This window comes from Rissa tridactyla, chromosome 6 (genome assembly GCF_028500815.1).
Source record: "Rissa tridactyla isolate bRisTri1 chromosome 6, bRisTri1.patW.cur.20221130, whole genome shotgun sequence".
Lineage (NCBI taxonomy): Eukaryota > Metazoa > Chordata > Aves > Charadriiformes > Laridae > Rissa > Rissa tridactyla.
Window position 1 is genome coordinate 49,197,545 of NC_071471.1, and position 531,969 is coordinate 49,729,513.

A 531,969-nucleotide genomic window follows, 5' to 3' on the forward strand; every position below is an offset into this window, starting at 1 on the left:
ATAGGATTTTTTTTTTTTTTTTTTTAGATCAAAAGATGTGACAGGCCACAAAATGTGCAGTGAAGAAATAAAAACATACCCCATACGCACCCAGAAACACCACTACATACCACATTCCCCAGACAAAGGTGTCTTTAGCACAAGTCCAGAAAATTGACAGTCCAAACTGCACATATACTTCAAGACAGACAGCTGTCTGCCAGGGACGAAAGTCTGTCTTCTTCTCTCATGATGAATTACAATGGAGGACAGCAGTCATTGCAAGTTCAGCGAAAAGGGAGGCTGTGTGTGATGTACTGCTCAACTGAGGGCCATTAGAGGGACTGAGAAAGAGCTGGAGCTGGCAGGTTGCCCAGGGCTTGTGCCTCCAGCCTGTGGTTTTGCTTTACCTAGTCCCCTGCTGCAATGCTGGCCAGAAGTAGCCTGACAACTGTTCTAGGTATGGGGCTTCTCTGGTACATGAGGAGCCTTGTGGCTGTATTTAAGACAGAATTATTGTCATAGAATGGTTTGGGGTGGAAGGGACATTAAAAGGTCAACTAGTCCAACCCCCCTGCAATAAGCAGGGACATTTTCCACTAGATCAGGTTGCTCAGAGCCCCATCCAACCTGACGTTGAATGTTTCCAGGGATGGGGCATCTACCATGTCCCTGGGCAACTTGTTCCAGTGTCTCACCATCCTCATCATGAAAAATTTCTTCCTTATGTTTAGTCTAAATCTACCCTCTTTTGGTTTAAAGCCATTACCCCTTGTTCTATTGCAACAGGCCCTGCTAAAAAGTTTGTCCCCATCTTTCCTGTAGGCCCCCTTTAAGTACTGAAAAGTTTATAAGGTCTCTGCGGAGCCTTCTCTTCTCCAGGCTGAACAACCCCAACTCTCTCAGCCTCTCCTCACAGGACAGGTATTCCATTCCTCTGATCATTTTTGTGGCCCTAATTATCTCCCATTGCTAGACAGATTTAAAACCCCCAAAAGACTGAGGTTCTCAGAACCACATGTTTTTAAAACCATGTAATTTTAAAATCCCTAATGAGGGAGAATCTGAAACTCAGGAGGCCCTAAGTCCAATTCAGAGACAAATTTGAGCGCTTGTGACAGAGACTGATGAGTTACATCCGTTCATGGAAAGAAAAACAATTTTACGATCACGCAATTGAATTGTTTCTAATTAATTCATGATCTATATTTCATACTGCTGAAGCAGGGTCTGAGACACACTAGAAAAAAATCCTTCATGTGGCACATCCTAATGGTGGCAAGGGTGCTGAGTCACTGATTCCATTATTAACAAGTTTTCTTGAGTTTGTAACTCATCTCTTAATTTCACTCTCTTGTTCCTGGACACACATAATTAGTTAGTGCTGTTAGTACAGCATCAGGGAGCAGCAAGGGTCAGTTGCCCCCTGCAGCTCAGGAGCTGAGGGGCTGGCAGCAAGGGAGCAGGGCAGGACAGACCCCGAGACCAGGGCCAGGTTTAACCAAAAGTCAAGCTCACCAGGCAAGTTTGTGGTGACGAGGCAGGTCTGAGGTCAAGCCAGGCAGTCAATCCGCAAGTCAGGGTCTGTACCAAGCACAGTGATGAGCAGGCAGGTCCATTGCAATGAGGCAGAGCCAAAGTCAAGGTCAAGCTGGAAAGTTAACCTGTGGGCTGTGGTCTGGATAAACAGGGCCCAGGTATGGGCATGGCTGCAGCTGAGCTAGAAACCACCACTCCTACTACACAGCCTAGGGGTGAACTGAAATGGGGTTCCTGGGCAGAGGGGAGGCCCCAGGTGAGGCTGCTCAGGGCCATTAATACCTATATGCCCTGATATATAGATGCACTGTGTTTTCAAGTTTTCTTTATAAATAAATGCCATGAAGAGTGCCATGCATTTGCCTGCCACATAGAGCAGGACTTTGATGTTACACAAATAATAACCTGCTCCTACAAACCCTTGTATATGTCATTGAGATCTTATTACAGCCTGGCTAAGAGGATGCTGGGTGTTTGCACTGATGAGGCTATTTCAGTATGATAAGCTGCACTAAGTGGGCTCAGTTTTGCATCAGTGGAGTGTATTTGCATATTGCATTGCCAGGGAAAAGAAAACCTTCCATATTGCAAGGGTTTGCCATACACAAAAATGCTGCTGCAAATATCTGACTATGTGAGCAGTTAGGATGAAGGCAATACTTGACGCAAAAGTGCTCTGTTGGTGCTAGCAAGGCTGAATTAAAGGGCCTGTGACATTTCCAGTTTCTTGGATGCTCACTGGAAAACTCATCCATGTGCTTTCAGGACTTTTTGCAATATCCGTTGCCTTTTGATTTATAAAATTGTTCACGGAAAAAGAGTGGCAAATGTTTTTGGCTATGAGAATTCAAATAGTCAAATAGTCTTTTGGAATAATCATTATTAGAACCAACCTTGCGTCCAGCCAAATATTCCCATTCTCTTTCACTTCAGTCCTTGATATATGCTTTCCTGTTGAAAGGCAGCCTGGAAGAGTTGTCCATATTTCCATTCTATACAACACTTTTTTTCTATCAGCTGCTGATTTCCGATTTTTTTTTCATTTCATATTTTTTCCATTTCATACGTTTCAAAAACTGACAGAAGAAGCCAACACCGTATCTTATCTTTTCCATTCTATGTTGCATTTTGCAGTTGTATCTTAAAATTCTTCTGTAAGTCCAACACAGTCTTATTCCTAAATTAATATATCTATTTCAGGCCAGGATGTGGAAAAACTGGCACCACATTTAAAAATCTGAGAAGGCAACTTTAATATTAAAAAACCAAATTACTTCATATCTATATAAAACTATAGACACATGCCCATACATGCATATACACAAATACTTTTAGTGTAGTGTTATGTTATAATGTGTTTATATATAGGCTGTTAAAATAATGTAAATGAACGAAACAAAGCAGATTACCAGTAAAAGTGCAGTAACAAGATTAAGACAAAAATTATAATCCCCAAGGAAGTTGAGAAGAGAGTCATAACATGACCAATTTCATTCTCCTCCTACAACATTTGTGTTCGCTAATTTACCTACAAAAGAGATTTGGGGGAGGGGGGGGAGAGTTCCTAAGGCTCCAAGATTGTTTCTCCAACTAGATTCAGGCTGGGTCTTGTTTGATTGAAGTGGAAATGCACCTTTTGCAACAAGTGCTGAGTCTGAACAAGAGACTCACCGCGCTCAAACAGCAGCTCCAACAGAGATACCAATGCGGGAAAATCCTTTAGGGATATGTTGTGCCCTGGAATTTAAGCAGAACCTCCAGTAGACACTGATAGCTCAGTACAACTGCTCATCTCTCTGTAGGCCACCTGCACCACTGCAAATGGTGCTAACAGTATGGACCTTCTTCAGAGAAGCACAAGGGGCGTAGCAGGGCAGTGCTGGTGCAGAACAAAGCATTACCTTCAGGCAAGTCAGTGGGAAGGAATTAATAAACAAAGTTACCCTTAAAGTGAGAATGCAACAGTAACAAAAATGAAAGTGATTGTAAACTGTGTTAATACATGGATCATTCACGTAGTAAATAGAACAGAAGAGGAGGCAGACAAAACATTGCTTTGGTGAATGGAGTAGAAAAACCTGTCAGCAGTAGATGTCAAATATATCCTTTGTAGATTCACTGAGGTATTTTGCAATGAAACAATCAAAACAATCAAAACAAATATGCAGAATCTAATTATGGGACAAGAATCTTCTTGTAGTTTGGTGCTAGGAGTTCCCTGGCAGCTTGCTTTGCAACACCCAGTTTTTCTGCTGTGCTGGAACTGGTTGAGAGTGCAGATCCAAAGTCAGACCCCAGCCCAGCTGCTAGGTGAGTTTATGTAGCACTGCGAGTACTGGAGCAGCTCTGTACTCTTGCTACGTGGATGCAGTGAAATCGCTTGCCTGCTTAAACTGTGCACGTAAAAAAACCCACCAACCCAAATGCTTTCTGTTTGTTGTTTTTGTTTAGGTGGGATTTTTTTTGGTCGTTTTTTTGGGGTTTTTGGTTTAGTTTTTGTTTTTTGTTGTTTGGTTTTGTTTTTTAATTCTCGTTCAACTATAACAATGTGTTTAATTTCTGGCTGTTCAGCTTCTGCAGTTTAATATTTATGACTCTGCACCTTGGACTTCCCAGGTGGTCATCCATCTCACACTGTGCTTAGGGCCTGAGTCTCCTCCATCCCATATCAACCAGAATGTTCACCAGCACCAGCAGGTGCTGAGTAGCCTCATGATTTCCTAAGATTCCATAGGGTTGGAAAACCCATTTGCTGGACCACCAAGCAACAAGGAGCAGTTATATCTGGCAAGCCCAAATCCAAAAGGGAAGATTCTGGGTTTTAAAGCCATCAGGGACCATTCCACGTCACATAGCAACTTTCCAGCATTCCTCCATGCTTCAGCAAGAGCAAACACAGTGAGATGAGGGCTTCTAAGGGCCCTGAGAGCAACCCCCCGCCTGGCTGTTTGGCTGCCTGGGCTCAGGGCTGACTTGGAGCTAGCACAACTGAGAGCGTCCTACCTCCTTTGCTGGCCTTCGACACAGCGCTGCAGGGAGGCCTCAGCCAGGGTTGATACCACTCCCCGTGGGACCTCCTTTTAAGCTAAGCCCTTTCCATTTGGCCCCCATCTGAGATAAATCTCCTGCTGTGCCACAGCCATGCCTGTCCCTGGCTTTGGGCCCACTGCTCTGGACCTAGACCCTGACCTGCAGCGGACTCCCAGCCTGAGCTGAGACCTGCCTTATCACCATGAACCTGCCTGGTGCTCACTGGGCTGTGCCTGATCCTTGTTACCCTCACTGGACCGGCCCTGCTTGCCTCACCTAGGGGCTGTGGGGCTCGTGAGGCTTCTGCCCTGCCTGTTGTGTCACTGTGCTCAGCTCCCAGCCCACCTTCCCTTGCAGAGAGCCAGCTCTTGCTGCTCCCTGACAGGCTGTTCCTCTCAAAATCTCCATAGCTTTTAAAGACTGGTCATCTCAGAAAAATTGTTAACCCATTTTCCTTCACAGAAGAACAGAAATGGTGGAATCAGCCAGGAATCAAACCTATCACTTATACTACTGAACCATGGAAGGAGAAAAATTAGGAGTCTCATATTGTTTCCCCTGTCTCAGCAGCAACAAAGCAGGACTAAAAACTTTGGGAACTCTTTTTCTTAGTCCTCTAGCCTTTCTATACCAAAATATAGTACAGAGATATCCTGGGAATAAATGCAATTAATTCATAAAGTAGAAGAAAACAACTTGTGTAAGCAGTGGCTCTTAAAACTCTTGGAGTCCAATGGATCTTTCAGCTACATGCCCTTCCCTGCTGCACCCTAACCAACCTCAGCTGCAACCTGTATCACAGTGGCACCACAAAGAATATCACTGCACCAGCAAGTGTCATGAGACTAAAAACACATTTAAAAAATCCTCTTTGAACAGTAAGTCAGAGGGGGTCCAAGGAATCTGTGGGCAGCATGTCAGGATGCTCTTGTCTTCTTCCCCTGCTTTCCTCTCAGGCCTTCCTCCCCCCTGCCCCAGCTGATTTTGCTGGAGGCTGGGGCCCTCCTCCTGGAAGAAGTCTTCTTGTGCCTGTTGCTAAACTCCTGCAGCAACTGCTCAGCCCTTTTCCTACCACTGTGTTGTGATGCAGTCATGATTTTACCACAAAAGTGGTGTTCACCTGCCATGAACCCCGAAGAGTTCAACACTGATTAGGAAGGAAGGCTGGCTGGCTGGCTGGCTGGCTGGCTGGCTGGCAGCATGACTGACTAAGCCTGGTTTCCTTAGGAACCCAGCCGAAAAGAGCGAGAAAGTAAGAGCATGTGTGTTCTGGTAGGCAGTGAATAATCCATTAAAACTCTTAATTAAAAATTTAAACATGTGTCTGCTAATTACATCACCCTTCTCCTGCCCTCAAAAAGCAGCAAATGAGCATGGTTGCACACCTGCCTGTGTGTTTATTTCCTTAGGATGCTGCTCACTTGCTCAGCAACCCAAATACCAGCTCAGGTAGCAGCTGCCATTGTAAAAACATTCTGGGGAAGAATGATGACAAATATTTTCTTTTTGGTAATGAGTGGCAAAACTGTTCACAGAAATCCTGCTCACTGTTGCTGCATGCCCTGAATTGGTTGATGTTTTTCATATATCAATCCTGATACTCTTAGTTTTCATTTCTCAGACAGGGCTATTTAATGCCAGCAATGCATGCTCTGCTGACCAGCCACCTGAAGACCTGTGAAAAGAGATGGGGTAAATGGTTTAAAAAGTAGACTGTGAGGATACTAAGTGAACACGGACATTGTCTGTAAACACAAACACTGCAGAGAAAGGCTCTAGATCCTCCGGAGATTCTCAGTCCTGCAGGGATAGTGTGGCCCTCCACATTTCAAGCACACATGGGGTGAGGAGCCTCAGCATGGCAAAAGGACAGCTCAGATTAGCTGTTGTCCGTGCAAATGAGCACTCACAGCAAATGAAACTCGCTTCTCCCTCCAAAAGTTACCCTGCAGTGAATCTCCTCTGGTATATGTAGCCTCCTCAGCTGCTCTGAGTTGGCTGGGTTGCAGCCACTTGACATCGGGCCACAGCCTCTGAGTTGGGAAGGCTGTTTTATTCACTGCCTAGAGGAGTAGGATCATGTTCAACATTGCTGTTGTTACTTATTACAGTCATTAATTTGGCAGGAATTGACCAAATTTTGGCAGGTAGCGTATGTCTCTGTACATTAGCATAACTGTGCTGAGCTATAGTGGGTACACTGGGTGAAAAACCAATTCCCTGATTTTTGGCTCCTGTCAAAACAGGCAGAGGCCAGAGCAGGAGGGCATGTGTGTCCGCTGGCACATATATGGTTGCTCTCACCAGATGTTCATCCAATATGTGCTCCTCGAGACCTGCCTTTGCGCAGTGGTCCTACCACAGCCTGCTGAACCTCTTGGGAAAGGGTCCAGCTGTGGGCTTGTTTCCCTGGGGGGCACCTAGAGCCAACTCCACCTAGAAAAGCCTCAACAGACAGTGAGAAACTCTGAAGCCCTAAACCCCGACACTGCGCATCACGAACAGAGCACTCCCTCAAGGCTGTGAATGACCTTATGAGATTATCTTTAAAGTGATATTTTTATGCATTCACTGACTGTTTTAAAGCCTCACAGATGATTTCTTGAGACAACATACTGGAGAAGGCTTCATTGTCCTGGGTGGTACACACGAGGAGGTGACTGCCCTACTGCCGAGTTTCCCCATTTTGAGGTCACCTCCATCAAAAGTGGCTGGAGTCGGGTGACTCAGCTCAGGGGCTGCCAGAATCACTGAATGATTTTTCATGTGAGGTGAAGGATCTGTTATTGCAGGGTAGAGAAATTAACTGGCCCTTCCTTTGAAAAAAGAAAAAAAAAGTTTTTTTAAAAAATCTGAGGTATATGTAGAGTTTAGGATGCCATATGGCAAACCCAGCGGCATATGAAATCCCAAGCAAGGCCATGAGGTTAATTGGCTCTGATCAGAAATATTGGGCCTGGCAGGCCTGGGCTCGCATCATAGAAGAGGGAACCTAGATCTGAAATTCAAAAATTGGCCTGTCTTTACAGGGTGTCAGCTCCCAGTCCCAGAGCTTGGTCACGCCTTGAAATCCTGAGCTCATCTCTGCTCCCTTTGCCTTTTCCTAACTTGCCAGGAGGGTGGCATGAGCATCTGTGTGGGTTCCTGGCAGGACCCTGCTGTACTGCACTGTCCTGCTGCACTGCACTGCCCTGCTGCACGGGGGCCGTGGGAAGTGTGCCGGGAGGAGAGGGTGCTTCTCGGTGAGGTGGCTGTTAGACGTGGACTCATCTGCTCCAGTAAATGACCCAGGTGACTCTCATGGGTAACGTTCACTCTGCTGACCAGGTGCCAGGCTGAGCTCTCTGCACTGTTTTTGCCCACCAGGAAGACTGTAGTGGCAGAGCCGTTGAGGACGGGCTGATGCACTTACACGTATGTACTCGCCAGCCCAGACTGGATGGCACAGAGTGAAGCAGTGTGGTGGGGTGAGCTGGGGCACGTAGTCACGGGGTCTGGGTTTCTGTGGGTCAGTGTCACTACCCTTTGTGCTGCAGTGGTGGAGGAGAAACACCCATGGCTTACACCAAAACCTGTTCAAGCTGAGAGTGGGAGGGTGTGTCTGCAGCTGGGCTCCCCAGACAAAGCTCAATTACTTTCCATTTATGTAGAGAATGGGTGCATTTAATCCAGAAACGGTAGCAACCAAGAAGTCATTTCACTAAGTAGCAAGATCATCCACCACTCGGGAGCAGCTAGAACTATTTACAAAATGTTTTCACACTTCAGCAAGGAAGAGGCTGCATATTTCTGACTGTGGAGCAGAAGGCAATCCTATAATAATGCCTCATCTTTACCAATCATTCCAAATTATTCACATGAAAGATCCTGCTTTCTCTCTTGGACTTTAATGAAGCTCCTGTTGAACCAATTATTCACTAGCTATTCATGTATTGTCAGAAAGGAAATCGCAGAAGCTTTGTCATTAGGAATAAGATTTGATTGGCAAGGCACATGGCTTTGGGGTGGGTTTTCTTCTTCCCCTTTTTTGCTCTAAAGCCATAGCTTTTAACTGGCAATTTCCACTGCTATAATCTGATGGAAAGTGATAAAACGCATCAGACTGCAGTACTCAAATGAGAAAACACTCCAGATTAGTAGGAATATAATTATGTTTTTCATGACATTGATTTTTTATTTTCTAACTGATAAAAGTAAACAACTGAGTGGGGGGGGGAGTGCCGAAAAACAACATTTAGACTTTAGTGAGATAATTAACTCAGCAATTAAACATATTTTGTATTCAGCATTTGTCCTCCATAGCACACAGCATATGTGACGTTTGTCCTTTATTCAAATTCTTGCTTCTTGCAATCTTCTTTGTCAGCAGGAGTGGCAGCCGGCGAGAGTCCTGTATGAAGGCCCACTTCTATGGTGCTTTACTTTTAAAGATGAATATTCACAGCTATTTTTTGGAAGGGAAGAGGCAGCCAAGAAGAATCATTAAGCTGAGCTAAATGAGCAGAATAGAGAGGCAAGAGATCTGTGCAACAGGCATTTCTGTCTGTTTTCTTTTTGCCAGTAGTGGTTGGAGGGGAAGTAAATGAAACCCCTCATGATCCTTGGGGCTCAACTTTATCCAGTGCTACACGAGGCTGCTATGCCAAACGCCATGCGCTCCAATCCCATTCGATATTACAGTATAGGGATGGGCTAGGACAATGGCAGGATATATCCAAGGAAAATTAAGAACAAGAAATAACTCCAATTAAAGCAAAAAGGCTAGGCCTTTGGTAGGGCTGCCTGCTGGTTCAACAGAGTTGATTTCTCACTACAGCGTGAAACACGGGAAGAGGCATAAGAAAAAATGGATTATTAGAAACCTCACTGGCCTTTTTAGCACAGAGTAGTTCTTCCATCATCCATTCAGCAAAGACTGAGTGAGTCTTCAGGGAAGCTGATTGTCTCAGACGGTATGGACTACAATACAGGAGAGATGTCCTCCCCATCACTGCCCCATCTTCATCTCTTTCAGAAAAATGAGGTCATTAGGAAAAGGTTACAAGGCTAGGATAAATAAAACATGCAGGATCAAGAGGGACAAGCAAAGACCGTGTCAGGCAGAGGTGTGCAGATATGTCATACAAAGGATGACACAGTACTTCTGCATGTCAACCCAAACTGCAGAGCTGTAGCTGATATTGTGCAAGTTAATGCCCAAGCACACGACAGTTTATCTTTTTCCTTTGAGACAACGACATGTGAGCCTTCTTTTTAGGGCAGACCTCTGAACCTCAGGGAAACTCAAATACCTTCCCACTCTGATACTCCCATCGCCCAATTTAAGCTGCTGCTGCTGTGGGGTAGAAGGACTAACTTCTGAGCTGGCGTAAATTTCTACAGCAAACATACTATGACAAGTCATTCCAAATTAATTTCTTCGTTTCCCAAGCTGAATTTGACAGGTTATATGCTAAAATCTTGTTTCTTGCTTTGTCCCAAAACACTGTGGTGGATAATAAACATCAAGCCTCAAGAGGCTGTTTTACTGCTAATTTTAGGCAATTAAATGTATCATATATGTATTCATGATACATATGATACATATGATACACTGTGTATCTGGAGCACAACCTTCCCCAAATCCAGGGTGTTTATCTTGTGAAATCTGTGGCCATTTATGGAACGCAAAAGTTGCACTGATAAAGGCTTTTCACTCTCAGACATAAAATGTGTTTGTTATTGTACTGACCTTGGGAGATGAATAGAAAAGTGCTTTGTCCTTACCCTGCAAGACAGCCACAGCAGCTGGCTACGCTTTAGGACAGGCCAGACTAAAATAGGTCTGTCCATGTGATAGACTGATAGAAGAACCCTGGAAATACTGTAAGATACTTGAGTGCCATTAATAGCCCCCCCAATAGATGATATCCCTGAAAATGTACCCTGAAGTTGGATCAGTGATTTAATTTATAATTCCCTGACCCACAGATATTAACAACAGTCCAATTTTGGGCAAAACCTATTGTGATTAATTACTGCTTCACCCCTTAAAAAATTCCAAACCTACTCTTTTTATGAAGCTAACTGGGACAGGAGGTCTGTTTGTGGGGAAATACTTCAGGAGAGAGATAAATCCTACGGAAACAAACAGTTGTGTAGGAAGTCCAAACAACAGATGAGCAATGGGATTTTGTGCAATATCTACCACAAGTATTAATATGAAGAGATTAGCAGAATCATCATTAATTTGCAATCCAAATAATTTTAAGGAACTGAGATCAAGGTAATTTAAACATGAGTCATTTTGCTGATGGTTGTACATTTTGCTGCTTTATTTGCCTGTTTGCTATTTGTTTTCCCTCCTCTTGCCTTTCTGTGAAAAGTGCATGCCAACAAAGGGAAAAAGCCAGGGCAGAGCAGTCCCCGCCTCTGCTCCTGCTTTACATGGCTAACAGCCCGGGAACAGGTAGGTCCCATCCTACCTTCTCTCTGGAGCCAGCAGAGGTGCCTGCAGAGCATTTCGGGAGGTGTTGCCCAGCTCCCTGCTCTAACTTGTCCTCTGGAGGCACGCTCTTCAGGGGCTACACAGGGAGCCTGGAGACCATGGCCTTCTAATCACATTTGGTACTCCCCGTCACGTAACAACAGCCAGCAAACAGACAGGGGAAGTGGGAATGTGACTATTCCCAAGGACCCAAAAAGTAGGTAAGACCAAAATAGAGCAATTTTTAAGTATAGAGAAGTGTTACTTCTGGTATGAATAACAAAAATAATATGTGGAATGAGCGATGATTTTCAAGCTGAATCTATTTCTTGATATATTCTCTCATATGCCGCTATTATTCAACTGTAATGCTTCTTTTAGGGCAATATTTTACACCAATGTTAACATCTCCATGGCACCGTAGACAGGGAGGCCTTCCAAGCACACAATTTCTCTCACACTCAGTTTAGGAGCTCTTCCATTTTTCTATGCGTTTACGCTGTGCCACTGACTTGAGATGTTTGACCCAGAATAACGATAATGCTTTGCTTTGCTTCATTCCAGCCTTTACTCAATCTCCTTCACAAACACCACTAGGGAGTAACAGGGCCTCGGGAGGCAGAAAGCCCAGCCAAAGCTTGCCTGGGAGTACCTGGCAAAGCCAGGACTAGAAGACAGACGTACTCAGTCCTTCTCTCATTTGAGAAGCAGCTCAGGTCGACATGGCTCTGAACTTTGGAGATGATCTGCCTGCTAAGCTATAGCACATTTATGATTTGCAGGTTTCTAGTCCGACTTGGCTTCATTTTTTAACTTTTCATTTTCTTTTTAGGGAACCAAACTGTTCGCTGGGTTTGGCAGCTGACGACTATTAACTGTCACACTCCAATAACCAAGGGATAGTTAGAACAGCATTAAATATTTGCACTGTGCAGCAAGGCTATACTTCATCTCAGTACACACGAATCCCATGCTCTTTTCACACTGGAAGAAAACCCACCTTATTGCTATTCAAATCTATCTGTCTGTCTCTCTTCCCATACTGTCATCACGCATGCAAGGCCTGTCAGTGCCATTGACACAAAAAACCCCTCTTGCTTTACGCCAACACCATGACACCTGAAAAAAAAAAAAAAGACACAAAAGAGTTACTGTTTTTACAAATTTTGTTTATTTGGCCTTTGTTTGCTTATAAGGTCACTTATTCCATGTCTTTATAAAAGTATTTCTCCTGCCCTGCAAGAGCACGTGTTCTTTCTCACAGGAAGACATTATAGATAATTCCATGTGAAAAGTGGGGTTTGGTAACTGAGGTTTGTCCATTTTGTACGTCCCTGGTTAAATTGCGAAGCTTTGTTTTGAGCACAGTTTTTTTCCCCTCATCATCTTAACTGCCATTTTGAGCCTAATCTTTTAGGAAATATCCCACATAGGCACTCCTTGTGGTCTGCTTTTAAAAAGCAGAATTTATTTTGGCCTCTGCAGGAAGCATTTAAAGCACATAATGAATAATGTTTGACACAGGAGTCAGTTAGCAGTCATTTTAGATTAACAACACTGCTCAGAAAAAAACCTTGCAGGGGATTAGAGCGAGGGAAAGATGCTTAGGCAATAACCTCTGAGCCAGTTGGTTGCTGAACTATTCACAATAGACATAACTATCTCCCAAGGTCTTAAGTGTGAGAATTATCTCCGGGAAGAGAACAATGAGTTAGTGAGATATAAAACAATAGGCTCATGCTCCAACACAAGCAGTTAGCACCACACATGTTCTCTTCTCATTTAATCTGCGAGACTTTCAGACAGTAGCAGTTGGTGCCCAAATTAAGACTTCCTCTCTCCCTTTGATCTTATGTAAAAAACTAATGAATTGTATAATCTCCAACACCTCTGAAATCCCGCTGGTTAAAGCGAAACTATCCCTACCTTTCCGTTGCCTGTCTCAATTCACTAAATGGGAGCTATATTTAACAGCAGGCCAATCACATGATCGCTGAAAAGGAACAGCACAAGGATCTGTAATCCTAATGCTCCGGAGCTGTGATTGCTATAAATCCTTTGCAGAAGATTTCCTTTAAATCCCAAACATGTCATCACACTTTTAATTAACATTTCTTTATGAAAACTGTGGATAAGACCCTTTAAATTAAAGATTGTTCCCAGACTTGTCATCTTAAAACACTGTGCATTTCTATTGTCATTTTCATGTAGCATTTTTACTTCACTTTTTAAGTAAAGCTTTTTTTTTCTTTCCTTTCCCCTCCTTTGCCTTCTCTGCCTTAACCCTCAAACACGTAGTAACAGCTAGCACTATTTTTAAGGGTAAATAAATAGCTTTAAATTAGTTCATGTACAAAAGGGAAAATTCAAATAATCGAGACCAGCAATGAGCACAGGCAGAGACGTGGCTGACGCTGCCCTACTTGAATTCTTACCACCTTCACCTCTTGAGTTTACCATCTTTACAAAAAGAGATTGAGAAAGGAAAGTGATCTGCGCAAAATAACCAAGTGGATCACTTGCAACCTTTATCTCCCGATTCCCAGCTCTTAATTCTTCTCAGGTCTTTCACATGTGGCTTTCTGAATACCGGGCCTATTTCCCTGCTTGTTGATCTCAGCAGTGTTGCTACCCACTTATGTGGTACCAAAACAAGCCTAAAAAGCATGATGCCGGGCACAGGAGATGCAGTCCTGTTTCCAGCAAAAGGGAAGAGTTTTTATCTGAGTAAGGGTGATAAGCTTTGGCCCGTGGCTAGTGGGAAATGGATTTCCAGTGTTTGTTTCCCTGAAAGTACCCCAGGTGAGAACGCTGGGTTTGAATGATGGCTCAAGCTTAGTGACAGACTCACTTCAGTCATCCCATCTGGGATTTGAGACGGTGGCACATGTCCCTGGCAGACAACTCTTTCAAGGATGTTTTTCAGGAAGCCCAGTTTTCTAACATGCCTCTATGTGGAATAAGATGGTGCAGGACCAAAGAGAGAGGAAGAATATTTGTGAGAGAGAATATTAAGGCTGGCACCCTTATCCATTATATAGATTAAAACCCCCTTCATCAGTGAGAAGCAGGGAAGAAACACAGATCCTGAAAAGAACCCAGCATGAAATTGTCAGGCAATTTGACAGCACAAATTCAAATTATTTAGCTTGATTTGGCAATACACTTCTAAGTATCCATATATCATCCAAGAATATCCATTGACAGATATTGGAGAAATAATGAATGGCTAAATAGAGCAGGTCAGACTCTGATGTCCTTCCATGAATTTGGTAGTAGTTTATTCCTCAGCTGTTCCCATTGGCTTCAAATTATGCTTTGTAGCTGACCCTCAGAGCCAAATGTCAGGAGCCCAAGCTCACCAAGCACGTCAGAACAGAACCTCTGACTTGACACTCTTGCATTCTGCATTGAAAACAAGGAATAGCTGAAAGGAAGACAGAGAGAAAGAAAGAAAGGAGGAGGGAAGGAAGGAGGGAAGGAGGGAAGGAGGGAAGGGAGGGAGGGAGGGAGGGAAGGGAAGGAAGGGAAGGAAGAAAGAAAAAGACCCCCCCTATGTTATGACTACCTTCCTTTATGTGTCCTCCCTTCCTTTACAGTAGTTAGTCAGTCTTGACAGTAGTTAGTTTGGTAGTTTCACTGGTACAGTAAAGAATGTTTACATATTTATATTCTGTTTTAAATGGACTATAATTATCTGGCCAGGACATTTACAAAGTTGTTTCAAAAGGAATGGAGAGTGTCATGAATGCAAAGCAAAGGGAACAGCATATTTAACCACAACAGCATTGGGATTTTCCTTACTGATTGCCAAATTCATGCAGTAAGCGTGATGTGGCATATATGACCATAAATTAAAAGCATGGAATGCAACACATCCTTCTTCGGCCTGTCAGCTTTTCTTGATTAAAATATATCACATGGATACATCAAGTTAAAGAATTAAAAATTAAAATATATCACATGGATACCTCAAGTTAAAGAATTAAAAATTAACCATGAGATGTAAAAAATAACATTCTTCTGATCAACACATAAAGCCTGAAGACTACGCACACTGTAGCCTCTTCCAGTTTTGTTTGCAGCTCCATTTTCACTCCAATATATTAATTCCTTATCCCCTCTCCTATGCTACAACATGAGAAATGTAAAGTCCTAAGCTCTTTCGAGAGTAGCACCGTGAAGAAAGCAGACAAGTCTTACTTGGACAAAGCTGTTCATGAGCAGGTCCACAGATAGACAAGGCCTGTACACGCAACCTTTTTCAGATAGAAACTGTGAGCCCAAGCGGAACAGGTTGCCCAGGGAAGTTGTGGATGCCCCGTCCCTGGAGTGTTCAAGGCCAGGCTGGATGGGGCTTTGGGCAGCCTGGTCTAGTGGGAGGTGTCCCTGCCCATGGCAGGGGGTTGGAACTAGATGGTCTTTAAGGTCCCTTCCAACCCGAACCATTCTGTGATTCTAGGATTCTAAGAACAGACGGTACTTACGATGCAGTGATCTGTGCTTGCGATGGTGGAGTTCCATGGCCCCATGAGGATTTTCAGAAGTGGCTGGTTTGAAGCTCCTTGATGTACTTGCAGGGATCCCACCAGGTGATCTCATAAGATGACAGAGCCTATTCTCCAATGTATCCAGCTGGATACTGGGTCAAACAAGTGAATCGGGATCATAGGCTTGATTTCTCCCCACGGTCTTTGCAATACACAAACTGTAACAACAACGTTCAACCTCTGCGTGTCCCTTGTTCCATGCTATGCAGTAAAGTGCGAGGCCCTCACTGACTTAACGTTCTTTGATGAACCCTAGCCATTAATTTTTCATCTCTCCTGTTATACAAACACCAAACTGATGTTCCTTCCCTTCCTTACTGCTGAGATCACCCTTGAACACCCACCTGGACACTGGAAGTCACGTAGGAAACGTTGAGATCTAACAGGTACTGTGGGTTAAGCACCCATTTCCTGTTCCCATTTCAGTATGATACGCGGAGGAAAACCGGGCACATACCAATACAAACCCAGGAGTATCTGTATGACAATTTTTTATTTATCAGTATCAAATTACATAGCAAAGTAATGAATGCAGTGTCAGATCACTTCTTTGAATACTGTAAATACAAACAAAATCCACCATATTGCTTAATTATCCAAAGTAAATTAAAAGTTTAAAAATGTGCGTTTCAGAGATTCCGTTTGGCATATCCTGTCAATATATCCTGCATAAATATTTCTGTACCTCATTATCACTATGTGTACCTTAATTAAACACAGCCTCTAGAAAGCTCACGTGGAGGAGATAGGATCTGTATGTTCATGTTCATCATCAACTCACGCATCTGCCCTGAAATCACTGAAAGTACCTATCTGCTAACTCACCTGACAGATGAATGTGACTGTACGTGGAGTGGCCAGACCCTGCTCTCACGCAGCGCCAGATCCAAAACTACTAGCATCGGTGGAAAACAACCGAATGCATGACATCAGCGTTAGATCAGGTCCTTAAATTACTGACAAAACAGCTACTCACTTTCATGGAAGCTGGGCTGGGTCTGATGGCCAGATCTTGTACGCTCACATATGTAAGGAAATTCTTGTGACTTTTACACCACTCTTTACACTAGTGTGACTCCACTATAAAGAACAATTCCCAGTCCCAGTTTATAACGTTAAGTGACAAATAAAGTCAGGTCTGTTGATTTCACGCAAGTTGAGTAGGATTTGGCCACAGCTGGATACAAACTAGATAATTCAACAGAAGAATTTTAATGGTGTTAATCAGCAGTGTCATTTACATGGGACTTCTTCCTTATAAACGGTGTAAATAGAACAATTTTTCCTGATGGATGAGAGAATAAGCTTCACTTAGCACTGTTTCCAAAAGTTAAGACTACTGCGACACTGTAGTGGTATGGAAAGGAAAACACCATAGAAATATATATTTTGTTTAGAATACAATGAACAGAAGTACAGAAGCGTTGATGCAGGTAATTGGAAAGGTGAGGAAAGGGAAGGAGGAAAAATGTAGGCTGCAATCCCACGGCAACATGGGAGTTACTCTTGATCCCTCCAATTCACCAGTATCAGTGGAAGTCAGGCTTCTCTGGGAAGGTGCAACCTGAACGTTTGATAATTACGCTGGCTGCGTAATGTCCAGCCCGGATGCACTCGGTCACTGGCCGGTCATAGACGAGCTGTGAGAGGAAGCCTGTGGAACAAAGTGGGAGAGAAAGAGAAGGAAGAAAACGGTTAGATTTGCGTTTTGAGTGTCCCAGTTTGCCACAGGGCAAAGCACTGAAATACTGGCCTAACCGTATGTACGCAGGTACCCTGGTGTCGTGGTTTGGGCTGCTTTGGGCTACTTTAAATTTAGTATTGAGCTTGAGTGACCTGCTGAGTTGGAATGCTGCTGCTGTTGTTTCTACCTGACGTCTCCATGTGGTAGCCTCAGGTAAATTAAAGATTATCAAGACTGATCTTTACTAGTGCTCTCAAAATTATTTTACTAGAATTCTTGCCCTCTTTTTTCCCACAGAGAGACCCTGATTCCTCAAATACCATTTTAAAAAGACAGAAGCAGCTTTCCCTGCTGAAGAGAGCTCCTTCTGTTCATACTGGCTGCAGCCACAGCTCCACACAACTGTCGCTCTGCAAGCTTTTCCCAAAAAAAAGAGAAAGGCACATAACAAATAACTGTTGTCTATATTCACAGTTGCAGGTGTTCACAACGAAAAGCAGGTGAGCAGCTTTTACCTGCTAAGGAAAGTTAGATAGCATCTGTTGCCCTTGATCATGGGAAATTTAATCCCAGACTTCAGAACGAGCAGGCACCTCAGCACGTTCCCGTGCCCACATGAACAGCAAAGCGTACGGAGAGCCAGGCCCCGCTCCGCGTCAGGGCACTTGGTGAACTGCTTTAGCCAACAAAGCCCTAGCGCGCATGGCTTCCAAAACCAGCAATCACTGGGAGCTGAGCGTTTTGAAAACCAGAGCACCTCCTTAAATGAATATAAGCAGAGAGCCCCAGAAAGGAGATTATTTACAGGTACTCGGAAAAGTTAAGTACAAGTGGCACCAGAAATTTTATGGATTGAGTCCCTCAGTTCTGAAACATTTTGTCTTGGTTGAAACTATTGTGACCGAAAGCATGACAGAACTTACAGCAGAGGTGAAATATGTATTTAAAAATTGGAAGAGATTTTCTCCTCTGTCATTCTAGAGGCAATATTTTCTTCACTTTTATCCTGTTTTTAATATGTTTCAGATCTATCTCTCTTCCTCATCCAATCACAGAAGGAAAGCGAGGCTTGCCCAAGAAAATCAAAATTCGAGCACGCTGAAACACGCTCTTTTGAAAGCTTTCATCCACCATTTCAAGTTCCTGCGTCATGCTCTGACAGGCCTTGGGCCTTGACAATACAAATCCAGTCTTGAAACCACGTCTCTCGTAAGTACTATGGAGCTCATAGGTACCAATTTCTGACACATTACACATTTTGATTCAAAGGTGATACGTTTGGCTAACTTGCTTTCAAACAGATTTTCTCCATTCAGCTTGGTTACTATTGGAACAAAGACTCTACGTTACATTGTGACGCTCTCATTTAACCTGTGCTCCTATTCTAAATAGTTCCTTTTGTGGCACATTAGAGAATATTTTATAAGGTGATGAAAATATTTTATCCTATGCAATAATGTCTGCTCCTTGAAGATCAAAAATCATGTAAAACATGAAAAATAAGGTTAGCTTAACAAAAGATAACACTGGTGAGGAAAAGACCCCGTTTTCATGAATTACCAAGGAAATCTTGGCTTCTCGGTCATGACCGATAGTGAAAAGAAGCCTAGTTGATGCACGGTTTTCTCTAAACTGCACCAAATGGGACAAGAGTTTGAAACTACTAAATCTACAACTCAAATACTTTTCATTGGAACAGGGAGGCCATAGAAAGTAGGCATTTTGGCTGACAACTAGGAGAAAACTTGTACGTTTCTGACATCAATACTTTCCTAGAGAGCTACATATTAGCTGGAATTTCACAGTTATTGACTGATACTAGCTGGGAAAAAATGACTGCTTCACCAACAAAAGTTAAGTCCATAAGGACCAGTGGAGAAGACAGGATTTTTCAGTGTTACAGAGACAAGAATCTGAAACAGGAAGAAATTGTGCTGTGAGAGCTATCACTGATGGCAGCAAGGGGATGCCAGACAACGCAACTGTGGCAGGATGGTCCAGCTGCAATAGTCGGGTAACAGTTGAGAAATTCAAACAGCATGCCTGGCAGAAATCAGACCGTTTCTGAATAACAAGACGAAAATGGTCTGCTCTCCATTAAATTAACATGCATTTTTAAGAGAAACTTTCTTGGATACGCGGAGAATGTCAATCATTAAATTTAAACTGCCTGGGAGGCAGGAGCTTGCCAGTGTGCTTCTGGGTGGTTCAAACCTGAGAGCAAGTTGTAACCGTATGTAGAACGAGGCTGCTCAGACAGTCCATTTCTGACGCAGTAAGTACCGAAGATGCACTGGGCAGGCCTCCAAAGGCAAACACGAGGCTAGGTTTTGTACAGAGCATGAATTCAGAGAGGGGTTTACACAAGAAAGAACAACTGTCCTCTACGTTTACGACCCAGGCATCAAACATATATGAAGATGAGAAAATCCAAGGAACGAAGGACCACAAAACATTAATTACTTTTCAATATCAACTAGACTGAGACTGTCACCATCTCCCAGGCTCACTCCAGTTTCAAGCTAGCACGTGTCTTTTGTCTTCAGTGAAGCTACTTCTTATTTATTCTGATCTAAGTGAAAGCAGAATCAGGTGAAAGAACATCCTGTTCTAATTGAGGATAGAAATGAGAGATCTCTGTGATTTCAGAGTGGTGGAGAAATGACATTAAGTACAGCTGTCATATATGAGATATGTAGAAACTGCAGTGGGGAGTTTGCCCTCAAACCATTCTCTCGTCTGTTGAGTTTCTCTTAAAAGGTATGTGTTTCATAGATGAAATAGAAATAGCAGTATCTGACACAATATCGCATCGAATGACAATACAAACACACATATCACAAACACAGAAGTACATCACACACTAAGACTAGGCAGTTGGCAAAGCAGACCCCGAGGGAACACCAGAAAGCACTGTTTGAGCAGAGAAACAAAGAGCTCTATCAGGTTGGCTGCCTTAGCTGCAGAATGTTCTTTTTAGTTAATGCAGTAAAAGGCAACATGATCAGAATATAATTCAGAGTTTGCCTCCTCCAGCGTATAAGGTGGTGTGATGCAAACCCGTGAGTCATACTCTCAAGGCATGGATTCGGATCTTCGAGTTCCAGCCGAAGAATTTACTGCCCCATCTGTTTTTTACCATCCTTCTTTGCCGCTTGCATAACCTGATACTCTGTCAAAATGAGTCAGATTAGTTTAAACAGAAAGCTGTTGAATAGTCGATCTTTGCTAACCCAGCTGATTTAAACTGAAGTGGGTTAGTGAGTACTCAAACAGCTCTACCAGCGAGCAGGGCGGTGGAGGGAAGACGATAAGCAGGTGAGGGCTATAATCTCTTTAAGGTGCCATGTCTGGAAATGCAAGAAGATAAGTGAACATGGCTTCAGACTTACTTCACGCTCCTCCTACAATTTCACAGACAGAAAGGGCAGGATTGAACTCTGATCCCGTATCACAGGCCTGGGATCACAGAACTAGATCATCCCAGCACCTACTAAAGTAGCTCAGCAACTATTTTAACTTCTGCCATGGCCTGAACTAGTTCCTGATTATCATCGGAATGGAGTGCAGAAAGCAGTAGTATATTTTTGGCTGCGCAAGACAACCTCGCTTCAAATACTCTACCAAAACAACTTCAGGCAATATTGTCTACCATCTTCTAATTGCAGCTACTCTGCACTAGCATTTCCACACTGCGGAAGCTGTAGATGGTGTTAATGCAAGGTGTACCACTCTCTTCACGCTAGAACACAAAGGCAAGGACCAAACTCAAGGCTCTCCCACTTTTCTGCCTCCTGCCCTGACATCCAAAGTGTTTATGGAGTAAGAGAAATGGCAGTTGCAGGATGTCTCAGTAAGCTTTCAGAGTAGACTGGGATGCCTTTTGTCCCTCACAGGCATGGACAGCCAAGAAACCACCTTGTACCTACTCACGGTAAGAACTTATTTGGAACTGTGTCCAATTCGTCCCGCTTATTCAGAGTCTTCCTAGAAAGCAAAGACAACTCCGCTTTAAAAGCTGCTTTAAACCTTAGAGTGGTACAGAACGTATTTGCATTCCCAGATGATGGCAGTGATTATAACACATCAATAGCTATTTTTGGCCCATAATTATTTAATTTCTGCTCAGTAGAGAAAAGCATCTCTGAAATCACTTTGCTCTGAAAAGTGTGCCTGACATAATTGAGAGTAAATCTTTATTATCTCCAGCTTCCTTACTACATGTGCTCAAAGACAACGTCTATAATCGTTAGGTCTGCAAACAGAGTGAGGGACAGAAAAGTTAAGTTGCTTTCATCCTTTTTGTGCTCACCACCACACGAAAAATTCTGTAAGCCAAGTGCCAGAAGTGGTGCTTGAGCCTCAAAATCCAGACCCAAACCAAGGCCCTCACTGAAACGGGCTCAAATCTCTTTGGGGATGTCAACGTAAGTCTGAAAAGACACAGCAAGGCAGTCACCGACTGACACAAAAGGTGTTGTCTTTACTTTGTTACTTCTAAGAGCTGAGTAGCACTTAAAAATCATTAAAGGAGAACCAAGTTCATCTCCTTGTGGCCAGCAAAACAGACATTTCAGAGGCAATTTCACTGAAATTAGTGATTTCTTTGAAAGTTTTGTTTTCAGATTATCAGTGGTAATTCTGAATGAACGCCCAGCGCTAGTGCAGTTGGATAGGAATGTGGGAGTCCAATAGCAGAGATTTTAAAACAGTTCTGGTCTGCTTCAGTAATGGTTTAACAACACTTAAAAACAGCTCATATTGAAGCCAAATGTTTCATTTCAAATTGTACACTTGACAATTAATTTTAATGACTGTTAATTACTAATGCTGGCTGGAAATCCGTTTATAGACTCCGACACCCAGCTCCCCCACTACTCGTCTTTCTGCAGTCTCTCTCACACTTCCAACCTTTACAAAATGCCCAAGGCAAAATTAATACATTTTTTTAAATGCAAGATAGAAAAGCAGAAAAAAAGCAATTATCAAATGCATTAATTATAAACAATTACAAGCTGACCCTGAGTCACAGCCCCCCCAAATCTTTTTGCTATGTGATGTTGCCAGCCAATCCTCCTCTTCCAGCTGAACCCTGAAGCACCTAATATAAGCAGTGCTAGCCAGGCCACTCACCGCCAAAATTGTCCCAGCCACACAAAGGATCATGAACAGCTGAGCTGCCTCCTCTCTTTTTTTTTATTTTATTTAAAGTTTCTACAGCTTAATTTATGAACTGCCTTTTTAAAAATGGTTTTACTCCACTAAGGGGGACAGTTGCAAGTACCTTTTTACGCTCTCGTTTTATACAGCATTGATCACAGTTGCTCGAAAGCTCATCTATTTTTATGTGATCCCACTAGCTTTCCAAGCCAGCAGTGTGGGAAGATGCAGTTTTCAAGAAACATTACCCTAGCAGTTCAAAGGCTTGTAGCTGATATGACTGAGGCTTTTTCGGATGTCTTTTAGCGCTGTTGGAGTGGGTTAATGTTGTGGTAACACGAGCCCGGTCAGTTGTAATCAGGTGGTTAGAAACGCCGCTGCCAAGAGCCAACCAGCCAACCTAGATTTTTGTAAAAGATGTTGGCATCAGATGATTCTGCAATATAGTCACTGAACGACCGTACGTCAACATGCTGAGGTTTCTCCTTTTTTAATTTTGTGGCAGATGGTGGATATTACAGCCAAGAACTGTGGTAAGCCAGAGGCCCTGCCCATTGCTATCAAACCGAATGTTGGCTATTCTAAATGGAAACGTTTTTGATTAAGGGTGGGATTTGGCTTCTGTTTTCATGTATTTTGGCACTGTGGTCTGACACATTAGACTTACAGTATATAAGACAAATTAAATGCATGCGTCTTCAAATACATTATACTTCTTTCAATCTTCACACACCTTAGCTCTTTCTCTCTCAAAATACAGTGTAAGAATTATTCCACACATGCACATATATGGTATTAACTGCAGATGTATACACGTACAAACAAGTGCACACAGTAAACAAGTCTTTCCCTCTCTTTTAAAATGAGATGGTTTTGTGCTTCCACAGAACTGTAGTGCCAGGCTAATTACAAGTGAGAGAAAAAAGGTTACCAACCCTTTCAGAAGAACAGTCATTTAGGATGTATATCTAACAAGTGGCAACCTTGAAATCTCACCCTCCCTGAAAAGAACATTGGAAATGCCTTCCTGCCTATACCACTGGAGGAAAGTTTTAATAAAACCTAATTAAACTACAAAAATCCCGAGTGGCTAACTGATTTTAGGGGCTAAATTTCTGGCAATTCTAATTATCCTCTTGTGGCTTCACTTAGTGTTTCACAACCATGACAGATGACAATGAAAAACTGCAGTTAAATTCATCCTCCCTGACACCATGCTAAGCACTGGCTTCTCCCTCTCCAAGTAAAATCAATACCATGTTTGAGTAAACACATTTACAACTTTATTAGGATGTCTCGCTTGTTCTGTAACAGCTACTTGAAGCTGTGGTAACAAATCGACTCAACTCAGTTAAACCTAGAGAGCTGAGTAAGAGGCTCATCGATAAGGTTGTTATAAAAATAAACTGCAGGAGATCAGAAAGCTGGAACAAACAGCCTGGTAAATGTCAATATTTTTACTTCCAGAGAATGACAAAACCATGAGATCACGAATAAAATGTTTCTGAAGTCTATATTTACTTTATTTATAAAATGGTCACGCGCTAAAGGCATTTCACTGTCTATGTACAACCCTCTTACACAAACTTCTTATTTTCTAATCACCAGCATGAATACTAAACCAAGCATGTTTTCAAGAAAAGCAGCCAGTATTGGTATTGCTGTCCCTACCCCTCTTGTTTTCTTTATATTTACATTTGGACTGTACTGAATTTCTCTAAGGATCACTCAGAGGGGTGTACGTCTTCCTTAGTCTGAGGTTATACAGTCATTTATGGCCACATGCAAATAATACAACTTTGCATTTACTAGACAACAATGAATAAGTGGAAGGAGTGTTTTCAGTCCAGCAGCCTTTTCCTGGAATGGAGAGGAGGTGTTGAATACACAAAGCAAAAAAGAGTTCAGACCCTAATGCTTCAAACCATTACATGTGGAAAAAGTTAATGAAAGATTCCTGCAAAAATGTAACAATAAAAAAACCCTACAGAAAATGCCACTAAATCCCTGTTATTCCATTAGGAATCAGTTACTCAAGGCTGAATAATTTTATTGCATTGCGTATATGTTTACCATTGTTTGGACCTACTGGTCCAGCACACTGCAGCTCGCAGAATAAGGTGTCATCCTCCTTCCCAAGGCCTGTATAGATGCTTGCGCCCATCAGCAACTGTCTCTCTCTAAGGAAAATTAGCAGTCTTCTTTCTTTGATGTCGCTGTGCAAGTAGGAACAGTGGTTATAACTCCATAGCGGTTTGGTCCTGAAGGCTGTGCAATGGATGGAGAAAACTTAGATCCTGGTTTGAAGCCTACTGAGCCTGATGGGAGTTTTCTATCACTGGCGTATGCCTTGCCTGAATACTGTCCTCCCTTTGAGGGGGGGAACAGCCCAAAGCTGGAGGAGGAGCTTAAGTGTTTTATACTGTGACACCCTCCGCATTAATCATCCTCAGTGGACTCTATTTATAACCTGTTGCATATCACCTCTATTAAACTCCCCAGCACATCTTATTGTCCAAGAAAAGAATCATTTCAGTCTACAATATGCTCCAAGAAAGATGTGATGGAGGAAACTGATAACAAAGTTATAACTTCATGGTTTGGTCCTATTTTTCATTTTTAAATCCACATGAAGAAGTTTGGGAAATTCCTTCTTGGATCAGAATCTGGTGGCTTTGGGCTTGTCTCCAACAGTCAGGATCAGGGGAAAACATTTGATTTAAAAAAACCCCACACCTCCAAGCCTACAAGGAATATTCAAGGCGCTGTATATGCCAAAGCAAATACAGGTATTTTCATTGGAAACATCTTCTCTAACTATCTGAAAAAGACTACTTTCCAAGCTGATGTTTCTCTTTGTTTTTCCTAAAAACATTACCTAGAAAGTTTCCTAGAAGTGTTCTTCAGAAGCTAAAATTCTCCTTAGCCATTTTTGAGACAGCAGAATGAAATATGCTTTCTTTTATTAGTACCTGAGGAAATTTTCTGAGCTTCAAAACAGATCTGTTGTATTGATATTAAATGGTGCAGATTACTACATCTACCACTTGGTATAAGAGAAAGAGGATGTCACTAATTTAATGTAGAAATAATGAAGTTCTAAGTATAACAAAATGGAATACTATGTATTATCCTCTATTCAGTTTTTAACATTGTTTGGAAGCATAATGCTTCTGTCATATATTCAAGTACAAAAAAGGGCTACGTGAATGTAACTCCATAGTTGAGATTCACATGCACCAAAGGCAGGAGATGAAGTTGTGTTTGCAGAGCGACCATCTCTCAGGAAGGTTTTATTTGGAGGAATACTTCCACCCAGTCCAGCCAGCAGTATGCAGAGAATCAGAAAGCAACACCCAATGCAGTGGGAATACGGCAGCGAGACAGCCTATCAATTTCTTGACTGTTGTGGGTTGAAATAGCCTACCCTAGTGTTACATTCACAGTGCTCCTATTCTGATACAGTGACATTTAATATCTTTTGCCTGTTTAAATATCTGGTACAGCCATGGATTGATACTAATCATTTACTGATCACCAATAACAGTAACGTCCCTTTAAGCAGTCGGAGATGAGCGCCAAACTGACCTACAAGCCCTGCTTTCAACTGGGACCACATTGTTTCTTTTGTTTCTTTTTTTATTGCAACCGTGTCATCTTCCCACCCCAAGTACGAGCCCATTTCAGTGTGGGGGCAGTGAGCAAATTATGGGAGGCCTTACCACCCTGCGAGTGAGCGAGGATCCTGATAGCTAATACCTCCAGCTGGGAAGCACCTCTGTGGTCATCGTGTCAGTCTCCACAGCACCACACCGAGTCATACCAGATGTGAAATAGATAACGTATTTCAGTGTATTTCTATATTTCATTCTGTGGTGTTGTATCTCCTGTGAATACAGCATCAGCTTAATCTGACACATCGTTTCTTAGGGGACTACATCCTGCCCTGGTTCCCAGGGGAACGTTCTTGATGATCCAATCTGACTAGTGCCTCTGTCTCTACTCAGAATACATTAAAATAACACAAAAATATTACCAACAGTCTGCGAGCAAGGTAATAATAACTCATTAAAGTAATTTCTAACCTTCCACATGAACATTTTCTTTATCATTACATGATTTTCTAACACATGACACATTAACATAAAATGAAATGTTATGAGGATAGGGATAGTAGGCATGACAAAGTATTTTAAACAGTGATGATTTGCTTTGAGGCGTTAAGCCGATCTGTAATTGTCCCATAGCTATTACAGCCAAAATTGGAACTTTATAATTGGTTTTGAAAATCTATTTTTAACACAGTAGGTTTGTTTTTTAAAAGGTACGCAACCTATTCAACATTTATTTCTCACAAAGCCTGTCCAGAATGTCACTGGATTTATGGTGAGGTAAATTAGGCCTTTTAAAACCCCATTTTGCAAAATATTAATCCTCTTGCTGTGTACTGAGGCTCCCTTAACACTGAGGGTGTCACTGCCAGGAAGAGACACACACCGGCTAGAAGGATCAGGTCCTACTTCAGTCTAATTCAAAACTTCTGAGGGTTTTTAATTCCATACACTGATCCTTTTAAATGGATCTCTCACTTCTACATGTTATTTAAAAAATGACAGCAAATATACTAATGTTTTGCCTTACATTGATTCTACTACATATTTTTCTGGATTGCATTTAAATTGTACAGGTGAAAATGTGAATTATCATATTTAAGTTACTACATTTTGATAAAAAATATATATGTAATAAAATTAAGATGAACAGTTAGAAACCATGAGAAGGGTAGCAATTAAAGGAAAACCATTAAACCAGATTGGATCACAACTAAATTATACTTGGATGACACTTGCTACCAGTTTTAAGTGTAATGCCAGTACAGACGAGTGTAATATTTCCAAAGAAATAATTTTGAATGGAAATTGGTAAAAAGTGAAGGGAATTAAAAAGACAACGGGAATATTCCATGTTTTTCCTGAATGATATCTATTTTTATGTTTTTGTTTAAGTAGCTGCAATTTAAACTGTGGCAAATTTCTAAATTGTGCCAGTACTAATGTTGGAATTACCAGCAACTGGCTACACTATCGATCAGAATAATGATGTGCCTCTAGCTGAGACTGAGAAAAATCAACTAGCAACATGTAATCTGGTAATTTTCTAGTTTGTAGAAGGTCAGTTGCAGAGATAACGTGGCCATCTAATAGCCTAGGTTTAGAGGGGATGCTTATCTGAGAGTTAAGAATGCCATCAGAACACACGGGCGGTAAGTCATGAACATGTTGACAAGTTATCCGCTACCAAGCAAAGATTGATGCCCTATCTGCAGCTCAGCTATTACACTCGTGTATGCTGTTTATAAAACAGGAGTATTAAAGATGGGCAAAACAGGCTGTCAGTCAAAATGCCGATGACATTAAGAAGGTATTTTTATTTCAAAGCTTCCTATCTCATCAGCCATGATCTCAGTAACAACAGGATTGCTCAGAGGCAATTAGCCACCCATGTTGTATAAATGAAGACTAAGAGAGCGCCGATTTCCGTTATAACATTTATCTTTACTTCAAAGAAAAGACAGAACAATTCAAAGTAGTATCCCCTTGTCTCTTTGCTTGTGAAAATAAATTTTGTAGCAAAAATCAGCCATAACAAGTTACATGCACATACATATTCAATTGATATCACAAAAAAAAAATACCCCTCACTCCTAGCTGGCAAATAAAATTGCATCTCAGAGCTGTGGTGTTATCAGAATCCGTACTTCACAGCAGCGATATTTTATCCACTCTCTATCAAATGTGATTAAAAAATGATGACAACTTCCCAAGATATCTTAAACAAGTATAAAAACCTTATACAAATTAAAGACCACTGTAAGAGGGTTAAGTAGCTTCTGATATCATACTCCCGCTGTTCAGTAAAGAATCTGTTCCTAGTTCCTTGAACTCCTGTTTCAACAAATCTAGAATGTTCTAGGGGTGGCAAGTACTGGAGGGAGGGCAGCTATTACAACAGAGATGCATACAGAGATGAAAATACAACAAATAAGAGGAATACTTCATTTCTCCACAATGTTTTTAGTGAAAACAGATTCTTCCACAATCTTAAAGAACCCTATAAATCCATTAAGGAACTTTCTTTTTAATATAGTCACAAGCCCACTCATAATTTAGTATTCTGACAAACCATTCAAACCACCTGTCTCTGCTGAAGGCATTATCAGATGTTTTTGGCATGTTTAGCACTCCTGGTATAGCCATATAGCAACTATCCATAAGAACTCATTTCATTTCTCACATGTGCACATGCCTCCATCCACACAATTCCTTCACTTGAAATACATAAGGGACTTATTAGACAAAGTCATGAATACAGTCTGTCTTTGCCCTGTATCAAATTTATTGTGAGAAGATGGAATTCCCATTGTATACGTTTCATTTTTTAATTCAGTCAGCTTCTTCTCTTCAGCCACCAACCTGCCCTCCGAGGCTGACTGAGGCTGGATTTTCAGAGGAGCAGGAAATGGCACCTGGGAACCTAATTCCTGTAGGATTAGAACTCAGAGGACCATAGCACAATTTAGGTTGGAAGGGACCTCTGGAGGTCACTTGCTCTGGCCCTTGGCTTAAAGCAGGGCCAACTCAGATCAGATGATTCTTGATTCCTTTCATAAACAACGGATTCTCCAGAACAACAACATAAGAATTATTATACTGGATTTCATTCTGTTTCCATTTTTATTAATAGCATACTTGTTTAAATCCACTGGCTTCAGTCAAGGTATTCCAAAGTTATACTAGTGTTTTTGCAAAACAGAAACAGACTTCTTTTTAAAAAAGGTTTCTGAATCAAACTTTTGCTAGTAGAGGAGTAATAATGAGCAATTATTGTGTGCGCTATGGGTTCTTTGCAGACCTATATATTTCTTGTGCTTTTAAAAAAAAAAATGTATATATGTGTATAATATATTTAAAGAATGTTTCACATTAAGGATAATATTTTAACATTTCAATAATGTAGAAGTATATAACAAATATTACTGAGCTCTGAAATGAAAGCTGATGTCACTCTATAGAAAATAACTTGCATTTAGGCTCATGAAAACAGGCTAAAATTTGTACAATGCGATGACCTGTACAAACTCTTAGGAGTCCAAGGTCTTTATCTAATTGGTAAAGGCATTTAGATTAAGATGGAAAAATAATGTTTAGAATTAACCTCTATATTAAAGATGAGGGAATGGCTTTATTGAGCCAGTTTGGCAACAGAAACTAAAGGAGGGAAATATCTCCACTAAGCCCTGTGGTCTCTAAAGAAAAGATAAGGATGCCAAGAGGCACACTGACGCAAGGACACGTATTAAAGACAAGAATTCCTCTTCTGTTGCTGTCCCTGTCTCTATCAGAGTAGTTCTCTGAGAGCTGAGGCAGTAGTTGCCCATCTCCTAAGGTTCATGCTAGGTTTCACAAGAGAGAGAGAGAACTGCTTATACCGTAAGCTTGTGCACCAAAAAAAATCTGAACGTCGCTTTCAAACTATAACTAGCAGCTTTATGAGATTCCGCGGTACATGAAAGCTGCCAATGGGAGTTTTAAACTGACAGGTGGTTTGAGCCGTTGACCTCAGCTTTAATACCGACAGAGGCAAATTGCTATCAGCTCGTATTTGGCACCGTACAATGCTTAATGAAGAGCTCCTTCTATCTCAGGATTTCTTCTCCTTGAGAATGCCATAACATCTTTATAGCATAGTGATAAGTAATATACACTTGCTGTGATCATTCTGTCACTGCTTCGTCACGCTACTTTAAAATGATTTGTGGTTACATTTCATACTGTAGTACTTTTCATGCAGTATATGACTAAATCATAGTAGATTACTAAGTCAATATATTTATATTGACAGAACCTGAAGTAACATTGATTTTACACCTTCTCCTATTCATTTATTGTGAACTCTCCGTCCAGTTCCACTGAGTAGACAGATTTTAGGGGAGAGATTTTGCAGGGGACAATGGCAGTAACTATCAGAAAATATGCTTATTTTTTTCATTAGTTACGGTGGCAATGACAAAGGGGAGTCCCAACAGAAGGCAGACCTTCTCTGGCTAAAGACAGTGGGATGGCATAAAGGAAAGCATACGATGGTAAACCTGTCCATATTTCAATCTGTTTATTGCCGTTAAATATACTTTAATTATCATTACTGCCAAGTTCAAGCTGGGGTTGACTAGTAATAAATAAATAAATAAATAAATAAATGTTAATTTAACGAGTAAGAGAATGTTCCCCAAACTTGCAAACGAAGGCTGTAATTCCATTAAGAGGACGCCTGTGACATAAGCCATGTCAGCAAAGCTCAAGTGATTTGTCAATGCCATCAGAACTTGGAGGTGGAACTGCAACTTTAATTTATGGGTATTTCAGGGATTTATAACTGAAAATCTGTGTATCCCTAAAATCCACAAGAGGTGCTGAGATGCTACAAAATAAATCATTATTGCTTAAACTTCTAAAATGTAGCAGTGTTGCTGGAAAGCAATACAGGCAGAACTCTGTTAAAGTGTTTTTAGCATAAAGATACTTGCAGCGATTTTAAAACTCAGTTTCTCATTCATGCATTGCACCAGCCTGAGTGGCAGATGACTTGATGCCTGCAGTAAGAGGCAAGAAATTCAGAGATATTCCTGGTGCCAACTTAATAAAAACACATTTCAACTGAAGAATGCAGTTTATTTCTTGTTGCTAGCTGTCGGAGTGAGCTAGTTCTCCTTGGAGGCCAGCAGCTTCATGCTCAGAAATTCTGAACTCATGAATCAACTCACAGAGTTACAAGTGCCCAGAAACTTTGTGTCTTTAAAGTTTTTCATGACTTTAAGGTTTCAAGACCTTCAGTAGTTAGACAGGTTCTAGAAATACACACACCGCGCACACCCCACCCCCCCACCCCCCGACAGATTTCTTATTTTCCACTTCCACATGGAGAAACACACGAGGAGTGATTTGCCAAGTTGGCATAATTATCGAGAAGGAATTTCCTTACAATCTGTGAGTTATACCTCTGGAAGAGAGTGCCTCCATGAAAGACCTTTCAAAATATGATAGAGTCTAACAAACCTGACCTCCTAATGTAAAATAAATCCTGCTTGATGGGGTTAGTTCTCATTATATCCCACATTCCCCTCTCAGCCAAGACATTTGCTCCAACAAAACCACTGTTTGTTCATGTTAATATACCAGTCCCAGAGAAGTACGGGAAGCTTTGCCATGGGACTCTTGTTCTCTGCTGTTTGAATAATGGAAGTACGTTTCCAGGAGAGTGTATTATAACACTGAGTGAATTTTTGAGTTAAGGGATGAATTTTGAAACATTTTACTACAAGGACACTAAAATAAAAATATTATATGTGCTGTTGTCTAGGTAGTAACAACTTGATTAAAAACCTCAATCAAAGAAAGAAGCTGGAAAAAAACTGAAGAGAATATAACCTTCCCATTATAAAAATTCTGTCAGGACAATAACACTGCATCTGGCTCAATGCTAGAATCAAGAGAAGATACATATGTTGAGTAGCGTTACCAACATTACTGCACAGGGCTTTCTGGTAAGGAGACAATAAAGAACTTTTCCTGTTGCAAATATGTACTTTGAAAACACATGAAAAGTGTGATATAGATAAAATACAGACATTTCCCCCAAATGAAACACAGACCAAATCAAAGCCTATCCAGTCCAGTATCCTATTTCCTACATATGGGAAGGAAAATGAAATGAATCCATGAAGAAGACGACCACAGTATGTAAGACTAGAATCATCTGTGTATCTAGACTGTTATGACTCCCAAATCTCCCATCTGGACTAAACTCAGGAAAATCTGTTCTCTGAGGAGAATAAATGACCAATTTATTATTTATGGAGTGGCAAAGGAGAACTAAGATATCTCAGAAGCTAATGGAAGAACCATAGATATGCTAAAGCTCATGTTGCTTCGCAAGTCATAGCAGAAAAAAATATGGCTGAACAAGAACCTAAGCTCACACACCGATCCTCGGGTACACATCTCACGGCAATGACATTTCAGACAGATGGGCAACTGCTGAGCCAGCTTCCATTACAGAGGGACAAACAGCTGTGGTCCTTTCTTTCCTGGGCAGCAAGAGAGACCTGGACACTGCCGCGCTACCACTGGACTGCACTGCATTGCACTTGTGCTTCATACAAAAAACATCTGATGCCTCAGTGCTATTTGTGGAGGAACTGAGGAAAATAATACACGTCCATAAACAGTCATACAGGACCTTTGTTAAGATTACCCCAAATACATTGAAGCTTGTTGTATCCAGACATGTTACCTCAACAGACTTAGAACGACAAAGGGGAGTTGATCTTTTAGAAGAACTATTTTCTTTCCTTCCTTCCCAACAGAGTTCAGCACTTCCCACATCATTTTTCTCCTTGGAGAAAGGAATCTCACGACTGATCCAAGACCAGCCTGACAGAATGTGCCTGAACTCCTTCCACTGCCGGTGGAAGGCAGCAGTTTGGAATAGTCTGATGTGGCTTATATCAGCCTTTCCATTCAGGATGTTCTGAATAATTACTAAAGTCAACGTTTTAGCCCTTCTACAGAAAAACAGCAGCTATGGCAGTACTGGGGAAAAGGATACAACTTAAAGAGGAAGGGTTATGAGAGACCAGGCAGGTCTTAAAGCCTGATTATGTAGTTGCAATAGTCTTCCTGCAGCTAAACTATGAAAAAACACAAGTAGGATTATTAAAAAAGTGCTGATTTCAGTGCCTAAAATCTGAAGACATGAGAATAAATACAACCTGAGATTAACATGGCAAACAGATGAAAAGCTGCTCCCTGCTGAGGCAAAGCTTGGTTGGTGTCTGCTGTATTGCCCACCTGGGCCCTACCTGGTATTATTTTATTTTCAGGATCTAAAACAAAATTGGCAAGATCTTTTCTCTTTTTTTTTTTTTTTTCACAAGGACAGCAGCTTACTGGCACAGCTGATACACAGAGCACATGTATACTAGGACAAGCACTTAAAGATCTTATTTACATTATAGTCACTGTTACTTACTGGTTCAAATTTAGTCTTGTTTGTGATTTAGGAACAATAGAGATTGACAAGTGTGCACTAAAAGGTGTATGAATAATATGACCTAATGTGTTTCCCTTTATTTCTGCCCTTTTTGATTCATGAAAGCACCAAAGCAATGAGTAATAACATTCCTGGTTTCAGCCAGATTTAAGCATACGCTGAAAATTTATCATTGGTTTAAGTGATGTATTAAATAAGGACGGAATTACTCACATGCTTAAGATTAAGCTTATGTTGAATACTTTCTCTGTCTTGAAGCAGGACACAATCCTGAAGCTTTAATTTGGTAACACACTGCTTGTTATTCCCTTCATAGCTACAAGATTGAGCCCTGCATTTCTATTTATAAAGTCTCTTTGGTAATGTTTCTAGTAAATTAGTGACTAAGAACTCCTTACAGCTACCACGTACTGGATATGAGAGCCTTCAGGATGCAATAGTGCATCACAGAACTACATGTATGAAGGTTACAATGAATGACAGAACTTTTGGATTAGATTGGTTTTTGGCTTATATTGAATCATTTTTTAAAACAGGCATAGACAAAACATCCTCTTTTTTCCTTAGAGCTTGTGCCAAAAAAAATAGTAAGTTTGCAAATGGATGTTAAGCAATGCCAGATATTTTCTGGGTTTGTTTTAACAAATTAACCCTTTGTGTTCTTTTCCGATGTCCAAATAATTGTATTGGAAGCAGATGTTCCACCAAAATTGACATGATCAGAAGACATTATGCTCACTTATTAACATACTGTTTAATATTCACTACAACCTGTTTTAAAGAACAACAATGTGTTAACATTTAAGCCAGGAGGGATTTCTGTACACTATATAGTACTTGATGCAGCTTGTTTATGCAACAGCCTGACAGATACAATTAATCTCATGAAAAAGACCAGAGTACAGCATAACAGCATATTATTTTTAAAGTAATAGAACACACTTTCCCTTTGAAAATCAGAACTTAATTAAATCATATAACTTCCGGGTGCAGAGAAAAGCTCTAAAAGAATGGAGCTCATTCTGAAGGACAGCTGAATGAAAAAATGGTAGACTTGATACAGAGAGAATAACAGAATAATCTCCAAACAAGAGAAAGAAGTAAGAAATACCTCCAACAAATGCATCTCCAGCTCCATTGGTATCCACAATTTCACTCTGATCACTCACCAACACAGGGAAGGTAGTCACTTCATTTTCTATAGTGGAAGGGGAGAATAAAATGTGAGTTACTTGCAAATATGACTCTGAAAAGCACAAAAAACAATGAAAATCAAAACAATTCAAAACCTGAGCTCTGACATTTAGCACGACAATTTGGATAAAAACAGACTTGGTTTATAATTCTGTCTGTATTTACTGCGTAGGGATACAGGAAAACATTCGATCAAGCTATTTGTTGTGGACATTTTCATTAATTGCTTCCAGCTTAATTTCTTTTCTTTATATCCTAATATTAAGGGCAAGAGAAAAAAAGTAAATCAGGAGGAACAACACAAAACACGTGGGCATATGGACAAGACTAAGAAAAATCGATCCTGCCAAAACCAGTGCTTCCTATTAGTTGCAGAGAGGTGATGTAGCCTCCAGAATGGCCAGTCCAAGCTTCCAAAAGTTCGACAGAAATTGCTGCATTGTAAAAACCAAAATGCACATGAGCTAACTGAAATAAAGCTGTGAAATAAAAAGCAGGAACTAGTGTAAATCAAAGTGCTCTCAAATGACATCTTTTTAAAAAACACACATATGTAAGAAGCCTTGCAACTTGCCATCTGACTAGATTTGCTTTCAAGATTTCAATGACTTCACCCTCTTCCTTAGTATTTCTTTTTTAAAAAAAACCAAAACATTTCCTTCTCTGCAGCTCCCTGCCCTCTACTGGCACTCGTTAAACCTATTGCAATAGGTGGATACCCAGCACCTTCACCTCCAATTCACTGCCATGCCACAGTTCAACATAATTACACCACTTAGGTATGATAACTTTAGAGTTCTAGGGTTATAAATTTAATATATGCCACTAATTAATCAGCTATGGCTTTCCAGGTGGTAATGTCATAATGACGTGATAAAAATATAATTACCACCTTGTCACAATACCTTGTTAAAGTGTAAATTACCCCTGTAACAGAGCCAATGGAAGTTCTGCCTCTGGTAGTCAGTATGCATTAAACTGTCTCAGAGCAAACAGATTGTCCTTTGGCAGACAGCAGGAATTAAAAAAAGGGGAGGGGGAAGAAAAGCCTGTCAACCAGTGAAAATGAAAACCATCGGAGCTGTTTTCTTTTAATTTTTGGTAAAAATAGAAATAAAAAGGGAAATAGATCCTCCAGCAGCTTACTGCTGGAGATGAGTAGTTTCTTCACTGTCCAGCAACAGAGCAGATCACAAAACCCACCCTTACACTGACGCAGACAGTAGCAAACAAGGAAGCCTAGTTTGGGAGGCACATAAAGAATTCACAGTCTCAAATCAGGCAAGTCTGTGTGTGCTGCAGAGGTACCAGAAGGATCCTGGTTTCTGTGAAATGCAGTGTATCAGCTCTACTGCTCTTCACCATCTGCTACTAAGTGAACCAGGCAGATATAATGATGCTGCCTCCAGAGGGAACTGTTGGCTGGCCCACCAGGAGGGGAGGGGAGGGGAGCATTAGCAACAACCATCCATGAGAGGCAAAGGAAAAAGGGTAATGAAAAACATAAGATGAATATTCCAATTAAAGAACAGGTTTCAGTCAGTTCCCAGTGCATCCGACTCTATCCTGTTAAGAAAGCTATTTAGAAAAGTGCTTCAGTGCTGTGCTGTGCTCTTAAGATAGTCTTCTAGAGCAATGTTTTTTAGTAATTTTAACAGGATTCATTTGAAATCAAGAAAGAGAGGTCTTACATTAAACTCTGCCAGCTGAGCAAAGTGTATTCATCCATTTCATAGGAAGGTATATGTGATTTGCTCTAGATAATACTAAAACAATGAACTAAGTGACAACTCTGTTGAAGACACATTGTAATAAACTAGCCTGCTCCCTTCCCAAGTGTGCATGGGCACACACAGATGTTTTATGTTAAATACACAGTAGGCGCTGGCGTATGCATACAAATGTATGTGTTTGGGCACAGACATTATATTTCAAATGCTGTAAATGGGGCTTGGCATCAAAGAAGACTCCATTCAAGCAAACTAACACAACTGAAAGTTCTCACCACCATCTTTCTCCTTTCTTTTCCTCCTGCATCCTGATTCCTTCCCTCAGCTCCCTCTAGTACTTGCGGGTAAGTATCGCACTATGAGCTCTTACTCTATTCTTTCTGCAGTAGATGCAATTCTAAGTAATGGAAACTAAAACCCCAAACACATCAAGGAATTCAGCTGGTACGAGAACAATCTTTTTTTGTTCTGATCGCAGTCTTCCATCCCTACCTGGGTCATACATTCTGTCTCTACAACTTTATGTATTTTCAAGAGGAACAATAATCTCATATTTCGAAGTACTGAAGTTTCAGAAGCAGCTAGCATGGCTTTGCAGCACATACTACTTTATAAAGGTATTACCATCTGCACATATCCAATAGACAAATTGTCTTTCCTTGACCTTAGGAGAACTTCTACTAGCATAGTAGAGTCTACTAAACTATAGTTAACAATAAGATATATTGAAAGATACAACGAAATAATAGTGAGGTGTGGGTGGCTTTTTTTTTTCCCGTTCACAAAAAATGAAGTCAGTTAAAATTAAAGTTGCCATTAATTTATCTTGCTATGACTGTGCAATACCATAAAAATAGCTAGCATCTCTCAGTGATCCGTGTTTTGTAACAACTAGGCACAACAGGGTGAATTAAGACAGCAGAAGTCTCCATCCTGAATATCCTTGCTATTGTGACTTTAATGTTGCTTTAACTTCAGTTCTGTGTGTGATCTATTATGTTATAAAACTCCCAAATCCATCACAGCAAACATAGAGACACCTTGGCTAAGTGCACTGGTCATCAGTGGCCTTGCTTTTCAAAGTCAGTTCTGATTTCATTTATCATTCTGAGAGCTTATGAAATAAAGAATAATTACGTAAGTGTTTTGAAGTCCAAGTACTGCTCCTCTGGGCATAAAATCCAGTGTTCTATTTTTAAGCAGCAAATATCTTCTATGGTAAAAACCCTGGAATACAGCACATTCCACTTGGATATCATTTCCTAGAAGACCAGAATTGTGAGTTCAAATTGCAATGAAGTGTCTATAATTAGGGAAGTTTTAGTAATAAGCATTAATGAAATTTAAAATTTGGGGATTCGGCGCTCTCAATGATTTTACATTAGTGAGGAACTCAACTCTTTTAGTATGCTATAGAAATAATAAAAATCAACCATTAATGTGGTGATTTCATAGGCTGAAGACAATATTCACAGATAAATCAGAACAAATCAGCTCATTGGTAAATTTAGTTATTGTTAATTTGTTGCATTATGTACATAAAGATGCAAAATCTATCTTTATTTTCCTCAGGCAAATATATGCACTAGCACATCTAGCTGAAGATATTTTTGTAGGTAAAACAGTCTGGAGAGATAATAATTGGAGAGCCATAATAATTGAAAAAACAGTGCTCCTTCCACTCTAATACATTTAAGCTCCCAAATGAACACAAGCCCGTTTCATGACGTTAACTGAAACAATCGAACTCGGATGGTAGCTGCAAATACTACAGGTCTGTCTTTAAACCAAATTAGAATCACAGACTACGCGTCTACTCTTAGTACAGTAATAAACACCAGCAAGCAATCATTACATCCAATTAGGCTGAGTACTTTCCTTAACTGGGTCATTTACCAGTCTCTCTTGCTCTTAAAAGTAGATTAAATGTGTAAACTTACATTTAATTACCTGTAACAGAACTCTTATGGGCAACATGTTGGAGTGTCCTTAATTTTGTATTAAAATAAAATAAAAGGAAGAAGGGAACCCTAAAATATATACAAAAACGTCTAGCTATTTCCTCAAATAAGCTTTTGATCCATGGGCTGGCAGTGGTAGTACAGATGCTTACAAGATGGAGACACATTCATGTTTCTTTTGTGAGCTTTAACTTGTAAAAAAAAGGAACAACTGTGAAACAGAATTCTGTCCCATCTCCTCCCCACCTTCATCCTCTCTAATTTTCTTTAGATCAGGGGCCAAAAACAGATAAAAAGAAAGCAGGAAAAAAAAAAAAAGAGACAGGAAGAACTTAACAGAACATAGAAACCTGAACTCAAAACCTATAAATGTCTCTGGGCAGCTATAAGGTAAGAAGTAATGAGAAAAGTATTTGGAACTGGCCCATGTCAGTCAGGATGATTCTGAGCTCTTACCTCTCTCCAGAAGGGAAAACCCAGAAGGCTACAGGCTCTATGTCTCTGCACCTTTTTCAGCACATTAATACATCTTTACCAATTGTTGGTATAACAACATTTTCTCCTGTTTTTTTTCTACAGTAAAAAATGCTGTTGTTGTACTTCACACAAAGATACTGCACTTGATAACGTAAATCAAATAGATACAGCAGTTCTCCCACCGTATGGGCACAGCACTGCCCAAAGTTACAAGGCCAGGCGCCGCCGGGCACTGTGCGCTCAAGCCCCGGTTAGAAATCCTTTAAGACTTCCAGTGATGATGGATTTCAAACCTGGCAGTGCTGATTCAACCTGTCATTTCAAAGCAAACAGAACGAGATCCTGCATTTTCAGGCTGGGACTTTCAGATAGCTGTACCGGATGAAGACTCCAGGCCCCCTGGCACTTTCTGTGTGCATGTTAAGTTTGCCCCATTTTGCATGCCAACATCTCCTCTCCTCCTCCACCTAGGTCTGTGCATTGTTTGGCCTGCTGCTGGAGCTATGTAGGGCTCGTCAGAAAAATAAGGAATTTATTTCTTGCAAGTCAATGGAGTTAAGCAGTATAACGAGCAAGATGCAAGTCAGCCACATGCTTTGGGCTCTTTCTAATCTAATATTTTAATGGTACACAACAAATGATGCTGTATGCTAATGAATTCAACGTGTAACTGAGAAAACTTTATAACTAGTAATACAGAAGAAGTTAAGCCTATAACAAACAATGCTACCCTAAACAACTTGTGGAGTACTTCTCATTTATGCCTCTGCTATGATACAATTAATTAATACAAATACTAATTTATTTCCATAATAAAAGACCCAAATAGCGTAATTAGGCTAAAATTCTCCTCACAGCTTGCTAAGCAAAAGTAAATCCTTACAGCTCTGTTGGCCAGGATGCAAAGAACTGTCCCTCAGAGGCAGCTAGTTAATTTTCAGTAGAAAAAGAGGAGGAATACGATGCCAAAGACTTTGACTCTTCTGTGGCTCTACCCATGGTCCTATAGATATCTGTAGGGGAAATGAGAGTGTGCAGACCCCATTTTCCCTCTCTCCTAGGAGGTAAAGTCAATCCAAAGATGTCCAATGAGACTCTCCTTCCCTTTATAGCTCTCCCCAGACATACACATCATCCCATTATCTAGTCAAGAGTATTTTTATTCAGAAGGCATATTCATAGCATCTAACTAAAGTGTGATTCATAGGATTAGAGTTAATAGGGGAAGAAGGTTCCTCCAAAGGAACTCATACACTCATACACATCAGCTATTAGCAATGATGTAAAATTAAACACTATTTTTGCACCCAGAGTACATCCTCTGAACCTACATCTGATTCTGTCTGTACTCCTGTTAATTCAACGCCTCACCTTTGAAATAACTCTTGATTTATACCAGCATAAGATCAGACTCAGAACTCTGTACCTAGTTACAACAATTGTAAAAAATGTAAGAGCATCAACTAATGACTTGTGAATGGCTTCTATATGGCCAAATGTGTTTTGTTTACTTTATAGAAGGTGTGGGAGCCACTTAATGTCAGCATTTTCTATATCATCACTGCCAGTGCCATGGGTTGAAGCTCTACTTTATTTCTCATAGTAAAGAATTCTTGTTTGCACAAGTAACCAAAACACTACGACTGTGTGCAAAAGATGGGGAAGCAAGAGGTCAACAGAAAATACTAGTTTTGCTTCAGTTTGGTGCTAATATAACTTTTCTTTTTTTTTAAATATATGCATACATATATGGAAAAACTGCCCTAAAGAGCAAGCTGCTGAATTTTTCTGGCATGTGTCACAATGTTTAAGGTTTAGAATGGCAATGAACTCTGTTGAAAAAGCCTTTCCGAGCACACAAGAGTATTGCCATTTGCCCGCTAGGCACAGATTTCAGAGGGAGCTGAAACTGCGCCCACTGAACTGCCAGAAAATGCACTCCTCTAACTCGGCGCGGCTGCCGAAGACATAAGGTAGTGTTCAGAGATAAATCCTGTTCCTGTGATCTCCCTCTGCACCAGGAAAGGGGTTGAGGACTCAGGAAAGGCAAAGGGTGTGAAGCCAATAGGCACCAAAATTAAGAGAAGCTCAAAGCTTTTGCAGATGTTTCACTGATTCAACACAATGACCATCCTGGAATTACGGTGAAGAGTTCAGATCAAAATCAGTCCTGAAGATGGAGGAGATGGGTTACAACAAACGAAGCCCGTGAATTGCATGGTCCCGGTGTCTATGGAGAACACAGGGCATTGATCCCCTTTGCGTAACGCCAGATTTACACCAGTGGAGCCCTACTGCCCTGAGCCCAGCCACACCAGCCAAACAGAACCGGATCTGGCCCTGGATACTAACAAATGTAGAACCCTCTTCCTGCACTGTAAATCCTACGTGATTTGGTTTGTCCACTGTACAACATATTTGACCCTTACAAGTGAAAAACTAAACCAATCCCCCTGCAACCTATTAGTTTTTGAGCTATATATGGGAATGGGAAATTCAGACAAATCTATTTCTATCCATAAATAGGTAGCTCAAGAATCGAAAACAAACCGTAAGTGATCACAGTTGGAATTTCAATGTATAATGTAAAGAATACATCACATATGTATGTCCAATTACACTGACAGATATGCCCTAGCTCACTCTTCAACCTTCTGAAACTTGGCTATGGGGATCGTGCAAAAATGAAGCATCTTTCAGCTCACAAAGTAGAGCGTGCACTTCCCTCACTGTTTGCACTGACCCACACACTACCAGGAGTGCACGTATTTTTGTACTCCATTTCATGGTATTCTACAGACACATTTTAAATCACTGCCTAGCTGGACCATCCAAACACTGTCTTATGTGAGAATTTTCTGACAAATATTGACATATAATAAGGTCAGAGCAATTCTACGCAAAAGCTTATCAGGGCATTGGCTGAAAAAAAAAAAAAGGGTGAAAAACACATTATAATTTGATTTTGAGCAGGACAAAAACTGTATTATGCCTCACATTTTTTATACATTAAGCATATTGCCCTAGCGGGGCAACACACCTGTCAAAACTTGCAAGCTTTCTTAGCTATACCTCAGTTTCAGAGTGGTGAACACAGAAATCACATCATTTAAATAAATGCCACGTTACATGACAGCTTTGTTTATGCTACTTGATAATCTGAGAAGCATGGGTCGTCAGTGGAGGCAGAAATGGGCCCAAGGCATTTCTGTTTTACTTGAGCATCAGTAAGACTGAAAAGAGAAGGAGTGAGCATTAGGTCACTACAGAGCAGTTCTGAAGGAGCTTTTTCTTCTGGGAGAATTTATATTTAGTTTCATAAATACAATCAGTCCATCAGAATGAAAGAGACAGCCTTCCCTAGAAACATCACTAAAAATAAGTTAATGGTATACATATATATATATATATTTCTCCTTAAAAAAAAAAAATCAATTGAATGTTGGACATTACTGAAGTAGGTATACTATAGAAATTCTGCAGGATTGTCTTTAAATACCCAAATTACATGTAGAAATTTTAATTTTTCATCCTTTTAACTCAGAGATCAGATCTATAATTTTTACAATTGTTTTTTTCTTCTCATGCTGTATTTGCAAATTCTGTTGCCTTTAATGATGATCTCCCTAGACTACGTATTTATTTTTGAAGAATGAAACATGCTTGCTGAATGAATTTTCTCAGCTTTTGCAGGTTTTAATCTATTAGAAGATGCCACTGCAGCGGAGGCCGAAATTTGTTCTGACCTCAATGAGAAATCATTCTGCTCTTAAAACGCCAGTTAAAAACAGAGCAACTCTACTATTTTTAGTGGAATTCTTTAAGTGTTATGTCGGTCTTTCTAGAAAGAGAATTTGGCCCAAAATGAAGTTTATTTTCCCCCTACATTAGTTGCAGCTCATTTCTTAGATAACTAAATATCCCAAACTATGATCTCTGTGGTATCACTTAATTGGCTTAAACGTAATACCTAACCATTGCTTTAAGCAGGATGGTTAATCTACCACCTCTTAAAATAATTTCACATACATTTTAACGTAAATTATGCAAACCTGAATTTATACAATATCGACTACATGGTGAACTAAACTAATTTGGATACAGTTATTATAATAGCAGTTTTGACAAACATTTTCTGGCAAGAGCTCTTGAATCAGATGTTTGTGTAACAAGCCTTTTTAAGCATGGCAGTAGGATATTGGCACTCATAAAGGTAATACAGCATGTTTTACAATGCATGCACTACTGTCATTTAAAGTAAGCCCCAATGCTATAAGAACAGGCTGCTTGACAAAACCAAAATAACTAACCTAGCAGACAAATTAAAAATTTCCAGCCTCTATCTCTGCGGAACCTTGTCAAACTCCTGCCATCGCCTGTCACTCAGTTACTTTTCTTTAAAGTTTTATTTCTGTACTATTAAATTGCTGATTCATTCAGTTTTAAGCTATTTCAACCTAAAAAACCAAAACAATGCATTGATCTTCATCTTATAGGCAATAAAACATATTAAAAATCATCAAATTTTAATTGACGTGTAGCCAAGTTCAACTTATGATCCTTTAAACCTAATTTGTAGTCTTGTTATTGTCAAAGTGAACACCAAGATATATATTAGAAGGAGAAACCCCTCCCCAAAAAATGTTCCTGCTGTAAAGAGTTTCCAATCTGAAAAACCAATTTGTTAAGCAAGCAAATAGATAGGTAAAAATAAAATGTGGACACTGCTGATATAATTAAGTTATGAAAAGTTAGGAAGAAAGGCAAGAAGCAGATACTGCTTTAAAAACCAGTTAGATACACAGGAAAAAAGCTCTGGTTAGCCTACAGAGTGGGATCATTTGAACTGTAACTAAAAATCTGGAAAAAAATTGGAAAATGCTTGTTATTTGTCCCTTTTAGAATAATTTCAGTAAAAAACATATAGTCAATGGTTATTTAGTCATGCTGCCTTCTTTTTTGCCATCTTTTCCTACAGGAAACAAATCCAGATTAGAAAAATAAAATGAAGACTTTCAATTTAACATTTTGGAGGAAAAACCTTCCTTTTTTTATGGAAACAACATTAACTTCTGTAACTCTCAACTTGACAAATTTATACCTGTACCAAGCTTTTACTCATCTTTGCTGCTTACTGTCTTTCCATTCACCCTCTCTCCCTGCATCCTTCTCTGTTGGTTGTTGATTCCTATTGATTACAGAAGCGAGTGAAGGGGGCTGCTGGTGACCTGGAGGCTGATTATAGCCAATGATCCCACCACAATCTGGATTTCTATGCCAACAACAACTTAGAAGGCTTCATTCTTTTTCCATATAAATACAAATCTGACCCGATAGCTGCTACTCGGTGGCAGCAGAGGCGGGAGCAGAGGGCGCCAGGAAGGAACAAATCTGCTCGGGAGCAGACTAACGTTTGGAGCAGGTTTTTCTGCTGAATGCACTTGTCAAACTCACCCTTTGAGCCTGTATTGTTTTACTCATCCAGTCTCTTATTTCCTTTTTCTGATTTTATTCTTCAACGCCTGTACATTTTGCGCATTCAGGCTGAAATTGGAAGAGCGGTGCTTTCCTTCTGTAGCTCCAACCTTTTACGAGGAGGCTTCCAATTCCCTGTTAACTAAAATCAGGGAATCCACCAGTAACCCCAGTCTCCAAGGAGAGAAGGGCTGTCACTCCCTACCAATTTACCTGATTCCAGCACAGGGCGTGCTCCAACCCTAGCCTATAACTAGCAGTTTGGCTTGGCCTTGAAGAACTAAACCTCGTTTCTCTTTATCATCTTTTCCTAACATATATTAATTTCTGTATTCATTTCCCTGTGCCATTTGAGATCTCATCTTCTAGACCAGTGTGGTGACTGCCCCAGAAGCCAACACACAATACATATCCAGTGTGAACATCTAACACGCTTTGCTTTGTTTCTCCAAACATCTGTTTTGGTTGCACACACAAAGATGACTTAATGGTTTCTGTATTCTTTCACAACTCTCCCTTGATTTTTAAAACGTTTAAACTGTCTAGTTATGCAGGAAATCCAAAAACAACCTTTAGGTTTTTTATATTTGTTTTTAGCCAAATATAAAAATGTCAATGCAAAAAGCAGATACTTCTATTCCACGATGAAGCAGAGATTAAAAGAAAATTGCATTTTTACCACTCTACTAACTACAGTGTTTAGCTGCTCACAAATGGATTTTCATATTTTTGTAGTAATTTACTTTGTGCAATAGGAATTGTAATCTAATCCACCACAACTGCACAATTTTTTACCAACTTGCTGTTGATAAATAATGCAAGTATTAGGTTATTAAATTTTTTACAATTAAGTGACTAAGAAAGCTGTTTATTGCCTTCCGTTATACCCTCTGTTAATAAGATCGTTGTTGCAGATGTTCATGTATGCTGCATTGATGTTTAATGGTGCATGATGCTCTAGGTGGTTCCCATAACCTTGCTTTGTCTACTATAAGCTGACTCAATTGATATGATAATAGAGAAAAGAGGTCTGAAACAAGCTGGGCTGTACTGGCACAATTTGCATAACCTTTAAATTTGCCATCATTTGATAGCCAACTGCTCCTAAAAATTCTTATTCAGTTGTCAGCAACAACAATATACTGTACAAACAGCATTCTGCAATTGGACAGGTGGGGAGGAAGGAGAGGGCATGCACAGTTTACTGCACTTTTATATTCTGTCAGGAAATGTACTTATTATCGAATTTATAAAGCCAACAATTTGGAGTAGAGTTCTGCAGTTTCATTCGTGATCAATTGCTATTAGCCACAATGCATGGCCTGGCATCTTTTCAGGTTCACAGTACAATATCACAGTGTCAGATTACAAGGGACATAAATATTTGGTCCCATAGACTCCTCTCTGATTTAGTTTTGACTGCTAATCACTGGGGCAGGCAGAGGACTCTGGACGGATTAGGAGGGCGGTGGGGGGCTCAGGGTAGCAGGCTACAGCAAACAGAACCAAACCTAAGCAGCCTTCCCAACTTTAAATCTGGTTTTGGACGACTCTATGTATTCTTTTTAAACAAACACTAGGATCATATCATTCAGTAGGTATAGCCAAAACCTAACAATATAAAAATATTTCATGTTTACTGTATACACTAAATATGCTGTCTGTATATACTTTAAGTCAGGTCTGCTTACTTTACTGCCTTTATTATTCATAACAAAGAAAACAGCTATGGTGAAAGTAAACCAGAGCCTACTTTCATTCAAACACGATCAACTACATAAACATTATTTTTGTGGTATCCAGAGGTTTATATCTAAACTGCCACTTCATATTCCACATCATGCTCAGGTGTGTCAAGGCCAGGACATTGGTATACGAGTAACATGCATGGCCTACTTTTCAGATACGGCATTTAGACCACTTCCACTTTCCTTTATCTGTAATATCTACTGTGGACAAATTAATCATAAAATCTCACAATTCCACTTTTAGACAATTAACTATTTTTGAGAGATCCAATTAACCTCCCTCTCCCGCCCTCCCCAGTGTTAACTCTAGATGTTTTGTTGTCTTACACAAGTGAATCCCAATCCCCAAAGTCAAGCAAAGCAGGACTCATTCAACCCTCCCCTTTGTCCACTTTTTCCACTAGCCAGGATCTCTGCTCTGTCCCTCCTGCAGCTAAGGATTTGTCTTCCATTCAGCCACCTATTTCCCACAACTTCTATTGCCTGCAACTGGATGCTGCAACAGCAGAGAAACTTCTAATCAAAGGGTCAGTTCCTGCCGTTAATTTTTGTGCAGGGTCACCATACATACCCACATTTTACTCTCCTTCCATTCTGTGCAATTATTTTATAGTGACTATCTGAGCTGGTGCAGATTAGAGGCTTGAAAACCTAAGTTCCATCATTTATGGCAAAAGCATGACATGGATAGCTACAATTTAAACTTTCCTACAATGTTCATTCAACTGTAATCACAAGATGGGAAATAAAATCTGTAAATTAAAGATGATAGGCTATCAGAGTCTGTAGGGCAGCTTCTGAGTAGAGATTCTGCTGTCAAACTCCTCTGTGATGATTTGTTTTGAAGTGAACTGCTGCCTAATAAAAAAAAGGTTAAAACTGCCAAAATAATGGAAAAAAAAGATCCACAGAAGATATTCTGCCTAGGTGCCAGTGGTCAAAGGGTCCAGTTCTTTATGTGCCTCATTTGTAACAGACAAGAAAGAAGATACCTTAAGGTAAAATGTGTTATCAAATCTTTCAGCATGCATAAAGTTCGCTTTTTGTATAACCTCTAGGTAGAGTACAAAAATTGAATCGGAGGTTGCAGACAAGGTACAACACGCAAAAAGACACATGGATCAGTATAAACCATTAATATTCATGAATGTTTTAAGTTCTCCATGGCCATAATCGATATCCAATGAAGTTAATGAGATCTTTCCATTGATTTCAAAAGACACTGGGTTGAGCCCCAGAGACAATAATATCACATTCTCTGCAAGCACTCCAGCTGATAACACATACTTTGATAAGTTGCTACCCTCCCATTCAGAATCTCAGCAATGAACAAAAGATACATTATCTTACTCCAAACTGGTTTTGCAAAATGAGCAATATACCATTATAAAACTCAATACGGAGCATTTAATATCTTTAATTGAAGAGCAGTCAGGGCCACAGGAGTTACTTGTGATGTTAACACCAGTATGAGATCCATGTTATTTGTTTAAGAAGGAAATGAAAAAAAAAAAAAGCCTTAATGTGTTATCCTCCCAAAAGGTTGAGGTTTTGTTTTGTTTTAACTTTGAGCCTCTAGAAAGTAGTGCTTCAAACTCTTATGTCTTCTAACACATCTAAGCCCATCCAATAGATTTAATCACTGATAAGCAGAGTTATAAGTTCAAACTGGCCTTGACCTTGGGCAGTATGACATTATCTGAAAACCATTAATGGTCTGAAACTAAAGGAAAAGCTCATTAATAAAAGCAAAACTGTATAAAGGTACAAAGGTAAAAAAAAGAAAAAGAAAAAAAAGGAAGTTTTATTAGAAGTATTGATCATGACCTAGGGCACTATCGACATTGATCTTCCCACATCTCCACAGGAAAAAAAAAGTTAGGCCAGCAAATTATTGATCTATTATGAAACCTGCTGAACAAGCCATACACTTAATTTCTTACAATGAAAAAAAAAATCACACCAAATTAGGGTAAAGAGAAAATATATTTCTTAAAAATCATTGGTTAAAAAATTACTATCTGATTGATTTCATAAAATAGCCACCCTGTTAGTATGATTTGAACCTAAGTGTTGGGAGGGGAGAATCCTATGCACTGTAAACCTTTAAAGCACGGGTTTCAGATTTCAACTCGTTAAAGCATATGCTTTGAAGAAGAAATGGGTAGCATCCAATACTGAATATTGCAGCAACACAGAATGCAAGTATAGAAAAGGAAAATGCTGAATTTTTAAGCTTAAAGCATAAATTTAATAAAAAGTTTATAGGATAATTATTTTATGTGAAACAGAATACTGTAGTTTTGTATTTTCTTCAGTTTGTTCAAAAAGTCAGAAAGATATATTTAGACTGACATAACATTGTAGCTGCAAAAATAGCTGTTGAAGAACTAAAAGTCATCAGAATTTCATGTCTGGTGTACATGCAGAGGGGTAGGCGTCATTTTCAGAAAACAGGGGATAACCTTGACAAAGTTGCATCAATTCTATGTAGACGTGAAAAGCACAAATTAAATTTGGAGGCTGTCATTAGTTCCAGTGCTTCTGTTCCAGTTCCAGTGATTCTGCTGCCTCCTCATTCTTTTAATATAGTCCTATGATAAAATTGGTGGTTTTCAGCATATGAGATGTCAAAAAGATCGTTTCCCCTCTGACTGTATATTCATGGCTCTGTCCCCTTACTCTTTGCTTTGCAGACATAATTCTATATTACCAGCTGATCCTGGAGCAACTTTTCTTCCAACTTTGGAACTACTAGATGGAAATTCAAAATAAAACATGTTTTATGTCTTGGAGTGAGGCTCCACAGCAACTTCAGCCGCTCTAGTTTGCAGATGCTATAGCCTCATCCTTGTTTCCTGCTGCCACCAGTGCTGCGTTCTCTGCTCCCATGCTGGCACCAGAACTCATCTGGACCCTGCAACAAGCTGCTTCAGAGAGCTCAAGACCTTACCAGGGCAGGTTTGTGCCAGTTGGTGCAGACTGATGAACTGGTTCCCGGTGCAGGCAGAGAAGTGCTGGCAGTATAGGGGAAAAGTAGGGGATGGAAATATGTGTCCTAGGAGGAGCCAGTGATTTCTGACTTTCCTATCAGTTTAAAAATGCCAGGGAGCCAAGTCTCAGTCTCTCGTGCTCTGAGGACTACGTAGCCACAGAATGAGTAAGCTGAACCCTCATTCCTTCCATGACTGCCCAGAACAGCAGGGGCTTGCCTTGGTAACCAGAAGGCTTAATTACTGCAATTCTTTCTTCTCAGAATTTCTGGTAGATTGTTCTGTTGCTTCATGGTTTGAGCAAAAAAAATAATATCGTGCCGATGTGACTTCTTCTATATGAACCACCTCACAACTTACTCAGGTCACCTTGAAGTATTACAGCCATGTAGCAAGAGGCATCAGAAATTTACGATAAATTAATCCCATGTGGATGCTCTAATTGAAGAATAATATCATATAGGGAAGGCCTCATTTCTCAAAAAAAAAAAAAAAAATTAAGCTAGAGTGTACTAAGCTACTTTCTTTCCTGAACAAAATTGTCCATTTGAGACTTAATGGTACCTGAATCGATATCTTACTGTAAATTCATTCAACTTTGCTCTACAGAGTCAACCAAGACAGGGCTCCAGTGGTTTAAAAGATTAAATCCCCCTGCCTAGGTCCAGTCTTGATGTTAACTGTGCCTATGTGTTACAGGTAGCACCTCCAGGCTCTACATACCATTTCTGAGAGGAGCTCTTCAGTGTACTCTGCGCCATCTTCTTGTGATACATTTAGACTCATTTGGGATAGTAAAAACAAAATTTGAGTGTGAAAAATTGCAAAAGTGTCTCACACTAATGGGCTATAAAATGTCAATCTATGTAAAAAAGGCGCAGATAAAAAGTCTAGGTTTAAATACACAGTGATGGGCTCTAAACTACCTATTACCACACCATAAAGAACATTTGAAGTTACAACAGGTAATTCTACGAAAATGTCAGAACAATCATCAGTGGCAGCAAGAAAAGCAAACAAAATGTTAGGAATTATTAAGAGAGGAATACAGAACAAAGGAGACAACAGAATTAAACCACTTTGTAAACTACTCAGGCACTTGAACATTCGGGTCTCTCATTCACAAAGCGTATGGCAGACATGAAAAAAGGCGTAGTAGAGGGTGGGCCAGGGTGTCAGAATTACAGAGCAAACAAAGAACAAATAAACAGAATAGGAAGAGTCTGGAAAAAAGACTAGAGAAAGGGAGATAAGCAAGAGTTCTGCAAAATCAAAAGTAACAAGATATTGTATATGGAATGATTACGGACTGGCCGTGCAATACAAGCAGCAGGAGATAGCCGGTGACATTCTTAAGCGGCTGAATCCAAATAAATAAGAGGAGGCATTTCTTTACATAACACAGAGTCTGTGACACTCTCTATCACAAGACATTATGTATGGTAAAACCCTATTTTGGACTATTAAGCACAAAGACAACGTCTCTAGTGCAGAAATTGCCAAGCTACAGATTGCTGGAAGCTAGGAGAGTGTAACATGGAAGTACCACTATAGAATTGTTCTGGTTTTATCCTCTTTTACAGGTACCCGCTACTGTACACTTTTGCAGATACCAGGTTAGTCCGACCTTTGGTCTGCCTTAGTCTTGCTCCCACTCTTTCAGTGTTGCCTCTCCAGCATCAGATAATTTCTACCACCTAAGCAGTGGATTTGTATATTAACAGTTATGCCTCCAAGAATGTTTTTTAGAAATATCGTACAAAACTTGACTTCATAAATCCACATGTTTGTGTTTGAGAAACAAATGTAGGAACTCTTCTGTGCAAGAGGAAATGCTGCCTCATCCTAAGGAATGGGATGGGGGCCCATACTTACTGCCCTTCAACAAACATGCATTTTTCACAGCTTAAAGGGGTAATTTTTCCTTGGAATGCCAGAATGTAAATTCATTGTAGCACCTGAAATTCAGGCTAGGTTTAATAAGAGGCACAGTTTTGCCTTGAAAATTCCTTACTACCAGTGATTATACACAAAAATGTGATTTACCAGCTTCACTCGATTTCTGAGCTAAACTGGTGCATTAACATGTTAGACTAGAAAATATACCCTTTTTTAAATCAATGTGAAATTACTGAAACACATACACATCACATACATCCATCTATATATTTTTACATATATGTATATACATTATTTGAGATGCAATAGTTGATACACTTTTAAGTCCAGCTAAGATACTGGTAACCAGGAACTTAGGTTTTAATAATGTGTTTCAGCTGTCTAATAAAATGCTCAGACCTCCTCTCCCACACAGCATGAAATCATGAATGGTCTCAGTTACAAAAAGGTATTACCAGCTTTGCTATTCATTAATCCCTATCAACAAATCTTCATTATTAATTTAGGTTTTGTGGTTTTCTAAGTCACAACTAAACTAAAAATAATTCTATTGGGCTTTCTAGCTCATTTTTTTATGCCATTAATGGAATAACATTTCCCTTTTTTCCAAAATCCATTTTTGTTTTTTTAAACTTTTCTTTCCATTTGTGAATATAAATGGATAGGGAAGATTGAAAGTGTGTAATCCTGTGAAAAAGAGTACACACTGTAATATAACCCAACTACTGTTTCCCTAGGTCCAAGACACTACATTTGTTTGTGCAAACACACAGGAAGGCTGACTGATAAAAAGAGCTGCTCAAGGTTTTCCTGTCTGGAAGGCTACGCATGAAAGCTTGCGAGAAGTAAGGAAAAAAATTACACTTTTTCTTGCTTCTTAGAGGAGAAGACACAATACTCAGTATCTTACAGAGAAAGGAGCTGCAGACAGGCCCACCACAAAGCGTCAACAGTGTCAATAGTAATAAATACTTCTATGTTTTATAGATAGGCTTACAAGGTAACATGCTGGTCTATGATTGCAACACAACGTGACAAAGAAAACCTCCTGACCTCTGTTTAAAGTCGTATGCTTGAACATCAGTCCTTTTATTCCCCCCAAAAGCATACCGCATCATGCCATTATGATTTAAGAATGGCTCTTAAAATCTCCCTCGTTTCCACAATTTTGACAACCCTTCTAAAACAAGCAGTTTAAAAACTCTCCTTCTAAAATATTTAAGATCTCACATGTTCTTACAAAGTAAAAGAAGCTTCATCATTCATAAAACCATACTATCCATACCTTTGTTGTTATTTTCATTTAGATGAGGTTTGGGTTCTATCCAAACATATAAACTTTTAATTTATGAACATATCTGCATATATTACCTTAAGAATGGTTGCAGTGGGTGACACCAATATGCATTTAGCTCAGTATCCTGTTTCAGGTAACAGGTAGAGGCAATGCCTAGTATTATTTCAACATCAAAAGCTTGGTAGGCAGGCTTTAAAATTTAGTAACGTTGCAAGTTTTGTTGTAACATATTAATTTGGCTATATTACACATGATGTTTAACTTATGGAATAGACTAAATAACAAGTAATAATAACAAGTAGAAATTCACAAAACTATTTCAATATGTACTATGTGGTAGGTGCGCTAAGAAATTTTGAAGGGGAATGTTTCTCATTCTACCACATTTGCGAGCACTGCTAATGCATTTCCTGAAATATTCTCAAGTAACGTATCCCACAAACTGAAGAAGATGTAAGTGGTTACTAAGCCCTAACTAAGGTGGCTTTAATGCTTGAATCCTTAAAAAAATCCATTTTCTGCCATATTCTAACAAATGAGGTTATTACAAATGTGCCCTTAACAGAGGTGGTCTTGCAAACACTGGGGGGAAAAAAGAATGGAAAATTCTACGTTCACGCCTGAACATGCCAGATTTCATCATTCATAACTTGAAAAATGCTGAAGTGATTTTCTTTAAATTTGGATTGTTTTTCTTTCCTCTACTAAAGCTATAAAACAAGCCAAGTTTAAAGTTTGTAGCTTCAGCTGTTTTTGAATTATGCAAATATTTCAATATAAAAGTATGTTTTTCCATTGCTGAACTGATTTTGCTCAGACTTTCCAGAGATTTCCCTTTGGGCCAAGACCAGTCATAAAATGTATCTGACTAAAAGTAATTTGTTTAAAAATGTTATGAGCAACTCTGTAAAAGGGATAGCTTTCACAGCATTTGATTCTGACAAATGTTATAGCACACATATAGATATAATATATAGGTTCTTGCCAGAGCTTGCGATTTTTGGTGCGTTTCTTTAAAAGCTCCAGCTGCTGAAATCAGGAGATTGCACGTGTTCATTAACTCTCCTCCCTTTCCCAGCATATGTATTTTTTTGTGGTTATGGAAAAAAGTATTGAAACATGAAGTGAATGTATCCCATAAATTCAAGAACCCTCAGTCAAATCCAGAATCTCAGGCCTGGGAAGAGGGATATGATGGAATAAAGCTGTGGTAGTGGGATCGGAGTCTTGATAGCCAAGGAATTCCCAGTATGGAGGAGGAGCATCCACACAAGGAATCAAACCAATACCGTTCCTCAAATAAACTTTTCTGGTAAGCAAGTCCATAGACCCTATCTTCAGTTACCAGTACCTTTCCCAAGCCATAATCCTCTGTACTGAAAGGTTTCGTCACAGGTGTCTCTCACAGGCTATGTTTTTTCAAGAGAGTTTTATCAAAATTCAGTCATGTTGGGGACCGATGCTAGAGAAAATTACGAGGTTTCTGTCAATGCTAACTCTTAGGGTCACTGAGAAGATCCAATGCCTTCAAGTTCTTCAGTAAATAGATAAAAATTGACTTCATCAAAAAATGCACCTCAGGTTGCCCAGAGAGGTGGCAGATGCCCCATCCCTGGAAACATTCAAGGTCAGGGTGGACAGGGCTCTGAGCAACCTGATCTAGCGGAAGATGTCCCTGCTCATTGCAGGGGGGTTGGACTAGATGACCTTTAAAGGTCCCTTCAACCCAAACCATTCTGTGATTTCATGACATGAAAACTTCAGACAACGATCATTTGCACATGCTCTGTGGAGTCTTATTAGAAGCTGACAATTTAGTCAACATCTCATCTGCCATAGCTCCTGCGTGCCAATCCTAAACACTCCTTTCCTTCCCTATAAAACACACTGATCACACTCAGCTTGAATTTGAGCTTGCCTCTTCTTTGCAATTATTCTTACTGACAGAGAACAGGAAGGAAAGGGAGAGAAAAGGGGCCTTGGGGCCGGAGTACTGTGACAGAGGAGATATGAACAGACAGTAGAAAGACCCAATGCGCTTCATGATAAAGAGACAGAAATTTTTCCTCTGAAAACACAAATAATTCAGACAGCCACAGAAAGTGGACTGACAAATGGGAATGGCTTAGATTGGGATGCAGTTAGTGCTTCTCACCGTTTTCATGATCTGCTCCAGTTACATGGACCTCTAAGTTGCCTGGCAATCCGTGCCTGCAGCTCGTGGTCCATTTGAGATGAGCCACCAGTGTTTTTGGTGGGCATTAAAACAATGTTGTGTAAACTGCATCAATTCATAGGACGACTAAACATCTTTGCAGTCCGTCTGGGCCAGAATTTTGGAGGAAGCAGACGTTTTCGCTGTCTCAATCTAAGCTCTCTCCCTCATCTGAAAGAGCTATATTCTCAGAACATTTTGGTCAATCTGTCTTTCCTTTTGGTAACAAACTGTGCCTCTCTGCCCTACGCTCTACTCCTCAAATACCTGTTGATACTTCCGTTCTCTGGAATGTCCAGGAATCAACAACTCTTGCTACAGTGCTCTCCACATGCAACAATTAGCTGTATCTGGCCTTCTTCATCCCACAAAAAAACATAAAAATCCACATCTAATTTCCGTAATGTACAGGATGTATAATTCTGTGCCCTTTCACGAATGAGCTGGAAACCTGCAACAACCCCTTTTATCCATCTTTTTCCTTTCCTTCCAGCCAGAGCTGTATCAAAGTGTATCCCCTCATTATTTCCATTACCTGATCCCCCATTCAACTGCACACAACTCACGGAAGAGGTGCACTCCTCCTCTCGTAACCCAGCCCCTCTCAGCCTGGCCCCACGGCTGCCTTGTCCTGGACAGCATGCAGAGGCTTTGAGAGAGGAAACGGAGCTCTCTCTGTTAAGGATGCTCTTACAGCCTCAGCGTTGCCCATCTCACCCTGCCATGTGTGGGCAGGGGGAAGAGAAAGAAGGGGGTGGTGCCCATTCAGCTCTGTCTCTTCACAGAATGCGGCCCGATCCAAGGCATTCACTTCTACTCCCAAGGCTCACAGTAACGCTGCTCCGCACTGCTGCCAGAGAGCAGAGACCTTTCCATGGGGAAAATGGGGAAGGGGAGGAGGAACAAAAGGTAGAAAACCAACAAAGGCCAAATGCACCTTGGAGTCTTTTACTCTCACACCTGTAAGCTCCAGCTCCATCCCGCGCTCCTTCAGACATAAACTAAGACCAGTGGAATATGCGATCTGCCCAACAGCTGATGAAGGGTGGTTAAAGGCAGTATTAGAAAGGGAAGAAAGAGTAGAGTCCTTTGCCTCGATAGTGATCCCCTCCGGTTGAGTCGCTACTGACAGAAATGTCTTCCAACTAACAAACACGTTGTTCGTATTAACCTAGACAAAATATAAAGCAGAAGGTACCAACAAGCATATCCAAATCCATAGCTGACTTTGCAAATACTATTTTAATCTATGCACAAACTCGTTGAGACACTATTGTTTCCTCAGAAAGGCAGGATAAACAACTACACACAGACTGCTTTTTTAAAAAATGTACTCCTGTGCATTAGAAAAAGGAAATGATTTTTATACTGGTAACTACTCCTAAAAGCAGTAATTCTTCCAAAGATCATTTAGAAACTTTTTACACTTTCCACTGCAGGTTTCAAAGCGCAACTCGACCTAATTAGTGTTGAAATAAGTGTGTTAACAGTACTCTATGCCAGTCTGTGCTATCATCACATGCTAAATTAAGGGACACATTTTCCTTTTTTCATTATTATTTTAATGTGGGGAGGTGGGAAAAAGATGATCCACACCAAAGGAAGGGAAAAGGGGGAAAACAATAACAAATTGGTATCTCTTTCGAGAATTGCCCCACAGGCCAAACATTTTTATGTTCTTAATCATTATTAAATGACTTAACATGACACACAGAGCCTGGCGAATGATTGCATCCTGACATGAGAACGAATTACAAATGAAATGAAAGATCAAGCTGTATTAGAGGACTGCCTCTGGGAAATGAAAATCTTTAATTCTCTTTTATTATTGACATTTATTTGGCTGCCATGAATAACAACATAGCAAAGAGATTCAGCTATGCTTGTGCACTGAATAGCTTATCCCACGGCTCAAAACTGCCTTAACATTTATCATGTTTGCTTTTGTAGCTGACACCATTGCATACACTCTCTATCCATCTTGCATTTATCATGCATATAAAGTGCATTCTCTAATTTAAGTTCATTTCATAGCGAACAAACAGCTAAGATTAGCAAGTGTCAGTCCTCAAATAAGCTCCCAGTTGTAAAAATATCAAAGAAAGGATTAATGGATTTGTTAACAACTCCAGTTTGAAGAATAAAATAAGTACACAGTGAAAATTAAATAAGAGCACAGGAGGGTTACATATAAGATTTAGGTTTACTACCGTTATTACTACCTCATGTTTAAAAACATTTTTATACTGCTATTTTTCAGCCAACTGTACAACATTCAAGAGGAGTGCCTCCATATGGGCCATTCACGTAATGCAGTAACTTTCTGGAAGCAACACTTCCATCATTATTCAGTGAGATACACATACCCAGCTCTCAATGACTGCTTTCTATTTCCTTTAAACCAGTTTGTAGCTAACAAAATAGGGGAAGAAGCAAACTATTGGAGAAATCATTCCAACTGCTGCTGAGAATGATCTATATAGCAGTGACATACCTACTTAGTGCCGAGCCCTGCAGCCACAGTCTGAAGCCAATTCTGATTTTGAGGCAAACATCATATGAGTAAGCACCAGTCCCTCAGGTGCAGAGCTTCCTCAACTTCACTTGATTTCCAAAGGAGGAATTCAGCCCTGCCTAATAACTTACCTTGTGAAGGCATGAACGACTAAAATGGCTTGCCACAGCTCATGTTTTTAATAGCTTTATTTAGTCTAGAAGCATAGGTGGACAGAATTAAAGAGACTGTCAAAAGGTAGGCAGTCACGTTTATAATGCTTAAATCTGTGCGTTGTACATCATCAATTTAGACAGCACAAACTACTTGCATCCCTGCTAGAACACCTTTTTCCCACGTACTCCTTTGAGAACAGAAGAGCAGACAGCTGAGAAAAGCTAAAGTGAGACTTTCTGCTCAAAGCAAAAAAGCCTGGAAATTCACTTAGTACTGGATTTCACTTCCTCCTCTTCACAAATGTTTAAATATACTATACTGTTGCACAGCTGTTCTCAGCAGGCATAGTGTGTTCTTGTTTGCAGCAAAGATGGCTACACAGATAAAATCTCAAGTCATAAAAATCTGAGTAAAACCAACTGGATCAATATTTTAGATCTATGTTATAAAAAAAGAACATAAGATGTTCAGAACTAAATTCTCAGGCATTCCTGTGAAATATTAACTTCTCAAATTCAGAATCTTAAAACAATTAAAAGCATAACAGATGAGAAACATGGAGTAACATCAAAAGGCAAACGCTCCCACTACCCTCTAACAGTTATAATTGGTAAAACCACAACTTGCAATTGATTAACTAGAATATTTACTGTGAGTGACAACGGAGATTTGAAAAATATACCTGTAGCCATTACGGTGTCATCTTTCCCCTGGGTAAAGACTACGATTCGTTGCCTTTTCGTGTTCACCTTTGGCAGGGCTTGTGTCTTCCGGGCTATCTCTTTAATGTCTTCAGTCTATTAAGAGAGAGAAGGAAAATTCTTGTTACCAGCGTACTAGAGCGGTGAGAGATTAGAACTTTATTAGCAGATCAAAGATTTATTTTCTTATGGCTAGGTATAAAATAGTCTTTATTGTCAGCAGAGGAAGATTTTCAAAGGAGGAATATTTCATTCTCCTAAGGGTTTACGTAGTACTATGAGACCATTGTTTTTAATCTTGATAATGATAGTTCAGCTATTCCAATTGCTGCAAAACTGTAAAGCTAACAAAGGAATTACAGAGCATTTCCTAATGAGCAATTAGCGGGTTTCTTTGCTGCTGACTGGATTCTAACCTTACCTATCATAAAATTAAAAATAAAATTGGTAAGAGAATACTTTGTATAAACTCTGAGCCTGATTTTCATCCAATTTAGCCAGGTTTTACAGTACTATAATCCCTCCGATTTCAGCAAGATTACAAATGCTGTTTCTCTAACTTCCCAAGAGCAGCTGACCTCGGGCAGTAACCCAGCGTGCCCCTTAGAGGCTGCGAGCCCAGGTGAACATGCCCTGCGCTCCCTGGCCGCTTGCATAAAAGCGAGGTGCAGGCAAGCAACAGGTGAAAGCTATAGTCAGTGGGGCACAGCATATCCCCGATTTTCTGAAGTAAAGGCTCAGCTGCAAAAATTTCAGGGATCTTGGCTTTAAAGGGACTTTGTCTGTACACCATAGAACATGTAGGAACAGAGACACTGGCATACTGAACTGGATCTCTCATCCATCCTGTCTCTTTGACAGCAACAAGTTTGAAATGTTTAATTTGATACAAGAAAATCTAATGGCACAACTTGTCTTTAGAATATTATACTTCCTATTCTCATAGTTGCCCTGTGATCTGAAACACAAGGATTTCAATTTCTAATTTACTTAGTTTTCAACCTACCCTAAATATAGGTATTCCTGTTATTTGTATATGCATCAGATCCTTTTAAGTGGGAAGCTTTTGTTCTTAGATTTCTCTCAAGTCAGTAAGTTCTACAAATTAACTTTGGTCTATGTAAACCTATTTCTTGCCATCATTTGTACTTTTTCTTTTTTTCTTTTATTTTTTTGACATTAGGAAAAGGAAGAAAGACTATAATTATTCCCTGTGCTACTTACTATTCCCACTTTATTCATAACGCCATACTTTTTTCCTCAGTTTGCTCTTGCATACAAGCAAATGTAGTGAAACATAGCTGATTTAGTGAGGGCCTAGCGCTGAATATATGGAAACAGAACAATATGTTCTGCATTGTTTTGTGTCATGTTTGTTATGAATCCCAACTCGTTTTTTAAACACAATTACATAATGAATAGAATTCATTTATAAAGCTGACCAGAGGGGTTTCAAGTCATTTACCAGAGTGCTTACAATTAATTTATATTATTAATAAATTGATTTTTACCTTTCAAAATCAGCATATAGTGTTATTCTGAAACCCAGTTACAGTACATGCCATTTTGACTGCAGCTGCTGATTTTAACAAGAGATTGGCTGTTTTTCACCAGCAGGTCAGTTAAACACTTCAAGACCTATAATCTGCATACCATTCACTCCTGGTTACTTGCTGATTTTTGATAATCTTCTTGATCTTCAAGCACTTCGCCTTTCTTACGGAGAGAGAATGTGCCTTGGCTATATATTTACCAGTATCTATTTATGTGAAAATAACCTAGCTCTTTTGCAATACTTTTAGCTTCCCTTTAATTTCTCCCCCAACTCCGTAGTCAGTGAGCCCATTGACTTATACACATTTGCCAAACACGAAAATAATTTGCCCTTACTAACTGGTCTCTTTACCTCTTTTTAAAATTCTCTCATTCTTTTCATTTCCATGTACTGCCTTCTTATTTGTGTTATTTCTTCCTTCCTCCTCCTTAGACTGTTAATATAGCTTTTAGAAGGCAATGTCTTCCACCAGAGAAGAAAGGGAAGAACCTTGAACCCCTCTGTGTGGACTGAGGACAGTGAACAGGGGTCATCTTACCCCTAATTCTCCAAAGGCGAGGAGTCCCTTAAAGATGCCAGAGAAAAAACCTGAAATTGCTGCTCTTCTGTTTTGAAATGTCTTTTTAAGAGACTTGTGAATAGCTGGTATCAGCTGGTGGCACAAGCTGTTGAATAGGGGATGGATGGAGAATTACAGCCCTCCAGCTTGGTAATACGTAGGCTTCCCAAGGTTCACCTGAATTCTGAACTATTTCAGGCCTTGATAATTAAGAGATCCATGAACTAGAAAATGCAATAAAGCATTCTGGAGATCAAAGGAAACCGGGGAGAGGTGTTTAGTTTTTGTTAAGTAGGAAGTGGCTACTTGTGACTTTATTAAGCACATTTACAGTGAAGAAAAGCAGGCACAGAAATCAAAGAGCTTGAAGATATTTGTGTTATGTATTTACGTGCACTTCAGATTTTAAAAGGAAAATGAGGAAGTTATAACAGGAGAAAACGGCACGATCAAGAGATGATTTCGTCAGTTTAAGGAAGAATAAAGATGAATTTATATGAGGGTATGAGGGAAAGAGGACCCTGAGGAAAAAGATTAGTGAAGAATGGTGGTAAAGGATGAAATAAAAGAGATGGTGAAAGAAAGCAAAAAGCACGTTATGTTTTCAGGAAGAATTAAATATATAATAAGCGTGTAACAATAGAAGGAAGGTATTTAGGGGAAAGGCGGCAATTTTTTAAAAAGCTGACATTTCAAAACAGGATGGTTTGGAAATGTGTCTGATTGTGCAGAATTCAAAAGTAACTGAATAGCATCTTTCATGAGAATTAACTTTGCCATTTTTATTTAAAATCACTTTCTATATTAGAATTCTTCACAGGAAAAGAATAAAATAGAGCTTATATAGTGGAGGAGCTGCAACCTCAGTGTTGAGGAAGCTTTAACTTTTCCACGCTACATCTCCGCCTTAGCATCGTTTTGTATTTTGATGGTACGAGTATGACATTTTATAATATGTGAATATTTACAGCTTATGACTGCAGAGGTACTGTGCCCCTCATTTCATTGTCAGGCAAACATCACGAAATGTTGTCATCTCCTATTTCTGTTCAGAATATACACAGTATTTTCAAATAGCTGTAATGAATAATATTTGTTTTGCAATGACTCGTACTTGCATGCTTATCAAGAGTTTCTTATACATCCTGTATCTACAGACATGGGTGATGGTAGGACTGTACTGGTTTGTGGTCCTAAAGCCTCTATAACGTGTCCTAAATTCACAGGATACTCACACATATCCAGTTATACACTAGAATCTGATTTAACAAAGCTGACACACAAATCTCACAATAATTTGCCTATTGATGCTGCACCTGAAAAACCTTGCATGCAGCATTCATTGGTATATAGGCATGTAAAGAAAGTACATCAGATATCCCAGGATCAGAGAGAGGTATGTGAAAAATTGCATAGAGTTAAAACTGCCAGTCAAACTATGTCTGCTGATCTTTGCCTCTAAACAGATACACAATAGCTGGGACTATCCTATCCCTGACGTAAACAGGCATAAATCCATTGATAATAGTGGGCCTGTGCAGTGGACCTTGTTAACTTGAAGACTTAAATTTGGTCCAGGGTACCAGAACTTTCCACTCTGGTTCCCCAACCAATACAGACTTAGGAGGAGACCTCTGCCTCCAACAAGACAAATTATTTTGCGTGGCAGCTGCTACTAACCCCTTAGATGCATACTGTTCTACTCACTTCATTTTACTTCTGGGTTGACAGACAGAACTGAACCCTAAGTTTTATGTTAAAGGAGAATGATGTTTTCCTAATTCCTACATAGAATAAACAGCAAGATACCATTTTGTAAAAACAAAAGCTCATAAACCTTTGTCCTGGCAATTCTGTTATTTGAAATGTATTACAAACATCCAGTTAAAATATACTGACAACTATTCTACCACTTCAAGGGGAACCAAGTCCAAGAGCTTCCCTGGGATAAAAATTGTGACTATTATAATGCATTATTGAGATGAGTGCAACATACAATTAGGATGAAACACTGCCTTCAGAGACAGTGAATTTACTATTTATTTAATAGGTTTAAAATGTCTTAGAACATGAAATTCACAAAAAAAGAAAACACTGATGCAGCCCAGGAAGAGACTGCATCAGAAGTAATGTTCTACTTTTGGTTGTCACAGGTAAGTGTTGGTCAGGAGACAAAATGAAGGAAATAACGGTCTTCAAATATCATGACCGATTTTACAAAAATACCTTGGATTTCAGCAAAGCACAACGGAAAAGTAACTCTTGGTAAGGTGAAGCATAAAAATAAAAATTCCTTTGAAGGTGGTTTCTCTTACAAAGAAATAAACAGGTTTGTGTCATGGAACTGTTTTGTCCTACCTATGACAAGATTTTCTTTCTTCAGAAAAGGTGTATTTTTTATGAAGTTGACTTGATTGGACTTCTTTTTTGCAAAAATTGTTTCAGATACACTTAATCAATATTTAAAAGATGCATTTAATCCACATAAACTTGAATTTACTGGAAGGTAGAAAAGGAGACTATTAAAAAAAAAACAGCCAAAAAAAAAGCTAGTCACAACTGGTTCTTCATGCTGGAAGATTTCTGATGATTTTTTAAAAAAATAAAATTCCAGGCTGCAATTCAAATTCAGCTACCAGCAACTTTTCATCACTTCTATGATAAATATCCCCTTGATTTTTGCTCTGGTCACTCCAGTCCTTTACTTGACTTTCCCTTGTTTTGCCAGTTCTCTATTCTCAATATAAATTGTAGAATCAGTTCTACAAGCTTTGGAGAGTTGTTGGATTTTTTTCTTGTTTTTAATTGAAAGGCTTATGAAGCTCTTAAAGTTTTTCCTAAGATACTTTCTTAGTAGTGTGGGGTTTTTTTGCCTCCACAGCACAATGGGAAAACAAGACTGTGGACACTTACCAAGTTTTACACGTCTGTCAGTATACTTGATAGGTGAGTTGTTGCCAAGCAAGGGGGTAATAAGAGATAAGATCATAATCATTGTGCACTTTACTGATATGCTGTAATCAAATGTGGCAGATTTAGGATGTTCAGAAGGAACCGTGCTAGAATCTCTAAGCAAGCACTAATGGAAAGGTTAATATGATGGTAGTTAGCAGACACCGGCAAAAGCAGTTTGTCACTAGAACTGAATTTAAACCAGGCACATTCAAAGTCTTTAGCTCAAGGGGGCAATAAAAATATAGAATGGATAGACTTAATACACTACTTCCTTTCTTTTTTATTGTCTAGCTACCAGAGGGTACCAATAATTTGTTATGCTTCACATTATATTTGGAGGCATCTGTGAAATTCATTCATTTGATAGGATAAACTCAAAGTGTATTTTTATGCTAACAATACCGATTATACAAATGAAAATTGACAGTGATAAAAAGTCTTGGTTTCTACAAAGCAGCCACATGAATTTGGGAAACATAAAATGAAATGGGACAGCCCACAGTTTTAATATCTAAAACACTGGTGGCATTGATGTACCTGCTGGTGTACGGTTCTAAAGAAATCTAAATTGTGGAACAAAAGCTGTCAGTCTTTCCTTCTTTTTTTATAGGCAACCATCCACACACAAAAGTGGCACGTTCTTAAAGCGATGCGGTTTGAATTGCGCGGCTTCTATTATTTATGCAAAATGGGTGTTGAGCAGTCAAACTCCTATCTATTCTTTTACGCTGCAAACAAATCAATTAAGGTGGGTCTTATTCCAGTGGAAAAAACATGTAAAGGGATTTATGTGTGTTCAGTTCTGCAATTTAGATTTCAGTAAGATCACTTACTATCTGCAAAATTAGCACAACCGTTGTCACAGTAATTATAGTATTTAAAACCTGCCTATTTGAATTCAGCGTTAGAGACCAATGGCTGATAGCTCTCCAGATTAAGTTATCTGAATTTAGCCAATGGGAGATACTATTCAAATAAATACCTCAAGAAGATGAAATCAAAAGCTCTGAAAATCACTGTAAAATCAACAGTGTTTACTGCAAGAAAGTAGAGGATCATACATTTTTAGAGCACAGATGGAAAACACCAACTCGAATATGTTTTGAAACACAAATTCCGCACAACCCCTTCTAAACGAAGCTGTTTGTAGAAGCATGGTTTACATTAATCAGTACCTAACAATTTTATATACCACCTTTCTAAAATTCATTTGCATAATGATAATCTGCATATGGCAGGGTTTAAGTTATTTAAGCGGTGTTATATTTCACTATTTAGTCTTGCTTCACCACTGCTTTAGCAGTGAATCCTTCTGGAGTGTAATGCAGCTAATGAGGTAGCTTTTTAACTGAACAAACTGACAGGTCCCATATCTGCAGAGGCAGCTTGAAACCGTGCCCAACCTCTCGGCTTCCCAAGAGGCTTTTCAAAATTCAATAAATAACATCTGTAGGCGATGTTGGGTGCAGACCTAGCAGAGTGCGTCATAACACTGAGCTGGCAGAACAAAGAAACCATGACGACTGCCAAGTTTCCATGGCAACCGCTGCGAGGCTTGGAGAGTATAATAGCACATCAATCATTGTCCAAAAGAACTTCATTATCAGCAAGAAAAAAAACCTTTAGGATCTGTTTAGTGTGCAATTGTGGGTTAACTCACCTCAAAGCCTTGCTCTCTAGCAAAAGTGGCAGCTTCCTGAAATAATAAAAAAAGAACAGTTAATTATAAAGTGCTAGATAATGAAGAAATAACACATTCTGAAACTCATTCAGCCAGTTTCCCTTTTACACGATTATCTCAATATACCCACATACAGTTGTTCAATTCTGATAGTCGCACCAAAAGCTTCCCCCTCCTTCCCTCAAGCCCAACAACAGCACAATGTCAACACACTTCACAACTTCAAATAAAGAAGGTACAACATGTTTTTTCCAGGCGAGGAAAGTTACTTTTGGAGATAGGACTTTGACTAGGAAACCACTACTTCAAACCCAGACAAACACCCTTCGGACATATTTTTGATTGAAACTGTATCGTATCTCCATTTATGTATGGCACTTCATGGGATACAGGTTATCAAGCCATTTTAAAAAATCATTTATCATCTACAGTGCTTTAAAAAAAAAAACAGGATCACAAAATGTGCTCAAACCCTTGTGGTGGAATCAGATGAGCATTTTAAAATACTCTGATGTCTTAATCACTGCTTTAGGCAATTTAACTATGTTCTTTTCCTGAAAGAACAGAGGAAACATCAGGGTATCAGAATGTCCTCATTTCTTATTTATATTAATGGGAGCAATTAAAATCTGTTTTGAAATAAAAGCAAGGAGACAGAAGACAATAGCAATGTTTTTCCCTTACTCCCTTTCTACCTTAACATTGCAAATATTGCAGCAAACCCTCTAAGTCTTTTATGTTTTAACTTGCATTCTTCCAGATGAGCTTTGCCAAGTGATATTAATAGAGGGATAAGTCTTGAGCCAAAATGGTGAGTTGATCCAACTAAACAAAAATAACTACTGTACCAACCCATTTAAGCCCAGCGTCCCTAGGACAGTTTTCAGTGCTGCAGAAAATAGCTACTTGTGGACCTAGATGATCTGCCAATTTGGGGGCAATATAAGAATTTGAAGTGGGTACAATTGATTATAACAACAGTAAGTTGAGGTTAATAAAATGTGATAAGCTGAAAAGCACAACTCCTCAGGCTGCTTCACTGCAGAAACATAAGGCTGACCGGGTTAGCCTTAGCTGATGTTGACAGAAAAACTGAATCATGGTCCTGACAATTGGGTGCGGGCAAGGTTAGCCACTTTGACAATTTACTTACAATTGAATTCCTTCTTGTACATCACACAGTCAATGACATTTGCTAGCCTGGCTGTCAAGAAGGAGTGTGGGGTTCAGAGATATCATGCAGTGTTTTCCTAAACCAGCATGTGATTAACAAAGCCTATGCTCGTATGAAAAAAGGAGCCTGCAAGCTTCCACTCTGAAGTGACGCACTTACAATGGATGGCAACACAATCAAGAAAGCCTCAAATGGGGACGAGACACAGGAAAAAAAAAAAAATAAAAAAGAGAAACAAGGGAGTGATAAGGGGGCAGAGAATAAGAAAACGGAATAAAAATTAAGTACTCTAGCCAAATTACTTCTTTAACCTCAGGATTTTGGTCGTGCAATTGAAATCGGAAGTTACACTGATCTGTCCTAAGGGGATTTCTTTAATGTCCCAATGCAGCAGGACATTAACATCTGTGTTAAACTATTGTTTGGCCAGGAAACTGGACACCAGTACATTCTTACATCTGTGAAATAAAAACTATTCCAGTTAAGTAGTGTTTCCTTATGTGGGAGACTTTGAGAGAATTCATCTTAATTTTCTGTACTGGGGCACCCATGCATAGCACATGTGGTTCAAAAGACCTGGCCCTTCCACAAGAAAGGATAAATGATTGCACATTTGTTAAAAAGTATCTCATCTTTGGATTTTCCTGTTAAGAGCGTCATCTTTTAGCCTGGTCTGCTGCCCGGCTACATGAATAATGGTAGCTAGCATACAATCATACATTTTCCTGCAGTTGACCTCTAATCTAAGGGTGTCTGAACGCCCCAAAGAACAACAGCAATCTTAATTTTCTTCTCTTCTATCAACCGAACTCAGAATAGCTCCTGAGCGGCTTCTTTCAGCAAGGACTGTGCCCACAGCCCCTGAAGAATCAGCCTCTCTCCGAATTACAGCCCTTTAAGAATTAAGGCCCTTCCAGTAAAAAAAAAAAAAAAAAAAAAAAAAAAAAAAGATAATAAAGCTCAAAACACACGTTTGGGGACTACAGTTTGGTGTTTGCAAAATGGTGAGAAATGTGAAGCAGGCCCTGAATGCCAGGGACAGTTCAAAGTAAATTAACCAGATAAAAGCGATGAGAACCTTTTAGTATCTATTCACAATAACAGTGAGAACAGGAAACAAGCAGACCCCATCTGTGCAGCCCTAGGGCACCTCATACAGCGCGCCGCGGCTCTAATAAAGTAGTCAGGTTAAAATCTAAGTGGCTGTAACATGTGGAGACTGCTAGGGTTACAACGGCCAGCCAGGGCGTTCCCCGATGCAGGTGATAATCAGTATGATAATCACTATATTTACAGGCTTTCCATTTTATATCTGACATTGGAAATCACGAAGAAGGAGGGATTAAGGAAATAAACAACCTACACAGAAGCTTTACCGCTCCCCGGAGAATGCAGCATTTTCATTCATGCGTGACAGGCGACAACAGCAAAGCAAAACAGCCACAGAACAGAATTTTCTTAGGAGGCTTCATTTCACATCAGGAGTTCTTTCGGTTTTGATAAACTTTAGACATTATTCCTTCATTACTCCAACTCAGCATTTTCAGAGCCATTTTCCATTATTGTCTATAACAGAACATCTCATTTCATAAAATCCTCTCCCCCACCTTTTTACTCTTTCATACTAAAAACTCACACTCCTTTTTCCATATAATCCTTTTACTAACCGCGACAGCAAATTTATTGCTGTACCGCCTAAAGTAGAAATGGGATTTGTTATCAATTATGAAACATTATTTGGCTCACGCAGTTTGGCAAAAAAAAAAAAATCCTAAGTAGTCACGCTGAAAAAAACCTGTGTACAGCATTACTTAATGGGAGTAACACAATGTCACCAAAGTTAACACACACCCTCTCTCTGCACAATAGCGAGCAGTTTACACAGGAAAGCGAGATAAATTAAAGAGATAACAATAAAAAAAGACAACTTCCGTTAGTACTGGCCTTGCTGTTATGTTAGAACTCGCTTGCTAGCTGAAAACTACTTCCATTCTTGCATGTATTTTATTGCTGTTGGAGTCCCAGCATTTAGTAAATAGAGCTGTCTATAATCTACACTGGGGCTAATTGTAACAGGACTTGTTAAAATTCTGAGCCCTTTTATCACCAGCAATACAAACTATTTGTTTATAAGTAAACAGAAACATACCCTCCAAACACAGAATTCATTAGCATCTGCATTCCTAGGAGTGTTCGTTAGCCCCCCGTGTTAGAAGACTTTTAGGATTATAGAGTTAAGATAGCTTAACTTCAATAATTGCACGTTCAATTTGCCATAACACACAGCAGGCACACTATATATCAAATATACTCGACACATCCCAATTTTTTTTTTGTTGGTACCAAGGTTTTATGACAACTTGATCATATCATAGCCAAAATGGTAACAACACGCACACTGGGTTAAATTTAATTAATGTGGGCCAACATAAAACTCATGCAGTTGCAATGAACAGCATTTACAACCATGTATTGCTAAAATTAGCTGACAAAGACTGTTTCAAAAGCACCACCAACAGTATTATCTACAATATGCATTTTAACCTTTATACAGAGAAAAGGAGCACTGTAAACTAAATTTGCATTTCATTGGTGAAATCAACATTATCTCATAAAGAAATGATAAAACAGCAGGACAGCAATGATACCCTTGCACACTGAATGCATTTCCCATAATTACAACAAGAAAGCAAATGCAGGGGACACTGAAGCTAATCCCTCCCCTGCCATCCTTCTTGGTAGAAGACACATCTTACAGAATAACCCAAACTCACATATTATAGTACTACCCTGTGCAGCTCGCTCTAATTCTCTGTTTTTCCTTGGGGAAAAATAAATAAATTGGATTTAACTTTTTTTAATTGGGGGATTACTGGCAGGTTTTTGAGGGACTTTCTATTGCAATAACTGAAAACTTCCTGATTCACCCAAAACAAGGCCTATTCACATTTTCAGGAGTATCATCCTCTTCCTCTGCGTAACAAATCTGTGATTTAGTGGGTTCAGCCCGGCTGATGAATCAATGTAATTTTAAGCCCGCACACACACAGAGCGCATGTGTAACTGCAGAGGAAGATCTTTGCAGTATATCAGAGTGTATAATGACAAAAAAAAATAAAAAAGCAAACTTGAGTGGACTCACCCAATACAAAACAGTAAATGACTATGAGGACCATCCGCTTAGTATTTGCATTTGATGGAACCATTCCTACTGGTACCAACCATGTTTGGTTATAACTTGAACAGTACTTCCCCCACTATACCTTATAAGACCTTTTTAACTGCTAAAATCTTCTAAAAATCAATCTTAAAATATTTTCTTCCTTAACTTCAGGCTACTGCCGTTGTACGACTGTCTTCTACGAAGTATGAATTGTTAGCTTTCTTTCATTTACATTGTTTCCTTGAACACATTAAAGGTTACGATTATCTCAGGCAGATAATTCCCTTTTTCCCGAGTACAATAATTTAGTACTATCAATCCCACTCAGGAGTTCATCTCTAAACCTGGTACAACTTTGTGTTCTTTGTATCCTTCCTTGCTTTTCTACAGCTTGCCTTGTTTGCTGCAACGCAGTGTTAGTTGCAGAAATTTTCTCTAACATTAAAACCCTGTTATTTAAATGAAACGGGTGACAACAAAGTAAAATAAGCAAATGGAAGGGAATATAGGGAAGACTCATGCAAGTGATGCACACTGATATCTGCATCTTCATTCTGTAGAAGACTGACTCAAATAATCAAACTTGTATTATATTGACAATCTTCTTTCTTAGAGATAGCTGCTAAAGACTTGTATTTCTGAAAGATGTTTTATTCAAGGACCATATACTTGTTAAGCTTTCTAAAATAATAAAAAATAACCAAACAAAATTTCACGTAGTATTTGTCTCACTACACTAGAGAGACACGGAAGTCTCCTGCTTTATTATAATGTAATTACAAACACTTGCACTTCAGCTTTCCTTAGGTAGCCATGTTTGTCCTTCCTATCTCCCTGTCCTTCTGTCATCTTTCCTTGACCTCAACAAAGAGCTTTCTTATAAAATTCTCTGCTTTCAAAACTATCCCCTTAGTTTTATATACTCCATACGTACTGAGAACCTTCGATTTCAGCAGTATCTTTTGTGCCCAGTAATTCTGAATACAGGCCCTTAAAAGACATCTTTTGTTAAAATCTCCCTCTTTTTTTTGTCAGAAGGTAAGTCACGAAGAATACTTCTGTCAAGATTACCACGTGCTGTCCTTTTGGTTTTTCCTTCATAAAACACTCGCCACAGGGCAGGAGCTAAGCTAGTTTTTAAGGAGGGGGGCCAGTGAGCTGTGCCATGCCGTGTTTTCCACTCTTCCAGCTCCAGGCAAGTTTACACTAAATATGACCCTGGAAACATGGCTTAAGGCACAGACAGGACAATGGCTTTTCAGTTGCTGCCTTTGAATTATAACAAAGGTGTCATACGTACACCCACTAACTGCACAACACAGTTGGTGGGGTGTTCTTGTATCAAATCCGGGTATCTAATGCAGCCCATAAAGGTGCAGTAATGTGATCTGTCTTTATACCGCTCCTTCCTGTGTACGCTACACAAAGCCAAGCCGAGTTGTACCTGATTTTATTGCCCATCCCAATTTTGAGTAAGAAAATAATAGATGCATATATATACACATATATAATGACAGATACACACTTCTTAACACGCTGAATTAAGTGCATGCAAGAACTAAAATTGCTTTCCTGCTATGCACATAGGGGTGATGTCCAAGCTGTGGTAATGATAACCATGACCTACCCAAGGAGTCAGAGGCAGCTACTGCTGAAGACTATCTGATAATCACTTGAAAACATAATTTCAACAAATGACCACTATCATTCTCTTATTTAAAATGAATGGATGGAAAGTCTATAGGACATAGTTCCGGCTGCATCACTAACCTTTAGTGCCAACCATACATTTATTGTGGTTAGTGGTAAGATACAAACGTTCCTCTTCAATTCAGTGCTAAATAGTTATCAACAGTTACTCAAAACACTGTGGATTGTCCCACACAGCCTTTTATGTCATTGTAATCTGATTTAGATAAGCGTTACTTTCAGGTCAACTATTACAACACCGCACTCTGTAAAAGCAATACAAGCTCATATGCCTTTATTAAAAAATGGCCATTTATAAAGGCATTCAGGGCTCAGGAGGCGAATGCGATGTTATCCTTTTTTAACTTTTTTTATTTCCCCCAGAGACAGTTGCTTTAATATGGGTCATATGAGAGTTTGAGAAACAGGAGTCAAAAGAACCTCCCAGCATATTTTCTGAAACAAACGTCTATCTGGTGAAATTTTGCTACAGCTGATAAAATCTGAGCTATACTTGGGGATGTGTTACATGGATGTAATGCTTCCAAATTATTTTGTTTGACAAGTACAAAGACTAATCTTTGATTTGGTCAGTGGTGTACACCTGCTCACGTTTCAGAGAAGATCGATAAAAGCTGGTCACAGAATGGACAGACCCCGCACACAGCTTGAGAATCGACACTGAAAATCAGCAGTATCTGAGCAAGTACCTACCCCTCGCTGGTTATTACTGAAGAAAGCACAGCTGGCATCAATTGGATGGGCAGATTATCATAAAGGAACACTGAGGTGTTTTTTTCCCTCTTTAGTTTTCCCATGAGCAGTGCCAGACTCCAAAATTGCTTTTCTTCATAAAGGATAGCAAGAGTTCATATCATATCCTAAAATATTATTTCAGCTTGCTCCAGTAAAGATACTGGTAAATATATCTACACTACTTTCACTCAATAGGTGAAAATATAAAATAATAATAATCAGTTAAAGTGAATAATCAGAACAAGTATAAATACCATATGGTGTTAAAGTTGTAACGTTCAGAGGGGGTTCTGGCAGAGTACCAGAGGGTTTTGCCTGAAAAAGCCTGGTGTGAAAAGAATTGAGAAAGAAACGTATTTCCTGTCCTGCTTGGGTTCACCCTCTAACATCCATATTACGTACAATTCATTAATATTCAAGTTATTTATTCTCCTATTCAGGTTATTACCAGAACTATAGTTCCCGCTAGAATCTTCTAAAGAAAAAATCACCCTGAGTCAGAGCTTAATGCCATTACAGGGTCTGCAACAGCTGCAGCAGTGATATGCCTCTGAGCCATTTTGAAATTTTATGATGGATAAGGCACTATTAGTTATATCTCTGTGTTACATCCTTACCTAAAGAACTCAACTGCCTATGACTCTGTGTGTGTCTCTCTCCTCACGTATCATAAGCATCAAATCAGTGAACTATACTTCCTTACACCACCTCTCTATACAAACGTGTCTGTCTCTATCTTAAGAATAGATGCATCATGATCAGAAAAGAGGGAGAAGAAAAAAAGACCCCTTCCTTAATCACCACTGAATCAGGAGAACAAAATAAAAACGAAAATAAATATATTAAAATTAATTTAAGAGCTAGGAGTTTTATACACACATAAAAAATAAAAGATGTGCAGGGTCTTTTGAAGTCTTTAATACTGTTCATTGCATGCTCTTAGTGTTAACTTTCTGGCTGAAAGATGACAAACAGAAATAAAAGATTGCATCGTTTTCAACAAGGCCTTCTATGATTGCAACCACTCAGATTAGCCTGAAATCACTGACAAGATATTCTCCTCTCGCAATTTCAGGTGAAGAGAATAATCAGATATTGGGCTAAAAGTGCCGGAATCCAGCAGGACTTGTCTCTAGTCCAGCTAAAAGGTTAACACCTTTTTAGCAGTGAAATTCAGTTGTTTTATATACTTTGTTTGGTATGATGTCACGCACCGACATTTAGAATTGTAAGTAAGGCTTATGGTATTGGGAACCCTGTAAAGAGTAATCATCGCGTTACTCTCTTCATGTGCAAGGCTTGCACTGCTTGTTAACTTCAGCAAGAAAATAAAATTGCTCACTGCAACCTCTAGCAATAACACTTTTTAACTGATCTTAATATTACCCATTTTACCTGTCCAATTAAGTTTGAACCCAGTTGACTTAAAGATTCTTACTGGAGTTTGTTGGGCTATTTAATGCTAATTTGACGATGAATTTGTCCGTGTCCAAGATATGACTATTCAAGATATGTTTTTTTCTTGTATTTTCAGTTTTAGCTACTTTATGGAAGGAAACCCTAGCTCTCAGTCTGTACTAGTGACTCTCCCTCACAACATGGTCATTGCATGGAAAAACAAAATTTCAATCTGACCACAGTTAGGTCACTGTGGTCCTGACTGAAGAACATAAGCTGTAATTCCAGATGTGACTAAGGCACTATTTATCATCTTGGACAAGCTACTAATTTCTTGCAACAATTTTTTTAAAATATATAAAAGTTAGAATTCACCTGCTTCTGACTAGCGAGTGTTTGAGGACGAGTGTTTTTTTGATATGTTTGTTCCTTTTCTAAGAGAAGCCAACCTGAGCATGAGATGGGCTAAGACAGAGCAGAGACTGAAAGAAAAGTCAAGTAATGAAATGAGAGGGATCACAAATTCCAATGTATTTTTTAAAAGTATTACAAAATCACAGAGTGGTTGAGATTGGAGGGGGCCTCTGAAGATCATCTATTTCAACCCCACTCCTCAAGCAGGGTCAGCTAGAGCAGGCTGCCCAGGACTATCGGGTTTTGAATATCTCCAAGGATGGAGACTCCATAGCCTCTCTGGGAAACCTGTCCCAGCATTTGACCACCCTCACAGTAAAGGTTTATTCTTATGCTTAAGTGAGAATTTCCTGTAGCTGAATTTGTGCCTGTTGCCTCTTGTCCTGTCACTGGACACGGCTGCGAAGAGCCTGGCTCCATCTTATTTACTACCTCTCGTTAGGTATTATATGCATTGAGAAGATCACCCTGAACCTCTTCTTCTTGAGGGTCTCAGTCTCCTCTTCTCATATGACAGATGCTCCGAACCCTCAGTCACCTCTGTGGCCCTTCGCTGGTATCAATCCAGTAAGCCCATGTCTTTCTTGCGCTGGAGAGCCCAGAACTGGACCCGGCACTCCAGATGCATCTCACCGCTTCTGAGTCGAGGGGAAGGATCACCACCCCTCCACCTGCTAGCAGTGCTCTTCCTAACGCAGCCCAGTCTTTAAAATTTGATATTATACTTTGCATTAAGATAGTAGCTACTGACTCCAAGCATGGGATAAAATCCACGCCAGGGCTAGGCAGACAGGGAAAGACTTTGTCAAAGACTTATTGGTAGATGGCAGAAAAGTCAGATGAGTGCTAGGATGGAAAAGAAATAGCTAAAGAAACCAAGCAACCAACCACAGCCATGCAGCAGGTGAGGACAGTCAGGGACTACAAATGCATCAGAACAAGCTGTTCTGACAAACAAGCAGTATCTCTCAAACCGGGAAACACCCTCCCATCCAGCTTCTGCTGGCCAAAGGACTGCTAGCATCAGTACAGCACACCAAAGATGAAGAAAACATCCAAGTCCATTAATGTCTTGACCACTGAACTTCACCTAACTATTTCATGTGGGTTATAATATGCTTGGCAGCAGACATTCAAATTACCTATAACCAATTGCTTCATGCAGTCAAATAATTCTCATTTCATTATAATTGCTTTTTCCTTTAAAAATTAGGTAAAATATTAGAAAAAAAAATCATGACTATCCTACTGGTTGGTTTTGTTACTATGCTTTCAAACATGAAAGTGAAATTTTTTCAAGAAGTGAGGTTCAGAATTCCTATGACAGAAAGCAAACTATAAACTTCCTCAACACTTCTTTCTACTTTTAAGACACCATATTCTCATAAAAAAAAAAGGAAAATGATAAAGAGTAAGATGCAAAAAAGAATATAAAATGTGTAAATATGTATGAATTCCTACAGAAAAAAATTCTAAATTCCATATGATTAGGTAAAATTACATTCCTGAATCAAAGATCACTAATCTTTCACCTAATACATAACAGCGTAATTATGACAATAACTTATTTGTTAAAAGTGCATAGTTTAGCAATACATTATTTCATGAATAACTGTATGCAAGCCCCTTTCTTTCATTGTGATCATTTGCTCTATGATGCACTGGATATGTAGCAGCAACACTGGTAAGTAAAGTAAAATAAGTCTACGCTGGTTTTGTCTGTCAGGCATTTGCCTTCCCTGTTAAATCAACTTTATGTACACATGCACACACAATTTTCCTAAATGCATATACAGCTCATGACAAAACAAAGGTGACCTCCCTCTCTGAAACCTTCTGTATTTAAGTCTTCTGCATGCATCCATTCTCCAAACCGCTCCCGATTAAACCAATCGTCTTCACAAGCACTGATGTATCTTTTTGTTACTATGAAGTAATTCTACCTTCTTAATATAGTTGCAATGAATTATTATCTATTCTTTATAAAAAATATCATTTGATACATTCACTAACCATAAGATATTAAAGTGCAAATATATTTTTCTTACAGTGTAATGACTGAGGCTGTTGTACAATTTGCTATGTACTATTGTTCTTCAGTTCATAAATTCACACAGATAACTTTTAGAGCCAAGTTGGAAAGTAAAATTTGGACTCCATCCACACAGAAGATTTGGTTTACATTTGAATAAAAGAAAACTTTTGAGATTCAACTGTGCTCTTTTTACAAGATAAGTTCTCCAAATCTCTGCTAAGCAAGGACACTCTCCTAGTGGCACCAGTTGTATATTCTAAAGGATCATAAAAATGTATCATAGTTTTCAAGCAATAACATTATATGAATTTTGTACGTAAGCATACGAAAACCTTACCATCCCTGATTCCAGCATATGCACATTCTCCACATACTCCTAGACATTTTTTAATCCTCAGCGATGCTTCAGAACAGTCACCACTTTAGCCTCTAATTCTGCATCTTTAAAATGCTACATCTATTTTAGGACTTGTCTCACAACTATTTCTTAATTACTGAGATAACAGATTGATGTTACATTTTAATAGACATTTATATATTTGTTAACCATTACTATATGCTTACGATACGTTAGCATATTGCAAATGAACCTGAAATTGCACCTGATATATTTCTTATTTTATTACACGACAAATGTAAGACTGCAAATTATTCTGAAGCTGAAATTAGTAGTCGTAGTAATAGTCGTAGTAATTCAGTTTTGGACAGGTTATTTTTAGTTAAGTACTTGCTCAAGCCCTTCACTACAGATTTCTCACACCTCCTGAGTGCTCAGAAGTGTAAATAATCTTTTTTTTTTCCCCTCTGCCTGTAGCATTATATTTATGTTTAAATATAACAGAAGTTATTTCAATCTATTTAGTTTGCCTCACACTTTCCAACACAATGAATTCCTGTGATTTCTTCCAAGATGCTGTGTCTCTTCCATTTTATGCAAAATTTGAAAAGAGCTGTAGGGTCAAAGCAGCGCTGTTCTTTTGTTCAGATTACGTTCTGATTTGGGCTCTTGAAGATTTACTTCTTTCTCTTATATTACTAATAAATTTTTTGGCCAAATACCAGACAACAAATGAATGGGAACATTCTAAAACAGTAGTGCTATGCTTTCAGAGCAAAAGTAGTGGTAATAACAGCACACCAGATGCTGCATTGGAAGCTTTTTCAAAAGACAGCTATTTAGGGATTTAGGGAAATGAAGAAAAAAATAGGCTAGGACCTCTGAAAAGTGGCACAAATTTGTAGAATCTCCTTGGTTTGCGTTTTGTTTTTCCTAAAAGAGCTAGGAGGAATGTAGTGCTCATATAACATAGCAAAATCTAATTATGTTAAAAAGCCCAAGCTACAACAGACATTCAGCACTAGCAGACATGTATACATCTTCCTAATTCCTTGTCTCTTGTCAGATTTTTATATCATACACTCTCCTCTTCCAGCCAAGTTAATCAACTATCCTGAATTATGCTTCAAAAAGCCACATATGACATCTACCATGCCATGTTTTGAAAATCACCACGCTCTAAAAGCCATTTTGATCTTAGGTTTAGACTATGAAAACAAACAGTTTATTTGGAGTCTGGCTGGCTTACATGGCGAGCAGTGAACAGTTTGCAGAGGATACCGTGCTAAAAGTGTCACTTTTTAAAAATAATATTGAAGCAGTTCTTTACAAACATGGCACTTGTCCAAAGCACATATGGAACATTAAATATAACCATAAAATTTTATGCACCAGATTTGACCAAGGTCTTGAGCTCTAATTTATATTTTCTCCGTTTTGCTGGAAGACTAGCTGCATTTGATAAAGCTACTTCATAAGGACTCTGTTCTCCTAACATTTACACATCACACATCTGGACTTGGAAAGGGATTCTGAGTAAAAGAGCCAACTAATGCAGATCTTGTTTACATTATGTGCAATTACTCTTGTGTCATGAATCTCCCTGGGATACCAGAATGTGCTGAAGACACCCAAAGAATATGCACTTCAAATAGAAGTGCAAAAGCCTGGATGTTTCGGTCCCTATCGATGAGCTCGGTACACATCAACATGTGAGAAAATTAATGGTATTTGTATTTTCTAATAATATTGCATTTCATTTTTATTAATTATTTGTATGTAATTAGAGCTGCCCTCGGTATCTGAAGATCTCTGTTTGGACTGTTTTTCTCTCACAACTCGCTCACTGCAGCCAAGGGAACTAAGTGATGGCAGTTGCAACACTCAATTCAGTTACATAAACACATCTTCCTTGCCAGATTCCCCTGCGGTGTTCCCATTTCATGAAATAAGTCTCTAGCATTTAGTAATGTACTGTACCAGCAAGTTCCTTTTCATGTGACAAAAAATTAGGTCCTCTGCTCCTGGCAGCAGAGCAGCATGTGTGTGAGCATCACACTCATGGAATCCACCCCACACCAGGTGGCTGCACCAGCAAGAGGACAGAGAAGAAACACAATACTCGAGTAGCTACACAACAAGAACTGGATGTCAGATTTTAGTAGAAGAAAGACATGCTTCATCCAGAAATTGAGGCAGATTTATTCCTAAGTCTGCTGCAGTGACAACAAATGTGACTGTACATTATACTTTCAACCATATACAAGATGCATGTGCTTCCACATTGAGTGTATTTGCCAGTAATGACAAAAGCCACTCTGGCCAGATTATTCCTGTAGGTGTAAATGGAGTTATTCTTCTTAACATCACAGCTAGAACAAACACACTCTCGACTGGGAAAGCAGTATGTGGTATAAAAGTGGAGAGACATAGATAGAGTGACCTAATCTATCACGCAGCCCGTCAGCTGCAGAGAGAGGGGGCTTTCTGGACAAAGTTTCCCACCATACCTGCCCGGCAGCGTGAAGCTGGTTGGTCGTACTCCAGTGACTTGCTGGACCTTACCCTTACCACGCATAGGTAGCTGTTGAAGGCTATCTGGTGAATTATACAGGGACTAGTACCTGTATGTCTGCGCAAAGGTCAGAGACAATATAAGTCTTTGAGCATGTTTATATCAGGCAGTGGAGCATCACAGACATCTCAGAACTACCCAAGCCGGTAATTCATGCAGAGTCACACAGCTTAAGCTACTCCTGAAGCACAGCACTCGCACCAGCAAATTGAATTGCCTAGTTTCGCAGGTTACATGTCCAGGGTCAGTTCAAATGTCTCTGGTTGAAGAGTATACCTATGCTTTTAAAGGATTATTCACAAATTCCATTTGCTACCTAGATAAACATAAAAATACTGAAGGTTTTTTATCTGAGAAAGAAATAAAGGAGAATGGAGAGAATCCAAATAAGAACCGAAGCAGTTAGTATTACTTATTAATGGTTACTAATTATAACACAATGAAGAGGGTTTTTTTGATCCTTTTACACAACTTGCAGTCAACATGGAAGCCGTGAAAAAAAGTTTCCTTCTTTCTAATTTAAGGCTTCATTTTCCTTTGGGGGCCTCTGATCATATTTAGAGAGTCTAAATGGTGGCATTGCTACATAAAACTGGAACCTGAACCACTCAGTCTCCACCTCCAGTTCAAGAACTTTGGGAGGTTGGACCAAACTTCCCAGCTGAAGTAATTTCCTAACTCTTCCCTACAACTCCTACAGATAAACTTAACACCTAGCAGCACCATGTCCGCTCCCCTACCCAGCAAAGTGAGATTCTTTCTTTGTGGGAAGAATTCTGACACTGCACAATGCAAGAAGAAGAGATCAACCGTTACATGAATGTGGTTCAGTTTTACTTTTGCATCTTCACACGGAATTGCTAATGGCTGGCTCCACGTGTTGACATGTTTGTTCATGTGCCCTGCTCCTCTTTAGCTAAACATATTTTCAAATTAAGTTAAACAGGAACATGCCACTCCTGTTCCAGCACAAGACTGTCCACAAATGGACACCATACAAATCTCAGTTAAAGCTGTTGTGCTTAAAATAATGTGCTCAGTTTAAATTAGTTTTTCTGTGTAGACAAGTCTTTATTAAAGAAGCATAACTGAAATGGTGGATTAAATCTGCAGCAGACTACTTTTAGTAATTTTGCTTTTCAGTAAAGTCTCTTCTAACACTTGAGAAAACTGTACTTTTAGAAGACTTGAACATCTGAATTTGTGAAAATATTTACTTCATAGCCAGCTATGGTATGTGGGTTTCAAGGTATCAGTGTTTTCAAGCCAGCCAGGTGCAGGGACAAGGAGAAGCGACATCCGGGCACTTGACCCAAGCTGGCCAACAGGACTATTTCACACCATGAACGTCACATTCAATATAAATTAGAAAGTTTGCTGAGGAGTTCTTTCTCTCCTTGATGGCTGCGATCCTGAGAACTTCAGGTTATCTCACACTGTCTACATGTGAGAAAACATGACTCAGCTATAAGAAGGAGAAGTCTAGATCTGTGGTAAAAGAGTTTTCACCTCTTATTTGCCCACTGTCCTGAGTCACTTTGGGACTTTGCCCCAGTGGTTAATGCTGATTTGGGAAATCAAGTACTTGGCTTCTCAATTCTATTGGTGTTAGTGAGCTGCACCCCAAGGTATACAAGGTCATTACCTAAATTCTTCATAAATTTGCCATTTCTAAAGCAGAAGTAGCGAACAGGCCACCACTTTTTGTGGTGCTACTTTGTATAATGTTAATAAACTGTAAATAGTCAAAAAAGATGGCTTTGTTTATGAGTTCACACTTAAAATCAGAGAAAACACCTTCCTGAACACCACACATTATTGTCCTGGAATATTGCATGTAAGTACGAATATTTCACAGAAAACTAAAGGTTAAGTATACACTAGTGGAGTCTCTGCTGATAGAAGGCAGTGAAGCTTTTCTTTCAGCTTAGTGGCAAAGGATTTACAATACTAGGGATGCTAGCGACCCGAGATCCACTTGCACCATAAAATGTTCTGTAAATCAATGTGTTACTGTTTGTTTAGAGAAGTGTGTGACACTCTCAACTTCTACTTTCAGTACTTGTGCAGAAAATAATCACAGTTCAGGTGGCATATGGGTATTTTGTATTTCAGAACTAGCAAAGAAATCTGGTGACATGGTCATTGCTATGGTAACTATACTTTTGTAGTGAACGCTGAAGTAAATAGGTACATAAAACATGTATAAGTTGTCACTATGTAAGTTACTGCTGCCCTGGAGCTGCAATAATTTGCTTCCTTTAAAATCGTTAAGTCTAGTCATAAATACTTGGTATCTCACAATGTCCCACTATTTCAATAAGATGACAAGGCTCCTCTTACATAATATAGTGCAAACGCAGGAGCAGATTGATTTATCAAGAAAGGAACTTTTTGGAGAAGTAATTTATTGGCCTGTAAGTAGCAAAGTATGAACAGGCTTCTGGTCTGCATGAAGAAGGTTGCCAACACTGAAACTTGATGGCACGAATCCCATAACTGGAGTGCAGCTATCCAGGGCTACAGGCTGTTCAAAAGGGACAGGCGACAAAGGAGGGCCGGAGGGGTTGCCCTCTTGTCCTGGTTTCATCTGGGATAGAATTACTTTTATTTCTAGTGGTTGCTGTGTTTCAGATTTGGTATGAAAGGCACGTCAATAATGCATATTGTTTTAGTTGTTGTTAGATTATGTTTATACTAATTCAGTGACTTTTTTCAGCTTCTCATAGAAGCTGAGAAGGAGCACAGCAATTCCACAGCAATGGAATGGCCAATGGAATACGCCATACCATAGACATCACGATCAGTATATAATTGGGAGCTGTTGGGGCAGGAACCTGTGATCACTGCTAAAGACGGGTTGGGCAACCAATTCACCAGGTGGTGAGAATGACTTGTGTTGTACATTCTTTTACCATTATTATGATTATTTTCCTTTTTCTGCTATTGTTCTATTAAAGTGTCTTTATCTCAGCCCACAAGGCTTTTTCGTTTTTTTCCTTTCCCCTCTTTTTCTCCCTCTTCTCCCTACCCTTCTGGGGGGAAAGGGGGAGAACTGCATGAGTTGCTGCATGGTCCTAGCTGCCATCTGGGGTTAAATCCATGACACCTCTACATCAAGAAATGGATAGAGCGTGAAGAGCTGTTTCTGAAGAATAGCCATGAGCAGGTTGAAAGACTATAGGTAAGAACAAGAGACCAAGGCAACAGAGGGAACCTTGTGGTTGGTGTTTACTACAGACTGCCCAATCAAGGGGAGCCTATTGACAAAGCCTTCTTACTCCAGCTATAGGAGGCATCACACTCGCAGGCTCTCCTCCTGCTGGGGGCCTTCAACCACCCCGACATCTGCTGGAAAAGTAGCATGGCGAGCTGTAGGCAATCCAGGAGACTCCTGCAGTGCATTGAGGGTAACTTCTTAAGCCAGGTAACAGACATCCCCACCAGAGGGGATGCGATACTGGACCTGTTGGTCACCAACACAAGTGAGCTAATCGGTGACGTCAAGACTGGAGGCAGCCTGGGCTGCAGTGATCACACACTGGTGGAGTTTGCAGTCCTGAGGGATTTGGGATAAGCAAAGAGTAAAGTCAGGACCCTGATTTTTAGGAAAGCAAAATTCCAGCTCTTCGAGGGGTTAGTCAATAGGACCCTCTGGGAAACTGCCCTCAGGCATAAGGGAGAACAGAGCTGGCAAGGATGCTTCCCTTAGAGCGCAAGAGCTTTTGATTCCCAGGTGTAAGAAACCAGGAAAAGAGGGCAAGAGACCAGCATGGCTGAGTCACGACCTGATGGTCAAACTAAAGGGCAAGAAAGAGATGCACAGGCAGTGGAAGCAGGGACAAGTATCCTGGGAAGAGTATAAAAACACTGGCTGGTTGTGTAGGGATGGGGTCAGGAAGGCCAAGGCGCAGCTGTAGCTGAACTTGGCAAGGAAGGCAAAGAGTAATAATAAGGGCTTCTACAGGTATGACAAGCAGAAAAAGAAAGTCAAAGAAAGTGCACCCCCCTGATGAGCAAGACTGGCATACTGGTAACAATGGACAAGGAGAAAACCCAGGTATTCAACTTTTTTGCCCTGGTCTTCACTGGCAACCTCTCTCCCCACACCTCTCGAGAGGATGGACCACAAGGCAGGGACTGGAGGAGAAAAGTCCCTCCCACTGTAAGAGAAGATCAGGTTCATGATCACCTGAGGAACCTGAATATACAGAAGTCCATGGGACCTGATGAGATGCACCCCTGACTCCTGAGGAAACTGGCTGATATAGTTGCCCAGCCACTCTCCATGATACTTGAAAAGTCATGGCAGTCAGGTGAAGTTCCCAGTGACTGGAAAAAGGGAAACACTGCACCCTTTTTTAGAAGGGGTAGAAAGGAGGACCCTGGGAAGTACCAACCTGTCAGCCTCACCTCTGTGCCTGGGAAGATCATGGAACAGATCCTCCTAGAAGCTATGCTAAGGCACATGGAGGACAGGGAGGTGATTCAAGACAGCCGGCATGGCTTCACCAAGGGCAAGTCCTGCCTGGCCAAGCTAGGGGCCCTCTATGATGGAGAGACTACAACAGTGGACAAAGGAAGAGCTACGGATGTCGTCTATCTGGTTTCTGTAAGGCCTTTGATATGGTCCCCCCAACCTCCTGCCCTCTAAGTTGGAGAGATATGGATTTGATGGATGGACTGTTAGGTGATGAGGAATTGGTTGGATGGTTGCATCCAGAGGGTAGTGGTCAATGGCTCAACGTCCAGATAGAGATCAGTGACAAGTGGTCTCTCTCTGGGGTCTGGTATTGGTATTGGAACTGGTACCGTTAAATATATTCATCAGTGACATGGACAGTGGGATCGAGTGCACCCTCAGCAAGTTTGCAGATGACACCCAGCTGAGTGGTGCTATTGACATGCCTGAGGGATAGGATGCCATCCAGAGGGACCTGGACAAGCTCAAGAAGTGGGCCCATGTGAATGTGATGAGGTTTGACAAGGACAATTGCCAAGGTCCTGCACATGGGTTGTGTCAAATCCTGGTATCAACACAGGCTGGAGGATGAAGGGGTTGAGAGCAGCTATGCTGGGAAGGACTTGGGGGTACTGGTGGATGAAAAGCTGGACATGAGCCAGGAATGTATGCTCACAGCCCAGAAAGGCAACTGTATCCTGGGCTGCATCAAAAGAAGCATGGCCAGCATGTCGAGAGAGGTGATTCTGCCCTTCTACTCTGCTCTGGTGAGACCCTACCTGGAGTACTGCGTCCAGCTCTGGGGTCCCCAACAGAAGGAGGCCATGGACCTGTTGTAGCAAATACAGAGGAGGGCCACAAAGATGATCAGAGGGATGGAACACCTCTCCTGTGAGGAAAGGCTGAGAGAGTTGGGGTTGTTCAGCCCAGAGAAGAGAAGGCTCCGGGGAGACCTTATTGCATGCAGCCTTTCAGTACTTAAAGAGGACTTAGAAGAAAGATGGGGACAAACGTTTTAGTAGAGCCTGTTGTGATAGGACAAGGGGTAATGGTTTTAAACTGAAAGAGGGTAGGTTTAGACTAGATATAAGGAAGATGTTTTTTATGATGAGGGTAGTGAGACACTGGAACAGGTTGCCCAGAAAGGTGGTAGATGCCCCATCCTTGGAAATATTCAAGGTCAGGTTGAACAGGGCTCTGAACAACCTGATCTAGTTGAAGATGTCCCCTGCTCATTGCAGAAGGGTTGGACTAGGCGGTCGTTGGATCCAACCTAAACTATTCTATGATAAGAAAACCAGGCCCTGATGCACCGAGGCAAGGTTGAGCCATCGTGGAAAGTTTGAAAGGCTAAGGAAATTTCTCCATCTCTGGGAAATACAGAGACATTTTCAGGCAGAGTGCTCCATCTGATTTTCTCCAGTCTTCCCCTTACTCTTTGTCTCCTCCTCTCCTCAAATAACTCACCAATGGCTGAGATGTGGAATCAGAAAAGGACAGGCTGGACCTTGCCCTACTTTAGCAAACAGAAGAAAGAAGTTTTGGTCTCCTTTAATGCTCTGCTCTTTATCATAAAGAATGTTTGGCTTAAAGAGGTCTTCCTTTTGTCCCAGTTGAGAAATATAACACAATTGTTAGGTCCTTCATACACAAACTTGTTTTGGAACTGTTAAGAGCAAGCTTAACACGTAGCTTAACATAAGCTTCTCATACATAGTGATGATGAACTGATACTCAGAGAAAGAAAGCACAGTTGTCTTCCAATTTAGATAGCGACTGTAATCCTGCTGAGCAGATAACCAAAGGGACTGGTCTACCCACAGCAGAAAATGAAGGCAGGCACTGATGGGTCAAGTGGATCCCTTGGGATTATTTCCCTGGGTTAGATTACATGTATGGCTTGGAAGTCTTATGTTTCTGAAAGAAAGGAGATAGTGTTTTGTGACAGCTGCATTATATCATCATATCAAATGGATTAGGATGGCGTGAGACTGGAAGGCCTACACAGTTAGCACTGATAAGGGAGGTACAGCTGAATGAGTCTTTCATAGAATGTATACTAGAGTATGTCCAGTGACTGGACAAACATCAACAGATATCTTTTTAAACTAGAGAATCCAGCTGTTGCAAGAAAAAAAAAAAAGTGGTAATTATATTTTATGTATGAGGAGAAAGAATCCACCTTAATGTATCATTGATGTTCTGGTCATGTCTCTAACACCAATGTTAAGTTATTTTTTTCACTTAAAGCAGAGATTTGACCTCTGTTTACTGTGAGAAATATTGTATCAAGACCTCGCATGCTTTGAACGTACTGGGAGTGTCCAAGAACTAGCAACTAGGTCTTTTACCACAGATACCAACATTGGCTGTATCCCAAAGCATTTAACAAACATGTCATATGTAATTATCATTTGACATTTGACATTCAGGCCATATGTAAAGATGGACATTTAAACAAACGATTGATGATTGTTTTATCTAATTATACCTAGAGGTACTACAGCAGTGCAGGTATCTCTAGTACGGGATTTCTAAAATGCTAGTTATCTGTCAGTCTTTGCCTAATGATTTTATAGATTGTAACAATTTAGCAGCGGAGAAGAAGCTCAAGGTCTGTGTTTTGGCTTCTTACTTCTAGATTGACTGTCTCAAATTCCATCCCTGTTTAAAAATTATGCAGCCACACCTCCTTGGGCCTTTTCTTTAAAATATCTCCCATGTACCTGCTGCCTTAGCCCCACTGTGCAGAGGGAACCTGAGACAAGTCTGACAAGGGGGAGAACAGGGAGGAAGACCTCCCTCTTCCTCTGGCAGTAAATTTGTGGATCAACTCAGGCTGTAACGTGCACGTTCACATTAATGTAACTCTGCAAATCACCACCTTAAGGGTCTGATTCGTCAGTAATGCTCTCATTTCATTATGCTGCTCTGCTGATAGAAAAGATACACAAGTATAGGTTAACAGGTTGGTGCACTGTGGATGTTTTTCTTATGCTCTGTTATATTTGTAAATCCGTTCTTAGGAGTCAACACCAATACAAAATGATTTAAGGCTGATACTACTGTAAAGAGACAGAACTTTTGCATAGCTGTGTAATCCTTGGGTTTCTTGTTTGGAGTCCATGTATGACACTTTAAAAAAGCCCTAATAATAGTAATCCACGACTAAAATTTACATCAGGTCAATGTAGAGTTAAAATCAGGGTAAGAAGCAATAACTTCAGTATTAAGAACTGCAAGTATGCTGTAAGAATTCTGAAATTCCTAAGCATGAATATGAAGTCAGGAAACTCAGGGTTAAGTTCATATTGAAAAAAATCCAATCACGTTGAGATAAAAGATAGACAAGCAAGTTACTCATACATTAACTCCCACCTGTCATGATAGTATGAACAAAAACATACATGAAAAAAGTCCAAAGTCCTGAAAACATAATTCCCAGCTAATCCAGCACCACAAACACTAAAATATTTAAGTCGTAACAATGGTTATTAGATAGTTTCTCTACAGGGTATCCTATCATTACTATTCTCAATAGTAGGACTGAGAAGACACCTCCCTGAGACACAGCTCTTTCATGGCTCTCTTGTGCTGACAAAGGACCAAGTTAACAAAGAGCAACCTACTTCTCACAAATCTAGCAACACGCAATCCCTGCTGCCATGTTAAAGGTTAGTGCGACAACACAAGGAATCCCAACCTCCTTTCCCTTTGCTCTCCCTGCATAAGATTTAAGCATAATACAGTAAATAATGAGTATGCATTCTTAGCCCACAATCTTTCACTCTGTTCTGCTAGAATTCAACAGTTGTTTTAAAACATGGGGAATGCTATTAAAAGTTGCTGGAAGTACTCATGCAGAAAGCTGAAAAGATTGACAGTGAATTTTTTTTACTTATATAGCGAAGACTAATTTGTATTTTACGCTGTTTCAGCAGTCTTTGGCTGTTTTCTTCAAAATCACTGGCTCAGTGGCACCATATGGAGCATGTTGAACTTAAGATACCACAAATGTGTCCAAGATATATCTCACTCCAGTGTGTTAAAACATTCCACCCTGCAGCTGTCATTATAGGAATATAATTCATACCCTAAAGTTTAAAGAAAAACAGTGTAGCTTACTATGCTTACAAAAATACAAGATTTTTTTGGTTCCAAGTAACGGTCAGTAAATGAAGAACAGTTAATCTTAAATACTGCTTTCTTAAATATTTAAAACTTTAACTGATCATGAGCTGCTTTAATTCTGCATGATATTTAAGACTGAAAACAAACAAACAAACTAAAGGCAAAAGAATTACTAAAAAAAAATATCCATAGTGAAAGGACTTAGATACCTAGACTTAGCATAACCCATCATTACATTTTTCTTTTCCATTGATTGCATTTATTTTAAAAATTGATATACGACATTATGGGACTAAAAAGTTAGCTACATTTTTGGTAATGGCACTGTGCAAGTGTATGATCACTGTTATGACATTTCACCTCTGTCTGGTCATTACTTCTCAAGTCTTTTGTTCGTTATCTCTTTAAAATGTAAATTTCTCAGGACAGGACATGCCTCCTACTCTGTTTTGTACAGCGTATAGTACTCCAGACACCTTCTATAATGCTAACTGCTGTAATAAAAAGGGTAGGAGATAGGCGAGAAAAAAGAACACATGACGGTTTCTTAGAAAAGCTGTCTTGGGATGGACACATTACTCAAATGGTCAATTCGCAAGCTAGTAATGCAAGTTGCCTTAGAAAGGGATCCACAAAATCATTTTAACATGCCAACCCATCATATATTCTGTATATGACATGTTTCAGAGGAAAACTATTTTAGAGAATTTAAAATTTTTATTGATACAATTTTTCATATGCTTTTGTCTGTAAAGTCAGGAAGTTGTATGAGGCTCAGGGGAAAATTTTTTAGAATCCTTCTAAGGTTATCCCATAATAGCTTATTGATAAATGGTAAACTGGTATGTCAGGCTTAATATCCTGGAGGCCTTCAAGGGCAGGCAGTACGTTCTGTGTATCTTGCTGGTAAGCTGGGCATCTCCCTTCTACAATATTGTCAATCTTCCATTTACAGCCATCTAAGGACCAAAGATATTGATGCAGGCCTGAACATTGCATGCCTTATGTCTCTAGCCAGTACAGTATCAGCCAGCATTTCATATTTGCAGGGAGATTACTGGGAGCAGCAACATGGAAAGGGTTTTCAAGGGGTGGTTTATTACAGAAAGGTGGCTGGTTGGGGTAGTTCAGAGCACAGAAGCTGGTTGTGCTGAGAGAGAACAGTAACTACACTCATTAACAAGCACTACTGAAGACCTTGCTATAATTTCCACATAGCTGAGACAGGCAACAGAAGATCCAAGAAGTGATTGTAAAATGTGGAACTAAAACAGGAAAACATTGCACATTTTTACCAAACTTGCACCCCATGCTATTGCTGGGTACGATGTGTTTGATTCCAGAAAAACGGAATGCAAGAAATATACAAGAAAAAAAAAAAGTAGTTAAGGAAATGTTACGAAAAGGTAAGCATCATAACTTGTTATGATCTTGATTTAAATTAGTAATGTGGTTTGGACAGATTAGTATAGACAAAATTAGTTACATTTCAAACAGTCTGTAGGATGAGTTGGATATACTACAAATCTACTCTCGGGAGTTTTATCTACATGAAGTATAATTTTTCTTATTCATTATCCTGAACAAGGATTTATTGCAGGAGGTCTTATTAACAGATGAACAAAACAGTAGCACTGAAAATATCTGTTCAATTCTAATTAAAAAAAAAAAAAATCATTAGAAAACTTTCTGCATGCTGTATAAATTCTAAAATGAGAGTGTTCTGCATCTGGCTCATGTTTTCTTGAAAGAAATATCTTTGTTCAAGGACTACAGGACTGGCCATAATGGATCAGATCGGGAACCTATCAAGGCCAGGACTCTGTCTTTGGAAAATTGTTACAAAGAAAACTGAAGGAAACTGAAAGTTTACAGAACAGTCTGGCTTCCATTAAACTCTCATTAGAAAGAGTTGGCTTTTACCCTGAAAAATAAGTGTTAAAGGACATTAACTGTGGATAGCCATATTGTATAATTATACAATACTCCCCATCCACCTAACACTCAAAATCATTACTGTATCATTGAACGTATAGATTTTGAAATAGAAAAATTTGGGGGTTTGCTTTGTGTTTCATTACATGAGATACTATTCTAAAAACTGAATAACAGCCACAAGAAAGAATATCTGTATAATCTACTCCTGAATTATGCATCTGTTGGGTTTGATAACATTCCTCGTTAACCCATTACATATTCTTCTCTCACTCTAGAACTATTCAAATGCCCTCCAAACTAACCAACTTCTATTAATTTACGTTGCAGTATATACAGTGCACTCTCAGGTTCCAAATAACAAGAAAGAGAAACTCTCCTTTAAGAATAGTAGAGATGAAGGTTGGTTAAAAATAGACAGTTGTTGTTTAACTTCCTACAAAAACAACTTCAGTGGAAGAGGTGCAAAATGAATAGGTATGCTTTGAATAAAGTCTGTTACAAGGAATACCTCTCCCTAAAATAGTTTATATCTTTACCATAAATGAAAAGATAACTTTGGGATGACTTATGTTGTCACTTCCACGCCAGCTTAAAAATTATCCCAAGAACACAGCTGAAGATGATGTTAACACACTAAACACTTTGATCTCAGTTTTAGCTTGCTCTGCCTGTCCTGGGACACAAAATTGTTCTTTGAAACATGAAGGAAACTCATCTGAAAGTAGAGTTAATATGGACTCCTGAAACTTATGGTTTCCATGGTGTGCTGTAAATAACGGGTCCACCTCCCACCAGTGCTACCCTTTAGTATCCTCATATGTGTGTCCACCCACCTCTCAAATAATATATGATCAGAGACGGGCTACAATTGGCCAGCATAAGGCTGCGTATTTCTTCAGTTCTTTTCACCACTTTAGATTCTAGAAAAAACGAACTTGGTTCCAGATGATGAGTGTTCTTTTTTGAGCACTTAGATTCAGTAGTTTGACTCATTATCGTAATTCGCATACACCAAGATGCAGCTACATCCAAATCTGGCATTTACTTTGATGTTCAAATCAAATGCATAGTGTTTGGCAACTATACGTGCAGAATTTAAATTGACTGATCCATTTATCTGAAACTGGTATGTGTCCAAGACCACTCACAGATGTATCTACTGGTCTAGTAGAAATTCCACCGAGAAGAAAAAGACACATTAATCACAGCTGCTCCAAAATGACATATATATTAAATATTGTGTGTGTTAAGACCATCCGCATAGGTCATACATGTGTCAACAAAAGTTAAGAAAAAACTTCAGGTGAACTGATGGTGAAAGATACCTGCAATTCCATGAAATCTCAGGTATTTTTCTAGTTGGAGGAAGGTCCTCCTTTCAGAGCAATCAGAACTGCCCCAACAACACAATTTATGGCTAAAACTTCATTCCACATGAGAATTCCGGTTCTTTTAAAAAAGAAAGAACGTTGCACAACCTGGAGAGGTCAATAGCCTGACTAGACAAGATAAAAATGCCCTGGTCTCTCAGAGGAATTGGAAAGCAGAAAGACATGTTGTTAAAAGAGATCCTGAAGAGGACCTCATTCTGTGAGGTCTCATACCTGCCAGGAACCGAAGATACTGCTAATAGCTTGGCCTCTCAGAATTACAAAAATAGTATCCTTCAGAAGGACAGCCACAGAGAAAGAGAAATAAGCATGCTGTTGACTGGCACCTGCAGACTGGCTTAGACTCAAAGGACAGTATCATCAAAATGAAAGAGCAGAATTTCTCAATAAAAGCAGTGAGTTTCACCTGAATCAAGATCCATCAATCTTCAGCATCACAAAAAATTAACTCCAGAAATTGTTGGGACATCCTCAAGTAGCCTATTCAACTATCAGGGCTGTACCTTGATAAAAGCAGGACAGCTTGAGAAGTATCACTAAGGACAGATTAGTTGGGAATCCTAAGGATCTTCCATTGGAATATGTACCGCTTTCCCATTGCTTTCAAGTGACTTTCTCAAATGCTAAAGGTTTTTGCTTACTGACAAGGACAGCCCATGGCTTTACGGCGGGAAGAACCAGCTGGCTCCAAGCTCTACGGCTCGGGCCAGAGGCAGGTGCTGATGGCTGCTTCCTATGCAAGGTTGGCGAGTCCTTAGCTGTGGCTGGGAAGAAGAAACTTTCTGCTTGTGAGACTGCTGCCTCTGAATGAAATAACTTGAGGATGACAAATACAATTGCTTGTTGAATTTCATATTTAGAGTAGAGCGTCCCCCTCTACACAGCCGAAAATGTCACCTGGAAGCAGACAGATTTATATATTTCAAAATTTCTACCATCCCAGCCATTAGACTGCTACATTCCTTTCTTTTAGAGGAAAGCTCCTTCACCTGGAAACTACTTTAGCATGGAAAGCAAACTGGCTCATACATACATGTTTCCCTAACGTGACTGCACACATTGCTGGTTTTGACATAGAATATGAGGTGTCACATGAGGGTCTGAGGACTTAATAAGCAACATTTTGACATTGTTACTTATCATGTATGTGTTGGCAGTACTTCTAGTAAAGTAAAGGTTTAGTGGATCTTTTCTGTGGAGAATTAAAAAAAGAAGTGTAATGACTAGGACAGGTAAGTTCTATTAGCTTAGAATAAAAACCTATAACAAAGCAATTTCTCCACATTGCTTCCCCAGGAGGTCAGTATTTAAACAAATGCTATTGTAAATCAGAATATGACCGCTAATCCTCAAAATATAGCTTAAGGAGACACTTTCATGTGGCTGCAAAATTATCAGTCAAAGGCTGGTGTAAATGGGATGGCTTACACTTATAAATAAGGAAAGGTTGTAGAGATCAGTTAATACCTTTGGGAAAACCATGGATGCTTTTATGTACCTTTCAGGTATTTTAGGTACGCTGCAAACATGTTTTTTTCTACTCCTTTTCCAAGCTCCTTTCCTAACTTTTTGACAATTATTTGGAAAATTATTTAGAAATTAATAAAATACTTTTGCAACCCTTACATATATTTATGACCCATTGCATATGCTTCATAATATAGTGTACGTTTAACTTTACTTTTATTGGCATTCATAGGAGGGACCCATTATGTTTTAATTTTATAATTAGTAAATTTCATCAATGGGAAAGCCCAGTATTATTAATTCTAAGGTCTTAACTCTAAATTCTAATTAAAAATTAAAATATAGATTTTAATCAGTAACACTTTAGCATAAGTCAGTTCTAAATACCTTCAAAGCATATCTCAATGCGTAAAGCAAAAATCTTTTTGCGTTGTTTACTTATACATAGCACCTTTTCACTAGTCTTAAAGAAACATCAGTGGGTTACGTTTATTCCTATCAAAGCTACAAACAGTAGGAATCCCAGTAACAGAAGATTATATAACTAGTTGGAAAGAGAGGGCTCAAATGTCTCATTTTGCTCTTCTTTGTTGAAGAAAGTCAGAAAAATGAAACCACTTAGATTTGTAATCAGATGTGAAACTCTCTTGATGGAATAAAAATATTATTTGAGCTATATAAGCAGGGTAAAGGAAGGTGTTGATAGAGAAAGATAACAGGAGAAAAGAAACAAGGTTGAAACTGCAGTTTTGAAAAGATGTTGCTATGTAATAATACAGAAAAATATGTTGATGTAATAAAGATATTGCCAATTCTATTCGAAACCCTCAAAACTAGGTTTTTAAGATTACTTCCTTATAAAAAAAGTTTTAAAAACAAAGTCAAAAGCTGTTCTAATGCAGTTTCAATTTACTTTTGTACAGCTACATGTTCACATTTTGTATGTATTTTTCTTAAGCAGCTCCAGTATTAAAATAATTACTAAAACATTTGGACTCATATGGACTGAAAAACACATCTACTTTTAGTCTCTGCATTTATTACGTTATATTGCATATTTTGGACCTTGTTCTCACCAACAAGGAGCGGCTGGTGGGGAATGTGGAGCTCAAGGGCAGCCTTGGCTGCAGTGACCATGAAAAAGGATGGAGGTCAAGACTGTCAGGGCAGGGAGGAGGACACACAGCAAGCTTGCTACCCTGCACTTCAGGAGAGCAGACTTTGGCCTCTTCAGGGACCTGATTGGTAGAGTACCATGGGATAAAGCCTGGGAAGGAAGAGGGCCCAAGAAAGCTGGTTAATATGCAAGGTCACCTCCTCCAAGCTCAGGAGTGATGCATCCTGACAAAGAAGTAGTCATACAAAAACACCAGGAGGCCTGCATGTTTGAACATGGAGCTCTTGGACAAACTCAAACGTAAAGAGGAAGCCTACAGAGGGTGGAAGCAAGGACAGGTAGCCTGGGAGGAATATAGAGAAATTGTCCGAGCAGCCAGGGATCAGGTTAGGAAAGCTAAAGCCCTGAGAGAGTTAAATCTGGCCAGGGACATCAAGGGATTTGTCCCTGCCCATGGCAGGGGGGGTTGTAACCAGATGACCTTTTAAGGTCCCTTCCAACCCAAACCATTATATGACTCTCTGATATTTTCTTGACAAAGTTAGTTTGGAGCAGCCTCCAGACCTCTCTACAATACATGATCACAGGGTTTTGAACATCATCACAGACTTACTACTGGCTCCTTGACTATCCTTCCCTTTTCTTCTCTTTCAGGTACTCTTTGCTCAGACTCAAATTGATAAACACGGGAAGAAGCAACACATACTCCTTAGGCAAATACAAGCTCTTTTATATAAAAACCTCTGTCCAAGAACTTTACAGCTAATACCTGAACTTATCCGTGCATAATAACATTCAACTAAATACCTGCAGATAAAACCATACCGAGTGGCTCCATATGTATCAAGTCAGGATTAAAAAGGATATTGCCGTAAATACTACACTACAGAAATAACATCTGTAAGTCAGACAATGTCCCCAACAGTGTTTCTTTGCCGTATAGCTTATGAGACCCTAACAGTATAGACTGGTTAGATCAGATGAAACAGAGAGGTTATCAGGCTTTCTCTTTCAGTCCTATGTACCACCATGTATGACCCTCTCAACTAGTCAGATCTAGTGATCCTGTTGCCTTGGCAAGCTGGACCAGCTCAGTGATTCAATGGTACTCTAACCCACAGAAATTACTCTTGCTATGGACACAAAACTGCTAAATCTGACTAAAGGGGGCAGATGAGACTATATGATAAGGGCAGGTGAGAAAGGTCCGCATCAGCTCACATTTAGGTGTTATCCATAGGGATAACATGGCACTGCAGCCTTACAATTCACCATAAGGACTGTAACAGGGGGAGAATCCCCAGTATATTTTGGCATAAAAGGCTTTAGCATGATCTAACAATGCTCTGAATCAGAAACTGGCTACATCTGCCCCAAATAAGGCTTGAAATGTAGAGTCATTGAATAGACCTTAGCTGGACTGGAAAACAAAATGTTTATTGCAACCCATATATTTTACCTGCATCTTTATTTGTAAATATCTCTGTGAAATTGAATTGTTCTGAATTTACACTGATTTAAAGAAGTTTTTGTGAACATTTCTGCCTTCATTCTACTTCTCATCAACTATATAACTAAATTTTATTCATACTCTTATTTTTGCAGCTCTTATATAATTGTATTATATTATATGTTTTTGCCCTAATACTGATTATTGAAAATGCACATGCAGTTCACCTTTAAAGGGCCTTCAGAAACATATATTAATATTACTCTGAAAATTGAAAGCCCAATTCTGCAGGTCTTTTCCTCCAGTCAGTTGAGTTTTGACCTAAATGTATCCAGCAGCTGACAGCATTTCAGGACACTAACTGAGGAAAGAAGTCAGAACTCGATTTTGCTTGTTCCTGGCTCTGCTCTTGCTGTATGACCTTGGGCAAATAACCTCTCAATTGTCCACCTGTAAAACTGAGACAAGACTACACACCCACCTTATTGGGTTATTCTGAGCTTTAATGTTTATGAAGTGTTACGAGAGGCTCTGGGAAGTGCTACAAAGTGAAAAGGGTTATCAATCACCGTCAGTAAAACACAAGCTGCTGAAACATGGTGAAATCTGCCTTCCCTCCTCACAGGACATGTTCTGTCTTGCGCTGCGTTCTAACCACTATTTGTAATCTTAAAAGTATCTCAGCGCTGCATAGCATAAGGAAGGATAAATATCCCTAAGCATTCTGAGAGACTACCAGAAAATATTTTCAGTCTTAAGAAGTGAAGACGGTTGTAAAGTATACGCTTCTCTTCTAAATACCTGCTTGTTTTCCATAAGAGGAAAAAAGAAAGCCATTTTTGAGATAGGATTCCTAAATTGCTTAAATAACTAGACATTAGCTGAAAGCAGCACTAAATATCAATTTAAATACTTGGCTCCCAATTTTCCTTTCATTCATAATGTACTAGGTAAACTATACTAAAATAATTACTTGCTTATTACTCATGAATTTCAGTGCAGCGGCTGAGACAATGTAGATAAATAAGATGATTAATTGAAACAGAATGAATCACAACAAAATATGTTGTTGTATAAGGTATGATTAACTCCACAGTGATTCATATCATTTCAGATAACAGGGCTTTTATCAAAGACGGCTGCAAGGTTGGGAAATGATTTAAAAGCATTTCATCTTAGAGAGCCACTGCAGTTCACAAGGGAGGGAAAAAGGAAAAAAAAAAAGAAAAAGAAAAGAGAAGAGACGCAGAAGCAGATTCAGTGTCTGCAGCTGAAATAGCCTTGGGCTGTTTCAGCATCCTTCCCACAGCACATCTTTACAACACGCCATTGACATTATCAACCTCCCTTGTGCTAGAGACCCTCTCATTTTCCAGTTGGCCACAATTTATTAGATATCCCAATACTGACAAAGTTAATTCTATGCATTAAGCAGCAATATTACAATGACATAGCTTTCCTATAATTGAAAACACAGCCCCTGCACCAGGAAATAAGTGTCAAAATTCTACAAAGACATCAAAGAAAAATAATATTTATTTTTCCTCCCTTCAAAATTACAATTTTTAATTCCCAGACACCCTCCAAAGACTGTGCATCAACCTTAAGTGTAGGATTTATAAAAAGAAATTGCTATCTGTTTACTGCAGTTTAGACCAGCAGCAAACACCAGCAGCAGCTGACCTTAAAAACCTCTACCTGTTAAAATAGAAAAGAAGATGAGATGTCTCCTTACAAAATTTTTTCCCATGTGTTTTTAATAAACTGGGTCAGAATAACTGACTACAATTTTTAACTTAACTGCAGACTCCCTGTAGGGGACTGTGCAAACCTCAGTCTCTCACTCAGCCGATGAAATGAAGATAAATACCCTCACCTGTGGGGCAAGTTTCTGAGAACTTCTGAAAGCATAACAAAAAAGGAAAATACTGGCATATAAATTGAAATGCAAAACACCGTCACCCAACTTAATTTCATTTAAGATCATTAATGTTTCTGAAAGCTTAATTCAAAATTAATAAAGATGTAGAAGCTGAACGTAAAGGTTGAACTCATAAGGAAGAGAGCCTGCAAACAACTACTGACTGAAAATAGCCCCTCAATACGGGCCAGTTCCAGTAAGATAAAAAGAAAGAATGAAGGTCTCTTGAGGGCTCTTTACATAACATATATGCAAGTTAGCAGTACAGTAGAATGAGCCTCTTCAAGATACTCAATTTCAAATACAGTCTAGTATTTGCCTTCTACTCATAATTTCAAACATTCAAAAATAATTTTAAATGCTTACTTGAAAATACTTCTAACAGAAACAACATTTTGGTGGTATTTATGGCACGACCAGCCATCTTTTGCTATGTTCCTTACTTGGTCCCATCTGATACAGAAGAACAGACTGAAATGTTTGTCTCCATTCCATTATTTCTTGAAAGTCAAACTGTATTTCCCTTCCTCCACACACCAAATTACATCGGCCACCTGATTTTCTCCTGTCTCTTACCTCTTAATCGTTTCCTCAGAATCAGACAATTCACCAGTGTGAAAGGACATTCAGGCAGAGAGGAAAACTATCTGTTAGGTCTATAAACGGTAGCAATTACACTGGTGTAAAATCAGATCAATTCAGTTACGCCATTATGAATGCATACTAGTTTAAAAAGAATCACCGAGAGGCTCATTTATCTTACAAAAGTGATTATGTCTCATTCAAGATTCTTGTGTGCTCTGGGCAGATTCCTATGCCTGCAGGTATCAGTCTGGTCCCAGGTGATAATCCAGCAGACGAAATTTGCAGGCGGGACTGAAGGTTGTCCACAGTGTCATATCTTAATGTAATATATTACAGTATGTGGAGTGAAGTTCTTTACAAAAACACGTTACAGGTTACAGAATGGGAATAGACCGATTTGTTTGGAAACTGTCATTTAGGTGTAAATCCTAGTGTGTTGAACACAGTTTTACGCCAGAAAACTTAGCAGCATTTGCATTCACTCCCCTGGTTAAAATAATAACAAAACTACAGACTGACTGCAAGTTCAAAATCAGGACCATGTTAACCACTGCTACCAGTTTTAGACTTACTGTTTTTCCTTGCCATTAAAGAGAATTTTCCACATCATTAAAGAGACTTGCCTTTATAAAGGTTTATAAAGGTTCCTAAAGGCTGTGTCCAAACCACATACATTTGTAGGGATGTTTATGCTACTATTTCATACCTCACTTGAAAATATTTTAAATTAAGCAGGCACAAGGTACCATTTTGGTATAGTTGTAAGATGAAATGGTGACGAGACCCATGTGACACCTTATTGCATACAAAGGCACCCATCTTTTTCAAGTTCAGGATTCATAACTCCAGAACCATCACCGCTTTTTAAAACATAAAAGTCTTACATGCAACCGTCTTTTTTTCCAGCACATTTGCTGTCACACCAGCATCAATTTCCCAATGAGCTTGCAGAAGCATCTGTCTTTGCAGAACTTCAGCTTACAATCCTGTAATTAATTTGTTCAGAGACTGGGTGTTCAGAAGTAACAGCTCTTTCCACTAGAGAGGAAGAGGATCTAATTTCCAAGAATAATTGTTATCTTAGTTTTCTTTATTATATTCGTGCTTTAGAAAAATCCATGATTTCTCCTTACATAACCTCCTCAACTTTTACTGATTGCTGCACACTGTATACGGCAAGCTATATTATTTGGTTACGGTTTTTGTTGTAAAGGAATAGACGAGGAGCTCAGCATGCCTGTAATTCTAAAGTTTCTAAATTCTAAAACTTTTGGTGTCCTGCCTACATGTAGGAAGAGAACCCAGATATCTTTACCACATCAATATCTTAACAAATATTCCTCTGAGTCATGAATGACTGCCATATGCAGGGATGAATCATGTGAAAGCCTTGCAGTGCTCCTTGAATTATGAAGACCTGCACAGAAAAGAAACCGCTATCCAGCTGCACGTCCCAACATACACAGACTGTTCCCCCTGAAGTAGTTCCTTCCCTGAGGAGGTGCCATTGTAACTCACATCTTTGGGGGAGACTGGAAATCAAGTTCAGATTCCTGTGACCATTATTGACTTCGATGGGTCGAGTCTATCAGAGACATCAAGCTTTAGCTCTAACTGGGAAAGCAGAAAGAGGTCTGGAAAAGAAGTATGTGCAAATTTAGGCTCCTTTACTTGCCTAATATAATTACGGTGTAGGAAACATTCCATAACTCTGTGTGGAGATATAATTTTAAAAGCTTTCACTCCTTTGACCATTCTGTTACTGAAAGTTACTTTGAGTTGTAAAATATGTATTCTAAGGTGAGCTTTTACAAAGGGATTAAGCAGCAACTAGTGACAAAGCAGTTATCATCAGGAGATAATTGACCTTATTTGAGAGTTAAGCATCCTGAGGCAAAGTAGAGTGTGCTTAATCCTGGCAGGTTAATTATCCAGTGATTATGGTAGCTTGGAAGGTATTATTGCTAAGAACCATTTGCAAAATGACACTATTAAAAAAACCTTAATTTAATAAAAATTAAAAGCAGTGACAATAATCAAGTTCTCCAGTCATGTATTGCTAGATAATGACTGCAGAATGGCCCTAATTGGTTAGCAGCAATGAACATATAATTATTCCTATTCTGAATGTTCTGTACTAAATTTATTATATGAAGTACAGTTAATAAGAATCAAAAATCCAAGAGAAGATGTTTAGCTAGTTATAAAAGGGATTTAAGCAAATGATCAAAACAGCAGTGGTCACTGAGCTAATGCTGAAACCGATACATGTACTGAGTTGTTATCACAGCGTTCAGTGTCTCCACTGCAGTTAAGGGTATGCTGGCATTTACATTCTAAACTAGAACATTTATTCCGAGAGGTTTATAACTTGCCCATTTTAATTACCATCTGGCTGAAACTTTAAATAACCAATCTCCATTCAGATGTAAATTTTTAAGTAGAAGATGTAATTTAAAATCACTTTACCAATTGTTTTTAGTTTAGGAATGGCAGCAATTTGGAATTTTGCTGCTCCTGGATGTTTTTGTATTACTCAAAAAATAAACATCTTGGTGCTTAACAATAAAATTGTATTGGTCTATAATGTGGAGTGAAGATAAATATAGGGAAGAATAAAAATCACGTCTAAGAGTATTGTTTGTACTAATAAAGTAACAACCACAGCACTCAGTATGCCTTGCTTATATGTTAACTTATGCACTTGCAGTATTTAACTAAACTAGCAAAATTGATCGAAAATGTAGCAAATTTGATGGAAAATGTAGCAAAAAGAAGTCACCGTAAATATGCAAAAATTTGGTGTTGGCTAGCTGCAGTGGTTCATTGCCCATCAGGGCATTCATAAACACAAAAAAAATCCTGAATGTACTTGTAGATGAAATTAACATAGTTGAAAAAAACCCACCAAAGAACAAAGAAGCTACTAGAAGGAAGAACATGTCAGAATGAACTTCTCTTGAGTTTTGCAACTACTCCTTACCACAAACCATATGCAGAGAGCAGAAATAGTGACAATCACAAGATACAGCAGCTACTAAAAACTAGGAGTACACCATGCCAAGAGTGTGGTTTCAAGTCACACAGAAAGACAAGAGAACAAACCACTGCAAATAGCATTTCAACAACTCGAAAGCAGCAATGGCCAGCTTATGTAGCAGAAAGCAGAGGCTAAAAAATGACCAGGGATTCAACTGATTAGTGTAAGTAACAAAGCATAAGAGGTTGCTACTCTGAAGTGTGTGTGTGTATATATATACACACACACATCTCTCGTACTGCCAAGTTTAAGGGTGATCACTTAAGTTTTAAATATAATCTTTTACCCTGAAAGACACCAAAATGCTTCAGAAATTACACACAGAAAATCCAGGGAGTCTTTCAACTTTAATACACACAACAGTCCTATACAATACTTTATGACAGCAGGTGAATAATACCATAGCAAACTGAAATGGCAGGGGAAATTAAGGTAGTACAAATATAATTTCTAAAATTGGAATGTCATTAGTACAGTGGGCTTATAAGTGTGCAATTATACAAAAAGTAACAACCTATGTTTTATCTTCTGAAAGACAGCACCTAATGAACCATTGTGATCTGAATTCTCCTAAGAGGGCAATGGGGCCAAAGAGATACAGGAGACCAGCAAGGTTTAATCCTAGAAGTTTCTATGAAGCCCTCCCACACAAATATTGGCTAGACTTGGTATTACTTAATTTGTGAAATCTGACAAGATTTTTTTGTTGAGATTATATTGCTATTACATCAAAATATTCAGTAGCATCTTTGTGAGAAATGTATTGTGAAAGACAGAATAAAGGTAACAGTTGGCAATAGCAGCAAAATGTCTGGAAAATACTTCTTCTGTATCTTTAAGGTTTCCCTTATCCTACTGCATCTAAAAAACATTGCAATTTTCTTTATTTTAAAAATAGGGTTTTTTTAAAAAAAGTCCTATATCTGTAACAATGTTAGCCCCTAATGTGGACGTGCAGACAATAGCGTAAAAACTGATGTGTTGGTGCAACTCCCTGTGTCACAATCAGGAATAACCACTGACAGGAATAAGCTGCTTTTCCATAATTTTCCTGTACTAACGTAGTTATCTTGAGAGACAAGCCCACCCTACATTTAGGTGTGTCACACTTTCAAAGGCTTTTTTTTAACCTTTTTCTGCTGAGCAAACTAATACATATTTAAGAGCACTTTCTGAAGTGGAAAAAAATCAAAAAGTGATAGCACTACAATGAGTGAAATCTGAATTCATTTGGTCTATTACCATGGATTTCCAGCCAGAATTTCATGCAATCTGTTTGCCAACTGTTGCATAGCAAAGATAAGCCTTCCTTAGATAGACTGCCAGTTCATCTACCATAAAATCAATGAGAACCTCCTAAACCAATTAACCACTTCTCAGTTTTTTCATCCCAGTTCTCCCCAGAGCTGTCTTTATCACAGAAAAGGCTGTTAATAGCAACAGTATAGGTATGGAAACAAGTTAGAGAACCTCAGCAGCTCTGCAGTAGCCCTTCATAGGTTTTCTTCCAGCAGAGAGTTAACTTCTGGGTGAGTATATCACGCACACGGACAGTTATTACAAAGCAGCCAATGTGCTGGATATTTCCTCTTTTAATTTAGAGTAACTTGTTCATGTATCTCTACACTAGAATGAGCTAGCTGTAAACCTCTAAAAGGTCAAGTGACATGTTTGGCATCTACTGAAATATCAGTCCTGTGACCATGGAATTCATTTTCTAGTGACACTTCACATGGTCAGTCTTTCTCTATAAATAATGGAGGACCAGGAAGCAGACACAAACAGCTAGGTGCAAGAGATACAAATGCTTCAATCACTTCCGTAAGACTCACCGTCTCATTTCCAAAAAGGACGTCAACATAAGGCATGACTTTCATCATAGGCTCTTTGTAGAACTGGCTGATAAATGGTGCAGAAAGGTTCAAGCTGAAGATCTTGTTGTTTGCAGAAGCCTGAGCAGCCACTTTTAATACTGCTTCTGGTGACACCGTCAGGAAGAATCCCTGCAAGCACCGAAACAAATCAATGTATGTTATTGATTTCATATTAGGAACCACATGAAGTATGCTGCTTCTAGAAGGTCTCCCCCAGCCCACCTTTGTCATACACGTGCACAGATAAAAACTTCTGGAAAATATTGCCTTTCCATTAAGGTATTATGAAGGTGACAAAGAAACCGCATATGCCTAGAGTCACAGCCCTCCGAAACTAAACGTAACTCCCTACCTCAGCATTCCATGTAGTACACCGTCCCATGGCAGCTAAGACTAATGTTCGTATTTTAAAAGGTGATATATTGTAATTGTAAACGCCCCTTTTTAGTAATAGAGTCAATCAGACTGTGCTGCTTAATTCCAAAGTCCAGTACGATGGCTCTATACACAGCTAGGAGATTAATGAAATCCCTTGCCTGAAAAATTATTACCTTGTTTATAATAAATATGTTGAGTATGCTGTCATTGTAGTAGTTGCTATTGTTTTGCAGGCAAAACCTAAGGGTTTTCACGTTTCCGCACGTGTATTTTATTTCACTCCCTCCTAAAAGTATTGTTCTTTATTCTGAATATGAACACTGAAGTAAGTATCAATTGTGAAACAAAATAAACAGAACTCAACCAGAAATGACTATTTCTCTACCAAATTGTGAATGCCGATTTCAACCCTCTATAAATAAAAGTTCAAGGTTGCCATTTTGAATTTAGCATTGCAGATGGTTACCTCAACCACACACGTTCCAGGAGTTATGTAAAGATCCCCTACAGTTTCATTAATCTACTAATTAGACAAAGGCTTAGTTTTTACACTAATTAAACAAATTTTGTATGTTTCGTTTTTATAATCCTAAAAGCAATTTTACTAACTGTTCTCAAAACTCAGTGAATAATAGTAATTTTCAAGCAAGAGCAGCAAGTGTTAAATTTAAGGCCAGAGATAATGCCTAAGGCACAGCAACAAACAACTTTGAGGGGGCTCTGATAAATAAAACACGATCTCAGTCCTGTCTGTAACATCACCACCATGACACTCTAAAAGGTATAATAGTGAAATAGTCTTATTTTTCAGTTTTTATCCATATTATTATGTCTTCAGATCACAGAATATCTGTATTTTTATCCTGCATATTTCAGCTAACAGATCATCTTAGGCACTCTACTCACTGGAAAAAATAATATAATGAAGAGTCTACAGATTAAAGACTACTTAGAAACTCTTTCTATTTATTTCTCCTTACTCCACGCTCTCCAGTCTAACAAATACATGACTGATTTCAAAATCTGGGCACGATTCGCTACATGACAATAAAGGGCGCAAGAATGCTTTGCATCTTGTGGAGCTACTCAGTACCTTGAACGACTGGAAGACTGTAAACATCCAAGCTTCTTTGCTATTTTTACATTCTGAAGAATTAAAATGAACAGTTTATATAACATCTCGTCTCCATAGCAATCTCTACCATCTTTTAGTTTTTCGTTTAATGAACCGAGTTGGATTTTTTAAAAACTGTTTCAAACACAAAAACCTTTCAAGGCTAACGTGTTGCCAGCTGTGGATAAATCACAGATTGCTATAGTAAATAGTAACCTGGTCAAATAATTAGGCTTCTTACCAATTTCAGGCTGAAAACTTCATCTGAACTAAAATACATCTGATTGTAATTTAAGGTACAGAACGCTATCCCCATGAGATCTAACTCAGGCCTGCATCCAACTCCCTTTTCCTTGGAAAGGCAACATAAAAGTACTGAGATGCAGATAGGAGAGCTTGCTTTTCAGATCCTGCAAAGTAAAGGCCAGGAACTCTCAAAGGCTACAGCTCTGTCTTCTGGGTTTCCTAAAAATCACTTCTGCCATTTAATTGCAGTCTTCCAAGAGTTTTTTATATTTTCATTTAAATAACTCTTTGACATTAAAACATCTAGAAATTAGGAGCTGTGTGTATGAGAGCTCTTGTTAAAACTTTGCCAAATATAACATTTCTTTGCAAAAGAAATGTTGTAGCAATACTGAAAAAAAAGTAGCAGCAGAATTCACACAATGGAATTAACAAAGTAGGAAGAAAATGCATAAAATCTGAACTGAACAGATCCGGGTTTAAAGAAACCTAATTAGACACCCCCCCACACCCCGTTAAGTATTTAAATTGAGTTTGTCTCTATTTTTAGTGGAATTCCAATTACAGCTATGGCCAGTATAGTTACAGGAACAAAGCTTCCTAAGTTTGATTTACAACTAGGTAAACCACAGACCACACTATTGCAGCATGCTACAATTCTGAACGGGAGTGAACTCCCCTAAACCAAACAGGTTTTCTTCTGTCTCACTGGGATTCACAACAAAGTCACTCCGTGGTTCCTCAGAATCACAGCCCACACGCTCTTGCAGCCGCCACTGCATTTTGTCCAGACAGACGCATACAAAGGAACGTCTAAGTCAACCACTCCTGCCTACTCTAAGAATTAACTGGTAGCCAACATTAGCTTTGAGTGTGAGAATAAGCATAGCTCCGTATCACTGGTATAAAAGACTTTGTATTTCACTAGTAAGCAGTCCTATACCCACTAACAAGAAGATAAGAGGCCTCTCAGAAGATATTCTATATCCACCTACACACCTCTACTTCTGAGGGTTTTGAGAACCTTTTTACCCTCAAAACCCAAAGGTACCTTAAAACAGCTATGAAAAAAACCTATCTGTAATGAAAAGATGAGACACTTAGGTAATGTACAGAAATTCCAAAGCCTGGGAAACTTATGTTGTGTTTATATGCACGAAATTAAATTACTGTGTAGGTATCTATCTCTGTGAAAGGATGCTGTACATACAAGGACATATGATAACTAGACAGCACAGTCAAAGAAAGTGAAAGGCAGCAATATTGTACTATGAAAACCTATTAAACATTAAAGGCTATCAGACATACTAGCAGCACGCAGTATTTCTTTGGCATGCACTGATTGAGACTGAGTATACCAGATGCTACAGCTTCATGATGTGCCCCTATTTTCTGCTGCTCAAAATGTAATGAGCCTCTTTTCTATGCCAGGAGGAAGGTACCATTGTACCACAAGCCAGAGAGCAAGGCTGAACTCATACATACACCAGGAAAATAGGATGGTAGACTGAATTATTTATATGCATGCTTCTATGGACACACACGCAAAACACAACGATACTTTTCTTATGCACTGTAAGCAGTCCTTCTGTTTAAATACAGTCCTTTGGTGGAGACAAATATTTCCCTTGTGGGAGAAAGAGAAACAAAAAGAAGAAATAAGAAAAACACATTTGTGCATTGCAGACACATGGCTATGGGAGATACAGTAGCTTGTTTGTAACTTAAGAGCTTTTAAAATTCAATATTAAGATGCACAACAGACAAAGTCAAGAGAGAATATCATATTAATCTTGCTCTTGCTTGTAAAATTGCTTTTACAATATTCAGAAATTTTTGATGCACCTTTTAAAATATGACAAGGTACTGTGAGTTCAGGATAGTCTTTTAAACTCTTTTTTTTTTTCAGACACTAGCATTATTGGAAGGATCTGGTGGGTTTACGTACAAGCAATTGGTCTTTGCAAGTCATCTCTCTCATTTTTATCACACACAGACCCAGAAGGCTTCTTCTGACCTAGACTAAGCTCATACAGAATGACAAACGTGAGGGCAGCAAATTAAGGGTGTCAAAAGTGTCAGCAGCACAGAAACAGAGTGTTGAAGGATCTCATGAAACATGAACAACTCTGGCTTTGGTGAAAGTAATTCTACATAAGGTGTTCTGTCCAAACTGAGAAATCTTGCCATCATTTGTTCCCATGAAATAACATGCTTGCACTGAATTCATCTGGATTACACACATGTAATGTTTGCACAATGAGGATCAAGATATTTTTTTTTTAAGCCAGTGAATATTTCCTTAAAGCCAAAACTAAAATCTGTGACCCAGTGTACATTTAGACAAATTTAGGCTGAGATGGTAACAACAGCTTTGCAATTTTGGATTTATTATTGTTTAATAGCACAGAAGCAATGTTTGCATAAGAACATACAGAGATAATAAAAATTAGGATTGTTTTCAAACCAACTACCCCCTAAAATGCATTTGCCCTCTCTTCTTTCTAGCTCCTCCTCTTTTCTTGCCACTCCCATTTGCAGAGTGGGTTACATGAAAATAACTTTATCATATGCGTGACAGGATTTTGAACCATGGTATTCTGAGCTGATTTTGAAATGCCATTTGGTAACAATGTAAATCAATAAATCGCAAATGTGAATCAAAATATTTAACTTTCAGAAACACATATACAACAGTCTGCTGCCATTTAAGACAAATTATATTCTGCCAACATGAAAGGAACACATCATTTAATCCAAAAGTATTTTATAGCAAGCATTTACATAAAAAAGCGATTATGACGACATCACTCCCTCATCCATCTAAAGGGTGGTATTTTTCAGGCACATAGAAAGTTTGACAGTTACGTAGTGACAGTCCTGATAAATACTGTGATTCAGTAAAGCCCTACAGAAATCATCTAACTTCAAGTAAGCTGGCAGTTCCAGTGAGAGAGTGAGACTGCTAAGGTGCCAAAAGAGCTTGCTCTGTTAAGCGACAGACATAACCAAGTCAGAGCTTTTGGCCCTGGTTAAATTTCCCATATTCTGTACACAAAGAGAACTTCGAGCCACCCACTTGGGCAGAAGAGGCTTCCCTCATCTCTGCTCTGCCATCAGTCTCAGCTGCTGCAGTCTAGCAGGAGTATCAAAGCTTGGAAGCAATGAAGCTGCAACACATGGCAATCCTTGGGATGGAGAACCGAACCACTAGGTAACTGCTACAGACAGAAAAAATTACACAAGGCTTCCAGGTGCTCTTCCAACCAGAAGAGACTTAAAGACTTTTGCCTTCTAACCTCTGAACCACACGGAGTGCAGATTGGGTTCGGTCTGTGTCCCACCCACCATGAGACAAGGCAATGAAATAATCTTCCTTCAGAACAGGAACCAGAAGGAATCTTCTTGGAATGTTACAGCAAAAGCTCTTCATCTGTCTTAGTATTTATGTGAGTTTAAAAGAGCAGGGAACAATTTAAAAACTATCTCTAACACTGAAATATCTGAGCACAATACTTGGAATGTGCAACACTGCCAAGTCAGCAGACTTACTGACCCCTTACCTCTTCCTCTGAGTTTTGAACATTTACACTTGCAACCCGCTCCTACTTGAAATTATTTGTTAAATTATTTTCCTTCCTGAGATATGACAGAACAGGATCAAATGATAGAGATATTAAAATACTCAGGATGTGGAAAAAAAACCCCAGAAATAATTAACAAACCCCCACAACTTAAATAAACAACATGACCTTTATTAATGAAGGTGCTTGTGCTTTAAGTCATTTTTTACTTTCTCTAGGAAGGACAAAAGCTCTACATAACTATCCACTTGGGAAATGTTCAGTCTGTAAATTGGCGAAATACATGAACGTTATTTTAATCTATGTACCTGTTCTTCATGTAATAGGTCATTTAGGAACTTAGAAAGTATCTACACGGTATCAATTGCATTTTGGAACTATATTTTATCTTGTAGTGATCAGCAAGTGGTTACTTAATGAAACAAAATGTGCCGCTTTTTTTCCAGTTCCTACTGGAGACAGTTGTTTTAAATCAGAAAGCAAAGACAGCAAGAATGCAACAATTTCTCTGAGTAATTGTTTTGGCTTGTTCCTGTATGCATTGTTTATTTTTATGAAAGTATTGCTTTATAACTGGAAAATGACTAAGCTGTAAACTATTGTTTTATCATTCTGAGTGGCCAGTGTTTCTGTTTTTCATAAAAGCCAAGTTTCAAACAGTTTTCAGTAACATAGGAAAAAACCTAACTGTCAGTAAATGTGCTTATATTGACCGTGACATTTTCCTCTATGATGGTGCCAACATGTCAGGAGGAGAGGATTGCTTTCAGGCTTGAACAGCTTCTTTGTTGCTGAAGTGAACCCTGATTGCTGCCATATTAGTATCTATCAGATTACAACAGTAGCAGAAAACCTCCAATATTTGACATTATATGTTAAAGAAAATAATTATTTTATGCATATATTAGCAATTTCCTTTTAGTTTTAAACAATTTGGAAATCTTTTTCAATTCTGATCGCTATTGATTAAATTAAGCACCCTCCAGGAAGGTCTTCCACGCCCTATTTAGGACAAAATAATTGTGTGACTTTACTTACGAGATGTATACTCGCAGAGTGTATAGATGAGAACTTTAACAATGAGGTGGAGGTGTACACACATGTGTGAGAGAACAGTAATATGCCTGGTTTTGGTGTAGGGAAATGTCACAAATAAAAAATTCTCCCATTTCCCTGGAAACTACAAAGTTAGTTAAGCTCATTTTGGCAAGATGAATTAAGATCTTAAAATGATGGTTTGACGTAGCTCCCTAAAGTCTGCCCCTCTGTGAGGAAGAAAAAAAAATAAATCGCTGTATTCTCTCTAAATTTCAGCACACAGTTTTATGTGAGATTATTAAGCTCAGGGAGAGAGACGTCTATTTTTATTTATACTGAATTTATAACAGAATTTTAGAGTAAGTATTAAACATCATCTGGGAGACAGGAGCCTAGAGGTTTTATTACTTTGATTAAAGTAATTCAACCTTTTTTGACTCTGTTTACCCACTTGCAAAATATTTATAATGATAAATACACCTCCATTGGCAGAACCAGTGGGAGGTTTAATTACTTAACATTACTGAAATGACTGAAATTCTGCGTTGAAAGGTATTATAAAGTACAGGGCATTACCATCAATAAAATATAAGCTGCAAATCAAACAAGCTATGATAAAGAACAAGCCACTTTTCTTCTTTTCTCCTAGTATCCCAAAACCACTTTGCTATGATTTTTCTTCATTGAAAACCAATTTAATCCTTACTGAGAAAGTAATGCATCTTAAAATATTTGTTAAATTGTTGATTAAAGAGAGAAACTGTTTCTTTCACCCTTCATTCTTCTAAAACAACTCTTTGTCAAAATTAGATTTGCCTAACCCATCTATTAATATGAGGATAATGTTGTGTTTAGACCAAAGAGCAGACTCAGAAATACCAACTGTTGTTTAATGAAACAATAACCAGAAGTCTAAAAATTGGTAATTATATTATTTATGAAGTTTGGAACAACGAGATAACTGATTTTCAATCTTAATTTCCACAATTTTGAGCACAATCCCAGGGTCTCTGTTTTGGCAAATGAGCATTTCGGGAAATAAAGAATAAGGTATGGTTAATTTAGGCCCTTGATGATTGTGCAATATTTGCTTTTTTCTGTATGGCTAGTTACATTAATATAATTTGGCATCTCATTAATTATGTAAACATCAACCATATGTTGAATTCATTCAAGTTTGGTGTGTACATAATATTTACAGTATATTAGCAAATTGAGAGAATCTATGTAACTACAAATGCATAGAGAATTTCTAATTCTCTAGACAGTTAATCCTTAGTTTGAAAGCTCTATAAGCAAACATTTAAAACAAGCCTATTCCTTGCTTATTCAAATAGCCTTGAACAAGAAGAGAACAAACAGGAGTACCCTTTTAATTAAATGAGCTTATACCAGCACAATAGTTAATTTTATAAACACAGGTAAAACCCTCAAAGACAGAAACAACAACTGACCATTGGTGTATTAGTAGACAATCCTCACTGATCTTTTGACTGTGCGTCAAAAGACCTTGTAAAAAAGCAGATTATTTGATATGATTGTATAAAGTCTTGTGGAGAACCGTTCAAAGCTTGCTTATCAATAGTCCTTACTTAAGGATTTGTCTTTAATATTCCATGGCCTGAATATCATACAAATTCTTCTGCTGTGTACATGCAAGAGACTTTTTGGTTATGTGGCTATGCACACAACTATTGTGACTTTTGGAGTGGAGGGGGACACAAATTTTGGGCTTTCCCTCCTGTATTCATAAATATTAGTTGCCCTGCTCACAAAAAAAGGGAAAAAAAATCCTCACCAACTTCTTGCTCTATACTAGTATATATACTGCTATAGCTGTGCCCTCAGAGTGTCAGGATTCCCTGGTGATGCAGAGGAACACGGCCGTTACGCAATATAAGCAGATACAGGAATGAGTCCAATGCTATGAACTATAAGTCAACTCCAGCATGATTTCTATACCTTACGGATTTCCCTGTCAACAACGTGGTCAATGCTATGAAAGGTTTCACTTAAATTCAGGTTAGAAAACAGATATAAGGTATAATAAAACATAGGTATGTTTTTCCCTAAGCACTCTCATACTGAAACACTTAAGCAGAAACCTTTCTTCCCTCCCCCCGGCTACCTTTGAGATCTTGTAAATTATAAGAACATAGCAGCACGGGGATTAAATATTAATCAAAGTCATTACCATCATCGTTAGAACATATTTCAAGAGCCCCAAAGAAAGAGCGTATTATTTCCCTAATAAAGATCATATCATCAGAAAGACTATGCTGATACTGTAGCATGGTAGGTATGAAGAGAAAAAAAGACATGATCAAGAGGTAACACAAAAGATTTCTGAAGCTTATTGCACTATTGAAATGCTAACTCATCCTTTAACAGAGTCTGTTTAAGTAAAGCTGGCACACCAAGGGCAAAACAGAGGTCTATACAGCACCACAGAAGCATACAGTATATTTACAAAATGTAATTTTGCTGGGGAAAAAAGAAAAAACACAACATAAAAACCCAAGGATCCAAACTCCATAAATTATATCTGCAAAAATCCAGAGCAGCTCGAAAGCTTCAGTGGAGATGTGAATTAATTTGGCCTGCAATAGGGCTATCCAAAGCACAACCAGTACACCTGAAACTAACATTGTTCACAGGATGACTTATTCTTTGCATTAAAGTAATGACAAGTTTTATGGGATAATAGGTCTTTTGCAATTTGCAAATTAACGTGTCAATGATTAATAAACCAAAATACCCTCTCATGCTCCCCAAGGTATTTGGATTCTAAACAGTGTACGTATCCTTGTGATTTATTTAATTTAATGTATAAGCACGACTATTGCACAAAATTAAGTGCACAGCGAAATAAAATGCTCTGAAGAACTAAAAAAGTAATTGGCAAAATACTAAAGGATGTATTTCTTTCAATATCTGGCTTACCAAGTTTAAGAGTAAGTGCATTAACATTTCCTTCTAAATATCACTCTTCTCACAACTTTAACCCCAGAACTACAATTCCAAAAAAACTTCTTCCACAGCAAACATAACATTTATTATGAACATGCAACTAGGTCCTAATCACTTGGATTAATTACCACATCAGGGTTTACAATAAAACATTTATTGCTCACACTTTCACACATTAAAATTAATTATTTAAAAGAACATTAGTGTTATTGCTTGGCCTTTTAATTTTTGTTATATAAAGACTGTTGCATGACTTTGTTTCTGAACACACAAATAAATGAGGGCCAGGACCTATGCTAATTCTAATAATTATTAAGAAATATAGTTGAAATGTGGGTAATTACTAAACTCTAAACAAAGATATTTTCACTTAAATTAATTTGGGTAACAATAATTGTCTGTAGAACACTGAATACAACAAGCTACGTAAGTGCTTGGCATTAATTATTATAGTCTGAACGAGTACTTTCTTCAAATTCAAGGGGCGGGGGGGGAAATACCCTGACTATTATCTTTTTAGAGCCAAATAATACTTAGATTAAGTTCCTGTTTTTAATGAACTCATGAGCTCACACCTCAGAAACACACTTTTAATAGCAGAACCACTACTGTAACCAGGGAGGGTAGTGTTAGTCTTTTACTCCCAGAACTTACAACCTGAGGGGAAATTTCTCTGCTAAGACGCTATTTTCTGTAATGTCATATTATTGTGAGAGTAGCGGGTTTCAGTAAGGGCTTCAATTCGCAATGCCATTCAAGATGCTTGGATGTTCTAAATCAGTTTTAATTTTCTACTGAATATTTTCCATACTTCTCTACTTGAAAATGACTGCACTCCTGTCATACTATTTGCCAACCTTCACAGAAAATCAGAGTACAGATACAGCAAATAGGACTGAACAAACATTTTTTCAGAGAACTAACCTTTCCTGATGCAGAATACCTCTGAGTTTTCAAGTAAAACGCTTTTGAGAAGAGGAAACCCCTGAAACTTAGTAAGCAAATACCTACTGTTCCCTAATAAAGTGTGGCCTGTGACAATGCCCCTTTAGCCACCTTAGGAGTATAATGTACCCAATGCAGCTTCTCAGCCGTCATAAGTAGGTATCCAAGTTCAAAGGGGTACTGGTCCCTTCCGCAGATGGTACGGTGTGTTTAGCACTAACTCTCCACGTGACGTACAGCTTCTGATAGGGACACTTGCAAATTACAGATTTTCCACGAAAAACACTAGTGTCTGCAAAATGGAATTCAGGAAATACTGAACGGGGCTGCTCACATATAGACATCGTGATGTAATTTTGGATGGTAGGATTACATGCTGCTGATTTTAAGAATACTGTGCAATGTTACACCTTTTTTCTGCAACAGTAGAAATTTATGGGCAGTATTTTCTACTTAATGTATGACAGACAAAGGGATTTCATAAACTCTCATGTAAATGAGAATTTATAGTTCCAAATCAATTTACAGATTAAGAACAACAAAGCAGAATCCAAATAACAATTAAGCAAATCACTGGTAACTGGTAATTAGTGACTTCTTTGGACTCACTGAAGCCTCCAAAACTGGTACTTTATGGAAACAAAGTTACATTCAAGGAGATATTTCCAACATGGCAATTCTGGTTTTCGAAGATCAGCCTGAACCAACATTTCTCCTGTTTGTTAGTTCCCAAATTAGTTTGTCTGCTTTAATTAAATTTTCTTATTCTCGAAATGTTAAAGTGTACAGGGAGAAGGACGAGAGATTTATATGAGTTCATGTTCTTAAAAACTTGTATTTGCAATTATATGATTCAAGCAAATGGGTTTTGAAACTCATGAGTTTTATAATGTTTGAAGAAATTCCAAATGGAAAAAGAATTTTCACAACAGGGGTCAAACATTAGAATATCCTTAGAAATAGTCAAAATGACTGAACATAAAGCAACTGCGTAAACTTTGAATTTGCTCTAACAAACCTCTGGCGGTCCATTCCAACCTGAATTATTCTAGAACTCTATGATATATTAGATTTGTGTGTATTTGAAAAATATGGACAAAAACTGTGGACAAAGTATATAGCCTCCGATGTTCTGTCAGCTTCTAAGAGTACTTCAGAACAGAGCATCCCAGATACTGCATATACCTCTACACAAAGCATGTCAGAAATTAGCTACTTTACCCTGAAATAAACATCACAAAACGTATACTCTTTGCAAATGAACCACGTAAATGCATTAGGAGCTGAATAACACCTTAGAGGTTAAGGTCTTCCTGTGGCCCTTCAACTTCACTTGGAGCTTCCCTGAATTCAAAATTATGAAGTCAATGAGATCTTAATGCCTACAGCCTTATATGTAGACAGTCCTTTGGACAGAAACGAGCTCTGCTACGAGAATATTAATTATGAAAAAATGTTCCCTGTTCTTCTTTGCCCTTTACTTGAATCTCTGGCCATCCAATTTGTGTCCTTGAAAACAGAGAGAATAAGAAAAACAGATACTAAAGCTATCATAACGTATTTAACATTGTTAACTTGTGTGCTTATTTATACACTATAACCATGATTTTCTAGATTAGAATATCAATGAATAACTTTGACATATTGGACACGTATAAATAAAGATAAATGAAAAAGCACTCCTTTTAAAATCAGCATTTAAGCTCATGTTTTAGTTCTTTTATAAGAAAGGGAAGTTGGGATATCTCAAAATCACCTCCTCAGTTCTGAGAGTTTAAATCCATTCCTTATGCTAAATAAACATCATTTCTACTTTTTAAACAGCCAAACTAGAACATTTTGGAACTGTATAATAAATAACCTCATTTTAGGGAATGAAAATTATTGGTCCATGTCGAAGTAAAATGCAGCATGCATTCTTCAGAGCGAACACGGAAAGCCTCTGACTCAAGTTTTTGATATATTTGTATGCATCTGTATCAATGACATGCCTTCATTTATGGGAATGCCCAATGATTCAGTATTTATTGGAGCTTGCTCTCTCTTCAAAACAGCTAACCATGGAAATCAAGGATTTTCTCTTTACTCCTGTCCCTGCAATGGCTCACCAAGATCTATGGTCCAACCCAGTCAGGAGTCTAGTAAGAAACCAAACACTGGCAGAGCGGTATCGAACACTTCTACAAATAACAGGAAAAGAAAGCGATGATGATACCTCCAAACCAGAGGTCAGAAGCCATGGATGAATATTTCACATTTCTGCAACTTTCTGATACTTAGAGCTTGAATTTTCTTCAAGAAGGACAGTGGAGACACACATCAGCTATTTTCACAAAACCTCCCCTGGAGAGCAATATCTACTTGACGCTACTTCGAACATCTTCTGCAGAACAAAATTAAGCTTAAGCAGCTCCCTTCTGAAACAGATGTTTGAATACTGCTATAAATCACAGGACAATGCATTCCCCTCACCAATAGTCGCATTTATCCATAGTAATAATTGTTGTTAATCAAAGGGTTAAGTAGTTGGTAATGACATGAACAACAAAAAAAAATTACTTGACAAGATTCCACCCTCATTCCAATCTCTACCAAAGCGTCAAATGTAATTATAAATTTTCACCAAAGATGTCAGATTCTTATGTTAATCTTTGCACAATCTGACATTGCCATTCTTCAACTTTTATAGATGTGAACAGTTATCACTTTGTTTGTATGTCAGCACAGACAACATAATCAATAGTTTTCATATCTTTCTGTTCACACTTTTTGTTAAAATGAATTTTGTGAGTGCTGCTTACTTTTGTTCCACTATGAAACTTGTTACTGCTTGAATAGAGAGTACTTAATCTCAACAATAAACATTATAATGTATGATAAAGCAGTCAGGAAAAAAAAAGGTTCAACATTTTTTTCCAGTCTCCATTTTAACATACTCTGTCCTTATCAAATTAACATCTAACAACAGTGACACGAAAGCAACACAATGGATGGCTTTGTTCACTTTAAATGTACTAATTTGAAGCACAAACTGCCTTTCACTCCTTTTCCTTTTATGTTCTATATTTCTGTAGCAGGGAAATCTTACTCCGTGAAACTCAATGCAAAAAAATTTATAACTGGAAATAACTGGTTTATAAAATATTACCCGTCCTCATCAAAAATTTAAACAGGATCCACAAACAAATGGATTGATTGCTTATTGTTTCCATAGCCAAGCAGCCACCAGGCAGGCTGGAGAGGTATTCTTTCCTCACTTGTCACTCAGGTGAAAGTACCACGGAGGCACATTCAGCTCTTCCTGCAGTTCTACAGCAAAACTCCTCCAGCTCTGAGCTCAATCAGCACAGTTGCTCCATACCATAAACAGACACCAATAGATTTTCACAAAAGTTGCGAATGACACTCGTTGAAAAATTGTTTATTGTAGGATAGTGGCTCCTGTGAAGGTAAACTTGATCCTTAATATGCCTGTCCATATACCTGTTCTCCATGGATGCTATGAAGCACCAAGACTTAAAAAAAAAAAGATTATTTTTTTAATCAGTCACCAGGGCACAAAACTGAAACGTGAAGAGAATAAATTTCTTGCTGGCATAAGCTTTACATTAGCTTTTGCAAATGAGCACCACTGTGCCAACAGTTAAACTGGTTCTGACTTTGTAATGTTTGCTGAACTTGAGTTTAGAAATTGCCTTTCCTGACATTCAGTCTGATGGCACCTTTCCCTTCTGGGCACCAAAACAGACAAAACTGCTCCAATAGAAAGAACGTACTCTGAATATGATGATTTAGCTTAGGTTTTAGGCTCTAGCTTGACCAAATGAGTACTTCAGACACTTAACAGCCAACAAAGAGAGTAAAGATTTTTTATTGCCAGCACCCAACTGATTTCTTACAGTTTGAACTAGAACCAGTTAAGAGTCTGCTTCATCCACACCTTCCTAGCTTAAAATAGATATACAGAAACATAGGACGGTATGTTTATGTCACCCAACTCTGGCTAGGTTTAGCCAGAGGTAATTATTGTTACTTATTAGAAACTGCAGCCCTGGGCTTGTCTAGAAGCAGAGAAATTACGTGACTCTTCCTTGAATGAGCGCCTCAGACCTGTGAAGCTGTGCACTTAACTTTGTAAATCCAACAGTACTGAAGCCGAGGAACACATACATAACCTCTGAGTAATACCATGGTATGGTTAGGGCTGCTGAAAAAGCAGATTTCAGAGAATGGGTTGCAGCACGGCAGTACTTTGGCATATGTGTAAGAAACAGGGACTGAGGTGTCTTCTGAACCTATTTACTCCTCACAACCTGCATTCAGATGCACAGGACTTGCAGAAGTCTTCTCATGAAGTTGCTTTTCTGGCATCTACTCTCTGCAATGATGATCGCTTGTATCTCACGTACCCTGCCATATTCCTGTCCACTGTAATCTCAGAGCAAACGAACTTCAGAATATTCACTGTGAATAACAGTCCTTGGAAAATATTCAACAATTTCAAGACTGTATGATGCATTTTAGAATTTAGATATTTAATAGCACTGATGACTAGCAATTTTCCACAATTACCATCATAATCATTCTATGTTCTGAGAAGAGGATACAAATGACAAGGAGCTGTTTGAAAAATTAAACTTTTATAAAACATCTCTGAATGTCTGGCATTTTGATACAGTAATACTTTGTCTGCTTTTCTGACTGCCTGTTACAAATTTGTATTTGCCTTTAGATATTCTTCTTATGGCAAAAGTCTGTTCTGAGGATGATTTGTACCTTGGTTTTGCTACAGTGAATTATGTATCTATTCAGAGATCATGCTCTCCCAAATGAACATCCAAGCCTGTTAAAATACTCTGCCAACATACTGTGAAGATCTGGGAAATGGCACACCCTCACAAATGCCAGATGTAATTCTGCCCACAAGAAAAGTCAGATGGATTCCTCCAATAAATTCCTACTTCTTTTGTCTGCCTCTCGGTTGATATATGATACCACTGCAGATGTATCCAATTTTATTAAAATTTGTCCCATCAGCTCCATTCTGAAAGGAGAATTTTCAAATTTACCCTGAGCTTGTGCACGTTTTGTGATAAGTTGTTCCCAAGCTGAAATCCAAGCCTTAAGTTTTATTTCATTCAGTTCAGCAAGGTCCATATCTGGTCAGACAATCTTCGGTGTTTGCAATTGTAAAAGACAGCTATATCAGACTAAAAGTGCTTGGATATTTGGGCTCACATTTCAGTAAATTTTTCAGTTAGCACTGAAACTGGAATTATCATGTCCACTTTGGCTGACTTTGAAAATCATCATAACTAGCAGCTGAGTTTAAACACCAAAACCTCCCACCGGACTACATGCAAGACACAAAGATCTCATCGCAGCCAGCTCTTCAAATTCCAGCAGAAGCTTTGCTAAAGAACTAAACTGTAAGAATAAGATTCTTCAGTATTTATAGTTTTATATCGAAAGAAAAGCTTTTCCTAAACGAGTGTCTAATAATGTACTTCAAACTATGGAGATACTGGTAAACCTGTACTTAAAGATATCACTTAATTCCTCCATTCCAAAGACATAATTAATGTTAAAAAGTATAAAGGAAACACACGGTTGAAAGTCAACACAGTTGTCTCTGATGAATTCTGTATTAATAAAATTTTGAACTATTCCGAAAGCCTCATGCCCTAAAAATCATCACGTAGTAGAAAAGTATCCACTAGAAAGTTAAAAAAAAAGGAGCAATTCAAAATAATTTTTTAAAAGCCTGAGTGAATGATTGCTATGAATTTAAGCATGGTGATTTAAAAGTACTTATATACACTGAGAGAACAACTTCAGTTGCTACACATTCAAGATTTTCCTGAGGGGGCACAGTGAGGAGGATAGGTCCAAATTTTTTTAATTGGGAAGTATTAAGATTTGACATTGAGCTAATATTGAATGATCTTTCACTGAATTACTCAAAACATTCAAAGACCAACAAAATAACTCTATATAAATAAAACCATGAATCAAAATACAGGTAATACAAACATGCTGTTTGTTCTCCACTGCTTCATGTACAGAAACTAAGCTTCTAATTCAACTTGTCTTTGTGTAGTATCACTACCCTGTAGAAAAGAGAGTGCTTTGTTTCTAAAAATGACAATGTTGGCATTATGCCCCAATTACTTAGGATTCTGAAGATATTGCCTAACAGTCATCCTCCTGCTCCCAGTCATTCATTTTTTCTACTAGTGTTTGCAGAGACTGATGATCTAGAATGTACTTTGTGGTATATTTTTGTATTCCACTTTCTTGCTTCTCAAATGAGGATATGATAGTTTGATTCTATTCACATTTAAGGGAGCACAGAGTGTAAAAGCTAGCAATGCTTACTGGGATACTCTTCTGCTTGGAGATACAGAAGGGAAAAATATTGTGTGAGAAACAGGGAGATAAATTTTAACACAAGTGTGAAAATGAATTGGGGTAACTATTTTTGTCACCGTGGTGTCACAGCTGGCCCTGTGATAGATGAGTCTTAGTCTGCATACGAAATGAATATACACTAAAAACTTTATTAATAGGAAGTATTAATTACTTCAAGATGATAACATACCTTGGATCTAAATCAGATGCTGCTCAAGGGCACACTGGGGATAACTAAGGATTGTTACACAAGTGCCCTTCTCACATGAGAAAAATACAGTAAAGATTCTATACATTTCAGTTTTTGCACAAAACTATCCAAAAGCATATTGGGGCTTCCCACAGAAACAGAAAACCTCTAAAAAGGGGCCTTTAAAGTTGGCAAAATCAGCAAATTTAATCTATCCACTTTCTTTTGACCTTTAAACCTGACCTGAAAAAAGTGTTCAGCAACATAAATTTGATCTCTAAAGGCCTGCTGCAGATCTCATTTTCTGCTGTTTTTCCATTAGGCATTTATGGGACTTGCTGGTGTTACAGGGGACTAGTAAAATGTCGAAGTAATCCTGCAGTTCCTGTGTATGAATTCAGCTTTTCCCTATGAGATGATAACATTTTTTTTCCCCTGCCAAGGCTTTTTCAGATACTGGAGTATAAGACTAATACCATAGGTGTGATGTTATTTTTTTTTCATTTGGTAACACTAACCAGATCTAGCAGTTCAAGTGTTGAAACAAAAGAATTCTTTTCTGAGCCAATAAGGTGGCTCGGTGCACATCTGCACTAATTGAAATCACAGCATGGCTTTTCAGGATAGGAATTGTATCCAAAGCATACAGAGGATTTGAAGATCTTGGTTGTGTGTTTGTACATTCTCTTAAGTGCAGAGGAAACCAGCTGCTTCCATTTATGAACTCTGCTGATACATGTGCCTCAATGTACCAATGACATAATGTGCAACTTCGCAAGCTAAAGGTTTGCCAACTGTTTTAACAAGGAAAAGGGAAGGATGGGTATAGAAGGTGAGACAATAGAAAAGAAACTATGATAAAGATATCTAATTTTCAAGTAGCACATTCTATAATTTATGCTGTAGTTCACGAGGATTAGATTTAGATGATAAAAATATGATAAAAATAACAGCTCATTACATCATCCTGCCATTTCATCCACTGATAATGGCCCTTGATTCTTTCCAAGTTCCCTGTCTTATCTTTCTGGCTATTGCACTGGTTTCCCATAATACAGCCCATCAACTTCCAACTGAAATTGACTTTCCCCTCCTTTTATGCTATAGTAAATCTTTGATGCAAGTTTGCATCACCAAGGCATAATCAAAGTCTCTAAAAAATTCTTCCCAACTCTGAAAACTTAAGTACCTGTTAGTACCTTATAGTAGAATTGATCACGTTCTTCTTTCTGAAGTGCTCTTTTACTCTTGACTTTCTTATCTTTTCCCTTTTTTGATGCTTTTATCTCTCTAGCAACCCCTTCAGTGTATGTTTTGGAAAATCCTCCTCAATGTCACTGAACGTGGTTCTAGAGGTTGGTTTAACACATCTTTACACTGCCTCTAGCTCTAGTCTATTTCCAGGTAATCATTACCAAACACATATTTAAGCTGATGGTGGAAGGACCTTTCTCTCTTTGTTCGAGTCCTGACTTATTCTGTCCAAGCCGAGACCCACGTTTTCAAACCACATTCACAATTCAAATCTTTTTTAGGACTGCAATTCTCCTAATAGGTTCTGCATAATATTTCCTTCACTTATTAGTCACACAGCTTAAACTGAGCAGACATCTCCTTATTCCAACTGACCTCGAAAAAGAAATAATTTCCAGTCTATATCTAATCAGATCACTTTCCATTCATCTCCTCCTTGACTGCATCAAGTATTCAGTGCCGGCTCCTCTTCCAGGATTTCATACCCATCTTAAACCATATTATCTGTGAGCACTCACCACTTGCTACTTCACTTTTGAAACAATTAGCTATCTGCTTTTATCCCATTCTGTCTCACAAGCAGGTAAAGTGCTTCCATAGGCCTCTGCTTTTCCATGTCCACTGTAAAACTTTTAGCACCGGAGATTCTGGGATACTCAGACCAACATCACCACTACGTTCTTATTTCCATGTGCTTTTCGTACTGCACGCTCTATAACAGGAAATATTTCCTTGAGTAGCACCCCAACAGGGGTTGGCTCTGTCACTAAGGTTCCAAGGCACTACAATAATAGGACGAAAAAAGTAAAAGTTAAGTTTGCATGACAGGTTATAGAGAAGGTTCCAGGGAAAGAGAGGAGAGACAGAAGAGTTTTGATTGTGTTTTTACTTCATGAATACTCAGGTAATACTGACCCAAGTCAGTCCTCTCTCCACACTCTGCAATTGTAGTAAAACAACAGAAGAAATGGAGGGGGGATAGTTCTAACTCTTTTGTTAAATGGCAAAAATAAAATCAATCACTATTGATAGATAATTTGATCCTGGAAAATCATAAATGCGCCTCCATTCAGCAATTAAATACTGCACAGAAGGAGGATGTATAATAAAGACAATTAGGATCCTGACCTTCTCACAAGAGAAGTAAAATTTGGTTCAATCAATGACTGAATTTCAGTGTCAACACAAGAAAATTAAGATTGCGGCCACATACGATCATAAGGGTTCTTTTGAAAAAGAAGTCATATAATTAAAGGTGCTAGTTTCCACATCAAATTCCACTTTGGATGCGGTTAAATTCCAGCTTGGTTAAGTATTTCCTGTCTATTTAATTTCATCCTGTAGATCCAGCTGCACATAGTTATTCCACACTTCCTGTCCTAAACTATCACATAGTGGCGTAGTGAGTCACTGAGCAGCTTCATTCTTTTTGGTTCTTTATATGATGTATCAATTATGTCATCTAGAAAGTGCTTTGAGACTGTCTGAGTAGCTACCAGAGATGTCAGGTTACATCCCTAAGAAATAACGTGTAGTGCACACTTTAAAAACCCCCAACTTTCAAAAGGTAATAGAAGTCAACTAAGAATTGGTAGATTTTTGCAAATTATGCAGAGTCCACTAAAAAATAAAAGCCAAATAAAAATTAATTCCAGAACATAATTTTCAGAAAAGTTAATTCAATTTCCTCATAAACAGACTGCAGTTTCTATGGTGGCATTAGGAAAAAAAAAAAAAAGCAAGGAGATTTAGAAATAATTATACAAAATTAAAAAAAAATGATACATGTATTTTTCTGTATTTCCTCTCTTTCACTTCTTTGCATTAAATAAAAAGTGAGAGTGAGAAAACCAGAACCATGCCCTGTCAGTCACTCAGTAATACCCTAGCGCACTATCAGCTCACAAAGGACCAGAGAAACTGACTCCTCAAATAACACCTGGTCTAAAAGCCTTAAAAGCATTTAAAAACACTGATCAATATATAAAACTGAACTATACAGAATCCCCAAAGGCAAGCAAGTAACTTTTATTCTACAGTCAGAGGCAGAAATAGAAGGCCTCGACCGTCACAGGACTTCTTGCCAGCTCCCGCAGACTTGTTAGTCCTAGCTTGTTGCTATTTACATTTTTTAGTTTGGGATTCAGTCAAATAACCCAGTATCAATTGCTTATATTATTCTTCTATTCCCTCAGTTAGTCATGATGACTAAGGCCTCTGTGAACTGAACTCAGAAACCAGGATTCTTCGACAAGCAGAATGGCATAAGCCACCCTTTAAAATCTTCTATCGTTACACGCGGGGGAAAGGAAAAGAGCGTGCTCTAGCCACGAACAGGGAACAGGGAACAGGTAACCCTCCAGACCAGGACTGGAATTACTGGTGTTTCTAAGTGTTCTCCCCGGTGCCTCCCACACGCAGTACTTCCCCCGCCACAGGCACCAAGTCTACGTAGGAAACCAGAAAAACATTTTTGGAGGACAAGAAGGTATTGTCAGTGTGGGCAAGCAAAGCAACAATGTATCTAAACAAACAAGGAGTAAAACACTCATCCAGATGGGAGCTCTCCCATAACTCTTTCGTCACCTACAGCCAGAATAACTAATAGGAAAATCTACCCGAAGATGCCCCCAATTCCCATTGCTTTAAACCCCCATTTCTGACTTTACGTCTGGGTGTCGGGCCCCAGCTCCTGCAGCCCATTTGTTGAGGCCTGCAGGGAAGTTCAGGCCTGGCACCCAGGGAGCGATGGAGGGATGTCCATTCCTGTACTGAAGCTGCATCCCCCGGGCCTCTGTGTCACAGTCGTGGCTGGATGGACTCACAAAAACTGCACTACCAATGACGCAACTTCAGCAAAAAAAAAAAAATCCTCTCTTGCCTGTATCACGCTGTGAGTAAACTCTGCTACACCCGCATCAACCAGCTGCATCGACATCCCCTTTCCAAAGGCTGCCAGAGCTTCTACCCCAAAGTCCTCAGTTGTCACCTCCAGCCACAACCTGCCGACCAGCACATGGGTCTTGTGGGGAAGTAAAAATGGCATGGAGGTAACTTCGGCAGAATGCTTCCTCTCGATGTCGATTGTTTATTAAAAGGAGTAAACTCTCCTTAGTATACATACAACCCATCATGAACTTAGCTCTAGTTAAGACAGGCCCCTGGACATCACTGTAAGAATTCTGCATGCAAGTTTTATATAAATGAAGACTAGTTGGTAGCTACCTTTTTCCTTTGTTAACCAACAGATGGGAGCAGTGAACTTTTTATTCTAGTTTGATCCTACATAATTTACACAAGGTCCATCTACACAGCATTGACACTTTCTCAAGAAACCTAGTTACAACATCACTTTTCTTTGACATGGTTAACAAACCTAGATTTCATCATTCAAATGGGTTTGAACCAAATTGATGTTCTTAGACAAGTCGGTGCTCAGTGTGTCTCAAAAACGAGATAAACACGAGATAAACATATGCTGCCTATGATACCATGTGTCACAAGGCATCAAAGTGGATGACCCATTTTCTACCAATGCCAGGGACAACACGTTAGTAAGATAAATTGCATTCATGCTGTAGAGCATTTAAAGTCTGCAAAGACTTGTTATAATTCCTTCAGCGTGTTTCAGACTAATGACCCACAACAGCAAAAGAGCTATTGGTTTTACAATGCAGATCAATGCTTATATGCAGTGAACAGCTTCCCTCGACTTTCTTTATACAATTTACAAGTTGCTCTGGAGAAATGGTAACAGCAAGCTAAGTAAATGTAATTTCTCTTTCATTTACTCTTCTGTAGATGACAGTACTTGATTACCAATAAAGTTTCTCTGCTCTTGAGTGAGGAGAAATGAGAGAGCTTAATAACATCAGAAGTTGCAAACATGTAAATAACATGCAAATGAATCCATGCATGTAAAAACCCCTGGACAGAGACACAAACAGGGAGACACCAATTAAGCTATTTTCACATTCAGTCTCAAATCACTTTTACTGTAACATACACATAATGCTTTACATCAGTGTAACCTGAAATAAAGTTTACTTTATTCTTTCTAAATGTATTTGCTGATGTAGGGAAACATGACCAAACAATGAGTCTCCATTTAGCAGTGGAAACACACAAATGATATTTGCTTTTTTATTAAAATAACATGTGAAAGATGTATTACAGATTGAACTTCCTTCTGGAAACTTTAGCTGCCCTGGGAGACAACACAGCCTATAATATTTCTTACTAAGAATATCCATAATAGTTTTGGAAAGGTCTTAAAATAAAATCTAAAATATGCATGAAATATATGTTTTTCATGAGTTTTTTTCCCCCCTGTCTTTTCCTCAAGAGCTCTAAAATGCCAGTTTTAATGTTTTAATATTTAATTCAATTCAGTTAGTCTTTTCACCCTTTGCCTTGCAGAACTTAGGAGAGAAAGGTTGAAAAGTTAAAGAAAGGGGGAATTTATCTAATTAAAATGAAATCTTTTAATGATGTTATGAAACCACTCAGAGCAATGTTTTAGATTTGCTCCTGCTGTTGTTTGAAGCTGTGGTGTTAAAAATGCCCTGGTTAGAGTTACAGACTGTTCTAAAAAACTGTGAGGAATTTATGTAGGATTTAAAACAGACACATGCTTTTAAAGTCGAGAACCTTCAAATACTACAGCTAATCCACACAATAATTCAACAACCAACCCATGCTCAAATTCCTAACAGATACCATATGCAACCTGTAATAAAAACTGCATCAAGGTATTTCAAGCAATGGGATAATTTCATTTTCTACTTAAGTGTCCTATTTACTTTTAATTAACAATCTATTATAAGGTGCATGAAAACTGCTCCGCTATTTTGCATACAATGCTTATACTGAAAATGGTCCTGAAGATATTTTACTGTCTAAAGAGACTGGGTTATTAATTAGATGCATTATGATAAAATGCTATTGCTTATCTACATATACTTGACAACCATATACCACAACGATACTTTCTGCCTTTACCTTTGTCCTATCCTTCTTTCTGTTGTAGATACAGAAAAGTGACCCATCTGGTTCAGAATTAGCATGGGCATAAGTTAAAAAGCAAGGAAAAAAGCAAGCTCCAGAGTTCAATGTGATGTATCTTGTAATGGAAAATGGTGCTTTGACATATAGGAACAAAACGTAAGGATACATTGAATTTAATGGCTTAGCCTCTACATTTTTCCATCCACTTTTTCATTCTAATATCCCCTCTCTCAACATCCTCCTTTTCCCTGAGGATTACACATCTTCTGGATTTGGACTTTCTCACAGGAATAACTGGGGTAATAAAGCTGGACCTAAATTCTTGTAGTAGTTAAAAAAACGTACTTCATACAAATAACAGGATGTAATTCCTCTTTTGACTGTCTCTTTGGTTAAGCTATATATTTAGTTGGCTAAATAATTAGGCCATTGCTAAATGTGAAGACTTTTCAAATGTGAATCTAATTAGCCTAAGTAAAGAAGGTATTTCATGGGGAAATTATTTTTTTGCCTTCAAGGAGATGATTCTACACTCAGTGAAATTGTGTCATCTTATTAACACTCAGCTTGTCTCGTATAGGTCTTGAATGATTTACACTCTTCTACTCTGTTCCAATTTACAGATTCAGTAGCTCCTGAATACTAGCAATCTTTACCACGATTCTCAGAATTTGTATAAAAATGCTTTACATTGTAGAAGCAAAAATTTGACAGTGTTAATATAAAAAAAAGTTCAATAAACCATCCTATTACATCAAGTGAAAATTTTCTTCAAATGAATGAATGAATTGCTTAATATCATGATGGGAACATGATGCTCTTGAGCGAGGAGATTCAACTTCACATCAATGAAGTCCATAACTGCTGACAGCCACAAGCTATCACGATACCAAGAAGAAAGACTCTTTCTTCCCCCATTTCCTTAAATATTCAAGGAATATCTGACCACTGTCAGATACAGGGTATTTGGCTGGATGGATTTTGCCCTGAGCTACTACGATAGATTTTGTTTTGCAGGTATGAGCAGTTGGAAAGATTTTAACATATCCTTGGGCATAGCAGCCTTTTACTCTATGAACGGATTATAATTCAACACAGTGTATCTATTTAATAAACACAGCATGCATTAAACAAAGTATTTAAACTCTTCCATAAAACACCAAGAGCTTAGCAGTAATTCCTTAAGAGAAAATGACAAGACGACAACACAGCTCCAGATAGCAAAAAAATCTCACATTGTCCACCTGAGGTAGTCCTAGTATTTTTCAACAACATGATTCCCACTCATGAGAGCATGAGAAAAAAGCAAAGAAACAAAAGGAGTAAATAAACCACACGACAAAAAATAATTTACCCTGATTAAATCACTTCATTCCATGGCCCAAATTTTGGGTGCTCACTACTTCTACTACTGACCTGCCACATTCAACAATTCACATGGCTTTTTTGGACTGTAGAGTATAATCTCCTCTGTACTAACAATTCCAAGAACTTCAACAACATGCTGGTGTTCAGTGAGTGGAAGCACGATTAGTCCATCTTGACAAGTCCGGCGTTCCCACCTAACATATCTTAAACAAATTATTTGGCATATAATGCTGTACTTTAACTGTGATTTTCCTTTCCAATGAGTTTGCTGCTTCCAGGTTTGCTTTAATCCATTCTGAAATGGTGAATATAATTATCAACAAGAAAGCATGGTATTCCATCATAAACTGATACGGACACACTTCTGATTGATACAGTTCAATGGATTTGCTTGGATTTACAGTATTTTGAACAGTTTTTTATAGGCAGATGCATGCTTATGATTTGGGCCAACCAGCTGCAAGAACAGTCAAAAATCAAGAGTTAGGAAAGTTACGTTAGTGCAGCGCTAAGCCTAAGTTAGTCAGGAAGCGCATCTCAGCAAAAAGGCACATTAAGACAGTGCTGTATAGAATATGGCCTTTGGACACATCAGAACGTGGCATAATAAACTTGCATCTGCTTGGACTACAAAGAGTGAACGTGTGTCTGCTTATTCAGGCAGATATTCCTTTTGTTCACTGGAGAATATGGATAATGGGCGATAATCGGTAGTTCTACAGTGCACATTTTGCTTTCTTCACTATTATGCACTCAGCTTCCCCATCCCTTAACACCCTCCCCAGTCAAAGAATCTTCCTCAGGTTGCAGAATGCAAAGCCTCCATGATGAGGAAAGTCACCATCAAAACCATCCCACATAACCTTGATTCTATTCTTTTTGCATATTCAATATTACCATAATTATTCACATGTCAAAGCTTTCTCAGGTCTTTGTGTGAAACAACCACTTATTTCACAGGATTACTTCCTAATTTAATTTCCTAAGAAAATTAAGCAGGGTAGGGAATTTTGTAGGTAGTTTCTGCTGTGATTTTGGGGTATAAAATTCAAATAACTTTTTGCATAATTCTAAACATTATCAGTTATAGTTAATATACTTTTATGAATGTTGTTGCTCCCTTTATCAACTGTAAGATCTCTCAGTATTCCATTAAATCCTTGCAAGGTGAAGCTGCCCGAAATCTTCGCATGTGCACATCTTTCAGCAAAAAATTCCACCATTTTCTGTCACTCAGGCCTCATTAGAATCTATAAAGAATCGTTTAACTTATTTTCACCATAGAACTCACTCTTTATTCTGCACCTCTTTGACAACACATTTACCTGTGTAACAGCTACAAGAAGTAGATATCCTCAGACCATTCACTCCAAAATGACAGAACACGTCCCCCCCGTTTTCTACAAAGGGATGCTGAAGTTCCAGCTCTATGTGACCATTAGTTTCTTGGTTTTCCCCCCAAAATCCTGTTTTCTTTCCAAAGAAACTAGATTCCTTACCTAGACATCAAAAGAAGTTCAATAACTCCCCCTGTGCATGAGGTTGTACAATAAGATACCTTGCACTTGGAACTCACATGACACTACTTGAAGATCTGTATAAGCAGCAAAAGATACCATGAAACTGCATAGCCTTTCTGACCTTACTAATATTTAAAGATGGTAACTCTTTATATATGGCCTGTTATATAAATTAAAAAACTTCTGAGCCTCTGTAAAATGTTTTCTGGATTAAATTATACTGCTGTAATACATGTAAATCCTAAAATATGTCTGGAAGAGTCTACTCAAAAAAAACCCCTCTGAACAAAATTATTCAAAAGAAAATGCACAACACAACCCTCAGCCCAACACTGGATTCCTTTCGTACCTTAAATGATATAAATGTATTTAGAAAGTTTCCACAACTATTGTTAAAGTTCATCAAGCTTCATTATCTTGGTATTAAAAGAAAGAGAATTACTTTTCAGAGTCCAAAACAGAATTAACAATTTCTTATTCTTACAAATTAAACATTCCAATTAAAGTATTTCTAAATTGTTCCTTAATTCTAAGTTTGAAAGCTGCATTTTTTTTATGTATATATATAAATGGTGCTCAATACTCAATAAAATGGTGCTCTGTCTTTCTTCTGAAGTTGTTTTATGAACAGATGAAGCAAAAATGATCATAAAATGATGAAGTAATTTCTAAAAGCAAAATTATTGACTTCAACTGAAAGGCTGTCTAAAGGTTTTTAATTGCCCTAAATTTGTGAAAAACTACCCAGGAGATCAACAAATTCATATCAATGAACTGCATTATACTATTGAGAGAACCCTTGGCCTCGAGCCAGGGAGAACAAATAGAAAGGACCATTTTCACTTGGCTGCAAATTATCAAAAAGCTAAGAGAAAGCTATGGAGTTAAAGTGACATGTTTGTATGGTGGGAAAAAGATCAAATATTGATCGTCCAAGCTGAGGTAATTAGAGCGGTTGTCAAGGAGATGGGATGCATGTCGTTAGCCCTACAGAAATGCATCTTTGTTTTATATTGAGTGAATTAGCTGTTCAGCAGTTGGCAGTGATTTTTTCTTTTCTTTCTTTAAAAGGCTATACACCATTCAGTAGTAACATATTCCCGTAATTCAATTTTTAAAAAAATAAACATATACAAATACACTTTAAAAGCTTATTCTAAATATTGAAAGTTTTTCTACGTGGATATTTTGTAAAACATGCATCTTCCTATGCTTTAAGGCTTATACCAGTGTAAATCACCAGACTGTAAATGGAGAGAAAGGCGCATGGCGTGGAACTGAAGTGCCTGCTGTTTTAATAAACCTTCAACCTCGCCCTAGGTAGTAAGTCCTTGCAGATTAATGTCAGTCCACTGGGGACTGGAAGCTCACACCACTACAGACACCACAGAGACCCATCTGCTGGAGCTGGTGCCGCTCATGCATTTCATGCGGCAGATAGCAGCCCAGCCCGTAATGCCGGGATCTCGCAGTGTGCCTCCCCTCTCCTCTAGCACCCGCCGCTCAGAAGACCTTAGGCTGACAGCGGCATCTTCTGCCGTGGCTCACGCTTTGTCAGCGATCTGCCTGGGACACTGAGCAAATGAATGTCAGAACAGAACATGGCATCTTCTAGAAATACATGACTGTGCAATGTTACCAGACACCACCCCCCCGCCCCGAAAGACATGGACCAAACCACTAACAGTTTCATCCCTGCAAACTGGATATACTTCAGTCATAAAATCTACATCTGTATCAACAAGCAAAATCATTACTGATAGGACATGTAACCTTTGTGACAACTAGGAATGCGGGGACTGCATGTGTCAAGTCTAATCTCCTCACACAAAGAAGTGGTGCTTCTGATAGACATTTACTTAATATCTTTACCTACTAGACTAGTGGCAAAAAAAGCCCCACCCCAAAAATCCCAAATCAGTTCCCCAAATGATAACATAAAGGTGAGGTGTAAAAGACCTCAATCCACAATTGTAAAATGTCCCCAGGATAAGCAACCCGTCTGATATCTAAGAACTTGTATCAGAAACTTAATTTCCTATCTCAGGATTTCCCCTTCAGTGTCATACAACTATTTAAGTTTCCAATTATAAGACTCTTGTCAGCTGTGTACAGTTACATCAACCTTCCCATTTGGGCCAAAATTTATCCGTGCTGAATATCTTCTTTAAGGTAAGATAGTAATCTTTCCAGGAAACTTTAAGCAGAGGAAATGAAAGGAAGCCATGCAGTAGCCTGGACTGCAGGCTCCACAGGCTCCACACACACTTTAGTTCTCCACAGGATCACAAGTGTGGGAAGGCTATGCTTTATCCTAATGTGCTGCTAAAATATTTTTTAAAATAGTAAAGCCTGCTGAATTTTGATCAAGTCCAGCAATATTTTTTTTCCAAAGAGAAAGTCACCTCTGCAGTGCTATCTTGCAGACATTTCTGTCACAAAAATCTGGTCCAGAAACTGAAGACAGAGTATACCAAACAGCCACCTTTCAGCAGGACACTAAACAAAGCCTTATTTCCTTACCTTGATGATCCTAGATTTTTTTTTAATACTTATCACCATTTTAAAGCTTCAACAGTAAGCATTAATGGTATTTTTTTCTTAGAGCAAAACTTATTCATACTGTTTGCAAAAATTCCAAATTTTTTTTATAAAGAAAAAACAAAACACAGCTGCTCAATCCACTAATAAAAAAACCTCAGCATATTAAAATACGTAATGAAATAGCCTGTCTTTGCTGTTGTGCCATGTGTTTAATTTACTCCAGGTAATTCAATAAAAAGAACTAGCTTTAAAAGAAGCGGGCCAGGTACTGGAGTCGATACTTTCTCACAAGTCTCTGTTCCTTTTAAGTAGAGCTGTACAGAATGCATGAACCTTTTGCTTCCTTTGGTCATTTACTCTTCCCTACACACAAGCCAACTCCTGGAATTCCTATTTGCTGGAAAAGGAACTCATTATAACCACTTAGTTTGAATATTAACCTTCCTATGAAAGACAAACTAAAGAAGAAACGTTAGCCAAGTACAATATTTCATCAGTATAGATGCCATGGGGCTCCTTAACATGGCAATGCTTTATAAAGACCTACTAAGCAATGAGACCTGAGACTGAGGGACTAGCAGCCATCGGGCTGCATTTTCTCTCTGAAATACTTAAGTGCCTATTTCACACTTGCATTCCTGTCATATCCAAACTAAGAAAATAGTCTTTTTCATTCTTTTTGCCATTAGAACTTGGTTGAAAACACAAACAGTATAAAAGTAAAATCTATCCTTCAGATTATGAAAAATTGCCCAGAAGAACACATTCTCATTCAGATTGTTACAGAATTTTATTCCCTTACTGCATATAGAAAGAAAAGATATATTTCTCATGTGTCATTAGAGCAACGACTTCTCAATTTCCTCTTAAAGGAACTCCAAATTTGATATACCATGAAAACTGAAAGAAAAACAACCCAAAAGACCAAGCAAACTACTAACCCAATAACAATGCAGTGCGTCTCCGATACTCCGCTTCCTTTCCTTATATCATGTCTTTGGTCAGCACTTGTTCATATATAACAGTGCAATGACTCAGGAGTCATATTGTCAAATAAGACAATATTTTTAGGCACTATACTCTAAGGTGGTAGTTATCCTTAAAAAAAAAGACATCAACATTGTCCAACAGGTGCCATGTAGTGGTAAAAACCCCATATTACAAAGATATTGTATGGATACTCTTAGCTAAATGTTGAAAAACACTGAATGTTTAAAGTAAGCAACTGCATCTTTACTATATTGCCATCCTGATCAATAATTAAAGAATACTTCTCAGAACACATGAATAAGACACATGATTTCAAATAGCTTTGTTTATTGTATTTGTTTACTTGCTTAATCCAAAACCTGATCATATTTAATTATTAGTGAAGCTAAGAGTTTCAATTGCACAGTAAACACCACACATTGTGTTTAGCATAATCAGACCTTTAGATCTGCACAATATTTCCATTTCAGTACCAATACCAAAATTATGATTCCTCTTACAACATAAGCCAATTATTGGCCAACAAAAATGTTGTTTCAATAACAAGCAGCTCTTTTACTTACAAGGGCACATGGCAGTTGGCCTCCAAATAGGAACAAGAAAAGGGCAGAATTTTCCTCTTCGTGTCCTGCTCACAATAGTAGACTTTTAATCTTAAGTGCTAAAAACTGCATCAAGCTCACAAATCTCTCAAAAAAGAAAGCCCAGCAATGGGCTTTATCTCAACTTGCTTAATTGCAAGGCCAGTTCAACAGCTGCAGAAGAGAAATCATAAGATGGCATGCACTGCCCTTTAGTGGCTGCAGAAATGCTCACCCATAAAGCACACAACTGCTAGTTTATCACAAAGAGAAGCATACCTTACTTTGATTTTCTGCAAAAATTCCAATATACTTTCCCCAAAGCTAAAGGTAACAGTAGCTTGCATACCTCAACACTATTAGTCTCATTTCAATGTAACAAAAACTTCCAACAGGAAAGGAGCATTGTGGGATCCATTGTCTAAATGTGCCATGGTTTCTAACTGATCAAAGTGTAGAGCAGGACAAGAAAGGAGTGGGCTTGAGACGACAGGAAAAGAGAAAAGTTGAAATTAAAGAGAAGAACAAACTCTTTTGTTCATCCTTCTAACACTGGACAGGGTCTTAAAGACTTTTCAAAAAGAACCTATGCAGGGCTGGCATGTAAGATACTAACTGCTTTTGAAACTACTATTGGTAGTACCAATTGTATTACCAGTCACACAAGCAGTTTTGAGCACTGAAACCTTCAACTTTTCTTTCAATTTACTGAAATCTTCACTTCAGTATGTTCCCATTTGTTTTCCCTCTCGTACCTTTAAAAGGCCGGTGATAATTGCTATCTGACTTCAACAGAATGTGCAATGCTTTGGTATTCTTCCACAGTCACTTCTTGTACCACTCACAGTTCCAAGATCGCAGCTCTTGCAGAAAGCAGCAGCATGAACTCTCAAAGACCTGATCTACGCTGACTTTAATACTGTCTACAGGCCAATGGTTGTCATTGAGTTCCTTAGGTTACTGTGAAAAATGGAAAGTTTTAATAGAAGTTTAAAGCTCATTTGAGGGAAACGCTGCCATTTCTGGGCTAGTAATAGTGTGAAATAAATTGGGTTTAATTTTAAGGTCTGCTATGGATTAGCTGCCCAGTCATGACTGTCATGTAAGTTTTGTCTTCTGCGTGTTCACAGTATTTCAAAAGTGTACTGAAATGTTCTAACACAAGGGTTATATTTATTATTATTACTTAAGTGAAGTATCATGCATAGCAGATTTTCAGCTCTGAAAATGAGGGCCTTTATGTTAGTTATCCAATAAATTAATCTCTAGGGCTGCAGAAGTTTTGTTTGAAGTCTCTCATTAACCTTGCACGTGATAAATGAATGAATGCCATCCTGTATTTTCCTCAAAGCTACAATGAAATAATTTTTCCTGTGAATATCCTAGGTGCACGTTCAGATTTACAGAAGTTGGCCCTGTAAATAACAAAATTAGCAGCAGTCCCAAACTTAAAGTATGTTGCAGACGAACATGAAACTGCTGCATCCTCCCGGCGATTCTTGTATTTCAATAACGACCACTTTGTCTCAGTACATTTCTTCTGCTTTTATCTTAACAGTAAAAACACTCAGCAATTCACAGAAGAACACAAAGAAAGGTGAGGAAAATAAAGAGTATCACATGCAGTTTTCCACTGGAAAAAAAAGAGGATCGGAGAAGGAATATGTGTATCAGATTCTAAGTTACTGCTAGACAGTAAATATCTGTTTACTGGATTATTCGGATGGCACAGTTAAAAACAGACACTTTTTTAAAATTCCTATTATTTCTTAACGTGTAAATAAGAGCAGATCAGCACTCAGAGTCTTTGCAAAAAGATTTCTTGCTCACTCTGTGACCACATGGACTATGACACAAATTCATAGTCCCTGTTAGGGACTTGTCCCCTGATTTCTTTTGGTATTTCAACACATTTACCCAGATTTTTATTACATAGCGATTTTATAATTTTGAGTACAGAATGATCTTCCATGGTATTTATTATGCATTTGGTAAAAAATGGTATGCACTGAGAAGCCAGTGGCAATTGAAAATGATGGTACCTGTACTAGCTCATAGTTACATGTCCTGCCAGGAAAAGACCAAGTAATAAAAAAGCCAAGTTAGTCTTGCATCTTGTCTGTGACTGGAATACTAGAAAACGTTTTAACTTCATTACGCTAAAAATTATGTTCTAAACCTACATTACCACAGTACCTTTCTTGAGTACCTAATGTATGCTACCAATATGAAAGGCAGTTTTATAGTATTTTCCCAATGGAAAATACTATAAAGAAAGATGCATCTCTTCTTCACAAAGAAAAAAATATTTAGATTTTTACAAAACTTAGATTTTCTCTAGTTCTCTCCTGTACAAAAAACCCCACCTTTTAGATGTCACAGAGAAGGGATTGAGACTTTGTTAACAGCATAATCTTGTTCAAAGATGGAATGGAAGCTTGGTTGCTTTGTCCTCTTTAAACATCTTCAAGAAGGTAATCAAGAGAAGAGAAGCAGCATAGTGGGAAGTAGAACAATCTTCATGCATTAACAGGCCATTGACTGGCAGATAAGATAAGAAGATAAAATAGTGTGGCTAATTAGTCTTTAAAACATGCATCTTGAAAACCACTATTACTTAAAATAGCTATTTGTACTTTCAAAAAAAAGTTACACATTCAGTTATTTTGACTATTTTCTCAGAGGTAGCATAGCGAGGCTGGATTCATCCTGTTTAAACTCTGCAAACCCTGTGTTCGCTGTGTCCTATTGGATGAGGCACTTGTGAAACAGAGGCAGTCAGCTGGGAATACCAGGCAGAAGGTCTTTGGCAGAACTTAGTTAATGAATCTGGGCCATGACGTCCAGTGGAGAACTTGGAGCATCTAAAGAATACCAAGGAGTTAAAATTATATAAGCTTTAAGTTATTACGGGCTGCTTTCCAAAAAGCATGACTTCCAATGCTTGAGCATGCAAGCCAGATTTCATTTCTGGCTCTATCTCACAATGCTTTAATAGTTTAATTCAGTTGAACTAGAGATTCGCATCTGCTATTAAGAACAAGAGCTAGAACAATACAAGTGTTTTATAAACCGCAGCAAAATTAATTTGCAATTGATGAGAGAGTAAAATCAATAGTGTCCTGCAGGAATTCTGCATCAGTGTTGGCTTTTTGCAAGTTCTGCTGGCTGCTAAAAAACCCCAGCATTGATAAAAGATACATTTTTTTGTTAATAACATACTACATATTACTATGATTTTTATTATCTTTATCTAAAGTATGTGTTAAGCCTAGTTGTGTGACCAGGAAACCATGTTTGCATTGACTTTCTCTATGAGTACTTTAAAGTCTGGGAATACCAAACCTAACGTCCTCTAGAGTAAACGTAGAAACGTAGAGAAAAAAATGAATATTATTTCTCATGTCTCAAAATTTATTTTTAAAATTGCCATCACACTTCTATTACAATGAAGAAAAATTTGAAGTTACAGGCAAAACAAATTGTGAACTATATAATGTAAACACAAGCCAGGTATCTTCAGAAAAAATAAAGTTTGAGACTGTGAGGCGTTCCAGCCAGAACAGAAAGACAGATGCATCTGTGCATACCTGTGCACATGCATGTAATTCCTCTATACTCTTGCTTATATGGCCAATAGTTCCTGAATATGACAACTATCATATTTGAGGAGTTGTCTTATATCACCTCTTTGAAGAACTGTTCAATGAACAAGTCTTAGTCTTGGGACAGCAAAGCAGGATTTTGATTTTTAATAATGTTACATATAACTGGACTCATACAGAACATTTTCTTGGAAGATGACCCTAATTTCTTCAGAAATATAATTCATAGTTTCCTTTCTGAGCACATCACAATCATAACAGGGACTGATGGGACCCATGGGTGTATCATATATATAACTACTAGTGAATACAAATGGAAATACTTGGCTGAAGCAGTTATCCCTGGGGCAAATTGTCAACTACAAGGCAAATAACACTAATACTTTGTGCTTATAACACAAGCTGAGAAGATTTCACAAGTGTTATTGAATTAAAGCAAGCAGCAAGTTTCCAAGACAAGGTTCTGCAAAAAATCTGAATTGCACAACCAGCAATCAAAGCCTTTTTCATGGCTCCAGACTAAGTATCTTCATCTTGAAGACAAACTTTCTCTTAGTCCCTTTGTTCCTCCTAATAGTCCTGGAGAGAACAGTTACATTTTGCACTTAAGAGAAGACTCACATTAATTACTTGCTTCCAGCTTTGTCATCTTTTTTATCTTTCTCACAATCTGTCACTGAATATTCAGTCATATTAGAGGTACCAATATCACACCAGCACTTGTTCTGTGAGAACTTTGTATATACATTGAGAAATGCAGTGAAATAATTCTCTTTTTGTTAAGAGGGGATTGTAAAGTTTACTATTACAAAACGATGGCCATCCTGAAGAGGAAACACACTTTATTTAAACTTTTAGAGCTCTCAAATATAATTATGGGCTTGTGCAAAATACATTGCTTTATGACATAATTTAGAAAACTAGGGTTTAGAACTGTAAAAATTGCCTATATTCCCAGCCCTCGTGGTTCCAGTGATAAATTTAAAAATAAGAACCGTTAAATAATACAGTAGTGATATTCTGAGTCACCAAAGAGCCTTGGCCACCAGCTTTGCTCAGAAAACTTCCATCTTCAATGGGAGATGACTGAAATGTCATTACTGCAGCTAAGGTAATTCCTGATCCTTTTAGATGAAAAATCTAGAGACTGTGCTTGAATTTAAAGAACACATGTGAAATAGAGATGATTCTTGTTCACTTTGGGAGGTTTTGTTCCTGCCAACAAAACCCACCTTATTCTTTCTCAATTTCTTTATTAGGAAATAGCTAATATTAGCGAAAAGCTATAGCTTTTCTCAATTTGCTTATATGTGACATTAACACAGCACTTTTACTCTTGAAAAGCACTCAAACGAGCAGACAATCAAGTTTAGGAATTCCATTGAAATTCACATCCATCCACAAAGTAAGTTAATGATAATTTATGGAGAAAAAGAAATAAACTGCAATATCCTTGTGCACTCCCAGACAAGCGTGTGCCTTAATTTCCATGAATGGTCCAGGGAGGGCCATGCCTAGACAGCCCTTTCTCTACTGTGATGATGATACATGGGAAAAACTGAAACTAGTCAGATGGACAAGCTATCAACATGAAAGCCCATCTGTTATGACAGTAGCAATAACCTTGCATGAATATTGAGATGTTGTTAGCATCCAGAAATGGAAAGCTGATAAACAGAAATCCTTCTACTTAAGCCAGCATTATTTTTTCATAAGAGAAACGTAAGAGCACACTAATAAGCTAAGCTTTTTAGCGGTGAGGTAAGAGGTATAGCAGAAACAAGTGTGGGTGAAACATCTTCCTACCGCTTCATCAATTACACGGCATTTTCTGGTATCAACTATACAAAGTGAGCCCAGAGATACTAACTGAAAATGACGGAAGGACATGTATTGAAAAAAAGCTGTTGAATAAGAACAGAACTGCTTGCCATTCTTAGAAAACTGAATAGGAAAAAAAATGTAGAAGACCAGATTTTTCTTTTTTTTTTTTTCTTTTCCTTCCTATAAAACTAGTGGGCACTCAAGTCATCTGCCTCTAAAGGATGAAGAATTTAATTTATAGTTCTAAGAAACTGCAGTTTCTTCCATTGCATTTTAGTAGGTTAAGCCACTAAACCAGCTCCTTATGTGTAGAACAATAATGGTCTGATTTTACTGAAGCTAAATAAGACTTTGTCCAACTCTCAATGGGACAGAAACAGACTGTAAGGCACATTTTGTATAATCACTTTTAACACAAAGATAAAATGCACATAGCTTTTATCAATTCTCTTAAGGAACCGTAAATAAATAGACAACATTTTGCCAAACACACACCACGATTACTTTTTTCTTATTCATTTAGAAACATAGTATATTGCAAAAAGAATACACTAACGTACTTATGAGCAAACAGTATTATCTACCTTTGCTAAAAAACGGGCTGCTGTTTCTCAATCTGTTTTACATTATCTTTATTACGCACAGGAGGAATTACAGCACAGAATTTTCTCATGCAAATACACAAATAAGGTGGGAAATCTTCCCCCCGCCCCCCAAGTTTCATTCATTCTTAGAATGAGTGAAAGGAGCAGGTTATGATGACACAGTTAACAATTCATTTTAGTCAATTTAACGATAATTACTCTGCAATCATCACTTATTTACAAACATGTAAATGCTTGCTTTAGTTATGGAATTAATCATAAAACACATAAGGTATTTAATATTGTAATTAAGTATAGATTTATTAATGACACGTAACACTTGTAACTAATTAATGCACACAGTTAATCATTAAGGATCTTGCTAAGTGCTTATTAGGGTGTCTCTACCCATGGACAGCTGATGTTTCCCTTTGTCATCTGCCTGATATCTTCACATTTCAAGACAGCAAGGAACATAAAGGAAGGTAAGACCTTCGAGTAAATTATTTTGTGTCGCGAGTATTACTTCAGATTTCATTGTGCTACTTCTTTACAATTAGAAAATGACCCAACAGCTCCCATCTTGGAATGCTTACAATGTAATAATTTAAAATCTCAAAAGCAGGAATTTCTGCTAGACCCAGATAACTTGTACTTTGTGTTAAAATAGACATGTTTTTTCTTTTAATAGGCATTTGCATAAAAAAGTAGTTCTTCCTTAAGGACCAAGCCTTTTATCGATTAAGGAAATTTCCTCTACACAGGAAGCGTGCACTAGCTCAAGAAACCCAAAGTTTGCAACTCATCTACACTTGACATATACAGAATTTAGGGTGGTTGTGCATCCTGTACAGATGGGCTGCTGTTTCTTATTCATATAATTTTATTATTTATTCATGTTGCAGTAATGTTCAAAGTCTCTGATCTAGATCGTAACTTCATTATAGTACAGGTGATCTACACATAAAGGCTGGCTTAATCCCTACCCTAAAATACTAACTTTAGAAAGAATGCAAGTGAATGAGATATGAGGTACAAGCAAAGTAATTAAGATCACAGACAAGCTTCCTATTAGTTACCTGCTATTTTGATATCCTCCATAAATTCCCTATTGCCTGTTTCCTTCTCAGCCACTGTAAATAACGTAACAATTATGTCTCTTTCTCGATTTCATGTTTTAGCTACAAGAAAAAAGAAAAAAAAGAAACATACTGCACCGAATCATAACTGCTCAGCTTACTTGGTACAGCATTCCTCCCGTGGCGAGCTGTACGAATCTCCCACAGAGTTTTAGTGGCTCCAGCTACCTCCTCCTGTTCAAGGAGTGATGGCTAGAGTCATCTATGCTGTGATCCATCATTCGGAACTATGGAGTTAAGACAGCTGTTGCTCCTGCTATCTCCTGAACATAGTCCTACCCAAAGAACCTTCCTCTGAATGTAAGTTCATTGCCACAAATATTTTCAGTGTGATTTCATATTTAAAGTTGAAAATGTATTGCTCGCTTCCCCATATTTCCCCCGATGCCTGTCTGCAAGTCTCCTCTTTCTGCCTTTGTTATTAAGTTATTAGCAAACATTTATAAAAGAGTATATATGTCTGGAAACAGAAAACCAATTTCAAGGATTGGGAACACAAAAATACCCCAACATAATTGGATAAATACATTGATACTTCCATTCACTCTGCAACCTGCATACATGATAGGCTTTGTTTAAACAAATTTTTCTGTAATAGCCATATGAACGTAACAAGTGTCCTCATGAGCTAATTTCTACAGTTAGGGAAAGCTTCACTAATATCTTAAAATATCAGACAAATTTTTAACTGATGGATCACATATCCTTTACCAAATGCAGAAGACTGGATTCTAACCTATTAAGATGATCTTATCTTATTTTTGAAATGAATACTCCTGTAAGGTTTCCAAATATTACAATTAAACCAGTGATATGTTTTTATCAGGACGCTGAATGAGATGTAGCTGCTTAGTATGTTTAGGTAGGTAGCCTTTTTTTTTTTAGTTAAATTTCCAATAATACCGTACAAAACCTATCATATTTTTAATACTTTGTCATGAAGGGAACTTCTAGTGCTGCAAATGCTGGAATAAATCTTAGTGATATTAATGTGTAACTTATATGACAGTAGCTACATGATAGATGTCCAGAGCATCTGAGATCAAAACACTGAATCAGTCATGAGCACATGCATGTCATTATCTTAAGAGAAACAGCATGCTCCTTTTCTACTTCTGAAGAAATGATTCAAATTTCAATCCAACAATGTAAAATTTTACTTGAAAATAATTAAGCCATTTTTTCACTATGAGAGAACACAAGCATCATGAATATCTATCAAGTATTAATTTCTATGGTGTTGTGGTTTTTTCATGGTGGTTTTTTTTTATTAAAAAAAACCACAAAACCCAAGCTCTCATGATGAGCAAAGGCTAACAGACGGCTAAAACAATTGTGTTCAAATTGTCCAGAGAAGTTTGCCTTGACCTGAGATCTTGCAGAAATAAATACATACACATTTATTTCCCCCTTAGAATAAATACAGGACATAAACGGACTGCAAGCAGTGCAACACAAGTACACATACAATAATAAAGGCACTAAACCAGTGAATGCGTGAAGCACAAAAGATGATTTTTTTTTTTTAAATGAAGAAGTGCATACTTGTGGGACTAGCACGCTGATCTCTCTCACTGTCTGCAATATCCCTGTCCAACCCCAACAACGCAAGATAGCATCAGAAGCGTAGTAACAGGCACTCATCAAGACTCCTTGCCATGCCCACATGATTTGGAGTCCCTGAGCTGAGACAGGACAATAAATGAAAAAAGTTAGAATTACATGGTTGACAGTCAAAGACAGTAGGACTGATAAAAATGTCAAGTCCAGCAAGTAATGATAGCTTCACATATACAGTCAATTCTACCAGAGAAACACATGCCTTACTCACTGTTTTGGGGATGATGTCTCACTTTGACCTGTTATAGATAGCTTTCAAAACAACACATGTAAAGGCAATCCACAGGCAGATGCTCACCTGGGCGACTCAACTTGTGTTCTTGCAAACTTTTCAAAATGTGTCCAGAGTGCCCCAAATAATTTTTAGTTCAGTAACAATTGTGGTGCAATGAAAGAAGAATGCTAGTAATAATACAGAAAAAGAAATTATTTTTTTGCATAACCCACTCAAAGCTGAGTGATACGTCGCCATTAGAGTGAAACATCTGAAGTTCATTTCAGATTTTAGCTTTCTTGTGCTAAAGATTTTTCCAATCATCTTTTTTGGCAAGAGCTGATGGGCAATATATACTGCTTGAATTAGTGTTACTAATTGTACTTACTCTGCAAAAATAGATACCCCACTCCAAGTGAAGCTCTGCTGGATGAAATAACGGGGCTCACATAAAGGGCAGACTGCAGCTCTCCATTTGTTCTTATGCAAACTGTTCGCTTCTATTTTCCCACATCAGCTGAGCATCAGGCGTTCACATCTGTACTATTCTGCCAGAACTTGTCCTTCCCACAGCTCTGTCTTAGCAAACTTACTACTTCTACCAAAAGCAAAGGTAGAAGTAGCAAATGGCAATAAGGAGCAGCACAGTTGTTCCTATCAGCTCTATACCCCAAAAAAGTCTCTCTGTAGAACGGCAACTCCTTATAAATCTTTCAATGTTTCAATACACACTGGAAACCAAGCCACAACTTCCGATTCTGAGCATAAGAACAGCTATACTTGTTCAGTCGAAGATCCATCCAGTCCAGTGTCCTGCCTCTAATAATGGCCATGAGTGGACACACATAGGGAAAACTAATAACAAGGAATACATTTATCACACTCCCCCTGTGTCATCTTCCAGCCTCCGACTGTTTCCAGCTCAAAAAATTTCCTGAGTGTGTTGTAGTTTGTCTTATAAGGCAATACTCCATGAATCCATCTTCCAAGAACTTGTCTTGGAAGCAAACAATTTGCATCTACAACCACCTTTGGCTAGATGTGTCACATGTCTACTACCTGTATTTATTTTGAATCTGGCTTCTACTAGCTTGACTAAGTAACACTTAAGTCTCACCTTGGAAGAGACTGTGAACAGTTGATCCTAATGTACCCTCTCACAGTGCTACTGATTTTTTCAGCTTCTGTAGGTTTTGCTTTGAAGATTGCTTATGTTTTATGGCCTTCCTAATGTAGACACAGCTGCATCACTTGGCTAACCCTTGCCCACATGTTTGTTGAGTCCTTCAAACACCACAAGTCAGATTTCCCTTTGCAGAAGCCATACTGACTTCTTTCTAGTTGACTATATTTAGCCAGGCATTCATTAACTCTATTTTATTATAGTCTCTACTAAAATTTGCCTGGGAAAATCCTCCACCTTACATGCCTGTAATTCCCTAGAAGCTTCAGGGATTGCTTGAGCAACAGGATTATCTCCAGTAATCTAAACCAAAATGCTTAAATACTTGCTAGGGAAAATATTAATTCAGAGATTCCTTTGTGTATGATTAGGATCCCCAGACAATGTTTTCTAAAAGACAAACATACTCCTTTTTCAAGGAAAGGAAATCATAGATGTTTCTGTCTTGGCCTTAGATAATAGTGGTGATAATAGATGCAGTTGCCAATCAAACCAATAGAAAATATTTTTGTACTTAAGCATATTTTCCCTTTCAATTTTCTACCTCCCAAAATTATTTTTTTAAAAAAATTTTCAAGTAGGCATATGACTGAATGAATACAAGCATTTGCTAGAGATGTGAATAGTCATGTATGCTTCTTCTACATCAACATTCAGGAAGGGAACAATTTATCTCTGTTCTTCACCTACCACACTACATACTAAGCTCACATTTTCTGTTGGAAGGATGAAATACAATTGCATCATCGCTGATTGCCACAAAGCTGCAGCTTGAAGGCATGTGGTACCTATTAAACACAGTCAAAGCTACTGAGAAAGTCAGAAGGAAACATATCTGACCAGGGTAACATACATCAATTATCAATACTTCAGGAAAAAAAGACCTAAAGGCTTATTTAACAACAGTTCTGAAAAATCAATTCAGTGGTTCATAGGTAGCCCTTTCCAATAAATACTCCCTTACTCACAATGACAAGGTATTTGTTGGTTCTAAAATGTTGTTCCCAGCAGTTCCATGCTACTCATGATCCTCCGTGGATGGAGTGTCTGATTAAGCCTGGTTTGGTAGGAGAGCTGGCTGCTAAAGGAGCGACACAGCTGGGCTAGTTCTTTGACATAACGTAAGCATCTACCTGCTTCCACGTGTCTAACTGGATGAGATGTTCTGTGCGCACCAACTGTTACCATAAGACTTTTACCTCCATTAAGCTCTCAGTGGAGGCTCTTGCAATCTAATTTTACATATGTTTTGTGTTAAGTCACATTTGCAATTACCCAGGTTATCCCCACCTCCTCATTACTCCTCATTACGTTATTATAATTGAGAGTTGACTAATTGAAACCATAGGTGCAGTTTTAGAGCAAGACATAATTTTCCTGTAATAATACACAACTGCCCCTTCCTTCCTCCAAGGAAACTACAGGAAATTCACAGCCAATGCTTTTCAGTAGAAAGTTTTAAATATTGATCACATGCAACAAATCTGCTGATAAGTAGAGGAGTCATTTTCCTTACCTTCACCTCCCTGTTCCCCAAAATATCAAAAGACAAAAAAATGATGAATAGACTAAAGACATAACACCATCTCAGGAAGGCATCATACAGGAGATACAAGGGAGAAGGGACATCTACCTTTGCACCTCAGAGAATTTTTCACTTTCCCGCGGGATGGGTGAGAGCATTTCAACACATGCCGGAGCAGTGCTAATTGCTGCTCTAACACACGGTGGTTACCTTCTTTCAACAGCTGTTCTACAGCACAGAAAACAGAGTTGAAAGTGCTCCATCCTTTCAGGCCCAGATGCTCCCATCCCCTCCCCCAGCAGACTTCCAGGCTGCAGTCTGGGAAAGCCATGGGGGCAAGTGGCTCGAGGGGCTTGTTACATTGCCTTTGAAGCCGAAGATCTACTGCAGAATGAATGCACCACTACAGACCTGCCCTAACAGACACTGCATAAATAAAGGCAATTCCAATTTTATAAGTAATTAAAAAACCCACCAACCAAATAATGTATATTTTTAATTTCATCATGCCAAATAGCAAAAGGGAAAAAATTATGTTACGCCCATTTCTTTGAAATCTTTCAGATTTTAATTTCTGTGTACATACCAGTTTTTACTCAGCTACTACAACACCATTGACCCACATTTAAATAAAAAGATATTTTTAAAACTAAGTAGTACATTAATGTTTTGTAAGTCCAAAATAATAATGTACAAGCATAATGGTACTAGAAGTGGCCGTCAATAAACATGCCTCATGTATAACATTTTTTCTTTATTAAAAATGTAAATGTGACGTAGACAGAGTTAGGTCACGATTACTTGCATGCTTTTATTATCAGCAGTGCTAGGACAAGTAATTCCTAACCTCCACCTTGCCCAATTGCTCATTAATATCCCTATATCATGGCCAGTTTTAAGGGAGAAATGTTTGTGGGGTTACTAGGTAAAAAAACCCAAAACAACCAACCCCAAACAAAAAAAGAAATCCACATTTTTTTCTTTTTCTTCCACTAAGCAGAGTTCCCTGCTTCAATTCAGAGTGCAGCCCAATAGATGATAATGCCAGACAAGTGAAGACACGAAGTAAGGAGAGGGAGAACATGCTTGGATACACCCTCCACAAGAAATGTACAGACATCCTCTCCTGAAATTTTTTCAGATAGAGATTTGAAAACACTGCTGTCTTATTTATTTTTAAGACTATATTGTCTGTCATGGAAATGTAGTAAGCACTTTTTAAAAATAATTAATTTGCACATAGTTTACAACCACATTCAAACATTTAGCAATTTTTTTTCCAAATGACAAAATTCATCAGGGGCGGAATTCACAGATCAAGGCCTGAAGGTGGAAAAGAATTAGCCCAGGTGGGCCCAGATGTTTTTTGGGAACGAGCCACCTATGGCATTTGGTGCATCTGCCTGTGCATCCCTGTTTTTTTTCTACACTAGCAAGTATCCTTTTCAGCTGCCACCACGTACAGCTGCCCCTGGCATGCCTCTCCCTGCCAGCTGGACCAATTTAGCTTCCCACCTCCCCAGGCAAAGCAAAGGCAACGCTTCCCAAGTGGTCAGTGAGGAAAAACTGCATCACTTCCTAGTCCTCAGGAGTTCATATACGAAAACCTCTTAATTACATGTGAAGTAAAAATGACTATTACGTTAACATTCACAAGACCAGTGAATGCAGTTTATCCTTATCTCTAAAGTGACAGCAAACAAATATGATGAATGTTAACTTGGGGAGACGATGCCTAAATACAGACACTGGCACAAGAGTGGGGAAGAAGTGCACTGTGAGATTTCCTACAGCTCCCAAAGTCTGAAAGAGATTTGCATGTGTAGTTTGTACAGGTACACACTTGGGATACAGGCAAAGCTTTAAGCTGGCACTAGTTTTTGTGGACAAGTTTAAATATTATCTTCAAACTATCACTTTATAACATAAATACTAACAAAATCTTAAACACTGTAGAAAGCAGTCTTACAAATAAGGAATAAGGTGTAAGATGTTGCCCATTTCTAAGTAAATGCAGAATGCTTTAAGTACTGTTGGAAACATAAAGGCGACATCATTTTAGTCACTAAAAGAGGTGTGAAACTTGTTCTCATCTACAGTATGTGAGTGCTCTTACGTACTATATTTTGGAACATCCTTAAAACGAGGCAGATCAGATTAACCACACTCACAGGCACCACTGAAGCTATAAAGAAAACAGCAGCTCCAGCCAGAGCTGTAAAACTATTTTATAATTCTGAAATTAGCACTATCATGTACTTACGACATACTTGCCCACTATATTATCATTTTACAACTAGTTTTCCCTGTTCCCCCAGGTACTGGTAGCTTTCCAGATAAATTAACTTATAATATGTTATGGGAACATTGTTATTTCGGGTCAACATTTTCAATATGAACTCATTGTCTCCATGAAGCAAAGAAATATTATAATCCATTAATATCTCTTTCAACAAAAAGGATGAAATCTTCCCCTGGTTAGGCTGATAAACACTTTGGTGTCAAAACTAAGCCTCTTTATCATGATAACCCAGAGTAATGGTCTGCTGCTCCAGGCACTTTATCTACTTTACAGATGAAAAATCAGTTCTACTTTCATGGAATTAGATTAATGCCATAACAGGAAATACTTCTGGGGCTGAACTTGCTTCATGCCTTCAAAGCTGGCTGTAAATTTAAAATACTTCCTGAACTCAAAAGATAAGACAGGAGAGAAGGAAAAAGAAAAACAGTGGAGTGACCCTCTTTCTGAAGAAAAATATTGCTTCCTGAAAAAGCTGTCGAAAGCTACTTGCTAAGGGCATTGTGCTCCAGAAGGCCCAGGGCAAGTCTGGTTTAGTTGAACATGAGGATTCTGGGTATATATCAGACATTTGCCATAAATCTGTTCCTTCCGTAATCCTCTCTGATAAACTTTTCTTTTTTTAGTCATCTTACTTGGCAACAGCCGAAGTAATAACTTTCTCAGTTTTTAGCAAATACAAAACAGCTTGCTGTTTTATGTACAATATTTTTCAAGGATTACAGTCTTGCAAACTTTGAAAAATGCTGACCCCAAGCTTTAAAATTGAATTTCAACTCTGAAAATGGACAACAAGCAGCCAATTCAGTAACACCTTTATTTATAAATAGCTTTACAATAGAAGATATAAGGCATTCTTAAGAGTACTTTCACATTTATAGTAACAGAACCTGAAGTCTGGTACAAAATATTACTAGAAGTGCAGACTTAGGGAATTTTGTGTTAGCAAATAGAATCACAGAATGGTTTGGATTGGAAGGGACCTTAAAGATCATCTTGTTCCAACCCCCCTGCCCTGGGCAGGGACACCTCCCCCTAGAAGGTGAATAGGATAGGGAAGTTTTTGTTTAGCTCCCCTTTCCATCAAACAGTATATACTAAGGAGTCCCTTTTTTTTTTTTCTTTTTTTCATGTGGTATACATTTAAACGCATCACTAAACTCAGTTTCAAGTATCTTAGTAAATTTTATAATTAAGTGTGGAATAACAATAACATTTACATACTCAGAACTTTGAGTCAGAGAATCTGAGGAAGATAATATATGTGATTTCCACGCATTTGTCTCTTGACTAGATCAACAGTTGTGCCTACTTGGGCCAACATTTTTATGGATCGTGTAATCCCTTTTGCCTTTTACGTTGCACTCAGTACTTTCCTGCTGTCGGAGGAAAAAAAAGCACTTAATGCCTTGCCTTCCTTTTCAGACTTCACCTGGGTAATATTACTAATGCCCAAAGACACGTGGGTTTCAGTGTTCAGTCTTGTGCCAAGGCACTCTTCACTTGATCATGAAGCAAAATTTTTATTTTGAAACAGCAAACAGGAAAGGAAATTTACTGACCATCACAAATCCAAAACCAAAGGGACGGTCAGCTATCTTCTTGTAAGCGTTCACGTTAGGGCTTCCATGCTACCTGTCAAGAGCTGGACGCTCGTTCTGAGTGAGAACTTCACTCCCAGGTTTGAGCAGGTAAATAAAAAGCGCATCCACAAATCACCATCGGTCTCCAAAGACCACATCAGATCCACAAGATGCATAGCCTGCAGCTCTCTATTCATCTCTAAGCACCAATTTAATCAGTAGGAATAACTACAGAGGTTTGCTAAAGATGAGTGGGAGGTGAGAGAATGCTGTGAAAAGGGCACATAAGTAATGCAACCAACTGAATTTTATGACAGAATTGTGTAAAGCATGCATTTACACATTTTTGAGAGATCAGCTTGAAGCTGAAACATGCACGCAGTTGTTTAAATGTTTAGGAAGACTGTAAATAACCAGATGCTTTTCTTAGATTTTTACTGAGCTTCTCACAAATTATAATTGGACGCATTATTCTGCTAGTTCTTTCTGTAATATGAGACTGCATGCTGAAATAAACCAGCACTGCAGCAGGATCTGCCATCTAGACAACAATTCCACCTTTGACCTTACAGTATGCTCAAAAGTCCAGGAAACAAAGAAAAAAAACCTCAAAAAAATCTATTTTAAGATCCCCTCACTATGAATTGTACCCTAAACGCCCGTTATTTTCCCCACATATGAAATCCATTCATAATAGGCAGTTCTCAGAGATTTTTTTGAACTATTGCAATATTGCTACCAGTATTCTTGCTTATGAGTCTTCAGAATCAAGTGGTTTTGCCTGTGCACCTTATGCTATGGCAATTCAGGGACAAACAAACTTAGCACCAGGGAAATGCAGTATTTCAGACCAGCCTTTCTCAAGTAAGGTAATACTTTTAAAAACTACATTTAAATTCAGGCACTAAAATTGCCCTATACACCAACTGCCCTGTGAGGAATTGTAGGTGCACAGGACCAGTTCATGCAACAGTAGGCCTACTTGCTTCTAGGATAAAGCAATCTTGATAAACAAGACATTACTGGCATTTACCTCCTTTAACAGCTATACTGATCGATGAAGATGGTTAGACAGAACTAGAGCTCTAGTTCTCTATGTGCTTTTCCTGTCAATGTTTTACTCATGAGACGCGTGGAAAACACAGGATTCAAGGGGAAAACATAATATCACACCTGCATATTTATCTGGGCAGCCTTATGGAGGAGAATATGATCTTTCTGCTAACTTCCATAGAAATACTTTATACTGATGTATAATTAAGTAATAAGTGCATCGACGTCATTAGAAAGTTAAATTAAGACAAATTAACAGTGTTTTCTTCTATGAAGTGGCAAATATATGAAAAAGCTAGGCACTATTAAAAAAAAGGTAGAATATTACAGTAACAAAAAACAAAAAAGGAAAGCAATAGTAAGAAATACAAACTAAATGGTAAACTAATTTTGTTTGATGTTTTTCTTGGTGGGTTTCGGGTTTGGTTTTTTTTGGCGGATGGATCTGCTTTGTTTTATGGAAGACACACTGAATCTGAGACCTTGCATTTTCTACAAATAAATATGTTAGCTTCGATGTCGGGTTGCTGACAAGCAGGCTTCCTACAATAGACAGCCATCGGGCTCTGAGACACTGGTATGGGACACCAGCACTCCAGAATTATCAAGTTTCCACAGAACTCTCTACAAAGTTACAGACAGCATCGCACCCCATCTCTACTTCCACGACACTTCCCTGCATTCACAGACATCTGTTTTCTCTTTCTTTCTGCAGCACAGACCTTGATCTTCCTGCTATGGGCTGAAAACCACACATGGAAATACTGAGACTACACAGGCCACAGGTCACTCAAATGAAGAACCATTTGTATGTTCTGTATGGAAAATTATGAATGAAAGACACCACAGTGCTAAAAGGAACATTTCAAGAATCCACTCATTTGTTTTATAAGAATTAAAAGCATCATTATGAAAGAATTAAGCTCCTTTGTGAAACGGATCCATCATGTAGAAACTTCAGTGGGAGACTTTAGTCTTATCAATTATTCACATGTGAAGGAAATTTTTATAAATTAACATTGCTCCTGTCAGAATGTTGTTATATTTGCATGTGTTTAACAAAATGTTGCCTTCTTCCACCTACGCTCACTAGAAATAGAGCAAACATTTCAGTCTTTTCATAAAAAAAAGTCACACAAATACTGCTCTCCTCAACTTCAAACCCTCAATTTCATAAAGGGAGGCATTTCAAGCCTGACTAGAAGCTGTATCTTTTACTTCTTGAATCTTTCACTGTGAAGTTTATTACTTCAATTATTGTAATACATCAAGTCTAGAGTAAGACAAGATCCATAAGCAGAACATGTGATCGCGACAGGGACCAGCTGTAACACTCATTCATCTACGGGTGTCTGTTTTTGTTACAAAAGGGGTGGAAGACTTCACTTGAGTGAGCTCAAACAATCCTTTTCTGTCCCACATGGATACCACATCAATATCCACTTTTGTGAGAGACCAGTCTTCCAGAAAATATTTGGTTTAAAAGAAGAGAACTGGAATACTCAATTTGTTTGGTATATTTCAGAAAATATTCTTCAGATTTTCCCCTGAGAACATATACTTGGTATTTATGAGCAGGCTTGTTGTGTTATGAAAAATGATTCAGAAGAAAAAAACCAATTCTTCAGGTGGCAACAACATTACTGCTAACCGTTAGCCCTTTTTTATGGGTTTTTGTTTTTTGTTTTTTTTTTACATTTCAGAGTTCATTTCAAAGTATGGACATTATCTTTTGGAGTGTTGTTCTGTGGGTGGTAACCTACAAGGGAAGGAGAAGACTGTCAGCTGGATGCAGAAACTGTTATGACAAAATATACAATAAAACTCAGGCTAGAAAAACTCAGTTCCTGCTAACGTAAGTAGTCTGAGTGTGCATGCTGACAAGCTCCACGGCAAGACTTCTAATTCTTTGCCACATATAATTGTGTGCCCCAAAAGGACTGATTAGCTTCAACATAACTGCTTAAGAAACATATGGGATAGTGATTTAGCTCACTGATTCAGCTAACCCTGGGATGAGCCCCAGGAATCTGTGTGTCACGCACAAGACACAGCAATGCCAGGGTTTGCATAGTGCTAGTTCGCACATTGTGTGTCCACTCTCCCTCAAGGCCCTTTTAGGGAGCACTCTCAATCTGAGTGCAAAAATTCTACATTAAAATTTATTACTGCCAGGTTGTGTGTTAAAGTTACTACCAGGTTGAACTCACAAATGTATTCCTGTAATTCAAGAACAGACATAAATAACGTGGGAATGTTTTTTAGTGCAAAAACAGATTAGCAGATCTGTACAGAAAAAAATTCTAGAGAAGGATCTCAGAGCAGCCAGTCAGGGTAAAACACCTGGACTGTTTATACTGTGGTGCCACTAAGACCATATCCAAAGGAAAAGAAATGAAATTAGATGGTATCTGAAGGTAGACGTGTTCTTCCAAGCCCTGGGCTGAAATATAGCCATTCACACTTCACAGGAGCCATACTCGGACTATTTACGAAACCAAAAAAAGCTATTGCATGCCAATTCAAAAATTGGGTAAAATAATGTAAGCAACATCGATTTTCCTTTTTTGTTCGTGTGGGATTTTCAACTTCACAAAACCTAGCCTATCAAGATACCACTTAGAAAACAGCAAACTGATTTCTGGGAAGCATACAATCTTTCTTCAGCTTGCCCTCTTCTTTACCGGCAGCACCAAACCAGACATACAACTTCAGGCCTCAAGACAGGTACCTATTCTCACATGCTGACAATTGTTCCATTCCTTTTGTCTTTACTCTCCAAAAATCTAGATGATTGATTTTTTTCTTGTATCTTTTAATCGCCATTTTTCCATCACTAGAATATTTACACAATTCTACCCCAGTCTTCCACAGCCATTCAAACAAGCAAAGGAAGGTTTCTGTCTCAATACCAGGGGCTCGAACTAGGAGGGGGGAATAAAAAAAAAAAAAAAAAATAAAAAAAAAAAGACACTCCCTCAAGGTTTACCTACTTGAGAAAAACTCATTCCTCAGTAACTACCAAAAAAAGCAAAGAAAAAGTCTATACTAAGTTTAGGAAATAATTCTGAATAAATTACAATCACACATCCTCATCTGAAACAGAGGGGTCAGCTCCTGGGAGCCAGAAGCAGGTCTCCATGATTGCAGGCAGAGCTGGCGTACAAAGAGAGAATAAGAAAACCAAGACCGTGAAATTTAGAGCCTCGATGTCACAAACATGTGAAAACCAAATATTACTCACAAAATTAAGAGATGCTATGTTTAATGTAAGAACGAAAAAACAGAAGGATAAATTTACTAAGAGAAAATAGAAATCTATGCACACCTGCTGTATTTGGGCTTCTCCACATTGGACAATAAATACACAGTAAGGTAGATTGTAATACAGTATGTACTCCACGGTAACTTCCGGAAAGGCTATACTTGGAGCTTAGCCATGGTTTTAGTATGAAAGTACATCCTGCAGCACCGTCAGTGTGGTGTGCATTTAGAGTACCCTTGTAATGGGGGAGCAACTACTCCGCTATAAACTCACACGCTTACCCACCATGTCCCAGTTTCTGCAGACAAGCCTTAGGACTCTAAAGTCTGCACACATTGGCCTTTCCACTTCAAATGTTAGATGTGTTTCCTCACAACCTACCCGCACTAACGAGATCCATATGGGGTCAGCCTGGCATTCTACAGTCACATCGTTGCTCACTCCCTGTCGACCATCTCCTATGAACGCACCCTTTCCAGAACAAACAGCAGGCTTCTGGTGTTGGGAAGGACACAGAGAACACCTGCTCAGTGTCTCTCATACCATGAGGACTGAAGGACACCAAATAAAACAACCAGGTGGCAAGTTCAAAACAAAAAAAATATGCTTCATACATACATTACTGAAGTGCATGATGTGTTATTCTAGGATGCCCCAAGTGCAGAAGTTCAAAAAACTATTATTTACATTAACGTGGGAACAACCTCAAGAACTCTTGAGCAACATGCTACCACCTGAGGAAGACCTTGAGCTGCAGATTACTGAAAGCTGAGAGAGTATTTTGTCCATGTTTCCCTATACCACGGCTATGATCCCCTCTTCCCTTAGCACTTGCCTTACTCTATCAGCTCTCTCTCTTGGGAGTTGTAAATGTTGCTCTTATTCTGTCCCACGGTTTTATTTCTCATTTGTATTTCTCCTTTTTATACTGTTGAAGAAAATATTTTAAAGAAAATAAAATCTAAATCCCAGTTTAATAGATGTTTAAATATCTAATGAGAGTGATATAAGAGGAAGGGAAAAAAAAGAGTTTATTTAATCAACATCATTGATTCAAAGCAAATAGAAGGGATGAGGTTAATTCCTGGTTCTGGACTTAAAAGGAAAATCAATGACAATAACTTTGTCCAACCCATGCCTGAAGAGTTGTATTAAAAAACCTCCCCATAACTTTGGAGAGCACCTTAAACTATCAAGATCAATGAGAGCACAAAGTACTCCTAAACAAAGCATTGCTCAAAGTAGCTCAACTCCCATTCAGCTAAAGCCAACTGTCAATACTCCTGCTATCTCACAGCTGGAGCAGCGTGGCCAGCTCGGAAACCAGACTTATCCAGCTGCTTTCAAGCCAGCGTAAACAGCTACAACTGCATGCAGTATCAGCTTTGAAAGTGATAATAAATGTTGTGCATTTCATAGCAAGTTAAGTGGTTTTCTTCATTTCTCTCACGTACACCACTTCTTCTGAGAATTCATTTAGATCCACAGGAATTTCCCCAAATCTAAATAAATTCTGACAAAGTAGCAACTTGAAAGTGTGTTTAATTTTGCATTTGACTTGCCAGTATCTGAAAATTTATTTTCTGAAATTAAATTACCTTTTTTGTCTGATTTGTTGGGGTTTTTTTTAGGATAAGCTTGCTGTAGGTCAGATGACAAGTTATCTTTCTATTAAAAGAGGATCCCACTGTAACATTTATATTAAAAATTCAAATACCTGTTATGAACATATGACAAGTGTTTAATAAAATTTTAACAAAATTTTAATTAGTAAGTATACAGTATAGTCAACATAATGCATCAAATATTTAGTTCTAAACTTAACGGGTGGTCTTACTAGCATATAACAATCTCTTATAAAAATTGGTGAGGTATATAACAAAAATATGAGCAAAATTGGAGAAAAATTACACTTGGATTTACTGCTACATTTGAACCACCAACCATAGGTGCTCACATTAGCGCAAGGCAAATCAGCCACCACTAGTCTGGGGCTCTTAACAGCCAACAGTCACTGAACTTCAGCCGCATACGTCTGGAGAAAATGGTTTGTTTGCTTTATGGTGCTTAACCAATGCTACCCTTTCAGGAAAACCACATTGTAAACCAAATGGGGTATCCCACATCCCAACAAAATATCTTAAATATGTTGAATGAAAACACGAGCATTACCTAACAGTGCACTAAACTCCTTTATAACATGCTCTTTGCCCCCACTCATTTCATTTCCTTCCATGGTGCAAAAAGAAGTCACACCTCCTATGTATGATAACAGCTGCAGATTGTACCGTTACTGCTTTTTAGATGATTTATGAGGTCCATGACTCAGTTTTAAAGGCCCGTGTGACTGCGGGCTACCAAATCCTGCAGCTCATCAGCAGGAAAGATTCTGAGAATCACAAGATGAATTTTTATATTTTGCATCAAATTACAGTAAGCAACAGAAATCTTCCATGTGGCACAAGCAAATTAAACCATAAAAGACAAAGTATAGAGAACATTATCAAGAAGAATGCTGAGGTCTAAGGAGATTAAAAAAAAAAAATAAAGATCTCTCTCTGGAAACTAAACCAACGAATGACCTTTGCAGCAAATGTCCTCTGCTTCCATATACTTGAAATCCAGGATTTTATTGCCAAGATTGCAGTAATCTTTTTAATGTGGCAAGTTAGAGGGAACAAAGATGACAGAAGAATGTAATCCACTTTTTCTGGCCCACTATTACCAAAACAGCAGAGAGTATTTTGAGGCTGAAGGATCTGTGGTGTTCCATTATCTGAAACACTATGCCAAACAAGGCTATACAAAACAAAACAAAGACAGATCAACCATATGTGTGTCCTTTTATAACGCATTTTAGACCAAAAAATACTTGGTATCAGACATTGGAAGCTAAGAGCTTTTAGAAAATAAACAAACTATAAAGTTCAATATAAAAACCCATGTACTGAGAAATTTTGGGAAAGATGTCTTCTCATCAGACGTTTTGGTAATGAAAAAACTTTATGGCAATTACAAAGCAAAATGAGTCATTAATAATAATCCTTAACATCTGCATAGAACTGAGTAGTTTATTATAATGCATTCTCAGACATTTGTGGCAATAAACACTACTGACATGGAAGATGAACCCACAACGTTTCACAGGATTTCTAGAAGCTTTTCCTTCTTTTTAAACAAGAGAGTTTAATTTGAGAACTGCTTTTACGCCACCTCTAAAACTTCATACTCATTTGTCCTATCAGGCAAATATTAACTCCTCCTAATTTGCACAGGGCTTATTTTTGAACCATCAACCATTTCAGGGCAATCATCATTTCTGAGTTTTGCTAGGCAAACTTATCAGTGAAGGCAAACAGAACTCCAAAGCAAATATTACTCATGTAGAATTTACAGCTAGCATGCTTTATGCATTTCATCAAAACTTCCATATTTAGCCAGAGCTCTTCAACTGGAAAGAAGTATTAACACACTCTAGATTTAGCCCAAAAATCTGCACAGGACTGTCTCTAAGATTTTGCCTAATTCAGAGCGCAAATTTTTAGTTTATTGATGTCATAATAAGTATTTAATCTTACTTCAATTAAAATAATTAAGGCACATACGCAAAACATAAGAGTACACACAATGTAACTGATTTTTCTTTTTATTTAGCTGTGGGCTACTGTTCCCCTTCTAGTATAGATGAGTCACTCTGCAATACTGAGTTTTTGCCAGTGGCCGTACCAGCAAACCAAGGTTTTTATTATCTCAATCCCCTTTTCTTGTACTAAAACCAGAAATTGATTTCCATCAAACATTTTGAATTGGCAAAACCGAGAACACACACAGGCTACCTAAAGGGCACATACACTCCATAATATTAAGACTCTTTTGGGTTTGTTTTTCTTGTTTTAAGAGTCTTCCAGCTACCAGTGGAAGCAGCTTCCATGAGTTCCAATTAAAGCTACGTTTTTTCTATTGATTTAAAACTAAAACCTACCTACTGTTAAAATTATAAAAATTGAAAACTTAGCTGAATTGTACAAGAGGACAATACAGTATTGTAAAATTGATGCAACACTAAGTAGTATCTATTCACAATAAAATGCAGGTGACTACTTTTAGCATTACAATATATATATGGTACTAATAAGAATGAAAAGACAAGATGATGATTGAACTTAGATCTGTGGAAGAATACTCTCACTGGCTGTAACAATACTGCTCAATTATTGTTAGGAGGAAGAGAAAATTACTTTTCAAATCCCAACTGATGCATCATTTGCATATGCAGAAATACATTTGTGTTATGAGTAGAAAGGAGGGAGCACGAGCAAAGTCTAAGGTTTGCTACTCTCTAACCGGGCTGAAACGAGGAGAATGGGGGGAAATGTGGCAGTGCTCTTCCTTCCAAACAAACGTCACTCAGCACCAAAATATCCTGTACTCTGTCAAATGGTATGAATTATTCTCCCAAATGGGGAAAAGAGAGGAGGCAAGGATGACTCTGACTCTAGTTTAAATACATACTGACTGTGATTCAATTATAGTTTTTTAGCTATTATAACCATTTATAGCCTTCAGCTTTGAAAATGGAATTCATGTCCTGGGTAGCATGCTAGCTGTTGCCTTCTACATGTGAAAGTCTAAATCCACCCTTGAATTTTCTACTTACTTACATATTACTATATTGTACAGTCAGAATTTAAAATTTTGCCTTCGGGGCAGATGTTAACTCTCTAGTCTCTTTTTAGTTGGTAATACAGGCTTAGGGCAATTGTGGCTTAACAAAATCTGTTTTCAAATCTAAAACCAATAGCTTCAACACTGTGGAAAACACAGGAAATGCTCTGCCATGGTTCATGTATGTGTGAGCTGTACTCGACTGCATTAATATTATCACAGTTTTTCTGAAAATAAAACATTAAAGCATGTGTATTCTTTTTATGCAAAAGAGTAACAGATGCTATGTTATAACATCCCAGGAGTATTTTTTCCTAACATCTAAAGATTTATACTTTTTTTCCCACCTCTAACACTCACTTTTGTCTTACTTTTTATTATTGTTCACATTTTTCTTCTTTCATTAGGTCAAAAATCAAGAATAAGAGGTGCAAGCCACGAATCTTTTGAACTTAAAAGCTACAATAGTAAATTATCAGCTCAAAGTTCCTCCTAGTCCAGTATTGCATACGAACAGCAGCCAAAAGTGGATGTCTAGACAAGAGTGAAAGAAGAAAAGCACATACAATACTCTTCCAGCTCCAACTATTTCCAGCTTAGAGGATTTCCTACAGAGATCTGCAGTTGCAGAAAGACTCGAGTACTCTTCTGATACTCTTCCCTGTCAGGTCAGTGGTGACATGACTGCTAGCGATACGAAAATTAGCAGACGCAATCAGATTATGTATTCACTGGTAAGCTAACCTCCACAGTAATATCAGTCTCGGGTTCCTCAGTTACATGATTTCTACATACCATTCTGAAATGTTTTGCTGCTGTACCCCTATCCAGCCTATGATATCACTTCATCAACAGAGCAGCCAGTAATCACTTCTTTTAAAAATAAAATTGAAATTAACTTTTCTTACAGATGAGATCAATTCAATCTAGTGCGGGAAAAAAAAAAAAAAAGAAAAGACTACGCTAGCAAACAGATATCTCCTAAAGACAGCAGCGCGCCTGTAATTCTACATTCTATAAAATAGGATATTTGGTTATGGAGCATGACTGAAGTTTAATATAAAATTGATGTGCTAGATGGACTGAATAAATTGGAGAACTGAACGTGCCTCCAATTACAGGGGGTTTTAACACCCTCTTCTGATACTTATCTACTAAATGATAATATTGAATGTTTTCTGTTGTTCCTTTTACCACTGTACAACACTTGGCACCAACTCTGCAATTGGGCAGATTACTATGTGGACATTTTTTCTCAAAAGAAAAGAAAGATGACATCTGCTTTCAATTCTACTGACAGAATTTTATTATCATAGTGATAAAACTAAGACCTTATTAAATTCATATTCCGAAGGTTTGGAGGCTTTGTAACAGAAAGAAGTTCATCGATTTCAAAATAATTAGAATCTGATGTTTTTATTTAACGTATTTACCGTACAAACATTCAAACATTTGGTTCTGCAGCAGTGCAAAACCTCACAGTATTCCATATAGGAGGCCATTATAAAAAATTTTAACATTTTCTGTTCCCCTTCCATGAACTACATTTTACACTTCTGCTGTTACCAAGAAATGCATTAAAGGCAGCTCACGTGATTTCCCTCATGTCAACAAATGATGGCTCAATTAGGCAGATAAGAATCTCCAGCCCTTAGCAGAAACTCTTTCAGCCCATTCTCAGCAGTATAAAGCAGCACTTCGGGACAGCGCTGGTCCTGGGGAATGAATACTTGCTATCCTTTATATGCACGCTCATTGAACATTTCTCTTTTTCTTCAAAGAAAATTGGATCCTTCATGTTGTTGAAAATTTTCAGCCTCAGTTTGTAAATCTTTTTTCTACATTCAGCTACAGTTCTTGATTAAAATCAATAAAATGGTGGGGAATTTTAATTTTAGCACACTGCTCTACTAATTCTAAATCTTCTCTTGGAAATCAGGTATTTTAATTAGTAAATTAATTAAAACTCTTAAATTTTTACTCCAGTCCTCGATGGACAGGGGAAATTAATATTTAAGGATGAAATTCATTCTTACCTTACTTTGCTATGATCAAGTAAGAACTCCACATACAGAGTGCCAAGGGTCGTATGCCCAGCTATAAACTCCAATATTCTCCTGGGTGCTCTCAATGGATGATAAGGTTGTTTCTGCTTCATTCCAATTACTCAGACCATCTTCCATGCCCACTACCTGCCATTGTTTTGCTGAATTTTTTAGTTTTAAGCCTACTGTGAAAAGAATTCTATTAAAAGCGCTGTGGTCTCTCAATTCAGGTTATGCACAGAGAGAAACACAGAATATTCAGTACCTCCCTTCTTTCTCCCATTTCTTCCATTTGTCTCATTCTTTAAGATTTTATGACTCTTTATAATGCTTAGCCTTTACTTTTCACAAAACACCTCAGTGTTGTTCAGCACCAATTATACTCCATATGGTCTTAAAAAGACATGTTCAGAAGCATATGCCGAGGCATATTTCATGCTAAATACTGTTAACTGCTGTTCCCCACGATTTTCAAATTTGCAGGAAAGTATTGTTATATTGCATCTGGCAATAGCATAGTTGGCAAAAAACTATTAGGAGCAGTGGCATTCCACGAAACAACTTCAGTAACTTTAGCATGCTAACAAGACAGATCTTCTCATCTACAGGTCTTCAAGGGCTAGACATTATTGGCCACATACTACACATGGGAAATCTTGTAATTTAGAAGGGGCTTTGTAATATCTATGGACCACAAGGTATGACTATGCTGATATTTATGGTGAATACTATGACCAGGTATTTATTAAATAATTTTGACCAAGCAGCTACATTATTCAGAAACACAAAAAACCCACATTGCCCTTAACCAACATAGTCCTGCCAATAAAAACTTTGGTGCAAGTATGATTAGTCTGGGAAGGTGAGAGCAATTCTGCTGGTAGAGCAGCTGCTATGACCTGTCTCCACATTGGGGCGCTTATACCAGAGAGCAGGGTAAATCCCCAAGAGGGTTTTCCACAGCAGCTGCACCAGCAAAATCCCTCTATTGTGGACAAAATCTAAGTGCCCTTAGCTTTTGTTTAAGCCAAACCTTTGCAAGGATTAGTACTAGTGTTTTTATCTTGTTCATATTGCTAAAATGACGTTTCATCAGTCAAGCCCTACCTGCTACATGATGGCCTGGATTTGCCTTAGAAAGTAACAGTGTCTACCTCTGTTTCTCCAACTTACAATTTTCTTCTAAACCAGCACTCATTACTTCTTCAGAGAATTTAGTATTCCTTAAGTATTTTATCCTTAATTAAAGGCAGAAGAAAAGAAAAAAGGAGGATCTTCTTTCTTTTGACCAAACGAGACATGTGTGTCTGAAGCACATTTACCAAGCAGGTGACCCAGCGCACAGCTGATTGAGCACTAGCCCCACGACTAGAAGGATTAAAGCCACACCACAAAACCTGCTCAGTCCTGTCTTTAAGGCACAGTTCTATTCTTCAAAAAGAAACTCAGAAAACACCATGAAGACCTCAACTAAAGCAGATGTCCCCTGAGAAAGGGGAAAGGTCTTTTCCCTCTGTTGCACCAAGGCCAATCCAGGATCTCTTGTGTCCCATGGCCTCTTTTAAATGAACTTCCAAGGGCTGTTTTTGGAATCAGTCAATTCCTATTTCAAATAAAGCTGATAACAAACAAGGCTGGTGGGACTCAGCCCTTCTGTCTCCTAAATTGCTAAAAATCTATCACATATTGCAAAAAGCCCAATCTACAGGGCATACTATCAACGTGTTTAATACGTTATCACTGATAATCTATGCAGAAGCATTTTTGCAAAATACTTTTTTACTCTAACCACACAATTGCTAAGCACAATGTAGCACACAAATTTACTTGACACAGATTTTTAGGATATTGATTAGCTATGCCATAAAAACATTTTGACTTTTTAAAATGATAATTGTTACTTGCAGAATAAAAAAGTAGCCTCCAGGTTCCTATCCTGCTCGCAGCCCCCGCTATTTCAAAACACCACCTGTAGTCTACAGCGTAGATCAATGCCATTCAGTACAGTGCAGATTTTGAGCTAAGAGGGAGCATATATGAATCCCCTTGTACTATGTCTATGTATTGTAATATTCTGTAATTTTAGTGCTAAAGTTACTGGCTTTGAAATGACAAGCACAAATGCGACCACTTCAGAGTGCTCAAAGCAAATCATTAATCACAACTTTTTGCAAGAAAAAAAAAAGTTTTGTATTTAAACAACTGCACTGTCCCTATTACACACGTAAACGAAAAGTGAAACTGTAATTTCAACTTCAGACCAAGTAGTGGACTACCATAAAGAGCTTAACTCAGCTCTCAAGTTACACACATGCACGTAGTTTTTGCTGTCAAAAAATTAACCTTCTTCAAGTAAAACAGAACACAACTGTTGTTGTATTTATATGAGGTTTTTAATGCAGCAGATGATGACATAGATACAAACAATAGATATTCCAGGGTTACGCAGACTACAACATCTCCACAGGTTTATGAAACCAAATTCTTTGGAAGAAAGGTAGAATGCCAAATTTCAATCAACTGTACAGAGTGCTGACTACTAATTTACTATAAATTTTGCTAGTCAGCATCCAAAATAAGCAAGTTACCTCATATCCAAAAAAATCACGAATTTCAGGTTTTAGTCTTTAGAACTGTCTTAATGATTCTTTTTAAACCTTATCAGAGAAGCACTGAAATGAAAAATAATTCAAGATAGAACCAATACTGTTTCACTCAGAGCTTCTAACTCCTCGATTTGCTGGTGCTTTAGTTTTGAGATTTTGCTCTAACAAAGTTGACATGGTAACAGACAAAATTCTTGTGCTCTCATAAAGGGAGGATCTAATAAAGACTGACATGCAAGAGGACCTGCAGTAAAAATTTCCCTTCAAATTGACTCACCTCACCCCTTAAGAGTATGAAGACTTCCCTTTTTAATTTACATTTAAATAGTGTGTTAAATCTGCCCAGACTTTACATATGATTTGAGATTCAGCGTCCCTGAAGGCAGAGGCACCCGGGAGCAGGGTCTCTGCAGGGTCTGCGGGCAGCACGGCAGGTCCCTGGCCCTGGCCATCGCCTGGTCCCACTGCTCCCCACTCTGCAACAAAGCCCGATTCAGCCTTTGCAGACGTGTAGCTTGCAACCAAGAGACTGATTTAGTATTTCAACAGATTTACAAATTCTACTAATGAAATAAAAGCATGCCCTTTTTCCCCCCCCTTCCCCCCTCCCCCCCCCAAAAAAAAACCCCAAACCAAAACCCCAATATACTTTTAAAAGGGTAATGCAATCACAACCATTATGTCAATGAAAATTACATGCTGGGTTTATCTCTGTAGGTATCTGTCAAATGCAAAGTGCACACAACATCTTTGGAGTAATAATGATGTTTTATCATTTTAATTACAAACACTTTGAAAAAAAATCCCTAAAGTGTACCAATTGGGGTGGTCTGAATTAACTGTAGCTTGATAGCCCAAGGGTAGCAAAAATAGATTGAGCTACCAAATTTCATAGTAGTTATAGCAGCTGTCTTCTTGCCTCAGGGAACCCGGGTATTTAACAAAGCAGACAGCTTGGCATTGGCATCTGATTAGTAATGTGAGTATTGTTGGACAGAATATGCGTGGTTCCATTGTTTCACTGTTTGATTAGGAATTTGGAGAGCTATGCCATCATTTAGCTTTTATAGTTAGCTTCAGTTTGTTCACTTACAGGTACTGCAAAAGGATATTTTCTCACTTCTCACTCGCTTCAAGTAGGGAATATTGTCTTGAACATGATCGATGAAACATGACAGGATTTAAATGTCAGGGTCAGTTGCCTCCCCACTTCTGTGCCAAAATTTTGTTGAACCGACTGCATAAGTTTTTCTAATTGGGGAGAAAAGCGAGTAAGGTGAAAGCCTGTTCTTCCCTTACCACAGGATACAAACTATTTGGAATTTAAAATCATTTTAAAACACCATTTATTCCAGTTTAACTTTACAAGGGAAAATGTCTCTTCACAAAAGAAGTCTCAGAGGAAAAATCCAACTGGTGGGGTTTCTGGGAGAGGGGGATTGATTTTTATTTTTCTAATCCCACAGTAGCCTAACAGTTTGGATGACCACTGGGGGTAAGAGAATCTCTGGTTCAAAACCAATCTGCCTAATGGCAAAAATCTTAGTTAACGTGCTTTATCTAAAAAGGCTTGATCTCGGGGAATAACCTTAGCATAAACAACAATATTACTCTGAGGTTTGCATTTGAACTTCATACAGCCAAAAAGACCCCCCACGTGGCTCTTCTCTCTCTCCTTCTTTAAGTATACATCACAAATTATTGGTGCTTGTTGGCAGAGTTCAAATCACTGAACTCATTGCAAATAGTCTACTTCAGCTAGAAGTACATTCTTTTACTCTATCAAATCCATCTGAGGTAATAAGACTTGATGTTTTATTCAACAGAGCTGAGGAAAATTGTTGCACAATAGGTTAATTCAAAATGGCAGCATAGAAAATGCATCTGTCAGTGGGGATCAAATTACAGGGCAAGCTCCTCTCAATGCTTAGAAAAACAAGTCTGCAGTTCTACAGATTATGTGCATGTGTGTGTTTAAAGGGGTGGGAAAGGAGCTAAATATCTGAGCTAACCTCCAATTAAAGTCAATCATAAAAACAGCCAATTTAATGAGTACGGATTTCTTTGGGTAATTATAACACCAACCACTTTTTTTCTCCCTCTCTTTTAAATCTGTAATTCTGCCTTCTTGTTATTGCTTGCTTTGTCATTAATCGCCTCAGGAACTTGATTTCCTAGCAACAGACTCTGCCACCAAACATTTGGCTCCTGTTCAACATTTTCTTTGTGAAAAATGGCACTGCTATTGCCGCCTGGCTGTTACAGCTAGACTGGCTGTGTAAGTGCTCTAATAATGCATTCTTCTAAAAAACACCCCCCAAAAAAATCACATGATAAAAGGAGCGATGACTGAGCTTCACTAATTGCTGTGCTGAAGAAGTGTATCTGCAATTTAAAGGCTACTGGGGTAAGAGGAGAATGACAGCAAAGGAAACATGTATATTCTTCATATAAATAAATATAAATTAATAACATAGAGGTGAACATTTAATAAATAAACATTAAATAAATATTTTTTACGATGTTAGACAGATTCTCATTAATTTTGTATTATGGAAAAAGGATGTACAATCTTTCTTAAAAGTTGACGATGCATTTTTCTGCAGAAGTACAAAGCATTCACCTTCAAAGAAGGACAACTCGAGGATCAAACTTCACAAAATATAAGAAAAAAAAAGTTTCTAATTCACTTTTCCACATAAGTTACTTGAGAAAACACTGTCAAAATTGTCTATGCCTGAGAAGTTACACCTGAAATGGTAGCCTAATGCACACCACACCCGAAATACATCACAGAATGACTTAACACATGCTGGTGCCAGTTTAGGCAATGCTCCTTTTTGCATTTTGATCAAAGAAATTAGCTGGGATTTTCTCTATTTATGAAAGAGAAAAGTATTTTTCCCATATTTGTTTTGGAAGCCAACAATTGGCAGCTTTGCCTCCTGGTGATATACAGGAATATCGTCTCTCTACAACGAAAGCATCACACTTCAGCGAGAACTTCCAGAAAATACAGTCCCTCGAGACGGTGGGTTTCAGGAAGGTGATTTTGTCCCAGTCCAGCAAAAAATGCCACAACTAACTGTTGCTATCTGCAGCTTCTTCTTTATGCTTAAGACATTCAGAATGGTGTTTTCCTGGCCATAAAACCTATTCATTATTGTGAGAAATAGTTTGGCATGTCAAATGGCATACATACCGATGCCAGAGCATTATGGCAAAAGTTATCAATGGAAAAAAAAAAAGCTATTGTGGAGTTATTCAAATAAATGCCTTTTTTAGGGGATATTCCTGCCAGTGTCTCTGTCTCTCGCTTCCCATGATGCACACACAGACCCAGCACATCTCAAAGAAAAAAACCTATCACAATCCATTGTAAATTATCATACTCATCATAGCAGCAAATTACAATAAAAATGCCTTCGCTGAATATGCCTCTGAAAGGAGGAGACAGCACAAAAGAAATTTCACTTATACTTACATTGTTGTAATAATCAGCATTTTTTCTCAAGTAGAATAGCCAAACCTCATGTAAAATACTGTAGAATGTTTTTTAAGCTTTGCTACACACTGCTGACATCAAGCTTATGTTTTGACAGTCTCATGTTGAAACCAGATAATTCCGCCATCAAGCCCACTACACCACCACAGTATCTCTCTGCTTAGACAAGCACTTAGGCATTAAAAGAAAATAAATATAAAAATACCACAGTATTTGTTGAAACATAACAGGGTGGTTGGAGCTTTAAGACCTTCTCCTCCAGCAAACAGGTATGTTACATTGGGTTCATTATCATTATACCGCAACCCATGACATTTCCTACTTGAAACTCAGCCTAAGACCAAAATACCTGGTCTTGATCAGAACTGTCATTAAAATTAAAATAAACTACACTTGCTCTTAACTTGGTAAATACAAGAGATGCTGAAGGTGGTGAATGTAATTTAATTGTGGGCTAACAAATCTAAGCAGTATTAGAAAATTTTATACTTAATGTGGTACAACTGAAGGGCATCACCACTGAGAAATTTCTATTATTTGCTACATGGAAATAGGAGAAGGGAACAGTTTAAACTTTTATGGATTATGAAACAACAACAGCCAATGCAAAGCTGACTGAGTGAAAGCTTTACCTTCTCTGAATAAAAGGTTGTATGGCAATACTGAAAATAAGCAACCCAAAATTCAGCTGCACAGAAATAAGTCTTAGAGCTACAAAAAAAGCTTCATTGCTCTTCTACTCTGTAGCTACAACAGGTAGCGCAGGAGCTGAGGCTTTCAGGCACTGTAAATTCAAAACAAAAAGCAAAGACAAGGGATCATAATGCATAAAGTACAGTGTAAAAATGGTCCCACATCTCTTTAATGAACACAGATAAACATGAGCACCAGCAATGCCGGACCTACATGAAATGGCTAGGCAAGAAGTCTAGGTAGATACCACTGAGAAAAGCTTTTTAAGCACACAAACTATATCCACAAAACACAAGTTCAAATACAGTCCCTAAACAACAACCTACTATTTCCCTTTGTACAGAAAAGAGACAAGCATTTTATTAAAGGAAGATCTGTGGGTTTTGGGAGCTACTTAACTGATCCATTCTAAGCTAAGACTCAAGTTACTACAGACTGGGGACCTAACTGCAGTCAATACTGCCATTTCATATGCTTACTAAAGACAAGTATTTGGGGGGGAGGAGGAAAAAATGAAGCACAGAAGAACCTTTTAAGAACACATTTATTACTTCAGCACCAAGATAATATTAGCATCAATTGACAGTGTTTCACCCACCTAATGCCTCCAACTGCAAACATTAAATGAATGCAGGTGTTGGACTGAAGAACAAATTGAGTAAAGCTAAATAACTGGCAGAAATAACGGGAACAAGAGAAAACACACATCTGGGAAGCACCACACTTGAGGCAATAATGTTCAAATACAGGCAGAAAGTTAAAATTCAGCTGTCTGTATGAACAAGCAGTATCAGTTGTCACAGAGTTAAGATTTCACAAGGTTAAGTGCAGCTTTTAACGAAGGAAAGCATTTTCTCCTTTTCCATTTTCTTTCCATTATGAAAGGACAAGTGCAAAATTCCTTACTCACACACAGTAACATAGAGGTGCTAATTGGAGTCAAATGACAACTAAAATTCTCCTGAGTTTTTCTGCTCTCCTAAGTAACTCTTATCAGCATTTTTTTTTTAATCAAAAATAAAAATGTCATTGCATTCCAGGTCTTAGTAAGATATGAAAATTAACAGCTATATACTGCAAGTTGCATTAAAAATATTAAAATGTTTGTGTGCAATGTCAAAGAAAGTGAGTACCAGCAACTCCCATAGATTTCAGCTGGCGCTAAAGACATTGATGATATAAAAAAAAAAAAACAAAGCTCAAACAAAACACAACACGAAAACCCCACAACCCAATAAATGTTACAGAATTCTTAGAGATGCCTACATAAATACAGTACTACTGTCAATTTATTAAATGCCTCTGAAAGTAAGACAAGCAAGGTGCCCAAATACGGAGCTTTATCGCCCTAGTTTGTAAGATGCAACTCTAACACATAAGATTTATAAAATGCAAGTCTGGCAGAAAGCACAGACTCACAGAAAGAAAGAAAAGTAAAAAAAATTAACACCACCCCCACCCCCCCCCCAAAAAAAAAAAAAAAACAAAACCAAAAAACAAAAAAACCCACAACTTAAGATTATCTATTTTCATGTCAGGTTGTGTGCCACTCACAATTTCAGAGATAGAATGACAATGTTTAGTGTTATCATAACTTTCAACTTACTCTGAAATAAGGGAAATGTCTGAGGAAAAGACATTTTCTAGCCCCAGTAGGAACCAAATAAAATCCCTCACAGTGAATTCTAATCAGACACCAGCAGCCCAGCTAGCTGATCCACAGCGAAATGAGTATGACAGACTGGAAGATATGATGTCAGTAGCAGAAATTACTGCAAGTATATGAATTATATCTGGAGAAGGGAAAGAAATTGCATAGAGTTTGATAGTATATGTAATCTATCTTAAATGATATAAAGTAGAGTAATTTTAAAGGATTAAAATACACCTTTTAAGTTTACCATCTTTGAGAAAGCTGGGGCAGCCTCTGTATTTTGCTTTTATCTGTGATTTACAGGGTCCTATTCTTTGCTAGTCTTCCTCCAATTTGTCTGCTGGATCTGATTACCAGATGGCTAAAATAAATGTATTATGTTCATTCATGGTAACAGAAGTTGTCTTTAAGGGTTCTGTCACGGCTTCACTATCTTTTCCTTTGTACCTACTCCTCCCTCTGCGAATTGATTAGATTTCAGAGCTAAGTTTCATCTGAGGGCCATTCTGCTGAATGCTGCATTGAAAAGCATATTATCTATTCTAGGAAGCACATACAGATGACCACAGGATATCACAGACCTGTCCTAAAGCAACAACTGCCCTACTCTGCCAAGAAAATAGATGGTTTGATAATCTCAGGGGACAGATTTCCAGAATAAGTATCTGTTACTAACATACATTCTAATGCAATCCAAGAAATAGGTGACAGTTGGACAGAAAGAAGGAAATTAAAAGCAACATATACACAGTGCAAAGCCAAGGAAGGTAACAAGACTAAAGTGAAGACCAACAGCAGTAGGCAAATGAACGACTTGGAGAGCTACCCTATACCTCACGAGAGGTACTTGTTCACTACATGGTTTTGTTTGATCTGGTAAACCGCTACAAACCTGCAAGTAGAGAAACTAAATGAAAGAAAAGGGCATAAACGCACCGTGGCATGAGGGAACATGTATGGCTCTACACATTGTCTCCTTTCCTTTAGTAAAGTTCCATGTGCAACCTGTCATCTGAAGTGATAATGCTGTCCCAGAACTCTCTTAGGTGAACCCATCCCTGAGTGCTTTTGCTACAGATGTGAACCAGGCTCTTTACCCAACAGATCTCCTCCTGCGATCAGGTGTTTCCTTAATCTGAATTCCATTTTGTAAATATCTAATGCAATGTATTAGCACTTCAGTGTTATGTATTTATCCATTAACACACGGGCATCTTGGGTTTTATTTTCAGTTTAGTACAATAATTCTCTGTCTCTTAGTCAAAGCTTGGATGTCATAGAACTGATATCTGAAGAACAGCTTTTAATATAGATGAAAATCCGCGTAGTGGATCACCTAGTCAAAATTTAAGTGATCACACTGACTGAACACAGAAGAGTGGCTTCAGAACTAAAATAAGATGAAGGTTGTATCTTAAAAAATCCCAAACCTGTTTTTCACCTCATGTAACGTTTCCCACTTTTCTGGAAGCACCTCCACTAAGTTTAATTTTTCTAAATTGTATATTGGAAGCTTCGTTAGTAATTATATATAAGCATGTTAAAAATTAAAAAAAAAACCCAACAAACAAAAAACAAACCCACAAACAAAAAAACCAAACAAAACCCCACAACACTTAGTGCAGTACAGTTTTTGGTGGTAACATTTGCTATTCTTCTTCTTTATTTAAACTATACTCTTAGCCTTTCAATATTTTTTTAGCCAATGGCATTAATTCCTCAGCATGGCATTTAGAACAGACTGAGGTATAATTATTGTGAAATAAAAAACTCAGCACACTTGAAAAACAGAAATAAAAAATGAGTAGACAATACACCTACGTATTTTTTTTACCTACAGCACAAACATATGGTCATAGCAGTGGGATATATTTTCTTTGTATACCGAGAAGGTTATAAGTATTTTTTGACAGTTATAAAGGGGCAGACTTGGCCATACACAAGAATCAATAACAACCATGTAAAGCCTACAGCAGTGCACACTAACAGGCTGTAGGAGACATTAACACTAGCTAAAAGAAATAACTGTATTTTCAATGAACTTGTTCCTCCTGGATAATCAATTTTTTACACTTCTTACCAGCTGTTCCCACATAGCTCAGGTAGTGCAATGGAAGCAGCTGTCATACAGAATCCATATATTACATGCATGTTATGAGGTTTTAATCTGTCAGAGATGTTTTATGTTTGCTAATTTTGATCAGTCATATCATCTTGAGACCAAGATGAAAACAAATTCACCACTTCTATTTAGGCAAGATGTAATCTACACAAATACACTAATCTGGCTTGATTCATTCTGGATGGTAAAAAAAGAATACTAATTGTGAATCTACTAAAGTCCCATCCTCAAATCCCCTTTATTCCAGAAGTAAGATTTCATCATTAAAATCAGTTTGCCCCACCGCCCACATTCAAGAGATTTGTCACAATCATTGTTTCTGAAATATTGAGTTATAAGGTGCCGTAGTAATTACTATGGAATAAATAGCAATTAAGATTGTTCACACAAATAAGCTCAAACTGTTTGCAGTGAATAATTATGCTAATAGTGTTTTTCTACATAATTTGTGCATCCTTCACAACAATTTACTAGAAAATGTGAAATGTAAATTTGATGCACTACTACAAAAGCTCTGAAAATATGTTTAGTTCTTATTTTTTCCCACTAATTTAAGAAAGCACACAACTAAAACATACTTCTACATTCGTACATTTAAATTCGAAATCAAACTATGCCGAAATTGAAGCAGTCTTTTTTTTTCATTGTATTCCAGCAAAATCGTCCTAAACCATATGCAACAGACATGCTCCTTGCTTAAACCTCACAATGTTGTAACACACATTTTAGCAATTTGAAAGAAGCTGGACTTACTGCTATGTAATAAACTTTGGCCTTTTCCACCAACTTCCAGTTCTTCTCCAAATCAAGATGCTTTTCCTTCTTGTAGCAATTAGCAGCAGCGAGGTTAGCTACAAGAGACCTGGAAGTGATTAAAAACAGGGCATTAGATCCTCTTTAACACGGCTGCAAATTTCTGACTAGGAACAAAATTTCTCAAAGATAATGAAAGATCCTAAGGAACATAACAGCAAGTAACAAAGAGCACCATAAAACACATATACATTATTTGACTATTTCATAATATTTAAATAGTATTTTTAAATCATATATTAAATACAATTTAAATTTAAACCATTTATTAAATGATGTATTTTAAATCCAGCTACATAGTTTATGTAACCTATCACTATTATATTGTTCACGTGCCTTCATTTGGTTAGACTCAACCTTTGTTGCATTTTGTGACGAACTCCCTCTGTATGGTATCGCATCTACAGATTTTTGTTAAAACTCTTCTAGTACCTAACACCTAAAGGAAAGTAGTCATTCCAGTTTATCTTCTGAAAACTGTTTTTCCTCACTAGAACGAAAAAGTTGATGGATATGAGTGTCTTGCCTTTATAATTTTCCAATGAATAGTTAAATTATTTAAAAGGATGTTTGTTTGGGTTTTTTTTTCCCCCTTGGGTTCATATTTTCCTTTAGCAAATGAAAATGGGTCACATTGCTACTTTTAGATGAACTCTTAAAAAAAAACCAAAAAACAAACAAAACTACTTTGGCTTAGCTGTGTATTACTGGAAAACTACCAAGAACTCATTTGTACTTCATTCTTTCCTAACAAGTTACAACACAAGCCATGGGACACAACTTCCATTGGCAAGAACAAAAATACTTGTATCATATTTACTTTGTTACATGTAAGACACATTCTATTTCAAATCCTCCTCTTCAGCCATTCAATTCAGCCTTATGAAACACACAAAACTTACAGATGTACTCCTAAAAACAGGTCATAAAAAGACGGTTATGCACTAAATCTCCACTCTGGCTACCATCACCAAATCCTTCTGTGCAATTTTATTATGAGAATGTTCAATAACATACAATATTTAGGGAAGGGGAGTTGGGGAAACAGACAGTTCCATGCTGGCAGACAGAGTTTTACATTTAATTTTCAGGATTTAATAGCCATAGGATGCATCTTCATCATTAACACATCATTGTTTTGAGATATTTAAGTACATTAGCCAGATAAGTAACATGTAATTACACACAAAACATAAGGCTATTGAAAACTTTTGCCTTCTCCAATGTGCATACAATTGATGTATGTATCATTCTTTTCCATATAAATGCTACTACAGTCCAGAGACAATAGGCTGGAGTGAATTGCTAATCTGCTTCTACTAAGCTATGCTTCTGCCTCCAGATTGAGTACCACGTACAGGTGCTAGGAGGTAAGTAAACTGGGAATTCTTGAAAATTTATTCTACCTCAAAACAGCATCTTTCCACTGTTGCCATTTCTCTTTGTCCCATTCAATAAAAAAACCCAAACAAAAGCCCAAAAGAATCTCTCATGAAGACAGCAACCAAGTCTCCCTGTAAGCTTCATCATCAGTGAACCACTCATCACTGACAGTCCCCATGAAGTTGAACAGATCATGTATATAAAAATTGAAACAAAAAGTTAGACTAACTTTTTCTGAATGTGTCAAAATACATAGCACAGTTCTGTGTCATTTCATCCCAGGAATATTCTTGGTGCTTAATCTTTTAATTCTAAAGCCTAAAGGCAATGAGGACTAACGTGAATTTAGAAAATTTTTAAAAATAATAATTTATAAACAAATAGACCAAGCCTGTGTAGCAATACAAGTAACGCGGCAAGAAATTTCATTCTTCATGAATATTATCATTTCAATTACAAGAAATCCACCAGAGAACCAAGTAAATCCAAGAAAGACACGTGCATAACTACGGTCATTTTCTGTAAACCAAACTTAAAAAGCAAATTAAATCTTTCAGTTTTGGCAAACCCTGAATATCCATCAAAGACCTAGCTGGAAAAATCTTGTCTGTGTATGTATGATGCTAAGTGAAAAGTAATTATGTTCCAGAAAACTAAGCAAAGACTCTCTATGTTTCCTTTCACTTACCACATGCTCCTGAAACTGTAAACCTAGCTCTCTGAGGCCGCATCCAACTGTAGAGATGCTCTGCACATGGTGTGTAATAAAAGATGGTTACACTGAAGACAAAGCACCAAGCTTTTCCAAATTAAAACTGTAAGTCAAACAGCCTTGAGTTCAACATGTGGGACACAGAGAAGGTAGATGTTTTTTCAATGAAATACGGTAATTGGACACAGCCAGAGTGCTTCAAATCAAACGGTTTAATGGAGACTCTGCGCATGTGGGGATTTCTGAGCAGAATGCACAAATCAAAGTCACAGATTATGACGGAGTGTAGGTTCTACTTTAGAGTTCAAACACGCGTTAGGATTTTCTTGAAAAGCTCTGAGAAAACAAAGTGTATTAGTATTGCTAAGCTAGAGAATTCAGAGTGGAAATCACAAATCAGCTCCAAACGCTTTCCTGCAAAAAGCTAGCAGACTTAGCAGAAACAAGAAACATCCACGTCAGGGCACCTTTAACATAAATATACACCGTCACTTACTGGGAAAACCAGGAGGGCTATTAGCCAGCTCCTGCAAAAGAGACAAGAGAGCTGAATTACCTGAAGAAGGAAGTTAGCACGTACCTCAATTGGGACAAGAGATTAGTCAACAAATAGAGTTATCAACCTGGGCCAGGTTGAAGTGATTCTTACAAATACAGAAAATGCTGAAAACCAAGAAACAATCAAAGGGTAATTAAAGATTGAGAATAAACTTGCTCGCACTAGGAGAGGTGGGGTTGCACAATACAGCCTTTAGCAGCAAGCGTTGGCCATTTTTTTCTGTCTCCCGAGCAGGGAAATAAGTCTCGAACTTGCTGCACGCTCTCCAGCATGCTCTGAAACAGCCATTGAGATGAAGCCACTGTCTCTAGTATTTGAGCAAACACATGATATCAAGGGAGAAAAATGTTTTATGTAAGCAAAGTAAAAATACTGCTTGACAAGTTAAAGAAGTACTTGCAGACATTTTTATGAATAAATTTACCTAAACTTTTAAATTCCATTGAGATGCATGGCAAATGATGCATGTATTTTTGCATATATTAGATGCGTGTCTATTAACGATCTTGACTTCAGTTTCCCATCATGTCATGTAGGAAACAGTGATTGCTACAGGATGCCTACACAGACACTATATGACTGGAGAGAGAGAGAGAGAGAATCACAGAGCAGAAACATCTTTATTGCTTATCTTCCCTTTGAAAAACTGAATATGAATACTGGAGATGAAGGGGGAAGTCTGTAGACATAATTAATGTCAAAATTCCAGATGAAGATGAATGAACTTCCTTCCTCCACTGAGTACGTACATTCATTCCTGAGAGTAAGACATTATGTATGACATTAAATTGGGAGGGACAGGTTGATAAGCTGGGGGACAGGGCTGTCTGTCATTCAGTGGATCTTCAAGAGCCTGGAGAATTGGGCTGGCAGAAAACTTGAAGGCAAATGCAAAGTCACGCAACTAGGATAGAATAACTGCCATGCAACAATACAGGCGGCATGTTGACAGGATACAACGCAGCTTTGCAGAAAAGGACCTGGAGGTGCTGGTGGACCAGGCTTGGAACATGAGTCAGCAGTACACCCACACAGAGAAGGTTAATCACATTCTGGTCTATATGAGCAAGCATGGAGCCAGCAGGAAAAAAGGAAGTTACGTACTCACATTCTGTTCTGGTCTCCAGACCTCATCTGGAGCTCCATGTCAAGCTTTGAGCTTTCCATTACAAGGAAGATACTGACATAATGCAGTGAGTCCAGCAGTGGGTCATCAAGATCATTAGGGGGCTGGAACACTTAACAAATGAAGAAGGGCTTGGCTGAGCCTTAAGAAGAGGTTTTCCTGCTGTTTTCAAATATTTAATGAAAGTTTACAGACAAGATGGAGACAGACTATTCTTGGACACAAGAAGGAACAGACACAAGCTGGAAAAAGGAAAATTCCAACTGGGTATCATAGAAGAATTTCTCCCATGAAGAGTGGTCAAACACTGGAACAGGTTGCCCAGATAGGTTGTGTAACCTCCATCCCTGGAGATGCTGAAAACCCATCTGGACGTTGCCCTGAAAAACCTGTTGTAACTTCGAAGTTGGCCCTGCTTTCTACAGGGGTTTGAACCAGATGTCCACTCTCACTAAAATTGTTTCAGGGTTCTACATGTTATTGGGAAAACTCTCCCTCCTCTGACTCTCAGTTCCGTTCATGTGGCTGCCTACTGCTTTTTCTAATTCTACCCAAAACATTCACCAACTTCTCAGGAGGTTTGGTGTGGATTTTAATTATGGGACTGCTCTCTTACCTGCATAAAATCTACTAACTCCTGATACTACTTTCAAAGGGAAAGAGCAGTTCCTTAGGATCAGTGGCACTGAAAGCCACAGAGGGAAACTGAAAAGGATAATGACAGATATTTTGCTCTTATTCAGACCCAAAAAGAAAATATTCTTCAGGGTAATCAATAACATTTTCATTAACATTTTCATTATTGATTCAATATCTAGTATCAGAAAATTTAGATATTAGCAGAAATTACAGAGGGTTGGTGTGTGCTGGTAACATCTCAAGATTAAGGCAGACATGACTAGCTTTAAAAAAATCACCAGGAGGTAATCAGCAAAGCAGTAGTACATAAGTTCAAGTTTTGTGGGTGGAGGGAGAAAGAAGAAAGCAAAGATAAATGCCTATTGTCTTCATTATCTCTTTCTGAAATTCTTGTTTTTATTAATTTTATTACAATACCCGAAATAAATCACTCTATAAACAGGTTCTTACTTATGGAATGCTCTGAAGCCATACAAAACACCACAAAGGCGATTGTTCATAGTCTACAAATATAAGAAAGGTTGAATAGAGTTCTGGAGAAGTGCTTTTTTTATATAGCAAAGACCATCTTAAAAAAAAAGTAGCAAATGAAAACATGAAAGACAAAATTCAAATGAAATTGGTAAGATGTACACATACAGAACTACAGTTGTTACATGAACTTCTCAACAACAGCAAAAACAAAATTGCTTTTTTTCTCCCTCTTGTATAAAATCAAATTAACCCTTTCAATTGTGCTATATGCTGACACCTATCCTCTTTAAACACACTACCACCTGAAGTATGTTCCTCACTTGCTAATCAAGTACATATCTGACATGCCAATCAGCTTTCATACAGGCTGCATAAACATACTTGTTAACGAACTTTATCTCCCACATATTTTCTCTCTCCAGAGCAACTGGAAGCTATAAAGTTCAGAAAGAAATAGTATATTATTATCTTACACTTTTCTGCCATAGTACAACTGCCTTTCTCTAGAAGCATATTAATACCGCCCAGCCTCAAACCATGAGCCAGGCAGTCAAACCGGTGTTAATACGTCCTTTTTGATTCAAATCACAATTTTTCAAGGCCAAATATTCCAAACAAATAGGCTCCACACACTATGCCAACTGCATTTATATCTTAAGGGAACATGAAAGGCCCCTGACCTGTTATCACTAGTGATGCAGGCAGCACAAGTTCCTGTTGGTTCTTCACTCTGCTCATAGTAATGGGCATCCACATGAGCTTCCTCAGCCTTTTTCTTTAAGATCTCTCCAAACTTGTCTTTGCCGATGCACCCAAAGAAAGTTGCAGCTTTGTAAGGGCTCTGAATCATCCACTGCAGATAGACAGGAAAAATAAAAACAAAAAACAAAGTTAGCACACCTGGCATATATATATTTTTTGCCATTTTTTTCTCTTGCCATATTTAATTCTGTGCCTACAGAGCATTGTGACACAGAGAACACATCTATGCCTGCACTAAAAAACATCCAGTACATCAAGGGATGGAAGGTCAAAGAATAAAAAAATTACCCTTAATGATCCCAACGAGTGTTTAATACCTAATATAGAACTTAAATACACGTAGTTCACTATCAAATAAAGTGGATTACTATGTTTTTACAAGGTATTTCAAGAGAGGTTTCCTTGCTCAAAGGAGATGCCCCTACACTTACGTTTAATCACCCAACCTTTGGTATCTTTAAAGAAAATGTGTAGAAAATAAAAGAAAAGAAAAAAGCATCAAAACCAAAAAAAACCAACATAAAAACCAGAGAGATAGCACATAAGGAAAACAATACATTTGAGAAACCTAAGAAGAAACGTTGTGCAACATTCACGATATATAAAAAACTAAATGGTACTGAAAATAACCATTTGTGTCTACCATTTAATTATATGCAAAAAAGCAAATGCTCCCCATTTACATTGTTAAACCACGCATGAAAATATCTATCTCCAACTTTATTAAGAGCAGTTCTGTCACTTGAATTGTAAAGAAAGAGCGTAGCTGCACAGTGTTGCTAAGGTGCCAGGTTATTTCATAAAGCTCCTCTTTTATTCATACAAAATATGTATCATTCAACTGTAACTCCATTTTGTACTAAGTTAAAAAATAGCATTTAGCAGCAATGTAAAATCTAGAGTGAAAAAATAAATGCGAAGAAACAATCATAGGCCCTACTCTGCTGGTGGTGAGTCAACCAACTGAAGTCATTATAATTCACTCTAATTACAGTCAGAAAGCTTATTCACTCAATCTATGGTATGAATTAAAGGCTACATCAATTTACTGCTATACTAAAACCCTACTTATAATTGTTTCCTAATCAAGATTTAAACAAACGATAATGTCTCCATTAGAAAGCAGCATTAGTGGTAGCTGCGGGTTGTAGAAAGGTCAAGTAACTGAGTTGCAAATACATGCTTAGTCACATCTTTATTACTTCCAGCTTCAGAGGAGGAAAAAAAAAACCAAAAAAAAATATCTTTAGTCATGTAAAAGTCTTCATTAATAAGGCAAAGGTGGACAAAATCTGCAAGGCCTCTTTCCTGCAGCAATTAAAGTTATGTAAAGTTTAAGGACAAAAAAAGATTGTATTGTCAGATGGTGGCAGCATTCAATCTCTCATTCATGAAATGCACACTACATATGCTCTGCTAATCTATTCCGTATCACTCTAAATTAATATAAATTAAGAAAACCCTTAACAAGAGAATTATCTATGATATCCTTGTATTTTACATACATTTGCACGGTATTCATTTAGGATGTCTTAGGAACAGTAATCTTTTATATTTGGAGGTATGGTTAAATAGAACAGATTATTTAACAAGGCTAACGATGTTGTGACCTACTGTAAGCAAATACGGAACCAATTTCCACACCGATAAGAACTGAAGTACCTGAAGCCTCATGTCCCAAGCTGAAAACCATGCCTTACTCTGACAAATAGCAAGAATTAATAGAGATAACTATGAACAGCGTTTATCAACAGTTCTTCAAAAAACATAAGACTTCAAACTGCACCTTAGGCTTACAACACTTCATCGAATGACATAACTTTTCCATCCTTTATACATAAAGTCTGACAACATTTAGAGCAGTAGTAAGTAATATTTACCATACATCTCTGAAAAAAAGAATTTCTGTTCAAGTATCACAGTTTTGGCTATTGGCAGCAGTTCAGTTTGAATTCAGATGTGATATATGCCATATATAACTATCACAATCCTTACTTTAAATGTAAGTAAAATTATTCGTGAGAATCATAAGTTACAACCTAGGATTTCTTGAGATGAACCTTTGTATATTGTGCAGACCACTTCTTCCAGAAGCAGTGGTTCTGCTCATACTGGTGATTATCTGAAACATGAGTATTATATGATGGGGGAATATTTCTACCATATAGATATTATTTTCCTTTGAACATCAGACCTATGTTGAGCGACACTGAGGAAGATGGAAAAGCAGTTCAGCAGTGTTTCTGGAAAGATCCTCTTATCCCAGATCTCCAGTTACAAATACTCCCAGCTTCTTGGAATTATCTCCACAGATTCCTACAATAATGGTGGTCAGGTGTTGCTAGCTGCAGTGCTCCTCCAAACTGTTCCTCCTTTGCTCAGCTAAAAGGCTACATATTAGTAAAGGCAAAAAACAGACACCGCATTACAAATTTGATGAAACCGAACTATAGAAATATCTCTGTGGTATACCATTGAAGTTGCACCTAGTGGAATGAGCCATGGCAGGCATTTTTTGCATAGGTGTGAAAAAACAAAAAAGACAAAATAACATCTTCAAGGTAGACTCTGGAGAACTTTTTTAAAAATTTCACCCTGGGTTGGAGTTTAATTTTGAATAACTTGATATGGAAATAACAGGCTTCTATGGGCTACCTCACACACCATCGTTATTAGCAACATTTTGACTAAAATACTCTAAATGGGAATGGGGGTCAGTCATCACAAGATACTTATCATCAAGAAACAGCCATGCAGCGTTGTATCCAATAGCAAATGAAGGTCAGTAACAAACTGCATACATTAATACCAGGTATATGGTTATATAAACTGCAAATTAATTTTATAGATTTATGTGGAATACAAGATTTAATTGAATGAAAAAGACTTTAGACAGAAACGGAAAATGACCCAGCTCAGCAGGCACTAGCATAATGAGTTAATTATCTAGGGTTTGGCTAGGCAGCGAGGCAGCTATTAACTAACTGTATTGACAGTCTGGTCAGGAGAGGTTGGCACCTGGCCACACCATGAATCCTCACCATCACCCAAGGGAATCTGAGGCTGTCAATGTCCCAAAGACAGAAGTGTCAAAAGTAGGAACTTATCATGAAAGAACAAGACAGCCTCAGGACTGGAGCACCACAGAGGAAACTCAAAATCTAGTGTGGTTTATGAAATCTAATGTGTTTCTCCATCCTAAATTTTTCTTCTGTCAACACAACTTGGACATCAGGTATACACAAGGACAGGCCCTGACCTTTTCAGTTAGAATAAGCATCCATGACAGAGGATGGGACAGAGCACGGGAAATAGAACACCTTTCAGATGTTCTCTTGAGTTAAACAGATTGCATTTTGCTTGCATTTTTATTGTATACACTCTGGCAAACTAAAAGCAAATATTAACTTTTTTTAAAAATTTATTTCTTGCCTTTAGCATAACTCTGTATTAAAATTAGGCTGATTTCAAAATAAGCAGCATCTAATATCAGATTACCCTATCCCTACAGGCACATGATTCCTTACAATCAAATCCTGAAGCCAGCACTTCCAAAAGAGGCCAGCACCCTGATTGCTCAAGGATACACTAGAGAGTGACAGAACGCTTCTCTCCTTATTTTCATGAGGCTAACTTGGGCTCAAAGTAGTAGGAGTATCTGTTCAAGTGGTTTTTCATGATCAGAGCTAATAGGGTGAACTCTTCGGTATGCTTTAGTTATCAGAGAAGCATAAGAACCTTTGTGTTCCAGGGAGTAGGTGGCCACTACAGAGAACAGCATTGCCTTTCTTGCAAGATGTTGAGATGCCAAGAAAACTTCATAACAAGTAAAATTTCTGAAGACTCAATCGTGACTTTGTGAGACTGCTTGGAGTTAACTATGTCCCACTCTTTCACATCCTCAGACTCGAAGATGTGGTACAGCTATCTCCCACTTCTGTTTGATTAGAAAACAATTTCGGGAAGGCTCCGGGGAGACCTTATAGCAGCCTTCCAGTACCTGAAGGGGGCCTATAAGAAAGCTGGGGAAAGGCTGTTTGCAACGGCATGTAGCAATAGGACGAGGGGCAATGGTTTTAAACTAGAGCAGGGTAGGTTTAGATTAGACATTAGGATGAAGTTCCTTACAATGAGGGTGGTGAGACACTGGCACAGGTTGCCCAGAGAGGTGGTGGAGGCCCCATTCCTGGAGACATTCAAGGCCAGGCTTGATGAGGCTCTGGGCAACCTGATCTAGTTGAAGATGTCCCTGCTTACTGCAAGGGGGCTGGACTAGAAGACCTTTAAAGGTCCCTTCCAACCCAACACATTCTAGGATTCTATGATTCTAATTTACCTCACTATCTCCAGTTGCAAAGATAATGCCCCTGCCAAAAGGAGAGCTGGCTACTGCTGGGTCTTGGTACACAATCCTGCAAGACTTAAAAAGAAACATCGTACTGATGAAGCTTAAGACAGATTTACAGCCTTCTGCCTAAAACAAAGATCCTTCAGAAGTGATTTCATTTTACTCCAATGCTATGCTTTGCTGTAAGTGCCACTGTTAACTGGACAACATCAATAATCAGAACAAGGAGGCTGATGAAGACACTCTCTATCAGTCCCACATTGTTCTCCATCTGAACTCCTTAGCTCCTGAATTCTTTTATAAAGCTGCAGCCAGTAGTTCATTTCCACGTCTGTCAGTCATCTTAAACTAACAATGCCAAAGCATAGGAAGCTTTGCTTAGACTGACATACCTTCTGCACATAGGAGTTTTCAGCTGTAGACTTGAATCCTAAATGCTTAGGAATTGACAACACAACAGGAAGCATTATGCCCCTTCACAGCGAAGGATCTTCAAAACTCATTAACACTGAATACAGACATCTGAAGTGCATCTGAAGTGTGTTATTTGAAGCTGGACTCTTCTCTGCATGATCTGTCAAATCTGATCTTATTTTAAATTGCAGCTCACAGAGGAGAGGACTCCAAAGACCCAAAATTAGCTCAGACTTACCATGCTTGCTAAAATCTAAACTAAACAATGTTATCAACTACTCATGAAGCACTCTTTTTAGTAAATCAGAACAGAAAAGGCTTCTTTTTATGCAGTGCTATTTGGAGAATCTCTTGTTTTTATATTCTGAATTTTAGAATGAGTCCATATACTTTTCAGAAGGTTTCACCAGTCTGTTGTACCCCTAGGACATGTCCCGTCACCAATTATATACACAGTCCATTAAAAAGCTCTTACAAATATTTTTAGGAATATTTTAGCAGCTCAAAGAGAATAAATCACACCTCACCTTAGACAGCCAGATAAAATGAGAAAAAGTGGGATCAAAACCCAAACCATTATATATAACTTAAAAACACAAAAACCTGACAATATGTGAAACAATCCTTAAAAAAGACATTAGTGTCGCTGTTCCAAGTGATCTCACTTATTTCTTATGAATAATGTGATACACCTCAAGCACAACTGGACTGCAATATGCTGTTACCATTGTACATACTATATCATTTACAATCCCTGTCGTGGTGGGTTAACCCCAGCCAGCAGCTAAGCCCCCACCCAGTCGCTCCCTCCTGGGGGGAAGGGGGAGAGAATTAGAAGTGCAACAGTGAATAAAAAACGCATAGGCCAAGATAACATGACACAAAGGCAATCGTTCACCACCTCGCACCAGCAGACTGATGCCCAGCCAGTCTCCGAGCCACGGCTACCTTGGAAAAATTCCCCCTCCCTCCCTGCCCCCAACAGTCTCATTGCTGACCATACTCCACACGGCCTGGACTATCTCTTTGGTCCGCTGGGGTCAGCTGTCCTGGCTGTGTCCCTTCCCAACCTCTTTCCCACCTCACAGCCTACTTGCTGGGGCAGCAGAGTGAAAAACCAGAGAAGGCCTCGATGCTATGCAAGGACTGTTCAGCAATAGCTAAAACATTGCTGTGTTAAACAACACTGTTTTGGTCACAAACCTAAAACATAGCACCACATGGGCTGCTATGAAGAAAATTAACTCCATCCCAAGCAGACCCAGTATCCCTACTCCTATTAACTCCATCCCAAGCAGACCCAGTATCCCTACTCCTGAATCACTGTGATGAGAATACAGCATCAAGACCCTGGAAAACAGATAAGATACTACAGGTTTGTTCCAACAACCTTACAATCTTTTATTTCTTTTTTTCGACAATCAATATTTAAAGATTCCAACAGCTATTATCACATAGTGGCTATATAAGAAAAAAGAAAAAAAGAGAAGTAAAAAATAAGCTTATCTTTATAAAAGCAGGCTTGCAAAAAGGAGCCCCATGTCCTCCACAGCATTTCTTCCACCATTAGCTGAAGCTGCCAAATCTTGCATGAGGAAGTGATATTGTTAAAATGCATGACAACACCCTCAAGCAACTTCCAGTCAAATGATATAAAAGTGATAATATTTTTTAAAGGAAAAGACTAGCTAAAGCCTTGCACTGAGACCAACATCTAAATCTTATCAGGATTTGGTTCAACATGTACTATCCAAATCGCTGCACAGGAATATCTATTAGTTTTAGTGCGGCACCGCAAGTTGCGTTTTGCTATCAAATTTAAATGTCTATCAAAATTTTAATCATCCAGGAGCAGTAATTCATTCACTTTTACATTTAAAAACACAAAGCTAACAAACTGCCTCTTAAAAAAATCTATAATCAATATAACTATATACAATGCTGCAATTCTTTTGTATTCCATTTCCTATTCTTTCCTTCTCGCTCTTCATCTGCTTGTCCACTGTTTTATTTTCAGTCCAGTTTGTAAGCTTCTTGCTGTACAAGGAAATACAAGTGTATTTTCTGTAACTAAACATGTAGTAGCCTCATTCCAAAGTTTCAGTGTGGCCAGAAGCTAGCTCTCTCTTTTATTGCACCCCTTAAATACTGGCCAGTCTAGGCACCTAATTCCAATACTCCTTACTCCATCACCCTCTTATCCTGTACTTATAATGCTACAGTTCTGCCTCAAACACCTGAAGAGCTGTAGCCTCGCTTCTGAAGTTCAATATATGTTATCTGAGGCCAAAGGCAGAATGTCTCCTGCAAGACGAGACAAGGCACATAATTGAGACCGCAGCTGGCCTTCCGTCCCTTCCCAGTTTGAAGCACAGAACCTGAGACATCAACTACCTCCTCGTTATTTGATCTGATCTGTCACTCCCGTTCCCCTTCCACAACATGAACACGGTCCCTTCTCAAAACCAGGGAAAAGATGATACACGTGCAAAAGAGGGCCAGTCATGCCAGTTCTTCATCACTTCAGTAAGTGATGACGTAAGTAAGAAGATCACTTCAGATCTTCATCACAACAGTAAGAATTCCAGGTTTACCTGGGACTCTTCTGCAGCTGTTTCAGTGGATACAGCTGTTTAAGAAATTTGCTAATATTACAAAGGTGTGTACAAGGTAAGGTTTGAGAGTATCTTTACCAGTAAGAGAACTCAAAGGTACCGACTTCCTTGTTGAAGACTGTGTGAAACGTGGCAAAGCAGCAAAGAAAGTACAACACAAAAAAGTCTTGTTACTCTGTGGCTAGAAGCTGTGGTGTTGAACTGTTAATGGAGGCATATTAACAAGACAAAAATGGCACATCACACTTGGGTACAGTAAGACAGACTCATTGGGCAACTATACACTAGGGTTAACCATCCCTCAGCCTACTCTACCTGTAGTAGAGAAGGCTATTCTACTCACTTCATAGAAATACAGGGAAGACTGATAAGCATTTTAAAAATGCCTTCAAATTCTCCAGTGTAAAACACTGTATATATATTTAAGTACTAACCTATAAATGAAGTTGATATTGTTGCAAAGTGACATTTTAGGATATTTCGCATATGAGTTTGCATATCTATAACCTTAAAACAAATCTTCCTTTTCAAAATGCATGCATATGTCACTCTCACTCCCCTGCTAGCTGATGTGCAGTCTCAATGAATACACCCACACTCAGGATGACAGCAAAAAAATCCACAAGTGAAGAGACTTCTTTCATTGTCTGGCAGCACAGAATTCATAAAGCACAAACCGTAAACAGCTGCCTATCAGCTTCTATCAGCAATAGTATCAAAAACAGATGCCAAAGGTCAAGTCAAAGTTTATTGACAATGATGAACTTTGACAGCCTCTATTAAATTACTTCTTCCTTTAAGGTGTATGTGATCAAAGCAGCAGAGAGATTTTCACTCAGTCACATAACAAGCTATTTGTTGAGATTGAAACATCTGGTCAATATCTTCTAACACTGCAATTTCATGCACAGTTAGCAATAGGGTACATTTCTTCTCTTCTTCTTACAGGGTCCATAAGGGTGGCACATATGGCCGATCATTTCATTCAAAAGGGTTTCAATTCCAGGCATTACATACAATTGTCTCTATCCTTTATAGTACTTTAAGTCTACCTACCATTGTTTTCCATCATCACTGCTGCCTGCTCTACTCTCTGCTATAAAAGCCCACAAATATGACAGAGCACTTAAAGCTTAACAGCTTTTGACTACTGGAGTTAGAAAGCAGTTAAGGCAAGGGAGTTTTTAAAGTGGCAGGTCTTCATCTATCTGTTCTCAAGAATTCCCAACGCATTAAACTATTTACCAAAGCTCTAGTAACAGGGATTATAATTTTTGTTGTAAGAGCAAACCCTTCATTTATGAGGCATTCCAGAGCAAGTAGAGATCGCCCTTTTTCCTAATTTATAAGTTATTCTCCATTTTACAAACATAGCAGAAAACATACACTATATTTCAAGAGATCGTGTGATAATTATATGAATTTGATGAATCATAATCCTATTTCTCAATCTGAAATAGCAAAAAGACACAAAATGTTATCTATCCCAAATGCTGAGAAATGCTTGCTTTTAAAATTATGCATCTATGTTGCCACAGCAACAAGTAGTGGATAATGTGAAATGTATTTTACCCTTCCATTTCTAAATCCCAATCTTTTCGGTCAAAAGAGAGAGAAGGGCTAGGTGCAAACATGCCTACATGTACAGTTCCAAGAATTTTCAGTTACTATTTTATTCAGTTAACGGCTGATTTCCACATCTCATTTCCACACTGGCTGACTCCAAGTAGTATCTGAACCTTAAACGTTTCCCTAGCAGTTGTAGAAGACATGGACTCTAAAACACCTCAATATAATTACGCATCGTGCCCAGATGCTGCACCAAAGGCATCCAGGAGGGGTGGGCAGTGAAGGGAGGAGGTAGCTAATCTCCATGTGGGAAAATCTACAAAATGCTTGAACAGAGACATCCCTCAGAGATGTCACTGAAGATGCCTGGGCTTTTCTGGAAAGCACGTTCACTTTCTGCACTATGGCATTTATTCAGTAGTACCTCATTGTTCTGACGGAATGGGATCTGTAACCTAGATTTAAAAAAATAAATAAATCAGAATTGTCCACTAGAAACTGATGGGTTTCATATAAATCTCAAGATATGGCTTACAGGTAACAGAATATGTTTGCAGGTTGTAAACATGAGCCTAAATAAGAGCCTGTCACAACGTGCCACAAAGGCCAACAATCAAGTCAGGAAAGCAACTAATTAGCTGTCACTTAGCACTAACAGCATTGTTGTAGACATTAAGTCGTTAGCCAGATTCTAACTCGTTTTTGATAGGAGTGGGAAGCAGGAAGTGTTGCAGGAGCTCCAAACAAGTTCAGAAGTGATGGGATTAGCACTATTAAATCACAGTCTTTTTTCAAAGAAACCCACAACAACGCCAACCAATTGCAACAGGTGCAAATTTAGTCTAAACTTTATTGTATATGTACAGCAAGGCTTATATTATTGTGGTGGAACATTCCACCTAAGCTGGTAAGAAGTTTATTTCTTCCAGAGTTAATAAAGAAGTTCCTCCAGAAGAGATTAGGAGAATAGAAGTTAAAAAATAAATAAAAACTCTGGTGTCTTTCCTCTAACTTAAAGGCTTTCTTTCACTAGACTAGAAAGCCCTCTGAGTGACCAAGACAAAACTTTGGAAAGGTGATATTTGGCTTTGAGTCAACACCATTAGGAATTAATATTTTGGGATTGGCCTCTCCTAAGTGTTATCCCATATACACCATCCGTAGTTCCCCATGGACATGTCCCCCCTCCAAGTTTCACAGAACATTCTTAAGGAATGATCCCTCTTGCCATAAACTGTAAAGATACTCCATTCTGATTCCTAACCAAAATAGCAAAATACAATTATTTATTATACCGTTTGATCACTTTTAAACTGGTGTATTCCTTCCTTCATGGTAATTCTTATATTTGATTGTAACAAATTTTAACTTTTTTTTTTTTTTAATTTTAACAAAATGTATGACAGAAGTCACATATAATTATGTGCAGTTGAAAACAGTGCTTGGCACTACCTGAATTTCTTGGCACACAGCTCAAACGTACTAGTAAGTTCAAATAATTTTCACAGAACAGATAATTTAGTCACCAACTCCTGCGTACTTCCGAAGAACTGCAAATTGCTCTTAAATTTGTTTTTTCCTGAATTCAATCACAGTTAGGACACTCAACACTTGACTCCCATGATCAGCTCAGTCTCAGCACTAACTCCCAGACATAATTTGGCAGGAGTGGAAGGCAAGGGAAACCTTAATTTACTAGAATGCTGGGTTTGATTCAAAAAAGAGTCAACTCTCTTATTGTTGGCTTCAAAAAATCACACGGTTAGACCCAATGAACTTTAACTTATCTTTTGTACAAGAGGAAATATTTTTTTCAAACTCTAAAATCAAAATTAGCAGAAAGACAAAATATATATGTGAAACACTAAGGAGAAGATGCTTTACTGTTCAGGCCTGATCTGGTTAATATTCTTTGACCAAGGTGTATTTTGAAGTTAATGACTTCCTTTTTCCAGTTTTCTCCGAGAAGCTGGGAAGCACAGACCCAATTGTGATCTCAATTAATCTAGTTTTACACTGATGTAAATTTATTCATTTCAATAGAGTTGTGCGTGATTTATGGAGATGCAAATGAAATCAAATCCATACCTAGTATGACCCTATATATACTATCTTTTCATTTAGTAATTAATTTTTTATTTTACCCAAAGGACTATCTGCAAGTATATGTGTGCAGCTTCATTATTTCAATGTTTTATAAAACTACCCAGTATCATCTTCTACAATGCATGTACTGACCACTATTAAACTATAACAGTTAAGATAAAAAAAAAAATATCTATGTCAAGGATCAACATCCACTGCAGAGACACTTAAAGAGTACCACTTGAAGAGTTTAAAGTAAAATAACGAAACAATGCCTCATCTGCATTAAGGCATGTGGAACAATAAGATGTCAAATTTTGAAAACCAACAATTTATGAAACAGAATATGGGGTATTGTGGCTTTCCTTTTTTTCCATGAACATGGCAAACCAAGAATAAATTATAACTAAATTATAATTAAACTATAGTGATTTGTTTTTAAAAATAATAAATAGAACTTCACTTTAAAAATATGTTTTCATTACAGCCACCATCACAAAATATTTAAGTTGCAGGAACAGCTCCCTAAGTATCTTACTTCTGTATTCAGATTTGCTGAACAACAGGTAAATCCTTGGGGCAAATCACTCAAATACCATAAACCACTAAATGACCACAAGTGACCCTTACAAAAACTTGATTTAGTGATAGGCATTTCAGTACAGTCTTACAAGCCTACTGGTAAAAAGATCCTTTAAATGTGGACAAAAAGAGCATCTCTGAAAATGTGCTTATCTTCGATCCCCCAAATTCACAAATTGAGGATTTTCTCATTTAATTTTTTCTGTATTTTGAAATGCCTGATGATTGATGAAGATTGTACTGTAAGGGTGAAATGCCAATTCACAACTTAATTTTGAAAGGCAAGAGTTGGAATAGCTCCCACTGAAGAAAGGAAAAAAAAGAATCAGAGAAATTCCATAAGGAACTGCTTTCCAAAACATACTCTAAGACCTTTTTGTTCCTATAAGCTTCATAATGAATAACTGTTCACAAAAAAATGTATAAAACTAAATGAAAAATCTTGTGGTCAAAATTTGGTGTAATACACTCTTGGCCTGTACGTGTTATAGAGCACAGTAAATGCTATTACATGAGACAGAAATCTTTAGATAATGCATTGGGAACACAGTAACTTCATTAATTGTTATAAGATCTGTTTTTTTCCCCCTCATGAGCAATTCCAAATATCCAGGATTATCTACTCTTCTTTATAATAAATCTGTCATATCTCCATCTGAGCACATGTAATAGTCCGTTTACTTTTTAAAGAAGTATTTTTACGTATGCTTTAAAGAAGATGTAAAACAGTCTAAGCAATAATGTAATTCAACAGTCTCCGTTGTTTTCTGCTCAGGGGCATTTACTGCTTTCAGCAGCATCAGGCAAGCCAATAACCCCAGATCTTGCTTGCACTGGCTGCAGGATATGCTAATTGTGAACCCCGAAGATCCAACATATTAAAACAGCATGTACTTAATCTGAAACCTTAACTGCATATGTGCTAATTAATTTGGATCTAAAATTATCATATTATTACTTTGGTATTTTGTATAATAATTTTCTGTACAGCACAAAATCCATCATATTGCAAGTGGACAAGTATAAATGTATTTAACTTAACATCTAAGGAAAACTAAAATCAAGTGTTTTCAAACTATAAATACCTTGGGATATTTTCCTTCTCAGAAAGATAAAAACGGCAACAGAATTTTAAGAATTCTTTCTGGAGTTTTTGGATATTGTCATTATTGTTAGCTGTTCTACTAATGTTAATTACATCATTACATGATTTCCCATGGATAACGACCTGTAACTCCATCTACTTATTCTCTACAGAGGCAGAGGGACACAGTAGATTAGGAAGCTGTCAAGATGATAAAATGACATTGAATGCAAATTTGTATTTGTAATACGCCATGCAAGATTTGGAAATGCTACTTGAAACAGAAGCAGCTAACTAGCTTCAGGCACTGAATGTATGCTTCAGGCAGCGAATGTATGAAAAAATGCAAATACATTAGAATATCTGAAGCAACAACAAAAAAAAGATTGTATCAAAACTTCATTAAGAGGAGAATCTGTCAATAAATCAACTGAAAGATAAGGACAAGTATAAATATTAAAACACTCACCAGTTATAACTGCTATAACACCATTTCTCTTGATACAAAAGCTAACCAGTAATGATCTAAAAGGTTAACTCATTAGTCCTTATTTTTAATTTTCCAGAACAAATTCCTAAGCATTTCACCTTTAATACCTTTAATCTAAAAGCCAATTTTCTGCTCATACTTATATTGATGGAACCTGACTGATTATCAGTGGGATTATACCAGTACAGATTAAAAGAGAATTTGGTCCCATTATCTTAATTCTGGTAAATTGTTAGTTGTTGTACATAGTACCTGACCATTCAAGACTAAGTCCTCAGGATACAAATGCGTTGCTCTGTTAGTGGGCTGTGAGGACACTCCTTAATAACTGTAAAGTAATTTGAAACTGAAGTGACCAGATCAATGCTCGACACTGATAGGAAAGTACTGCCTGTGCATAGGATTTTAAAGCCAACATCACCACTTTTTATTGCTAACACAAACACATTCCTTTTTACCAGTTTGGGTACAAAAACTACTTCTATAAAACCAAAGCACTCTAATATTAAAAAGAGCACGCAGAAATTAAGTTAGAACATCCAGGTGTTAACAAAAATTATTTCTACAGATCTGTTATTTCAACAATGTCAAAAGCATTCATCCCTTTCTTAACGCGACATAACCCACACTCTGGAAAATGCTGTAGACAGCTGATATGTTATCCCAATTTTTTTTTATTGCAACTAAAAAGAGGTTTTGTTTGTTTGTTAGTATTTTTATTAATATGGCAATGTGATTACTGTTATTTTAAGACAGTCTAAACCAGGATTAGACAATTGTTACTGAAGGCTAAAAGCCGCCTACTACTGGCCAGTAGCAGCAGTGGCCAGTGGCAGCAGGCCACCCTTGTAGATATCCAGGTTTGTAATGCATATATGCCTATATTCACATTTTCTTGTACCATGTATTAATGTACATGGATTGCCTTGTGGATACATAGAATCATAGAATTGGAATGGATCTTTCAGATCATCGAGTCCAACCATCAACTTAACTCTGTCAAAAACCATCACTAAACCGTGTTGCTAAGCACTGCGTCTACCCATCTTTTAAAGACCTCCAGGGATAGTGCCTCAACCACTTCCCTGGGCAGCCTGCTCCAATGCTTGATAACTCCTTCAGCGTAAAAATTTTTTCCTAATATTCATCCTAAGCCTCCCCTGGCGTGACTTGAGGCCGCCTCCTCTTGTCCTATCATCTGTTACTTGGGAGAAGAGACCAACCGCCACCTCCCTACACCCTCCTTTCAGGTAGCTGTAGAGAGCAATATGGTCTCCTCTCAGCCTCCTTTTCTCCAGCTAAACAACCCCAGCTCCCTCGGCCGCTCCTCATAAGGCTTGTTCTCCGGACCCCTCATCAGCTTTGTTGCCATTCTCTGGACACACTCCAGTGCTTCAGTGTCTTTCCTGTAGTGAGGAGCCCAAAGCTGAACACAGTACTTAAGGTGGGGCCTCACCAGTGCCGAGTACAGGGGGACGATCGGCTGGTCGTCCTGGCCACAGGATGTCCTGCTGGCCACACTGTTCCTGACACAGGCCAGGATGTTGTTGGCCACCTTGGCCACCCGGGCACACTGCTGGCTCATAATTTAGCTGGCAGTCGACCAACACCTTTTCTGCCAGGCAGCTCTCCAGCCACTCTTCCCCAAGCTGGTAACGCTGCATGGGGTTGTTGTGACCCAAGTGCAGGACCCGGCCCTTGGCCTTGTTGAACCTCATACCCTTGGCCCATGGATCCAGCCTGTCCCGATCCCTTTGCAAAGCCCTTCTACCCTCAAGCAGATCAACACTCCCACCTAACTTGGTGTCGTTTGCAAACTTAGTGAGGGTGCGCTCAATCCCCTCGTCCAGATCATTGATAAAGATACTAAAGATAACAGGCTCCAATACTGAGCCCTGGGGAAAACTACTCGAAAGGCTGATTTCTGAGGCCAAAATCTGCTATGCTCTAGGTTCAGAGGAACAAGGAAATTTCAGAGGAGCAAGACCACAATCATCAGCTTCTCAGTTGACAAGTATTTACAACGTTTAAATTTAGCCTAATAAGGCTAATATTTTTACTGATGAAACGTAACATGGTAATGAAGAATCTTCATTTTCAGACTCTCCAGTTTTCTCCTGGAACTGCACAGGCACTTAGATTTTCGCTACACAGATTCCATATAGCAGACAAGAATTTTCTTTCCTCATTCTATTTCTATGGACCACTTAACAACTCCATGATTACTTTTAGATCACTTGAATACCCACGGACAAACGCAAGGCAAACACTAAGCAACAGCCTCCTTCAAACGGTAAGTTAGAAATGAACCCACATTCAGTTAGTTCAAGTCGACATCTTCAGTAGCTGCTCCTATTCCACCACCACCCCCAAACCCAATGGAAAGTTACACAGGGAACTAGTATTACCAGCTTACAGCTAACCTTTGCTATCAGAGCAGTGTGTCACGCCTGGTGTGTCTAAATCCAGATTTATCAATTCTTCAGGTTGCTTCCTCAAAGAGGAGAAATAATTGCCACAGTGAGGACTCCTAGACTTAGCAATACTAAAAGCTCACCCTTTAGTAGCAATGATTTTGATGAGTTGCCTCTCTACAACTGAGCCCCAGCACTAGCATACCATCTTCTAGACCTTTTTACACACAAGCCAAAACAAACACTTCATTTTCCAAAACATATTTGTTAAAAATCCCAGTATAACCCAGTATTTTAACATTTTGGAAACTTTATTGTGACAAATGTAGGAAAACAATGTTATTACAGCCATTCCCGCAATTAAATATAACTTATAGTATAATTGTGTGAACTTTTTCAGTTTAAAAAAAAATTTTCCTCCACTAAAAGCCAAAATAGCATTCTTAAATAAAGGGACTGTATCTAATTTCCTTGCTAATCCATTATCCATTTTAACAATTGCTGAAGTCTGAACAAAAGATACCAGTGTTAAAAAATGAGAGCTAGAAATACATCAAAACAGATATCTTGGATTGTTGCGGAATGAGGTTTTAAAAAGACAACAACTCTACAGTTCTGTAGACTGCACGTTCAGAAGATATTAATGTAGGAAGCTCTAAAAATCCTTGTAACCCTGACCTTGCCAGCGATCATACACATAGCAAACTCCAGGTGTTACAACATTGAGTTAACCTCGCCCCCCCCGCCCCCAAAAAAATAAAAAACCCTCAACAACAAAAAACCCAGGACACTGACAAAGAAGTCTAAGCTTATTCCTCAAATGCTTTAGACTCTTCAAAAAACAAATAAAAAAAATCTCCCAAACACAAAAACCTTCTTAAATTATTACTAAACTGTCAATCCACATCACTGACAGTTTGTACATACCAAGTTTAAGATTAGCAGATTGCACTCCTGTACACTGAGAAAGAACAAAAACAAAGAAAAGAAAATTTAGAGAGAATTCTGCAGCACAGTGATGAATTCCAACAACTGGCAGTGTGCATTGATGGATCCCATTTAGAGTACTAATAACTTCTACCAAGTATGCAGAAATCAGCCAAGTTATGGAATTCAGAGTTTAACGCTGCACATGAGATTCCTGTTACGAGAAAAATCCAGTGTTTTGGTAAGATGTAAACTACCTCAAAATAAGGAAGCAATTCAACTACACTACACATATGACTGAGCATTATGCAGTCGTACAATACTTTATTTTGTCACTTTAACAGCTTAAATTCATCTCAAGATGTACCTTCTTTATTGTAATACACAGCTATTGTACAACAAACTCTTTATGGCAGGAGAGTACTTTTTGCTCATTTACAAGCATGTCACCAGAAGACGATGCTCACTTAGCTGATTTCCCCAGTAAAAATTCTACTTTTCTATCTGGGAGAGTACATCACCCAAAACCTTCCTACTGTAGCTACTTGGAAAGCAATCACAAATTGTTCTCCCTTGAACAACCTGTTATTCCAAGACAAGGTCTCCTTGAACTGTAGTAATGAAACGAATGTACCTGGAAGAAAACCAAGCTATTGTTACTAGTGACCGACTGAACAAATTTTGCCCATGTACAATAAATAGTTCCCAGGTATGCATATAAAGCCTTGCTGCTTCCATCAGAATACATAAAATCATTGTCTTCAGCATACCCTTAGAAATTTAAATGAAAGGTGAGTGTTGATAAGCAATTATGAAGCAATTTTCCATTTGTCTATTTTGTACTGAAAGCCTAAAGTTTGGTTCAGAAAAGATGGCGATAATAAACCACTTTAACATTTACTTCACTATACTGCGTCACACTAAAAAGAAAGAAGATTTCTCTTACTCAAAATTGTCTAAAATAATACTCACCTAAAGCAAGCAATAAATACTATATATGCAACCAGTATTATCTGTACTATTTATTATGTTCTGAAGAAAACATCTACCACAAGGCTCAGTAAGGATGGATTTACACCTTGTATTGGGAAAATAAAACTATCTCTTCCAAATATGGAGTCTGAGATCCAGATCACCCAGTGAAACCTTCTACATGCATACTAACAGGAGCTCCAGTTATCTGCAGTGTTCACAAATTGTAGGGTGTTACATCATAGCATGTAAAAAAGACAACAAACAACAAAACCAAATTTTATTTTTTTAAAAGTCACTCAAATATAATATTCTCTTTTCACATCTCACAGAATCAGTAATGAAATTTTGCTTTTTTGTCATACTATACATTCCCCATAATCATACAGCAAGTATCTAAAAATTAACTGATCTTCTAATAGCTCTGCCTTGGCAAATCAATAGGTTTCTGCACAGCACAAAGTAAACTAGTACATCACTCAAATACTTTTTTCCTTTGAATCTAATGATCACATTTGTGTAACCAACGAACCAAACACAGCCCAATTAATTCCTTTACTGCATTAAGAAGTTCTTCTCTTGACATGCAGACATAACTCCCGTTAATGCTAATGGGAGTTATGCGTGTTTATCACAGTGACAATAAACTCTTTTGGATACACAGTACAGAGTCTGCAGGCAAGTGTGAAGATCCTTTGATAATATACTGTACTTCCCGACTCCAAGAGAGAAAAGCTGTATGCTTCAGAAACTGAACTATTTAGACGCACCAGAGTGGGGATAGTCATCATAACTGCTAGGAACTACTTCTGTTTGCTTGTTCTAAACAACTTCACTCTTTAATTTGAGGGTCATACAGCAAAACACTTAAGAGGGAAAATTTTGTCTTAACTTTGAATGTGTTAAGAAAATGAAACTTGTAACTTTAAAGAACAGGGGAAAAAAAATAATCAAATGACAGGACAAAAGTTCCAGGTGGGTAGGTAGGTCTGCAGTTCTGAGAAACAAATCAACAGTGCAGTGTACAAACAGAATAAAGTCTTGGGAGAAGATGTGGAAGCTGTGCTGGGGGAAAGAGGCCACAATGGTCTACAATATGAAAAGAACATTTAGTAGATTAAGATGTTATAATGTTCTACACACTCAAATTAAACTTACAAGTTTGACACAATTTGGCTAATACAAATTTAACTGCAACCATCCTTCCCCCCCTTTTTTTTTAATCTGCAATTTATGCTGTCTTTTTGTGAATTTATTATTTCTTCAGTCTAGATTATTGGGCAGAGTAAAACAAAGTTATAAAGACGGTGAAAAACTGTGGCTTTAGATTTCTTGAATTTGTTTGTAGAATAAATTAAGCCTAATACATTTTTAAGTACTTCATAAATACTGTGATACCCATGTTCAGTTTTACAGCTACAGTTTGTATAATCTAAACTCAAGTTATTTTTAAAACACTGAACAGAAGACTAGATTCTTTCAGCTACAAAAGAAAAGTTTCTTTGAAAGACTGCCAAAAATACTTTTATAGCTGATATGTAGCTGACACATTAACCTGCTAAATGTTTGTGGAAGTACTAATGACTAAGCAAGGGATATCAAAGACAGTGAATAAAAGAACAAACAGCTGCCAGAACTTGGCATTCCATTCTGCTATCATAGCTAATATGATTGGCAAAGGAAGTTACACCTACTTTATAATAATAATACAACATTTGGCAAAGACTTCTAGATGGAAGTATTCCAGCACTCGATTTTCCAAAAGGTGTTGCATGATTCATTAGAAAGATCAAAATAAAATATACTACTACCGTAACTGCCATACCGCAGAGAATTATAAAAATAATGCATCCAGATAAGCCGTCTGCTAAGATATATAATCAGTATTATTTTCACACTAGACTTTTTACTATCATTGGATTGTGATGTCGTTGAAAGTGTTCAGTTAAATATACATGAATATCCAATTGACTTGATGCCGAACATTTTACTGAAGAGTGGCTTTTTGGATACTATGATAGCATAAGAGTCCAATTTTAAATAATCCAGTCTACATTAGTAATGACAGGAAATATTAAAAATTTAAGTTGACTATCCACTGAAAAAGCATGGAAATTAACATTTAAGAGCTACTTAACATTTAAGAGCTTTGAAAATCCCCCAAAAGATCCTAAGTTGTATAAAAAGCCAATAAATCTTGGATTTTCTAACTTACTTTTATTATTGGTCTAGTAATTTTTCTACTACGCTCAGTGTAAAATGGAACTCTACATGCTTATGATGATCAATATTTATAACTTATATTAATTTTACCCAGTATGGCAATCCTTGTTGTATCTTTGGTTATAGCTCCAACAGATTTCAAGTACTGATTCTAAACTGTTACAATAAAGTGATTTAAAAAAAGATACTGGTTTCAGAATACGTAGAATGTTGTTGCAAACGGTTGATTACAGAATCATTATTATGATGATAGCAAGCGTCTTCATAAAACAGGAAAAATTACACAGAAATTGACCTTAAATCTGTTGAGGTTAACAAACAGAATTAATTAGTCAGATATAACTGGCTCTGGGATAATGTAAGTAAAAGTGATGTAAAATGACCACACTCAAATAATACAAGGCATTTCTTTTCAGCAGGTAAAGACATAGACTAAAAATTGTGCACATAAAAATTGTATTTTAAAGTATTAAATTTTAAAAATGTTACTTAAAAAACCTGAAAATGCTAGTTTAATATGCTGTCACAAAGTTCACAAAATAATGCTTTCTTAAATCTTTCTTTGTGAAATTTATAATGTGAATAAGCATTCGGAAATACTGTCTTCAGTGTTTTTGTCTGACTTACAATATAAATAGAATCACAATATCATAAATATTTAAGTAAATGAATAAATAAACTAAAATTCCCAGGGCAAAAAATTATTTGTTTCATGTACTTAATTCTCAATACCTTCATTTTAAGGTGCAAGAGTCTAGGGAACTGTTACCCACAAAAGCACTATCATCCCAATGTGCTTAATTAGCTCTTGATTAGGACAAATAATAATAAGCTACATATATTTATTCTACTTAAGTGTTTGTACCATGCATGTTTACTAATGTAAAAATTGATAAAATGATCATTCATACGCAGACGAGGCACCAAAGGAAACAGGAGACACCTTTACTCTTTGTTGAGCACACCTAAGGAAACAAGTCAATCCCTCTTTTCAATAAGAAAAATGGCCAGGCTTCCTCTTGGATAAGGAAGAAGCACGGGGAGTTTACAGCAAAGGACTTAACTTGGTGTCTCTGGAAGACTTTGCAGGGCACACTAACTATAATAATCACTCATCTTCACGGAAAAAATCACTCATCTTCATTGGCCAAGAGGACTGTGATGTGCAGGTCTATGTGGTGCAGTGAGGAATTGTCAGTAGCTCCCCATCACTCATCTTGCTCCAACCTCAGCTGCACACTCCCATGTACCATCTCATGCCAGCTCCGGCAAGGGCTTCCCGGGCTTCTCCCAGAAATGCAGCAAGCACTTTATGGATATGCATTTACATCATATTGGCTCATAATACTGTGCCCAACAGCTGCCTAAAGTTTGTTTTCCTACTAGTTTTCACATACACTCCACATGCCTTCTTTTCTGCCTTTATTCCAACATTACAGCACACCATTATAAGCATTTTGGGTAGGAAGACACATAATTTCAGATGCTATTTTATAATGAGTATTCTAAAATAAAAGCCACATTCACCCGTCCCACCAACTTCTTGACCACCATCCCAAACCCTGAAAAATCAGAGTATTTCCTGAGGTAATTTCTTTAACTTTTAATATTTTCTTAAAAATTGTCTTAAGTAAGCTAGTAAAGATCTTACACCGCACACTACCCAGTTTTTATTTTTGCACTTAGGAAAGTTGGGAAGTGTTTGCTTCCAAAACAGATAAATAACAACTCATTACAGGATAAAAATTATGTTCCAGATCAAAACCTCAAAAAATAGCAGAATTCTACTAGGGAAAACAATCTCTCATTTAATTAAAACTACTACAAATTTACATAGCTGATGAAGTAAGGGCATGGAAAATATGCACAAAGAATTTTCAACACAGCTATTGGAAACATGATCAAGTACCTCAAGTACCATTTCTTACAGAAAATGTCTGCTTCAGAGACTTATGGCTTTTTGCCTGCAGGTATTAATTGGCATCTATAAAAAATGATAGGATACAACAGATTGACTACTGAAACATCATGTACCGCAAACATGGAGAGCAAAAACCAGTTCTTACATTTAAGAAAAGGGAAAACATGATATAGATAACTGAAGATGTGCAATGTGACCTCAACATCATGCAAGATTGCAGGCGCTCTTCTGGAATAGTTGAATGAAGCATATGAGGTAAAAGTGGGAAAAATGCCACATGGACTTCCTAAGGGTAGATTATGCCAGACAAATTTGACATTTTTCTTTGATATTTAATACATCTGGACTTGACTGAAGTATTTGATTTAATGCTGCAGAGGACACTATTAATGAAGCTGCAGAAACAGAAAGTGATCCTACGCAAATCCCAGGAAAGTAATAGGCAGTGGTGCCTGGCAATGGGTTGTGCTGAAATAGGGATCATCAGGCTTCAAGCAAGTTCATGTTGGACCTCCTCCAGGATCAGCCCTAGGACAGATCTTACAAAACACTAGTGACAGACACCACAGAACAGTACTAATGAGATTTGCTTACAAAGAAGCTCAATAAAGAGGAAAAGCAGAAAACCTTACAGAGGAACAAAATGACTTTGAGAACTATTCACCCGTGAAAACACAAATGGTATGAAATGCCTTAGCATGAAAGGCAAGGACAGATTCAATGCCCAATAAGTATATATTTTTTACCATAAAGTTAGGGGCTTATTTGTTGGAGAAAGATCTGGACATAATAGTTGACCACAACCTGACTTTTTTTTTTTTAATTAAAAGGAAAAAAAAAGGCAGCAGCAATTCCAATACAGATAGACAGTGAAACATTAATTCCATTGTAAGCATCCTTGTTATCACCACAACCAGAATACGTATTGCAGTCCAGTCACTGTTTTCAGAACAGAAAAATAAAAAATGCACAGAATAGTAAGATCATGAGAATTAAGAGAGTATAAAGCGATGCTAAAATAGTTCAGCTTTGTATGGCTTAATAAAACAAAGGATAACAAAGATTGTATACATTAGACTATACATCCTTCTACAATGAGATTACTAGTTCAGTGAATGAGGGGAGAGCAATGGATGTTGTTTATCTTGACTTCAGCAAAGCTTTTGACAGTTTCTCTCATAACATTCTCAAATGATGAAGTATGGCCTACGTAAATGGACAATGAGGTGGACTGAAAACCATCTGAACTGCTGGGCTCAAAAGGTTGTGATCAACCCAGTAAATCCAGCTGGAGACCAGTCACTGGTGGTATACCCCAGGGACTGATACTGAGGACAACACATCTTCATTAATGACCTGGATGACAGGACAGATTGCACCCTCAGCATACTTGCAGACAATGCAGAACTGCAAAGAGTGGTTGATGGATCGTGGGGATGATGCTTGTGTGGAACTTCGACAGGCTGGAGAAATGGGCCAACAGGAATATCATGAAGTTCAACAATGGTAACTGGAGAGCCCTGCACCTGGGGTAGAATAACACCATTCACCAGGACAGATTGGCAGGAAAGTAGTTTTGCAAAAAAAGACAGGGAGGTCCTAGTGGAAAACAAGTCAAACATGACACAGCAATGCACCCTTGCAAGACTACTGACAGCATTCTGAGGCTGCATTAGGAAGAACACTGGCAGCAGGTCAAAGGGAGGTGATTGCTCCCCTCTACTCAGTGGGACATACTGGACCGAGTCCAGTAAAGGGCCACTGAGATGATTAGGGGATTGGCACATCTGTCACAAATAGAGGCTGAGAGAGCTGGGACTGTTAAGCCAGGAGAAGGTTCAGTGGAGATCTTACTAAGATGTATAAACACGTGATGGGAGGGAGCAAGGAAGAGAGAGCCAAGCTCTTCACAGTGGTGCCCACTGACAGGACAAGAGGCAAACTGAAATACAGGAAATTCCATTTAGGCATAAGGAAAACACTTTTTACTGTGAGGGTGGTTGACAGCTGACACAGGTTTCCCAGAGAGGCTATGGAGAGTCCATTCTTGGAGATATTCAAAACCTGACAGACCACAGCAACCTTCTTTAGCTGACCCTGCTTTGAGAAGGGGGGTTGGACTGGAGGGCCTTTCCAGCCTCTGCAATTCTGTGTAAACACCAAAACGGCTACTTGCAGGAGAATCTTGACACAAACATGGAAGCACATTAGCCAGGAAAAACGCAGGACAAAAACTGCAATATTATTTACTTTGGAATAGCTTTTCAGAAAAAGTTGAGGAGGGTAGAAAACCAATCAGATGGTTTTTAGATGAAGCTGACAAATTGGTGAAAGGGAGTACAGGACACGATTGCCTGTGGTACCTAGAAAACTTCAGGTCTTTCTCTTCAAAGAGAAAGATAACTTCATACTTCACATCTGCAGCTACCGTGAAATAATACATCACTGAATATGCACACAACTGAGCATTCAGTATTACAGTCTCGGCAGATGTGCAACAATCTTTCAGCAGCCCCAACTTTAGTGAATCCTGTCCTGTATTAAATGAAATATCGTCTTCAGGCAATTACAAGTTTTACATTTAAATAGCATGCTAAGTTCTGTTTCTTTAAGCAAAATTAACCAGAAAATTTTAGCTAATGAATATTTCCAAAACAAAGAGCAAATTGGACATAGTCTGTGCCTCACATGACATCTCTGATGTTTACAGAGAATGACAGGATCTCAGTCTGACAACTTACAAAGCCTCCAGAAGCCGAATTACTTGTAAGTGTTCATGTTAACATAGAACTGTGACTGGGGCCACTAAAGTACCTTTTTTACCTTAGAAATATTTTAACTAACATACCACAAGAAGTGAAAATGTTAACGACTTCTACCTGCTTGAAAGAAACCACAACCAACCAACCCCCATCCCCCCAAAACCAACAAAAAAACCCGAACCACACCCACCCCCCCATGCCCCGAAATTTCTATTAGGATTTTTTAAATGTCTGCATTTAGTATGATATCTGCAATTAAAGATAAAACTCTGAACTAATAAGCAAGAGCTAAGAGATGTCAATTTTCAAACCTAAACCTGCAAAAGTTGAAACATTCAGAGCAGGCTCTGTCACCTCTCCTTCTGGACCTCTGGGTCTCAAGATCACTGCATGCGAGAAGTCTTTCTCTTGTTTTACCTATTTTTACTCCAAAACAACTTCAGTGCCCTACCAACCATGGCAGATCACATAACTTCGAAGCAACTGATTTCATGGCAACTAGCAATAAAACATACTACTAAACAAACATTCAAAACCTACATCAATTGAGGTTTTATTTTATTTTGTATTTCTAGCAAATTACCAAGTTACCAACCCAGTGTATAACTATAATAAAGGATGTATCAAACTATTTATTGCATGGAGTAATAACTACTCGTCATTATAAAATATGTTTCATGCACAAGAAACCAAATTTCTACATACCGCAATTTAAAACTCTATGTTTTCTATTGAAATACATTCAAATACATTCAAGTAGTCTATGGAGTTATCCTGCCTTCTCATTTGGCAGTTTTAAAACTGCTATCACTAGATTTCCTCTCTCGTAAACAGCAGCTGTCCACACAATACACAAAAATTGCATTGTAATTATTTTCAAATGGCAGGATTTTCTTACACACAACTTAAAGATCTGCCCTATGTTGGCATGCAACATATGCTCTTTGTTGGCTTCATAAGTCACCCTACTTCAAGCACTGTAAATGGACCACTACAAAGTTAAATAAGAACTTGAAGTTTTATCACAGTGCCCTCCTAGCAAGCTTTTACTGTCCTCTGATCTTAAAAAATGAAAACACCACACAGAAAAACCCAACTTCTCAATCCTCGTAACACTTATGGATTCTGTTCCATCTGATCTATAAACTACAAGTAACCAATCAGTTTCTGAAATGCCTGCTGTGGCATCTCCATGCCCATTGTATCTGAATTTAAAACTTTGATAAAACACTTCAAAAAAAAAAAAAAAAGAAGTTGAAGTATCTACCATAATGTATGTTTCCAAGGAGAATAAATGGATACTCTAGTTACAGATGATGTGTTATTTATTCTTGCTAAATCAGAGCAGTACTTCTGCCAAATACTTCATTTGATAACATCCTGCATGGAAATATGTCAAAAAAGCAAATATATAATATATATAAGCCAAAACCCACTGCAAGTCAGGAAAAAAAAAAAAAGGACCTTGGGGAAAAAGAGCTATATTTAACTGCTAAGAAGCCATGGGACAACTATATTTCACTGGAACTGATAACACCAGGAACATCTTTTTTTTGACAACTAACATTTAGAAACTGTCAGTTTGTGTGTCTAGCAATCTTTCATCTCTGTAACAATTCTTTGTAGCCACATTTTCAATCCTTAAAAGAAGGAAGCAACTTAACTTTTAAGAATGTTTTCCTTCACTAGAAATAGTTTCTGTCAGCGTTTCTTCAGTGTGATTAAAGACTCCTGAAAATTTTCAAGTCTACATGCCCAAATCACTGAAGTTCGATATTAAATATACTGGCTTCCATGTTCAACAGTATCAAATAACTCCAACTTCTACTGATACTGATTAGAGATAAAATATTGAATGCCTACTGTGAAAGTGAGGTGCTCACTGGCTCTGAGTGTTTATCTGTGAACATTTAACCAGAAGAGAACATGAAAACTTTCATGAGGAGCTCCTGTTCTCATGTATGGTACAACCAATGCTATTCTCTGATACGGCTGAAACCGGCTATATCAATTTCCCATTTATCAGCAGGATACAGGATTTTAAGAACTGGGATCTCAAAATTTGATTATCATTTTAATAGATTCGAGTTCTTCCAGCTTTACTGTTAAAGAGCTGGGTCACAGGGGCATGCAAAAATAATTTTATTCCCAAAATACAACTAAAATTCCAAATACAACTTCAGATGTTTTCTCAGATCTACGGAGACCTAAATGTTTCAGAAGACAGTAGTCAAAACTGAAGACAGGAAGAAGGGTTAAATGGCAGAAATACCCTTGTTCACTGGTGTGGACACTTAAAAAAACCCCTACCAAACAAATAAGACCACCCAGATATGCAAGAATGCTACTTCAGCCGGAATCTAGAAAGACCAAGGGAAAAGATGATGGAAGCCAAGGAAGCACTAGCCAGCAGGCTGCCTAGCGCTCAGATACCTCTTGTGCGGAAATGAGCATCTCTGTGACTCCTCAGGCCTCTTCCTACACACGATTGCAGTGGAATCTAGCAAACACGTCCAGCACAAAGATTTCTGGGGTATGCTCTTTGAAATGATAATAATCACTATTTCTCCAAATGATTCTCCATTATTTCTCTTTGTAAAAATCACAAAGAAGTTCCCAAATCAATCTGGCTACCATCTACTGTGAATCTAAATTCCTTTTTACTTAGCCAAAGAACTCAAACCAGCAAGCCCAATAAAACTGTATTTTAATAATTTTCTGTAACTACAAGCAGAATTAATACTGAAATACCATTTCTTCTTTAAGAATCTTCAGGGTTAGTTCCTATTCTGGCAAACGCACAGCATTAAAACCACAGCAACTCTTTTAGTAGCCCTGTGGGCTCCCTACTCTTCACATTTTAATGTTCAGTGCAAAGTTAAGAGAGACATATGATCCTAGGCTCACTTCAGTTCCTTCTGCACTGCAAGCATACGAATAAGCTACTTCTTATCATCCATTCTCTGCACCTCTAAAGACAAAAGTACTTAAAAGCAAAATGAAGACATTAAATACAACGCACTTAATCAGTTTGATCTGTAATACGGCCCTCCCAGAAGATAGAAAATTAGACAGCTTTCCTGTATGCATAAACAGATATACCAATTTTTTTTTTTTTAATTGGGACATCAAAAACATTGGTTTTAGAAAAATGGAAGAAATAAGATTTACCCTGACCTGTATGCAATGCTCTCAAATATTATGTATTCTATTGCTTTTGAAAGTGTTAGTTAAGAAACAAAATTGATAAAAAGCAAGTAAAAACCACACACCACTGTCATAGTTTTTTTACTGAATTACCAATAACACACACACTGAGAAAGATTGGTGTTGAAAAATTACTGCCTGCTAAAATGGATTTAGTACAAACCAGAACGCGTAGTATAAAAGAAAATTGATCACTACTTACAGAGTGCTATAAATGAACACAGTGCTTTACAGATAAACATTAACAGGGTTCCTTCCCCTTAAGAGCGTATAATTGAACTCAAATGGGATACTCTGAATGACAATTAAGGTTTGTGAAAATGAGCGGAGGCATTGTTATTGCAAAGATGAATATAGAAAGAAACAGAGGCTTGCATACTCCCTGCTTGATTTTCTGCAAAAGCTGTAATTCACACACTGCCATTGTTCTGATGGCTGTATGGATTTGTTCAAAGGAAAGATTACATACCTGTAATTTACAAGGTGGCAATTGACTATTAGAACTATCAGATTTGATATTCCTTTTATTAATATGGAACACTAAAGAAAAGATAAGAATTCTGTAATTGATGTGGTTCACTGCTTAGAGTATGACATTGTTTTTCATCTCAGGACAAATGAACATAGTTCTAGCGTGCATTTTGTTCAGCTTCTGGTTATGGTGGAACAGACTGAAAGCTGTTTGACATAGACGAGAAGATCAATATAGATGAGATGACAAATGACCACCAGCTGTGTAGAGTACAACACAAATGCAATACACAAAAAACAGAAGAGAAAAAAAATCGGAAATAAGTGACATGAAGTAGGAAACTGAAAAAGTCTTTGTCAAAGGACAAATTTAGTGCAGTTCTCTCAAGGGTTCCGAGACAGTTTACTGATTAATTCACAGAATGGAACTATATATGAAAGTTTAAAAGTAACCCATAATGGGACAGCTGGGGATATTCCTCTGTCACTGGCAGCATCATAAAATGAACAAAATCAAGAGCCAGGTGAGGTAATAGGCACACTAAAAGACAAACTAGGAACATTTTGACACAGATGCTGCAGTTGAGAAAACAAAAAAAAAAAAAATCACACCAGATACTATTTAGGAAGTTAAAGCTACTCCCTATTCCAGCATCTCATCTATTCCGAATGCATCTGAGCACAAACAATACAGAAGACGATCAGAGACTTTCTAATAAAGTCCATGAGAAGGGATACATTCAAAGGTTTCTTGAAGAGTTAGGTCCTAGACTGGGAAGAAAACTTCGAGGGAGCAAATGGCCTGCTTGTTAACATACATGATCACAACTAAAGAAAACCCCCAAAATACGGTAAGATACAACAGAAGAAATGTAAAGTATCAGTAAATGTAGAACCATCCAAGCAACAAAGCAGGCTTGAGTGATGAAATAGTCAAGTGGTTTGAGAAATACTTGAATAAAAGCTGGTTTTGGGTTTGTTGGTATTTTTTTTGACAAACAGAAAAACTAGTTGAAGTAAAAAAGCAAGAAAAGAAGTATGAAAAAACAACAGAAAATACTACTACTTCTCTGGTCAAATCAATTTAATTTACAATCAAATGCTTAGGTACCTGCAGAGACAAAAAAGATGTAAGAGTATCTGAAAATTTTTCAATTAATAAATAAGAAGTATTCTTCACCACACATTAAGATGTTGAGTTTCAAATGTTATTCTTTGATGCAAGGGGAAAAAAAAAAACCCTATTTTTATATGACCTCATTTTTTGTCTACGAGATCTGAGAAAAGGTGTCCACCCACAGGCAACAATATCACAGCGCACAAGAACAATCAGACCACTGAAAAGGAAACAGAACACTTCTGTGGGATGATCCAAAAACCTGAAGTGTTGTCACTTATGACACAGAAGGCAAAAATTAAGGTAAAAATTATGTATACAGTTATAAAATTTAGTTAATATACCTCTTGTTAATTGTTTATAGAACTTCACAAGACAAGTTAACTTTTCTTCCTAATATCCAAAAGAAAAGCACTGCAAATTTTTTGGCCAAAAATGGAAAGTAAGTATCTATGAAGGGAAACAACAGAAATTTATCACTAGTTATCTTAGAGATAAATTAAAATACGAATAGCATTCCACATGTCATCTGTCAGAACAAAGGAACATCTGAAAGGGGTGGCAAGGGACAAATATAAACCCGTAAGATTAGGGAGCTACTCTTTTTACAGTGCACCTTCATAAGCATTTATTCTGTTAGTGTCAACTCATCTGTTTCTGTAAGAGCTTCTGGTTTTGCAACTAGGAATTCAACACCACGAGATGCACAGTTAACTACAGAGATGGGCAAAATAAAGCTGTAAAGCAGGAGCAAATCTGCATTATTGAAACATGAGACTGTAAGAGTAATGCTCTCAACTTTTGCAACATCATAACACTCAGTACAGCACCTAAACATCAAATCTCATTAGTGCACTAACATCTAGAAAGTAGACATTACAAGAAGAGGAGGCTTAGAGGTGCCGCTATACCAGTACTATTATTCATTTACTTGAGAAAGGAAAACACAATTTTTGTCCTGTGATTCCAGATTGTCTAATCTCACCATAGTATTTCAATCATAACCAGAAATAATTCCTTCAACCGCAGTGTACCCCTTGGAAAAAAAAAAAAAAAAGACTGAAGCAGGTATGAACAATTTGTTCTTTTGCTAAGATGCAGTGGCAGGCTGGTAGAAATTTAACCCTTTGGGATTAAAAAGTAGTTAATACGCAACAGTGATGAAAGCGATGCTGGCATTTGCAGTGTTTTTGTAGTCTATCACTGTTTATTTTGGAAAGAAAACTTGAAACGTGAGCACTTTTCACCGAGTTTTACACAGAATAATTGAACTGAACACCATACTTTTGCTAGAAGCAAATCTCAGAGACAAAGTGCATTGAAATTAACCACCGAGAACAATAAATATATTTAGAGGGATGTGCACTGGAAATGTCATTTCCTTATGCTATTTAAACACATAATAAAAGCAGGGTAAACATTTCAGCTTCATTCATAGAATCTGTTTTACAACACGTTACATAAAATGAATCTAAATCTATCTCTTAATTGTAGCAGATGCAAAATTAGTGAAAGCTCATCCTTATTATAGGACTGCTCTCGTGTTCATAAATACTGGCTTCAAGTGACAGTTATATTATGCAAAATTCTCAGTTGTAAGGATTCTGATAGAAGCCTCACTGTTTTTATTGGGTAATAAAAATGCAAGTCACTCTAGTGGAACCTTTTGAAGAAATTTCTTTAATATGTCATTAACACTACCTCATAAACTAGATTGTTGATTTGAAAAAGGTACGAGGAAAACTCCACGCATTTCCTGCTGGACAGTTTAAACCTAAGAGTGCAGAAAGAAGGCTGACTAATAAATTCATCGATCTTTTTTTACCTAAGGTATTTTAGAAAGTAATATTCCAAATTGAAAGGCAAAAATAACAGAAACAAAAGTAATTCTATCATGAAAATTTAAAGACAACGATGCTAGAAAACGGTAACTGTTTCTAAACCTGAGAACACACAATGGAAAAAACCTAGGATCAGTTCATTAATATTACAGTTGGAGATTAAACTCTGATTACTTCTGTTGCATAATGAGAGTCCAAGACAGTGGAGAAAAGCTGGAATCTAAACAGCCTCCTACAAAGTTTAGATCAGCTTCACCCTTTTTTCCAATTGCATCCGGCCCAGAAGGACTCTTGCAAGACTACGTGGCAGCTTTGCCTGTTCCAGATAAGCTCCCAAGACACCAGGGAATGTACAATGAAGTATTTATAAATTCACTGGAATCATGATGGACTCGGGACCATGCCTCCCGTAAGTATAGCTCTGAAAGCACTCCAGTGCTCCCATGGTTTAAAAGTGGAATGTTACCTAACACAAGGATCTCACACTCTGACATTTTGAATATGAAAAGTGTCGCATATTCATTTCAATTCAAGAACAATTTTCTCAATATAAAAATTGTTTTTTAAGATAGCTACACAAATCATCCATACCTACATTTCATTGGAAGTAAATAATTTTTAAAATTAAATCAATACAAAACATTTTGATCTCTCATTAAGATTTGGTTTTTGAGATTCAAATATCAATTTTCTGAATAATATACAGACTATTTTGTTATTTTCTCACAAAAACATATTGGTCATACTTTTACCTGCATGACTCCTGATTAATATTGGTAAGACATATGAAGCTTCAGATTGAAACAATTTTTCACTTGTGTGCTACAAGGAAAGCGCTGGAAATATATAAATTATACTTTTAAAGTATTTAATAGCATGACTTTGCTGTTCCAATACCAACGCCACTGTATTGGAGAGACTTCTCAGGAAATTTAAGGTCTAGAAGTAATGTCACATTCAGTTTTGGCTGAATGCTGAATTTCGCTGTACTAGCTGGATTATTGATGATAATACTATCTATAGGGCTATGTATTTTCTACCTCTACAGTGTCTTTTTCCACCTGAAGCTTAACACCCTGCTGCTGTAACAAGATTTGTTGTCAACACAGTTGTCAGTACACATTGTATCATTACCTTATACATGGTTATAATACTTCTAGATCTGAAAATACACTTGTTTCCCTCACTGACTATAATAAGTTACTTTTTTTTTTTACTCTTTCCCAACAACTTTTCAAGTTATCTTTAAAACTGTTGAAATGAAATGGGAAATGCATTTTTGTGAAACTTTAGATGTTTTAAAGAAAACCAAAGCAAACTCTCAATAGCTTGCAGAGACTAAATAAAAAACCACTTCAAAAAAAAGTTATTTGTAACATTTTTATACATACGGACACAGGAACACACTAAAACCAGTCCCCTCGATGGCTGCACATACACACAAGGAAGGGCAGAAGCTCCATTTGGATTTCTAACTTCCAATTTTTGAAGCACCTCCAATACTTCTTAAATAATTTACTGAACATAAGGTTCCAGTCAATATATTGAGTTTGATATATCATTTATTATATGTATTTACTCGTTTTATGCTGGTTGTGAATCATTAAAGCGGAGTCTGTATTCCTGTTAACATGCAGCTTTTAGTTTGTGCTGTGGCTACTTTAGTATACTGTGTCATGGCCATGATAGCTTAATGATTTTAAATAATTTTCCCAGCTAGATACCACAGACTTTTCACTTTCCTCATAAAAAAGTATATTGCATACCCATTTAATGCACATTAGTAAACGCATTAAATCGGGAAGTCTTCCTGTATTTGTCAATATTAATATTGAGTGGAAAAAATATCCTGTGAATAACTACATGAGTCCTGAAAACAAACATAAAAACAAAACAGCTTCAAGGTGACGGAGACAGCGATCCATTCAAAATAGATCTTTAAATTTTTATGGCCCAGATCCCACCATTTAGCAGTTCTTGCCACTAGTACAGCTGGTTATAGCATCTTAAAATATTTTTCCATCTTGTAATTAAGAAGCTATTAAATATTGGGACATATTAATCACTCTCTCTCATTACCACATTAGAAATCATTGTTGTCACCACACAGTATAATGTAATGCTGGATTAATATAGTGGAAAATTACTAATCATATAATAACATTTCAATGTTTTTACTACATTAGCAAAACTGATTAAGAATAAAGTGCAAATAATAAATAAGACACAATTTTACAAGCAAGGAGAAAATTACAAGGAAAATGACAGCGCTGAGAATGCTGCTGTACCCGATAATATAAATATCAATTATGTTATGCTTCTGGCTAGAATTTAAAATACTTCAGAGTTGCTGATACACAGCACTTTTGGAAATCAGATCTCTTCTTCTATGCCTTAAATAAGCCTAAAAATTGTTATGGCCTTTTCTAATTGCCATGGAATTTGCAACCAAACAGGAATTATTTTAAAGGTTGGAAACCATCTACATTTTTAACTTCTGTTAAGTTGTACACATTTTTAAGCATTACATTATAGTAAGAAAGCTAGCAGATAATTTCAAGTTCCAGCTAGAAAATAACTGTATAATTTTAACAATCCCCTGTAGCATATTTAGATATTACACTTTTGACTTAGTATGCATGAAATGGAAGATACCAACAGGATCCAATTTCTGTTAGCATCCACGTAGTTTTTTCTGAGGACTTTCAAGCATCCATAAAGACTGCTTTTAATCTAAAACATCCTTTTAGTAACATGCAAGTTCCAAAAAGCATGATGAAATGTGAGATTGCAAATACAAAAGCCTATCCTTTTTATCAGGCTTCATTTTGCATACTCTTACAAAATATGAAAGAATTATTATAAATGGATATATTACTTATTTAAATATTCTAATCAGTGCATATCACTTCAAAAGCAGTTAACAGCATATATTCAGATGCTTCTGTAATTTCTTTTGATATAAAGAATGCAAACCAGAATTTTAACAACTTTTACTAATTCTAGCAAGTCTACTGCAATTCATTTAGACTTGCAAAATGAGTTTGAACTAATCTGAATTAAGCAGAACTAATCTGACTTAAGTATAAACATAACTTTAACAAATATTTAAAGGTAATCACAGAATGCCACTTTAGACCTTTACTCACTTTAGTAAAGATGTTTTTAAAATACTGAAAAGAACAAAACATTGCAAAATGTTTTATTAACTCACAGACAATAATACTAAGTTAAGTGAAATTTTGATATCCCCTTGCTTACAGAGTCTTTCTGCTGGACTTATATTCAATTACAGTACTAATTAGGTATGTTTCCACTTACAGTACTGTACATACTTCACTATGCACCTCAGTCTCACAGTCCAGACAAGTTTTTGGCACTCAGTTACCATTAGAAGTTAACTCAAGTTCCACAGAATGCCAACATCCATTGCGCTTTGCTCCCCATTGTTAAAGGCCCCTCTCTTCTCAGTTGATTTTAAATTAGTGAAGAAAGTGGATCATGAATGCATTAGACTGTGAATTTCATTTAGGTCCATTTAAGATTTCTCATTAAAAAAGTACCGTCTCCCTGAAACCAAGGCATAGTGCAGAAAGGTATCTTTATTTGACAAGGCTTTTGTCAGGGAAGATTGGTCATGATGAAAATGCATTTCCTCATCAGAGAGACAGCCCTGAGCCCACCCAAGAGTTTTGTTGCAGATCACCTAGCAAAGGTGTTGAGGAATGGGAAAGCACCTTCTGAATACAGGTTTTCTGTACCCCAGTGACTGCATGGACTACTTCAGTATTGTTTATACTCCTATCAATGTCTTTCTTACCCTGGCAAATTTGGCTCAGTTGGTAAAGACTCTTGAAAAAGTTTGCTCTCGAAATCTTTTAAGGGTTTCATAAGAAGGAAAGAATATTTGCTGACAAAAGCATAGCTGACAGCATGAAGAGTCACAAACTACCAGTGAAACTTCATTTTATGACAGGGTAAAAGAAAAAGCTACTTCTCTATATTTTCTTCCTCAAATCCATAGAGATAACAGTCCTCTTTTAGTAAATTGCAACACTAGGTACTTCTAAGTCTGAATACATTTATGATTCTTACACCCATGTTGGGAAATACTATGTTTTATACTGAGAGAAAACCCGGAGAAATACAGAGGGAGAAGTAACAGGAAAACAATTCTTTGAAGAATCAAACCCTGTATTTGTCAGCTCTTAGTTCCCAAATTTGAAATTCCAATCCTGTAATGCCTAAATTAACAAGATTGAAATACATAGAATGCTACCTTGAAAGGGATTTTGATGTAAACCTAACTTCAAATTTCTTTGCTATTAGGAGATGATATTTAAAATTTTGTGTTCCAGTTCATTTTCAGAATGAGATATTTAACTACTCATCTATCATGCATTTCAGTTTTGCCACCATGCTGGTTCAACTCTTACTTAAGAAAAAAAAACCCTAAAGCCCCAAAACTGAAAAACTCGCCCTGACATTTATCACTTTCAGTTATGTTACTAGCAGAAGTCTAGTATCTGCTGACTGGACTCATTACTTCCTTCATGAAAGACTGGTGTAATGAAATTCATTAAGTATCTGATCAAGATGGCTCATATTTTGGCATGGGTTTTTACAGTTTCTGGATTTTTATCTAAAATACAATCTCAAAACAATGTTTTTGTGAAGAATGAGGTGATACTTCCTGAAATTCACAGGAATGAGGGAAGACTTGATAGCAGGTGCACAACAACTCATTTATTCTTACAACACGTATTTGTAAACAAATAATTTTCTGTTTATTCAGATAAAAACAACCACTTAAAGTATTGACATAATAAAATTCTTTGCATGCTGAAAAATTGTTTTCTTTTTTATTATACTGGTCCCAATGGAAATTTAAGAGTTTCTGCAGATGCTGACTTGCTGTAATTCAAAAGCATTGCCTCAAATCCAGTTTACCCATATAATCTCCAAAATATCACTGCTTTTAAATTAGAGGTTTAATAGATCCCTAAATGGTTTTGTCATCTAGAAGACCGAGTTTTCAACTTACTCACACTAAGAAAATATAATACAAAAAAACCCAACTCAGAACAGGCGTTAAAGGCCTGAGTTTACCAACAAAAGCAAAGGTACCCTATACCTGGAAGCCTCATCTTAATTGCCTGCTGTCTAGGTAATGCACCACGTGCCACGCGCGAGAACAATCACAGATGTGAAACCTTTACAACACCTAGACACGATGCACTAGACTGAGGACAGCAGGTAGGTCCACACTGAAAATCTGTTACATGTGTTCTTACAGTGTTTTATCGTATTTCCTATTAAAGAAACACCAACAGTTTAGAAAGTGAAGATAGCAATAAATTTGAATAAAAACATGAACTGTTTTGTTCCGTTACCTAAGAAACCTTAATCTATGAGCACATGCAAGTTAAGCTGCTACTATGATTAAATAATTATGCTCTAGTATCAGGAATGGCATTGGTTGATGGTGTTACACCTGCTTAAGTAAGGAGACTGCAAAGCCCAGGCACATTTTTTGAGAAATTTTGCAGCGTTGTGGATCAATCCCAACTATAAATCTTTTTATTTCTAAGTTGTTATTGGAAGTGTTTGAAATAAAGGTTTGGGGTTTTTTTGTTTTTGTTTTTACAGTAAAAGCTCACTTTTCTCATTTACTACTCCCCCTACCACCACCTCCTTGATCGGAAATTGATGGGTGCACATACAACTTGATTTACTGAGAGACAGGTATAGAATGAGACCAAAAAAGGTCACAGAGAAAGCAGGTAAAATACAACTGCCTGACAGCATTCTACTAAAGATGCTCCACTTCCCCAGGAACAAATATTTTTACCTTCTAGCCCAACTGTAGAGCTAAATATTTCTAAAGGTACCAAAATAAATAAATAAATCAATCTTTATTTTTCCCTCAGTTATCTTTCACAGTCTTGTCTGAACTCTTTACTATGTTTACCTTGCTTTATGCTTAAATCTGTAGTTATTTTACTCCATAGAAAACAAGAAATGAAATGGGCATTATCAAAAAGAGTTACTGAAAAGGCATCAACATGCATGAAAATGGAAGAATAGAAAAAGATCATAAAAGTTTGGAATTCAAAACAGCATGATAAAGAGAGTTGAAGCAAATAAATACATAGGTATAATAACGGGTTATCATTTTTGCATACTGCTTGCTCCTATTGTGCCACTATTGGTGAAAGCAAAAGAGCACACTGCTGCTTTTTTCATCCCAATACTTTTTAATAAGTTTCCTTCCTGCAAATTAAAACCTGAGCATAACTAGTAGCGGTAATTATGCTAGTAGTTACATGTGTTTCAGTACAACTCTAAGTTGGCTGAAGTCACCACCACTGAAGGTTCTGCACTAAAAGTTTCTAATGCACAGCATCCGCTTATCTCCTCCTCTTAGATACCCCCAGAGCTTCAGAGAAATCTATTTCATCGAAATGAAGTTAAAGTATTTGAATTAACAATTAAGGCAGTCGTTAACTGTTTCATACAACATACTGCAACCTACAAATTCAGGCCAAAAGATGCCACTGACTGATTTAGAAAAGAAAGATTCTAGAATGGGCCTTTATCAATGAAGACTCTCTACACCCTGCCACACAGTGCTCTCAGAAGCAGTAATTTCCATCAGATACTGATACACTGCGATCGGACAGGAAAGGAGAGGGAATCAGAAAGTATTTGCCTCAGTCTTCTTTCTGATACAGTTTTGAACAAAAGCCACAGGCCAAAGCAAGGCCGGCAACTACTTTAGACCCTGAAGACTTGTGCCAAATTAGTAACTCAGAGTTTCCCTCTGGGAGAACGCTGTACATGAAAATAATCTCCTTCCGATTCCAGTATTTATGGCCACAGGTAACTGTAGTATATCTATACAAAGTAAAGCGGTCGATGCAAATCACACATTCTTTGATCCATCCTGGATTTATTGTCACCATTGAAAGTTTACAGGTGATTTAGAAGGCAGTAAGATCTGAGGTCACTAATTTCCCTTGGAAGAAAATTTCTGTGGGCTGATCATCAGGAAAAATCTAGACCATGTTCATAAATGATATAAAATGCTCATAAAATATACTGCTTTACATTGACTTGACTCACTCGTCCTCTGTTAGGATGTGAAAGTTAGAGTTCATACCTATAAATTACTTTCTCCTATCTCCAAATTTGACTATTTCTTTCCAGATTTTGCAGCTGTTATTTTTAATAGCTCCCCTGTTTCTGAAGACGACAGCCGTTGTGAGAGAGATTTTTACTGCTAACAGAGACACAGTCCCCTAGGTAGTCCAGTCAGCTTTGATATTTAGTACCATGCTCTGGAGCCAGTTTCAGTAGGTAATGGAGAGCAACTGTAGTTTAGAACTGAAGCTTTCAGTTCAACCTTAAGTTGCCGCATTTTGGACCAGACAGCATTATTTTGAGCCTTAGGTATTTTCCAGGTACACGACTGTTAGAGTAAACAAGCATGCAAGTCTCAAAGGTAAGATCTGTATCTGTCAGAATAACAGCACAGACTTGTAGTCAATAAAAAGCAACTTTTAAAAGCTCTCCTAGATTGAAGATCATAAGCTGCACATCATTTTTAACAAAGTGCAATATTTTAAGTGCTAGTTTCTAGCAAAGGTTTCATCTTTCCATTGGTATCACTTTTACACTAAGTTCAGTCCCAATATGTTGCTTTTAATTTACGTTCAGATTTCTCAGAAGCTTTTAGATGATGCTCCCTGCACTGACTTAAAGGAAACATACAATTACTTCATGTCTGCTTACTGGCAACATTTGATAACCCCCTGGGATTTCACGTGAATTCTAACTACCATGGAGAAGAAAACAGAGGTCTGAAAGACTCCGTACAAGACAGCTCACACAACAAAGATGTCAATTCCCATAATATATAGTTACCAAACTTAGTTTGGTATCACTGCTACTGACAGTAGCAACCACATTTGGATCCCTGAGCTGTGAGCCAAATAAATAATGAACATGACTGTGGAAAGGCTGTCTCCATCTCTCCTTTCATTACTCCTCTGATACATCCCTAATATCAGCTCTGCTAAAACAAATGCTTACCTGCATCCAAAGTCAACCTAATGGAAGGGCCAAGTAAAACAGACCCACAACAACAGCAGAAGGTGGGCATTTTTTTGAATTGTCCTTCAATCTGTTTCTGAAACAAACTCCTCATAAGTGAAAAGCCATCATACAAAGAGAAAGATACAGAAGCATCACATCAGTGCTTTTCTTTTTAATTTTCCTTCATATTTAAATTATATTTTGTAGTCATATGTTATCAAAAAAATGGCCCCGCTGGTCTCCTTAAAAGCGATGAGGATGTCTACAATTCAAGCATGATCCTATAGGACAGGCTGGACCCTATGTTCTACTACCGCACTCCCAAACATACTCCAAAAACAAAGCAATAAGAAGTTTTGGAATTAATCATAAGTTACTCCCTCCATAAGGACAGTGGGTCCTGATACTTGGCAGAGCAAACAGCACCTGACAAATTGTGTATTAATGAAATACAAAGCACTAATCAAAGAGCCATCAGCTCTTCCCTAAGCAGACTGTCAAAATAAAAAGGAAAGTTTCTAGCAGGTGACATCCTGCCATTGCACTCTGTGTCCCTCTGTTAGAAGAGGAGGGGTATTTCTACTTCCCTGACCTGGAGTAGCTCCCTTGAAAAAAGGGATGCTCCCTTCTTAAGTTCAGAATGGGGAAAACAGAAAGGAAAAGCAACAAGAACACTGGAGAACAGGGGAAGACTACAGACTCCTAAGAGGCACAATGAGTTAGTATTAGAGAGCAAATCCAAAGCAAACACTTGCAGAGACCTGGGGGTGGAGAGGAAATTGCACGGATTTTGTCTAGTGTCAGAAGCCATTCGAAGTTCCCAAACTAGCAAGCAAAACCATTTTAAAAAGCCCTATAAAGAATGGAACAGGGTAGGATTTGGTTTTCAACTTTATTTAATTGGCCTCACCCATATAATTTTAAATCATAGCTTTGGAACTGGGAACATTTGGCATCTTTGGCATACTCACAAAAAAAGGCAAGGAAAGGGACTGTGGAAAGTGGAAGAGGTAATTTCTTGTTAAGCCAGACACACCATAAAAGAGAAGTTCAACTTCAGTGGTCAGAGAGCAGTTCAGAGCATGAGTTAAAAACAAAGTTTTTTGTGTCTTTGACTTCTTGGTAGAACAAAAGATTTATTTTTGGTAGTCAAAACCCTGCTTTCAGCTGTCTAAAAGCATCCTAAAGACTAGACACTTCTCACAAGGCTAGTAAAATGAGAAAAATCTGACAAGAACACAGGTCAGATGATGGTGAAATTCTCCCCCTCCTTCCACACCTTCTGGAAAAGATGAAAGAATAATTAAAACTCACCTTGATAGGACTAAAAAAATAGTTTATCAATACGTTTCAAAAGAATGGATGGGAAAAATGAGGAGACCTAAAAGAAAAACTAAGAACCCAATATGCCAGCTCACTCCATCATGTTGCAATTAAAAAATTGTTATCTGATACATGTTCTTGCTTGCTTGACTTGGAACATACTAAAATACCTTACCTCAATATTTTTAATAAAGCGTGCCATGCCATTTTCCATTTTGTAAGTGAAGCTGCTTTGGAATTTAATTATTAACTTTAAAATCAATTCTAAAATTTAACTTGCCCACAATAATTAACAAAAGGAAACCCAGATGTCAAGTCTGTATTGCCTCACCAATTGCTGCATCCAGCTTATTTTATTTATAAAAAATATTAGAGCTGTTAACATAGAGGTCTCTTGAACAGGTAGCTTCAAACGACCAGGTCACAGTTACCTTTTCTTTTAAGTACCTTAGTTCTCAGGATCTTTAAACCTTTGAATTGTATGTCAGAGTTTAATAAAATACCATAAAAAAATCTGTCATATACAGAAGCTCGCTTTTTTTTTTATTTGCATATATATTCTGCATGGGTACTGCTCAGATTTTAAATCAGAAACCTGCTTTATTTTTAGCAGGGCAGCTTTGAGTCATCTAGTGTAAAATTCTAGCACAGTTAGATTGTCACAGAAAATCACACTTGGTCTACTTCCCAGCAGCATTCCCAGCATAAAGCTCAAATTTACATTATGTATGTAAATTTAAAAACTGTTATTGCTACAGTTTCTAAAATCATGTTAGTTCTTCTGAAAAAAAATTATATTTGTCATATCTAAAGCCATCATCCATCCATACCAGAAATAGGGTAGCAGAAAATTTCCCTTTCATTCTTGCCAACTTGCCCTTATTTTGTGACCCACCACGCCTGGCTCATGCTAAATCATGCTCTGGGTCTCAGAACATGCTTAGTGCAGGGAAAAAGAAAAAGGAGAAAAAAAAAACAAACAGGCATGCAGTTTCTTACAGGGCTACTGCAAAGCATTTGAAAAGTAGACATATCTTCATCAATAGTGATGGCAAAACTTGATAATTTGCCCAGTTGAGAGGGTCACGGACTAACTTGTAATAAAATAAATAAATAAATAATTTTTTTCATTGAAAATAGTTCTGGAGAAACAATTGTAACTAAATATGCAAACATTTGGATAAATGCTTATTTGAGACTAATTATTAGAAAATAATTCTTTGCCTTTGGTAGATGTGCTTTTCCTCACTTTTATATATCAAGACTCTCTCAAAAGAATGAGTCCCACTTCCTTTTGCTCTTAAGAACTGGTTCTTTCTGAAAATGGAAGAGAAAGCAAAGTTGTCCTTTCTGAGATGTAAGCTTTGAGTTCCATGGCTCCAAAACATCAAAGACCTGTCTCCTATGGAAAATTAACATTGGACAAGAGAAAACACAATAAAATTTCAAAATAACTTTGAAAAACAGATTTTTAATATATTGTAAAGCATGTAACTGTTTAAAAAAATGCAATTAGTGATATAATAATTCTGTTCAGTGTAAAGGTATAATTGTAGCATAAGTGAACTCCTACAGTGCTAACTTCTTTGCATTTTGAATATTTCAATTCAATCAAGTTTTGAAGATAATATTTGAAAAAATTTCACAGTGACTTAAATAGGCAATCCCTAAACTTCTGGATCTGGTTAGTCAGATACATTACCATTTTATCTCATTTATAAAAAGGAGGAGGGGATTGATAGAAGCATCATTATTTACCAACTTTTTGCAGCAATTTTAAAAAGTAATACATAACACCATGTATCAAAAAATCTGCATTTCATATATGACAACCGTTAGTAACATTAAGTTGGGGATCAAAATTCTTCAGTTACTGTAATTAGACTAATGCTGAATTTTGGACTACCTTGCAATCATCATTAGCTATGTTCATAAACTGAAGATGCAATAATCCAAGATTAAATTCCCTCTCGCAATAGGGCAGGGGCCCTTACAAACACAGCTGGACACCACTGGTGTGGATCCAGACAGGTTTTTGTAACCTGTATCCTCTAGAGAGGAGGAGCTGGTTTTCTGGGCTCTCATCTAGGCGTGGGGCTCTGACTTAATGAGCAGGAAGGGATTTCCACAGGAGAGGTTTGTGGTGTTTAACCAGCAGACTACCCATCCCTTTCCCAGGAACCCTTGCCCTCACTGCAGGAACAATTCAGTTGCTCATGACATATCTACCAAGCTACCGCTGCTGACAGTCTGGTAAATTAAAATAAACCAGCACCTATTTTCTCTTAGCATTTCGGCCTGCAGGTTGCAGCAATTCAGCAGCTGTTAGACAATAAGCTGACCCATGTCAAGATCATAGGTGAAAACTGCTGAGGCCACACAAAAGTTAGCTTTTTGGATCAATCACACCCACTGTAGTCTTGACTTGTACATAAAATATTTTAAAAACTTGAACAATGAATAATAACAATATTAAAAAATATGTCAACAAGTTTCCTTCTTTACTTAATAATAATCTACTGTAGACTATGGAATTAATCTACAGTTAAGCAGAATTTCTTCCACATAAATGCATAAAAAAGGCAGAAAATCCCGGCCCATCTCAGAGTCCAAGTGAGCTCTGCAAAGTTGTCTTAAAAAAAAAATCCTTTTATTTATTTTGCAAAGAATATGAGATCACTGTGATTTCAGGTTGTATTTTTAAAAGACAAACTAACCAGCTTTATTTATTCTACAGCACATTTGTACCACTATAATGACAGTGGAAGAAAGGCTTCTGTTCTTAGGGTTTACAAATGTATCTCAATGCATTAATGCTACCATTGACAGAACAAGAGTAAACAATTTTCTTGAATTAATTCATTTATTTGTCAGACTATAACATCATGAAGTAACTCAGTATAATTGGGTGTAGTCTTTTCACTTTACTAGGATATCTAGACATATATTTTTACACAGACTAGTATGTAATATAGAGTGTTTTATTAGTAAATACTATTCAATTCTAAAATCTACGCATCTAACTCCTAAAGATGTCTTAGTAAATCAGAGTGTTCTTCTCATTAGAAAAATGGAAAATATAAAAACGTGTGCATAGAAGCAAACAAGTTTACTTAATTTATTTTGTTTCCTAGGGCAAATCTATAGCGATCTGAGAAAAAGAAATGCAAAAATAATTGAAACATTGTTCAGTTAGTTCCAATACTGTGGCATGTGTGAAGATGAGGGAAGAATCTAAGGTAGCTACTGTGAATAGCCAGGGAAAGTATGCAGAATCTAGCTATTATGTACACAGGACCCTTCCTTCACTCACAAGTGAAAAACCTCTCAGAGTTAAAAGCAGAAGACCAGCACTGCATTTGAAGTGAATACAAAACTGTCAACTTTCAGTGCTTTACTAGTTACAGCATAAGAAGAAACTACGTGGAGCTGCTGCATACGTGGTTGTGCTTTAACAAATTTAGAGTATACAAGAGGCATAGTTTTGCCTTTAAGGTCTCGTGACTGTTTTGAACAGAACCCCAGCAGTATGGGGTAAATATTCTCCTACAGTTGTTTAAGACGATAACAGGCCAAATGCATCTAAATACTACTTTGCATCAACAATAATTACACTGTGAAACTCAACGTATATCAATGAGGTCAAATTTTAGAAAGTTACTTTTAAAAAAAGACTAGACGTATATACCAATAATAAGAGTACCCCCAGGCCGACTCTAATGGGTCAAGGTGTAAGTCAGCTACCGATGGAGTAGTTCTAGGATAAGACTTCCCTATTGGGAGTTCACTGCATTATCCCACATCCTTTCTTCAAACAGAATAGCACATAATGCTAGTCACTGCAAAGGCCAGTGAAACACAGTCTGCTGATAGGACTGGTATAGCAATCCTACGTGTTTCTTTGATATCATGCTCAGGGTCCTAAAAAACCACACTATTGTACCTCCTGATGAACCAGTCAAATTACCAGTCCTTATCCCTTTGCATTCTGAAAAAGGCTAAGTAAATTCCTATATTAAATTTCTATTCTGATAAACCACTATTATCTCCACAATATATATAGGAAAGGGAAAGGTATACTAATTTACCTTATGGCTACAATGCAAGTTAGCAGCAAAGTCAAACTCAGAACTCAAAAGTACAAAATCAGACATACATGCACTTGGACTGAGCACAAGTTATTGAAAGAGAGAAAAGAATAGTTTTAGGCAACAAACCTGTGAATATATCTAATAAATATACAGGGAAGTTATACTAATATATTTATTTAGCACTAGGTCTCCAGGAACAGTATATTATAAAACCTGCACAGAGTTCTTAGCTAACAGCAAGATTTTCAGTGTCCTTGTTCAGAGAAAAAAAAAAAAAAGAAAAAAGTACACTTTCAACATGAAATCTTCTAGAGATGCACAAGAAACTCCTGTAACTTGGCATTTCAGATTTCCAGGGCAATTAACTCCCTACTGTATCACATCACTTAACATTAATTAATTGCTAAAGATGTAGTTATGTAACTTACTGAGCTGCTAAGGATAAAACAGCTCCCGAGCTCCCAAAACTTGAGTGGCATGCCAAATTAATCAGTGAAGCACGGGGATTTACCCTCTCTTCTGAGATTGCCAAATCAAGCAGTCATTCTCCTTCCAGTGTCAACTAATGGGAACAAGTCAAGTAAATGTCAGTCAACTATTAGAGTGCCATCAGTCCACCGCTGCATGGACAGCCTCATGGAGAAAAAGGCTCTGAGAAAGTCCCATTGTCGCTCCACATACAAAAAGGTTGGAGGGTTCACAGCACAGTACCCTTGGAACCAGGTCCTTTAAATGCGGATCACTGCTGTTTATTTCTTCAGGACAAATCCCAGCCTATTATTGTGTTAACTTATAGAGTCATAGAATCTTCATGGTTGGAAAGGATCTTTGAGATCATCGAGTCCAACCAAACAACCTGCAATCTCTGCCCTTCAGAGCATGCCCTGAAGTGCCAAATTTACACATTTCTTAAATACCTCTAGGGATGGTGACCTAACAACCTCCCTGGGCAGGCCGTTCCAGTGCCTGACCACTCTTTCAGTAAAGTAATTCTTCCTAATATCTAATCTAAACCTCCCCTGCCACAACTTCAGACCATTTCCTCTGCTCCTGTCATTATTCACCTGGAAGAAGAGGCCAACACCCACCTCTCTCCAACCTCCTTTCAGGTAGCTGTAGAGGGCAATGAGGTCTCCCCTCAGCCTCCTCTTCCCCAAGCTAAACATGCCCAGCTCCCTCAGCCTCTCCTCATATGACTTGGTCTCCAGACCCCTCACCAGCCTGGTAGCTCTCCTCTGGACACGCTCCAGCGCCTCAATGTCCCTCTTGTACAGAGGGGCCCAGAACTGAACACAGTACTCGAGGTGAGGCCTCACCAGTGCCGAGTACAGAGGCACAATCACTCCCCTGCTCCTGCTGGCCACGCTATTCCTGATACAAGCCAGAATGCTGTTGGCCTTCTTGGCCACCTGGGCACACTGCTGGCTCATGTTAAGCTGGCCGTCCACCAGCACCCCCAGGTCCTTTTCTGCCGGGCAGCTTTCCAGCCACTCTTCCCCAAGGCTGTAGCGTTGCTTGGGGTTGTTGTGACCGAAATGCAGGACCCGGCACTTGGCCTTATCAAGCCTCATACAGGCCTCAGCCCATCGATCCAGCCTGTCCAGGCCCCTCTGTAGAGCCTTCCTACCCTCAAGCAGATCAATGATCCCACCCAGCTTGGTGTCCTCTGCAAACTTACTGAGGGTGCACTCAATCCCCTCATCCAGATCATCGATAAAGATATTAAACAAAACTGGCCCCAGAACTGAGCCCTGAGGGACACCACTGGTGACCGGACGCCAAGAGGATCTCACCCCATTAATCACAACTCTCAGGGCACGGCCATCCAGCCAGTTTTTAACCCAGCGAAGAGTACACTTGTCCATGCCATGATTCGCCAGCTTCTCCAGGGGAATGCTGTGGGGGACGGTGTCAGAGGCCTTACCAAAGTCCAGACAGACAACGTCCATAGCCTTCCCCGCATCCGGAAGGCGGGTCACATGGTCATAAAAGAGATCAGGTTGATTAAGCAGGACCTCCCCTTCCCAAACCCATGCTGGCTGGCCCTGATCCCTTGGCTGCCCTGCAATTGGTTACCAATTAGTATTGTGTTACCCAGAAACATCTTTATTTTCAGGATAAGCATAAATTAAGGAATGTACTAATTAATCTCACTCTCATATATAGCCTGCCTTACAAGTTAGAGGTGGCATTGGCCCACAGGAAAACAAAACCAAAGATCAATGACATTTGAGTCCACTCACTCAGCTGCACATTAGCTTAGGGACAGAGCCCAAACTCCTTTGTTCCTTTTGAAAAATCTAACAATATTTTACAGCTTCAAAACATGGTGCTAACACAGCTAAACAGGCATAGAAGCTGAGTCAAGCAGCAGGCCATTGAATTGCATTCCCAGGAAGAGCCAACTGCTACCATTTATATAGTGCCTTCTGATTCCATGTGGATGACTGATGTTTGATGACTCTGGAATATGGAAACAGTTTTTAATCATTTAAATAAATTACAATTTTGGATGGATGAACAGAGGCTGCATATGCACTCTGAAGCTGACTCAAACACACTGAGAAGGAGAGAGTTTCAAGGTTCTGTCTGAATGGATTTAAGGGGAATGTGATTGTACAAGTCTTTTTACTGTTCTTAAGTGATTTGGGATGTGACATATTTCGAAGACATTCTTCCCACAATCTCATTGATGTTGCTGGCCAGGGACAAGACCTGAAGAAATAAGTGGCTGTGGTTCTGGTGCATCAAACAGGCAAGTCCCTGTCACCAGCAGTCAGCCACTCAATTCCATGCCAAAGTGATGCACATACGGACATTCGTCTTGCAACGTTTAACAGTTACCATCTGTCTCATAACAAAGTCTGTTGTAGACCGATGATGGTGTGACTGAAACCGCCTTATTTTTAAGAGGACAAATTTAGGGACCTGGCATTGCGGAATCTGAAGAAAATGCCACAGGCTCTTTGGAGCTTAATTTTCTGACTATTCTGGTATTTGTTGAAACTATATTCCCAGGACTATGAATACACACAGAGTTGCATGCTGTTATTCACAGTATGCAACCAGTACTGGTGTCCAGAAAAAAGCCTTGCTATCAGTAACCTTGAAAAGTAAGGTCCTCCAGCACACTGTTGCATCATTTACTTCCAACATCACCCATAACAATGTATGGGCGTCCTTCACAAGCACAAAAAAGCTTGAGAAGTACCCAGCTTTGCAACCTGGGGGAAATTTGCCTAGAATTCTGCAGAGTTTGCCAGAATGATAAAGGTGCTTTGTTGCTTTTTTGAACTGTTCCAAGTAGCTCTGAATAAGGCTTTGAAATTGATCTTAAGTACAGTGGAGTAAAAGGTATAGCAATCTTCTCTAAGCCTTTCCAAAAATTCTAGACAGCTCTCAAATATTACAGATTTTTTCTGATATCTGTACAGTCATCTTCAGCACTACACCAGTTTCCCAAGCTGCGTGTTACAATTCTGAAGAGGAAAGGCTGTCTGTTCTGTCAGAAGCACAGACACATCACTGCGGTGTTTGACAAAGACTAATGTGGAAACACACGTGAATGATAGAGTGCCCTTGAGAGAATAAATAACTTCAGAAATGAATGTCTCTGGCATGTGACACTGTCCACCGTGACATTATCAATAGGACATCGTCTTTGCAATAGTGGGAATAGCCATTGTTGTGTTTCCACAGAGACAAACTTAAACAACTGTTTTTGCCAGCACTGAGGCACGTTTTGTTATTCCTTCACTAGGTGCAAGTCTCACTCATTAGGACTGGCCACAGCACTGGGGACAGATGCTTAAGAGATTCGAGTTACTGGCTAGTAGCACATAAACTTTAGCAAGGTATAGATAAGAAAAAATTAGCTATAAGTCTTAACTTCTTCTCTGTTTTATCTTCTTTTACATTGAATAGGTTTGAGAGGCGGGTCATGCACTTGCAGGACAGCACAGGATGCCAGCATTACCACTGACAGGAGAGCACGCCGGTGGAATGCTACACCAGTGTGGCACGGCAGAAACAGGCAGAAGCCGGCATAGAAGTAAACACGTGCCGTGGGATCATTTTCTAGCAGAGAAGGTGAGGCTATACCCCAAAGTTTATCAAACAATACCAGACAGAAAACGGTTTCATATTTTTTCATACTTTTTCTTGAAAGCTGGATTGAACTATTGAAAATATTGGAAACACATGTCTGCTGGGGCCACCAAGCTCATCTGAGTAGGGGGATGTAATGAAGCTGCTTAAGCAATATTGAGCACAAAGCCAAAACTAACTCTGAGGAATTTAAGATTCCGACCCAAATGGTTCAGAAAGCACAGGGCTTTCCTTTCTTGGAAAAAATTGACCTATTTCCTTTTGGTCAACAGAAAGATACAGAGCTAGATGTTCTCTGCTTCACTAAGTTGGAGGAAAAAGTTGTTTAAGGGACTTGCTTGCAGTTTCTGGGAGCACTATTCCAGAAACAGTTTTTGGAGAAAGCTACTTGTGGCATAAGTGAATTTAAGCAGCACATGATAACCAGAACCGAGAACGTTTCTAGTTAATGGCATGACAGACTCCATAAAACAATGATATGTCCTGCAAAATTGCATCAACATCAAAAAATTGAGAGCATGCTTGGGGTCACCTCCCTGATAACTGCCATTACCTCTCTCTTAGTTATTCATAACTCAATAAATTTTACATTGAATTCCCAAGCCAAACCTTTCTTCCTGCTATGCCTCAATCTAATCAATTGTATATAAGTAATCCAGAAATCTTCACAAGTGAGGAAAAGATTAAATTCAGACTTATATGCCCATTTATACAGAATGAAAGTGAGGAGAAAAATCACTAAATGACTGAACACTGAAGAGCTAATGTGTGATGGACTTGTAGACTACATACAATAAGTACATTTAGCCAAGGAGACCACTTCGCAAATACAGACAAACCTAATTTTAAAAGCATGGAATCAGTTGCAATGAACCAGTTATATGTTTACAATATTACAACTTATATTCTTTTTTAAAAATGCAGCTCTACCTGCAAGTATTTTTGATAGGTAAATCTGTAATTTTACAGACTATTTTTGGATTAAGCCTGACATGACCCTGTGGACACATATGTTCAATATAAAGCCAAGGTTTGGCTCATTACTCACATAACAAATAGTAAAAATTTAAAAGACATCTAGGCCTTCAGCAAATATTGCTTTTTATGAACAAACATGAATCTGTTAATTTTTCAAAATTAAATTCTCAAACTTGTCAGTTTATCAGAATGCTAAAAAGCACAATCACTTTAGATTAACAAATCAAGTTAATCATCATTGAAGAATAAAAATTGGGACGAAGTTACAAGACCTTGAAATATAGGCTGATACTGGGAAAGCATCATACTTCCCTGACACACAGAAGACGGTGGGACACAAATCCTGAACATAATTTAGCATCTTATTATTCTCTCAGTGTTATCCCTCATTTAAAAGTCATTCCAATCAACACATTATTAAGAGTAAATAAACACATACTCTAGTTTGAAGCCAAACTTCTTTAAAGTACCTAACAACATTACATAAGCTTTTTGAAAAAAGGTTGCACAACCACAAAAACCCAAAGGCTTACCGTTAGATAGTGAGAGGTTGCGGGGGGAGGGGGTGGGGGGGGAGTGGGAAGGGAGTCATTATGATTTTCTGAGGCATGTATTCTAAAAACATTATTGTGAGGTCCCGAGAATATCTATATGAAAGCTTCCCAAGAATTCTAACTTACGTTTTTCCCTTATCTGCCAGTCCTACAAATTCAACTTGAAATGTGTCAAGCTACATTCTTCCAAGTTCACATGGCATCACCAGTAATAAAACTTGTGTAATGAGAATTTCACAATTCTTCTGAGGAAGAATAAACAATAGAATAAAGCACTTTAACTGCTATGTTAGATACACAACAATAGCAGAATTGTTAGAATGAAAATGAACTATTAAGAAATTGAGCACAAACCAAGATCACCCATTCTGAGGATGAAGAATGCGGCGTTTTTTATATGCACTACCAGAAAAACAAGAACAAAAGTGTGCTGTTTGTTGCCAAGGTTGTGTTGTTTAAAATCCAAGTTATAAAATTCTATCAAGTTAGACTTGAAATCCAGCACTTGAGTTAGAAAGATAAAACTTCAGAGACTGCTTCTTGCAGTTCTAACCTCAGTCAAAATAAACACTGATAAAAATCACGCAAATATGGCCTAGTCAGCAACACTTGCCCTGTCTGCAAGCTATCTGTTTTAGATACTTTAAAGTCACAAGCTCTATTAAAAGATTCAGACCTTTTTCCTTCCAGATCAATGTCTGCTGCTAGACAGGCACAGTCTTAATTAAAATTACAGAAGGAAGCTGAGAAGTAGTAAAATACTGTCTTCACAAATCTGAATTTAGTTTGTTGGCAGAACTCTAAAACAATACATTATTTATGAACTGCATGCAGTTACACGTATGCATATTTTATGGATTTAATATAATGGATCCAATCATTTGGAGGGATTGCAAGAGCTCAGATTAAAGCAAGATGTCACATATCATATTAGATGTAAAGCCAAAATTTAATGAGACAAGTAAAGGTCAGAGCAGCACACTGCAGTTTCAATTTGATACCCCCCCTCTCCTCCCTGTTCTTAAGCATGCATCATAACTTCAACTTTAAACACAAAGCAAAAATAAAAGTTAGTATAAAAGGATAATCCCAATGCCAAGATCACTAAAGCAAACAGCAAAGTTAAACTTTAGTTTCTATTCCAGAAACCAAATGATTGCAATTCAGTTCATCTCTAGTCCTCGTTTTCCAAAGTATTATGACGCAATTTTCAGTGATTGAGGCCTGATTAATTACAGCTTGATCCAAAGTTTGAAGTTACAAACACTCCCTACTGGTGGGTTAAAAAAAAAAAAAAGCCAAAACCAAAATAAATCCCAACAACTGTGTCTAATGGTAACATAGCACCTCTAGAAGTGCATTACCTCCACTTTTATGTACTCCAACTGTTTTCCGTATTGTACTGCACTCAGGAAACCCCACTATCATCATTCCTCTTCCCTGCTCCCCATTCTTTAGTACTGAGCGGAAAAAAAAAAAAGACACAGACCGTAAGTCTTAAATGAAAATATACTTATTTCAATAAGATCTTCCCTTAAAGGCCTTAGAAGTACTCAACCTGTTTTAGTTAGCTGCCTCTTCTCTTCCAGGTGAACAAATATACACCCAAGAAAGATGAGAGTGGACAAGGAAAAGCAGATTGGTACAGAAGAAACAAGGATGGGACAGCGAGGGGCTCAGAATCTGAGCAACACTGGGATTTTTATACTGTTTTTTCCTCTTTCCAGATTACTTATTTCCTATCCTCTCAAAGTTTTGCCTTTTCCCCTCACACAATTTGTCTCCACTTTTGTTACTATTCCTCTCCTAATATGAATTAGTATTTCCAAGACATAATTTGCTGTTAAACTCATTAAGGAATGACTAAACTCCAATCTCATTTACTTTATCTTTTCCATTTTTATGCCTGTTACTGTCATTTCTGGAATACATCAATCCCCCCCCCCCCATTCATAACATGAGTTAGATCGTCAAAATAATTTTGACTTCCTCATTCTTCTCAAGATCAGTATATATTCAGACAACTTTAATATCACAGAGAACTTAAACATAAACATTCTATCTCACTGGTTTCGGTACTGCTCTTAATTACTTTTATATTGCTCTCAGTACTCCCTTTCACCATTTTCAGGCATTTTAAAAAAAAAATATTATTGTACTTATAAAACCACTTATATAATACACTTTTGAAAAGTGAGTGTGATATTTCCAGGTTTCTGCCCCTTTATCATTTATCTTCCATACTCTCAATTTTTAATCCAACAGTTTTGTGTATTTCTTTTGCAACATAATAATTTTCATTTGCTCCTGCTTTCCTTTTACAGAGCTTTTCATCTAACGTATGTTTTGACTCTGCTTCTGCATTTCATTTTGCAAAAATCTGTCTTCTCCATCGTACATTAGAAGCACTTCTTAAAAAAAAAAAAATCCTTTCTGTTGTCCCTCGTACGTCCAGACCTTTTTCTTTTTCTGACCCTGCTGAGGTACCCTGTCCACGTAATGTCCACTTTGGGCAGTCAGCATTCAGCTTTTTGATGCTCTCAATGCTCTCCAACCACCATGCACTCCTGCAGCGTCCCACACACTCTACTTCTGCTCTGCTGCAAGACAACACTGAAAAAATACCAAGATTCCCTCTAGTACCTTACCTGCCAAATTTTTCCTTCAAGGCTGCACTTCAGATCTTTCCTTTCTGTTAACATGCTAGAAAAAAACATATTTATCTAATTCTACTCTTCACAGTTTGACTGCAATTCTGGTTAATTCTTTGTAAACTTCTAAAAATCTTCATTTCCACTATAGTTGATGCTGCTTTAAATCTTAGTTCCAAATCCCATGATTTAAGCTTCATTTTCTTCCCAGTTTTCTTCATAATTCAGAGCTTCTTCCTATTGCCTCTTTCTGTGATTGCCATCTCAAATTTCTCACACATGATAAATACAGTATTTCTAAGACTTTCTTTTTTTTCCATCTTTTTTTTTTTTTTTGTAAAGAAGTTGGCTTATCCTTTTCAGGAATAGAGATATAATCTTTCTTGAGTAGATCTCACTATCTTTACAGATATGAAGGAAATATCCAAAATATATGAGCATGTATAACAGAAGTGATGATCACCATACACCATGAAAGCAAGAACACGACAGTTTCATTTTTCCTTTTTAAACACATCATATACTCTAAGTTTCCCCACCCACTTTGCCTTTGGGTATTTTTGTTTCAGTATAGTGTTGCTTTTCTGACCCTTAAAGCAGCAGACTATTTGAAACAAACGATTCAATTACCCTATTTATGAGTTGTTTCTTAAATTTTTCCTTTCTTTTATTCCAATCATTTTCTTAATTGCTCTCCAATTGTCCTACTACATTCCTTAATAATACACTCTTCCTACTCAGAAATTAACTTTGCAAAAAGCAACTGCCAGACTTCAGAGGCCATTTGTCCATTTCCAGCCATTCTACTCAGAGAGTTGTACTCCATTGCAGTCAGGCTTCCAAGGATGCTTTTCTTTAACATGCAATTATTTCTCACCAACTTTTAAACAACTGAAAAACTTTTTTAGTTTATATCGCTCAGTTTTTAGCATACTTTTCCAAGCTTTTCCCATAAAGTAACCCAAGCTGAGAAATTAATAAGAGCGATATTCTTGGGATTTCTTCCCCACACGTCTTCTCACAGAGAATCCATGTTCAGTTAGAGAATGACCACGTCAGAGCTCGGAGCTTATTTCTGGGTCCCTTACTTCTCAACCACCAGTCAAGGCTTCCTGAATCACTCTTTGCTTTCTCCCATTATGTTCAACAAATAAATACATATTTAAGTTATTCAGGTCTAAGATTACTTACACACTTTTTCTCTCTAATATGCCAATGAATATTACTGTAAAAATTCATCCAGAGTTTCTAGTTTCATTTTTGGTTTACAGTTAAACTATTTTTTTTTCTATCCTCACTTTTTTTTTTTCTGCTAAAGCTTACAGAGTAACAGCTTCTTTCAAGATTTCCAGAATTCTCTTTTCCCTCTCTCACACCCTCCCATCTCTCTTTTTAAAGCCTCTTAGTGATGTTATGTTATTCATGCACAACTGTTTGAAGTTTCAGTCTCATTTGAAACAAAAATTAAGAGATGACAACCCTTCTGGAGACAAATACAATTCCAGATGGCAACTGGAGCCGAATGAAGCTCCCAACTCAGAGTCAAGGTAAAGGGAAAAGTTCACTGACAAAACCCAACCAGTATAAGAAAGGAGCATTGACATAAAACCCCCTGCATTTCATTGATTTAAATTTCTTCTTTTTCTTGACTCTATACCTGTTCTGTGTACTTCATAGTATAATTGTTGAACACCACCTGGACTGATAGATTAAGAGGCAGTTAAGTATGAGACACAGTTTACCAATAAATTAGCTGATGTCAAAGAGGTCACTCCAAGGAGGATGGAAATAAAATCCTGGGCTCTTTGAACACTTCAAAGTTTAGGAACTCCAAGTCTACCATATGCACTTGTTTCTAAACCTCTTCAAACTACATGTAGGAACGGAAGCAGAATTTCATGCCTCTGAAGTAATAAACAGCTGCAGAACTCTCTCCAAAAAGTTGACCCCTAATCAGCTGTCATGGAAGATATCAGCAGCGTTCCACCTCTACACCATCCCCATACATCAAGCAACAGTCATACTGACACAGAAGGAATGCACTAACTTGAGCTCTCCTGACGAAGAGGATTTTTTAAGGTATCAGAGCAAAAAAACCTGGCTTCACCACATAGTAAAAAACACCAAAAAACTCAAAGCTTTGAAAGCTGTCTGGATGCAAAAAACATAACCATTTCAGAATTATAATGTTATATACAATAAAACACATGCAACTTACATTTCTCTCTGTTCTGAAGTATTTTTATCACAAATATTTTCAAGACACTTGGTGTCTCAGAAAATGAAAAACTTAGTAAAGAATCAGTAACTATTTTGTACAAATGAGCAGCAATTATTACTATAATGAATTTTTCCGTTTTATTGGCAGGGCAACCTTTGTTAAATTATAATTTAATTTATTCCAAATGTGCATTTAATGCTATTCGCAGCAAGTTTTAATTATATAGGAAGTCTGGAAATTAATAAGCCAGGATCATTAACAAAAAGGTTATGAATACAGTTTGTATATTTTTATTTATAGGATTTGTACACCTGTCACAATTTAAAAATATACACACAGGTATATGCTTAAAGAGTATTGTGACAAAAGGCATACTTTAGTTATAGAAAAGCTAATATACCTGAAAGCCAATTCTTCATTATTGTTCTTCATCATACCCATAGCCAAAAAAATTATCCTTGTATAAAAAAAAAAAAAGGCTACATTTCAATCTTTCATGGACAAACTTTCAAGTTCTTACAGGATAAATGTGGTTAGAACCACAGAACAACGCAGGCTAGGAGGGACCCTCTGCAGCTCTCTCATCCAACCCACCACTCAAAGCAGGGCTAGCCTCAAATTTAGCCCTGTTTACCCAAGAACTCATCTTGGTAGGTTATGAAAATCTCCAAGCACAGAGATTCAACAACTTCTCTGCATATCCATTCTCATTGTGACTTTTTTCTCCTCATCGGAAGATTCCTAACTAAAGCTAGGGACCTTGTCCTTGCCTCTTATCTTTTCACTGTACACCTTGGACAAGAGCCTGGCTAAAACTTCCTTAAAACCCTCCCTTTCACTCTTAGGTACACTGTAGTTGTACCGATAACCTTAACAGAAACTGTGTGAAAAGAATAAAGAGCACAACTTCAAAATAAATCATGTCAAAAAACACAAGCATAGTCTGAGCAACAGAATCACTGGCACCCACTCAGTAGTGCTCGTAGTGAACATAGACAATACAGAGCATCAAGTTGATTCATACTCAACACTTTAAATTATCACTAATTCTTTTTTAAGGAAGAACAAACCTGAGCCACTTTAACGGAATTTTGAGTAGAACCACCAGCATGATATTCTACTTTGAACTTTTTCACGAGTTCTTCAAATCTGTTAAAAAAATAAAAAGGTGGAAAAGATAAACGTTAAGCTCTACAATTTGTTTGTTTGTTTTCAAAAGAAGACAAGAAGATTAGAAGTGGATGACATCATGTTATTTGAAAACAAGGTATTCAGATACATTAGCTATTACACGTGGTGCAAGCTGGAAATATCTATTCAGATTTCGTACAAATTACAAAGCAAAGTGTGACATCAACTTGAATGCTTTCCCTTAAAGTTGCAAGTGGAGTAAATAACTGAAAAAAACCCCCACATTATCTGAAGCATAATCTTGATTGCAATGAACCGATAGATTGATAAAATATATGCTTGAAGAAAAATTATATAAATAAAGACATTCAGATACTTATTCCACATTATTAAAGCTAGAAATAGAATGTAAAATAAAGTGAGAAGATTGAGGAGGTCTGGTGTCTGGTCCAAAATTAACTTGACCCAAATAACAGTGCTATGTTTTACGTTTTCATATGGAATAGTACATTGTGACACGTGAAGCACTTTTATGAACAGATCTACTAGTATGAGAAAATCTGAGAACAGAAAAGCCAAGAGTCTCCACATGAGCTTTCAAATCCTTCAAGTCATACTACTGTGAAAACATAGCACTCTCTGGTAACATCCAGGAGCATATTAGGTTTGAACATTACAACAAATATTTAAACTTTTAATGGAAATATCAACCCTCATATTTCAGATCAAACTTTAGGGTTAAGACCCAGATAGGGTTCTGTAAGACACTCCTCCTTGTCCAGGGTACGTTTTGCATCTCTGCTGCCAGTGCACCACAGCTTAAGAACCAGCCTTCTCTCTAGTGCCAGGCTGTAGAAGAGGGAAGTGTCCCAGAAAAGGAAAGGAGAAGGAGGGAGCTGTGGAGGCTGCAGGGAGGCTGTGCACAAATACTGCATCATGCCTTTAAGTTCTAAGCAGACTTCAAAATGAGTGAATTAAACAGCAGAATTAACCACCTCAGAAGACATCAGACTCAGAAGGAAGTACTCCTGCAGGCAAGTCAAAACGTTTACTGTAAGGTTTGTTTGCACACTTGAGGTTCAAAATGACCTCCAGGTCAACCCTAATTAATAGCATAGATTTTCCCTTAAAGTCTATTAACTTTGGATGTTTACCTTTAACAAATGAAGCTTGTCCAGTTAGATGTATTTCAACGTATTTTATCGTATTCATCTTTAGCATGTTTTATAAGTGACACATCTTTATTTCAGACACAGTGAAAAGTGAACGCTATCTGCCAACCCTACCCTTCCTCCCCCCCTTCACAACCCTAATCTCCTTATAGTATGTGAACAATGGCTTTGAGGATAGATTTGTCAAATAATGACTTGTTTGTTTAGTAGGTTTTGATTTTCAATACCATGTTACTAACAAGAGCACTTTTATTTCTACAGTACTTTCCATTTAAAATGTCTGAATAATGAGCGACTCACCCTAGCAAACTACCGATGGGCAGACAATTAGAAAGAATCAAGAACTAAATTACTACATATGCTTTTCAGTTATCCACACTACTAATTATCCACCAATTCTATGTCAAGCAATTGAAATTTCAAATGATAGCAAGTAGCTGAGAGTGGGAAAAAAAACAACAAAAAACAACAGGTCTCCTAACAATTGCTTCTCAAGCAAAGACGTACAAACCGTCATGAACCAATTAAGTATTTTGGCAATATTTTTTCTTTAATGTAATTGACATTTTACCTTTTCAATCAATTTGAGTGGGTACTGCCCAAATCACGTGGTTATTTTTGTATTCTTGTATATCTACAAGCATGCCAATTGATACTGTAATTCCTTTACCTAAAGACATCTCATCTTCCTATGTTCTTATTACTTAAAGGCATGTTAAACCTTACAAACTTAGTATACTGCAGTTGATCACCTAGGTTAGCAGCTCTAAATCTAGATGAGTATGTATTTAAATACTTATCTTGTAGTTTGATTGAATAAAATAGGTGGTATCTGAATTTGTGGAAAAAAATGGAAACAGCCTTAAAATACTGTCTGTATTATGAAGATTTCAAGGTGATAGCTATGTAAACTAAGAAATAATGTGAACAAAGTATTTTGCAATTACTTAATAGAATAAAACAAATGGCAAGTGTCTTTCACTATTTCAGATTGAACATTAAAAGACCTAACTCCTTTTCTTTGAATTAAAGTGGCATAAAGGTCTGTTATATAAAAATAGAACATGAGTCCGTACAAATGCAAGAAAAGGAATTTTTGCTGGTCATTTTCCATGACACATCAAAAGGACGATATACATTGTGGTGTTTTAATCCACAAGAGCCTGATAACCAAGTTGTATCAAGAATAACCTCAAAATTAAGAATGCCAATAGCTTTTTATCTTAAGAAAATGAACAGTTAGATGGACATTTTTCAAAATGTCAGCAGATGGCACAGGCAGCGTGGGAACACTGACTTTGTCACTGTCTGCTGTGTGCCTGACCTGCAAAGAGAAGACTGTCATTCCATCATGCCTCAGAAACATGGTGTTTGCTTTCATAAAACTCTCCATTTTAAGGAAGTAAGTTCAACTGTAGAAACTGCTCTGAGGCCTGGGATTGCTAAACAGAGCTTCTGTGTGTGCTCCGGGACCAAGCTGTTATCACACTTAGGATAATTCAAGAAAATTAGAACCTTATGAGCAAGACTGAATAATATTTTTGTTTCACATTCTGCAATTGTTGGTCTTTCTGAGTATTTCTGAAGGCTCTGCTATATCTGAGAACTGTGACCCTTCTCCTGACCTAGCAACATACCATTACCTTAAATAACAGAATAATAAATCCTACAATCAGCACCATATAGAGGGGCCCCTATTTTTGGTACCATGAATTTGTTCACCACATTACAGTGCATTTTAACAAAAACAAGTTTGCATTTGCAGCAGCATATGTTTTCCACTGTGATACTGCTGATCAACTCTAGCACTGACCAAAGAGGATATGTTAATGTTTTGCTCAATTATACTAAAGGCAATAGCACTTCTTTCAGTTGCCTTTTTTTTTCCCCTCCCCTTTTTAAAACAGGATTGACTCCTAATTGAACTTGATACTGAAAGGTAAGCTTTTTCAGTAGCTTCAGTTTTGACGGAATTAATGGCTATTAAAAAAATATAAGAAGGTGATGGAAGAAGCTATTTTATAAAAGAATGAAAATAAGAATGAGAATAACATTTTTTACACTTTTTTTAAAAACAAAAAACCACCTGCTTACATTACACGAGGTGGAAGATTATTTTTAAAAGGTACACACTCCTCTTACATATGCCATACCATTACCTCAAACTGGAGACAGCTATCAGAATTCCCCCCCAGTAAGTGTCACTGCTGACAATTTCACCACCCTGGTTGTCACTCAAACCATTCATAACCTGAGCATCACTTTTCATCTTCTCTGTGCCCTCTTCCCAAGCTCTGTTTAAACCTTAAACTATTCTTTCATAGCACCTCTTAAAAAGCACAATTTCCTGTACTATACAGATAAATGCACCCGTCTTAATATCTAATCCCTGCAAGGATCCTTGGTGTGGGCTATCCCTCTGGCCTCCCTCCACACTCCTCTTCCAGCCCCTTCACACTCCTTTCAAGCAGAAGCTGCTTCTTCACATTTTCAAGGCCCTGCAAAGCATCACGACACGGTACACACCATCCTTCAGTCCCTACATTCAGATTTACAACAGCCCCCGGGCACAAAGCAGTCACCAAAAATATTTTTCTCTCGCTAACCCATGATATCATCCAATGTCCAGTTACTAGCATTTTCTATGAATATTAACAAATCTACTTTAAATTTTCCTTCAGACCATCTTTCACCATAATGTCTAAAAAAAGTCATCAGCAAAGCCGTGAGATTTCACAAGGCTATTCTCCAGCCTAATGACTGGCAATCCTCTCCTGGATCAACACCCATCTCTCAGAACTTACTTTATACATGAAATCTGAGACTTTTTTGAGCTGGGACTATCTTCTTGTTCTTCGTTACACAGCAACAAATACAGTCATGTTTGGCTCACCATGGTTTCAAAACCAAACTGACAACAAAAATAAGCACATAAAACATTCCCTATGACTGAAGGCAGACAACATAAGGCAATGGAGACGCAGTAAGGAAAATTAAAGCAAATCAAACAATGCTGTTAAGTTTTTGGACACAACTTATAATAGAACACAAAGAAACTCCTTTTGAAGAGCAAAATGGCCATAGAATACCAACAGTTAACTGTCTTACACAGAGAGAGCACCAGTAAAAAAATATTTCTGACACATATGTCAGAAGCTACTTATCTGCAAGAAGTAGAGAAATGCAATCTCTTGTTTTTCAGCAGGGTGTGTTGCCCTGGATATCTTTTGATGTATCTACTTATTACCTAAAATGTACTCAATAGCATACAGCAGCAGGGAGCTACACTTTAAAAAAATCAGCTGCCAAAAACAGCTAGGGAGGAGAGAAAAATAATTTCTGCCCTTTTTGCTTTGTATGCCAGATAATGACAGCCTGAATGTAAGACAAAAATCTGGTTATTTTGTATAATAATAATACAGTATTTCCAGTGGGTTGTACATTTTTGTTTGATATTATAAAAAAAACCTTCGAAAACGCTAAGATGGAAATCTCTTAAATGATCAAGAAAAGGTTGCAAGTTGCACATAAGTCTGTAACTTCTTGGAGGCAAGTTGGGGCTGGGGAGGCAACCTTTGTTGATCCCTCTAGAGGGGAAGGTAGAGTAGGACTGGGTAAATTTTCAAGCTATTGGATGAATTTTAATTAGATTTTAATTAAAAAAATCATAATTAATGGTGATTCTGACACCTTTCCCAGATATTTATTTTTAGTTGCAAGAAGTAGTCATATTAAGACATGGCAATAGCTTAAATGTTCAGCTGTGAGGAGAACCAGACCAACACACTGACAGTTAGATGTTTGATCCTTTTAATTGCATTTTTTAAAATCTGCTTAAATCTTCAAATTAAGTAGCCTGTGTCAGAATGTCTACGAAATCACTCCATAAATTAAAGAAAAAAAATATGTGGGAGAGTAAGCATCGTATTATACAACCTGTTTTAATAGAACTAAAAGTTCAGTAAAACTACAAAAAAGTAGGGGTTTTATTTATTTCCATTTTTAAAGAAATATTATTTCCATTTTTTTAAGAAAACCCTCAAGGAATAAATCAACACAAACAACTAAACGATGCCAAACCTGCATCCTGATTGTTTTGCAGGGCATGGCAGAAGCAGTTAAGCATACATCTGGACAAGGCTGTCGTCTGTCACATTCTCAGTTTCATCACAGCCTGGGCCAGTGCCAGAGCAACGCAGGCAGCCACACCGCCAGGCAGATGGGGCACATGTTGGAAAGAGACAACCTTCCCTGGTCAGTGTTAGCAGGCAGGCCCAAGCCCTCATCGTTTGATCTTAAGTAAAAACCTAATGCAGATTTAAGGAAAAAGTCTAGTCTTGAGATTCAAACATTGTAATTAAACCAGATGGTATTATTTTTTTTTTTTAAACAGAAGTGAAATAGAAAATACTTTAGGACAAATACTGTGAGTAAAAAGAAAAGTAATTCATATTTTTAACTCTAAAGAAAGTACCTTATTTCTCTAAATCTTACAACTCAGTGTTCAAAGTTCAAACCCTAGAAAGGCTAGTTATATACATGAACTATTTCATCCCTAGTCTTTGACATATAACCAATTAAGACTGAGATGCAGATATAATTGGTCCTTCTTACTTAAAATTGGACCTGAGAGAGCAAAAATACTGCCTTTTAGAAACGAGGTACAATCACAGAGGTACATGAGAAAACTGTATAACAGCTGCTTGGCAATGACTGACTTTACCCAGAGCTAGTTCTTCTCCTTATTAGCTTGGCACAGAATTAAAGAGCTTGGGAATGGGTAGGGGAGGAGAGGGGAAGAATGAAACATGCTAAAAAGGAAGTATTGGAGACAGGTTAGCACCATGGACATTTAACACAACAGAAAGCTAAATGTGTTAGGAATATGATTGCTACAATTGAATATAGGAGATTATGGTATTTTTCTCCTTTATTTACTAGAGTTCAGAAAACAGTGACTCTTCATGGAAGTATTTACTGTTGCAAACTAGAATTTCGCATAAAGTATTTTCCTAATCACCTCATCCAAACAAACAGCAAATGAAAGAAGCCAGTAATTCCAACCAGGTTAGTATTATGAGTACCAAATGTTAATATATGAAAGAAGAAAAAAAAATGCATAGGCAAATTGCAAGATTCATAGCTTTGAAATATTTTACCACAAATGTTAGCGAGGTTGAAAAAAATGCACTTAAATGTCAGTTTGATAAAAGCCAAAAGAACATTTTCCACATGTGTTTGCATTTAGGCATATTGAAACAAGATGGAAAAAGTAACAGTCATTCAAATGTAAGGTTAAAACATCAGCTCTTAAGGATCATGATTTAAAGACATTTCTCAAAGTAATTTTTTTTTTCTTTTCTCAGCAAAGTCAGGCAAATTTATGCCAGTGTTCTTGAAGTGTCTCCCTTATTCCAGATTATCTAGATATCTTCCTCCTCAATATTATCTCAGAAATGTATGTGATTACACTCAGAACCATCAGCCACCACAAGGCAAGTTTTACTGTCGATATTCTGAAATGGTGTAGGGAAATGAAAAGAAAAACTATACCACTAGATTATTAGAAGATTACAGTTCTGATTCTAACTGTTGCTAAACACTGCAAATACACAACACACAATGTATACACAGAGTACTCTCATGAACCTTAAAATATGTGTATTATATATGATTACTATGGTATAGGTCAAAGACAATTAAAATTTCTCTCCTATTAAATTTCTAATGAAAACATTTAAAAAAGTTTCATCTGAGGATAGGTAATCAGAAATACTCTTAGAGGATTTCCATCGTTCAGTAATTCACTACAAGTTTATGCTTTCCCCCCACTGTCTTTTTTGGAAAAACAATCTTCCAAATGACCAACCAAGACTCAAAAAATCCTGTGGACACATCTAGGGATTTGCACCATAGTATTTGTTGCAAAACACAGTAGCCAGAAATAGCTCCCTGCACTTATGCATAGCCAATAAGGGTCAAAAGACATTGCAGGCAGGGAAAAATATGTAGCAGTTACCTTCTTCATCCTTGGATGCGCCAAAGTATGTTCTGGAGCACTAAGGAACGAGGTCATTTCCTTTGTTATTTCTCAGCAGTATTACAAAAACATTTACACTTGCTCCTGATGTTCCCAGTTTGCTGGCAGCTTCTATACAAGAATACTACTTCCAAAAAAACTGTGTAATTTTCTGGTTGCTTCTCATAAGTAGTATGGGAAGAATACATGCTTCCTGAGACCTACCAGTAGATTCTTTGTGTCTAAATTTCTTTGCTAACCAACCAACGAAAGGGCAAGTTATTTTTCATATTAGAAAGTAGTATATTTCTTAGTTCTTTTAACATCATAACTTTGTCCTACAATAAAAATGCAGAGAAACAAGTAACACTGTGTGGTTCTGAAAATAAGACTGGATTTACAAAATTAAAAGCAAATTAGAAATCATAATCCTAATTATGCAACAATCATATGAGACTGCAATAGATGCTTCCCACTTGGCACAGTAGAGACCAGGTGTTAACTGTCAATAAACCTTTAGTGAATGCTAATTGAAACTGCTGTTCCACAAGCATCAACTTACTCCAGATAACATCAAAGCGAAAATTTGTTTAATAGAATATTTGCCAAGAATATTTTAATATTAAAAGTGTTCAGTTATCAAGAGATCTTAGACCTTATCTTTGCTACAGTTTTGATTATCTAAAGCTGTAGTACAAATCATATTAAGCTGCCTGTAAAGAGCCGACCAAAAAAGAGACATACGCACGCTCACACCTGGCAGAGCAATATTTTACTATAGTAACTTTACAATTTGTACTTTTATCTATTAACACATCAAAACAGTAAAAAAATAAGTTAACCAAGTTGCACAGTTCAGGTTTGAATTCAGAGTCAACAAAATATCAGAAAGTTTTGCAGACAGAGCTGTTCCAAAACCATATTATAAACTAATTGTTTCCATGCATCACTCGGATTAAGCAGCATTTTATCTGAGTAATACTCTCTATTAACACAAAGTCCAAAACAATGGTGACAGTTGTTAACCACAACCTAAATCCTTTTTTTGTTCTTTACAATAATATAAATGGTTCATGTCAATTCAACTACACTGCTAAAACATCTATTTTTCTTCACCCCTAGTGCTATTTTAAATTATTTTAAACCGGTAACCAGTCAGTAAATTAAACCAAGAAAACATTAACCTACCACCTACATAAGCCTACCACGTTGTATCAGCACAAAACCTTCAAACATTAAGGGAAAGGTTAAAGAAGAGACTGTGGACTGCACACAGAAAGAAAAAAAAATTAAATATATTCTTCAGTAGGGACAAAACCAAAGATGCTGGATAATCCTTAAAAATAACACGCTCAATGTCTATGAATTTGGGGGTTTCTCAAGGATGCAAGCCTTATACAGGGCTTATCTAGTTAGGAATCTTTCCAGAAGATTTCTAGAACTAGATAGCATCTTCAGATTTCAGGAAATGAACTATGTTCTGAATTAGGAAGCAACTATGTATCTGTCTCTTCAATTAACCTTCTTTCTCAAAAATGTTTCGTTATTATACCTTTACTAGGCTCTTCATCAGTTTTCCAGATTTTGAGATTTTCATATACATCGTAATGCAATAATAATAATAGTGAGTGCATGCTTATTCTTACAGGGAGATGATAAATCTCCATTTCAATATATTTTCTAGTTGAAGCTCTAGTTACTTGACAGAATATCTCCTGCAGAGATTAGCCTATTATTATTTGCTACAGACCCTCTCTGAAAGCAAGAAGCCCATTTTCTCCAGATGACTCATTAACAAGCACAACAGAATGAAGTGTTCCAGCCTGAAATGCCAACAGCTAAAAATAACTCATCCCACAGCCTATGACAATTCAGTCCATCTCTTCGCTCCATAGGCACGATCTCAGAGGGTCACCTTTTGGGGAAAAAAATTAGCATATGCAATGAACAGGGTGGGGGGGGCAGGAAACCACCCAAAAAATCACAAGTTACAGAAAAGCTGCAAGGGAATGGTACTGCATAAACCATTTCAAAAAGCTATGTTCCAAGCAGCACTAAAAGGCTAATTCCACGCAGAACAACAATTCATGGATTGAAAGGAAAAATCCACACGTTTTACCTAAATATGACAACATCGAGAGGCTCCCTCTGATAAACCAGTCATTTTGACTTCCCCATCTGTACACACCCTGCCACTACAACACTAACAAGACATGTTTAGTGATACTCTGTGTTAGTTTTCATACTATTATTAAGCCGTTTAGGGTCAGCTGTTAAGTTTCACAGAATCACACCAGCTCTTTTGCTGAACAATACTTCTAAAAAGTAGCATTTTATCACAGGACTTGTGCATGAAAGAATTTATCTCCCCCCCAGGAAGGCTGGAATGGAGGAAGAAAGTTACTTTCTTACCCTCAGCCCTGGCAAAACTAGGATTTAAAACAGAACAAAACACCAAAAACCCCCCAGTCTTTATGAAATATAGAAATACATTATTGACGAGAAAACATGTGAATTCAGCAGCTCCAGACCACTGAAGGTTAATTTCTATGTCTGGAAAGCTGCTGTAACAAAACACCAGCGCATAAGCACCTGGTAGTTAACTATCACACAGTGACCATTAATTGGACATCAACATTTTCCTTACAAATCTACATGTATTTTCTTCTTCCACAAGATAACTGGCCTAGTAGGGAACAGAGGAAAAGTAAACATAATAAATCTCAACTTAAAAAACGTTCCTGGCATTTTCTCACATGACATTCTCAAAAGCAAACTCAGGAAATACAAAATAAAACTAAGTATTCTTAAGTTGTTACACCAGTAACTGAAAAGCATCAGCTAAATCTGTAATTTTCTATATAATCAAATTACATCTCAGGCTTGGTCCAGATGTGATTATCCTGTTCTGATTTTCAGTAAGTATTTTTTAGATAATCAGGCACCTAAACTTAGCAAAACCTAAACAAATGCAAAAAAAAAAGTCACTTCGCTCAATGTTCCCAATACAATTAAAAAAAAATTAAAAATCTTTTAAAATGAAAGCTAGTGAGAACTAGCACTGATGAAACAGAAGTTTAAGGAACAAGGACCAAAGAAGAAGCAACTGGGATTAGGCAGCAGCATCACTGGAGGCAGAGGAAGGTGTCTGAAGGTAAAGGAGGATTAAAAAAGTAAAAGCCAGTCAGCAACATAACTCCATTGCAGCAGCTGAGGGAGTTGCGGGAGCAGGAGGGCATGGGCTTTTCTAGAATACAGTAGTAAGGATGAAAAATGTTAGACACAAGAAAAATGAACTCTTTTCTTCTCAATAGTAAGGAAGACCTCAACTGTCAAGTCCAATTTTGGTAGCTTACTTTGAGACAAAAAGCACTTTAGTGAATTAATTGGAAGGCAAGTACAGTAAGAGGTATTAAAACATGATGTATAAGAAAAGATGGAAGAAATTGAGTTTAGTCAAGAAAGAAATGTCTAGAAACAAGATGGAGAGTTCAATAATGACTCTTACAAAGAAATCTAGCAACATTTCTTCACGTCTCTTACAAGCAGGCATAAATGAGCTTAACTAAGACTTAGACTATACATTACAGAAAGCTAACCATGTATAGGGAGACACCCTACATAGAGGGGGGAGAATCTCCTTCGCTCCTATTTTGAGAGCAGTTAGACAAACCTTTAGATACCTCAACTACATATGTTTAGCTTGGTGCTATACAATGGACTAGAGGCTCATACCAACCATCTGTGCCTATAATTAAAAGTACAGGAGAAAACCAAGTGATGTTTCCTCAGTTTTCTTATCCCTAGGTTGAACATGCCTTAAGTCTTCTACATGTAACACCACAAAAGCTCCTCCCGCAGGAGAGCAACCAATACACAAGGAGATTGCAAAGGAGCTCACTGCACACTGAAGCTTTGAAGAAAACTGAAGTCAACAACTCATTTCATTTCAAACATGATCTTTCACATTAAGGTCACAGAAGATAAAGAATACCCAGCTGTTCAAGAAATCAGGCAACTGTAATGAAGTTCCACAGAAACCCAAAGCAGTCACAACCACTTCTCCAAGTGGTAGAAACATTTCTTTAACTTTCCCTTTCACGAATAAAGAAAAATATTACAAAAAACACCAAACAAACAAAAACCAAAAAAACCCAACCACCAAAAACAATACATCAACCAACACCAAAAAACCCAAACCTCAAAACTCTACCTAAATCTCCTGTTAGTAGGAGGGGAAAAAGGAAAACACATGTAAGAATACAAAAAAAATCCAACCCACACATATTTTTGTAGATCTGTAGATATTCCAGTATTAAGCTTGATAAGAATAACGCAAGAGCCCACAAAGACTATAAAAATAGCTCAAAGAGCAGTTTTGAATAGCTAGACAAGACCAGAATAAGAGAGTTTCCATGGGCATCCTGAATGTCCTGAGGTTGATGTAAGTGACCAATTTTAGAAAACTTATTTTTTAAGAGGATGTCAAGACTTCACTTTGAGTGATGCATGGGTGTGCATGAAGTAAAAACAGTCCTAAAACAATAAAGGACCCTGATCCAAATACTACTGCTCACGTATAAGATTGGCCGGGTTGAAAAAAATCTCAATGTTATGATTGTTCTCTGATCTTCCTAATAAAAATGGAGAACACCATCATGGCAGTCAAAATCAACAGTATGAACACCATCAGCAGCTTTGGTCCTGATTACCTTAAAAGTGAAACAGTAAGAGACTGAAACAGATACAGAGAAGAGCAACAGGCATAACCAAAGTGACGGAAAGGCTTTCACATTAATGAAGACGATTGGGACACAGGCTGGAACAGTCAACTACGGAGAGAAACAATCAAAATCTACAAATTCATCAGTGGAATCAGTTGTGATTATTCACATCATCTCATAATACAAGACATAAAGGCATAAATGAACCAAGCTAGTGACAGATTACAAACATGGAAAAGAATATACTTCTACATAATATAGAGTGAAGCTATTGCACTCTTTCCTTAACAGACCATGAATGTTAGAGGCATACTGGATTCAAGAAATTATTGGATAAATTAATGCACAAAACATCCAGCAAAATTTATTTGGCAAGAAAGAAAAACCGTCCCCACCTCCTAAAATCCCTACTATCTCCATTTCACAAACTGCGTAAATGCTATTTGTTGGAAGCTGGGATAATATTCAACACAAATACAGAAATTCAGTAATGCTTGCTAAATTTCACAGTCCTTCACTCCAGTCTCACATACAAGTAATTGAGCCTTCGAACTGACTGGATGTGACCACAACTATGTTCTTACATAAGACCAAGCAGGGGTACATGAGCCATTTCAGCTGTTCTAAGTAGCCTTTGTCACCACGACACACTGCTTTGTTGTTGAGAAGACTTGGGCAGAATATTACATTTGTGTTAGAGCAGCTGAACCACTTGCAGAAAAACGTTTGGCCCTTACACCAAAGGCTGGCCGGTGACGTTCACCACCCTACAGCAACGCTACCCAATTCAAACACATTTCAAGTACATCTTCTATAGTGCATGTAGGCTTGTGGGATGATCCACAGAGAACATGACTGAGTTGAGAGATTAAAGAAAGTGTCTCTACCTGACAGAAGATGGTGGGTGACTCCTCTGTAACTTTGGATATGCCACCAGGGGAACACCTCTGCAAGAGCTTGATTTTGTTCACGAAGCCTATCTTTTCCTAGCAGGAGCTCCTGACTTAGTCTCACCATATGAAGAACGTCTCAAATTGTGTAAAACTACTTCGCTCTCCAATTTTTACTCACTAATCATACTGTAAAAATAGTAAAAGTATAAAGAAAGGCCTCCCTCCAAATCCTTTGTGAGATTAGAGAAGACAAAAAAGGACATTGAAAATAAACCTATTCATCCTGACCCTGTAAGCTAAGAATGGCCAGCGGTAGTGAGAAAAATAAACTTTATACATTAAACATGCCTGAAAGTTTCCTGTTACAGAGCTGTTATTTTTATCAAGACCAACCATATACAAGTCAGTAGGAATGGAAATGCATCTCATCAAAGAACAAGTTGAACTGAAGCAACTTACAAGGTTTCTTCTTTTTTTATGCCATGTAATTCTTTGAGTACAAAATTCTGACCAAGGTGGATTAAGACCAACAATTAAACCAGTTTTATTTATTTCAGCCTAAAGATTTAGGCTTTTAAAAATACATTCTAAATAGGTTACTATAAAAGTCACAGTGAAATAATAAATTCAAAATTAGAGTTTTCAGTTTTAATAAATAGTTTGATATCACGGTGAACTCTTTAATTTGTTTGCTTGAACAGGGTCTTTTCCTAGTGGGTAGGAACAAAGCAGCTTTGAATTACAAACAATGCCCTGCAGTCAGTAAAACTCATGAGGTATTAATTTACAGTTTCATCTGTGATCAGTTAAACTGTATGTGAAATCTTAAACATCTTTTAAAAAAACACCACAAATAGCTCAATAAGATATTTTTTCCAACAGTGCTTTAACAAAAACCATACAAGATTAACTTCTATTGTCAAAACAGAGCCAAATGCAAGTTGTGTTTAAAGTATTGTAAGCAACCAAACAAATACTGAGAGATACTATCCTCCAATAATATCTAAGGAGCTGATACAGAAGTAACAAATATGGTCTCCAAAACCACTTTACTCTGATTTTTAACTAATACAATAATAATAATAATAAAAACAAAACTAACAATAAAACAAAAAAAACCCACCCCAGTATCAGGAAGATATATATATGTGTACATATATATGAAAAGTATATTATACATAGCAAAATAAATACAGGTTTTTGCTACAGTGTATATATCTATCTACATAACAACAGACAGCAGTTTAACTGGTCTAGAATCAGAGTACTGACAGCTTACATTCTTACTTCCCTGATCTCTTCTTCCCCTAGTTTAAAAGTGACTATGTTGCGGCTTTGTGCTATACTCGAAGGCAGAACTATATTTGCAGAACTTGCTTTTGGAGGAGGCAATTTAACAGTGATATGTAATTGTGGTCAATTGTGAATACCGATACTGGGAACATCTGGAACATTTATACTCCTCTTAAAACATATTTATATTGCTAATACGTGTTTATTTCTGAAATATAACTTTCCACAGCTGTTGAATTAACTTTCTCTAACTGTTGAGGACTGCGTCCATTTCACAAAATTTCTTCTTTAACAAAGATTTTTATTAATAAGTTCTTCTTCATTATAGAGGGAAATTACAATGTTAAGCTTTAAATAGAAGTCCATTATGAACAATGTACATGAATATAAAATACTTGAAAACATAAGGAAGCTTTTACAGCAGTCAGCATCACTTAAAAGTAGCTAACATTCTTCACACATTTAGAAATACTTGTTTTGGAAATGTAAGACTTTAAGCCATCAGTCACGAAGGCAACTGAAAACTGTAAGACAGTTTCCACAGAAGTTTTTTACCTCCATATAGAACTAGAGACATAAGTACATATACTTTTTTACTGCATTAACATAGATGGTAGGAAGTTCACATAGATCATGACATAACTATTGCCTTTATATCATTCAAGTCTAAACTCCTACTGTGAAAATGACGAATCACTTGCCATTTTTCCAATGACTTACAATGAGAGCTACTGGAATGCTATATAGAATACTCATCCACAGTGGCACATACCTAAGAGCGTCAGGGTAAGTTATGCATGTATGCATGCTTTTTTAAAACAAAAAAGAACTCCTGAAACAACTAGTTATACACTGTGAACATAATTATACCATTATAAATTATCATCACCTCATTAATAAAATACAGTAATTTGATTTTCATTCATAAGGTTCTTTTTCTCCGCTTGTAACTCTGTTCTCCTTTACTAATTAACAGCAGAGTTAAAATCATTCATTAAAATACAATGTAACATGTATTTTGAGATAACAGGTAATATTACACCATTAGTAGATGTCTCACAATTCAAACATTACAAATATATAAATACAAAAAAAAAAAGGAAAACATTAACTTCCAACACATTTCAGTTAATTTCTATTTCCTGGATTTAAGACTGGATTTCTCAGTTGACTGATCTAATGTGGAAACAGTTGAACTGCAAGCAAAACAGCTAAAGTTTCAAATTACAATACAATGCAAAATGGGTTTGTACCCAAAAGAGAGCGATACAAAATTTATGAAACTGTATTAATGATACACAATATCCTTATGTTAAAATCACTCAAGTTCCAAAGTCAAAAGCTTTGGAACTAAGCTTTAGTTCCTTTTAGCAACTTTAAAGCTAAAAAAAGCTGGAAATAAGAATCTGGGTCATTCTTGTGGGTGCTTCTTTCTATTTCGTCTTCCTATTTAGCTTGTGGCCCTACACATTCTATGTATACACCATTTATGAAGACAGAATTATTGGCTTCCTCTGCAGTATTTTACGACATAAATTCCTATAGTGAAGCACTTGTATTCGAGTACATACAAATGTATTTTCATAGGATCCCACTGAGATTAAAGGTATAATTATGCTCCTTCTGTAGGAGTAAAGGTAAAAAATGTATTAATTTTGAGTGCTGAATTTGTTATGCTTTGGACCTGGTTGTATCCAGGTGTATCTAGTACTTAATACGTTCAAAGTATAACTCCCATTCATCTACTTACAGTTGCATGTACTCAGCACATTAAGATCGCAAGTCAAACACTTGGAAAAAAAAAAAATTACTGAAAATTAGAAAATTTACACAGAGGACTAGAATACAAACTTCGAGGAGATTATTCAATTCTGCTGTAAAGAGAATTGAATGTCTTCACTTTTCACTATCTCTTGTCTCATTCATCTTCACAGATCCCATCTTTCACAGTGTATGATGCTCTATAGACAGGAGCATCTTATCATTACACAATCACCATTCTTTTCATATTGTGCTCTGAACAGTTCTACATAAAAAATAGTGTATGATCATATTGCCAAAGACCACCAGCATAGAGATGCACGCTTGTTATCAAGGCTGAAGAATTTAAGAGAATCACACAGTTGATAGATACTGTCACCTTAGTGGAGATGGCAATAACTCCGTATAAATGTTGTTGGTCAGCTTTAATGTAAATCAAGGCAGATTACTTTAAATCTCTTTCAGAGGCTAGGCACATCCACACTAAAAATACTCCCAAAAGTAAACTCTTGTGTTTAAAAAAAAAATTCATGAACAATCATCACATTGTTGTTGGAACTGATATTTGACCGCACATTTGTTAGCTTAACTTGTGGAAAGGACAAATATTTCCCCAAAATGTAAATAAAAGATATCACTGGACAAAGACACATCCTGAAGACATGAAATGAAGTATAAAATATCCAGAGAAGTTTCAAAGACCTTTTTTTTCCTCCCCCGTTCAGTTTCAGATCCTACAACAGGGAAGTCAATCTTGGCTGACAAAGATTATTAAGCTAAATCAAGTCTTCCCGAATTAAAGAGCTCTAAAAGGCTGCCTTGCAAATCTTCTGGAAAAGTGAACTGAAGCTGCTGTTGATCTTCTGATAGCATGATTTTTTTAATATGCTTTGTAGGTTTAGGACAGGAATATGACAGCAATGGCAGATAATCATCAATGCATCCCATACAAGCCTCAAGTTAAGATTCTGGAAAACAAATAAGTATATTTTCCAAAGCCTTTATTGCAAACCACCAGGATTTAAGAATTTTTAAATAAGCATTTTGTCAGAAGACATCTTTAACATGGACAGATCAAGATAATACATAGCAAAAGAAAATAAATCCTTGTCATGACTTTTTTGGTACCTGAACAGAATCACAAACGTTCTTTTTCAGTTCCCTTTATTTCTAAAGATGCATGTTATCCAGAACAGCAAATCTGAGGATAGTGACCATTTTCCACATGTTCTCTTATTCATGTTTTCCCAGTAATGGTTTCCAACTTTTTTTTCCCCGCAACCTAATTGTCCTCCTGCATTTTTTTTGGCAAAGATATCCGAAAACTTATCATACTTGCCTCTGAGTAATAAAATTTAACTTCATTTATTATTCATTTTAGTTTCTACCCAGTACATTTATTTTATGAAATACCAATTGAAGTCCCTTAATCCCCTTCAACCCTTTTTTAGTTATACTAAACTATTTTTGAGAGGAACAGGAGTTTTAAGTGACTTCATCTGCAAACCTTGTCTCGTTTTGTTTGCTGGACTGTCTCTTTCTTTTCTTTTTGTCTGGTTCATGTCTTAATTTGCAAGCACTTTTGGAAACCATATTAGCTTGTGTGGTATCTGTGTTTTTCAAGTGAACTGCACCCTGCAACTCACTAACTTTGAGTCTCCAGGTGGCACATTTCAGTCTTTCCTCGGCCTTGCCACAGGAGAGGGAAAACAGAGCATGCGGAGCAGCCTTCTTGCACAGCTGGCTCTGTAAGAGCTCATCAAAACCGCAGCCTCACTGGTGAGAGCAGCAGAGGAGTTAAAACTTCTACAAAGAGTTATATATTGTTAAAGTTTTTAGAAGTCTGAATAGAATGACATCTACTTGGCCACTAGCTTTTTCTGTTCTACCACCAAGGGCATTGAAAACTTTGGCAAATTTAATTTACAACTAATCATTTAAATAACATTAGAAGTGAGACAATTGCCTATATTAGATAATTAGGTATAGCATTCAGAGCTACCACCATGATCTGCTTAAATGTATCATATTATCAGTGGTTTCAGCTCATAACAATAATCTGCTCACAAAGAAAGAACTAGTTTCAGTTATACTTCCCCAAGGAAAAATGAAATCTTCTGTAACGCATTATTGATAAGAAAGTATTTAGGTACACTGTTTGGCATCGTGATTTCCTTTATTTCCCCCTATTTGAATGCACCAATTTTTTGGTTAATACAGTAAATCTGTTGTATTAAACCTGAACCTGATTAATGATGCACTGTATCAAGCTAAGTAGAATTAGATTAGTGTATAATTGATTAGTGTGTAATTGGAACAGAGCTGTAGATTTACCAACTTTAATTAGGATGGCTTATTACAGACAATTTTCGTTATCATAATATAAAACAGAAAATAGAAGTACTTGGTTCATCAAAAAAGCTTAACTTAAGATCAGGTGGACAGCCTCATAGATTAGAGGCGCATACAAACTAATGCCTTGCAAAGTTCCTCAAGACAAGTAAACCATAACAAGCTAAGTCCTTTAAAGAAAGGCAAATTGCTGATTAACCTTTTACCCTGGATTTCCTAAGCAATTAGACTATTTATACTAATTTACTATAATAGACCATTCTAATAAAAGAGGATAAATCTACACTGCTGCTACAATTAGACATCAAATCCTTTTAGTCAGTATGCAATGTTGCCAGACTGAGAACAGAAAGATGATTCCTACTCCCAAAAATGAAAGAAAAAAAAACCAAAACAAACTTCCTTCCCCATCCTCCTCCCCCATAACCCACCAGACCTTTAAGATTAAAGTGTACAAAGCATATGCATCTACAAAAGCAGCAGAAGGAAATAAGCAGCAGCAACTCAGCTACCAGCCCTCATCCATATTTTCTTAATACTCCTTTAGACGTTAACTCCAGTCTAGACAGAGGGAAGAACTGCACATTCCCCTGAGTACACTGCCACAGTAATTATGTTCATTATCTTGCATGCTAACAACAAAGATATATTAATCTACCAGTGAATAATTCATACATTGTCAGGTCCCTCTATGATGTTCATTACTAATGGTACTACTTGCAGTGCAAGTTAGAAGGCAATTTTTTTAAAGATGCATTTACTACATAAACAAAATCTTTGAGTCAATCATTTTTACCTTCTTAACCATTAATGAATTTAGCATCTAATAGAAACAATTTTTAAAAAAATCATTCTCTTATATTCATTTAAATGAATACCAAGTAGGGAAAGTGAAACAGCCAGTGGGCAACTTCACAGAGAAACTTAAATCATGATTTTAAAACGTTAAATCTTAAATTTTTTTATTGTAAATTAACAAAAGAAGAGTCAAAAAGCTTTAATAACAACCACTGGTCTTCCCCACCCCTTGATGCTTGCTTTATTCGCTACCAAGATAAAAACATTTTTCCACTGGTTTTATCTAAATACTTGCCATCTTTCTCACAGAATCTAAACAAACATCAAATTTAAGCAAACACATTATTATAACTGACCTACTTGCCTGCTATAATCGATAATTATAGTATTTTTCTATTATTGGAACTGAACTCAATATCTCTATATCTAAGATTTTGCCTCCCGTTTTCAGTCGCTTTTATCATCTTCGTTCATTACATTTGCTGAATTCCGCTTGGAAAAGTTGAAATGAGCACATCTTAATCCATTTCAAAAGTTGTTTCAGGTTTAGAACTGCCATAACTTGTCTAACAGCCCACACATATTACTTGATTTTCTGAATCAATGTACTTAGCTTCAATAACTTCAAAACAATAAGGTACAACCCCCCCTTCATCATGATTTTTTTTTTTCTTCCCCCTGCTCTCCTCAAGTTCTGTACTGGTCCTTCCTAAATATTTTTATAGGCTAACTGTTTATCTAATTTAGGCACATTTTTTTACTCATACAGGTTAGTACCACTGAGCATACGTGAGGTATTAAGACTGATGAAGTTCAATAGTAATAATCACAATTGATCATAATGTTCTGATTTACTTTCTGTATGGTTATTAAGAGTACTTTCAGCAAATCCATTCACAGTAATACACACAAAATCAGTTTTCTGTTTAAGATAATAATGAATAACTATCCACTTTCATTAGCTCACGTAACAAACATGATTTTGACAAAATGAGACACCAAAATGATGAGACTGGTAAGAAGTCAATTCAAAGCATATGCCTCACCAGTACTCTTCAGCATCAAGAAAACATTTAGCGGAATTAATTGGTTCTTGGGTTCCCCCTCATGCATTTCCTTGACCATTAATGGAGGATGCTGCTCTGTGCACTGCCAGGCGGCTCAGGCCTATGAAATCTCTTGTCTCAGCAAGGCACAGGATTAACCTTAGCCTGAGTTCCCTGTAAGAAACTGGGCTTTCACAAATCCACGTCTATTCTTTGCACTATTGAGAATCTAAGACAAGTAAGAAAAAGCTCAGTACAAAGACGTTCAGATTCAGTTGTACATGGAAGCGTTTAAAGTTTAAGAGGACTCTGTGGATCAGAGGTCACAACTTGTTCTTACTATTAATTGATTATGCCTCAAGTGGTTAAGATGTTCTATAACTTAACAGTATTTGTCAGTGTCATATACACTTGGTAATGTGTATATAACACACATATACTCTAAGTTTGTGCAATTTCACTTTGTTTGATTCAGAACACAAACAGTGCACTTTTCAACATGGCCAAACTGTATTTGCTGGCTCCACAAAACCAGTCAGAGGATTAACAGTTTACCCAGAACTGTACCACCAGTTGTAAAGGTTTAGAAACAAAAACCGAGTTCAAGTTTTACTTTCACATGCTCCCCCCAACTGTCGTTTCTCAGGGTAACTTCAATATCTGACACCTTTTCAAACTTTCCAGTATACTAAACTTCTGAATTTTCCTAATCAGCGTCGTCTTCTGAATACAGTAGTCTAGCATACCATCCCATTCATTTCAATTGGAAAAGCCTATTTAATAAAACCTTCTAAATAAAAGACAGAATGCTTGCTAGCCAGAACTTCAAAGCATACTAAAAAGGGAAAGGAAAGACAGACAATTCTTAAAAATGTGACAGTATGTGGAGACACATTTTAACAAGAAATCCAGAAATATTCAGGTATGTTTGATTTTTCAATGGGTTACACTGAAATTATTCCCTGCATAAACTGTGAAAGCCTTTTTACTTCTTTCCCAGCACTGCCACCTCTCCATTATCTACTTTATTATACAAGTACTCATGCTCCAGTTGGTCTCTAAATAAATCATCCTCCTGTAAGTAAGAGAAACTAGTTCCATTCTTAAATTATGAAATTTAGATCAATTTTCTGGCACTTTAAATCAATGTAACTAATGGTCCAATTTCAAATCAATTTGATGCATGTAATTTACAATAAGCATGCACGTCCCTCCTCTGAAAGGCTAACAAATGAATTTTACAACGACCTCACCATGATTACCATAGGAATTTAAATAAGTTAAGAACACTCAGCTATAAGGTTTAAAAAAACAAAACAAGAAAACCCAAGACATGCCTCCACCTACAAAACCCCTTAAAACTTAACCCACAAGCAGTACCTAAAAGGTCAAAGAGCTGCTCTTCACCACAGTGATCCAAACGTTCTATCAATCCCCTCTCGTCCACAGAAGTAGGTCAGCTTTTCATGCTTGGACTATTGACAATTTCATACATGTTGCTACATTTTCCAGAAGAATATAGCTGATTTCTCTCTCACTCAACAGTGATACAATAACAATACTCACCAGAAATTCAAGCTCACTGGTAACTCAAGATACAGTAGACATACAAAACAAGCAAAACCATTTTCAGGATGAGGAATACAGTCGTCCAAAAAGTTTTAAATCCTATACACCAGAGAATCAGGCCTCAGTCCAAAAGCTCAAGTCTAACTTCAAAACAGAAGACACAAAACCAAGCCCAAAGAAACAGGTTAGGAGTCTACCAGTACTAGAAATCTGAAGATGATTTAACAGGCTTCACAGTACGTAAATAGAAAATAAAAACTAAACCTCCGAGAAGACAGTAGATGCCTCATCTAACAACTTCCTCCTCCCCTCTGTTCAAACTCACATCACTTTCTCTCACGTATGTCAAGAGTTCAGAGGGTTGCAATTCCCAAAGAAGGCTGCTTATTTCACTCACAACTTGGGTGGTACAAACACAGAACTATTGCATTTCTTTCTTTTGCTACTCCCATCAGCAGTTTTTTTTTCCACGTTCCACTGCTATTTAGTATCTATGAACTTTGTTTTACTTAGTTGATTTTGCAAGCAGCAATTACTCTGACATCTAAACAGCACAAATGAAATTAAAAATACAACTGATACCAAAAAAACCTGCAGTGATATTAAAGTCTCTGTAGAAACAGTTTGTGCTATTGCTGCCATGGCACGTAAGCCTGAAATCGCCATTACATGTGCTGTTTTTAAAAATACGTTCTGCAAAGATAACTCTTTTTCAGTCACTTTAGTGATAGGCAGCCTTGTTCTCCAATTATTAAAGGCAGCACTCTCCAGTTAAAGGCAGGAAAACCTCATTAAATAGTAAAAATGCAAATACAAAACAATATAAGAATATATGGACCGTTTGAATTAAAGTACAATCCTCTCCATAGCTGTAGGCAGACACAGATAATCCAGACTGGACACAGAATATACTCTCTACAGACCAAAATCCACAGCAGGACACCTTCCTGCTAATGTTAGCCTGAACTGCATCCTATGAAAAGCAACAAAATATCAGGTTTGCCATAGATAGAGTGGAGGAGGTGGGAAAAAATTTACTATCAACGATCGACATAAAAATGGTAGAGAAATAAGGTATTAAAAGTGTCTTAAGCTCTTGCGATATTAAGAAATGTATTAGATGACCTCAGGGACTCTACCATGTCCCAGAACACACAAGAAAGTGAAAACCAGAACAGCACTGCACTTGAAAGTTCTTGTGTATCTCATTCCACACCCAGTGAGCCATTTATACAACTTCAGTTCATGAATGAGACGTGCCTGACAGACACAGACTGTATTTTAATACCACTAGAACCACAGCACGCTTTGCCCCAAATCCTGGTGCATTACCATTACCTCCAACTAGTCTAAGAGATGAATACGCAAAGCCAAGTTACGCACATGAAGGGAAAGTCTCTCCCAGTTACTGCAGGCAGACAAAATCCTAAAGGATCGGAGGAATGCAACAAAAAATATAATTCAAACATAAAATTGAACATAAGCTAACATCCATCAGCACATTCTAAAACTTTCCCCTAAGACCGGTAAACCGATACTGTTCACTTCCAGGAAAAAATAGGTACACTCTCAACTGGACCTTAAAGGCTAAAAGTAAAACTTATCTTGAACTGCAGAAAGGGGAGCAACCAGCTATTACTACTCCAAACTCCAGATTATGAAGAGCAAGCTTTTTGTAAAATCGTGGAAACATCCGAAACAAACAAACAAGCATGACTAGCAGCCAGTACACGCACTCCACTTTAGTCCTGATTTTTCTCTTATCTTTGAATCCTACAACAGTGGTTATTTTTTTTCCAAGAACAGCGGTGAACTCTTCCCCATGTCTTCACTTGCTTATTCTTCAAAGAAGATAAAAGCTTCCTATATACATTAACCACTTTGAGCTCAGCAGTAGCAGTCCCATATTTGAGAGGTTTAACTATGCCATCATAACTATGCAGGTAGCTCGATGGATAGTGCATTGCCCCAAGAAATCCTAGGTCTAAAAGCAATCTCAAACTTGTATATATGGAGCCAATGGTAGAGCCAGACAATTAGCTGGTTTTAGGAGTAGGCATGCACTGTACAGGTATGTCAGGGCATCTGTCAGACTAGCTTTTGCCTCTTCCCATAGCCTGAGCTCATAGCAGTTGGGGCAGGCAAGGTATGCTCCTGGAGCATGCTTTCTTTTTTGTTTTTCCCAAAAAGAATTCAGTTCATGTGCTCAGAGATCGCTCTACAATGGGAAGCCAAGTGGAGACAGTTGGAAGATTCAATTCAAAAATAGAAGAAATACAAACTAGACACTAACATAAATGCATCTACGGAACACAGTATTTCAATCTGCCCAGACAGCATCCAGATTAGCTAAGGGTCTTTTCCTCAAAGGCCAATTTCCTAAAAATGCAGCAGAGTTATTTATAACATCCATTTTCTCAACTAGTATTCCTTGTATGTAAATCTGATGAGTCAGTTTAATTAAGCACTCTTCATTTACGTATTAACACTGACTGGCTCAGATAAAATACAGTCTACTCAAATCAGAAAAGTGGCATTTATATGAACAGGGCTGTAGTAACCAACTGTATTACAGGTAGCATTATACGTCAGACAATCACGATACTCTCTTCTCCCAAAAATGCAGACATAATCTCACCTTCCCACTGCAAAGTACACAGAGGAGATAAGGCTATATCAGGGACTGTCTCCAAGGCACATTACTTGGACTAAGTTGCCACTCTGCCAGTACCAGAAAGTTAGGCTAACAGCACTTTGCACCCTTTAAGGGCAAGCCCATACAGCCTCATTCTGAACCTATATGTGTATGATGCAAGAGCAGGAAGAAAAAGGAAGTCCATAAAATGAATGCTTCTTTCCGCTAAGAGAAACTGAAACACCAAGCACAATTTGGGAAACAGTAAATATACTCCTTAGGTTAACAGAAATTTGCATATCAACATATAATACACTAAAAATAGTCATTTTAGATTGTTTAGATATACATATAACACTTACTTGCAAACACTTCAAGATAAACACCAGTTTGAAGTCTGCACTTAATATGATCAAATGTTCTTCATTAGGATCAAAGTTCATCCAATTCAACAAAGTCGTTTTAAATAATGCCAAGTACTCAGAGACAAGTCATGATGTAATATGAGAAATTTACATACTGTGTTCCCTCTCATTGCGGCTTGGGGGTTTAATGCAAAATTGAACATCTGCATATGCTTTCCCCTGCCCCAGTTTATTAAGGACTTAACAAGGCAAAATAATTTGTTTCATAATCATCAAGATACCGCTTGCAGGATTTTCATTCCTTCATCCAACCAGCTTGCCAGTTTCAGCATGCTTCCTTTTAGATCAATTTCATGTCTTCAGCTCCCAGATTGGTTTAATCTTGGTTTGCTTCTCTTTTATACTAAAAATCACTCTCCAACACTCAGCTTTTTCTCCTTCTCAGGATAGATGTAGGTTGTTGTCACGTCTGGGACAACATCTCTGACGTTGAAGTTTTTACACCAGAAGAAGAGGATGGCACATGAGGGAAGCTGTCTCTGGCAGAACTCCAAGGTTTTCACACTCCTCTTCTACTTGTGCATGTCTCTCCCCACAGGGAAAGGCAGAGCTCCCAGACAGGAGCCAGGCATAGCATGCCTGAAATGGGACAACTCCAGCAGCCCATCTTTCAGAAAGAGTGGAACAACAGGGTAACAAATGAAAGCCTGCTTACAGATTTAACTCAACTGTGATACAGAGAATAGATGAAGAAGAATCCAGGATATATTAAAAAAAAAAAAGACATCAGAGGAGCAGTATAAAAGGCCACAGTTTTTCCTCTCCATAAAACGCACTTATAAAGGATTCTCACTCTTACAAGATAGAGAGTTTGAACTGTATCCCAAGACACAAGGGAGAGCAAAGAGGTAACATGGGGAACTAATGCCTAACCCTTAGTTCTAATTGCTTTTACATAAGGGAATGGATCAAGAAAAAAACAAAGAGAAAATTGGGAAAGAAAGGTTAAAAATCAATTGAAATTGGAAGAAACTTCTAATAATCAGAGAAGATTCATGAAGCTCCAACTAAGAAGATACTGGACCCAGAAACACGAGGCCTGAACAGATGGTATCTTTAAAGAATTCTCTTTATTTACCAAATGAAGCTGGATGCTCTGAAACAATATCTGTTTTACGAAATCTATCACGACTACTGTACATTATAAATTTAAAAAAAGACATATGCTACTACTACATCTTGGTTGTTGAACACCCTATCTATATTCACAATCACACTGACTAAAACATGAGTTTGTGATGTGTTACCCCATTACAGTCAGAAAATGAATCTCTAGTAATAAGAATTTAAGTGAGACAGACCTATGACATACTGAACATGAGAATTCCATGTGGGAATGTATCTAGGATTTCATACTGCTTCAAACAAGTGATAATTCTGCTTAGCTATTTCTTACAGAAGCCGGAGGGCATAGTAGCAGTCACATAATAGAACATAATCACTCTTTCGCATGCAGACCCAATAGTCAAGAAGAAAAAAAAAACCACCCTGAAAAACTGAAGTGTATTGGAATCATCTACCTAGCTACAGTGGTTCATAAATTTAATTTCAATTACTGAAACTTTTTTGTATGGACCATTCATTTTTGGTTCTATCATATAACATGAAGAATTTGAAAAAAAAATATCTAGAGTTACATAATGTCAGCTTTTTCCCCCCCCATTAAATGACAAATTATTTTATAGTGACCCTACATAAAGATGTAAACCAAAGTATGATCAAAGTCTGTTCCACCCAAATAGGCATGATGCTGCTGGGAGAAAATGTCTGAGTTCTACCCGCCTTTCCCTCCATGGGACTCTTTATCAAGCCACTAACTTGCTTGAAACCTGAAGTAACTTATTATCCTACATATTTTTGCTGCCCTGTCAAATATGGTTATGATATTGCCCACTGAGCTTAAGAACTATTAGAAGACAGATACAGGATCGCTCATTTGGTAAATGAGATAGGCTACAAAAACACAGGATGGTGTCTTGCCAAATCTCATAATTTCTTCTGAAGTCAAGACTGACGGTAGCAATAGTTTTCTTAGTTTCTAGGGATTTTTTTTTTTCCTTCCTCTCCTCTCCCAGACCTCTTAAAAAAATCCACTCCAATTGCTCCGGACAGATTGAAACACGTGAAAGAAAATGGAAGAGGGAGAGAGAGCAAGCACAAAAAAAATAAATTCATTTTTAAGCCAGCTTATAGGAAAATTGGAGTACGTTTCCATTTGTTCATAGCATATTCAGAGATGAATTTCAAAAATTTCTACAGCCATTTTAACTCTCAAAATCTCTAGCTTATTAAACTGCAATTTTTAAAAGAAGGTGCACCTTTTCAAGTAGTTATTTACTTCTTGAAATGCAAATTTTTAAGAAGAATTCATTTTCTCCACCCTCAAAAAACATGAAGGGCTTTCAAAAGCTGATTTACCTTCTCATTTATACAAGGTAATGCAGTAGATTTGCATAAGACAGTCAAAACCTTTTTTTTTTTGTAATGTAATAGGTAGCTAACTACGTAACCCCTGCCGTTTTAAAAGACAGTCCCCTTGTTAGGAAACTGTTCAAAGTGACAATTTCAGTAACTCAGCATCTCTTTCTGGATAATTAGATGTATTATGAATATGCAGATTTCACTAAGCTGACTGGCTCAAATAGAGCCCATTCCTCAAGAACATCACCTTCCACAAAAACAACTGTATTACCAAGCAGCAGGCTCTCATCCAAACTTGTATTAAACCTTCATCTGCAAAGCTCAAACACAGATCACACCAGACAGAACTACCCTTGCCTAACCTTTGTGAAAGTACAGACTAAGGATGACTGTTTTCCCATTGGTACTGTGACCTGTACACATAGGATTTTCTTGCAGCAGATCTTAACAAAATCTTTGGGGAGGACAGGGGTGGAGATTTCATGCCATCCACATTATCACAGAATGCAAGTTAAATAACATAACGACAGCACCATCCAGTGGCAATACCTTCCCTTTAAGAAGTTCATCACGCTAGCGATCCTGCTGGAACAACTGTAAAAGACCGAAGTAGGGTATTTCCACTTCTCATCAGTTTTTTGAGCAGCCAGCATCCTGAGAATATAGGGGTCTTGGTGGGAAACACAGTACTAGCAAAGAGTGTGAAAGAGCAACTGTGCATACAAATAATTGTGCAAAACCAACACTGAACTTCAAGTATCAAATACAAGATTCTGCAACTTGAAATATTTACAAGATCTGTAATGCAAGATTATTCTAACATTGAAATACTACTAATATATTCACTGATGGTTGAAAATGCTTTTTTCCTATACTAGGCATAATATTAGGATAATACTAGGCAGCTTCTTACCGCTTTTTCAGTAAAAATGATGCAGTGTCTTCTCAGTATATACTTTTAAAAATAAAATAAAAAAATGAAAACACCGCACTCCCACCAAAAAAACCCCTAAACAATGGTTCTCTGTGTATTTTAGGCCTGCTCATTCCTCCCTCTATTTTTTTAATTACTATTCAGTTAAGTTTCTCCCTTCTTTTAATTTGATTGATGTCTTATTTCCTCAGAAAATACAATATTTTATGTTTTCACGTACCAGAATGGTGAACTCTACTCATGGTAAGCACCTGTGGCAAAGCCAAAAGAAATTACAAAAGAAAATAAAGGAAAAAAGCCTATTGTACAGTAATTGCCATCTGCAGTAACCACTATGACAGGAATAGAGAAAGAAAGAGCTGATTTTAAAGGCATTTGCAGGGTGTTTATCTCAGAGTAAAGACAATAAATAACAGAGTCATACAGTTTAATAGTTCGGTGTCCAACCCTTGACACAGGCACATCCTTTCAACTTAGGAAAGGCTCCCATAAATTATATCAACCACCAACACATGTATTTGGACAATTATGATGGCAGGATTTTCTCTTCGTTGTGAAGTGTGATGTTCACACACTGGGACATTTTTAAAAAGTTGCTGTTTGAAAACATTCCCATAGCTGCTGCTGGGGATTATAACCCAAGCGCGCGCACACACACACATCCCTTTTCTTTTCCCAGAATTTTTTCCCCCCAGGAATTTTTTCAGAATTCAGAAATTTGTGCAGACTGCGCCAACAGAAGGGAATGGTAGGCTTATTCACTGTTGAATACAGACATGTTTCACTGTTGCTGAATGCTAGAAATGTTAGCTGAAGAGATCACTTGTTTTAGAAGTTGAGTTCAGAAGCATTAGAGTAGCCCATCTCAGCTTTCACCAAATCTGTAAGATAACTTGTCACTTCAGTTTAAAAGCACAGCATTAACTACTGTAGTTGCATATCTTGATTAACTATTCACTTCTAACTTAAAGCACTCAACACACTTTTGTACTAACATTGAGTGTCACAGAATAACTTTTCCAATACAGTGGAAGGCTGTGATTCTATCTTCCTATCTTTGATAGACCAAAACAAGACCTGCAAACATCCTCCTGACCTAAATCTAGGACAAGCAGGATAGGAGGATGTGTGTATATTCGGTTTTGTTTATGCAGATATTAGAAATTAATAACTGAAATGAATTAATACCCTTATATTCTCACCATCTGCAGCTCTACTGTCACTCGCCTCACAATCAGAGCCAGCTACATCAGTTAAAGAGACAAGGCCAGGCCACTTGTACGGGGAGCAGGGTGCTTAAGATGCTTAACTGGCACAGGGAGTTTATCTCCATCACCTCCCACAGGCTCCTGCACCAGCCTGAATAATGCATATGGGTTTCAGCTGCTCAGCAGAGACACTGGCATCTGCAGCTGCAACTGCACCAGCTGACTCATGTGACCAGAAGGTACCACTGAATCCCTTGCAGCAGCTGCGCTCCATCTGTGATCACTGGTTTGGGGACAGAAGCTGCAGTGTGTGTCAGTTGCTGTTTCCACTCCTTGTAAAGCAAGGTCAGCTGATGGTACAGGCAGTACGGTATTCGGGCAGCAGACCCCCTTCAGAAGCAGCAGATGGCTCGGTGGTTAAGGCACACAGCTTCTGAATTTGCATCCAGTTTCCCATACAATTTGGAGCCAGCTACGTTCCCTGTTTGCTTTGGCCACAAATCCATAAAATTACAGTCTTATCTAACAGAAAGCTGTAAGAACAAATCGATTTAAATGTCTGAGTCACCCATATACAATGATTTCTGAGCTATATAAGTATGTAGATCAGAAGATGAGATATTTCCTGGCAAGTCTTCAAGGCTATTCATGATCAGTAAGAAAGCAAGTCAGCTTTACACTAAAACACATACTTATCTCTCTGCAAACATAAAACCCCATAGTCATACTAGACATATATACTTACGCAGTTAAGCAGGAGCTTCTAGATGTCCTCATTTACTCAAACAGTCAACTTTAAGTGATCTCTTCCATCACACTACTAAAATGGCTTAAGTATCAATATTTTCCCTCAGACAACAAGCTACTCTGCCTGCACTACATCTTTGCCTGCAGGGGTGCACAGGTGTGCAGAACCTTACCCTAGCAAATATATATCCACATTCTCATTGCATATGGCCTCGTCCTGCACTATTCTGGCTCCCAAGTTTAGAACCATAGCCATTTTTTCCCATACCATTCCTATGCATTCTGTAATCCATCCAACTCCCTCTTTGCTGTTCTATCTCTGCTGTTTAATTGACTTACAGGTATCAGTTCTGTGTTTCATCCTGCAAGCCCTCTGCCACTTCGTGCTCTTACAGCAGATTTCATGCAAACTGTAATGAAACAGAACTGCCAAATTTTGTACCACGATTTCTCCTAACAGGAAGGCTCATCCATAAAACCTGCTTCAGAAGTACAAAGAACTGTTCTTCATAAATAAGTTACATGCACCTTTGCTCACTCCAATTTGAAAATTACGGCATCACGGCTCACTCCAGTTATGAAAATTTATGGTCTCCTGTTTACCATGAGGCAAACAAGAATGATCCACTCCCAACACCACCACAAACTAGCAGCCATTCCAAAACAACACTTTTCAATTCTCTGAAGCCACATTAGAAATTTAAGTCACAAAGAAACACTTTCGGGAATTAAACATGCAACATTATTTTGTTGTTGTTTTATGTAATGTATCCAGAGGACTTCTGAGAGTCAGTTATCTGAATTATTTAAAGTATCCGACTCTCTTTTCCTGAATTCATTCATTTGGGGAAGGGGAGGGGTGAGGGGTGTGGGGGGGGAAGGGGAGGGAGAAGTCAACCATGTTTGAATAGAGGTTAATTAGTAGTACAGTTACTCTTCAACTTAAAAAATTAAATCCTAAACATATGAAGTAATAGATGCTGTAAGTGTAAGCCTTTTTATTCGTCTTGTTTCTTAATTAATCTGAATGTTAATAACCAACTAATTTTTAGTTCTAAAGCATACCAAACAGCATCTCCAAAGTGACAGGAAAATTAAAATTTAAGATAAATATTTATGACTCCAATACCACTAGTCAGAATACTGCACTCTATCAGCTTTGAGTTTGTTAAATGTGTTTTAATTTGATGCCTTCGGAATTCCACACTATATATGGCAAGGCCACAGCTGGAAGACTGCACCCCATTTTTGGCAACACACTTCATGAAGTACCTAAAACAACTGGAGGGAAGCCAGAGGAAAGCAGTGAAACTGGGAAGAAGTTGAGATGATGTGAGCTGCAGGAAGAGAAGTATCCTGCATTTTCCAGCCTACAGATGAGAAAAAAAGGACAGACTTGAGAACACAAAAATAAAAACAATAGGAAGGGAATAATCTGTCTTCTGTATCAGTGGAGAACAGGACAGCTAGCAGAACTGAACTGTATTCAGAGCAGATTAAAGCTTCGGTTTAGTGTGGGGAGGGAGAACTTTTCAGTGGGAACGAAGCAGCACTCCAATACAGATTATGCAGTAAGATTGCACTGCCTCCACATGACATCTTATTATTTCCAAAGATCTTTAGAAGAGGCTAGGCAAATATCTGCCAGGAATGACAAAGATGTATCTCTAGCTGGATTAGGGGAATGAAACTAAACGATCTCTTGAGGTCTCTTTCTAAAGTTCTATGAAAGGAAAGGCAATTAATGGACAGCTACTAAATTATTTTCACACAAGCCATTTAATCTGCTCTGATAGATGATCACCTCCTTTAAAAGAGCAGAATCCACTATACTAAGCACTAATTGGTACTCTTGGGGTTAAGCTTAACCCAGTAAAGACTGAATGGACAACAGAGACTTATCTATTCTTTCAGTTTCTGATAAAATATACAGCTTATTATTTTTTATTTGGGGTGCTCACATCTGTGAACAAAGATACTTTTAAAGCTAAATTAATGAAGAGAGTGATTGTTGCGTTAGCAGCTTTGGAAATGGAATATCTGATGTAATCGTGCCTTTTTTACAATAGCATAACAAGCAGGACATCAGTTGAATTTCTCTGGCAATTCATTTCTAAATAGTTTCACTGAAAAATATTTTAAATGAGAAAATTGAAGTCCCAGCAGAGGAAAAATATATACCATGTTATTCACCGAAAAGCACGGAAGTGTCCAAAACCAGCAGGATTATACAACAATACATCTCGTTACCTGATTATTTAGGAAAAACAATGGCATTATATCCTGATTATGTCTCTTATGGAATTATGAGGAAACAATAAATTACATATTTTATACATTTAAACAGAACCACATACACCGGTGCATCAAACAATAAATTCTATTTTTAAAATTCTAAGAGTTCACAAAAGCTTGAAGCTATTCAAAAATCAAATGAGACATCTTCATTTTAAAATTCAGTTATAGCATATCTTCTGTTACAGTAGATTTTTTCATTGAAATGCAAAACTACTGAAAGCTTAAATTCCCCGTCCTCTCTTACAACTATCCAAAAAATTGAGTATAAACTAAATTATGAATACTTTTACTTTCTTTTGCATCGTCCAGCCTTTAGATAATCGTACCAGCAACACATGCAAATGACTTTAAAGCACATCACTACATCACCAGTAACAAAACAACAAAAAAAACCCCACAAACACAAAACAAAACTGAATTTAGAGAAGAAATCATTAAACTGTCATTTTGGGGTTCACAACTTTGTCTATTATAACATAACCTTTTAACATAGTAATCTGAATAGCAAATACATTTGTGGTTGCATTACAAAAAACACCCCACTATCTGCTTGCTGTGCTCCGGTGCATCTTATCTCAAGCTCAAACTGTGCGCACACATGATGCATTTTACATCTTTTACTGTAGTCTTCAATTGATTGCCGTAAAGCTGGCTACTACATAAAGCACCACCTTGTGGCAAACCGAGTACTGATTGCATGTCCCTTTTCTAAGGCTTTCAAGATTGCCACAATTTCAACAGCTTTGATGCATATTTCATTAAAATCTGAACAAAAACAGAACTAAAAAAAGGATCTGCCAAGAGAAGATTTTTCTGGAGATTTTCCTTCACACGCACAACATTTATGAAATTAAAGAAATTAATGTAATTTAATGAAATGGCCATGCAGGTATTAAATTTTTTCCTGCATCTCGTGCTGTCTCCAAAGGACTGTGAGCAAAATACAACATGTAAGAACTACAATAAAAGAATGGCATAACCATGTTAAGTTAAACATTTTCTATCTCTCAGATTACTTCAAGCTGCAAGATAGACTACAAGAGTTGCGTAACTAACTCTGTAACTAACAGAGCAACTATCTCTGACAGCTTAAACCCATGCCACAGCAATATCCTTATTTACATTCTCTAAGCGACACTAAGACAGACGGCGTATCTTCCAAGTGAGTAAAATAACCAAACAGTCATTTCTAAATTTTAGAAAATCTCAAGTTCAGTGCTACATGGCATAATAGATAAAAGCTAATACTCTAAAGACAGATTTTGCCAATTCTAAATTGTCCATTTCAGTGCAACGAAGATGCAGACAGCTACCTTAGCTAAGAAATAGCAATCCTAAAAAATTTTGGATGTTCTGCATCTTAGGATTGCATCTTATAATAAGTAGGCACCCCATTCTCTCTCCGAAAGAAATAAAATAGCAGAAATATGCAGCACTATGGAAAAATCAGTCTGCCTCTTCAAAACTCAGTCTTCGAATTCGTCAGTGGTTGCACACAGTCATGTCACTACTGTATTAGCACCGTACTTTGTGCATACCTGGACTCGACACAAAATACAGTTAACGCCATTCTTCACACCATTTTTTAATTTGTTGTAAAATAAGAAAAGTGTCAGAAGTGGTGAGGGAAAAGTCTCCTTTTGGACAATCATGCCTCACTGACTGCAAACTTGCACAGACTGAAGCATGAACCCCAGGGGAACAAGAGGGTGCAACTATTTCATGCTGTTGGTGAAGCCTTTGCTATGAACACTCAGTGAGTAGCAACCTGAAACCCTATACAGCAGTTCTGAATGCTTGAACCTTCCAAATCCGGGCATTCAATTCGGTGCTGTGGGCTACCTGCTCAGTTTGCGCTTTAGGGTGATTTCAAGAATAGACAGCAAAAGCAAAATGCACTTCCTCGCTTTAAACAAAGTATGTAGAGTACATACTAAGTAATGGTAATTACTATCAGAAAGAGCAATAGAGTGCTAACTCATCTCATTAGCTCACTACGTTGAAGAGCCAGGTAGGTTGATGCCAATCCATCTATTCCTGCATAAATTTCCAGAGTAGAAGAAATGGTTATGACAGATCAATTTAACTCAATAACCTGTACTGAGAGAGCTCCTGAAAGCTGTCAAATTTGAGCTGGAATTACAGTTTGGAATATTCCAAAACATCTTTCCATTGCAGGACCTTTTGATATACCTGCTGTACCACTTATAATATGATAGTGATAATCAAAGTAGATGACACAGGTACTTGGAAAACATCTCTTGAAGGTACGAAAAGAAAAATTAATATACGAGATTAAATCACATAAGAGCAAGGCTATAAAAGAACAATAAATCTGACACTAGGAACTTCCATAAATTGATTTAAGCAAATTAAGTTTCAATCCTTTAGAAGCTGTTTTCAGACCTTTCATTTTTAGGTTCTAATGTGTCTCACACACAAAATATTTTGGATTCTCCATTGGCTTTCATATCCTTCCTTCTCTTTTGTGTCCAGCTCTCCTTCTTCCCACTACCATGGAAGTGCTGCATCACACAACGGTCTCAGATAAGCAGCTCAGACTATAAAAACCAAGTTCCCCAGAGGAACCCCAGATCTGCCACCTATAGCTATTATCAGAAGTTTTCTTCTATTTTATATCAAATAAACACTGTATCATATAAGAACGAATCAACATTCATTTCCAAGAGCTGCTTAACAATAAAGAATACTCTAACAGAGCCTATAAAGCTACACAACAATGTTTTGCTTTAATATACTATACACACAAAATAACAGAGGCAGAATGCTTAATTACAATACTGTATTGATACATGAGCAAAATTTAAAAATATTGATCCAGTGTTTATTACCCTGTGTAAGTAACCTGCAGACTACTTACTTCGTATTATCAATAGCAGGATGCAAAATGAAATTATACAACGTAATTAACACTTTCAATTTTTCATTTTTAATTTAAGCAGATGTAAAGACTGTCTCCATCAAAGAAAGAAGAAGCATTTCTTCTATAATTTAGTTCTTAATTTTTGGAAATTTTATGCAGAATTCTCTGTTATCAAGAATTTCATGAGATGATTTGTGTAACTCTAATTTGCATTGGTGCTGCATTCAAAAGAACTGGGTGGGGGGTGGGCTGGCAGAGAACTAAAGGGAGAAACAGAGGGAGGAATCTGTAATAGAAATTCTGTAGCAAGCCATAAATCATTCTTTTTATATATGTGAGTCAAGCCTTTATATATACCACAGAAGTGATAAAATAATTCTAGAGAAATCAAACTGCAATTTAAAGTAATTTCTACAGAGGGAGCCAACAACCTAAAGAACAGGATTAACAACATGAATTCCAGATCAACGCAGAGCTCTTCCCAACTATCCACCTCTTTCATTACATTTACATGTTTTGCAAATACCAACAGCACATCATCGAGATTCTCACTCCACAGAATTCCCAAGCATTTAGGAAAAGTTTAGAATCATAGAATAGTCTGGGTTGGAAGGGACCTTTAAAGGTCTTCTAGTCCAACTTCCCCTGCAATAAGCAGGAACATCTTCAACTAGATCAGGTTGCTCAGAGACCCATCCAACCTGACCTTGAATGTTTCCAGGGATGGAGCATCTACGCCCTGTCTGGGCAACACACCAGTGTTTCACCACCCTCATTGTAAAAAATTTCTTCCTTCTATCTAGTCTAAATCTTCCCTCTTTTAGTTTAAAGCCATTACCCCTCTCCTATTGCAACAGGCCCTGCTAAAAAGTTTGTCCCCGTCTTTCCTATAGGCTCCCTTTAAGTACTGAAAGGCCACAATAAGGTCTCCCCAGAGCCTTCTCTTCTCTAGGATGAACAACCCCAACTCTCTCAGCCTGTTGTGGTGGTAGTGCTCCAGCCTATGGAGAGGTGCTCCAGCCCTCTGATCATCTTTGTAGCCCACGTCTAGACTCGCTCCAACAGGTCCATATCCTCCTTATGCTGGGTGTCCCAGAGCTGGACACAGTACTCCAGCTGGGGTCTCACCAGAGCAGAGTAGAGGGTTGGAATCACCTCCCTCAACCTGTTGGCCACCCTTCTTTTGATGCAGCCCAGGATACAGCTGGCTTTCTGGACTGCAAGCGCACATTGCTCGGTCATGTCCAGCTTTTCATCCACCAGTACCCCCAAGTCTTTCTCAGCAGGGCTGCTTCAACCCCTTCATCCCCCAGCCTGTATTGACACTGGGGGTTGCCCCTACCCATGTTCAGGACGCCACATTTGGTCTTGTTGAACCTCCTGAGATTCCCACAGGCCCACTTCTCGAGCCTGTCTAGGCTCCTCTGGATGGCATCCCGTCCCTCAGGCACATCAACTTGACTTGGTGTTGTCCACAAACTTCCTGAGGGTGCACTCAATCTCACTGTCCATGTCATTGATGAAGACATTGAACAGTATTGGTCCCATTACAGACCCCTGAGGAAATGGGGTGTACTTGAAGTGCTTGATTACATGTCACAGAACAGTGTCAATACACAACAGAATTTATATTTCATCTGGGAGAAGGTGACAAGTTAAGAGACTGATCATTCTAGATTACTATTTATTCATTAAAAACAGTAGTTTAGAAGTTTCAATTTGTAGCAATTGTAAAAATATTAGATTTTGTAAAAACGAGTATCAGTTACACAGTAAACATTTTTATTGAAGTTTTCATGCAAATCTCCACACCAGGAAACAGGCCAGTATGATAGCTTGATCTAAAAAAATGAGGAGGAAGTCTAAAATAAAATTCTGTAAGGTTGAGAGTTGGTAAGCTTTTTCATAAAAGCTGGGCACCTTTCTATTGCCATAACAGTTTTCCACACTGCTTCATGGACAAGTCACGTTTCATATTATATATTAATCCACTCAAATGTAATTACAAGTGAGGTATATTCCTTAAAGTAACTCAACAGCTTTGACAGACATCTGCGACAGGTTCATGCATCGCCCCAGCCATACCAATCACCTATGCTGTCAGCATATGTTGAGTAGGACAACAAAAGATTTAACGCTTAGTATTTCTGGTATTTTAATGTCTCTTCCCCCAGAAACAATTTTCTACCCTCTTTTATAGGTTCTGGGGGGAACAAAGTGGATAAAAAACAAAGGTATTTTAGAGAGAAAACACACCAATAGGACACTGAATCCTAAAAGTGATACAGAAAGGATTTTTTGAAAGTGTTATTGAAGATAAGCTACACCCTCTAGTGGCATAAAATACTGTAGCTTGGTTGTTTCCAACAGCATTAGACAGGCAGTTGCACCCCTTTATGTCCTCAGCATTCATGCCTCTCTCACTGCATGTTGAGCCACCAGTGAGGCATGGCTGCCTAGTAAATGGGTTTGGGTCCCTCAGCTTTTGCACTTAAGTGTTGTGATAGTGATTTACACATGGTAACCCCTCCAAATACAAGGAAACTCCACTACAACATTCCCACAAAGAGGTTCGAATCCCTTTCGCATCCTCTAGCTTTCTAACATACCCGGACTACTTCTAAACTCTTACTGTAAATTTCTCTACTCTTTCACAAGCAGCATGCAGGCCATCTGTAAAACCCCAAACAGACCTACTATGTCTCCAAGATTCATCCTCCCAATACTTCCTTATATACATATATACACACACTCACTTACTTACATCTTGGCTAAGCAAAACTAGAAACCACAAAACCCCTAGATGTTACAGATAATTCAAAACTGCATCAGTCACCCAAATAGCTGTTCTCAAGCTTAAGAGTCCCTCTGTCCTTGGTTCACTTTCACTACGAAAAAGTATTCATATAGCAAGTATGCAGCTAAGAATGAAATACCCAAATAAATTCTTCTCAGCAAACTTGCAGAGCAACACATCTGCCCTACATTCTGACTGCAACATATCAAACAGCTGACTGAAGAGAAAGGAAGCTTGTATTTATCTTCTTCCTCTTTATCAATTCATGGCCTTTATCTCTGCAAAAAGACGTATTATGAAAGCAGAGGTAGCTCTGGGGCACAAAATGGGTGCCACATTTCCTACTTTCTCCTTCAACTAACTTCCAAAAAAAAAGAAAAAGAATTGTTTTGTTACAGCCGAAACTGCTTAAACAAAACAGTTTATAAAATTGTACAACCAGCAGTCAAAGCTGTATTAAAACAAGTGTCCTCAGGCATTGCTTACAGACTTGGTGGTACCGCTAAGCTCTGAACAATGCTTTTAAGACTCACAATTAAGACACAATTTTTAAGACACACAATTTTAGGTGCCTATTCATACAAGCTAGTCAAGCTACCAAGATTTTGCTGCAGCCCATATTTTAGTAAAAGAGACTATTACTAAAAAACACCAACACCTCTCCTAACACTACTCCACACAGTGAAAATGGACTCTGTATTGGGCAGTGGGTAAACAAATCATCCACTTTAATATCTACTTAAAGTTTCTACTTTAATATCAACACAACTTAGATCATATCGCATCACTTGCTGCAGCTAGCTTAAATTTATTCTTCTCAAAAACTTTTGATGTGGAACCATAGGAAAAAAAATCAGCACAGACAACCACACACACGCACGGGCACACGCACACACACAAGTCTATACTTGGTTAATATGACCTTCAGTTAAAGTCATTTAGTCCAATTCTGAGAACTAAAAATGGGAGCAACTCTTGTAAAAGGGCTATACAAATGGTCAGGAGAAATACTTCCATTTTTCTCTGAGTTGCTATTTATTTATTTATTGTTCTCAGAAGGGGAAAAACATACGCAACATTAAGGCCTCACCAACCTTATTACATCCAAGTTTCCCCAGCAGTCTTGCAGGATGGAATTTTTTTTCCTCTCCTCAAAATTATGGGTGATTAGTTGGGTTGGAGGTGGTGAGAAACATCTCCAGGATATCCCTTCAGGCACAAATGCATGCTTACCCTGTAGAGCACCTGTGCAAACTGAAGATACTACTGTTCCCCCATATTTGTTATTCTTGCTGCAGAATAACAAACTCACCAGCAAAACCAAGTATGATTGCTCATCTGATTTGCTATAACACTGGCATGCTTGGCTTGATCATCATTTCAGATGGTTTGAACTAATCTGCTAATTTTACATGGAAGCAGGCTAAGGAACCTCCACACATTCCACTCCCTGGCTGAGCTGCAGGACAGTGACCTCCACCTTGTGTGCATTCAGAAATTGATTGGGGCAGGGAGAACAGACATTTCCATCTGAATTCTGAAAATAATGTATATATGCACTAACTTACAACTTCAGTGCTAACAAATTCCTTTAAGATAAAAAAGTATACCCTAATGAAAAGATACAATTTTAAAAGGTTGCTACAGTCCAAGTGAACTGGAAGCACGAAAAAAAAAAGTGATCTTTCATACCTTAGCTCTTAAAATAGAAGTTAAGTAGGATGCCATGCCTGTAAACCAACTCCAGTCTGTCCTAGTGGCTGTACTTCTCTCTCTAGATAACTAAGATTCAAGGACAACAGGATCAAGCCAAGTCAGGGTGTAGCTGGCCCAATTACTTTTGGAGATAAGGCATTCATTACTGAACAAAATTTACATTTTTATGAACAATAGCTACATAGAAGCTATTTCTAAGAAACTGCAGGACATCTGACGGTCAGAAAAATCATTGTGGTACTATTAGATGAAGAATGCCAAAAAAAAAAAGTCTTCCTTACTAGGTAAGTCAATATAAAAGCTGCTGACATTCCAAGACTAGAAGATAAAGTATTTTAAGTGAAGGGATTTTTGCACTGAACAGGAATATGAAGAGTCTAACTTTGTTTGTATTTGACTTAAAAACATTAGGACAGATTCAGGAGAACACCTTGGTTGTAAGGGCACTGAACCTAAGAATAAGTTTATAATCAAATCAGTGACAACTACCCTAGTGTTGTCTTGCACCGTTCCCTAGAATTGGCATTTCTTTTATACTAAAGCCTACCTAAGTATCAGAAAACAATAGTTCAGTATTTAACAACTAAACTGTAAGTTAGGTCAGAGAATTTAGCTTGAAGGACTGAAAGTGCTCTGAGGCTCAACACTGTTCAATCTGTTCTATACCGTACAGTTAACGTGGTCCGAAAAGAAGAGCACGCAGCATATTAGAAAAGTTCCAAAGGTCTGTCCTGAAACAACGTGACTCTGACCTATGAGAGTTCTTCCCTGCTCAAGTATCCAGCGACATTCAAGATGCCAAGGTCAATCGCAAAAGCATGTTCAAACTCTTTCATTACAGCCAACAGCATATAAATCATCTCAGGAGCTACTGTAGTGATAACAATGAAAAACCGAAGAAAGGTTTCTGTTGCAGCTGATTCATGTAGAAGTTCTGTTTTACTGAATTTTCTTTATTTAATTAAAGGAGTGCAACCCTCCATTTAAGAAGTGACTATGCTGTGAACATATCAGTAACCAATATGCAATTAAGTAATATGCAACATACTTAAAATAAAAAGCTCAATCAGGATTTTAGTATGTTTGAAGTACTTCAAATGAAATACCTCACATGAAAAGGTTCAGTTTAATCAGTATCTATTGTGCAAATAAAGCTTGTGTACACAGTACAACTTGTACTGTCCAAAATACAGACCTGTATGTCATTTAACTTGAGTTTAACCCCTCAACATGCTAATACTTTTAATACTTCTAGTTAGTTATACCTTTTAAAATGGTCTAACACATTTAATGGGTTAATCATAATTATGCTATCCACAACTGCTCTGTCATTAGAGAGAGCACTCTACATAAAACCAGCCTTATCTACTGATCAAAGGCAACTGCTGTTGCCTCTTTTGCCTGAAGCTCAAGCAGTTTTAATGTCACAGGTACATTACCATGACATACAAATCTAAGCTAAATGTCTCTCTCCATCCTCTGAAACAACACGGAAATTTCATTTGGCTAGTAATTCAATCACTAAGGCTTTTAGCAAATAATTCTTTTTCCAAAGGTATTAAATCTTCATTACCAGAATACATTTTTACTGTTTGAAATCTACAATCTTAATGAGAAACATACAAATGTTTAACATGGGAAAAATCTGACAGCTATAAGTATTAATTCATTTGAAACAGCTGCCTCATCTTACACATGGATAAACTACTTAAAGCTTTTGGAGGTACAATGAAATGATGCAAAACAATGCTAGTGCAATAATGAAAACAGACAACTACATGCAAGAGCTGAAAGTTTAAAATCAAAAAGACAGAATGGCGTTTTTCTTATATCTAAGCATGAAGATGCACACAAAAGGGACCAAATTCACCGTTATCTCTATCCTGAAAGAAAGAAATGTGAAAGTAATCCTAAAAATCTGTATCTTATTTGGAACGATGACTTTTATGTAAATATTCCACTAGTCCTCATGGAGAAGACAGTAAATAAAATTATGTAAGGGATGACAAGCGAAGCATTTTCTAAAGTCTTTTGTACCAACTATCTATCTTGAAAAAAAGCAGTTACATAATACAGATTTGAGGGATGGTAAAGATGACATTCACATAGAACGTTTTTCAGGCAGCTCATGGAGAACAGGGAGTGAATGATGCAAGAAGAAAAATGCAGGTCTGGCACCGAATATAGCTCTTCAGCAAGTGCTATTAATGTGCAGGAATTAAAACCAGCAGTAATGAGAGACACAATTACCTCACATAATGCTTTAAGAACAAGAGAATTTTTAAACTCAATTCTGAAATAAAAATAATTATAGTATTGCCTTTATGTAACCTGTATGCTTACACATACAAGTGAGCAGGAATGTTCCATTTGTGCCATTTTTATTTAGTGAGTACTCTTCTCCCATTTAATACAGTAACTATTCATTGAGTTAACCAATCATCACATAAAGCACACCAAGCTCTGCTAAGTTCCCTCCACTTTCAAAACACGTATACAGTTCAAAAGTCAGTAACTTGGAGAACTTCTGTACCTGTTTTAAAAGCTACCATAATTGAAGAAAAAAAAAAGAAAAAAGGTTTCAAAACCAGGCATACAAACTCAGAATCCCCCTCCCCTATATATAGATAATATGCAAACAATACCTACCAGTCTTTTTACTTTGCATTTTCCAAATATATATACATGTTTATGTACAGTACCTAGTATTTGCTTTTAACTCAATTGTAGAGCTTTTGTATTTTAGCACATAGTGTGCGAAAAATAAAGATTCTTTTGCATGAAAATAAAACGCTATCTAAAATCAGAATAAATTTTAACTTCGTGCTTCTTTGGTTTGGGCATGTCTTTAATGAAGGAGCAAAATAACTGAATATACTGTTATTGCAATGTTTGATTAAGCTTCCTATGGCTACTACTCCTGCAAGACAAGAGAATGATCCATTCAATGATGGATCACATTTCTCCCCCAGGAACAAGAGTTTTCAGGCTACAAAATCAGATTAGCCAAAACAAGCAAAATTTCAATGTAACTGACAGGGCACTGGTGGCTCTTCACTACGTTCCACACCACAGCACAACTGTGTTGATGGGAATTTGTGAAAGTGGGAATGACCATGATATCACACCAGTAGGCAAATTAAAATAATGAGTCAACACTGAACCTGAAAAAACCCACAAACAAATCTTCCGTTTTGTTTATGCAAGATATAAACATTTAGCTTATACACAAACATACTGCTGGCAGGCAGTAGCTGTTAGTGTAACCACTGTCTCACCAAACATCAATTAGGGTAAGTACAGAGACATTTAAATTGCATGTATACCAACCACGGTTAAGGAATTAATAAAAATAATGAAAAAAATCTTTTTTTGAAACAATTAGTTTTCAGAGAAGTTGTGTAGTTTACAGTAGAAAATACTGATGAGCAGAAACTATTTATGAAAACACAAAAATTTTGCTTCAGGTCTTTAATAATACGATACATATATACATAGAAAAGTAAATACATATAAATGCATGTATATCACCATAAAAGAGCTTACAGTTCTTTGTGCTTCTCCTCTGCCAAAATTTGGTCGTTTGGCTTCAGCCCATACCTTGAAAAAAAAAACCACAAAACAAGAAGTAGTTACTTCTTTGAGAATATAGCCATAAAATGTACTTTTTTAGTTTCAAACTGATAAATTATTAAACTATGTAATACTTGTTGATTCAGGTACCTCAGGTATTGCAATGACAGCAGCAAAGTTGTCTAAAAAATTTATTACATGTTCATCAAAGTAAACTTAACATCACACAAAACCTTTGCTTTATATCACAGCTTCAAATAATATCAGATAGTCTGGCTTGCTATATATCCAAAAGCATTACACTTCATAACATAAACTGTACATTGATCTTATAATTTGGATATGACAAAACATGACAGTGAGGAATATAATATGAACACTGAAACTGGCTGTAGCGTTTCCCCCTGTAACAAGTAAAGCTATTATAATCAATACCAAAAAACATTCTATAGAAAAGTTATACTTTAGCAACAGGCTATTTGGGAAAATTTCTGCGTTCCATACAGGCAACCTCTGATGAAAATGAGAGCTTGAGAGAAAGCAGTGTCCTTTGCTAGCTTAAACTAATAGGCAATTTATTAGAATAGGTTGCCTACACTGTCTGAATTAGAGAGGAAAAAGGAACCCAGTCTTCCCCAGCAGAGGCTACTACTAGTCATGCTGCAGGCTGTACTGTCACTCACTATGGGAAACCTTTAAGAAGCGACCTCACTTTTGTTCTGCCGCAGAGCAAAATCTTTTGCCATCCCAAAATACTCCACAAATCTAACTGCTATGGTTTTCTGTGGGGTTTGTTTTTTTGGGGTTTGGGGGTTTTTTTGATTGGTTTGTAAGACAGTCATACTGTCTTACATACAGTAAGCAGCTAAACATCAAGTGTCCATTTGATAATTCTGCAAACAGCTAACTGCTCACACTGCAGAAGGCTGAGGGTTCCCACTGTCCCTTTGCCCTCTGCTTTTGTTCCTCGCTCCAGTCAACTGCAGAACCATAAATTACTCCTCCTGAGGAAAGATTCTGGTCACCAACCAACTATGATCAAGCTATCTTGCAAATTGTTTTTTTTTATTTCAAATAAACAGATAAAATGTGTGTTCTCTCTTCCTTACAGCTTTTTCTGATGATATTCTCTGAAACTTGTTTTTCCAGCATCCATTTAGAATGCAAGCATCAACCCCAGACACATTCTGAAGCTCACTCGTGCCGCATTCAAACATACAAGACACCAACTGACTGACCCATTTTTTGTGTTTACATATGCAGAGACTGCCTTAGGTTATTTGCCATAGCATCATGCTGACTTGCATCCATTTATCCACTTGCTGCTAAATGCTTCATGGAGTTACTTTTAATCAGGATACAGTGAGGTCCATGCACATTCTCCTTCTAAATGCAGGGTTTGCATTTGACTCCTACAGCAAGCAGACTATAGTGTAACACACTGTTCAATAACAGATCTAGGTCACTTGGTTTAATTGACGAGTCTTGTTTTTAGTTCACCATCCTATCAGTCTTTAAGCCACAAATTTTAACTGTTGTGATCTTACATTTGCTTCCAAATCAATGTTTTCTGTAGTAAACGGCATCAGGCTCTTTTTCCTTAATGAAACAGGGTCTAGCCCAATGCCAGTCTCTTCATAATGCTGCTAAACCTCCCTGATATCTCCATTTGTCATGTCTTAATAAGCATTTTATTGTATTGATGGCAAATATATAGTGGAGAAAAAGCAAAGAGCTACCAGGAAATTCTAAAAGGAACATCTTTCAGAAGTCAAAGGACACTAACTCTTCTTATGCAACTTACAATCTTACTTAAAATGAAATCAGGTCCTTTGTTAAAAGGATTTGCCTGTCATAGACAGATATACCCTTGGCTAATATGCAATCCATTTTGTAAATGGAGATAATTTTGCCCATTAAAAAAAATAATATATATACACATATAAAGTCACAACCATTCTTCATGAAAAATAACGCTGCCTGCTTTTCTCCTCTGAACAGAAATCAGATTTCTTCAGCTAGAACTGAACACAGTTTGTCTTTTGAGAAAATAGAAATAATATCTATACTTTTAAAGCTTCCAGATTCCTTGTTCCTTCACCTTTTTTTTTTTAAACTACAATCTAACCCCCAGCATTACTTAGAAGAAAAAAAAACCAAATAAAACCCTTCACTACTAACTCAGACTATTAAGTCAGAAAGCACGTAACATAAAGGGAGTGCTGTTTAACAGATGTGTGATTTTGGGCTTGGGTACGTTACTGACATACCACAGAGGGGTGCGGGAGGGACACAGTTGCTACCCCTGAGGTTTGCAGAACGGTTCCTTTGGTGAAAACTTTAGCTTACCTAATCTTTTTCACCACCACCATCTTCTTTCACCAAGAAAGAATATTTAAAATATTCTTTCTTGACCCCTAAAGATATTGTTTTGATAGCAACTTGTCAAAGAAAATTTCCCACAAAGGGACATGCTTGTAGAGTTCAAACTTTTATTAGTACTTTATGCATTAAGACAGGATGCATATTATATTTCATACACAGCTGCTGAAGTATTTAATAAATTTAAATGTGCAACTAGCACAGTGAAGAACTTACATAATATTTCCCAACATGTGTTTTGTAGGCAAGATTGATAAGCACCAGTTGGCTCTTCCTAACTGATGAAGGTTAGATTTCAGAGAATTTCTCTAAAAAGCATTTTAGGAGCCAAGGATACTAGATGAAAAATCGAAGCTAAAGCTATGCAGTATTAAAATTTAAAGAAAGTTAGGACATTTAAAACCATCTAAGCAACCAGAACAATATAGCATACACATTTACATACCCGGTGTTAAACTAGTAAGTAGAAGAGAAACAAATATGCTACAGAAATGGGCAACAGAACTGAAGGGACCACAACTTCACTGTTTTCTATTTTTTGCCCTGTTAAATTCAAAGTTCAACACATCCTAGCACATTGAACAATGATTACTCTTTTCAACTATCCAGTGCCAAAATGTGATACAGTTTCAAAATGCTGATAGTCTCTTCAACACTGCTCGAGATCCTATTTCAAAAAAGGGACCTAGGAATAAAAATATGCAAGAGTCTACAGCAAGACCAAAGGTAAATGTCAAAACAAACTGTAGTACATCTAAACAATGATACACTTAAACACTTTGATATGTCCTTCACAGACATTTAGCCTACTGGAAGAGTAGCCAGTGTTCCAGCCACCCCCTTTGACACAGCAGCTGTACACAGCCACGAAGGAGGACAGATGAAGTGCCCCAGCTGCAGCAGTTTCACACTGCCCAGCTGCCCATTTCCACCCAAGCACTGCAGTTGCTGGCCCACATCTGCACACCCCAGCCTGGCAGCATCGCAGCGGACGGCTTCAGACAGGCTGATTGTACCTTGGGTAAAACTTCCACCTTTGGAAGACAGCACCTTTCTCTCCAAACTTAGGTCCTCAAGGAATTTCTTAAGCCACAAGGTTCTTGGTCTAACCTCTAGATGTCATCATATCATAGTCACTCCAACATCCCCTATTCTGATCAAAGCTCAAGCGACCTGACTGCAGATGGCTAACAGGGATCATTATTCTATCACCCATTCTCTAATCACAGTTTAAATGAAAAGTTTCACACTGCTTTATATTACTCTTTTCAGTGTTGAGATAATTTTTTAAATGGTATTCTTTCCAACCTGGTTACAAAAAGGCCTATTTAACTTATTTAGGCATTTAACTTACCAGGACAAATGAGCAATCTAAGAAACAAAGCCCCACCTCCAATTCACACTCTGGAAAAGCATTTCTCCGTCCTTTGACTACAGTGGGGCACAGAGATGTAGGATCACCAAATAAGCCTACCATGCAAGGTGATTTGAATGCCTCCCATTAGTCCCTAACTCTGTAACTTCAGAACATTAACAAACTGGGGATATACTTCATTGAGAAAAAATGCTGAAATAATTGAATTGTAATTATCAAGGATGTTTTCTACTTCCCAAGACAAAGTTTTCCTGAACCTCTCAATCTTTTCTCATTTGTTTACTGTAACCAATAACACTACTAGACTCAGATCTGAACTTCATGATATTTTCTTCCTTCTTAACTGATACATTTCCAGAACCAAATTTTATGTACATGCAGATACATACATAATATAAAACTTAGCCCCCTAAAACATTAATTATAAATTCACAACGACATTAACCTTAAACATTTTCCCTTTCCACAAGCCTGAGAATAAATTAGCAGAGACCCAGACTAAAATATTATTGCAGGCATTCTGAGGACAGACATTATACAGAGCCAGAACACTGTTAGGGAAATTTGGCTGTACATACAGCTAAATATACTCTGTCAAAAAAAATGCCAAGGCCACTTGGAAGAGTTTTACTGTGTAACAGCTAGAGGTACAACTCTGACCAATATGTTCTATTTGATTATAAAAAAAAAAAAGAGAAGGTGGCATATTCTTCTCTTGCATGTATATGACTTCCCCAGCATTCACTTACAAATTTATCATCTCAATTTCAGTTTTTGCAGAAATGTAACATTTTTATTAAATGTCTTCATTTTCTAAGCATACTAGAATCTGTAAGTTCAACTCTGACTTGTGCAATGCATTTTAAAGATCCTTCTGAAACGGTAATCCTATGACTCATGCTTTTTTATTTCTCAGCTTCTAATATCAGAGTGTATGAAAATTAATGTGCTTGGACTGTAGTCAGCATTTTTTGCTGCTCTAAATGTAACAAAGAGCCATAAGGTATGGTTCCCTGCAGGCAGCATCCAATTTTACAAAGCCTTAACCAAATTAAACAGAGAACACAGCCTACGCTAAGTACGTACCGGTAAAAAACACCAAATGAGTATCAAGTTCAGATCTGCTCTACAAACAAGAGTTTCCTGAAAAGCCGGTAAAACACACCTGTCCTAAGGCCCAAAATAAAAACTGCTGATGAGCAAACAGGTTTAAAAAGTGGCAATAGATCTTCATAACTTCGAAGTTAATTCACCTTTCAGAATTTCTGATTTGAATCCACCAACCTAAGCAAAAACTTACATAGAAACAATAGCTAAAAATTGCACAGATATCAAACTAAAAATCAGCACAGACTTATACACTGCTGCTCAGACCAGAAGAGCCAAGACAAAATCTCCATCATGCTGACTACCCAGAAACAAAGGAGTACACAAAACTGTATAAGTATCAGAGTAATATTTTCATCAATATTTTCAAGAATACTTGTGAAGAAACAAGACACTAGAGGTACCAGAATTTTTTCTACATTAACCATGAATGTGAATAGTCAGTATAAAAAAAAATTAATACTATTTCAATAATACAAACTTGCCAAAGTAAAGCACCCTACGAAGCTCCAAACATATATCTGCACAAACATTCCTCTGCTTTTTTTGATGTACAAATAAACACAAACTTTTCGCCACGCTACATGGCTCTGACTAACCCCACTCCCCTTGAAATGCACTTGGGCTTTGTTATTCCATACGCATATTGTACTTGACATGCCTTGCTGCAGTTACTTTTCTAAGTATTTCCCATATTGATTAAAAATGGAACTTACGAAAGGGTAGATTTTCCAAAATGTTCTTTGAACTTTGCAGAAAAGTCATCCAGAAAGAGGAACAGAGTACGACTTCTCTGTCAGAGAGCCAAAGCAGGTTGGTTATATTAACTGGACAAGACAAGTAGAATTTCTGCTGTACTAGACCATGCTTCATTAATAAAAGAAAAGACCTTTTAACACAGGGCTCTACAGAAGCATTTCTTTATCGATTTTCAACAAAGCCATTAAGAAACCTTAAGAACTTCAGTATAGTCTTCTTGTATTTCAGATTAATCAAAAGAAGTTTCCATAAGAATGATTCAGCAATTATGTTGCCATAACTTTCAAGTCATGTTAAGGCTACTTTCGCTGTTCTAAAAAGAGAAATGCAGTCCTTTTTCTGTTGGTTCTTATTAATTATTAGTCTTGTGAAAACTAGGACAACGAGCCTGTGGGACATTGATGCTCATATGTCCTTTTTCAAACTGCATTGACTGCTTTCTACCAAACACAGTTAACATATCCCACAAGATCTTTCAGGTCAGGAACACAGCCATGTGTGAACTTGCTACAGCAGTGCATCCTCACAAGCATTTACAGACCAATGCACACGGCAAGCCCAACAGAAGCTCCCAAAATATTTCTAATACATAAGATTTATGGGGGATGGGTATAGAAGGTCACCCTGTTTCTCAGCTTCCATGTGCAATTTATCAGACAGAACAAGTAATGCTGCCACACCTGCTAACTACATTTCTTCTGTCTTGATCTATACAGAGATCAAAAGGCAATAAGTGAACTGCTTTTCCTACAGTAAGGAAAGCAAGGCAGTATTTCTGCATTTTTGACAAGGCTACAGTTGCTTAAAAATTTCAGTTAAGTCTAACGTAGCCTTATTCTTCTGATCAGCCTAGTAATCTTTTTCATGTACACAAATATGGAGTGTACCATGACTTGCATTTGTTTGGATCATTACTTTAACCTTGCTAAGCCAGATTCTAGGGGCTGTGCATTTTCTAAATCAATATGAAAACAAAAAACCACAACCCAAACCACACCTTATGCATAAATTCAGCAGCCAAATTCATCATGGGCCACATGGAATCAGCTAAACCAAAATTAAAGTTTTGTGTAACTGACACATAGCTACACCCTAGTCCAAATATTTGTTTTAAGTCATCTTTTTTTTCCCCCATTAAAAAAAAAAAACAACAAACAGTAAAGGGCTTTGATTCATATCCTGAAAGTCTCAGTCCCTTGCCTGACTTGCACTGCTTTTATTCTGCCAGTTTAATACATTTGCTTTTTCATTTTTTCCATAAATTCCTCTGTTGCTTTGCTACAGTCTTCCAGCTTCACCATCTGAACACCATTACTCTCCCCAGTCCCTCAAAATTTCTCTCCCCTGTTCCATAACAGGGCAGTTGGTTTCACCTACCTTTTCACATTCTTTCTTGGCCTAAAATTGACAGGAAAACAAGGACCCCTTCTACATTAATTTCTGGTTTTAACGACAGATGATCATCATTCACTGTTACTCCAGGATACCCCTGTACACGTTAGACAATTTTAGAAAAATTCCTTACTGAGTAGATACTGCTTTGTTGCCAAATACAAAATGCAAGTCCAGAATCTCTTCCTTGAAAAACTGAAAGATTAAAGAGAGATTGTATGATAGCAATAAAATCCCAAAGAAAACCTGCTTTCAGAAAAACCTAAGTTCTGCAATAGTCAATTTATAGGGGGAAAAGAAAAAAAAAAAAAGAGGAAAAAGAAACTGCCTAAAAGACTTTTGAGTCATTCCTCTAGGAAAGTATTAGGGCTGTAAGAGAATGCACATCTCAGATTGACTTCAATATGGATCAGCGCTAGACCCCAAACTATGCCACACATTTATGAGCGATCTAGAGTTAAGCACAATAGCTACTGATGAAATCCATAGATGACAGCCAACTGGCAAGGGCATGTAGTGGCAAAAGAACATTCTAGCAGGCAGCAAGATGAACCCATTCAAACACAGTAACCTCAAAATACAGACAGATGCAGAGCCAAGTAGGTAAACAAAAAGAATACAAATATGGGCAGGGGTAAAGGCATCCCACAGAGTAGCAACTTGGTGAGGGGGGAAACCAGGTGTCATAATCTGCAACTAACTCAACATGAGCTTCCAACTCATGTCAAACATTGAAGACATCAATGAACTACTTTAGTAGAAACAGGAAAGAGCAAATACACCAAAAAAGAGCAAAAAAACAACAGAGTGTGCAGTTGACCTCCCTAATTATTTTGTCCCCTTTCATTTTTAAACATAAAAACACGTAACTAAACATTTCGCTGGGGAAGAAAAAAACATCAGATGAAGTTGCTAAGCCACTATCCATCATATTTGAGAAGGCACAGTAGTCCAGGGAAGTTCCCACTCACTGGAAGAGGGGAAACATAACTCCCATTTTTAAAAGGGGGAAAAAAGGAAGACCTGAGGAACTACAGGCCAGTCAGTTTCACCTCTGTGCCCTGCAAGATCATGGAGGACAGCCTCCTGGAAACTCTGCTAAGGCACATGAAAAAAAAGAAGGTGATCAGTGACAGCCAATGTGGCTTCACTAAAGTCAAATCGTGTCTGACAAATCTGGTGGCCTTCTATGATGGGGTTACAGCTTTGGTGGATAGCAGAAGAGCAACTGATGTCATCTACCTGGACAAGGTGTTTAACACTGTCTCACACGACATCCCGGTCTACATTGGAAACACATGGATTTGATGGATGGACCACTCAGTAGACAAGAAAATGTCTGGATGGCTGCACTCAAAGAGTTGCAGTCAATGGCTTGATGTTCAAGTGGTGACCAGTGACAAGTATCATTCCTCAGGGGTCAGTACTGGGACTCGTACTATTTAACATCTTTGTCAGCAACATGGACAGTGGGATTGAGTGCATCCTCAGCAGGTTTGCCGACAACACAAAGCTGTGTGGTGTGGCCAACATGCTGGAGGGAAGGGATACCATCCAGAGGGACCTTGACAGGCTTAAGAGGAGGGCCCTTGCAAACCTCATGAAGTTCAACAAGGCCCAGTGTAAAGTCCTGCATATCAGCCAGGACAATCCCAAGCACAAAAACAGGCTGGGTGGAGAATGGACTGAGAGCAGCCCTGAGGAGAAGGACTTGGGCGTGTTGGTGGATGAGAAACTCAACATAAGCCAACAATGTGTGCTTGCAGCCCAGAAGGCCAATCACATCCTGGGCTGCATTAAAAGAAGGGTGGCCAGGGAGGTGATTCTGCTCCTCTACTCCACTCTCGTGAGACCCCACCTGGAGTACCACGTCCACATCTGGAGTCCTCAGCACAAGAAGGACATGGACCTGTTGGAGCAAGTACAGAGGAGGGCCACGAAGCTGATCAGAGGACTAGAGGACCTCTCCTATGAAGACAGGCTGAGAGAGTTGGGGTTGCTCAGCATGGACAGGAGAAAGCCCAGGGAGACCTTATAGCAGCCTTCCAGTACCTAAAGTGGGCCTACAGAAAAGATGGGGAGGTACTCTTTATCAGGGAGTGTAGTGGTAGGATGAGGGGTAACAGTTTTAAACTGAAAGAGGTTAGATTTAGACTAGATATTTAGAAGAAATTCTTTACTCTGAGTGTGGTGAGGCACTGGAACAGGTTGCCCAGAAAAGTTGTGGATGCCCCATCTCTGGAGGTGTTCAAGGCCATGCTGGATGGGGCTGTGAGCAACCTGGTCTAGTGGAAGGTGTCGCTGGCAGGAGGACAGGAACTAGACGATCTTTAAAGTCTCTTCCAACCCAAACCATTCTATGATTCTATGAAATATAGGTAGGAGTAAAGCACACACTAGTGGTAATAGGAAAGAAACATGAAAAAAAAATAGCAATAGGAGGTTAAGATACCGCTATCTGAAGCCTGTTGAAAACAAATTACATCATAGTTATCAGTGACACAGAATCAAGTCCAGCAAGGAAAAGACCACATAGCATTGTCCTGGCAGAGAATTACACTCCTTAACAAAACAAAAGTATCTGCTTTAGAAAAAGTTTAAGTGCAACTCAAACCACAGATCTTGTCCATTTCATTTATTAAAAAACTCCAGACTTTAAGCACTGGTACTGGAATATAAATGAAAGAATGAAGGACCACCTTAGAGAACCCATGGAGTTATTTCAGGTGTTTTAATTTTTACACAGTTGTTAGTACCCAGCTCCTGTGTATTAGAATGACTGGAGTCTTATTTGGTTGCATCACATCCTAAACAAACCCCTGTTTTTCAGAAAAAAACTTGGAATTTCTGGGTGAAATGGATCCCAAAAACATTAGCAGAAAGATTTTTTTTTTTACCACAATATTTATTATAGAAAGGAAGGATGGATCTAAATTTCAACACAGAATTAACTTAAAATTACACTCCTGAAATCTAGAAGAAAAAAGAAATATAGTTATTTGTGTCATGAATTAGAAGCATTAAGTTTCCCCAATCTCTTGCATGGATATGATCACTAATTTAAATACAAACATTACTAGGTATAGTTTTTCTGGTGTCTTTTCTTCGTTGGTTCCCCCTCCCTGCCCCCCTCCCCCGAATCAACATTTCCTAAACAGTTGTTTCTAAATTATTCAGTGTAGTAAGATAGACTCCCCACTGATAATATGGTTGGAAACCAGGACTTTAATCAGCTATTAATATTGTAAGACAGATTTAAAGGGCTTTTGAAATTGAAGTCAAAACAATAATAGGTTTAAATGATTAAAAGGGATTAAGAAAGCCAGGAAAGTTCAAAGCCTGTTAATCACCAGAATGTGGAAAACTATGATCATTTAATAGGGTCAGCCCTATCACTCTGGACTTAAGCATATAGTAGTGGCCTTGTCAAAACAGTTTTCTTAACTATAAACTAGTGAGCTAAAAATTTAAGACATCTTAACACTTCCTGTATACAGCTAAAGAAATGTTTTTTCAGTAATAGTTTCTGAAATATCTGACTGCAAAAACCTTTTAAAAAGCTGTACACACTCCGTACTTTTTTTTTTTTTAAGTTGGTACTCTGAATTCTGTACTCGTTACACTGGTAGAAATATACTCGGTTGACCTTTAGTAACTTCATGAAGGAATAAAATATTAATTCAATTTGTGCAGAACTATAGGCAGTTCTGCTCATAGACTCTTTAACATGTTATTTTAATATTATTCCTTTGAGCCTTCAATATTTAAACCATTTTAGTCATACTAGTCATTTTGCACTGTTTCTGTTCTGAAATCATAACTTAACCTTTACATACCGATTTTCTTCCACCAGAAATAAGCATTGGTTTGTATCAAATTCATTGTGATTATACATACAAATCAGATTTCACAATCTTGAATTAAAAGTTTAATTTACATAAAAACTTAACAAAAACAACCCAACAAAAGTAACATGTACATAATCCAAACAGTAATGAACTGAAGGGTTCCTATTCTCTTCCTAGTTATTCACAATTACTTGCTATTACTACTTTAAAATTTATTGTTTGGACCAACTTGTACCAGTTCTGTAACACATCCTGTCAGCTCTAGTATTGAAAATCCCCAAATACCTGGCTGCTGCTGCATAAGAAGCTCTGCTTTGAGAAGGAAATAGTAACAAAACATCACTCGAGGAAGGCAGAGTAGTGTGGTTGTTGACACTAGCTTGAGATTCTCCTGCCTAGATTTATAGATTATTTTAATGATTTCTTCTAAATAAAGACTCTCTCTATGCCACATAGGAATAGCACTGACAGCTACTCAACTGAGCCTTTTTAGGCTTCAAAATGAATCCTTCATCATTTCTGCTAAGGAAAAGGCAGACTTGTAAAGTAATGTGCTTTTAGGTGTCAGGATGAAGTTCAATAGGCTCTACTTCTACAATAAAATACAGGTTAACACCTTGGACAAACTGACAAAGGCAGTAACACCACACTGTTGCAAACATAAAACAACAGTGTCAGGCTCCACCAACCTGCAATACTTTTCATAACTGAATTACAACTTTGTCCCCATACTAGATCTGTTCTGTCTCTAAAAGAAAAAAAAAACAGAATGTCTAAAACACAATTATTTTTAATATCTCTAGTACAAAGAAATGCCACATCAATAAAAATCAATTAAGACACGGCAAAAGACAATTATTCTCCAGTGAAGAACTCATAAACCACAAAGTCAGCCCAAAATATTACTCTCAAGCAATAAAATCCTCCAAAAAGGAGGATACTGGAAGTACTGGGGCTGTATTGAATCTTGATTGATGCCAAATACTTTATTGCCTTAAAAATGCTAAGAATTTACCTCTTCATCAATCACAAGGACACAGAGAAAAAGACTGGTGTATCGTATTTAATGCACAATGCATTGCTCCATTTAGAAATCATAAGGAAACTAACAGTGAGTCTTACGTACCAGTTAAAACTACTACGTACTTAAAAAAAATATAGTTTAAGATGTATTCCATTTTCCAATTACACTACTGCCCTGTCAGCCTCACCTCTGTGCCTGGGAAGATCATGGAACAGATCCTCCTAGAAGCTATGCTAAGGCACATGGAAGACAGGGAGGTGATTCAAGACAGCCGGCATGGCTTCACCAGGGGCAAGTCCTGCCTGGCCAAGCTAGTGGCTTTCTACAATGGAGTGACTGCATCAGCGGACAAGGGGAGAGCTACGGATATCATCTATCTGGACTTCTGTAAGGCCTTTGACACGGTCCCCCACAACATCCTTCTCTCTAAGTTGGAGAGATACAGATTTGATGGGTGGACTGTTCGGTGGATAAGGAACTGGCTGGATGGTCGCATCCAGAGGGTGATGGCCAATGGCTCGATGTCCAGATGGAGAGGGGTCACAAGTGGTGTCCCTCAGGGATCCGTACTGGGACTGGTGCTGTTCAACATCTTCATCAATGACACAGACAGTGGGATCGAGTGCACCCTCAGCAAGTTTGCCAACAACACTAAGCTGAGCGGTGCGGTCGATGTGCCAGAGGGACGGGATGTCATCCAGAAGGACCAGGATGAGCTAGAGAGGTGGGCCTGAGCAAACCTTATGAAGTTCAACGAGGCCAAGTGCAAGGTCCGACACTTGGGTCGGGACAATCCTCGTTATCAATACAGGCTGGGGGATGATGTGATAAAAGAGCAGCCTTGCAGAAAATGACTTGGGGGTACTGGTGGATGAAAAGCTGGACATGAGCCAACAATGTGCACCTGCAGCCCAGAAGGCCAATCGCACCCTGGGCTTCATCAAAAGAACCGTGGCCGGCAGATCCAGACAGGTGATTTTCCCCCTCTACTCTGCTCTCATGAGATCCCACCTGTAGTACTGTGTCCAGCTCTGGAGCCCTCAGCATGAGAAGGACATGGACCTGTTGGAGCGGGTCCAGGGAAGGGCCAAGAAGATGATCCAAGGGCTGGAGCACCTCTCCTATGAAGACAGGCTGAGAGAGTTGGGGTTGTTCATCCTAGAGAAGAGAAGGCTCCAGGGAGACCTTATAGCAGCCTTCCAGTACCTGAAGGGGGCCTATAAGAAAGCTGGGAAAGGCTGTTTGCAACGGCATGTAGCGATAGGATGAGGGGCAATGGTTTTAAACTAGAGCAGGGTAGGTTTAGATTAGACATTAGGATGAAGTTCTTTACAATGAGGGTGGTGAGACACTGGCACAGGCTGCCCAGAGAGGTGGTGGAGGCCCCATTCCTGGAGACATTCAAGGCCAGGCTTGATGAGGCTCTGGGCAACCTGATCTAGTTGAAGATGTGCCTGCTTACTGCAAGGGGCTTGGACCCTTCCAAGCGAACACATTAATAAAAAAAAACAACTTTATGGATGTCTTTCTGTTTGTGATAGGCTAGGCAAAAGTATCAGTTCCATACTATTATTGCAACCTAAATGAGTTTTCATACTGCCTAAACGCATCTTCCATCAGCTGTCTGTGAATCCATGCACTTGTTACAGGACAGTTCAGCTTACAGAAACTTCAACAGACAATTGTCACGGAGTTCATGTACCTTAATTTTCCTTCTCTAAAAATTATTTTTAACACTGACTAGAGCAAACGGCAAGCTACAGACAAGTGTTGCAGCTACTGTGAAATTCCAGCCATGCTGAAAGAACTTATCCAAGCCACTAAAGGCATTAGCTTTACTGGAAAGAAGCAGCATATGGAAAATGGCAGAGGAGGCTTCTTTACTGTGATGAAAATTTTAATTTCATCCTAAAAAATGAAGGAGCAATACCAAGATGGAGATTCAGGGAAGAGCTGCTGAAAGATAAACTCCTTGCTCTGCTACCACTAAAGGATCAGACATACCGAGAACAGCAATTACTGCTTCTGGGAAGAGCTGTTCCTCCCTTTCGCCTCTAGCCATAGCCACTGTTTTGTATTTTAACCCTTCACCCACAGTGGTAACTGCAACATCAAGCCCAGACATCCAAGGATCTGGCAGAGGAAAAAGCGACTGAGGCATTTGGACAGTTCCTGCCATTTACAGCCCAAAAGAGCTCCCCACTTCAGCTGAATGTTAACAGTTTTGTCCCAGGGCTGGCTGTAGAAAAAGGTGGTTTTGAGCATTTCTAATTTTGTGAGTCAGCAAAAATTTGAAATTCAAAATACCCTCCTATTTTGTAAAGTTACCAGTCATCTTTTAATAACTTTTTACTCCAATTTATATATAAAACTTGAAATTCTCTACTTTTGAAAACAAGTCAGCTATACCTCTGATGTTCTTAGCTAAAGGAGTTTGTAGTTGATGTTTTCAAAACACTAAAAAGCTAGCAATTACTAAAGCAACTTACTCATCTTAATTTGTTTTTTGAATGGTGGAGTCTGTTGATACAACACTACAATTTGCCTTTACTCATGTATGCTAGCCATGTCCCCAGCACAAAAGCTGCTAAAGAAAGAAGTCAGGGATTTTGCAGAGGCTAACCTTGGCAAAGGTGGCAAGATCAGCACTTTTTTTTCCCTCCTTAAGTAAAGAGGATAGCTAATTCACAACCCAGAATCCTCTGAAATATGTTTTCCAATGACTCCAAGCATGTGGAATTGCAACCTAGATGAAAAATACTACAGACATTGTAATTGAAACCATATCTAATCAAGATGCATGTTCAAACACTTTACCAAATGTAGACCAACCAACAGTTGCATTCTGTTTAGTACTGCTGCACATAACACCACAAAGCACAATTCAAAACCAAAATAGCTTCAAGGAAATACACTGGAACACACTCTTGCAAAAATGAAGTTCTAGCAATCAGATTTAGGGGAAGCCCTTTGATCCATTTTCCACACAGCAACTCTACAAAAAAACTGTTCTCAAGAGACACGTGAGATTCTGGAACACTTTGCCTCTTCTACTGTAAGGTCAGGGAAATATAAGTACCAGAAATTAGAAGATTTACATTGTAACTAGAGTTCTTGTCACAAAAAAGGACAGATAAGGTATGTTCGCTTGAAGCCACATAAGAGACTCTGGGATTGAAATATCTGCATCACCAGGTACCATTTTTGGTTTTCTATTAACTTAATATCCATAGTTGAGACTGCATGCCACCTTTACTTGGAGGGGTCAGGTACTGAATTTGCTTATAGTTTCAGTTGTCATGAAGGAAGACAACTGTACGCTTCCTGACTAGAGGGATAGCACAACTTTACAGTGATCTTTATTGCCTTTTTTCCTACCAGCAGGAAGCTCCTCTTGCCTAAAAAGAATAAGAACCAGCCCCAACACGAAGTAAGTAGCCTCAATGATACAAGGATTGAAAAAATGTCCACGGTAATATTTGTATTTCTATAACTTCTTGCTACTGTTCACTTGTTACAGCTTGTCATATGAGGCAGTCATATGCTCCCCTTTACGCTTTGTCATGTGCATTTCAGATTCCTGCACCAAAACTTCATCACTTTTGCTGTCACTTCACAACAAAGGAAAAAACTCAAGGAAAAAAAAAATAATCACTGGAACAAGCTGGAAAAACAATCACCCAAAATCATTTAGCCACAGCTCCCTAGTCTTTATCTGATAATAAGACAGACATAAACCCACAAGTTTAAAGCAGAACTACAAAATGAAGATAATCTGTATGTTAAAATTAATTCATGCAGCTTGCAAATAAACAGAGATTGTCTGAGTTGTCCTAAAAGATACAGCATTGTTTTATAGGATTTGGCACAGGTTCAAAATAAGAATCTAATGGCATAGCAGGACACACAGCACAAACATCTACACCAGTGACTGATGAACTCAGCTCTGAAATCTGATGATGATAATTTTTAAAAAAAAAACAAAACACACTTGCACTGAAATATTCTATTAAAGGGGGGAATCAAGGGTTTGTCAAATGAAAAGATCTTTGTCTTCAGCTCTGCATTTAACCTAAATTTATTAGGGAACTGCAGGTTTCATGACATTCTGAAGTCTACAACACAGATTTGGTCTCCAGAAACTTGGGAGTGCTGATGGTTCTGCCCTGACAAAAATAAAGTAAAATAGCACTCAAACAGCTGGTTTACCCTTCTCCAGCCCTTGACTAAGGAAAAACAAGAACACCAGTAATTAAGAGGAAGACAGGCTGCCTCCGCCCTCTCCCTGTGGCTACAGCAGAGACCACAGGTCCAACACTCCAGAAAGGAACAGGACAAGAAAAGGCAAAGCACAGAGCAGGCCTGGACGTGGTTACGTGATGCAGAGTGCAAGCACAGAATCAGAGATCAACAGCAGCATAAGCACCTCATAAGTTAGGTTACAGTTAACAGTAACGCTAGGGTGGTATTTGCACATTGTTCATGAATAGCCTGACAAAACAGCAAGTTACGAAAAATAAATGTTAAAGATTAGTATTTAATTTCAAGGGAAGTACAGAGTCCCTTCTCATCTTGATACATATGACCTGGGAAGAAGAGATTGCAAGTTTCCTGACCTAAATGAAGCAAAAAACAATTACGTAGTAATGAGCATTATAATTTACTTAAATATCTAATTTTTTTAAAACTGAAGGTTTTAAATAGTTGAAGGTATTCCAACCACTTAAAAAATGCTATCCTTAAAAAGTTGTCTTTTCCAAGAGATGACAAATCAATTTCATCTACAGTAAAAAAAACAAAACCCTGAGAACATGACAAGTAATTGTTAGTATTTGACTGGACTTTTCTATTCTTCAATTCATGAGTGATCAAACTGTTTCACTATATTACTATAGCAACTAGGAAAAAAACCAAAGCTCTAGCCTTTCGTATGCAGTTGGAAATTTTGGGTTGGAGAAGCAGGATGAGAATGGAAAACAGTATTAAAATCGCACCTTATTACCCTGTAATTAAAAATAATGCCTGCAACCATACCCAGAATATGAATCACAATTTTTATCTACTGTATCCTAAATAAAAATTAATCTTGTAATTATGCAATCAGGAAACTCTAAGATGAAAAGTTTTTCAGTACAAACAGCAAGTACAACTTCCAAAGGGAAAGTTTAACCATCTGGTTTTGGATCATTTCCAGTGCTCTAGTGAGAAACCCAGCTTTTTCCATCAAAGACATCTTCAGCAAGGGTCTCTTCATTTAATGTCACTGTCTAGTTAAAAACAGACACTTAATTCATAGAGCTTTTTCACTTAAAGTTCCATGTTTGCATTGCGGATGTAAATGGAAGCCATATTTCATCATTTGCCTCACAACACAGCTCCTAAAGTTTTGTTAAACAAATTTTTACTTGGGAGTGAAGGAAAAATATAGATAAGCTCATGTGTGTATGTCAGTCTGGCATGTGTCTCAAGGTTATTCTAAGGACAAAAATTAATCCAAGAACTAGACATGTTCTATTGACATATATATTAGACTAGCAAGTTTTCCAAAGAAATGGAAAACTAAAAAAAAAAATGAAGTTTGATTGGTAGTTTAATACTAAGCAAGCATTTAAGAAAGTGAAAACACACAATAAAGAGAGAGATAACAAGGAGTGGAATATTTCCTATTCACTAACATGTTACATCCTACTTTACAGGTAGTTACAAGCTCTTCTATAATTATCTCTCAAGCCAGTATACCCTGAAAACATCACAGCTCCTTGTGCAGAACTTTGTCCTTGTATAGAGTAGATTTTTCAAATAGCCTTTTCCAAATTGAGCTTGACTAAAATCTTTCACTCATTCAAACTACACATTTAACTAAATACACTAGGAGAAGTTATCAGGCTTGCAGAAAACTCTAATTACATTTTCAGGAATGCTACCAAATTTATAGGCGTGTTAGTACTGAGAGGACCTTCTTAAGACAGCCATCATTACCCTAAGTTTTTGCAAGCAAACACTTGATTTTTTTTCTTTTTATAATTTACCAGCAGTTAGATGATGCAATTTGGCTCAACAGTTTCAACAATGTTCTATGGTCAGACCCTGAGATAAGCTACATTGACTTCTAAAGCTACGATTCAAAACACAAGGTAATAATAAAGAATCCTCAGCTGTTCAGCTTCTCTGCCAAATGAGCCAGTGCAACAGCTACTTTTAGTAGTGATCTTTCACAAGGATTATTGAAACAATGGAACATTATATAGCAAACTATCTTTAAAAAAAAGGGTAAATTTTCAGAGATGACAAGTTATATAGTTATTACTATGTATTTTCCATACATTCAGCACCGTACAGACAGGTAACACAATCCCCAACTCAAAGCAATACAAAAAACCATTAACCTGTCCCAGAGGGTCGATGAAGCACACAAACTCAAAGTAAACATGTTAGTGAAACTAAAAGAAGCTGCAAGTCTGGGGCTTTTTTTTCTACCACTTAAATCTGGCAGTGAAGTCTGGTTTTGCAGCACGTGCATTCTTTGATGCTGCAGCCTCCTAGTACAGAATCACCACTCATCTCTCTCAGTCTTCACACTCACTCCAGCACGTGTTTTTGAGGAAGGGCTTGTTCTGCGTTGAAGCCTTAAGACTGCGTTGAAACCTGAGTTTGGTCAACAAAAAAATCACTTCTGATTGCGTAAAAGCTATTTAGACCCTTAGCCACTTTACAAGAGTTAACAGCTTGAATGGTGTTTTGATTTTTTTGCTACGGGAAGTTACAGACAAGCAAAGGTAACAAACTAAAACTGTTGAAAATAACAAAAGGTAGAATGGCTAAAGCCACAGCTATACAGACCAACCTAAATTTAATGCAAGCAAGCAGATGTTTTTCATTTCAGCTGCTTCTCAAACCTTTTCCTAATTTATAAACCAAATTCCCACAACAGTGGAAAATTTGTACATCTTCTTCGCTTCCATCACAGCAAGCACTAAAACAGCCTCACACAAGAAAGTTTAATTTACCAGATGTCATCACTGCTCTATCAGTGAAGTTTGTGCTTAACTAATCCATCACCCTCCAACAGTGCTCTGCAGTGAGGAAAGGTAGAGAATGACCAAGCATCTTGGGATCTCCAGTAGTGACCCAAACACTTTCAATGCTGCAGACAACTTGGTAACACACTGCAGGAGATCGATATCCATACTTGCGAAATTACAGATCAAAATTACAGCATTTCTTCCTTCAGTGTGACGATATTCTCTTTTCACACATTAAACATCACCACCACTCCAAAACACAAACACGCTCTGAAGACCCCATTCATTCTTCCTCTCCCATTTCTTCAAACCCGTTTTTCCAGTGAAGAATAAAAAGAATATAAATCCATTTCTTGGTTTACAGATAGTTTGTAGTTACAACAGTGTGACAGAGAAGAGAACTAAGGAGCACATGATACAGGGCATGAAAGCTATTAAAAATTACAGATCTTTACAGAGCACCTTCAATGAACTTGTGCAAAGACTGCTGTAGACCTGATTTTGTGGGAAAAAACCCAACAAACCAACAAAAAACACATGAGGAGAAAGAGGACTTTGCTGCTTTGACAACCAATAAATAAATAAAATAGCAACTTGTAATCCTGGACAATGATGGTGATCAAATAATCAGTCCAGAGATTACAAGTATAATGCAAATTCAGCATCCAGACTAGTAAACACACCTTAATTAATGAAATCATGGCTCTGGTCAAGGGCCCAGAAAATACAGTGAAATAAAGCAATAATCATCCTTAACTTCGATGTGACAAATAGGATATACATCATCATTTTCCCTATATGTCATCTCTTTTTTAAGAGCATGGGCTGAAAGATAGTTACATGCTTACACAGGTGCTGGCAATTTCAAATATTTTCCTCGCCTTCCCACTGGCTAATTAGGGAACATACAAGGTTTTCACATATTTAGAAGTTCCAAGACTAGCATAATAATTCTGTCAACATGAATTTGTCCATAATGATTTTCTCCACCTCCTCAATTCATGCAGCCATAGACCCAAATGCTGGATAACAGCAAGAGAGGATTTGTCCATTCTGTAAACACACGCTTCTCAACTGCTGGCTGTGCATTTGAATTGACAAATAATGACCAGATCTCTACAGCCTAAAAGTTAACTATAATTAGATAAATGTCAAAAACTAAATATTTGCAAACCAGAGTGCTTGGGAGGGAGCAAGGAAATAGATGCCATCTCCTAACTCTTAACAGCAGGACACTGGAGTATTTACAGGAGTCAGTAGTACTGAGTTTCCACGGAGTCTTAAAGCATCATTGCCATGTTAATCAGAATTTCTTTGCCCAGTTAGAGTTTAATATACAGTGTAGTTTAAGTTATTCTTGAATGCCTGTTACAGATTCAGTAGCTAGAGGAATCATTCCATTAACATCACAGGTAGAACTGAGTACACCAAAGGCTTTAATGAATACCTGTTAGCAAAGTTACTTTCAGATGAGCATAGCTATAGTTAGCAATTCACCCACAAAGCATCAATCTTTTTTTCTATTCTCTTCCCTCCCACCCACAAAAAGCTGCTCTTTGAACAAGTAACTATATCCTAGAAAAATGAAACAAAAATAAATACTGTTAGGTTGTGGAGTTAATGCAAATTAAAAGGAGATTTCCCCCCCCGACCCAAAAAAAAAAAAGCATTTCTGACATTTCAATCATACAGATACTCAGTAAAAAGGACATACAATGGATTACATTTACTTCAAGACCACTCTCCAGCTCTGCGAACAGAAACTTAAGTGGTTTTGGATATCACCGGCTTTCAACAGTGCCATCAACATCGCTAACACTTTTTCAGGTTGTCTCCCTGAAGAGAGATAAGAAATGAGACCCAGAAAACATAACTGCCTGACAGCAGCCAAAGCTTCTCTGGCTCAGGTAATGCCAGACTGCTGATGTGGTTTGAAAAGCTCAGACCGGCACAGTGAAGTTGTGATGTGATATAAATTAAGACCACCTCTCCTAGAAATAGTCTAGGAAAGGCTTAAAGCTTTACAAAACTTCTCAAGAGATCACAAGACTTTGGAGCCAAAAAATCCACCTTGAAAGAAAGGTGACAGGGCTGTGCTAACAACCCAAGACCAAAACAGCCACCCAGCCCTCTAATACTGCTCATTTCCTCAAGCCAGTTTACATGGCAGCAAGCGGTTTCAAATCTGCCAGGGGTAGGACTGCATTATGTATTTATTTTCAGGTTTATTTATAACATGGATTGTAGGCCATTTAAATATTGTTAAAAGGACCACTTGAGACTTCCTACACAATCTTATGCTGTTTCCATTCGCATTTTCTTAATAGAAGTTACAAAAATAATCTGGTTACAGGATTCATTTTAATACTCTCTCACTTCATTGACAATAAATGTTGATTAAACTTGCAACATCAAGTCCTTTATTCTGAACAAAGGTATTTACTTAAACTGGTTAAGTGAAACCTGTTATACAAGAGAGGAGGATAAACTAACAGAAAGAGTGAAAGACTTAAATGTATAAAATTCTTATGGATGATTAACTAAACTCTTTCCTCATTTTACTAAGCTCCCTTTTCTCAAATCAGAGCCCAGCTGGCCTGTTGGCCCCATTAAACATGCCCATCAGGTTGAAGATGTGAGACACAGACTCCAGAGCTACTTGATCACTGCCAAGATGCCAAAAACTGATATGACGTGGCTAGAGATGGATGCACTTCTTGTTTGACAAGAAAAAACAGACACTAGGCTGGTATGATTGACGATTTCTCTGTCAAATGTTTCACAGTCCTGAAATATCTATGTTCTTGCACCTCCCTGCAGCATTTGAATAGATAACTTTATTCTAGCAGTTGTTCTACAGCTAGGTTTGATATTTTATCTCCTGTCATAAGCTGAGGCGGCGTGGGATTTGATTCCCATTTCAGGAAGTATTGCAAAAGGTAGTTGGACTTAGAGTAGAAACATGCTTGTCTGTTTGTTAAATGGACTACTGTGCATACACCTCAAATAGGGAGCTAGAAATAAAATCAGGTAACATGTGAAGGTAAACAAGCTTCTCTGTTTTCAGGTTATTACCAGAGCTATCACACTATTAGCAGGTCTCCTGTGAAACTGTTATTGGAGAACTGCTTATTGCCTTAAATAATGCAATACTGCACAATGCCATTTTGGCAGTAAAAAAACGCTCACAGAGCATACCATATGCTGTTTCAGGAGATAATTTAACTTGTCTGACAAGACTGAAATTTGAGTACGTAAGACTTAATTTTTAAATTAAACTCTGCAGAGCTTATCAGGTGCAGTGAAAAGCATAACATGCTCTTGCAGGATTTCACTGTTGCAATACAGATCCTGCCACCTCTTTAATGATATCAGTTTCTAAGGATTAGTTGGAGGGTATTGTTGGGGACACTACTTAAGTTCAGAGACTGGTTTTCAAGTTATTTCAGTAGAAACATAAGGCAGAGAATTACATCAGAATAATTTACTTTTTCAGAAATCAAGTCTATGTCTTGAGTTTTCCAAGTTCCAGATGTTTCTAAGATTGATACACTCCATTACAGTCCTGTCTTTTGCCTCCAGCTCTCACTTAAACACACCTTCAGATAAAACCTGAGTGATAAAATATCTGTTGCAAAACAAATTATTGCTATTATTAAAAGCTTCAGAACAAAACATTTGCAGCTGACAGTACACATTCACAAATAAAAACTCTGCATCTGTTCCTTATTTAGTCATGTGAAGTTTATTCTTGATTCAGTATTCCCATTAATAACTAAAGGAACAACTAGAGAAAAAAATATTAACACTTTAAAAATTAAACAAAGAATTATAAGCACTCAGAGATGAAATCAACTTAATAATCACTTGAAAATAATATAAACAAAGCAGCAACAACTGGAAGAAAGTGAGCTTCTGTAGAAGTATTTCAAAGAGCAACTATATTTTACACCTCAAAAAGGCACATCTCTAAGCTGATCGCCAACAGCAATACACAAACAGCAATTCAGCGATATGGTTATACGGATGGTAGCATAACAACTAGGCTCATGCAAGATAACAGGCCACATGATAAGAAGCAGTCCTGTTCTTGACTGATAAATTGGACTATTAAAAAAAAAGAAAGTACTCCTGCACAACTTTTCTTGGTGCGTTACAGAAATGGCTTATTTGCCCCAAAGTCATCACTAAAGAGAGAAAAGAGTGCTATAACAGTACATCAAAAGTAGCACACAAATATTCATACAAGAACTATCTACATCTTACTGACATTGATGATCGATTGCTTCCATTAAAGGCTTGCAAAGACAGCAAGAAGAGACTACAATAAATAATTGATAGAAAACAATAAATACTAAGGCCACAAGAAAACACTGAAGTTTTTCATTGACACCACCACCACAGCTTCATATAGCTAGAACAATCAAGTGACTGATACAACGTTGGCTTCTTTCAGCACAAGGCCAGAATCCCATAGATATCAGCACAAACTTAGCATTACACAAGCAGGTAGTCCCCCATTTATTTGTAGGCATCATTCTGGAAACACAACTCACATTAAAAAAAAAAGAAAGAAATCAAGACTTACTTGTCAAGGAAGTCCTTGTCCACAACTGCACAGATATCAAGCAGAGGATTTCCCATTCCAAACAAGACATTTTCACTGTAAGAGAATCAATTATTTCAAGTTAGCTTAGCGTTAGTTTATTGTTCCTGGTATAATATGTTGAAAACTTTTTTTATTATAGAGAAAAGTTTTTCTTGAATACAGCTAAGGAACAAAGACACACATTTTGCCCATTGCAGTAGCCGCATGGAGACCTGACATATAGACGCAGAGAGTCAAATTTCAGTGAAGTACCATCCTACAATAGTCATCTTTGATCAATATATAGACTGCAAGCGGTCAAGAATATATAAAGCTATATATTCTGTTAAGCTATCATTGACTCAGATAAAGAATTAGAGCTGCATGCCACATTCTCTAGTTTTAAAGGATTGCATTCAAATTGTAATACCAGATTTTAGACAGGGGGAGCATCAGACCAGGTTATAAGAATTTCAATGAAGAGACTAAGTTACGGGGTTTACCCTGCTATTGACCAATAATTAACAATTTAAGTCTGTTTTAATAAACTGAAATTAATGGACTATGGATTCTGCATTGTCAGACCAATAATTAACAATTTAAGTCTGTTTTAATAAACTGAAATTAATGGACTATGGATTCTGCATTGTCAGCCATCTTAAACAGCATAGCCGTTTACTGGTAAGAACATACATACTTTTTAATCAATTTGAAATTCATTACCATGACTTCTGCCACATAAAAACAAGACATCAGAGATACTGTAAGCAGCTGAAATAGCTGGCTTTAACTTTTTTTTTTAGATTCATTCAGAAACCATGTGTTACATTCTCCTGAATAGCATGCACTTGGGTGATAATGCAGTAATACCAAAGGATTAGATACGTGGCCTAGTGTCAAGTAGGAGTGAATGCAGCTGTTGATGAAGGCTGCCTAAAACTACACCCAAACCCATCACATTCCTTGTTAAGCTCACAACTGCTGCCTCCAACTGGCAAGGCAAGCCCTTGCTCTAGCCACCAAAGGTAGCTTCAGTATGACCACCAAATACACCTCCCTCTTTACTATGTCTCCATCAAGCATTTGCAGAGAAAGTATATTCCCTCTCTCTCCATCCCCCCAAAAGTACTACTGTAACACTGCAGTTGGATCCAAAGTTTATCTACAGTTGATCCAAAGCATAACAGCGTCAGCTGAATCTCAAAGAAAGTGAGCGAGTTTTCCATTGTTCTGACCCATTTAGAGCAAGATAAATGTTTTAGAGACTCGACATCTGCCTACTAAATGATAGATTTCATTAATTTCTACTCAACAGAATAAGAAAAAAGAATATAAAACAAGCAGAAAGGGGATGATAAGGAACAGTCTCATTAATTGTGTCCAACAGAGGTTGGAAACTCATTCACTTACTTCCTCTCACAACTACTATGAAAAGCCCTTGGCTGACAAATATTTGTCAAATTTAAAGCTACTTGCCAAAAGTACAGAGTCAAGCTTCTTCCTCTTTACGATGCCACATTAGCTTCCATTAAATGCTAAATTCTGAAGTCCGGAAATGAGGATGTGGAAAGCATGAATAATAACCTTGATATTGAGACAGAAAACCATGGTTTAAGTATCCTGATTTTTGTTGTAGCTTTTAAGGCCTTTACAGCCCATTTCACCTTAAGTGAAATGCGGAAGATGCTGCTTTGCGAAGACGGAGCCAAGAAAGCCAGCTCACTCCTGAGACAGGCAACATCTGCTTAGTAAAAACCTGCAAGACTCACTAAATACTTTTGTCATTGTGAAAAGAAATATTGATTCTTCTAAATAGCATAACCATAAGTTATACCTACTTAGAAGAAGGAGAGACAAATGACAGTTAAGAAGACATAAGGATAAAGGGGATTGCAGTTTGAGCCTCAAGACATAACATCCTCTCCATTTTAAAAACTAAGTATTGCATCGGCAGTAGTGGAGGACAATAGATGGACAAGTCAGAATTCTAAAAGTGCTGAATGCAGATTTGTCACAAACTGTACGTTCCTGTACTTGATGTTTAGCCAATTCTCACATTCTGTGAAATTCTACACATCAATAATTTTATACCTACACTTAAGAACAAAGTGTATATAACTGATAACATATAACACAAATATCAGCACTTAAGTGTATGGTACACCAGAAAACAGAGCTGTACTTCAAAAACTCTGAAATACAGCTGACATGTTGAGGTCACTACCTATGAAGTTACCTTGTTCAACAGAAAAGCAGAATAGCAGCTACCGAACATTTAACAAGCTGCGGGCTGCAGAACATACCGGTCAATATACTTGAAGCACCACAAGAGCAACTTTGTGCTGGTTTAACATCCACAGAAGCTCTATCAAGCCAGTAACGTATATACAAACTCGTAATACATCAAGTAGCACTTTCAGTGCCATTTAATCCAGGCAGCTCTCTACATCACATACAAGTCCTGTTCCATCCTGAAGCCTTCCTTCTCCCACCGTATTTTATCATCATCCCTGTTTGAGTATTCCAGAGGCTGTGTAGTAGAGTGCCATCTGGGACGGAAAGTTTTAAAAGCCAAGGTAGCTATCACTAGACTAGTAAATGTATGTTCAGAAACATTACGCTGAAACTTCTGGGCAAGCTCTCCCCAACTTCAGCATAGTTGTTTCTCATAACAAAATGCAGGATAGCAGAACTTGACAGCTTTTCAAGCTGCTGGTTTTGGCTGGGGTAGAGTTAATTTTCTTCATAGTAGCTAGTACGGGACTACGTTTCGGATTTGTGCTGGAAACAGTGTTGATAACACAGGGATGTTTTAGTTATTGCTGAGCAGTGATTACACAGAATCAAGGCCTTTTCTGCTCCTCACACCACCCCACCAGCAAGGGCTGGGAGTGCTCAATAAGTTGGGAGGAGACACAGCTGGGACAGCTGACCCCAACTCACCAAAGGGATATTGCAGACCATATGACATCGTGATCAGCATATAGAGCTGGGGGAAGAAGGAAGGGATGGACACTTGGAGAGATGGCATTTGTCTCCCCAAATAACAGTTAGGCATGATGGAGCCCTGCTTTCCTGGAGATGGCTGAACACCTGTCTGCCCATGGGAAGCTATGAATGAATTCCTTGTTTTGCTTTGCTTGTGTGCGCGGCTTTTGCTTTACTTATTAGACTGTCTTTATCTCAACCCAAGAGTTTTCTCACTTTTACCCTTCTGATTCTCTCCCCCATCCCACCACGGGGAGTGAGTGAGCAGTTGGGTAAATCTACCTGTTGGCTGGGGTTAAACCACAACACAAACACTGAGTACATTAATTGTTTGATTTCTATAAAGAGGTACATAGATTATACCACTCAACGTATTTTTGTAAATAATCTAAACACATGAGCTAGTATATACTAACAGCTAGCCTTGTGTTTTCAATTAACATGTATTTCCATGTTTTTGCTTGTTTCAGCTAAATATTTGAATTAACTAAGTCCCAAGACACTAGAACTTCCATGCTTAAAACTAGATATTAACATTCCATTGGCAAAAAGGAGAAAGATCCATACACTCCATTGGTACTGGATACTGCAGTTGTGTCATTCCTTAACTGACACCACATTTGGTAAAAATGCCTTTCTGGGCAAAATGGGAAGAGTCTAAACAATCTCCTTCCAAGTCACAAAGTTTAAAAATTCAACAACTTTAAGCAGAAATTTAAGATCACCGCTGTGATCAGCATTTTCTAATACAAGCTTTCTGCACCACAATCTGGAAAGTCCAGTGTTTCTACTGTTAAAAAGAGAAACTTGGCTGTGCAAATCCTTAGCATGTTCAACCTGATTAACAAAACACTGGCTACATTTCAGTGCAGCGAAAATCACCCTTCCCTTCTTGAGGGGCTGCAAAGCTGCAAAATATCTGCACTCTTACAATATTGCACTTTTTTGTGGCACAACATGAGGTATAGCAGTTACTTGGCTACAGTTTGCTCCTCTGTAAAAATAAAAATTAAAAAAATATGTTAGAAGTCACATATATTCTGTAAAGTGACATTGTAAGATTAAACATAATATTTAGCATTCTGGAAAATGCTAAATTACAAGTCTTTGAAGCAAGACACTGAGATATTAAATTGTTACAGTCTCACCAAATTTATCACTTTCAGCAGCACATGTGAACTGCTACACCCTTATTTTTGCTGTTCAGTCACACTGGACACCTGCATTGATTCAAATTTCACAGATTACTACCAACCAACTAAACCTAAAACATAGTGAGGAAGCAGCAATAGTTTCCTGAAAAGCGTGATTTCACAACTCATAGGTTATTTGGGAAATACGTATCTGCAACAGACACAGAACACCTATGTACTTCACAGCCTCCTTGACTCTCTCCAGTCCCTTCTCTTGCACGGGTGTACTGATACCTAATAATTTGAGAATTATGTTCTTACTTGACTAACCTATTGCAAAAGAAGCAAGAAACAAGTGACAACTCCTCCACCTGCACAAATTAAGGATATATAATTGACTACCCACAATCAGTATGTATGTGTACATATATATGCATATGCATACACAGGAGTACGAATATGTATATGAATAGTACATATACTTTTAAAATTGTAAACTAAGAATGAGATCTTTATACAAATCTAAAACTTGTATGGACACAGAAATACACTGTCCACCTAACAGGCAAAACTACAGGAACAGCAGCAACATACTTTACAGAAAGCTTGGATGTACACTGCATTTGCACTCTAAACTCTTGACAACAATATATATTTTTTGAGTTTGCCTTTTAACTTTGGACTACACGAAGAGTGAGTGGCAATTATAAGTTCAAGCAATGTAATTCATTAAATATAAATAGATCTTCACCTGCTAGTTAAGGCAATTTGTTTGGAAATTGTCAAGATGATTGATTTTTCACAAATAGCCAGTGTTTCACGCATTACTCTTATCACAAGTTGCAGAAGTAATGAAGTGAAACCAAACTGGATAAAAACAAAACAAAAAACCCTACAAAACAAAAAAATCCCACATCAATACTGAGCTACCCCCTTCAATCACTTTTAAAAAGTCAACAAAATTAACTGTAACTGAACGATCTGGAAAGCTGTGTCCAACATCATGATTATGCATTACTAATGTTCTGCTGTTATAGGCATTTTTAAAAATATGGTCCTGTTTCAAGTCAGCTGCTGAACATTAGCAGAGTTGTATCTAACTATCACACAGTATTGTTATCATCCCATACTGCCGTGCACTTCAGTAGAAGAGCAGCATCAAAATATCACTGAAAGCTTATTATTAGTTACTGGCACAGAGACAGAGGAATATTTTGAGCCTTTGATACTGGCATGTCTCACTTAAAAAAAAAAAAGAAGATATCCCCTTCTTTCTTTAAAAAATTTCGTATTTTTTCTTGCTGCAAAATGTTATCGTGTACACAATAGTAACTAATAGTAAAGGAAGACAAGTTGAAAATGTCACCTTTTTATTGCTTTGTAACAGCCTCATGCTGCTGTGCAGCTGTAGTGGACACTTAATATTAAATTCTTATGCTAAGACATTTTACAGTCAGAAAGCCTTAATAAAATATGTTTGGGACATCTGGGTGTTCCAATTGCACAACAGCCTGCTGTATGCCTAGTCTTCCATTTACAAATATTTTAGATCTTACAAAACCATACCTTATGCTAGTATTTCTATAGGGTTTCATTATGCCCTTAAAAATAAGGCCAAACAAGGCACCTTCTAAGCCTATTCTCAGCATATCCATTTCGGTCACAAAGGAATATAGTTAAGCCCCATGTAACACAAGATTTGAATTTAACAAAAATCATTTATACAGGTAGTTAAAAGAAAACAGCAGTAGTATCAGATTCATAGCATCTGAATAGCTATAAGCTCTCAACTAAGAACATCCTTCTCTCATCCCACTTACCTACGCAACATAAATGCAAGTGCATAAGATAACATTTACCATTAACCATAACTTCTCTGACGCTAAAAGGTCCTCAGAACTATTATTCCACAATTCCAGAGTTCAGACAATTTCCCTTGCATCACTTGTCAGCAAAATCACTTTAGCATATAGACCTTAAACATACAAATAGCCTGTAGGACTATTCACATGCTTTCCTTACTTAGGTCTCAAGTAAAGGCAATATTTGGCTAAGGAGTTACATGCTTACATACTGACTTAGAGGAGTATCTTCAGTGAAGATTTCATTCATTATGAAACTTTCATAGTCTTCCAGAGTGACACATTCACAGAAGCCAAGCCTAAAAGCCTTGGCCTTATGTAAGCAAGGCTGCCGCAGAAAAAACCCACGCTGTTCCACCACTGCCCAGCTCCTCACGCAGCTGCGCTAACTCCACCACCTCCAGTACTGAGATACTACTGCAATTCCAAAGAGTTACCATCTGTACTCCTGGGTCAGAAACAGCGTGAAATCCGATACACCAAGTTTTGAGGGTGGAGAGAGAAGGTGGGCGAGTCGCCTTGAATTATCATTGAACTTGGAGTCCATAATTTTAGGCACTTCTTTAGCAACCGAAGCACTGATCAAAATAACTACGTGATGAAGAGCACCAGTTCACTTCACGATAGCACCCCGTCCTAAGAGCAACCGTTTTAGGAAGCAAAACCAGTCATAATAATTCCTTTCACTGAACGTTAAGTTCAGGGTTTGTCATTCTTTGGTTATCGCTGACAAACTGACGACGACGCCGTTCCAACAGAGCGCTACGAGCCAAGACGGTTAGTACTACCCTGCTCCTCGTTATTTGGGATTCATTTAAAACCAGGTTCCAACCAGGACACGCCACAGCGATGCTGCACGGTCCGACAGCGCTGCCGGAGCCCCACCACACCCGACCCCGCCGCGGCTGGCGCCCGCCCGCCCTCCGCCTCTACCTCCGACAGCGGCATGGCCGCAGAGCCCCACCGCGCCCCGGCCGCCGCCCCGCCGGCCACCCCCGGGAGCCCGGCCCGGCGCATCACTCCTCAGGGCTCTCCCCCGGGCTAGGGCGGGCAGCCGCGCCGGGGCTACCCGGACGGACGAGGACCGACATCGGGACGACCGTCGGGCGGCGGCTGGCGATGCCGGCGCGCGCCCACCTGCCCGCCAGATATCAACCTCAGGCACCCCGGGAGCGGGTGACCCCCTCCCCTCCCGGCCGCGGCCCGCCGGGCTGAGGGGACGGCAGGGAACTGGCACGGCTTCCCCGGGCGGGGGGGTGCCGGGCTAGGCTGCGGTGAGCCGCTCGGCGTTACCTGAGGGTAGGCATGTTTCCCCGTCCGCCCGCAGCAGAGCCCGCTGTACAGCAGCGGCGTCGCCTACTCCACTCGCGCCGCCCGCCTCAGCCGCGACTGAGCCGCCGGCCGCCGCTCGCCCCACCCACCCGCGCGCCGCCCGCCCCGCCCCGCCCGCGCCTCTCGCCATTGGCTGTGGGGCGGCCGGCGGGGGCGGGCCCGGGCGCCTCGAGCGGCGGCGGCAGGGCGCGAGGAGGTGGTGGCGGGGTCGGGGCGCCGGCTGACGGGCCCGAGCCCCGGTTCGGGAGCTTCGCGGTACCGGGCGGCGCCGCCCGGCCGGCGCCCCGGGCTCCCCGGCCGCCATCTTTGGTACGGGCAGGGAGCACGCACCGCCCACACACCTCCTCCTGTCACCTCCCTCCCCTGGCCCGAGGAGGCACTGATGGTGGTCAGCGCTAATTAAAAAAAAAAAAATAAAATAACGTTTAATCGAGGTAGAGAGGAGGTGCGGCGTTCCAGCCGCACTGCCCACATTAAAGATGGCCAGCGGAGCCCCTCAGCTGTCACGGGGCGGTGGGAACTGCCATGCTCCCAAGGGGACCCCGAGACTGCTGACTGGCACCTCCCCGACACCCCATTTTTACACACAAGAAGGCATTTTCACTCTTTTTATTGGTGCGTTGGGTCAGGCCTTAACACCACCTCAGGAGACCACCTGGGAAGCCTTCCTCCCTGGCCACCACCGACGGGCATCAGCCCCCATGGCCATCAAGGAGCGGGGCAGGGCCACGCGGACACGGGCTCCCACTCGCCTTCCAGAGAGGAGCTCGATTTTATCCCCAGGTTGCTGAAGGGCCTGGAAGCCACCTGTGGCACATTACTCCATCTTTCCAACCCACCAGAGGGCAAGAGTGGAGACACAAAAGAGACGTGGGCCTGTCTGCCACCGTTTGCGGGGGAAAAAGGGGTAGGTAGCCCTTCATCACCCAACCTCTTTCTTGTCCGCCCAACGTTCAAGCAGAACTGCTGTACCGGAAAGGGAAAGTGTCGGTAAAGCCAGGTTCCTGTTCTTCGCTCGTCCACTCACTTGCTCTTCATTTGGCTGTCAAAGTCATTGCTACCCTGTGCGGATTTGGCACTTTTTTTGTTAACTTACCAGCACCAGAAACTCTGATTCATTAAACTAATGTCAGAAGAGGTTGTTTTTGCCAAAAGTGAATCCCACATTGTTAAGTACTGCTGTGTCACCTCTAATTAAATATTTGAACTTTACAACTTCCTAATCATGTGGTTATTAGCCTTAGTTTCCCTTCCTCTCCACCTACAAAATGGGAATATTGTACTCAGAAAAATTAAAGCCAAACTTTTCAACTATTTGCTGATTTTTGGGTGTGACAGAAGAGATGCCAAAATTTGAGATGTTCATGATGTTCAACAACCTATACTGTCACATAAAGGTAACAGGAATATTTACGTTCAATACCTGATGTAGGAAAAAATTCCTAGGTTCTCTAAACTGGACACTCAAAAATTAATCACCACTTACAAAATCCTCATTACTAAAATGTGTCAGCGGTCTTGAAACGTCAAACTAATTGGAGTGGGAAAAGCATCCATCCCTTTACTGCCACAACACACAGTACAACAGGTTCCTAAATCCTGATGAAAGATTTTGCACTCTAATAAAATGTAAATACTGTATTTGGATATATAATGGCTGTATCCTCTGATCCACACTGAACAATAGATTATTCCTAGTTTAACAATTTCAGTGCCTAATAGCCAAACCTCTGTAACTGAAAAGGTGGGGGGGGGGGGGCAATCCCATCAGAGGCAAGTATAACAATAGCACTACCACAGCTTGGTCTTGTTGGTCCCATTGGTTTACCCCTTGGGTAAAGTCCCACGTATTTTAAATAACAAATCAATTTTTTTAAAAATCAAGTTGCAGATTCCCTCATAAATAATTGCTTGGCTTTAACAAGCACATAAGAATATGTGAAAGAAAATAGATACAATACATTAACATAATGTATATTTATAGTAATTTGTAACATACAACTGCATATTATGAATATTAAGCTACAGAGTCCAAATGAGGTACCATCAAATGTTTCTAACTTTTTACCAGTTCAGCAAGATAGGATCAAAAGGGTGTTTTTCTAGAAAATTAAACAGCCCTTCATGAAATAGCATGTATGACACCTCAACAGCATTTGCCAATAGCACGATAAATTTCTAGCTATTCCCAAGTGGAAGCAAGACAACCGTCTTGCCTGTACTATCACATACCCGCAGGATCTACCGTTACTGATGTCTTCGAGGCATCATCTACCACTATGCGTTTTTTGGTCACTTGCCAGGGAACTTCTAGACATCCTGACACATAGGTGGAGCAACAGCAACCAGGGTATCCCTGGAAAAAATGGTCATTTATCTCTTATGGTCATTCATAGACTAACTTTATGATGCTTGTGCCACAAGTCCGACTCGTAGTCACAGCACATATGTGCTGGGCAGCCAAGCTGAGTTTGCTCAGCCTCCCTGACACCTTCCAAACTCGCCCTGCTTGCGTGGAGCAGCTGTCCTGTGCCTTCACATGTGTTTTGTCTCCAGAAATCCCTGACGGAAATATGGAATTCACAGCTTTTGCATCTAAAAATGTATAATACCTGACAGGGTCTAGCCACAATTTCAACTGCTTCTGTTAGTATACTGTGAGGAAGAGATCTTCATGACCACATGAGTTCCTCTATGTATGATGAACAATTATTCCTCAGGTGATTTCACTAAAACACTTCCTTTTCAGGCACGGTGTGAATTAAAAGTGAACTGCACCCCTATCTGATATAACAAATGGTAAGCATGTGAGAACTTTTAAAATTCCACTTTATTGAAGTAATCCACAAAACTACATATTTTATACATTTGTAACTTGTGTATCCAAGATACAGGCAATCTAGGCCTCAGCCTTGGACTAATGTGTTATGTTTTACACCACAAAGACTTGGTATAAATCGTCCAGTTTACAATACATAAACAAAAAGTTCTCCACTAACCCCCATATTTCACCCAATTTCTTCAAAGTATAAAACTAAGGGTTAATCTTAGATAAGCTGCCCGCTCTTCTGTCTTCACAAGGCAGAAGGTTGATCTTTTACATAATGGCCTCAGCAGACATTATAAAATGGGACTAGCAAGCAGAAAGTCCACAAATTCTCTTTCAATAACAGCATTTTGCAGAGCTTGCACATCTTTTCTACTAGAACAGTGGTTGTTTTGAAAACTTTTCTGCAGAGTGAATTTCATATTTTGCAACCTAAAATAAGATGTATTTTTATCTTGTATGGATCTACTAGTAAAGTATTAAAAAGATTTTTTAATTATTATTTTACAATTCCATAGCATAATCCCATTTCTTTTAATGCAGCTTCACAGACCATACAGCTGTAAGAGCAAAGCAAAGTCTATAAATCTGCTAAATCCTCATCACATTGCAGACCGCTATGCTTTTTTTTTTCTTAGTCCAGTCAAATAGCCTACCCTTGAGACAGTTACAACTGCTTTGTATCACTGAATATACAATGAAAAGAAAAAAAACCAACAAAAATCTCTCCCTGTAAATGAAATCCCAAGGTAGCGTAAAGCCAACAAGTAGCTTTATGTTACCATATCCTTCAAGTGTGCAACAGCTTTGACTGTGGGCAAACAATCATTACAGATATGATTGCAGTTCAAAATGGAAAAAAAAACCTTTCCCTTCAGTGAATTCTGCGTAGCACTTCCCTCCTTCACAGAAAATGCTTTGATATTTATTATGTAAATAATATTAGTATGTAAATTGAAATTATTTAAGAAGCAATTTATGTAAGTAGAAAATGAACAGGCTTGAGAAAACAGTGTTCACATTGTATCTGCAAGTTCAATTTACTTTTTTCAAGAAGGTAAGGTTTTCCAACACAGTGCCAGCAAATAGTAATTAATGACCTTTAGATAGCAAGCCGGTCCCTGCTTCTGAAACTGGTTTTGTGAAATACTTGTGTACCATACCTGTGTAAGTAACTACTCAAATTCAATATCACAACCTTGAATCACAAGCCAGAGTTTTGCTTCAAACATTTCCACATCAAGTATACCTCAGCAGTAATAGAGTAAGCCAAGGTCTTGTTCTACAGAAAGCGCATTTCACACTATTGCATTGACTCTGTATTCAACTACCTCCACGTTCGCTCAAGCCTTCTTTCAAGGCACCTTCCTTGTCGGGTTATAAGTAATATTAGTAGATCCAATTAGATGAGTAATTCTACACAAGCTGTTTCATTAGCTGAAAAAGAAGGAACTCGCAAGTCTCGGGAAAATTCACAGGAACTTCCAAGATTCATGATGAAATCGGCGTATTTGCACCGGCTGCCCTCCCACGGGTAATCAAGCATGCAAGGCAGCTCTAGGGACAAGACTAGTCCTGTTGGCTTCAGGGAGGCAGCACACAAAGTCAGAGGTGTACTTTTCTGCAGGGTATTAGTAAAGGCTACTATTATGTCTAAACTACGGTTGTTCGTCAGTGTGACTCTTCTGCCAGGTGGGCTGCAGGTAACATCAGTAATGAAAGAGAGAGACACCAGCCATGCTCGTGGTCCAGGGCAGAAAGAGCCTTCCCACGACCTCCTCTTTCCTCGGGTTACACACTCCCTCATGGAAAGCAAGGACTTACTTTAATTAAAAGGATGAAAACACCATAACAAGCTTCTCCAATACGAGAACACAAAACTGTGGAAATATGACACATGCTGTGAGAAATCCCACGGGATTACATCAAAGGCCAGGCAAAGACACGCGTCAATCTAAACAGTAATTTGAGAGTTACATTTCTGAACAATGGAAACGAGCGCCTGAACCGTCAGTGCAAAGTATTTTCCATGCTGCAAGTCATTCCGGTTTTGGTTATATTTCTGTCAACACGACTTTGAAGGGAAGGTTGCTGCTGTTATGTCTTAAATCAAGCAAAATTAGCCAAGTCTGTTGCTAGTGTCTTCAAAATTATTTGTTTGTCTGCTTTCTACAAGGGCCTAAATATCCATCTGAAGAAAAAAGTCTATTGCTTTTGTTCTTCTGTGAGCAAACATAGCAAGGTGCTAGTGTCTCAGGTCTTTTTTTGTACTACCAGGCCATTAAGAGTACTGACATGGAAAAAGTTACCCATATTTGCAGATATGAGCAATTGGAAAGTGAGAAAAGTACAGGCCATGAAGACAGAAACTGAAATGAATACAAATGGGGAGCGAGGTGAAATTAAAAATTAAAAAAAAAGAAAAAAAGAAAAGCCAGAGATAGTAAGAGAGAAAGAAAAATTATTTACTGAATTCTAACTGAAAGCTTTGTCACAGCTAATTTAAAATATTCAGAATCTTCTTTCATTTGTAGAGAGCTGATGAAGGAATAAGCTAAATTAAAAGCCAGCTCATTAAGAAAATTAAAAATGTATGAAATTAGCAATATTTTTACAGTCATGGGTATGAAGCTGTCTAAAATCTCGTGGAACAGTAATGACAAAGGGCTGCTTTTGATAACAATTACCCAGGGTGTTTGATAATTTATTCTGAAAAGGAAGAGATATTTAATAGTAACAGAAGAAGAATAATATTGTACCTTGTACTTTTAGTATGAAGTATTTATCAAATTCAATGCTTACATTGTCTCCATGTAGATAAACTGATTTGTCCAAACAGCCAGCTACGTCAGGACTATTCAATCAATACAGCAGCTGCAGAACAGCCAGGTCATAATGCAGCAGAGGGGACTTCACAGCAGAGGATTTCACAAGTTTGTTAATTTTTTCTTCTGTACATGTGCATATTTCAGTACAGACATGTCCATATGAGCTCAAACATTTCTACAGAGAACATCCAAATTCTTTCGTAACTGCAGTCTGTTAATAGAAGTCTGTTTGCAGTTTTCACAGACTTCCAAGATAAAACCAAACCAAATATAAAAGGACACAAATCCTTAGTAATTCTCCTCTAAAGTAACACTTCACGATGTTTCCAGTAAGTTGATGCTACTGCTCAGCGACAAGCCGTTTGCAGTTTTGCAAGCCTATTTTCTGTTCAAACAGAACAGTTTACACACACAATGATATTTTATTTCATGCAGCAGAGACATAGTCAGAAGCCTGGAACAACGCAGCACGCATTAATAGATCTTGCCTAAAGCCCACTGGTTTTAGCGGGGATTTGCACCCGTCAATAAAGACAATGCAAAACCTGCCGCCCAGCAGATTAATGTCAGCACAACGCATTGTTGAGCTGGGAACGCTGGTTTGGGTCTCGGGCTTTGTGCTCTGCTCAATGGGTGGCAAAGGCCGGCCATCCGATACTGCTTTCAAACAACTTCAGCTGAACCCGGTCAGCTTTGCCTACCTCATGAGGGAGCAATATTTGCTTTCCTTTGCCTGAAAGGATCAAAAGGCACTAAAAAAAAAAATAAATAAAATGTATCCATGAAACCTCCCTGATGCCACTTTGAGAGAGACAATGATGAAAAAAAATATAGGTGAAGGACATGTTTGTTGTTGTTGACAAGGTACATCTTATATTGCAGAGTGGAATTTCAGGGGTTTTTACGTCGTTGTTTTATACTAAAATAGTTTTCATGGTAGCCACAGGAAAGACTGAGGTTCATACAGTATGGGAAAGTAAGTAAGGTACAAGATCATCGTTGTTGAGTCCATTAGACATGGTCTTCTGAAGAGGCTGGAGAGTCTCAGATCTAGAGAATAAGGAAGTCTCCTCTAATTCTTGAGACAACAAACATGAAGTCATTACCTCCCAAAATTTTTGAGTGATTTTTCCACTTTTCTAATCTGTAGGTTAACTGTTTCCAATACTCCCAAGCATATGTCGCAACGCTTTGCATTAACAACCGAACCTCATTACAAATACAACAAAATCAAGGAATCTTGACCATTCTGGTACCTTCCGTACTGGCTCTTAACATGGGACAAAGTCCAACAGCAGCACTCAGCCAAACACGCTCCTGCTGCTCCTCCGTTCAAGGGAGTGCGGAGGTCTGACATATCTACACCAATCACCTCACCCGCTTCACAAGTCCAACCTGCGGCCCACAGCACACGTTAACTTTATTTAATCAACAGCTGATTATGGCATTTCTCCTCTTACGAAAGACGGCTGGAGTCTAGTTTACACTTTATTTTGAAATAACTTGAAATGGAATTAGAGTCCACAAGTTTTAACAATGTTCCCCATGTTTTATCCATCATACCTCAGAAAAGTATTATTTCAGTTCAATCAGTTGTTATTGGAGCAGGTCACCATGGGCTTTCATTCCATTGTAAACATCCTTTACATTTTTAACTTCATACTTCAATAATGTTCTCAATTTTTTGAATTTTCATGTTTAGGCTCAAAGCACTTTCCTCTAATGAGCTTTATAAACAGGAACATTGCAATTCCCTGTTCCTTGTCCCACCTTGCTTTAAGGCCCATGGAAATAACTGTTGCTTTTTAATGACAACCTTACACTGCCGCCTGCCATTTATTTGCTTTCAGAGCTCAGTTACATTTTTCCTCTTCCACTATCTGCAACTGAGCTTGTCAACTATTATTAGACTTGAAAAGTCACTCAGATGCCAAAGGAGCAAGTACCCTGACTTTGACAAATTTAATAGGATTAGTTCTTTCAGTAAGGACATCAGTACCAAAAGGGACTGTTCTCATGTCTGTGCTAAAGTACATCTCTTTTATGCTATATTTGAGCAAGGTATTAGTTATCGCCAAAGTAATTTTGGACCTTTCAAGCCTCATGTCATTAATCCTCTTCATAGACTGAATACTTGGAAGATTGGCTACCTTACAGTTATATTCATGTGAATAATCCCGAGAAAACAGATCAGAAACTGCACCAACAAGAGCTCCACTACAGCTCTCTTGGTACACATTTTGGCCGTGCTTCCTGCATTGAGAAACCTTATATTTTTCTGCTATGACATTTAAAAATAAATGACTTCTTTCTGTGCAGGCCATCGGTCAGGTGGGGCTCAGTCAGTGATATACACTTCTTCACACAAATAAGGAAGTATAGCAAATAGCACAGGTTATTTCAATAGAAGACACTTAAAAACATCCCACGTGTCCTGAAGAAAATATATCTGTTACGGAGGATTTTTAGATAGCCAAATTCCTGGCTAACGGGGACGGACACTCCCTCAAGGGCATTAATCGGGGCTGCTCTTCGGGGACATTCTCGAAGAGGAGGCACAGGGGGTGACAGCCCCAGCCGCGTTCCCAGCACCGGTCGCTGTAGGTGCGGGGCAGCACCCCCTTACACACCACGGACCCCTCCGCAACCGCCTTGGCGTGAACCCACCCCGGCCCCGCCGGCCCCCCGCACACCCGCCGGCCCCGCCGCACCGCTCCCGCCCACCACCGCCTCGGCGCCGCTGGCCGAACGCCGGGGCCGGGGGCAGCGGTACCGGCGGCAGAGGGACGGCCCCGCCGCCCGCCTCCACGTGCGCCCGGCGCCGCCGGGAGAGAAGCGCGGTCCCGCGGCGGGGCCGCCCGCCCCGCACCGCGCCCGGCCCGGCGGGACCTTCCCGGCGTGACTGTGACCGCGGCGGCACGTGTCCCGTCCTCCAGCGGGGGCAGCACCGGCGGCACCCCGCCACCCTCCGGTACCCGCTGGGGCTTCTTCGCGACGAAGAGCCCCTCCCGCGGCCCCGCCGCCCCTTTACCTCAGTTGCTTTGGCTCCAGCTTGAGCTTCTTGGCTTGCGGCTCCCCCGCTGCCATCTTCGCGCTGGGCGGCGTGCGCGGCGCCCTCCGTTCGCCTCGGCCCGCCCGCCGGCCCCGGCCCGCCCCGCCGACCGCGCCGGCACCGCCACCCGGTGGGCGGGGGCGGCGGGGCGGGCGGCCGTGCCGGGCGCCTGACGGGGAGGTTGGGCCGCGCCGCCCGCCTCTCCCGCCCGGCGGCGCTCCGCCGCACCGCCCGCCCGGCTGGTTCTAGCGCCCGCTGGCAGCTCCCGTCCCCTGCCCGCCGCCCAGGCCGAGGGGCGCCGAGGGGCGGTGGGAGGCCGGGCGCGGCGGCGGGGCCGGCAGGGCTGGGGCGGTGGTGGGGCGCCCGTTATTCGCCGCTCAGCGCAGGCAGCGCCCCGGCCGCCCGCGCCTCCGCCGGGGGGCGGCCCCGCGCGCTGCCGGGCCTCGCCGCCATCTTGGCCGCTGCCCCGGGAGCGGGACGGGCCGAGCCGGGCCGGGGCGAGCGGGCCGCAGCGGGCCGGGGGAGGTATGTGGGGCCGGGTAGGGGTGCCTGGGCCGCTGAGGGAGGCTTCACCGGGGGGCATTGGTTTCCGTGACCGGGGGAAGTGGCGGGGCGGGCCTGGGAGGCAGCCGCGGGATCTCACCGGCAGGCGCCGGTGTCCGGCGGCCTCGTAGGCAGCCGCCAGCAGCTCAGGGTGTCCGGAGTCGGAGTGGGGGGACATCCCATCCCGGGCGGCAGCGGGAAGCTGCCCCGACCATCCCAGACTTCCCACTTTACCTGCGTCCATTTCTGTTGGTCGGTGCCCATTTAAATACTAAATTATTCCCGTGTTTGAATAAAAAAACCACCCCGTTTTTCTGGGCTTTGGTGCGCCTGCAGGACAGCAGGGCGTGTGCTGGAGCCAAGGCCCGGCTGTGGGCCTGTGGGGCCCCGGCCTACCCGGCGCCCTCCGCCCCTCAGCCCCAGCCCCGCGGAGGGAGGGGGTCTATCTTGGGTCACTCTTGACACGATAAGGAGTGATGAGAAGGCGGGATTATTCGCAGGGAGGTAATTAATTTAGCTGTTACGGGAGATGGGCCCGCAGGAGGGGTGGTGCAGGAACTATATAGTTCAGGGCTCTGTGGCAAACCTGCAGGCAAGCCGTGGGTGGGGGCTGCAGGGAGGGGTCGCGCCCGGCCCGCCTCAGTCTTTCTTCGGCAGCATTGCTGCAAACATGGTGGTTCTGGTCATGCTTAATTAGCCAGGGACCCTGTGAGCATAGATTCGCATAATACGCACTGGAAATTAATCCGTTATCATCCACCACTGTGCGTTGCACATCGCTTCTGCTCTGTTCGCTTCCCAAGAGGGTAATTGAGTGGAGGTTGTCCCTTCTTTTCTTTTGTTTCAGTGTTAATCTTCGAAGTAGCAGTGCGCTTAGTGTCTTTTCAGTATGATGAATGATTTGTACCCATTAGTGATCAAACTGGAGGAATAGCTTCACTGTTAAGTGTAGCTATTGTATAAACAACTAGGCAAAAAAATCATACTTGAATAATGAAAATTCATGTTCATAGAAGGCAGACTGCAGTATAGGAGAGGAAAAGCTATTTGCAAGTAAATTAAATTGCTTGTGCAAGAGATAAAATGATGGAAGCAATGTTTTACAAAAGAACTGACTATGCCAGGCATGAGAATGATTCAGCTGGCAGTTCCTGGCACGTTTGAACAGTACATAGCTTCTCACTTATTTAAAAAAAATCTCAGTAGTATTTCACTGTAAATGTCTAGGATTTAATCTATGGTATGTTGGGTGCTAACTCAAAAACACAAGAAAACCTGGTTTTGAAAAAAAAATAAAAAATGGGACAAGCAGATTCTTTCCCGTCTGTGTGCACATACCTGAAAATGCACATACCTTGCAGATGGCAAATTAAACATTAAGACCGTTCCATGCCCTCTAGTGCTTAATTTTGCTGTCTTTGTCCAGAAATGAAACTTCCTGTTGTGCAAAATTGCACCAGCTAAGTCCCAGTTACTCTTCAAACAAAGCTCTCCTTACAAGCAGTTCTGCGTTAAGAATCTTAAATAGAAACCTTGCCATGAGGATTCATGAAAGAGGAATCGAAGTTCTTGAGGTAGAGAGGTCTGAACAGCAGGTGACAAGCTGTACTTCACAGCTGTATTAATGGGAAGAAACCAAATAAAACCTTTTCAGAATGTTGAGTTCCTTCCTCTTATTTCCCTTGTATTTTCACCCTACTTATTTCCTATTTAGGTTTCAAAACTTAGTTAATACATGGAAAACAAGTGATACCTTATTTATGCTTATTCAACATAGCGCCTGAGAGGCTGCTTTTTAATGGGAACTTCTTGAAAGATTCTTTTAAGATTCCTTATTCTGGAGCCTGATTTTACTCTGTAGGATGTGAGAATTAAAGAGTGCCACTGTGCTCTCTTCTCATGGAAGAGAAAAGAGGTAAAAATGGTTATAAGCCCTCTTTCTACCATCTGCATTTTGGACTAGTTGTGGCAGAGAGCACACACATTAGTAAGAGCTGTCATTTACAGCAGGGTTCCAGTGATACTTGTTGGCTCTGTTCTAGTATTTCAGTAGTGCGTGGCTCTTTGGCACTGAGCTTGTCCTTTCTTGAACCTCAAGTGCCTCTTAAAATAGAGCCTGTAAAAAAGAGCTGGTAGCACTGTTGCTCTGGCCCATCAGACTTACTGGAACAGTGAATTGGGAGAGCACGATAGACATCTTCCCAAAGAACTACTGAGACAAGGCTTTTCTATTCTATGACTGAATCCTGCTGCCTTGGCTGTTCAGAGTGCTCAGTGGTTTGGCTGGAATATGAGCCTAATTGTCAGTCTGCTCCTGAAAATCCGGTAAATGCCTGACAAGATATTCACCTTACCTGTGTCCATTTGGTCCTCCCTATCTATTCAGTATTGCTTTCAGAGAGTGAATTTCTGTTAGAAATGTTCCATTTTCATGTAAAAATGTAGTTTTAGCAATTAATTTTTAATTGGTTTGGTGTGGTTTTTTTTCTAAGAAACTCTTGCCTTTTCAACTTTTACAGTGAAGCTTTTTGTTCTTGCCGGTCCCAAAGGGAACTGCAGTTATTCCGGATCTAATATTGTTTGATTATTCAGGATCTAATATTGTTCTGTTGGCAAGAGATGGAACTATCTTGCCAGCAATTAGAAGATTTATACTCAAACTAAATTGAACAGAGGCACCATGCAAATGTATTATTGGAAAGCTCATCAGTCAGTAGATGAAATGCCACACAAATTCTTATGCAGGCTGTGGTTGTTATTGGTAAAAGCATGGAGGAAGTTGGAAATTTTGTTATGGATACCAAACCAGTGTTTAAGACAACTTCAGAGTATTCTCAGAAGACTACTTCCTTTTAAAAACAATTCCGGAAAGTTACTAACAGTGCTTTAAATGAGAGTAAAGATAAATAAATGTATACTGAGCATCTGGGAAGCGGAGTGTTTAGTCTTTAATAGGGATGATCTTGCTGATAAAATATGCATTTGAGTAAGCGTACAGATGTCATGGTGTTAAGTTAGAGTTGGTTTGATTCTGGGATTTTTGCTTGACTAACAGAGATGGACACCAGGCAGTTCTTAAGAAGGGTTGCAAAAATGTTTTTACTTTAATGGGCAGATACCTAAGCTGTGAACATTTTATAAATTAAAAGATTCATGACACTTGAGCAGTAGCAGTAAGATACACTGTGATATGATGGGAGCCTTACAAAAACTGTGAAATTACAGAACATTAATATTTTAGTAAGATCTGTGGCTTCGAGATGTATCAGTTTGAATCACAGCTTCCAATGTTGTGTCAGGGTTGGTCCAGGCAGTTATACGTATGTTCAGAGGTGCCATGTTGGCCGTCTTGAAAATGTCATTCATTTATATAACTGGACTTCATTCAGTTTATTGTTTTAAGGGCCGAAGAATGGGCTTGGGGAGGTGAGGAGCAAAGGTTGTCTTTCACGTGTTTGTGACACATCTTGAATTTATAGGAAAAAGCTAAACTGCCCACAAGCTGGTTGCGACAAAAATACTGGCTTTAAAATAGAAATAGAACTGCCTATCTTAGCTTATTTGTTTCTCCAGATTACTTTAAGCATTTGATTACTTTCCATTCACTTCTCACTAGAAGTTCATTTCCACAAATACATAACAGAGGCTCAGCCAGTCCATCCCCACTAATCCTTCCACCCTTCAGAGCAGCTACGCCAAATGCAGGGAACATGGAAGCTGTAGAATATTTTCCCAGTGACGGTCCCATTTTGAGCTGTTTCAGTAATTATTACTAGCTCTAAAGGGCATTGCAGAGGTCAGTGATGAATTCCTCACTTCCTGGTTTTCAGAGATTTGACTGTAACTCAGCTCAGTGTTATGGAAAAGCAGCTGGTAACAGTATTTTGGCATTAATTACATTTTAGAGTACTTAATTGTAGCTAAGGACAGGCACGTGCAATCAGTCTTTTTCCCATGCTCACAGCCTCTCCCTCTTGCCAAGGAGCTCCACTTTTGTCTTGTGAGCCTGCTGTGACTTCTGTCCAGATGTTTCTCTGCCAAAAGATTGAAAAAACAGTAGCATTGCAAAATCCAGATTTAGTCAAAAGAAAAGATACAGACTTGGAAACAGCATATAGAAGGCGCCTTAGTTAAAATATTTAGTTCTTCTGTACAGACTTCAGATTCTGGTAGGATGGAAATGACTGCAAAGAATCGTGTGGAGTTTCGTATGTCATGCAAAGGATGGGGACTCTGTGAGAAGAAGCTGCAAAACCTCTGCTGGGCTGCTTGCTGCTGCAGTGCCTGTAAGATGCCTTTCAGTCAGGCAGTAGTATGGAAGGCTGTCAGCCTACTAAAAATGAGCTAGAATGGCTTGCTCTGGACTAAAGATGCAAATAATAATCCATGTACGTCATCTCTCTGCTTCATAGGTAGGCCTAAAAGCAGAGAGATGGGAGGCGTGTCCTTTTGAAATAATCATAGAAGCACACCTTCAGTATTTTACATAGATGCTGCCATCTCAAAGCGATGTATGTGTACGCTGCTGCACAGGTACTCTCATGATTCTTAAATTTTTGTGGCTGTGCTTTTGCTACTGTTTTTTTAAACTTACAAACTTTGATTCAAGACCTTTTACCCTTGAAGTGTTGCAGCTCTTAACATGCTTTGCTGTTTGGCCACAAGTATTAACTTGACCTATTGGTGTGAGGAATCTTACTGTTACTAGATTGATTTCTTATGTTCAGCACTTTTTATTCTTTTTCTTTTTGCAAATCTGGTGTTCTTCTGAAACAGAAGAAGGTAGGGTACTGAGAAATGAATTTAGGGATGTCTGTGTGTCTGAATTGAAATCTAGCACTCAAAAAATAGAGTAGCTGGGAAATGTTCCATTTTGGGAGAACTGTAAGTAATTTTTGTTAAATAATAGCTTGCGTAAGGTATTTTTGTGGTAGCACCAGTTGTAAGATATCCGACATGAAATCCATCTTTAATTGGCTGGTGCCAGTCATTTGACAGTGTGTGGGATAAAGCAAATGACTTAGTCTCTTGTATAATAGACTGATGTCCCTGCTGCTATAAGAGCTTCTTTACTATAGTCAACACTGGCAAAGGGAAGCCTCCAAACTGAGCTGCCCATTGACTGATAGGGCAGGGCTTGTCCCTGCATGTCTGCCTGCTCTCTGTTTAAGCTGCAAGAAAAGAGCTTCGATTTTCCAGAGCACTTCAAATTACCAGCAAATTAGTTTACTGCTAAAACTTGTGAAGGAGGACAGGAGTATGTGTGGGGTTTTGAAAGAAACTCTTATGCTAAAAGCAAAATAATTATGTATCATGGGAAATCCTGTAATCCCCATCTTCTTACCCAGAAGATAGGGTAGGCAGCTAGGTGGGATTTTACTGCTCAGTTGCCACAGATACTGTAAAGCTATAACCTGCCAAGCGTGGTCCCCTGGATCAGTTTGCTGCTCCAATTCATCACAAGGCCACACAAACGCTCAGATGAACACAGCTGGTACCTGGGCAGCGTGGGGCAGATGAGTCACAGGGGCAGTGGTCCAACGCTACCCCCCTTTCTGGCTAGCCTTGCCCTTCCTCAATTCCATATCAAGTTGTGGTCTAATGTCCTAAGCGGAACTTACGGCAAAAGAAGAGGCTGTGCTAACACAACCATTGTGTGCGCCAGGAGCTTGCTGCTGGCACAGTAGAACAAAGTTGCTGTGTTTAGGTAGTGGTTATGTTGGCCTGCTGCACGGCTGTGCTTGTTAAAAGTGTATCGTGACAAATGCAATCTGATCAATAGAAGCGGTATGAACATTAACAGCGGGACAACTGCTAGGGCTTAAAAACACCGTGTCGCACATATCTGATATACTTTGTCAGAGTACAGTCCAAAGCTGCCTGCTGGTTCTCCACAGTGGGCTGTAGATGAAGTCCTCTGGAAAGAGAGTCTTACCAGTGCTGCTTGTACTGAAACTCTCCTATGCAGCTTTGTGTGCATTTACTGGGAATTGGGTTTTATATTTGTTAACAGATATGCTATTGTATCCATATTAAAATGTACAGAGAACTATTCTAAGCTTTATAGCTGATCACCTTCATATGTTTGGGCTGCCGTGGTGTGGAACAATACTGACATTCAGTGGTTGATTATACTTGCCACCGTTGTGTGACTATCCAGGAGATTTTGGAGGGTTTTAATGTTCAGCGTTGGCTAAATTCAGAACATGTTTAGTTAAACTGGATTAAAGCAATTGTGTCAAGGCTTCTTGATGAAAATGCTGTTCTTACAGTATTAAAATTGTCAGTTTTTTTAACAAACTAAATTAGAGATTAATTTGGTCCGTGACAGATAGAGTAGAAACATGCAATAACACTTTGTAGCTTTGTTTCTTTTCCCACTCTTAAGCAAATTTGGCAATCACAATTTCCAAAAGAACTTCCTCTTATATATCGTATTAGCTTAGTTGGATTTTTCTGTCCACATTTTGACTATTGGTCTTTTTGTGTCTACCACCAAAGAGAGTGTGCTCTTAGCGGGAGGTGCCTAAGACCTGGCAAGGCACCAGTTAAGATGAGCACATTGCCGTCATGCATGTGAAGGAGCAGCTGGAATTTAGAATTTGAAAAGCTGGATCTTGGCTCCCTTCCCACATCTGCTGTAAATGTTACATGCATATAATGTTACATGTAAATAGCATGCTAAAGACCTTTTTTAGTAGTCCTTTTTCACCTTCTCTGGTGAGCTTTGGAAGACATACTTTTGTTTTGTTGAGACCTGCAGGGCCAGACCATTTTTCAGTGTTACGAGTGTGTTGGGATGTCAGCCTAGTGCTCTGGGCAGTTTAGATTCAGACACAGCAACAAGAGCTCACTCTGGATGAAGTGCTTATTCCAGCATTTTGGAATGAGGCTTAATCATACAGTGTTTAGACTCCTTAATATCTCTGTGGGACCGGACCATTTACATCTAGATGCTTCTGTGCCATCTTCACATTTGTATGCCAGAGTCAACATTAGCAAAGGAGAAAATTTTATTGCCATTTTTTGGCATGATCTTGGCCAAACATGCTAAGATTAATGAAAACTATGATAGGTTTTTGGTAGATGTGTTTGGCTTCTCTTGGACATACAGAGTTGATGGTGGTCTTCCTGTTTCAAGGTGCGGATGCCCAGTAACTGTTTGAGCTCTTTCCAGTCATGTTTGAATTCCTCCACAGGCTAAATAAACTTTTATTCAGGATATCTCCATTGCTGTCATCTGCCCATTTCTACCACCTCCTCTGCACCAGCTGTAGAACTCTATGGCAGTGATAGCTTGGATCAGGAAGCTGATCTGACCAGAAACTCCTTTTTCTGGGTCAATTTATGGCTGGACCAGTTTCCTGATATAGGTAATTACAGAGCCACAGACCTGCTCAAATCAATACCTGGAGGGCAAAAGGGATGAATAGCCAGTGGCAGCTGCTTCAACTATAGAATGAATTTATGCAGGATATAAGTACAAGATTAACTTCACCGCGAGGAGCCAGTGCTTAAGTTACAGTTTGTTTGTTTTGTTTTCTAAGCCTGAGTTTCAACTTGGACCTTATTTTTGTTAGAGGATGGTTATGCTGCAGGTCAGCCAAAGCATTATATCTGTCTTGTAAAGGCTGAAGGGATAAACTGAAGTCTGATAGCATTAGTCTCTTTTGTAGATGTGGAGAAAATAGTTTGTTCATTTGAATCAACAACTTAGTTCACTTATTATCTCAGTTGAGAAATAGACTGAGAACTATTTTTAAAAAAAGGCAGATAAGCTTCTTGTCCCATGAATAAAATGAAGGATTAGTGGCTGAGACATGTTATTTGTAAATCTTTAAAGATATAAGAAAAAAGCTACATTCCTTATCTGCAGTTCATACTCTCTTTTTTCATAAGTGAGTTAGTTTTTAAGTGTAAAACATTTTATGTAAACATATTTCATGCGTGTCAAGCACATTTGAGGCAATTTTATTCATTAAACCAGATTTAAACTCCTGGTTTTGTGTACTTTTAATGAATTCCAGCCCTTTATCCAAGTGCAGCTTGGCATAGATCATAAGTAAAAGACTAATCAGCCAGCAAATAAACACTTTTCTAGTTCAATAGCTGAAAGCTGACAAGCTAAAGAGCTGTATCTTTAAGATAGCGCAATTCTTAGTTATGTGTGTAAATGTCATGCAAACTCCTCTGCCATAGGAAACTTTAAGTTACCCTTACATGTTGCCAAACATGTTTAAGTGAGTGCCAACTCATGAGAGTCAGCTTTTATTTAAGAAATAAATACCAAATAGGGATGAAAGTGGAAGTCAAGGCTACTAGCTTCTTGCTTACATTGTGATATATGTTAGCGACTTAATCCACTATGAAATACTTTGTGGGGGACCATTCCTCTAAATAAAGAAAATGCAATTTAAAGAAAAGCAGCAAAGCAGATCTTTTTCTTAAATTCACAGTGCGTGTTAATAAAGAATAACCATTGTAAGAAGGAGAATCTGGGAGAAGAAATAATGTCAATCCTCATATCCTTTTGTTTATTTTAACTTCTTTGAATGTATTTCCAACAGAAAATGATCCACAGCCTGTTTCTCATAAACTGTTCTGGTGATATATTCTTGGAGAAGCACTGGAAGAGCGTTGTGAGCCAGTCTGTGTGTGATTATTTCTTTGAAGCTCAGGAGAAAGCAGTCGATGTTGAGAATGTGCCTCCTGTCATCTCAACGCCACATCACTACCTCATCAGCATCTATCGGGATAAAATTTTCTTCGTGTCTGTCATACAGACAGAAGTGCCACCACTCTTTGTAATTGAATTTCTACACCGAGTAGCAGATACTTTCCAGGTGTGTCACCATTAAATAATTTAAAAATTGAAATAATTCCAAGGGAATTTTTGAATAAACTTCTTTTAAGGAAAGGTACTAAATCCTCTGTCAATAACTTTCCCCTTTGCAATTTTTATGTCAAATACTGGTTTATAGACTACAAAGGAAAAGAAGGTATATTTTGTATATTCATTTGATTTATAGATACCAGTGCATATGCACTAAAACCCAGGTGCCATTTTGTAAATGCTGTCTTTTTTCTGTAAGCCTTTGTACTGTTCATGTTACATAGATGAACAAGAAGGAACATGCAGTCATGAAGGTCTGTAGGGAGAGCAGAGAGATGCGAAGCATGAGTCGGTTTTCAACCTATGTCACAGATACTGTAAATAAAGGAGCCTCTGTGAAGACTGGGCATTGCCAAAAGATAATCTCCTTATTTTACAAGAGTCCTCTAACTGAAAATGTGTTAATGTTCACAAGTGGGAGAACCTTTGGGATATATCTACTAGTAAACCCGATTACAATAATTTCACTGTTTATGTTGTCTTTATTTCTGATTAGATGTAACCTTAACATATGATGCAATAAGATTATAGAAGTAGCTAGTCAGTTTAGGCACTAAAATTCCTTGATGTATTGGAGGGTTTCTGTAAGCGAAAAACACAAACAAACTTTTGCAAAGCATTTTAACAGGAATAAAAATCCTCTCCTTTGTAATCTCTGATTTGTTTAGGATTACTTCGGTGAATGTTCTGAGACTGCAATTAAGGACAATGTAGTTATTGTGTATGAACTTCTAGAAGAAATGTTAGACAACGGCTTTCCTTTGGCAACAGAATCTAACATATTGAAGGAGCTGATTAAGCCTCCCACAATTTTGCGCTCCGTTGTCAACTCTATCACAGGTATGAAAATAAATAATTTTCAGCAGTGACTGGCTGCTTAAAAACAAAGTCCCATCATGCTTTATAGCTAAAAGATAATATCATATTGGTGTGAACCTGTAAGGCGAGGCCACTGTCCTGCCACTTCTCACAAGAGTTGAGTAAAAGCAACTTCCTCCTTGTTTGCAGTTTTTGCCTAGCCCCTTTGATATCCCCAGTGTCACTCTCTGGTCCAGCCACAGCTGCCGAAGTCCCTCAGGAATAGCAGTTCCCAGCACAGACAGCACATACTGGAAACAGGTGCTCTGGGATTGGTACAGAGCTAGCCCCAAGCCTTGAATAACTCGGGGGCGTTGGAGAAGGTTATGCATATTGTAAGAAATCATTATAGAAGGATATATAACAGATATCTAATAAATCTTTGCCGACTGGGAATGGGTAGCATGAAAGGAAGCAAATAGCCTGTCCTCAGCCTCCTCTCCGCCCCCACCACCAACCACCCACATCCATCAGGCTGTTGTGAATGGGTATGCCTTGCACTGACAGAGCCAAATGTCTGTCAGCTTAGCTGGTGGAATCTGCTTGTGTGGCAGGTGGGTGCAAGGGAGGTAGGCCATGAGGTGTCACGTGGTGTCTCAGAGATATGTGAGATGTTCCCCTGTACATCGTGTTAGAGAAGGGTAGTAGGCAGGCTGCAGGGCCGCACAGGTAGTGCTCAGAGGGGCTGGTCTTTGGGATAGCATATGTAATTTAATCTTTGAGTATAAATCTCATCAGTTTTAATTTCTGTTAGGTTTTGGTTGTTCTGTTTTTCTTAAATATGGTTTTCGATGGTAGTAGTTATACTTAAGAAAAATATCTATGACATCAATGGACTAGATGCACCACTGTAAGGGGAACTAAGACTCCTGAAGCCAAGGGTTGCACCATCAAATCCTCTTGCTTTATCTAAAGCCTTATTAGAATTCCCTAGGAGCCTAAAGCGCCTGCCCAGGGCTGCCTGCATCTTGTCGCTGTCAACAGCTCAGCACTGAGCAGGAGGGAAACGGGGACCTGAGAGCTCTCCCCGCCTACCTGGCCTGGCAGCCCAGCCCGTCTAGCGCTGCTGCACCCTGCAAGGCTGCTGAGGGACACGAGGGACGGACGCAGCAACCGCTCCCTTTCAGAGATGCAGTAGGAGTGAGGAAATGGTGGCAGCTCCCTCCCCCATGTGTTATAACACTGAGGTGGACATTACAGAGGGGTTTTTCTGTGCGAATTATTTTACTACCTCAAAAGAATGAAGATTTCTGTTTTCTGCCTTCTAGGAGAGGGCCTACTCAGAAGGTTGTACAGAAATGATAACTGCTGGCCACCAGCCTCTCAGTGAAGCTGTCTCACACTGCAGGACACACTGCCACATTTGTTGTGCTCAAGGGCACAAGCAGGCATGAGCTGTGGCCCTATCCTGCGACCTACTTCTAGCAGAGGGAGTTGTTTCTGCTGTACTGGGATTCCAAGTCCTAAGCCCCAGAAATGATAAGATTTATTTATTTTTCTTCCTTTTTAAAGAGTCATCAGTTTACTTTATAACTAGGTAGCTCAGGAAGCCCTTTTCTCACACCAGTAAGGACCAGTAGCCAAGGGTGACAGCAAGGCAAGCAGGGGCAGTGACATCACTGTTAAGGACCCCAGAAGCTGAGCCAACAGGTCAGGGTCAGGATTGGGATCAGATGATAACAGGGTCATCTACAGCTCAGTGATTGCCAGGAAAGTCCATCATAATGAGACAGGTCAAGCCAGAAAGTCAAGTCTGTGGGGCGGGCTCTGGATCGATGTGGCACATGGTCAGGCATAGATGTGGCTGGCATGTTGCTGCAAGGTAGCTCAGATGGGCGCCAAGGGTGAGAGCCTCAGCCTAACAACACCTCCCAAGCAAAGAGAGTGGGAGCCCTCCCTAAGGCTTCTCCCAGGTATTTCTTCATAACAACTCATGAATAAATCAGCCTTCAAGTCAGCCAGCTAAAAGTCTTAGGAGAAGGCGGAAGCGTGCTTAAGGCCCTCACAAGGGCCTTAATTGTCTTGAATTGTAGTGTTGAAATCCTGTGCAGGATCTAGCCCCACATCTACTCTGACTCAGACCTCCTGCTGACTTGAGCCTTGTATTTTGCTGCGCAAAGTATAGTCTGAAAACAGTAAGTCTGGACACATCCTTAAAGTGCATTCACATCACCTAATGAATGAAATTTTCGCAGTCCAGCTTCTAGTCTGCAGTTCCTGGGAGCAAACCTTACTTTGATTCTTAAATTTGAACAATTCCTCTTGTAATTAATTACTGATTTTGAGTTCCTTTTCATTTTTAAGGCAGTAGTAATGTGGGTGACACACTTCCCACTGGACAGTTGTCCAACATTCCTTGGCGAAGAGCAGGGGTAAAATATACAAACAATGAAGCTTATTTTGATGTCATTGAAGAAATTGATGCGATTATAGACAAATCAGGTAAGATGCCTTGCAAACTCATTTTTGTTTGTTGAATGTGTTTACGTTTAGCTGCTGATGTTTAGAGAGAATACAGTCCAAATGCTTTTTTGTGTTTTATATACATGAATCTATATCTTAAATAGAAATGTACAATTTAAAATGGCACACCCAAATGTATTCCTTCAGTTTGTCTTAAAATAGCAATATGCTCGAGGCTGCTTCAAGAACATCCACAAGAAATACTCTGTACCTAGCTGTGTTTTATTTGTATGTTGATTATCTCTTAAGAGATATAAATGGAAAAAAAATAGTTGAAGTTTTAAATGTGATGAGAAAATTATCTTCCATTGTTCCTGCCAACAATTTACTTAGTTCTTGTAGGCCCTCAAAGGAGGAAGACAAAAGCTTTCATTAGCTTTCGTCTCATAGCAAGACAAAACTTGGTGCAAAATAGCTGGACAGTATTGTTTTCCTTATATATAAACTGGAGCCAGATATGAAGCATAATACTACCCCTTTCTTTTCTGTAAATGAAACGTAGTATCTTCAAATACAAAAATTTTTAGTCTGAGATTTAACTTTGAGGAGGAATCTGATAACTTTTGTGTAAATATTGCCAATGCCAAGAAGTAGAACAAAATGACCCAAAAAGAAAACTGTTACGCTGTGGACAGGAGCCTGCTGTTTTCTTCATTATTGTAGCTGTCAGTTACTAAAGCTGAAGACTGCATTTTGTGGTGGTATGGGGCAGGGACCAAATCTCTGATTTCTTCATTTAATGCTGCTGTTGTGGCAGTAGTCAATGTTGTTTTGGTTCCGTACAGCAATTCAACAAATGCTTTGGCCACCATTGAACTGGATAGTCACAAATACCTATTATGTAACTCTTAGTCTTGCTGTCTTGAAACTAAAAGAAGGCGGCAGTCACAGTCAGAACACCCTGATGGCTGTGTTGCTTTCCTAGCTCAATAGGATTCTCAAGAGTAGTATGAGTGCTTAGTCTGAGGAGTTATAATCAAGACCATGTTTATATGTCTGTATGTATCTCAAGCCCAGTCAGTGTCCAGTGAGTGTTTAAATTTCCTACTGAGGATCCACTGCAGTAGTTATAGCTGCTCGTTTCTGCTCTGATCCCTCAGGGACTAGCAATGCAAGAATCTTTCTTTCCTAACCTTCGCTAGGACTAAGCAGCAGATAAGGTTGCTCCCCTACAATAGGGATGTTCTCTTGTTCCATAGGGATGTGAGACTTCTTTCATCTGAAACAGGATCCCTTCTTTTCAGGCAAAGTATTAATCCACAGTTTCTCCCTCCCCTTGACAAGATCAACAATAGTTTTTACATATCTTCTAAAATAACCTTTGCTTGTAGAGCTAATTGGTCCAGAGTCCTGCTCGTGCCTTTCTGTCCTTATAGGGCATTTAAGGAAATGAGCCTTTCCTGGGTAAAATGTTTGGTATTCTTGCTTCGGGTGTTTTGGGGTTTTTTGCTATATGTTTATTTAACATGAAGATAGATATGTAATCCCACCATTAAACGAGCCTGTGAAAGCCAAGGTTATCTGGAGCTTTATAGCAAAAACTTACTGTATTTTGACGTGCTTCAGCTTCCCCGCACCACTACACAACTTGCTGGTTTTCTGGAGGCAGGGGACAGGGATGAAAAAAAGGAAGATTCAGAGCTTGCATGTTCTGAAAATGTTGTTTGCTGGGAACCAGTTCAAGCACATCCAGTACAAGTTCGGTGTAACAGCTGGCACAAGTATAATTAGCCGATTTGGGACACGCTGTTTGCTCTGGTTCATGTATTTTAGCAAGCTGCCCAAGCCACAGGTAACTGGAATGACCGACCTTTCCTATCTGTGCTTGGCGTGTTCTTGAGTGTTGTGCAAATGTCATCTGTGCCCTGTAGCTGCACTTCGCAACGTTTGTTAGGCCCTTGATAATAATGTTAAGTGTCTTTTTTTTTTTTTCCCCCTGCAGGTTCCACAGTCTTTGCAGAAATTCAAGGTGTTATTGATTCGTGTATTAAGCTCTCAGGAATGCCAGATCTTTCTCTTTCTTTCATGGTAAATTTAGCATATATTTGGGAATTTTAATTGCTCTAGATTTATTTTTTTTAAATGATCAGAGTTAAACAATTTTAAGAGTGCAATCACTACTTCATGTGTTATACATACAAAAAATAACAAGTTTTGCAATTATATTGTAGAAGTTGCTGCATTGCTCACTAGTTGGAATGGCTTTTGTCTGTACATAAAAATACACTCAGAGGAACTGCTGTACCAGGTCAGACCAGGAATCCATCTAGCTCAGTAACGTGCCTCAGATAATGGCTAGGAACGATACTTAGAGTCTAAGAAATAGGAATTGTGTGGAGTTCAGTAGCTAGTTCAAACTGCTGAGACTTGATGAGATTTCACTTACCACTTTGCCACTACTTACAGAACCCACGGCTGCTGGATGACGTGAGCTTCCATCCATGTATTCGGTTCAAACGCTGGGAGTCTGAGAGAGTCCTTTCGTTTATTCCTCCCGATGGGAATTTCAGATTGATCTCCTACCGTGTCAGTTCTCAGAAGTACGTTTCCATTTAGACACACTAGTTCTTCAGATATACCATCTACCACTTTCCGTCTGAGTAACTACCAGTTCCTCCTTGTTGTGGGGGGAGTCTGCATTGTTGCTGAAGTGCACGTTCTCAAGTTTTGTCTAATGTGTTGCAAACAAGAAAACAGTTTTTCAGTGAGCTGCTGGTACTCAGCAATCATTTTTCAGTGGGATAAACCACACATGACAGTGATACTGGGCTATTCATTCCTGGTTGTCATTGTTGCTGCTAGCTGCTTTGTGGCTAAGTCTCTGTAGACATAGAGGACTCTGATCTTCACACAGAGAATAAAGCAAAAAAAGTCTAAACTGTAGGTATTTGCAAACTAAGTCTGATTTGACTGGTGGCTGTTCTGAGAATTTGCTCAGTGAGATTACTTTAAAAAAAATAAACAGACGAAGGGAAAGAGATTAGGACAAGTGATTTGGAAGAAAATCTTTTTTTCCTGTGTTTCTCTTGTAATAAAATCACTTCGGTGATGATGTTGAAGAGCTGAGTATCGCTTTCCCCTTTTGAAACAAACTGGTTCTAACTTGAATACCTGCCAGAAACACAAGAACTATTTATGAGAAAGAGCCTTATTTTCTCGAGCAGAGAAGTAGCCAGGATGTGTTCAGCTACTGTCTTCTCTTTGCAGCTTGGTGGCAATTCCTGTATACGTGAAACACATGATCAGCTTTAAGGAAAATAGTTCTTCGGGAAGATTTGATGTTACAATTGGACCAAAACAGAATATGGGGAAAACAGTCGAAGGAGTTGTCATGACAGTTCACATGCCAAAGGCTGTACTTAATATGAACCTCACTGCTACACAAGGCAGCTATACGTTTGACCCAGTTACTAAAGTAAGTTTTGAGGTTTTATTTATTTAAATATCTAAGATGACATTAGAACAAGCCATACATATTGCAGAGCACTGGAGCAGCGCTCCACACTTAGCAGAAAGTTTTCCCTTCAGCGTATGTTTATGAATTGAAATCTTCTCTTTAAAACTTACTTTTTCAAACTTAGATACACATCAGTTGTGATTTCTGGTTTTATCAGTCTCCTTTCCCTTCCTTTCCCTCTCCCTTTCCTGCCTCTCTTTTCCCCTGCTTCTTCACCCCCTAATATTTTTCTTTAGTAGGTGCAGCAGTATTTTGCTAGTGGTTTCAGCTATGGTATATTTTGCAGGCTTATGTTCTTTAAAACATACTTACCTGGAGAAAAGGCAGTAGACCTGAAAATAGGTAGCCAGAAAAACAGGGAGCAAGAGATGAGGGGAAAAAAAACCTCTTCCAAAAGATCTGCCTGAAGCCACGCAGGAAGGAAAACAAAGGGTCTGAAAAACTGTATCGTGGGAGTCCTGCTTTCTTGCTTCTGAGTTGGGGTTTGAGATCTAAAGTTATTGAAGCTTTTTAGTACCCAGGAACCATTTCACTGAAATGCCGCTGAGCCAAACCATTCTGCTGGCTCTAACACCCTGCTCTGAGCTTTCTGCTGCCCTTGGAATATCTCAGTCAGCAACTGATTTGAATTGTAAGTGAGAGCTCTCCAAGTAACATTTTGTTTCAAGAAGAACCGACCATGATCTTTTAAAAACAAAAACACTTGAAGTCTCCTTTCCTCTCTACAGAAATAAATTATACTGTGTTTTTACCAAGAGTTGGGATAACTAGGTGGGTTGTAACTGCAGAAGCTTGTAGAAGTAGGGAGAACTGAGGTTTTTCTGCTTTTATCAACAATTTTAAATTTATGATAAGAACAAAAAAAAAAAACCCACGCCTCTTGTTAGTGACCAAAGGGTCAGCTTGGTTCCACGTACCTTCTTTAAAGTGTAAGAATCAATGGGAAACCAGTGACCCTTAGAAAAGTTACTCTAGCGTAAACATCTCCTCTTGCCAAGTGCCTTGCTCCTGCCCTCCTCATTCTCACATTTAAGTTTCTGCGACCTTTGTGCTGGTTACCTTCCGTGCTTCGTGGATCTAGCTGACCTAATTAGACAACAGGAACAATCACCATTACTAAGGGAACAAGGTGTATTAAGTGCACAGACCAAGTAAGGAACGCTGACAGGGCAAAGGAAATGCTGGGAAAGAAAAGACACCATACCTGCGGGCGCCCTAACCGTGCCATCTCCCAGCCAGTGGGGTCATTCTCAGGGCTACCAGGCTACTTTCTGTACCCAGCCCGCAAACTAAAAGCTTGACGTGAACTTGACCTCAGAGGTTGTTTCCTAGAAAGCTACTGCTACTATTCTCTTTCCTGACAAGGTGTTAACATGGGACGTTGGCAAAATTACTCCTCAAAAACTACCAAACCTGAAGGGCATTGTGAACCTGCAGTCTGGAGCCCCCAAGCCAGAGGAGAATCCAAGTTTAAACATCCAGTTTAAGATACAACAGCTTGCAATTTCAGGTAAGTGGGTTGGTGTTACGTGAAATTGATACCCACAGACTGAGTAGCAGTAGGAAATGAAGCGGAAAACTGTTAATCTTTTAATTGGAGATGCTGATCTGAAGTCAGCTTTGTCCAAAAAGCTAAAGTCTCGTTTACCCAAACCTGACAGTTACCGTTACCGGAAGATGCCCTGGCTATGAATTCCCAATTGTTTTGCTCAGGAAAGATTGTGAGAAGTTTACAGAAGAATGGATTTTTCTTTGTTGACCTGTGCATCAAATATGCAAATTTATCCTTTTAGTGAAGAGTGATGGATGATGCTTTAGCATGCTGCTTTCGCCTTGTACCACTGAAGCCCTTTCTGGTGGTCAAAAATCCCATTAATTTTAAAGAATGCCCTTCATATTCTTTCCTTCTGGAGCTGGTTAGTTTTTCATCTTCAGAACAATCTGCAAGTAAAATCAGAATGAAGTCTAGAGGGTAAGTGCGAAAGTAAATTTAAAGCAAACAAGGCCTCAGTCTGCGCACAAATTATGCAAGTTGTCCATGTGTAAAATGCTTCTGTGAGGAAGCTTTGCAGGATTAGGACCCTCACAGAGCACAGACTCCCCTCGGGATAAAAAGAGGATGAGTGAAGACAGTAGAGGAGAATCTGTGGTAGGACACGTAGTATCTTTCTAGGTGGGTACCAGGCTATGGTCCTTTTGCTTCCTAGACTGCTTTGCTGAATAAGTAATGGTTACTCCTTGTATAAGAACAGAATCCTGCAGTTTCCTTTAAAAACTTGCAATGCACTAGTTTAAATCTAGTGGATCCAATGGCTGGATGCTAAAGGTAGTAGACCTGGGAGAAAGCAGGGGATGACCTGAAACTGTTAGATAATTAATAGCTACTGCCATTCCGCAGTTAACAGCAGGGGGCTTGCTGGTCCTTGAAATTATGACTTTAGAGTGAAAAGAATTCTAGAACTTGTTTGCTTCATCTACGTCCATTCCATCATTATTGGAAATGAGTGCAGTGTACAGGAGCTGTGGAAGATGGACTCTCTCGTTCAGTCGTGCATCCCTTGGGAGGAGGATGTTGGCACGCTGAGCAGAACAGAAAAAAGTTGTTGCCCTCCCAGGGCAGCTACGAGTAAGTGACGAGAATGGTCCGTTCTGCTGTTTCAAACTGGATGAACTTGTGAAAGGAAGGAAAATTATCTTCCTCACCAATCTTAATATGCTTCAAGAAAACAGGACTTTTAAGCAGACTGGCATGATTCCTAGCATTCTGCTTTTAACTTTATACTTGGTTTTGTCTTTCTCAGGACTGAAAGTGAATCGCCTAGACATGTACGGAGAAAAATACAAGCCTTTTAAAGGTGTTAAATATATTACAAAAGCAGGAAAATTCCAAGTCAGGACATGAGAAGATGCTCTACTTCCAAGAGGAAATTCCCCTTAAAAAAAATACTTGACTGCTTAGTGACTTATGTTGCTATTAATTAGGTGCCAATTAATTAATTAATAGACACTGATTAGTTTGGAATCAAAGCATTTGTGCACAGCAGCTCTTAAAATGAAAGCATAGCTTAGTTTTTCTTAATAAGGTACTTTTTTTCTAATACACCTTCACTCTTTTTTTACTGAGTCGTCGTGCTGGTGAATAGTTTGTTTGATAGAGGTGATCCACAAAACGTCGCAAACACTACACTGCCAGTCAGGTACCAAAGCCCAGAGGCCAAGCACAGGACGAAGGCCAGAGAGCCCATTGGAAAAGTCTTGCGGTGGCACATTTTGCTGCTGCAGCCACCTGCAGAGAAAACGCAGCTCTTCTCACCGCCAGCTGCAAGCTGGCATTCCACAAAGCATCAACGTCATCCCTCCAGAAATCGAGAGCAGCAGCGAGAGGGGCAGGGGTCCCGCAGGGGCCTGGGACACAGCAAGTGTCACTCCTGAGAAAGAGCTTCTGATGAAGAAAAAAAAAAAAAAAAAGTCCTTGTTGTTTACAAGAAATCGCCTTTCTTAAGAAGCATTTGCCTTAATCAGCTTTCATTTGTGCCATCTGCAGATGAGCTGATAAAAATAACGTTCTGCATTAAATCTGGGAGGTGATTGTTGCTTCAGTAATCCACTTTCTTTCCATTCAATCTCACCATCCTCATTTTTTTTTTTTAAGAATACAGTTGCAGAGAGTAAGATCTATTTTTTATGTGAAGCCTTTGCTTTGATTTAGATGTTCCACTTGTTCCAAGTGGATGCCACCAGATCTGTGCCATGTGTACATTGGAGCGTAGCTTTTTAGATAGCACAATAGAAGTGTCAAGTGTATTTAATGGTTGTGTGCTTTAATGTTGTGAAATAAAGGGAACTCTACTGCAAATACAGCTTCTCTTGTGCAGTGTTTGCTATTGTAAACTATTCATGATGCTCCTAAGCAGGGGACATCTGATAAATAATTAAATGATGACTATTTGTAACATGTTTGCTGAACTTGATCCCTGTGCAGCTATTTAAAGTTTAGAAAGGGCATTTAGGAGCATGGCAGGTTCACTCCCTTCATTTTTTTTTATTTTTAAGTGGAGGACAATTAATGTTTAGATTATGACATTTCAAAGACACAACAGTGATGATACAAAGCTGACTACAACTTCTCCTTACACACCAGCATAAACTCGCTATCTCTGTAAAGCGATAGGTGCGCCACAGCACCCCTCAGGCGTCGAACCAGACACGTGGTCAGTACTTGGTAGGCTGAAAAACCCACATTCAGAATGACGGAGGGGTGGGATGCTGAGAATCTTTTGTTTCCCTGACCCCTTCGGCTTACAAATTGATGAATAGGTGCTAACTTTGCAGGAACTGGAGTCATTCAGTAGTCACAATTTCAAGTTTTGGTACAAAGAATGATCCAGTCTGGAAAAAAAAAAAAAAAAAAAAGAGGGGGAACCCATCTGAACACTGGCAGCAAGCAAAGAAATGAGCATATATTTCTCTGTTGGTAACTCTGATAATCACTAGGGTAAACTTAGGCCACAACCATTTTGAATTTCTGAAATTACAGTAAGAATAGCGTAGCTAAACCAGCACTTTCAAGAACCAGCACCTGTAAGGAAGTCTTGCATTTGTGTAACCACAACACTGGGTAGTAAAAGCTACCAACCTTCTAGTCTACCTTTGACAACTGGAAAAACATCCATCAATTCATTGCTTATCTCAGAGTTCCGCTCCGTGTTACAGTAAATGGCATCCTTCAGTTAGGGTAATTTTAACAGAATTCTTGCCTTCAGCTGTAACCGGTAACCTCCCCAGGTTAGGTCTGGGTAGCTAGAGCTGCTCTTGGCATTAGCAGCCTGGAAATGCTGCAAGATCTGCTTTCAGAACCGACACCGTTACTGGTGGAGAACATCATGTAGTACCGGACAGGCTCGCCGTAACCCCAGCGCTGCCCTGTGGCACGTTACAGAACAAGCCTTGACAACCTGCTGTAACTCGGGCACCAGCGAAGCACGCACGAAGCTGCTGCCTCTGGAAAAGCTTTGATCCGACCTTGAGAACACACCACACACCACCAGAAGTCACTGTCATCAAGAATTACACTCACCTGGTAGGAAACCACCCTGAGCACGAGGATGGGTTTTGTCAGGGAAATGGTTTTTGTTGCGTGAGGTTTACAGCTTTTTGCTGTGGGTGTGCTGGCTGCTGCCAGTTCTCCAAACACGGGAAACTCGACTGCAGGATCTGCAGAAGCCGGGACTGTGTTCGTGTTCTCCCTGTTAAAAAAAATAATTGCACCAGCACCTGTATGAATAGCACAGCTTCAGGAATCAGGGGATGTTGTTATTGAGGAATTAGTACTGCCAGCTTTTGATCTCCCCTTCCCCAGGTGTCCGCTCTGGGAGAGCTGGCAAAGGCAATTGGCCCTGGGGCTCTCATCTTCTCTCAGATATGCAAAGAACTGGGTGAACAGTATGAAATCCAAAGTTTACCTTTTATTACTAAACCCAAGATGCCTTCCAGCACTGTGGGACTGTGTTTGGTCCCTACAGCACCAATAAATGTTGGTTCCACAAAGTTGGAACATTATGTGTGCTGGTAGAAATTTTTAGCAAGAAAAAGTGTTTGTAAGAGGTTTTTACTGTGAAGAAGTGAAAGGAACAGGACAGTGGTTCCATGCTAATCGCCCTTCCATTCAATTTGTGAAGTAAAGTTCAGATAAATGAGGTGTTGGCCAGAGCAGCAGTTCTTCCCTTATTGACAGGATCAGGCAAATCTCGTTTCAAGTTTCCAGAACCTTGTTCAGTGCTACAGGAACAGACGACCATCAGGCCTCTGGAAAAACTCCTGCTTTCACCCACTGGACCACAGCTTCCAATAAGTTCCTTAATTATTCATTTTATGGGCATGAAAGACAGAAACAACTTGCTTTAATCTCCTGCTGATGAGGAACTTTGCACTTTTTTGTTCAGAATATGTAGAAACCACTGTTCTTTGGCTTTAGTATTTCTGCTGCTTCGGCTTTTTGCTCCTCTCGTTGTTGCAGTGTTCTCCACCGCTCCCTTGGCATTAACACTCACGAGCTGACGTTTGTACAAATGCATTTTTATTGTTTTAACAGAACCAAAGAAAGGTTGAAAACATTAGACTATACAATACATTTTGGTTTATAAACAAAGTTTTATAGTGGTAAAACATTTCTAAGTGACATTCATGGTCTTTTGCAAATTTTTGCTGCATTTCGGGTCCGAAGACCAATAGTGTTCAAAAAAGCAGCAATTGCATAAGCTGGACGAGTATTTCAGCTTCTACAAAACAGTTTAAGAGCTTATAGCAAACATTCTGGAAGAATATCAAAGGCAACCATGACTCATAACTTTCCTGCAAACATTCCTCGATAAACAAAAAGTGATCTTTGGCATAAACAATTATGTATTAAAGGCATTAGTAATATTGCATTAATATCAGTCAAGCAACTAAACAGTGACGCTAAAAAAAAACCAAAATCTCACAGAGAAGCCTGAACTGGGGGGGAAGAAACTATATTGAAAAGTAATATAGGAAGACTATTTAGAAAATCCCTTAAAAATAACCCCTACCTATTCAGTGTTATTTACTATTAAATAGAAATTACTACATTACAATTATGTTAAAGATCTGGTATAAACCAACCAAATGCGAGACATTCAGGTTAAGGCTCCGGCACCCCTTCCTTCCTCTTCCTCTTGCAGGTAACTGCAGGAAGAGAAAACTGAGGAAAAGACCCCAAGTACCGCGTATTTCACAATACGCAGGCGCAAGGAGTGAATGAAAGGCGAGCACATGCTTTCTTTTGCTAGCATCAGTTTGAGGCAGATGGATTATAATGATATAGTTTAACTTCCCTTTTTGAATAACAGTGCAATGAAGGGGGGTGGAGGGGAGGAAGTCCAACTGTAGAATAACTGTTGCAGACAGGTAAAGGAGAGCGGACTGTCCGGTGTGTCTCTTCGAGCTGTTAAGACTGAGCAGTTCTTCCACAAGGGCACTTTGATTAAAAGGTGGTTTGATCCTGCATCAATTTCCAGCAGATTAAGAGGGCAGCGCGAGGCGAGTGCTGATCTGGGCAGGAACCTGCAAGTGTTCCTTGCAAACGCACAGAGACTCATTCTAACACGCTCACTCTCCTTTCTGCCACATGCCAAAAGAGACTATGGAGCAATTAAATTAATGTGTGTGTGTACATATATATGTATCTCTATGACAGCGTGTTTAATTACAGAAGAATAAAAGCATCCCAAGTCTATTTTAGTAACAGAGTGGGGGGATTTTGTGGGGTTTCATTGTTGTGGGTTTGTTAGGTTTTTTTAAAGATACAGTAACTTTGTTGACTTCACTATTACTAGAACTCGAAAGAAGATTTTGAGCCTCCAAACGTCAAAACCAGTAAAAATATCCTAGTGTGTTCAGCATTAGGAACCACCTCTTGCTGGTAGCCATCAGACTGCCTGAAAAGGGTTTCGTGTCCCTGCAGTGCCTGGGTTTCAAAAAGCTTATGCGTCGTTGGAAACCAGGGCAGTGAGGAAAAAGGTCTCTTCTAATATCTTTATCTTTTAATTTCCATCTTGAGCGGATGGAATAACATTAGATGGAAAGAGGAGGAAAAAAAGAATAACTGCATGTGCTCATTCGGTTTTCAAAAGGAAAGAGCCAGCATGGGGCATTTGCTGGCCCTAGACACACAGCTAGCTTAAGAGAACCAGGATTTTTCATCTCAATACATTACTGAATTGAGCAAGAAAGAGTGAGTTCCGTGATTTAAGGTCTCCAGCCATGACTCAAGCTGTCGACAGTGTGCCACTAACATACACTGCAAAGCATGTCAGTACAGCACGAGAATTCTGGAATGCCGACCTACAGGGTGACAGGAGGGTGACAAAGACAGCTCCAGTTTTTGTTAAAGTTCTGTTGCCAGGCAAAAATCAAAAGTAAAAAAATATCATTTTGGAGATGGAATTTTAATCATTAGTTTACAACTATTCTGCTGACATGCCCCCCCCTCCTTTTAATTAAAAACCCCACACCTTCCATCATTTCTGTATGGTTTAAAAACAGCCAGCTAAAATCCTATTGAAAAGTTGAGTGTTTCTATATCAATGATTGTCCCTAAAAAAACTGCCAGGTAACCAATAGTGTCCTAGACTCTCAACACAAGCTTAAAGTGAGGTCCATGTTTTATATCATTACATGGAAATTACTGGAATATACAGTGCATAAATGAAATGTGCTTCTGCAGTACAGAATTCATGAAGAGAATCTTCAAAGAAAAAAAAAAAAAAAGGATAAGAACTGTCTACTGTTGGAAGCAGTTTTGAGGTGTTTGATATCAAATGCGTTCCGAAGACATTTGAAATGCATTCTCATGTAATTCATACCCTTAGAATGGGCCATTAGCATAAGCTAATCTTAAGCTCATGTATACAGCACCTTTTGCTGTTAATATATCTCTTCTGTTTCCAAAAAAAGGCATTTTATGTTACAGAAAACAATACTTATGTGGCAAGTGTTTACTGATACCATGGGGTCTTTCTGACCCAGCGAAGAGTGAATCCAGCGTCTGTTCTTATCTTAATGGATGCGGCTTCAGCTTCTCTCACAGTTTCCTTCACAGACTGCATGAGGTTCTGGGCATTATGAACCAACATCTCCGTTGCCTGTCAAGAAGGAAAATGTCAAATGTATTAGTAACTGCCACGTTGAGAACAGCAGCGTGGAAACCCATTATGTATGAGAACCCCCAGCACAGGCATTAAGTCATTCGATTGCGGACTTTCATTTACTATGAAAAACGAAACAACTGGCCACTGGAAACCAGCAAGTGTTACCCTGACTCATGACAAGACTTTCCCATTTCTCGTTGTATATTTGTGCAAAACCTGAATGAAAACGTAGTGTCGAAGAATAAAATATTCTCACTACGATCCACCAGAGGGTGCTAATACTCCTCCAATGTCAAACCTGCCGCATTTGTAGAAGCAAGCTCATTAGCTCGCTTTTTACTGTGAAGTCAAGGAGATTGAGAAGTTGTTCGTATAAAAATTTGAACCAGAGAAGCTTTTTGGCTTGGGAAGGATTGATATTCCTCTATTAAACCGTAGCTTTTGAGCCAGAAACCGAGGTGCAATACTAAAATTATCTTTACTAAACAGCCAAGGTAAGCTTCCAAGCATTGAGTTCCCACAACACGTCTGATATTACATGTCGTATATTTTTCCCTATAGAACCGATCAACAATTCCACGCTACCATCAATTTTTACACCTCTTACCTGTTCCGACTCTTCATCGCTGATGTTAGTTCTGCCCAGCATGGTAGCTTTGACGGTGGAAAGAATTTTGAGTTGTGTACTGATGGTTGGGATTCGCTCACAGACCTATGGAACAGAGATAAAACACACTTCACACTGTAAACTGAACCCAAACATTATCTGTTGTCTTTTCAGATAAACTTTTTGATTTTGTTTTACTCTTAGATAGGGAATAAGCATAGACGGGATCTTATAACCGTCGAGACTTTCTGACAAGTATTGGTAAGGATACTTGAATCTTATTTTGCTTGCTTAAGGCATTTTTGGGATGGAGCCAACATTTTTCCTTCCCTCCAGACATTCCTCAAGGGTCTGCTTGTGTAGGAATGGGAGAATCTGTATTTGGCTGTGACTGAAAAACTAAGGAGTGTTATATTTCCACAACTATTCTTTGATACAAAGGAATGAGGAGATGAAACACAAAGCAATGGAGGCTTAGAACAGACCAGTGTTCACAGCACAGGATTTTTCAAAACCTCTTTAGGCACCAGCATCTTCCACTCACCTGTAAACAAATCCTGACTTTACAGAGTACGTACAACCATGGAATCTAAAAACAGACACAGAACTTGACAAAACTTTACAAGCTAAGGAAAGATGCGTGATTTACTGCCACAGCTCCCGCACTCGCACATTAAGAGCGGAATAAATGAAGAAGTATTTGAGGCATTTACAGGTGAACTCATTACCTGCAACAGGTTTGTTCTGATGCGCTTGTCGGTGCACTGCTTTGCCACCTCTTTGGCCAGTCGAGTGACTTCATCCGAGGCCTTAGCAATATCCTTTGCACACTGAATAAGGGCACGCTTGTTTCCACTCCCTCCTCTCACCAGGCGCGACATCTCGGCCATTAGAAGCGCCATTCGTTTAGCAGCAGCAATGATGTCGTTACCCTGAAGAGAACAACACAAGTCAGCGTTCGTGCCAGGACAGAAGCTTCACAGAAGTCATGACCAAACAGCAGTCTACGTTTTGGTAGCAACCCTTTCAAGAAGGGCTATTTGCAAACACAGAAGAGGTTTCTTCAAGGAACAGGGAAGATCTGTACTACATTATATGTTTCTGACACTTTTCTTCCTAACACTCAGGAAAAAAGTTTGCTTCAAAACTGGAAAAGAAGTGGTAAGAAAAGTGTTAGTTTGTCCATGGAATGAGAGTTACTGCTCTGCTGGCTAGGTTTTAAGATAAAGCATGTTATTAGCCTTTGAAATTCCAGATTTCCCACTCCCAAAAAAAAAAAAAAAAGACTTTTAAATTAAAGAAAGTGTGCTAAATAGCTTGTTAAACCAAATAGCACTAAGTTAAATACAGTAGTCATAACAGTTGAGCATAAAATTTTCAGTGGCATCTGAAACTGAAGTTGTTAAAGCATGAGCTCTGCTGCTATACTGCTAGGATTGGATGAATGGATAAAAGCAGAAGTGGAAGAAAATCTGTAACATACAGAACTTTTGTCACAGGTAATGTGGAAATGAGATGCAACTATTACTTTTTTTTTCTTTTTATTTTTTTAAAGTTATTCCTTGAAAATAAGTCTTCTTTTTTGACAAAATCTCTCCCTTTAAAGTAAAGCTTCCAGGAGAGAAGGACATGGTATTTCAAAAGATAATCTAGTGTTATTTCTTACATTAAAATCCAGATTTCTTGTACATCAAAATTACAGTCACAGAAATACTTGAGAAATATCCGAAACAGGTGAATTAAGTATGACCAAGGCAAAACCATTTCTTATACACTGTTCCAGAGAGAAACCTAGTGCAAGAAAAAGCAGATCTAGATGATGGACTGTTAGTAGTCTGTTAGTATATTCAGATTCAACTTTGTAGAAAGTTGTTAGACAGAAGTGAATTATTTGGTGCCATGAAGCATTCCTATTGTGTGGATGAAATATTAGCAGAGTAAGTTTAAGTATTAGCACGCTCTTTCTTCAGTGTAATTCCACAATTAATGACTGATGAAGTTCAGAGCAAAGAGTACACAGCAAAGAGAGCCCAATTTAGCAAATGTAATCTCTAGCCCTATGCACATACTTCCATGACTCACTATCAGCAAATTCAAGATATCCCAGATATTTTACAGATACAGGTGACACAAAAAGCTCAACTATTTGTTACCGTGACCTAAGAGCTAAACAATTTGCTAGTATAACCAGTTAGGATGCAAACAGCATAACACAAAGCTTTTCCATGTTTTCACGTAGGAGGATCAAGAAATTAGGACCAGTGTCATTTACGAAGCCCTCTAACAAGTTATCCAAGCATCAGAATCTGAAAAGGACAAGAACATTTTAAAAGCCCTTTTTATTAAAATAGTTTAGTATATCTAGCTATGTAAATATATACACACACATACATAAACATCCACACACACCCCTAAGCCTTGTTATGGGACACCAACCTTATTCTTTGCAGCATGCTATAAAAAGTGACCAGTCTTGCAAACATTTGTGCTTAGACAGAAGAGACAGGCTACTTGTGAACGTCTGAACCTCACGTTAGATTTCCACTGGTTTCATGAAAACACAATCTCAATTCAGCAGCTAACAGCATTCAGTGCAGCTTCTTCCTAAGCGAATTCTCTCAAGACCAGCATTTGCAATACAGCCAAGTGCAAGCCAGCAGTCAGTCGGTCCGTCCTCTTCCATAAACGCTGCCATACAAAGCCATTCCTTGTTGGAAGGTATTCTAATGGATGGCATCGAGGGACGCAAAGCACAATAGACACGTTAAATGACTTCTCGAATGCTGTATACTCTGCTGTATCTGGAAGTCATTAGAAACCATTAACCATGGCTTCCCAGGCAGCCCAAATGAATGGAAAAAAGAACGGGGGGGGAGGGAAGGCAACCCCTACTACAATTTGAAAACTGCCATAACAAAGAACAGGCAGATGCAAAGGGAGAGAAAGTCTTTAAATATTAATAAGTGACCCAAATCAAGCTTCAATCCAGCAGTGACAAACAAACAGATCTAGCAAACTTGTGAAGCCACTCTCAGTCCTTAAAATGAAGTGCAGACACACTTATTCATTCAGAATGGCGGGGCCTGGCAGGGATCAAGAGTGATGCAAGTGTGTCAGCGTTCCAAATGGCTGGATGCACACGGATCAGTCCCCGGGAGACTCGGGAGTACCTTACTAGACCACTTGGTTGCTTCCCGATGTAGAGACTGAGCAGCAGCCAGAATGGGCTGGTTAACAGGCTGATTGGTTGGCATTAACAGCAGCTCAGGCTCGTAATCATCTTCAATGTCAGAGGGGAGAGTGAATTCAACATCTGCATCATCCTCCTCATCTACATCTACACCAGCCTCAGCCGCTTCATTAATCACAGTCACATCAGGCTTTGCAGGTGGCAGCAAGGGTGGAGAAACAGGGGACAGTTAGTACAAGAAGCAGGATTTGGTAGAAGAGCATGAACTGAGCTGTTTTAGTGACCAAATCATCCTCTTGGTCTCTCAGGATCTGGCAAGACAGCTCTAGGACCAGGTCAGAGGGAAGGGGAAGGAACACAAGATTAGCAGAGGAAGCAAACATTTCACCTGTGAACCAAAGATATTAAGACGTTACAATTCAAAGATACAGCAACGTTTTTCACATGAGCATACAGTTTCTACAGACAGAGGCTGACTTGCAGAACAACATTTTTCTGGCAAGACAATGGTGAAATGAATGGATTTTCTGTTTCAATGAAAGCCATTTTGACTGCATAGAAGCAGGCACAGCAGCTGATGACTGCGGTATTTGTGCAGATGGAAAGCTTTGTATGGAAGCCCATTCACATATATGTGATAAGAAGAGACAGAAGCAGGATCACGGAAAAACCACTGACACCGCCTGCTGTAGGGGGGAGGGGAAAAAAAAGGAAGAAAGTGGGGTGGGGGACACTGTAGCAGTGAGTATCAAAGTACCACAAATAACATGAAAATTAACAAAACCGGGTTATGAAAAGAAGAGGTGATACTGAATGTTATGAATGCTGTGAATACTACAATTCTTAAAAAAAAGATTGAACAGAATTAGAATAAGAGGATTATGAAGCATATGATACTGTTTTGCCACAATATGTTGTATCCATTACCTTAAAAAAAAAAAAAAAGGATTCAAGCAAATATATTGTGTTAGGGTAGATCACAAGGAAGAGGTAAGTAGTATAACAATACAGGCATTTATAATACAGCAGCATTTCAATACAAAAATATTCTCCACATTTACTAGCTGTATTTTTTTTACTAAAGCCAAGTGTGATAAAAGTCAAAATTACCCTTACCAAACCCTACACGTTTTCAACTGTGTTTTGTTTAAGAGACAGCCTTTTATAGGAAAAAAAACCCCAAACATCTACACCAACGAAAATACACGGAAGTTTTGAAAGGAAGTTGAATCTTTTATATAGTGCCAAATCAACTCATCTTCAAAGACAGCTTCTATTTAACTCTGAACCTAATTAAGAGTTTCCAAATATCCCTCATTTTCTGATTTATCCAAGTGAGGGGGAAAGGCAGGGAAAGCTAAAACATTAGGCAGCATTTGTTTTGTGCTCCATGAGAAAAATGGAGTACATAAAAGCCCAGAATCCACTCAGTGAAGCGTAAAAGAGGAAAAACAAATTGATTTTAAAATCTTATAAGAATGAAGAATGTTATCAAAATTTTACAAAGACTAAGTACTTGTCCCCCCGCATTGCGTAACACATGGTAAAGTACCAGCAGACTAATGCAATTGGGCAAAAAAGCAGAAGAGAGTTGACAGAGTCTATCGTGATTTTGTATGAGCAAGATCTTGTATTTCTGTCTTCTCAGGTCTAACCCATATTCCGCAGTAGCACTGTCCATCACTTCCACCCAATAAATGACTTCAGAGACTACAAAAATGTTTTTAAAACTTCTTCCCCAAAACCACACTGTCAGAATACCTTTACTCTTATTGCTAAAATGGGACTTAAAAAAGTATTAGAAGGACAAATGCTAGGCTAACTTACTGCTTTGTTGGTGTCAAATTAAAGAAACAGCAATGAAAATAGTGTTTTATAATCTAAAGACACTTTTTAAAGAGCTTAGAGCTCTTTCATAATCGGCAAGCAGTTTTAAAGTCTGCTGCTTGGCTTTGATAAATAAATATTTTAACAGTTGCACTATTTAATTTAGAATGTATATAGTATATAGATAATTTAGTATGTCTATAGTAAAAGAATTTTATTAGCTACTCTGTATTGTTAAGTTACCACTTTGGGATTCAAACATCAAAACACCTTTAGGAAGCTGAAATTAAAGCTTTTGGCCTCAAAACTACCTTCTGAGATGACAAATCTATTCCAATACTACCCCTTTAGTAATATAAATATGTATTTGGTATATCCATAAGCATGGGAGGAAACAGAGCTTTTCATTTTATGGAAGAAACACTGAAATGGATTTGTAGGACTTCTTTTGTATTTTATCTGTACTTCTAAAACAGGTGAACCTTAAGCACAGAGCACTAACGTTGACTCTGTAAGCTATTCGAGTTTATCTTCTCATTCACCATCCCATTTGGTGGGGAAAAGTAGTGGAGGTTTTAAAACCCAAATTCTGACCTTTAATTTATACCTGCAGAAGCCTAAATCTCTGAAGTTCTTACTCAGTTGCTGCCAGAGGAAAAATGTGGCTCTTTGTGGAAAAAAAAAGGGAAAGCAAAAAAATTATATTAGCATTTATAAGACTGACAAATTCACATTGCTTTGTCGTAGCACTGAAGTGGTAAGGAAATGAAGGATTTTGGCCATAATAGCGAGCGTGACTCACTGCAAAAAAGAATGAGATAAGGCCATCTATATATGGTCACTTTTCCAATCATAAATGCACCAGATTAACGACAAAGTAACTTGCAGCTCCTTCCAAAATTAAGCCAAACCAGCTCATGATTCCTGCAGCTGGCATCTGCAACATCCATACAGACTTTTCAAAGTCACTTAAATATAGCAATCCATCAGCTTGTCAGCCTAGAAAGGCACAACCACTAGTGGCTCTCCAGGCAATACTCGTATCAAGGATCACAAACAGCTTAGCACACAAGGCACATTTGTGTTCAGAGGTATGTTAATAAAGCATCCCAGCAATTCTGAGCATTAGAACAGTTGACCCTAGCTTACTCCGAACTTGAAAGGGTTTTAAATTCCTCCTCTGGCAGTGGTTTTACTACTTGGTCTATAGAAGACTATGCTTTGTCATTGAGGCAGCTGACTTTGGACCAAACACACTGATCCTAAAAAAAGAAATTAAAAAAATATTCCTTTTGGCACGAGACACACATAACAAGTTCTTACCTTGCTAGACCATTTCCGGGCTTCATCATGCAACTGCCTAGCAGCCATCATCATGGGCTGATTAATAGCTTCTCCTGCCTTCTGCTCTGGGAACTCTTCGTCCTTTTCTTCAGGTGGTGGTGGTCTGGGTGGGGGAACCTCACCCTCTGGAAGCGGTGGTTTTGGAGGAGCAAGCTCATCAGTCAGCTAAGAAAGGCAAAAATCTCCTTCAGTGCAATGAAACAGTACACAGGGTGAGTAATGGGTACGCAACTGAGCTCATGCCTTTTGCCAGTTTTTCAAGTGCACTCTGTTAAAGGAAACACCATATTTTAATCTCTTCTTTTGAAAGCTGGATTGGTATTTTTTAGACTTACAGCTACTTGTACGCATGGCTGGCCAGACAATGCATTTTATTTCTAAGGAATAAAGATATACTGAAGTAATTTCAGCGTGCAATCCACACGTCGTCAGTGACAACTGCGTATCGTATCACAAACTGCTGCACTTACATGAAGCTGCTCAAGGTCAGGAGGAGGAGGGGGGAAATCTGGTTCTTGAGGCTGGAAGGCTTCTCTGACTTTGGCCACAGCTCCCAGAATTCTGTATCCAGAATCCAAGAAACTCTTCTGCAAACCTGAACAAAAATCCATTACCGGTTTAACAGCATTCTGTAACACTTAAAACTGCAATACTACCCAAAAAAATTACTTTTATAATGCACTGTGCCGAGTACACTTATATCTGTGACAAAAAGATGTTTAAAAACTACCAAATTGTTTACAGTGAATTTACATGTTTGAAATGTTAAGCACAACATGAACAAAACAAAGTCTAGGCTGAGTAACAGTCACTATCAATTAGCCAAAGTAATTCCCAAAACAGCTTTTAGAATAAAAGAAGTCATGTGATATTTTCTTATATAAAGTAGTACTACTGATAACTAGTAACAAATACTTCTAATAAGGATTATGAAATCACATAATAAACTGGAACACTGAATCCCTTTCCCTTGAACGTGACAAAGGTCTTGGACTGCATTTTAAAAGAGCAGGATTCAGCAGTTAGTGGTGTGACCTTGATTTCACCATTCTGGGATTTAAGCGTACACAGAACTTGCATAAAAGGGGATACACAGCTGTACAAGACCAAATAAGCACTACTTCACATCATCTTCAGCCGGTCAAAAATACATTTGTAATCAGCTTACTGAATCCTTACCAGGATCAGAAATGTTGCCTGCCACAGCTTTAGCGTCCATTACCATTGGTGATATAGTTTTGCTCAGCTCATCAGAGGCTGCTTTAACTGCCTCACGGAATTTAGGGTCTTCTGAATTTTCAACCTCCCGTTTCGCTACCAGTAGGATGCGGTTTGCTCGTCTAGCAATGCTGGTGGCACCAGCTACCAGCATCTGAGGTTGCATGTTGGCCATGGCAACTTTACATTTATCAAGATCTTTCTTAATAGCCTCTTCCGATGCATCCAACAGAGATTTAGTATCAATGGCTTCATCCACCAACCCTAGAATAAAAGTTCAACACATTAATATTCTAGTTTCATCTGCGGAAAGGGATATTTGGTATTCCAGAGACTGTTCACAACAAGAAAAGTAAGTATTTCCAAACTGGGGGGTGGGGAGGGGTGGAAGGGGACATGGGAATCAGACCAAATGTATTACTGTAGTTTTACTTCTGATTATGCGGTACGTCTATCACAGTACCCTTGGTCATTAGTGGGAGCAAGCCTGACATCTCAACCTTTTATGCATCTACCGTGGAATGTTACTTGAGTCAAGAACTGGCTTACACAGCATACGCAGCAGACACTCCTTCCTCCCACCAAATTTCTTTAAGTATATTCAGTACTTTTTGTACCTCTCCCATTCAATCAAAAGCAAATATCCCTCTGGCTGTGCTTTCACTTAAGGGTCATATAGTGTCAAGGTAGTAAGATTTAAAATGCCCACAATTTAATTACGGGGATGGAGAAGGAGGTAGTATACAGTCAGGAAATGTGCAGACCAGTGTAAAGGATCTGCACTTTGGAAGGACTGAAACATTTAAGTGTCTCAGCAAGATTTAGTACATCAGTCGCTTTGCTTTATTCCCTGCTTTCACCAAGCTGTTACATCATTTTGAACACGTTTTCTTACCCCCACTTAACTATCTGTCCTCATTCAACATGCCAAAATTATGCACAAAACCCTCAGGTTGCTACAGGGATATACTGCTAGGATGGCAGTTGCAATAAAAAGCGTTGATATTTCTGTTTTCCCACAAAAGAATTAAAGCTGAATTTGCTCCCCTGCAGCTCAGAATTAACAATATGAAGCAAGTTATTTTTTTATGCTGTAACTCATACATATTTCTGGAGTCAGAGAGCACATTCCCACTTCTCCTAATTTATTTTTAATTAGCCATTTATGCATGTTTCATCACTCCAAACAGGAATGGAGCGGGGGGTGGGGGAAACCTATAGCAGCTAGTTAGCCACAAATATAATCTTCAACAAAAACTCCTACTTCACCTGTCATTTTTTCTACATTATCAATCCATTGGTTTTTCATCGTCTCAAAATGTTCATAAGCAGCTTGATTTCCAGGATTTCTCAGGAGGATACGAGCAGCTGATACTACCTGCCAATGGAAAACATTTTTAATTATGGAAGTATGAGTATATAGTGACATCACACATGTTCTTGAAAATGCATTTGTTTTTTCAGGACTGGATGTTTAGCTCCTCATGTGGAATACTAGTTCATTCATTCTAGTTCAACATCCAACTGCTTGAAGATTTACAGTGCTTCTGGAATTTGGTGACACAAGTATTTTTTTTCCCCAGAACTTCAATTACATGCTAACGTATCTTAAAAACACTTTGTGAAAGCACTAAAGTACAATACTTATTACTCTACCAAAATTTTAGAGGGAAGTTTAATTTGGAAAAAAATTCATCAAAGAGCATTTTTTCCACTTACACGTTTTACTAAGCCTCACAGTAATTTTGTTTTAAGGGTAAGTCGCTAACACTTCTGTCCAGAAGTTGAAGAGTAAGACAAGTCATTTAATCAGTTTGTTCTACTTGGTACCATATACACAAATATTTGCCATTCCTCTTTTAATAGTGTCAGCACTATGTTCCTTGCTGGTATTAACATCTTTCACTGATAGCAGAGGCATAAAGAAAATTGCACAGAAGCCACCCCCAGCCCTTTGAGACGAAGGAAGCAAACCTGTGGGGTAAGTTCCCTTGCTGATTTCACCGTTGCTTGAATGCCCTCCACAGTAGTTTTATTCGCAGTTCCGACTGCAGCTGCTTTTTCTGCTGTAGCTCCCAGCCTGGCAGCGTGGTTTTCAAAGTTTGCTGCTCTTTCATCAAACACCTAGTTGTCAGAAGAGAAAAACCATTAAAAAAAGCCTAACTTCCGTAACAGAATACACTGTTTCTTCAAAGTGTCAAATACCAGAGACACCTTCTTAATATCCAAACTTAATTCATCTGAGAGGATGAAAGAGGACACAAAAGCTTAGAAGCTGTTTTATTTTTTTATTCATTACATTTCTGGACTTTCTTCTTTACTAACTCATTTGGGCAACAAAGGACACTACCGTATTTTATAGCTTTGAGGTATTAAGTACACTATTTCCTGATGACTACTGCTGTAACAAATACTGTGTTAAAACTATTTTAGCTCATTGGAATTAATCAAAAGTAATTATATTTGGAAGATAAGGACAGGGTTTGACCCTAAAAACTGAAGCTTTATATTGAAAAAAAATCCCCTCCTTCCATAGTTAGTTATTCAAGGCAGAGAATACTTTCACAAAAAGCTATCCTGTCATAAAGCTAAATTCCCCTTGGCCTTGGGAATCATTTTGATCATGTTCAAATCAACTTGCCAAACAGAGCTGTCAGACACAGAGTTTTAGATACCTCACATGCAGACAGTAGCTCTGAAGTACAGGAAACATCCAACAAGAGAACAAGTTAAATCCATTGACTGATCTGTTGCATGAATTTGACTATTTTAATCAGCTTATATAATGTCGAGTTATACAATCCACTAACTAGTGTGTCAGTGATTTTTGCACAATAATTTTTAGCATGCTGAAGGCAACATGGTATGAACATCACAGGGGGAAATCTTTGCCATTTATTGAAGTCAGGAACAATACAGTTTCCAGGGATATACAGCACAATTTGCAGCCTCTAAGAGTCCAGAGAGGTTTGCATGGCAAAAATAAGCATGTATGACAAGCTTGTAAAATAACTCCTGATTCATTTTTCAAAATACAAATTCAGGTAAAATTAAAAAATAACTGAAGCTTCACATGGGAAAAAGACCACCCAGGTATACTTGCCTCATCTCTATTGGGAGCATCAGAGGGAGCAGTGGCTGCCACTGCTAATAATTTAATAGGAGTTGTGGTGTCACTAAAAACATCAGAAACCTCCTGGGTCATTGCCTCTTGCATCCGTGTTTTAAGATCCTTAAAAAAAAAAAAGGAAGATTATTAGCATGTGATACAGGAATGTTAAAAATTAGGGATTCAAATCCCATAAAATCGCTTCTTGCAAAAAAAAAAAAAAGAGCACATTACAATAGCAGCCATTAAAATAAAGTTATCTTAAAAGCACGATCAATGAATCCCTTTTTACATAATTTGAAATACAAGAACCTTACATACCACTCCTTGAAGTGATGAACAGCACGAGATCTTGCCCCTCAAATTTGCAACGCTAGCGTACTATTTTATTTTAAAATGAGACTTCAATTTTGATTCTGAATTGTTCATTTGGAATCAATCCCCATGGCGTGTTATCAAAGCCTTTGTAGAAAGCTTGCTTTAACATCTCAGCTAAACCAACATGTTTCTTGCTGCACTTTTGTTTTTATTGATGCCTCCCACACAGAAGCACTTTACCAGATGAGTGCAAATACTTCAGCGTATCATGTGCTTCACTGCACAAGGGCAGACTCTTACCTTCAGCGAGTCCTGAAGCTGAGCAGCAATTGCCCTGGCCTGAGGAGATTCTCCCTCCCCTCTTGCTGCGAGGTCAGCTAGCTGAGCAGCCAGTTGGTCTACACGGTCACATTTGGCAAGCAGGTCTTGACGGTAAGGTCCCATCATGACGTTGGCTAAACGACGACCTTCTGCAACCAGACCCCGAATTGCTGCCTGGCCTACAGTGGAAGAAGTCATGTTGCATTACCATACAGTGGAACAAAACATTGAAAGCGTAACTCAGAGGCACCATGAAGCAAGCGACACTTCAGAATTCTTGAGTTTTTAAAAACACCTTTCTAGGTAATGGAAAGAATCTTCTGCAGTTTATCACTGAGTAATTGCAATTCAGACCCACAGAGGAATTCAACTCTCACCAGTTTCTTTTTGCTTATTACAGCAGCTCTGGCTAAAGATGCATCCTTTTTAACTAGGGTGGCCTGACAGAAGTTAACCATTACAGCTGTCAGGTATTCTTACATAACTAACCTCTTGACTCCAATAGAAAGCACTTGCAAATTCCAAGTACTGCAATTCGTCTACACATCACTGCAAGACATTAGAGGCACGAAGAGGGTGAGAAAAGCCAAGTAGAAAACATCAATGAAAAAGCAGAATACCCTCTTCCCAGGATTCCAGAAGTCATGGGTAAGAAGTGTCAAGTGTCCAGGATGGGGGAGGGAAAAAAACCCCACCACCTTACAAAGCCTCCCCAGTGTGTCGAAAGTTTTTCTGGAAAAAAATTATTTTTAGCATGGGTGATTTCCTTCATTCACTTACAGAAGCTTCCTGTTCTTCCACAAGAATATATTCCTCTGTTCTTTCAATAATACAATAGTATTATTCTTTTATAAGAAGTGATCATATAGTAAGTCCTTTAAAGACCTACTGAAGAATCATTTTAAGCCAATGCTAACACACAAGTAATCCAAATTCATGATCAAGCTCAAAATTGCTTAGAAGGAAGTTGTCACAGGACCTGACTATCCAAGAATCACTCAGCACTGTCACCATCATTTTAGAAAGCTTATTAGTGTAGCTAAGTTTAGTGCTATTGGAATGTCCCAAGATGTTTTTTAATTGTTGTCTTGCATCAGTCAAGTGCAGCCAAGCAAGTACACTTCACACACCAGTTTAGTATTTCAATACAACTTGCCTAGTTTGTATCTGCCAATTACAATTACTTAAGCCATCACTTTGCCAGGGTAATTCATAATATGACTGCATGTAAATATTTGTAGCAGCTAACACTACTAAAGTGGCTCACATGTTTATAAAATAACACAACCTGCCTTGTTACTTCAAAATTCAGTTTGAGTTGAAGCACTACTCTGGGATAACTGCAAATGCACCGTTACTTGTGACACCATCGTTACTACTGCAGAGAACACTGAAGTATTTTCACATTATTGTAGTACTGAAAATATCAGCCCAAATTCTAACAAAAGTGCTGTCCAGACAGAAAAGAGCACGAATCTGATTTATATTCTTAATATACCTCTCCTATAAGCACCCTGCCAAGTGCCAATGCAAGTGAAAGACATTTAAATGAAAAAAGTTGTACAGTGACATCATGTTACAGCTAGAATTTTTTTATTAAACTAGAAACATTCAAGTTACAGGACATGCCACATCTTGCACTTCTACACTCATTTTTGTCATACGTATTACTCCAGCAATTGACTAAGTTCTGGAGTATATATCCGTTGTTGAGAAACTTCAGCTCCTTCAGCAAGCTTTCAGTATGCATGCAAGCCTCATGATTAACTAGGCACTTACAGACTTCAAGGGGGATTTAGGTTACCTTTGTTTCTTTTCAATTAAGAATAATAAAAATTAAGTTTAGGTTTTGTGCTTTTTTGAGACAACTGCCTCACAGGTTACTATGTTAAAGAGAAACATCAAAATTAGGAAGGTTTTCAGCCACTACCAAAACATCTCATGAGACGTATCTACCACCTTCTTCATTATCAGAAAGTGTCAAAACATGGAACTCCACTAATCTATTTAAAATATTGCATATAAATTTGCACTTCACAAGCGTCCAAGCTATCAACATCACTAGATTTTTAATTAAAGTATCTGTCATCGGATATTCACACAACAGAAGCTGAAAGGTGTGAGAAAGAGGGATTAAAGATTTGCAGTTATAAGGCATGTTTCCACTTCTTGTTATCAGTTGCACTGCTCAGACCTAACTGCTATGGAAAAAACTACTGAATCCAGTTTTCAAGCTTCATCCACCTACTTGCAATAGCATCAGAAGCAGCTAAACAAGAAATTTCAGAAAGGGTTTACAATAAGCTCTCAGTAGAGCAACTCCTGAGCCATAATTATATACCCGCTGATAGCGTGCTTGGATTCTCAGATCACCTTTCTCTGTGATTAAGTAACGTTCTCCTCAGATAACCCAGAAACCATCCAAGAAGTGATATTTTTAGGTCAGGTTTATGAATGTTTTTCTCCTCTCTGAAGGACTTACTCAATTTGCTGAAGTAGGTATAAATTCAAATTCGACAAATATTCCTACATAACTAATCTGTAGACTCCAATAGAAAGCACTTGCAAATTCCAAGTACTGCAATTCATCTCCACATCATTGCAAGTCTTTAGAAGATGAGCAGGAAGAGGGGGGAGAAAAGCCAAGTAGAAAACATAAATGAAAAAGCAGAATACCCGCTCCCTGTGTGGGGAAGAGCACAAGGAACCACTTACCTACTCCCCGATCAGCAACTGTAGGATTGTCTATCCACCTTTGAGCTTGCTCAATCTTGCCCTCCAAATGGACAGCTGCTTTCACCGGCCTTGTGTTTGCTACAGCCCTGTTTGTTTTGGACTGTAAATTCTGAAGTGACGTAGCTATCTGCTTAGCCAACGCACGGGCCTCAGGAGAGTCACCTTTCCCACTAAGGAATGAAAAAAAAAATAAAATATAGTCATATAAAGATCATTTACAGCTAGTCCCAAATTCAGCAGGAACACACAATGCAAGGTACTTTATCTTTCTAAATAGGGTTAAATTTGACACTTGAGTTTCAGAGCAAATAATGCAGATCTGTCATCCATAAATCCTCACGCTTCTCTGCTGCGGTAACTGGATATTACATGTGTTCAACACAGCACTGAGGTGGGGGAAAGCATGGTGCTGTCATTGATAATTCTAATGTGTGACTTTGATTTCTCATACTCATGGCTGCCTCACGAGCAACTGCAATAATGCCACATAGACTACAAGCAGAAAGACCCAAGGCTATATATAAACTTGGAAAGAAATAGCACATTAAGACCTGCAGCAGCTAAATCTCAAGAAAAACTTGATTAAAGTGTCTAACTAATGAAGAAGAAAAATATTTATCTCCATATTGCAACTGGCCATAGACGAAGATCACAGTTTATACAATAAGTGTTTCTCCACTTCCATTCTCAAGCACCCTCTTCGCAAAACTGATACAGAAATATAATTTCTGAAAGTCTTATCTTTTATGTAGTTTGTGGTTACCTCTTAGAGCACTGACACTGCTTTAAGTCATAGATATTCCACCTTGCCATTTAGTAAACTGCTTAGCAAAAACAATGATAACATTTGTCTGTATAAACAAGCTTAAATTTCACATTATCTCCCTCCTTTGAAGTACTTTGACAGTACAAAGCAGCTCACTTTTGAGTGCTTTGCCAAATATTCCATAGGCAGTAGAAAGAAAATATTTTCTAGGTAATACAAGTCTAGTTACTCTCTCTCCTTTTTCTGTTTTGGTGTTGGTTTTTTGTTGGAGGTTTGGTGGGTTTTTTTGAGGAAGACAGTGCAAGTTGGGCTTTGGGACACAAGTCATTAGGTTGAAGCATTAAAAAGGATACCATATTTTATAAATTAAATTTTTAAAAGCATGTTAAAAAGTTAGCTTCTTCACCCCCACCCAGGAACTGAACAATTCTTCACATTCAATTTTTACTAAATGCAGGATAGAAACTCAGAAGTATAAGATGTCCGTTCCCAGCTCTCGGAGGAAAATATATTCCCCAATTAACCATCAATATTCTGATTTTGATCAGCACTTTGAACTGCAAATGGAAGTCATTCGAATAAATTAGCGGTGATAAAACTAATACGTACTGTCGTCGCAGATCTGACAGCTTAGCTGTCAAAGCAGAGATTTCCCCCAAGGAACGAAGGATATCATCTCTTTCTTTAGGCTCCTCACATAATTCTGCGACTTTCCTTGCTTCAGCCATAATTCCCCGAATATGTTCTTCTCCTTCACTGCCCCCATTAGGATCTGCAAGCCAATTCTTAATAGAAAGAAGTTGTGTACAAGTGAACATAAACAGTAATATTATTTCTATAGAGGCTTTTAAACAAAAAGAAATACCAGTACAGCTTTCAAAACTGTATTTAACAGAAAATACTTTTCAAAAGCAATTTCTGTTTATTAGATACCATGAACTTGTTCTACTGTCTGGCAGATCTTCTGTTTTGAAAAAGATGTCAAACTAGATGAAAGCTACCCTGAGATTTTACATTGTCTCTTTCCCCAGCATTTGCCAACAGTATTTTCAGAAGGAAAATTTAACTAGTGCCTTTGAAGACTCACAATTTGGCTTTTAGGAAAAAAAATGAAAATATATGCTTTTGCACACAGTGCGCAGCTCTACAGAGCTTTTCCTAAAAGGTCTCATTATCATTTCAGTTGATATATATAAAATATTAATGTATATTTATATATATAGTTACATACACATATTTAGGTAAGGTATATTTAGAAGGTTCATTATTTGATAACCATCACCACCACTGGGTAATAGGCTGTCCATTGAGGGAGATTAAGGGTTACAAAAAGAAAAAGTAGTTTCGTTAACACTGTTTTGCTTTTGTCCTGAATATGAAGTTCTAAATCCTGAACTCCACTCCCAAAACAGAGTGCAAGGAAAAGGCTCTGGTTTTACCCACAGGAAAATCTGTGCAGTCTGAAACTCCTCTACTCTTTTCTTTAATAAGATTAGTTTACGTCCAAACTTAGAGTGTTCCCTCATTTTAATTTCACAACCTCGAAATTTTTGGCAATGATAAAAGAGTTATGGGGGAAAAAAAAAAATCACAAGCTGTAGGAAAATTACAGCACCCTGTAAATTAAATTTAAGATTTTTTCTGTGTAAAAGCAAGTATTCCCTACATGTTCTTTCTAACAAGTAACTGTGTTGCGTTTGCGAACAACTACAATAGTTCAGTATAACAGCAGTAATGTAATCACATTCTGAAGTATTTATGAAATCACTGGTGGTACCTGAGCAGCATCAATCTTCTTAGCAATTGCCTGCTTAGAGTTTGTCATGGCCTCCAATTTGCGGGCTGCATTCTCCACTTTTGCAGTGAGCAAATCCAGACCTTGTGACACCTGCTGCGCCTTCTGCATAGCCATGGGTGTAGCACCCTGTCCTCTGCCCGAGACAAAAAAAAAGTATCACAGATTCAGCTCAGGATCAAACAAAGCTCTTTTCTAAAGAAGAGACCACAAAAACTGTTTATGAGCATTCCCAGCTCATTGCAACAGATACAATATTTAATCAGATTATTTTTTTTTCCTGGGAAAACAAAAATAACTGGAGGAGGACCACCATAACAAGAAGAGTTTAAAACTAAGAGCATATTTTCCCCTTCCCAGAATTTGACACTCGGCATCCTCAGAATAAAAAAATATGTTTTAAGTGTAAGGCTATTTGAGGACACAGTTCCACTAAAGTACCCAGGGCAAGGCCTGTTATCTCCTTATTTACAGACTGCCACCAAGTCAGTCAGAACCTGCAGGAGTTATGTCTCGCCATAGCTAGGTGAGGACAGCAAGTTTGTAAGTGAAACCAAGATGTCTTTGTTGCCTCAATCATGTTGACAAAGTAGATTAAAGGTTACGGGCTACTGGTAAAACTTCTTACAACGGTGAAAAGGATGCTAGCAATACAAATTTACAGGACTGTAGGAAACAATTTGCAGCACTACCACTGTTGGTTCAAATGCTTAGGAGTTAAAAGTTAGATGGAAAGATTACTTCAAATACATATGCCTTAGAACGTTAGTTTTGCATAAGAAACTCATACTCCATTCCAAAATAACCTGTCTCCTGGAAAGCTTTTTGAACATGTTAATTTTATCAAACTACTAACTTTAAAAAGACCACAGTAAGTGTAAGCATGCTACTGAGATGCTAACGTGTATTTACAGTCAGGCCAGAGTCTCAAGATATGTTTCTTTATACCTTGTTTCTCACAAGCTGAGTTGAAGTTATTTATATATTAAACCAGCATATAAATTCACTCTTCTGTTAGTAAATCTTACTCCTGTCTCTTCCTCCACCTCCAAAAATTTCAAACTATACAGAGCTGACACCAGCCACTGCTTTACACAAAGAGTAAGAGTTTAGCCAAATCTCTAACACTCTGTGCAAAAACTAGTACAAAGAAGCTCTTACATTCTCTCAGGTCAATCATGTGGAAGTCTGAGCCAAGATAAACTAAAACCAGCTTCTCATCCACTACCACTATTATAGCTAATACGCATCTCTTCTTTAATGACAATATAACCAGTACTTCTGAATTTTGGCTTTTTTAGCCTTTATATATGAAACTAACAGCTCTTCATGGAAATAAGTTACAGAAATATTCCAAGCTTGTGTACGTATCATCACAACACTTCACAGCGTGGTAGTCTATGGATTTAAAGTGATGGCAAGAATTTGTTCTTAAGGTTAACTCAAAGCACAGTTCTCCAAATAATCTGTATTTCCTCACTTCCTGCACTTCACTGGGGACTTAGGTCAGAAGAGGCGTAAGCTTTTTTCCTTTTTTAATAAAAACCTCCTAACTTGTGTTGCTTTTTCTGACAATTTGAAAGACACATTAACATTTAGGAGAAAATATTATACCATGAAACCATTACCTGTATCCCTAATGGATTGCAATGAACAGCTTTCAGGCATTTCCATGTGGAGAATTTTTAGGGGGATGGGGAGGAATGTTAAAACAAAATAAAGAAACCAATGTTGGAGCACTAAAGCTTAACAATTTACTACACTCATAAGCAGCTGAAAAATTCCTTGTATTCAAAGGAAACTGAGTTATAGCGTTCAAACTACATGGAATAGTTATTTCTTAGCTCATCATCTTTATGCCTTCACAAAGAAACATCATACTTCTTACTTCCTGGGAAAAGAACAAAAGGCCATAATACCTAACATCAAGAAACTATAGAAAATTTAAAGAGACTCATCTGCTGTCTAAAACCAGAACCCCTTAAATCCAAGACACCATTGTGAAGAATAAGCAATTTATAATGAGGAGGCAGAAGACTGATAAAGGGCTCTGGTTAAATAAAACTCTTTGCAAGAAATGCCCATGACATTCAGTATAATATATCAGTGACTGATAAACAACTACTTCTTGTGGTCTAACATCTCTATAAACACCTAAAAACTAGAGCATTCATGTACCTTACAGTCATTGGGGTATATCCTCTTTGGACAGCAGAGTTAACAGCAGAGTTTAAAATTCCATTTCTCCCTAATTTAGAGGAAGGTTGTGTTTGACATTAAAACAACTCCACATTATCTACTAGAGCAATTTTGTTCATCATGTTATATAATTAAGATTTCACACAATAAAACATATTATTCTTATCAGAAGAGATTGAAGTAAAAAAGGCAAAATACAGCTACTGGCCTGCTCTCCTACAGATTAGGAAGCGACACAACTGAAAGTTCAGAAAAGCCGTTTAATAGTACTGGAAAATTGTCCATGAAACGTAATAGATTTACCTAGCTCTGAGGTCAGCCAGTTGATCAGTCATCTGGCCCAGAGTTTTGCATGTTCCCAGAATCTCTCTGCGTTCTTTGCCGGCACACAGTTCTCCCGCTTTTCCAGCTTCATCAAGGATCTGCCTTATTGCTTGCTCACCAGCATCCCCTAAGATGCAGAGTCAGTTAGTAAAACAAACAAAACGTGCTTGAGTAAACTGGTAGTCTCATCGTGTCCCACCACATTAACTGCATTAGGTTCAGACATGAAAATAAATTTATCAAGAAGTATGAGATATACACCAAATATGATAGTTATAATAGGACTATTTCCAAAACAATATGCGTCACGTGCCATGTATTTCAAGTCATTTAATCATTCTGTTATCATAGATTCATTTCTATAAATACTTCATTTACAGAATCTGTAATTCAGGCTAAGAAGGGAAAGAGCAACATGGCAAGATTCATGTAGCCTTTACTTCAGCCAGTTGCAAATCTGGTTTGATTTTGGCTGAAGAAGATGCCAGAACAACATTCCTTTTACTTGCAACCCACGTCGATCCCATCCTCCTGCAAATACTGGTTCCACCATGAGATTATAATACTGAAATTGTCTCAAAAAGTTGTACGCAGTAAAATCTGATTTGCAGCAAGTTCTACAACCACCTTTGCATTTGTCCTTACCTACTAAATGTTTAATAATTTATTTCATTAGTTGTCAGTGTCAATGACAGAAAAAAAACCTTTCAAACTCAGTTGGAAAAAAACTTTGAGGTTTCTGGAATTGATGGTGGCAAGGGGAATGAGGTCAGAAGCAGTATAAGCAGTAGCTCCACAGATGATAACAATTCACTTCCAACTTCTACAACTGTATTATTTTGGCTTCAACTTCAGAGGAAGTATTTTAGATAAGGTCTTTCAAAGCCTAAATGGAACAGGCTTCTACCTGGTTTTATTTATTTTAATGATGCATACAAAGGCAAAAGCTCTATATAAGTAAAGGTGATTACAGTTACAGTATTTATGGCAGATTTTCATGTTAAATTTATGTCAAGACTGAAAGAAAAATGCCTAAAGATTACTGCTAGGCAAGTCTGAAGCTATACAAAATTGAAAATACAGAAGGAGGAATTTTAAGTATTAGCAATGACTACAGTTAAATACTGCTCAATGCACTTTATAGCTTTTTGTTTTTACTAGTGTAACACAATGAAAAAAACCACACATATTATACAGAGTTTGTTATTTAGACAACTGAAAAGAAGCAAAGCTTTCCAGGTCATTAGACACAACTTGTTCAATCTCCAGTATCTAAAGAAAGGAATAAATACAGGCTCCTTCTGAATGATCCGCTACATATGGGTTATTAATACTTAAAGGCAGTTTTGTCTTACACAACAGAATTATTCAGACCTTTAAAAATCAAAATACTTCGTGCTGTTCTTTTTTTTTTTTAATATTACCTGGAGGTGCATTTGGATCTCTCAGCCAACCTTTTGCCTGGTTCATCTTTGAATCTATTAAGGCTAATGCTCTTTTCATGGCTTCAGTATCCTTTACAAAAGAGAAACCACCAAAATGATTCTCAAAAAAAAAATCAAAGCACAAATAATCAACACAGCCAAAGCAGACAGAAGTTCTATAGAGCACAGTCTACTTACAGAACACACCCATATAAGCAGCTCAAAACCCATTTTCAAACTAGCAGGTCATAATCATTTGTTTCCAATTAAGACAGACATTTTCATTTCACTCAAAATGCAGAAAATATGCATGCAATTTTAGTGATTTTTCTATTCCTTTATTTACTAGTGTTTTAATTTCTAAAGTCAGAGCTATAATAAGCATACATCTTGGAGTTAGTTCCATTTTTTTTCCTTAATGTACAGCAGGGCACATAGAAGAGTTTTAACAATGAGATTAAACTTCTCAAAAATGGAAATTGGCCAGTGAATTTTACTAGTTACTTCTGTGTAAGAAGTTGCACATCTGCATTTTTCACCTGCTCCACTGCTTAAAGTCAAACAGCTGCTATTTGCAGAAAACCAGACTGCCAGCTAATTCCTGGAATTCTCAAACATGGAGTTTAACATCTTTGGAGACAACACGTATTCACATGTGGTGGTTTTAAACTCAGAACTTCTCTGCCAGGAGCATCAGAGAAGCTGCTTCTTTGACTATTATGCTGCGATTATCCAATACCTCTTTGACTAGAGGAGATAAAACCATCCAGTTCTCATTTCTCTGCATACTCTGTTAATTGTTCATGTGTCATCTCTCCACTAGAGGCCAGAAGTTTTCTATCTTATGCAAAAAGACAGTGAAAAAAGTAACAAGTACCTTAAGCAAAAAGTTGGGGGAAAGCCAAAATAGCTTTTTACCACACATGTAATAATTTGAAATGTATCTAACATCCCACAATTAGTATACAGATGACGAAAAGATGCCTGGCTCTCATGCTATTAACTGAATTGGACCGTCCATGCCCAACTCTTATGAAGAGAAGCCTACTAGCATCAACGATCAGTATCTGGTACAGCATGGGATGTCCTGACAACACTAAAGAACTGCCACATTTTTGTGCAGTTGTTCATTCTGTGTGCTTAATCTCAAACATATATCACTGTAAACATTTTGGCATTTAAGCCAGTTTTATTCAGGCATGTTGGCCCATCAGCTATTCATAAGGTGCTGTAACAGAATTCAGCAACCAACTCGAAGAAAGGTCATGCAACACTGATGGATATTTTTAAGGGCTCTTGAATCACAGCCTGAGAGAGGGCACCAAAAGCAAAATCATTTTTACCTGGGTGATCGTTTCTCAAATCTACAAACTGGGTCTCAGAGCTTAGGACAGGCCTTGTTTGAGAAAACTTCTAATGGGTAGGATTAGGATATGCAGCTAGGGATGGGGGGCAGGCACATTCTTTTAAAAGAAGTTATCTTGTCTATAGCTTGAGACTTGTGCATTTAATATATGACAAGAGACGAGTAAATAATCACTTCAGTATTCAAATGCATAGAAAAACCTTACTAGCTGTGACGGTAGGTATTACAGTTTTCCATTGTTTTATATATGGGCTGAAGCTACTTTATTTTGGAATGAATGGTCTACTGCAGCCCTGTCTACCCATAAATAATTTGAAACAAAGAACTAACTGAATTTTTAAAAAGGCAACAGCTGTTGCTTAGCACATTGATGAGATGATAGGTGTGGGATAGCTGAGCAAAGGAGAGTGCTGGGAAAACTGCCTTTGCCCCTCCCTTTTTACTGACACAGGCTTTTGTGTTGTCTCAGCTGCCTGCAGAGTTGCAGTTTCAGCAAAACTATACAGAAGCCTCGAATCAAAAGTCTTCTAGCAGGGGAGAAAAATCAAGGGTATTTCAGTTTTTACACTCATGATTTTGTAATGCTAGCACTACCTAAGCAATAACAGGACCCATCTGTCCTATCGTATGAAGGCTAATAACAGGATAGCTCTGCAATGTAAATCTTGCTGTCCTGTGTGGCTCTGCACTCATGTTTGCAAAATACTGTCCCCTTTTCCAATTTAAAAAAATAATCTGGTGAAATCCTAGTGTAGCAGTTGAAGTGTTCCAGGACAACTGCTCTAAAAACGCATTATTTCCCATTGTCTCAGCTCAAACTGCCACGGCAAGGAAACCCTCACAGCTTTAGCCTGATAAGGAGTTTTCACTGCAATGATATGAGTATTTTTTAAATAGGAAATTAAACCAGATCTTTAACTAAGTTTGTTGGTACTGTGCTTTTATTTCTGCCACAGTTGTGTCTGGTGTCAGATACTTGGCAAGTGACAAAGGTGTAGCAATCCTGAAATGTCTGGACTTATCCACCAAATTCAGGCTATTAAGCAAGACGACAAAAGTAGAAATATTCAATTTAAACAAAACAAAGCAACTTGCTCAAGGCCTTACTGCTTGAAAGTATCTTCGTATTCCTGATTTCTGTAGCTGTTTAAATGCCTTGTTCCTTTCTAAACAGCTAAATATGTTTAAAATTTTACTCTTCAGGATTTGCCAGCAGAATATCAGTTGCAAGCAAGAAAAAAAAAAAATCTTACAGCTATATCCTGCAAAAAAGTTTCATGTAGAGTAGTTTTATCAGCAAGAAATTATTCTTTCCCTCCTCTCCCCACAGTTCCCCTGTTGGCAAAAGGAATTTCATTAACAAAAGCAGCACTATTACCTTTTGAGAAGGGATGAACAAGTTAATCAAGTTAAACAACTAGGGCAACACTGTCTGAAGGGAAAAGAGCAAGTTGGCTTTTTGCAAATCAATTCATAAAGCAAATGAGCACTTATTTAAGATACCTTTATGCATCACTTCTGCCACTACCAAGAACTTTGAGATTATTCATGGAGCTGGTGGTATTGGCCCTGCTTTGAAAAGGAGCATAATAAATCCTACACAATCCCTCGTTGAATATAAAACACAACCTCTGGCTCAATAAAGTGGTCTAGTCTAGCGATATCTGCATTTCATTACCAAAGAAGGGAATGTTGAAGGAAATAGGCAAAGCCAGCTTTCTGGCAGAGTAGATAGCTTAGTCACCATCCAGGGTTCAATCCTGCAGGATACCAGATACTTTTCAGCTTCCTACAACTTTTAACTCCCTCCATTTCTATGGAAGTGGAAGATGTTTGAATTGAGTATTACTTCAAATGTATTTAAAAATAAACACTAAGAATATACAAGAGAAAGCTAAACTTCTCTGTAAAATGTAAAGTCCAAGGAAAAAAGGCACAAAGATATGAATGGAAGAAATAAATACAGATTGTTTTCCAGATTTTGTCAGAGATCAGTATTTGCTCAGTATTTCAATTCTAAATCAGTATACTATTTTTAAAAAATCCAGTGGTGGTGCAAGCAGGGATTATTTCAATCCAGTAACAGTAACATGCATTTCAGAGTCCAGAAAGACCAACAAAATAGTTCACAAAAGAGACTACAACTCTGTCTCCATACATTTGATGAGTCTCCACTATCTCTAGGTAGATTTTGTGATACTTCCAACATACAAACAATTCAAGAAAGAATAATAAACATAAGATAGACTCCAACATCAACAGCAGCATGTACTACACAGGTAAAATCCAAGCCTGTGCATCCTCAAACACACCTTACTTTGCTCCAAAAAAGCATGGGGAATATATCTTTCCCTTGACCACAAAATGCATGCAACAGTAATCTCAAGCAGAAATAAACAGCTCCTCCCTCTCCCTTCCAGAAAAATAATGAGTAAGTCAACCATTAATGGATATACATGCAAAGGTCTAATATGTGGCCATTGGCAAACTAGCTCCTGCTTCTGCATTTTTCAACTCAAATTCTTTGTCACAACTGTTTGGCTAACGCCCAGCACTACAGTTCCAAGTTGTCAGCGTACCTTAATTTAAAAGACAAAATACAGTTAGGTAAAGTTCCCAGCTCAGAACAGAATGATATTTTGATTATACTAGTCTACACAACATATTTATGCATTATGCATAATGACCAATATTTTCCATTTGGAAATACTGCTAATACACCAACTATTTTCTTAATAAAATCCTTTATTAATCTGCCTCACTAGCAAGAGAAGTAAAAACTTCCTAAGGCTAAATTGCCAACTTTTTGCAAGAGTCATTTTTTACCATGAAAAAAATTGCATTTGTATTTTGTAAAACACAGGAATGCTTAAATCCAAAAATAAAACATAATTAAAGAAAATGCACACACAAAATTGAAGTTTTAGGCCTAGACCTTAAGAACACAAACCAGTTGAACTGAAGGAAGGCTGATGATGCAATACTATGGAATGGATAAAATTCATGATTTCAGAAAGCTTTCTGGACACGTAGAAAGCTTGTTCCTGCACGACTGGACCCTTTATTTGTAGCTACAGAGACTAGTACCATAAATTAACACAAAAGCATTCAGCAAGAATGTGCTCTAAAACCTTGGGCTAACTCTAATCAGACTCAGAAAGACAGTCTTAATGCAGTTCAGCTTGCAATTACCATTCTCTTAGTGACAGCCAATTCCACATGGAGCTAGGCAGAGCTATTAAGATCCTTTTAAAACTTCCGTGTGTATATACATAAGTATGGTGTCACAGCTGGCACACAAATAAGAAGTTGCACAGCACACAGTACAAAATCCCATATACATGCTTTTTTGGTTTTAGTACAAGGTAGAGGTGGAGGGTGTGGAAGAAAGCTTACCTTCTAAAGGTGAGAAAAGGGTAAGAAACAGGAGAACAAAAACAAAGATGCATAAAGTAGTCATAATAAGGAAGTGATAGTGACAAAATAACTCAAAAGGCAAACTAAGGGTCAAGTGCCAAACAATATAGGCCAAAGTGATTTTAATGCCTAGATTACATCAATGTTAGATTTTCTGCAAGATTTCATTTGTTAATAAGTCTGGCTTCAGATCTCTATATTTTCTTTAAATATATTTACAGTTACTTGTTGCTCATAGCACTAACCCTTAAAAAATCCCTTCAGCAATTTACTTCAAGGTACTCAAAAAAAATCAGCAGGAATTTGAGTTATGCGGTTACATTTATTTGTAAGCCCACAATAACACTTTACGATTCTGTCTGTCAGACCTACTTTATGGCCTGCTAGACATTTCAGTATCTTCCGTGGCTATCACTTAAGAGCACCACTTAAGTCCAGGTAAGCGACTGCCGTCACTCGCACAGCTTAACACCAAATTGTAAGGAACCAATGCTGTCCATATGCCAGCTTCACAGACATCATACTTATCCAGAAAGACTGTTAAATCTAACATGTATTTCTTTGAGACAAGGCAAAGACTTGAAATTTACTCCCACGTCCAGACTAAAAATGGTGCAGGGGGGAAAGGAGGAAGCGTTCAAGGAGGGCCCCCCCAAAAAATTCTCAAAGTTCTCAACTTCAGGCCTTTTGCACAAGGAATATGACAGCAACCTACCTTTTCTAGTAGTATCTAGGAGAAAAATCTCAGGTAGTCTCACTTATGAATGTCTAGCTACAAGACCAGTTTAATGTAGAAAATGATAGCTTTTTACCTAACCTCTGTCAAATATGATTATGTAACATAATTGATATGATTATGTATCACTGAGCCACCTTCAAATGCTACACTCCTTTAGCTTAGCTTGTTAAGAGAAAGCTAATTTTGAAAGACACATTAATACAATCATCTCTGAAGGTGTTCTTTGACCTTGAAGAGATTATTTAATGTGATTACAAAGTGTTACAAAAGTGATGCACAAATACATATTTCAACAGTCTCAAAACCCCAAGGCTATAAAGTGTAGAACACGGTAGATAAAAATTAGACTTCTATATACAAATGTAGGTGTGAAACATACCTTGCTCGCCCAGGCATCTTCATCCCAGGAAGTGAGTTGTAATACACGGATTATTTCATTTATCTCAGCACTCATTTTCTCTACTGTGAAATTACGATTTTTCAATGCTTCTTCTATTCCCTGACTTTTAGAATTTTTCGTGGTTACAAAAATCTTCATAGCTGTAAAAATACCATATATTAGAAAAAGGTAAATGCAAGATACGATCAATGCTCAAGGTGACCTCCTATTGCATTAATACAGCGGTAGACCATTTTATTTTGCATGGACCACTTTATCTCAAAGAGACTGTAGTTTTAATACAAGAAGCACAGTTATTTGCAACCAGTACAGAAGCAAGGTCAAGGCTGTTATTTTTAATAAACATAAGACATTGGAACGCCAGCTCAAAATAGACAGCAATTCAGAGTGGTATTAAAAATCAAAGCTGAAAATACCTGAAATAAGTACTGGCAATAGCTCCTTCACAGTATTCATGGAGTTTACCAGCATAACCCTATGTTCCTGATGCGTTAATTCCTGTTGTCTCTCATCAATCATTTTGGCCATCTTTGTCATTCCTAAAGATTAAAGTAATTGAACAGTCATAAAAAAAGGAACGTAATATTAAGTCTAATTTGCAACATTTGAGCTTTTTAAACAAGAACAAAGTGTGATAACTTATGACAACTATATTGAACTTTAAAACTTAATTTTTATATTAGCAGCTGTTACTTGAGAAGCCACTGATTCAAAACATAGCTACTATGCAAAGTAGAATGTAATCCTCAAAATTCTTGATTTAAAATCCCAGCAATAAAATAGGAAAAAACCTGTAATGACTGCTTTAGGACATGAAGTCACCTCATGAACTCTGGAAGCTAATTTACAGGGGTTTTTTTCCTTTTCTGTTAAGACTTGATCAAAGCCTTAATTGTGAACGGCAGAAAAAGAAAACATCAGGGTTTTGTTTGTTTGTTTGCCTCACAGAGTTTGTTCTATCAGTGTTCAAGAACTGTATCTATTTATACTTCAGTTCTGCTAGAAATATTTAAATCCTGTAGAAGTGTGGAAAGAATTACACATTTTATCAGCTTAATGGACTTTATGGCTGTGAGTGCTTAACTACACAGCTTTTTCAATCTGTTTGTTTTACTAATTCGTGCTTACTTCCCTCATATAACATAGTGTAGGAGAAGCACAGTACATATCATCTGTGTAGTACATATCATTTACCAGTATCTTAACTCTTCTGCATTCTTAAGAGAGAATGTGAATCAGAAAATAGTCATCATTCACCCTCTAATTTAAAACTCTTTCCAACAGACACTTTCAAAGAAACTGCTTCGAAACTTGGGTGAGAAAGGTGCTGGGGGGGGAAAAAAGGTAGTGGAAAAGACTATACTTAGTAAGTTTATGATAGACTGTAGCACATCAAACCTGGCCCTAGATTCTTTGTGTATGTCACCAAATCTTCCATAGTCTCTACTACTTCCGCCACAGTCAGATACTCCAATATTCCTTTGCAGACACGGATGATTTTACGGACCTAAAAAAGGAACGTTCCATCACTTATTAGATGAAGCTAAGTTACAACTGAATTAGAAATGCAAGCCTATTATTAGAACAGAATAGGTATAGCATTTGCTAACATGACGTACAGGCAATCACAAAGGTCTGGGATACTGATTAAGCTACCCAGCGTGCTATTACTCAGGAGTGCTGTATTGACAAAGACAATATTTAATCAGCATTACACTACTCAGAAATGCAAAATCCTACTTCTATTTTTTTCACTTTGTATGATAAATGAAGGATATCATTGAGAAAATAAGTTATAAGGAAAGGAAGTGCATTTAAGTATGCTGGCATGCTTTAAGTTTTTCATTGGAATTTCATCAATAAAAAACGTTTAACTTAAATCACAAAGCAAAACTATATAGAAAGCAGACTCCAAGCTTTCAGAGGAAATATTATTCACCATGCAGCTCTACATATGGATAAAACATTATCCAGCATTCCACTGGGAAAGGTAGATCCAACATCTTAAACTTTCCAGAAAAATCTGTGAAGACTGTACTTTTTTTACCTCTGGACATCTGCCTCAGCTTAACTTTTTCAGTTCATATTTGATTCCAAAACAGGGTTCTCTGTCAGTTAATCTTCTAACCTCCTGAACCATACTATTCCTGACAACACCACATACAACTCTCATTGAAGAATGAGTTAATTAACATTTAATTCATAGCAACCACATCCAGTGTTCAGTCCCTAGAACAGATCATAGTTTCCTCTAAGAGTCATTTCAGTTTTGTCCCAATATTAGTTTATCTTTAAACATAGTAAGATAGAGACATGCCAAGTTTTCTATTTGTGAAAAGTCAGTCATTCCAGACTAATATTTTTCTTTGGTTAACGTGCAGTTATCAGAATAGTTCCACAAAGCATTAACTGCCCAGAAGTCAATTCATTTCCTAAACACAGGAAGCAAGGAGATTAAAAGTTATTAACTTCCTTGAAATTCTGGCCTATAATACTTTGTAGTATCTATTAAAAACCACTTAAAATAATGTGTAATCACAAGTGCCATGGAGAAATCCCATAGCATTCTCCCCATTTCAGAGGAATGTGCTAAAAGTACCATGAGCTGCTTAAATGGGAGACAAGGATGCCATGACTACTCAGAACAGTAGGAAGATTAGCACAATTTCATAGATTAGCATATTATTGCATGGGTAAAATTTAGAATTAACATCAGCACTTCTAACAGTGTGAGCTTCATTTCCTCATAGTAGCATGACATTTGCTATTTATAAACAAGCAAGACTCACCATTCCCAGAAAGAGGATCATGGAGTAAGATTTGTGACAAAGAAACATTCTCAAATGTAAGACACTCAAAACCTCCTTTTTAAGTTTCCTTGCAACTGTGGCTTTTTTTTTTTTTCCCCTCCATCTGAAGATGGACAAACAGCATATCTGAGCCAATTTTTTTGCCTTGTGCAGCAGCCAAAATGTAGCAACTGTTAAATCTATCAGGACACATTTTCTGTTTAACCAGACAGTCAAAATTTTTATTACCCCTTGTGCCCCAAGGCCAATTAAATTGCCACAGCTAATGAGTCAGACAGACAGGTTAGGAAGCAGCCTAGGGCTTTTCAGTGAAGGGATACAGAGAATATATGGATTGGTAATGAATATGATGAAGGGAATACAAAAAAGTGTCACGCAAGATGTAAGACAGGGTTGATGGGATCTGGCCTTTTTGAGGAATAATCACAGGCAACGCCTAAACATTATGTCATAAAAAGATGCTCTTAACAAAACAGAGCAATAAGCCTAAGCTCCTTCTGACAGAAAGGAATGAAAAATATGCTTCAAATCAAGCTAGAATGATCAAAACCATATTCATCTACTCAATAGCTTAGATGAGCTAATTCAGTTAGATGGATATTTGAATTAATAATACTATTGTGCAGATACCTATGTCAGTCATGTTGGGATTCCTACCTCCGCTTCATCGAATGTCAGAAGTAAGTCTGATGTTCCAGAAAGGATGCCTCTTGATCCATCAATGAGATAGTCACGAGCTGGTACTGAATAAGGATCTGCTTGCAGCATCTGGGCTGCCCGAACAAGTTTGGTGCAGGCATTCTCCACCCTGTGGAAAGTCATCAGACAAAACAGGCTGATCAGTTTCTGTCTGTACGACAACAGACTTGAGAAGATGCTGGATTTGTTTTTAACTTCACTAATTTTAAAGCACTGCAAGCAAACTGATTGTTCTACACCTTTATCATTTAAAAAGCAAGAGTATTTATTGTATTTATTTTAACAAGAAAGTAGCCAGCAACTGTATGACACAGTTTTTTCAGAAGTCATGCCATCTTCCAATGTAGGGAATGTTTGAAGTACCACATGTACAGCAGTCAATACAGTGTCATTAAGGAGAGGTCCCAACATGGCAAAACACCTTCCATTCTTAATAACAAGGGGAGGGGATAAAACAATTATTCTTTTAGGACTTCACAATCAAAGTAATTGCTGACCTTTATTAGCCTTGTATTTGCATTGTCATCCAAGAAGCAATTGCTACTAATAAATATTAAATTATAGCTACACATTAAGACAAAAGAATAGTATTGAGAAAATCAAAATTCCCTGATTGCCCTGCTTGTTGAAGCTCTTGTCCAGCTCTTCAGAGTCTAACAGAAATAGCATTTTAAATAGCCACAAGATTTAATGATGAGGTATGAATTTCAAATGCAGCTTGCAATTCCACACTTAAACAGAAAGGAAGTTCTGCAAGATATTACAGTATGTAATAACAGTAACACAGAAGGTACTACAATAAGCAAATGAGCTCTGAAATTAGGTTCCATCAGGCCATTTAACACAACATTTTTAAAATATCAAGAACCGGAACATTTAAAAGTTTACGGTTCTGTTCTCTCACAGTAATTAGTTCATGACAGCTTAGAGAAATACAGAATTCAGACTTCACTTTCATGTTAGCTATGCTACTCACAACTGTAGTTATTGACTATGCTGATTGTGACTTTCCTCCATTCTCTCCTGTTTCTTTGACAGAAATATGTGTAGTCTAATACAAGGCTCTATGCATCTGAGTGCCATGTGCTCATTCAAGTTACACAAGGTTCCAACAAACATCAAACCCTTTTATTACAGCAATATTATCTCTTATCGCAACCTTTTCATGTTTGTCATATAGCCCTTTTTCTACCGACCACTTGGACACACTCTTTTATGATGCTTTCAGTTAAGTACTACTGGAAAGTTACACAGACCATTCCTTGTTAATACAAATGGCAGAACTTAATGATTACATCTAAATTTAACCATACTGGAAATAAGACACTCATTACAGGAAAACATACTTTTTTCAGAAAGTAAAGTTTTCAGCTAATGGCTCCCTAGAGTAGATCGAATTGGGCCAGCTGACCTTACCATAACCTGCTCCATAGCGAGACATCTGCTCAGCACATCAGAGGGTGGTAACTTATAACTGGGTAAGAAAATACAGGACTTCAAGGCAGAAAGTGGGAATGATCTGCTCATTACTATGCAATGTACTTAGTTGCATTATCAAAGTCAACTGACTTCGCTAAATTAGATTTCCGTGCTTGCTTCTCAAATTTATTCTTTTCAACTCTGCCAAGAAAAGGATTAAACAAATCACCCATTCAGCCAGCTCAGAGCTATGGACTCAGAAATACTTCATTTCCTACAGTTCAATTTCATGGTCATCTGTTTAATACTAATGATTATCTCAAGGCTGGCTTTTTCATTTGTAACAAAGGAATTAACGTGAATGTGTACTACCCATAATTACCATAATTAACAAAACTAAAGTTTCTAAAGATTCAAAGTTTTCTTTAGAGTTGAACTTCCGAAAGGTAAACTTGCATTTCACTTGTACAATGTCTATTTTGTATGAAGTTTCCAATGCATTTGAAAGACTTCAGGCGTGTGCACTATGTAAAAAAAGCAGAGTGGTGTTTAAAAAACAGACACCCTCCATCCCTTAGAAAGCACGCATATTAGGAAACAAAAGATTAGAATTTGGGGGAAAAAAAGTAAATCCATTACTGTAATTTAAAAAAAAAAAAAAAAACACAAAAAACAAACCACAAAACAAAAACCACCACACAAAATCAAACACTAAAAATATTCACAGCAATGAACTAACACTTTAGAAACAAAAACCCCCTCCTCCCAAGAAAGAAAAAAACAACCTGTTTCACTTCCCAAATCCAAATTCTGCCCTTTAATGCAGGAACAGGTAAGACTCCCTTGGCAGCTCACCTGTGACTGTCACTTGTCCCTACAACACAGTTACCGGTGACAATACGCTCCATAGTGTTAACAAGGAACTGTTGATACATGCTAGTTCATTTTGATATAAATTCAAGATTAACAAAAACCAACAAATGCAATAGATTATCATTCATAAAGCCCGTTGAACATTCCAAACTCATGTCAGTGCATCTAGGATAGCAAGTACTATGTGAAGTAGGTTTCCTTACTGTGACAGATAGCTTTGTTTCCCATTTTTCACTGTATCACAATTCAAGCAGTCATGAATTGCTGCAGAACAAGTTCTTGCATGCAGCATAAAGTGGTACTATTCAGCAGTGCTTCTATCACATTTATACAGCAAATTTTACTATTTAAGTCTCCACAATCTGCTAAGTGTTGATTAAAGACTGGTTGCAGTATAGCAATTAAGAAAATTTCTTTTCCTTAATCCCTTACTTGTCTAGGTGAACAAGAAGCTGGAAATTAACTAAAAACTCTACACATCCCAGAAAATGAGCACAATCCAAATTACATATTTGTATACAAGTCATCAAGAAGAAAAAAGTTTTGGTCTCATTTCAACACATAAACTCTATCCTCAAAAAAAAAAATCAAACCTCTCTACACCCAAATAAGATCACACACCAGGAACACAGCATAATAAATACTGTAGTGGCTTGTATCAAAGGCCCATTTAGCTCAGTATCCTGTCTCCAAAAGTAGCTGCAAGTAGATGCCTAAGGAAGGTTAAGAACAGGATAAGCATTTATCATACTTCCTCTGGGCGCTCTCCCATCCCCCAGCTATTAGCAGTTCTTGGGATTTCCTGCAGTTTGTCTATTTGATAACCCACAATGGACTCCTCTAAGTACTTATCTATTAACCTCCAAACCTATACAAAGAATTTTAGCAGTACACTACTTGCTATACAAAGAAGCTCTCCCTATTGTTGGTTTATAAACTACTAGCGCAAAGCAATGCCCTGATCAAGCTCTTGCACAGGAAGAGAAGTGCAAGTTCCCATCTTCTCCACATAACTCATGCTTTCTCTGTTGACTACCTGCCTGTTTTGTGTTTGGGACTAAAGTAAAATATGCAATCATTCTGTATATGTTGGACAACACTGATAAAGCAGTCACTACATTCAGTAGCTTGTAGGGCAAAGTCACTTTGGTGAAAGTTTGTCAGTTGGCAGTAAGAAGCTCGGCAATTCCACAACAAGAAGTGATACATTATTTTTAAGACCTAAGGCAACAGAAGGAGAAAGTCAGTTGTCCTTGACACTGAACCATGGAATTAAGAGTGTCAGCCATTGCTCTTCAAATATCTTACATTTCCAGGTAATTACATCATGCATCAGCTGCCTATACTCACAAATTCACACTTTTCCACAAACCGATTTGATAGAAAAGATTGAGAACACATTATCTCTGACACTGTTAGGTAAAACTACAACAGCACACAGGTAAGCACCATTATTACACTGAATTTATTTTTAAAGGAAGAAATACCCTAGATATGTACAGGTATGTAACAGGAAAGGTCGCTGATGGCAGAAAGGTCATTCCTGATGAAGGTCAGCCTCAAGATCCCAAAGAGCTATTCAAACATAAGAGTATTTTCTAATCTCTACAGCAGAAATAAGTAATAATGATCTATCATTGGAACAAGTTTCCTGTACCTACAATAAAAGATTTACAAAAAAATGAGTTTACTTGATAAATGCTGGTGGCATATCCCTTTTCAAGATCTGGTCTTCTGTTGTCTGCACAGTCTCTTTTCCAACCTGCAGGAGAAAAAAGTCACACTTAAGATTCAGAATTTCACTGTAAAGCGTAGATGAAAACAAACAGCAAAACATCAAAAAAATTATTTGTACAAATGAAAATTCCTTTCACTAGGTTTACTGTTGCTGTGTCTGTTTTTGAGATCACCACATTTAGAAGTCATATGTTGCTTCCTGCCAACATAGGGACTTAGTTGTAAAAACTTAATCACTCAACTCTGAAGGCTTCCCTCCCTCCTAACCCCTACAAGTCAGAAATTAAGTTTGAAGTTAAAAAAAAAACAACCCTACCCCCATTTTGCTATTCAACCCAGTCTATTAGAAAAATGTAGTTAATTACTGAGAATACACCCCACATCCACATTCACACCATCCTTTAGGCAAAAATAATTATGCAGAAGCTAATAAAGAAAGAGATAGAGTAAGATCTGGAGTTTTCTATACCCTAGCTCTTGTGTTATACAATAGAAGTCTTTATAATTGGTAGCTGGCTCTCTGGACTGTGAGATCACCAACTTGACAAAATATTTCCAGCTCCTTTGTTCACTGTATTTTCCAGCTGAATAAGCTATTCAGCAAGGCATCACAAAGCAGAAGGTCTTTAACCCAGGCACCAGTTTGTGTTAAGAGCTGCCAGGCCTGCTCAAGCCAGACAAGATAGCCCTGAAAATCCGTGATTTAAAAATTTGCTGGTCTTTGACAGAAGTTGTAGTGTGCCAGTATGCACAGCACTTGCCACTTCTAATGCTGCACAGCCTTCCAGAAGCACTGTTTCCTTGCAAATTTATGCTGCTTGCCAAAAACTCTGTCTCCCTCATCTGGTCCTTTTCAGATGGGCTTTAAAGTACATTGGCCCTAGTATTTTATTTAGTTCAAACAGAGTCAGCCTAGTCTACTTTTGTTTTTAAAATCTATTAGTAACGGACTCACAAGTAGTCACATAGATATTAATAAGTAACAAAGGGAAGAGCAGGTTTTTTATTTTTTATTTTTATGATAGGTTTCTGTCACTTATGCTCATTGTAGGCTCACTAATAGCCATGCTCCCCCCTAGCGCTGGGCACTGACTGCAGTGTTGCTTTGACTCCTAAACTTCATGGCAATGACTCAGGAGCACAATTATAAAAGTATCTCATGTCCCATTTCTTGGGAAAGGGTTACACGACCCACCAGAGAATATGCCTGCTTTCTTCTAATTATTTCCATTGCACCCATGAAACACATTCTTTGTATTTCTCACATGTTTGTATGCAAACATGCATGATAAAGATGACACAGAAAAGAAGTAATTTGCGTAAGCTTTGGATTACACATCATTCAGACAGAAGGCTGTCACCAGGTGAAAACAAAGAGAAATACTTTATTTCCAAAGACCCATTAGGAGGAAATCCCATTGTCTTCAAGATTTATTTCTTTTGCAGTTATATGCATATAGTTCAGTTTCTTTAAAAAAATAAATTCTGAGGATATACAGTTTTTAAAGAAAGCATGAAGAACAAAGCTTGGGCAGAAGGGGCAGCTTCAATTTGAAGGTAATTGTAGCAATCATTATTGCTATTTTATATTGAATCATCAGTCAGGCACAACCAAGAAACAACCTCTGCTGAAGTTAAAACACACTTGATGCTTGACGTAAGTTACTTCTAGTTTTATTAGACCATACAAAAAGCATTTCTTCATTCAGTCTGGAAAGGGTAAGTCTCTTCTATACGAGGTTATATCTAAGTTCACTCCTCAAAGAAGCATTATCAACTAATTACAGATAGATGTATACGCACTATATATGCACTTTCTGTATTTATACATACACACATATATATGGACATTTTTGCTATGCCTAGGTAGGATCCTTAGTCTTCAAATGAAAGTAACAAATAGGATATGAGTCAATTCCCATTTTCATTTTTTGCAGGGAGTTTTAACCTCAAAACTTTCCTGAAACGAACACAGTCTTTGTCCTAAACTCCAAAGGCAGATCATTTCTCTTCCAAGTCCATCACGAAGCAAGAAATACTCATTCCTCCAATATCCTCAGCACTATACAGCACACAGACAGGACACGGGATTTCAGGCAGCTGCCACGAGACTTCAATTTAAAAGGTCCCCTACCTTTCTAGAAGAATACACTTTTTACCATATTTTAAGCACCAATACAGCACATACTCACTGAATCTGTTTAAACATAAAACCTCGTGGCTCAAAGGAACACACTTTATACTTACATAGTAATTAACCTTTCCAGAAGTTGCTCTTTGCATTTGCAGCCAAGGTATAGAAAGGGAATGTAAAGAACAAACGTACTCCACATACCATCTTACAGGCAAAGTCTCAAAACATGATGCCACATTCATGACTAAAAATACACAACCCCAAAGTACTTTTGTGGGTTTTGTTTTTTAGCTTTGTGGTTAGGGGGATTTTTTGTTTCTTACTTTTTGTTTTAATAAGATCCGGTTTCTTCAGACTGAATTTTACATGGGCTAAGCAATTTTTGGACACACTGCAGTGTAACACAAGGTAGAGATTCACTCAACTCTACCTTCTCCATACTCCAGTGCCAAGGGAATGAAGATTTGTTACCTTCTCCATACTCCAATGCCAAAGGAATGAAGATTTGTATTTCTTTTTTTCCTTAGGATGTAATACCCACACATTCCTTATTTCAGACAGAAGGTTTGTTAAGCTTCATGCTAATACAGAACAATTATATGAGAATCCTGTATTTTATTTCTATCCAACAGTATACATGTGGAAAAAACAGGATTCCTACTTGGGTTTCAGATACTCTTACCTCCTAAGATAATTTTTCCCTAACTAACCAGAAAGCAACAGTCTCCATGGAATAGAAGCTTCTGCTTTTAAATAATACCAAAGTAGCCATTACTCATGGTTCTAAAGAAACTGTACCAGTTAACATAGTAAAGAGACCATAACTTCTTGAACACTGCACCTGCCCAGAGCAGCACAGAGGAAGGGAAGCTCTCAAGCAAAACTTACCAAGACAGTTTCATAGTTACAACTTCTACCCATCCATATTCATTTCCACACTCTTTGGGAGACAAGAGGCAAATCAGTTGAATCAAGACAAAGAATGAGCTCCTCCCCTGCTTGCTCCCTGCTACTTAACAGCGAACAAGAGGCTGACAAGTCTAGAAATTTAAAGGAAATGGGACACGCACAAGCCAGAGGGCATACATGGCCACTGAACAGCCTTCTAGGAATGCAGCTAGAAGAACCAGGAGGAGTCTGAAATTTCCAGCTGCTTTTGGCTTTTAACCTTGCTTGTAGGTCTCATGCACTCTTATCTACCACTGATTAGTAAAAGATCAGTATGTTTTAAGCTTCCTGCTGGGGAGTATTTTCTCCATGGAAGAGGAAAGCTTTCTGATCAGGCTGGGGTTTTTCCTTATAACCAGTTTTGCAGCTTTTTATCATGTCTGCTTCTACTGCAGGAAAGACAAGACATGAGCACCCCACCAGGTCCCTTTCCCATTTCTTAGCCTGCTGGATATAGCAAAGAACAGCTATTCAATGAGAAGGGGAAACAGTTTCAGCTTCTGTAATTCTCTAAGAGTTTGTTTAAACAAAGACACCACAAACACCCAGTAATATCTAGTTCTCTTAACTTCTGGAAGCCTGAAAGTACAAACTGCATGTACCATATAGAATAAAACACACAAATATTTAAGATGAGAGTCTGAAGTTTATTGTTTGGGGTTGTTTTTTGGTGTTTTTTTTCTTTTTAAACAAATATTCTTCTGAATGCCTATATTGACAATACCAATTTGACAATTTGCCAAAGGCAGGAAGTGAAATTTTCCTTGCAGCTTGTATGATTTCCCCAGTTAAAAAAAAAAAGGACCTTAAAAGAACTAGTTCTTGCAATGTTCCAGAAGCTAATGTAAAACATCTGTCATTTTAGCAAGGAGCCTAAGAATATTCCTGCATCATCATCCAGTGAACACATACAGCCATGGCTGTAACACTAGCAGAGCCTCAGGTTTCTCCCAAGGAATAAGCTACAGTATGAGTTTTGCTTGATGAAAAGGGGTCCTCCACAGGCTGCAGGTGGATATCTGCTCCACCAATAACCTCCATGGGCAGGTGGGCAGCCTACCACACCATAGTCTTCACCACGGGCTGCAGGGGAATCCCTGCTACAGCAGCTGGAGCACCTTCTCCCCTCCTCCTTCACTGGCCTTGGCGTCTGCAGAGTTGTTTCTCTTACATATTCTCACTCCTCTCTTCTGGATGCTGCTGTGCAGGGGTTTTTTCCCCCCCACTTCTTAAATATGTTATCACAGAGGCACTACCACCATCGCTGATGGGCTCGGCCTTGGCCAGCAGCAGGTCCATCTTGGAGCCAGCTGGCATTGGCTCTGTTGGACATAGGGGAAGCTTCAACAGCTTCTCACAGAAGCCCCTGTAGCCAGGCTCTGCTCTGGCAGCAAAAGAGAAGCAAACAGCACTTAGCTGTTTATGTTCACTGTTGTCAGTCACCATATTCTGATTGCAACCCATGTTTTTATTTACAGTATCAAGGAGATCCAGTTTTTGGTATTTCAAGCTATTTCACTCAGCTCTTTCTTAGAAATACAGCTGTTGGAATTAATGTTGTTTTATTGTGACCTGACTTTTAGCTGCCATAATCCATGTGGTAAATGTTAGCAAAATAGAATTGCATACATCCTGACATAGCAGCAAAGCCTAAAACTTTGCCAGATGCAAGTCAAACAGCTTTGGGGTACATCATGACATTTCTTGGTCACACCTAAATTTCACAAGTCACTCAAAAATTATCATCAGATGACATAAACTGCTCCCAGTAAAGACAGAACTTTCAGCAAACCAAACAGAAGAGACAAGCAATGTGGAAGTAATTTTAGGGAAAAAAAAATCTAAGAGAACATGTTTACAGGTTACTCCTCACAATCTAATCATTCTCATCCAATAAGACTAGAAAGAACCAGTTATAATTAGGTACAATAATAATACAACCTTTTTAAAAAAAAAAAACACACAAAGCTTTCTTTTTCCTTCAAAGGCTCTCTTGGAAGCATTTAACAAACCAAATTTCCAATTTCTTCATCATTCCGCTCTCATCTTGCTTTGACTTATAATTGGGATTGATATGCCACTTGCAATTAGTGAGTTTAGCACTGTTTTAAGACGCTTTAAGTTTTTCTACTAATTGCATTGGCCTATTCCCCTACAGATAAGAGACTGAAAAATAAATCCAAAGAAATATGCAGCTGAATTCTCTTCATTTTTCTAGTTTACGCCAAACAAACAATGCACATATACTACCAGTGACATCAGCTAACAAGACCACTTTTCCTTCAAGCCGGGCATGAACCTAAAGAGACTGCTGAATCAGAGCCTATTTACTTTGCCTTTCAGTTAATATGGAAGCTGTATACTGGCTCCTGGTTTTCTTAAGATTACCCTGGAGACTGCATTTCAGGCATAGCAAGGTACAATTTCAAAGTCATCTGGCAGTGAGTCAAGTAAATGAGAACACCCCAGCCATCTGGTCCCTAATAGCAGCAAACTGACCTACCTGTCTACACTGGTGATTAAGACAAATTCAATTGGCTTGAGGCTAAGGAAATCCTGCTGTCCAAGTAAAATACCTAACTATGAAATGAGAACCATATGGAAACCAGAAAGTGACATCATTTGGGTACCAAAAGACTTTTATTCATGCTGCTATTGTCTACTAACTCTGTTACCAGTACAAAGCTGAGGCTTTGATGGTTTAGCTAATTACAGGATGCACAACTTAAAGGATACAAAAGGACATACTGATTATGTGAGATTTTTTACATAACTATTATAATTTGGAAATTAGTTCTTTTATCAAGAGAAGAGCTGCTTCTTCTAAATCAGTGCTTCCAGGTTAGAACTATTTTAAGGCACTGTAACTCCACTTCAGTCAAATAACATAAGTCAGCGCTGACCTTTGAGCATATAGAAAATTCACCCAGAAAAATAAGATACAGCAATTGTCCTCCACAAATGAGATTCACAGCTGCAAGTAGCTACTTCTACCTTACATGGAAGTCTAAGGAAAGTGCCCAATACCAAACAGCATGCGGGCTCCAAAACTCTTCCAGTTCATTTCCATGTACCCACACCTGTGAATCAGCACTAAGTTTCAGGGCACCTCTTAACATTAATCCTGCTGAAGATGTATACACAGATCAGTATTATGCTAAAAGATAACACATGTGATACCATAAAACTAAATTCTCTCCTTATTCAGATGCTTGTCTGAAAAGCAAGCAACCACCAAACACCATCATGCTGCTGGTAGGTTTGTGTTATCTTTGGCAATCTGCTAATATCTGCACATTTAAGAGAATTTTTGTTCTCCCACGCCCCCTCACCCCCCAGTAATTGAGATACATCCCATCCCCCAGCCTTCCAAGCATCAAGTAGAAGTATCTAGAACGTTTACTTAAGATTAAGGCTTTTCGGCTCTGTTAGCAACAGAGTAAGAAGAAGCCTCACCACAGGAAGTTCACAGATCATATCAAGTGGAAGAAAGATTTCTTCCTAGAGACAGCAGAGTGGCCTGTGAGAATCTATGTTTCTAATATAGATAAATATTATAATGGTCTCTAAACCATCCAAAACTATAGCTTCACGTAGCTAGGAACAGACTTTCTCCTCAGGCTGGTTTTTTTCTTTTAGCAGGACAACAAACTAAATTGGAGCCAGCCTCTGTAACAACATTATTAAATTGGTATTTCACTTATCCATGTTGTTGGCACAGAAAACATTCAAGGAGCTGAAAAAAAGAGTTGGCCCTTTGCCAAGACAGTTGCACTCCTGGATTAAGTTTTCCCAGGTGCAAGACCTTACACTTGTCCTTGCTGAACTTCATAGAGTTCTTGTTAGCCCACTCTTCAAGCCTATCCAGGTCTTGCTGCAGGGTGGCTCTCCTTTCCCAAGCATCCACTTCCCCACTCAGTTTGGTGTCAGCAGGAAAACTTCATCAGGGTACACTTGATCCTATCATCCAAATCACTTAACGAAGATCATAAGCAGCACTGGGCCCAATATCAATCCCTGGGGGACCCCACTTGTGACAGGCTGCCAGTTTGAAAGAAAATTATTTACCACCACCCTCTGGGTTCAGCCTGTCAGCCAGTTCCCCACCCACCACTTGTGTAGATTGTAACACATCAGTTTCTCTAGGAGGCGGCTGTGGGGAACCACATCAAAAGCCTTGGAGAAATACAGTTAGACAATGTCCACCACTCTCCCCTCATCAACTGAGCAGGCTACTTTGTCATAGAAGGCGATCAGGTTTGTCAAGTACAATTTGCCCTTGGTGAATCCGTGCTGGCTTTTCCCAATCGCGTGCTTCATTTGACTTGTGATAGCCCCCAGGAGGATTTATTCCATAACTTTCCCAGGGACTGAAGTAAGACTGATGGGCCTATAGTTTCCTGGATACTCCTTTAAGCCCATCTTGTAGATGGGATTGGCATTAGCCTTCTTCCAGTCTTCTGGGATGTCCCCTGATCTCTACAACTTCTCAATGATTATGGAGAGCAGCCTCATAATGATGTCAGCCAGCTTTCTTAACACGCTCAGGTGGATAACATCAGGGCACATCAATTTATAGGGGTCAAGGTGCTGTAACAGTTCGCATACCAACTCTTCCTTCACTGCCAGTGGGTCTGTGTGTGCATCATTTTAATATAACACAAATTAAAATGCAGGTTGGCTACCAGACACTGAGTTTGAGGATCTTTTGTCATATGCAAACTTGTACTGACTTCTGAATACCAACACTGATTTTCCCCTCTTCTACAGAAAGTTCAGCACTGCTTCCCTTATGAGCTCCCTCCTGGAGCATCAGGAGTTTCAGAGTAACAAATTTTATTTTTTTTTTCCTAAGTTCAAGACAGTAACAATTCCCTGCAGGAAGACAAAGTTTATAGGCATGAGAAAGAAAAACCAGTTTTGAACACCTCTGACAGCAGAGGAAGGAGGAATACCAATCATCATTGATTTTAAGACACAACAAAACAGAATAAGGACTCACTTTTAGTACCTGATAGGGGGGATGCATTTATCAGTAAGAGGAAGTATACTCACCACCCCACCATTTACATGACACTGCTTTTTAATGTGTTCTAAATGCAACTATTTTGCCAAAGCCACTGCCATGAGACCACTCTTCATTCCAAGCAATTCTGAAATTCTTAGAACAATTCCCCCCACCTCTTCCCATGACGCTGTTCCAAGTTACTGAACTTGTTCTAATCTGCCCGTCACAAGTGCTGGCTTATTTATCTGCAGCCCTGTCAAGCAAGTATCTATTTCCATTATCTTGATGGGTTACAAAGACTAAAAGGGCTTAGTACTGAGGCAGAGAAGGAATACATAAGAGATGCTACCTTAACCTATTTACTTAAGTCAACCTGCCGGTGCAGGAACTAGACAGAGTTCTGTTCCTCGTTGGCTTTGTTTAATCCTAGCATTTCCCTCGAGGGAACCATACTCAATCTAAAATTAGCTTTATTGATAAAGTAACACTTTTCACTGAGTTTTTAATATTATATTAACAATATCCTTACGTGTTTACTAAATGGTTGAAGCAACAAAACTCATAGCAGTTAGCTTTTGGCATAAGCCCTCTCACAATAAATGTTTCTTCACCAGCAAAATATGTACTAACATGGTATTTCATAGTGATTACCCACCTTCTGTACCATATTGGACAGTTTGTCTTTCGTAAGAGTCTCATTTCACTTGACTAACAGTTAATTCAAGTGTACAGTAAGTTAATGGTATAAATCACTCCTCAAATATTAAATGTGATTTTTTTAATTAGCTACAACAATATCTAGTTACATTAAATAGAATAAGGACCAGAAAGAGTGGGCTGTTTTCCAAGGGACAGTGCTCATTTACAGCACCATTAAAAACTTAAGTGTGTCAGAAACTTGGTATGAGTAATTATTTTCCAGCTTGATTTTGTCTTCAGTGCTTGTGACCACTTATACCAGCTCTGCAAGGAATTGGGCATGTAGAAGACAACCCACTTATGCACAGAGGCATCACAAAGAATTTGCAAACTACTACAAAGCAGCTACTCAGCAGAAATGACTGATAGACGATATTAAAAATCAAACAAAGTACTGTCTGATCTGGCATTAGTTCTGAGTTAAATGAAGACTTACTTCGCTGTTAAAATTAGTTTTAAATAAGACAAACTTACTATGTGGTCAAGTAACAAAGTACTTTTCACATCCAAAGAAGTTTTGAAAACAACTACTTTCAACAGCATTTGCTATTTATTTCTTGACTCACACTGAAAAAGAAAGTCATTCCTTGAATAGATTAAGTGGCAAAGGCTAATAAACTATGGCATAGCAGCAGATGTTACCAACATAGTCAGAATCATTTACTACAGGATGATATGAGCAATAAGAGTGGTATAATCTAGCTAATTCCTAGTTGTCAGTGGTTCCTTTGAGAAATCAGGTCTGTAGAATGAATTAAAAGATAAAAGTTCTCACTCAGAACAACTATTGTCTTCCATGCCATCTTGAATAGAATCTACTCCTAGCCACTTTTACAGTCTACATTCAGCCATTAAAACCTATTGTTGGAGCCAGCCTGCTTCCAAAACAGTGCTTTGGACTAACATTAATATACATTACATTCTCTATGTTCACCCAATTAAAGCATTTGAAAGCATTACTCTTACTCTTGCAGTCCCTTTTGGAAAGCTTAGTTCACATAACATTGCAACCCGTGGGACTTTTCTTTGTACCAATGGATTTGTTTGGCCCTATTACTGTAGACAGCAGCATCTGAACACGCGTGATGGGATGGACAGACTTTCTCAGTGTAGCTCTGCAACATGAAGCTACTACTATTCTCAGTTGAAACAAAGAGGGGAAACTATGTAGTGTAAGCAAGCAACTTGAAGGTTACAATCCAGTACATACAAATATCTAGGCTAAAACTGCTTATTTTGTTAAATTCCCATGGTCATCAGAGCTGGACGAAGTCTGGCTTCACCTCTTGCATAGAAAAGGGATTGATCCTAGTCACCGTTAGTTTGAAGTTGTACAGAAGTAAAGCCTCTATACCTGTCTTTAAAATTAATCTTTAAGTTTGACACTGAGTCGTAAAGAGACATCAGAACGTTCAACAACTTTAAAACAGGAGGTTTTTTCCACTGTAATTTATCAGCTCTAAAATGTCAGCATTTTAGAGCTCCATTGTGCCAGGCACTGTGCAAATACATAATATTATCCAGTCGTGTCACATTAGAAGAATGTTGACAAATCAAATCCACATTAGAATAAGGATGTTAAAGTGCCACCAACACTTAATAGTATATAATTGCTACCACTTTGGGAAGTTATAGGTACCATTTTTAACTGCTTAAATCCTTTCAGAAGTTTAATAGAAATTAATGAAAAATCCTTTAAATCTTTGTAAGGTAAGCATATGTAGAGATGTAGTTCCTTTACCTGCTACAACAATGCAGTTGAAAAGGGAAACAGCAGTATTGCTGCAAATTTGACTAAAAGCATCTCCTACAACAGGAAGCTACACTTGTTCCCAACAACACTTTGCCCTATTTGAGGAAATTGCTCCAAATTTAAAACTCTGAGCAACCACTGTACTCTGAGTCAGAAATACAAGTTTTTGGGCCAGCTAACAAGAGAGCTGGAAAACCTGTCGGAATAAGTGAATTACACTCAGTTGTGAAAGCAGAAGGAAGCTAGATACATCGTTTAGAAACCCCCTCACAGTCTACTTCCCCCATTGCCACACAGTAACAAGGTTAGTAGTTATCGTCATCACCAAAATATTTAAAACTAATAAGTGGCGTGCAGGAAAATTTGCTCTGTGCAAGAAAAGAGTGCAAGACAACCATATAAAAATCTGCCACAAGAAAGGCTAAGCAACAGCTCTTTGCAGCAGTTAGTAATTGCTTCAGGGTTGTAAAGTCTCTTCAGTGTTTCACTATCTTGAGTAATTGGAGAACAGGTCAGAGACTCCAACTGCCCCTCTCTCCCAAATTGCCAGGCCAAATTGTTATGCCAGACATTAGCTTGCAATTGAGAGATAAAACACCATATATATATATTAATTTTTTTTGCTTTGAGCTACAATAATCATTGATGCCAAGCTGGGAAGATTTAAAAAAATAAATCAGTATATATAAATACATTCCTTCCTGCTGCATGGAGAGTTGGGTGGGCTCGGCTGGTCTGACAGCTCAAATCCCAGTGGAGTCTAGTCAGAGGGCTAAGGAATGCAGGTTTTCTCCAGCGTTAACTTGAGAGGTAAAAGAAATGCTATGCAATTACCTCCTCCCCTTGCCTCCCGCACCCCCCCCCCCCCAAGAAAGACTAAAGTCAAGCTGAAACCCAACTAAAATTTACTGAGGTTCCCACTCTTCCCACCCCTTGATTTTTTTTAAGAGAACTTTTTACAAGCGTGACAAAGAATCAAGCAGCACTTCATCAGTTGCTACAGTTAAGTCAGTTGTTTGGCAGTTACTAGCGCTTCACAATCTAATTTTTTTGGTCATTCTATCAGGGCAAGCTAAATAAAACGTGACCTTCTCGCTACTACTCCGGAGTTCGAGAGAAAGTCCATTTGTTTATCTGCTACTCAGCACAACTATTATGCTGTAAAAGCTGCAAAGACAGCTAGACTTGTGAAAGTGATTTTTAGTGTAGTCCAACAAATGCTAGTCAGTTTATAACTTGTTCTCTTACCTAAAGCCTCATAAAAGTTATGCAGCAATTTAAGAAAGTGTTTTTACAGTTGAGAATAAATTTTCTTTCAAGTATTGAATGGTTTTGTGACCTTTTTGTAGCCAAATCAGCTTTTGAAGACTTAGCTGAAGGATACTTAGACACATGTCTACACATTCAGAGGCTGAAATGGGAAACATCTTTTGAGATCAACCTTGAGCAAATTTACCAAAAAAAAGTAAGATTTTAAAAGGAAATAGACGCACCAAAGAAAGCGACTTTCCCAGTAACTTCTGACTGGGTGCTTGAAGCAGCATTTTTATAGGGATAACCCCTCAGATAAACATTCAGTAGACCACACGCTTCAGTATTAAAAACCTCTCCTAAGCAAGTTTAGATGACTACATGGCTATATGTTAGCAACTGACAAGGTTTCCATAGAGTTTAAATAGGAAGGCTGAACATGCCAGCTTGCATACAGCTAAGCCTTAGCACTACTTGGTTCAGTCAATTATGTACTACTATATCCCATTATGAGATTAACAGTTTAACCATTCACTGTGTATGCACGGACAGATATTTTACTCATAAATGGTAAGTCCATTTGTTCAAAACCTAACTGAATTTGTGGTTACCAGGAACCAAATCTACCAAAAAACTCTTGCAACTCACAGGTTATCTGGCTGTCACACATACTGACTATCAGTCTGGTTGAAGTCTGTTTCTGCTCCTTTCGAGGAAGTATTTGTGCAGGCAAACAAAACAAGGCCTGCATAAGAAAAGAAAGTTTTATTAATGCATCCCTCCTTAAACACAGTTGCAATACGCAGCCTCTTCCAAGCTCAGGAAGAGGTCAGAAGAGGTCAGCAGAGGAAGAAACTCAGTTGGAATAACTAAAGTTCCAGATGACAGCTTTTAATAGCTTTCCTGCTTGACAGGAGGAGTCTTCAGACTCTGCTGCAGCTGAAGAGCTGACACCCAGAGAATGACTGAAAGACTACAATGGCCAATGAAGCTGATATGGTTCAGCTTTTAATAAGCTTCCCCTTTTGATGCACCAGCTCCTTACATTATATATCAACTATTTGATGAGAATTAAAAAAAAACCACACAACAAACACAACAACAAAAAGACAGAAGAGAACAGTCATTACTGTCTGACAAGGTGACACTTTTGATTTATCCAGTACAGGCCAGAGTGCTCCTCACCAATTCAGGGGTTGCAGAAATAACCGCCATCTCTCATAATGCTACTTTGGTACTTCTGACTATATCTGTTAAAGAAATTAATTTCTGTAGCGATTTTCTTGTGCACACTTCAGCATTTAAGGAGGGACAGGCTTGTCTCTGTAGTTCATGCAAAGACTCAGCTTCCAAAATGCAGTTCAAGTTTAATACCATTATACTTCACTATTCCCACAAACAGAAAACAACCATTGAAAACAACAGTCTAGCACTGCCATCAGTGTGTCCATTAAAAAGAAAAGACAAAGAGCAATCTTTTCTATCATCTACTTTAAAAAGATGCATTGCTGGATAAACACCATCACAAGAATGTCAAGTGCTCCTGAATATGCTTATGAACTGCAAATGCATTTGCATTCATTACAGAACAAGGCTTTTGGTCTTTGCCTAGGCTAGCCTGCACTGAGACTGCCTTGAAATAATCTGTGCCTTTTAGGACAGTGAAAGAATTTAGACAATTTTGGAATTACCATATAAGCTTTCCTGTATCCTAACCAAGCGACTGAAGACTGTCATAACTCTAGTTTGTAGAGCAATGAGACCAGAACAGTTGCAGCATACCCAGACATTTTAAGCTGCATACGCAAAGATATCCAAGCATAAAGTTTGTAGAACTAGCCAAAGCAGTACTTTTTCATTATTTCATTTATGCACCATATTTACCTGAGGGCAAAGATCAAGCATGACAGTTGGTCCTCAAACTTTCTTAGGCCATCACAGAAAATCAGTTTAATATGAAAATTGCTTACCTCCACTGCCATGAGAAATACTGTACTTTTCCTATAACACAGTGTAAATGCTAAATATCATCTTTCATTAATAGATAGATACAGAGTGAGGAGCCAAAGAGAAGAGCCAGTCTGCTGTTCGAATCAAGGAAGAACAGGTTGGGAATACAAAGGTCAGGTGCAAGCTTAGTTGCAGTGACCATGAGACAGTGGAATTCAGGATCCTGAAAGGAATATATAATATATAAAGGAATATATAGAAAAAATACTTAAAAGGTAGGTGTCAGGAGGGTGGGGCCAGGCTCTTTTCAGTGGTGCCCAGGGACAGGACAAGGGGTAATGGGCATAAACTTGAGCATAGGAAGTTCCACCTAAACACGAGGAGGAACTTCTTTACTTCGAGGATGGCAGAGCACTGGAACAGGCTGCCCAGAGAGGTGGTGGAGTCTCCAACTCTGGAGACATTCAAAACCCACCTGGATGCGTTCCTGTGCAACCTGCTCTAAGGTGACCCTGCTCTGGCAGGGGGGTTGGACTAGATGATCTCCAGACGTCCCTTCCAACCCTATGGTTCTACGATTCTATGAAGAAAAGACAAGTCAGACCCTAGGCTTCAGGGGAACAGACTTTGGCCTCTTCAGGGACCTGCCTGGATAAATCCCGTAGTATACACTCTTAGAAAGAGGAGAGGTTCTGGGAAGCTGCTTGATTTTCAAGGATGCCCTCACTCAGGATGCTTCACCCTGGTGAGCAGGAAGTCAAGCCAAGGTGGCAGGAGGCCTGCATGGATGAACAGAATTCTCCTGACAAAGCTGACATAAAAGTAGGTGCATAAGAGGTAGAAGCATGGACAGTTGATTCAAGAGGAACACAGAGACACTACCTGAGCATGCAGGGATTGTGTCCATCCCAAAATCTATCTAGAGTTGAATTTGGCGAGGGACATGAAGGACAGCAAAAAATGGTTGGGTAAGTATAGCTGCAGCAAAATGAAGATGAGGTAAAATGTGGGCCCACTGCTGAATAGGTGGGGGGCTTGGTGACAGCACAGAAGCAGCTGAGGTACTCAATACCTTCTTTACTGCAGCTCTGAGAAGATATGCCTTCAGCAATCCCAGGTCCTCGATATACACTGGAAGTTCGGCACAAGGGAAACTTATCCTCAGTGAAAGAAGATCGGGTTACATTCGCTATTCTGTGGGTGTAACCATTGATGGAAAATGTAATGCAATTTTATTACAAAAGGTCTCTTCATAAGGGTTCTAAGCCAACAGCAACAAGACACACAAGTTTTCTACAGGGACAGCTTGTTTCCACTCTTTACCGGAGAACCCTGACATGAATCATCATTCCTACCCTACCCATGAAGCCAGGGTACCAGGAAACTGTTCCGACACATATTCTCTCAGCGAGGGAGAGTTATCAAGATCATCATCATTTAAGACTAGTATGAGCCGACATTTTCAGTAATCATGGAAAGCCTTTGGGAGTTAAAAGGTTATTTTCCTTCTTTCCCCTTTCGTCAGCCAGTATTGTTATCCATTTATCATTATTCATAATGTAAATAATTATTCTGAAGAATTTACTTCAGAATAAGAGATTTATTCAGTACCTTTTCACAGAAAACTTTGGTTCTAGTCTCAGGATGGAGGGAAGTACAAGTCATTCCTCAGTAGATTTGAATTATTAGGCAAAGTAAACAAAGGATAGGTTTACCCTCTCTACTGATTCTCCATCCAGTTTTTCATATTCTTACAAATGCACTAGGGCCTGAAATTACTACAGGGAGAAACTAGGCCTGTTTACAAATATTATGCACATAGAGTTTGGCCCCCATCAATTCAGGTTTGAGCTGCTAGGCTCATGTTTTAAGGAGACACTTATTGGTGAACTAGTTGTAACTGAAAAGAAGATCCAGCCTCTATTACTTCATCTCTCCATGCAGCAAGTCATCTTGTATCCAAGAAGTGTCTTCCAAAATGCAGATAGTTGCAATAACCACTCATCTGTGGTGCATTTACATGCATCACCACAAGTTGTTACTTTAGACTCTGATTACAGGACATTATTTAGGATTAATTCTCTCTTGCCTGATGGCATAAAAATTAAGGAAGAAATTATACAATTAAACATTACAATTAATTTGGTTGATGCACCTAGAACAGTTATATAAAGAAGATACTTTACTGTTCAAATTAGAGAACAACAGTGCTCCCTAGTAAGAGCTGTTATTGCTGTGTTTGAAGATAAATGCCAGGAAGGTTAGAATTTTGCAGGAATTAAGAACCACAGCCACAAAGTGAAGTTCTGTATCAAGAATTGCTTCTCAGTATTTAACTGAGCAAGTGACAGAATAGAATTTGTGTCACTAAAGAAAACAAACACAAATAAAAAACACAAAAACCAGCACACGTGCTACATTCCAATGTTTCTTAAGGTCTAGTTTCCCAGTCTAACTTGCTTTTCAGAGTGAGAAATGGCAGCAGAAGACTAATATTACTAACAGTAAATACTTTGTCTTCATATTTGAGGTTAAAAAATACAAAGCCAGTAAGACTTGGTAAAACAATATAGTCTGAAACAAGAGCTTTGGAACAACACATACAAGCGGTACAACAGAGAAGTAGGGATAAAAAGCTAGCCTTAGCTATATGTGAAGCCATTACCAAAATTAAGCAGTGCTCAAGGCAAGTTGTTGCTAGCACTGGCCTATTCTCTCCTTCGGAAAAGTAATTGGAAAGAAAATGTCATTTGGCTTTTATTTAAGAATTCTAGCAGATTTGGAACAAGAAACATACTCTAGCACTTGCAACAACCAGTTTATGATTTCAGGCATTATTTCCAGTAACTAGCATTAACACCACATGTTTGCTAACACATCTTTAAAACCACTGCTTGGTTCCCCCCTGCCTAGTCCTCTCAAAGACTTGCTTCATCAATCCAAATTTCAACTACAGTGGGAAGAGGTGGACACCTGTAAATTACCCTGCTTATGTTCTGAAGCTACACATTTCTGTTTCTAAGTGTAAAACATACTGAACCGTGCTTTGTTTGGTTCACTGTTTTATTAAACTCTATAAAAAATTCCACGTCTACAGTCTGATACTACCACATAGAGAAAAATATCTTTTTGTTTCAAAGCACAAAGCAAAACTACATGACACTTTAAAGAAAGAAATTGCTAAATGTTGACCCTTAATATGGATTTAACAACTCTTCCCTCACTGGTGTAATTCACTTATGCAGCACAAAGCGGATGCTAAGTTTTCCAGAGCAGGAGTGGTATACGCCATATTGTTGGCATATGGATTTTTTCAGTCCAACTGCCACTTGAAGGTTACCCATTCCACAATAATATTCTCAGTTTTTATGCCCAAAAAGCAAGCTGCATGTAATTAGTAATGGAGGCATTCACATTTAAATATGCACATTTAAAGGAACAGAGAACAAAACATTCCTTTTAAAGCTGATGGAAGAGACTGGTATAAATTAACTCACCAAACATAATAACGGAACAAAGAGATTATTCCATTCAAATCAGAAGCTGATTTATCACTTATGTAAAGATAGTTCTACAGATAAAAGCAAGAAAGAAGTTTATGATGTGCTTTTGTTATTACAAAGTTGCTTTCTGTCTGATTAATCAATCACTCTTCTCCTTGTCCCTCCCATGCACACACCCTAATGGGTTTTATCCACTTTCTCAAAGCATATGGTCACAAAATGGCCACGTTTACCACAACATGGTAAATTATCCCTAGAGAAACTGCAGATACGCTCAAGTAGAACGTTCCATTTCAAAAAAGAAGGAAATGTTTATTATTTAAAACACACTATCTCTCCTGACAGTATTCACAAGTTTCTACTACACACAGACAAGACCAAGAAACCTATAATGAAAAGTCTTACTCTGTCATGAGATTATCTGGTCTCTTCTAGTACTCTCAGTCACTTGTCACCAAGTTTTGAGTCCTGTAGAGTTCAGATGAGCTGCTGTAACTACCCATTTCTTTCAGCTTAAAGACATTCCAATACAATAAACTGGAGGTGGGAAAGCGCAGATCTATACATTTCCCATTACAAGTTAGAAACACCAAGAAAAAGAATTCAGAAAGTTACTACAACCCCTTGTCTTTTATGCTGTGCACAAAATTCTGCAAGGAAAAAGCTTACATTTTTCCTTGCTTCTCCACCCTTTTCCAAGATACATAAATATATAAACATAAATATTGCAAGCAAATTTTTCTCTCAAAAACCAGAAACACTAAGCTGCCCTCAACAGCTCACTCTTCTCTTGTGTACCCTGAGATACAGGCAAGTCAGCTACACCAGAAGAAAACTTAGGGATGAGGAAGCTGTTTTACCATCCACTCTCCAAAATAGTCAGACAGTTTCTCCTCATTTTAAGTGTTCAGCCATGTATCTGACTTTAGCTGCTGCAAACTTGACAAGGTTTTCAAGGCAGGCTGCATTTTTCACAAATTCAAGCTGGTGGTTTGCAGGTGTTGATAGACAATTCACAGCATGTCCAGGGAAAATGCCCAGATCTTTCTGCATGACCCTGCATCCCTGGCAACCAGGGCTGTAATTTGACTGAGGACCATGGATATGCACCCAGAACATGACGATAGATTCAGGTGATTATTACTTCTTCATCCACTAGGATGAAATAGGGCAGCTGCTACAGCTACACTAAATGCAATTCTTTCACAGTTGAGGTTTTTTGGTTTCTTTTAAACTTTATGTCACTGTGTAAGTACAAGTATAGAGTTTCACCTGTTTGGTGAGTAATCTGTGTGGTTTTTGGTGTGTCTAGTGGAGTGGGCTTCAGCTGGTGGTAAAGAGTCTGACCTCACAGCTTCAGGAAGTGACAAAAACCTTGTTTGACCCAGTGCTATAGGGTGTTGTTCTCATCAAATACGACCTCCAGTTAAGCTTAATCTTACTCTAGACTGCTTTTATTTACTTTTAAAAAATAGTGCTTGGCCCTGTTCTACATAAAGGAAACGTCTGATAAACCACAACTACGAGACAGGATATTTATAAGCCAAGAGACCCTTACTGATGATTATCCTGACCTGCTAGTTGTGGTTAGTGACTGAGATGCAGAAAGATATCAGTATAGTTTAAGACTCCAAATCTCAGTAGGTAAATAAAGGCGTAACACAGCATACACCAAGAATACATTCTTGAGAAGTGTGATAGTTAACAGTTTAATAGACAGTGAAGAAATTTCCCCCATGAACATAATGTAATATAAATTGGATGCATGTAGACACTTATGAAAGATTCAAATACAAAAGCACAGCACCTACAGCATGGAGGATGGAAGGGCAGAAGCTGCATCATCAGCTAGGCAAGTGCTGGCCTTTCAGAGCAGGTGTCTCTGTTCTGAAAGATCTCAGACGCTTCTTTGTGACCATAAGTGTCTTACAAACCTTTCATTATGAGCATTTCACACCAGTGTCACTTTCCTCAGATGGCTCAAGCTCAGTCAAAATGAAGGACTGAAAAACATGGTAATGGTCAGGCATTTGGTCTCAGGCAAAGCAGCTCAGATCTTTCACACCATTGACCTGGTTCAACAACCCAGACTAAAAAGTCAACATCTCTTTGAGTTGCTGATCCTGCTCCAGTATTTAAATTATATGTATTTCTTAAGTCCCTTCTCAGGTTCCCCTCTATTACCTTAATTCTCACGCACAGAATTAATTCCTAATCTGTCAAACTCAGTGGCTTTACCCATGGTACTGTTGGCATTTGGCAGAGCAGCAGCAACTCTGCTCTGAAGCAGTTCTGTCCGTGACAGTGGAGAGAAGTGACAAGACTGGGCTATGCCTGTACTGCCAGAAAGCCAAGAATCCATACAAGGCAGTAAGTGAATGGAGTTCAAAACATAAAAGTAGAATTTGCTTTCTCTGTTTGGCAGTAATATGACACAACATAAACACTTGTAAATTCACTACTGGAAAGTAGAGACTTTTCTCCTCCACAAGATAAAGTGATTTTATATAACGTGTATGATAGGTTTACATTCTCTGTATCATCATTAGTTGTCTTTGATAGAAATGTCTCTTTTTAAAAATAGGCTAAGTTTGACGAATGTTTTATTAAAAAAAACAATTAGAAACCCACCATATTTCCTCCCAGTGAAGTATGGCCAGTTAGAATTCTGAATTCTGTTTCACTGCCCACTAAACTAATATATATTTAGCAAGCTCCAAGTTATTCCCTGCCTATTGGGCTTGACTGTTTTTTCCCCCCAACCAATTCTGTTGTCTTACAGTGTTACATCTTTAGCTACAAGAAACATCAAACCAAACACCAACCCTCCCATAAGAGGTACACATCCACTCCAAGCATCAGCCAATAAAAACATTATATCTTCAGTTAAAAAAAGGACTGATATAGTACATTATTAATCTTGTGATATTAATCTGAAGCCTCTCCCTCAAATTCTTGGCTCCAGTCAAGGGTTATTTTTGTGCAAAAAAGCTTCTGCCACTTACCTCTACATGCAAAGTTTTTTGCATGGGCAAAACATACCTTATCTCATAGTTAAGAAATTTCATCAAAGCACTTCAAAACAATTTCAGTATTGTTCTGCAAAAGCTATCCCCTTACAAAATATTCAAGACACAGTAGAATCAAACTGTCACATACTGGGAACTAATACAGAGGTGCAAAATACCAAGTCTTCCATATTTACCATAGGAAAGAGACTAACTTGTAAAGATTTAGTTATTTCATTAACTTTAACAATGACTTGGGCTTTCTCTTAGCTAGGATTACTTTACAACTAAGTTCTGACAAGGAAGCACCCTTGCAGTAGGTGTTATTGGGCATGCAAGCCTTACATTAGAACCACCACAAAATCTAATGTGGCTTCAGGCAAACCTTAAAATACAGCACATCCATTTCTGAGAGAAAATACAGAAATGCATGCTGAATGGCAAACTGAAGAAAGAGTTCCCATATTGAGGTCTGAAGTCAAGTTATCCAGGAGAAAGACTCCCTTTTAACTCATCTAATAGTCTCAAATTTAAGACACTCATATCTATCAACATTCTGTTTCATCTTGGATATAGCGTATCATGTTAACTCCCATCTCAGGAACGTCAACAAAATAAACTTTTAAGTTATTGCATGTGGCTCCTTCCTCATAGCCATTTTCTCATTTCCTAGCCCATTTCCCCACACAGCACATCTCCTACGCCTTGCAAAAGAATGGGTCTCAGTATTTCAGACACTGCTACCAGCAGTTACTTGCAGATGCTGTAGTTACATGAATTAGATACTGCACCTTCCAACCTGTGGAGTCCTTACTATAGTCTGGGGAGCCAGAGAATGATCCTGCTGCGTATGACAAGTTGTCACTGAAGAACAACTCTGCTGGTCAATACTTACTGTGATACTCATGCCACACGAAGAACCCTGAGCAAACAGCAAGCAACACAAAGAGCAGCTACATTACTGTCTTGGTTATACTGACAATTGCATCTTTGCTGTCACCTGTGAAGCCACCAGAAGACTCTCAATTAGATAACCTGTCTGCACAAATATTCCTGCTCCTGTGAAACTGCAGTTTCACAAGTCACCTCTACACTTCAGAATGGTGCACAGAAAACACAGGTCCAGGTAGGAAACAGAATTTTAATTCTGTGTTTTTCCTAGCGTAGTCAAAGCTGTGTTCTACCAGATCAGGGCATCTTCCTTGTAAGTACCACCTCAGATTACACCACTTCTATTTGTTCTTTGTGAATTAACACAGAAAAATAATTCAACCGTCTTTCCTTTTATCTACCTAGCAGGCAAGAAAAGAAAAACAGAGGCTTCCAAAACACTCCAAAATGAAAGAAGAGCTGGCATTAGCAAGCTGCAGAAATAAAACAATTCTGTGTCTGCATTTCTCTAATAAATGCTACTTTATCAGATTAGGTTTCTTTTGAGAGGAAGGGGGGAGGGGTGGGAAATAGTCACACAACCCAGTGATACAGGCTAAGCTCAGAGAGGCAAAGCGTTATTCTAAAGTCTTCCTTTCAAGGAAAAGAATTTCATACACTCAGGCTTCACACCCTTACAGCCAATATACCTATTACATCAGTTCATTGCTGCAGGCTGATTGTCCTTCATAAAAACAAGAGTTTTGGCTAAAGTCAGCAAGAAGCACAAGTATTCCAGACAGTACATCCTGTAAAATTCATGGAGTCGTAGGGACCAAGAGTTGTAGTTACACTGTAGTAAACTGCAAAACCTCAAAGTGGCAAGTTATACTAGCAGTAGCAAGTACTACAGGCCGAAATCTGATAAACACATCTTGTACATTAGTCATCTTGACAGCTTCTTATACCCACAAGCCTCATGATTTCAGTGTACTGATACATCAGTTAACACTGATACAATATTTTAGCTGTATATAGCCATTTCATTTTAAGGTAAAGCTTGCTGGCAAGAGCTATTGCTTGCCACGAATGACTTAAGAATTTTTACAGGATTTAAACTGAGCAAGTAGTGCCTGATGTTCAAAAATGAACTCAGAGTATCTATAACTGAACTTAACAGAAGAGCAAAACAAGTATTACAGGTAATTCTCAATGAAATAGAGGAGTATGTAACATTGCAGTGCTTTCTATATCAAACAAGACATTTCTGCCTCGCAACAGTTTGCTATTCTTTTGATAGCTGGTTATAGAAGTACTAATAAAACTACATTTCAAGTGTATTAGTCATCTGCACTTCTCGGACTGAAATGTCCATATTGCAAATACTCAGATCTTAAAAAGAAATGCTACGTGTAGCTGCTTTCAGAAGTCGAGAGGTTGAAGCCGATTTTCAGTCCCCTTTAGTTTCCCACAAGCAAACAGCCACTCACACTCGAAGCAACGAAACAAACAGAACAAACTGCAACTCCGAACTTTGCCTGAAAACCACAGCTCTGTCCCTCCAACTCCTGTGCTGGTAACACACGCCTTCACCAATATAAAAATCGCTATCAAATGCCTGGGAGGTCTGGGGTGGGGTGGTTTTTTTTAAGGCTAGGATCACACCAAGTTAAGCGTTTCGCCTTTTATAGTGCAGACACCTAAAATAGGAGTTTCCAAGACAGCAGGAAAACCAGACAGCGTTATCGGAGGCATCCGAGGGACGCCGCGCCCCGCTCCCCGCCCGGCGCGGAACGGACGGTGTACGAACAGCGGCAATTACAGCACTTCACCGCACTTTTAACGCCAGGCTGTCCCCCAGGCGGGGAAAAGGCGGACTTCTTCAGGCACCGGTGCGGCGAAGAGCCCAGCTGGCCGCTCCGGACGACTCGTTGCCCTGCAGCAGAGCTCGCCCAGCTCCTTCGCTGGCCGGGGCGGGAACAGCCGAAGGCGGCTTCCAGACAGGAGCCGCAGAGGTCCAGAAAGCCTCCCGGCTTAACCCCTTTCCGGCCCCAGACACTGCCGCCGCCGGGGGACCCGCTCCGTCACGGGGCGGCCAGTGGGGGGGGGGGACGGCGGCACACCTGTGGGAGACAGGCCGGGGCGGGCGGGCTCCGCGGGACCCCCAAGTTGGGCCGCGGCAGCCCAAGTGGGGTCCCGTGAGGGGAGGGGAGCGGAGCGGAGGGGGCGGGCCGGCCACCGCTACTCACCCGCACCAGGTTGCTGACAGCGGCCTGCACGGCCGAGACGGGGGCGGTGAGGTCGGGGATGGCCTTGCCGTCCACCTCCCCCTCTTCGTGCATGATGACCAGGTGGGAGATTTGCTGGGCCACCGGCTCCAGGATGCTCTCGATGGTGCGCGTGTGGAAGACGGGCATGGCGGCAGCGGGGCGGGGGGGCCGGGGCCCGAAGTCCGCACAAACTCCTAGCAAACTCTGTCCCTGCGGGCTGGCGCCCCACAGAGAATGCCGCGGCCTCCACGCGAGGAGGAAAAACGAGGAAGAAGGGGAAAAGAAACGACCGCTGGGTCCTGTCCCTCCGCCGCTGAGGAGACTGCAGCAGCCCAGAGAAGGGGCTCCCGGTTCGGGCTCGCGGAGGCGGGACTCGAACTCGCTGCCCTCCTGCCTCCCCCTGGCAGCGCCCACCCCGCACTGGCACAGCTCCTCAGCCAGGCGGCGGCTTTTCAACCACTACAGCCTACCCTTCCCACGGCTGCCCGCCCCCTCTCCCGCCCTTGCCCAATGGCCGAGCGGGCTCCCCCGCTCCCAGTGGCGCAATGCCGCGTCCATCAAAATTCCAGAGTCTCCCCCCCTCCCCCCGGCCTTCCCCGCACCACCCGCCTTCCCAACCAAGCTTGGTTGCGCGTGTGCTGGTTTCCCAGCGTTGGGATGACGTCAGACGTTCTGGTGTCCATATAAGGAGAGGATTAAAGCCGGGTGCCGGAACAGCGGCCGGGGACGAGGGTGGTGGGGGAGATCCCTGCGCCCCGCCCCGGGCCCGTCGGGCTGAGACGCGATCGCCCAGCGGGGTGCGTGTGGCTGGGAAGGGAGTGGCTGAGGGGAGTTGGTGCCCCTCGCCCGCTCCCCGTTTCGGGCGGCTTCCCGTGGGGAGCGCTCCTCACGGTGCTACCGCCACCCGTTCCCCACCACTCAGCCGTCCCCACAGAGTGCCCGTAGCCGGCCCGGCCCGGCGCGCCCCGGGCGCGGTCCCAACCGCTTCCGCCCTCCCCGAGGAGTAGCGGTGGAGGCCGCTTCCCGCCCGCCGCACCTTTCTCTCAGGGGGGGAGGGCTGCCCCTGCCGCCCTACGCTCTCTGAGGCGAGGAGGGCTGCTCCCGCCTCCCCTTTCTCTGAGGCGGGGAGGACGAGGCGGGACGCCCCGTTGGGAGAGCGGTGAGGCGGCCCCGCTGCGCGGGGTCGTGAGCGCCGGGCAGGGGTTGAGCGAGTCGATTTTTACCGTCATAGTCTGTGGTGGCGGCAGCGGCGCGGGCGCTCGTTTAAATACACTTGGCGCGGGGGGCAGGGAGTAGCGCGAATTCCCGCTCTCCCGTAGCGGTGGAGCACGGCTGCCGGTGAAGGGCCGTGGGCCGCCCCCCGCCGCGCTGCGAGCGGCCGGAGTGCTCCCCGGGGCCTGCACACGCACCCCCGGGGCGAGCGCCGCGCTGCCCGCTCCCCCCTCACACCGGGGGTCCTCCCGGTAGTCAAACAGAGCGTGTGAGTGAGGGGCAACAGGGCTGTGGTGCGTACTGCAGCCTCTCCTTGGTAACACCGGCACAGGATTAGGTTTGGAAAACGAGTACTGGCTTTGAGGTATTTTTGCCCTGGTGGTGCTATTTTAAGCTATAAATCAATGTTCCCCTCAGAGTAGCTTTCGCTCCTAAACGTTTCACAGCAAACAGCGTGCTTTCTGCAGTGTTTGAACACAGCCGGTCCTACCAGCAGCTGCAGGGACATATAGAGTGAGAATTAAGTCAGTAAGGCTTCTGGTCTTCATAACTTCAAGTACTGGAGTTGTCATTGTTGGGGCTACAGGGATAGCTACAAGTTGTAGGCCTAAAGAGCTAAAAACCCCAGATTTTTTGCAGGGTTAGAAATCTTAGTTATATTTTTAGCTCTGAATTTCTTTTCGTTGTTCTCTTTTAGGATGCTGGGATTACGTGCGTGTATTTATTGAATCTGCAGTGGCATAAGTTAGACAACTAATTTCCGCCTTGTACAATCCAGTTTTATTTGGAAAAAGGTATACCTGTAGGCTTGATAACAGCTAAACGAATTATGTTATTGACATTCAAAACAAACTTAAAATATCCGCCTCAGCATTAATGAGTATATTAAGTCACTTGAACTATGCACTGTGAGAGTATTTTATGGTTTTAGCTATTGGCTATATAGCATTGTATTTATCATTTCTAGTATATGTATTCCCAGCAGTGCCTCCTTAGCATACTGTAGATCAGTAATAATGTGCACACATAAAAATCCTTCTGTATACTAATGTGCAGCAGCCGGGAATTACAAAAAGCAATTAGTCCATGTTATGAACTAATAACCTGCTAAATTCTGTTTTGTGGAGGTGTGCAAACCTAATAAACCACATATTTAGTCATTTGTGGGACTTGCACATAAGCTAAGTTCTCTGATTAAAAATAATTGCTTTAAGTCTGGGACCTTGTATGAGTTCTGGTTGAAATATGAATGCTTATGTTTTAAAGAAAAAAAAGTGTTATCATTATAAAAGGCTGTCTTGGTGGCTCTGATAGGTATAGTTACTACTGGCAAAATAAAATATAGAACAGATGGATATTTTTGTTAGCCTTCTGAAACTTTACTCATCTACAGGGCTAAAATGTGTGTTTGTATTTAGAGGTGTGTTCATGTTAAGAGTTTGCTTTGCTATTTGGGTTATATTGGTGTAATTTTTGCACATGTAAAAATCAATTTTTATTGACTGTACTGCAGGCCCATCACTGAAATTCCCTGCCTGCTACTGCTGCGGCTGCCTTACTTTTGAAGCCACATCCAGCAAAATTCCATGCAATTAACAGTAATACATGTAGCACTGCTTCTTTTTGTTTTTTTCAAGTAGCACCTTTACAGTGTTTTCTTTCTCCTTTGCAGTATTCAGGTCTGTCGCACTGATGTCATATGAGTAACAGCTTTGCAGCAGGTACTTGTTTAAAAAATATCTGTTTCTTTTGCCCTTTGCACTATTCAATCTGTAACTATACATTAATTATGCTGCTACTATGAGATTGCTTCTCCAGTTTATACTGTTTCATTAACTCTCCAGGTCCTGACAGATGGTTAGAGTGTAACAATAGATTTGATCACAATATTTTCCATTTATTGAGCCCAAGGTGGAAATATATGAATTCTTTTGTCCTCTTCCAGTACGGTATTACATGTGCAACAATGGATTCCCCACTGAGGAAAAAGAGATGCTGAACCTCCTTTCCTTTCCACAGACTCAAAATTTTAGTATTGTTAAGAAGCAGTATCTTTTATTAGCACTACAGTGGTGACTAGCATCTCAAATAAGTTAAAGTGGTTAGAATGAAAGGAGTAGCATTTAAGACACTCTTTCCATGTCTTTTACTATTTCATAAGAACTCAGGTGAGTCCAGTTAAACTCAATTCTGCAAAGAACTTCATGTCAACAGACTCTTCTGCTTACAAAAATCTCCATTGAGTTTAGGGCCATAATGTCTCTGTCCCAGATGATCAGATAGTAATTTCTCCTTTTCTAACACATAATGAAGCCTTTTAATGAAGCAAAGAAATCCTCTCTTTACTTCCACTGAAGTAAGCGAACTGTATGAATACAGAAGTAATAGTCTGGTAGAAAAAGGGAGAACACTGCGTGCTTACAAGCAATGTAGCTGCAATGCAGCCTCTTCACGGTATCTTTTGGAGAGTTCTGTATCATGCAGTCAGGGTACAATGGCAGTGCAGCTGCAAGTGGCGGGAGCAGTGGAACAGAACTATTTTCACAGAGCTTCATGAACTTGCAGTTGTCTGTAATTATAAGGTGTTTTGCTAGTAGTAATACTTCATTGAAGTGCATGTGTCTGGTTAGCTCGAAGCACTAACCTACATTTTACAGTAGTTACTTTCAGTACTAAGTACCACAGCAGAGAAGGATTAGGTTTTCTAGGCACTTGGCTGTGATTAATCACTTTTCCCTGGAATGACCTGATGTTATTCCTTGACTACTCTTGTGTCAACATTACTATGAACCTATGATAGACTTTGATTTTTTTTTTCAAAAGACAACAGGTAGTTTTCAGGAGCTTGACTCTGTGATTGGATAGATAAGTACCACTAAAAGGAAAAAAAGCATTGAAGCCCAAAAATTGTTCCTGTATATCCCAACCAAGTATCACATTTACTATGGCAGTGTTCTTTTAAATAAAATTTTTAAGCAATGAGAGATGTATACTTGTGTTCTGAGTATATGTATTCTGTCTCAGAGCTTGTCAATATAAATTACTATCTGGCAAACATTCTAAGTGCTTTATTCACAGTATGTGACCATTTTAACAATCTGAACAGAGACATTCTTTAATTTTACCACTATTAATTTTGGTTAACGTTTATGGTCATGTCTACACACAGACAGAGGGAAACTGAGGCAAATAAACTGAAGATTTTGATTTTGAATGTGTTTAATTCAAGAATATTAAACCTCATGTGGATATTGTCATTCAGCTTCAAATGGCCTTTGCTGCACTGTGATTCCTTTCCAAGAACATGCTTTTGGGGAATAGTGGGACTTCTGAGCAAGCAGTTTACAGAGCTCTTGCATCTACCAGATGAGATCTGGTAACTCACTTCTTGTATGCTCTTTGTGGATTTCCTTAAAAAAGGGTCGGTTGGTTTATATCGCTCTTGTTGATCAGTTTAAGCTTCCCTGTTTTACTTTGCACTGAACTGGACAGATACCTCAGCTGAGATACACACAGTTAAGTTCTCAAATTTTTTTTATCTCCCTTGCAAGAACACATTTTTGATACTCAGCCAATTCTTGATTAAGTATTTTTGCATGTAATTGTGTTTAATTCAGTTTCAAGGATGCCTGTATCTAAATCAGCCTGTAAGATGACCTATGCAATACTTGCATGGTTTTGACTATGTGTTTATCAGTGCCTGTTTCAGCTCTGGAGGCTTTTTTCCCCCTGTAATATTAGTTGCTTGTATGTATCAACTCCTTTCCTAGTAGTTCCTTATACTGGATTTGATTTACCAAAGTATTAAAGTGTCTGTGTATCGGTAAGAGTAAGATTAGTCTGAAATTTTAAGTGGTTTGCTGGTTTGGAGTCTCATAAATTATTTATATCTCTACTGCAAAATGAACAGGCTCAGGGGTTTGTGCAATTTTGTGTACATTCCAATTCACCACAAAGCCAAAGCCTTTGGACTGGCCAAGACTTCTGGAAAAGCCACTGGCTAAAATTAAATAATACTATATTTAGTAATAATGAACTCTTTGAATATATGCATGTATGTAATTGGTTTTTTACTGGATAGGCTTGAAGATCTTTAACTCTTTCATAGATTCTTTATGGCTTAAATAATTGTCTTATTTAGCATGCATACTAAAGATTTGTGACTTTGTATTAGTAGATACAGGAGTTTACTGCTATCAGCAAGTACTAAATGGTCAAATTATGCAATGCTTAAAAAAGAAATTGCTAGGTAGCACTGAATTTCTGTATATATGTATAAACTCTTTCCATATACAGTGGAAATACGAATCCACAGAATAAATCACATTGACATACTTTTGAGTTTCTTATCTGCACCGTATTCATTAATTCATCTTGACTAAAACTCGTCTAGTGTCCCATACCTCAGAGGAGCTTAAAGTAATTACGATAAAGGAAGAAAATTAACCTAATACAAAAATACTTCATTCTTCCTGTCCTGAGATCCTGAATCTGCAGTTATTTTCACATAACTGGACCCTGTATTGCAGAAAGTTCAGTAGGACTCATTGAAAGATTGCTCTGTGAATGTATACATCTTGTTTTCTGTTCCTCATAAAAATGCAGTGGTGTCACAGAAAGGACAGTGTGTATTCAACACTCTGCCACTCGTAGGTTTAAAGATCATTAGGAATGTAGTGAGTGGTATCCAGTTACAAAGGGAAGAACCCAGAATTATGTTGATCCATGCAACAATTCTGGGCTTGAAAAAACTGTCCTTGTGACATGTTATGTCCAGAGGATTTGGTTTAGAATATTTCTAAAGGGTACTGAAAACACTATCATCTTTCTCTTAGTTTTGTTTATGGTTAGATTCATAGCTATTAAGAATTACATTGAGAATCTCTTACACATAGAGAGGATCCCTGTGCTTTGCCTTACTTTTCTGTAGGGGTTAAGTGTTAGTGGACTAGATTTTTGCCCCATTGCACAGGTGAGACTGGTACCCATGTGAGTATTCAGAGATAGGAATGTGAAGTTCATAAACTCTGTCCTAAAGGAGCTTGGCTAGAAATTATTATTTCTGTTAAAGTACTTAAAAATCATTCTTGTTTAAGGTATTATGTTCCATATGATATCAAGTATTCAGTCCACTGACAAAAAAATAACACTTGAGTAATAAAAATTTTAACATTTTTTGAAACTAGCAGATGTTTGGGTTCAGCTATCTTGGAGCTGCTGGAAGATGAGAAGCAATAATTAAGGGCTACTAAGTATGCTGCAGATGCCTTAAAATTAATTCAGGGGTGAAGTCACAGAATGTTAGGGGTTGGAAGGGGCTTTCAGAGATCATCTAGTCCAACCTGCCTGTCAAAGCAGGGTCACGTAGAGCAGGGTGGACAGGAACGCGTCCAGGCAGGTTTTGAGTATGTTCAGAGGAGACTCCACAACCTCTCTGGGCAGCCTGTTCCAGTGCTGTGCCATTCTCAAAGTAAAGAAGATTTTCCTGATGTTCAGATGTAATTTCCTGTGTTCCAGTTTGTGCCTGTTGCCCCTTGTCTTGTTGCTGGGCACCACTGAAATGAGTCTGGTCCCATCCTCTTGACACCCACCCTTTAGATATTTATAAGCATTGATGAGATCCTTTCTGAGTCTTCTCTTCTCTAGGCTGAACAGACCCAGGTCTCTCAGCCTTTCCTCACAAGAGAGATACTCCTGTCCCTTGATCATCTTTGTAGCCCTCCGCTGGACACTCGCCAGGCAGTTCCTTGTCCTTCTTGATCTCGGGAGCTCAGAACTGGACACAGTACTCCATGAAATTCCCATTTAGATTTTGGGCTCTGTGTATAGAAAAATGCCCCTGATGCCAAGCAACAATATTTTCCATGCGTGTGTCATTCTTTACTGTGGCATACTGTGTCAGCATTGCCAATTAAATGTGGTACACAGTGGTAAAGTGTGTGCTAACTGCTGCAAAATGAGGGTCGATAGCCTCAGCAATGTCAGACTGTGCAAAGCATACCACACTTGTGAAACATTTTCTCCTGAGACAAACTTTCTGCATTCATTACAGTTTCCCTTGCAAAGCAGTTAGCCAAGCCTATACTCACATTTTTCACTTATACTGTATTTGATTAACATCAGCTGAAGGAAATGGCAATGTGCAACAGTGACTCTGGAATTTAAACAGAAACCCACAAGGGATCTCCATACTGCAGGCCAACTTCCAAATATGGGAGCAGAGAAGCAGCCGTAGTAGCCTGGGAAGCCATCCTCAGTACAGCAAGGGACAAAATAGTTGGGAGTACACGAGCTTCTTGGAATTTGTTCAGAAAGGTGACTGCTGTAACGCTTTAGTCAGAATAAAAGAATGAGATACAAATACCGTGACAGCAAAAAGAAGCATTGTTGAATGTTAACTGTCTAGGGCCTGAACAACAGAAGCCCAGCTATTTTTTTCAATGCTATTTTTCAGTATGTAATAGTGCACTTACCCCAAACCCAAATGTGTATCCATACTCTGCCAATACCAATCTGTTGGGTTTGTGGATTTATCAGGAAGACTCATGAGGAGGTTAGTGGGGGTGACTACCAGGTCTGGTTGATATTCTGCCAGAAAAGACTCTCTACATGGAACTAAATCCACCAGTATTTAGACCCCACACTCTGCAAATCCTTATTCAAAGGTTTAAGAAGAGCTTTAAATATACATTCAACATAGGGAGGACTTTTTAAAAAAGCCCCAAGAAAGCAGAGGATCGACAGATTCTAACTACAAGCTGGTAGATTCACTTGTATTTAGCTGTTGCAGATTTTTGAGGCTTCTGACTTCCTTAAGTTGTGGTAGCTGCATGTCAGCCAGGGCCATAGAGAAGCAGTGGCCTCCAGGGCAAAGGAGTACAGAGCCAAACTAGCAAGGGCAAGTCTGTCAGAGTAGAGAGCTGCAAAGTGGTCCGCATTTCTAGTGGGTCATTGTTTACAGAAACTTTGAAAGTGGTACGCATATTGTCTGTTTTACAGGCGAGGTATAGGACGAGGATAAATCTGGCTGTTGGAAACAAGGAAAATGAAGCCAATGTCTTATGAATTGAAATGCCATTAGAAAAGTCCTCTTATGGAGGTGGGCTTTTTATGACAGAAAGTAATTTGTAGGCTGCTTTCCCTTACTCATTGCGAAAAAGCTGTGAATTTTCTAGAAAAAACAGCTCAAGGTAGAATGGCTATGGAAGACATAGGGTGCTGCTCATCTTGGAAGACTTCATGAGGATGAAGCTGGAAGCAGAAGATTCTCTTTTTCTTTTCAAACTGCTTAAAGGAACTATTCTATGTTCTCTTAGCAAAAGAGATGTGATTACACTGTGTTTCAAACTTCTGAACTGGACTTTGCTGTCTGAACAACAAATGTATTTGAGTTTCTTTAGGGTAGCATATTATGGTGGTATATATGAGAGTGTATTATTTATATGTCATTAGGAAAAAGCATCAACATTTCTCTCTGCAGGTTCTAAACAACCTCTTGTGTGCCTTCATGTGTTTCCTCTACCACTACTGCCAAAATAAAGATACTATGTGCAAGTTGTAGTGGGAAGGACTCACAAATTTCAAGTCGCAAGTCTCTCAAATTAGGATTGTAATGTTAAAGTTGAGTCATAGTGATTCAGCTGATGTGCCATCAGTGAAAGATTTAGTAGGAGTGCTACTAAATTACACTATTAGCTTTCCTCCAAAACAGGAAATGTTGCAACTTCGATAAAGTTTTTTCTAACTGCAGAAATTTTGTACTTTAGTCTGTAAGATGACACTGCTTTGGCTGCAGTTCAAAGGATGTATTTTACCCCTCAAAAGGCTTAAATCCTAATGCCTGATTTGCTTCTGCTTTTCACCTTCCATCCCTGTACATAATCATGGAGTCCAAAAAACAGTTTACAAGGATGAAAAAGACTCTCCCTTGCAGTACATGCTTAAACTGCTCAGTCTTTAGTTGGAGATTAAAAGAATAAATATGTGTTATCCATAGCTGTAAATGACAAAATAAGAGGTTCTGAATGTTAAGTGCTTATAACTTCAGTAGAGATATACTTTCCCTATATCATCATAGAAAGATGTTATTGATTCCAAAAGTTTATATGGAACAAAGTTCAAAAGTCCAAAATGCTCAAAAGCTATTTGAACAAATTCCCATCAGCAGAGAATCCCATCAGGGTCTATTAAACACAGAGACACTATTTCTGGCTCAAGAAGATCCTCAGCTTTAGATTTTTCAGCTGGACACGTGTACGTTGGGAATTGATGTTTTGTTCTTTTGTACTCTTTCATAGACATCTCCTGTCTATGTCAGACAACTGTCAGAGCTGGGATAGTGTGCTAGACAACAGACATGGTCTGACTCTGTGTGTCTTTATGCTGTTCCTGTAAAACAATTCTGCTCTAACACCTCAAGTCAAGAAAGGAGGACCAAAATTGGTGTCAGGGTAACGAGAAACTTCAGGGTGAGAATGTGCGATACGAAAATAACTCGTCTGCTCTTGCTGTTACTTCCTTTTGTCTGTGTGACTGAGCTTTTCTTCTGCTAAAATTGACCCATCTCTGTTACAGCAAAGATACATATTGTATAAACACAGCAGTGTTCCTATTTCAAAATTAGTGATAATGTGAGGGAAAACAGAACTCATGCTGCATCATCATGTCCTGACCCTACGGACAATACAGTGATCTGAGAGGCACAGCTGCAGGTCAGGTCATGGAGTGGGCTTGCATCTGGTCACATGGCAGAGACCTCTAACTGCCACGCATGCTTTTAGCACTCAAAACATGAGCTGTAAGAATAAAATTGTACATATATTAAAGACAGATATTTGTGTACTCCCATGCTCCTTATTTACATGCTTATGACTTTCTGAGAGATACAATCCTTGCGTCTCCTTAATGTAAGCCGGGAGTAAACTTGTGGCATCTGTCTTCCAAAAAAAGAAGCCTGGAAACAGCCTCCCATGGCTTCATGCAAATCTATTTCCTTTCTAATTTCTAACCATCTCTAACTAACATAGCCTAAAAATTCCATGTGTCTTTAATTAGGTTTGCATTTCTCTTGGAGCCTGGGAGAGAGGGCAGAGAGAACATAATGCAATAGAAACCCAGGGAAAATTAGATCTGAAAATGAAGTAAAGAAAACAGACTCTGAACAAAGGACTGAGACAGGGAGGAAATTTCTTTTGGGAAAATCATATAAGCGCTCTACAGGCAGGACTGCTTTGAGTATCTGAGAGTTTTCATGAAGGGAGGAGAAGATTTTATTTTGTCTATGAAATGACAGTGAGCATAGCCTTCCTTTTAGCAAAGGAAACAGGCCTTTTGTATTTTAATTTCAAAGTAATGTAAAGGAGAGGAAGAATATGGGTTTAAACTGAAGCAAAACATTTTAAAAAATGCCCCCCCATCTGAGCAGATGCAGTTCATGCATCCACAGCACAAACCCCTTGGGAGGTCAACTTCCTTCAGCTCCCATAGGAAACCAGTACTTCTGTAGCTTTCAGGAAGAGTTAAAAATAATATCACTAAGTGTATTTCCAAATGTGACTGTCAGTAGGGAAGGCCCCACGCTGCGCTTGCTGTTGTCAGTAAGGCTCTGTACAGTCCGTGTGTTCTGAGAGCTGGTTGTGGTACTTGGTGGCTACAAAGTGTGTCATCTCAGCACAGCTGCTTTCCAAATCTTGCAGCTGAGAGGATCCTGGGTATAACACAGGAACCTTCACTACTGGACACTGGATTCTGCTTCTCCTTTTAGCTGTCTAGTGGCAAAATATGGGATCATCATCGGTTTAATATCTGAAGTACAGAGAGAATCATGGTTCACAGATTTGCATGGCTCAAATCCTAAAAGCAAGTACCTTTCAAGTGGTTATAGAAAGGGCCTCCAGGGCTCCTGGCCCTAACAGTCTAGGGACCCCTTGCATGTCACATGTCCAATGCCATGATGAGATATAAATGTTAATTGCCACATGGTATGGTAGGAAGTAAACCTGCCAGTACAAGAACAGATGGCATTGCATGAGGACTTTCTTACATGAAATGCGAAAGAGAGATTTTTATGTCCAGGACACATCATCTGGGGAACGCAACAGATAACACAGCCTTTGGATTTGTGGATTTGTACTTGTGGATAGGCTTTACTTAAGAAAATTTTTGTTCCATTCCACATTAGCGAACAAGTCTCATTATTCTTCTAAAAATAAAAATGCAAAAGGAACAAGAGTATTTTTTTTCAGAAAAAATAGTATCACAGCTGACCTACGACACAGTGCAAAAATCCAAAGCAGTTATGCTGATTATAGTAGTGAGAGGCCTGTGTTTCCTTTTTTTTCACAGAGCCTTTAATAGCGGGTGCAAGCAGATAAGCTCTGAGATGCTGTATGACTGGGAAACCATGGCCATGGCACTGAAATCCTGCACATCATACTGAATCATGTGATGGTCTACACCACTGTAGAGGGAAAGAGGAATTGTAAACACTCTGTCCTGGCTGCTGCCATTCTGCTCTCTCCATCTCCCACAAAGTGGGAAGCAGCAGAGCTGCAACCCAGGCCTGACCTTGGCTTGTGTCTCTAAGAGAACATTAAGAAAAGAGCAAATAAAACAGCAACAACAAAACCACAACACAAAAAAAAACCCCAAACAACAACAAAAAACCACACACACAAAAAAAACCACCCAACACCTAACCCACAAACAACCCAATATGCTGACTCTGCATAGTTTAGATTCTTCTCAGAGTCTCTCCAGTCTGGGACTGAAATTATGGGAGCTGCATAAAGGCAAGAACGTTTGAGGCCCAGGAGAAGAACAAGAGGGAATGTGGACATGCAGGGAGCAGAGAGAGAACTCCCTAGTAAATCCAGGACCAGAAGAACAACAGGTGCCAGAGGCCAAGGGTTGAGGTGCCTTGTCACAGAAGAGCCATGTAAAGAATCTTGCCCAGCACCTGTCCATAGTGTCCCAGGCTTGGTTGTTTGGTGATAACATCTAAAGCTGCTAATACATATTTAAAGAGGAAGGAAAAGAAAGGAGAGAGGAGAGAGGAGAGAGGAGAGGGAGAGGGAGAGGGAGAGGGAGAGGGAGAGGGAGAGGAGAGGAGAGGGGAGGGAGAGGGAGAGGAGAGGAGAGGAGAGAGAAGAGAAGAATGATAACAATGATGACATTCATTTGGAAAGAGTCATTTAGGAAAGATGGGACAAGCTAAGAAAAAAAGGGGTCCTAAGGAAAGAAGTAGCCATTATGATAAAATAATTGTGTTTGGTTTGTTGTTTTGTTGTTTGTTTTTTTGTTTTGTTTTGTTTTACTGAGAACAAAGTAACCTAAAAGTACACGCAAACATAAATTATTTTTTAAATGTTGATAATTGGCTACAATCATCTTTGAGCCTGCAACAAAGTATGTTAAATATTCTGAAGTTATGGCTTACTTTCAGTACGTTTGAATGCATGGACACTACAGGAGCACTGCAGGGAATTAACCATGCAGCAGCTGATAGTGCTGCAGAATGGAGAAGTGTGCTTCTTCCCTCTCCCACCCCATCCAGAATCAAAGGAGTTTTGTTTCTTTCTACTGCACTGTTTCCCTTTCTGCTCTCTGTAGGTTGAATTTCGAAATTTCAAGCAGGGCAATACATGGGAATACAGGTAGCACTGCCCTCCCCCCCCACCCCCTGGCCTGCAAAATTAAAGCCGTGGTAGTTGATACTTTAGAAATGCATTTTCTTGCAGTTGCCACAGTCAGAAGATAGCCTTTAGAGTGAGAAGAGGTAATTTGGCACGACTGCTAATGCTATTGCAAACATTTCCATATGCATGGAATGCCTTAGAGCTTTGTGAAAATCTCCAGGATGATTCTCCTTTCTCTTTTCTTATTCCCAGCCAGCACCCTACAGCCACACTGAGTTCAAACTTCTTAATATTCTAGAAGCAGACAAAGATACTTTTATTTGACATAAGAAATAGAAAGTACTTCCTATTTACATTTTCCCAGGAGCACAAATACTTACACAGACTTTCTGTAGGAAAGTAGCAGTTGTCATATAGATTAGACCACTAACCCGTCAAATCCAATCAGACTGTGGCCAGTCCTGACACTTTCAGAGGAAGGTGTAAGAAACCCCACTTAGGAATTCCCACCCAAGGTAGAAAACTGGGGCTTTTTCACCCCTGTAATGTGGCAGTGCATTTCTCCTGTTACATGTCTTGCAACCTGAAAGGCTGAGCAAGCTCATTTCGGCCATAATTAGTACATGCTGGGTTAGAATTTAGATGCATGCATTCCACTACGTATGAAAATCCCACTAGGGTAGTCTTTTTTACAGGCTGCATGATTCACATGCTGACAAAATGACATTCAGAAGTATCTGGACTTACAGAACTGCTGAGCTTGCAAAACTCCTATTGTAGTCTATAAGAAATACAGATACCATACATAATGATTTGACATTATCAACAGCGAATTCTCCTGTTTTTTTGCTACCAAAATTTACTATTATTAATTAACTGAAAGTATTATTTAGCAGTAATAATAATAATATCAGTTTATCTGCTGGTAGATTGATCTATTTGTGGATGCTCTGTTTTCTCTACAAGTATTACTTAGATCTATCGATGCTCTTTGCAAGTTCGTTCAGCGTTATGTATTTTTTGAAGGATGGGTTAGATACTAGCTAATGTGTAGTACTCTCTTCTGAGATTGGCATAGAGTGAATCCTTATTTTAAAAAAGAAGGAACTGTGTAAAAATAAACATTTTTTCATTCTATAATAGTGACTGGAAATTGCTAAGTCATATTTTTAGGTTTGTCTGTGGATGGCTCCTCTTGAGCCATTTGAGAGCACTGTTTATGCTTTTATTTTTTGTGATTTGACATGAACACAGTAATTACACAATTGAATGTTGATTGCCTTACTGTTAACGCACTCAGATGTGTTAAGAGGTAGTCTCAGAGCTAGCTTCCCAGTTTAATGCTATTATGGGTTTTAGCCAGTGGTCTTGCATACAGCACTGAATTAGCACCTGGGCACACTGTTCATTCTCTTCTGCTGATTCTGGATATTCTAAGCTCATTCTTCTAAATTCTCCAGCTTCAGTAATATACACAGCCGAGAATCCATTCTCTTGAATTCTTAACTTTAGGTGTTAGATTCCAGACAGAGATGATGTGATACCACTTATGTCTTGACAGTCTCTTTTCCTCCACGCTCCCATTCTTGAAATGTTTGCCATAGTTACAACTTCCTCAAATGGGGATGATTTATTTAGTCTATGTAAATTATGCTATTGTAAGACTTCTGGATGTCTCTCAAATGCTTATAGGAATGTTTGAACATGTTGGAGAATACTTAATATTACCTACTAGTTGTATACACACACACACACAAGTAAAAGTAGCACTTGTACCTCAGTCTTTCATAATTTCTATATAAGGTATGATTTAGCCCAGATTTCTTAAGTACTTAGCCCAACTTTGCAAAATTTTATCCAAGTCTTGAGCATGCAAGGAAATATCTTTTCTGAAATCCTAGTATCACTGAATTAAGTAGCAGAACTCCCACATATTTCAATAGACCGAAGAATTTACGCCTGAATGTCAAAGAACTTATATGACCTGGAAAAAAAATCCACAAACTTTTTTTCCATTTGAGCATTACCAGAGCTTTTCATTTTGAAGAAACTTGCCGAATTAATGCAACAGAATTCTATGTTTGGGTATGTGCACATGATTCCCAAATGCATTCAGTCTAGACGTAAACTCTTGGCAGTCCGGAGGTGCTCCTGGATATTGCAAAGGAAGCTGTGAAGCAGAGCAGGAGCTGCCCTTGGACTGTGTACATAAACACTCTGAACATGACTTAGTCTGTTTAAAACTAAATCCAACTTCTTGCAGCAAATAAATTGCTTTTGCTATACAAGTTCCAGATACTAGCTCAGCTATAGATGTGGTCAACAGTGTTTGGCCACAATAAGCAGTGATAAGGTAAAACATAGTGCAGTCTCTGCTAGCTCACCCTTTTTGCAGAGAAGTGATTAGCAAGCTGCACAGTGGTTGGCATGCATGAGGTACCTTTGCAAAGAGCCACAAGGGACTAAATAATGTATGGGAGGCCTTATAACTATGATGGAAGCTGGGGAATACCCATTCAGTCATGAGTGTATTTGATGAATTTTGACATCTTCCAGAACATCTTCCAGAGTCTCCAGAGCTTTCAGACATGCTGGGAGATGACAAGCAGCTCATATGGGCCTCTGAGACAGAATTTATATAGTCTATGACATTCCAACATGCTTTTTGGTAACAGTAGTCTCTTACCATTACAAAACTGCTATTAGCATTCTTCTGAGAGGTGAGCATATCCCTTTGTTATGTTTAAACCTCCTGATAGGAAGTGCCTCAACTGCAGCTGAGAGCAGTGACGCCCATTTGCTAACAATTTACAAAGTTGTCACAACGTATAGAGTCAACTTTTCCTAGTGGATCATTTATCCCCCCTCCTCTTGTAATTCTAGGAGTAGTCTACCCACTTCATGTAGGACAATACTAATTTTCTATTTGCTGAAGAACTGAGCATACCAAGTAACACTCAGAAGGCTAGCAGAGAGATGAGTGTTTCTTCTTGCAGTAGAAATTGTATATAGTTACCATGAAAAAGTCAGTAAGGCAGTGTAAACTGATTTTATTTCCGTGTTGTCATCTGCAAAGACACAAAGGCCTTGTCTTTATTTGGAATTAGCCCTGCAGACACTGATGTAGAGGAAAGAGTATAACCTCCAGTCTTGTAAGAGAGACAGCAAACTTGTGCTTTTCTCAATCCTGGAGTAACCTCCACTCATAGTATTTTTTGTCCCTTTTTCTTATGAATTTACCTTGTGTGGGAACACCAAAAGCTGGAACTGTGACTTACGCTTTCCATATAGCTAGCACAGACCAGGTAATGCCATAGATTTCAAATGACCTGCAGTGTTGCAACAACATGGGCTGCGACCTGAAGTCAAGTTTTCAAAGAGCAACACCCCAAGGTGTGCAACTCATTGTGAATGAGACAAGAGTTCTCAGTTCAAAGTATTTAATACGGAGTAAAGATTTTTAAAAAGAAGTAAAAATGAATCGTGTGTATGAAAGCTAATTTAAAATCTGCTTTAAAAACAGGTCACCTTTAATCTGTTCAGAAATATTAGAACAGTTCATAGCTGTCACTGGGAATTCAGTGACTGGTCATGAGACAGGTTCCTGTCACACCGTGTGTATCATCACTCCCATTTAGACCATTGGCTAATCTAGTTGTTAACTCACAGTCTGAAACAAATTCGTCACCCACATCTGTACTTCTTAGGCTATAGCTTTCTCCTGAACCTGATATGGTGGTGTGGAAGAGGCTTTAAAACAAAATACTAATGCAGACAACTTGTCTCATCATCCCCACCAGCCCCAGTGTCAGCCAGAGAAGCTTTAAAGGAGTTCCCCTGTGACTGCAGTGTGTTCAGACACTCAGTAGTGTTTTTTGTTTGAAGGCTGGAGTGTTGTTGTTAGCCTTTTCTTTTGAGAGGCATAATTTTGTCTGCTTATTACCTGATGAAAAAAACTTACTTTCATTGCATCAGTTTAGGTAATTTTCTAATCCCCACTAACTCAGCATTCAATGTTACCGACTCTAAAACTTTATAATCATAGCCTTACTATTACTACTAATAGACCACTAGTTCTTGAGTTCTCTAATTATTTAATGCCATGCAGACTCTTAAATGAATATATCTAATTCTCATATCTATTTTGGGGAGAAAAGCTCAGAAACGGAGCACTCTAATTCTGAAGTCCTAGAAAACAGTTTGTCACGGCATTTAGTTACACTACTACACTTAATTACAATACTAGATGACTTTTCAAGATCTGTTACTTTCTGTTGTCCCCATTAAATGTGCTAGTTTACTAATGTATTTAGTTTGCATTGGGCTAATCTTTATCAGTGGCCAGTAAAGGCCTAGGAAAGGATTCAGAATTTTCCTCTATTTAATGTCAAATATTTTCGTACTGTGGATAATGTCTGTAAATCTGTTGCAAAGGAAGTTACTGGAACTCTGATTGCTTCTTGAGACTTAATAATATTAGAGATTATTAGAAAAATACTCCTAGAAAATACCTTATATAGCTTGGGAAATGAGCTTTTCACAGCAGGATGCTGTTGTTCATAAAGACAAACTCTACTTCTGCAGGAGTTCCTGGTTTTGGCTGGGGCCTTGAAGGTTCTACAGTGCTCCCCTTGCTGAGAACTGTCAGGGAAGCTGTATCACCCTTCCCGTCTTCAATTTAAAGCTGTGTGATGGCAGAAAGCTAACGGCTAAACTTTATGAAGATGATCAATTGATCATCTTTGTGATTGTTTTTGGCAATATTTATTCAAAGTGTCAGGTCATTTGATGGTTTAAGACAGTCCATACTTTTTAAAGTACTATTTTAAAGTGCAGTTAGACTCTGGGGAGGGATTATGAAGTGGCTTTGGAATGCTCTATGTTTGCACATTGGTAGCTATCTCAAATCTTATCTGTTTATAAATAAAATATTTATTTGACTATTTCTGACAGCCACTGCTGCAATTTCCAATTAGAAAGTGAAAGCCAAGGTTTTCTTCCTGTTCATTAATTCCTTGCAGTAAAGAGCTCAAGTACATTAGGAAATTTGCAACATGAGAACCTTTGTAAAGACTGTCTATTTGAAGCCTTGGTAGCTAATCAGGAGCCAGAATAAAGAACACTTTTCCAGCATGGCATACAGTGTGCAGGTACTATAGCAATAAAAGCAGAAGATGCCAACTTTCCTCATCAGTGTTCATAAATCTGATTTGGAATATTCCTTAAAAAAAACAAAACACAAAACCCAAAACCCAACAACAACAAAAAAACCCAACCAAACAAAAAAATCAAAAAGATGTGCTTGGGTTTTAACTGGCACTTTCAGAAGTAATGAAACTCTTAGTATAGAAAGAACCAGGTGTCCTTTGCTCAGGAAACTGGCTGTAGTGTATTCAAATGCAAACTTAGCTCAGTCTCTGGCTTGAAGCTGTCTGAAATAGAGCATCAGCAATGAGGAGTTTGTTGTAATTTAAATTTCATAGAACACTGAGTTATTATACAGAATCCCAAGATTACTACAATCTTTTAAACAACCATTGATCCTAGCAACATGTGTAGACAGCTCACCAAGTATTTTCTTCCAGATTTCTTGCAAGTGTAGGGCATGCTTATTGTAAGCTTCCTCTTCTTCAAGACCACCAACTGTTGTAACAACATGATATACTATAGTTGCCAGAACTGTTCTATATTTCTGAAATCTGTAAATCCACACTTGCTAGCAGTCATGCACAAAACAGGAGACTGACTCAAAAATAGTAAGGCTGAAGATTGCTATAAAACAAAATTGAATCCAATTTAGCAGCAACTAAAGCTATGAGGTTTTGACCATAAGATGTTTTTTGCTTTAGTGGAAAAAAGAGATTTGGGATCTTGTAGTATCAAATCCTAACTTTTCATCCCACTAAATGATCTGTGAAAATACTTTCCGTAATCTAAAATAAGACATGCAGACCGGAAGTATAAGGCTGCTGTTTTTCTGTGGGAAACTAAAGGCAGATTCAAAGTTCCTCGAGTCAGACTTCTTTCATTGTTTCTTTGGGAGACCTGTATTTCTGGTGTTTTGTCAGCGTAAGTCATAAAAGAAGAAAATTCATCGAAGTGTGATAGCTACATGGAGAAGAATCCTTTTTCCCCTCTCTGTTTCACTCGACTGTCACTGGCTGTGTAACTGGTACATGCACAAATGAACTCTTCTGCCCCTGAGAAAAGCCTCAGGAGAATAGCTGCTAGAGATATTAAAATTTCAGTTTGTTCCTGGTTTCCTTTATCTGTTGACAAAAATACGATGCTTGCATCTCTCTCAGGCTAATCTATTTAAAAGCTTTGCCAGGGTTTGTTGTTGTGCTGACATGTTCTGCCCCTCTGAAAGAGTCTATATATCAGTACTGAATTCTTTCTGAAGCTTTAGTTGCTAATTTTTTTCCCTATAATGTTAAAGACTAGTTCAGGGTCAGGAACGATCATCAAACGTCAGAGAGAGAATAGCCTGTAGTCCCATTTGGAAAGCTGTGCCATCTTGATATCAGTATCTTTGCCAGAATGTTGTAGGCTGGAGCTGTAGTGTCTCTCGTATGGGAAAATGAATTATTTCTCTGTCGCAGCTGCTGTGTGTCACAGTGGTTGCAGGTTATTTCTTATTTTGGCGGGAGAAAATGGAAGGTAAATGGAGTGTCCCATGGAAGAATGGAAAGAAAATGGGGCATCTGTTAACAGTTCCTAGAAAAGTATGCCTTGGTTGGTACAGTGATCAGATCCCTTGAGGCTGACTCAGGAACTGACTCTAATTCACAAGACCTGGCACCACACAACCCCTCTGGGGGACATAGGTCTTATATGGTGCTAAGACCTTGTACTGGCTCTGTACGAGTGATGGATATCAGCACCCCTGCTGTGTATTGAGCTAAGCAAGCGTTGGTGAGGTCATACTGCTACTAACTGTAGGAAACAATATACGTATGAGGAGTGAGGGTTAAGGCCATGTATTGGTACAGTCTCCACTTTGTCATGGTGTAGCTTCTGAATTGTTAACAGTCAAAACTGCCTTCCCTCTGAACTGTATACAGCTAAACTGTGCTGTCTAGTGATTTGCCTGATTCTTGCTGTTGTATGCTGCTAGGGAATTTTGTTGAACTGCACCACTCCTAAGATAAATAAATCCCTTTTGCCACTATCAAGACCTACTGCATCCTCTTTGATATGGAATCTTTTATGTCAAAACCAAAACATTTTCAATTACCCTTCATCGTAGATCTCACTAAATGAATGGTTATGTATTGCTATGACTCTTTTTCTGTATACATTTAACTTACGTGCAGAGCAATCAGGGCAGGAGCAAGACCTCATCATTCAATGCTTATCCGTACTGCACCTCTTCTCTGATTCTTGCAAAGCCATACTAGTGCTCAGTTAGTGCACAGTTACTGAAAGTTACACAGTTACACAAAGTATTGCAATTACTTTGTCTGTCTTGCCTTGCAATGATAATGGCAATCTCTGCATTAACCAGAATCACTGCCCTTAATACATTTCCTGATATGTAACTGCCATGATTTTATGACCCCCAGTAGCTAAATAATGTTTAAATTCAGACACGTTTGACTCAAGGAATTCTAGAATGTCATTACATAATCCCAAAAAAGACAGATAATATCATACTAACCTTATGTAAATTTTTAAAAAATGTTATTTCGATTTAAAAATTCTAAGTTGATAAAAGTTTGAAAAGATGGGCAAGAAATTGGAGCACAGCACAGGGAACAGTTAATTTTGACTACTGTGTCAGTAATAAGCTTTCTGCTTAATAATATCCTTTAATAAGTTATGTCCTGCTGTAAGTCCATTCCCTCCCCATCCTTCCACACAAGAACACGTGAGTAAATCCCACCATGATCAGAAAATATGACTCTCACAGTGGTCATTATTATGACCTCTTGACCAGCAGGAAGGAGAAGCATGGCTTAAAGATCATGAAAACTGATGCAAACTTTTTCTTATCTTCTAGAAAGCAGAGTCTGCTGCTCCTATTCAGTGATGTGTTCCTTATAGTGACTTATTTCTTGAGGTTTCTCTCAGAGTGCCAACATTTCTTTCACGTAAAATAAAAATCTCTAGTCCAGATTTTTGTGGACTCTTTTCAGCTCTGCCACTGATGTCTGACTATTATCAGACAAGTCTGAGCCTCCACGGCTGAAACAGGTTTAATATTTACACATCTCAGAGCAATGAGTCACATCTTGGTTCTGTCCAGTAAAGCACATAGAGTTCATCATGAAATGCAGAGTTATTTCCAGACAGGGCCCCTCTCTGAAAAATGTTAACAGGTGGAAACCCTAGTAGATAAATTAACGTCTGCTCTTCAAGAGAGGGTTATTTTTACCACCAGCCTGAGTTTGGTGAGTGCAAGTGTACCATGCAATGATATACAGAAAGAATTTATAGCTAGAGTGTTCTGGACCTGTCCCTCCCCCATTTTTAAAGCAGAAGAGGCAAAGAGTCTGATAATGGTGTGCATTTGTGTATTCATAACACCTATATAAGGAGATTATTTGATTTCTAGGCACAGAATTAATTTGATCACGCAGACTGAGAGAACTGGATCGTGAATAGAGGGCACCAAATGCCAAGTCCATGGGTGTTTGATGAAAAGAAACGTACAGAATGATTTTTCATGAAAATGCAGCTTGTTCTTGTGGGGCTACTGATCACAATAAGCTTGCAGCCACATGAACGTATCTAGAATTTTCATATGCTTATATATGAGAAACTGTCTAAGGAAAAGGGCATTTTTCTCCCTCCACTCCTTTTTTGCTTGGGGAAATGTTAATAATTCGTGCCTTTTCAGAGCATTTTGCCTAGTGTCTAGCTTTGTTTTTTACACTTGGAGAAAAGTGCATACCCATGAAACTGAAGAATTTTTATGCAGAAAGTCAAGCTGGTAACTGGATGCAATAGTCTTGTCTGCTGGCAGCTCTGCTGAGCACGAATGAGACCTGATCACTCGTGGAATTCCCACTGTCTCAGCGCGAGTGGATGGGCAGTGACCTGCACGCTCCCCCTGGCCTTGCAGCTCTTGTAGTGACTCATCATAGCGACTTCAGTGCCTTGGACATCACTGTCCGCTCAAGCACTTGAGGCCCACCAGTGTCCCTTGCGTGTCTAGGATAGCGATGTCTTATAAAAACATGATACATTCCTCCAGTGTTCCTGACAGAAAGGAGTCCAGCTTTATCTGGGTCCAGTTTTGTGGGGAAGGACTGTACAAGAGAAAGCCCATGACAACAATGTAAAACAATAAGTCACATTATGCTATAAATGGAGTCTAAATTTAGGAAAGAGGAATTCAGTAGTGAATCACCTGAACCCTCCTTCCCACTTACTGAATATATCACATGTTTTTTAGATAATTCTGCATTACTAATACTATCAAAATCTGCTTTTATTCATGGATTGCATTGCATATCCTTAACTGAAAGAAGGGAGGTTGTGCTCCCCACACGCTGTTCTAGCTAGGCCGCTAATATCACATATTTTAAGAGAACTGTTCTGTGTATTTTCACTTCTTGGTCTTTTCTGAAACACACAGCATGAATGCCAAATAGAGGCATGTTTTTGATGAGTATCTTTTCTCTAGAAACTGGGCTGCATGCCACAGTCTTGCTTCCAGTGAACCACCAAAGCTTCTTTTAATGTGATGACCTAAGTTGCTGTTGAATTTGGATGAACTCAGACAAGTTTATATGTGAAAGTGGCTGTCTTTCATTGCTAATCCTTTGAGCTATTCAGTCCTTTTAAATCCTCTTCTTTTTAGGCTTAAAAAGGCTACATCTGTATCCAGACATTTTCAATGTTCTGCTTTCAGGACTTAAAAACACATTTCAAGGCTCTTCTTGTATTTAAGATGATACTGATAACTGAAAAGGCATCTTTTTAGCAAAGATGTTTGCAATATCAGCCAGCATAGAATATTCTTTTTATTGAGGCATAGATGTGCTTAATTAACTAAAATACATTGTTTGCATATTTTGAAATCATCTTTTCTAGGAAAAGACCTATGAAGCATGTAGTCAGGTTATCTGATCTCTTGCTTAAAAAAGTTCTCCACCAATAAAACATCACAAAATCTCCTTTCAAGAAATGAGTCAGCAAATCATGTCATGATTTTCAAGGTAACGTAATGAAAGGTTGGAATACAGGACAACAGCAATGAAATGTCATGCAATGATTTAGTGTCAGAGTGAAACCAAGACCTTTGATGACTTTAACATATGTATAAATAAAAAAGTGTAAGTATGAATTCAATAACCCAGTGGTTATTAAACCTGCTAAGTTCTACAGAGTTTCAGTGATACTTAGTATTGAGATAGTGATCAATAACTCAGGTAAATTTTAAGAAAGATAGATGGTGACGTAAAAGGGTTGTGGATTTTTTTTGCTTTTCTTGTTTTTAGTTAAAATCAAGCACATCACAGAACATAATATATGTTTCCGTTAAATTCTCAACAGCAGAAGTTGCCATCTTTCACTGAACAAATTACAACTTCTAGCTACTCACGGAAATTGTTCTTAGAACACTCTTTTAAGGTTACGGAGAGTCAAATGTAATCAATCATCCTGGAAAATGGAGCCGTGCAGTCTCAGAGAATCTGAAATTGTCTGAACTTGTCGGCATAGGGAATTCTGTGCGTGCTTAGTGTGAAATAAAAATGTTCACAGCTACTATGAGCAGTAGGAGACGGAATATACTTATTTTTTTCTGAACTTCAAAAAGCATTTCAACACTCACTCCTGTAAGTGTTGTACTCATCTGTTAAGGTGGCATGGCGGTAGCGTCTACTGTCCTAATCTGATATTAAGTTACAAGGCAAGCATATTCCTACCTCTTACCATATATTAAAAAGGTATCAGGAAATGCTATACTCAAAAATGGAGATGCAGTTCAGCCTTCAACGGGGTAGGCTTGCATTTTTCTCCAGTGGAAGTCCAGAATTTAAAGAAATTACCCTTAACATTTGGAACACTCCAGAAAGAACTGCACTGAACATGGACTTGCTTAGTTTTAAATCCCTTCTCTCACAAGTGCCCCTCCTACTACAGTACGCAAAATCTGATGCTTACAAGTCCAAAAGCTACTATATGCTTTACATCCTGAAACAATCACCGCTGCTAGCTGTCAGCTCTATCATGGAGACTGATGCTAAAATTCTTGACATGTTCCTCACTGTGAAACACAATATTTTAAATAAAAGAGAATAGCTCATTTTAACGCATGCTAACAGATGAAAACAAATGTCTGAGAAGCAGTGCCTGACGTCCCTACTGTGTTTTTTTCTTCCTGTGCCTTACACCAGAAACTTTAGCAAAATGCTTCCACTTATGACAAAGCCTCCCTTGTACGGATGAAGAGGGAATGCCCCTGTTTCTGTGCACCGTGGGGGGCTCCCTGAAACACCCCTGTGTTGCCCTGCCTCACTGGCACCCTGGGAGCAGCCCAACTGAGCGGAACATCGGATTTGTTCCAGGCGCTGCTGGCTGCCAGCACGTTGTAGGACTAACTTGCAAGGAATGTTCCCCTTGGCAGGCAGCCTCCCCCTGGCACCAGCGCCAAATGATATCAACCGTAATTGTTGCTATTTATGATTTTTCTGGTTTATATGAATCACCGTAAGACAGCTAGGTTATCCCAAATCTTTGAACAACTCATACAGTGGTAAGCCTGACAGTAGGTAGAGGATAATATAAATTATTTTTAAGTGAATGTACAATTTTTAAGCTGAGAAATAAAAGCATATTCTGCTTGATCTTGGAGCTCCGAATCCAAGAACTGCTGAGTCTTAGAACTCCAGCATCGACAGTGCCTTACTATGTGTCCTGGAAGAAGTTTCTTAAATGTCTCCTCCTAATTTTCATTTACTCACACTTTTCTCTATTTTCTGTTAATTTGCTTTTTTGTCCAGCTGCTTTGAAACTAATATAAGCAAGCAAGCCCAAATGTAAATAAATATTCAAGCACTGAGAATATCACCTGTATGCAATGGGTCTGACTGTGTGTTAAACACTGAGCTTCTTTGTGTGTGGATGAAATATATAAATAAAAATGGTATTTCTGGTTTTGGCTGAAACTAACAATTTAAAACATAACAATGACCCTGTCCTTCTATTTCACTTTTTCCCAAATGAGAAAAAAAGGAAATATACAAAAGAATATAAAAAATTCCTGAACTGGACATTGCTGTAAGTGCCCAACAGGTCTGATCTGGGTTTGCACTTCCAGAAACCCTGGGCATGCTCACTGTCACAGGCATTCTGGAACGTGGTGAGTAAAACAGCTATGCATACACAGTAATTCTGGCATGTCCTAAAAGCAGGTGACTTTACTGTGCAAGCACAGTGTCGTATGAATGCAAGTACCTTTGAACAGGAAATTCCAAGCAGAAATATATTTATGCTTTTCTGTGTGTCGTTACTAATGGAGACAAAAAATCCATTTTCTACAGAAGAGAGATCATTGTATGCAGGGTGGTCCTGTGTGGGGTTTTTGGATGCCTATTGTAACAGCATAGGCAAATAAATCTACTCTTTGGTGCTGTAGAATAACCTGCAGCACACACTGGCTAGTAGAGACTTTGGTGGTAATATCTGACAGATACTTTAAATTCTAAACAAGGAGGTTTTTCAGTATTTTTCTCCACTGACTGTGGGATAAAATAGCATACACCTCTTCTTGTGTTTGCACAGTGTGTTTAGTGCCTCTGCAATTATGTTATATAAATAATATTGCTCATTTAAGCTTACATAAGGTTGCTGAGTGCCAATAATACTCATGGCAGAGTTTGAGTTTTGCATTGCTTTTAGATACTACTGTGCATTTGATTCTAAATGCAGTACTTCATATTTCATTTTGCAAATGAGAAGCATCTATCAAACATCCCTGTTTATGATGACAAACTGATGAAATTCAAGTCAAATAATGCTCTTACAAAGTTTAGGATCTGTATAGTCAGAAGATGGCAAATTCCAATGTGGGCATATAATGCGACTATCCCCAAATATGTGCATTTTCATCAGGTCACCCTAAGCTGCATGAAGAAAGGGGTTGTTAGTGTAACACAGACCACAGATGTGAAGCATCCGGAGACCCAAGAAAAGCAAGGCACCACGACGACGTTATGCCATCAGAGATCATGCAGCTTGTACAGAAATAGAAGGGTTGGTGACTTGGAAACAAGAGGCAGAAGGTTGGAGCTGATTAGGGACGCTGTGCCAATGCCAGTGCTTTCTGTTGCTTTCAGACCGGCATTGCGTCAGAGCAGGCACAATACTTATCCTATGCAGAAAGACAGGATATTGCGTAGTACAAGGCATGGAGCGAAGTGAAAAAGTTTTGAGTTACCCTGTGTAGTTGACTCACTCAAAGGAAAGGATATAGTACATTTTTCGGTGTCTCAAACATAAGACTAAGCTCCAGGGAAGCCACTAAAACACTCTTGAGTGCGTGCACTGGGGCAGCAGGCAACCTCTCCACATCAGCTATAGAGAGTGTGTTGCTCTGCATCCTCACTCCTGGTAACCAAAGCAGCAGTCTCAGGCTCAGGCTGCAAAAGATGTACAAGCTCAATTGTTTGCTGTCCTGACACAGCCACTTCAATGCACAAAATTATTTACATCTTGTTTCCTTTTTTCCAAAGTCCAGTTAGTGCAGAACTCTGAAAACACAGTTTTGTGGGGGACAGATGAGATGCTTTATTATGGTGAAGTTGCAGAGTAAAGAATCAAAGGACTGTTTGGTGTAATCTTACCTAGAAATTATTGTAATACAACTGGGAAATCTTTGTTTTTCGTAAACACAAAGTACAGAAACAAGAACCAGTCCATTAGGTTTGAGGCCATTCTGAATGAATGGGATTAGACTTACTGATATTTTAAATAGTAACCAACCACAAACTTGCTTTTAGTTGTTCGGGTTCTTCTTTTTTTTTTTTTTTAAATCTTTATAATTCTTAGAAAACAGAATGTAACCAAAGGAAGAATGGCAGGGAAGTAATGGTTCCTTTGGTAAATACTACCCTGAGGTGGTTTTTTTTTCTGTGTTTTCTAGCGAAGAACAGGCTTTTTCAGGAAAGAATTATTTTTTCCCAAACCTGTAGTAATGTTTCATTTAAATTACCATATATGGTAAATTTCAGCAGTTGTCTGGCCTGCCCAGGAATGGGAGTCTTCTGTTTTCCCAGTTAACAGCTTAGAGCTAAAACTCTTCTATATTTTAATAACCGCAGACCTATCAAAGTGCCAACCATCTAATTATGACTAGTTTGGGGTTTTTAATTGTTACTTTAAATGTTTTGTCTTCAATTAACTTTCTTCTGCCCTGAAGCAGAGTATTCAGCAGATTGCAAGGTCTTAGCTGTGTGGCATACACACTTGCTGTGTGGCAAGCGTATCTTTTTCCTTCCTAAGAACAGACTTTCTCCTGCTTTAGACCCTGGATGTTCTCTGTTAATGATTGTAACAGTTCTGAACTCTCCAGGAAGGCAGATGCCAGAGCGATGATTTTGCTTTACTGATGTATTTCTCAAAAGGCATCCAGATGCCATAGTGATGGATGGCTTTAAAATACCTATTTAAGCTTATAAACTTGCAATTAAAGAGCCTACCTGTTATGTCAGAGCAAGAGAGAAGTCTTAGAAATCTATCATATTTGTGGGTAGCCTGAACTACCCACAAGCAAAATTTTGGTGCATTGGCCTTTCTCACTTCTGCCTTTCATATGTGTGGTGGTTCCTAGTGACCAGACTGGAACAGAACATAACATTCTATTATTTTTTTTTCAAATTATGGTTTTTCTTGAACTATTCTGTTCTTTATAGAACTCTGACCATACCCTTTTCCTAACCTTTTTCACTAATGTAATTTCTCTTTGCATAATAGCTCACAATATCTGACCTGAAGTCAGTGAGGATGCAAAATCTGAAGATTATTGATGCCGAAGTATTAGGTTAGAGTTGTATAGAGAAACATGCAAGCTGGAGCACTGCTGGAAAGCAAACCAAAAAGATAGAAATTGCTAAATATTTTCTACACAAGACTACTGCTTTGTGCATGGCTATTCTCATTTTACTATAAAGTTACTTCCATCAGAAGTGCAAATCTTGCATTAGTTATTGTCGCAGGCCACAGTGTTGCTGCTTGTTTCCATCTCACAATTAAGCAGAAGGAAAGAGAGAATGGGCAGGATACAGACTAGCCTAAATTTCTTAGGTTTCTGTTCAAAAACATATTCGGCTTCCTTATTTTGACAGGCACTGCTGAAATTGGGTAGGTTTACTGCAGTGCTGTGAAGCTGGCTTAATTCCGTTGCAGTTGCTTGCCATAAATTGGAGCTTTCTCTAACCTGATGCCTTTGTAATTGTACTGATAATGCTGCTGGGCTGTCACGGACACTTGGTAAAGAGCATCTGTTGCAGGAGTCTCCACAAATAGGGTGTTGCACATATGGCTTTATGATCATTCGTACCTAACAGTTTTAGCAGCCCACCTGACTACATTTTGCTCTTTAGGAACGTATTTTTAAATAGACATATTGTTAAATTACTGATATGTTCTTTTCTTGCTCTTGGTGATTTGGGAGCTTTCTGCATTTTAAACTCTCAAACTATAGTGTAGCAGGTAGCAGCAGCACTTAAATACAGCATTTTTAGAGCATGGATTACAAGGCACAGAATTCCAGCCTGGAACAGCTGGCTGATAAATTACAGTGCACACTAATCAGCATGTCATGGCAGAGGATTTACATGGTCGATAACAAGTGCCAGCCAATTATACAGCAAATACATCACTATTTCTGTCTCTTCAACCAGAGCGCTATCTGTATAGTAATTTGCTTCTGCACCCGCTAAGCTGTAATTTCCTAGTCAACTGGAGAAAGATGCTATTACCAATAGGGAGAGTGATTCTGGGGGGAGAGATCTGAGTGTTCTTGGACATTGTAAGCTGAAAAATTTTAAAATATTGTTTATAATTCTGCTTCAGGAATTACATTTTTACCTTGATTAGGAGATACTGTTTTTTTCCATTTGTGAGATGGCACAATAACTCTAAGAAATGACACTGTCTTCCAGATCATCAGAATCAAGTTCTGATGTGCTCATTGTCTGAGTGCTTGGTGCTTGTAGAGGAATCTCTGCTTCCATTTCATACAGGAAGCCAAGCATCAGGCAGCATGTAAGTGTGTGGCACACGCACACGGGAGATGTGCCTGTACACAGATGTCCAATTAAAGTAGGTGGATAAGGATGGGAAAGATGACTAACAAAAACCAGTTAACAGTGAAACAGAGCTGTATTTTGTGGTTTTTCCTCATGATTTTTGTTGTTCACCAATGGCTAAAGATTTCTTGTTGTGTGAGGTGTCAGTCTTGGCAAAAGAGAATAGGGTTTCTATAGCTCTTTAGTTGTTGGATATTCTCAGAGTACTGGTGCTTCTTATCACCTGCAGAATATAATGCTTCACTTCTGATTGTAGGAAAAAGGCAGAGCTCTAATATTCGGCTCTGATTTTATATTTTGTCTGGTAATGGGCCACTGTGTTCTTCAGACACTCAGCAGTATAATACTAACTCTGCATGATGAGCAATGCTAGCTCATTTGGCTAAGTTTACGATGACTTTACGCTGAGCTGGGGATTTCTAGGCATCAGTAGAACTCCTTTTTGTTGCCACCTTGTGTACGTGCTGGTAGGCAGCAGCACCACCAAATTTCAGATCTAAACCTGCACTGACCAAAGAACAAGTGAGGCATGGAAGTCTGAAAGGGGGAAGGTTTCAGTTTCTGAGAAACTTTCACTGCCTCCTCAAATGATCAGTTAGCTAAAACCATGTTTGTTCTGAAAATTTCCACACATGCTTCTGTTATGTGGATCTATACTGCTGTCGAGACATAAACTTGTGAGGAAACAACCAAGCCATATTGTGGCTAGTTGATGGCTGTGGTTAAAGATGGTGCTGGGTGGATGTGAATTTATGGAAACAGCATGCTGCTGAGCCCGTTGTGGCTGGGGCTTACCAGTCAAGGAGGACAACATGTGTCAATCCACTGCAGGAAACAGAATGAAGGGAAGTTCATGAGATATGCTGTATTTCTAAAAAGGAATCATAGTTGACATTTCATTTGTCTGACCTTGCCTTCACTTGCCTTCATTTTGAAATCTTTCTGTCACAATGAATGGAGGCTCACAGTAAAATCCACTCCCTAACTGTTGACGCACATATATTTTATTTAGACTTTCTGATTTTTTGCTTATGCTATCTTAAGCCTGGATCCGTTAGCAATTGCTACACAATGGCACTGGAAAAAAGAAAACAAATGTACTTCAATAGATAAGAATGCTTGCCTCTTACTACTCAAAATTATGAGAATTTTCTTATTTCAGGAATGAGTCATGCCACATTGACACAAGTTATTTGCTCAGCTCGGTGGTTCAGCTGCTATTGTGTCTGATTTTGAGTATGCATGTGTTGCAGTATCTAATTTAGGGGAAAAAAGTATAACACTCACTTATGTATTGGAAATTATTTATGAGTTAATGGTACTATGGAGCCTGATTTGAGCTTCTAGGAGTGCCCTTTTATTTCAATGACTACAAACATTTGCAAATGTAATTAATAAAAAATGATTTGGAAGCATAGATGGAGATGAGACAAAGGAGCAGTATAAAATTTACTTCAAAGAAACATTCCACCTCTGCATTTGTAACTAGACTCTCCTTAAAGCTAAGTCCGTGGAATCGATGTCATCTGCCTCTGTAGGGATCTTCAGCAATCCCAAATTATTACTTCAGGGTTAGCTAAAAATGTTCTTGCATTATTTACCAATGACTCATTTGTAACCGTCTGCCACTCCTCTTCCTTGAGTAAATATTGGCAAATGTTGTTACTGCAAAAACAACAGTCAGCTCTACATCACAGCTTTCTCAGATACTGGCACAATGGCTGTGCCAGGATAAGGCAAAGAGCTTATCTGGAAGCTGTAAAACCCATCTGGGGCTTTCTCACACAATGTCAGTCAGAGTAACCCTAAAGCTGTGCCATCTGATGATGGAAAATCAGGACTGAGGCTAGGAAATAACAAAGATCTATCACTCAGTCATTTCAGTTGGGCCAGAGGACCGAATCTGTGTTACCTTAGCTAAGAACAGTCTTCTGGCTTGAAGAAAAGAGCAAGGGCAGATGATGGTTCTGTGAAATCCATTGGGGTTCTCATCTCTACGGGAAGCTTTGGATGCTAGTGGTGCCTGGTGTTCTTACTTTCTTCAGCAGGACCATGAAAGAGAAAAGACCACTCATATATATATATAGACACTCATATATATATATGAGACTATATATATATAAAAGACCACTCATATATATATATATTACTTTCATGCTGTGACATGCAGTTGTATCTAATTTCCATGCTTTTAGCTTCTCCTTCATCTTCATTGTAGAATTGTGAAATCCTCTGTGACCTGATGCTGTATATAGATTATTCAAGAAGTGGCATCTTGGTATAGAACAGCAGACAATACTTTTTCCCTACTTTTATGAGTCAGTCTGTTTTTTAAAACCTAGCAGAATATCTTTGCTGCATTCTTACTTAGAAAACAGTGATCCAAAATTATATCTTAATTGATTTGGCACTTACCAGCTTTCCCAAATAAGACATTACAAGATCCTTAATAGCTGTGCTTTTGAGGCTTAGTAGTGGACTGTCATCTTCTGTTTGCTTTCAAGGTAACCTTTCATGTTCACTACATTTTCAGAACACTTTGAATATGTGCCCAAAACCACCAAAGACATTAATCCTGCCCCTTCAAACTTCAAAGGCTATTTCAGTCACTCTCTCCTGAGCAAGTGAGGTTGTTGGAAGAGGATGATTTGTCTAAGTGTCTTTCTTCCCTCTACACTGGTAGTTAGTCAATGCATACCCAGTACTGTCCAATGCAGCATGGAGTGCCCTGATCTTTAGCTTGGCTACTGGAAGCAGTAAGGTTATGTGATCCTTTGTGTAGCTTCACCCTGGCTAAAATTCTCGGCTTCATGTTTGGCCTGGTCATGCTGAATAGTGTCAGTAGGGTGAAGTGCTGCCTAGCCAACAAGAGGAAAAAATATACATTACTCTCTCATACTGATTCTGGTGGATTCTGGTGGTAGGTATTGAGTCTTAGCAAACTGGCTTTTCAACGAAGAAGAAAAAGTGACATGGAAGTCTGCTACATCCTTCTTGCTACACACAGGCCTAGAAAACAAGCTTTTCTTCTAAGACTTAAAACTTGCTTGCACATGAAGAAAAATTTCTTAAGAGACAGCAGTGCTATTGCTGGGTAATATGTAGACCTAGTTTGTGGAAATTAGAACTTTTTTTGTTTGGGGGGATTATGGGATAATGGGATAATTCTGAGAAATAGGCAGAAGGAAATATTTAAAGACCAAGTTACAGACTGCTGGCTGACCACAGCTTGAAAAGTAGGGCTACTGACATGGTGTGTGGAAAAGCCCATTTAAAACCACGCTTAGCCTGATTTAGAGTGATGTGGAATGAAAATCCACAGTAAATACCCATAATCCATATTCAAATATTAGATCAGGGACTTGTATCAGAACCCTTGCGTTATTATGTAAGTGCTGAAAGGCTTTGCCTGCTATCATTGCAAAGTGGGAATAAGACTAATTTTGGGAGCTTGAAAGATTTTGCAGGACAGAATTAAGGTATGCTGGTCTAGCTCTGTGTTCTTGTTATTGTGGTGCAGCATGTGAAAGTGAAATGCAGACGTTAGCAATATTATAACCATGCAGGTTTGTCTTCTGTTTGCTTAGGCTTCCCTGTGGAAGATCATTGAAACACATAACATCACAATACAGTTACACAGAGTTCAAGTATGTTAATATTTTGCAGACTTCTGTATCCCTTCTCTCCCCTCTGCCATCAACCTGTAAAATCATGGACTTTTCTTTGAGATTCATGAGATTTTTTTCATTTCTTTCTTTGTTTTGTTTAAGGAAACACCTGAGTCATTTTGCTTTTTTCTCTGAAACCTTGAGGGGTACAATTGTTCTTGTAAATGAAAGCTTAAATCCATCTGGGCTTTAAGCAAAACACCAATTATCATTACAAGTTCTCGTAGCTTTTGTTATGCAGCTTTAGTATGAATGGTATTATTTCTAACTACACATTCTGTTAAATACCATTGGTGCTTCCTTTGGTGCTAGAAACTCACCGAAAACTAGCTTTTTCCGCAGTACAGGATTCTTGTTGACTAGGCTGCTTGGTTTAAATCAAGACTTATCTGTGAACCTGAGGGAGATGTTGAGGTGAAGAAAGACAAAAACATTGCAGGTTCAAGCCTCATATCTTTGCATGCTGAGAATGATAAGTGAAATGGGGAGCTAATTTTAAAGTTATTTTCTATACTTGACACACCAGCCCCAGCTGAGAAACGTAATTACAGTTGATTTAATTGATGTGCCATGATCTTTCCCAATATGATAAAAAGCATTTAAGTGTCTTGGTGACACTGGGATAAAGTTGTCTTAGGAAGCACTCTATGGTTTTATTTATCAATATCAGGGATGCAGAAACACTGTTTGGCCTCTTTGTATACAGATAATAGGAAAAAACCTGCACATTTTTGCTGGAAATCATTTTCTGTTTCATTTCAACATTTACCTGTTCTGTAAGTATGCAGGCTTGCATCATAGCCATTTCTCAAAGCTGTCATTATTCTCCTCCTAATTCCACCAAGAACAATGTCAGCCAAAGGAAGAGTTCAAAGTCGCTTTGACTGTTGGTATTTGCAACCAGTCACCAAGCAGTGTACTAAAGGCTTGTAGTACCACATGGGAACGACCACTCATGAAATCTAATTCCTCATTCCTTTTGGTTTATATAGCTTTCAGCTTGTTTCTTAATTTAAAAAATATTGATAATGGCTAACTGGGAGCGTTCATAATGTTTTTATATGAACATCTATCTTCACAACCACTATGCCATTTCTTAATGCATTAACTGCCCTTACAGATTCCAAATGGAGGCTCATCTCCATGCCCATTTCCTTTTTGTTGGAATTACCTGTTTTAATTAGTCTAAATGCCTGAAGAGTTTTATGTCTTCATACACCACTAAGCTTATTTCCCTTCTGAGCATACAAATAGGTACAGAATACGTGACATTGCAATGTTGTTCACCTGGCTTGGTAGTGCAGATTTGCGGCAAACTCAATTAAGGCATCAATTTTAGGCTATGCTGATGATAATAAATTCCCCACTTAATAGAAGTTATGCTTTGATGGTTTTTCACGTCATTTTAATTAATCAGTATAAGTGCTAACAAAACAATGAAGTGGTTTGAGTCATAGAAAATAACTGTCTTCTCCGAAGTACTGTGCAAGAAAGAGTAACAGCGCTTACCAGATGGATGCATAAGTTAATGTGGCTTCCCTGAGTTTACCATTTTCAGCTTTTTTTAATATGTATTTTCATTAGTCGTAGGAATGTGTCTTGAAAATGAAGTAAAAATACTAAAAGCGTGAAAGTCTAATGCAAAAAGTTAATGCTTAAATTGTCTAATTCCAGTCAATAGAGGATGTGATTTTGTTAGTATGATTAATTCTTATTGAATAGTCTTCTACTATGCCTTGAAATGGAAGTCACTACTAAAGCCAAGAAACTACACAAAATGTGTCCCTTTGCTTCCATCGTGGCTTTGAGAAGCAGAGGAGACAAGTTGTCTGGCTTTTGGAGGATGTGTAGGGCTTCCACTCTCAGTGCACATCAGCTTCGGAAGCAAAACTGGGACCGCAGGCATTCCTCCCGCGGTCAGTGATTGAGCTCCATTTGATGCGTGGAGCAGGGGAAAGTTGCAGCCAATTTGATGACTAGTTACCAGTCCACACGAAGCTGGGAGTGTTGGCTATTTGTTTCTCGTAGGCTTCACTTGAGTGCAAGCACTATCTAATTAGACATGGAGAGATTTGTGAAGTTATATTCCCTTTGCTTACTCAGTCGACACTTGGAGCATGAATCTTTTAGCGGATATCGATGGGACTCTAGCTTATGAGGGAGAAGGCTGTGCGTCTGGCATGCTCAAGGTCATATCGTGGATTCACGTGTTTGTGGGAAAGTGCAGAGCTGCTAGGCAGCTGCCCAGACAATGTGCATTGCTGCCATGTCTGCTCCTTCTGAAACCCCACAAACAAGGCACAGCAAAGAGCTAAAGGAAAAACCTGGCACTGCAAATACGTGAAATGCAGACTCTGTGGCCGAAGTGGGAAATTGCCTAAGCTGAGGTCTAACTGAGTGAGTCATATGCTCAGAGCAATGAGACTTGACAGGTCTTAAGTGAGGAAAGTCCCTGTGGGGCTCTTCAGAGAAAGAGCACTATTGCTACAGCAGTTCAGTTCCTTCTCAGCCTCTTGCTAGAGTTGCAGCCTAGCTTTGAAACTATGACTTGCAAATGCTTGCAAAACATAAACTGCATCAGAAATTCATACTACCATTTTGTAGCATCTTAATGTCTTCACTGATAGCTGTCTTTGCAGGCGTTTGATCTCATTGAGGTATATTTCTATTTCATGACAATCTGGACTTCAGCGTAAGAGACAGTTGCCAGATTCTGCCTCTGGAACAAGTACTTGGTACCTGTGAGATTCAATGTGAGCTGCTGGCATTGAGGAGGACAGGGATGAATCTTGAAAAAGATTCTCCTCAGAGGAGGAGGAGGAGGAGAAGAGGGACTTGATCTTGAAAAAAAATTGAAAGTCCTGCTGTTTTATTCATTAGAACATAATCTAGGCAAACAGGATTTGTAGAGGTTTTTTTTTAATGTGGGACTCTTTAGAATGTATTTTATTTTTGGTAAAATAGCTGTTTGAAAAATGACGTGCAACATAAATACCATTTCTGAATTTGGCTCCAGCTGAGGGAAGACACATGCAGAAGAGATGGAAAAAGATGCATAATGAGGAATCTGACCTTAACTTACTCCCTTGCTGGGTGCATGCTCTTTTACTCAAGAGAGGCCCATAAATAATAGCTTTTTTTAAAAAAATTAACTTAATTTTTTTAAACATTTAATTTAAATCACCAATACATTTGAATAAATATGTTTAGCCATTCCTTTCTGACTAACAACTGCCATGGTGTTTGGTTCCCCAGTACCGTGCTGTTAAAGCAATTGCAGGCTAATCTGTTTTACACCTACCTGAGTTTTGTCAGTTCCAAGTAGTCAAGCAAGTCCTACAGCTTAGTTTTATCCCTCTCCTGTCACAGAGGCAGAGAAATAGCCCTGCTGCGAGTCTTGTTCAATGCTGAAATTGCTCTTGAGTCTCATTAATATAATGAATCAATCTGTTCTCCTGAACTGGCATGTTTTATGTCTCTTACCCGTATATGTTCTTAGTCTCTACTCCCTAGGAAGACACTGCTATTTAGGGATCAAATCTATCCAGCAAAGTAAAATGAAGTGATTTTTTCCCACCTCTTTATATATTTTTCTAGCTAAGGAGTATTCCAAGCAGCATTCTAAATTATTCAAGACACTGTAGCCTGTGGAATTTTCAATCTGTTGGAAACAGCTGAAAAATAAAAACCACATGCTCCACTGGCTTTGCATACAAGAGTCTGCATTTTAAACCAGAGCTGCTGCGTACACTGTAGCTTGTGCCTGTGTCGTTCGGTGTTGACATCTGCATTATGATGAGGGGAATTATTCAAAGCCAAATTACTATTCAGGGTGGTGGTGTGAAACAATGAAAATGAGATTGCTAGAGGGGAAAATATATGCAACAGTTTGTATAGTTAGGAAAGAAAATCGGCCTCATTTGCTGAAGCACTGCTTTCCTCTTTAGCGGAGTTTAACCCCTTTACAACAGCTAAAATAAAGCTGTGACATGTTTCATGACAAAATGCAAGTGTTTTCTATGCACTTTTTTAACTGACGTAGTTATATTGTTTATGGACCTAATCTGAAAATGTCCTGTAGGGCAGTAAATACTTGGTTTAGACACTTGTTGGAACAGTGGGAATAATTTGCATCAAATAGTAAAATATGATGAAAATCACCACTTTTCCTCTTATTAAGCTGTAAACACATTGATTTTATTTTGTTGTTGTGTATATAAAGACTTCTTCAACAAATGCATTTTGATCCTTAGTGAACTGGGCCCATGCATTGTGAATATTCTGCCACATCCTTATTGGTTAGCTTCATAGCTTGGGATATTAATTTCTGTCCCAAAAAACATTTTCTACCTTATCTAACCAAGATGGTCTGACTTGTGAATACTGAAATATAGTGTTAGAACTAGCAGTTTGTTTCTACAAGTTTGTGCTAGTCTATATCTGGAAAGTCATCCTTGCCTTGGACCCTACCTCTGCAGAGCTTCAGGAAAAGAAAAATCCATAGATTATAAATTCCTTCCTGCACTTAAAAGTTATCTACAATAGCCATAAATTAAAGAGCTTCTCTGTAAATCTTGGTCAGAAATCCAGGTTTGCATATCACATCCCGCCCATGAAACAGGCTATTTGGAGCACATCGCTGTTTCACAGATCATTGGCAGAGCAAAATTTGCACCCATTCTTGAAGGGTTTATGCCAAAATATAACTCTAGCCTAATTTGCTGCCTCGGAGTCCCCCCTCCTTTTTCTTACATTGTCTGTCCAGTTATTTTACAAAGTGGCTTCAGTATCTCAGGTCTAGGGAGGAGTGATAGTGTTCCCATTTAATTTCTTTACTTCTTGAATTGTATGCCAGACCAAACACTAGCGTATGGACACATTTGAACTGTATGCTAAATAAGTAATACACACTTGCTTTCTCCTTGAAGGCTGTTTGCTTATCTGCAGTTTAGCTTCACTTCCCTGTCTTTTAACTGGTGTCAATAACAGCTTTTATATGTCTTTTATGCAAGATTTTACAGGAGCTCACAAAATTCATTATTGACCAAAGAGATGATTCTGAGGAAACAACAAAGAACTGGAAATTCGAATTTAAGAGCCGAGACAAATTGGCTAATGCTTTTAAGTCTGGCTTTACTTTTATTAATATTGGGTTTGTTGATTTATTGAGTCTTTATGTAAACAAACAAAAACCCCTGAACTGAGTTGTTTGTTTTCCACCAAGATGATGTTTTTATAAATGTACATTCACAATAGAGGAAAGAAATTAATTGTTACAATTCTCTGATTATTTGGGAAGGGATTATAATAAGAAGATACTTGGGGTTTTTTTGATAAAAGAAAAGATAGTGAAGAATCAGATTTTCTTTAAAATCTTCTCTTTGTGGCACATAGTATCATTTCTTCTAATGGAATTCTGCACTTTCCTTCTTATATGCCGTTCTTATGTGCCATTTTTGTGTAAGAGTAGAAATGTTTATCCAGTCAATAGATAAATGTTGCAACTGTTAAACATGTTTTTAGAGATGAACAAACACAGGAGCAGAAAGGAGATACACACATTACAGTAGGTCCCATGCTGAAGAGACCAGGACTACAGCCAAAGAGTACCAGAGATACACCTCTGGCTCTTGCAGTGTGTGTAACTACTCTTAGACTGACCACCTGATACTGAGGTTTGAGAACTGAAAGTTTGATAGCTGAATAGCGATGATCTGAAGAAGTTATGAGCTATGTAAGTGCTATGAAAGGCACAATAAGCTTTGATCTCAGAGACTTGGAATATCAGTTGTCCATGATGAAAGACTCTGATAGATGAATTAACTTACAGGAGCCAATAACTGAGTGTTTGCACTAAGGTGCAGAGTTCTGTTTTCATACATTTGCTGGAAGATACCAGTTCTCTGGACCCTGTTCAGTGCTCCAATAATACATGTTAAATATCCCCCATTCCTGCGGCTTTAATAACCTTCCCACAGATGCTGGAAGGCTGCCACGCAGAGTGCAGCCTGGGCAGGAACAGTAGGAGCTTCTTCGTTAAACTTCCTTCTCCAGCAGGGCTCGAAGATGACAGCTATTTAGTCCCCATCTTTTGCATGAAAGAGATTTTTCCTGTTTAATGCCATCTTGAGTTTATGTAGCATATATTAATAGGTCAAATGCATCTTGTTGAGGAAATTAATTACTTAGCTGTTAACTCATTTCATTTGTAACTGAATGCTTTAGAAAAATTTCATCTATCCTAAATTGTCTTCACATTTTCAGTCAGAATTTATCCTGTAAGCAAGAAGAATCTTCTTACTTATCCTTGGCATCTGAACCACCAACTTTTGTAAAAGGTTCTGTTCTAGAAATAATTTTGGAAATTACTGAAGATCATGAAAATTATCTACCTCCTCCCTTAACTTCTGATTCAATGCTGATTGCCACAGTTTAACCTCATTTGCTTTCAAAACGTCTTATATCCTATACTTGTGGCAGAAATTACTATAAAAGGAACAAGTGATTTGGCATCATTTTAGAATGTAACTGATCCATAAAGAAGATCAACTGAGTAATTTTTGTGTGCTATGCTCTTGTAATAGTCTAACAGAGTATATAGCAAACCTATTTAAATGTTACAAAACCAGTTTCTAATGGGGGTAGGTAATTTGTGAGAAATGCACAATATCTCAGGCATTCTGACTGATGGCATGTTTGTTTGACATCTGCAGAATGAGATGAAATAAGTGTTCAGTTTTGATTTGGAAAAGTAGAATTTACTTTTTTAAGCAATACTGAGTTCATATGTCAAGGAGAAAGTAATCTTTTAAGTTCTCTTTAATGGAACTATGAACTAGGATTTGTTATCTTTACCATCTATTTCACATTTCTCTTACAGCAAGGTATTTTTAAAAAAATATTTATATAAATTTGATAAATTAGAGCCTGAAAAACCATTTCTTATCTTACAATGTACGTTTTCCAGTCACAGGTGTTTTAATGGCTTCATATTTCCCAGATCCAGAATGATAAGGATTCCTGATGTTTGGGTCATGGGCTTTGTAAAAATTGGTGACAAATTACAACACAGATGAGACATCTGTAGCAAAGAGGTGTGCAGACTTATTTGTTAAACATATGCAAGTGCTTTCTGGCTGGATGTTAATCTTTGTTACACCTAATTTGATATTGTAATGCAATGCCATTTTTATTTTCAGGGTGGGACAACTTGAGCGAACTGATAAGATTTGTCTTTCTAGCTGTGTGTTGATGGCTGAATAGGTTACAATAATTACTCAATGTAAAATCAGTTGTGTTCTGAAAATGTTCATACACCTTCTGATGGAAGCGCATTGTCGAAAGTCATTTGACAGTACTTCACTTCCCTGCATGAACGTATCAGATGTCAGATGCAAAGACCCATGAAAAAATAAATTATAAAAAGACTTTTGGCTATTACCTGAGTGTGTCTGCATTACCATCAGAAAGCAGTCAAGGGCTGAGTTCCCCAAGCACCTGTAGAAACTTTGTGGGTGTTGTCATGAAGTTACAACTTTCAGCCCCCAAAATCCAAGAGATTAAACGAATTCAAAGCAAATTGCAGTATGTTGTTGCAACTTGGGTCCAACAAAGTACTCGTCTCTGTCTGTGTGTAGTATGTAATGGAAGTGGTCTGGAAAAGACTGCCCAAGTGTGAGTGCCAGAAGACCTCAGTGCCACGTTGGGATGCCACCTCCAGCCTCACTGGTGTCTCCAGCCCAGGAGGAGTAACGAACACTTCGCAGCAACACTTTGCTGCCCTCAGGCCAGAGCACTGAGCTGGCTCATACTTAGACGTGGCCACACGACCTGCGGTCAGTATTTTCAAAATAATATGAAAATTAATATTTTCGTAGGCGGGGGTTTACAGCCTCGCATCACTGCGGGTGTCTGGGGTGTCCCGGGGCACGGGCACCTTCCCCTCCCCGGGGGTTCTGCATTACAACACGCTCGCCCGGCCAGCCTGCCCCAGCCTGGCCCGCCCGCCTCGGTCCTCGCTCGCCCGGCCGGCCGGGGGCTGCCCTGTGCTACCGCCCCCCGGTCCCGCCGGGGCGAAGCGCGGGCGCCCCCAGCGGAGCCGCTGCCGCCGCCGCCGTTCCGGGAGCGGGGGTGCGGGGGTGCGGAGAAGGATGTTCCCAGCAAATGCTCTGAAGTGGCAGCAGTTGGCGGACACGTTTTAATGATCTAGCGCTTTAGAGCGGCTCAGGGGAAGATCACTGTCATCGCTCCCACTTAAAGCAATTATAACAGTTACTCTTCTTAGGTAAGATTTAGGATTGTCGTGTTTGCTCGTGTTTTATATGCCAGTTTATCTTTGCCTGTGCTATTTTAGTCGAACTCGTGCATTGTTGGAGGAAAACGGTAATGTACTGTACTGTGCTTTTGCAGTTTCTTCTTAAACACTTTTCCTGCTGTTTCCATGCCTTCCTGTGAGCGTCACATGAAATAACTGGCCTTTTTTTGTTGTTCACGAAGGCTTTGTTGTGACAAGGGCTTCTCATCAGGGCAGCATTCTGTCTCTGCTGCTGCCATGAAGTGTGCTGGCGTTGCCTGAAATCTAGGTAAGTCAGGAAGATGCAAGATGATAAATGTCAATGAGGAATCACAGCCTTGTTTGGCAGGGTCACAGTAGGAAGTGCGGGGTTATATACGTAAATGGCTGAGTACCTACTGTTTATCCCCTGCTCACCTTTTCATAAATACTGAGGTGGAAGGGGAGCAAAGGTAATGCTATAAATAAAACCGCTTCAGTGTGATTTATGTGCACAGGCTCAGTAAATTGTTTGTGCGTCGGCTGCGAGCGACAGCATCTCCTTTTCTGAGGCTGCTGCCCCATCTAGTGGCAGTTGTGTGTGTTGGGCACTGCGAGAGGCGACGAGATGCTGGCGCATCCTCACAGTCTGGGTTGTGGGTTGCAGGCACATAGCTTAAACACAGATGCGAACAAAAGCAAACGCGACCCATCCAAGTTCGAGTGTATCTAGGCCAATCAATGAAAGAATTACTTTTTCTTCAGATGGTCATAAAAGTTTTAATATAGTGGCATTTAAAGACAGGCTCCCTATCTGCTGGGAGCTTTGTAGGTGTGAGATTGTTTCCTGTAAAAAGAGAGATGAAGTTGGCCCAAACAAGTAGGACTAACTCTCAAAATAAGAATTCAAATGCTTTTGCAGATCATTCAGTGAGAAAGGCGTCTTTTGGAGGGTGGGGACTTTCCTCAGTGCTATATTTACATTCTCCCTTTAAAATATTATTTCTCTGATAGCTCACAAATCTCCAAATTGATCTGATTACTCGTATCTTTGATCTGAGGGCTTTTAAATTTTATTTCTGTTACTGAATCTGTATAAAGACTGTCTTGATGCATCTTTGTTTTCATAGCAAGATTCTGTAACTAAAAATACAAGACTAACAGTTCTGTTTGGCAGTGGTTTTGTTAATATGAAAAATGAGCCATTGGCTACCGTGCAGTGATACCAACAACATGCTGGGCTACTGGTAACCTTATAAGCAAGAATGCTTTTTGCCATTTGAAGAGCCCAAAAACTGTAATTTTAGTTGTAGTGGCTGGACAAGTGTAACAGATACCCAGACAATGAAAAAACAATAATTAAATAGCATCTGATCTTGATTGTCCCTGTAGAAAGCAGCAGATATATCTACCTCTCAGGCTGTTGAATGCAGGACCTCAAATGCTGGAGATTTGCAGGACCCTTTGATATTAAGTCGGTGAAATACATCACACGTGTATATATATATATATATATATATGTAAAAACTTCAGTCTTTGTCATGAATGGTTGGTAGGAAAAAATGTAGCAGAAAAGCTCAAATATTTGTGAAATTCAGGTCTTCTTACCACACAGTCTTTGTAACTGTAAAATTGTCAATCAGGGAAAGATGATTAACTTATTTAAAGCAATGTAGTCAAAACTATAAAACCAATGTAGTGAAAATTATAAAATTTCATTATACCTGCATACTTGTCTCCTCTCTTATGCTAGTACAAAGTCTATCAACATAAATGCCAGCACAGGTATGTATAGCCTGACACTTTGGTCAGTTTTCATTGAGATACTGTATCTAGTTCTTGAGAGGTCTTTAAACATTGCGGCCTCCTGACATTTTCAATGCTGCAATTAATAATAAATCTTTTTGTTATTATTGCAAGTGCATTGATTCAAAAGACTGCTGACATAGATCACAGTCAAGTGACAAACTTTATTTTTAAGCTTTGCGATTCAAAGCACTCATACAGTAGCATCCTTGGGAGGCTGGAATACGCTCTCTTTATCTCCTTCCCACCATTTGTCAGCTTATATGTTTGACAGCTCTGTTGCCTCTGAACAGTCAGTATTTTTCCTGTCCGTGTGATTGTTTTCATGCTTCAGGAGGACATATGTGTACGTTAAGACTAGAATATGACTGTTAAAGCAAAAGTTGTTCCAAAATTTTTAGAGTAAAGCTAGTAGCTTACATAATTTCCCCCATAAATTTTCTGAAAGTCCCTTTAGTGTATGTGTTGTAAGGCTGTGTTGACCATCTAAAAATATTTCCATATCCTGGTTTCAGCTACAGAATATGTTAAATTTCTCTAATTTGCCCCCCTGGGTAATAAACAAAAGAGCTCTTGATACTGCATTTCTTAAAACAAGTCTATTGTAAATGAAGGTTACAGTTAATATAAGACAGAAGTGTCCTTAGGTGCAAGAATATTTCATATGTAGGATAAGCCTATTTGCAGTTGGGTTGTCCTGGAAAAAGATTTCAAATTTATCTGTTTACATCTAGTTTGAAATGAAATTAGCAATAGTTTGTTCTTAAAGATGATACATAAAAGGTGATGTCTGTGATCAAACACACTTGATCCCAAATGCAAGGTATATAAGGGAAATTAAACAGCCAATCTTAGATTCAGTGTCTCCAGTGATCCTTTATAAAACTGAATATTTCTGAATATTTCTGTTGCGCCCAGTCTTCACATGATGGCCTCAATGAGAATTTCTACCCTGTGTTTTTGAGGGATTCTTCCACCTCAGTTTCCACCCCCGCACCCCATTTGGCATTCAAAGCAAAATCAAACACCCAAACAAGGATGCCCAGGACATATTCTGTGAAGAATCACAATTGTAAAATGACAGCTAAGATCCTTCCAGAAATAAAGCAGAAGCTATTAACCACATAAGGAGGCAAAAATGTCTTCCCACCTGAGTGATGGCCCTTGAATTCTGTTGCTGATTTAAGTCTGATAGTTTCTCTCATTTTTCTGGAAGATTATTAGTCAGAATCATTTCTGAGACAAAGCAAGCTACTTAATCGAGCTACTTAATCAAGCTACTTAATCAAGCTGCTTAAACTGCTTGTTGTCCTGCAATGTTGGCTCAGGTTCTGCCTAACAAGTTCTAGAGCAAAATACGACTGAGGTGGTCAAGGGTACCAGTTCAAGGCAATTCTTTATGTGGCTGGGGCTGCTATTAATATAGCACATAAGCACGTTTAAAAATAAAAAAGTTAGCCAACCACATCAATTTGCAACGTGTCAGACTTTGCAGGTGCATTTGAAGATGAAGGAGTTGGAACATTAGTGAAGATTTTTTTATCACGGGTGCTGATGTGCTGTAGTAATGCCAAGTACATGCTGTGATCGTCACGGAACAGCTGCAGTTTCAACAGCTGTAGTGATGTTCTGATTTATGTCACTTGGGGATGTTTTGTTTCAACTTAGGCTAAAGTTTTGTGCCACAACACAAGAAAATTTAGGGAAGAATTAGCAAGTGGTCATTCTTAATTACTGCTGCTGAAGTTATAAATATACTGAATTTAGAACATCTGAGCTGTGGCTAGCAGAGATACTTTGCTTGATTTGTAATAAATGATGACACTGCCTGTGGATGTTTTTTATTTGTAAATGTGTCCAGCTGGTTTTCTGAAATTATACTGTCACCAAACAGGCATCAGATCCTAAAATGCATAAGCCCACGACTGGCAAAGTTTGATGGTTGCCTGTGATTTTCAGTTTCTTTTGTGATTGCCTCCTTATGATAATACTGTGCTTTGGAAGGTTTTATCACACCCAGAGGCCTCCAGCTTGAAACATACTGAGGTAATTCATGCGTATGATGCCAAGTCATAGCATTACGTACAAAACAATTTCCAGTTATTCGGTAGAGAAATAATGTTTCCACTATCCAATGGGGGATAATAATTTTACTTTCTTGCCAGTTGCATATGTTATTAATTGAAAATATTTTGCCCAGTGGGACATGGAAGCAATTAATTTGATTCCAGTTCTGTCTGGAATATTATTTTGTTAAGAGTCACTGAAAAGTTTGCTTAAAACTTTTTATAGTTATTTGTCTACCATTAAGAAGTTTGGTTTTAATTTTAAATTCAGAAATCCAGATAATTTTCTCTCATAGGAGCCATTTTTTTAAAGACACTTTTTAAAAAGATGATTAAATTGTGTAATACTATTTCTAAACTCCCCTGTGGTGTCTGTATTTTCATGTAGTCATCTCAGTCACTGGACATATTCATTTATTTCATAATAAAACAGGGAACCCGAGATTAGATGATTTCTCAACATTCCTTCCAGTTTCATTGCAAGAGCCCAAAACAACTGGTTTATTTCTGTCTAAATTGTTCTGAAAAATTTCAGTGGAGGAGGTTCAATGCCACTCAGTGCCATTTATTGTCATCTTTTGCTACTCTTTGATTCAGTTTCCCTTCCTGCAGCCAGGCTTATTGCTTCTCACCCTGTCTCCCAATAGACACAGAGGAGAGTTTATCCCCTTTTCTGCTGCAGCCTTTTCCCTTTTGAAGAAAATGTCCCTTGTAGATTTTGCTTCTCTGGATAAAATAAACCAAATTTTTTCAGTCTTTTCTCCTTGTCATCTTCTAGACCATTGATCGTTATTGTTGTGTTCCCGACAAGAAGAATGATGCTCAAGACACAGCTGAGTGTCTGCCTAGTCTCTAGGTTTACAAACTGCGCTCTGGTGTTATGTGTCAATATGTTTCTATTTTTTTACTCAATACTGTTGACTTAAATCCAGCTTGTGGTCTGCTGCACCTTCTGGATCTGCTTTAATATCAGTCGTCACTCATCTACATCTGTGTGTTTGGTTATTCCTGTTTGTCTTTATTAGCTCGTTCATTTCTAATAACTCTGGTTTGCCAAACTCACTCTGAATTCAGTTTTGATGCTGGAATACTTGCAATCCTTCCCAACTTCAAATATCATTAGTTTATCGTACCAGACAGATGCAGCCTAGATCTGAATGAGTCAACTAGTTGGCTGTAGTTATGGAACAGGACACAGGAATTGAACATCCAGCTCGTGTGGGTCTGCATATGGTTTCATGCTTGACTTGTGGGTCTGTATCTCATTTTACTGCTCATGAAGTACATAGCACTTGTTCCATAAATTTCTTGCATTTTCACTCTTAAAATTCCACATCCTTCATGTGCCAAATGTTAAAAAACACAACACGAATTCTGCTCAGGTTGCCCATTTGTATAATTGCATGGGATGCAACAGATTTGGAAGGGGTATGCCAGAACAAGTTTGAACCCAGATTTTCTCTTTACTGAATATGTATTGTTTCAAGTATGTCACTCTTTTTACTTTGGCTTGAGATGGAAGTATCTGGTTTCAGGTGACTAGCTTGATGCATGCAGAAAGGTTTGATCTGCTTTTCATGGATAAGCTGTTCTCATTTGCTCCAAAGCAAGTGCTCTGCTTAAGTGTCAGAAATGAGCCAAAGGCTTGGTGACCAAAGAGTCATATTGCTCTGTATTAATTCAATAAGCACAATCAAAATCCTCCCATGCATACAATTCCACGTGGAGGTGGTGTAATATATACAACAAATAGGTGACTATACATTGTGTTTCACCATAACTTAGTTTATTTAAAACAGATTTTATTTTTAAGTGCTTTGAGTCACATTTTAGTTTCACTTCCATGAAGAAAGCTTCAGCTATATAAGGAAAAGTGGTCTGTCCATTCAGGATGCATCATTTCCTTTTAAGAGCTGACAGGTTAAACTAGCTTCCTATGCTCTGGACACATCAGCTACTGCTTTATCCTCATTGCTTAATATGTTTCTTCTGTGGAAGTATTGAAAATAAGTAAGGACTTGAGTTCATATTAGTTATGCTCCTAAGGCTTCTGAGAATATGATCTCTTCTCTTTGGCTGATGCCCATCCCTCAGCTGTTTCTAAATGCTTGTTGGACTCCCATTCAACTCTTTTCTGTTGCTTGCCACATATCTGAAATCAAGGAACGATATGCTTAAGTAAGAGCAGATTTGTGATATCAACATTTGGCTCGCATATATGTCAGTACCCACCAGATATCGAATATCTTCCAAAAATGTCCTCTCTCTAGTATTTCTCTTGTAATTCTGCAGTGGTGTTTGCCAAGCTCTGTGCACAGTTCTCTAGGCTATTTCTCTTCATCCTCACCAGCACCGCAACTTGGATCATCCTCTGCTCACTCTCTGTAAGGAGGGAAAGAAAATGTTTCCTATGGATTCTGTTGTAGGAAGAGAAAGTTTTGCAAAACAGTGTGTTCATCTTCTGCCTTTTTTCCCAGGCTCTGATAACTAGCCAGACAGATGGTATTGTAGTTGTGGGGCCAAAGTCATGCAGAGAACATTGAAAGAGAGTATATGAAGTATTATAGCAGCCAGAGCAGAGATGTATGTACACAGTATGTTTGTTTAAAGATTTCATTTTTGTTGGGGCAGTTTATCTAACATTAAATAAAGAAGAAATAAGATTGCACACCCAAAACAGCATCTAAATTTCCTCAGCTCTCAAGACTCTCTCTTTATTCACACTTTCTCCAGAGCTTCCTAAATTTCAAAATGAAAGACCTAAATACAAAAATACAAATTTTGTTTATTGCTCCATTTTCATTGTTACTTATATTCATAATGATGTGAATAAGTTGAAATTTAATTTGTATTGACTTTATTCATAGAAAAAGCCCATAGAAGTCAATGAAAAATGTGCCTTTCATTTCAATGATAGTAATATATGATCACCCTGAAGATATTTATATGCTCCACCTGTTGTAAATCTGTTTACTTTAGTACTTTGATAAATGTTTAAATGAAAGAAATACTGAAGTAAGAAAGCTGTAGCATCCAAAAGACATGATTAAAACACAGTATATTTTCGTCTTAAACTATATTATCATTGCTTACTTTGTGCCCATAGTATTCTCTGTCAACACTGGTCAGGCTGACCTGTTAGTTACTGTCTAGAAAAGCAATGAAGAGGTGCCTTCCTTCTCTTCTTGCACAGCCTCCAGTCTCACGGTCTCTCACCGGAGATCTCCAACTCGTTCTCTAGAAACAATTCAATCTTAACTCCCAAATTAACTCACAAATTTTAATCAGCAGTCCACAAACAGCATGCCTTTGCGGAATAACTCTACCACACATAGTGTTAACCTCTACTAACAAATTTCTGTTTGCAGGTCCCAACTACAAATTGTATTGCCAAACAGTTCACAGTCCAGTGTTGTCAGTAATCATTTCATGTTTAAGTAGTTCTTGCTGTCCCTGTACGAGACCGGGATGTCTGCATGTTACTCACAGTACATTCACGCAGCTGTCAACTCTCCCTCCTCCTGACAAATCATACCCAGGCAAACCTGTGGGAGAAAGGAAGTACTGTCCCACCCATTTTATAGCAGGGAAATTGTATAAAGGCACGTGACTTAACAATAACAAAGCTGGAAATAGTCCAGATCTTACATACTTCAGTCTTGAGTCTAAAGGACAAGACTTTATTAAGGTTCTTATTCCTATCATTCCATCACCGATGTGCAAGGTTCACATACCCAGACTATGATAAGCTACAAGCTGAAGCATGCTTCTCACAAATTACCAGTGTGCTTTTTAGAAAGTGAAAATTTAGTTTATGCATTTTCCCTTGATTTTTGAAAGGATTGCTATAGTTGAATTTGTACCTGAGCAACTCTGAATTCACAGTTGCCTTGCTATGAAGACATCAATCAGTTTTACAATGAGTTATTTAGCTCATCTCTAACTTATAAAAAATAAAAAAGGAAAAATAAGGTTTTATCTCTTCAGAGGTTTTTTACATTCTTCAGTGCATGTAACATGACAAAAAAACATTTGACCAAAATATTACTATGAGTACTTTTTAACAAAGAGCCCATTCTGCGCATTTGGAGTCAGAGCACTACTTGTAGGTCACAACAAATTTCTTGCTCAAGATTTTTCCAAAATGTTCCTGAAATCTCTAGTCATTCATCATTAAGCAGCTAGTGACAGAGACCGAAAGGTTTCTATGAGAGCTCCATAAGAAATGATTGCACATGCACATTTGATTTTATTTCCTGAATTCTTAAATGAACTATAATGAGAAAGTAAACAGTGTGGTCTGATCTACAAAAATCCGTTAAATTTCCCTAGCAGTCCTGTAACTTGACATCAAATTCTGCATTTATGAGAGGAGATGAATAACTAACAAAACATTTGGGTTCTAACTTTTTTTAGAAATAGGCCAAAAATTGGCAAGCCAAATTGCTAGTCTGAGATCTGTTGACCAATAACTACTAGAGTCTTGTTGGCTCACTGTGTTAGTCGGTTAGGATGGATCGGACTGCTAACGTCAGAAATTATGCTGCTAACTAGGCCGCTAATTCGTTCCATGATAGCAATTTCAGCGTAGGAAGTAATTTTTCAGTGTTAAATGCTTGGCATTCATGCAAGTCTTTTACTTTCACAATTACAAACACCACACAAATATATGGCATCTTGATGCTGTGATACAAACTCTTCTCTGTAAATTTGCTATAAACCTGGTTTATAGCAGTATCTCCGGTCTGTCTCCATCTTATAGCTTCTTTAAAAGAAACAAAATCAAAGCAGACAGCCCATGCTCTTCAGGACATGGAAGTGATGCTAGGACTTCACTGTGTTTCCTTAACCACCCGAAAGAGACAACCTTGAGAATATTTTCCGCCTTTGTTGTCTGCCGAAACAACAGAATGTATCTTCAGCAAGGACTGATTGTGTTTAATTGTGATGTTTCATCCAGAATTAGAAATGCAGTTGGCTTTAAGTAATTCTTTATTCTTAGCACTTTCTACTATGAATTCTGTTCTAGCTAAACTTCTTTCTTGAAAAAGAAAATAAACTGAAACCTAAATCAATCTTGCCATTAGCTGTAATTTCTGCTACCTAAGATTTTGCTTAGCAGTACTTGAGGTCAACTTTGAATGCTTCTCTTACAAAATTAGTATCCACAAAGAAGTACTGAGGAAAGCTGAAATGATTACTTTCCTTTTAGCACCTTTCTGATACTGTATGGCTTTCTCCCACATGCAATAGCATTTTAGTTAATGAGTGAGCTTTTGTAACCAATCTCTTGATCCCTCTGTGCCCCCCTCAATGACTTGGATCATAGTGCAGCACAGTTCTGGAGCATGAGAACTGTATTCCCTTAGGATGAAACCTAAACGGAATATTGTGCTATAGAAGTTCACCTGATGTTCCACAGCCACTTGAGAAGGTCTAGTCCACAGGGCTAGATGGAAGTCGTAAAGCACATGCAGCATGGATATTGCATCCTCAGCACTGTTGTTCATCCTATACTCTGTGCCTGGGTAGTGCACACACAGTTTTCTAGCACTCTATAGCCCGTAGTAGAAGACATTGATTTCTCATATGAAAGGCTTTAGTAAACAGGAAGTTCAAACATTTATGTTTTACCAAAGGACTTTATGGTTCAGATTAGAACTTAATGGCAGTTGTCTTTCAAATCATACCACTACCCTTTCAAAAGGGAAGGAGCAGACACATAAGAATAATAGGTTTTTTAATGATATTTTAATATCCATCATACAAACAATAAGTTAAACACAGTAAAAATAATTAAATAAAGCTTGAGGTTCCAGCCCTCATACAAATAATTCAGATCTATTAAAAAAAGTTTAAAAATAAAACCAGCATAAGAAGTAGTTTCCATACAATATAAATTAAATGAGTGGAAATAAAGTTCTGACTTTGGACATCTGCAGCATTCAATGAGTGTTGAGCACTTAAATCCTCTCCTGGGTACATACGTACATGTGGAGAGGTTACAGCATCAGATTTTTAAGGGGACCAAGACACCTTCAGATTTGACCTGTAAGTCAAGTCAGGTTTTCAATTCTTGCAGTACAGTTCTTAAGTGTAATACATTTGAGTTTGTAATGCTGACACAGCTACAGGTGGCATCCTTAAGATTTTATTATATGTTGAGTCTATAGCAACTAAGTGTTGCTTCAGTCTAAGCAGACTTTGGACCTTCTTCATGCATCAGCAATAGTTAACACTAATGCAGTTCCTCCCACTTTCTGACGCAAAGCCTGATCAGTGCAAAGACGCCCTCAGTACAGCTCTTAACAGGTTGGGTTTCTAGGACTTGAGTCTTAGCATTATTCAGTGTGATGACGAAAGATTTTAGACTCAGGCCATGTATAAAACGAATACTTGAGTTAAGTTAAAACTTTACCAGTACTTCCAGAACAAATGCTGGTTCATAAATGAAGTGGACAGGTAACTTGATATGCATAGTATCATGCATGGGAACACTCATTTAAATGTTAAATAGTTTAGCTTCCCATGGAGTGGTTTTCAGGTAATTCATAGTAGTAATATAATATATCAACCATCTTTCTGCCTCAGGAACACCGATGTGAGCGGCAGACCACACAAGCATTTAAAAATGAAAGCCTCTCATGACATTCAGGACTTTAGTGTCCTGTCATCTGTATAGGCTTAATCTTGTTCATTTGAGTCCAGATGTAAAAAAGGTCACTTTGGTTCAGGGAGAAAACGACTCTTGGCAGTTACTGCATTCATGCTGGAGTCAATCCAGTTAAGGTATCGAGTAACTCTGGTGTAAACGCCAGGCTTGTTTTCCTTTGCACAGCCATCTCCCCAGCTGACAATCCCATAAAGCGTCATCCTGCCGTTGTGCTCACAGACCATGGGGCCACCAGAATCCCCCTGACAGCGGAAAGAGAATATATTAGGCCATTTTCTGCAGATGGAGCCTTTATAGCAGGGAGAGTAAAACAAGCTAGTAAATATCTATGAGCTAAAGTTTTGATTTTTGAGAACACTGTATAGATGAACAGAAGGCTCAGCATCTGCTGTGAGTTGAACACAGTCTGTAAGGTAAGGTGTTCTCTAGTTCACCCCTAGCAGGGTACAGAGAGAGCAGTTACCTTGTGTACAACACTCCATCCCAAGTTTATAATCACAGTTATTAGGCTAGTGATAGAAGGTCAAAGGCAACACACCCAATTCTTCACAGAATTAATTGTCTCCCTGCCTGTAGGGACAACACTTGTTCTCTGTAGTGGCTCATATGGCCACTCTGCCCAGTGAGCGTGCAGGGAAGCAAATCTAGTTTTGAGGAATCTGTGTAGGGGCTCAATGTCCCCCACTAGTTCACCTTTTATCCCTTTGCAGAGGGGATTTTAATAAAGTGCAAGCTGAGATTGGAATAGCTACTGTGTTCCTCTGATATCTATCTGCTAGTCATTGCTTGAACGGATTGTAAATAAGGCCCTGAGGAATAACAATGGCTAGGATACAGCACTTCTTGCTCCTCCAGAGGAGGTAACACCTAAGTCTAGGTCCCAACCTCATTCCATACATTTGGCCACATTACAGCTCAACTCCACTGGATGTACTACATTCCAGCTACATAAAGAGAGACTCTTCTGCTAGTAGAATTAGAAGATGCCATCAGTTGATCCATATAGCGTACATGCATTTAAAACAGTTTAGAAGATCAAATAAACCAGTTCTACCTTGCATGCATCAGTCATCCATGTGGGATCTCCAGCACAGACCATGTTGTCAGTAACTCTGACACTGTCATAGTATTCATATTTGCATTTTGTCTGTGATATTAAGTTTACAGTGGCTGACATCAGTCTTTGAGCATAGTAAATGTCATCTGCAAACAAAAGAATATTTAACTATTTTCACTATCCAAGACAAACAAAACCAGTGTATAACACACACTTTCAGCACTTAAAAGAAATTAGCACAGCCATTCCAGTTCTGATTTGAGGCTCTTATTTCCAGTTTATGCAGTATTTGTTTACTTTTAATGAGAGAGTTTTGAAGAGGAAAAGCAAGTGTTCCAAATGCAAACTATAAAGCTTGGTTCTTAGAGAGAAAGAGTTTGATAGTTTTTGAAGTTCTGCACAAATGCAATCTGTTATTAATCCTCCAATACAGCTTTAATTTTTTTCTATTCCTCACCATATCAGGAATGAAAAAAAAAAAAATGCTGTGTTTTACATCTTGGCTTACTTTGTATGGTTTGAAAAGTGTGAGAAGCATTAGATAGGAAATGCCATGGACAACTAGAGAAGATGATAGCAGAGATTATCTTTGAGAGATGCACATGGAATGCATAGAATAATAGAAAGGAATCCTTTTTAATCCTTTGCAGGTCATGGTATTAAAAAAAATAATCCAGTTCCCACATTGTGGAATTACAACTTTAGAAAGAAGTTATTTACTTACAAAAGTCTTGTTTTCCATAGCCAGCTATTTCACACCGGGTATTGTCTCGTAAGTAAAGGTTCTTCTCTGGCAAGCAGACTGTTCTGACATATTTGGATTCTACTGCACACTGCCCAGAAGTTGTTCTTATCCTTATCAAAGCTAAGAAACAAGTCAGAGAAGATAAATTTGTAAAACAAGTTTTACCCTCCCTCAAGTTCTTTGAGAATAGGAGTATAGGGTACAGTTGATGGGAATAGCAATTCCATTTAGTTCTGGTTACATATGGTTCCTCTCATTGCTTTTCGGAATGACACTGGGTCATTATTTAGTAACAACAGAATTAATCTCCCAGCACTAAAATTGGCAAATGTTTGAACTTGAACTTCCTTCCTAGAAGGATGGGGCTGATAGCTCAGGGAAAGTTTTTCTGCAACTGTATTTTCAGGTGTTTTAAAGCCTCAACTTCCTGACTGGCTGTAGAGAGTGGCACCCCGATCCCTACTGAACAGGTGACAGTTTATACTATACTTCTCACCAGAAGGGCATTTAAAGCTATTCTTTGAGTCTTTTTCCTTAGCAGCAGAAATTTGGGAGGAGTGGTAGAGAGAATTCTAAGCATCAAGTGCACATGTGGCAAGTCTGTTCTGTGTAAGCTGCAAAAACCCATCTCTGACTTTGTTGGTTTAGGGATAGGCTTGTAAAAGCCAGAGAGACTTACCAAAGTCTGGATTAATTCGGAAAAAACTTTGACTAATGTGCTACCTGATATGGCATTTCCCTACTATATGATGAAACCTACTATACCTGCATTTTTTCCATCATTTATTATACATACAGTGTGATCTCTGTAGACACAGATTAAGATGTTAGAAATGGGATGCTGCCACCAGTGCTTATGGAAAAGCCATGCCTTGTACAGGTCCAGAGATAAGACAGTCTTATCTCTGTGACAGGTAATGCATCTGATGTGTGCCACAAACTAAGTTTATACAAGTGGAAAAATCTTGCTCAGTACAGGCCTAGTTCTCAGAAGCACCTAGTTCCTGTTCCCCTTCATCTCATCTCTGGTTATACTTCTAAAAGAAGGTGTATGCCACAGTTACATAGCCTTCAGCTACCCTCAGTGTTTTAAAGGCTCATATTAAGATGACACTTACCAATATCATTCTCATTGCCACCTGTGTCATCTGTAAATTCAGGGTGAGAGATGATGTCATCAACCATGAATACTTGTTCCTTATCATCAGTAGCATTCAGTATGGACTTTCCAAGGAAGACTTTGTAGGTGGATTTGTTTTGTGGCTTTTTTGACCTGAGTGAGAGTAAAGAGATTCATGAAGACTACCAGCTTCTGACAGTGAGGTCAACAGTTTAGATCCAGACCCAGTTCTGTTTTGTGTTTACTTTAATACTGACAAGAAAAAGCACAGTTTACTCAGCTTTGAAAGTTAATCCTCCATTCTAAGAGGAAAGCATCCTGATTTTCCATTTGAGGGGATTAAGACAGACGCTCAGGCATTTTGAAATACACACCTAGCTAGCTGCTACTAATGCCAGGCATTGGCAATGCGAATCCTCTGCAGGATGCCAGGATGATCAGCTTTCCACAGGAAAAACAACAAAAGACACCCATAAGTGTATTGCTCAACAGCTCATCACCTTTCAGTACAACTTTTAAGTTTGGGAACAGCTGAGGTAAAAATGAAACCCAGTTTCCAATTTAAGCTAAAATTGTTTAAGTTACATGATCCACTAAAACGTTCACGTCTTGCTAGCTTATTCTGCTAGACTTGGATTCCCAGAGGCTTAATGTTTACAGCTGTTCCTCTTGTTTTGCTCAATGAAAAGAACATTCTTACTATGGTACATTTTGAAGGGCTGCTCAGTGAGCATCAGGCAAAGAAATCCGCCTAAGAAAGTTGCAAATAAGGATGTGGAACTGCAAACTTACGGAGTATGAAAACAGTGTGCTGCTGTAAGCACCCAGCAGGGGTCAATGAGGGTGCCACCACACAGAAATTGGTCAGTGCCCCTTATGTTCTGGAAGATGCCAGCTATCCAAGGCTGAGACTCAACCTCTGCCTGGCTTCCACCAACGATCTTGAAATACTTGCTGATGCTCCTCTGACCACATGCGTGCCCTAGGAAAGGAAAAATTTTGTTCAGGTGTTCTTACAACTAAGCACCAACCTTGTGCTATTAAAAAAAGTAGAAATCAGTTGTCTTGAAATTCCTGTTACTTACCACACTTCTCTATGTTGCAGGGTGTTTCTTGAATGGTGAATCCCTTTTTGGTGTAACACCAGGGCCTGTTCCTTCCATTCGGGTTTCTAGAGGATAAAGGAAGTGTTCTTTTCATAAAGACAGATTTAAAAAGTGATAGTATCTTATATTTCTAACTGTCCTGAAAAGGCCAAAAGTGTTCTCTTGCAAGATATGCTAGAGAAAGTAATTAACAACTGACTGTTTCTGTTGCATACTTGGAATTTTGCAGTATTATCAGCTTCAGCAGTAAGAACTCTAGACACTTCAACGAGTCGCGTTCCAAATACTGTCAGTCTAAATCCCTAATATTTTGTTGGGTTTTTTTTTTTAAACATGTACCATCACTTGAGGCACTTCTGGGGCTGTGACAATAGAAGTCATCCAAGGAAGAGTGATGCTTTTCTTACCTGCAGTAGCTGTGTCTGCCCAGTCCAAGCTGCAAAGCATCCCTCAAATGAGCATGGTATTGACCCCTCCTGACTACTGAGGGAAGATCCCACGGCAGACATTCATCTTCTGTTGCCATTCCTCTGTAGTCCTCCCCATTCTTAGTATAGCACATGCTGTCAGTGTCTGAGAAAACAATATTTCATTATCAGCACGTTCTTGTTTATAATTGTTCTGAGACAGAAATAATCTGTATGGATCCTTCTAATGAGAAAAAAGTTCCTGCATTACACTTGAAAACAGATGATGTGAAGTCTGGACTGATTATGTATTCTTATTAAATTTGTTCTATATGAGTTTTGAGCATTGAGCATCTTATGCTTTAAAGCATGCGTATTGCTTCTTTAATAGTTTCAGTGTACTTCACAATATAATCAGTGCTTCTGAACACTCCCAAACAAGAACTTTTTTCACCCCAATCTAAAGCATTTGTGAGGTAGGCAACAGTAGAGAAGAAGCAGGGACACAAAAAAAAGTCAGAGGTTGCAATTTTGCACCAATATTTATTTGGTTCTCCTCACTTAGACTGTTAGCATAGAGTGCTAAAGGATATCTTGTCACTGTTTATGGGTAATACTTTCACTTGGCATTTCATATTCATCATTTGCCTATCCTTGAAGATCTTTTCAATCAGTTTAGTTAGTATTAAGGAAGATTGATGTTCTACCTAGCTCACAGTGAATCCCAGTGTATCCTTCTGGGCATACACAACGATGAATTCCGCTAAAGAGGTAATAGGTAATGCAGGTTCCTCCATTCAAACAATGGCAATCTGCAAGTAAGAGACATCACTAATTAGAGGCAAAACATTTGCATGATGAAGTAAAACGAAATGTAGTTGCAAACTAAGTTTTAGATGTTTAAGTATCAGTAAAAGTCTTCCTTCTTGTATGAAGGTATAATTGCAAGTTAACAAGTTTTTTTAGGTTCAAGTAGAAGAGGCAGGTATTTACCCTTGTGAAATGATCTGTGTTTATGTGGCAGCTTGTAGTACTTCTTACTATAAACCTAAGGGGAAAGAAAAAAGGATTTTAAAGGGAACAGTTTCTTTTATGTGGTCTGACTATCCTACTGGCACAAACTCTGCTCCCTACTGGATACCTTCAACAGTTTAGGTTTTTGCATGTAGTTACCAACAACCTGCTCTGGGGAATCTGGATGTGAATGAAATGTGGCACTCTACTCAAGCAAAGCTGAACGGGGAAGAAAAAAAACACCACACAAAAAAACCACCAGAAAAAACACCAAGCTGGTCCACTGCATCAGGTCAACATTGCAGTTATTTCTGCTACAAGGGCCTAAGCAGCTCTCAATGCTCTGTGTCCCTAAAATGTGGAAGGGAACCTCTCCCTCTACACCTCTCAGCCACCGAGAGGCGCAGGAAAAATGCAACATTCCCCAGATGCCTCTGTCATTTTGGTGACTTTGGTGCTTCACATTTGTGCCATGGAATAAAAGCCAGTAGACTTATACAATAATAGATTCTTGCCCTGTACTTCAGGTCCTGCCTCTGGTTTGCAAGCTGGATATTTCTTTCTCTGCAGAATTAATTAAGATTAGGCTTTTAGTGTACTTTTCCCAGAGGTCAAGTGGGCTTGCCTACACTAAACCAAGTAATGATAATAATATAATTCCATAGTGTGGTGAATAGCTCTGCTGATAGCTATCAACTGTCATACAAGTTGATAGTCAAAAAATATTCAAATAAATATATGCTGCTCCTTTTTTAGCATCACACTTTCAAGTAGGGGAGGTGGAAGTTTGGTTAAGGCACAGTACCACCTCCATGAAAGACCACTGAGTTCTTGGTACTCAATTTCTAGGTTTAAATTGCATTAAGAGAAAACTAGAAGAGATAGACTTCTTGATTATTGCATGATGCCTTCAGTAACTGAACACTAGCAGACATCTTAGGGTGGAGCAGAATCAGAAGAAAAACCAAAGGGTTCAAAAGCATGTTTCTTAGTCATCTTTGTGCAGCAGATGTATACATACACACAAAGGCAGCAAAAACAATTCAAGTCAAAAGCCTACTACTGTCCAAAGCAGAAGTGTAATCAAAACCAGAAGTGGTTCCAAGTGAACCCCCCCCCCCGATTTATTTCAAAACTTACAGAATCTAGTCCCGTGACAAGTGTGCCCAGGGTTACTGCGAAGAAGATGAGTAACTTCATGTTGTTAGTTAACTTCTCACTTCGTTCCTCTTTTATCTGTATTATTTTGATTCTGAAAATAAAAGAAGAACTTAATGTCATGTTGTAGCTTTCAGTGTCAGCTCTCTTGCTTCTGTTGTCTTCAGTGGGTTTCAGAATAAGTTACAACACAATTGACAGAAGAATTAAGCATTGATTTGTTGTGGAATATCTGTTTATTATTTCCCTGGATTAAATTAGACATTATGTTTTGAAGCTTTTTTGTACATTTAGCAATACAACCAGATTTTTTTAGAGGTTAAATAAAGCAGAGAAAGGCAAATTGAAAAAATCCATACTTTGTTTCTGCAGCATGGACTAACACAGTTAGAAACTGGCAGCCGCATTTAGTTGCTATCCAGCTGTTTGTACCTCTTTAACCGATTATTGCTACCTTGCAACAAAAGCACTGAGCATCCACATTTAGGGTATGAAAGGGAAAGCTCCTTTTTTTAATGACCTCTATAGCTGCTGACTGCATCTTGTTGATGCTGGGCACTTACATCAGCCCGGCCACCTCACCGACTGCCTCTGACCACTGCAAACTCCTGAAAGGCTGGTCTTGATGTTACCTCACTTATTTACAGTATGAGAGAGGCTTAGAACATATTCTGTCTTGAGTTCTTATATGCTGCTGGTTCTTGTAGCCAAGCACATATAGCAATCTTCCCAGGAGTGACTGTTACAAAACTAGCTTGTAAAAATGATGGTGAAGAGAGCTATAAAGTACCAATGTCTCTTTTTTTTGATTGCAATGAAAGTAATGAATTATTTTTTTTTTATTTTTAAAGTGTCCTCAGTTCTAGAGGACTGGAAAACTTGATTTTTTAAAAGACTTTGGGGCAATCTACATCAGCAAGCAGCGCCATGCAGGAAGAGCAGGTATGCAGAACTCAGCTGGAGCTGAAGACCTGCTCCACACTGTATCTGCTTCAGAGGTTTTTACATTGCACTAATTCTAGCTTGCTCCTGCAGACTGAACACCTGCATCTTCCAGTTTGGTTTTAGTCAGAAGAAATACAGCAGACATACTCTAAAGCTATTCAGTGGCATGAACCAAAGCATAGGGAATAGAGAAGATCACTGGATTCATTTGAAAAAAAGAGAGCTGACATGATCCAAACCAAAATGCTAATGTAGATGCAGCATTTACTTGTAAGCAGGTTTCATAATGCAAGAAAGCAAATCACGCCTCAGGTACTTGGACATGCCCAATTTTCAAATTCAGTTGAGATTCCATCAGATATATTTTCCCTTAAATACTATTCATATTAAGATAATTATTTTTAGCATCTATGCAAGTAATTTATCATTTATTACCATAATTAGTTTCTCAGGCCCAACTGAACTGTAGCATCACAAACAGCAGCACTGCTGATTTCTTGTTAAAATTATGATACACTACAGCATGTAGACCAGATCTTCCCCACTGCTGAAATACTGCATTGGAGCAGATTTTAAATTTATTTTTTCTTTTTAATGTAAAGAGCAACTACTTAATTCCCTTTGACTTACACCCGGCATTTTTTACCGGGTGTAAATCACAAATCTGTTCTGACGGTAGGGCACTTACCGGCGCAGAAGCCCCGCGGTCCTTGTGCCTCTCTCTGTCGCTGCCGGGCGGCTGCTGGCGGCGGTGGCGCGGGGCGGAGCTATAAAGGCCGGGCCGGGGCGGGGCGGGGTCGACGCCGCTGCCGCCCCGGGGCGGGTTCGGGGCCGGGCCCGCCCGCACGCAACCGCGGGCCGCGAAGGCCTCGTCCTTCGCTTCGCCGTTCGCCTCGCTGCAAACAAAAGCAGCTGGAGTGACTCAAGGGGGAAATTTTACAGGCTGCTTTTTAGTTTCGGGCGGCAGGGGGGAGTACAGTCAGAGTGCCCGGTGACAGGACCAGAGGTAACAAACTCGAAGATAGGAGGTTCCATCTAAACATGAGGAGGAACGGGCTGCCCGGAGAGGTGGTGGAGTCTCCATCTCTGGAGACATTCAAAACCCACCTGGATGCTTTCCTGTGCAACCTGCTCTAAGGTGACCCTGCTCTGGGAGGAGAGGTTGGACTAGATGATCTCCAGAGGTCCCTTCCAACCCCTATCATTCTGTGATTTTGTGACCAAACAACTTTCCTGGGGTTGGATTTTTTGGGGGGGCTCCTTGGCTTCCCCACCGCAGTCAGCGATTGCCTAGAGAGGCATTTGAAAAAAAGAAACAAACAAAAACCCAAAACCAAAAGAGAAATGTGAGTGACAGCTATGAGAAGAATGACTTGTGTTGAAACATGCCTAGAGATATGAAGAAGCGTGGTGTATTTTATTCATAATGAGAGAAGCACAAATGATTTATTAATTAATAGAGGATTAAAATGAGTCAGGTGTGGGTTAAACACAGCCCACTGGGAGGGGGTATTGGGCCAAAATGTATGCTTGAGGCACTGAATGTGTTTTGAGAGCTGCCTCCAGCTGAAACACAGGGCATTTGGGGCGAGCAGGGTGCGTTCCTCATGCCATTAAGACAGGAGCCTCACAGCAGGGGCCAAACCCATCTTCTCAAAAGCTGCTTACAGCTCCCTTGCCCTGAAGCAATCTTCTGATCCCGAGAAATTGGTCACGGTTTTCCCATAAATTCTGTCTTCCAAAGAAATATTCAAAGTGGGGTCATTTAATAAGGTGCAGATGGAGAAGTGAAGTGACAAACATCTGTTATAGAGTGCAGGCCCAGCAAAATAGATAGGCTTTCCTAGCCCAGTCAAATGTGATTTTTCACATTATGCTGTGGTGTTGTAGCAATGTAGTGAATAAGAGCAAACCAGCACGTGGTAGTTGTGGGTATATTCATAGGGTTTAGCTTCAGGCAGTGCAGGTGACTAAGCCAAGGCAGGTCTCCATAGGTTGTATAGCTGATGAAGAGCAATTTCTTCAGAGGCCAGGTCAGAACAGGAGTTGACTTGAATTTCCCTCAAGAGAAATGTTTTCATAACTGGACAATTCAGAGCTTAAGGAGACCACCCTTCTATGTTTGACACCTAACTTCACTGGTATGAGTATAGCTTAGCCTCTTCCCTCCCCACCTTCTGTTTGTGTCAAGTCTGTGGTACCTTTATTTGGGTACCAGCTGCTTACATTCTCTATTCCTTTCTGTTCAGATCGTCAGGTTCACGTCTGCCGAAAACACACTGAATTCACTTCACTGAGTGGCAGCAACTGAGTCAAGAGAAACAGCTCCAGCTGGAAGTCCAAAAATGAATGTAGGTAAGAAAGAAATCTTTCTGAATTTCAGGAAAGTCACTTTTCTCTCTCTCTGTGGTGACAGAATATATCAACATCACAAGTAATTAGATCCTCTAAGAAACAGGGTAGAAAATACCAAGGTAGAATCTCCATGTCATTCTCTGCACTTTAGAGGAGTGGCTGTGGAGTAAGCTTATCCTAGGGAATAAATTCCGGGGAGGGGGGAAATAATCTGGATTTTAAAAGAAGTCTGGAACATTTACTTAATGAATTTTCATACACCAGCCTACACATCATAAATGAAGAAATGGGTCATGGTTTCATGCAGTAGGGAGAGCAGGAGAGGGACAAGGTGCCAGGAAGAGGAGGGCTCCCTGGGGCTGGACAGCTCTTCCCGAGGAAGAGGTGCTAGGCCTTGGTGGCTTCCTCAAACTCTCTTTCTGGAAAAGGAGTCAGCCCTAGAGCACCTGGCTTTCCTCTTTCCCATTTGTTCTTCCCTGAGAAGTGCTGTAGAACTGTGAGCAATGGCCTTCTCCCTGAACCTGTGACCAAGCTGTGTAGATGTCCCCTGTTCCTCATTTCCCCCCCGAAACCTGAAGGTTCATACTTGTTTCCCAGGCCCAAGAGACAAACATTTTTGTTGTCTTCGCTCAGGCACAAGATACAGCAAGATTCAAAACTCCCTTTTTCTACTATTTGTCATATACTTAGGTTTCACAGAAATACTGTACTACTTTATTCTCAATGATAAAATATATCTAAAAGGCCACCAGCAGAAGTGACCTGGGCTGTGGTGTTGCTTTGTTTCAAGTGGACTGGTAACAGTTACTGGTCAGAAACTCTGCCATGTTTGCAGGACCGCTTTAGTGCCATCAAATTCCTTTGGACTGAATATTTGCACCTAGATAGATGAATGAATTGCAGTTGAATAATTGAACTGAAACCATGGTTTAGCGGAGAGGTATCCAGGCTACCTACAAATGAGTTTGCTTTGGTACTGCAAGTAATCTCACAGCAAACAAGGCGGCGTGATCTGTATGAGCATTAAGTGATTCTTAAGGAAGCAGAAATGGATGAGATAATTTCCAGCGGCTGAGTTCACTGAGCTGGCTGATGGCTGGCACAACAAGATCTGAAGTGAGGTTGCAGCTGAAATAAACCCTTGGACCCCTGTTATATGCCTTGCCTGAAGACAGAGACCTTGGAAAATCTGTAGCCTGGCAGTTCTGGCAACACCTCCACCTGTCCTCAAAGCTGGAGCTGCACAGATAGGAAATGCACAGGCCCAGGGAGTGCGAGGGGTGAAACAGGACCAGTTCTGCTACCGAGGGACTTTTAGTAGCTTCAGGGTCAGGATTTGTTCATTACTTCATGTCTCAAGAGTTTAGAAGGGCTCTGTTACAAGCCATGTTATCTCCATAGAATAAGATTGTGATAGGACAGAGGAAAAGGAGGTCATTATAACTCAAAATCCAAGTTGTTCAGGAAGAACGGTGAACAAAATTACATGCCTATGGAAAGTATCTCAATGTAACTTATGCGCCTAGTAGGTACTGATTAATGATGAACCATGTGGCTTAAGAGAAATTATTGTACAGACCCATGAACAAGTTTTATATTTTGAGAGACACTTTCTGCTTTCCACTGTTTAGTTCTTTTTTCTATATACGTGTCTGTGTTTTCATCACCTTGGTCTCTTATCTGAATTTGGCAGAGGTGTGGGCAGGATGGAAGGCGGGAAAGACTTCTGAAGAAAAGAGGTGCTACAGGAAGTGGTATGGGTGACCATGTAGAATGCACTTTACCTGCTTAGCGGGAGTATAGCATCTAAACTGGAAAATGCAATTCACAAAATTTAAAGTCATACTCTCATTTACATACTCAGGGCTGTTAATAATAAGGTTTCATATATTTCTCTTGTTTGTACCTGTATTGTAGCACAGAGTAAAGAAAATATATACACCTATTATGAGCTGCTCATGAGATCCAAGTCTGTGAACCTCTTGCAGTTGTATAGTACTTCTCTCAAACAGAGGACAGATGCAGTGGATCCAACCCTGAAGAGCTAGTAGGATCAGACCCACAGTCAGGCAGTTCTTGCTTAACTGTGATTCCGTGGTTTAGTTTTCAGTTGCCAACAAAAATCTTGCTGATTGTTTTAATTTATAGTTGAAGTAACTTGAATGTTTCAGACTAATCGGCCAGCCTGACTTAGCAAATTTAGAAAAGATAACATTCCATTCCAACTAGATGAGGACACTGACCCTCTTAAAGAAATACAGGGGTTTTATCTCATGGTGGTGCACTGAAAGAGATTGTGAGGTTTGCGTTGTTTTGCAGAAGTTGCTGGGGTGGAGGTATTATTAGTTCCAGTGTTCATTTTCACAGATGATGATAAACTATTAAAACTAAAGAAAAAATGTCCGCCACCATGCATTGCTTCTGGTGGCCCATCAGTAAACCCCAAAAGGATAGAAATCACAGAGAGTTAAGTAACCCTGTAAATATTAGTAAAAAGAACTGCTGCAGACATGCTGTTCTATCAGGAAAAATTTCCCTTACTCTGGTACCCTGATACTCCACACCGGTTTTCTCAGTCAGGCACATTCACCAGCCTAATAGGAGTCTGCACAGGCTTAAAATTACAGCCATGCTTAGAAATCTGCCTTAATCCTGAAATCCTGGCTCTGTGAGCAGGCTCTTCTGCAAGCCCCTGCCGAAGGTAACGGAGCTCAGTGCAGGGGGAGCAGTCCCTTCTCTTCAAGGCACTTCCAGAGTCAGTGCTCAGGTACTCCTGAGGCTTTGTATTGCCTTAAGTCTGGCGGTTGTGTGTCACATGTTCTGTGGCACATGTACACACGCACATGTAAGTAATATCAGAATTAGTCCTTTGACTAGTAAAATGTCTGTTTTGCCAACATGGATTCCCATTAAATAGAAAAATAATTTGCAAGTCTTCTCTACTCGTGGTGCATCAGGAGCAAAGAGGTCTACATTTGTATGTGAGCAGTTATCTGTGCCTGAACCTCAGTCATCCCACATAAAAGAGCAGGGTTAAGCTTCACAGTCAGTATTTAGTTAGTAATTAAGAGTACAAAAGCCAAGAAAACACCTAGATCCTTTTGACATGACTTGTCATCTCCGTAATGAGTTTGTAAAAGTAAACAGCTTGTCACTGAATTAAGTAGCTCCAGCTACAAGTATAGAATATAAAGAATACAGCTATATTTACAACTGCTTTGTGTATTGGAATGCTGCTTCAAAATCAAACAGTATTGGGTAACAGTAAATTTTGGATTACGGCAGAAAGGATTTCAAGGCAGTCATAAAATGTGTTACAAGTTTAAGGGAAATTTTCCAATATAAAGTTGTTTTAGAATATCCTAGCTTCACCTTCAAAAACGTAGCCGGTTTCACAGTACAACATTTTGTATTATCCCTTTGATATTAGCCAAGTTAATTTTTTAAGTCAGTTTACTTCTAGCTCTTGAGATAATAACATAATAACAGGTATGACTGAATAAACCAATAAGTTTTTAAATGTAAACCAAGAGATTTCAAATGTTACATTATCACCATTCATACAGCTAAAAATATACAGCTTGCTCTTTAATCTTATTCTTTCAAATTATGGCTTGCATGAGTCCCAGGAATTTCCAGAGTAGCTGATTTTAAGGTGAATGTGATTCATAAAAATTCTTGCACTTTAGTGACTCCTGATTACTTGTCAGTTGTTTGTGGTTGAAATTTGAAGCAAATGGTGATCTCATTTCCTTTAGGTATAATTCAGCTGCTCAGCTTACCTTATTTATTTAAAGTTTTGTTCCTTTTTCTTACTGCCTACTGTTTTTCTCTTATGTGCATTATCTGTGTGGGTAGAAGTAGCAGAGTGTATCAGTTGAGGGCCACTGGACTCTCTCTGGGTGCTTGTTGACAATACTTGTTGCTTTGCGAGCAGCGGGAGTAGCCAGCCTTTATCTCTGAACTAAGCCAGTGTAATCAAAACCTTGAAAAATTGCTTCAGTCACAACAAGCAACCAACTCCTGTTGGCTCAGCTACTTTATTACACTAGGAGAGAATGTGGTTGAAGCTTTAAAATGACACAATCCCTCACAGTTTTGCTGGGTACGCCAGCTGCATTTGCAAAGCGACTGACTGTGCTAGAAGTTGACCCTAGGTACAGGCTGAGCACCTTGAGCACCTGTGAAATCCCCTGTCACTGGGCCCGTCTCATTCACACCTAGGAAACAGCTACTTGACAAATGTTCTTTTTTTGTATACAATGTTTTGTTGTTTCAGTGAGCTGTCCGGATACGGATATTTTTTTTGAACAGCAGTGATCACATCTGAGGATTTCTTCATCGGCTTGATGTGCACCTGCTTTTAAACTATGTTTTGTATTTCATTTAGCATTTATGAAAATCCATTGATTATGAGAATCACCAATATCTTTGACATTTGTTGAAATTGTGTGGTTGAGACAGCAAATATCTAAAGCAAAGATTAGTCTGAACTACAGATGTTACATAGAGATCCTAAATAGCTTAAAATTATGTTTGCATTTAGGTCTAGGCCTATCTTTAGTTTCCAGTTGCTGGTGGCACTGGGGGAAACCCAGAAAAGAAGACTTCTGAGTCTGAAGCTAGAAGGCAGAAAGCAAATACAGAGTTTTTTAGCCATTAAGCTGTGCTTGTTTTGGTGATCTTAAATTCTGAAGTAGGATATTTTTCAAGAGAATCCTATGTCTGCCTGCCATTTACTGATCTGGAATAGCACATTGAAATCTAACACTGGAAATTCACAGAAACAGCTGGCTTAGACTATTATTTCTGCAGTGCGTCAGTCAATCAGATTCGCATGCCACAGGAAACACAACAAACTGAGAGCGTGTCAGTTGGCAGACTTCTGGAGAAAAAGGATTTGCTAAAATCTGGGAAGAAAGCAAATTTTGGGAGATGAGTATCCCAGTGGTGGCGTGGCGTATCCAGGGAAGCAGCACACCCTAATCCCCTATGCAATACAGTCCAGGAAAGAAAATTGGCACTGCTTATCTCCCTGAGAGGCTGCCTGGGAAGATCATTTAGGATTCCACTCCTTCCTCCTCTCTCTTTGGCTTTCCTTCTCATGAAGGAAGATAAATTCCTAAACTAACACAGACAGTTCCTACCTACAGGGAAGGAAGCGGTGATTTTACAGGCTGCCCTGCCAAGCAGCACTAATACTGTAACAGGTGTCTTAGTCAAGAGAAAATTAATCGTTCCTGCTCTCAGTAAGGTGTGGCAATGCCTGCCCCTATCAGTTTGGCCTCCAGGGAGAAAACAGCGTGTTGTGTAGGTCTCGCACCTCTCGGGTAGAATCCAGCGGTGGGGGATCAGTGGCAGGGAGCCCTGTCTACCTGAGGGTAGCAGCTGGGCTGAGTGTATCCCTGGCTGCTCACCGGAGATGCCGATCGCTTGCAGCCATAGCAGAGAATTGTGCTACAATCCTTAAATGAAGGATTGTTTTGAGTGTAGTATTCAGGTACCATAATGGTGGGCAGCAGTATAAATTTCTTAAGCATTAATTATCTAAATAAATACAAGCTACAGAAAAATAACTCTGTAATCATAACATTAATGACATTAGTTACCGGCTGTTCTATGAAACACTGAAAAAGATCTGAATAAAAAAGAGACCCCTGTGAATTTACAGCTGAAGGAAAAGGATACCAATGGCAGAATGATGTGAGTGCAGAGAGCCCGTAGGGCAATACTGCCCAGGGTGTCAGGTAGAGTCGCAATACACTTGCAGGTCAACGGCTGTTGAACGATTCAGAGGAAAAAGAGGTTTAAGGAGAAAAAAATAAGTTGCTTCCTGGGTGCTGTTGAACAACAGCATTCTTCCTGAATAAGCTCATAAAGAAACTGTGCTAAGAAGAAAGGGGAAACAGAATTAACTTGGGTACTCTAATAATAGCGTGTATCTCGGATAGTCTAATAATAGTCCTTATCTTTCTCCTGTTCCCACTCCTTCGGATGTTTTGGCTGCAGTCTTCCTTTTTTTTTGTAGTTGGCTTCCTGTAACTTACTTCTAGTATAGACACTGTGCTGCTTTCCCTAATCTTTGTTTGCTGATTGTTGTTTAAAGCTTATAGAGTTTAAGTAAATACATCTCTAAAGAAAGTTGTGCGTGCTCTCCTGCACGAACTTTGACACCTATCCTGTCTATGACAGTTGCAGCCATTTTGGTCCTCTTTGTCCATCAATAAGATGGCCAAAGAGGATCAAAAAAAAAAAAAGAAAAAATGAGAGATTATAGAGCTTTTTTGTATATGATAAGCACAGCAGAAAAAAACTTTTCACAACACTTCTCTTTTTTTAATTTTTTTTTTCAAAATAGGCCTTTTTTTCATCCTTGTGCAAAGTCCAGAAGGAGGTTCCGGCATATAGTATCCTATCATCAGTACCACCAAGGGTATTCCTGCCAGAAAGCAGAAATACTTACTTTCTGTCTCTCTCCTCTGTCTCCATGGCTTTTTCTTGGCAATACTGACCATTCGTGCCATTCTGCGATTTTGGTTAAAACTGTTGGAAATGACAATATTTTATTTCTTCTGACATGTATATGTTTTTTGAGCAAAATAACTCAAATTGAGATACCACAAAGCCTCCCTCATTGGGACCTTTTTGAAACAGCTTTGGAGTGCATCTTCTCTTTGTTCCCCAAGAGGTGTCAGGAGTATGCTCACTTGCCTCTACAGACCAAGCAGAGAGTGAGGCAGGCATTTACAGGGAAGATGGAGAAGGCAAGGTGTAGAGCAGAGTCCGTGCTAATAAATCTGTAAGGCTCAGCGTATTGGGCTGCATGCTGTTGTAGTCATGATCAAAAAGGCAGGGTGGAAGGGAGCACCCTTCAACCTGCGGGGGAAGAGACAGTGTTAAGTGTCATTTTCTTTTTGGAAACTGCTGTGGTTTATCCAGGAGAAGGGTAAGAAAGAAGTGTTATTAAGTAAGTAGTTGTCAGAAATGGAAGGAGAACACAGTAGCAAATGAAGGTTGTGCTGGAAAAGGTTGAAAGCCGCTTCTCCCTGGACTTAATATCAGAAAAGTTAGTAAGTGGACAGTGGAGGTTGGCCACATAGGTTATTCAGGAGGAGTCAGCATCCAAAGGATGAATGCGAGAGGATAGGCCTAGAAGGCATAGGTCATGAGGTGCTCTGAGAGTGAAAACAAATTATGTATGATTGACTTGGTGAAGAGCAGGCAGATGGTACAGAGTGACTTGATCAAACAGAATTCCATAAGAGAAGCCTTTGCAGGACCTTTTCTGAGTGCAGACAAGAGAAGCGTAATCGCATTTGTCAAGGCTTATGGCAGGCAGAAAAGTTTTGTTGCTTTCAATTATAGAGAAAGAAGATGGAGGACAGTGGTTTTGGACCCAAAAGGACCAGGAAAGATGGAATTCTGTTATAGCTGAATTTGATCCTATGAAAGGTCTTACAAAAGGTGATACCAGAGAAATGTGCAGATTTACATTTTGACAGAGTGAGGGAGGTTTACCTTAGAGATGTAACATCACCCACGTAGAGATGGCAGATTAGTTTGTGTTTCCAAGTGAGGTATAAAATGAAGAAAAAAAGAGAACTAAAAGACAGCCATTTCAAGACAAGGAGTGTTGAGTTAGAAGGGTACAAAGAGAGGCAGTGAAGAAGAAAGCTGTGGGAAGCGGCCAGTGATGTGTAAAGCGAGCTCCCAAGCCCAGGAGAATGAGGACAGAGCTCTGCTTCTAAACGGTTCTGGCGAGAATAGATTCTACTCCATGCAAAGTACAGAGGAAATTGGAGAAAGCCTAACTGGTGTTGGAGGAGAAATGCCACTGTTAAGTTTGTATTTAGTGAGCTCTGAAGTGATCAATGTATGAAGTAGTTGCAAGCAGCGTAAAGAGTGGGCTATTGTTAAGGTGAGACAGACTATAGGAAAGAATTGGATTTTCCCTCCCGGCACCTGGTGAGGAACATTCACATTGTAGTCCAAGAGGAAAGCTTTTGCCAGCCTGTGAGAATTCCCCTGAGATAAATGGAAATTTCTAATATATTCTGTGTAACACAATTCATTATATGGAACTACTTCATGAATAAGCATTACTCAGTGGGAGCAAGGAACGTCAGGACAAATCCTAGGCTACTGTGTTATGCTGCACTGAATATTATTTAAAACTACCTTACGCTGCGCTGATTATTATTTAAAAGAAAACTTGCTTATGGAGATCCTTGTCTTCTGTTGATTTCAATGGCATAGGTCTGCGTACCAAAGTACCTGCGAAATCGGAGACCCAAACCCTCTTCTGAAATATACATCTATAAGCTCAGTTACTCCATAGTGTGTTTATACTGGTGGAATAGGGATCAACATTTGCCCCATAATATCTCATCACTGTTTTCTTGTATCCACAAAATTATACCAAAAAGCCCACTATAGAACATATGTTCCAACGGAACAGCTTTGTCTCTTGGGCCTCATAGATCTCCCTTTTCTCTCTCTGCAGGGCCTCAGTCTCATCAGAAAAAGGTGGAGAATGGCTCCTGCCCTGGGCCACCCTCTTCACTGTAAAATCTAGAAATTCATGCCCTAGGCTGACAAGAGCCTGGAATCCCAATCTTTCCTTTCAGGGTCACTGCAAAACTTGGGTGCTGCTACTGCTGCCTCTTTTGTCAAGCTCCTGCTCTTAGAAGATAACTTGATATGAGTCTTAAGGGGGGAAAGGATGTTTCTTGTGCAGGTGCTGAATGTCAGTTGTGCAATGTTTCTACAAAAGCATGAGCTCATATAGCATAGGATATGTTAAATGGTTTTAGGGGTACTCTCATGGGACATAAGGACATCAAATACCTACCTTAGGCATTCTGAACCAGGCCAAGCTTCCTTTTTTCTTTACTTTTTTTTTTTTTTAATGTTTCCATGCCTAAATTTGATACATGTGGAAATTAAGCTTGTAAGAGTGATGATTTTCAAGCTAAATTCCAATAAAAGCAATGTAGGCTACTAGGTCACTTGCTTGCTTTAGATACTTCTGGGTGATTAATGCCTCTGCCTTTTATTCTCCCCATTTTGTGATTCATATTGAAAAAGGAATTTATCTTGTCTTTGACAGTCTGGTGATATATTAGTAGGTGATTCCACAGTAGTATTCAGTGCCAGGCAGAGGTGTTTGCTTTGATCCTCAAAGCATGTCACTACATTAATATGAGATAATTCCTGAAAGTGAGGTTCATTGAAATGACAGTGCTGCACAGTTATGGTTTCACAGCTCTCAGTTCTGGAGCTAGACAATTTGGCACACTTGGACCTCTGTGTTTCTCCATATTGCCTTCTATAGGCATGTTTGACATTTTTTCCCTTACTGTGATATATATCGAGAAGACTGATTCCTCAAAAATGGGTGAGAAAATGAAGAAAAGGAGGAAAGATAAAATCATTTAAGGAACATAAGGAAACCACAGTTTCAGCATGTGACAGTCAAGTCTGCGTGAGCATATATATCAAGTATTCTAACTTGAAACAGCTTGTGTAAGTAACTTCAGACTAGATACACAGGCAAACGTGGCCTTAAGTATCTTAAAAAAACTCTCAAAAATATAAATATAAGCTCTGAGTAATATGTATCTACAGACACTTCAAAAGGCAAAAGAAATATTATAAACTATGTTTTGATTATGAATAAATGACATAGAAATTTTCCAGCAATTTAATAAAAATGAAAATAAGAATAGATACCTGAATACCTGGTACGACTTTCATGTTACGAGAGTTTTTTTTCTGATCTTAGATTGAGCAGTGCTATTAGAGCCAGTAGAGTCCCAGGCGCTGTGACTCATCAGGAGCTCTGAGGCACCTTTGATGTGACAGGTAGTTCTCTGAACCCTGACATGAGATTTACTTTTTGAAGCAATAGTAACACTTCTTTTAAAGAAGTCTTTCTAGGAAGAGAAGGAGACAGAAAGCTCAGCAGCTGGAAATCAACATTGTATTTTCTTTTTACTTCTTGACAAATTAAAAGTTTTTCTTGCTTATAAGCACCACATACAAGCAGGTGATTAACAACAGGAGTGTGTCCTTATCTGATACTCTATCCCAAAGTCTCGGAATGGTAGATCTTATGCAATGACCAAAGGAAACAGTGAACTAATGAGTTCTCATATAGTAGTATTGCCATCTCACCTCTGCTGAAACCTGTATTCCACAGCAGGGCAATCTTTTGCAGCATCTTGTTGGTTTCTTAAAATTCCTGTACAGCAACATGCAGCTATGGGAAATTCCACAATAATGTACTTAGAAGCTGAAGTTTTGGGTATATAGGAGTATTCTGAATGCTATGGGTCTATTTGGGCTGCCTTTATAAGCTAAAAATGATACCTACTGCAAAAGATTTGTTTCAGATCTTAGCGCCTGGCACATATGCAGCCCCCCTTATGTCATCTGAGAATTTCTGATTTGAATTTTCAAGTTCCCTAGTGGTTCTTGTCTTCATCATTCAGGCATAGGATGAGAGGTCAGTGCTGTTACTCTATCAGCAAAATAATGTCCCAACTCATTGCGCGTGAACCTTAAGAAGGAAATTTGAATTTGTTAGCAGTTCAAGGCTAGACTTATACTGTTGTTTTCTTGTACTACTGCTCTCCTTTTGGACAATCTTCTTCAGAAACCTGGTTAATTGAGTCGCCAGACTAATTAAATCTTTGGTCACTCTCAGAATGAAAGGTATCTTACTGCTTACTACCAACTGAAGCAGATACTTCATATGAAATATTGGCTTTTTTGGCAGGCATGTAAATACTCAAATGTATTTTAAATAAGCTCTCAAATGAGAATAGTTACAGCTGGGCTAACAATAAGAAATCTAAACAGAAGCATCCATTACTTCTGATTACAGCTCTATTTCATGCGTATTCCTAGTACTTGACAAATATTTTTATAAGCACAACTTGCCAAAACTTTTGCTAATGGAAACCATAGCAGGAGACTGCCTAGGCTTGGCTGGGTTGCAGAAACAGCTCTGCTGTCCCATGTGCAGCTGAAGTGGTTAGTGCTGGCATGCAAGCATGACCTCATGATAAACTCACTGATCCTCACTAGGAATTAACCATTTAGCTACTTGAAGCCAACAGTCTGTCGCCAAGAGGAAGAGACTGCTGTCTTTCTTTTGCATATCATAAGGATGAGTACATTTACCAGCATTATTGACCAGAGACTTAGCAATGAATTTATGAGCTGGGACAGTCACGTGCAACAAGTGCACATGACATTGTATGTGTAACTTCTGATAATAGTACCATGTAAAATTCCCCCACTAGTGCTTTATTTGTTTTTAAAAAGTGTAATATTACAGTGATCTAAGCGTTGTTTGTTTTGTTTTTGTCTGTTTCTAAAAGTGTTGTACAGCCTAAGATATGGAAATCCAGCTCTCTCAGAAAGTTTCAGCTACCTTGACTTCCTGACAAGGAAAAAATCATCCTATTCGATAAGATGTCCATTCTGTTATATTGAAGTGTTTTGCAGCACCACTGAAGCTGGGCATAAAAGCAAGAGAAACATAAACATAGACATGCTTTCTGTTTTTTCATTTGAAAAAACTTAGTTTATCTTCCTAAGAAAACTGATTATCATATAACACATATGAAATCTACTGCATTTGAATAACCTCACTCAAAGTCTGTGCGACAGGATAGTGTATTTTGTTCAAACACTACACAAACGGCATATGTTCTGCAACTTCATTGTCTTAAGTTGCGAGCTTGATTCTCAACTAAAGAGCCAAGATCTTCTTAGAAACACCAGAAGCGGAAACAGTCCTGCAGGAAGTGGTGTTTGTGATTCAGTAAACGGCACCTTGCCCACTGAGTCAGTGTTGAGCCAGCGTCAGAATGCATTTCTAGAGTGTGGAACATAAAACTGAAGTCCTGACTGTTTGTGGGCACTGGGAAATTCATTGAACTATTGACGAGAATAGGGATATTAACCGCAACATCCCAGATTCCAGACAGGGATAACTGCAACTTTCCCTGACTGACTTCATTGGGAGAACAATTCTCCTTTCCTCTAAGCTTTTTCCTGAACTTAGCTGGTCACCATCCTCTAGGCGTGTTGTATGGATGAGTGCCACAACTCCAACATGCAGTCCGTCTTTCTGTGGGCCCTGCTGGAATTGCCAGGCTTAACACCTGCAGTTTTGCAGTCCCATGTCTTATCCTGCTTGGAGCCTGTCTTTCAGACAGATGCCACCACTGTAACCTGTCTGAGCTTTTTCAGCTAGTTCAATTTTGCAACTGAAGGCATGCACTGAGGCATTTGCAGTATATTTCCTCTCAGGACTCGTGACCCAGTAGATGTGCACAGTGACTCAGAACAGCCTTTTCTAAACAAAGTCTTAATTTTTGGATAGGAATTGAACAAACCTCAGCAAAGTTTATACTGAAGATGCTCTGCACATGTGATCTTTCCTACTGGCTTTCACATGTCCAGTACAGAATTGTCCTCTACTCACTAAGTTTTCTGCGTTTTTTAGTCTGGTTTTGTTTTTTTTTTTTAAATCCCTTTGTTATATAGAAAAAAAATCCCAGCTTTACCATTTAAGAAAAATAAGTCCTCAAAACAGATGTCTAATGTCTTTCATCCACAGATGACTTTATGTGAGGGTTTGTGGCAGCAAATTTTGGTACCCAAATTTACAAAGTAATGCCAGAAGCTGCTGTGAAAGGTCACAGCTTCAAATCTGAAGTTTTCCAACAGGCAATGTAGGTGCTGTGATCCTGCATGTAGTTGAAGGCATAGTGCTTAGAATTGTAAATCTTTCTTTTTCATGTTTAATTGCTCACGGAAATCTTTTTATCATTTTCCTGATTTTCATTTTTTATAAATATGAAATAATATCTACCTGCATTTGACTTATTTTTAGAGAAATTTTAGCAGGAGTCTTAGTAACCCTTGCTTTGGACCCGTTAGCATTATTATTAAAATCATGACTAGCTACATATAAATGGTTTGAATTTTGTAGTAAGAAGATGTTTTTTGGACCATTTAGCTAATCTCTGTAATCCGTATGCAATGGTTAACTGATTCCTGGAGTTATGGAACATATTAAATGTTAGGTAGCTCATTTAGGAGGTGGAGGTAGGTGGAGTTTGTCAACATGTGAGTACCTCCATTAATGTTAAGAATGTATTTAAACACATGTATGAACGATGTATCGTCTTAGCAAGAAGATGCGGTTCATCAAGGGTGACGCGGTAGCTTCCACAGCAGAGAAAGGGACATAACCATGCAAAATTCAGTTCCCTGGGCATAACAGTACCAACTCTGAGCACCTGCTGGAATTCGGCTTGAAGGTCCAAGCCCCTTTGTTCTTAAAGGAGTAAATCATTCCATCAGAGTGAGGAATAGGATATTACTCAATGTGAGAAACAGTTGCAAGATTTCACTCTGAAACGTGATCAATAAGTTCTCTTAGTGTCATATAAAGAATGCACTGATCATGCACAGTACACCAATTAATCCTGGTCTTTCCCCTTCCCCTTCCTTTATCTTTCCTCCACCCTCCAAAACAAAATTTTCCACTTGATCATGAAGGAACTGAGGGAGCCTGGATGCTACCCCAGGAGGGAAAGCTAGAGGAAGGGCTGGGTCACTTAGTCAAGCAAAGGGGAGGAGAAGGAAATGGTCAGTGAAAAGGAAGGTTCTAAATACAGGGCTTCGGACTAGAAATATTTTGAAATACTTCTAAAGAAATGAGGAAAGAGGATAATATAGGCAAATGAATTTAATCATATACAATTAGTAATGAGAGCTTTCAAAGTCTGTGGCCTTATGTGAAACCAACTGCCAGCAACATAATACAGAGTGCCAGTTCTCACTATGTATTGAACCAGAAATGCCAATCATTACGAAATTCCTGGTATCCCTTCCTGGTATCCTACCCACAAAGCAGCCTGCCTACGCTGAAGCTCACTACTTGACCGCAACTCCATTTTGATCAGAATCCCTACTGATGCCTTCATCTGTCATATCCTGCCTGTTGCAGCACCTTTCCTTGGGGCTTCTGTCTCCTCCTCAGATATGATGATTTAGGCTGGCTACGTTCTGACAGTTTAAAAAACATACAACAACAAAAGAAATTGATCGCATCATATCCAGTTACCATACTGGTCTGTTGTATGGTAACACATATGTTGAACACATTGCATGTGTTCATTAGTGTCTATTTAAAAAAAAAACAACCAACAAATAATTGTTGGTCTTTGTACCATGCAAACATACACTAATGTATTTCATGTTAGCCCATACTAAGTTAAGTAGTTTTTCATTCAATTTTTCAAATTTTTCTTGTTTTAAATGTTGCTTTTAGGGTATTTCTTCAACTAGCACATTTTCTGCCTGTTGTTCTGTGAAAAACTATTGAAGCCAAGCAACGTGTTTGTGAGCGTGTTGTGGTTTTGTAGGTGTATTGCTCTCACTTTGTAATGCTGAAGAGACTTACACAGTGCGGAAAATTAGAAGCTTTAAAAAGCTCTTCAGTCAGAAATTCTGGTATTTTATACCTATATTGCCAAAGCACAGAAGCTGACAGAGTGCAGATGATGAGTTGGGCTAATTGGCAAGACCTGTGGGACAGTGGAGTCCCTCAGCAAGCACTCTGGCTTCCGACAAATTCTGCTCTTAGGGACTGGAAAAGAGAACTGAAAAAAATAGTAACATTGTTATTTTGAGATTTTATCGCTTGACTACATCTTTCCTAGCCTTTGGAGAACTGTGAAGATGCAGATATTATGCTGAAGAAGTTACTCATTTCAAGTTGTGGGGAAAGGAAGGCATTGAAGGCTTACTGGAAAGGTCTTTCATTGCCAAGTAACTAGACAGCTCAAATCCCTTCTAACTTTAGCTTTAGGGAGATTTTTCAAGGGTATCAGTGAAAAATCATTGAGCAAACAAAAGGCATTGTCCCTTCCTGTACTAAACCTTGTTCATGAATAGGATTTGTTGCCACTTCCTGCACTCTGCTGTTTCTGAGCCTCATGGGATCCTGAACAGGCAAAACTGTTATGTATATGCTTAAATATTGAAAGGGCAGGCTTGTTTCACCCTGTCCTTGGAAATGGCTAACAAAGGGCTCTTTTACTGCTTGAGAATTCAAGCATGTGTCAAGCTTATGGTTTGTGAGCATTCACTGAGTTTTGCAAGGAGCAGCTGACACCACTCCTTGATGTCTGCTTACATTACTCTTCTACAACTCATTTGCTTACAGTGGACTGCTTTGCTTTATGCAGCCTGATCAGCAAGCAAAAAATAGATGCTGTCTTACTTAACTGTAAGAGTTTTAGCCAGGGTACACGCAGCTCTGTGGAATGAAGATTAAGAGAGACTGAAGGTCAAATGAGACTGGTCAAGAGAGACTGAAGGAGAAGCGTGTTTTTCACCCAAAGGTCTTTTTAGGTATATTGGGCCAACTTCCCCATTTCCTTCAGATAAACAAGAACACCACGTTTAGTGGCAGCAGGAAGTTTCTATTTCTTTTACTTCCTGGGAAAGAACTTTTCTTCATTCTTTCTTTCCTGTAGCAAACAAAGTTCTGCTCGCAGATTCTTTCCCAGTGGTTCACCCTGGTGAGAAACGATTGTCAGCCCATTCTCTGAAAGCAGCTAATTGAGGTTGTTTGCGGGTGCAGGATAACATCATTACATTTTCACAGTTGCCTTTCTAGCTGTGAGATTTCTTTCTGAAATGTGTGGCAGTAGGCATAGTCACCAGATGTAGACCTCTGTCATCCATATTACTTGTCATCTAGCTGAAGGTGCTCATATGGGAGCACCTTACCTGACTCTGCCTCACACATTTATTTGCCTTAACTTCGTATCTATAAATGCAGGGGGGGAAGTGAATTTTTCAAGGTCATGAGCAGTCAGAGTAAAGAGTATGGCAAAGACCTGCCTTTTATTCTAATGCTTGAATTTTAAGCCAGAGGTTTCCAAAAGTGCTCCCTGAAGAGGGCTGGGTTATTATTTAGTACAGGTCCTCATTCTGTTATTTCCAGCTGCCTCAAAAAAACCTCCAGTCTTTTGACACCTAGAAATGTGAAAACATACAGAGCAGCCAAAGAAATGGAAGCAAAGCTCAACTATCTCCCCTCCACCTCTTCCTCAGGCTTCAGGGGAGAAGAAAAGTAATTTTCAGGTCCGCTGGGTATATGTGCTCATCAGCAATTATCGGGAGTACCACTGATAGCAAAGACGGGAAACATTCTTTTTCTTGAAGCTGCCGGAAAGAACCATATCTTTAGCATTACAGACATTTATTCATATCACTTACTGCACTTTCCTACTACTTTTTTGAGTTCCTATGAATTGCTAGGGAGGTCATGAATGTGAATGAGAGGTAGGCATATGACAGCAGCTCTGAAAGAAAGTGTAGGGCAAGGTCCCTATTGAGGTGTGATTCACTCGATCAGGATATTCCTGAAGAGTTCATAATCCTTTGATTGTCCATGTTTCATGGATAAAAAGTCAAATAATTTAGAATGGATGATATTAGAAGTTAAGACAAGTTCATTGTCTCTAATGGAACTTCATACAAATTTAGTTGCTTTTCATTGTCCTTGTTTCAAAATAAAATGTCAGAAATTATTTTTACTTTGTCTCTATTTTCTCTAACTCGGCAGAATTGAGCTCTGTTTCCAGGTTCCATTTTTAAAAGCTTACAAACATTCAGTTTCAAAACATGGGACCAAAAAGTTGATAGTTTTGACCTTACAAGAACTAGAAGGTGCCAGATACCCTGAAACTTCTTCAGTTTTGGAGACGAGCAGGCAGGAATGAGTTTCACATTGTGAAGTTGTAGTCCACTTCAATTCTTTCTACTAGTGAAGTGAGTTATTTTGCTTGCACAATACATACATTTGATTCCTTTCAAGAAAAAAGAATTACTCCTTTCACAGAAATAATTTCAGGAAGGCCTTCTAAGAAAAACAATTATTTTTATGCAGTTTCTTGTCTCAAAAAGTAGCAGAATGTTCCCCAAAGTGTTATTCCGCAAAGACCAAAAGCATCTGCCACAGCTGGGAAAGGTGTAAAGAGAAACAGTTCCACAGAGGAAGGTTAGGGCTCTTCTCTCCACTGTGCTGGTAGGATAGGAACTAAACATACTGCCATTGGGATCTATTCGGGAGGCAAGTGTCCTTTCATGGAGTTCCAAACAGATCAATAAAACAACTCTCACCTGAAAGTAAGGTGGAGCTGGGTATTGCCACACAAGCAATAATAAATGAAAGAAATTTATCTTTCTCATATTCATTCCAGAAGATATCTGACATGCAAGGTCATGGGTTGAAATGACCTCATGTCCTCACAGGGAAGAAATCCTGGCTTACACCAGAGACATGTGGAGAGAGTGGTTTCTGTAATATATTTGAAAGTAATCTATGTTAATAGAATAAAAAATTTTCACACTCTTAATCAGGGGACTTAATTTCCTGGTGTTGCGTTAAAAAGTGACGTGCAGAACATATTCTATTCTATCCTATTATGGAAACTGTTTGTTTTCACCCTTCCAAATGAGCCAAAATTTACAAAGGGATATGTTTCAGGGAATTCTAGTCGTATGAATTTCTCAATAAAATGCCCTGTGTGTTCTCACTGCTAGTCTGTAACATCTCAGAACTGACCAGTGCATCCTGATGCTTGACATTGCACAGACATTTGATGACACCAAATTTAAACCCATTCTGTGTAAACAAGATGGGGCTGTTTAGTTTTGTTTAGTTTTAAAAGATTGTTAAAGTATGATAAGAATACTCCAGTGAGTTGGAATAAATTCCCTGTGGAGTTCAAAGTCATTATTGGTTTATCTTGTAATCTAGAACTGATACATACAAGAGGTATGACTGTAAGCACAGCCGAAATTAATTAAGATATCTTCTTGGTTAAAAAAGGAAAGAATAAGGTTTGGGCTGGCTTATTATGGTTTTTTTTGAAATAAAATAGTAGAAAACAAAACAATTCTTAAAATTCTTTAATTAGTAGCTGAATATTCAAAGCGATCATTCAAATATAGGAAGACCAACACAAGTAACCTCTTAGTTATTGTGAAATGTATTAAAACAAACAGGCATCCAGGTTACAGCCATTTCCAACTTGCTTTTCTGTGAGCTGCACTGCTGTCTCAAATCTGTAGAGCGTGTCTTTTTGATCTCTAGCTCTCCAGCACATCTCTTATGCCAAGGCTTGCAAATAGATCCTCTGAGCAGAACTATCCTGCTGTCTTCTGAAGTGCCAACCCAGTGATGCCCTGATCCAGCCTCCAAGCAGACAGGTAGTGGAGTGTCCTAAACCATGATGTGGGGCAAGTTAAGTTCTTACCTAAAGCATGTGTGCTTCATTGTTCTATATAATTTTTGTATCTCAGTTCTGAAATTCTGACATTCTGGTTTCTGAGCTACATGTAACATATTGTGTTGAGGAAGTATGTAATAAAAAGTACAGGAAGGTCTTCATTAAATCAGTCACCTAGAAGAGGAAAAGCAAGCTAGTATGAACAAAGTAGCTGAGTGATGGAGGACTATGAATTAGTCATATTTACTGTAGGATGTCATATTTACAGTATGACGTGTTCCTAAGATAGGTGTCTGTGGGTGCTGTTCTCTGTGAAATTTATGTGAAAGGTGTTGATGACTTGTCCGTTTTCCTCTTACCTCCTCTATGGACAGGTGTCTTGCCATATTCAACTGTTTTCCCCAACTACCTCATTGTGGGCAATCTTCCTGGACAGCCCAGTATATTCTCCCACAAAGATACCCTTGTACTATCAGAGGCATGGCCAGCAAAGACCATTAACCATTAATTGCTTTTCTGGTCAGCCTGCTGTGTGGAGCTGTGAATGTCAGGTTGTGTCACTCCACAGGGATGGGGCAAAAAGGAAGGGTATCCTTTACTCCTTTCCTAGCTGTATGTTAGATGCTGTTGGTTTGGGTATGCATGTGAACCACTGTTTTATTCACAGTAGAGACTGACTACAAGAGTGAGGGAATCAAAACTTGCAAGCCTAGCAGACACCTTTCATCCTGTTCTGGAAAGGCCAAGTTATTATCCTCTATCAAATTATGAAAGAATTCCAGTGGTGGTTTTGTTTTTTTTAAAAAGCATGAAAGTTTGGAACAGTTAAGGTTTTCTGTGTGTCTTGGTTTCCATCTATGCCTAAGCATTTCTATCTGTTGAGAATTCTGCAGAAAATAATCAGTGCGGTTCTCTAACATAGGCATAGTGAGAACTCTTGCTGCTGTTCTATAACTGCTGAAGTAGAGGTATAGCTCAGAAATGACAGAAATGGCTCACATTTTTTTACCAGCTGGGCTGAAAATTCAGGAACACCAAGGTTTTGCTGTAGTACTCAGGCCCCAGATAGTATTTCAGTGAGAAACCAGTATTCACAGATGGACTAAAGAAACTGTCACATTGTCCACAGTCTTAAATTATTTAATAGACTCAACCAAAACTTCTGATTAAAAGTATATAAACATAGAATTATATAAACAAGCTTACATTTTCAAGTGTTTCAAAAACAACTCAACCAGTTATATTTGCAAGTTCCTGATTATTGTTTCCCATGGACAAAGACATAGCCTAGGGCTGTGCGATCTTGACAGTTGACATTAATGTTGAAAAGATATTGTGGCAGTACCAGGTACTGTGCTTTTCACACTATGTTTTACAAGCAAACTATTATAGGAAGAGAGCAGCATTGCATTTTTGTTACTGATGTATGAATGTTACTTAAATAATTTCAAAAATTTCTATAAAAATAATAAACATCGTGTACTGTGATGAAGTAGCTCAGTATTGGACTGGTCATTAGAGTGATCATTCACAAATAGTGAGTCAAAATTTGTCTCTAGCTACACCCTCACAGTTCCACTGACGTCATAGTTTGTGACCTTCAAACAGTTGTATTCATAGCTATCAATGATGCAATTAGGAAATCTAAAGATGGTGGTATTGTATGCTATCTCTACAGAATCATTAGCTGTAACAGCAAGAGCTCTGATTATAAGAATACAATTAGCAGGAGGAAGTACCGCTACAGTCACAACCATCTAATAGTTTTTTCTGGTGTTTTTGGTCAATAGGGGCTCCCTTTATTTATTTTTTTCCATGGTGAAGATAGCCAACTATTTTCAGCCTCTTGAGATTAACTGGGAAGAAGGTTATTCAAGTTTCAGACTGGTTTCCAGTCAATCTCTTAAAAATTTCTACCACTAAAATACAACTAAAAGTAGTATTTAATTTGCCTTTCTCATTAAGCAAACAAAGTATTTAAATGCTTCCTAGCTAATACATCAGCTCTTATTTTACCCTTTTTAAGAACAGGAGATAAAATGAAACCCATGTCCATAAAACTGGCATACACAGTTTAAACTGGGGGAGACACCACCTTGCTGCTTTTGCTGCTCCCAAGTGTATGCGAGGAAGGGACGGAAAGCCAATGGCAGAAACTGTTATAGCTAAGGGGATATATTCTCCTTGCTGCCAGCTGGAGCTGTCATCTCCCACACCCTGGTCCTTCCTCTAGAGGCAACCACAGGAGCATATCTGATTGTTTGCAGCTCTGGTCATTACTCATTTCCAGTTGTGCCCTAGCAATCACCTGCTCTAGGCACCTGCCAGCATTTTACCTATACCAAAACTGACTCTGCTCAGAAATGTAAGAAAAAGTCTCCATGCAAAGTCTTAAAGTTCTTTTGGGTAGTCTTAAAGTTCTTCTGAATAGTCTGGAAGTTAAATTTCATAACACATGGTCTAGACTAAAAACCCCTATAAACATACTACATTTGTTGGGGGTGCCAGCTGTAAATTGCATCTGGTATTCTGGATAGACAACAGTATGAATAAAAGGTATAGCTGCAGCAGGAGGCACCAAATATTTAAATTATATTGCTTATAGATCAGTGGGAAAACAGGGTGTAAATGTCAAGTCTTGTGTAAACCTTCCAGGGGTTTACTTACAGGTATCTGCAATGAAATCACAGGAGCATTGAAGTGCCCTGAGGGCAGTGTGGGTGACTGTGCGTGTGTGTTTGGTTTCGTTATTTCCATTTTTAATGGCTCCATAGTGATAAATCCCCTCAACTGTTATTTCTCTTTCAGAGAATATTAAGAAAAGTGGTCTCCTGTTCTAGATACTGGGGTGTAGTTTGGGAAAAATTGATAAAGAACAACAAGTCCCCTTGAAATTAAGACCATTTCAGATGCCCAAATTTCTCTGACTTCCATGTCAGACTTTTCTTGAAAACTTTGGGCATGTAATTTAAAGTAAATGATAAATATTTGTATTTTCATGTTGTTGCATACTCTACATTCTTTCACGGCATTTAACGTGTTCCAGTTTGTAAATGCAAACTGTTACAGGAAACCTTAATACTTATGAATTGGAACAGATTTGTCTTTTCATGAAATAAAGTGGCCTGTCAGTAAAAGTACACAGTTCTCCCACAGCACTTGGAACATTGCATTTCCTCACGTGCCTACTGTCTCTAATGGAGTTGAAGTTGTTCTGGGTCATTCATGGTGAATTAGTTTAGTTTGGGTGTGGAGTAATTTTTAAGATTACATAAGGGACCTCAATATGTATTGTCTATATTTAGAGTAAAAAAGCTAGCAAAATTCATGTGCCATGCTAACAGGTGATTCAAGTCCACAAAGTATGTGGAATTACTTTGAGTACATTACAAGTGCTGAATTTTTTTTTAAATGTGGCTGCTTCAGCTCACCCCTTTTAAAAATTCTTGAGTTGACACTTAGGTTTGATGAAAATTTGATTTAAGTATCTCAATCTGACCACCAAAAAATATATTACACCTTTTTTTCCAGGTAATTTTTGAAAGCTGTATGTATTTTCTGGTTTTGGTCCTTCAAAAGCCAACATAAGAATAGGATTTGGTTGTCTTAAGCATTTGATAAATGCATAGAAAGTCATGCTTTCAAAAAAAGTCACAATTCAACTAATACACCATGATTTAGTAGGACAGCAGATCAGAAACTAAGGTATGGAAAGTTCAGCTGGCTAGATCAAGGTCGTAAAAAAGAAATCTGGAAAGAGATATCAATGGCAGTATTAGAAAGATTTCCCAAATAATTTCCATCAGCTGCAAAGTCAATTCCTATATATCTGTGTTCTCTTAAAATGAACATTGCTTATAGACATCTGCCCACCTCATAGATTTCAGAAGATGTGTATTGGAATATTGACAAATTGAGGTCTCCAATCTTAAAGATGACATGTCTATCAGAAAAAGTCTTTGCTATGGTATGATATGGTGTTAATTTCTGTGGAGATTAGTGCTTTGTATTTTATGTCCAGTATATTAACTCCGTTCCTACGTTTGAGACATTAGAGTAAATCAGGAAATCTTTACTTTCCACTCATACATGGTACTGGTATTCTAGCTGGAATGTTTACTGGCTGTCAAAAATATATTTATATGCTAGTTGTTTGGAGAGCACAACACTTGAGAAATGAAACTTCAGGCTTTTAAAAAATATATATGCACGCTTAACAGCAACAGTTCCATCTGCTGCTTCCCAGCCTCAGCAGTATTATCTGCCATTATCTGTCAATTCCTATAATGAATATCTCCACAAGACGAAAGCTGGACTATTGCTCTTTGAATTAGGATCAGTCAGTACTGATAATTTTATATTTTTTCCTGTCAGATATTTTACAGATCCTACGTCTTTCAAGAAAAATGTTGTTCAGTTTCAGTTGAAGTGTCCTAAAAAAAGAGCCCTGTTTGGGAAAACAGCTTCTTGTGTGGAAGGCAAAGTTCAGTAGCTGGTAATGGTGACAGCGTATCTATCTGATCACTGTGCAATGATGAACAAATCTGTAACTATAACTATTTGGAATAGTTAAAGTTACAGAATACAGATGTTAGATGTTAGATGTTAGAGTAACATCTAACTCTAGAGTAACCAAGGCCCATGTTTTAAGAAAATTAAAAATGTCTTCATTTTCTGGTTTATGACGGTAGGTGTTGTGAGTCAGCAGCAAAAAACACCAAACGTCTGTAGAATTCCTGGCCATGAGCTGGAAAGATGGGTAAAGAACTTCTCCCTGCACATAAATCCCTATTATTACACCCTCAAACCTTTACAAAGTTCATTTAACATATCTCACGTGCCAAGTATCCAAAAGGATGGAAGGATTTCAACAATTCTTCTGCCATCAGTCACTCTTTTTCATTTTGATGTGTCTTGCAAGGGAAGGAGAAAAAGCTAAGGACCTGTTAGTCTTTCTCTTGTCCTCAAAGTGTAGATGATTGAAGACTGCATTTTTTCAGGCCTTAAGGGCATAGCTAGTTTGAGTACTAATAAGGAATATTAAATGAACTCCAAGATGCTTTCCTTTGAGGAGAAAAGATACTTCCCCTGGCACCTAACAAGGATAAGATAATACAAGAATAATTATGAGATATAAATTGAGCAGTTTTCCTCTGCTCTACATGCTCAAAGACTCCTCAAAGTCAATAGGGAGTAAGAGGGCATGTTGGAAGAAAGCAAGTATCATGTCCTGCTGGGACAAGAGAAGGTACAATGGCGATGCTAGTGCCTGCTAGAAAGAGTAAAAAGGTATGTTGGAAGGAAGAACAGTAGTTCACTTTTGATAAAACCAGCATCATTCTGAAGTCTGGATAAACATTGAGACCTTTTGGACCATGGAAGTTGAGTACTAATTTTCAGAATCTTTATGATTTTGTCAGAATGAAGCTAAACATAATTTGAAACCTATTTGCTTTCTTGACTGGTCAAAATAGTGCCTACTTCTCTTCCACAATGAACTGCTTGCTTCTGGTACCACTCGTTAAAGCTTATCTCCCTTTTCTTTCAGTGTTCTGCTGTCCATTATTCTATCTATGTATTGAATGTAAGAAAGTAATGTATCTAAAATAAAATAAAATAGGAGCAGGTTTAAATTCCACCTGGTTCTGTATTTTTTGGCTGCCACTTAGTGGGAGGGGAGTGGCGACATGAATATATACAGTGCGCTGACACCCATCACATGCATTGTCCTGCAGAGAAGTACTGCGCTCACTCAAGTGGAGAATTTCATCCTTAGGAAGATGAAAAGTAGATACTATTTGTATCACCGTTCCCATTTCCTGACTTTTTTAGTCAAAGAAACTGTAGAAATTCTGAATCAGACTTCCACTTCTCTGGAGATGTTAATTTTAATGAGGAAGAGAAAAGAATAGGATATTGTGTTGGCTGATAAAGATACCCCTTCTTCCAGTGCTGATAAGGATTTCCTTCCGATGATTAATATCTCTACCAGATGAAAAGCTGGACTAATGTTCTTTGAACCAGAATCATTCAATGCTGATAATTTTATATTTCTCCCTGTCTGTTATTTCACAGATCCCACATATTTCACGCAAAAGGCTGTTCAGCATGTATGCAAATTATACAGTTAAAGCTAGAGGTTCAAAAGATAAAATTGTCACGCTCCTTGCATTAATCCTTTATGCTTATTTCAAGTGAGCTCCTAAATGAGCTGGAGTTCAGTGAGATTTATCATACCATTTTCTCATGTTCTTTAGAAAATTCCTGCCTCTGGCCTACTTTATTATAGAAATTTTTATTTGGAATACTTTGCAGATTGAGCACATAATAATTTTGTGAGCAAAATAAAATATATTAGTATCCTTAACCTTCTTCCATTGTAGCATAGTAGTACCTGCACAAAGACTTCGTCTAGTATAGAAATACCATTAAAAAATCCTGCTCACTTGTCATTGGTAACACTTTCTAATGCAACCTGAACATTTCTTTTCATCTGAAATTTTGCAAAGTTAAAATCTGTAAATCTTGCAGATGTATTCCCGGGTTGCACATAATACTGATCCGTTTGCAACTCTCAGGGAGGAGTAATGAACAGCTGTTCTTAAACCAGTGCATTTCATTAGCTTTTCTTCACTAAGAACAAGACAGTATTTATGTACATTAAAGCTGCTTGCTTTCTGAGAATCATACATGCTAATTAAGCATACAATACTTATTTGACACCCCAGGAAGGGTCTTACTGACAGAGTTAATGAATCCCTGTATTACTTGGAGCTCTGTGTTCTGCCCATGCAACAGACCTGTCTTTTCTCTTTAACAATATTGAAAGCTTGTGTGCTTTACTGGTCCTTGTCAGGAGCTGATCTATACGATTATTTTGTTGTTGTTGCTGACATGCACAAATAGATTCTGACACTTGCAGTCATGCAGCTGTGTGAGGTTTACCTACCCAAAAACTTTCAAGGGGTGGATTTTTGTTCTCAAATACGTATATTAAAACCTACATTTGAATTTATTATAAACAAAAGATGCAGAATTAAGTTCTGGAGTTCAGTAATATGAATTGGGGAAAGAAGAAGAAAAGTATTTAGATTATGTCTTTGCATGAGTTTCTTTTGATGTTTCATAGATGTTTAAAAGTACAGTGAAGCTCTGCTGTGCAGTATCTTTTAGTACCAGTGTTTCAACTGATGTCAAGAGATATGTAAATTAGATCTTACAGTGCGACTATTTTACCAATAGACTTCATGACATGCCAGATCTGATTAGGAAAATTGGATATAATAATTGTGCAAGTACAGCTTAGTAAGCAACCTTCCCCATGTTTGTGGGCAGAGTGATGATAAAAACCATCAAGGTGTGTAGAGATGTGTCTCTTTTGATAGTACTGGTGCTGGAGCAAGGACCGGCTGACCGTTTTCCATCCAATTATCAAATAATTCAAAATCCAAGTTTTACATGAGTGAAATATTAATTGATTTGGTTGTACCAAACTCAGGATCTGAAGAATAAAGTTCCCCTTCATACTACTTCTTGACGTTTCAAACGTCAAGGCCTCTTCTGAAGCATGTTAGTGTATCTCCTTAGAAAGACATACCATATTGCCTCTTCTCAGTCATCACCTTATCTGAACTTGAATCCACAGAAGATTGTATTCCAGATGCTTGCAACCCTATTGGTTGTCTCATTACCCGTATGACTCATGCCTCAGATCCAACATAGAACTAAGCTTTGTTTGCATATTCTGTATTTTTGATGGCAAGGAATAATGTTTAGACATATGTGTCCCCATGCAAGTTTACTGATGGCCACAGTAGAGAAATGATTGCAATAGCATGAGCGAGAGGACTGCCTAACATCAGCCACATTTTCAACATGTTTTTCGTGCTGCTTCCTCTATTTATGCTATTGTAAATGAGTTTACACAATCATGACTTGACGCTAAGCCTGTCTTGCTTTACATGACTGTGGGCTGCATTTCCAAACAAAGTAGGATGTGACTTAAGTGACTTTTAAGACTGAATATGACTGTCAGCCTTGTAGGGTCATCTTTATTCATTTCCTCTGCAGAGATACTGCATACCGTACATTGTAGTCTCTCTTCTTCTGTTATTTGCACTTTGGTAATAACTATTAATGACCAGCCAAATTGCATTTTTGTCTTACCTTTGAATTTACACCTTCAGATTTTGACTGATATATCCACACTCCTTTATGAACTTCGTGATTTTTTTTCAGGTTTTTCCCATCTAACCTTCCTTTTTTTAGTACCCCACTTTTATGGCATTGAAACCTGATTAATTTGACACCTGTGCTGTTTCAAAGAGGCATTGCATTGGAATGACAGGGTGGTATTTGATTCTGTATCCATGCTGCTCGATTTCAGTTAATTTAAATTCTTTTAAAAGGAATTAGAGTGAAATAGAGAAGTTTCAGAAAACATTTGCCCTATTGCATTCCAAAGAATTATTTTGGCTACATGGTGAGGTTTGAAAATCCACTAAAGCCACACAGAAGTCTTTGAACTTTAAGAAGTTCAGGCATTAAGAAGGAAGATACCATTACAAATAATTGAGAAAACGATTAATGTTGTAAAATCAAACAAAATAATCATGTGCCACCTTAAGTCTATTGGAAAAGGCAAGCCCATGACCGACTTGGTTACCCTAGTGAATCACAAGGTTATAGGAAATACAGTTAGGGAATTCAGACAATTGCTCTGATTGCAAACCAACTTTCTGTGTCTATCTTCTCTACTAATTTTGGAGAGACACCTGTCTTGGACTTGCTTTCTTCTGTAATACATATGAAAATTGAGTTATCAAAAAGAGGGGTCCCTGATCAAACTGGTAGTTCGGAAAGAAGTAGCGCTGCTAGGAGGTGAGCAGTATCTGAAACTTCTGAATAAACTGTAATATGAAGTACAGGAATGTTAAAAACAATGCTGCTTCTGAATTAAAATTGCTGCTGCTGAAGAGGATCAGAACTAGTAAGTATTGCTCTTGTGTTGAAAAATGTTCCAACGTTAACTCAGGGTATTGTATACCACAAAACTTTACCTTTATTCCCAACAATTATTTGAAACTGTAGCTAAAACAGAGGGAACACTGGAAGATGGTGTTCTCAGAGGATGAAAGAACACAAGTTTTGCAAGGGGAAATCTTGCTTCTCTTATTTAAGAATTCTTTGAATGTGTCAGTAGAATGAGGAATTAATATGAACCAGATGATGTAGTTTAACGTGCTAAAATTTTGATTTTAGTATCATAAAGAAGTTAAATAGTCATTTGGTAAGAACCAAAAAATATTTGGAATGGAAAAAATGAATGGCTTTATGGACCTCCCACCTTTTTTCCCCCATACTAACATGGTTACAGATATTGATGTGGAACTAAATCATGATTATACTGGTTTGTTCTGTCGTGGAAGTAGTCTTCCTCTCAGATTTGGCTTCAGCTGTTGGTTTTTCTGTTATTTTTTTATGCAATTCATGGCAAAGCTGCATATTTTAGGGACACGTTCAGAGACTTAGTCTAACCTAGGGAAGAAAATAATTCTCCCATAAATTATGAGAGAAGGCTGTCAAGTTATTTTCATTACTATTTTTAACAGCCCAGTATTGATTATACAAGTCTTTCTCTTTTCTGTGCTAAGTATACTGTGATAGTTTTAAGTATCTTGAGTGCAATTCTGGCATTGCTTAATGTAAATTTATAACAATATGAATGCTAGAGAAAAATGTGTTGAAGAGCAAAAGTGGAGTTTGTTGAATCAACATTGCAAATACACATAGAAGCACAATTGTTTGTGAGATTTCATTCAAATAATTTTCAGATATTTGTGAAAATGTTATGGTATGTTCATATGACCCAATGACTACATCGGAAGAAATCAGAACTGACTCATGAAATATTTGCAAATCAAAAAAACCTTCAGTGTAAACACTACAACCAAACCTATTTAAAGTGCAGTCCCTCTTTTACTGGGCTTCCTGCTGTATGCAAAATCATGGGATTTTCATGGTAGTCATTGTTAAAGTTATTATTATAAACCACCTTGTAATGTCCTTTGTTCTCGCATACTGGTAATATACTGAAAAAAGACATGTTTCAGGCTAAGACTCTGTTCAGAAAGACTTTTGCATTGGAAGGGATATTTGGGAGTACACTCTCAAAAGTTAAGATATGCTCTTAAAAGTCTGAGACAAATCAGAATGTTACTATTTGAATTTCTGTATGAGTGAAGCAACTTTTCCTTGCCTTTGTCAAATGAACTTGAGTTAAAGTGAATCTCAAGAGGCACAAATGGCCTACTGGGCTGAAGCTGGCATGCTTACAAGGTACCTGCCTTCAGCTTATTTCAACCAGTTTATCCAATACAGTCCTGTATTTTCCTAAACTCTGTTCAGTTTTTGCCTGAGATTACCCAGAGTCATTTTAAGGAGTTTCATAAAAGAAGAAGATAAAATCTCCAAATCTGGCTTTTGTGCAGGATATAATGCAGATGTGCTGTAATTTACTCGGGAATTTAAACAGCTCTCCATGAGTCAATGGGAGGTTCGTTGTTCTTGGCGCTGTTTTCAGGACTGAGGTTGCTGGGTCTTTCCTCTGTAACCATCTCTGGTTTTCTGTGTTTTATTACTTTGGAGGCCTTGTTTAGAAAACCATTCCTGTTCAGCAATTTCTCTATTAATATCCTTACATTTAACAACATAGCATATGTTTGAAATTTCTTGTTTATTCACAAACTTTGATTGATCTGAAGAGGCAAATAGGAAAGTTCATTCGGAGCGGTTATTTCAGGTGCAGAAAGGCGTGCAAAACTTGTCATATTAGTACACCAGTATTTTGTGTCTTACAACTATCTTTATCAAATTGAAGGGAGGATAACATCTTTTCAGACAGATTTTTCCAGGCAATAGAAGCTCTGTCTACGCTGGTGGTCTCTCTTGTTCAGCCAACCACCCAAGAGCTTCCTGGCTGGAGCATTTCAGTCCATGTTCTCTGTCAGAACCCAAGTTCTTCTACACATTGTAGTGCTTGCACTGTGTAAAGCTGGGTGCTTAGCAGATGGTGGGAATGTCTCTGTTTCCGTTTCTTCTGCAGCCTGCTCTTTGCAGGATTATAATCGGTAAATGAGGTTCAATCCCTTGATCCCAGTATCCTGAACCCTGAATCTGGGTGAGATTTATATATACGTTTTTTTTTTATTTTGAATCCTCAGTCTGCATGAAATGCTCCCATAAGCATCTTCATTATAGTAATACTTCCAGCTGTGAAAATGCATCTTTCATTTCAGATGTTCTCATGTGGAAAATGTGTTTATTGACTCTAAATATCTCTTACCTTATGCAAGTCATTGAAGTTCTTTCAGCAACTATAGCAGCCATTTTTTCTAAATGAGGAAAGAAAAGAAAAGTGAGGAGTGCTGCTTTTCCTGGTTTTCAGATCCTTTTGAGATTTTATGACTACTGGAGGCATCTTCCAAATAAAACCAAAATAAAATGCTGCTAAAGTATTGTTAATTTAAAAAGCTGTGTGTAATAGGAGCAGCTGAAATGCATTCCAGCCGCTGTACTACCTAGCCTATTCCCTATATTTTGATGTATTGGCAAGGAAAAGACTGGTTTAAGTATATTGTAATGTATCTGCGTAGTGACTTTTCTTTGACAGTCATGGTTTTAACCTTGCAATATTCCCAGGAAATAGGGACTGAGGCATAGGGAAATTAGATAAACCTGCAGTCACAGCAAATTTAAATGATTAACTGTTTCCTAGGTATCTGAAGACAGTGTGTCTCACAGAGGCTTTGGGCTGCGTAATGCATTGTAATGTTAGCCAAGGAATTAATTTCTGGAAGGCGTAATCTTTGTTAGAAAGATTTGCAGTTAGTGCGTCGAACACTTCTCTATTTCTGTAACACGCATAAACCAGAGAAATTATGTTTTGTGGTATTGGACAGAAGGAACTTGTGTCAAAGATTTAAGAGGAAGAGGATGATTTGCTTGAGGTTCTATTTTCCCATGTTAGTATTTTTATATTTCTGCATATCATAACAGGAATTGATAACATTCACATCCTCATGGTCTTGTGAGAAGGAAGTTGTCTGAGAGGCAGAGGGTTGTACATCACTTTTTTAGATTTGTTTTCTTTCATAGTCTTAAACTCAGGAACGAGCCATCTGCAATACAATGTCATGTGTTACTCTTTCTTTCATTAAATTATAAACCAAATCATATTCGAAGGAACCTTGGGTTCATCCCTCTGTCCAAAAGCAGGGTGACACTGTCTATGGCATTGTTTTACCTGCTTTAAAAAAAGCTATGGTAATAGAGACAGTGTATGCTCCTCATCAGTTTATTCTAATGAAAACTTGGATTACAGTCACTGCTACTGAAATCCATTAGTTCTTGACCTGTCTACCACAGGCATTTAAACATTTTATTTTTACACTCCTCATGTACTTTAAGACTGCTATTACATCCTTTCTCCTGCCTTTTTCCATGATCGATGCAGTGTATCTGATCTCTGCTCACAGGCAGTGTTTTCTGAACTTCTAAATACATTAGTTAGTCTCCTTCTGGCTCTTACCGGCCCATGTTCTACTTGGGCACCTAGAACTACACCCCGTGTTTCAGCTGGGGCTTTACGAAACTGTAAGAGAAAGTTGGGGCTTTCTCTACTCACCTAAGTGAGTAGAGAAGCAGGATTATTTCACATGTTGTACAGGCCATACTCCAATGTAGACACGTGAGTACAATGCCTGCATTTTTCACAGCAGTATGATGTTATTGACTCATCTTTAGCCTGTGAATGATTATAACCTTGAGATCTATTCCCACAGAACTGCTGCAGGGACAGTAGTATCCCAGCCTGTGCCATCTTCTCATTGAAGCTCATTTTCTTGTATTTGCCAAAAGAGGTTGGCATTTTTTTGTTGTTGTTGTTTTTCTAGTTTGCCAAAATTGCCTGAAGTTCTAAACTGATCTTCACTAGTATTTGAGCCCTGCATGTTAAATAGGGATAATTTCTATTCCACCCGTCTTGCTGTTTTGAAAATATCAGACAGGGTCAAGGACAAACTAGTTTCTAAAACCCCGCCCCGTGAAACCCCAACCCATATCAACTCGATGGCAATTAAAAAAACCCAAAAAACAGGTTTGCCTGGTTTGCTCTGGAGAATATTTTGTGTGCCAGGATAAGAAATCTGCTACTTGTCTATCATGCAGGCCAGCCTGCAGAGGCTGTGCTACCAATGACTGAGAAAAGGAATGCAAACAGCTGCCTCCATGCCCAAAGTGGAATTCAGGTACGGCTCTGGGTTGTCATTGCTGCGATGGCTCTTCTCTTCACGGTGGGCAGACTGAGTTATAAATGTTGACGCAGAGGAGTCACATATTCTTTCACACATCTACAAGTACCACAAAGGAATAGGTGTCCTTGGCAGACAAAGGCAGCCTCGCATTCTCTATCCATAATCCCTATAAAAATGTGAGACTGTTTAGAATTACTGCCATAACTGTTCCACGGTTACCTGATGTTCAGTAACAATAAATTACCAGTCTTAACACTCAATGTATAGTGTATAAACAGGGGGAGTAAGCTGGGAATTTCCCTGAGAGTTTCGGGAATGCATATCAAGTTGCTCAGTGCTTACTGCTGTGTACATGGTAGGGAGAAGAGGTATTGCTTACAGCAGAGAATCCAAAATCTCATGATCTGTGTTCTCTCTTTGCTCTTTCTAGTCTGTCTCAGTTTAGGGTAGTCACCACACTTCTGTGCTTGTATTTTCCTATGTGACTAAAATGATCCCAGAATTGTGAAAATGAAAGGGAACTTGCGAGGTCATGTAACCTTCTCACTGAGGTAGTATTAATTATAAAAAGATATAAACAGTTATAAATTGCTGAGACACTTTTTGTTCAAAACTCTGGTGAATGGGACTTAAAACCTCCCCAGCTAACTTCTTTAAGAGCTTTTTCCATAGTATTGCAGTGTTTGTACTAATTCTCAGCTTCTGCATATTATACTTACTTTTTGTTTCCCTACTGCTAAAGACGGAGAAGAGTTCATTACTATTCTTTTTATAACATCATTTCACATATTAGAAGCCTTTTATTTTTGTGTTCCCTCGTGGTCCTTCATAGCTGTCTCTTTTCCAGATTATCACCCCAATTTTTTCAACCTTTCCTATTTTCTAGTTGATTTATCATTCATGTTCCCCTTCTCTGGACTTTGTTCCTTTTGCCTACATCTTTATTTTGTTTGTCTCCTCTTCCCCAGCACTGAGAAGCATTGGATTTTCACCTCCTTTCTCTAATCCACAACAAAACTGATAATTTAGAACCAACTGAGATTTACATCTTTTGTAGCCATTGCATTATTGATCCCTATCGGTGTGTGACATTTTTTCCAAATGCTTCACTGCTCTTTTGCTAGTATGCAATTATTCTTCATTTTTAATTTGTGTGCTTTCATGCTTTCTTTTCAAGGGTGGTAGTTTGTGCTTTTATTTCTTGAATTTCATCTTACTGCATTTGAACTTTCTCTTATCCTAATCAAAATATTTTTGAACGTTGGTCCTGCTCTGCAGAGTGCTTGCAATTCCCCCCAGTGTTGCACTGTGACAGATGTTATAACTGTTATCTCCAAAGCGTCATCCAAATTGTTACTAAAAAAACTGGCTAGTACCAGGGAACTGACTTAAATGGCTTTTCCATTTGCCAGCAAAACACAGACAACTACTGCATGTAAGTTTTTCCATATAGTAGGACTACCCCATAGCAGTGTCCATCTAGGCTGTATTTCACTACTTTCCCTATGAGAATATCATATAGGATTGTGCTGAAAATAGATCTATTACCTTTCCTTGCAGAGATCAGTAGGCTTCCTGTGCCCAGAAGGAAACATGGTTTGACATGATTTGTTCTTGACAAAGCTGTGTTGGCTCTTGTTAGCGGGATTTATGCTTACCTGGGAGCAGAATGGATTTCTGCAATTAACTCAAATGAGATGTACTTAAGAGCTGATGCTACTCCAGTAGCACAGTGTGTTAGCTGAAGCCCCTTGTTGTGTGGTTCATAATTACGTGGCTTGGGAGGTACTGGTGAAAACCTAGCAGCCACACAGGATGAAACTGAAAATATATGGAGGCTGAGAAAGTATTAGGGAGAAACTATCCTGTTTGCTTAGCCTGTTCCCATTCCTGTGAAGATGTAGATTTTCTAATCCCTGTTGGAGAAGATAGTGAGGTATATAAGTAGCCTGACCTTCTTCAGTCATAATTATATAGTCAGGGTGACCCTTTTGCATTCCCTCTTCTCTGTTAGCATCGTCTCAGTCTAGAGCTCTGGGGAGCTGCAGCGTGGTACAGAGGGTTGGATTAACCAGCTGTGTGGAGCCCAGCGGGGTCAGGAGGGGAAGCAGTTGTGTGGGGCTACGCACAGGACAGGGGAAGATCCCCTGTGTATATAGTACAGGGACTGCAAGGGCAGGAGGACTGTATAGCAGCAAAACAAAGTAAATGTTAGTAATTTCTTCTTCATTTTTCATCTGTGATCTTCCAAAATTAAACATCATCTGAAATTTGAGATTGCCTTATAATCAAGTCAGTATGGTATGAATGCACTGTGTAATTAAAATGCCTATTGTCTTGGTTCAAGAAATCACGCCTTTTCAGACCTCCCTGTAAGTCACGTGTGTTGGAAATGAAAAATCTGATCAAATGCATTTCTGAACCATGTTTTATGCATTTAAAGTATTTTAACTGGAAAAAGAAATCTGCAGTGTTTATACTTCATCATGATACTGTGTAACCCTGGCAGTTTTAGGAATTTCTCCTCAAATTCTTGTTCATTGACTGTGGTAGAGTAGAAACAATTTGATTATTTTTAGCAGCTTGCCTACTCAGCCATGCAAATCTACAGGATAAAGTTGTCAAAACTCGTGAACATGAATACCATGGAGTTGGACTGCTAATGCTGCAACAGATGGAGAAGTGCCAGCACTGTCACTGACATTAGGGCAGCCAGATGTTCAGGGTAAAAGTAATTTATTAGAGTGGCTACAATGCAGTGAGCAACATATGTAGTGCAGAGGATTTGTATTTGGGGAAATTTTTGTTGCCTTCTGCCATATTTGCTCTTGCAGTCATGACAGCTAAGCAAAACCAGGAGGTGAGATAGAAACACCTCAATGGAGGATAGATGAGATCTTTTTAAGTCTTATGTTCATGTCCATATTCAAGTTTTTTGTTCATAGCTCCCATTCAAAAACCCACTTGTTGCTTTCCAGCCATCCTTTCTTTTGAGAATAGACATTGGATCATCAATGGCATTTCAAAATATTGCCTCACCATCTTTTCACAGTAGAGATTCTCTATTTCTTGTTATTACCATTGTGTGATTGATCTCCTTAGTCACAGGCTGTCACTTCTTCACTGTGACTTCACTGTCAAGAGTTCGTCAAATCACTACACATTTGAACCCCCTCCCCATCCCCTGAGAACATTTTTCTACAGAAAGAGCTGGCAGCATTGCAGAGTTTTTAGAATTCTTCCTTTCCGTTTGGGTTGAATCAGACCTTGGCCAAGAGAACCCAGCCAGTAAAAACAATCTATTGTAATAGAAATGCAGCTGTCAGATGTAACAATAGGCCATGAGTGGCATTGTAGGTGGTGCTTCTAAGTAATTGTTTTATTATTTCACTGTTAGTAAAGAGCTTTGGGCTAAGGCTTAGGGAGCGTGCCCTTTACGGGACCAGGTCTCCTCCCATGTACAAATCTGTTACATTTACCAAGAGAGTGTGCCAAATTTGCTCGACCTAACTTTTGTCATCCAAACCATCATCCAGGCACTGTTGGTCATTGGCAGTTCTGACATCAGTGTGTTGCTGAGAAGAATCCGTGTTCTGCAGACATTGCAACAGACCTGGTGCACGGATGTGTTAGTTATGCAGTAGCCCCTCAGTAACAGTGTAATAGAGGACGCACCAATAAAGAACCTGTTACTGGCTAACGCAAGCAAGCTCAGTGTAGATCCAAAGGAGTGTTGATATATGTATGTTGCATTTTAATGGTTTGGTGGGCTATTTTTTTTCTTTCCACAAATGAATATTACAATGATGAACCTATCTTAGTCATGGTCATTTGCAGTGGGAAGGAGACACAGTGGTCAAAACAGCAGAACCAGCATGGCAGAGCACTAGGTTGAAGAGCTCCAAGAGGAAGTGTTTCTTCCTACAGGCTGCCCAAGCTGGCTCTCAAAGCAAAGCACGTGTCTCTTAGAGACAATTTCCTGTTGTTAGTAAGTGGAAGTGGTCTGCAGGGGAAGTGATGTGTCTGTCACAAGTCTGAAAGCCCAAGGATTTGACAGGCAGAGTTTGAGGACAGCAGTCAGCTGGCGGATCAGGACTATTCTGCACAATTTGGTTTCTAATTCACTGCGTTGCTTAGATGATTGCCTTTTTTTGTTCTTTACCTTCTGAACATGTCACAGTTCTTCCTTGCATAGGAAAGTCAGAAGTTCTGCTCCCAAACCCACTTACAAGGCGCTATACTCCTGGGAAAGGAGTAAATTAATCAGTTTAATCAGTCACAATCAAGTCATGCAAGCCACTCCTTTCTCCTAAGACTGAATACACAGAATTTGAAGAATTCTGAAAATTAGCTGCCCGGCAATGTTGCACTCCCACCCCAGCAGCACAGACATTCAGAAACTTTGAAAATTACAATAAAGAAAGCAAAAAATCCCCAAGAATTGTGAGTTCATGCTTGCTCAAAGTCTGGTGGTGTTTAATAAAACCATGGAAACATTTGAGTTATTACATAGACACCATGTCACAAAGTGGGCCCAAAGGAGTCTGTGTAGTAACTCAGTGTCCTTGCCTGGCTGGATGCTCCTATGAGCTAACTATGAGGGAGCAACAAACCACCCCCCAGTTTGTCAGCATTGCCAAATTTCACAATTCATGGCAAGACTTTCTGTGGTTGCTGTATTACTTCAAGGTTCCTTGGTGTATCGGAGCAGTGGAGAATCTCAGTTATATTTTTTTTACCTTCCTGGTTATTGGAAAAAGGATTGAAGTATGGATTCAGACAGGAAATCTTAGTACCCACAAAATACTGTATTTTGAAAATATCATTAATTTAAGCAAAATCTTTTTTTTAAAGCATTTGAAGTGAGAATTTTGCTCCCTGTGGTCATGTCAGGATCCTGATTGATGCAGCGTATGATACATTATATTACAGCAGGGTAATACCATGTCATGATAAAGTAATGATGCAAACTTTTGCCAGCTGAAGACTGCAAACTTGAACTGGTGACCTGTCTTCCTCTCTTGGGCATTGATCAATTGAGCCAGAGAATGAGTTGACATGAATGAATCTGCTTTTCTATGGATTTCAGTTAATTTTTTGTAAATCCCATTTCTTATTCAAAACACCAAAATTCCTATAAACATGTTTCCTGAAGTCCTGGCCTCTGCAGCAATGTTTTTGAAGAACAAGCACTCACCAGCTTATAATCAACAGACACCGCAGTGAGTCACCCGTGTGATTCACTGACCTAGTTGTAGTGCACGGGATTGTAAAAACGGGGGCAAATTTTCCTCTGCCCCAGGGAGAGGGTACACTCTGACTGTCAGCTTCACTACATCAAAATGAGGGACGTGGCCCTGGATGGCGGGTACTGGTAGGGACACACAGCCTGTCCTCAGAAGTCGCTCCACAGGCTGATGTTAACGGAAATGCCATATGAACTTAAAAGCAGAGACTGCCACCAGCAGCGACAGAATCTTTGCAGTCCTGAGCACACTGTGTGGTGCTGTATCACCAGCCACCATAACCAGTGTTATCCTTACGTTTTCCAAGGTATGGACAGTTATGGACACAGCCAGTTGGGGCTGTCAGGCAGGTTGTACAGTTGCAGTTCCATCAGCTATTCATCTACAGGGCTTTTCTTAGTGTCACAGCACAGTGAGGGAGGGAGCCTCCTAGGCCATCTGTTTAAATGGCAGACCTATCCAAAAAGACACTTACCTATAGGTCACTTTCCCCCTTTCCTATCACTTCCTCTTGTAAATATTTCTAAAACAATGGGCAAACATTTTGTCAGTTGCAGACATATGTTTAGAGTCAGTAGAAGTTTGATGTAAACTAGGAAGTTGATATGAAGGGTTGGTTACATTCTGTTTACCCATATCCAAGCTCACATCCCACTAGGAACTGGATGAACAGCGTTTCACAAATACTGCGGAAAGACCACAGTATTCCAGACATCACTCCATGAAAACATGCAATGAAAGAAAGCAATGTGGAAACGTATAGTGAAAATGTGTGCATTGACCATGAAACGAGATGAGGCTGCCCAGTAGAAGGAAGAGGCTCACAGAAAAGAAGAGGCAGTGGAAAAGAAGGAGCTTAGCTGCAAAACCAGTCAAAGGGTGAATGTTACAGTGTGGTGCCCATTCACACACTAGCTGCTCAGAGCTTGACCACCAAATTGCTAGACAGTGAACTCAGTGAATCACACAAATTAGAGCAACCAGATGTCATAATAGTTAATTCCAACTGTACAGTAATTGAAAACAGCATAGAGGCAGCAATTTCTTGTTGACAACATTAATACAATATCATCTTAGCTGGAAAAGCCTCAGGTTTTATAGTTCTGGGTAATAAAAAATTACTAAATACTTCTAAAGGAAAGAATAAAATTCTAGATTCTGTGACAGTTTTTGCACCATCTTTGCGTATCTCAGAAGGGACTAGCTCAGCATCCATAATTCTAAACTTATGTGTCCATGTATAAGGCAGGGCTTCTTCACAGGCATATACCTGTCCATTACGAAGTAATAATTTCAAATCCACTTTAATAAAATATTTTGAAATTTTATAAAGGAATTCCAAGAACTTTGCCACAGGAATGCTCTGCTGCTTTTATGACAGTTCTAACTTTACTGCTTAATGTAATTCTCCTTGAGGTAAATGATTCTTAGGCTGTTTTTTTCTTATCTAAAGGTGATATTTTGATATGCATCTTGGGGATTTAAATGCCCAAATTGCATTGAAATGCCTTAGGGCAGAGCACACAGTTCCTGTAAAAATTGTTGCCTCTATTAGTATCTTCTATGCTCATAAGATCCAAAATGTAGCTTCTTGCCTGTATATTCCTATTCTATTTCTCATTTTATTTGGAGGATGTTAAAAATGAGGAAGAAGAAGTTGGTGCTTGCTGATGTGCGTAACGGTGCATGAAGGGTGCTGGATCTTCTATTTTTTTAGGATGAAAGCCTTTCTGTAAAGTAATAAGGCAGTCATTTGCATCTGATCTATAATGTTCAGCTCTTTTAATTGAGCAGCAAATTATGGTTTCTCAGGATACCACAGGAGTTTAATTAAGTGGAGCTACTTTGTTTATGCAGTGCAAGTGAGAGCAGAATTTACCTGCAGTTGAGAGATGACTGAGAGGTATTTTCTTCATCAGAAGAATACTTCTAAGATTTTTATGTAGTTAGTTGTAGATAGGTTAAGAAATTGTTCATTAAAGACTTAACATGTAATTGTTCTAATTCCATTCTTTTATCTTGTCCAGCAGTTTAAATGGAAATGTCATAACTTTGTTTTACAGTTCTTATGTTTGCCACAAGAAAGTGGGGAAATTAGAGAATTAATTAAGGCATTAGCTTTAGTGAGGGCTTTAGGGGACTTGGTTACTTGTTGGGTTTTGCCAGTACAATTGATACTTGGTACCATGCAAAAAAAAAAAAAAACCCACCAAACAAAAAAACCCCACAAAAAACACAACCCCCCCAAAAAACCCACAAAAACCCAAACAACCTGCTAACATTTAGGATCTTTCATGTAATAACAAGCACATCTTCTACAGTTCCGCACTTGTAAGCAACCCTAGAATAGCAAACCTGTGCAAACAACTTGGATCTTCTGAGAAACTTTGAAGTAAAAAGTTATTTTGTGCAAAACTCAGCACTTTGTGACCATTCAGACAATGGCAAACCAATGTTCTCAGCTCAGCACTTGCCTGCTCTTCTGCAATAATAAGCCAGTGTGAACGTATGACAGAATAAAACCACTTAGACAAAGATTTCATTTCCAAGTTCCCAAGCAGTGAGTAAAAACAGATTTTGTCATTTACAAATAAATTTTCTTATATACAGAATAAAGTGCAAAAGGTTATACCTGGGCTTTTGGTATGCTGCAATACTCATAGTTAGTACGGGAAGATGTGATTATTATTTTTTTCTAATTTCCTTGCCAGAATCCTGAGGCCACATTAAGCAAGGAAGGGCGAGGCAGGCTGGGATAACCGACAAGCAGTGATTAAGGAATTGCTCCTTTTCACAACAACTTTGGGGCGTAATTCTACTGTTCACTCAGATGCTTTCAGGGTGCCTCTCTGGCTTTTAGCTGTATGCTGCAGGAAACCATTTCAAGTTGTGCTGCTGTGTAGCAGCGTGACAGGGACAGCTGCAATAACTGCTCAGGTCTGTGGAGCTGTGTTCCATCCCCATCCTTTTCCTGGTCTGAAACATGACTCTCCTTTTCCCATATTCTCTCTCCCCATTTCTGACTCATTCCCTGTTTCTTTTTATATACAGAAAGGAATGATTCCAGTGCAGGAGAGGTCAGAGCTGCTTCTTCAACTTTGCACTGCTCATACAAAGGCAGTATCTAGATACCTCTCATTCACATAGCGCTACGCAGGCTTGGGGGACCAAAGTATCTGGCTCACAGCGGGTTGTTTTCCTACAATATTCAGCTATTCTGTATGTCTCGTCTCCTTATGGTGGCACTGGGGGAGGGGAGGCTGCTCCCAGAGGGAGAACAGAGCAGCTGGGTTGGCATCTGTCTTGTGGCAACAAAAATAGCAAATCACCATTATGATTTCAGCCACAAAATTATTATATAACCCTGAGTTATACAAGATGCAAGTTTTTTTCCTCATGCTCATGAAAGTGACCTTTCTGGTCGAATAAACACCAGACTTGCGGAAAAGGAAAGTCCAATTACATACTGAATGTTCTCAGCTCTGACATAGAGCTGGGAATTGATCTAATAACTGGATTAATGATGAACCATCATAGTCAGAACCTGTTTTACAAACTGAAGTTAGCCTATGGAGCATTTGTCAGGGATTTAACCAGAGAAAGGCTGGAAATTCATCTGGAACACAAGCACCCTTTGTTCAGCAAACTGCTGACATGTTCCTTCAGGCAAAGTTTTCCTTTGGCTGGATTAGCTAACCAAATAACTATGCAGAGTGCTTACTCCTGGGTTTGCAAATCTGAATGAAATTTATTTCCTTTGCAGGTGCACTGTAAATATGACTATGTTAAGGTAAGATCAAAAGTCTCAGTCTTTGGGACTCTGTTTTGATTCAGTAAAGCTCAGGTCCTTCCGAACACAGAGAAACTGATTCTGAGTTATCAGCAGGACTACTGATGGTCATCACCAGGTGGTTAAGAAACAATTCCAATACCACTGAAGTTCTGTTCATATTTTTGTGCCCTTTAGACAAGGAAACAAAATTGAAATGAGGGACTCTTTCAATTTTAATTCCAGATTCCTGATGGACGATGCTAGCAAGCTAGAGGGCACTTGGCCACTTGGCTGTACCAAGTGACTCGTGAATACACACCAGTTGTCCCATAACTGTGAGACTATGGCCTATTGAAAATATGGCTTTGAAGACCCCTGTAATAGTATAAACTATAAATTATGATTTAGAAATCCTTTAATAGACAGCTAATCAATTCAGACACACAACTTTGTGTGTGCAAGTGTCAGAAAAAAAACGCAGTACATTTCTTGGGAAAAAATAATGTAATTGTATGCTTTTTAGGAGTTTGCAAGGGAATGCAAACACCAGTAGAGCTGCCTCCCCTTTCCTGAAATATCTTAATATGCTGTTAGCTCTTAGACATCAGCTTTGACTAAAAGTGTCCAGTGGAGCCTTCATTTAAGTAGGTCTTAATTCAATCCCAACTCCCTTGCCATTAGGAAAGGTATATATTTCCCATGTTACAGGTGCAGATTCTGGCAGGAGCGGTGGCACTTCTCAGTAGCTGCTCTCACAAGTGCACGCTCTGCATTGAACTCCCCTGGAGTTTGAAACAAAATGAAATGCCTGCATGTCTCAGATGCATTTGAGAATTGCAACCCAGAAGCCCATTCTTCATCGCAGGGCTCTTTTCTGGCAGATGGCTAAAACCAGCACAAAATTACAGAAATTATACATTGTCTGTTGGTAGGAAAAACAATAGATATTTGATGGACTGAATTTTGTAGATAATCTGTGGCTTTCTAGACTCATTCTAATTTTTGCTAGAAAGAGAGTGAGGCATAAGAAGTTACAGATGGGACACCCTTTTTTCCTACTTCAAAAAAAATGAGTTGAAAAGTGAGTTTGGAAAGATTTGCTGTTACACTGTGTTATTGACATAATGAGGCATCGAAAAGCAGCAAGTACAAGGAGGGAAACAGAAGCGTGCCCTAATCAGCCTGCATAGGCTGTCTTGGTAAGTCTCATGACCTAGGCATTAATCTGGGACCTTCTCACTCCATACCATGCAGCGTGGTGCTGTGACCACTACAGACCTGCCTGCGGCTGCTTTTGGGCTTTGGCAACACCCAGTTGCTGTTCACAGGCCTGAGTGATGCTCTGACTTGCCTGGGCCTATGTCTCATTCTGCAACATGTAAGCTCTGTGTGCGTTGTGCAGCTCATTGCCCCAGCTTTACTTCCCCTCTGTTCTCTTCTCTGTTGCCGTTGGTGGCTCAGAGTGGCAGGGCTGAAGTCAGTGAGACTGACTAAGGAAGGAACTGGTCATGTCTGGCTTTCCTGTTGAGTTTTTTCCCTTTTACAGTTATAGTAGACCTATTAACACGTTAGAGAAAGCTGAGGAGTCGTTTGCTCTTACAGAGCACTTGCGCACACTGTAATTGAGATGTTTCCCAACACCCCTGTTTGCTAGACAGGCAGAATGATTGTGAAAACATGCCTGATTCTCAGAAGGGGATTTTTGCCTCTTTAAGCATCACAAGTCAAAGTCCCCATTAAGGTAAGCAGGGAACGGAGATGCCAAATCTTTCAGAAACCATTTTGAAAGTTATGAGCAAAACAGGAAAGCAAATAATAAAATAATGAGCACATACTAATGCAGACATGCCCTGCATCCAGGTGAGAGGAGTTAACAATTAAATAGGCGGTGTGAACTTTGGGGAAGGGCTCCTCAAAGGCTCTATGTGAGCGCTGAAGATGTTTGTGAATCTGGAGACATCCCCAGAGTGCGAGCAGAGGAGAGTGCAGATCATTGTCTCCACTTGGGACTGGAGGTACTGAAAGCTTTTGGGAAAGAAAGTGGGCTGTGATGAAAGCAGAGCTTGGTGACGTATACATGGAACAAGACAGTGGTTTGCAGAAAGCTGCTCCTGCTGGCTTTTGCAGAGCTCAGTTTGGATATAGGCACACCAGCCAGCTCCCTAAGGAATACATAGAGAGGTGGGTAGCAAGTGGTGTTGATCCACCAAGGAAGGAAATGGTCTTATCCTCTATCTTGCTCCACAGACACTTCACTGCATTTCTGCAGTCAACTGCGTCCCAGGTACCCTGCCTTTCATGAATCCCCACCTCTTTCTTGGTTGTGTGAAAGGATCATGCAAACAGGCAAGGATGGGTGAAGGGATAAAGATAAATGAGCTGGGATCTATATCCAGGAGAGAAGAAGTCTACCCGCCTGTACTTCTATGTGATATCTTACTGATTTACACCTGCTCTTCATTATTTTGTTTCCTACTCAGTGTTAGCTCTTCCCCAGATGCAGCTGCCTGTTCGCAGATCTCTCATAGATGCCCACATCCCTTAGTCTATTTGGGCATGCTGATCCTTGATCCTGGCCAACATTCACACTGTTATGTGTTATGGAAGCCAGTACTTCCAAGATATCTTTACCTGTATCTCTGTGAAGAGAACTGAGATTACAGGGTTGTGGGGAGCGAAGGCACTGGTAACACAATGGAACCTATGCAGAAATCCTGCCTTCTCTACTGGTACACCTTGGGAACCTGTTGGGATTGTAGCTTTTCTTCCAGCTCTGACTGTTTGTGGAAGGCACCCTAGCAATGAGAAGTTAAGTCTGACTTTTAGGATATCTGTCCTGTGTCCTGAGATCTAGCTAAAGAAGAGGCTTATAATCCACCTCTCTTTGCAGTGTAGAGTATTGCAGCCCTGTGTGTTCTTTCCTTTGGTTATTGGCTGTTTGGTTGAGAAAAGCTCAAACAAGCAGATGTGTTAAGGTAGGTGTGGTTGTCTCATCTAATACACGGGCTTTTCTGATGAGAAAAAACTATTAAGGACTAAGCTTCTTTTTAGCGTGTGAGACAGTAGAAGCTGTCTGTCTTGACTCATGGATTTGACAGAGAAGTTAGTAAGTTTACCTGAGGACATTTTGAAATACCATGAGACTTGCTGTAGCTAAATATAAAGCAAGTGAGTCGGTGCCACCCTGGGAAACAGAACTAATGGGTGGTGTGGTACAGAGATAGAAGAACCTGTGGAGAAGATGCAGACAGGCTCTCCCACAGACTTCTTGCAAGGTGTCAAGGCAGTCTGGCTCACCCACAGTTGCAGAGCTGGAGCTAATATCCCGTATCTCTAGGATTGCTGGTGAGGCAAGGAGGATTGCTGGTGAGGCAAGGAGGAATGATAAGAAGATACAAGAATTAATGGGACAAGGAACACAGCTAGTTGAAAGCTCAGAGTTTCAAGGGATTCCAGAGTACTTAGGATTTTCCATCTTGAACCTGGGATGATTCTTACATGAACTCAACACACATCAAAGTAGCCAGAAAATAGACCTCTGCTGGTCTCCTTTTGGACTGTATGTTGATTTGACTAGCTAGCCCATAGCAACAGTGCTGTAATACACGTGGGCCCAGGTGCTTTGTAATAATAAAACTGTAGCTTGCTAAAGCTTAAGGAGGAGAGATTCTGGGTCTTCTCCAGGAAGAGAATGGTTGTGTCCTGCAAGAGATGTGGCTTAATGGAGCTGGAGAGAATTAGCCAGCCAGAGTATTTGCTGTATAGCATAAGCCAGACTCAGCACCCCATAGCTACCTCCAAAGCCAGTTACCGTATTAAGCTTCTGTTTGTCACAGGTGCAAGAGATGTGTTCTGGTTTTAACCTGCCTCAGATCTGACTTCCAGTTATGGATGTAGAGGAACTGTGTTTTGGAACTTGACCCTACCTGCAGGTAGCTCTCTTTCACTGAATAGTTCAAGAATTTAACTAGTCTAGCTACCTCTGAAGGTCTTGCTGCGTGTATGTACCTCTTGAAATTGACATTTAATGTCTCTTTAGTTTAAGTCTCATCTACCAAATTGGGCTACCAATGCTTCCTTTCACCCACTACTTTCTTTACTTTTTCTTTCTTATTTAGAACCTGAACTCTTTGGGGTTTATGTACTCTTGGCTAGGGCACAGCACTTCAGCTTCTCATTAGCACTTCCAAAGCTTAAGGGAAGAAACAGAAATGTGCAGTAATGCGAGTATGTGTGTGGATACGATACCCAGTCATCAGTGAAGCTCACATAGCAAGGCTTGCTCTTTCAGTAACCCCTGAAAAGGCACGACCATCACAGCTTGCAGGTGAGACTGTCACCAAAAAAAGAATAAGAATTAATTTGTGCCTGATGTTTCTATTGCCTGATCACTGAGCTGCATGAACAAGTCACACAGAAAGCATCTTCCCTAGTGGAAGATAAAGCATACTAAGTTCCTAATTCTGAAAAAAACTTGATTTTTATTATCTTTTGGCTCAGACTTGAACTAGGGGAGGTATCTTGAAATAGAAGTAAAAAGTCAACTAAGTATCTGAGTATCATGTGACATTTGTTTTCAGCAAGCTACCAGCGGGTGGGGAGACTCCCATGTTAGCAATCCCATCAAAATTACAATATTCAATGGCAGCACCCACAGAACATCCATCTCCCTGTAGAAACTGGTTTTGCTGCTACAAGCACATTCATGTTGAGACCATTATCTACTTAACAGTTCTTGATTCCTTGTACTTAAGAGGATATGCTGTATCTGGTTTGAAGGTGGATGGCAGAGAATTTGCAGACTGACTTTATATACAGGTAATTTAAAATAATATAGCACATTTATTTTAAACTAGAACACCAATAAGTTTCATATACACCATCTTACACCAGAATCACTCTATCCACCCCTTCTGGAGTTAGAAGTAATATTACAGACAGAGAAAATAAAATTAAATTCTTCTGTATGACAGAAATATATATTTTAGAACAGTTGTTATTCATGACTAGCTGTATCTATGGCCTTTTCTTTCAGACCTCTCCAGATCTAGTTATTTGAATGACAGTCCCTAGGTCTTCTCTTCTTTCTGTGCACAGCTATGTTACAAAGGTGTTTTCAGTCTGTAGTTCCTGCTGTCATTGTTCTTCCAGTTTCACTCTGCCTGACCACTTCCAAACAACTTGTTTGAAAGGGAGCTCTGATTTTTTTGATGGTACAAGGACCCAGAAAAACTTATGTATTACTTACACATCTAGAGGACAGGAAACACAGAAGAAGGACAAGACAATAAAAGGCCAGCATGCAAATTGTTCTATTAAGTGCTTAGCATCTTCCTTTGCACGGAAACAGACCTCACTTATCCAAGTGTCGCTACTCACTGGGAAGCAAAAATTGAGCTCTTGCCTCTCCTATTCTGGACAGATCTTCAGAAATTCCATTAACAACTGCATATTCTGTAGCACTGTTCCACTGGAGAGGTGTTGGGCTTGATCAGAGGGCTTTGACACCTGTTTTGCTATCAGTTATCTGAATTTTTTTACTTTTTTTCAGGTGGCTATATGAAACTCTTAGCACTTTGCAAGCAATGCAGTAGCCATCAAACAGACAAGAGAGTCAGATAACGATCACTGATAGCACCCAGATGCTTCACAGGGAAGCTGTAGCAAAGTTTATTATTATCTCTTGCCTTACTTTTAAGGTTTTGCCTGGAGGCCAGTGCTGAAACCAAGCTTCCAAAATGCTATGAAATTTACAGGTACTTGCTAAGTCACCCTCCCTGCCCTGAAGACTTTCTATTCTGAAAAGGCACTCTTTTCATTTTATAGATGGAAAGGTGGTGCATAAACCCAGAGTTAGATTTTGCAGCAGGTTGACGCTGACTTGACAGATGTCTTGCAAAGCATCCATGAGAGAATCAGAAATGTTTTCTGGGAACGAAATGTGTTCCAGCCCTGTGCCTTTCTTACCCAACCTCCTTTATAGGCCAGAAAGACATGGAGTAGTGAGGGACTGAAATTTTTTAAGTCATCCTAGTCAGTGTGGCTACTTATGGTTATGAAAAACACCCAAAACTGCAGATACAATGGATATGCAAAATCCCACCCAAAAATCTTTTAGAAGTTGGTATCTCATTTCAGTTCCCATAAGAATGAATATACTACCAAACATCATGTTTTCAACGGAGATTAGATTGGGTTTTGCTCTGTTTTTTTTATTTTTTTATTTTTTTTTTTTCAAAATCTTCTGTTGAGGAGAAAAACTCTCATATCATCAGAAATCACACAGTTTATTTCATCTGTGTGAGAAAGGGCAGGATGTTTTGCTGGTTATTTCATCATGTGTGAAAAACAAAATGTTGCCAAAACCTACACTGAACATACTTCCTTAAGAAAAGCAGGTTAAATTACATTAAGCCTCAAGGGGTTTTAGTCACTGTACAAAAGTCAGTCTATAGTTTCTACTATACCAGCAGGTTGGAATGCCCATACTTGCCCAGAATATCGCTTCTTAATTATACTGCCTTGTGAGTTTTATTTAACATGCTAGTCTCTGATTACAAAATATTTTTTTTCTTTTTTTTTTCTGTGTGTGAGATTTTTGGAAAATTCATCTAAAATCCTTTTAGACAATATTTTATCTTTCTTTCCACATGTGTCAAAGCTTGAGACAGAATTTCTTAAATCTTCTGAAATATCTGTACATGAAAGGAACAGATAATGATGAACTGGAAAAATGCAGAGTATCGATAACATCTTGAGTAGTTCTCATATCTTTATGTTGCTGGGACATGAAACATGAAATGGCACTTATAACAAAAAGTTAGGCATCTGAAGGTGCCCTGCGTTTGTCACTCAAGTTGCTTAAAATTTTTATCAACTCTTTTGATGCCTGTTTTACAGGTGTAACCTCCCATCTTGCAGACAATATGGTGCACTCAGTAAACGTACTTACGACTCTAGAATAGAAGAATGATGTTTGCCTCTGCAGATATTGGTATGAGTCATCCCCATGATTCTAGTGCAGATTTTCATGAAGCACCTGCGTGACAAAAAGTTGGTAGAATCAGCCTTTAATTCTTCAACCTATTTTAAAATTTCTTTAGGATTTTCCTGGGTGAAAAAGGCTCTAAAAAGACAGAAATACAAATAAGTCATCAGCAGTGAAATATGGCAGTTGCAAGTTTTATTATTTGGGTGCTGACAGATCATTTCCCCTTTGCCTCTTGTATAGAGTGTAATATTATCACCAGTCAGCACCAACCATTTGGCTTGTCAGCAGAAGGGCAGGGAAATCACACACCAGGCAGGGAAAGCTTCTTTGTTTCTTTCCCAGGGAAATCCATGACAGGAAACAAAGGAAGAAATTATAAACGATGATCAAATAAGATAGAATCATCCACTCAGGAATTTCATTCTCTTTTCACTGGGCAGTGAGAACAAAAGGCTCAATGTTTAGCTGCTCTGATCTCGAGAGAGCCAAGGCAGCTCTCCAGCTGAGCGCCAGGGCTTTAATGGTGACTAAAAGCAAATGCAGAGAATGGTTAAGTTCCAAGGGGAGGGCAAGTGGATGGGGATGGACTACACCTCTAGCAGCTATGAAGCACCATTAAAGAATCCACCTTTGCAGAAAGAAGTTTGTCTAGAAATTAGGCTTGTTTCTTGGTGCGTGTCAGTCTGACCTATGAAACAAGGTACAGCACTTCAAATGCACAAATATGCCACTGGACCTCAACAAAGCCCTTAATTATATAGTGGTTAGGGAATTACTGCATTGCTAGGAGCATGAAGTGCTCAGTAATATCCCGCAGCTGTCTGAAGAAACCTTTGTGCTGCTGCCAAATAGTTTGTGGGGACATTAAAACAACCCGTGAGTTCTCAGCAAAAAATTAGTCTGAGGTCCTTTAGTTATAAAGAGTGGCAATGTTTCTGGGTCCCAAATCTGGGCAGTTCTGCCCTGGTGCCCATGCCAGTAAGAGAGAAGGGCTCTTAAATCTTTTCTCTGATCCAGCTTTTGAGGGGATGCAGATACCTCTTTGATCCCTGCTTTATATCGGTGTGTCTTGGACATTTATCTCGTCTCCCTTTCAAATACCGTTAGCATGCTTGAGTCCTTATGTAGACAGACATCAACAGCTGGAGTGTGGGCTCCAGGGAAGTGGTAAGTTATCAGATATAAGGGACATATCCTCATCGGATGTGATTTAAAATTTTTGTTCAGCATGCTGCTATCCAGGATAGAAGATGATTTAGATGTACAAAGCCAAAGGTGTTTTTAACAGAGAAGAGTCTAAACATCCACGCTGCTAAGGCTTGTTTTTGTTCCCTTTGTAAATAATCTTGACAAACATGCAGATCTTTAAAGTCAGCCATTCTCTGAAATAATTAAGAACTAAATTTAGCAATTAAGGAGGCAAATTTTGTGATGAAATAACCTGACAGTTGTGTCAACAGCACTTGTCAGTCACCAAGCATCAGCCCTGGGAAGGTCAGGTTGTGTTTCCTCAGGGTTTCTGCTGCACAGGATTTAAAAAAAAGAGCTCTGCAGGGCAGAACTCTTTTAGCAAAGTGGCCTTTGGTTATGTGCCTGTATCCCATTTTGGCTCTGTACTGTCTTTTTCAGGCCTGCCACTCCTTGCTGACACATTACCAGGTCACCTCCGCTTCCGTGCTTTTGCTGTCTTTCCCAGGCAGGCTGCCCACCAGGTCTTTTTGGACAAGTGGCATTCAGAGAGCCTAAGGAGGTCTCCTCTGCAAACCGGAACTATTCTTCAGGACAGATAGAAATCTACTAAAAGTGCTGGAAATTTTTAGCTGCTTGTAAGGGCCATCAATGCAAGTACTACACATATTCATATCCTTTCATAGAACAATACATATGGCTGCCTGTGAGTCAGAATGAATTTTCTTGGCAACCAACAACGTTCAGGAGGTGAATTTGTCAAACCCTAAGTTATTCAGTGTCCTTCCGTCTCTGGGGCATTTTAACCTCTGCAGCCATGAGGGTCTTGAATAAAGTGTTTGGGTCAGGCAGCGTTTTTATTAAACAGGAAGATGGCCTTTCCTCCTGCCAGTTCTCAGTGCATTTCCTGCTCAATTCTGTGTCACCACTCACAGAAATAATAGGTAAAGTGGCCAAACCTTGCTTGCATAGATTTCTGTTGTCTATGGCATGAGTACAGCTGGGATAAAATCACCAAAATGCAGGTGCATCTTTGGAAACACTCTCCTGATTTATCAAACATCTTCAGTTTGTTATCAAGTTTTTGCATGAGTTCTACAGAAACCAGTAGGAGCTGATCTCACCTTATAATGTGACTGATAATGTGACTCTGAGCAGCTGCAGCTAAATACTTGCCCTGGAAGTGAACAGCATGGTGAGCATGTGGCTTTAGGAGGAAATGGTTCCATGTTTCCTTTCATGCTGCTTTCCAACAGGATGATCTTACTTTCCTTCGTTGTATTTATTGCTGATTAAAGGCTTCCTTTATAGGATGGCTTATCTCCTTCCTCCCTTAAGTAGTGTTTAACCTTCAAGGAGCTAGTTTGTTGCAGATGGGAAGATACAGATGTATTGCAAGTACATTCTTCTATTTGGGGCTTCATGAATGTAGAGTAGCAGTATATCGTAATATGCTGAATACCTGGTAACATGCTAGCTATATTTGGAGCTCCCAAACCAGAAGACCAGTTCTACTCCCACCTTCTACTCTGGTGGGAAGAAAGTTGGTGGTGCAGATAATTTGATCCAAATCTATTCCTGAAAACTGTTAATGGAGTTGTAAAGAAATAAGACTCAGACACATCAACACTCTGTGTGCTTTCAACACTGCATGCTTTAGGGTGTCTGAAATAGAAATTTGGGCTTGAATGTTATAGGGGAAGGATATCTCTAATGAGAAAAGGAATGAATGATTCCTTTTCTTCTGTGGAAATTGAGAAACTCTGGCTGCAGGCTAGCACCTTTGTACACAACCGTCAGTGGAAAGGTGAATGTGTTTGACAGTGCTGATTCACATGCTATGTGATATTGCATTCCAGTTTCATTACTGACAGTGTCTCAAGTAAGTGACTCTAGAGAAACCATAATGTCTGTGCTCAACTGATCAGCAACTTACAATTTTATTGATTTAACTCATTGATCTTTACACCTGTTCTCAGGCCTTATATTTGTTTGTGCTGAGGGTTAGAATGTTCCTATAGAACTAAAGAAAGGTTGTGGGCTGCTGCAACAAGAGTTGCATTCAGAAGCTACTGTAGTGTGATTAAGTAATTTTTCATACCATATCAGCCTTTGAGAAGGAATGCCTACCTATTTGACCGACTGTACAATCTGTGGGTCGTACTCTTAAAATGAGTGAGTCACTGAAGTTCTTTAATGCATAATTAATTGTGAAGGATTTTTCAGTTCTTTTTTTTCTTTCCCTAAGGCAGAAAGTGCCTTAGGACGTGGGCATGCAAAGAGCATTTTCACTGTGTTCAATCATTTTACATTTACGGTGCTTTACTTTATTGTGGGATATATGTATTGGAGAAGGACAGTAAGCAGAAAGGTACAGTTTGTTTAGCTGAGTGGTGAACCCATTTAATGAAGCTGCTGCAGCTTGAAGTGTGAACAGATTCAGTTACTTTAAATCTGGTTTCTGTAAAGTTAGCTCATACCTAAAAGCGACAGCGTAACTTTAGACAAAACAGGGCGACACGGATCTTATTCATACACACAGAGTGGACATTAAAAACTACCCTCCTCAGCTTCCTGCTTGAATCTGCTCCTTGATACTTGGTGCCCAATAATTGGAAAAGCAGTGCAAATGTGTTCTCTAAGTAGTGTTGGAGGAAGGACCTTGTAAACAAAAAGCTACGAGACAGGTATTCTCATTCCTTTCCCAATTCATTAAGCAATGCTGGGCTTTCTGTTGTGCCTGTTTTCCTGCTCTGTCATGTGGCAGTGTGGGGTTTTCCTTTTCTTCAGGCTAAGACAAGAATGAGGGAAAACCAAGGAGCTAATAAAAAAATTGCTTTTGATCAACTGGGAAATTCACAGATACCTACTTATAAATGACGCAACTACTCAAGTTGCCTGGATAACGAGAGGTCTAGTCCATTACAGAATCTGTTAAGACAGCTATATATTTCACGTGCTTACAGGAGTGTCATCATAGATGAAAGTATTTGATCTACCCAGTTTGGCATCCTGCCTTTTGACCTGGCTGGTAACTGAAAGTTAGGTGATCAGCATGGTTTTCCATCTCTTCTCTCGCTCTGAAAACACACATATGCTGCTTTACCATAGAAGCCAGTTTTATGCCTTGGAGGGACCCTTGATTCATGAGTTGCAAAGTTAAGTTTTATTACCAGCTCTGCCACTGACTCACAAGTTGGCTGTAAGCACCTTCTTTACCGTCAGGTTATTTAAAATGTCCAGCCCACGAATTTAAGGTTTGTCTGTCCTTATGATTCTTGCAATGTTTTGTAGAGACATTATTTATTTTCACTGCCAACCAAATCTATTAAAATTAATTCCCTGAATCATCATCTTAAAACATGATCTTTCAATGCAGGTAACTGCAAATTCTGATAATAGTCAGGAATGTTAGCAATGACTTTTCTGTCTGTAAGGCTCAACAAGCGTCAGTCTGTTGAGTTGAAGATCTCTTCCCTAGCTGAACACTGTTCATGGGCCACGTCATCTGTAGCTTCTGTGAGAAGAGGATGAAGGCCTAGCATACAGTTAAAGGCTGGGAGGAGGCTTCCTTCCTTCCTTTTCACCTAGCTGGTGACTCTGCTAACACTGTATGCAATGTTTACTTGGGCAAAAAGCTAAAGATACAGAGACAAGACCAGAGGATCCAAGGAAACAAGAAGTATTAAACAAGGGTATGTACAGGTGAGTTTGTAGTAAACTGGGCACTGAATGAGTAGAGGGTATACTACTGTTTCAAGAGATTTGAAGAATTATTTAGGTCACAAAGATGACCATCTGCTGGATGGAAAAGATGTACATCTCCATTGGCGTTTACAGGGCAGGAGCTATTTATGCAAGAAACGTCACTTAGGGGGACCCCGGAACAGACTGTACAGACAGTGTCCACTGGTTGCAAGTATGTTTGGGCTGGAAATTGAAAGGAGTTCTCTGATGATCACAGCTATTGGTCTGGAGCACATTCCCAAATGATGAAATGACACAAAAAGCCTCTCTCTGTTTCACAGAGGAAGTCGGTCATTTTAAGAAACAGGATTTTATGAAGTGACTTCCTTTGATAACTAGGGACAAAATCTGAGACTCAGCATGTCCCCTGAATCTGCTATTTGTTATATTTGTTCTGTAATATTTGTTCTCCAGCAAATTTAGTCATTACTTTTCTAAGGATCCTCATATTGAGGTTCTTGTATGTTTGCTTTTGAGCATCTGTGTTTGGATAATTTAATCTTTGTTTGCATCTCTGTCACTGGACTTCCTCAAGGAAGCTAAAATATTTTGTAGTAAGAAAAACGGTGCTATTAGGCACGGGCTCAAGACATAATGGAAATACCCCATGCAGCGTAATCCATTTTTAATCGGTCACATCATTCATCTATGACTAGTTAGAGAAGACACCAGAAAAAAAGTGTTTAGCCTCAGAAACACCAAAATGTGTTATAAAAGTATAAATATAGAAAATGAGTAAATCAGAGTAAAACTAATAATATGGAAAATCTCAGCAATCAATCATCATGCAATGGCTGAGATTATTTCAGTATATTACACTGAAATACATGGGCCTGAAATAACATATTTTTTGCTTTGGGTTACGCCATTAATATTGTCAAGTTTTGATTCTTGACTACTGTATTTACGCAAAAGGAAGTCTAGCTTCTTTTTAAGTTAAGCTACTTGGAAAAACACAGGTCATTCTGGATTCCATCATTCTCCCTTTAGGTCAATATGGTAAATAGCATCTGTTTTTTAAAACAGAGCAACTATTCAAAAGCTTTCTTTTTTTATTCAGATTTCATAGGGTATAGGCACGGCACAAAACTATCCTACCATTGTGCCTCTACCTTTCTTTCAAAGTTATCATCTCTGTCCTATCCAGTCCTTAGTCTGCCCTGTGACAACCAGTGAGGTTATCTGCCAGTTGCACTGGGCAATTTTCTGGTATCTTTTAAATGCCTCAGCTATTGAATAGCTGTAGGAACATTGGTTTACAGGTCAAAGCCAATTGTGCTAATTACTGTACAAACACAAGACAAACAGAGCACCCAATGCCTTCTCTCAAAAAGTACAAGCTAAGTGAAGTAACATTTCTAAGCATCTATGTCTAAATTGTTAGCTGGTAGTAGATTTGTTTTGAATCTTCTATTCAGTATAGTGACAACGAGTATCTCTTTATCGAGCCAGTGAAGAGGCTTTGCCATGTGTCTTTTCTTCTTTAGATAGATATATAATGCATTGCCTACAACAGTGAGTTACAACTTTGCTCTCTCTCCTGAGGGTGTTTAACTGGGGTTGGATGACACCAGGTGAACGCCGGTTGGTGTTCATTAGCATGGCTTCGTCTGCCTTAGCAAAGGCAGGCCCGTGTGGCCCAGATGCCAGGGTGGCGTCTTTATTAGCAGTGTAATGGGCAAGGCGGGTTTGTTTCAGACTGACTGGGGCTGTCTCGGTGAGTCAGGGGTTGTGCACACTACACCCCTACAGACACTGCAGCACACCGGCTAGCTGTGTGCGGCGAGGAGCTGGTGGTGTGTACGTGTGCTGAAAGCACTCAGCAGTCCCCACGTTAGATTACAGGAAGTTTTGTTGTGTATTTCCTAGACATAGTTCATTTACAAGAATCAGCTAGGCAGCTGCCTTGTAAGAGCAGAGTTTCTGGGAAAACCTTCCATCTAAACACAAATTTTTGTATCAATTCACAATAAAGTTTAAGCCAGCTCATCATAGGCATGATGGGGCTTCTGCCTATCCAAACCAGTCAAATATATTTGCAACCTACTTCTAGTGGGAGGTGTCCCTGCACGTGGCAGGGGAGTTGGAACTAGATGACCTTTAAGGTCCCTTCCAACTCTAACTATTCTATGATTTGCTTGTTCACGCTAAAAAACAATTGGGAAACCTTTTTTTGGATCTCTGATCCCTTTGTGAGAAGGGACTAGGGCTGCTTGGAAGCCCTGGGTGCCAGGGAGCAGCAGGGGCAGGTGCAGCCCCAGGGAAGGGAGCTGGCAGCAGGGACTCCCCGCAGGGCAGGCAGGGCTGTGCCTACACAGGCTGGACCACTGTCGGCCAGCATTGGCAAGCAGGGCGGGCAAGCGCCCAGCTGCCAGGTGAGCCTGTAGAGGCACGTCTGAGGTCAGGCCACGAGCTGAGCAAGGCAGGGAGGTGTGAGACCAGGGACATGCCTACCCTCAACTCAGCTTCAGCGCCGCTCCTGAGCAGAAGTAACAGTCGAGCCCTGTCAGCCCAGAGCTGGAGCCCAGGCAGCTACACCCTGGGGCAGGGGAGCTGCATGCAGCGCCCTGGCAGGTAGAACTTGCACAGTCCCACGTTGCGCTGGCACCTGGGACTGGGTGGTGATGCTGGCCAGCATGGACTTGTCTCTGTTTGTTCAGACATGCACCTAGTTGTTTATGCAAAGAAATACAAAGTGCTTGTTTATTCACAGACAACACTTGTATCAGTAAGGCTTTGGCTATAATTTCACCAAGGTATGTAACTGCAAGACTTTGGGTTTTTTTCGGTACAACCCATTTGTCAAAATAAAACAGTTCAAAAGCCAAAATCTTTATAAATTGTGAAATCAATCATTTGCCTATTCCTGATGTGTGAGAAAGACAGCAATTAATCACATCTAGTATTGACATAGTATTATTCAGCCAAATTACAAGGTGAGATATCATTATTTACATAATCTAGAGGAGGAAAACAGGTCTCAGAGAGGTCAAATGAGAGGTGAGCCAGCATGTTTGAGGTCAGTCTCCCAAGAATTAAATAGCAGACTGATTTTATTTTATTTTATTTTTTCCTGAGAGATACTGAACTTCCACAGCTTGCTTTGAAATTACTGGGAACTCGAGCATTTCTGAAAATCAGTCTGTATTTGTGACCCACTTGTACTTCTAAATAGACATGTAACTTCTGGTGCAGCAGTTTGAGCTAAGCACCTTGCGTACAGAGAAGTCACACCTAGCTCTTATGGAGAAATAGAAACTGGGAGTCATGACTGAAAATCCTATTAACATTCAGTTTTATTGTAAAGTATCCGGTTATCCAGGAGCGGCAGGGTATAGATTTGCTCCATTGCTCTGTTTGAATCTGCCAGTTTCCACTAGTTGTCTTGCTGATGTTTTTTCTGATTTTAGTGCTAGGTTTGCTCACAGCTGCAAAAAAAAAAAACCTGGCTGTGTGGTCTGTGTGGTACAGCTTTGCTGAGGCAAAGCTTCCTAACCATCTGACATTTGGTTCATCTCTTGCTAGTGAGAAACGCACTCCACGTTTGGGGCTGAGACTCCACACAAGCCCCAAGAAGAAGCCTACGCATCTGGATTCCAAGGGGCTGGATGAAGCAAATTGCAACATTTCCCATCACTCAAGAGCGCCCAGCTGTAATCAACACCCCCACTGCACCTCCAACCCACTTCTAGGTGAGTCAAAATCCCAGAATACCAATTGCCCAGCGGAAGGAAGTAATGAATTTCCTTCATACGTCACCATCTGGGACCAGGGTCTGAAATCTTTTGGGAACAGCCTCCAGATGGACATTAGCCTAGAACTGGACTGTTCCCAAAGGTTTGAGGAACGCCTCTAAGCCCTCAACTAAGGTGCATGGCTGGCTACCCATGCCACTAATTGCCAGGACAGTTCACAATCAGACCAAATAACTTTTGCCAAATCTGAGATTCAGGGTTGCTTTTACTCACAATAAGGGTTAATGCAGTAGCTCCATAGCTCTGTAGCTATAGTGAGCTGCTTTTACTGTAGGGTCTTATAAGAAAGCACATAGGCCTCCGTTGATACAGCTCCAAGATGTGCAGTTAATCAGGCTCACTTCTTTGGCTGGGTAGGACATGCCTGAGATCCGTCCTTTCCTTCCCTACTCCCCAGGGTACTGGCAAAATTTTGCAGAGAAGCCTGCATGGCACAGTGTGAACTAGATCTGCTGTAGAATAGAGCTTATTAGTGCAGCTCTCCCATCTCTTCCAAATATCACAGTTGTCTTCACATTTTGAAAAGCAATTAAAATCAACAGCACGTAACATATTACAGCTGTAGTAAACATTTCCCTTGGCCATGGCAAACAGCCCTGGGAACTCTAAACTGCAAACAACAGCCCCTCCTCCTGTTTGCAACGGGGATGCACATTTAGGTTCAAAACACAGCAAAAGTGATTTTCTCCCAATTTTTTGTTTGCCCTCCCGCCTTGGGAGCCACAACCTCCAGAGTACTGAATCCAGAAAAATCAATTCCCCTGAGCACACTGGGCCTTATTATTCTGGAGTTTATGAAAAGCATAAACTCTAGTAGAAACAAGTATTAATCACGGATTGCTGAGAGGGATGCACACCCTATATTGTATTCATTTCTCACTGGCTACAGGTTTGTCTGGTTAATCCCAGACACTGATATTCATTAGCTAAATGAATACACCCACAGCAAGAACAGAATGAAATTGTGGGGTTGCTAGTTGGCATAACTTCAGTGACTGTTAGCAAGTCTTCATGCTTTATACACCAGTTGTCAGTCATAGCCCTGTATGCGATTTATAGGAGAGATAAGTGCTATCATCATCTCTCAAATAAACAGATAGAAACAAGAAGTGTGAGGCTTGTCTGAGGCCACTGTGGAGCCAGCAACTGAAAATCTGACAGCTCCAGGCCTGTGTTTATGAATGTAAATTGTCTGATGGCGTTGGTCATGTCTTACTGGTCACAACTCTTGCAAGGTGCATTAGTTCACAAACAGATCCTTTATTTGAAAATAACTTTTCAAGAATGACAAGCTCTCACAGCCTGTGTTACATTTAAACTGGATGTTGTCACAGAAATGTGCCGTGTCGCATGTTGTTTTATCCCTTTGTTCAATTCCTCCTTCTCGTTGAGTTTGCAATTAAGTGTCTTGCAGGAAATTCCCAATTTTGATTGGATTTGTTGATTACTTGCTGGGGCATTGCAGGAATTAGACTGTGAAGAACAGTGATTTGAGGAAGGCAAGCACCACACGCAACTGTTCCCTCTTACACCTCAGAGCCACACCAAGCCTTACCATGTGGGTCGGTGCTCAGTTCTCATCGTCCACACTACGGGCTGAATTGGGGCAAGTTTTAGATTTACAGGAATCTTGAGTTGCTGTTGGCGCAGTAGAAAATCCAAACCCCTGCAATTTGTACGGCCTGCATAAACCCAGTCATCTTATTTTAAATGTTTCTGTCAGTGTAAATTTTTGAACAAGTTTGAGCAGGTTGCGTCCTTAAAATTTTTGAGTAAAATTTCACAGACTGAGAAGGACACAAAGTACCACTCGAAAAGAAGTCGCTGCCCTGTAAGATTTTGAATACCCAACTCATAAAAACAAGTCCTTTTGTGACTCTGCCCGCACCCGAGGAGCAGCGAGCCCCGCCGCATCCCGGGGGCTGCCCGGGCTCCGCTCCCCGCCGGGACCCGCCACCGTCCCCCGGCCGGCACCAGGGGCGGTGGCGCCGGGCGGGGGCGCCCCCTGGTGGCCGCCGCCCGGCACGGCACGGTACCAAGCGCCCTTCCCACCCTCCCAGCGGGTCCGGGGTCATCGCGTGGGTTTCGCACTCGCATGCGAGTATTTCCGTCGCTCTTCCAGGTGTATGGAATGCACTTAGAATCATAGAATCACAGAATGGTTCGAGTTGGAAGGGACCTTAAAGATCATCTAGTTCCAACCCCCCCTGCCCTGGGCAGGGACACCTCCCACTAGACCAGGCTGCTCAAAGCCCCATGCAGCCTGGCCTTGAACACCTCCAGGGATGGGGCATCCACAGCTTCCCTGGGCAACCTGTTCCAGTGTCTCAACACCCCCACGGTAAAGAATTTCTTCCTAATATCTAATCTAAATCTAGCCTTTTTCAGTTTAAACCCATTACCCCTTGTCCTATCACTACCCTTCCTCATAAAGAGGTAGGGCTAGGCCCCCTTTAGGTACTGGAAGGTTGCTTCCTGGAGCCTTCCTGGAGCCTTCTCTTCTCCGGGCTGAACAACCCCAACTCTTTCAGCCTGTCTTTATAGGAGAGGTGCTCCCGTTCTCTCATCATCTTCATGGTCCACCTCTGGACCCACTCCAACAGGCCCATGTCCTTCTTATGTTGGAGGCCCCAGAGCTGGACACAGTAGTCCAGGTGGGGTTTCACGAGAACAGAGTAGAGGGGCAGAATCACCTCCCTCGACCTGCTGTCCATGCTGCTTTTGATGCAGCCCAGGATACAGTTGGATTTCTGGGCTGTGAATGCGCATTGTCAGCTCATTCTTGAGCTTCTCATTCACCAACATCCCCAAGTCCCTCTCCTTGGGGCAGCTCTCAATCCGTTCTCCACCCAGCCTCTATTTGTGCTTGGGATTGCCCCAGCCCATGTGCAGGAACCCCAACCAACTTGCTGGTGGGCTTCTCAGATTGCTCTGTTCTTCATCACACCCGGCTCACATATGTCAGGCATCCCTCTGGATCACTTCCCTTCGCGCCCCAACAGTGACGTTTGTGCTATTACTGAACGGTGGATTTATGAAAGCACCGAGGCCTGTTCACAGCAAAGTGCCTTGCGGGACCAGAATTCAACATTTTAAGCCTGTTAGGAAACGGCAAAGGGAATTGCATTACTGTAGATATGTGTGTGTTCTGCAGAGGGGAAGGTTGGAAAAGACTTTAAAGCTCTTTCAGGCTTCAGAGGAAAATAATATATCAATAAATACAAACCAAGTGAGAAGATCATGCAAAAAATTGAACTGAAGGTGGGAGCCAGTTTCATATCTTAGGATGGGTTCTCTTGGTTCTCCCAAGGGCTATGTACCTCTGCTGAGGGCTGTCGTCAATCTGTGCAGGCCTAGCTGCTGGCTGGAGGGAGCATTGGGAGCCTGCTTGGGACCATGAGATCTTACCCAACTCCTTCAGGAAGTACTAGCTCAGTTCTGCCTGGTCAATGCCACCTTCATACCCCAGGGCTCAGGCCGGCGGGGTAGGAATGGTGGTGAGTGCTGCTTATGAGTCGGTGGAGGTTGGGGCAGACCACTTGGGGAGGAGTGTCTTTCTGTAGGTAAGACAGGCCCCAATGTACTCTTTGGCAGCAGAGATGTGAGGAACTCTGGAGGACCATGGCACCCTGTTGTTCTAAGACCTATTAGCCTGTTACTCATCTAGCAAGTCTAAAGCTACCTGGCTAGGTGAATTCCAGGGAGAAATACCAGGATTAGCTTCCTAATGGAAAGTTTGTAGCATTTATCACAGTTGCTTTCTCTTCTTTCTTCTTCTGAATCCCTTTGTTATTTTATATGCAAGTTTCACATCACTTTTCATTTGTTTGATTTGTTTCCTTTCTAATTTGAAGAGTCACAGCTTACTTAATCTTATCTGTTAGAGCGGCATTCCATATATTTGGCTATTCTTGTTGCCCTTCTTACTTGTGAATAGTAATGGTCAGCTCACAGGCCATCACTTCATACATGAAGCTGGGATTTTTTTCCCCACAAGCATCACTTGACATTTATCCACAATAAATGTTAGTTCAGGCAAGCGAAAAGCAGCAGAAAAAAGCAAGAGTGGAAAACTGTGGGCTGCTGCCTTCTGGGGGCAGTGTGCGCTTGTGTAATTACAGTAACCATGATCAGCTTTATTTCTCAAGTGCAAGCTGTGTGCTTGTTGTTTCAAGAATTTCTCTTATGCTGGAATACCTCCCCATCGGATCTGGTCTGGTTCTTTGCACTTCCTGGACTTATTAACACTGGGGCCATTACTTGAGGTTATTAAGTAAATTCTTTCCCACACACACCTCCAGCTGCCAGAGTTTTGTCTCTTTTTACTTTAGATCTCTTTGGAGTCTTTTTCTCTTTCTACCCCCACCCCCCCCCCCAATATATATAGGCATGTTGATTTTCCCCTTATTATCCTCTCCTAGTAGAGAGCTATTTGAAGGGAGCCTATAGAGATATCCCTTGTGGAGACTGGGATTTCAGCAAAGGTTGTCTAGTCAAAACAGCTAAAACCAGTGGTTAGAAGTTCTCCCGCCTGTAGTGTGACCCATATCAGAAGCAAGTAGCACCTTCAGCCTGGAAAACCTTAATTCACAGTACACTCCTCCTGGTCGCTGAAATATATGCTTTTGGGTCTTTGATTTATCATCTGTCACAGTGTATATACAAACATGGTATGGCATGATTATTTTCTGAAAAACACAAGAAATTAATAATCGAGATAGGTTAGTTTGTTTGTTGTTGTGCATCCTCATGCTTAGAAATGTTTTGCAGCAGGAGCTTTCTGAGGTGCACACATAAGAAATGAGTACCTCATAGCTAGCCCAGCCTGATGTTAAACCTGAAGTAATTTTCAGGAAAAATTACTTAAGTCAATTATGATGGGATCGTGGGGGATGCTTCTACATTTTCTCTTGTGTTTTTCCCCTCTTTTTCATATGTAGTATTAAAAGACTGTCTTAAATAGATTCTTAGAAATTAAATTTGAAAATACGTACTTGGCTATCTTGTATAAATCAGGTATTTTCCTCAAATATATTCATGAATATCCATCAATTCTCTTTTAAATAGTTAAAAAATACTGAGTAATAGGGATAATTTCATAAGTGACAAAAATATCTTTAAAACTAGGAAAATGAATCTAGATGAGGGTTTCTGATTACTCCATTGAGATAAGTGACACAGAAAAGGGAGAAATTTCTTCTGAGTCCTTTTTCCAAATACTTTTTTGCCTTGATTAGGTGTAATGTTGTCCGGCCATGACTTATTATTCCAACTCTTTTATTATCTCATTTTTTTGTTGTATATCACTGTGGAAATACTTGCTAACCTGTGCAAGTAAGTAGCCCACCTCCAAAGAGCTCTGTTTACTTCCAAGAAGGCACAATAACCGTTCAGTAGAGGAAATGATTTACGATGAGAAGGCAGGGTCACCTACTTCAAGATCCGATTGTAAGGTTAGACTTTAACAAAGGAACACTAAGAAATGAGCACAAAGAAGGTTTTACAGGCGCAGAGGACAATAAAAGCAGAAGTTGTAATGTGAAGAGTAAGACACACAGCTGAAGCTGATTGAAAGGAATATAGTTTTGCAATGTGGGTAATTCATAACCCCTTGAACTGGAAGTGTTTTCTTAGCTAATTAAACCATTAGGATTAAATAGTCTAAAACGATTGTTGTGGATGTGGTTTTAATCCTTGGGCAGTCTAGAGGTCTTGGCAGGTGGGGTCTCTACACCTCGGAGAGGTTTATGTGCCCAGTTATCCGGCCTCAGCTCCCCTCGCAGCAAGCCTTCACCGTTGCCTTCTCCCTCAGGCCCTGCAGCAGCTCCACAGGGCCAAGGCAGCCGCTGCCGCTGGGTGTCTCTCGGCGATGCTTTCTTGAGGACATCTGAGCATCTCAACACTTGACTGGTGATCAAAACTCTTCCAGTGCAGCACACAATTCAGCTGAGGCTCTCCTCCTTTCTACTAACATTCTTTGACTGTTAAGGAAGGAATTTGAAGCCATTTGGTTTGGACTGTCTTTCCCGGTTTTGTGTACTGGGATATCCTGATGACATTCCCTTCTCACTGCTACCTGTAGGACTTGAGATACTTGTTTTATAAATGCTAAATTGCATTGGCAACGGATTGCTGTTTCTCCCCCAGTGGCCTCTTTTTTGAGTCAGTAGTAGCAGGACTGTTTCTTTAGTCCCTGAAACTTTTTCTCTTTCTCACCTTCCACTCAGATGTTCCACATCTGTTTTAACTGTATGTAGCTTGCATATTTTTCCTTGTTGCTTCTTAAATCTTTACTGCTGCAAAACTTCCTGTATACACTACGGGCTGGTCTTCATGGACTAAGCACTCAGCAGTGCTACTCCTCCCACTTGTGCTGGATGCACTCACATGGGGATGGGATCATTCCCAAAGGGCATGCGCGCTTCCCAGGTGGTGCTGAAAACCTCAGGCGAGTCCTGAAGGTCACTTGTCCTCTGCTCCTGTTCCTAAAACTGTTCCAGAAGCAACTCACGTGGACAGGGTTGCACACAAGTCCAGTGTGTGCAGGACATTGTTGACTGTCAGCCTGTGCTGGCATTTGGAGAAGTTACACTGGAGGCTTGAATTCTGAATGACGCTGTTGCTGGGCCTTGCATTTGCACTAGCCTATGGCTAGAGCAACTATGTGTTGTGTGTTTGGGTAGAACATTATGCTAAGATGGTGGGATGGTAGACTTTGGGCAACCAGAAGCCATTGAGTATAAGTGTCCTTTTCACGTAATACAACCCTTGCTATTGTACTGGCTATAAACTTAGTAACTAATAAAGTTTTAGTTGGGAGAAAGGTGTTGAAAACACAAGATCCTAGTCTCTGGCAATCAAATAAATTTCTGCAATGTTTGGCCTGTTAGCAGGTGGACAAAGACAAGCAAGTAAATATAAATTTAATGCATGAAGTGTGCATGGTGTCTATAAGAAGGCTGCATCTCTAAATCAGCTGGGCGGGAATCACAGCTCAAAACTGCCCATCACAAAGTTTCATATACAGAAAAGTACAAAAGTTACTGGTACTAAAGCAGGTCTGTTGTCACCTGTACTGGACAGTCCCATGTGCCCCAAAACCTGGTGATCTAGGCAGTCACCTTTGTGATTTCAGTCTTGGTAAATATGCTTTAGAAAATGATGAAGAAACTGTTTCAGTTACCAGGAAGTGCATACTGTCCCAAGGGAACAAGAGGATTATAACCTCTGGACAAAAATGAAGATATAGATTGAAATAAATAGGTAATATTTAGGTTTAGAGAGCATCTAAGTTCTTGACAAAAAAATATGGGCATGATATGAAGCTAATCTCAAAACAACCTGTTGTAGCAAGAGAAATGGAATCATATGGGAGCTCCAAAAGTTTTGTGTGTGCCTGTAAAACTTTTGAGTTTCATACTGTAATGGTATTTCTAGTGACATGCAATACAAAAAAGTTTTGAACTCCTCTGTTCCCCCTGCTGAAGGGAAGTGCGAGCTAGGAATAGGATTTTCAGCTCCTCAGCTAGCATCATGCATTTGTCAAATGAATTACCCCAGCTCCCAGGCCGACGCCATCCCAGCCCTGGTTTGGGGGCCATCCAGTGGGGACAGGGACAGTCCAGACAGTGCTTTCACCTACCTCCATGCCCACCTAGGAGCAGAGACAGATGCCAAAGCTGAGACAGATGTTAGTTCTGTGGATTGTATTTACAACCAGCAGGTGTGATTTCCACAGGGAGCTTGCTCTTTCCTTCAGAATGACAGCCCAGTGCTACAGCTGCGTGGGATCACAGAGTTCATGTCCTCTTCCAAACACACTCAGAGCCAAAAGCTAAATGAAGTTTCGCCCATAATTGTAACAACAGTATCTGTTTTCTCATGTAAACATAAAATGCTTTGTCACTCTTTCTCTGACCCACCCACTAGCCTATCCTTCTTTGCTGTAGGGAGCTCGCTTTAAGGTAGCTGCGTCTGGATCCTTGGCCTTTACGTATTCTGACATGTTTTCGTCTTGGAATATATATGTAAAGATGCCTTTCATTTATCCTTGCACAGTTTATGGTGCCTCTCTGCTTTCGTTCCCATTTATGGGGCTGTAGTACATAGACTCACATAGGCTACGCACCATCCAGTTGCATGTACACATGCACACCTCAGCATGAGTCACCTTGTCCACATCTTCGTGACTAGAAACACAGTTCTGCTTCATGCATTCGCACGCACTTCTGTGATTTACAAGTATTCAAGAGACACACAGCCACACGCTAGCATCTTATTCTGCTGCTGTGATGTAGTTTTTGCTAGTACTTTTTGAATGTAATGTAAGGACATTAAACATGGAAATAATACCTTCCTCTGCAGTATAGAAATTCCTTTAGATACTTTGAGAGCTTCTGAATGTGCAAATATTTGTGTTTCCGCACAGTCAGGTGTATTTGCCTCCTGCCCTTCAAAGGCAGGAAGTCTGTGTCACTGCAGACTCAGTGTGGTGGATTCTTAACAGGGATCCCAACCCAAACTGACAGATCTTGGGTATAATTTTTTTAACCTGTCAAGAACCATCTTTTTTTCTTTTGCATTTTATTTTCATTAACAAGATACAAGGAACAAAGTACACTCAGAAGGAGGCATAGAAAGCAGTAACATTTGCAGCCACGCCATAGAAAAGTGTCGCAGGAGCATAACACAGGTTTAGTGAGTTTTTAATTGCAAATGGCACTGCATGCTGAAGGCACAGTTTTGGGGAGAAATCTGGTGAGAGCTGCACATTTAATGCAGAGTGGCACCACTGCATTATCTTCACACAAAATCAAGATCAATAGGAAAGCGTCTGTATCTTTTCGTATTGGAGGAGCGACCTGAATTCTGCCTTTCCGTGGCTGCTGCACTCCCCTGAGGTCGTGAGAGAGCCACTGTCCCACGCTCCGCCTCATTTCTCTCATTGTAAAACATGATTTACTTCACTTATTCCCGCAGGTTTTGTGGCTGTTAATGGGGAGCGTAAATCACCGTTCTACTATTGCTCTGGCTGGGAAATCAGGCCCATCTTTCTCACTGTGCGTTCTCTGTTCGTCACACGCAGGCAGAACTGAACCCTGGAGAAACTGGAGAGCCCAGCTACTGGGTGGAGGCTTTGCTGTGGTTCCCGAATACCCTCTTGCTGCGCTTGTTGGCTCAGGCTGTGTTTGTAAACACTCACAGGCCTGCTCCTTTGGATTGTTCTTTGGAGCCAGATTTTCTTTTGATGTTAAACAGGATGTGTGTGCTAATTAATTTATTTTACTCAGGGTAGGAAATTGCTGCCAATGTTCTTTGGAGAGTCCTGTGAGCCATCTCTCCCCTCACATAAACATTCAGGCAATTTTGGTTAAAGTGTTTATTTTTTTTAACTATGCATAAATGTTAATCTGGCTGTTTTACAGCAGAGAGGTTTTACAGGCTCCTTTAAAAATGTCAAGGTCATGTTTAAACAGTTACTGTTTAAACTGAGGAGATGAAGCACTGGACCAAGAGGATTCAGAGGTGAAAAAATGAAAACCAATATTTTCTGCTAACAGGTGCTATTTGAGAGTTTAGCGCTGGTGAAAGTGCTGGTGAAATACTTTGGAGACTGATTGCTTCTGCATCTACTCCTTTGTATTTGTACCGTGGACATTGTTAGTGAAAATACACCCTTCCTGCCTTAGTCCTCAGTTGAAAGGACTTCTGCCCGCTGATGACAGGAAAGCGCAGGCTCTGTAAACGTTGATTTCCTGAGACTGCCAGGAGGGGCCAGTTCATGCCAATTATGGCAGTGACATTTATGATGTGGAGGTATACTACTTCATGGTTTGTAATGGTCCAGGAGGCTGTGGTGATTAAATATTGCTTGTGAGCTCTCCCAGATTCAGACTAATCTCTCAGAAGATAAAGGATTGAGAATCCCGGTACTGGATGATTCTGTCATTTTGCATATTATAATGCAGCACTCCCACTTGGGTAATGAGCACAGCGTGCTTCTTTTCAAAACTGAAAACTTTCAAACTGCAAGTTTGACAAAAATAGTCAAGCTTTATGGAATGCTATTAAGCTATATTTAAGTTGGAAGAGAGCAAAACACTGTATTTTTTTCAATAACTTCCCCTTTTTGTGATAGCATTAAATAACTCCAGTCCTGGTTTGATGTTTAACTGGTAGGGTGTTACGATTTGAGAGCTGATGCAGCTCAAACTGATCAGTCTATCGCATGCTACTAGACATGCACAGTATTTTACCAAACAAGACCAGACAGACGCTGTGTTCTGAAGAGACTGCAGTTAGAGACTGATCTTTCGAGATACTGTATGACGGCAGATTCCCCAAGGGAATTATTTGGTCTCTGTAATCTCAAGTGTCTACAGACACTTCACTGTAGGTTTGGTGTCTAGCAGTCTTATTCTAGGACAATAATCCACAGCCATTTAAATCAAGACCTAACTGAGAATTTAATGGAAAAAATTTAGCATCTCCCCAAGGATCATACCATAAATTCAGCTGAGATGACAAGAGGAAGGAATTGCAAGATGGATAGTGTGAGATACATGAAATTTATCTTTCATTTGAGTTGAATTCAAACAGAGCTAGTAGTGGCCAAATGTTATGATGACTTTAGTGATGAGAGTGAAATTGGAGGTTTTCCCAGTGATCTGTGCTCCATTTTAAAAAGCAAAGAAACAAAATTTGTTGTAGCTGGCACTAAATGGAAGTCTTTTTTTTAGCAGTAGCAATAGATAGCAATGACTGACCCACAGAAACCAAACTGCTCATTTCTCATTCCTTTTGGTTATGGGTGACCCACAGCAATGAAGGAGTTGCTTGTTCATATTCTTCTCAATGCTGTGAAAGACAGCATTCAGCTCATGAGGACTGTCCATCCGTCATCTTTTTTGCAGTACTAGCCTTCCCGTGGACAGAGATCTCATTTAAAAAATGAGGGAGACCCCACCCTAGGACATGTCATTAGTTTTCAGTATTCACTCAATAATCAGTAATGTATAACACCATACAATATTTTAAGTTGGTAGGGATATCTGGGATATAGGGAGAAATCTGTGTTCATCCTTTACATAACAGTCATTGAGTCACACAATCTTGTTTAAACAAACAGTGTGAATCTTAAAATAGCCCCTGGACATTCCACCGCGATGGCCATATTCAAATGAATGTTCAAGATGCTTCCCCACTATCGTATACCAACACAGTAACCCTTCAGTGACAGCAGAGCTATCCAAAGACAGTATTAAACTACACTCAGCACTGGACACGCAGATCTGTTCACTTGCTCTGGTGAAGCACAAAAATCTGCTTCTCTGCCATCCCCTCACCAAGGGAGGCAACAGACATGAAACATTTTGAGGCTAAGCTCATCTGAGGGTGATTTTGACATACTAGTTATTGTTACTGGATAATTACTACAGGAATTCATGGAACATGACCTTGTTGACATATAAATGGTGGGAAACCGTGCTCTTCACCTGATTAACAATTGACATCGTCCAGTTTCAAGAAGATAGGAACGAAAACTTGAAATTCTTTGAATGCAATACTATTAATAGTGATAAAAATACAGAATTAGAGGAAATTGTTCTTACTGCTCAGAACATTTGTTTGGTTTCCATAATCCTCACTGTTTTTTTTTCTATAGGGTCCTATTGATACATTGCAAAGGATAGTTTAGATATGATAAAAGCATAAATATTTTGTGGAACTGATCAGTTTAGAGAGCAGACAGTAGACATTGCAGCTCAGCATTCAGAAATTGTTTAGTGGTATCTCTCTAGCAAAGAAAGGTTCAAAGAGAAGGCTGGAAAGGCTACTCTTCTGGAGCTCACTCAGTTTCTAACCTAGAGGTCAGGCTAGTATTGGAGGGACTTGGATTTTCATGAGATGAGAAACATAAAATCAGGCTGCTGCAGCCCCTTCGGTATGGGTCTGCAGGTGAAGTACTCAGCTATTCAAGACTGTCCATGTGTTCTCCTCCACCAGGCTTTGCCTATATCATGTGTCCTGAACAGACTGTGAAGTCGGTCAATAAACCTGGTATTGATCCCTCAGTAAAGGTAGGATAAGGCTCCAGAGAAAAGACTGTGCAGAGTGAGTTTATGGCAACTAAATGAACTGAATGTGTACCGAATACTTCCCTTTCCTAGTTGGGGACCTAAGCCGTGCTTCTGAAATCCAAAGTCTCAAGCACTTCAAGCTGAGAGGAAAATACCTCATGTCTAGGTGGCTTGCAAAAGTTCCGGTGAAAGCCAAGTGTCCCCATGAGTCACTGGGGGAGCTGAGGAACCAGGTGGGCCACCAGCGGGTACACAGAGCCTGCCTGGGGGCACTGAGACCCTGCCAGACCTCAGCCACCCCCTCTGTTGTGTGAACTCCCCTGGGGACAGTGACCCTCAGCACTGAAGAGCAGAGATGTATAGAAGAGGGCTGGCCATTTGGACATGCCTCCTGACCCTGTCTCAGAACAGAAGAGAGCACTCAGTGACATTAAAATAGAACAAATTTGCAATGATATCAGGTTATATGTTTTATGAGCCATATAATTAACATGCGACACTCAGTGCCATGGGATATTATTGACTTAAATAGCTTAGTAAGTATCAAAAAGGATTAGGCATTGACATGAAACAGAATAGCATATGCACTGACACAAGCTAGGATCAAAATTACAAGGGCTACCAATCCTTGTGCTTCAGGGCATATTTTGATCATCAGCTTGGGGTCAGGAGAAAAGCCACTCTCTAATCGAGTAGTACGCAGTATGCATGGGAGCTATAGTTATATAGATCTCTTTTTTGGCCTGTTTTGATTCCTTTCCCTTCTCCTTCTCTGTCTTCCTTTCATCCCCTCCTGTTCCTCCTCCCTCACATTTATCGTCTGCAATAGGTCACTACTGAAGACAAGACACTAAACTAGATGGATGGCTGAATAGTCCGTACTAATAGGGTAATTTAATGTTTGCTTCTCTCCAGAACTCTAACGTTTATTTCAAATATAAATTTTATATTCACTCGCCAAAAAGTTCCTCTCTTTCCAACCTTCCTTCTATGCATGCTACTTTGTATTTTTATCAGCTACATCTCCAAATCCACTTCGGCTCATTTGAATCATGATTTTTCAGAGGTAATAAATGAACCTCAGTTTGGGAGAAGGAAGAGAACAACCAGGCACATTAAAGCAGCCTGATTTTTCTGATAGATACGCAACAATTGCTTAAGTAAAAAAAATTTTGAGAGATCTTATATTGTATAGCCAACATGAATAATCAGCCATGAAAATAAGGGGGTTTTTCCTGCGTACCTGACAGTGAGTCTGTGGACAGTCCTGATAAAATGATGCATGATTTAGGTAACTCTTAATTTTTCTTTGTAGAGTCTGAAGCAAAATAATTGTTAGGAATTTTAACATCTTCCTCATTTTAAGATGATGCAATATTTCACACAATTCTAGGGTTTCGGGTGTTCTGGTTTGTATTTTCATATGTTACTATACTGAAGTAGTGCAAGGAAAGCCCCACATAAGAGCAGGGGAGGTTGAATTTTATGTCCTGTAAATGCCTTGTGAGTGATAAGACCTACCTGGAGTTACTCTCTCTAAATAGACAGACTGGACAGCAGAGGCATAGAGAAGAAAGATTACTTGATTCTTTGTGGGACCCCAATTTAACGGCAGAAAACCAAAGAATGTCTATTTAAAAAAATATGCCTACTTATTCCATTCATTGCTAATTTTTTTATTGCTTCTTGCCTTCACTCTCACAGACCGATTTCTAACTCCACCCATTCTTACCCTTCCCAGGTCCTTTATTTTTGCTAACCCCCTCTCTTCATATCTGGCACTAGCCAGCACTGCTCCACTCAGCACACTGATACACGCTGCCCTTTGGCTTATTCAACCTTGCTGGAAAGAAGCTACCGTGCAGCTTCTCCAGCACCCTTCCCATTTTCCACAGTGGGTTGAATTCCAGTTAGTTTCTGTGAACTCATTTTGTAGTCCTTTGCTCTGCTTCCCTAAAGACCAATGCTTTTGTGTTATTGCCTTCCCACAGACATTCTTTAACGTGCCAAAGCTGACCTTAGGCTCCATGGACCTGATCCGAAGTCCATTAGCATGAGAGGAAATGTCCATTTACACCCATGGGCTTTGCATTAAATCCTTTGCATTTTACTTACTTTCTTTAGTGCCTCTTACTCAGCTCCAGTTATTAAAATCAGATTAATCCCTGACAGATCCCTGACAGTTCAGTGTACTGTATAAGCCAACCTGTGCTACTTCAAAAGATAGAGACCAAAACTGCTGCTCCACTAATGTGAAATCTGCAGCTCGCTAATACTAAAAGCAAGGCATTACTTCCAGATTTCAGTCCTGCATAACTGAGGTCAGAATCTCACTGTTCATTAGCTGAATCTGCCGTTACTAGCGCACAGGCTCTCTCACAACCATTTCTTACTGTTCAGATATTTTTTGGTCGCTACAACATTATTCTGCCCAGGCACTGTTCAAGATTCACCTCTGTTTGCAGTTTTACTCTCAGTACAAGTAGACTGCTATGTCAGCCAGAACATCAATATTTCTTTCTGTTGACACAATACTCTCTTATCCATATTGCCACCCCTCCTCCTGCTTCATTTTGTCTACATTCCTTTTGAAAACTCTACTCCCGTAATTTAGTCTCCCACTCAGTACTTGGTTTAATCAAGTCTGTCACTCAATTTATATCCCACTTCTCGCTTAACACAAGTTTCTCGGTTAGCAATCTGTTTCTGTAGCACTTGCTATGCATAACACATGGTTAGCTTTTTTTTCCACACTTGCTTCTCTGTTCCCTTTCTGATTTCCAGACCTCACTTTTCCTTGTAACACTTAAAGATGAGAAACTTCCTCATCTGCCTCCCTCTTTTTATGTTCCTTATGTATTTTTATGAGACCACTGCAATCAGGGCTTCTTAAATATCATTGGGTGCTTTGTGTAGGGCACAGAACAGTCCCCGAGTCCAGTTAGAACAGTTTTCAACTGCAGAATCTCACTCAGTTTAATACATAGCTTTAGGTAAACCTCTCCTGTTGCTGTTATTTCTTTGTTGTGGCTTGTACCCCTTTCCATCTTCATCATCTTTCCTCAGTTTGTAGGAACACAGGACACATGCAAAAAAGTTCTCTCCCTCTGGCTGCTCATTCAGTACAGTGTGCTAAAATCTGCTCTTAAACATCCACCCTCAGTTTTTGTGTTGAAGAACAAAGAGCGGAACAGAGTCTTGTTCCAGTTGCTCCGTGCATTTTAACACAGGGGACTGGTTTGCATGTGTCTTGACTACATCACCTAGTGCAACCACAGCACAAACTTAACAGCTCGCCTTTCCTGCACAAAGAACATCTAATTTCATTTTGGATGGTGGACAGGCACTGCAGGTTGTGTGTCATCAACATTGCCCACCACTGCATCTGGAATATCCTACTTGGGTTTCGTGTTATCAGCCAATTGCCCCGGTAAGGACCGTGGGTTGTCAGATTGCTTTCCTCCTCATCTGCAGCTCTTCCAGCTGTTAAGAGAAACTGGTGGACCACTGAATGAGGCTGTTGGAGCTGGTTTAGCTCAGCAGGAGGCAGGTTCACTGATTGGCACCTGTTGGATAGATCATTTGTTGGTTCTTTGAATTATTCTGCTGGGTCAGCAGGTTTCCAGGTTTAAATGCTGGCATGGTGTAAGACGCAGAATGCTGTTGTTTCATAATCACCTTCTAGAAGTACTGCTTTGTTATAATGCTACTGTTATGTTGTCCTACTTTTGCTATCTATTTTCTGCATAGGCTGGGTGAATTTTTGCCCACTGCGTTACTTGGGTGTAGACTTTGCAGCACTGGGCTGGCTGCATTTAACCTGGAGACGGGGAGTGGGGGGGAATGATATGCTGGTGGCTGCTGTCACTGCTTTTCATGTGATTGAATAACATGTCGATTTCCTAGTCTGGTCACAGAGCAGTAATGCATGGTACTTATACGGTACTTTTCATTTTCAGATCAGTTTAATACTGTTCCCGGCTTATGGTATGCTCATCTGTCTCTCTGTATGTTCTTGCCACAGCTCACGCTCCCAGTCGTGCCGGAGAGGCCGGAGCAGTCCTCCCTTCTCTGGCTGGATCAGTGACTGCCCTATATAAATCTGCGTATTAAGCAGATTTGGCAATTGTTCAGACAGAGACAGACTCACTTAAGTAAGAGGTGAAAACAAACTTGCTTATAAAGGCACTGCAGACAGCACTCTCGGATGGTATGCTATTAGAGACAGAACAGAGGCTGGTTTGTTTTCTTTTGCAGTTGGAGACTGATGATTTCTGTTTGTCTTCTGCGTCCAAGTCCCATCACCATAAACCATACGTGTGTGCGAATGCCGGGGCTCATTCTTGAGCAGTTTCAAGACATTTCGCGTGTTACCGCTCCACCTCTGCGCCAGAAGGTTCATTTCCCCGGGGACTCCCGCACGCACCCACCGAGGCCGGGAGGCGCGATGGGCCCAGCGCTGAGCCGGGTCGGGAGGAGGACTCGGGGCTCCGCTGCCCCTGCCGGCGGGGGCAACGCGGGGCGCCGGATCCCCCGCGCTGGGCGGTGGCCCCCGACTGCGGCCAGGGCGGCCGGCAGCTGCCTCTTCTTCCTCCCCGCGCCTCCTCCTCCTCTTCCACCGGCCAGAGCGGCAGGGAGAGCCGGGCGGCCGCTGGCTGCGGGCCGGTGCAGGCATAGGCCGGGTAGCCCGGCACTCGCCCCGCTGACGTGCGCCTGGGGGAGGGCGGCGGCCCCCCCTTCCCGCTGCACGCAGGAAGTTTATCCGGCCGCGGCTCTCCCCGCCCCGGGCGCTGCGGCCCCGGCCCGGCG

At 38.9% G+C, this 531,969-nt stretch overlaps 4 protein-coding genes across 13 annotated transcripts; 1 reads left to right on the plus strand and 3 right to left on the minus strand.

Annotated features, from left to right (window-relative positions):
- Nucleotides 1-16,038: 16,038 nt before the first annotated feature.
- On the minus strand, nucleotides 16,039-314,449 carry ADK (adenosine kinase). 2 transcript variants are annotated; one of them, XM_054207000.1, is made up of 11 exons: nucleotides 314,299-314,449; nucleotides 298,298-298,372; nucleotides 274,774-274,827; nucleotides 231,475-231,553; nucleotides 175,259-175,431; nucleotides 169,626-169,734; nucleotides 101,504-101,674; nucleotides 64,608-64,643; nucleotides 57,860-57,974; nucleotides 34,629-34,715; nucleotides 16,039-17,218 (listed from the first exon to the last, which is right to left on the minus strand). In XM_054207000.1, the coding sequence occupies exons 1-11, from the start codon at nucleotides 314,352-314,354 to the stop codon at nucleotides 17,094-17,096; spliced, it is 1,080 nt and encodes a 359-aa protein (XP_054062975.1). In that variant the 5' UTR covers nucleotides 314,355-314,449; the 3' UTR covers nucleotides 16,039-17,093. The 2 variants fall into 2 exon arrangements, with proteins under 2 accessions (XP_054062975.1, XP_054062976.1); XM_054207001.1 differs by lacking the exon at nucleotides 314,299-314,449 and adding an exon at nucleotides 305,574-305,689.
- A 255-nt stretch (nucleotides 314,450-314,704) lies between these two features.
- On the plus strand, nucleotides 314,705-334,393 carry AP3M1 (adaptor related protein complex 3 subunit mu 1). Of its 3 annotated transcripts, none has more exons than XM_054206905.1 (9): nucleotides 314,705-314,844; nucleotides 323,430-323,705; nucleotides 324,424-324,595; nucleotides 326,918-327,055; nucleotides 329,019-329,104; nucleotides 329,483-329,616; nucleotides 330,284-330,491; nucleotides 331,899-332,043; nucleotides 333,335-334,393. In XM_054206905.1, exons 2-9 carry the CDS (start codon nucleotides 323,433-323,435, stop codon nucleotides 333,433-333,435), a joined length of 1,257 nt encoding a protein of 418 aa, XP_054062880.1. In that variant the 5' UTR covers nucleotides 314,705-314,844; nucleotides 323,430-323,432; the 3' UTR covers nucleotides 333,436-334,393. The 3 variants fall into 3 exon arrangements, 2 of the variants coding, with proteins under 2 accessions (XP_054062880.1, XP_054062879.1); XM_054206904.1 differs by lacking the exon at nucleotides 314,705-314,844 and adding an exon at nucleotides 319,275-319,395; XR_008467132.1 differs by lacking the exon at nucleotides 314,705-314,844 and adding an exon at nucleotides 332,327-332,505 and having other exon boundaries at nucleotides 333,335-333,408.
- Nucleotides 334,394-336,592: 2,199 nt separating this feature from the next.
- Nucleotides 336,593-397,730, minus strand: VCL (vinculin). 6 transcript variants are annotated; one of them, XM_054206898.1, is made up of 22 exons: nucleotides 397,214-397,726; nucleotides 373,795-373,865; nucleotides 369,770-369,920; nucleotides 367,701-367,809; nucleotides 366,719-366,841; nucleotides 366,282-366,442; nucleotides 360,381-360,474; nucleotides 358,936-359,083; nucleotides 356,416-356,569; nucleotides 355,248-355,423; nucleotides 353,852-354,042; nucleotides 351,116-351,315; nucleotides 350,492-350,620; nucleotides 349,363-349,512; nucleotides 348,658-348,766; nucleotides 347,350-347,652; nucleotides 346,641-346,765; nucleotides 346,150-346,335; nucleotides 342,980-343,189; nucleotides 340,538-340,741; nucleotides 339,810-339,914; nucleotides 336,593-339,196 (listed from the first exon to the last, which is right to left on the minus strand). In XM_054206898.1, exons 1-22 carry the CDS (start codon nucleotides 397,379-397,381, stop codon nucleotides 339,050-339,052), a joined length of 3,414 nt encoding a protein of 1,137 aa, XP_054062873.1. In that variant the 5' UTR covers nucleotides 397,382-397,726; the 3' UTR covers nucleotides 336,593-339,049. The 6 variants fall into 6 exon arrangements, with proteins under 6 accessions (XP_054062873.1, XP_054062874.1, XP_054062875.1 ...); XM_054206899.1 differs by having other exon boundaries at nucleotides 360,381-360,471; nucleotides 397,214-397,725; XM_054206900.1 differs by lacking the exon at nucleotides 342,980-343,189 and having other exon boundaries at nucleotides 397,214-397,721.
- Nucleotides 397,731-447,762: 50,032 nt separating this feature from the next.
- Nucleotides 447,763-457,125, minus strand: PLAU (plasminogen activator, urokinase). 2 transcript variants are annotated; one of them, XM_054207018.1, is made up of 11 exons: nucleotides 457,070-457,125; nucleotides 455,419-455,530; nucleotides 454,258-454,312; nucleotides 453,972-454,076; nucleotides 453,265-453,430; nucleotides 452,837-452,922; nucleotides 452,544-452,733; nucleotides 451,750-451,904; nucleotides 450,611-450,751; nucleotides 449,884-450,032; nucleotides 447,763-449,071 (listed from the first exon to the last, which is right to left on the minus strand). In XM_054207018.1, the coding sequence occupies exons 2-11, from the start codon at nucleotides 455,476-455,478 to the stop codon at nucleotides 448,877-448,879; spliced, it is 1,302 nt and encodes a 433-aa protein (XP_054062993.1). In that variant the 5' UTR covers nucleotides 455,479-455,530; nucleotides 457,070-457,125; the 3' UTR covers nucleotides 447,763-448,876. The 2 variants fall into 2 exon arrangements, with proteins under 2 accessions (XP_054062993.1, XP_054062994.1); XM_054207019.1 differs by lacking the exons at nucleotides 454,258-454,312; nucleotides 457,070-457,125.
- Between the last annotated feature and the right edge of the window lie 74,844 nt (nucleotides 457,126-531,969).

Coding starts and splice junctions, on each gene's coding strand:
- PLAU (XM_054207018.1), bottom strand. CDS start 455,478: ATGAAGTTACTCATCTTCTTCGCAGTAACCCTGGGCACACTTGTCACG. Junction 454,313..455,418: donor TTGTCACGGGACTAGATTCT/GTAAGTTTTGAA, acceptor CTTTCCCCTTAG/GTTTATAGTAAGAAGTACTA. Junction 451,905..452,543: donor GCACACTGTTTTCATACTCC/GTAAGTTTGCAG, acceptor ACTCTCACTCAG/GTCAAAAAAGCCACAAAACA.
- AP3M1 (XM_054206904.1), top strand. CDS start 319,372: ATGTATGTGTACGCTGCTGCACAG. Junction 323,706..324,423: donor GAGTAGCAGATACTTTCCAG/GTGTGTCACCAT, acceptor TGATTTGTTTAG/GATTACTTCGGTGAATGTTC. Junction 327,056..329,018: donor TGCGATTATAGACAAATCAG/GTAAGATGCCTT, acceptor TTCCCCCTGCAG/GTTCCACAGTCTTTGCAGAA.
- VCL (XM_054206898.1), bottom strand. CDS start 397,381: ATGCCCGTCTTCCACACGCGCACCATCGAGAGCATCCTGGAGCCGGTG. Junction 373,866..397,213: donor CTGTCAGCAACCTGGTGCGG/GTGAGTAGCGGT, acceptor TTTCTCCTGCAG/GTTGGAAAAGAGACTGTGCA. Junction 348,767..349,362: donor CAAGGGAACTTACCCCACAG/GTTTGCTTCCTT, acceptor TTCCATTGGCAG/GTAGTATCAGCTGCTCGTAT.
- ADK (XM_054207000.1), bottom strand. CDS start 314,354: ATGGCAGCGGGGGAGCCGCAAGCCAAGAAGCTCAAGCTGGAGCCAAAG. Junction 175,432..231,474: donor ATTCCGTTAAAGTGGCTCAG/GTTTGTTCTTCC, acceptor GTCTATCTGCAG/TGGATGATTCAGAGCCCTTA. Junction 34,716..57,859: donor TGACACCGTAATGGCTACAG/GTATATTTTTCA, acceptor CTTCCACTATAG/AAAATGAAGTGACTACCTTC.